Genomic DNA, 576,716 nt, shown 5'->3' with positions numbered 1-576,716 from the left:
TGTCATCATTGAAAGAAGGTGCCACGCTCTTTGTACGTTTACAACCATTTCAGCAACTCTTTGAAGAGTCCGTAGGTATGTTGCAATTGTAAATTTCTGTTCCTAACTTATATACCCTCATGTTTCCATTGCAATCCAAATTTTCCCCACTTTCATATCGAACGGCTTCCATTACATAACCTATATATTTATTGTTAAATTGCTCTCTTCCTGGACATACAGAACATATATGCCACTGGACGCTATTCAGCCAACAATGAATCGACGTATGAATAATTCAGAAGTTGATAGTAAATATTGAAAAATTGTTTTATTTTGTCGACAGCTGTTATGTGAAAAGTAAAATCACAAAAATACTGAACTTAAGAGTAAAAACAATTCGGAAAGTCCATAATCAAATGGCAAAATCAAATAACAAAACGCATCAAAAAGCAATGGACAAGAAGTGTTATATTCCTGACTTGGTACAGGCATTTTCAAATGTAGAAAATGGTGGATTAAACCTGGTTTTATAGCGTTAACCCTCTCCATTTGATGACAGTCTCATCAAATTCCGTTATTATTAAATTGATGCGTTTTTTATATGTGATTTATATTTAAATTTTAGAACAGTGATATAATTTTGAGCGTGTCGTGAGCATTGACAAAGGTTTCATATAATTTTGCATGATTTGAATACCAAAATAACTCAACCCACTACGTAAATATAGCATATAAACAATCATTAGTCAGTCCGTTGCATTAAAAGGTAGAAAAACAACAACGTAGGATAAGTTCTGGACAATTGATCATTCAGCTAGTAATTGGAAGCATAGAAAATTATCTTGTTCAATTGTCATTTAAAATATCAATATTAAGTTAAATTGAGAATGTTAGCAAGGTTCAAATATTTACATCTTCCATATTTAGTCAATGTAGGGAAGTTAGTCACGTGTATAAAAGTTGATCACATTTTGTGAAACTATTCACGAGATTAAACACTTTGCTACAATTGAAATGTATGCCCTTTTGCTTCATTTGAGATAAGATTTTAACTGAAAGTTATTACGAATAAATTTCTAAAAGTATTCAGAAGTAACAATGTTTTGGATAGTATATACAAAGACAATGAGCAAATATAGAAGATATTAAAATGACTGACTAAGAAAATTGAAATGATAGAATAAATAAAGGCAACAGTAGTATACCGTTGTTCAAAGTCATAAATCCATGGACAAAAATAAAATGGGGGTAACAAACTAAAACTGAGGGAAACATGCATGTAAAATATCTACTTGTTTTTAACTACATTCCTGTTGCTCAGTTTTTATTTTTTTATGTTGTGTTTGTGTACTGTTGTTTGTTTTTTATGTTTTCCTTTTTAGCAATATGGTGTTATCAGTTTATTAATATGTTTGACTGTTCTTTCGCGTCTGTTCCAATTAGAAGCCCCCAAAAAGTACAAATCAGTATCTATTTCAAATTTACCAATTTCAAAAGATTCTTTTTTCATTTTTATTATCTATAATTTTTTATTAAATAAAGGAGGCTCATGTGTCTTCTTCCATCTTGGATTTTGAAGTAGCAGATAATGTTGGTCCAGATCTTTGATTAAATGTGCAAATTTTGAGAGAAGTATGTATTTTATGTGTAAGACTTTTGATGTTAATATGGAAAATTGTATGTTTAATCATAAGTACGGCTGCCATTTCTCAAAAATACCTTATTTGTGTTTGATTTTTTTTTTTATTGCAATTGTCAAAGAAGGTGGGATAACTAAGATAAATAAATTTGTATAATAGAAAGTGTTGTGAATTTCCCATTTTTAATCTGTAGCAAGAAAACAAGTTCGGTAACCCCATTTTTTTTTCTTTTACTTATCTGAAAGCATGTTATAAGAGCTATTTTCTCACATTATATCTTAAAAAAAATATCATGTACTTTTCTTTTTATCACACAAAATTTGGTGTTGACATGAATATCAATTATATGGTCATTTTTATAAATGTCCTGTTACAAAACTTTGAATTTTTCAAAAAAATAAGGATTTTCTTATCACATGAATAGATAACATTAGCCGTATTTGGCACAACATTTTGGGAATTTTGGGTCCTCAATGCTCTTCAACTTTGTACTTGTTTGGCTTTATAACTGTTTAGATCTGAGCGTCACTGATGAGTTTTATGTAGACGACACGCGCGGTTGGCGTATTTAATTATAATCCTGGTACCTTTGATAACTGTTTATACAACATCTGACAATATGCTCAACCTGTAGCGTAAAAAATGTCCGGTGATCCATACTTTTTATTATATTAAAAAAAAAAGAATAATAAAACTTAAGAAAAAAATTCTCTCAATTTTAATTAAGACGCACCAACAACTTTAACTGATTTTTTGTGATACAAATAACTATATTTTGGGCTGGACTTTTTTATACCGAAGGGCTGATGTGTGATATATTACTGAATTGTTGTTTGAAATATCCAAACTAATTTTAATTAAAGTATGTAACTGAAGTTCAAATATTTACATCCTTGACACTCAATGCATGGAATGGTGTTAGTCACGTGTATATAATATGATAACATTTATACTGAAAGTATTCAAAAGGACTAAACACAATGCAAACAATTCATCGACAACAAAAAGTTGACCGAATGCTTCTTTTGAGATATGAGAGTTTAACAGAAAGTTTTAGGAAATAATGTTTGAAAATGTTTCAGAGTTAAACAATATTTTACACTGTTAATAACGACCTTGTGAAGTATGATCTATATGACCAGCGATTATTTTTATACAAGTATTATTACTCTCAAGTTTGTATTTCCTTTCGCCCGCCATCAATATGTTTTAAAATTTCCGCACATCTTGTTTCAGACCATTACAATTTGTATTTAGTTTATTTAAGTTATCATATAAAGAAAAGATAATTACAGTATATTATAACTAAATGTGTTAACTGCAGACCATTTTATTGCCAGTTTTAAAAGCGCATTAGAGTGTTCAAAAATAAACATTGTCCAATGGTATGAAATTAATCGATTGAAATACTGATTATTATGAGAAAATAAACACAAAAGTAGAAGAATAGTCTGTCTTGTTAATCTTATTTGTTTGTTTACCATTGGAGACATAAACTAAGAAAATTCAAATTATAGAATGTATGTATGAACGTACGAGACCTAAGCAGAGCTGCTTAAAAAAAAAGGACAAAACAGTTTCAAAAGTTAAGTTCTATGAGTGGACTGATTATACGGAGCAAATAATTATTCTTAAAATAAATATTGGATGTAAAGTACAAAAAAACGTGGAAATAATCATGGGTAAAATTGGGTTTTTCCAGAATATAAAAGAACAAGGTCAACTAACAATCAAATGAAAACTATGTTTCATCGTCAATAACAAATGCATTTTATGTATTTGAAAAAAAGAATATGTGTACATACAATATATTATGCTGAATCTAAAAATAAGAAAATGAGAATATTAATAGTTACTTATACATGTTATATGCTAGTGACCTAATACGATATGTTTGGGGTCAGTAAATTTTAAAGGGGATGAGACCCATATGTATCGTATTAGGTCAGTAGCACAATGTGTTAGAATTTATCTGTCCGACTATCAAAACATGTTCTATTTATTATAGTTGCCTATAAAAATGATCAGGTCAATTATTATTTATAACTGTTTTTAATGTCGTTTGGTTTTGTGAGTCTTTGTGTACTCCTTGGTTTTGATTTTTATTGTCTTCACAAAGAAAGCGTATTATGTTGTTTATAAATTAACCCTGGCATTGTTCAAAGGGATGAATTACGTTAATTAGTTAACACTAACGTGTGATTAAATGAAAAAACAAAGAAGTTTATAAAAAGTGTAACATGGTCAATCTTCGTTGTATAAATTAAGGATTCACAAATTTTATAATGTATGCATTTTGTTTATTTTTTTTTTGGTTACATCTTCTAACTTCAGACTCTCTTGAACTGAATTTTAATGTGCATATTGTTATGCGTTTTACTTTTCTACATTGACTAGAGGTATAGGGATAGGGTTGAGAACTCATCGATATGTTTAACCCCGCCGTATTTGGCGCCTGTCCCATGTCAGGAGCCTCTGGCCTTTGTTAGTCTTGTAATATTTTAATTTTAGTTGCTTTTATACAATTTGGAAATTAGTATGGCGTTCATTATCACTGAGCTAGTATATATTTTTTTAGGGGCCAGCTGAAGGACGCCTCCGGGTGCGGGAATTTCTTGCTACATTGAAGACCTGTTGGTGACCTTCTGCTGTTGTTTTTCTATGGTCGGGTTGTTGTCTCTTTGACACATTCCCCATTTCAATTCTCAATTTTATGTATGAATAGCCGCCGCGAAAAAAAAAGGACACGACAGTATCCAACTCAAAATTGAATTTGTTAGTTTTCAAATGTTTTCCGAACAACGTGGGAAAAAGATTGAAATTACAACTCATTGAACATTGTGAAAATAAATAAATCTCAAGTTTGTATTTCCGTTCGTCCTCAGTCAATATGTTTAAATAATTTCCGTATATATTGCTTTAGGCCATGTCAAGTTTATTTAATGTGTTGTGTTAAACAAAAATAATTAAAATCTATTGACTGGCGACAATGTCAATGCCAGACTTCAAAGAAAGAGTTTAAATGGTTCATTAATAAACCCCAACATTATCCAAATGAATGAATTAAAAAGATTAGAATACAGATACTTGTAAGTAAATGAAAATAGTAGTATATGAAGAGTGTGCCATGGTAAATATTCGTTGTATATACTCCATTTTGAAAAGAAATTATAGAATTAAAAATTTAAGAATGAATACACAATGTACATATATTAGGAAACGATAACAACACAAAATAAGGAAAAAGTCTTATATATCTCAAAATTACATACTAAACTTTCAAATATTCGGCATTGAGTGTTTCTGACCAAGATAGGGGTTTTGGACACATGAAGTTTATTAGTCTTGTTTTTCTTTGACTCGGTACATTAGGCATTTTTCAAACCAAAACTATTTTGGGCTGTTTTGTTTATCTTTTATCGAATGATGGTGGTTGGGACAATAAACGTACACTTGTTTTTTTTTGGTACTTTTATTACTTTATCAGTATAAACAATATATGTCTAGTAACCGAAAATAAGTTAATGTTTTCTCTTTTTATTACAAAATATTATGTTAACCGTATTAATAAATTATGGTGTGTGGCCTTACAACAATTAATTCGTCGAATGAACTTGATCTGATGTGAATGTGTCAGTTTGTTATTTGCGTTTCTTTCGGTTGATACAAACATCATATACAGAGGTTATGGCAGTAAGTACTCGTTGTTTCACCTCAATATAGTTCTAATTCAATTATTTCAATCTGCAAATTGCGATTTGTTTATTTTTTATAAGCTGTCGTTTTACGCAACATATCATAATCAAATGTGTTAACTGTAAAAAACTATGTATGCCAAACTTCAAGTTGAAAAAAGTTATATAAAAAAAATACTGAACCCCAACATTCCAGATGGATTAAGAAGTTACATGTACTTATGGACAAACAAAAATTACTACGTTTCGTAGTTAAAAAAAAACACGGAGTCCGAAAATCTGACAAATAACCCCAAAACCTGACCTAAGTATATCCTTAAATCGATTGGAATACCGATATATTTAGGCAACGCGTACAAAAATTTAAAGTATCTTTTTCCTAGAATTCAGTAGATTTTACAAAAAAAACAACCAATTTAGTACAAAAAGTTGTTAAATCTTAAAGCGTTTTATAATTTGTATTAAAATAAGTTGATAACTGTTTTCTTATTCCAAACAACAAAAGTTTAAGTATTTTACTTCTAATTATACCTTAATTCTAAAAAAGGGAGATATCATGATGCCTTTAAATTATCTTATTACAAATGATATAAAATAGCATCATATATTTATCAAAAGAAAAATAGTTTTTGCAATTTTAAACAATATGAACACAATTTTAGTATGTTTACTCTGATGTTATTTTAATTTTATAAAAAACAATCAATCCTAATCTTAAGTCTCAACACAGACAAAGCTCTAAACATCTGTTTTTTTATCATATCTTTACTGTAATCATATAGTGACATGGGATTGCTAAATAGAGGAGTACTTATTTTGAATGATAACATGTTATCGCTTTTAAAAGAGGGACGATCGAAGATACAAAAGGGACAGTCAAACTCATAAATTAAAAATATACTGACAATACCATGGCTTAAGTGACACATAAACATTCTGAGAATATTATTATTCTGCAGTAATTTAATTTATTTAGCTAAAAGTTCAATAAAAAAATGTGAAGTAATACATATGATGCGTGTAAAGTAATTTATATCTTTTTTATAATTGCAACCAAGTTTATTAAAAATTAACGAGTAAAGGTGTCTTTTCAGAGGTCCGCGTTTATCGAATATAAACAATGTGGAGTTCGGTTTACATGATAATTTCAAATATATACGTATCCGTCCGATCAGTGCATACAATTAATTTACTGATTAATAACTGACTGTTATCACGATAACTCTCACATAGCTTACTGTGGATTCATTTATTTTCGTGGGTATCAATTTTCGTGAATTGCTGAAAACTTGCATATTCGTTGTTATTTGATTTCGTGATTTTACCAATCTATGTAAACAACGCCTATTGGAAATATGTTATTCGTTGAAAATTTGAATTCGTGGTTCACCTGTACCCACGAAACCCACGAAAATTTGTATCAAACAAATAATAATGAATCTACAGTATTTGGCTTATCTGGCGGATTCAATGGGTCACCGATCACTCATTGATCAGTCAAACCTCCGCCACGATCAGTCACCTATTTCGTGCCCTCTTGATTACATTCTGTAAGTCATTTGATACATTACTGAATTGTTGTTTGAAATATCCATATTAATTTTAATTAAAGTATGTAACCGAGGGTCTAATATTTAAATCCTTGACACTCAGTACATTTAATGATGTTAGTCACGTGTACATAAGATGATAACATTTACTGAAAGTATTCAAAAGGACTAAATAAAATGCAAACTACTTATCGACAAACCAGACGTTCACCTTATGCTTCTTTGGAGTTTAACAGAAAGTTTTGGGAAATAATTAATCATAATGTTTCAGAGGTATTTTGAGTTTAACAATATTTTAAACTGTTAAAAACGACCTTCTGAAGTACTATCTATTTGACCCAGCGACTATTTTTATACCAGTATAAGTTCTCTCAAGTTTGTATTTCCTTTTTTCCTTTTCAAGTATGCTTTAAAAATTCCGCACATCTTGTTTCAGACCATTACAATTTGTGTTTAGTTTATTTAAGTTGTCATATGAAATAGAATTACAGTATATTATAACTTAATGTGTTAACTGCAGACTATTGCATCAGATTGTTCAAAAATAAACATTGTCCGATGAGATGAAATGAATCGATTAAGACCTTAGAAGAGCTGCTTCCAAAAAGAACAAAACAGTATTAAACATTTCAGGGGTAAATTCAGTAAACAATCTCCCAATGACAGTAATGCTAATCTATGTCTTGAATGAAATGTATACCTAATTTACCATTAGAAACCTCCACAAGAGACCAACATGATACAGATATTAACAACTATAGGTCACCGTACGGCCTTCAACAATGACCAAAGCATATACCACATAGTCAGCTATAAAAGGCCCCGATATGACAATGTAAAACAATTCAAACGAGAAACAAACGGCCCTATTTATATAAAAAAAATGAACGAAAAACAAATATGTAACACATAAACAAACGACAACCACTGAATAGGCTGTAAGAAAATTTCGACTAGCAGCCACTAATGAACACTAATAAGCTTCTCAAAGAGGGACGAAAGATACCAGAGGGACAGTCAAACTCTTAAATTGAAAATAAACTGACAACGCCATGGCTAAAAATGAATAAGACAAACAGACAAACAATAGTACACATGACAGAGCATAGAAAACTAAAGAAAAAACAACACAAACCCCATCAAAAACTAGGGGTGATCTCAGGTGCTCTGGAAGGGTAAGCAGTATTGAATTATCTTTTCATCCTTGGCTTTAAAATATTTGGGTTAAACATGAAAAAGGAATATAAAAAAGAAAAGCAACAGATACATAAAATGTTATTTCTTAATTTGATTACGTAGAGAGATGCTCAAAGCGTTAGCAAATTGTGAAACATAAGGGAATGGTTTTCCCCCTTATTGATCGATTGTTGGTTGCTTAGCGTCCAGTGGCGATCATTTCATTCATCGTCAAGACGAGAACAAATAAACAACAAATACAATATGTAGGTCCTGTAGTAGAGACGTCTTACATGAAGGTCTGGTGAATTTGGACTGCCACCGAAAAAATAAGGTATATTGGATAGTAACAGAAATTGAACTTTGCAACAGGCCACCTACGGACCATTCAAATAGTTGGTGCAAGGGTTTTTAAAATGCAGAGAGTGTGACACTCTCTTTATATAAGTCATCAGAATTAACGTCCCCATTCTGACTGGACGTTGCTGTGAACTTGAAACACCTCGCATAGCCAAATGGACGCTCCACTTTGGCGAAGCTTCTACTACCAGTCGGAGGAAGATCAATGGTGACCATATTTCTCTTCCCAAGTCACCCTTGGGATCGTTTTCTCTACTAAAGACGTTGAAGTGTAACAACGAAAACAGAGTACAAAAGTCAACTTTTCTATTTTTTTTCATGACACAATTTGATGCTAACTTCATTAATGAACTAAATATCTAGTTTGACCTTCAACTGGCGTATATAATACATATGGCATGAAGTGTTTGTTTGTTATTTACATTCATTTGGTAATAAAGCATCATCTACAAAGAGACGGCAAATACTCGTTGTTTCTTTTCAATATAGTAAATATATGACTGATTAAGTTATTTTAAGAACGACATTAACACTAGATATCAATTGTGAATATTAAAAAAAAGTCTTCTTTTAATCATCGCTATTAACCAATTTTTTTTTACACATTTGAATCATATAACAAAAGAAACATCTGAATAAGGAAGAGAACGGTTAAATGAGCAACAGAAACAATGGTACCTGATAAATTCCGTCCATGTGGATTGAAAAGACATGTTTATATAGTTTGTTCAAGTTGATTAAAATGATGAAAAAAGACATGTGTATATGTTGTGTACAAATTTAATAAAAATGATTATAGTAAAGAATTATCTATGCGATAGCTTTCATGTTAATTACAGTTATAGTTTATCACAGTTATACAATTTGAAGCGTGGCTTAAGCATAAACATAAGTTTCAGACAATTTTACATTATTTGGATTCCCAAAAGACTAACCCACTACGTCATTACATACTTCCTTGTAAACTATGACTATACCAAATAAACAATCAGTTAGTAGTACGTTAACACATGACGAAAAACAACGAATATCTACTTGATGTAGGTTTATATTATCAACTGATAATCATTAAAAAAAAATGAGCAAAAAACGTCTTGCCATTTCTGTAACATTGCCCACTGGGCGTTGGCCACATTTAATGTTATAGCATTGGAAGCTATCATACTGAATTCATATTTGAATATGAACATTAGCATGATTAATTTATGGTTCCAAAGTTCAAATGTTTATATCCTAGACATTCAGTGATTGTAATGAGGTTACGCACGTTATATAAGATGATATAATTTTCTGAAACTATCAATTTATTATCAGAACAAATCAACAGGCAAATCCTAAAAAGTGGAATGGCCTAAAAACAATCATTGAACTTACAGTTGACCACCTGGAATATAAGTATATAAACATTATAATTTCCTTGAAGGTGATTTACCCGTTTGATATGTAGATAGTCATCTGTTTGTTTAAATCACGATCAGATATGATCTGAATACGTACTTGACATTTCGTTTACAAATGTACCAGGATATTTTTCTCTCTTTGTTTAAGCTTCATAAATCGACTGTTTTATATAATGCAAGAGATGGCGATTGATAAAGAAACAGTTGTGTATCCAGGACCAAAGTTATGATAAGGTAAGGTTATATCTATTCAGAACAACTTCTCAGACTAGTTTAAGTTTGCATATTTATGGTTTACATTGTCATTTTTACAATACAGCACTTCTCTACATTACAGGTTCTAGTCATTAGTTCATATATATAATAATAACTTTGGCTGAAATTCTAAAAGTCTGGTTCAACATCTCTCTGAATTTCATCTCTAAAGTTAACTACCTTAATTTACAAGTCTAAGTGCAAACTGGCGTTAACAGAATATTGTGAACACTTTAGTAATATTCGTCGTTGTTTTAGTATTCATATCGGAGTCCCTTTTATCTTTTTTCTGTAGGTTTTGCTAATTTCTTAAGACTTTACGGTGACCTATAATAGTGACCTTGAAGCTCTCAAATGTTTGCTCTTATATTTATGGTTATACGATCGGTAACAAGATACCTGACGCAAAAACAGATCCATCTGATGATTCAATACAGTTTTACACTTTTGATTTACAAATTATTTGCCAAGACGTTTTGTATTCTGTTTCAGGTTCCTTGTCGACTGCTTTCTACAAATCAGGTTGTAGTGAGGTATAAAGCAACATCTCTGTATCCAGAATCTCAATGGCAGAAAGGTAACGTCTATATCTTTGCAGAAAAACTTCCCAGACTAGTTTAAGTTTGAATTGTCAATATTATAAAAAAAAAGGTTTTTATACCTTTAATTGTGTAGTCATAATTCCTTTGTAATTGTGTCTATCAATTCCACAGTCTGAACTAACATCCGTTTTAATTTGATCTCTTAAATTCACATCTTTAACTTTAAATTCTAAGTACATACTGACGGAAAAGAATATTGAGGAGACGTTTGTAACCTATTGTATTTATCTTTAATGCAGAAAATGTCAAACAGTAGAATTCGTGTTGTGAATTGTTTCAAATTTTGTTCGTACCAAGGACCCGTTTAGCTTACTGAACCCTATGTGTGGCGTTTATTGTTAGCAATCATATTACAATCTTCTTATTTTTCATATTGACGTAATTGAATTGTTAAGTTTCTATGTGAAAAAATAACTACCACAAAACTTAAACGTTTATATGTGCAAATAACTTTATCAGGTTCCAAAAGAGAAAAAAAACTTTGAACTGTAGTTCCATTTGATTACCAGGAAATAAATGTATAAAACAATGGCGTGAGGTTTCGATTGTGTTGTGTTTCAATTTCCTTAAAATGTATTGATACAATTGATTAACACTTTCGATATGTAGTTTTCGTTAAACATAAATATGAGATATGATCTGGAAATTTATAAATCTTCTACCAGGAAGTTTTTCTCCTCGTCGACTGCTTTCTTCAAATAAATTTTAAGTTAGGTATTAGGCAACGAATGTGAATGCAGAACCCAAAAAGAAGAAAGTTAGGGGTATATATTGCCAGACAAGTTTTAGTTTTCACACAAAGAGTTTAACCTCTCAATTTTACCAAACAACGCTTCTCAGCATTAAAATATGTAATCATCATTACATTTATAAATTTGCCTTGCAATTCCACATTCTGGGTCAACTTTCGTCATATTGTCATCACTCAAGTTCATATTCACCGAATTGTTTGTTTTGCAAACACTACAAACCATTAAAGTCTGAAATGGCCTATATCTGTACTCGACTGTACTGATTTTTATTCGACCAGTCTGAATTGGTCTGACTTTTAGTTGACATTACTCGACCTCAGTCTGAACTATACTCAACTGTACTGAATGGTACTTGAACCTTATCTTTGCCGTTGAAAATAGTCTGAACTATTACTCGACCAGTCTGAAACAGTCTTAACCCATTTTCGACCTGTACTCGACCTATTTTTCCAGTCTAAACCATACGTAACCAGAGGTCTGAACAATACTCGACCAGTCTGAACCATACTAAGATCAAATAACCTCTACTTTTTTAACTGTTAAAATAAATTTCTTTTTAATTGACATATATAACAACAGCCAACAACATTTATAAATTGTTTAACCTTATATTAGAAATATATCTATTATTATATTTAGGATAAAAAAAAAATTATTGTATATAATTTATATCAAAAAGGGGTAAAATTAAAGACATACATAAAATTGTTTTTTCTGATTAGTGGTGAAATATAAAGTATTAGCTCTGCTTGGGGCAAACTCATAAATAAGATCACACATGGTCATTAAATTCTAAATAACATTGATTCAAAATTGCCTTTCAAATATACATGTACTAGATAAGTAATACACGAATTTTAGTAAATAGGTTTTTTTTTTACCTGTAAAACACACATGTACTGAGGTAATTAGACCACATCAAAGTGCTCTATGCATGCCATGTCTTTAATTTGACAAAAATTACTTAAATTAATTGAAATAAATTTTTACACATTTCCTTTCTTAAAAAGGTTATCAAGGATTGCTATGGAAACTCTATCATGATTATATAAGATTCTTGGTTTAACAGGTCGAGAACTCTAGATTTCCTCACGTCAGAATATATTTGCATAGTAATTTCTCAAACACAAGTCCAATATGGCCTTGAAAAACTGACCAATCGGGTTAATGAACTGCAATGCATTATGGGCTACTACGAGTATACTACTACTTGAAAACACGTGGAATTAGTGGAAAAACTGTCAACTAATATAGTGTATTGGACTCTCAAAATAAATGTTTTTGCTATGCGAATATGTTTATTTTAAAATATATAACACAATCTTCAATTTGCATGCTCAGATTAAAAAAGTATTGTTTACGGGCTTCAAATTTCGACTTTCTTTTTCGCCTTGTAAAAGTAGTTGAACAGGTTTTTTTCATTGTTATGCATTGTACCTTTGCAATAATTTCACGGCGTGAAACAGTGATATTTCATATGAAGTGAACACTGTTCAGTATGAAAATTTTTTGAGCTTTTTTAAACCTGTATGAGTCATTCCAAAATATTTCTGCCTCGAAAAACACGAAAACTGGCACTGAAACACTTCCATCTATACAGGGTGTGTAAACTTTTTATCAGGACCTGAACTAAAAGTAAGAACATCACAATATTCAGTATGCTAAAAATAAATGTTATAAAAGCGGGGAAGATAAATAGCTAAATATATTTTGTATAGTTTCATCAATCGATAAAGTCCGTCTGTCGCTAATTTTATCCCAAAATATATCTCAGAGGTATTGAATAATTGACGTATCTGCAATATCTCCAATTATTTAAATCCTCTGGATCATAATGGGTCCAAATTACCTATTAGTTTTTTTCTAAAACGTGCTTTGTTGATAGAAATAAAAAGATGAGGTATGAGTGCCAAATGAGACATATTTCCATCCAAGACACAATCTAGTAGAGTAAGCGATCATAAAAAAGAAATTTATCCAATAAATAAAAGAAATGCAATAGGCTTAGATCCACAATGCAATTTTCACAAAAATATCTAAGTTCCCACGTTGTCGCACATAAACATGGATAACATCATTAATAATAATAATCTTTATTGTCAAAACTACAGTTGCACGCTTCACTACTTTCAGAACAAGGGTAACAGTTTGAAGGTCCCGAATACTGAAATATGTCAAAAACTTAACTTATAGATTTTGTTAACACTGTCAGACAAGAATTTAATAAAGGTCTTGTGCAGTTTTGATGAAATATGAAAGATGACATAGGCTTTGTGCATGTTCTGTACCCGTCAAATTCTGATTAGGTAAATATTACTTAGTGTTCTACAGACGTCGGTAAATATTTCATAATTGAAAACCGCACCTTCTGAAAGACGTTTGTATACAAAAATAAAGAAATGGGATATAATTGCCAACGGGACAATTATCTATTAAGCTCAAATGAAGTGGATGAACCTAATGCTATGCAACCGTAATACCTTCAACAATGACAAAAACTCATACCGTATAATTGGTTAAAAATGGCCTCGCTTGATGATTATACATTGTTGTTTCTTAAAAACAAATGAATGAACACATTCTTTTCGCCGATTTAAATTACTTTTTAATCATAAAAGAAGGTACAATATCATAAAAAAAATATGTGAAAACCCCATAAGATATTTGACAAACTCTAAGTCTTCGCCTTTTAGTACGAACTGTCATTTCGTTGCTATCTGGTGAAGGAATACCTGAAATCTCCGTGTCAAACACCAAACATATAAATGGCTATATATCGGGTAGTTCAAACACTTGTTTCTTCGCATAGAAACAACTCTTCGTTAATCTGAGCATGGAACGAGTACTTTATATCACGAACTATAAATGTGGATACATAAAATGAAAAACTTAGCTAAAATGTTAATCCCGCATTGCACGAAAACATGTGTTGTATTTCAGGAAATAACACGTGTTCTTTGTTGATTATAAACACGTAGTTGTCCATCATGCATTGTTACTCATTGGTCAAAAACCCAGGTAAACGTGAATTGCGTCACACGTAAATAAACAGTTACACGTGCGAGGACATAAGTATGCTAATTCATGCATTTCCATATATGGTAGAGTTCCCGACCTGTTTAATAAAACAAAACAATTAAGGTCTCATTTTTAAAATTTATTAAGTTGTTTTATATTCTATTTTATATATATATAATGTCTAAAAATAGCAACAATCAAAATTCAATCTATTTAAACGTGGATCAGTTTGTGAAAATAGACTGATACAGTTACTGAATTAAAATTATATAAATGTCTAAGAATATAACTTAAACACGCTAAATAATACATTAAAAGTTCTATTAGATTTTTAATAGAAATACGCAATATTTCGTTAAACAAATTAGCTTCATCAGGCGTGTGCATCTCTCAAGGTAAAATCGGATGCATGACAAAAAAATATTTTTGTATCTTAATCTATTCAAGATTTGAGGAAAAGTGTAACATATTGATTGATGTTGCAAAAATATGTTTGTAGCTACAACATATATTTAACCTGTAAACTTTGTACTTGCATGGTTTTAAGGGAATAAACTATCTATCTATATATCTATATATATATAAAAGTCTATAAAAAGGACCAACCAGCAAATTTACTATGTACCGGATCGTCTAGAATAGGCGATACTATGCAGATAAGGAAAAAATTATATCAGTCTAAAGATTTGCACAACGGTACTGATATAAGGTGTTATTAAACGAAAATGTTGTTATAAAATCGTGTTGACAAATATTTCGGCTCAACAAATGGCCTTCTTCTTGTGTCACAAGTTTTAACAATACTGATACATAATGTATAAGGTGTGAAAATAGATCAGGTGATAATACAGGTAAGTTTTGGTTGATTGATTTTAATCCTGAATATCATAATTTAAACAAAACACTATAAATCAATATACGTGACTGTGTATATTAACAATACAAATAAGTGAAAACAAAACTGTTAGTATTTCTTATTGATGCCGTTTGGGTGATGTACATTAAGTTCCTTTATCCAAAAGCTTTCCCGAACCTGTCGCTGTGCATCACTCCAGTGAATGTTCTGTTCAATCACTAGAATTTTCATGCGGTTAAAGTCATCAAGTTTGTGATCTGACTGTCTGAAGTGCTGAGAGACTGGAAGAAGTGGCTTCTTAGATATATCACTCCTATGGCCATTGAGGCGTTTGTGGAAAGGCTGCTTTGATTCACCAACATATTGGAGGCCACAAACCGAACATTCTAGTATGTAAATAACATTCATACTTTTGCAGGTAACATTGCAAAATATCTTATAGTTATTTTCGGTTGCCTTACTGTGAAATGTTGACGAATGCTGCATCTGTAAACAGCATTTGCAGCGTTTTTCTCCACACGAACGACATTCTCCAGAAGTACTTCTATTATCAGACACTTCAGCCCGCACTAGTAGGTTCCGTAGACTACTAGGTTGCCTAAAAGCTATCATTGGAGGCTCAGGGAAAATCTTGGACAGTTTGGAATTCTTTTCAACTGATTTCCAATGCTCACGAATGACACCAAAGCTGTTTTTGAGAGATGGGTGATAAGTTAGAACACATGGAGTCCTTTTGCTTTTCTTTTTAACTTTGTATTCCAATAGTTCACTCCTCGGAATTGACTCCGCTTTCTGAAAGCTTTTTTTGATATTTCTGTGTTTGTAGCCCCTTTTCGTCAAGCGAGTTTCAAGTTTACGCAGTTGTCTTTTAGTTGTTTCTGTGTTGGAGCATATTCGCTTGACTCTAAGTGCCTGACTGTATGGAATGCTCTTGGTAAGATGAGCAGGATGGCAACTTTTAGGGGACAAATATTGATGAGTGTCAGTAGGCTTAGAATATAAATCTGTAGATATGATGCCCTCTGTGAGCGAACTTGAAGTATCGAGGAAGGCGATTTTGGATTTAGACTTCTCATGAGTAAATTTGATACTTGGATGTATGTTGTTGGCATGAGTGATAACAGTGTCTAAATCCTCGTCGCTTTTATTCCATTTCATATCCACATCATCTATAAATCTAAACCAGGAAAGAGGTTTTTCGATGGAAGTTTCAAGGAGTTGTTTCTCTAATTTGCCCATAAATATGTTGGCATATGACGGAGCCATTTTGGTGCCCATGGCAGTTCCATTTACTTGCAAATAATGATCTCCATCAAAAGTGAAGTTGTTTTTCTTAAGTACCAGCGTGAGCATTTTGACCAGGCATTCAGTAGGTGGATATTTCACTGGTCTGGAATTCCAAACTTCTTTGCATGCATCGATGCCATCTGCATGTGGAATATTAGTGTAGAGGGAGGTAACATCCATGGAAACAAGAGTCGTGTCGGAGGGGAGTGGGTTTAAGGCCTGCATTTTTCTAAGATAATCGGTTGTATCTTTGATGTGAGATGGTAAGTCTTCAACATGTTGACGAAGATGGAAGTCAACAAATTCCGATATTTTTTCCGTCGGATGACCGTTCGCTGAAACTATAGGTCTTCCTGGGTTATTGGCCTTATGAATTTTAGGTAATAGATAAAATCTGCCCGGTTTTGGGTTTTCTGGTTTCAAATATTCAAGAGTTTTGTCATCGATGAAACCATCGGCATGCATTTCTACCAAACTATTAGTAATATCTCTGCTAAAAGATGTAGTAGGATCAGAGTCTAGTTTTTGGTAGAACCTTGCATCGCTAAGTTGTCGTTCAGCCTCTTGAATATAGGCAGTTTTATCCATGACAACCACTGCACTGCCCTTGTCTGCAGGTTTAATAACGATATTGTTGTTAGATCGTAAGTTTTTCAGTGCAGTCCGTTCTTCATTGGTAAGATTGTCAAAAGGTTTATTGTTATTTTTAGTGTTTTTAATAATGTCCGACTTAAAGTTATCAATAAAAGATTCCAAGGTAGCATTTTTGCTCGGTCTAGGGATCCAAGAGCTCTTTTTAATAAATTTGTAGTTGTTCTCTTCTTCTGAAATTTCTGAGTCCCCATCCGCGCTTATTATGTTATCCTCCTTCGACGCGAAATATTCCTTAATACGTAGACTTCTGGCAAAATTGTCAAGGTCTTCCGACAATTTGGTGTCATTGACAGGAGCAGGTAGAGGACAGAAGTTAAGTCCTCTAGAGAGAAGAGATTTTTCCGAGTCCGTTAATTGGTGTTGAGAAAGATTGACCACGATGTTGGAGGGTGAATCAGTCTTTTGAGGTCTACGTTTAAAGCGTCTAATTCGTTTAGTCTTTCTCTCTGATGGTAAGGAAGGGTGTGTGTATTCTATGCCATCCCTGCGGAATTTTCGTTTTTGTCTTTCACTTAAGTTGTTGGATTGTATAGTAGTTATATCCTTGAGACGAGTGTTGATAGCATCACAATTGTCAGATGTTAGATCTCTTTTGCAGCTATTCAAAATGGTGTTAAACTCGCCAGTGAGAGTTTTGAGATGTCCTTCGCAGTGTTGTTTGAGGAGGACCACTAACCGCTTTGAACAATGGAAGAGGGTTTGGTCCCATCTGCGAAGTAGTGTTTTGGATAAAGAGCCAGGTGCTTGTGGCTTGATCTTGATTTGTAGTCCGTTAGGAATACGTTCATTAAACTCGTAGTTAATCAAATTAGATAAATGGTGTTCAGTTCTAATTTGTTTTTGTTTAATAGCTCTAAGTTCTATATATATATATATATACAACTCGTCTAAACATCAACATAACAATGTTAGATCTGTAAATTTGCTTTCGCAAATTTTTGGTTCTTCCGTCGCCGGGATTCGAACCCATGCTACTGTGATATCGTGACACCAAATCGCCTGCACTGCAGCCGTCCCGCTAGACCACACGACCACCTGGGCTCTCAAAAAAGAGCTTTCAATGGCCGTGTGTTACCTTTCCTCGCCAGTTTTAATCTAGCGGCGTACTACAGTACATGATATATAAGGCATGAAGATGTTATTGTTACAGATCAGCTAAATTATCTATAGTAAAGGATCCTACAAATTAATGTAATATACAGTCACAGAAAATAATTATATTTATAAGTACGTCTAAGTCAGCGATATCACAGTAGCATGGGTTCGAATCCCGGCGAGGGAAGAACCAAAAATTTGCGAAAGCAAATTTACAGATCTAACATTGTTGGGTTGATGTTTAGACGAGTTGTATATATATTATGTACACAGCCATGTATCACCATCATTGATGGCGATCCGATGGATACATCTGTTGTAGAGTTGTCACTGACTCAGACGTACTTATATATATATATATATAATATATATATATATATATATATATATATATATATATATATATATATATAAATTAATAAGAAAAACACATTTACTCCATTATTAACTAAACTCAACTGACACCATAAATCTAAACTAGGCTTAATGTAATGCTGAAAATAGTCCAGTTAACATAAAAATACTTCCGAAATATTTATAAAATTTTGAACAATATTTGAAATATTAGTCACAATTCATTTTTTAGATATTTTATCAGCTTCTTTTATTTATCTTTTAAAGTTGATATATATTATGATGTAAGTGTTGATTATTATTGTGTTGAAGTTATATATTATGATTGATTATTGTGAAATTTTTATTTCAATACTCTATTGAATACATTTTCAATTTCAAGTTGTTGTCCAAATTTCATGTTCATTAAAAATATTTCTTAAATTGATAACATTCAGTTGATAGATACAAAGAATATGTCTAGGTTGGTTTAGACTTGGTCGAGTATGGGTCAGACTAGGTCGAGTACGGTTCAGACTAGGTCGAGCATGGTTCAGACTTGTATAAAATGGTTAAGTACTAGTCAAGTACAAATTCAGACTGTTAAGTAAGGTTCAGACTATAGTCGAGTATTATCAAGTAAATTTCAGACCAATTCAGACTGGTCAAGTAAAAATCAGTACAGTCGAGTACAGATATAGGCCATTTCAGACTTTTTCTGGTTTGTAGTGAAATGATGGTCAACCTTGAAACGGAAGCAATAGATAAAAATGTATTATAAGTTGATAGACAGTAAGAATAAAAAAATACACATTCGAACGTTACCCAGTTGATTCAATATGTACAGTGTACGTATACATGTGTAGAGTTGTCAATTCGATTTTGAATTCAGTCTGATAGATTATGGTATTAATTTCACAGCAAAACATTTCTAAAATCATCAGTCAGGTATTAATCAGAATGGACTCCGCGTAAGAAAACATCGGAAAGTCACTTTATTGCGATTTAACAAAAAATCTGAATCATGGGAAACTTAACGACAGGGCTAAAACGATAGTATAATGTTAACACTTTTTAAATATTTCATCAAATGTTAGGTTTCAAAAACAATTCTGTCGCACGACTATCTATCCATAGGCACAATCAATAGCTATCCGTATATGGGTTTTCAACTGTAAGATTAGTTGGACCATCACACTCTTTACAAGTTGGCTTGTCACTGTACTTTATGTTATGTAAAATTATATTATTTACAGTTAACTCGTGTGAACAATGCTCACGTATAGGTGAGTAAAACTGATATACAGATGAGATGAGAAAAATATGAATGTGAAATAAGTTGTAGACATGTTAACAGTAAGCGAAGTTTGGCGGGAACACGACCAAAGTTGTTCACATAATACATTAATACTACCCGTAACTTCAACTTAACCATAAGAAAGTAGTGAACGTATCTAGTTATTTCTGCATATTTTATAATGGTCAGTACGGTTGCAAATTTAGGTCTGCATTACACAATATGCAATAATACTGACTGATTTTAAAGCGATATTGTATTTTTGATAGCTTGTGGTGAATCATTTCTTCTCGTCGATACGTTGGCACTAATAATAATCAATCAAGCCAATCTACATGTTCTATGAACACGTCTAGTTTGGAATTCCTAAAGAACGAGATAACCCCTGAGTTGGACGACCTCAGAACTCAAAGTGTGACTAAATAGTAGACATATGATATACATCCCGTAATATTTTTAAATTATTATTGTAGTGTATAACTTGAACAAAGCAACTCTAACTATGTCTGCAGAATCTAAAGAAAGACTTGCAAGACTAGGCAATATTGTCAAGAAACTATTCCCGAAAGTAATGCAAAAAATATTAAAAGAATGTATAAGTCCAAGAGGATTACAAGTGAAATATCAACTAAATAACATACCTACCGATTTTACAGATAGTGAAATATCCTTGATGGAAAAACTTCCAAATTTAAATAACTTCACAACGGAATTGTGCTTTAAATTATTGCGATTTGAAAATTTATTGCATGAACCGTCGTGTAAGTGGGGTAATGTTCCACACGATACGGAAATTGAAATCGGCGACGATATTCAAAGAATACTTAATGCAACTAATGACGTTATCAGTAGAAAGTCGGATGAAATATCACAGATATATTACGAAGAGTTCCAAAAAAGAACACAAGAGGTACTAAAGAGAGTGGACAATTATCTCTGTCAAGATATTTCTATACAATTGTACCAAACAATTCAGAACTCTGATATTGATATTACTGATATGCTTCAACAACTGGCACTTATGCAGCAAGTCAATGGTATGGTTAATAGTAGTATAAAACTATGACGTTTTACCGTAAACATATTTGATATCCCATAAGATTAACCATAAAACGTGTGAAATTCATGAAAGTAAGAACATAAATAACACAATTAACAATTATAACACATACGTTATATATTTGACAATAATCGCGCTTTTATGTGTTTTAAAAGATAGTGGTCGTGATACAATTCTTGAAACCCGTGAAATACTGACTAATATTGGTATGTCTAATTTTAGTTTCTTTCACTTAATTTTTATCGGAATGTGTAGTTCTCAAACGTAAGGGTATTATTCGTCATGTGTGAAATGACGCAACGGCCGATATGATGTACATTAATTTGTTTTTAATTAATCTTACATGAATGAAATATCAGGATTGAAGTGCGTCATTTGGGCTTTGTTGATTGGCATCTCAAAAGGATAAGTCTCCGCTGCATCTTTAAATGACACTCGTATTGATATTAGTACCGTAATGTCTATTTTGCATCCTGCCATAGAGGCACACACATATCCAGGACAAGTAATTTTAAGTTGACAGTTAAAACAATTTTCTGTAATATATCATTGGTGGCGACTCTTAAAATGATTAAGTAAAGTAGTTATATAACATGTAAAACTGCGTTTACTGTATTTGTAGTAATCCAGACAGTTGATGAGGATAGTGAAAACATAGAACGTTATTCAAGAGTTTCACGAGTTATCATTGACACTTTCCTAAATATCTTCCGAGATATAATCCGCTCAAATATTTCTGCTAACAAATTGTACCAAATGTGTTTGCCGCATCTAAAAAGTTTCTTCTCTGATCAGCAAACTGTATTAAAAGATGCGAACTCGTCCAATTCATATGATTCAATGGACATTACATTGATCTATAAGTTGTTAAGACAGTTATCGCTGATAAGTCCTCCTACAAATGGATGGGGAAATAAACCAGAAAAAGCAGATATGAAACTGGCAGATGATGTAGAACGCATTCGTCGTTACAGAAACCATTTGGCTCACCGAAGTAACACAAACATCGGAACAAATGAATTTGATGATTACTTCGACAAGTTCCGTGATATTGGTTATAGAATGGATCGGAACTTTTTCAACAAGACAAATTATGAACGACTTATAAAACTGCATAAAACATGTAGTATGGATAAGCAAATGCAGACCAAATACATGAACGCCTTAAAACAGCTGGAAAATATAAAATGTAAGGTATATACCATCAGCGTTTTTACAACATATTTATGTTATTACAGTAGCCAACATTTATAGATTATTATTGGTTAACTCAACGAGATTGATTTTCTCGCTTAAGCCGGTACGGTGAGCAAAGCAATCGAGTTGACATGACCAATGATAATCTGTTTATCGCTATTTTACTTATGAAGATGTTGTGAATTTCCTTGACAACGGCACGTGTTCCCTTAGATAATAATATTCATATCACTCGACTCCGCTGAGAAAGGCAATTATCAGTTAGCAAGATCAAATAAAATAGCGATAATTGTATAAATTTCCTGAAAGTATATGCAGAATCATGAGATTCGGTATATTTGCCGATGGAGCTGTTTTTTGTGATTTTTAATGAGTCGTGTCATTTTGAGATTCTTTGTTATTTTGCATTTTGTTTATAGATTACTCTTATTCTGCTCATATATTTCTGAGCTGACGTATATCAATTACTTTTACCAAAAGAGAGGCGAAGAATGAATATTTGGAAGTCGAAAAACAAACTATACCATGGCAAAAAACATAAAAAAACACGACGAAATGACAACAATACACCAAAACAAATTAGAAACCTAGAAAAGGAGCAAAACAAATACAAACGAAGTAGTTACAGTTTCCTGTTTCACATGGAGAGGCCGTCATGCGGCTCATTTTACAAATATAGTCATAAGTCTAAGTCAGTTGGTTACATTCGAGTAAAACGGGACGGGCTACCAACTCGTTATGGCGTCCAGAAAATTTGCCTTCATCATTTTATAGTTTATAATAATTTTCAGTTGTATAAATATGGCATGATAACGAGATAGAAGGTTTTAGCTGTATTTATATTTTTAATCAAATACAGAAGATGCATGGTCACTATTAACGTTAGTGTAAAAATAGAATTTTGCATGGCAAAAATTTAATGTAAATTTGACCCGATATATTTATTCATGCCGAAGACCTTCATGATCCATAGTGTTTTGATGTATAGCGTACTTGAAATATTTTTACAGGAACACACTTTGTCGTTTTTTTACGGGTGATGAACGTTTTCAGAGTTGCACCTCCTTGTTAATTGTTATATTTCTTCTGGCGGATTTAGTTTACAAAACATGTATGTTTCTGTTCTGCTAGTTTTCGTCCATTCCATATGTGTTATATAATTGTAGATTATTCACGTTTTTCTTAAACGAGATGCATTTTCTCATTCTCATCTCATCGAAGGGCGAGATGAGATAAGAATGAGAAAATGCTACGAGTTTAAAAAAAAAATCGAATATAAATTGATACAAATTCCGTCAAAAAATATATCTTACACGATGATAATGCATTTCCTTAGTAAGTACTATTTTTTGGCGCAGGCTTATTTGATATAAATATGTAATCACACAGCTTGTTCATTCCTTTGGATCATCTGATCATCCGCTGTGTTTAATTATGGCGAACACCATTTTCACCGTTTTAAAGTCAATGTTAGGTTGTAAATTGGTTGTTTGATTAATATTTTGAGTTCTTGTTTTTCAGTAGTTTGCTTTTTACTAAATGTTAAGTAATTGAAATTTGGAACGTCAAGTGAAAATTTTCCAAATTGTGCATACAAATTTTCCTGATATTCAAAGTTTTCTATGACTCGAACTCCGAGTCCTATAATTCTGATGTGTCGATGACTGAGCATAGCACACGAAGAAATATACATGTATTCAGAAGAAATGTAGACAGACCGACGATCATTTGTAGTAGATTTATGTAGAATGGACCTTTTTTATTTGTTAGAAACATGATTTGATAACTTTTATTAACTATAAATTAATTAATTATTAAATTCACGGTACAATATTTACTGAACGTCTTACGAGAAATCATCTGTTATACTGCAAGTATAGCAGTGTTTATTTCCTAAATAGTAACATAGCTATATGTCGTAGTATGTCAATTTCATCATGGGACACTTTCTCCAGAATCAGGGGTTCATTAAGGGATTGGGATAAGTTTGACATTTGTGTTACGATTTGAAAAGCTATCAATGTATTGATTTAAGTTGCAGTATAAAAACAATTTTAGTTCAATGTCATAAAATTATATACTTTTTTGTACTCGGCGCAAAACTGGGGAAGGGCTCGGTAGAACCTCGCCCTTTCCTAATTTCCCAGCCTCATACAAAAAAGTTCATATTTTCCTGACATTGACCTAATACTGTACATTTCTGTTGACCGATAAGGTTTTTTATAGTTTCGGCTAAACTTTTCTGATTGGCCGACACTCTAACGCGTGGATGTGAATTAATTCGCTGTTGCTAAGGACCTTAGAAACAAGCGATAACTTTCATTCACTCTACTCGATTGATATGAAAATTATCACAAGAAAAAGATCAAAGGAAAAATACAGATAATAGCGTTAATAGAATATATACGTCTCCGCAATTTAAGTTATATACGTATACGTATTATACAGAGTGGACAAAAATTATAAAGTAACATCATTTGGGATATTTAAATTACTGGTTGTCGTCTAGTTTCATTCTTAAAATGCGCATCATATAAATCTATGTATTAATTGTATAAGTACTTTTAATTTACAGTGCAATTTGAAAACAAACCTATAAAGTTTTTCTGGGGAGAAAGTTGTAATCAAAGTTTAATGAATCTGAGATCTATATTGAAGGAAGAATCATCAGAAGGTAATTAGTATGAATATATGATATTTTTGTGTTACTACCTCAGAAAACAAAATGAAATTAAAAAATATATTTACTATAAAATAGCTTTTGAATAAATCACGAATCCAAAGGCTGATTAATTGGTTGACGTTTTCTGAACGTCCAGTGGCAAATGAAAGACACTGGATAGATAAAGACACTTTACTATGCAACAGGTCACATACAAATGTCTCAAAGATTCGTTCCCATCCTTTCTCACACCACATTAATCTTGGGCTTAGCTTACCCATTCTTACCGGTCCTTGCTAGGTACCTGTACATCACGAACAGGCTAACAGATACGACACCCTGGCAAGGTTAATAAAGACGGAAAAACATACAGAATCTTTCATGAAGTTCAGTGAAAAGTCACATCATATTCAATATAATTTGGAGATTAGTTGATGTAAAAAGTACCAATGGTATACGGATTTCACCTTTGACCTCAGAAATGAAAAAAAAACCCATGTTAAATGCTTTCATAAAGACACTGGGGTAAAGCTGATTACCGTAACTGCATTCACGGTCATCCCAAGATGTCGGATGAAAAATTAGGTCAGTATCTGTATTGTCTGTTACAGTGTTTCTATATCATTTTCTTTACAAAGTATACATTGATATGATGTAAATTTATAAAAGATTCACACGGAAATCACAAATTACTTCCGAGAAATGTGCATGAAACAGGAAATTCGATTTAAAAAAATTGCTAAGATGACCGTAAATCACAATCGAGATGACCGTAACAGAATCAGCAATTCATAACAAGGGTGACTGTAATTGGTTAAAAGATGACCGTAATTTCTAAAGGATGACCGTAATTTCTAAATGATGACCGTAACTTTTAAAGGATAATCGTCAATACTAAGAAATATCCGTATTTGTAAAACTACTTTTTTGTATCAAATGATTGATGGTGTTGATATAAAACGCATTTATATGAGAGTATTATCATATTGGTAGGAGAAAATAAGACGTGCTTTAAATACAAAGTTCACCATATATATCTTTTTTGACGATAGAGGGTATAATTTTTAAAATGAACATACAACAAGACATGTACATGAAAAGGTGAGGAAAACATGCAACAAAAGCGCGATTAAATGTACAAGTATAATAAAAAAAAAAAGTGTGCTGCACAGCCTCCAACTAAAAGACAAAAGATTTTTTTTTATTTCTGGAATTCCTTGAAATGACATATAATAAATGCACTTTTTTTAAAATGCCAATGGATGTACATCCATTGTTATTATATCGTCTTTGATTTGTCTTCTATTTTGTCTTGCAAGTAAAATCACAAAACCTGTTTTTAAAATACTACGACCAAACTAGTGAATTAAGGCGAGCTCCAGCAAAATATATCCTTAAAATAGTCTTGCGCGTATATGCGTATCACAAGGGGAGGGGCGGATTACGCCATTTTCAAAAAAAGGGGGGTCCCAACCCAGGGTAAAGGGGGTTCAAACTATGTGTCCCCATTCAAATGCACTGATTGGTAATAAAAAGGGGGTTCAAACCACCGGACCTCCCCCCCTTTGGATCCACCACTGAGGGAAACCTTGTCAATTTGTATATACAGCAATGTTATTCATATATAAAGACAAACTAAGATTTTAATCTGCTTCCTCTGTAACCATACACACAGGCTCGATTACCGGATATTCATATGTTTGATTAGTGTTTTTTATGCTCCATTCATGGGCATTATGTTTTCTGGTCTGTGCGTCCGTTCGTTTGTTCGTCCGTTCGTCTGCACGTTCGTCCGTCTGTCTCACCTCAGGTTAAAATTTTTGGTCGAGGAGGTTTTTGATGACGTTGAAGTCCAATCAACTAGAAACTTATTACACATTTTTATATGATATGATCTTTCTAATCATATTGCCAAATTACAGATTTTTCCCCATTTTAACGGTCCACTGAACATAGAAAATTATAGTGTAGATGAGGCATGTACTAGAGACACCTCAGAGGGACGCATTCTTGTTTCTTCAACTTTTGGTCGTATGTCTGTCAATTTGTATTAACATTTTAAAGTCGTTATCAATAAATATTTTATTGTTTACGAGAAATTTGCTATAATTGTCATGAACTCAAAATACGGCAAATAGTTAAAAATAAATTGATGAAACATGTTTATATCCGCTAATTAAGCCCCTATTGAGACAAACACAACAAAAAGCTATGAATACAAATACGGATATTCTTAGAACTGAGGGTCATTCTTTACAAATTACGGTCATCTTTTACAAGTTACGGTCATCTGTTTACCAATCACGGTCATCCTTGTTTTACGTTAGGGTCATCTTGAAAATATTTTGATAATGATTTACGGACATCTTAGCGATTTTTACAAATTGAATTCTGCGTTTCCTGAACATTTTTCGGTAGTAATTTATGATTTCTGTGTGAATCTTTAATACATTTATATCGTATCAATGTATACTTTGTAACGAAAATGATATACATGATATAGAAACACTGTAACAGACAATACAGATACTGACCTAATTTTTCATCTGACATCTTGGGAAGACCGTGAATGCAGTTACGGTCATCAGTTTTACCCCAGTGAAAGAGGGGATTTGAAGATTTAAATAACTGCCAAGCAAGTACATATTTTCATTTCTGCAAAAGATCATTTTTTTCAATAGCTATAAATAGCATCATGTAAATAGCTTTATAACATTAGACTTGTAAAACTTCACATAACAAAAAAAAAACTCCGAGGAAAATTCTTAACGGAAAGTAATATATGATACACTTTATAATATTTAGAAGAAAAACGTAAAGTCCGTGTACAGATCATTTTCCAGAATGAGGAGGAAGTCGAGAAAACCATTGATATTCTGAACTCCCTCAGAGACGAAATAAACAAAGACTTGAGTGGAATTGAATTCATTGTTGCCACCAAAGGGAGTATAGTTTTACATGTAGAGATATTGACAATATTGCTGGAAACAGATCAACTATTACAATCTACCCTTACATTATTTCTGAGAAGGATTTTAGAACGTATTACGACCTTTAATACTGAAAGTATTGATTTGGTATTGATACCTGTACAAGGTGTGTAACTAATGTTCCATGAAAAATATCTTAACCTCGATTTTAAATACTTATATGCTTGTTTTAAGTAAAATGACAAATATTATACAGATTTACAGGACGATTAGAAATTGACAATAGCACACAGTACGTAGGTTCTGCAAACTAAATTGACCCGAATAAAAGTCGGAACTAAAAGAAACTAGAGGCTCTCAAGAGCATGTGTCGCTCACCTGTTAATGTGTTTACTAATGTCGGCCATCTTCGTTGGTAGGCGGGGTCATTAGACACTTTTTTTTAAAAATAGATACCCTAGTATTATGATTGTAGCCTAGTTTGGTTAAATTTGGCCAAGTGGTTTTAGAAAAGATTTTTATACAAGTTACAAAAATGACGAAAAGTTGTTCAATATTGACTATAAAGGGCAATAACTCCTTAAGGGGTCCTCTAACAATTTTGATCAATGCGGACTTATTTGTAGATCTTACTTTACTGAACATTATTGCTGTTAACAGTTTATCTCTATCTATAATAGTATTCAAGATAATAACCAAAAACTGCAAAATTTCTTTAAAATCACCATTTTTAGGGCAGCAACCCAACAACAGGTTGTCCGATTCAACCCAAAATTTGTGAGGGGATATATCTTATTCTGATGGACATTTAAATCTTGAAAGATTTGCCCTAAATGTCTTAGTTTCAAAGATATAAAGCAAAAACTGCATTTTACCACTATGTTCTAATTTTAGCCATGTCGGCCATTTTGTTTGGTAGGCTGGGTCATAGGACACATTTTTTAAAGTATAAACCACAATGATAATTGTGGCCAAGTTTGGTTAAATTTGGCAAAGTAGTTTTGGAGAAGAAGATTTTTAGAAAAGTTACAAAAAATGACGAAAATTTTTAAAAATTGACTATAAAGGGCAATAACTCCTTAAGGGGTCAACTGACAATTTTGGTCATGTTGACTTATTTGTAGGTCTTACTTTGCTGAACATTATTGCTGTTTACAGTTTATCTCTATCTATAATAGTATTCAAGATAATAACCAAAAACTGCAAAATGTCCTTAAAATAACCATTTCAGAGGCAGCAACCCAACAACAGGTTGTCCTATTCGTCTGAAAATTTCAGGGCAGATAGATCTTCACCTGATCAACCATTTTACCCCATGTCAGATTTGCTCTAAATGCTTTGGTTTTTGAGTTATAAGCCAAAAACTGCATTTTACCCCTATGTTCTATTTTTAGCCATGGCGGCCATCTTGGTTGGTTTGACGGGTCACGCCACATTTTTTTTAAACTAGATACCCCAAGAATGATTGTGGCCAAGTTTGGTAGAATTTGGCCTAGTAGTTTCAGAGGAGAAGATTTTTGTAAAAGTTTACGGACGACGGACGACGGACGACGGACGACGGACGCCAAGTGATGAGAAATGCTCACTTGACCTTTCAGGTCAGGTGAGCTAAAAAAGGTTGATATGTATTTCTATTTTACTTCAGGTCAATGATAAAAATCATATTCTTTAAATAAAAAAGAAAAATATGTTATAAATACACATGCTACATGGATCTTGAAATACCCAAATGTTGCTAAGGACCAACTGCTTCATAGCTGAATTAGATATTGACAATTCACTTGACAACTAAAACACCCCAAACAAAAACATTACACATACTAAAGAAGAAATCATTAAGAAATTATCTTAGGACTGTCTGTACCCTTTTAGGAATTAATAAACTGTACTTTGTTATGACCACTTTAATTGCTCATTAGGGGGAACAAATGAAGCTAGCATTATCCTTTAACTTCACGTTCTGCTATGAGAATATGATGACGTCCTCTTACAAAATATTTTAAAAGTGTGTGACTTTGATGCACGAATCTGTTGTCTTGTGGATAATGTTTGCTTTTTAAGTTTTTATCTTTTCATATGCTCATTATAGATTTAAATGGGCATTCAGATTTTACAGCCGACAGGTTTCGTCTATAGTATATATGATTTGATGTCAGGTTAAAACTAGAGACTTGAAGGAAACACGACAAAATAAAATTATAAAAACAACAAGTGTTATCTTTTAATCATTCCATATTTGAATAGTAATCAGTATATTAAAGAGTTCAACAATATAAACGTTACTACCAGAGGTAATATGTTTTTTCTTACCTCTTCCTTTCAGAGTTCACACAATGGAAAGCACCAACAACCATGGGAGCACCAGTTTACTTAGAATTTGATTTCGAGGCCGAGTTATTTAAAACCAACGACAAAATGGAGGAGCAATTTAGACATATATCGGACGCCATCATCATACATTCAAACGGAGGAGGAAAAAACAATAACATTACTGCAACAGTCCTACCTATTTGTCTTGGTAAATAATTTAAGGCATTTCATAATTTGTAAAAATGTAAAAGAAATACATCTAAAACAGATAAATAACAGTGTTTACTGTTTTTAAATTTGTGTTGTCGTAATAATCCTGTATTTTTTCGGCGAGGCAATGCAGCTGTCCTTTAATCAAGCAGCTAACTTCGACCTATTAAGACTGAAGGGGGACATTGTACTGCATAACAAATATATAAAAAAGAATGATGATACCTTTTAATCATTTGGGTCAGGTGAGGTTTTCCCATCACTTTGCGTCCGTCGTCTGTCGTCCGTCGTCGTTAACTTTTACAAAAATCTTCTCCTCTGAAACTACTGGGCCAAATTAAACCAAACTTGGCCACAATCATCATTGGGGTATCTAGTTTATAAAATGTGTCCGGCGACCTGTCCAACCAACCAAGATGACCGCCATGGCTAAAAATAGAACATAGGGGTAAAATGCAGTTTCTGGCTTATAACTCAAAAACCAAAGCATTAAGAGCAAATCTGACATGGGGGTAAAATTATTTATCAGGTCAAGGTCTATCTGCCCTGAAATTTTCAGATGAATCGGACAACCCGTTGTTGGGTTGCTGCCCCTGAATTGGTAATTTTAAGGACATTCTGCTGTTTTTGGTTATTATCTTGAATATTATTATAGATAGAGATAAACTGTAAACAGCAATAATGTTAAGCAAAGTAAGATTTACAAATAAGTCAACATGACCGAAATGGTCAGTTGACCCCTTTAGGAGTTATTGCCCTTTATAGTCAATTTTTAACCATTTTTCGCAAATCTTAGTAATCCTTTACAAAAATATTCTCCTCTGAAACTACTGGGCCAAATTAATCCAAACTTAGCCACAGTCATCTTTCGGGTATCTAGCTTAAAAAATGTGTGGTGTGACCCCTGCCATCCAACCAAAATGGCCGCCACGGCTAAAAATAGAACATAGGGGTAAAATGCAGTTTTTGGCTTATAACTCAAAAACAAAAGCATAAAGAGCAAGTCTGACAGGGGGTAAAATTGTTAATCAGGTCAAGATCTATCAGCCCTGAAATTTTCAGATGAATCGGACAACCTGTTGTTGGGTTGCTGCACCTGCATTGGTAATTTAAAGGAAATTTTGCTGTTTTTTGTTATTATCTTGAATATTATTATAGATAGAGATAAACTGTCAACAGCAATAATGTTCAGCAAAGTAAGATTTACAAATAAGTCAACATGACCGAAATGGTCAATTAACCCCCTAAGGAGTTATTGTCCTTTATAGTCAATTTTTAACATTTTCCACTGAAACTACTTGGCCAAGTTCATTATAAATAGAGATAACTGTAAGCAGCAAGAATGTTCAGTAAAGTAAGATGTACAAACACAGCACCAAAACACAATTTTGTCATGAATCCATCTGCTTCCTTTGTTTAATATTCACATAGACCAAGGTGAGCGACAAAGGCTCTTTAGAGCCTGTAGTTGATCGAATAAAATAAAGTACTACCAAAAGCTAAATGTCAAAATTTACATCTGTAGGCATACTTATACACAATCAAGATGAACTAAATTAGCTGGCGTTATACACTTATGTGTGCTGTCAACTTATTATCGATGGCGTTGCATTAAAGGGAATTAAGTTGACACTTCGGAACGATAAAATTATACCCTTGAATTTTTCATCTTTATTCCAATTTAAAAATTCCACGGTCAATGTAAAAAAAGAATAACTGATCAAAGGTTTCAAATATCGGAAATCGTTCGTTACCGAACAACACTTATACATTCGTTTTTTATTCATGATGCGTTGTGTTGAAACTCATTGAACATTTCTTTATTCTATAATTATTCTATATTTTCCGAATATATATATATATTTTAGTGTAATTTTAAAATAGTTTTTTGTTTTTGTGGGGCTATTTTTACACGTGTATAGAAATGTACGTAGGTGGAGATGTTAAACAAAAACCGGAACCGAGAAAAAACAATAAAATCATGTACATCATATAGCACTTTCATGCATACATTTGTTTGAAATTAAACTACCTACTTTTAATTTCCGTGTTTTATCTGAGTGTTTTATTTTTAAATGTGTATTTATTTTCAAAGTAATTTATGAATTGTACTTGTATTGTTTCGGTTTCTTTTGAGTATACAAGAACAGACACCACATTGTCGAAAGCCTGGCGTGAACAGGCTTAAAATGTGGTACATCGATACTGACAACGACTGTAAACAGCTTTTATATAAGTATTCGATAGTCTTAGACACCCTTGGTGTTAATGCACGGTTACATTCATTAAAGTCAGCTTTATCAATTCATATTATGTCAAAACTTGGCGAAATAATTATATTCATCCCCATGACTCTGAATGCGTGAAATCAATTCAATCGAGGGCCGTTGACACTTAAGATCAAGTTAATAGTAAGGTACAAATAACAAAATACCAGGTGTCCATATCAACGCTGTCATGAATGGCGTTCTGTTTGGTTTTGCTACTACGTAGACAGTCTATCCGAATCATTTTGCAGAGATTTCCCCTCAAACTGATGCTGGAGCCATGAGATTTATATTTTTTTCGATGTGTTGAAGACCTCTTTGTTACTTTTAAAATGAAGAACAGCAAATAAGAGCGCTGTTCTTTACCTTTGTGTTGTTGGCTGTACATGTACATATTTTTTCGCATAGATGGATACCCCCTTATCCTGTTTTTCTAATTTTGTAATGGAACATTTTCAAGGAATAAAAGAGTCCATCAAACTCTGATATTAATTCGACGATTAATTAGATGACGTTTAGATCATTGATTGATGGTTGGTTGCTAACTGTACAGTTGCCAATATTTCATGCATGTTGAAGATTAGAGCAAATGAACAATTATTACAAGAAGTAGGTCCTATAATTGATGACATCTCGAATGCAGGCGGAAGAACTTTGAAGGCACTGGTTATATTTTTAAATTAAGTATATTGAACAGATGCAAAACATTTCCCCTCGAAACCGACCCCCTACGGACCCCTGTAAGAGTTATACCGAGGGTTCATAACGTGCAAAGAACGCCACACGAGGCATCGGATTTAATGCACCAATTGTGACAGGACGTGGATGCGTACTTGTACATCCTGAATAACCAACAGATGTCCTACTTTGTCAACGGGTTTGCTGTCGTTCAGAAGAAAAACCTGACCATATTTCTATTCTTGACTAATCATTAGGGTTGATGACGTCTAGACAAAAAAATACACACGAAAGATAATTAACAAAATCGAGCCCATGTATTGCTAAATGATTACTTTAGACTTTGTGTAATTTTAGTGTTATAAATCAAATATGAAAATTATAGTCGAATCAGTGAACATGAATTTGACAGCTTAAACCCCTTCAAAGAATGCATCTATATAAATGTCTCAAATATCGTAAAGACGAACAGCTCACCAGGTTCTATATTGTTCTTTTAACGACAGCAGCTTGCTTGTTCCCCAAAAAATATTCATCAAATAATGCATAATAGATTATTATAGTATAGTATAATTCTAACAACAAGTTCTACACTGTTAACCTAGTCCAATAACTTGGTCTTACTTTTGATTTTTGTAACCATGTATACCACTACTAGTATTCCCGATGTGAAATTATATTTCTTTTGGAAAACAATGGAACGGCAAAACGATTTGATATTGCTTCGTATGTGTCGTTTACATTTTATAACGTCAAACACGCGAAGCAATGCATGTGATTTTTAAATTTGATTGATACTTTTTGTGCTTTTTTGTTACTTGTCTGTTTTGAGATTGTGACACAGTGATGACTGCTGTACCCATATTTTGACTATTTTACCAATTATGTTTGTTTTGTTCACGCATCGTAATAATATAATTTGATGCGATTGTCATACAAGTGAAATGTTTAGCGCTATAAAACCAGGTTAAATCCACCAGTTTCTACATTAGAAAATGTTAACAACTTTTGTATGCGATTCTCTTCAATTATGAATTTAACATTTTTATTGACTTCTTTCTAATTTCCAAATTGTATTTTTTTTTTACATTGTATCTATGGGTCACCAATTAACATTACATTTTTGGTAAGAGATCAATGACATGTTATGAAAGAGCACTAATTAAGAACAGATTTACTAGAAGACTATTGTGTACGGCCGTGTAATAGTCCAACTACTGTTTTCGTAAAGCGAGGTCGTAAGAGTTAAAATTCAACCTCCCTATTTTGTTCCGATGTGGATGCGTTTTCATACATCATGCGAAACAACCTTGCGACAAAACCTAGCCCCTAAGAACGATATTTAAGCATTTTTTATATCCTGGATAAGCGAGCGCCCTCGCTAAACGTACTCCCTACAAGATCACTGCAATAGCGGTAGACTTCATGGTAAGTCTCTATTACCACAATATTGAAGTGTCTTAATTTAAAAAAAAATCAAATCAGAAAGAATATATCAATCCAATAAAAATTTGACACCACAAACCACAAAAGATTTTAAGATCAGTTCATAAGACATAGATTGATTGATTGATTGCTAATATGGAGTTTACGTCTTGAGTGCGGCCGTTCGGGATGACGGTAGGAGAAAAGAGGGACGAAAAAAACCAGAGGAATAAAAGGACAAAGCCATGGCTAAAAACTAAAAAGACAAGCAGAAAAATAATAGTAAAAAACTAAAGACTAAGCAACACGAACCCCATTAAAAACTAGGGGTGATCTTAGGTGCGGATTAGCAGAGCTAGACTTCCACGTAAAAAAGAGGGTATATTGGATAGGGAAAGTTGTCATGTAACATACCACCTACGGACCAGAAACAATTTGTTACATTGGTTATTCAAGTGCAGAGTGTGTGGCATTCTCTCTTCACGAGGCTTTGAATTTAACGTCCCCATTCTAAACAAACGTGACTGCGTACTTGTACATCCCATACAGTCAAAAGGGCGTCACTTTATTAAGGGCTATCCTGCCGGTTTGATGATCACCTATGGTGACAAAATATCTATTTCCCAGTCACCCAAGGAGTATTTACCAACTGTGGCAAATGTTTCAGTCATTTGAAAGACGAGAACAAAAAAAGAATACCTTTGTAACGCAAGTCATATAACCAATTAGTTGTTCAAATGATATCTAAACGATTTTTTTTAATCTATTACAGAAAAAGAAGAAGCATACTCCCAATCTCTGATATCCGAGGGTAAGTTGTACAGGCGGTAAAAAAGACATGTTTATTTTCTTTGGTTACATCTTCTGACATCAGACTCGGACTTCTCTTGAACTGAATTTTAATGTGCGTATTGTTATGCGTTTACTTTTCTACATTGGTTAGAGGTATAGGGGGAGGGTTGAGATCTCACAAACATGTTTAACTCCGCCGCATTTTTGCGCCTGTCCCAAGTCAGGAGCCTCTGGCCTTTGTTAGTCTTGTATTATTTTAATTTTAGTTTCTTGTGTACAATTTGGAAATTAGTATGGCGTTCATTATCACTGGACTAGTATATATTTGTTTAGGGGCCAGCTGAAGGACGCATCCGGGTGCGGGAATTTCTCGCTACATTGAAGACCTGTTGGTGACCTTCTGCTCTTGTTTTTTATTTGGTCGGGTTGTTGTCTCTTTGACACATTCCCCATTTCCATTCTCAATTTTACATGTACATTTTGTAACATGCTAACTGCTGTCCCCTCAAAGTTAACCACTCAATTACATGATTTATTTTTTTTATTAGTTATTGGTTTTGAACTAGCTGCAGTTAACTCTAAGTATTCTCAGATATGTATATTGTGTTTAGTGTTTGTGTTAGAGTCGTTATGTGATTTATATCGGTATGAGAAGTAATGCCCATTTTAAACTGATGTTGGTAATTTGTTCTTTAATATAATACAGTTACACATCTGTCCCAGGTTTAAAAGAGGGTTTGACGCCAGCAAACATGTTTAATACCGCCACATTTGTTGTGTGCCTGTTGCGGGGATCGTTTGTTGCTGTTCATCATATTTGTTTTACATTTTTACTATTTCAGACATAAATCTGGCCGTTTGTTTTTTGGTTTTACATTTGTTATCTTAAGATCTTTAAAAGCTGACTATACATTATACATCTTAACAACGTGTTATATTGTTTTTTTCAATTGTCTTTGTTCTATTATTAATATTACTTTTACCGTTGTATTGTTTTCTGTGATACCCATTTAACGTGGCTCGGTACTTATACATCCCGTCAATGTGTTTGTATTATCTTTCATTTTTGCTGGTGTGTTTTGTATATGAGACTTTTTGTGTTTCGTTGTTCTTATAACGTGACTCTGTAATTTAAAAGATCCTGTCAGTATGTTAGTGTTCTATAATATGTCATGTTATATTTCTATTAGAAATTAGAAAATACGTGGAACCACAAACGTCAAAATTATTAAATCACGTAGTGAAATGAGCCATTTGTGGATTCTTATATAAATTATATATAACTTTTGGACTATTTTAAATCTTGGTCTATTTCTGAAATTAATTCTTACATCCTTTTGATTTTTAACCCTGTATGCTAATATTGACCATATGAAATTGAAAAAATGTTTGTATAAAAATTGCACAACAAAAATATGTGATGTATAAATTTTCTGACGTCAGACACGCGAAATTGTTTCTTTTTTTCATTGTTGAAGGTCTTATTGTAACATATTGTTGTTAACTTCTATGACATGAGGTCTTAAGTGGAGATTCATCTCTATGACAAGCATACCACATCTATATATTATTACCTTTACACGATAAACCGTATTCATGCATTCCAGTCCTTTGTCAAATGGCAACATCAAAAGCTCTAACACATCAAACGAATGGAAAACCAGTCATATTCCTTATTTGACAAAGACATTTCCTTATGTAGAAAATGATGGATTATAAACCTGGATTTATAGGTAGATAAACCTCTCACTTGTATGACAGTCACATATAATTCCATTATATTGACAACAACGTGTGTCCAAAACAAACTTGTCATCCAATTATAATCTGATTTTAGTGCGTTCTTATACATTCAGCAAATCCACCGGGGACCACTTGCAACAAAGCCCCGTCAGACCTAGATATTAATATCTGTACCAATGTCTTTAGCCTGGATTCAAGATGATCCTTTGTAAAGTTTGCTCTCTGTCAGATATAAGCGTAACCGAAAGACATGTTGTGGTTAGGTGCACATAAGTGTTTTTGAATTCCCCTAGTTTTCACAAAAAATACTTTTAGTCATGAAGAATAGCTAAGACAACAATACAAATCCTTTCTATATGGTAATCTCAAGGGTGATGCATTGTTGAATTGTTGTTAGCTTGAAACGTCCAGTGGCAAATGTCTCGTTCATTTTCAAGTTAAGAATACTATTAAAAGGTTAAGTAAGTCACTATTAAACAGAAGCCCCTCTAAATCATGGCACTTGATTATTGTTCTATACAGTACTCTACTCATATATTACAGCAATGATAAAATTAAATAAAGATCGCAAATCCACTCTTCTATCCAATATCAATATATCTCTGGTGTGTTAATTCATTGTGACCATTTTTCCCAGCGTCAATACATTTTTTGTCAACGTTGGCGTCTGTTTGGCTTTGCGTGATGTAACGGAAATTAAGCCAAGTCTGGTCAGAATGGTGACGTTAAATCCGATGCCTCGTGAACATGGTGTAGAAAGATTACCACGCTCTCAGTAAGTTAAATAGCCTTGTAACAACTCTTTGAGGGGGCTCGTAAGGGGTTGGCTGTTACAAGGCAATTTGCCTGTCCCTAACAAATAAAACCCTCATTTTCCAGTATCAGTCTCAATGTTTCCCCGACCTTTATACCAGTTTCATTGTCATTTTCGTCCTGAACATGCATGAAATATTTGTCACAGGACGTTATGCAATCAACAATTAATAAATCTTTGTAATATCTCTTGTGTGTTTCTACTTTTATTCATTGTGCGTAAGTTTTCACTTTGTCTAGTGGTTTTTATCAGTTGGTTATGTGAAAAGAAAAAGACAATAAACTCATATGTATCCTTGAAAACCAACAATATACTGCATGACGTTCATGGCAAAAAGAACAAGGAAGTTTAAACAACAGTTTTTTTCTATAACATGACATAGACAGAAAGCGCCAAACAATTTATGTCTCCAACTGAATAGGATTGTCCAGTACTTGTTTAGCACATTTGTCTTGTTTTCAGTCTCTCTCATTTTTCAATCCTTGAATTAGGGGAAGATTCGCTGTGGAAATAAATAACATTTCCTAAAACCGGATGAAAGGAATATTCTTAACACAAAATACAGGATAATGTGCAAAGGTGAAAAAAAAAACAGCCGCCAAACAAAGCAAAGCATGATTATTGTGAAGTTACCGATAAAAATGATGTCAATCTGCTAAAAATATTCCCCTATTTATCCCCAATTTAAATTCCATACTCTACTTAACAAAGAGATTAATGTTACAACATTCAATCCATTTTTTTCAGACATTTGTTCAATGTTATTTTGTTTTTATCCATTTCAGAAAACACAAGAAAGGCAGAAGAATCACTCACCCAAGCTCAAACGCCCGTCAAATACAACCTTCCGGTTTCTGTCAATTTGCGTAAGCAGTTGAATATAAAACAGTCAACGAATGAAAATCCGATGATTACTAGCTGTATCAAAACAGGCAATACATTAGTGTTTACTGACTCTAACAATAACCGACTTATTATTTGTAATTCAGACGGTACTGATATCCATCACATTCCTCTGCCCTATAGTCCACATTATATAACAGAGATAGATAGTAATACCGTAGCAGTATCATGTAGAGATAACGATACCATACTGATAATAAATATATCTACATGTTCTATCACCAGTACAATCAACATCAGCATAATCAGTCGTTACTGCTACGGAATATCATATAATGATAATAACCTGTACGTTTTTATTGATATGGGTATAATACATGTGATGGACCTGACAGGTAAAGTAATACGTACTATACCTTTACCTACAGACTTTATCTACGACATTACAGTAGACAGAGACAGGTTGGTCTGTATAGACGTTACATCATCAATATACTGCTGCTCGTTAGATGGAAAAGTAATGTGGAAATTTAAAATGGATAAATTTCAAGGTTTATGTCGTGTAACAACAGATAATGATAAGAATGTCTATGTGACTAATGAGAAGACACACACTGTAATAGTTATATCAGATGATGGAAAACATCATAAAGAACTTCTTTCTGAATCAGATGGATTGGATGATCCGTGGGGAATTTATTTTGACAAAAAAGAAAATGTTCTTCTTGTTTGTAATGAAACAGACGGAAATGCATTTCTTTTTGACGTGATAAAGAACAAAAATAAACATGAATAATTCTATCAGACAATGAGTTTATTTGAACTCGGATCTATTTGTGTATTTTTTCAATCAAAAAAAAATATATCAATTTTTGTTGTCTATACTATTAATCTAAATTCATTTTTTTTTCTTTACTATTAGTTTAACTTAATTGCTTGTCATGATCTGTACAGTTGTATCCCGTATTCAGATTGAAGACACTATTTATAACAATTTTGTTATGTACTTCTTGTGTGATCAACTTTAGATGGAAATTCAGAAAATGTCACAAAGACGTAATGTTATTTTATTAAATTCCACTTGTTGTTTGACTGAAACATCTAAATGTGGCAACATATATTTTATTATATTTTTCAAAACTACATCAAAATTGTTTAAGAGGTCAATTTATTTGTAGTCATATGTATGTCCTCAGTCATTCTTTGTCTGAAAATAAATAAAATCCTTATTATGGATGCATATGTGTAGATGGTAAATAAAATTGGAACACATTATTGTGTTGTTGGATTGCTGTCTCATTGACTGATACTCCCTTTTTTCTATCCGTATTCCAATCCATGTGTTCCTTACATCCCAGTAGACTAGAGGTATAGGGGAAGGGTTGAGATCTCATAAACATGTTTAACCTCTCCATTTTGTATATTCGTATTACAATCCATGTGCTTCTTACATCCCAGTAGACTAGAGGTATAGGAGGAGGGTTGAGATCTCATAAACATGTTTAACCCCGCACCTTTTTCTATTTGTATTCCAATCCATGTGTTCTTTCATCCCAGTAGACTAGAGGTATAGGGGAGGTTTGAGATCTCATAAACACATTTAACCCCGCCCCTTTTTTCTCTTCGTAATTTAATCTGTGCTTCTTTCATCTCAGTAGACTAGAGGTATAGGGGAGGGTTGAGATCTCATAAACATGTTTAACCCCACCCCTTTTTTCTACTCGTTTAGCAGAGGACGTTATTGTTCTTGGTCCACTTCCACTTGCTATTGCAGAACATCTTATTAGAAGTCGCAAATGGAAGTCGCAACATTTGAGAAACGACAAACATAAGGTTTGTCATATATCAAATGTATTCTTTCAGTGTATGTTCACTTGTGTAAATATGTCTTGTGACTGGGTTTAGCCATTTCAATTGATATGCTATTGTGTTTGTACCTGTCCTAAGTCAGGAATCTGATGTTCAAAAGTTGTCGATTGTTGACGTGGTTCATACACAGTTCTCGTTTTCATATAGATTAGACGGTTGGATTTCCCGTTTGAATGGTGTTATACTAGTAATTCATGGGGCCTATTAAACCTTGCTGTTCAATGAGAGTAAATGTTCCGTGTTGTCTCATTTGTACCATATCTTCATGTATATATTGTCATATACGCCAAGTATACAATACCCAGATGTGGAATATACGTCAATGAGACTATACCTTTACGACGCAGATAAAAAAGATGTGAAATATATGTCAATGATACTATACATGTACCCTTTAAATGCAGATGAAATATACGACAATTAAACCATATTCTTACGACGCAGATAAACAAAAATGTGGAATATACGTCAATGAGACTACACTTGCGACGCAGATAATAAAAAAATGAGGAATATCATCAATAAGACTATACCATTACGACGCAGCTAAAAAAAAAGAAGATGTGAAATATACGTCAATGAGTTTATACCCTTACGACGCAGATAATAATAAATGCGGAATATACGTCAAGGAGACAATACCTTAACGAAGAAAATAATAAAAAGATGTGGAATATACGTTAATAGGACTAATCTTACGACGCCGATAAAAAAAAATGTGGAATATATGTCATTAAGACCTTACCCTTACGACGCACATAATCAAAAGATGTGGAAAATACGGCAGTGAAACTATACCCTTACGACACAGATAATACAAACATGTGGAATAGACGGCAATGAAACCTTACGACGCAGATAATAAAAAGATATGGAATATACGCCAATAAGGCTACCTTTACCACGCAGATAATAAAAAGATGTGTTATATATACGTCAAGAAGACTATACCCTTACGACGCAGAGGATAAAAATATGAAGAATATACGTCAATGAGACTATACATTTTGTACCCTTACAAGGCAGATGATAAAAAAAAGAAGTGGAATACACTTCGTGGAGACTTTACCCTTACGATGGAGATAACAAAAAGATGTGGAATATACATCAATGCGACTATAACATTATTTACGACACAGATAATGAAAATATTTGCAATATACGTCAATGAAACTATACCCTTACGACGAAGATAATACACAGATGTGGAATATACGTCAATACGTCAATGAATTAACCTTTACGACGCAGGTAATACAAATATGTGGATAATACATCAATGCAACTATACTCTTACGACACACATAATAAAAAGATTAGAAATATACGTCAATAAGACTGTACACTTACGACACAGATAATAAACAGATGTGTGCTATACGGCAATAAGACTATACCCTAATGACACAGTTAATAAGAAGATGTTGAATTTACGTCAATGAGGCTATACTTTTACCACGCAAATAATAAAAAAGGTTTGGAATTTAGGTCGATGAGACTTTACTCTTACGAGGCAGATAATAATTAACATCGATTCTCTGTATGCATCAACCAACAGCTGGCCACATAAAAAAAAATTATAATAGAAAAACTACCTCTAACATCAAAGTTAGTTGCATTATTCATAAAAATCAGTTTAAAATCTTAATCATCCCAGTCCTTCTTGTCGGTTGCCAAGGAACATAAATTTCCTTAGCAACCAAGGAAAAATTTACCTCAAAATGACCAAATTTCAATTATGAACAGCTCATTTATTATGGCAGATAGCTTTAAAAAGTTTATCATTAAATGAACAACAGAATATGCTTTATAAAAATATATTTATTAGGGTAAATCTTATACGGTGAAATACAGTATAGAATATCAGAGCTAAAAGCTATTTCAGGTACTGTGCATCTTAAGCAAAAAGAGTAAAATTCGACCAAATTTGGTCCCTAAAATATTTTTTTCGCAGAAATATAGCCAAAACATGACTCACTACACTTAAAGATTAGGTATTCAGCTAATTATAAATGAAAAAATATCTCTGGGTAAGCATATTTTAAATCGATGGCGGATAATTCAAATTGGGTCATATTAGGGGTGTACACTGTTCATGTAGACCAATTTTTCATATGTTTGCTATCATACCAGACAATTTCCACCATATAAACCAACTAACATGTTATATTGATGTTGGTGTTTGTTGAATCTGTTTATTCAAATGACTGACCTATGGTTGACAATAAAAAACCTTAATGCAAACATAAAAAAAAGAGGGAGTGGGGGTAGTGACATTTAAAAACAAAACAAATTTTGCAAAACAATTTAGAAATAGAGAGGCACTAAAATCAAACAATTTTGGGATGGATGCTTCAAATGATTTTCTTTAAATACAGAGATAAACAAAATTAGTTCATTATATTTATGGAAAATTTGGGTTTTATGTTTAAAAATTGGGGATTTAGAGAATCAATTTATTTTACAGCGTATTCTTCAAGTAATTAAGTAAAAACTCGTTTGAATCAAAACTGAACATATAACTTGGTAATTTTTTTTCTTCAATTCAATTAAAGTAAAGGTTAGAGGACAAAATACTACATCTTTGTTGAAAAACCGTAATTTTGGAATGAAGTGTACTTTAGGCAGATGCTAATTTTAATAAGTATCAGTAGCAGTGCTACTGTTGTTCTTTCGAACAGTATTCATACTTTAATTATTTTTAAAAGAAAAAAGGTTTTGGTATAATTTTTCTTTTGAGTGTTTTTTTTTTTATCTTGTTATATATGTTAGCGGCAATAAGTGAAATTAGGCATTAAGCTTAAATCCTAGGCAATAAGCTAACGCCTAGGCATTAAGTTATTGCCTGAAATTTTCAGGTATTAAAGGTGAAATGCAAAGGTAGAAATTTTTTTTTAGGAAAAGATGTAAATCGCAAGAATTTATGTTTAAAATGTTGAAATTTATATTCATACAATAATTCCAAACCTTGTTGGTACTAAAAATAACAGGTAAATATTGGTGTCGAAAAATACGGGAAATACCAACCTTGTTTATCTCCCTTTATTTCCTTCTCGCTGTGACGTCATATGAGTCCTTTGTTACATTGGTATCGAATACATGTGTTAAAACGTAAAATTGTAAACAACGTTAACCGGTTATGGTGTTTTGTGTTGCATACAACTGTAATACTGGATCAGGTCAGGGATTATGTTTGTTTACATTTCCGAAAGACCAACAAAGACGAAAGATTTGGACACGAAAGGTGAAGAAGCAAATTAAATTTCGTTCAACGGAGCATTCCAGATTATGACCCCAAACACTTTGATTTTGATCAATTTGTTATTGATGCAAGGATTGCAACGTTCATGACATTCGCACCAAATCAGAATAAGACTGAAAGCAAATGTTATGACTTTGTTAAATTATGACAAGACAGCAGGAACAGACTTCTGCCCTTCCTGCAGGGAGCCAGCCCAAGTATGCATCTAGAACATAGCCATAAGAAAATGACGGAGATTAGAGGTATCTACATTACAAAATCATATATTTCATTATTCGTAAGGTATATTTGGTTCTTAAATTAAAGCAGGGTAGGCATCATTTGTAATTATAATTTGGTTAGGATTATTTTTATTGAAGCTCGATCTAAATAGACCGGTTTAAACGATATTTTAACTTCGAGGCTATAAAATGTTTAGAAGTCATAGTAGACCTGCATAAAATGAATGAACACAAGTGTGTTACTTGCAGTTACATGTACGACAGACCAAATACAGACATTTGAAATGTTTTCTAAGACTGATAACAAAATAATGGAAGGTTTGAAAGTCAATCACTGATCTTTTTCTATAAAAGGGGGCGGGGAGCTTATATAATTATATATACCAGGAAAACATAAAACCTTCAAAAAATAATTTGCTGATAGGTTGCTGTCTGATTTATGCATATATAGTATTAAAAAATAATTTGTTTATAGGTTACTGTCTCCTTTGTGTATATATATAGTATTGTATAAAATATGTAAGGGTTCGGTGGAACACTGTTTCTTTCGCCTACTTTTGCTGTTAATTGCAGGCTCAACAAAAATGAGGGGAAAAAAAAATAAAAAAATCCACTTGATTTTATCTTTTTATTGTGAGCAGCTTCTGTCCAAGTTTGGTAAAACCCCAGGATAGTTAATGAATCTAATAAATATTTAAAAACTTGAACTGTAGACTGTATGTAATGTTAACTGGCAAAAACACTAAGTCTATTTTATAAGTAAAATACGGAGAAAATGGATTATTTTTAAACAACATTTACTTCTATATTATATGTATTCTCTTATGATCATGAGCTGCTGTATCTTGATGCTTCTGTCCAAGTTTGGTAGAAATCCAGGCCAATTTAAGAAAGTTATTGATATTTTACATGTTTTAAAAACTTTTACCACAGAGTGAATATTTGTGGACGACGACAATGCCGCCGACCGAATGCAGCATCGCTATGTCTCAATTTTTCAACAAAAGTCGAAGGCTCGATAAAAATGATATAAAATGTACTTCACTTACAGTGTACATGTACATGTCAGTATAAAACCTTCAATGAGATAAACCTTAACAGAAACAAAACAACAAGGCTGATAGTTTAGTCTTTGATGCATTATTTTTTTTATTAGTTGCAAGTGGCTTTGAACTAGCTGTCAGATAACTGTGAGTACTCTCAGATCTGTTCATTGTGTCTTTTTGTGTCGGGATGTATAAGTACCTGGCCACGTCCACTTCTATTTTTGTCCATCTGATGGGTTAAGCCTTTTTCAACTGATTTTTATAGTTCGTTCTTTTGTTGTACTGTTATGCCACTGTCCCAGGTTAGGGAGGGTTGGGATCTCGCTAACATGTTTAACCCAGCCACATTATTTATGTATGTACCTGTCTCAAGTCAGGAGCCTATAATTCAGTGGTTGTCTTTTGTTTATGTCATCACATCTTCTTTTTTATATTGTATACAAATATCAAGTCAATTTACAGATTTTAAGAATGAGCCTAATCCAACTCTGTAAGGCAATCATTAAATAATGCCCCCCCCCCCTTTCATAAAAAAAGAATAAAAAGAATCAAGAAAGAAAAAGAAAAGGTAATTGGATTCAGAGATATGAAAGACTTTTTTTATTAGTTGTCAGTAACTGCCAGTACATTTAGATCAGTAAGTAGTCTTTTTGTGGTTGTGATATACATGTACAAGTACCCGGCTACGTCCTCTGTGTGTCAGGAGCCTGAAATTCAGTGGATGTTGTTTGTTAATTTGTTACATATATTTGTTTTTCGTTGATGTTTTGTACATAATTTAGCCATCAGTTTTCTCTTTTGAATTGTTTTACATTTGTCAATGGGACCTTCTATAGCTTACTATGTGGTATGGGCTTTGCTCATTGTTGAAGGCTGTACAATGACCTATAGTTGTTAATTTCTATGATATTTTGTCTTTTCTGGAGAGTTGTCTTATTGAAAATCATACCAGATCTTCTATTTTTATATTCATTCCTGCTTTATTTATAGCTTCTCTTGTTTTTGTTCACATGTCTATGACAGTAGTAGATGGGCATTATGTTTTCTAGTCAGTCACATTAATTTGAAACTGATTGATTAACACATATAGAAATAAGAAGATGAGATATGATTTTCTATGAGACATCTCTCCACCAGAGACTAAATGATGCAGAAAGTACATATTATGGTGTTATCATTTAAAAAAATCCATTAGGAGTCTGGCATCCAATGAAAGTTGTCCATAATTATTAACCATGCTGAAAGATTCAAGCTATGTTGTTCCTATGCAAATCAAATTGTTTTTTTCAATTGAACAAGACTAATTCTCTTTTTATTTATTTTTAAAGATTATGTGCATGAACTTATGGAAGTATCCTTCATACAAAAGTGGCTTAGATATACATTTGTAGCAGCAGTTGATAAAAGAATGGCTGAGCCACCTCTACTAGCAGATCAGGCAAACAGACAAGAAAGGGAGACCACTTATAAATAAATAAAACAATGAATAAATGTGATAAAATTTTATTATCAATATAGTTAATATAATTTGACTCTTTGTGTGGTCATTAGGGCTATTTAAAGTTTGTTAATTTTTCAGCTTGGAACTGTTCCCTTATTTTGCAAACAACACCTGATGGCAACACAACTCGTGTGTTTCTCCTAGTACATGGTAAATCTTCTTTGTGACAAATATCTGTTATCTCTGAAAACAAAAAACTATTCAGTGAGACATGTGAGAACTTATTTTAATAAACACCTGCGCCATGAGCGCATGATACGCCCGACGTCTTGTGTGGAAGTTTTATGCAATAATCATAAATAGTTTCTGAGAAAGTTTTAAGCAATAGCCATTTATTGTTTTTGAGACACGGCGGGACATGTGAAACTCCCAACCCTGTTTTTTTACAAAACACTAAATATCACTAAAATAAATATTTGAATCAAAACCAAAAAGTATACAGATATTAAGATTAATATAACTAAGAAGTGTTTAAAGTTTTAAGCCATAATCAAGAATCGTTTTTGAGATACGGTGCGACATGTGAAAAAAAAACACACCCCTGTTTTAGTTACAAAGTGCCGTAACTCAAAAAGTTTTAATCTTATTTTCACCAAAAAGTATACAGATCATTTGACCATCATAAGAAACAACTATTATAAGTTTCATGAAATTTGGATAAGTCGTTCTCAAGTTACGGTGCGACATGTTTACGCCGGACAGACAGACGGACAGACACCGGACATTTGTATACCAAATTTTACAAAGTGTCTTAGTTATTTTTGTTTGGTTGCTGTCCAATAGATGTATATCCCACATCTCCTTTATTCATACATATTTAGTAGTAAAAATCATATGGTTGTTTATTTAATCTTTTGAAACTTGATAAGGATTTAAAAATCAAGTACAAAATCTTACTTTAATTATCAACTGTAATCTTATTATAGCTCCAGTAGGGAAGTAGTGGAATGGGTGTCAATGAGACAATACATAAGAGGCCAAATGGCACAGAAATTATATACAAAATTTACATTTACTGGTGCTTCCGAAATAGCTGCTGGTATAAAAATCTATGAAAACTGAACATGAATTGCTTTGTATGCATCAGTCTCTGTGCCAGTCACAAATAAATGCAAGTGATATTCATTGTTTGTAATTGAATTTGTATGTTAAACACCTAATCACAGAAAATTAATTAACTTATTGTCTTTAAATATTAACAATACAACAGTTTGTCATTAGGAGACCAAGAAATGTGAACTTTCCAGAAAAATAGATTCCATATAGGGTAATTGACAGGTTTGTGTTGGCAAAATAAAAGAATATAGTCATTTAAGTAGTACAAGTTAGTGTATAATGAGGGGTTACTTGCTACTGGCATAATTAAGCAATGTGATAGTATACTTACTCATGAATCATATGATTTGGATTAAATGGATTAGTTCTTGAAGGTGTTCACCCATGTACAATGTATTCATAATACAACATGCACAAGAAGGTATGGTTTGAGTTGGACAAAATCAATCAATCAAAAGGGATATAAGTATATCAACTCTGCAAGAGCTTAACCCAATTAACTTTGGCTTTATCATGTTTATCATGTACAATGTACATGTGTTTTGTGTATTACAAATGTAATACTATTACAAAGTGCAATTGATTACAAACAAAGCCATGACTTTCCGTAACAAGTTTTCTAAATACTTTGATATTTATGAGATGGAGTTTATAGAGAGAATCGCTCTGTTCAAGCAAATTAATAAGCATAAATGCAACAGTACTGTAATAAGTTTGCCATATATGTTGATCAATCATCTGCATCTATTGAATTTAAAAAAAGAGAGAAATATATTTTCTTAATTTATTCCATTCAAACTTAAACAGTTAAAATTAATTTAAACGAATCAACATGATCAAACATGCATCCACCCTCCCCATGTTTTGATATATATATACAAGTACATCACACCAGAGACATGCATTTGTCCTATATCTTGCATATATTTCCAAAAAACTTTTTCCGAGTAAGAAAACAATGCACATGCTATTATCTTTTATATTTGACATTGGGTTGCTGTTTCACTGACTGAAAACCCTAGTTAATTTCATTTCCAAATTTTCATTTGTCTTTCATCTCAGTATTAATGCATGAACATGTTGTATACAAATAATTCAGATAAATACATTGTTTATGTGTTCTCATCCTGAATATACATGATAAATTTCTCAGTGGACGACAAACAACTGACATATTATCCAATTAATTATTCTATTCATACCAAACTATGCGACATATTTTAAGTCTATTCGTATGTTTATTTCCTTATTATAAGACTTTTAAAAAATGATGCTAATCAAGTACTAATAATACATGCTCTTGTACCATACCGATTGATGCGAATGTGTTCTAGTACCTTTGTGTCCTACATCCAGATATAATTTCGTTGCAAAGTAACAACATTATGGAACGATTGTGATTGATTTTGAGAATTTGTTGTATTCGATTCATGTTTTTCGAATTTTTTTAAAAACATGGAAAATGCATTTGTCCTATATCTTGTGTATATTTCCCAAAAACTTGTTCATGAGTAAAAAAAACCAATGTACATGCTTTTATCTTTTATGTATAGTTCATACTCTTATGAGAAGATGTTATCCATGAAAATGCTAGGCGTCTTCATCTAAAAAATCATTAATTAGTTTATACAATTTAGATTTGGTTTGGCATATGTATTGAGTCATTCGAAATGGATTTTATGGGTTTTTTGTGTTATCAACCAAATACAAATTCCACTTTATCAATTATGATTTATATTACAGAATTACTACCATACTTTCTTAAAGATTCAATACAAAATATTGTTTGACGAAATGCATTTTTTTTGTTAATGTGTGTATTAAATGATTGTACAAACTTACAGCTTCATATGCACTTTTCGGGAAATGTTACATCGCCCAGGACGACACGTGCTGATCTTGGTCCACTTCCAATTACTGTTTAAGAGCATTCTTTAAGAACCCGCAAATATAGTTTTATGTACATATTATTAACTTGAACTGATTGAAGTGTCGTTTGTTTCTAGTGTACATGTAACTCAATGTGTATTGTTTGGATTTTAACCTGCCGCGAGGGTTTTGCTTTTTAAAATAATGATTATTATTTAACATTTTATCATATGTATATCCTTAATCTTAGTCATCGATATAAAAACTATTTATTTCTCAACCCCTACCCAAAAAGAATCAACAACAACAACCAAAACAAACCTTAACAGCTATTTATTCTGGTAGACATAGATTTTCGTATTACATAGTTATTGTTTGTTTTAGTCCTGTATGTACCGCTGGACGTTTTTGCAGCAACCTTGAATATTTAACGTCTTTCCAAATATGAAGGCCAAAGAAAGGAAGAAAGTCGAAGTTATAAACTTCAATGAAACCATACGCAAACGAATAGTTATATGTGAAATATACATTAATGATGCAGTACCTCAAAGATACAAACATGTGACATTTTTGAATGAGACAGTAACCAAACGACAAAAAGAAAAAAATATATACGCCAAGTACTGAAACAGATAAAAAGATTTTAAATCTACGTCAATGAAACTTTACACTTACGACGCAGATAATAAAACGATTTGTAGTGTACGTCATTGAAACTATACCCTTACGAGGAAGATAATAAAAAAAATGTGAAATATACATCAATAAAACTTTATCATTAAGACGCCGATAATGAAATTATGTGGAATATAACGACAATGAGACTATATCCTTACGACGCAGATACTAAAAAGATGTGGAATGTTTGTCAATGAGACTATACACTTACGACGCAGATAATAAAAAGATGTGAAATAAACGTCACTGAGATTTTACCCTTACGACGCAGATAATCAAAAGATGTATAATATACGTCAATGAGACAATACCATTACGACGCAGATAATAAAAAAATGTAGAATGTACGTCAATTAGAAGATATTCTTACGACGCAGATAATAAAAATATGTGGAATATACGTAACTGAGACTTTACCCTGCGAGGCAGATAATAAACAGATGTGAAATATAAAAAAAAACGTTTTCCTTACGACACCGATAATGACATTATGTGAAATATACGTCAATCAGACTTTACTCTTACGACGCAGATATTAAAAGATGTTGAATGTACGTCAATGGGACTTTACCCTTACGACGGAGATAATACAAATATGTGTAATGTACGTCAGTTAGACTTCTAACCTTACGACGCAGATAGTAAAAAGTTGTGGAATATACGGCAATTAGACTATCCCTTCAACGAAGATCATAAACAAATAGGTAATATACGTCAATAAGAGTTTATCCTTACGACACAGATAATAGAAGGATGTGAAATATACGTCACTGAGACTATACCCTTACGATGCAGATAATAAAAAGATGTGGAATATACATGATATACGTCAATGAGACTTTACCCTTACCGCGCAGATACAAAAAATGTGGAATATACGTCATTGAGACTATACCCTTACAACGCAGATAATACAAAGATATGCGTCAATGAGTCTTCACGCTAACGATGCATTTAATAAAAAGATGTGAAAATTACGTCAATGAGACTATACCATTACGAAGGAGATGTAGAAATGGCGGCCATGAACAGACGTAGGTAGGTTGGTCCCACATTATTGTGCCAGTTTTTGCATTTAAAGAGATATTTTTGTCGTTTAAACTGTAGGAAATGTGTTTCGTATAGATGAACTATAGTTACTCGTATGTTTTGAAGACGGAGGTAGGGAAATAAAAGACATTTGAACAGTACACACCTGGCAATAGACATTGTTTACAAATCAGGTAGGGTGTACTCGACTTATCGAAGATGTCACAACCCCAAATTACAAGTTTTGTGTCCAAAGCGTCTGTGGGGAAATTGAAAAACTCAAATGATAATCCAACAGATAAAGTGGATACAACTGAATCAGTATTCGATTTGAACAATACAAATATAATGACAAATCTAACCCAAATAAACGTCCACGTACATGCATATCAGAAAGCTCAGATCACTCTGTATGTATAGAGAGGGAATTAGAAGACATAAAAAAAACCATGGATAAGATAGTTAAAAAAGATGACATTGAGGAAATTGTCACCAATATTATGGGGAAATTACTTAATAAATGGAAAACGGAAATAAAAAAAGAGATTCTTGAAGAGGTAACCAAAGAAAGGGTTAAGATGAAGGAGATTTATGATAAAAAATTTCAGATGGTTGGCAGGAAAATGGACTCCATAGAGTTTGATAATGCAAATTTACTGGAAAAAAATGCAGCTCTGCATACAGAACTCAGAAAGATGAAAGAAGAGATAAAACACATAGAAACAGGGGTATCAGAAGGGATTCGTATGGCAAATTGGAATGAGCAATATTCCCGTAAGAAAAACATAAAGATCCATAACTTAGAAGAAAGACGAGGTGAACAATTAATACCAGAATTGTTAACTACATTAAAAGACAAAGTAGGAATAGAACTAAACAAAACAGACATTGTAGCTATGCACCGCATTCCTGGAAAACAGGGTTTCCCAAGACCAGTAATCGTAAAATTCGTTCGTATGGAAAATAAAATAGCTATTCTGAAGAACCGAAAAGATCTACAAAAGAGCATAGAAATTAAAATAGGAGATGACATAACACAAAAGAACCAAGGTCTGTTCAATAGAATGCATCTACACGAAAGTATCACCAGTGCCTGGTACTTTAATGGTCATGCGTATGGGACAGATACAGATGGTGAAAGGCACAGATTTGACATTTTTGACAATATATACCAAAGACTCAAAAAAAAAAAAAAAAGTTTTTGTCTCTCAGTTTATTTGGGAATGTACATGTTTTTTGGCATTTTTGTTTTGATTTCTTGATTTATTATTACTGTTCTTGATACTTTATATGTTTTACGTGTTTTCACAACCTCATAATCCAAATTTTTTTTCTGAAACAAATATTTATGTAGATGAAGAATTGCGGAAAATTGACGGGGCCATATCCGGAACATGTATTTTTAATCACACCATGACACTTCCGTGTTTACATTTTTGATCTGTAACAAAATTTTCAAACTGTTGCCCTTCAAAATAGATATCCAAAAAGCTTATATTTTTGGCCTGTATCCATGGAAATAAACTGGATAACATTTACTCTTAGGTTGGAAACTAGATAACGCATTTTAGGTAATATAGCAAAGACAAATTTCATTTGACAAATCGCCAAACATGTACAAATGTACATATCCTTTTTTGGAACATACAAATCTTGAAATAATTTGTCAAATATATATTCAATATGATTATAGACCTAAGCAAGGTTTTGAAACTTGGCTGCAGAAAAAAACAAACCTGATATATAGATATGTAGTTTGTACAAACATAAATCCTGGAAATATAATCTATGAAAACATGTAAATTATGTTAAAACAAACCACATATATAAAAAAATCCTATTACAATGTATAATTGATGTCTCTGTTGGAAGAGACCGAAAATTAGGACAGAAATAGTTTTGGTTAAATAGTAATCACTATCACAATAGTATGGTATAAACATAACACATATCAGAGTTTTAACTCTTAAATACATTTTGTACATGTACATGCAGACATGATTTTTGTTTGTCCTTAACAGGGTTGACATATTTACGGATCTATCTCATGATGTTGAATATGTAGAATATTGTTATTATATGTAGTTTCCATCACGAGTTAAGTAAACTTGATCGTGATTATGTTTTGTACGGGTTTTTTCTTTTTCTTTTTTTCTCTCAGATGGTAAAGGTAGATATATTTTGGCTTTTCATGCTTCTCAGTCCCAACTTTTAATAGTACAAATTAAATGACTGCTTCATGTAGAACTATACTATTAGATTGTTAAAAAAATCTTATTGTGTAATAGACAAGCAGTCAACTGTCTCATTTATCATGTTTATATCATATATATATATATCCAGAAACTACACTTTTTCTTTGATATTTAATTCAAATATTATATGTAAGCATTATTATACATATAATTTGTCATTTATGAATATACTGATTAATTAACTAATGACAAGTGAAAACTACTTTTTATTGGTACATCCTAGCAACACTTTTTGGCTATAAAAACACTGGCACATTAAATGTGTTTGAATTTTTTTTTTTTTTTTTAATAATATATAAATATCTGAACCACAAAAGGGGTAAAATTGTAACTAAATTTATCTTTTTTTTATTTATTTCTTTAATTTTGTCTTTGGTACTTTAATTTGGATCTTATTTTAAAAGAGCAGATAACTCATATTGGCAGAATGCATTTAGATTACAAGGCTTCATCAAGGGGGTACCCACACACAACCAAAATTATTAAGGACAGCACAAGATATGAATCTTGGTGTACAGTATGCAAAACATGCAAGTTATATAAATCACTTGGGACAGACAGCAACAAATATAAGAGTGTAATATATGTGGATATTACTTTATTGACAAAATTTGTGTATGTATATCAATGGCATCCATAGTTGTAGGTTCGGTAAACTGTAGGGGATTAGCAAATAAGGTAAAAAGATTAGATATTTTTTCAATTTGTAAGAAACGTTATGATATTGCAGTGTTGGTTGATACTCACTGTTGTTTAGAAAATGAAAATAAATGGCTTCAAGAATGGGGATATACAGGTAAATTTAGTAGCTATTCAAACAGGAGCAGAGGAGTAGCAGTCTTGTTTAAGAATTCCTTTGAATTTAAAATAAATAATGAAATTATAGATAATAATGGAAATTTCATTATTTTAGATATTACTGTTCAAGATTATAGACTAACACTTGTAGCATTGTATGGTCCAAATGAGGACTGTCCTGAATTTTTCCATTCATTGGAAAGCAAAATTTGTCTTTTTGAAAATTCTTCAGTTATAGTTGTTGGAGACTGGAATGTAGTACAAAATTATAGTCTTGATACTCTGAACTATCAGACTGAAAATAATCCCAGAGCTCAAGTTAAGATTCATGAAATGATGAATAATTTAGACTTATTAGATATTTGGAGGATACAAAACCCTTCAGTTAAAAGATATTCTTGGAGGGGCCCTAACAAAAAACAAGGACGTCTTGATTATTTTTGTATTTCTTCTGACTTAGAGCCGTTTGTTGTGACATCAGATATTGGGATTAGTTAAAGATCTGACCACTCACCAGTGAGGATTGATCTCAAATTTATTAATCAGATCAGGGGAAAAGGGACTTGGAAATTTAACAATAGTTTATTGAAGGATATTGATTTTATTAAAAAAGTCAAGCATGATATTACAGAGGTTATATCTGAATATGAATGTGATCCAAATGAAGATCTTGAAAACCTTGATAAAGCATACAAAATTGATAATCAATTACTTTGGGAAACTATTAAAATGAAAATAAGAGGCACAGCCATTTCTTGCTCTTCATTCAAGAAAAAAGAAAAAGACAAGATGGAGAATATGCTTTTCGGAAAATTAGAAAAATTAAACGACCTATTTGCTTTAAATAATTCAGATGAAATTAGACTTGATATTGAAAAGGTTGAAACAGAACTTAAAATTTTAAGAGAAGACAAAATTAATGGAATTATAATAAGAGCAAAGGCAAAATGGCAAGTTGAAGGGGAGAAGAATACACGTTTCTTTTGTAATCTTGAAAAAAAAACATTATACAGAAAAAATTATATCAAAATTACTTTTGAAGGAAATCAAGTTATTCAAGATCCAAATGCTATTCTTAGGAAACAAAAATTATTTAAGAAACTTTGTACAGAAGTTCTAACCCAGGGGATGAGGAGAATGCCACATTCATGAATGAAAATAACCCCTTCTTAAATAAACCTAGCAGAGAAGAGATTAATTCCTGTGAGGGTCAAATTACCTTAAAGGAATGCAGTATTGCCCTTAAAAATATGAAAAATTTAAAGTCACCAGGCATAGATGGTTTTACTGTAGAATTCTATAAATTTTTCTGGAATGACATAAAATTTCCACTTGTCAATTGCCTGAATGAGAGCCTTGAAAAAGGAAAATTCTCAGTAAGTCAGCGACAAGGGTTAATAGTATGTTTACCAAAGGAGGGAAAAGAAAAACACTTCATCAAAAATTTGCGTCCAATTACTTTATTATGTGTTGACTATAAATTAGCATCTGCTTGCATAGCAAAGAGATTAAAAACTATACTGCAAAATATTATAAGTCAGACACAAAAAGGATTTTTAAAAGGAAGATACATTGGTGAATGTGTAAGAATTATTGCAGATCTGATAGATAAACTAGAAGAAGAAGATATTCCAGGATTATTATTACTGGTTGACTTTGAAAAAGCCTTCGACACGGTCGAATGGTCCTTTATTGAAAAAACTTTAGATTTTTATGGGTTTGGTCCCACACTTTGTAGATGGATAAAATGTTTTTATACAGACATTACCAGTACAGTTACAAATAATGGACATTTATCAGAATTTTTTAATTTGGCTAGGGGGGTTAGGCAAGGGGATCCTTTATCCCCTTATCTCTTCATCCGTGTGTTGGAACTACTTAGTGCAGCTTTAAAATATGACCCAATTGTTTCTGGTGTCACAGTAAACGACTCTGAGTTTTTACTAAGTCAATATGCAGATGACTCCTCTCTGATTCTGGATGAAAATGAGGAATCTCTTAAACAAGCATTGCACATTTTTGATAGTTTTGCTGCCTGTGCTGGTTTGAGGGTAAATGTAGATAAAACTGAAGCCATATGGGTTGGCTCAAGATTAGGCAGTAACGAAAAACTGTTACCAAATAAGAAATTATCTTGGAATACATCAGGAAAGTTTAAACTGTTGGGAATTCGTTTCAATCTCTTGATTGATGATAAAACTTTAGAAAACTATACAGAAAAAATTAAAAGCATGAAAAGCCTTCTCAATTTATGGTCATACAGAAACTTGACATATATTGGCAAAACCATTGTTATAAAAACTTTGGCTCTCCCACTGTTGGTACAGGTTCTGACAGTCCTTCCAAATCCACCAGTTCAGGTTATACAAGAAATACAAGGAATTTTCATTAAATTTTTATGGGATGGAAAACCAGACAAAATAAAAAGGAAAGTTATTATTAATAATTATGATGAGGGAGGTTTAAAGTTCCCACATATAGAAAGTTTTTGTATGTCCCTTAAAATGTCATGGCTTTATAAATTGCTAGATCCTTTGAATATTTCTCCCTGGAAAATTCTATTATTGAGTTATATAGAAAAAAATATGGAGGGGATAAAATATTGTACCTGACAAAAGAGGGTCTGGAAAAAATTGCAAAAAAGTTAAATCCTTTTTGGAGGGACATTTTTCTAAATCTGGCTAAATTGAAGCCAGAAAAGGTGAAAGATGAAAACAATCCCATTAATATCCTGAGTCAACCCATTTGGCTGAATATCAATATTAAAAGATGTGGAAAGCCATTTATTTTTGAAAATTATTGTAATGATGGTATATTTTTTATAAATGATTTAATCTCAGATGGGAAAAACATATTGACATTTGAACAGCTTAAAACTCAGTATGCAGTTAAAACCAATTTTGTTGAATATTATGGTCTTGTTAGTGCAATCCCAGATATCTGGAAGAAAACAATTTCAGATCATGGTAGATTAGATATTATTGAAAATGATATTGTAGAAAAACTCAAAAATGATAAAAAACCATGTAAATATTTTTATAAATTATTTCTAGAAAAAATTAAAGAAAATCCTTTAAGATCACAAAATAAATGGTCTGATGCATTATGTGTTGATGATTGGGGCAAAATCTATTCGATGGCATTTCAAGCAACAAAAAACACTTAACTTCAAAATTTTCAATTCAAGTTATTACATAAATTGTATACACAAACTCTTTTCTTTATAAATGTGGTTTAATAGAAACAGAACTGTGCACTTTTTGCACTGAAACCAAAGAAAGCTTATTGCATATTTTTTGGGAATGTATATATATTTTATATTTATAGCTGTAAAAACTCAGGAGAAAAACCTTCTGTGAAAGGTAGTATTGCATATTTAAAATACTGTATAAGAATAGAACAACATACAGTAAATTTCTTATCTCCTACACAAAAAGAATATATAGATAAAAAAAATGGTTGCCATTACAATCTGTCCTAGGTGATTTAAATATTTTATAACTGGTACGAAAATTATAGTTGTCTTGCTATTTAGAGTTGTCATATAATAATAATATCTTTAAGACCATACTTGAAACTGTACATGTGTGTAATCCTGCTTGATTGTTTTCTGTCTTTATGTCAAAAATAAACAAATTACCAAAAAAAAAAAAAAAAAAAAAAAGAAGATTATAAAAAAATGTGTTGAATATACCTCAATGAGACTATATCATTACAACACAGGTAATAAAGAGATGATTTCAGCTTTCCAATGTGTACTTTCGATTTCTAAGTAGCAACATTCCAGCAGCAACTGCATATGGTGTATATATCTCCCAATTGATACAATATTCCCGTGCTTGTATTTCCTATCATGATTGTATTAATAGAGGATTATTGCTGACAAGGAAGCTATTAAATCAAGAGTTCCAAATGGTGAAGTTGAAATCATCTCTTCGTTAATTTTACGGACGCCATCACGAGTTGGTTGGCCGTTATAGAATAACCGTTTCAAAAATGATATCGGAAATGTTCCTTACGTCGTAACTACAATCCCCTTCCCTTTCATAAATGAGACCTACCAAATTAGACTATTAACCTCATTTGTTCTCTCATAAGGAACACGACGGGTGCCACATAAGGAGCAAGATCTGCTTACCATTCCGGAGCACCTGAGATCAACCCTAGTCTTTGGTGGGGTTCGTGTTGTTTATTCTTTAGTTTTCTATGTTGTGTCATATGTACTATTGTGTGTCTGTTTGTCCTTTTCATTTTTAGCCATGGCGTTGTCAGTTTATTTTCGATTTATGAGTTTGACTGTCCCTCTAGTATCTTTCGTCCTTCTTTAAAAAAAAGATGTGGAATATACGTCATTAACACTACATTTACGACGCAGATTATAAAAAAAGATATGGAATACACATCAATAAGACTATAAACCCTTACGACGCAGATAATAAAAAGATGTAGAATATACGTCACTGAGAATATAGCCATACGACGCATATAATAAAAAGATGTTAGGTATACGTCAATGAGACTATAATCTTACGACGCAGATACTAAAACGATATGGAATATACGTCATAAAGATAATACTATTACGGCGTAGATAATAAAAAAAAATATGGAATACTTCGATAAGACTTTATCCTTAGTACGCAGATTATAAAAACAGATGTGGAATATTCGTCAATAAGACTATATCTTTACGGCGCAGATGATAAACAGATGTGGAATATACGTCATTACGACTATACCCTTACGACGCAGAGAATGAAAACAAATATGGAATATACGTTATTAAGACTTATCCATAGTACGCAGATTATAAAAAAGATGTGGAATATACGTCAATAAGACTTTATCCTTATTATGCAGATTATATAAAAGATGTGTAATATACGTCAATAAGAATTTACCTTTACGACGCATATAGTAAAAAGATGTGGAATATACGTCAGTAAGACGTTACCCTTACGACGCAGATACAAAAAGTGGAATATATGTCAATGAGACTTTACATTTTCAACGCAGAGAATAAGAAACATATGGAATATACGTCAATAAGACTATACCTTTACGACACAGATGATAAAAAGATGTGGAATATACGCAATGACACTATACCCTTACATCGCAGATAATAAAAATATGTGGAATATCCGTCATTGAGACTATACGCTTACGACGCATATAATAAAAAAGATGTTAAATATACGTCAATGAGACTTTATTCTTACGACGCAGATAATAAAAAGATTATGAATATACGTCAATGAGACTATACTCTTACGACGCAGTTAATAAAATAGGTGAAATTGTACGTCAATAAGACTGTATCCTTAGTACGCAGTTCATAGAAAAAATGTGGAATATACGTCAATAACACTATACCCTCACGACGCATATGATAGTAAGATGTGGAATGTATGTCAATGAAACAATAGTCTTATGATGCAGATAAAAAAAAGATGTGCAATATACGTCAAGGAGACTATACACTTACGACGCAGATAATAAATAGGTATGGAATATACGTCAAGGAGACTATACACTTACGACTCATATAATAAATAGGTATGGAATATACGTCAAGGAGACTATACACTTACGACACAGACAATAAAAAGACAAAAAAAATACATTGACGACACAAGAACTAAATGTTATTTATTTCAATGAAACAACTCCGACAAATTAAAACAAATAATGGGAAAATAGTTAACGAGACATATCCTAGAATAGATAAAATGGGGCATGTGTCAAACAACAACCCAACCACAGAGCAGACAATAGCCGAAGGCAACCAATGGGTCATCAATGCATCGAGAAACTGCCGCAACCAGAGGCATCCATCATGGTTCTTTAATGAAAGAAATAATATAACAGATGTTTCATGTAACTTTTTGACACAAAAAAAATCAAACAAATTGGCATTTACGTCAATAAATGATTATTTATTGCTTAACGACCAGTGGTACAATATTCCAATATCAGACGAAAACCATTTAACAAACAACAAAATAGAAAGGTTTTGAAATAAAGACAAATACAAATGTAAGACTAACAGCTGATAAGAACATAATTAATAAATGCAATTATAAAAAATGCACGTTGAATAGACGTAAACGGATAGTACAATGTGTATAAAAGTGACACCTAACATCCACGTATTCCAACATCAATCCGAATTCCGAGAGCAAACAATCTTATTCGGAAGACTCTGTATACATACTATAGGTATGTTATTGTAATTATATTACAAAATATTGATCACATGATGCTAGTATTACTAGACTTGCAATTGCTTTCCATTGCTTTCAGATACTAGTCTCTGTGATCACAGATATGGCTAGACATTATAAGAAATATGCTAAAAGAAATAAACATAAACGAAGGCTGAAAAACAAAGTTGCAATGCATAAGCTAGAATTTATGCTATCACAAGCTAGAAAACACGTTGTTAATCTTTTGCATAGAAAATTAACTGATGACGAGTATTTGGTTTTATCCAGAGGTTTGAGATTCATTCCTTCAGGCAAAAGGGCAAAGCAGGACTTATTACATGATTTGGATGAATTAGCCAGAAAAATGAGATGTCCTTACTTATATCATGGTAACTTGGATGAAATTCATCCCTTCAGAGTTAAATCTGGACATACGCCACCTTTAACTTGCAACACCCTTGAAAATTACCTGTTTAATACAAAGCACGAACTATCTTCAATGCAAATTCGAAAATTACGAAACAATCTAGTAAGTCTTTTACAGAGGTCCGGTATTTCTTCTCTGTTAAATGATGAATCATTAATCATTAAGAAAGCCGATACAAGAAACAATGTTGTTATTTTAGATAAGATCAATTACCTTCTTGAAGGCGATCGCCAATTAAATACACAACATTACACCACATTGGAAAACTTTGATCTAAATGCCCACCGACGGATGATTTAATCTATCTCCTCAGATCATATTTAGAGAACAACATTTTTGATTTTAATGGACAGCTATATAAGCAAACAAAAGGAGCCGCAATAGGAGCCGTGCGTAGCCCGGAAATCTGTGATATACTCATGTATAAAATTATGAAAGAAATTCTTTCTAAGTTTGAAAATAGAAAAAATATATCACGCCGATTCAAAGGATATAAAGGATTTGCTAGAGTTAGCAAATAAACATCATCCGTTGCTGAAATTCACACTAGAAATCTCATCTAATGAAATAATATTTCTTGATATTAATATTTTCAAAGGAACTATATTTTCTAATGAAAATATTTTGGATGTGAAAACACACTTTAAACCGACAAATGCCTTCCTTTATCTAGATCGTAAAAGCTGTCACAGTAGACATGTGTTTGCAGGGTTTATCAATGGTGAAGTAATCAGATACATTAGAACAACAAATAATGATGTTGATTTACAATATATTTTGTTACAGTTCAGATCGAAGTTAATAAGGAGAGGATACAAGGAGATTGAAATCGAAAAGTACATAACTGAGGCGTTATCATGTAATAGATCTGATTAAATAAGAAAATCCATGCATTCATAAATTAAAACCATGCATTAGTAAACATTGGCACCTACTAAAACTGAAGCAGTTTGCAACGAAATATTTTCAAGCAAACCAAAGATAGCTTATAAAAAGCATAAAAATATTGCAGATATATTGACAACGACAAAATTAAAATAAACTGATATAGGTAAATCCCTGATGATGACGGGCCTACAATGCTTAAACCCTTTCATAAATGTTATACATTTATCATTGGCATATAATACAAAAACCGCCGAAACATTATATTAATGTCGGATTGATGTAAAGCAATTGCAAGTCTAGTAATACTAGCATCATGTGATCAATATTTTGTAATATAATTGCAATAAAATACTTATAGCATGTATACGGAGTCTTCCGAATAAGAGTGTTTGCTATCGGAATTCGGATTGCTGTTGGAATAAGTGGATGTTAGTTGTCACTTTTATACAAAGTTGCAGTATCCACTGCAATAAATTAAAAAAAAGATGTTTCTGAACCCGTATGCCATATGACATGATGCTCCAACAACTCGAAATTTCGCCGATCAGCAAGTAATTGTATATTAACAACAGTGTAAACAAAAAAGTGACATAATTATTTCTTGACATCAACGAGACGGTAACATCACAACAGAATGGTGAATGAGACGACAGGCAAATGTGGCATATACGCTATAGAGAGAGAGGGTACATCTACGACGCAAATAAATAAGAAAAAGTTGTATGTAAGTAATAAGACAGTACATAAATGGCACAAATAATTTATGAAAAATGTGTCATATACCTAAATGAGATAGTAAACCAAAGATACCAATAAGAGAAAGCTGTGACATTTTCACCAACGACAAAGTACACTAACGACGAACATATTTCAACAATTGGCATTGACTACAATCAGACTGAACTCTCACTGACAATAAAATGGTATACTTCAATGTCACTCAAACGACATACATGATAGAACAAACATGTAATGGGGTATTGACGACAGTCAAGACTGAACTCTCACTTCCAGTAAAATGGTTTGCGTATACTTCAATATCACTCAAACAACACACATGATAAAACAAACATGTACTAGGTTATTGAAACATATACTTAAGTAGAATGTATCGTATAAACCACGGACACAGTACTCATACATGTTCAACACAAATTAAACAAATATGTAATAGGTTATTGAAACATATAATTAAGTAGGATTATTGTATACACCAATGAAACAGTATTCATACATGTTCAACACAAATTAAATAAATATGTAACAGGTTATTGAAACATATACTTAAGTAGGATGTATCGTATACACCAATGACACTGTACTCATACATGTTCAACACAAATTAAACAAAAATCTTATTCGTCAATGTGACAGTACCTTAACGACGATAAACAGAGTAGAAGGTAGGTCAATCAGACCGTACTCAAACTACACATATTTATGTGTCGCATGTTTTATAATGAGACAGAACACTAACGAGACGAGAAAGTAAATGAAAATGTGTACGATACGTCAACTAGACGATATCCTAACGACGCAAATGATAAAAAAAAATGTGTCCGATTCGTCAACTAGACGATATCCTACCAACGCAAATGATAAAGAAAAATGTGTCCGATACGTCAACTAGACGATATCCTAACAACGCAAATGATAAAGAAAAATGTGTCCGATACGTCAACAAGACGATATCCTAACAACACAAATGATAAATGTGGATAATTTTGTCAATCAGACAATGTCTTAATAGCACATATAAAACAGATGACATATCTATCAAAGATACAGTACACTTACTAACTACAAACATAATAAAATATGACACATACGTTGTTATGAAAAATTTCCCGAAACTGTAGCGTAAAAACAGACCGATGATTTTTTTTCTTCATATTTTGGAAAACACATGATAAAAACTATATTTGTGACTTACTATAGTACCCGCCATTCTTCTTAAGGACTATAACTTTTACAAAAAGTCGTCTGACAATTTTGCCATCCAAACAATTTGTAAAGTGCAAAAATATTAAATCAACACGCTAAATGTTTGCATGCGTCCGACGCCCTTTTCGTATGGAATTACCGTCATCAGGAACGCCTGGAGCCAAACATATGAAATCCGAGAATGTATAAGTACCGAAACAATTGAAGAGCTATATGACAAATATACCTTAAACATATAGCCAAATTCATCTAAGGTCAACATTCTGGGAAGTTTTGCCCTTTCAGAATTCTTCTATTTATATATTTTTTTTTTAAAGAAATAAACTTAATTTCATTTTACCTCTATGTTCTTATTATAGCCATGTCGGCCTTTTTTGGTTGGCGGGCGATGTCATCGAACGGCATTTTCAACTCAATACTCCAATACTGATTTAATGTAGCTAAAGTTTCAAAGGAGAAATTATTGTTAAAGTTACCGACGACGAAGACGGACGCCAAGTTACTTTTTTTTTTATACCAGTTGATCTGAAAAGGCAACGTATATAATTGAGGGAAAACAAGCATTGTACTGACAAAAGTTGGAAGCTGAATAGAAAATGGTTTGTTGGTTTGAATTGAAGACAAATAGAACATTAAACGAACTTGGTCATTAAACAGACAATATTCCCAATGTTCTAAATGTAAACATTCTCGGATATGTTTTGGACTGTAGAGAAAACATGCAATATGTTTTCTGAAACTAGTGGAACATGACATGATTTCACTGTAATCGTATAAGCGTAGTCAATATCGGAATTAGGATAACATTCATATACGCTTAGAAATATAAGATGTCAACACCGAAGTTTTCACTCGATTAGGTAAAAATAAAATTCATTCAGATATCGTGACATATTCTTCTGTAATTCCATTTTGAATAAATCATTCATTTAAAAAACTTGGTCCCACAATAAATGAAAAAATGGTGCTTTGGTGAAGCAATATCCAGGCAATGGTTCGAACAAAAAATTATAAAGAGATATTTCTATCAACCTATTTTATTCAAACGACAGAAACAAATTGAACTAACAATACCAACGAGATGCATGTTAAGTTACGCTCAATAATTCGGGTAGGCAGTGTTTTTAATGTGTTGAGTTGGACCTATGATGTACAAATACAGATGATAAAAACGCACCTATACACAAATCAAGGAGACACAACGACTCACAGATAATAAAAACACGTGCCTTTTTGGGGTAGGGCATATTGGTCAAATATTGTCGGGAAAAACTCGATGATATGGCGAGTCTTGGAAGGAGTTTCTAAAATAAGTTTACAAATAGGTTTGTAAAAAAGTGTTGGTATTCATTTGTGGGAATAAATGGAGATGTGATATATACAATATACCAGCACCTGTACAAACAACGATGAAATACGGTTTCCTATCAAACACTCAAATGGCCTAGATGTCGGCTTGCATGCATTGCTATAATTGAGATTTCCAAATTACTATTCAACCATGACCGTTTTTTTTTTTCTAAAATAAAACAGATTTTGTCACCAAATGATTTTTGAACAGTTACATGTAGCTTCATGACATACTATTATTTCAAATATTAAGTTAAATTAGGTTGTAGATGAATAGATCAAATGTATATTATGTTATACAAATACTATATTTGTTCAATGATATGATAGTTAAACTGCATCACGGGATCACTATGTGTTAGTACTGCTGATACATCTAAAGGGTGAGTAATGCTGGCTGATTTTTAACAATACACTGAATTAAGGTAGCATCAATCCATCAAATTTGATCGGAATATTCTATAATTTGTTATCGTTTGGTTTTAGAACGACAGATGTTTCATGACGTTTTCGTATAAACATGTTTCATACTTTTTCGCAATATAGGGATATTTTTTTTCACTTTTGTCATTTATGAGTAATCGTTCTTAATAAATTTAAAAATGGCATTTTGTGAGTTTATGTAATTGCATAACCTAGAGAACGTTTGATTAAATCTTTAAAACTCAAATGTTAGCTACTTGTTTCTCTAGGCGTATTTTTTTATTAAGAAAATAATAAATGAAAACTTATACCTAGTTTGTTAATCCTTATTTATATGCTTTTAATGTTCACACGAATTTATACATGCATAGCTTTTAAAAGATAAGATTTGAGCATTCCCTAATGAAATTCACACCATTGTCATATCTTATCAGCTAAAGCCTTAAGGTGAAGTACACTTAAGAATGTGTTGTTCATCTTTGTTGATAGTTAATAGATATATTGACATACATATTAGGACACTTTACCACGTAAGGACGACACTTGGTAAGTTTGTACATGATATTATAATAAAACTGCATCACGATATCACTATTTGTTAGTACTGAAGATACAGCTGAAGGGTAAGTCACACTACTAGTATATCCTATTGGCTTACTATCAGCAATACATTTTGTTAAGGTTGCAGGAATTCATCAAATTTAATCGGAATATTCTATAATTTGTTATCAATTTTTGGATATTTTCTTTTTTGTCATTCATGAGTTATCGTTCTTCATAATTTTCAAAATGGCATTTAGTTGGTTTATGTTATAGCATAACTTGAGAGTGTTTGATTAAATCTTTAAAAATTCAAATGTTAACTAGTTGTTTCTCAAAGCGTATTTTTTTTACTCATCAGATAGGATAAATGAAAACTTAGACGTAGTTTGTTTTTCCTTATTAATATTTTTTCAATTTTCATACTATTTACACATTCCTGACTTTTAAAAAATATGATTTGAGCATTAACGGTACCAATTTTTCTGCACCAGATGCGCATTTCGACAATACATGTCTCTTCAGTGATGCTCGTGGCTAAAATATGTAAAATCGAAAGCTTTTTTTAAAGATGAAGAGCTATATTCCAAAAGTTCCAAAAAGTATAGCCAAATCTGTGAAAGGTACACACCCCTGTCATATCATATCAGATAAAGCCTTGAGGTTAAGAATGTGTTGTTCATCTGTGTTGATAGTTTTATTGAGACATATTGACATACAGATTAAGACACTTTACTACGTAAAGAAGACAATTCGTTAGTTTGTAAATACCTAGTAATGTTGTCGATAATTTTATTGCACAAATATTTCTTGTACATGTATATAGTTTCCGGGTTAGCTATTTTGGCAACACTTTAACGTCATATACATGATATAAGGGCAATATATCCTATACTCTGCGGATTTTATTATTAGCTTGTTATCAATATTTGTAGACTTTAAATACAACTTTGCGTAATATGTTTGTCGATAATTTATTCTGAAATGAATTTGAGAGCTTTGCTACTGTCTGTATTGGTTACATCTCACTAGTGACTATGACCCTTTGGAATGTTGTTGTCAACATAAAGTTTAATTTCTTGACGATTATGCATTATTGGAGTCATGTTTTTGTTTAGTACGACTGGTGTCACGGTTTTGGTTAGTACAACTGGTGTCATGGTTTTGAGTAGTACGACTGGTGTCATTAGTTTTAAGGACTCAGCTTAAAACATGGAAATTTTCGCTCTGATCATTTTGGAGTTATCGTCCGTGATAAATGGGAAAATGACAAGTTGTTTCTTTGTATAACTGAGAACGATTGATTACATCACTCAGCTTAGATGTCTCAATCGGTAAAGTTACAGACAATCTTTGAAAATTAGGTTATTAAAACATTCATTTTGGTTACTATATAGCTGGGAACAATGGCCAAAGGGACGCAGCTTTTTTTTACTCTAAGAAGTATTCTTTTCTATTTGAATTTATATCGAGCAGCAATACAACTTTGTATGAAATAGAATGATGCCTACAGGTGGACCATGCAAACAAAATATACCATTTTGAAGGCGTTGAGAAATCTTTTTGCGTGAAATATTATAACATTCTAACAGTGATGTCAAATTTTATCATTTGAAGTGTAAACTGTATAATATAATATACAATGTAATACTAAACACTAAACAAATCCAATTTTAGAAGATTAGATGACAAATGTAAATCCTCAATCAGTACAAATTCTATATTTGTATAATGATATACGATAATAAAACTACATCTCGGGATCAATATGCGCTATATTCGTTCAGCTGACACGTGCATATATTACCAGGAATTGTGGGATTGGTGATAAAAGACTGACACTTTGGTCAATTGTAAACTTATGTCTGATTATCAATGTAAAATATGGACACACTCTGAGTCATTTTCAAGGTTGCGACAAATTAGTCTAAATCACACTGCCTTGCATAAAAAAATACAAACACAATCTTTTGATAACAAATAAAATGTAATATAACGTTGAAGACCCATTGGTGGCCTGATGAGTCTGATGTAGACAACACGCGCGTCGGGTGTATTAAATTATAAGCCTGTAAGCTTTGTTAACTATTAAGGTATGATTAATCCATCAAATTAAATCGGGATTTCCGACGATAATTCACTACGACTGGCGTTAAGGTCCGTTTCTACTGAACTATTCTTCATTCAAAATTTCTATGATGAAAAATCAGGAATCTAGCTTGAAAGTGGACATGTTTACTCTTACCATTCAGAAGTTATCGTCCTTGAAAAATGAGAAAATGAAATTTTATGCTGTTTATTGGTATAAACGAGAACAAGTTAAATTACAGACAAGTCCCTGCTTTTTGGTGGTTTTTTTTTAATTCCAAGGAAATATCGGATATTAATTTGGTGATGTACGGCTGTCACCTGACAGTGTCTGTCCAATACCTTTACGAAATCTTTTAAAATTAAGCTATATTGTTTGCTGTTTTTTTTATAACCATGATAACGGTCATGTTTGATTTAAGTGTTTATCGTTATTGTGTTTATTTCCTTATAGAAGAACACATGCTACTAAGATATATTTCGGGATTACCATTTCTTAACCCAACAAACATTTATTTTGTTTTGTTAACTTGATCTTGTTTGGGGTACAAATTTGCAAATGTCATTTTCTTGCAGATAAACACGGTTTGTTGTCAATTTGGCAGCCTTTAGTCTATTATTTTGACAGCATCTTTTTTAAAGACATTTCATAAAAATTGAACTTTCGCAGATTAAATTTAAGGAGGGTATCCGACGTTTTTAAGACAAAATAAGCCATTAAAAAACATTAGAGAAAAAACACTGATCAAATATCATTATCAACATATAAATCAGGTAGAAATTAAAACCCAAACGACACTTATACTCAAAAAGGAGTGACACCGGTTGTGTTAGCATGTACAGCTTCATTGTCACACAATTAAGTTAAGTTCTTTTAAAGGGGAACTAGCTACGAGATATATCAAAATTATAAAATAGGATTTTTTCGTTCAATCATTAATGAAAAAGGAAAAATCACAAAATACTGAACTCCGAAGAAAATTCAATCGGAATGTCCCTTATCACATGGCAAATTCAAATGACTACACACATCAAACGAATGGACAACAACTGTCATATTCCTGACTTGGAACAGGCATTTCGAAATGTAAAGAATGGTGGATTGAACCTGGTTTTATAGCGCAAAACCTTTCACTTTTACAACAGTCTCATCAAATTCCGTTATATTTACAACGATGCGTGAAAGAAAATATCGGGATCTTATAATTCGCTTTAAGCAGCAAGTATGGTTAAACAACAAGTATGGTTAAATTTTGACAAAATTAAGCTTAGAAACATTGAAGATTAATTTTTTATTTGCAACTGAATATTTCGACCTCATTAAATCCGTATGCATCTGAACATCAATGTAACTCGTTAGCTATAGAAGGATAATGCAATAATCGTGCGTGATCAGTTTATTAAAACGATAAAAAGAATGTCAACATTGAAAGTGTAAATCATTTGATTGACTGATTCGATCGACCAACAAATCATTCTTTTAACGTTTAAAGGTAAAAACGATGAAAAACATCAATTTAAATCTATAATATGAAATAAAATAGACCCAGAAAAATTCGATTGCACAATTTCGCTAAATCTATTTATATCTATATTTATGTTTATGTTTATATACCGTATATGGTCATTGGATGTTTAATAAAGTCATCTCGATATTTAATTAGTGTGAGTTTGACTGTCTCACTGGTATATTTCGTCCTTCTGCTAAGTAGATGGCGCCTTGACTAAAGTACACACGAAACGAAGCTATATATTTTTGAGCCAATGCTATGAAAATGTATTATTGTAGACTTCTAGTACTTAAGATAAATAATTTACATTATTATAAATCAATTATGAAAATTTGACTCAAATCGGCGAACATAAATTTGACAGCTAGTGCCCCTTTAAACATTTGTTAAAGAGTGGTTGTCGGATTCAACGTTTCATAGCAAAATCTATTAAAAAATAAATTGACTTATTATTAAAACTTCTAATCTGTGTGTACATGGTCCGTGAATACTTTCCAATCTGTGCAAAAATATCAAACCTGCAAGCATAATTGTGCTTTCATGTTAAACAGTAGATTTGTGCCTATCAGATACAAGTTCAACATTTTATGACTCTTATTGTTTTGATCTTAGAAAATATGGTTTATATCATTCCTGCCAAAAATAAAACTTATGAATGCAAAAATTTCCAGTATTAAAGAATATCTACCAGTGATTTGTTCATAAACATTTCAAGAAAAGAAAGTGCCACGTGTACTCTATAAGATAAAGCTACACAAAGTATAAATCACTCGCCTTTCAAAAAGGTCCTAGCTGGCGCACTATTTCAAAAATATTGGACGTTTGGAACCCATATTTAAATTTTCCCGAATAACAACTGTATTCATTTACTTAATTATCTGGTAATACAATAGATAATATGTATTTATCAGTATCAGAGTGCATGATGTTGTTGCCGCAAAAAATGAACATTCAGACAAACCGTCCGTCGGATTGAAAAATTGTTCGAAATAACCTTTTACGCCGCCTTAGAAAGAAAAGTCAGATGTGTCCTCTCCTTCTTACTAGCAAAATCTTTTGAAATAAAAAGAGAAATGAAAGATGACAATGGCTAACCTACAGACTATTTCACTTTGTTAGCCTAGATGTGTGGGTTTTTTCGTCGGGTCAATTTAGAAGTTTGACATAGCGCACTCTTTCGCCACTGGTGACAGACGGAAAGACATAAGCACGGACGGACTTCTTTATACCATTATGTGTCCCAATAAGACGAGGGAAACACATTGTTCCATCTAAATTGTAAATTTATTACTTCTGAATTTAAAAAATTAAGGACATTAAGATTAAAGGTATGATATCTGAATTCAACTTTTTGATTCGAATTTATCATAAAATACGATCAACGTTATTATTACCGCACGTGTTTTGAATAGACGAAACAATAAATATAAATTACAAATAAGTTGTTAATTCAAAAATGAATTTAGAATCTAACAAATAATTTTCCGTTGAAAATTATAGAGTATTTCTCAAAACAGGATGAATTATTATGTATCTAAATTGCTTATTTGCTAAACTTTCAGGAATTGTTGATCCTCAATGCTCTTCAACTTCGTAATTTATTTGCCCTTTTTAACACTTTTCATTCAAGAGTCTTTTGTAGAAGAAAGGCGCGTCTGGCGTAAGTGTAAAATTTCAGGTCCTGGTATATATGAGGGGTTCATTTGCCATTAATACAAAGACCAGGCTGTATTTATAGATTACCGGCATTGGAAATCGAGTATTAATTTTTTATATTATTTGCCTTAAACTTCAGTGAGATGAAGGTCAGGCAAAATCTCTATCATTTCTTCTGAAGACAATTTAAAATAAAACAAATGACAAAAGACGATGAACCTTTATAATTTTTTTTAGTAAAAGATTTTGTCAATTAAGCAGTATAAAACAATTCCATATCAGACCTTATTTTACAAGAATCATCCAGAAATAAGTTAATCTCAACATGCATACGTTGCTAGTACATCGAAACTTCTATAATCTATCTTTTTATCGGCTAAACCTTCTGAAACTAAATTTTGAAAAATCACATAAGTTAAAATTCGAAGTATAAGTGATTAAAATTCAACAGTGTAAAGTAACACGGACGTACGATTCTAGCGCCAATTGAAAAACACTTTCCATCTTTAACTTGTGCCGATACTATATTTGCTTTACGAGTAAATACATATAAATGCAGTAAACCTCAATGTATATTGGTAATATATTGATATCAAGAGTGTTCCCTTATGTTTAAGATATTTTTTGTCATATTGTACGAGAACTTCGTTTTGACACGAGAAAGAAAAGATGGACTTCGTCGTTGGTAAGTACAACACGTATCGAAAGGATGAAATGAAGTTGTTAACGACCAAGACGGGCTATACAACCATTGCAGGGTCGGTTGTTTTACATTTGTTATTTCGGTGCCTTTTATAGCGGACTAGGCGGTATGAACATTGCTCATTGTTGAAGGCCCTATTAACCTATAGTTAAATTCTGTGTCATTAGGGCTCTTGTGGAGATATTTTTCATACGCGGGTAGGTTAATGCGGTTTCAAATCGATTTTTGGTGATTGCATCGAAATCACATCTTTTACGTCATTTTCGAAACTATCCGAATTTTGATTGGCTTAATCGGACGTTGGGAGAATTTGCTATGGAGTGGTGATTTTTTGGCTACACCGAGGTCAAAGATTTATCAACTTGTTGTTTTTCGACAACAGCATTGCGACATTAACAATATCTTCATCCATGACCATTTTTCCCTTGAACACTTACAGTTTTGAGTAAGAAAATCGCCAAAAACTAAGATTCATCAACGTCAATGTTTAGCTTGTCACGTCACACTCATTATCATCAGCTGTTGAGCACCTTGTCACAGAAGTCGGCACATGAAAATCACAATGGAAAGGTGGATGTTGCATACATTTTGAGGTAAATACGTTGTAAATTGTAACTCTTTATCACCGGTACCCATTTCTTCTGATTGAATTTGTTGACGTGAATCAAAACATTCATAATTCGTCATTTATTTCGATAAACAACGACGAAAACCGTTGATCTTATGAGTCAATCAATAAATCAATAAAGTTACTTAAGTTTGATAGCTAAATGAAAACAATGCTCGGAGAAAGATTGTTATAATATTAGTTATATTAATTTTATAGACTTGATTTATTCCAAGCTAAATGTTACATAATAATTAACCCCCCCCCCTTTAATTCTCCCTTGGTTTAGTGTATGCAATACATTAAAACTATTCATTTATGTATACATAGCTCCATAACTTGGGTAGTAAGGGGTGCACCTTCTATATTATTATATCCACCCAGTCTACCTCTCCTTAGGCTTAGTCATTTTTTTATACTTTTATACACAACCCACACAAATGAACAGTGTTGGTGGGTTTTTTTTTCATGTTAAACAGATAATGACATTGTTTCAATTCAGAATAAATTTTGTCATTGTGATTTGAGCATGAATTTAAAACTTGGATTTGTTTCACAAATAGTATTATATCCATTGTCATTTCTAAGTTGATGAGAAAATACCAAAGACAGAATTTATAAATGCATGTACAAACAAATAAAATGTACTATTAAATCATATTTCAGTTAACAGGCTACTGAGATTTTACAAAATGAGAGAATTTGCTCATCTCAGTTAATTTATTATCCAATTCAATTTTTAGTTATAGACATGAAAATTCTAAATTGATCACCACTTTCATTCAATTGACATAAAGACTATTGATAACTATTAAAATGTTATAATCCAAATAAGTGATTATCAAATTTACTTTAAAAGTTGTCAATCTACATTGATGTAAATATTTCAATATCATACAGATTAAATACTTTATTGCCTATTTTCTACATGTCAAAAAAAAACTTTTGGTGTGTTTATTGCTTTTAAAGTTTTGATTATGCAATTTTATATTTTGTCTTTGCAGAATTTTTATTCACTGTTTTTTTTTTACTGCTTCCAAGTGACTTGGCATGTAGGAAGTCTGCATTATCATGTAAGCATTCAAATATTATATAATTGTTACTGACACTCATTTTATAGTCACATGAAGGGAAATGAAAGCTGTTTAAAGATTAATTGCTTATGAGTTTAAATTAATCAATTTGTTAAGAAAGTAAAAAAACATGGCAATTAGTTTATTACAAACATGTAAGTTTACAATTTTTTTACCAACCACTGCTTATTGGCTATTAAGCTTACTCAAATTTGATTATATTACAGTTGTCTTTTTGTATCAGAGTAAGAATAAGATAATTTTTATGTTAAAAATATTAATAACAGGGCACATTAAGAGCATATAAATCAAGAACAATGATTGAAGTAATAGATATTATGCATATGTATAGCAATGGGGCTTATAAATTAATTATATTGTATATAATAATATTATTTTTTTTGCAGGATTTTAAGATGTCAGAATGAGAAACAATGGCTACTTTCAATACAATAGCACATTTGATCCAATGAATAAGACACAATAACTGCAATGTTCATTCTAAGGAAGATCAACAAATGAAACCCAAACAAGGATATTATGTTCATATCAGATTCCTGTACATGAGATCAAAAGAGAAAATTAATTTTCCTGAAAAGACAACTCTTTACTTATACATATGTGTGACACAATGAATGGAATCAAGATTGTTTTAACTGTGCTTAAAGGAATACAAATTAGAAATTGATTGTATTAAAAAGTGAGAAAAAAATTTACTGTATGAAAAAGCAGGTTCAACAAAAGGAAATATGTTGAAATGAATGAATAACTAACTGCAATGATTCTGGAACATGTGCTAGTTCATGATCAAACAAAGGAAAAATTTATAAGAAAGTGGAATACATATATGATATGTGATATGGTGTCCTTGTTAATATGATCACTGAAAAGAGGATGTTTCACAGAAATTTCACTTCATAAATGTGTTACTGTGTACAAATTGTGATTTCATTCATCTGATAAAGTATATTTAGCTGTGCTCCATGGAATATTAAATCAAAATTATTAATATTGTTTATTAATATAAATGTGAAACAAAAGCAAAAGTGTCAGGAATGATGAAATGTTTTCACATACAAATAAGCAAATAGATTCATCAATAGGATCACCCATTCCCTAATTTCAATGATTGTGAAACAAACATGTTTTATAACAAACACAAAAAAATGTAATTTGGTTATGATCATTTGATGGTCAGTTGTGACAAATTAAAAATCATACCACATGAAGTAAAATAAGTCAGTTTTGCTGCATTTAATACACAATTTCAAATCAATCAATCAGTGCATGTGTATTTTAAATTACTTGGGTTAAATGAAACAACTGTGAGATTGCCCAGTAGTGTTTTCTGTCAGACACTGATCATATATTCCCTTACAAAAACATTCACTCCACCTTTTCAGAAAGTACCAAGTAATGCGTATTGAAGAGCAATTATCAATATTAATTTAATTATCTAATTACATGAAGCTTAAGATGATAAATATTATAACTTTTCTTATTCAGTTCAACATGGTTAAAACTAATGTCTGCTAGTTTTATGCTGTTTATCCTTAAAAATAAACACCTTATTGATGGTTAGGATTGCAATTATAAAAGATAATTTTATTATATATTGATAAAGATATTCAAAACATTTGTCTCAGTTCATGATTTTTCTAATTTATATTTATAAAGATTTATGCCACAGATACATAAATGGGGATCTGAACCTGGGGGGGGGGGGGGGGGTGGATCAATTTAATGTTTAGAGAATTTTTCTCTATTATTTTTATTCAAATATCATCTTTTCTTTACCCTGCACACCCTATATATACCTATATACCTGTTTCCTGTACCTTTAAAAGAATGTAGCTCATTTCATAATGCATGTAGAGCAAGACTTTGGTTACCTTGCTTGCTTTGTTTGTATATTGTACAATAATAATTTAGAAAACATCCAATTGAATTTAACTATAATATTAACAGGTTTAAGTTTGCCTATATTTATTGTTTGAAGATGACAATCTTAAGTGCTTTAAGCTTGGGTAAATGTTTATACAAACAAAACAAGCAAGCCAACCACAGTTTTACTCTACAAGCTTTAGGAAATTAGCTGTAAAAGAAAATATTCTGCAGTTTTAGACTATTTCATTCTCATAAACTAAATAAAAAGTTACAGAGAATGGTACATATATACATAAATAGAATAAATACATTTTCTGGAGTTTTAAGTGTGCTTGAATGTGACACAGAATGTTCATTGAATGTGTACATGATGTAAGGGTATGTGTGAAAATAATGTTGCAGGATTTGAAATATAATTAAATTTTCATTTGCTCTTGGACTATCATATTTGGTATAAATTGATTTAATAGTCCCATACTTACTGACTATCATAAGTTTTTTTTTTTATGAAATCAGCATCTGTTTTTTTTTTAAATATGTTTCCTGACCAGACCTATGAGCAGGTCTGCTTCTGACCAGACCTGTGGACAGGTCTGCTTCTGACCAGACCTGTGGACAAGTCTGCTATTGACCAGACCTGCATGGGGACATGTCTGCTTATGAAATGTTATCGTTTTTGCGACTTTTCATATCAGACTTGAGCTTTATTAAAATATGTATAAACAACATTCGCATTGTTCTTCCCAAGAAGGCCTCTGATAGCAAATTACTTTACTCGCTATACTCTACTAGACATTATTAATAACAACACAATTCTTTCTTTTTTTATTTTTATATATTCTTCTAAACATTATAGTCAATTACATAGAGCTATCATATTTTTTTAATTGGAAGGTGGATAGAAATTAGGGTTATCCAACGCATCGGAAAAACATTCGTATATCATGGGATATCAACATCTTTGTCGACGTTACTTCGTTCCCCGTGTTTTACCTGTCCCTTCATAATTTTTACTTTACGCATTTATACATGCATGGATATTTCATTGTTATTCTACTTATTTGGATTGGATTTCCTATTCTTTTTCCGCAGAATATTCTAACTAAAATTGTACAGTTGTACAGTGTCCGGATATGTACGATGTGGTAAAACTACCAACAATCCAGATTTGTCGGGAGATTTGTGCACATGAATGAAATAGTTGTCACTTGACGTTTAACTACAAACAAAATCAATCAACCGACATAATAGATAAACAGTATTACCAGAAGAGAACCTCAAATACTTTTTTTAATTAAAAATCACAAATGAATTCAGACATGTCAGTGTGGGTACATGTACTTGGATGATGCGGCCTAATAGTTTCGTTTTACACACCCTAGTGACTGTTCAATATTATGAATACAGAGATGAAACGCTGACATTCTCAATGTATGCGGGAAAAAAATTGCATTAATTGTTTTCCTTATTGCTTACATTTGCCCTCCTACTAACATGTTCACAGGAGTCATGGAGTGCCAGGAGAAGACATAATTAGGCGCCATCCAAACAGCGGTCATTTATTTTATACATTGAATCCAGACATAAAAAATATGGCTGATTTACTATGCAGATATATATATATTTTTAAATCAACGTTCTGTATCCTTGGGGGACTTTGTATATAAAGGACACAATCAAATACGTACAAAATAGATTAGTTGTTATATTTTACTCTCAATAATAAAATTCCGTCTGCCACCCGCAGTAACAAGAAAAAGCGAGAGCTAATATCAGTCCGGATACGGAATAACCCTTTCCGATTCCGGAGTGATACAGATACCAGACTGTGAACTAGCAACCATTATTTATATCGAAATATGTATATATAACATCCCCGCCCAGAAAGAAAGAAATTTTTGAAATTTCTAAATGGTTGCTAGTTTCACAGACAGAATACAATATTGTTATAATCAACATGCATATATTCATATAATTTAGCAATATCAAAACAACTAATTAAACAACTCAAACCTAAAACTTTCTCAAACATTCGCCACTGCACCCAAACATTCATGTGTAACTATCATATAGAGTCAATTAGAAAATATTGCAAATAATGCACCAAATATAAAGTATAGTGTAATAGAGATACAGTATTTAAATATTCCATCGATTAAATAATAAATATTACGATTTCTCAGTGGAGACCATAAACTCCTCGTTCGCTTGTCTAAACACATACGACAGCATTAAAAATGAAAGGTTTTCGTTCTAAGCAAATCATACCTGTACCAAGTCAGGAAATTGACAGTTTTTGTCCATTCGTTTTTGATGCGTTTTGTTATTTGATTTTGCCATGTGATTATGGACTTTCCAAATTGATCTTCCTCTAAGTTCAGTATTTTTGTGATTTTACTTTTTACATCTCCTACACCACTTTCTGACTCGTTCTTACTCATAGTGATAAATATACACAATTGCATGTACTTATAAAAAGTGCATAAATGAAATGGGTAGCAGACGCACAATCATATAAACACATAATCATAAAACTTTATCATTAGGTACACAACGTATAAAAGCAAATGTTCATTAAATGTTATTCAAGTCAAAAACTGTAAATGTACAATCCTAATCACAAGAACACACTTTGGCGAAACAGTTTTCACCAAATCCGTTTTATGAAACACCATTAACTTCATTTCAAACTTTGCAGAATACCACACACGGGCCATTCTAGTATGATAATATTCGCAATTTATTGAACTTTAATTCAAATTCGAATACGTATTTAAAAAACACTGGTTATTAGCGATACAGTTATCACCAAACCCTTTAAATCCAATTTGAAGAAACAGAACCATTCAAAAGAATTACCACGCACCTTGACTATATATATATATACACTTATAATTGAACGCTAACGACACTGTTGCAATTTAAAATTCGGAATATTTAAGGTAATTGGCGATACAGTTATCACCAAGATAATACATAATGTAGATACAATAAATTATTTCACTAGCGGCGGCGGCCGTGAAATTAACAAATCTTGCGCTTTTGTTGATAATTGAGATAACGTCCTCCATTGCGAATTTTGTGACGGTTCACCGACTAATTGCACTAAATATAGGAATGATTGATTTCCGGTTTTTTTCTTTGCCAAAATTCGTTTCACCTTTTCGGATTTGGCATCTGTTGAACTTTCAATGTCATTAGCACTTACGAAATTGTCGTCTCTGAAACGCAATGGTTTGTTAACTATTCTTGTAGACCTCCTAACAGGAGGCTAAACACTGTCGGTACTATCGGACGGTTGGTTTTCAATATCGTCATTCTTGTCAGAACTGAGAGTTTCATTTTCATGGGACTCGTTACTCTCAATATGTGCAGGCGCTAAACAATGCACAGGGTCGGGTGCTCGGATATGCGCTATTTTCAGCCTGTTTATATGAACGGGGTCGGACAGCTTTCTTTTCCTTGTTGGGTCGCGGAGTTTGATAAGATGTGAACTCGGAATGTTTATAACAACATACGGACCATCAAAAATTGGTTGAAATTTTCGTCCTACACCAGTAGGTTCACGTTGTAAATAAACATAGTCACCAATTGATAATTTTAAGTTATTAGTTTTCAAATTCTCCTTTTCCTCCATTTGTAAGCCGGATGCGATAGCATTGTTGGATACTATTTCATGTATTGTATTTAATTTACAAGTGAGTTCCTGAAAATACGTACGCATATCTACGGGTATGTCTTTGAAAGATGCGCTATTATATTGAATGAGCGGAAAATTTGGGCGTTTCCCATAGAGTATTTCAAATGGAGAAAAATCAATGCTGTTGTTTACAGACGAGTTCATTGAAAATGTAACGGAATGTAGTTCGTTTTTCCATGATTTTCCTTTTAGAACATGAGTTGTTTAACGTTCTGCTAACGTTCGATGTTGGCGTTCACAAGCCCCTAAGCAATGATGGGCAAATGCTGGCGTGAACTCCTGTGTAACTTCAAGCAATTTACATAATTCGGCTGTACATTTATTTGTAAATTCACTACCACGATCCGATATTAAAGTTTGGCAAACTCCATAAGTAGTAAACATCCTGTATATTGCTTCACATACGGTTATGGCATTCTTATTTCGCAACGGGTACGGAAATAATAATTTGGTGAACATATCAACCGCTGTAAACACATATGTATTTCCATTAACGGAAAGTGGATAGGGGCCACATAGGTCCATCTGCCACACCTGAAATGGTTCAGCCGGCGTTAGGAAAGACACTATTTCCTGTTTTGTTTTCTTATTTGAAACCTTGCGAATTTGGCAAAGGTGACATGATTGCACATAGTCTGGAATAATTTTTCCCATTCTGGGAAAGAAAAAGTGTTCTTTTGCCCTGTCCAAAGTATTGTTAATCCCGCAATATCCGCCAAGAGGTGAATCATGAACAACTTTAAGCACAGTATTAATTAACGCCTCGTGTATAACAATTTGATAATGATCCATCATTTTGTTTCTTTTAGCCTTAGCAACACGAGAATGAAATAGGACTTTGTCAATCAAGGCGTAATCAGATGATTTTAAAAGAACTCGCCTAGCCTCCTTTTGAGATTCGGGTAAAGTGTCATTTTCGAGATAGTCTATAATTTTTGTCAATGTGATATCCTGACGTTGCAGTTGTTTTATTTTTTCGGTCGAAATTGATTAATATTCAAAAACAGCAGTTGTTAAAGTTTTGTCAACGATTTCGGTATCTGACTTGTTCATTGTTCGACGCTGTTTCGAAATTTTTCTCACCGATTTTTTTCTAACATTATTGTCACTTTCATCTGTATCGGCATCATACGGGTCATTAATCAATGTGTCGGCGTCATACGCATTGTCAGTTAAATGAACTGCTTGTACATCGGCACCTTTTGAAGCAATCAGTTCGGAAACATTTTGACCGTTTGGTAATTTCACTTTACCGCAAACGTCTTCGACGAACGGTAAAAACAGATCATCTTCAACCGGGCTCTCTACAACTTCCGCTTTGCTATTTTCGCATCTAGATAAGGCATCGGGAACTTGCATGTCGTCTGCCTTTTTGTATACGATTTCAAACGAGAATTGCTAAAATATTGACATCCAACGTTCGTAAATTGCCCCTTTAAATTGTTTTTGGTACAAAGGTTTCAATGCTTCGTGGTCACATTCGGCTATAAAGGAATTCCCACGCAAATAATCCGCACAATCAAGTATGCTCACGACCATTCCTAGAAGTTCTAATTTTGTTGGTCCGTAAGATTGTTGCAACGGACTCAACGATTTAGAGCCAAACCTAATAATACGTGGTTTTTGTGTCTCGTCATCTGGGTCAAGCTGATATAACATATATCCAATACCTCGTGCTGATGTATCTACACTTAAGCGAAAAGTCAGATTGAACTTCGGAAAACTAAGTATGTCGGAATTCACCAATTTATGTTTCAAATCGTTAAATGCTGTTTCCTGTTCACTCCGCCATGTGAATATCTGCTCTTTTTTCAAAAGTCGAGTTAATGGAAATACAAGTGCACTATAGTTCGGTATGAATTTTCTGAACCAGTTAAATAAAACCAACAATCGTCTTAATTCCTTGATATTCTTTGGTCGTGGGTAATCTGAAATCGCCTTTACACCGTCTGGTGGCGGTTGGATTCCGTCTTTCGAGATAAGATGTCCAAGAAAAACACAAGATGATGCTGCAAATGAACACTTTTTTGGTCCTAATTTTAATCCTGCAGCACGGAATCGTTGAAATACTTCCTTTAAATCGGATAAATGTTTTTCGAATGTGTCGGAAAAAATCAAGACGTCGTCCAAATAGCATAGACAAGATTTAAATTTCAATCCGTGCAAGACCTTATCCATAAGCATTTGAAATGTATTTGGAGCCGTTTTTAAACCCATTGGTAATCGACTGAATTTATAAGTACCAAAACATGTGTTAAAAGCTGTATATTGGCTAGAGTCGTTTGAAAGTCCCATTTGGAAAAAACCTGAAGAAAGATCAATTGACGATATAAAATTCGGTATGACTTCGCTGAACGATTCGGACAATTCTTGTAAGTTTGGTATTGCATATTTGAATTCCCTAGTTTGTGAATTTAAGAAACGAAAATCGCAACAAAATCGGAAGTCTTGGGCTTAAGGTTTTGCAGAATTCTTGGATCGCTTAGTGACTAGTACAATAGGACTTGTAATTAATAAATCGTCTGTTTCACTCACAGGAGCAATAATACCTTGTTTTAATAAATTGTCAAGATGTTCTCTCAAAATTTCCCTCTTAAAAGGGGGGAGGCGATATGGCTTTTGGTGTTTGCCAACGGCGTCCTGTTTTAGTAAAATCTTATGTTCCACAACACGAGTAAAGCCTAAATTTGGGTTATCTTCCGTGACGAAAAGATCTAAATTTTCATGCAACAAACACGCTAGTTTATCTGATTCAGTTTCTTGCAAATTTTCAGGTAAGGTAAACAGGGACTTCACTTTTGAATAGTCGGGTTTCGAACAAGTAAATTTTGAATGAGGTGAGTCAACAGTTTCGGAAACGTCTACATGCTGTACTTCCGGTATAGTATCTGAAAATGATGCACATTCATATTCGTTATTTAGTACACTAAATTCTGCTATTGTACGGCCTTTCGGAATAACGACATTCTCACTTGTTGGATTTAAAAGTTTAACCGGAACTTTCCTATTGTACGGTACGGTAACAACAGCTTTAGCTACAAGTCAACCTTTACTACACGAAAACTTGCTTTTGGAGCACATACCTTGTAGTCCCAATGGAATGTAATTCGGAACCCTAGCCCAAACAATAGTTTCTGTATTTGGTTCACGGCTAAGTCGCTTTTGAGTTTAAACATTTGCGGTATTCAATTGACAAGACATTTTGCTAAAATCTAACACAACATTGTTTTTCATCAAATAATCCGTCCCTAGAATAAATGGATGTGAAGTTACTGGGAGAATATATACATCAATATCAATTTCCCCTCGTGTCTCTATGTACATTTTAATTTTGACCGTTCCCGTTACTTTAATTGTGTCATTATTGGCTAGCCTAATTTCGGAACAATCCAACTGTTCAAATGATAAGTTTTGCTTGTCGGAAACAGAATCAAATAAAGATTTTGACATGATATTTATTGAACTGCCAGAGTCAACTAATGCAGCCACTTTCAACTGATCGAAAAAAACATTTATGTACAAAAATTGATGCTTCTTTTGTGAACTGAAGTCTATGAAGGCACTTTCATAATCTATCCCGGACGACCGTGTCTGTCTCCCGGGTTCTGTCGGTTTCCCGAATCAAACTGTGCGCAGAAATTCGCTGTATGCCCCTCCTGCTGGCATACCTGACATTTTGCAGTCGACGAACTTTGACCCATACCGTTCCAATAACATTCACGCTGTCGGTGACCTCTACCTTGTCATTTGAAACACGGTCCGGAAAAATTATTGCGGTCATTGTTGACTTGACGGTCATTCGCTGGATAATTATAATTGCGGTAAGGTGTATTTTGTCGGTTATTTGTAGCTTGTGGTTTATTCTGCACATTCATGCTTGATAACAGAGACGTTAATGTCTGTATCTGATCCTTCATTTCGGATATTTCAGATGAAGCCGCTGTAGTAGCCTCCGGAAAACTTTTGTCGGATTTCATTTCCTTTTGCGTTTTTACAAGCTCGCGTAACTCCTGAATTTGTTGTTGCAAATCGCGCACTTCAGTATTTTGACCAGCGGCGGTTCTTCTATTATCATGAAATTTGTTTTTGAACAATCCCGCGGCATTAACAGACTCGTCATGTTTCCTATAACCATAGGCTTCTGCCATTTTTGCGGAAGCGAGGGCATTTTGCATGTCTTGAGGCATCCCTGCGCGGACAAAAAATGACATTTGCTCTGGTAAGCCACTGATGAATTTTGAGAGCATTTCGTGTTCCGGCTTGGCGAGTAATTTACCCTTTTCATAAATTAAACAATAAAAATCCTCCACGCTTTGACCAGACGACAGAGACAAGTTCTGGAAAATTTCACTATGCATAAGTTAGCCCCATGCCCACAGAAATTTACATATTTCTCCTTAAAAAGAATTCGGACACTTTTCCAGTCGTATTTGCTTTCATCGCTTAATGAGTTGTACCATGTTAAAGCCGGACCTTTGAGGTGTAAATGAAAAGCAACTAGCATGCGCTTGTCAGTCAGGTTAAATTCAGATAAACCATGCAATGTGGAGAAAGATTCAAGTTCAGTCAAAAACGTATGTCCATTATCTTGAGGATATCCGTGAAACTTAGAGCACGTAGCCAAATTTTCCATTTTATTAGTAAATGTGTGTGGAAGCGACACGCTGACGCTAGGTTCTGGTTGAAATGATATTTGTGTAGGGGGAAGTTCTTCTTGAATAGAATAAGGTTCAGAAAACGGAAGTTTAACTGTTGGTCTAACTGCTGTTGAATGAGTTATTGGCGCATGTAATGAATCATGTGGTGGAGTTTGTAAAGAAAACAGTTCAGTTAAAGCATGAGCCTTCAAAAATGAGTCGTTTAAAAAAAATTGTGACACCGATTCATTTTGTTTCGAGTCTGGTCTATTTTCAATTGATTCTTCCATAAATAAAGACGATTTGGGTTTGTATCTTATATCATACTAGTAAATCGAGTTATAATATTATAATTTGGCAAGACAGTTCTCACCGAAAAAATATTTGGATGAACATGGCAAGACTGTTCTCACCAAGCATGTAAAATCTACACCCATACATTCACTTTATTTATAGATCAAGGACCAACATTCTCTTTATTTACAGTTTTATTATTAACACATAGTATATATACACAAAAAAAAATAATTATGCACAGTCGGTCACCATTCGTCGACAAGTCCTCAACAGCCAAAGTCTAGCAAGAGCTGGAATAGGATGAATACCATCATTATAAAATGTTGTAAATCGGAAAGAGTATCTAGCATGATTATTCCTAGCTTTTCTCGTATTTTCAATATCAAGTGAAAATTTTGTCGATTCTTTCCTATATATGAGATTTGTTTCTCTTACAAAGGTATTAACGACTCCTATTTGCTCATTCAACTTTTTGTCATCCTCTTTATATTTAGGATCTTCACAACCTTTGTATTTGTTGTTTTCAAAAATTGAATACGGGGGTAGCTCTAATAATACAAGTTCTACGGTAGGAAAACCTCTAACAAAAGCATAAATTTCTCTGAATTTTGTGATCAGCTCATTTGCAGACGAATTATCTGTTGATTTTAATTGTATTAGACCACCGTCTTTTACAGTCAAATTACATGTACCCAGCCATAAATACAGTACAATACGAGGATGACGATGCAACTCAATTTCAAGGTACTCTTGCAAAAATCTAAATTGTTTTTCTACAGTAGCACCTCCTTCAAACCACCAGACAATATCCCTTTCAACGCCTCGGATAACCTCGTGACGGAGATATCTGGCCTTGCTGTCAGATAAAACAATAGGGGTTTTACGTAGTCTGATAATAGTGTCCAAGGCGTTTGTATTATACTCAATCTGACTCCGTAATCTGCTTAGAGTCATACCAACAGACAAATATATTGAAAAGTTTTTTTGGTTTTTTTTTTGGTTTTTTTTTCAGTACCACGTGTCACGGAACAAAAAATGTACAGATCACAGCACTGTAATTTACACTAGTTTAAGGGACCTCCACCATTCTGTATCCTTGGGGGACTTTGTATATAAAGGACACAATCAAATACGTACAAAATAGATTAGTTGTTATATTTTACTCTCAATAATAAAATTCCGTCTGCCACCCGCAGTAACAAGAAAAAGCGAGAGCTAATATCAGTCCGGATACGGAATAACCCTTTCCGATTCCGGAGTGATACAGATACCAGACTGTGAACTAGCAACCATTATTTATAACGAAATATGTATATATAACAAAAGTGCACATATGCAGGTCAGTTTTTGGTCGATGCAGTCAAATAATTTTGTTGTATAAGTCAGCATGAGGTATCAAATCTACTGAAATTTTGTTACGTATCAATATTTTTAATAAAAGGAGGACATGTTGACATCCAAAATTAATGCGAACAAAATGTTGTTATTATATTGCAATATTACTGTCCATTGTATTATACATTGAATCCTGGCATAACAAATATGGCTTATTTACTATGCGGGTATACATGGTATATAGATTTACAAATTAAAGTGCACATATGGTCAGTTTGGGTCAAAGCGGTCAAATCATTTTGTTGTACAAGTCAGCATTAGGTATCAAAACTACTGAAATTTTGTTACTTATCAATATTTTGAATAAAAGGAGGACATGCATGACATGCTGGCACCCTAAATTTATGCGAACAAAAATTTGTTGTTCATGTTGTTATTGTATTGCAATATAGCTGTCCGTTGTATTATACATTGAATCGTGACATAAACAAATATGGCTGATTTACTAGGCTGGTCAAATAATTTTGTTGTACAAGTCAGCATGGTCAGCATGAGTTATCAAAACTACTGAAATTTTGTTACGTATCAATATTTTGAATTAAAGGAGGACATGCTGGCACCCCAAATTTATTCGAACACAAATTTGTTGTTATTGTATTGCAATATAGCTGTCCATTGTATTATACATTGAATCCTGACATAAAAAATATGGCTGATTTACTATGCGGGTATATAGATTTACAAATTAAAGTGCACATATGGTCAGTTTAAGTAGATGCAGTCAAATAATTTTGCCGGACAAGTCAGCATGAGGTATCAAAACTACTGTAATTTTGTTACGTATTAATATTTTGAATAAAAGGATGACATGCTGTCACCCTTAATTTATGCGAACAAAAATTTGTTGTTATTGTATAACAATATTGCTGTCCATTGTATTATACATTGAATCCTGACATAAAAAATATGGCTGAATAACTATGCTGGTATATACATGTAGATTTAGAAATTAAAGTGCACAAATTGTTAGTTTTAGTTGATGCAGTCAAATAATTTTGTCGTACAAGTCAGCATGAGGTATCAAAACTACTGAAATTTTGTTACGCATCAAAATTTTCAATAAAAGGAGGACATGAAGGCACCCTAAATTTATGCGAACAAAAATTTGAAAAAAATTGCTGATTTAGTATGCTGGTATATAGATTTATGAATAAAAGTGCTCACATGGTCAGTTTTGGTCAACACAGTCAAATAATTTTGTTGCACAAGTCAGCAAGAGGTATCAAAACTACTGAAATTTTGTTACGTACCAATATTTTGAATAAAAGGAGGACATATGCTGGCACCCTAAATTTATGCTAACAAAAAATTGTTGTTATTGTATAGCAACATTGCTGTCCATTGTAATATACATTGAATCCTGACATAACAAATATGGCTGATTTACTATGCTGGTATATAGATTTACAAATTAAAGTGCACATATGGTCAGTTTAAGTTGATGCAGTCAAATAAATTTGTTGTACAAGTCAGTATGAGGTATCAAAACTACTGAAATTTTGTTACGTATCAACATTTTGAATAAAAGGAGGACATGCTGGCACCCTAAAGGAGTAGGTTCAGTAAGACCCCTTTTTGGTCCCAAAATATAGCAGTTTTACAAAATTGTTCAAATGTAAACCTTTAGTTATTTATTGGACAGAAGAATGCTTCTGCTACATAAATATGGGCTGTTTTTGACAATACAATGCACAGATATCCGGTACTAGCACCATTAAGTCATGCTAAATTACTGAAACCCTCATAATTCGGCATATTAGGTAGATTTTTCATATTTGAGCTTGAATAGGATCGTTTTTAATGACTAAATCTGTTAAAATCTTTCACATAAACTAATTAATTCAAATAAAATAGACACTTAAGTGTTTAAAAAGTGGTCAAAATCTTTCGTCAGATGAACCTGAATTTTGAGGCCAAAATCGGTCCTTACCGGACCTACTCCTTTATGCGAACAAAAATTTGAAAAAATATGGCTGATTTACTATGCGTGTATATAGATTTATAAAAAAAAGTGCACACATGGTCAGTTTTGGTTAACACGGTCAAATAATTGTGTTGCACAAGTCAACAAGAGGTATCAAAACTACTGAAATTTTGTTACGTACCAATATTTTGAATAAAAGGAGGACATATGCTGGCACCCTAAATTTATGCAAACAAAAAATTGTTGTTATTGTATAGCAACATTGCTGTCCATTGTAATATACATTGAATCCTGACATAACAAATATGGCTGATTTACTATGCTGGTATATAGATTTACAAATTAAAGTGCACATATGGTCAGTTTTAGTTGATGCAGTCAAATAATTTTGTTGTACAAGTCAGTATGAGGTATCAAAACTACTGAAATTTTGTTACGTATCAAAATTTTGAATAAAGGAGAACATGCTGGTACCCTAAATTTATGCGAACAAAAATTTGAAAAAATATGGCTGATTTACTATGCGGGAATATAGATTTATAAAACAAATGCACATATGGTCAGTTTCGGTCAACACGGTCAAATAATTTTGTTGCACAAGTCAGCAAGAGGTATCAAAACTACTGAAATTTTGTTACGTATCAATATTTTGAATAAAAGGAGGACATATGCTGGCATCCTAAATTCATGCAAACAAAAAATTGTTGTTATTGTATAGCAATATTGCTGTCCATTGTAATATACATTGAATCCTGACATAACAAATATGGCTGATTTACTATGCTGGTTTATAGATTTACAAATTAAAGTGCACATATGGTCAGTTTTAGTTAATGCAGTCAAATAATTTTGTTGTACAAGTCAGTATGAGGTATCAAAACTACTGAAATTTTGTTACGTATCAAAATTTTGAATAAAAGGAGGACATGCTGGTACCCTAAATTTATGCGAACAAAAATTTGAAAAAATATGGCTGATTTACTATGCGGGTATATAGATTTATAAAAAAAAGTGCACACATGGTCAGTTTTGGTCAACACGGTCAGATAATTTTGTTGCACAAGTCAGCAAGAGGTATCAAAACTACTGAAATTTTGTTACGTATCAAAATTTTGAATAAAAGGAGGACATGAAGGCACCCTAAATTTATGCAAACAAACATTTGTAGTCATGTGTTAAAATGATGCTTTCCTCTAAAATATGTCCTTTCATAGATATACATATAAATAAAGTGCAAATATGGTTGAATTTGATAGGCATTGGAATATATATTCAGTGCCCGTTATCATTGTAACCAAGATCGTTTTTTAATTTATAGATTGGCAGATCACAGATAAATTTGTGTTTCAAGCAACGTTTTATGCGAACTTTATTTTCAAATATTTGTATTAAATCCTGTTTATATAACGGAAGTATTAGTTTTACTTTATTTTCGATGTTTATACTACGAAACAAAGATATTAAAAAGTATTTTAAAAAAATCGATGTAGAGCGGTCCTGGTTGCAAGTTAACTTAGTGTTGAGCAGACCAGTCAAAAGTTAACTTGGGAACAGGTCTGGTTTCGATAGGATTTGTCAAAGCAAAAGTTAACTTTGTGGCAGGAATTGTCTCGAAGTTAACTTATGTTAACTTTATGGCAGGACTGGTTTCGAAGTTAACTTATGTTAACTTTACGGCAGGACTGGTTCGAAGTTAACTTATATCAATAGCGGACCTGTTTCGAAGTTAACTTTTTGGCAGACATACAAACAGTCCTAGGACCAGGTCCGCTTTGCAAGTTAACTAGATTTTGGTCCTAGGACTGGTCAGAGCAGTCCTTAATTTGGTCACAGGTTAACTTTGACCAGTCCAAATGACTGGTTATCAAGTTAACTTGCTGTACAGGTTAGGACTCCACCCATCTGTATGTGTTAATTAAATTTATTGAGAGAAAAAATAAGCAGGAAATTGAATAAATATTTCAAGCTGTCATTATATATGGTGTTATTGCAACTGTGACCAACGACCAAATGATGTACATGTTGTACACTCTGACAGTTTACACTGTTACAAGAGGCAAAACCCAAACATGAGAGGCACCTTCATCTGACAAAATAGAAAACACTATTCAAAGAATTACCTGATTGATTGAATGGTGTTTAACAACACTTCCCGCACTGTTTTGCAAATACACAGAGGTCGTGTTTTTTTTGGTAGATTAAGCTACAGTGCCCGGAGAAAAATTCAAGACCTGTTGGTGACCTTCTGCTGTTGTTTTTTTCTATGATCGGGTTGTTGTCTCTTTGACACATTCCACATTTCCATTCTCAATTTTAATATATATCTTTTTTGCCAGAAAATTACATTTAAATAAAGATCAGCAACAATTTCCCCGATGACTGAAATTTTATTTCTGTTTACTGAATTACACTTAGGTAAATAAGCACACTTAAAACTCCAGAAAATGTATTTATTCTATTTATGTATATATGTACCATTCTCTGTATAGTTTTATCACAATTCATTTTTTCAAATGTAAATACGTTATGTTGATTTTTTGATTTTGTTATTTTTGATTTTTGTTGCTAAAGTGTAAATTATAAATATTATAGTCGACGCCCGGCGAATAATCTTCAATAATTGAAGGATCACTAGAAACCTAAAGAAGATTACTTCCCTTTGAAAGTCACTTGTGCGTTTGTAGACAATGTCGGACCCGAAAACTTGTGAAACACGTTATCTTTGACTCAAAAGTGCTAGCGTGTAGAAATGATGAATTTTCGAGTCAAGTTAACGTACAGAAAGCTGAATATTAATATTTTACGAAAACTGTTACTCGGGTCATGTTGTTTATACCGTTTAAGTATTATACGTTGTAATATCTGAAGGTCATAGCATTTTTGGAGCAATTCAGTCGAAAATCTCAGTTTATTTAACTAATCTTTTTATTCAAAGGAGGCGAGTAGCACTTTTCTATTACTTTGGTATATAAGCTATCCACAGATAACAATACTTAGAAAAACAGGACTGTCTACACGCTAGAACTTTTGAGTTTACTGTATTCACGTTTATAAATAGATTTTGAGTGTCACGTGATAACCACGTGATAATTTGAGAATATTATTTTTGAAAACGAAAATTTATATTGTCAACAAACTAGAAAAACTAAAAAATATAACAAATTACACTATAAATGAGTCAAAAAGTCTTTTTTATTAAAAGTTGAAATTTAAGTATCATGAGTATCATTTTTTACTTGTTTTGAAAATACAGCATTAACCCACCCGCGTAAGCAATCTTACCACATCATCTATTTACGTATCAGATGTGTAGCATATAAAACACTCGTCAAAAACAGATAATAATTATTTCATTGTAATATGTTTTTATGAACTGTATTGTGGTTCTTTAAAATTCTGTAAATAGAATTTTACTCTATGATTTTTATTGATGTAAGCAGAATGCACAGATATCTTTATAATTGACCTATCCTGCTCGAAATTCTACTCAAAACGCCCTTTTGTCTGCAGAAAAAAAAACCAGTTTTTTACATTATATAGTTGTCAATTCATAACATATGTATAGCTCGCTAACGGAAGAAGTTTATATAATAAATAAAAAAATCTTTGGTGTCCATTCGTGTTTAATTCCACTAGATATCGACGCTTAATTCAACTTGTCTTGGATAACATAATTTTAACCGTACATCATGTTTGAATCCGTGAAAAACTTGACATAGGACTTCATAATTTGACGTTTTTTCATGACTAGACATTTTAAACAACGTCACAGAGCTTTAATATCCTTAAAATTACCAAATTTCGTTAGTTGTTGCGCTTAAACAATAGTCTGTTTGGTCTTTAAAATCATTTAACATTTTAGTTAAATTTCGTTACATAGTATTATGTCAAACATCAAACAAAATTCAGTTATTGATGATTAGATTATATTTGAAACTGCCTCACGAGACTTGTACGTGTTATCATCGATGATACACCTAAAGGGTAAGACAGAATGCTTATATAGCATATTTACCTAAAATAATCAATTCACTATGTTAATCCAGAAAATGTAGGTTGATTTTCCGATGACAATTGGTTATTGATTTCCCGATGACAATTGGTTACTGATTTTCCGATGACAATTGGGTACTGATTTTTCGATGACAATTGGTTACTGATTTTCCGATGACAAATGGTTACTGATTTCCCGATGACAATTGGTTACTGATTTTCCGATGACAATTGGTTACTGATTTTCCGATGACAATTGGTTACTGATTTTCCGATGACAATTGGTTACTTATTTTCCGATGACAATTGGTTACTGATTTTCCGATGACAATTGGTTGCTGATTTTTCGATGACAATTGGTTACTTATTTCCCGATGACAATTGGTTACTGATTTTCCGATGACAATTGGTTACTGATTTTCCGATGACAATTGGTTACTGATTTTCCGATGACAATTGGTTACTGATTTTCCGGTGACAATTGGTTACTGATTTTCCGGTGACAATTGGTTACTGATTTTTCCGGTGATTCTGTTCAACAAATTTTCAAATTTATAATTGCAAAAAAATGGATCAAGTTTAATGTTGGACATTCCCCCAACAAACACTTAAACCGTTTTCGAAGTATTCCGTCGGTTTTGCAGTGCGGGATTTACACATCTTCGGCCACGTGAAGTCATTTCGGGACATTAAATCCGATGTCTCGTGTTAAGAGAAACACTCTTTGGAGGTTCTTAAATGGCCTTTCGCAACATCAATTTCTTTCCCGATTCAATATACACTCATTTGCCTAAGTCAGTTCTAATTTTCCAGATATCCATTCCGGACGGAATTACAGGACCTGCATATTGTATGTAATGTTATGTATACTTGGTCTAAACACGAATGACGTATTTGCCAAAAGACGTTAACCGACCAACAATCAAGCATCTATGATATTTGACTAGTTGACATTAGTCGTTCATGAGATTCCTTTCTTTATAAATTAGAAAATGGCACTGTCATGGTAAAGGTTCTGAACGCTTGATTACATTCTTGTTATATTTGAATGTACTGTTTATCACGTCAAAAGAACAGCGAATGTGTTGATCAATTATCAAAGATCGTGCATCTGTTAAGTGTGACCTTAATTCAAAATAGATAAGGCGACATAGTTTACAAATATTGCCTAAACTCGAAAATCGATCGAAAGAGGTAACTAAAGGAAAAAACGGCTCCTGTTATACATGGAACACCCGTCATGCCAATCCCCAATTAGTCAAAATGTCAAAATCAATAACATTACAAACAACAAGACACCGTTTTGAACCGGTATTCTAAAGAAAAATACTGGTTTATACTTGTAGATATGTACGGGGTTTGTATTGGTAGGCAGCTGCCAAACCGTGTCTATATTGTTAAGTTTTACATTTTAAAGCAAAAAAAAAATGGTATTTTCATGCAAAAATATCAAATTTGCTGTATATCTGACAGCATCGTGTTATATGAAATTAGTTCATACACCTAGAACGTTTAAGGATTTAATTCAAAAAAGGTTACCGATGTTTTTTCGGGAAATTACGCCATTCGAAAATTATATAGCAAGTACGAAAAACTTAAGAGGTAGAAGTCATCAAATAGTTATCATAGAAACAGGCTTATAATTTAATATACAAAACTCGCGTTCAGTCTCCAAAAGACTCATCAGTGATGCTCAGATCAAAATAGTACCCCCTTACTTTGATTATTTTGTGTTTGCCTTTTATCATTGATAAAACTTATACGTTCAGTTTATGTTCATTTGTGTTACTACTTTTTTTGATTGAGTTAAGCCATTTCAATTGATATTTTATAGTATGTCTTTCTTTATTGTGATGTTACACTATTGTTTCAGATAAGGATGAATGTTTGGTACTATCTAAACGGTTAAACCTGCCGCAATTGTTTGTGCCTGTCCTTCCTCAGAATTCTGATGTTCAGTAGTTATCGTATGTTGATGTGGTTCATAAGCGTTTGTCGTTTTTTTTATATGAATAAGACCGTTGGTTTTCTTGTTTAAATGGCTAAACACTAGTATTTTTTATGAGCCCTTTAAAGCTTGCTGTTCGGTTAGAGCCAATGCTACGTGTTGAAATCCGTACTTTGACCTTTGATGGTTTACTTTTATAAATTATGACTTGAATAGAGTGTTGTCTCGTTGGCAGTTATACCACATCTTTGTATAACTATATAAAGCCTTACAAGTACTAACTTGAAAAGTATTTTTCAAGTCTTATCATTTCCTAGTGGAAATTGACATCAAGTAAAAATTAAAAACCAAAAAGTTCGAGACCGGGTGCATCAGCATGTGACACATAACCGTATTTATGCATCACCTGTTCATGCTGTTATAGAAATTCGCACCCAGTAAAAATGTCAATATCGTTAATTCAACTCATCAGACGGCAATTTTGATTTCTCCAGATCTTTAGCAACGAGTTGTAAATGAATTTAAGCAAACACACATAATTGTGGTTTAGTTTACCGTGATGTAGACTGAAAAAATAATGAAGTGTTGTTTTCAGTTGTTCGTGCAAACTAGTTGAATTTCATTTTTTGCTTTTATAAATTCGGTTACCATATTGATAACAATATCTATTAAAAATTAAAACAAAAGTACGTATTTTCAAGGGTAGGCTGAAGCCCGCCTCAGTTTTCGGTATTTACATACTTAGTTGAAGACCCATTCGTTAACTTGGTTTGTTTTTGTTATTTGTTTTTTGTTCAGGGGTAGGCTGAAACCCGCCTCCGTATTTGGTATTATCTTGCCTCGTTGAAGACCCATCGGTTATATTGATTTGTTTTTGTTTTTTGATTAATACTTCTCGATTCTGTTATCTATTCATTTAGAAATACTATTGTGCAGCAATACAAAGTGGAATAATGAGGAGGATGCTAACAGGTGGTCCATATAACATGTATTATGAATAATAAGATACAATTTGGTAGTAAACAAATATAGATATGTCAATAGAAATAGCTATCATGCCTTTCGTTATTTTATTTTTTGCTATATTGGCTACTTCCATATCAAACTTTATTGAAGCTGATTTATTTCAATACATTTTGTTTATTTTTCGTACTTTTCACAAATGTTTTATGAATTGTATAATTGCTCAGTTGTCAACACCTTTTATTTCTTCACATTGCGCAAACATAGAAGGGAATGCAAGCCAAAGGTATGGAACTTCTTCAGACTTTTAAAATGACCTCTCGGGCGATTTCGGTGTTATATCATCGGGTTATTCGGTCAAACTGTTGTTTTATGTATAAAAAAAAAATCATGTACAGTACAGCCTGTGACATTCTCTTAATTATGTTCCCCCTCTTGCATGGTCAACATCCAATGGTGGCCATTTATGTGGATATTCAATCTTGAGATGTTGGCCATTTATTGGAGTCATAAAACATAGGTTGATGTTTTATCTAATAATGTTACCTGTTGTAATCAATCAGGCTTGAAGTTTTCAACTTGTATGTTTCTTTAAAATCTACCTGTACAGGTAACTTAGGTTTCTTTCAAAATTGACATCTCATCTTATTTTGAAAATGTAGAATAAGACATTGTTTTAGTCTTTGTTAATTAATATTATTTTAGATTTTTCTGTCTTTCAAATTTATTAAATTTTTTTTTTATTCATTTTTGTATGATTTTGTTTCTTATTCTTGTAATGTCTTCTTAGTAAGAATCTTGAGAAGCAAAATGACAAAAATGTCAAAGATAAAGTTATTGACTAGCATTTAAAAGACAACAGATTTTAATTTTTTTTTTTAAATGAAAAAAAAATTAATGTACATGATGTTCATTGTATTTAATTGTTTATTTGCATTATTTAATGAATTATCATTAATAATAACTTATAATCAAGCAAATGATATTTTTAAAGAAACCATGAAGGAAGTAATTTTTAGCAAGCCTTTTTCTTAAATATAATAAAATGATCAGACAATATCAATCCTCTTATAATAAATCTTTATAACATCTATTATTATTCAGGAAAACTACAAATATCATTACACGGTTTTAATAGAAAAAAACTGTGTTTGTCTATCTTTTTTTTTAAATCTGAAATCAGGAGTTAACATAATGGACATGTTGAAGAGACTTATTTTCCAAAAAAATATTTAAAGAAAAAAACTGTCTTGCTTTGCCTTTTTGAAACAAATGTGAACTTATTAAATATGATATCTTCAGTCTGTCAGTTAAAAGCCAAAATTTGACGAAATACACTTTTATAGATGGTTACACTTTTATGGTCTATTAATTAAATCATTTTGTTCTGTGTTCATTTATATTGTTGGAAGTGCTGGACTGGTATGATACATATTCTTTGTATACATTTGCAAATATTTCTCTAAATCCAGGCCTTTTAGATAAAATTAAAAATTTCAGGGACTTGAATGAATTAAGACTTTAAAACCCTTGATAAAAAATCAATTTAAAGAAAAATATAAGAACATTTTTGAAAATAGATTTAAGAATAAAATCTTTTGTAAAAACTGTATAATCAAATATGTCACATAGAGAGTTAGTGGTCATAATTTAGAAATAGAAAATAGTGGACAATATAAAATTCCTAGAAAAGATAGAATATACAAACTGTGCCACTTGCTGGACAATGTAAACTGTGCCACTTGCTGGACAATGAAGACCACTCCTTCCTTAATCGTAAGATTAACAAAACAACTTGAGATAATCTATTTGAAAATTGTTTACTTTCTCATAATATTGTCTCTTACCCAAGAATAAAAAGTGAAAGAAATGCTAAACCTTTATTACATGAATATGTTGAAAATATTGGCTCCCTTATAAAATAGTCATAAGAAAAAAGTAAAAACTGAGGGCAGAAACCTGAAAAAAAATCCATGTGTTTTAATTTCTTATAGAATTGTTAATTCTTTGCATTATAATTGTTTTTTTTTTTTTTTTTGTCACAAACTAAATACCATATGTTTACATGACAATACAAATATTATCAAATTTTGTTGAATTAATGAATATTTTGAATAAATTTATTCAATAGAGAAATAAGGAATTGCCTAAATTTTATTTAGAATACGTTCTAAAGACAATCTTTAACATTTGTAAAACGGTATTGAATGCAGATAAGTCTATCTACTATGATTTAAGTATAACTCATTTTGATTAAAGAAAATTAATTTTAGAAACAACTTTTCAATAGAAAAAGGCTGGCATTGGGAAAGTTTGCATTATATAAGACGATGATATTCGTTTATTCTTCACTTACCATAAAGTACATGTAAAAAATAACTTAAATGGATTAGAAATCTATAATGTCAAAACAAATAGTCGTGAGTCAAATTAAAAAAAAATCAGCTATTTATTCAACTAGTTATATTATTTCATTTTATTTTTGAATTTTCTTGTCATAATCACAGTAATTAAATTTCACAAACACATACATGTATATTTTACCTGAGACACATGACATGTAAGTTATATAATTTTAACACTTCAATGCAGTCAAAATTTCCCTCTATCCTTGACTAGTTTTTGATTAATACCTTGTCTATTAATTAAGTGACAGGGGGTATAATGATGGACATATAGGGGCACCATGGTGGACATATTTTTTTATGGCCACCATGAATAAGATAATGTCACAGGTAGTACTGTACTATTTGTTTAAAAGCAAAGATAAACCTTTTTTTTTTAACATCAATGTAACAAGCGTCTTGAACAATTACTCAGACAGTATATTGAGAACAATATGTATGTTCATATACGTTTATTTTAAATAACGGAGATAACAGATAAACTGATTTTGTACGAATTTTTCATTGTGGTTTATCAGTAAAATTACTGACGTGAACTATCTAGTGATGGTTACCGCTTAACATACTACACACACGTGAAGTCCGTATTATCTATTGTCTGTATCTTCCTTGTGATAAAATAACAGTTCATGTAAACAATATGTTATGTCTGTCTCGAACACCGTAAACAGTTTATGTAAACAATATGTTATGTCTGTCTCTAACACCGTAAACAGTTCATGTAAACAATGTGTTAAGTCTGTCTCGCACACCGTAAACCTGTAGTGTACTATTAACCTTGAATATGACTTTTTTTTTAATGTTTCTGTTTCTTTACTCAGTCATTTTCTTATACATTGTATACCTGTAAATGTCCTGTTACAATACTGGTTGCAAAAGTATCAATTATTCGATGCTCTTCAACTTTGTATTTTCCTTGGCTTTACAGGTTTTTATCTGAGCGTCACTGATGATTCTAATGCAGATGAAACGCCCGTCTATGTATTAAATTATAAGCCTGGTTCCTTTGGTTATTGTTAAAATAGGAAAAACTAAAACTTAAACATAGGACATCTTAAAGACAAAATGACTCACAATTCAAAAAAATGTAATAGTGATATTTATGCCATTTTTTGTAATCAAAATATGCGGGGTAAAACATTTTCATTATTATTACTGAATTTCGGTAAAACAAAGTGTTTATTATTTTCCCGTCACAGCAATCATGTCCCGTAATTTGTAGATTTAGTTTTGAATGTATGTGAGTTTTGCTGCAAGCTTCTTTGAATCAGTATGATTTTCGTTATTTTTTATTTAAGTTGTCTGTAAAGGATTGACATTCATTTAAACCGTCAAATTGCAGCTTTGGTTATTGTATGTATTGTTTATATTTTGCCTTTAAGGTTATTATCTATTCTGAATAGTAAGTTTTTATTTGTGTTAAGTTCAGAAAAAATAAAAAAAATATTATTTGGGCGCAGTTAATTTCTTAAATGCACTTACAATTCAATAATGTTTGAAAACTACGGAATTTATCTAATTCTATACAAATACACGTTTATCTGAAAGACATACTCAAAAACAATACGTGTTTTTCAAGTTTGATGTTTAATAATACACTCTGCTACCATATCTTACCAGATAAATCTTTAATTTTAAGTACAATTTATGTAATAGATAATGCATATTTTAAGGTTTTTCTTGTCGTAGAACACACCAAGGGGTGTCAGGATTGATCATATGAAAGACCGACCGTAGGGAGGTCTTTCTTTGAGCAATCCTGACACCCCGAGGTGTGTTCTACGACAAGAAAAACCTTAAAATATGCATTATCTGACTTATATACCGTCAAAAAAGTATTATTTTTATAAAGATTTGCAAAATTTTGTATCCTATTTTACCGACGTGTGGGATATTCCTTTCTAATACGTCCAGGTTTTAATACGCCCTACGGCTCATTTAGAATGTGAAATAAAACTCACTAATTAATCTAGATATAAACCTTTTAAAAAATATTATCCATACACAATAAAAAATATTACTGTAACTGCATGAAGTAAGATACAAATGAATTGTTACCATCCGATAACGGTGTATGACAAATACAAGACACATTGTAAGTAATTTATTGTACCACTTAGCTTATGGAAAAGGGGGAGGGGTATTTTTTTTTCTATTTGTAATGTCATTTCTATCGCGGAAAAGTGGTTATTTTTTTAACAATTTTAATTGAATCGAATGAAAAATTCAGAAAGATTGTCTTTGGAATAGCAATACATTTTATTAACAGATGATCAGGATATAATTATATACCCTCCGCACCCGACCCTTTTCTGAGTTACGTTAATATTATTCAATAGAATATAAGATTATCTTATTAGTTGATCATTTGATAGAGTAAAAGGTATACATACATTTAAAAAAGTTAAGAACTGACACAAAGATGAATATAAATACATGTAGGTCACAGTATGATTTCCTATTCATCGTTTATCGTCCTGAACATGCATGAAATATTTGCCAATGGACGTTAAGCAAGCAACAAAAAATCAACCAACCTATTCAGTGTGACTCAATAAGATTTTCAAAATCTAACACACGAATATGTTAAATCTCACGTTATTTGTTTCTAAAATTAAAATGCAGGAATGAAGGTTTCTTTTACATCTATCATTGATTGAACTTTAAAAGATAAATTTCCAAATCGGCAACAAAAAACTATCAGACGAATAAAATTTGAAGAAAATTAAAGATTGCATTTTTATCAAGGAAAATAATGACCTCACACAGGTCATTATTTTATGCCTATGAGCATATTTCATTGAAACATGGTATCGTCCGGGTTGATTCTGAAAAAGAATTACCTGTCTTTCTGAAAGAAAATAACTCCATATAGGTATATAAGTTGTGTTGTTAACCAGTATTGATAGGTATACAGTACTTGCAACCTTAGGCGTTACTGTTTGACGTAAACTTGAATGATCGATGAATGGTTTGACTGATCGATGAGTGATCGGTGTTCGGTGACCCATAGAATCCGTCAGATAAGTCAAAGAAGCTATGTGGGAGTAACTGTGACAACTGTAAGCGATCGATCAGTACATTAATTTTATGCACGGATCGGACGGATATGTATATATTTAAAATTCTTATGCAAACCGACCTCACAGGTGTTTACATTCGATGCACGCGGACCTCTACGAAGACACATTTTTTTCTTTAATTAGTAATAAACTTAGTTACAATAACAAATATATAAATAAAAATAACTTTTCACTAATCATATGTATTACTTCATATTCTTTTTTTTAAATTTTAGCTAAATAAAAAACATAAGTGCAAGATAACATGGGTAACCATATCCTCAGAATATTATTGATCCGCTTATAAGAGGTAAAAAGTTGTCATTAAAATAAGTACTCTATTTAGCAATTTTATGTCACTAGATGCTGAAAGTAAAATTATTATAAAATTAAAGATGCATGCTTTATGTGTGTTGATTAAAAATCATGCTTATAATATTGTTTTTGGTTAATCTAATTTCTTCTTTTGAAAAAAAGTAATACAACTTTATTTATATTTTAAAGGCCTCAAGATAAGTCTAAAGTCATTTCTTAATTAATAATTAATAGTTAATGTTAATGCAAATTATAAATTGCTGTATGATTTTTGTACTTTTTGAACAACAGGATTGATCTTTTTTTCACAAAATATGATGCCTTTCGGGGAAAAGATACCAAGTTGTGTACGCTTTGCCTAAAATACATATATTTCTTCGCATATTTGGAATAATGCAACACCAATTGTAATCAGTCATTAAAAATGCCTTTTGATCAGTTATTTTGTATCAAATGTAAATATTTGAATAATAAATATGCATAAACTTTTGTTATTGTTGAACAAAAATGCAATCATTTTTTTCATTTTAATGGTAATCATTGACAGCCTTTGGATTTTTGTAGTTTTTATAGAATTGGTTATTTTTCATAGAAATAAAAGATTATCTGAGAAAATATACTAAAATAATGTGCGAGGTTTGGCATGCCACAAAACCAGGTTCAACCCACCATTTTTTCCTTTAAAAATGCCCTGTACCAAGTCAGGAATATGGTCATTGTTATATTATAGTTCGTTTCTGTGTGTATTACATTATAACGTTGTGTCGTTTGTTTTCTCTTATTTTTGAGTGTAAATTCACATTGCGATAAGACGTGTCACGGTACTTGTCTATCCCAAATACATGTATTTGGTTTTGATGTTATATATATTATTCTCGTGGGATTTTGTCTATGTGTGTTACATTTTAGTGTTGTGTCGTTGTTCTCCTCTTATATTTAGTGCGTTTCCCTCGGTTTTAGTTTGTTATCCCGATTTTGTTTTTTGTCCATGGATTTATGAGTTTTGAACAGCGGTATACTACTGTTGCCTTTGTTTCGCATTGTATAAAATTTTCTAAATTTTAATAATGCTATTTTATTTGTAATTTATTATTTCACTTTTTTTTAGAATTAAGATGCAGTTATTGTCTTATTTTAATAGAAATCAGAAACCGCCATAAGATTTCAGTACTGTTTGTACAGCAGGATCGGTTGTTTTTTCAAAAATATGCTAGATGTTAGGGAAAATATACTAAATTTTTGTACGCGTTGCCTAAAATTCAAATGTTTCTGCTCATATTTTGAGAAATTCAACGTCAATTGCAATCATCCATTAAAATCGCCTTTTCATAAGTTATTTTGTATCAAATGTGAATATTTGAATAATAAATATGCATAAACTTTTGTTATTGTTGAACAAAAGTGCAATAATTTCTTCATTTTAATGGAATTCATTGACAGCCATTGGATGTTTCTACGTTTTATAGTTAATGATTGGTTGCTTCTCATAGAATTAAAAGATTATCTTAGAAAATATACTAAAATGTTGTTTGCATTGTATAAAATTGACAAAATTATTCTTCTGTTGGTAAATAATTGTGCTATTTTATTATTTTAAATGCCTCAAGATAAGTCTTTTTTTAGAACTAGAATAATTTCATAAGTTATTTTGTATCAAAGGTGAATATTTGAAGGATACATGCAAACGACAAATCCTCAAAAGCAACATTCAAACCTGCGAGAATCACAAGAACTTTGTGTTCGTCGACAGACAAGCGCCATTTTCAAAACAAACAAACATATCCACTATGTTAATAGATAACCGCTTTAAATGATCACTAATTGTAGATAAACAGTACAGAAAATCCATCTGATATCTCAAAAGACCACACAGCATGTCGCTAGAGTATTGAGACGTATCATATCGGTCATTCTCTAGTGATTGTGACCGTAAAATTTCACAGGTGTCTTCCTCATAATTCTGTAGGAGCTGTTTTTATATCCCATTCGGCAAAATCTACAAAGTTAAGAGTCTACAATGTTTACATATGAAATTTTAAATACACGGTAGATGGAGTTCTACATTTGTGAACATACTTCCACAAGTCTTCAATCTATATATATATGTAAATCAAGTGTTACATGTAACTGTTGAAAACAATTATTGGTCATATATGAATTACGATTATAATCACAGATCTTTGCCTTGTATACATCAATAATTGTTATTGTAGGATCACATTATCATCTGTGTAAAATCTAAGATGTGATAATAAAAAAGAATAATTTAAAATTGTTAGTGTTTTGTTGATATTAATTACGAAAGAACAAAATATGTTTTCTTAATGCATTTAAAAATACAAGACGTATACATAAAGATCAATACAAATTTTCAAATCGACTAAATGAAAAGATCACAGTTCAACACTTTTTGTTATAAGAATTGCAGTTGAAAAAATAAACAATAAGTATCAAAAAGTTATCTGTCAAACTAAATGTTAAATGCCATATGTGAACATATTGTATGCTAAAGTGCGTATTTTTTCCAGTATTTATTTAATTAAATATTTACTTGTTCTACATTTCACATTGTGGAGCCTTTATAACTATAAGATAACGAACCTTCCTGTCAAACGATGATTTCAAAAAAGCACTTACACAAGTCAGAAAACACAAATACTAAACAAGAGGTAATGTGAAAATTATCAAAATATACAAATTTACTATTTAACAAAATGTATATTAATATGAGCTATTCTGCAACTCTCCAGACAGGTTAGTGTAGAACGAATGGTAGACAACGTATTGGGAAAAGAAAACCTATCTAAACGATCCGGTTATGCGCCGTTCTTTATAATTATTACCTGTCGATAAGTGTTGGTATCCAGTATGAAGAAACAATATTATAATTTTACTTTTTATACAAAACAGAAAAACAAGAAAGGGGAAAGAACATTTTTAGTGATGATGATAACATAATTTAGTGAATTTCGGATCATCTGTTTATTTTTGTTTTATTTATATTTAAAAACAGTGAGCAATAGAAACGTTATATCTCAAGTATTGAATATCAAATATGTTCCCTATTCAATCCGGTGAATTCATTCACACTCTTTGTCACCTTGTATGTATTGACACAAATGTAAGCGCGTTTTATTGTTTCCATTGATCAACTGCAAAATCAAGGTTTGGAAAGTTGAAATTTCAAACATAATTCAGAAGCTTTATATGTAGTGTGTCCTCTGTGTGCAATACGACGGGTGCCACATGTGGAGCAGGATCTGCTGACCCTTCCGGAGCACCTGAGATCACCCCCAGTTTTTGGTGGGGTTCGTGTTGCTTAGTTTTTAGTTTCTATGTTGTGTCTTCTGTATTTTTATTTGTCATTTTGTCTTTTTAATTTTAGTCACGGCTTTGTCAGTTAATTTTCTATCTACGAGTTTGACTCTCCCTCTGGTATATTTTTCTCCCTCTTTTATTAATCTTAGATTTGTTTAATGTTTTTTTTTTTCTTTTTAGATGGCAAATATTATAAATAAGTAACACACATTATTAACATGTTGATTCTAATGACTCTCCTTCAGGTATGTATTATTTAAATCTGACACATATGTTTAATTTTTTGTATCTCCGTCTTCATGGTCTTGTTTCGGGTTAATGAGTATGGTAAAGGAAGTTTACTACACAGTTGTGCCATTAATATTGAGCGTTTTAGAAATAGTAATTGTAATGTAGTAGAAAAAGAAATGATATGGGGGAAGACACCATATCCGTAAATACACAACAAAAACAACAAAAAGGGAATCGAACATCGCCTTAATTGTTGTTCTTGTCAAGTCACAATGAGGTCTTTTAATGGAGCAAAAGCAAAAAAGCAAAAACACTATTTTATCAATGCCCTTTTAAGACGTTTCTGGCAATGGTAATCATATGAGGATAATAAACAAGTCCAAATATTTCATAGATTACTTACAATATAAGTCTTTTATCTTCTCATAGTATTACATCTTTATTATACTTTTCACACTTTATACAACTGTTTCCCATTCCAAACTAAAGACCATTTGAATGGATTGGTTCTACTGTTTTCATACAAAAGAGTAGCAAACGAAGTTGGAATTATTCTTACATTTCAATGATTGATATGCTTTTTTGTTGTAGATTATATCCTCAAATGTAGCATACAACTTCACCTGTCCATCATCAGCACACTGGAAAATTCGGGCAAAATCCCTGTGTGAGCCACCAAGAAATTATACTTGCTTATTTAACGTAACTTATAGAGTAAATGTATACAGAGAAAGATGTAGCAGACCTAGAATTTTAGCTGAAGGTGTGCCTTTTTAAATATTTAAATATTTGCCTGTTAATAACAGAATGTAAATTTATTAGTGTTGAGCTCTACTAAAATAAAAAGTTCAAATATCATTTTAAATAATAACTGCATTTCCTAAATGTTTATAAAAAATTTTGATTACATATTGAAAATAAAGTATCCTTAATTAAAAGTAGTCGGTCTTATTTATAATTGTATTGCACTGTTGATAAAATAACTTTTCTGTGTACCTGAAATAGGATGTGACAAATGCAGCAACATAGAACTTATGATTTATAATTAAGTATTAGACACGTTCTCTATTTAATATTTGCAGGTTATAAATACGTCTTTCAGCCGAACTTAAACAGAGCAACATGCAGTGCATCTAGATATCAGCCTTTTATTTTTGGCACAAATGGGTACAGTGACTGCATCTATCAAAAGTCACTTTGCAGCAGTCTAGGTCAGGAGACGTATGAAATTGGCGATACCAGAGTCGACCGACTATGTACTTGTAATACTGATAGAGGATATTCGTTTGTCAGCAGCTCAAAACAACAATGTTATTGCAACCCTTTAACTGAAGATTGTTCCTGCTATCTCAAAATGAATCAATTCAACAAAACGGATGGACTGAAAGGTAATAATCTTTTTGTCAGAAATAAGTTACTATATCGAAACTGCGTTCAGCTTGTTTGTAATAATATGAATCGTTTAATGGGCTTACGTTAAGGTTATTTTTAGAATACAGTTTACTTTTGATATAATGGGTTGTACCGATGGACGTTTATTCCCCTGTGATATACTCAACCTTAAAGTAATAAATTTTGTGAACCATCAATAATCATTGATACATTATTTGTATGTATATCTAGTTTTCAGTTCATGTTTATTTTTTTTATGGCTTAGATTATTTCTATGGAATTTATGCAAAACCCCTACTGGCTTGAGATGGTTTAAAGCTCGTCGCAATGTACAGACCAGGGTTTCCGCTGATTGTCAAAAATAATAAGTGTGACGATTAAAACTGGCAATTTACGAAAGGATTTGGCCAAAGAAATATTTATAGCAATTTATTTTCATCCATCTTGTTTATCTACTATTTTTTTCGGGTTTCTTGAACTTTACCTGATCAGACAATACACGGAATTCACCTTGAACTCGTAAAGATTTTGACAGGAAATCAATGATCAGCGGATTGTATTTTATAGCTGTAGGCAACACAGGACTAATTAATAAAGGTCTTGATTGTATTTTTTTGACAAAATGATATGACTAAATGACCTCCGTCACATGTCACATCAAGTATTTAATACTCACTTTGCTATGCACGTATTTGAAGCAAACTTTTGATGTCCTTTTGTTTAGCCAGAAAAGAAAACTTTTGTTAAAAGCAAGAAAATTGCCGATTAAAAACTTTATCCTTTGACTTTGATATAGATAATTGATTGCATATGATTCTTTAAATTAGTTTGAGTGACGAACGTGCGTCAAGCATACTTTTACATCAGTTTTTCATTTTAGTACCTGATTACGATGGTCCAGAAAAAAAGGCGTTCTGAAGAAATTTATTCAGGGAACAACACCTCAAATGAGAGTACCTCTTCAATGTTATGACACCTACACCTTACATGAGGGAACAATTCAATTTGATAAAAAACTTGTTTTGTTGTAATAACACATGCAGGTAAAAAAGAGGGGGTGGGGGTCGAAAAAAAAAGGAAAACTTAAAACGAAAAAATATTTTATGTTACTTTATGAAAAAAATCATAAAGTGGCGAAAACTATCTTGTTTTTGCGAAAGAGGTGGCGAAAAAAATATTTGACCCAGTTAAAGCGAGCTGTTTATTGTGTGCAGGTTGCCTTCCCATGGTCTTTCTGATATTTCTGTCGTCTGGTGTAAGTCTCATTAACATTTACACACGTATATGTTTAAAACCAACACACTTTATAAGTGTAAAGAATATATTTGAACAGTTCTGCATATATGCTGGTAATCGAGATTCCGGCCATTTGTAGACGATTTGTAGGGAGTTTTTTTTATATAAGATAACCAAACGTTTCAATTATATTTTTCAGATATCAAATGTTATGATGACGTGAAATTGACAAGAAATCCTTACTTTAGAGATGTGTAAGTTTTTGTTTATTTCTCACATCATATCCATCATGTTCATTTGTTTTGTCCTATTTTTGTTCTGTAAATTAATTTGAATATACCTACACATATTATGTCTCTTTAAATTCATTTGTAAAACAACATTATCATACATCTAAGATTTGCGGATTCTCGACTGAATATGTATTCCAAAGTCTAGGTGTTATATAACAATACCAAATAGATGAAGGTGAATCACTATGCCTACGACGAACAGATCATGAAGTAAAACAAAAAACTTCTGTATAATGCGTTTAAATAATGACAGATTCTGCTGGCAGTAACTTTGCTTTAGATAGTTGAACACTCGGTTATTATTGAAATCGTAATTAGTTTTTATGTTAACTTTTCGCATTTAATTTGTATACAATTATGTATGGTTTTTTTCAGGTTCAATAATTCACGGTCAATAAGGATCATAGAGTTTGACAACTTCAAATACAACCTTAACTATCCTACAAGTACGTTTTAATCTGATACATGAATGATTACTACACAATAATGAAGTATTTTGAAGACAATATATTTGTTATCGTTTTGTGTTGCATTTTGTAGGAAAATCAACATAACAATTGAACAAAGATCTTAAAGCCTTATTAGGGCAATTGCTGCAAAATGCATGATAAATAATGTTAAAAAGCCCTTGGGTGATATCTAAAATGGTCATAATACATACGAATCAGTCGTTCAAAATTTTCAAAATGCATCAATGTTAAATTTTGCCAAATATTTTTAGTGAATTTTCTGAATTATGACATATAATACAAACAACAATCAATAACCAAAAAAATTATAAGTGGGCTAATTGTTTTCTGATTCTGTCTAAATGATTTTGTAGTAACCAATTGTTTGCAATAATGCGGATAGTTTATACCTAACTGATACATTGGAAACATTTGTAAATCACTCAGCATTACATAAGCTAAGATTCAAGGAAAAATAACCATCAAAATACTTTTGATAAATAAGTTATAGCTTATTCAAGTTTGTTTTTAATATTAAGAAACATGTCAGAATAGAAATATAACACTTCTAATTTCCATTTCTCAGCATCAAAACCTGTTTTTTGATTTAATATGGAGGCAAGATTCTGAAAATCAATGACTGTCGCATTCTCTTTTATCATGTTTATGAAATCAGTTTACCAACCACTACTTGGTGGCAGGTAAAGCAGTTGATATGTAATAGCTCTTTTAAAGAGCTGTTGAAGCAATTGTACAGAAGATAATATTTAAATGTTGACCGTTATTTAAAACTGACAAAATATACAGATTCTTGCTGTCCTTACTTGTACGTACAAAATTTTACTTTCAGCAGACATGTTGTGTGATTAATTGTTAACTGGTTGCTTTTCAAGTTAACTGAAAAAGTTTAAAGGAGAGAAACAAGTTAACTTGATCATGTTGATGTCTCTCTGTCATTTTTGAAACATCTCAGACTTATTACCTAACCTTTGGTTTATAAGTTCTGTGGACAAAACTGCTCCATACCTGAGCAGGTCCTCGTTTCATGATCTTCTTATATCAAATCTGATATCATGCACGGAACTGTTTGATCTACTTGAAATACAGCAACATACACGTTTTAAAGTTTCTATTTCGGTAATGTTCATTCTTGTATCAATAAAATAATGGTTATCAATTTTCGAGAAGACTATAGGTCACCGTACGGTCTTTATTGATCAAAGTCCATACATCATAGTCAGCTTTAAAAGGCCCCGAAATGACAAATGTAAAACAATTCAAACGAGAAAACTGACTGAGTCATAACAACAGAATAGGCGTGTTCGAATAACATTTTTTTGGAAAAAAGTACTTGACGACAAACTTTTCTGCTGGATCTTAATTATTGTGTATGCTATCAAGGGTTAAAATTCTTAAACTTAATTTAATCAAACGCCTAGAATTACATTAAATGACGTTCAATAGCTATTATATATATCTGTCTTTTACAACTGGTATATAGATTAGACCGTTGGTTTTCCTGTTTGAATGGTTTTATATTTGTCTTTAGGGAGCCGTCTACAACCTGCTTTTCGGTTTGAGTGGTTGATCCGTGTCGAAGACCGTACTTTGATCTATACTTGTTCACTTTTACAAATTACGACTTGAATGGAGAGTTAATTCATTGGCACTATGTGGATAAATTTATCGGTTTTCAAAAGCTTAATTGACAGCGCGTCATCAGTACAGTGTCTTCCATTTTTACGGTTATAAACCTTAGTTGACGCAATGAGGAAATGATATTGACAAAGTTAAATCCTAACTGATCTGTTACAATAAAATATAACTATTACTCATTTAAAAATCAAAAATACATATGTTGTTACATGTAAATATTGCTCAATTTCATCTAAAGACATAATTCGTATAATTGTAGATCGCCATAAAGCAGCAATATCGATAGTGACATTGTTATTGACATACTGTAAGTATTGTTGATCGCCACAAAGCAGAAATATCGATAGTGAAATTGATATTATTATACTGTTAGTATTATAAATCACAACAAAGCAGCCATATCGAAAGTGATAGTGTTATTAACATACTGTAAGTATTGGAGATCTCATAAAAACAGCCATATCGATAGCGATATTGTAATTATCATACTGTAAGAATTGAAGATCGCCACAAAACAGCCATATCGATAGTGATATTGTTATTAGCATACTGTAAGTATTGGAGATTGCCACACTGCCGCCATATCGATAGTTACATTGTTATCAACATACTGTAAGTATTGTAGATCACCACAAAGCACCCATGTCGATAGTGATATTGCTTTTAACATACAGTAAGTATTGTAGATCGCCACAAAGCAGCAATATCGATAGTGCTATTGTTATTAACATACTGTAAGTATTGTAGATCGCCAGAAAGCAGCCCTATCGATAGTTACAATGTTATCAACAAATGAAAAACAACACGTTTTATAATTTATTGCGTCCGAAGCGCTTTTCTGGATTTACCTTCATCAGGAACGCTCAAAGCCAAACATTTGAAATCCGAAGATGTATAAGTACCGAAAATCGTTGAAGAGCTTTATGTAAAAAAAAACCTAAAAAAAAAATAGCCAAATTCATCTAAAGCCAACTTTTCCTGAGGGAGTTGAAACCTTAGTTTCATAATAATTTTAAAATTTATAAACAGACAATCTTAGTAAAGTTTGTTAAATCATGTCAGTACCGAAGCACTGACTACTGAGCTGATGATACCCTCGGGGACTGATAGTCCCCCAGCAGAGGTATCGACCCAGTGATGTAAAAAATGGAAAACAACACGTTTTATAATTTATTGCGTCCGAAGCGCTTTTCTGGATTTACCTTCATCAGGAACGCTCAAAGCCAAACATTTGAAATCCGAAGATGTATTAGTACCGAAAATCGTTAAAGAGCTTTATGTCAAAAAAACCTAACATACTGTAAGTATTGTAGATCACCACAAAGCAGCCATATCGAAAGTGATGTTGGTATTAGAATACTGTAAGTATTGTAGATCGCAACAAAGCAGCCATATCGATAGTGATATTGTTATTTGCATACTGTAAGTATTGTAGATCACCACAACGCAGTTTTATCGATAGTGACATTGTTAGTTACATACTGTAATTATTGTAGATCGCCACAAAGCATCCGTATCAATAGTGATATTGTAATTATCATAATGTAAGTATTATACAATATATTAAAGAGTTCGGAATAATATATTTCTCTATACCTGCATTTACGTTTTTAACAGGACTGGAAGAATGCTGCGAAAAAATTTGTTGTATTGTAAAATTCTAAACAGTTTCATTTCTGAAACTGTATAATCTATAAATATACAAAACTTATCTAATATTTCTAGATTAAAAAAAAGCTATGAACTAAAACCAATACCATTTTTCAATGCATGCTGTAAATTTTATTTGTCAAATACTTGCAATTCTGATGATTTTAATTTAGACCCGCCATCTCCTTTCATCCGGTCCCTTTCACATGGGTACAGCTTACCGATGAAGCAAATTTTAAGATTTTTTTTGGGCATTTAGTCTTGTTCCGTGGCCATTTGCTGACGTAGAGATGTGGTTAAAGGCTCAAATTATTCCTTAAAATACCAACAATGTGATTTAATGTGCATTAAACTTCTGTCAATATCAGCCATCAGTCAAGTCGTCTCTTACTAACATTTTTTTTTTCTGTAAAAGCCATTTATCTTTTTCGAACTTTAAAGAATATTTTCAAAAAGGACATGAAAAAGTGCATAGAAAACTGCTCATTTTCGGGGAATTTTCATTTTTTTAAAAAGTTTGTATTGAGTTTTTGAAGAATAATATTGAAATAAAACACCTTACTTGTACAGTAGTAACATATGTAGTTTTAGTGCATCAGCGCAATCACAAACTTAAAATACGTTAAAAATCCGTATCAGTTCTACAGATGTTATTGCAAAAAAGACAAAAATAACTAAAATATCCTGATTTTTTTGTTTTGCAAAGTTGAAATAGATGTTACAAAACACAACTTCGTAAGTGTTAGGGTATGCTCAAATTAAAAATACTTTTGTTAAAATGAAGGAACAGGTATTTTTCAATAGAAATAACAGTCTAAGGAGTGTTTTCCTCTTACATTTGCGTAAAATTAAACGTTTGGAAACAGAAATGTATCATCTAAACACATAGTTTCTAAAAATAACCAAGCTGGGTGAGAATCTTCATTATGTTTTTTTTCATGTCTTAAGTAGTTTGCACCTAAGTCAGGAATCTGATGTACAGTAAATGTCGTTTGTTTATGTAATTGAAGGTCGTACATTGACCTATAATAGTTTACTTTTATAAATTGTTATTTGGATGGAGAGTTGTCTCATTGGCACTCACACCACATCTTCCTATATCTATTAAGTAGTAGTCTTCAGTAGTAGACATAAGAACTTCAATTTCAAAAAATTGTAAACGATGACAGTAGTGCAAGGGTATGAATCTCACTGCCGGAGATGGAAACAGTATTTCATATATTAAATGTTACTTAACTTATTTGTACTTTCAATTTCAAAAAGAAAACCAACGAAATATTTATGCTTGTTTTTTGAAGAATGTATTTGCTGAAGTCAAAATAAAATAAAGAAAACTATATCCATGATTACTGTAATTATATTATGATTTATGCTAACATTTTAAAGGGATTAATATTTTATTGTTATTCATAGTATGTAATATGTGAATTGTTTTGCACAGTAGCAAATAATATGAGGCAGGCATAACCTGTGAATGGGGACAAAGTCTGTATGTTTCATTTTTTTCAATTCAATCATGTTGATAAAAGAAACGTTCCCGATTTTGGTTCTGTTGTTAGGGATTTAGCTGTGACGTTCTTTTAAGTTATGACGTCATATTCATTGTAAACAAAAGAAACGCTTTCATCAGGTAACGTTTTTTTCATATCAAACATTTATTAAAAATGAATTTGTATTGAGTTCCAATCTGATATTTTACTAGACTGATAAATAGATATTTCATTCAAAGTCTCATGCAAACAAGACAGGAAACGGAAGTAAATTTCTGCGCGAATGCGGGGAAAACCGGAACAGGAAGTAGATCTGAAAAAAAGTTAACGATTTTGAGTTCATTAGTAGAAGAAAAATTCGGGAAATTTTCCCGATTTTTTAAATTTATTTTTTTTATAGATTTTTCTACCATAATTGGGGACTTCGTCCCCATATTACACACTTTAAAAAAGGATGACATAATGCTGATGTTGTCAATCAATAATGGGTATGATGAAAAAGAAGAGAACATATTGATTAGCACATTGTATTGGTTTAGAGAAAAAAGGGGAATAGTCATTTGGAGGTGTAATTAGTATTTTTCGTTTTCTGGTTATCAAATTAGTTGAAATCTGTTCTTTTGACCACATCGAATTTGTGTTGAAAACCTATGATATGTCAAATATTCAATCACAATCCATGTTAAGAGCTGTTTTAAGATTAAATGTAGTGTTCATACTTTCTCGGCTGTTCTGATTTCGACCTCTGCAGTAAATCTGGTTTGCCGTCATTCACTTTTTTTCAGATTTTTTCCATTCATTTCTTGCTGTATATAGCTAATTTGAAATTGAAAGTAAGTAGCCAATGAAATTTAAGTCGAGCATATTTATTTTCATATGGTATAGAAATTGCAACAACGTAACATTTATTACAATTGATAGAAAACTAAGAAAAGTACCAGATCTAAATAGAAGGGGAGGGCTAAAACGGGCTAAAAGGTTGTCTTTAAGCCTAAATCTATGGCATAAACCAGATAATTTTTCAATGTTAGGCTAATCGTTTATGGTATTGTTTTTTCTCCCTAAATTCACATCAGTTTGAAATAATTCTATAATTGTAAGAAGTTATCTTAGTTAATAAAAGACTATAAAAAAATATGTAGCATAAATGTACCATTTCTTTTAATCATTATTTATTGTATCTTTTTTAAGTTTAAATACAAACAAGAAAAGAAAAAGTTTAGGAACAAAATTATTTCATATAAATGCAGGGAAAGTTGTCAATAACATTGCAATAAACGAAATATGCATACTATTATAATTAATATTATATGTTTTCTTAAGATAACAAATTTTTGTTCATATTTATTGGTCAGAAATACAATGAAGTCAGGAGGAAAGACACAGAGAAATATAAGTTTATAGCTTATCATTTTGTAGTCAACATATGGTTATAACAAGTGACCCACTAAAAAAGTGTGTCCACATAATTTATATCTAACTGATTATTGATAAAAGCTGAGATAAATTTGTAGAAAAGTATTAGTAAATCCGGCTTATGTCTTATAGCGACACGGTTCTTTCTGAAATACAATACCATTTACATACCTTTATTCTAAACATGACATTTGATCTATTTTAGTTGCTGTTTGTATAGTTGTTTATAGAATTAAGCGGCCAGGAATCCAGTTTTGTAGAAGTAAGTACGTTTAGTAGACCTCTTAGGATGACTGGAGATAAAACAATGTAATCATGCTTATTCTTTCTTCCGACCGGCTGTTAAACCCTTGCCAAAGTTTGACATCCATTTGATTGTGCATGGTGAAGATATACGAAGATGTTTAGTCCGATGCTTTGTGTAGAAATTATGTCCAGCCTTTACCACATTATGAACCCTTGCAACAACTATGTTATGCGTCAGTAGGTCGACCACTACGTTATGGAATATTTGTTTTTACAGATGACAGCGGATATCTTCCAATTGTTGTAAATATAAATCAATTCCCTTTGCCTTGAATATTAACTACCAAATTAGATAATTAACTGGGTTTTAAAGAATTTATATTTCAAAACATAGTCGGTATTCCAATGGGTACTAATTGTGCACCCCTGCTGGCTGATTTGTTTTTGTACTCGTGTGAAGCAGAATTCATTCAGAACCTTCTAAAAGACAAAAAGAAAAAGCACCTTGCTAAATTCTTTAAATCTACTTTCCGATATATTGATGATGTTCTATCATTGAATAACCCATATTTCAGCCAATACCTACATCTCATATATCCCAGTGAACTTGAAATTAAGGAAACTACTGATACTAGAAAGACTGCTTCATACCTTGATCTTTTCCTCAATGTTGACGTATTTGGACGACTTCACACGAAAATCTATGATAAACGGGACGATTTCAACTTCCCAATTATAAATTTCTCATTTCTCAGCAGTAACATACCCTCTGCCCCTTCGTATTGTGTTTATATATCACAATTGATACGTTATTCTCGTGCTTGTTCACACTATATGGACTTCATAAACAGGAGTGTGCTCCTTACGCAGAAACTGCTCCAACAAAGTTATGAGGAGGACAGATTAAAATTGACACTCCGTAAATGCTATGGACACCATCTCGAATTGGTGGATCCATATTATGTGTCTTTGACCAAACTAGCTAAGGACATTTTTACCACATGGTCGATTGTGGTTTGTCACTAACCTGGGACAGTGGTATAACACTACAACATAAGACAGAACCATAAAAATCAGTTGAAAAAGGCTTAACTCATCAGATGGACAAAAATTCATGTGGACGTGGCCGGGTACTTATACATCCCGAAACAAAAAGACATAATGAACAGATCTGAGACCTCTCTATCCCAAATTCATGTATTTAGTTTAAATGTTTAATACTATATTTGTAATTCTCATCGGATTTTGTCAAATGTGTTGACGTCTTTTCTATTATATTTATATGTTATGGTAAAGAAAATTAATCACCGCATTCATTTATTAGATTTGATTTTGTGCAACGTAATCAGTACTATATTTTACGTTTAAAGTTAGATTCAAAACAAACCGGACATAACTTTATAATATAATTAATTGCTACCTTAGTTTGCTATAAATAAGTATTAAAATGTGCAATGTCATTAAATGCAATATCAGTATTTAGTTCAAGTTTAATCTTAAATCAATCTTAATTCTATCTTATTCATTCAAATGTGACGTCATTTTTCATTTTTTGATGATCTGTTTTACAAATTCAAATGACGTCTTTTTTTTGTCATTTTTTACAATTTCAAATGTGACGTCACTTGGCGTTGAGGTTTAAACTTATTCGGATGTGTCTACATTTTGTGTTGCAAATGTCTGGTTATGTAATGTATTTCAGTTGTTTCCTGTAATTAGTTAATACTTCAGTTTCATCATGTACATCTTTTGTATAGTAATTTTATAAATTTACTGTTTGCAAAAATATAAATTAATCTAAATAATAGGGATGTTTTGGTAACTAACAGAAAACCCTGACCGTTTTTGGCACAACCTTTTTTATCTTTGGTCTTCGATGCTGTTCGACTTTGTGCTTGTTTCGGCTTGCAAACTTTTGTATCTGGGCGTCACTAGTAGATCTTGTGTGGACAAAATGCACTTCTGGCGTATTAAAATTTTGAACTTGTTGACTTTTGTTGGCTGTTGTTCGTGTTTCCTTTAAAAATGTCCTGTACCAAGTCAGGAATATGGCCATTGTTATATTATAGTTCGTTTCTGTGTGTGGTACATTTAAACGTTGCGTCGTTTGTTTTCTCTTATTTTGGGGTGTAAATTCACGTTACGGCAGGATGTGTCACGGTACTTGTCTATCCCAAATTCATGTGTTTGGTTTTGTTGTTATATTTGTTATTCTCGTGGGATTTTGTCTGATGCTTGGTCCATTTCTGTGTGTGTTACATTGTAGATATTTAATGCGTTTCCCTCAGTTTAAGTTTGTTACCCCGATTTTGTTTTTTGTCCATGGATTTTTGAGTTTGAACAGCGGTATACTACTGTTGCCTTTATTTTGTACTATTGTGAGAAGCACAACAGGTGCCACATGTGGGAACGGATCTACTCACCATTCCGGAACACCTGATAACACCCGAGTTGATGGTGATGTTCATGTTGCTCATTTATAGTGTAATATCTTGTGTTTTGTGTACTGTTGTTTGTCTGTGTAGCTATGTCGTTGTCAGTGTATTCTATTGGTTCAGTTTGAATGTCCTTTTGGTACTGTTCACCTCTCTTTTACGTAATTTATTCACTAAACAGAAAAGTCTAAATTTTGCGAATAATGAATTGTATAGTAAATGAGATCATGTCATATTGTCTGAAATATGTTACAAAAACTGTTGGTGTCTAGTTTCAAATCACATGTCTTGATTGTGTTATTTTGTATCATTTTTAGAAATGCAGACACAACATACAGAAAGTCTGAAAGTAACAAACAGAAATGAACATTTAACTGCAATCAAAGATGGAACAGAGATAAGACGTTATGTTAGAATTCAGGTTATTGGTAAAGAAGGAGTTGGCAAGTCAAGTCTTGTACGTAGATTAGTTGGAGATTCTAATATGAACGTAAATAGCACGGATGGAATCGATATTGTTAAAAAATGCCAAATGAGAACAACTGATGGTGAATGGGTAATTGGTAAAGGTTAGTTACAATTCTTACTCCAGATTAAAAATCAAAAGACAAAATGACAAGGATTTGCATCTACACTTCATTTTTTTAAATATCATTCTGTATATTATAAGCAGTGAGTGGATCTATTTTGACAAGTTATTTTGTTTAAAGGGATAAAAAGAAAAGGAACCCAATCATTAACAATTTTTAGAATGGTTAATGAAATAAATTATCCATATTGTGAAAATGAATCACTATTCATTTAATTTGTTTTGAATATAATTTTGCAAATTTGATACACTGGCATCGCGCGTACATGACTAACTTAAAGTACCTATACCTACCTTATCTTTGGCCTGTATTTTTTGTTTGGCCATATGTAGTTTCTGGTTGTTATTAGAAAACAAGGACTGGTTAAAAAAATATGTAAAAAGCAGAGAAATCTTCATCACATTTTCATATGATAATACGAATATCAAATATCCATGCAAAACATAAAGCCTAAAAAAAAACAAAAAAAAAAAACTCATCCAAATTCCGAGTATTTAATAGTTATCATATTTTCTGTGTATGCCCAAATTAGGTATTAACTCTATTTGAACAGCTTGACAAAAAATGCAATCAATTTATTTCAATGTTTTTGCAACAAAATGCTTAAAACATGAATCATATGATATTTGGTTTTAAAGATCGCTGAGATATATGTGCCGTATAATCCAAGCGATAGAAAAGTGCCTGACAGTGTTTTTTTTTATTCTGATAGAGAGATTAGTTTTATTTCTGTTTGGAATGTAAACCATTACCGAATAATAGGCTTGCAGAAATAAGTAAAGCTCTGGTAGACTGTGTTTTGTTTTTCCGTAGTTACAATGTAATAAACAAATTGAAGAAATATAGCAAAATTAGCTAATATAAGATAACTTAAATCAAAGCATAATATTTGGAATTGTTTAACGATATTTAAGTATCCGATAATAACAAAGTAAGATTTATTTTTCATTTTTAGTGTATAATAAACAAAATAATAAAATAGAATATTAAAATCAATAAAAACGTTTGAAATTGGATGGAAAAATAATCCTGCAATGATACTTCCTATTACACGTTTTATAGTGAGACTCAGCAGTGACGCTTAGATTAAAATAGTTATAAAGCCAAACAAGTACTACGCTAAAGAGAATTGAGGATTTAAACGGTACCTCATAACTCCTGTATCTTAAATGATGTTTGAGACAAAACTATGAAACAAAACATATTTTTTTTCATTGAAAAACTTACTTAAAGTTTAACTTGAAGAGCTTTTTAAAAAATTAATGCGTGTATATCATTTTCGAACGATGCCTCATCTCATTTATTGAACACTAATAAATGATGTATAAGTGATGTCCGATTCCCGGACGAATGGAGCATTGTTATCTGTTTTTAATTGGTAATTCCTCATTATTTAGCAATACAAACGGTCAAGACAAATTCTAAAATATACATTGAAGCGCAGAAACAAGGGAATGATCAATATCGTTTTATGTAACCTCTTTTTTAACTAGTGGTTTTACAAAGCTGACACCCCCCACTTCTCCCCCCCCCCCCAATTTTACTCATTTTTACTTTTATTAACGTATAATGACTTTTGTATTGTGCATATAAAATGTCTAAGATTCATGCATATAATCGGAATTTCTTAACATACTCATAAAAAGCTTATGCATTTGCTCAAGACACATACTTATTAAAAAGATGTGTACAGAGCTACTTAAACGTTAATAAAACATGAACCATATAATAATAAGTCTTCAGGGTCTCATGCATGCACGTTACGTGGTTGCATGAACACCGAACTTACAGGTGCACACATATTTAAAATTTGAGATATATAAATCATTTTTAAATGTGCTATTAAAAATAATCAATATTAAATTTATTTTAGCAAACTACGTTTTTATTTTTCTAAAGTATGCCTTCTAAATTTACAGCAGACTATTGATCACCGTATCTTGTTTCTGGTCAGGTGTCACCGTTACAGCAAGCTTAGCTCAGTAAATATTGGACAAAGTTTGTACCGATGGTTTTATGTATACGTTGGAATACATGTACCAACAACATTAGACCAAAAGTCAGGGGTGTTACTTAAACAAGTTATTTTTTTAAGTTACTTATATAAGTATTTTTTGTTTCTAAAAAAAATAAAATTACTTAATAGAGTTATTTCAATTTTTAATAGAAACATAGACTAAATGTAGTTTTCATGAATTTTTACATCACTTTATATCATAAAACAAAGTTTTTTTCGGTTTGAGAGGAGTATAGAAATAAAGGGTTAATTTAAAAATAATGACAAAAATATGACTTGAATAAGTTATTTTATACATGTTTTTAGTAATTACACTTATTTTAGGAACATATGTGATTGGTGTTGATAACAAATTATAAATAACTTCAAGTCTTAATTAATTCTCAAGTATCTATCTATTTGTATCAGTCTACCTTCAAGATTTTGGAGGAAAATGATAATTTGATAGTCTCAAGAGACCAATCTTTGACCAAGAAGCGTCGGTATGAAAGATAAGTGCGTCAGAAAGTTAATTAGTGTTTCAGAAGAATTAGATTTTATATTTCATGGGAAAATAACCAGATTACTGTGAAAATTTGTTAAAGTTAGTAAAATCTGTATTATTGAACACCTATAAAAATATTATTCAGAAAAGTTACTTTTATAAGTTATATTTAAAATAGCCTCGTTTTCAACATTACTTGCATAGGTAATTTTAATTGTTACTTGTTAAAGTAATGTCCCCTGACTTTTGACCAACGTTGGATAAATCAAAACCGTGTTAAAAATAAACCGAGCATATAGTTAAACTTGAAATTATACAAATAAAGTAGCTGATCTTTTGTCCTAACTTTTACATACATATTGAAAATATAATAAAATAACATATCAAGTCAAGATCATGTAAAACCAAACAAAATGAAACAAAAACCCTGTAGACGAACCATGAGTAAATCGACTATTCTTATATAATTGTGAATTTTTAGAGAGATAAGAAAGCTGTCTATAGACCTCTGAATTAGATTGTAAAAAGGCAGCAAAACGTGAAAATTGTCAAATTTATTATTTCTATCAACTTAACAAGAGATATCACTGACTTTGTTAAGTTAAAATGCATATATATTTTGTTTAGAAAGACAGGATGCTAATCTCATAATTATCTGACAGCTACAATTACATAAACATGTACACAGAAGGCCATCACGGTAGGATTTACAGTTACCAACACAGCTGAATTTTTGCATTCGCATTTCAAAAAATAATGACACGAAAAACAGCGGACACCATAGAAGTTCATTTTTGTTTCGAATTGTCATTTGTTTTTTTTTTCTTTAACCCAACTCCTGTGTTCATTACTTGGTATATGAACCTGTAGAATGCATAAATCCGGATGAGTTCAATATGTCCACCTTGATATGGTTCTCTGTTGTTGTGCTCCAGAAGATTAAAATCGTTTGCAAGGAAGCAGCGGCCTTATGATGCTATTCCGCCTACCACAGGTAACGAGAATGATTTTGATAATAATCATGCGTCAGCAAACGGTGATGTTTCCGTACATGATGCAAACAAATACTTCTATGATTTCCACGTCTGTAACTTCATACAAAATCGGACATAAACGTCCAATACATCTGAGAATACTTCCAATGTTTGCAAAGCTGACCTCTTCACTTTCCGATGAAATGCCGACACATTATCACACACACAAAATGCATGGAAGAAAGTAAAAGCTGCTTTACGAGGACCAAGCGCATTTGATATGACATGTACAGGAGGCAGTTGATAGTGTCTTTATTCCTTCAAAAACCTATCCACAATTTGTCCACGCCTAATCTTGCGAGTTCTGCAATTCCTAATTACTACTACATTTATGTCAGTACTACTTTTTACAACCATTTTCAGCAGCATGCTTATCATGGACAATCATTCGTGTATCTGCTTTTTCGTGGTTACAAGGGGATAGCTGGGAAGTATCCGTATTGAAATTGTAAAGAATATTTTCACCTTGAGTAGCATAAGCATTTTTATTAGTTTTTAAAGAAGCAAATATGTCTGCAAGAAACTTGAACAAGTCCATTTTGTTGTCATCTTCACAGAGAAAAATACTCTAAACCCTTGGCGTTCTACCAGAACCAACAACTTTCCGTCTAGCACCAGTACTTTGCCTTTTGTTTTCGTCCCAACCTTTAAGTAATCAATTTAGTAAACATCAATTCGATGTCTACTCTTGGATACTTATCAAAGGAAGATTGTATGTAAGGCAGTATGATATCATTTGCATAATCATCAAATATGTCTGCCCCAAGTGGTGGCAACAAATTAACTATTGTTGCCTCACCAATGATAAATGCGTCAGAATTTGGATCAAATGATGGCAAATCGCAGGATGTTTCAAGTATACCCATTTGCTCTGATTTGATACCACAATCCTGACACAAAGACAGTTTGGTTTTGATGGCTAAAGAAGAAATGAAAAGTATAGAAAAGAGATCGTAATCAGTGTTCAGGTTCTCTAGCTTTGTTTTTTGACAAAGAAGTTTATAGTTTTATTTTACGGCTTTTATATGGAAACGTTCTTTTTCATCTGGTTAAAAAAAGCAGATTCTCCTTCGCTTCCCATTTGCTTCAAAAGATCGTACTGTTTGAACCAAATATCTTTTACCTACTTCTGAATCAACAATTTCCTCAAAAGATTAAAGTATGCACAAATCTGACGGCTCTTCCAGAAAAGGATTTCCAAACTCGTTTAGCACTTTAGAAAGCCTTAAAAGTTTTTCGAAGAAATCCTTTTGTGTTTTCGTAGAGTTTCATGACGTCAATCATCTGTTGTAGAATGACTAAAACCACTTAATCTTTCAAATTCATCTACCAGTCTACCGATTAAACATATGGTACTTACATCGCCTTTCACGACTTATTATTCTGTGTTTATGCCTGATCAATTGTATTATAAGAAATCAAATTGCTGGTCTTATTGTACAGTAAAAATGACCTTTTGCAAATTAATTGCCATCTGTGGCACATGAAGTTCTTAATTCATAATTGAACGCCAGAAATTAAACTGTGGTCGATATGACTCTCTTTCCTTAAACCCGTTGATCACGTACTTGAAGTCACAGAGTCATGAACTATATTTTCTGTGTTTACGCTTTCATAACGGCTGGCATTATCGATTCAAGCAAAACACATGCAGTTATCTGATCCGCGTGTCTGTTCCTATTTACATTTGAACATACATGAAACGCATCTGTCATTCTAGGTGTTGCAATATCGGCTTCAGTGAGGGCACATGTTCATCCACTATCACGCAATATATCACTCAGAATTTTAAAACAAGCCATTTTAATGCACAATCCCCAAACATAACGATACACTTAAAAGTTGTCAAATCTGGCCATTCTATTTGAAATTGCTTCGCCAATACCAAAGGGTTTATCTGCAGCTATAATTGATGTCAGAAAGTTAATCACCCTTTTCACCTTATCCATCGAATGCTTTATCATTGCCACTGAAAGGCCTTGTTTTCAAACAGTGGCATCAAAGAAATAACACTTTATACTCGAACAAAGGAGCCTAGATTCTTAGAGGAATAAATGACGACAAAGATATTTTAAAGAAATTTAAATCCTCATGTGATAGTTGAACTACGATTTTTATCATTGTGCCATTGTAGTGCGTGTAATTCGTTTTTTATTTATAAATAGTTTGCGCATGCGTGAAATACGCATGTGTATCATAACCTTAAAAAATATTATCAAACAAATTCATAACATCATTAAAAATGCAAAGCTCTAAGCATGTGATAAATAGTTTAAATGTTTGTTTGTGAATTTTGTAACATGTTCACGCATGCACAATCCCAGAGTATGTCAAATATTTATTTCTAGTATATACGTCACAAGTGAAGAAGGTATACACCAAACCTGATAAATTTGTTTAATCAAAGAAGGTCAAAGAAAACGTTTTCAGAAAAAGAAGTATTTCAATCTGAAAAAAACCTAGCCACTTTAGAAAAGATGGTGGCCATCTTGAAAAAATTATATTTTCTTATGGCCAGCATTCTTAAAAAGTATATAATAATCATGATAATGATACTACTGTACGTGCTAATTTCATGCTTGTATCATCATTTGCACAATGCCCTTGATTTTGCTTGCTAAAATCTTCCACTATTTGTATTACTAAGAAAAATATCATCTATTCACAACATAAATACGTTTAATCTGAGACCCCTGTGTGTTATAACTAAGGCTTATGTTTATCTATAAAGATACCAGAGGGACAGTCAAACTCAAAGATTGAAAATAAACTGAGAACGCCATTGCTAAAAATAAAATAGACAAACAGACAAATAATTATACAGAAGACACAACATAGAAAACTAAAGACGTAGCAACACGAACATGTGGTACCCGTCGCGTTGCTTATGTTAATACTAATCCGGTAAATTGTATAATTCGGTAGGTCACTTTCGTGAAATGGGTAATGTTGTTACGACATAATAAACATATCCAATATCATCTGTGAAACAGTTATTCCATCACGGCCAACCAAGTCGTGACGGTTTGTGGGTCCAATAATATTTTTGAACAATTAACAAAATCGATTGCCTTGTGGTGAACCCTACGCAACTGATTAGATACATTTCTAACGGTTTTAAGTACACAGATAAACACTGAATTTTATAGTTCGTTCTTATGTTGTACTGTTATACCACTGTCCCAGGTTAGGGGGAGGGTTAGGATCCCGCTAACATGTTTAACCCCGCCACATTATTTATGTATGTGCCTGTCCCAAGTCAGGAGCCTGTTATTCAGTGGTTGTCGTTTGTTTATGTGTTACATATTTGTTTTTCGTTTATGTTTTTACATAAATAAGGCCGTTAGTTTTCTCGTTTGAATTGTTTTACATTGTCTTAACGGGGCCTATTATAGCTGACTGTGTGGTGTGGGCTTTGCTCATTGTTGAAGGCCATACGGTGACATATAGTTGTTAATGTCTGTGTCATTTTGGTCTTTTGTGGATAGTTGTCTCATTGGCAATCATACCACATCTTCTTTCTTATATCTTTCATGAATTAATTTACTCACAACCCGTAAACTTATTTGTTTTGTTTATCAAGACTAATTTGTGAGCGTGATTGGTATCGGATCTACATTTAATGTAATAAATGTTTATTTGAAACTTTGTTATTGTTTAATTTATACTTAAATATCGATTTGTATTACAAGTAAATTAACGTTCGATATTTTGTTGACAAATTATGAGACAAGCTGTAATATTATTAGTTACATAGTATGCTAGTGGCCTAATACGGTATATATGGGGTCAGCAAATTCTATATTGGGTGGAAGATACCGTATTACATCACTGCACACTATGTAACGAATTTATCTTACCGACTATCTTAACAATGTGAAATTTAGACTAGTGACCTATCAAAATGAGCAAGTCTTCGATACTGTTAGCATTAAAAAAACTAGCTTCTTACATTGGTCCTACAAAAAGAGATGCCAACAATAACAACTTGTTAGTTTCAAATGCGTTTTATGAATTTATTTCCATCTTAATCATCAATTTCTTCGGCTGTTGAAACCTTTAATTTTTTTTTCTCAGTACCGTTTTGTTTTTATAAAGGGAAGTAACACCTCTACTAACAGTGTATGAAATAAGCCTCGCCTCCATTTTAGCTTATATCGAATATAAAATGACGTAACACCACTACTAACCTTGTATGAAATAAGCCCCGCCTCCCTACTAACCTAAAATCAAATATACACGGTCTCCACAAGGATGCTTTTAACCAATCATATTCCTAGAAATGTATAGGAAGTAAGTTAAAGAACACTACTAACTCTACAGGAACAGATGATAAAGATTGTCTATGTAGTCAGACTTTATGATCACATTGATGAGTTAGTTGGCATATTACTGATTTATCATGACCACGCAACCAATAATTGCTATTATGATAAGTTTTTTTTTATAGAAACGGTGGTCCATTATTCATTGTTCTATTAACACAACAAAAAACTAGGGATACACACAAACAAGGATCAAGTTATATTTTTTAGTCACAAAGTTTGAGTTCTGCAACAATACGTTTGTCTTTCGTTAAGATGGCAAGCAATCATATTATAAATAGGTGTTTATGTAAGGAAATACTAAAAAACCACATCAAAACAAAAAAATCAAATCTTTCACAAGACGTTAAAAATTTGTCCGACTACTCGAGTACTCGCAAGTGTCATGCCCGAGTACTCCAGTATTAAATATCAGATCCTTAGTAAAAAAGACTGAATAAAGGAATACCAAATGAAGATATTTATTGAAGTTGTCATCCGAATTAAGATTTCTGTAATTAATAAACGTGTTCCTGGGATAACAAATCATCCGTTACGCATGATGCAAAATGCTGGAAAACAAATGATTTAAATCATTGCAGCATGCAAACATGAATTGACCTTCAGATAACAACCCAAATCGACTTTAGTCATTTGATTCAGTATGTAACATTGCTAACAAAATACTGGGCACAATTTTTATATTGTACCAAACGTTGGGCAATGTTGTTTTGTAACATTTTGAGATAGGTATGCCTCGTGAATGATTCAAATATAAGAAGGTATTATTGTGACAGCCCTAATAATCGCAATTGAGGGATCAAAAAATGAAAAATTTGCGATAGTTTAATATGAGCAGATTTTGTGACAAATCATAACACAAAATATTTCGACCACAGGTTCAAGGCAGTTTTTATAAATTTGACCAACATTTTTAAATAGTTTGTTATTTCAGTAACTTTGTGTCAAGTTATCAATTCGCGCTTGTTTTAATATTTGAAGTGCAGCGTAAACAATCCATATATATTATTGTTCATTACACTATCTATTAAAAACACAAGAAATCTTTTAATTAGTCCATAATTATGTTACATATTATATATTGTCAAAACAACGTATTACAGTTGAAACAGAGAGGAATAAAATAATGAGAAGGATACAAGAGGCTGTTCGTAATGAACCAAAGCAGAGTGAACCAGTTTCTGATCAAGTAATTCCATGTGGAAGAGAGAACAACGAAGCAGAAGCAATTACTTCAAATGAATCGTTGTCTAAATTTGAGAGAAAACAAGAAAATGAACCCTCTACTAAAGATAAACTAAGTATAGCGTCACCAGGTTCAAATACAGTGGCAAATTCATTGACAGGTGAAAACAAAGTCAACATAGGAGACAATGTTAACATCGTTGCAGAAAAGTCTACAATTGACAATACTAACGAAAATGATGGTGTTCTGTCGAAAGATATTAAAAAAGCCGAAGATTTGGTAAAAACTGACGATATGATGAAAAAGATTACCGATCAAATGGACAAAATTCTTTTAGAAATCCAAAAAGATAAAGACAAAATGACATCTGAGAGTTTAGTAGAATGTGGTCTCTGGGATTTCGCAGGTCAGAAAGACTATTATGCCACACATCAAACGTTTTTAAATCCACACGCTATCTATCTTCTTGTTACAAATATACTGGATGACTTAACAACTATAGAAAATGAAACAGACTTTGATTCAATTGAAGGTAAGATGTAACAATCTTCTGTTAATAACAGGACAAAACATGATCCTAATTCTAAAAATTAGCTTAGCATCTAGGTTGAGTTAAAGGGATGTCAACCTGTTAAAATACGCATACAAACACAACAAATATATTATTGATAACATATTTTGTTTGAAGCATATTGAGTTACAAAAAAACCCTGAAATAATCAAAAACAATATTAAAATATTTTAAAATGAATAAAGCATAACATTTCTGAATTAGTTATTATTTCCTATTCAACGCTGGAATGATAACAATAATAACTGTGATACAGTTATCAAATTTAATATATACTGAACCGCTACAGAAACGTCGTAGTTTTCGAAAACTCAAATTTTCAAATACATTGAATTCTTTTTAAATTTATTTTGGTTTAAATAAATTTCCTTTAAATGATGCTAATATTATGTTTAAATCTCTACTGACTGCAATAATTTACTCGGTCGTCAAGATATTGGTGTCGCTGGGTCTGTTGGACATGCTTCGCTGTCAAATTTCGTCTATCACATAGATGAAATACGCCACATAAAAGTTAAGCAATTTGTTAATTTCTTTTCAGAATACATTGACTTTTGGTTTGACAGTATTCATTGTTTAAATACGAGTTCCTCAGATATAAGGCCAAATATACCAAAGGGGTATTCAAAACATAGATTATATCCTCCAGTCATTGTAGTATGCACTCATATTGACAAGTACAAAACAATTGAAGAGGTATAGTATGACGATTATATCAATACATGCATTGTTGAGCTTTCTCAAATATTTGTATATGTCTGAATATAAACATACGGTTCCAGAAAAAGGTATGCTTTTGTGTTAATTTGATAATGGAAGTTGACCGATTAAATATGTAATTGGATGATATAAGTATTGGTTACTTATAACCTGCTACAAGTAGCATTACAGAAATGAAAATGCAAACGACATTTGACTTAATAAATGGCACCATTACAGCTATTTGCTAAATGTAAGCCAAACATAAGCAAAACTTTAAAGATATTTGAGACAAATTGTCAACTACAGAACAGTCTGAACAGACTAAACATAATTGTTTTTTAATTTCAAGCGATTGTATGGATAGTTCTCTTAATAGTTTTGCATCTGAATTTACCAAAGTGTCAATGGTAACCAGAATTTAAATGCAGGGGTCATGGCCACATAAACATTAACCCTATTTAAAACAGATAACTGAATACACGTATTTAATAAGCTTGACACAAAATTTTAACTTTATTCAATATAATTCAATACGTTTTAACTTATTTGTGTACCAGTCAAATAGATTCCCTTGGGGTCATTTAAATAAACGAAATATATAATAATGATGCGTCAAACTAATTAAAATGCCACCCTTTTAAACAAATTAAACAGGTATTACATCTTTTTATTCTTTAAAATGTCCACCTCTTTGTAAAATAAATAATTACAGCAGAAAGACAACTCCGTTTACCACGTCAACCGGCTCCAAATGTTATCGATTTAAGTTATATATCAAACCTCCATCGAATATCCACAATTTAGATGAATCAACGAACAAAATTTATTAAATTATAGATATTGCTGCCAGATTTTAAAATGCAGCAAACATGTGAACCGATTGAAAAATTAAATATTATGATAAATAATATTAGTTAAATGTGATAAGATTCAGTAAGTCAAGATCAAAGGTATGTTGATAACGGATATGAAAACTCATCTAAGTTATTGTGGTCATTAATTTAAAAATTAAAAGGAAATAAATGGATAAAAACTCATTTGTCATCCTAGGTCTATATGTCTTTAATTTTAACAATTACATTTTACCTATTTTAAATACAGAAGGGAAAATCATTGTCGTATGGAGTTTTCGAACCGCCTTGGTTTACATTGGTGACATAAATTTTTCATAATCTTTTTCGGTGAAGAAGATGCGTACACAAGAAAACTATTGTTTGGGGTGATGATTCTTAAAATAAAAAGTGTTCGGTTAAGCAAAAAATCTAAGCTACATCTTGCGAAACGAAAAAGCATCGTAAAAAAAACGGAAGAAAAAAAATTAAAAAATTTTCCACGAAAAAACACATTTATTTTGATGTGAAAATAGAAAAATTCTGTTTAAAATGTCATTAACAGTGCCAAAAGATAGTTAATTATACGCATATTCCAAAAAATATCTGATTTCTATACAATATTTTTTAATAAGGGAGATAATGTGTTACTTCCAGGTTGAAAAAAGGTTATTTAACTGTTTAATTGACACTAATTCCAAAAATGTATGGTTCTATATAGTTTCACATTCCAAAAGCACAAAACATAGCTTCTTCCGGTTTACACATTGTCACTTCCGGATCCTCTTTCAAGGTCATATGGCTTGCAACTAAATGCAAAAGTCCCATGGCTTTATCATGTATATATATATGAGGCAAAAGCAAAGATCTTCCATTACTGTATTGGATACCTAAACTACATGAGTGTCCTTACAAACCAAGGTTTATTGCTGGGTCTTCCAAGCACTCCACAAAACCTCTCTAAATTATTAACATTTGTTTTATCAGCAATCAAAAACGGGCTTCACAGTAATTGTGAAACTGCCTATTCTAGAGGTGGCGTGAATCAGATGTGGATACTTACTAATTCCAAAAATCTTTTAGAGAACATACAATCTTACTCTCTTTCATCTTGAAATAGTATTTAAACATTTGATATTTCTACACTTTACACAAGTATTTCACATTCCAAACTAAAAGCCAAACTGAAAGAATTGGTATCCTTGTATTATGGAGGGATACATCCTACTTTTTAAAGGGTCACTCTAATTCCCCAAAAAATCCTCTGAAACTGACATTATCAAGATGCTTGATTTTTTGATTGACAAGATATTTGTTACGTTCGGAGCATGTTTTCAACAGACTGTCGGCACTCCAATGGGAACAAATTGTGTCCCTCTTCTTGCCGACTTGTATCTTTATTATTATGAGGTAAATTCATACAAACACTTCTTAGGCAGAAAGATAAGAAGTTAGCAATATACTTTAACTCTAAATTTCCGCTATATAGATGATGTTCTTTCATTAAATAATTCAAAATTTGGTAAAACGCATCTATTCCATCAAACTAGAGATAAAGGATACTACAGATACAGTTAAGTCGGCCTCATATCTTGACTTACATCTAGAAATTGACAATGAGGGTCGGTTGAAAACAAAACTTCACAACAAAAGATTTCAGCTTTTCAATTGTGAACTTTCCATTTCTAAGTAGCAACATTCAAACAGCAACTGCATACATTGGATACGTTTTCCAATTGATACGATATTCCCGTGCTTGCATTTCCTATCACGATTTTTTTAATAGAGGATTGCTGCTCATAAGGAAGCTATTAAACCAAAAGTTTCAAATGGTGAAGTTTAAATTATCCCTTCGAAGATTTTACGAACGACATGACGAGTTAATTTACCGTTATGGAATAACCGTTTCAAAAATGACATCGGATATCTTCCTTACGTCGTAACTACAATCCCCTTCCCTTTCATGAATGTGACCTACCAAATTAGACTATTTACCGGATTTTTTATCACATAAGCAATACGACGATGTGGAGCAGGATCTGCTTACCCTTCCGGATCACCTGAGACCCCTAGTTTTGGTGGGGTTCGTGTTGCTTATTCTTTATTTTTCTATGTTGTGTCATATGTACTATTGTTTGTCTGTTTGTCTTTTTCATTTTAAGCCATGACGTTGTCAGTTTGTTTTCGATTTATGAGTTTGACTCTGGCACTTTTCGTCCCTCTTTAATGTAGTCTCCAGACCGCTTCGGTCAAAATGATTTTTAAGATCCTCAAGTTATAACGATATTTAAGGATATTCTATGAACTTCGAAATCACTGTTTGCACCAATGACAAACTTAAAAAGCGATTTAAAGGTAAATACATTTGTAAACTTATTTATATTTTTCATAATTATTGCACATTTTATGGAGTGCTTTTTATCAACTTCAACATTTTAACAATCAAAACTTTGATTTGATTATAGCATGAATCAACTGTTTACATATATCTATACTTTTAAACGAAAAGACATCATTCTGTGTGTCGCTTCTCTTCCTTCCACAATAAATCAATCATCATACCTCTGTGTCCTATAGGTAACATGCATAGTCGCATTTGTCATCCATTCTTACGATTATTTAGATTGAGTTAATTTTGGAGAAAAACGACAAAAAAAAGGAGTCCGGATATGATTCCGTCATCAGTCTGACTTTTAGTCATAGATAAAACTTCCGGTTTGAAACATGCACAAATACAACCAATCGAATGATATATAACAAAAATGAAAAATGAATAAGCCAATCGGAGCATTTTCCATATCATGGTGATTAGATCGCAAGGCCCACAACTATTATACCTCCATATAGAGGACAATTATTTTTCGCGTGTATCTACATGTAAACTACGATTATACTACTTTAATATATAGTCTAAGAAACTCTCTGTATTCTGTCTACTGTTTTCTTTGAAATGTTTACTATTTAAGGGGTCATACCAGTTGCATATATATTAAAATAAGTAAAACATGTGACACAAGTACAACCAATCGTATCAAAGATAACAAAAATGAAAAATAAATAAGCCATTCAGAGCGTTCTCCATATCATGGTGTTAAGATCGAAGGAATCACAACTATTATACCTCCTTAGAGAGGACAATTATTTTTCGCGTTTATCTACATGTAAACTACGATTATACTACTTTAATATATATATATGTATCTCTGTATTCTGTCAGGGACTTTCTATGTTAGTATAGAAAGTCCCTGATTCTGTCTACTGTTTTCTTTGAAATGTTTACTATTCAAGGGGTCATACCAGTTGCATATATATTAAAATAAGTAAAACATGTGACACAAGTACAACCAATCGTATCAAAGATAACAAAAATGAAAAATAAATAAGCCATTCAGAGCGTTCTCCATATCATGGTGTTAAGATCGAAGGAATCACAACTATTATACCTCCTTAGAGAGGACAATTATTTTCGCGTTTATCTACATGTAAACTACGATTATACTACTTTAATATATATATGTATCTCTGTATTCTGTCAGGGACTTTCTATGTTTGTATAAAAGTCCCTGATTCTGTCTACTGTTTTCTTTGAAATGTTTACTAAAAACATACTTCATCTAAAACTAACTCGACCAAAAACTTTAACCTGAAGCGGGACAGACGGACGGACGGATGCACAAACTAGAAAACATAATGCCCATAAATGGGACATAAAAATGTATTGTTGAAAGGGAAAATAGTGATTTGGCAAAAATGAAAGTACGGTAGAGATTAGAGGAAGGCAGAACCTTTGGGGGGGGGGGGGGATCGGGTGTTTAAGCTTTATAAATAATTTGATATGAGCGTCACTGATGAGTCTTATGTAGACGAAACGCGCGTCTGGCGTTCTAAATTATAATCCTGGTACTTTTGATAACTATTTACACCACTGGGTCGATGCCACTGCTGGTGGACGTTTCGTCCCCGAGGGTATCACCAGCCCAGTAGTCAACACTTCGGTGTTGACATGAATATCAATAATGTGGTCATTTTTATAAATTTCCTGTTTACAAAACTTTGAATTATTCGTAAAACTAAGGATTTTCTTATCCCAGGCATAGATTACCTTAGCCGTATTTGGCACAACTTTTTGGAATTTTGGATCCTCAATGCTCTTCAACTTTGTACTTGTTTGGCTTTATATATAATTTGATATGAGCGTCACTGATGAGTCTTATGCATGTAGACGAAACGCGCGTCTGGCGTACTGAATTATAATCCAGGTACTTTTGATAACTAATTAAGCTCCTGATTTTGGGATTGATACTTACGTGATCCGGGAGTATATTTTTCGATTTCGGGATATGAATTTCTTTAAATTCTGCATCTCGGGATTTCGGGATCAGGACCCCTTCTACCACCCCTCAAATGAGCCTTAGTCGGTCTTGGTCCTTTATACAAGATTCATATCCTACCATTGGCATGTTAATAAGGCTCTTAAAAGAAAAAGCACTGATGGATTGTCCTAGAAGCATATTTTATTAGACTAATAATGGTCTACATATAAGCAGTTACATATGTACATTTATTTCATGTTTGAAACGGTGCAAATTGTAAATTTGATTTGACTTTACCCAAAAGAAGCATTGTAGCAAAGGAGAATAATAATTGTGGTCTGAGGCCAGAAACACGAAATAATTGAATTTAACAGAAAGGAAACAAATATCGTACTTTGGAAAATAGTGTGTCTTTCTATGTTGTGATGTTATACTACTGTTGCCTTCATTTACATTATTATTTCAGATAAGGGTGAATATTAAACGTTTTAACCCGTTGCATTTGTTTGCACCTGTCCTGAGTCAGGAATCTGATGTTTAGTTGTTGTCTTTTGCTGATGTAGTTCATAAGTTTTTTTCGTTTCTCGTTTGATAGACAGTTATTTTTCCAGTTTAAATGGTTTAACACTTGTCATTTTGGGGGCCCTTCATAGCTTGCTGTTTGGTGTGAGCAAAGGCTCCGTGTTGCAGACCGTAATTTGACCAACTTACTTCCGTTGTAGCAACTATCAACTACTGTCAAAATGGTTTGGATGTATTTAATAAACTGACAATGATAACTTTTTAAATTCAAGATTTTTATCTAAACTTATACATTTGTAATTGTATTCATAAAGGTGCATTTGAAATTGGCTTAAAATATTTCAGTTACCGTGTACAAATGTTGTGTACATTCACAAGTTTAAAAAAACTTATATATCTGAAAATAAACGTCGATATTTACAGAGCTTGCTTAAACAAATTAGATGACAAAGAGAAAACGACAATCATGTTGCACGTGTATAGTAATGACTTTGCAATTTAAATGTTGTTCTTTCAGCAACTAACATAACAAAATCCAGTGTTATATGTAAACCATAACAAAACATGTTTGTTTATGATACCTAAACGTATAAATACTATAAAATATCAAACGGTCAACAAAACCTCTTTTCAAGTCAGGAATATGGCCATTATTATATTACAATTCATTTCTGTGTATGTTACATTTTAACGTTGTGTTTCCGTTGTGTCGTTTGTTTCTCTTATATTTGAGTGTGAATTCACATTACTATAAGACGTGTCACGGTAGTTTTCTATCCCAAATTCATGCATTTGGTGTTGATGTTATATTTGTTATTCTCATCGGATTTTGTCTAATGTTTAGTCCGTTTCTCTGTGTGTTACATTTTAATGTTGTGTCGTTGTTCATTTATATTTTTTATGCGTTTCCCTCAGTTTTAGTTTGTTACCCCTATTTTGTTTTTTGTCCATGGACTTACGAGTTTTGAACAGCGGTATACTACTGTTGCCTTTATCTATATTAGTGTTACTGGTCGTATTGCTGTGTTTAAAATTAAGAACGGAAATTGGGAATGTGCTAAAGAAACAACAACCAGACTAAAGATCAGAAAGCAGCACACGGCCACCGATAGGTCTTGAAATCCCGCGTCAGGACAATATTTTTTATGTTTATTCCATAGAGCTAGAGGTATAAGGAAGATCGATATCTCACAAAACATATTGAACCCTGTTGCAATGTTGCGCCTGTCCCAAGTCAAGAACATGTAACATATGCTAGTCATGTGTGTGTTTTGATCTTTAATTGTTGGTACATTTGAATGTTTCGGAGTTAAGTGTGACAACCATTACATTATTGTTTAACTGAAGTCTTTTTAATGTTCAGTCTGTTTGTAATTTGTTACGAAAAGCATATGTTTCACCTTAAATCACCAATCATTTTGAGAACTTGAGAAATAAGTGTATGAGTAAACGGAAAATAATAAGGGATAGCATATGTAACAAAGCATATTTTAAACTTTTAACTATGAGCAACCGATATATTTTTTTTATTTCCATTTTCACATTATTCTAAAAAAAACAAAAACATTGTACCCGAGAATTTCTATTAAAGAATACTTGTAAGTATGGTTTTAATAATGTACCACAATTTAATTCCACTAATAGTTCTATTATTCTCATTCAAAGAAATGCATCAAATTTGTTTGTCAAATCTTTCGTGTGTGTGAATAAACTCATCATAGATACCAGGATTAAAATTTCTTATTTACGCCAGACGCGCGTTTCGTCTACAAAAGACTCATCAGTGACGCTCGAATAAAAAAATGTTTAAAAGGCCAAATAAAGTACGAAGTTGAAGAGCATTGAGGACCAACAAAGTACAGTACATGAACTAGTTATTTTACCTCTCTTCTTTAATTCACCACTCAAAAAATAAGAAATTAATGAGAAAGGGAACGACAAGAAATAAAATAAAACCCTCACTTACCGAGTGTAAATTTGCATTGCTAAACGATGTGTCTCCGAATTTTGTATACAAACATTAATTTGTTTATTTTTTGTGTTTTCGTTGGGAAATGTGTTATGGCTTATTGATTGTAGTCTAATTGATTATAAAATAGCCTTTCAATACCGTCATTCTCGTGATAATTTTTTATACTAAAATCATGAAGATACTTCTCTCAAGTTCAGGTCTACTTATTCATTTCATAAGTGTATCACTGTTTTTGATGTCTGTCGTTGATCGACAATGTTTGTTGTTTTTTGGTTTGTATTTTTGGGCGAGTTATATATTACTGGTTTGGGCGTTTCTCTGTTACCAGTGTTACCAGTGTTCTTGCGTGTGTTTGTGCTGTATTTCTGTCACGTAGTGTTGTCATTTTAGCTATTTTTTTATAACATTGTCATATTAGCAGGAGGGTTTGTCAGCATTTTCGTAACATGTCCTTTACCAAGTCAGGAATATGGCAGTTTTACATTTTTGTTTCTATGTATGTTGGCGTTTTCATCATTCAGTTAATGTGTTTCCCTCTGTCTGAGTTTGTCATCCGGATGTGTTTTATCGTAATCGATTTACGAATTTTGATCTACTAATGCCTTTAATTATGTTGAAAAGGTATATGTTACGTACCAATATTTTTTGTTTTTTTGTTTTTAACAACTTTTTATTTAAAAAGAGGAATAATCAACACAAACCATTGTTACGGCCGAAATCACCTTTAAATTGTATCCAACAAAAGACATAAATCAATTATAAAAATTAACAAGATTTATTATACAAAAGTTTACAAGAAGTATTAAAACCGGTATTTCAGATTCTAAATTTTACGGCAATATTGTACTTAAAGCGCGGAAATCACTATGTGATCCGTGTAAACTCATCGAACCTCTAAACATATTTATTAGTAATGGTTTTCTTCACAATATTGTAGGTAGATCTTTAAATATAGTTTACATCGGCAGAAACATCGATTTTGTCATCAGCAAATTAAAACATAACTAAATTTGTATTCTTTTCAAGCTGGATATATAGTGAATATTGAATTGAACTCCTCCTTCCTTTATGTTTGGCATTGCACAAGTCATGTCTTCTATGCCTGTCCATGATTCCAAAATACTAAATCCCTGGGATGTATTTACGTTGATTTTAGTCTCTGGTGCATGCTATTTTATGATTAATTGTTTTTGGATTTGAACTAGCTTTCAGTCACTGTGAGTACACTCAAATCGCAGTCTTGTTAATTTAACCTGTTGATACAATTTGCAATGTTTTTTTGTCATTTAATGTTTACTTATATAACTATATACTACTTATATACTTGGTATAACTATAAATTTTCACTTTTCGTACTCTGAATAACAACATTTTTTATTTTGTAAAAAAAATACCCATTCTCTATTTGAACTGTGTACCTTACCAAACAATTATTTTCATTAACCTGTGAAAATTAATGTATATTTTTTTTTAAAGTTTTTTTTTATCAAACTGTTTAACATCTCACAGCGGTATAATACTATTGTCTTCGTGTATTAACCTATTTGATTTATTTGGTATTAACTTTGCATCATAGATCAAATTTACTCGTTCAGTGTATGTCCACTAGTTAGATATGTCTTTTGATTGAGTTACATGTAAGCCATTTCAATTGAAATTGTATAGTGTGTTGTTTTCTATGTTGTGATGTTACACTATTGTTTCAGATAAGGGTGAATATTGGTACCTTTTAAACGTTTAAACCCGTTGCATTTGTTTGTACCTGTCCTGAGTCAGGAATCTGATGGTTGTCTTTTGCTGATGTGGTTCATAAGTGTTTTTCGTTTCTCGTTTTTTATGTAGATTAGACAGTTATTTTTCCCGTTTAAATGGTTTAACACTTGTCATTTTGGGGGCCCTTCATAGCTTGCTGTTTGGTGTGAGCAAAGGCTCCGTGTTGCAGACCGTACTTTGACCAACTTACTTCCGTTGTAGCAACTACCAACTACTGTCAAAATGGTTTGGATGTATTTAATAAACTGACAATGATAACTTTTTAAATTCAAGATTTTTATCTAAACTTATATTTGTATTCATAAAGGTGCATTTGAAATTGGCTTAAAATATTTCAGTTACCGTGTACAAATGTTGTGTACATTCACAAGTTTAAAAAAACTTATATGTCTGAAAATAAACGTCGATATTTACAGAGCTTGCTTAAACAAATTAGATGACAAAGAGAAAACGACAATCATGTTGCACGTGTATAGTAATGACTTTGCAATTTAAATGTTGTTCTTTCAGCAACTAACATAACAAAATCCAAAGTTATATGTAAACCATAACAAAACATGTTTGTTTATGATACCTAAACGTATAAATACTATAAAATATCAAACGGTCAACAAAACCTCTTTTCAAGTCAGGAATATGGCCATTATTATATTACAATTCATTTCTGTGTATGTTACATTTTAACGTTGTGTTTCCGTTGTGTCGTTTGTTTCTCTTATATTTGAGTGTGAATTCACATTACTATAAGACGTGTCACGGTAGTATCCAACAAAAGACACAAATCAATTATAAAAATTAACAAGATTTATTATACAAAAGTTAACAAGAAGTATTACACAACTATTACTGTCAACTTAACTGTCAAAATATGAGTCCAATCTTTTATCTTTATCTGTATCCGGAAATCTTCTTGAAATCCAATCTGAATATTATGTTCACTACTAAGGTCACAATCCAGTATGATGTTGTTTGTAGAATTAAAGTGTCAATCCAAATGCATTGAATATTAATGTCTATCGATGTCTAAGTCTAAGTGTGAGTTTAACTTTAGTGTCTGTATATATATATAGTTGTCACGGAAAATTATAGAACACTCTATAATGGAACGTCCTAGAAAGTTACAACGGAAGTTTCTAGTAAAATGTAGAAGTTTATATAATGCATCTTTTATTAGGATCATTCTGGAATCATTATGTAAGTCAAATTGAAAGTTCCAATCATTCTGTGATTGTTCCAGTGATTTTTAAACTGCACAGTTCTAAGATTATTCTGTAAACAATTATCTGGCCACACAACACAAATCAGGCCAACATAAATAAATACAATAATTACAATATCATAACACTATAAACGACAAGAAATACAGAAAAACATTTTTAAATTACAACGTGTATGCCATCACGTATATCAATATGATATGTAGTATGAAAACGAGTATGTTCATTTACGTCTGCTTGAACAGTAAATTGTATTATATTTGTTCACTAGTTTAAGTATTTGGAGTTTTAAAAAAAGAAATATAAAGCAAAACGCTTAAACAAAACCATTAACGATATAACAAAAATTACAATATGATTTGCATAAACTTATATATTTTCGCGTCTTCAAGTCGATTAGTGTGTATTGCATGTTATTATCTGGTGTCATGTGTGTTTGTTAGATTTACATTGTAACTTGTACACGAAAAAAGATATAAAGATTTAAAATTCCATGTTGCATAAGAATCTTGTTTTGAGACGTCTAGATCACTTAAATATCACAGTAGTATTTTGTGCATAGTTATAAAATGTATAAAGGTGTATCTGTTTGACAAAAGTATTTCAATTTCAGTTGTTTTTTTTTTTAGTTTGAAAAGAGGAAAACAGAATACATCGAAAGATTTGAAGAAATTTTTGGAGGTCAAGATAAAGCTAATCACAATAGAGGCATACATTTTATTTCTAACACAGAATTTCTTGAACGCGACTGTAAAAAATTGAAAGACAAAATTTATGAAGTTGCAAATGAGACGATGTTTTTCGAGGAAGAGCTCCCCACGCAGTGGATTCAACTAGAAAATGCGTTAAGCGTGTTAAAACACGAATCGAAACAGAATATTTTGTCATTCCAGAATTTTGTGGAATTATCCCATATAACTTTCATCGAAGAAGAAGAACTTCTTCCTTTCCTTACTTACCAACATAAAATTGGGAACATTATTTTTTTCGAGGACATTAAGGAGTACATCATTTTACAGCCAGAGTGGTTGGTTAAATGTTTCAGGTGCTTGGTATGTGATGACCATGAATTCAAACGAAATCATGCAATAGTAAACTCGACTGACTGGCAACATCTGAAAAATACAGGACAGTTAGCAGATGACATAATTGATAGGCTTTTTGAAAAAGAACCTGACTTAGAGTTTGGAAAATATAAAACTCATATACTTCATGTAATGGAAAAATTTGATATTTTAGTAAAACCCAAGTTTATAGATACCAATGACGATTCTAGTCGTATACCAAATTCATATTATATACCATGTATGATTAAACAGCAATCGACTTCTCTCGATATTATTAAGAACATGTTTGAAGGTGAAAAGGGTAAATTTAGTTTTTCACCATGGTTGATACTTGAATTTGAATTTCTCCCCCTGGCTTATTTCAATCACATTTTATTCTACTATATAACAAGATATAAAGTCTGTGAGAAAGCGGGGCAAAAAACGTTATATAGAGGAAAGACATTGGTCAATTTAGATAAAACTGGTCTTAGAAAGTTATGTATCTGTTTCTCAAAGAATGCTATAGCCTTCCAGGTATGGAAGTTAACTGATGTGGATGATAACATATATAGTACCATTTTAGTAGAGTTATGTAGAAAGATAAAAGACTTAAAGAAAAAATTAAGACAGAGCATATCTTACCATATAAAAGCAAAATGTAGCAATGGTGACTATTCTAACAAAGAAGGCAGAATGACTTATAAAGAACTAGGTGACATGTGTGAAAATGGACGCTACTTGTGTCCTGAACATAATGAAATGCATAGTAAAGACGACGTAGAGAAAACCTGGTTACAACATGCTGACATAGTAAGTAGGATTTTGTTTTGGTATTGTATGTTTGTAAAATGATGTTACTTTTATATGGCTTTTGTAAATGGAGAATGAATTTAAATGTAAATGAAGACCTCTATCAGTATCATCAAATAATATGATATGGAATATAAATAAATATAATAGGTTTTGATCATATCCTCTCTTTGGCATTATTTGAAAACATGTAAACTAATATAGCTTATCCATGTTATCTGTTACATGTTTAATGGCACATCAAACTTGTTAAATATAAGTGTTTTAAATTAATTCTAAACAAAATTTTACTTCTATGTTGATAGTGTAACCATCCAATCTCGCTGTTGTTTTTTTCTTCTTCTGCGTTTCATTTGTTTTCATTAATTTGCTTTTCACTTTATCATCATATAATGGTTTTCAAAGTAATTTGACTACTCTTAAAACACACTTTGATTAATCGTATTATTAATTGTTGATATTCACCATACATGCCAAAGCTCCCGTTTGTTATCTTTTTTCCCCATTCGTCGAAGTAACAGCACAAAAAAACTAAAGATAACTACGAACATGTTTTATCCCTCAGTTTTAGTTTGTTACCCCGATTTTGTTTTTTGTCCATGGATTTATGAGTTTGAACAGCGGTATACTACTGTTGCCTTTATTTATGTAATTTTCTTTTGTTAGTTAGCTTTATAAGTGATAATTACTATTACATTGGTGTGATATTCAATCTTGCAAAAACAAAGGCACCAGCTAACGAATAGACGATAGCACCACATGGTAATAACTTATGAATATGTATTATAACGATCGTATATATTATCAGATATATATACTCCATTTATGCGATGAGAAAAGCTCACTTGGCACCTTTGTGCCATATGAGTTAAATACATATTATAGTTCAACAAAAGAAAACCGAAATGTCATAAAGACACTTTATGGACAATGTATTTGAGCAAAAATGAATGACTAGAATACAGATAGGACCATAGCACAATGACAGGTTGTATAAATACCTAGCAAAGCCAAAAGTATATACCAAAAATTTACTGAACAGTACAGGTTTAAACAATAAACAACGTCAAATAAAGAGAACACTGTAACACGTTATCAAGATGATGAACAATACCAATACATAGCATCTATGCTTCAAGGCCATGATGTTTTATTTGTGAAGTTGATACAAAATTTTTTATCAACGAAATCTTAGTATCTTCTGATGAACCTTTTTAGGAAAAGAAGATCCATTCTTTGACATGACGATGATTCATCAACATTCTGCCCAGATACTGTTGACGTTTTATAAAGTCTGAGTAGCAGCTGCAGCTATTAAATATCTAATGAGTTGGGAAATATATATCAAATATACAGGTGAAGTTGGACAATTGCTGCTAAGGTGCTAAGACTTTATTAAAACGCCACTAGTGTCTGAAATAGAAAGTTGATGAACCATGGTTATGTCTCGGAAAACTACATAATGCAACTACTGCGACTGTTCCGGGCACGTATCATGCAGATGACAAAGTGGCGAGGTGTTAATTCGTTTTTAAATATAAATACCTGTAAGTGGTTTTGCTTCTGTAGGACACGGTCTTTAGGTCTTCGATAATACACAACTCCCTTTTGTCTATGCAAGCAACTCAAGTATATCAGTATGAATCCTGTGTGATATAGTTTGTTTGAACAATTTATCTCGAAATCGCTTGTCAATGATAATATTTGTATATTTGAAATTAAAGAGGACAATGTAGTTGAATCATGTACGTTATCGTTTAATTGTTCATGTTTTCGTGTGTTGCATTCAATAGAATTACTCATTTCTTTTCCAGGTAATTGCCAAATTAAATAAAGAGCAGGCTGAAAATAATCCACGGAATATTGTTGGTAATTGAATAAATTATATAATAGTTCATTGAAATTAAGAATCATTCACAATAAGAAAAGTACCTCCACTTTGTTACACATTTTCTATTTTTTTTTCTCTCCATATATATACAGAATTGTACATAATCAAAGGCACCCCCGTATGTCACTGATTCTTTATAACCTGCTTAAAATGTTTATCGTTATTTAAGCCTAGGACATATTCATTTATATCCAATAACATCAACCTTCAGTTATTTAGTAAAGCTATATTTTGTTTTGATATAAACATTACGATAAAATAAAAAGTTCTTTTAAAAAAAATACAAAGTAAATGCCCTACTTGTTTTTACCATACTTTAAGGAGGAGACATGCCCTACGATATGTTGATATCAAAATAACTACGCTAGTGACGGAGTAAGAAAACCAGTGTATAGCCTGAAGAAATTGATAGACTGAAACGAATCAATAGGTTTTTGGATATTCTTAAACACTCAAAATATAGAATATCCATGACGACGATTTAATGCCGTTCAGACCAGTAGAATTGGCATTATCTTTATTAAAAATAATGCATTTAATGTCATATAAATGTATTCCCTTATATGCACATCATATAAGAATTATAAAGCGATGTCCATTGTGCATTTTTCATACAGTAACAATGTGTCTCACCTAAAACAAAAGCCCGAGATACTGCAAAATTAATTAAGATATTTAATAGGAGCAAAAACTATAGTACAAAATTGCAAACAATGAAACACAATTGGGTGATGTCATGAGCTGCAAAACGGTAAGCAGATCCTCAAAAGGTTTTTAAAACCAGAGAGAACATGACCCTCACTTACCAAGATATCAGATTTACCATTTCGACTGAACGGGGCTGCGTGATTAAACATCACACGCAGCCTTTTGTAAGGGTGCATCTCCATGAACACGTTGGTGTAAGGGTAAATCTATAGAAAGTGTGTTTATACCCTACACGATCTGACATAGATGCATATTGATACATCCCAAAGCGCCACCTGAAGCGTCCCTCACCCCTCAGACGGAGACATTTGTATCGCTTTCTCAATCCTAGTAAAGAAGCTCCTTCCTTGGAAAACCTGCTCCATGTCAGGTGTTTTCGTTACCGGAAGACACGTAGTATGATATTCATAATTAAAATAATTTACTTTCCCCTTTATCAAACATAGTTTTAGAATATTCACAGAAACATAAAAGTTGGGACACCACAAACCTCAGAGAAAGCCTTTTGAAATGTTATTTAGAAGTATCAGTTGTTTTATTTCAAAAGTGATGTACAACAAAACAGAATACTCTCGTTAGCATGTATGTTAATCATTATTCAGTACCGAATTCAAGGTCTTAACACGTTCCAAGTTATACCCTTTATAACGTCATATGAAAGCGGGGGCTTCATCTGTGTTCCATGGTGGTATCACTAGTAGCACGATTTCAGTCTGAAACGGTCATTTTGGTCTGATCGTATCTTAATTGACTGGATTTACCGCTAGAGGAAAACGTCAAGATTTGTCAGATCGTTCAGTCTCCATTCGGATCGATAGTCTCATTAGGTAAATTAGTCCCGTTAAGGCATGTCAAGATATTTAAGACTGTATCTTCTAGCGAGCTGTTTAGATTCGTTAAGACCGTGTCAGACCAAAACAGACCATGGATACAAACTGACGTCAAGATGTTGTCAGACCGTGTCCAGTCGTGTTCAGATTTTAATAATTTGGACACAAAACGAGTGAAACTTTCCCATTATTTATCAGGGGTTGCTCCCCTTTCAAGAATAAAATAAAACTGTGAAAGCCTGAAGACGATTTTTTTAACTGAAAGTCTACCACGTCCCCTTAATCATGTTATTTAAATAAAACAAATATTCAATTTTAATTCTAACTTCTTCCTATTTAATTATTTAACACTGTTTTATAATTATATAAATAAAAAAAAGTAGCTCAAAGTCATACTGCTGCACAAATCGCCGCGAATTGACTAAAAAAAATCAACAGATTGCCGAAATAATATTTGATTATTGAATATAAGCACCTGAACCTTTGTATTTAATGGTTTACAAGTGATTGCAATACGTTTTATATGCAATTACAGACTGCCGTACGTGGTGAAGAATTTGTCATTCATTTTTACACCCTTATTTAATAATAACGGATGTCGGCCGTGAACACTTGAATTAAATTTAAGATGTAACTATTTTTAAATATTGTAAATGAATGCATTATCATTTATCTTTTATGTTACCTATATAAATTGCATTTGAGTAAATTTGAGGCAGGGAAAAAAATATATAGATATAACTCTGTCTTTTATCGTTTTCTGTTTATTGTCATGACATTGTCCGTTAACTTTATTTTTGCCAGACTCATGCGTTTGACTTTCCATCTTTATTTTTTAATGCGTCCATAATTCGAGAGCCTTTTGTAAAAAAAAACTACATACCAGAAGCCTTCGTTAAAAAATAAAGTTTGAATATTATAGCAGAAAAAGGCTTATAAATTCATTCAAATTTATATTTGAAATAGGATAAATAATCAAGAAAATGTTTATAAATACGTCAGACACTGTACTTAAAGTACATTTAAAGACCAGGTTACATATATATTACATGCATACAGCATAATAAAGCTGGTTTAATTTGAATGACTATCCATTAGGGACATTTTTCGACGATAATTAATCAAATCTGACAAGTTTAATTAAAAACGGAAAATAATTCTTCGCCCGTAAACGATTTAACGTTACCGTACCCTCTTTATTTTTGTTGCATTCATGTCGCATGTGTGTCGGCAGTGTCAGCGCTTCTAATAGCTAACTTATTTTACATAAAATCGTTGACATGGTAGAAGGAAACTATAGTACAATATAAGCTGAGCTGGAAATTGCAATTGGTGAGTAGAAATGAATATTTTAATACATGTCTATCAGAATAATCATTGATCATGGATCATCACCCAAGAATTTGAAGGAAAAATGTTCACATTTGTTAAATTTGTGCATACAGGTATGAATCGACGTTCCAATACTCCACACTCTTGGGTAGTAGCCTGTTCAAAGGCAAAGAAAGAATTTGGGCTTGTTAAAAAATTGTTCCTGTGATTGGACCCCCCCCCCCCTTTTTCATGTTTTTTGGAAGATCAATGCATGATTTAAAAAGTTACATATAAACTAGTATGGTTTAAACCTCCTTTTAAAAATGGCGGGATCCACCCCTGTTTATTGCCTAACATGCATTGACATGTGGGGTATTCACAATGGTATGGTTGTGCGGGATGGCCTATACAACAGTTACAAGACCTAAACCCCTGATCGAGTAATCCTATATATTGTATGTTAATGTATTGATAACTGTCACGTCCTAAATTTGCATGAAATATTTGTCACTTTTTTTTATTAACCAATAACCAACCAATCTTCACATGTTACGATGTAGTCCGAGACAAGCTTGTCTGGCAAAACAGCCGTTTGGATGTCAGAGTAATCTCAGACTAGTTACGACGATGATATACCTATTTATATAGCCACTGGTGGGTGATGTACAATAATTATAATTTGTCACATATGTGTTATGAATACCTTCAACATGTTCAAGGCTTGGGTTTATATATATGCAATAACCTCAAAATTGCCCGGGGCAAAAAAAAGAGTATATTGATATTGTGCCCTGACATGCCTGATTCCAAATGATGAGACGACATTGCGTCCTTAACAACAATTTTTAACACTTTTCATCTTTTGTGATAAGAAATTTAAGATTTTACCGGGTATGATTCATTATTTTGTTATAAATGATTTGTTATGCTCTAAATTTTGTAGAACTTAAATATATGTTATAACAAGAAAAAGAAATTATGTTGAAATTTTTATTTTTATCTTTTGTATATTAATTATTATTCACTGTCATGACTGTCATGACTAAATAAAAATTAGATCCCACGCATGCGCGGCATAGTTACTGTAAATAAGTGCCGGACACGTTATCATCAGTATGTTGATGGATTATAAAGAAGAAGAAGAATCTTATAAATACTATTTGCTTTGTCACCATGTCACGTTGGTAGTAATATTCAACAAATTCTATTTTAAAATAAAAAAGTATTATAAATTGATCACAACAAGTATAGTGCTATACAATGCTATAGCCTCTATTAGACAGTAACCGTTCAATGAAGTATACACCTAAGAAAACATTGATGTAGAAAGAGAGAACATTTTGTTTTAGAAATAGAACCTCAAAAAAGGGTTTTATTCTTCTTCTCATAAGGGACTTATCAATTAAATTGTATAAGTCATAAAATCATTTCTTTACATCATTAAACTTTGTTGTCAAGCAAATTATGATTGCTAGTTTTTCTTGTAGATAAATTATACAAGTTTATATATAATAAATACTTTATTCTTAATGTATGTTTTTTTTGTAGATAAGATATCACATTGGTTTGAGCATGATTCCCAGCCAGATTATGAAGCGGCATATATCATGTATATCAATGTATATATAGGAAATATATAGTGTCACTAAGTTACTCTCATATGGTACCTCATTTGTACCTGTAGCTATAAATTGTGAAATGGTGGATTCATTCATAATTTTGTGTTACTTATTGGTTTGGAAATAACTTTGATAGAGCTAACAGCATTATGTCATGATGTACAGTTGATGGGATGATCTGATTGGACAAAAAGAGAATTGTGAATTGAACAAATAGCAAACTTACAATTCATAGAAAAAATGTAGGAAATACAATGTACTACATTACTTGGTGACAGAGCGTACCTTTGATATATATATATATATATTTGAAATAAGTAATATTAACAATTTGAAATAAAGAGAATTTAAAGTTTTCTAGGAATATTAGTAGTGCATCATATCTTAATTCCATGATTATCTTGGATAGTTATATCATTAAGAATAGAAAATTGGAATAATGGAAATTTCTAGTTTCAGTGAATATCAATCATTGTCAATACTAAACGTGCAGCATCATGATCATACATCATCTGATTCACCTTGGATAATTATTCATTTGAAATAAGAATTTGGATATAATAAGAGTTTCTATGCTGCCATTGCTATTGTTGGCTACATGTACCACCAGGGAGTGTTAAACCTCCTTTACTTTCCATGAGGGTCTGTCACGGTCCATCACTATTGGTTAGTGTCATATATATGAATGATGATGGAAGTTTTTACCAACCTAGACAAGCTTTAGTTTACAGCCCTGGCATGGTTGTTGGTTAGAGTCGAATGACAGCTTGCTGTATAGTTATAATAGTCTGAATGTATCTACATGTATTTTAATAATCTTCTAAATTACTGTTCATTCTGAAACTGGCATTTTATAATAGTAGTCAAACATATTAAACAATACATGTACTTCAAAGTATCATTTTATTTTGTCTCGCCTTACACAAAAGTCATGAAAGTTGGTTGTATACAAGAAATTTGTATTACAGTCTTGGGGTGATGATGTAAGCTATTTTATAGAGCTTTACATTTTAAAAGCTAAAAGAGCTGGATGTTTCTTGTCTTGTATTCAGATGCTAGTAGGTAATTAATATGTTATGATGTTTCAGTTTGCCATTATATGTACATTGCACCTGACCCCATTTTCATGGTTCAATGACTGCATGTAAAATATACTGTTACTTAATCAATGAAATGCTCTTTTATACTGTATATTTTATATATGTAATTGGATACATTTTATTGTATATGAGTATCTTGAAAGATCTACTTGTCTATCAGGTTGGGTTGACCTGACCTTGACCTTCATGGATAATTTAAGTGATTAAGGTTATTTCAGTTTGATACAATGTTAACATGGTTAGGTTTGTTTCTCAGTTTATACTTCCTAATCATGCTAATAAAATTGACACTGGAAATGGGGAATGTGCCAAAAAAGACAACAACCCAACTTCAGAGCAGACAATAGCCGAAGGTAATCAATGTTTCTCATAAGCTATAAGCTACATTGTACATGTATAGGATCACTACTTTTGGCATAATTATGGAATAAATGTAAGTTGTACATGTTTGACATTTTTGAATGGCTTATTTAATCTGACAATGACACCATTTTCATGGTTTTTATGTTTAGTCTTTTTCTCTGTTTCTATGGTTACTATAAACGTTTAACCATAAATTTGGGGTATGGAAGAACTGTGAAATTCAAAAATTCATGAAATTCATGAAATTATCTGTCCTATATCTGTCTGGCATGGTTATTTTGACTGGACTTCATTTTAATGGATTATTGATAATGTAAAGTTTATGTGATACTTATAGACTAGTAAAATCTTCTTATTTCAGAATTTCAATAAAAAGATCATGAATAAGTCCACATTTAAAAGAATGTCTGTTTCCCATCCCAGGGGGCTTATTTTTTACCTGGGTGTGGGGAGGGGAAACAAACAATTTTTATTTTGGCCTAAGGAGATATGGTGAGACGACTATCAACCATTTAAACCATGTAGACCAAGTGATTTACTTGTTAGTCACTATATAATAGGTCACTGCACACCCTTCAACAATGACCAAAAACTAAAACTTTATAATGAGCACCCTATAAAAGGTTCAGCCTGTAATGAGGCATCTGACACAGTTAATGTAAAATATTCAGACGAAAAACCCAACAGTGATGACAATTTGATTTATTATACCATACCCTCCCCCCCTCCCTTGAAGTTAAATGTCTAATCCCTTGGTGTACTAATATGAATAGTATTTTACTGGAAATGTTTCGGAAAATAGATATTGATGCTAACGTAAATATTTTATCCAATAAAAAGACAGGAAATAAGTCGGTGAACCAAAAAGTTCAAATCTAATTGAAAATTAAAGTGCCCATGAACTCACTGATCATGCACGAGTGATTCTATTCATAAAAAGTGTCCGTGTAACAATTAAGAAGAGTCTGTGTAATACCCCTTAATGTACTGTTTTTCTATAGCTCTGCAAGGGGGGGGGGGTCAAAGTCGTTCAAAGGTCACTGTACGGCCTTTAACAATGAGCAAAATCCATACAGCATTCTAGTACGGCATACGTTTTACCTCAGCGAACTCACTGTCTTGGTGATGTATCAATCATTTGCTTCAGGTCGATCCATTTCGCATCTCGTCATGAATATGCGTGATATATTTGCCACTGGACATTAAGGGAGCAATCAATTTATCAGTTTCATTTAGTGATGCATGCTAATTATATATAGTTCTCAAATGATAATTGTCTAAAACTGTTTCCATTTTTGTGTATTTTATTTTTTCGCGTAAATTTTAGAATTTCTTTCCGAATCTTTCTCTTTGCATTTATTTGTTTGTAAACATTTAATAAAGTAGTCCATGTCAGGGGTTAGATTGTATACAGCCAATCTAGGACCAGGGCAGTAGAACAGAAAACAGTCTCCATTGTATACATACATATGCATTTATGTTGAAGCGTAAAACAACGACATGTAGTTGAGCTCGTTTTGGTGAAACAATTACTGTCAAATCTTTATATATATATATCTGGTAAAGTTGTCATAAAAGCAAAAACGGACGAAAAAGTTGGCAACAATTTATAATAAGACTAAACTTATTTTGGCCGTTTCGTTTCTTCTAAAGTGTTAAATTCAAGTTGACAACCATGCGACTGGCTTACTTGGAGATTCAGGTGACCTTTTTCGTTTTTTAGAAATTTCAATCAAAGTTCGTATATCCCTTCAACGATTTATTCAATTTTTTTTCACGTATAGATAGCGTGAAACTCTCACTACACCATGCATAGACTTTTTTTTTTTCGACCAAATGCGGCTGCTTATTTATACAACCGAACAACCAAACGTCCGCACCCAATTTTAGCAAAGATATACTGTCGAACGGGAGATGTGAATATTTCTATACCCAATCAATCATTTGGTTTTGAAAACAATTTTAAAGGTATACATTAATACGACATCAACCCAACGACACATATCAATCAAAACATTAAGAGTCAACTCAACACACAGATTTTTGTTATAGAAAGAAACCTATACAGAATAAAAAGCCTAAACCGCAACAAGACTAAATAATACGGGAGCAGTGATTTTTTTTAGACAAAAATGCAAGTGTTCCATAGAAATATTTCACGTACCATTTTTTTTTATTTCGATCGTTGAAAATTATAGCAGGTGTGATATAAATCAGTAGATTCAGGCCAAAACTATAATATGGAAATATAATATGAAAATTAAGCCTGCTTTGTACTAGACCGACACACTGAGATGGATTTTTAACGTGTAAGTTCACAAGCTAACAGTTCGAAAGAAAGAAAAAAACTCTTTGTTAGACCCGTTTGGGATTCGGACTAAAGTCCTCTCGCTGTTGAGGTGAACTTATTCTCACGAGACCAACCAGGAGAGAGGTCGCATAGTCATACCATGGAAGTATTATATTGACGTCAATATAATACTTCCATGGTCATACCAAAAACTCGAGCATAATAAACAATACAGTTTAACAGAATTATCACCGTTACTAATGCGATTTTAAAGTCATGATCTAATCTAAATTAGATACCGTTATGTGATGTTGGTATCTACACGTATGAATAGAGATGGCCGACATCAGAGTAGATTGAGAGGACCATCGCTCTCTGCAAATTGAAAACTCTTCCTCAATGATGTTAGTGGTCCCACTGTAGCGAGCTGTTGCAAGGCTAAATTTCTATCCTTATTAAATCTTCTCTCATTATTCAGTGGTTACCGTATTTCAAGTTTACTTTTAATCTTATTGTCGAACGACTATTTGAAGTGCTTCCTATTATATTTAAAGGGAAAATTCACGATTTTTTACTTATGGTTTAAATATGTTCATTATGACATAATATATATATTCACAAAGTTTTATCGCTATTTGTGCAGTAATAAAGGAGAAATTCAATAATTAATGAAAAAATATCAACTACTTCCTGTAGGTCGTGACGTTTTCTCCTGATTTTTGCATGCCGGGATTTAAAATACAATCATTAAAAGTCTTGGTTTTTAATCATATTTTAACGTAATCGTAAGCGCGCCGATGACTTATGCTTTATCTAATAACCATCCGATAATAAGAAGATAAAACGCACAGACGTTCAATTGTACTCATTCGTGAGATAAATTATCTATGTTAAACGTATATATTCGAATTATTTTTGTAGACAACACAAAAAGTTATAAATTTATTTTTAATAAATGCATTTTCGGACTGATAAGGTGAACAAATTAAAGTACAATAATCTGTAAAGACAATATGTTGGTGTACTATTATTGACCTTTTACTATCTCTGCTATGACTAGGGTTATACGATGTGTGTATTCACGGTTCTGTGGCAATACTCGTAGATGGCTTGTTGAAAGGTAAATTGTTATTTGCACTTCGGTATTTAACCACGCCTCTAGGGCACACCTTGCCAGGTGTGACTGTCTATTCGGATCAGTGGGAGCATTTAATATACACACATTAAAAATACATATTCAAGTTGGTGACAAATAAAAATTGGTCGCCGTGGAATTATTTAATTATATTTGGTGCTATTATTTATTTGAATTCAAATAAGTTAATTTACTAAGAAATACACAATTTTCGGTTAAAGACGGGAAACTTAATGCATATGTCAGAATGAAATGATATACAAGTCTTGTCCTTGATTTATGTCTCATAAAAAAGGGGGACTTAGAAATTAGAAATAGCTTTACTAAATCATTTTTATTTGTCTTTATTAGGCGAAAAAATGTACGAGAACACTTACATTTAGACTTTTGAAAGCCATGTATTAATCAATATATGAAACTATCTGAAGATAACTTTACCGAAGCGGAATATAATATGTACGAATAAAGAAAAAATACTTTTGTATTGGAATGGAATCGAAAAACTACGAATAGATATTCTTTTCAAGTGTGAAAAACGTCAACCAAATTTATTCATAATCGGGAACGTCCTTATTAAAATCTGAGACTACTATAATAATCGTCGTCTCCCAACGTATATATATACTTAAATAACTATTTGACCAACGATGTTTAAAATTAAAAGACAACGAATTTAATGTTATCTTTCCCTATTTTTGAATGTTATTATAAGTCTGTTCAACTTGCAAGAATACCCCTAAAGCGGACAAATATCCGACAAGCAGTTTATTCTTTAAATTGCTGTCATTGAATATCAAGAAAGAAAATAAATCCCGAAATTGATACTCAATAGTTTTCCTAGAAAATATTCACATCCCTTGGGGATTATTAGTGTACGTCCAGTTGCATATATTTTACATGAATGTTGGAACAATTGTGATGAAGACGAATTTCGTCCTTTATTCGAGAACAATCTAATTGATATATAAATCTGTGAGTTTACTATGTTCTTAACTTCGATGAACCAAAGCAAGTTATAAATTGACCTGTATTTAAATCAAATTGTTTCTTTTTTTCTTCTTCTTCTTTTGGTATACAATAGTCTATCGAATTCGTTGATTACATACTGTTGGCATACGTGGACTAGTCTATTTACAAAACTTTTACCACAATTTACACAAAATGTATGTTTCTTTCTTATGTTCAATGTATACATGTATACATATTTTAAATTGCGCTACTGACTATAGTTCCGTAACTTTCTACCCAGGCGTATGTATACACGAATCGTCGACAAGTACGCACATTTTATTTAAATCAATAATTCTGGTATGTTCCAATCTGTCCTAAACTATTGACAACGAGTATATATTACATTTTCCCAAATTAACCCTTGGAAAAATATGTAAATAGATTTGTATTTCTTCAATTTTTTTTTTGTATTATTTTTTTTTTATAAATAATATTCTTTACACCAGAAATGTTATTTATAAACAAGCGTATGAATTCAGTAATGACTAGTATATTATATCACTTTCGGACACGCAAGACAAATATGTATATTATACATGCACCTGATAATTCAAAATGGAAAGTTATAAGTAACGGTCGTGTACACTGATCAATACCTACAGAAGTGAAACGATGCATGAACTTGCAAGCCCGCCGGACAGGAAATCGATTGAATACCTGGACGTGTCACCTTACACCCCTTCCAATACCTGTGGGAGTAATACCTTTAGCCATGCTGGTGATCAGATGAGGGAAGATCCGAATTTATTTAAATAAAGTTTATTACTTGAAAGAATTATGAACGAATTAGATTTTCGAAAACAATTTCCACGGAACACTTATTTATGATTTGAACTTTGACTTTTTAACTAATTACAATATTATCAGTTTAAAAATAACAGACTATATGGTTATTTAAAAATATAAGACCATTTTCCGTATCAAGTTAGTCAGTCAGATAAAACAACCGTACGATTGACAAGATATCGACACGCAATTACGACTACATCGTTTACTGTAGTTTTGTTCCTTTGTGGTTTATAGACATATCGGGATTTTTCATCGGAGAAGGTGACAAGATGGCGGAGAGCAAAGAACTGATACACAAAATTTAAAATTGATGGTGATCTCTTATTTAGCGGAATAAAACTTTAATATCTATAAATTTGATCATTTTTATACAGAATGGACATAATATCAATTTTTGATTTTTTGGCGAAGTTTCCCTTTAAAACTTGTGTTCTCGTTATGAACACGAATGAAATATTTGCCACTGGAGGTGACTGAGGCAAACAACAATGAATCACCATCACTAAAATATAAGTATTTGTTCTCACAAAATACTTTGTAATTAATTAGAAGAATGATGACAATTTCTCATCTATTCACGTTTTGATCGAGCCGCTTCAACCTCAAATCTTGCTGCATTGTTTTACATTTAGGCTACTAGTATTAAATACTATTGTATTCATTGAAGTTTACATGCGTAGTTGTTTTTATTCAAAAGAATAAATTAATATTTATAAATAAATTGGACTGAACAAACAACACTAATTATTTCGCATTCGCATGTAACGCAGTTTAGAAAAATAAAAGATTGGATTTTTTTTTAGATTAGCACACATGCAACGCATCCCCACTTAGGAGTCCTCCAAAAAGGTAAAATTTACCTGTAAGGGAACATGTATGTCTGGTGTATGTATATCACTCGTTCCATCTACAATATACGGAAATGACACGACCGGGTATTGTAAAGCTTTGAGGGACTTTTAATGTCAAATTCATATCCCTGGGCGAAGAAATTACCAAGTTTGGAAAACACCGTGTGTACACTGACTTATAAAGGTGTTTATGTCTTTCATGCTGTCTAGTCTGAGAATAAAAGTTTGAGCAGTTTTTGAAGGTAAAAAATAAAGGTTTAATATTATTGCAAAAGTCTGTGAATAATTGAAAATAGGACGTTCCGGAAAACACAAGTCGCTATATTAAATGCTTGTAAATCTCTGTTACATGTGGTGCGCTTCTATTTAAATACCTTTCTGTTAATTAAGAAAGTGTAAAAATAGTTATTGAAATCCGGCTGAAAAAAGGGAAAACGAATAGTGACTATCTAACTTATTTTTCAAATATCGAATACACAAATAAATCTCTAACCATCCACGCTTACAATTTGTTTTTACTGACAGGTGTCTGCTGGCATTCGATTGGATATCAGTTTTATGTAGGCGTAACAATTCATCCCATTTATCCAATCAGCTGTCTTGTGTGCGATCTCATACGGTTCACATGGTCTAGTTTTTTATAATGATAATGATAGCGATAAAAATTATTCGTGCAGAATATACATACACTATAAAACAAAAATATCCTGTCCAAAAATGACTTACGAGACACCATATTAACCAAATAACTATTTAAAAAATTAGACAGCATACATGTAAAATATTATCATTCATAACAATTACTATTTAAAAGGGAAATATTATACTATTAGTATCATACGCGCATGGTCCCAGCATTTTAACAAATTTATCAAAACAAGACGTTGTTGCAATGGTGTGACTAGGACTTTACGGTGCGTCTAAAAATAACCTAGGCCGCCTCGGTGCACTATAAGCTCTCGAAACTGCACTAAGACCATGATGGAACACTATAGCGAACTTTCTATACTAATGAAATGTCCATGTGTGGAAAAAAGATCTTACTATACACTGTACGGACATTTAGACTTATTCACTAGCTGTGATATACAGTAGAAGATTTAGCAATGATAGCAAGGATACAAAAATTACGATATTAATAACTCTAAAAATTAAAAGGAAAGTGTACGCTATGTCGCCCGGAATCCGACACTGACCTAGCAAATTACGACATAATTAAACCATTAGCAACTTTGTAAAAAAATATATAGAAAAAATGTCTTTTCTTTTCCTTAAACTGGGAATATTATGATAATCAGATAAAGGTAATGTCTGTCAAAAAACGTATTTTACGAAATAATTGAAATCGGATTTAGATTAGATTTGTGATCGTTGGAATTTAAATAATCTATCTCTTTATAATTACCTTTTTTAATCAAACGGAACACATACTATAGATGTGGGATATGTTTCAATTTGACAGCAACCAAACGACAAAAAATCATAAATGAATCAAGAGCGCATGTTTAGTCTTCAACAAGAAACAGGTGTCTACACAAAAGGTCTGACAGCGTGAAAGACCAAAACCACACTATTATAAGTCATGGTATTCGAAAGCAAGTTTCTATATTCAAACAGTGAACAGACTGATTTATGCGGTATTTACAAATAAATGGTTTTATAAATATAATTTACAGCATGATCTAATACATCTATGCAACATACATTTAGGCGAGTCTTCAAAAAAATAGTTCATTTCACTATTAAGGCAGCAACCATTTGATTTTCTTGGGGGGGGGGATTTTTATTCCAAACATTTTTTTGGCGACAAATTTTTTTTCTTTCAATATTAGCATTACATATAGTGTCAGCTGAGGGTAAAACAAACATTTTTTTTCTCAGAGTCAAAAACAAATTATTTTTTTTCCAAAACTCGAAACAAACTTTTTTTTCCAAAAAAAAAACATAGCCCCCCCCCCTTTCCACCCCCAGAAAATCAAATGGTTGCTGCCTAAAGCTACCGTTTAATCTATCTTTGAATTCAATTAAAAACAAGTTCACATTTTTTTTTAACCCTAATGTAACCGTACTATGTTAAAGCGTTTGAAGTGCATGAGTATTATTAACGTCTGGGATGAGTGTGAGATTTCTCTGTTGATGGGAATAAACAAAATTTAGCTGAATTTGTATTATTCAAATTAATGAAAAGGCAAGCTAGTGTGTGTTTAAAATGATATTGTTGGAATGGATTTATAACATTAAAAATGTGTGTAACCGATTTTAGGTTGACTTGGACTGCGAATTTGAACATATTATATTCTTTAAGATGACATATTTTGTAAGTACGTTAACCTTTTATTCTAATTATAGTATCTTTGAAATGCATTTTATAGCTGACTATGCGATATGTGCTTTGCTCATTGTTGACGGCCGTACGGTGACATATAGTTGTTAATGTCTGTGTAATTTTGGTCTCTTGTGGACAGTTGTCTCAATCGCAATCATACCACATCTTCTCTTGTATATTTATATAGCTGTTACTTACAACTGTCATGTGTACATGTTCCAGGCTCGTGCCGCTGAAAGAGGTCCCTTTTCAAGTTTGAAAATAGGTGAATAGGTCGGGAAAACTATCAGAAATATATATGATAAAAAAAACAGTAAAGTTCCCACTACTTTTTTAGTAAACTTTCTTGCTATTCCCGAATGTGTTTTTGTGATTTATGCAATTTTATTCATGGACTAGCTAGCATAAAGAATTACATGTACTTTAAATGTATAAAATAAATTTTTTCTACAATGATATATAATTAGGAATGGAAATTAAAAGCCTAATTCAAATACATAAAAAGGATTTTTTTATTTGTATCTTTAAATATCCTCGAAAATAACTGCGTTTGAAAGCTTCTTTTAATATAATTTACACGTATATCGAAATGTGTTCATACCAATTGTCCCGCTTAATACCGAACCCGCGTAACCTTAAAAATTAAGACATTACACAATCAAAACATTACAATTTTGTTTATTACAGATATATTTTATCATATCCACGGTTGAATGCACAATATCCCCACCAAGAGAACCGTCTACGGTTAGAGGTGGGACGACAGCCTAGATGTCGTGTGCAAAAATAATAATCACTTGGTACGGTTTCAGCTTGCGTATTGTAATTTTAAATAGTATAGATCGATTCGTGTTTTAAAATCAAACAAACGCTACTGCTTGCACTGATGATCAAAAATTACTTTTATATATATATATATAGAAACAATGTATTTGTTACATGTTATTGGTATTAAATTATATATTTTGAAGATCATATTCCGTAATGTTATGCCCTGAATTCTATTCGATGTCTATAAAGCAAATAAAATCTATTTGTACTCGTAACAAGAAGGAGAAAAGATTGGGCTGCCTCTCTTCAATTTTGTCCAGTTACCAAAGTAAAATCAAAATTAAATTCTCCGACAATGCACATGTTGATATATTGTATATGTCATTCCAACACTTACACTTGTTCTTTTATTTGTGTGGCAAATTTAATGACCATTTTAATTCAAAGCTTGGATTTGCATCCTTCATTCTCCAGTACGTTTGAATTTCTACATACATCCAGTCAGTAATTAAAGTTGTGTGTTAAACGTCAATACGAAAGCAAACAATCCATAGTAAAAAAAGATAATTAGAGGGCACATATGTATCTTTCGTCTGACAGCACGTATACACCACAGTTATCGTAAATTATATAAACATATAAAAAAAAATCGTTTTTTTTTTTTTTTTAAGACAAAAAAGAGAAAAGAACTGATAAGTGCGGGTAATCCATGCGCCTTGCCTCCTTCATGTTTCGATATCTTAAAAATTAATTATTCTTTTATCTATTATAACACGTGAAAACTACACCGGTGAGTTCCATACATGTCATAAACTTACAGCTGGTCCTGAACATGCATGAAGTATTTGCCACTGGACTTTAAACAACAATCAATCACACTACAACTTATAGTATATATAGTTGTGAAATACAAAATGTATATTATAATGATACATTTAGATGAATAAATAGAATACAAATACACACTACTTTATATAACTGACACAATTTAAAGGAATACTCTCTAAACTATATAGAGAAGCGAAACGTTTCTTTTGAATACTAAACAAACTTCCTAACAGTACATGTTTTTTTAATGGTTTTACATGCGGCGCTCAAATATTTTGCATGGTCTTTTGGTATATGATATTGTAAGAACCTTTAACGTTTAATAGATTCACATTCGTTACTTTGCTCAATATAAAAAAAAACATAAGCATTAATTTATATTAAAAACTGAAGGTCAGACATCACTAATACGTGTTCATTCATTCTTTATTAAAGTTTAGACCTTTTTATCAAGAATGATGATGAGAGTAATTGTAAAATATAATAGGCATGTACTTTCTTACGTTATGGATCATTGATTTTGTTACCTGTTGACCCGGTTGATTACTAGCACGTGCCATTGAACTCGACCGTTTTAACTAAAACAGATTTTATTTCAAATCAACGCCATATATATACAAAGTACTATATACATATTATATGGATAAGAAAATAAATATTATAAGGATATATTGTTTGAATGAAAATTTTTATACGGTGATATTTTAACACCGTCCCGACAGAGACTGAATGCAGTATATGATCAGGTTTCGGGATCCGGGAAGTCTTTTTTCGAATTTCCGAATGTCGGGAATATTTTTTTCCAACTTTAATAGAGTAACTCGCACGAAAAAAAAATAAACATACCAAAAAAGCAACAGCTTCAACGGTAAACTAGGACATATATCAACAGAAAACGAATTAAAGAAACTGTCATGCATAAAACAAAAATATGCATGACTGTGTTAATTTGCCTCCGCTGCATTTCTGTGGATTGTCTCATTGGCAATCATACCACATCTCCTTAACTTTTTTAGGTTACGTTTAGGATTTTCCGTTACTAATCTTCAAATACAAAAAAACATTTTTACCGGTGTTCACAACATTTCAAGGTTAAATTTATGGCATACATTCTGGTGTGTATACAATTAACGTACGTCCTTGCATTTAACTATCAATATATATTTATATAAACTAACATTTATTAAAAAATAAACAACATATGTATATAGAAGAATAATTTATTAGTTTTTAACAAAACAAGAAAAGAAATAAAGAATTAACACAAGATTTAATCTTTTTTTTTAATTGATCAAAATATACTTCAAATTCTAATAATAAAATACATATATACATGTATTAATCTAAAATGCATTATCGAGTAGAAGGGGCGCAACTCGTGGTATCAAACCGGTATACTGAACGGATCAAAACAGGGTCTGAAAATTTTGAACGTTCTTTTGTATCCATGGTCTGTTTTGGTCTGACACGGTCTTAACGGGTCTAAACAACCCGCTAGATGATTCAGTCTTTTCCGTCTTGACACGCCTTAACGAACTGATTTACCTGATGAGGCTATCGATCTGAACGGCGACTTAACTATCTGAAATATCTTGACGATTTTTTCTAGCGGTAAATCCAGTCAATCAAGATGTGATCAGACCAAAATGACCGTTTCAGACTGAAATCGTGCTACTAGTGTATTCTCCATTTATTTACATCTTAATTTGATTATTAGAGAAAACAGCATATATATAGATATCTAATCGAAAAAGGAACATTAATGGCCTGTTTACATGTACATGTACAGTGGTTGTCGTTTTTTTTTATGTAGTTCCTAAGTGTTTCCCGTTTGTCGTTTTTTTTTCATATAAATATTAGACTGTAGGTTGTCCTGTCAGAATGGTTTAAATTATTCATTGTTTTGGCCCGTTAAAACTCGCTCTTCGGCGTGAGTCAAGGCTCTGTGTTGAAGGTCGTTCTTTGACCGATAATGGTTTACTTTTCCAAAGTTTGACTTGAATGGAGAGTTGTGTCATTGGCACTTATACCCCATCTTTTTATATCATTATGTTTACAATCTGGTAAATTGCACGTTCCAGCAGTAAGTATGAGTATACCTTCGTAAAGAAAGAGCCCCCCCCCCCCCCCAAGGGTGTCTAGGGAATATATTTTTTGTCACATCAGATGTCTTCCGATTGGCAGTAAAACCCTTGACGAAGCAGAGCGTTCGTTTAAATGTGTGGGATGTACAATAACACAGCCACGTCCGGTCAGAATGGGGACATTACATCTAAGACTCATGTTAAAAGTGCAATGCTCTCTGCTCTGCGAAGGGTTCGTATATGACATGTTACCAGGTATCTCTGTCCCTATCCAATTAACCCTCGTTTGTCAGTGGCAGTCTATATTTCACTGACCTTAATCCTGCACGGCCTCCCTTAAATAACCTACCTACCAATGTAGTATGTATTGTTAATTTGTTTTCTCGTTCTGAACATTCACGAATTATTTGTCACTGGACGTTAAACAATCAACAAACACTCGTAAAGAAAAGTTCACCCTTTTCTGTCCATTTTTCTGTCCGTGGTTAAGGTTTAGGACAAAGGAATCATATTGACATTTTTTTTGGCTCATGATTTAAAATTGGAAGGCCAAATAAATCCAAACATATATTATTCCACTGCATTGGTGTGTCCAGTACAAGAGTACATGTATGCTCTACACATATATGTTTTTCTATCTCCGTCATTTATAAACTTTTTCAATTTTCCTTTTACTATATACATATGATGTCATTGAATTATGCTAAGCTTCATGTGTCAATAGTGAAAATAACACTTAATTAAATTGTTTACATCTGAGAGAAAATTTGAGGTCTTGAACAAATCAATATTACGTTCAGTATAAAGTGTGCAAAACAAGAAATTTTACAACATTCAATTCCTTTTAGCGATAAACTTAATTATAGATTAAGCAATCGCTTGTTTTTATAATCAATTCAATACTTCATTATTATTTTTTTTTAGAAAATGATACAAGCAAAGAAGAAACATTCACCCATGATCAAGCATCTGTCAAAACCAACCTTCCTGTTTCTGTCACTTTACGTAAACAGATAAATATAAAGATGTCAAAGAATGAAAGTCAGATCATTAATAGTTGTATAAAAATAGGCAATACATTAGTGTTTACAGACTATATTAATGATCGACTTATTATTTGTAATTCAGACGGTACTGATATACATCACATGCCTCTGTCCTATAAACCATATTATATAACAGAGATAGATAGTAACACTGTAGCAGTCTCCTGTGGTGTTAACAGTACCATACTGATAATAAATATATCTACACATTCTATCACCAGTACAATCAAAACCAGTCGTTACTGCTACGGAATATCATATAATGATAATAACCTGTACGTTGTTATTAATCTGAGTATAATACATGTGATGGACCTGACAGGTAAAGTAATACATACTATACCTTTACCTTCTGGCAATATCCACAACATTACAGTAGACAGAGACAGGTTGGTCTGTAAAAACTATACATCAATATACTGCTGCTCGTTAGATGGAAAAGTGATTTGGCAGTTTAAAATGGATGAATTTCAAGATTTACCAGGTGTTACAACAGATAATGAAGGGAATGTCTATGTGACTGATTGGATGACCAACACTGTATTAGTTGTATATGATGATGGTAAACATCATAGAGAACTTCTAACTAAATCTGATGGATTGAATAAGCCGTGTGGAATTTATTTTGACAAAAAAGAAAATACTCTTCTTGTTTGTAATGAAATAAACGGAAAAGCTTTTCTTTTTGACGTGAAAAAGAACAAAAATAAACATGAATAATTCTATCAGACAATGAGTTTATTTGGACTTGGATCTATTCGTGCATTTTGTCAATCAAAATGATTTCTATTAATTTTTGTTTTCTATACTATCAATCTTAATTACATTTTGTATATTTTTTTTCTTTACTATTAGTTTAACTTATTTGCTTGTCATGATCTGTACAGTTGTATTATAATTCTGACAATACATCAATATACTGCTGCTCGTTAGATTGAAAGTCAATGTGGAATGTTTATAAAAATGATGAAATTCAATATTTACAAGGTGTGACAACAGATGATGAGGGGAATGTGTATGTGACTAATTCGAGTACAAACACTGTAATAGTTGTATCTGATGATGAACATTATAAAGAACTTCTTACTGAATCAAATGGATTGAATGAGCCGTTTGGAATTTATTTTGACAAAACTGAAAATATTCTGCTTGTTTGTAATGAAAGAGACGGAAATGCATTTCTTTTTGACGTGTTAAAGAAATTAACATAAATAAACATAAATAATTCTTTCAGACAATGAGTTGATTCAAACTCGGATCTATTTGTGCATTTAGTCATTCGAAATATTTTGTATTAAATTTTGTTTTCTTTACTATCAATCTAACTTAAATGAATTTCATTTTATGTACAGAAAAACATAATTAATTATATACATGATATACACATTTGTTATGTACATGTTTTGGGGAAAATTAACACTTTTATTTCATGTGTGACAAAAGGGTAACTTGATATGGAAATTTAAAGAAATATTACAATTGCTTTATTGATTAACACCAATTGATAGTTGAAGACTAAAAAAAATTATTTTAAAAAATATATTTCATGATATCTTTTAAACCATATATCACTAGTTTAATAGGAAATTTTAATATAAGTCATATGTATGTCCTCAATAATTTTTATTCGAAACATATACTGATGTAATGGTTGTAAACAAATTCGAAATAAATTACACATCGTATTATGTCGTTTGGTTGCTGTATATTGGGCGATAAACGCTTTAATTTCATCTATGACAACAAATCAATTTTATAATAAATTTAGAGAAATGTAACAAAGACATAATGTTCTTTGATTTACATCCACTTTCTGTTTCAGAGAAAACCATGACTCAAGATAGACTTCATCATATCCTTGAAAACTTTTTTTAAATTTAAGTCATATGTGTCTCCTTATTTATTTGTCGGATGTGTAGTTTGCAAATTAAAATCAGAGCAAATTCTCAATTTTTTGGTGTCGTCGGGTTGCTTGTCTTATGGACTGATACTTCTTTTTCTTTCATTTGTGTGGTATGAGGGTGTGGATGGGGTTCTTCATTTTTTTTATTCGTTATACTGTTTGTTCATTATTTTCTATACTTTATCATGGTTTATATTGTAGCACCTCATTATTCCCTATTTGTTAGTAAAAAATGGCGTGGCTCTGTACTTAAACATCCTGTCATTGTGTTATTGTTCTATTATACATTTTGTATTTTTGTCTTTTATTATTGCTAATAACGTTGCGCACGATATTGGTGTCACTTTGGAAATATGGGTTAGAAGGCGGGTTATTCAAATTCAAGCTCTTATCCTATACAATAAATATCCATGTTATGCGTATCATTTGAAAGGAAATAAACCACAGAAATCAATAACATAGATGATTTTGTGCTTTGTCTATTTTTTAATGAAAAACTTTGCTCATTTCGATGCCTATAACGTCATTTCAAGGGTGTCCCGCTGTTACAATTTTGTTTTATGTGAGTCTTTAAAATCCCAGTGCGGATTCATTAGTAAGTAGAATGGTTAAAATTTTTACAATTGTTTCGTATACATTTAACTTTAAATGAAGTAACAGACGTTTTAAGCTGTAAGAGAAGGTAGATCGTCAAAAGAGTTTAAATAAAAAAGAGAAAAAAATGTCCCAATTAGCTGCCCAACCCGTAAAGGAGTAGATCCAGTAAGACCCCTTTTTGGCCCCAAAATATAGCAGTTTTACAAAATTGTTAAAATGTAAACTTTTAGTTATTTATTGGACAGTAGAATGCTTCTGCTACATAAATATGGGCTGTTTTTGACAATACAATGCACATATATCGGGTACTAGCACCATTAAGTCATGCTAAATTACTGAAATCATCACAATTCTAGCATTTTAGTTAAGTTTTAGACAGTTTTCGTGTGAAACGAAAGTGGTTGCATTCGTGTTCATCCTTGATATTGAAATGTAAGTTGTATTTTATGATAATACATAACATATACAAAGGTTGAGGATGAACACGGATGCGGCCACTTTCATTTTTGACAAAAATCATCTGAAAAGTGACATTTTTCGGCATATTTGGTAATTTTTTTATATTTGAGCTTGAATCTGGTTGTTTTTAATGACTATATCAGTTAAAATCTTTCACATAAATTGTTTGATTCAAATGAAATAGACACTTAAGTGTTTAAAAAGTGGTCAAAATCTTTTGTAAGATGAACTTGAAATTTGAGGCCAAAATCGATCCTTACCGGACCTACTCCTTTTTTTTTCTTTCTTCACTTTCATAAGATATAACGGACGAAAATGGATTTTAATAATATTAGAAAAATTATACATGTCCCGAAGAAGCTATCTGAAGTCATCATTATGTAACTGCGGTCTAATTTTAAAAACATCGTCATTTTCCCCGTGTCCAAAAAGATGTCCCGATGGACAAAATAACAGCACGTATTTCTTTTTAAACATGATGCACATTTTATAAAGTTTTTTTAGTTAGAGATTTTTGAAATAATGTTATATTTAACATTTTCCATAAAATCGGGATTGATGTTAAGATTGTGGATTATACGTTAAAATAAATAATATGAATTAAAATGTAATTATAAGTCACTGTTTAATTTTCTTTTTAAATAAAACCAAATTCTGGGACTTTTATATTAAAGTTAGTATAATAGGCCTAGGATTAAAGTAATGATAAAATAAGATTATGAAAAGAAAAATAGCTTGTGATATACTACCTTCATCTTTCACATAATCAAAGACAAATCAAGAAGCATTTGAATATTAACGTTAATTGAGGGAGCGAAATTACCAAATTACAACAAACAGAATAAACGTGTAATTGGGGAAAAGAGACAGAAACAAGAAACGAAATATCTATTATTTCACTAGCAAAGATAGGAGACGTCTCCTGGCAGAAAGAACATTCATTTGCTTAATTTTAAGAAATAGAAGAAACTGATTGTTGAAGGCCGTAAAGTGACCTATAGTTGTTAATTGTTGTGTCAGTGTGATCTCTTATGGAGAGTTGTCTCATTGGCAATCATACCACATCTTCTTTTTATATATTTAAATCATTTTACAAGACATCAAATTGTCATTTTGTGCTATTGTTGCAGGCAATTCTTCGCAAAAATTAAAAAATGTTCATGTATCTAAAATTTTGTTTTAATTCAATGGATTTTTGCGTTTGCACCGGCTTGAAAAAATAAAACCATATAAAGAAGCAACTTCGAACATCTCTTTACTTTAAGCGGCATTTTCACATGAGTAGAATATAAGGGTCAACGTTTGAAACTTTCTGTTGAACAACGTCAAAATCGTCGTTTTATTAGGAACGTCGTGTAACGCTGAGTGGCACCAATACCGTGCGTAACGTCAATATGCTTTGTCTATATATGCCTTATTGTGTTCCTCTGTTACATATTACGTGGCTTTGTACTTTGTACTAGTATTGTGTTACTGTCCATGGGGTTTAAAAAATATAATCACAAAAAGAGGTTTGTGTTTTTTTTTTTCTTTTCTTGTTCTTTTAGTTTGCACTCATGTTTATTTGTCTCAAGATAATTAGTAAGACTTACGTAGAACTTATAAGGACGTCTGCGTTATTTTCACAACATTATGTGCGCGTTAATTCTTTTGTTGTTCGCTTGACACCCCAAAACACCTATGAAGCAAGTGCGTGTTTGCGTTTCCGGATAATTGGTTCTTTCATCACTCAGAAAACACCACAGCAAAATGTCAAAGTAGTCACATATGTCATATCGTTTCCCTTAGATTTTCTGAAACATTATGTTTAATATCTAAGAAGTATTTGCCACTGAAAATTAAGGAGAAACAATATCAATCCGTTATGTTTGATTCAAAGCAAAACTGGTACTGCTATCAGAAATGCTATCAGATTTATATGAGGTACCAGGATTATAATTTAGTACGCCAGACGCGCGTTTCGTCTACATAAGACTCATCAGTGACGCTCAGATCAAAATAGTTACGAAGCCAAACAAGTACAAAGTTAAGAGCATTGAGGACCAAAAATTCCAAAATGTTGTGCAAAATACGGGTAAGGTAATATATTCCTGGGATAAGAAAATTCAAAGTTTTGTAACAGGATATTTATAATACTTTTTTCAGCCAGCTTGTGCACTAGGAAAATTAAGTGCTGCTTTAATAAATGAGATATGAGGTACATGTCAATGAGACAGCAATCCAACTACAAAAATAACAATGTCAATGAAACAGAAATCTAGCTACAAAAATAACAGAAAGACATCTAGAGGTAGACGTGTTTATTCGTCACCAATACGGAGACAGGTGTCATAAAAATTATGTCATGTAAGTGCTATCAGATTTATATATATATTTTTTTTTCAGCTAGTAGTGTACACGGAAAATTAAGTGTCAACGTATATTTGTTCCGCCTAACAGAAGTTCCACTGGAAACTTTGTTATAAACAATGTCATAATATCTATTCCCGTTGGAACAAATTTTCTATACCATTTATTCCGTTATGAACATATACAGTAATATTTATTCCAGTGGAAATAATATTCCAGAATAGTTTTTCCATTTGAAACTTATATTGTGTAGGAACTTCCATTTTGTGACAATAGAAGGATAATTAGATGTTGGACATACATGTACGTCACTGGAACAGCAGCCCAAGGACAGGAATAACAAAACAAATTCGTGATACATATAGTCTTCGCGGATAAATAGACTGGTGACCAAACATATGTCTCACTCTTAATTGTCTCGATTCCATGAAAGACAAAAATAAATACCACAGAAGCAATCAAAGATCTACTGTTAACACTTTAAGTTAATTCTCTGAATAATGGAGGAGGCACATTACGTCGATATAATATACATGTGTACGACAACGTTCCTGACATGGGATACTCACAAAATGTAACGGGATTAGACGAAAGATTTGTTTCGCCACCCCCTCTTAACTTACTAGAAATATGAGACTAGTTGCAAACGTATATAATACGTACACAAACTAACTAACCAGAGTTTTGCCAAAACCTTCTCTGAGGAAATTTTACAAATTGTGTACTATATATGGCTTTCAAATCTTTTACATCGTATTCTAACCTCTGAAAGATTTGGCTTGTTTTGTCTCGTATTGCGTATAGAGATTTTTGTTCTTTTACCTTTTACATTGTTTTGTGTATTGACATTCTCTTTTTAGAAAAAAGGGGGAGGGGAAGGTGCCGTGAAATATATTTTTCTAATAATAAACATCAGCTATAGAATGTGATAATGTTTCAATGTTAAATAGGTAAACAGAGTAGATGACTGTACATTTTATATCACAGTGGTAAATAGGTAAACAGAGTAGATGACTGTACATTTTTACGAAAGCCGAGAAGGATCATTCAAAATTCATAATTCAAAACTCAAAATTCTCACATCAAAAATTCCGATTTCGATTCCCGCCGTTTCTTTGTCACGTAGTCTCTGTGACTCAAATTACCTCTGTGAAGAATGACTGCTGGTTTAGATGTTATATAGTTTATTATAATATTAAGACATGTATACTTATTTATTAATTGAAGTAATGAATAATAATTAGAAAAAGGCTAAACAAAATTAGCCAACAATTACCAAAATAAAATTGGATGAATAGGACTCTTTGAAAAACGGTTTCCACTCAACACTACTTTGATAAGTTTTAATAAAAGAAACAGGAGCATTTTTTTGCAAAATATAAATAACCAATACTTTTTTGATATAGAAATATTTTACTGTTTATTTGTGTACACAGAAAATTAATGACGCAAGGCTTATTTGGCAAATGGCTAGTTTTATTATCGACTCCTAGGAATTGAACGATGGACACTTAGGGCGTGAATTTTTCTTGCTACCTGATTGGAAGATATTACGAGACGTGAATAATCAAAATTTATTGATTGGTTAGAACAATCCAAACCTAGTAAATGTCCTTCAATCCCGTAGAGTATCGGATTTGTCGTCTCTTTTTTTAGCAATTAGATTTTACACAGGTAATATTTATCTATACGAGCACAGAAATCTGGACCATTCTTAGTTCGAAACTGGACAAGATGCTACTGGAAGATTTATAAGATTCATTGGTCGAAACAACAAGACGTTCAAAGGTGGTTTAGGTGATTCACGGCTGGATAACAAAGATATCAAACACAATGCAAGAGGTAAGTGTATACGTATTTAAATTACTTAAAAAAAACATTTTTTTAAAACGTCAATTAGCATATCACGTTTTGTGTATTTTTGAAACAAAAAGAATGACAAAGCCGTGACAATTTGTTTCAGGCTAAATCGTATAAACTTGTAGAAATCTGAAGACTCCCATATTAAAAGCACGTGGTTGTCTTTTATTTTCACTTTGTCTGTCCGTCCCTCAAAATTAAGTTATTGTGGGCGCTTCATCTCAAGAACCCCTCGAGCAAGACAGGACGGGGTTGATGACTGGCCTATATCATTTTCTGAATCTTCAGCTGTTTCCCATAAAATATTTAAAATTTTGCCGGTTGGACCCTTTATAACTAATCAGTTGAGTTTTCTAGTTTTTACATTAATTTTAAACTTATTAATCAATACCACTTGTTATTTCTTTCTGTTTCTATACATGCAACATAAGTTTAGCGGAGGAAAATACATTTTAAAGTTCATAATTCTTCTTTTGCAGGACCAAGATGCATAGTTGACTTCCATGAAACATACTTGAAGGCAATTGGATCTGGCGTATTTTATCGCAAACCACTTATTTCTGATGTCCAAGATAAACATCGCTACGGAAAGTCCGCGTTAGGAGTGAACAAGTTGAATGGTTTAATGCGTGAAATGTGTGAAAAGGGGGGCTTGGTTGGCAATTTTACCAACTACTCGGGAAAAAGAACATGTGCCACTGCGCTATATCAAGCAGGAATAGATGAGCAACAGATTATCGAAAGGACTGGACACCGCTCTACGAAAGGCGTTCGAACATACAAGACCGCTAACAGTAACATTCAAAAGCGAGTATCGGATGTCTTGAACCCTCCGTCCGATCGTGATATGAATGAGTTTCCAGGAATCCGTTCTAACCAAAACTGCTGTGGCCGAACCGTTTGAAAGGAGTTTGAACAAGAAACAATGCTTGGGTGATATCACAAATACATGCCGTTTGAATGATTCTGGTGCCGTTACATTCTCAAATTGTAACTTTTAATTTTCAATGAATTAATATGTTGCCGAGTTAATTATTAACGGACTTAACTTTGAATTTGTTTCATTTAATGTAAAGCATAACGTTGGGATTTTATGTATTTTCACGTGAACGTATAAATTACAGTACTAGTAATTAAAATTTCATTTTTTCATTTCAGTTTTTGCTATTTTCCGAGATATTCCCTGCGAGGTTCTACACAAGAGTTTAATTTTAGTGCGAATCTTAGAAAAAAAAACACATTATTTATGTATGTGCCTGTCCCAAGTCAAAAGCCTGTAATTCATTGGTTGTCGTTTGTTTATGTGTTACATATTTGTTTTTCGTTCATTTTTTGTCGAGCCTGCAACTTTTGTTGCAGAAAGCTCGACATAGGGATAGTGATCCGGCGGCGGCGGTGGCGGTGTTAGCTCACTTCTTAAAAGCTATATATTTTAGAAGGTGGAAGACCTGGATGCTTCATTTTTTGTATATAGATGCCTCATGTTACGAAGTTTCCGTCAGTCACATGTCCATTGTCCTTGACCTCATTTTTATGGTTCAGTGACCACTTGAAAAAAAAGTTCAGATTTTTTGCAATGTTAAATTTTCTCTTACTGTAAGTAATAGGATAACTATATTTAGTATGTGCGTACCTTGCAAGGTCCTCATGCCCGTCAGACAGTTTTCACTTGACCTCAACCTCATTTCATGGATCAGTCAACAAGGTTAAGTTTTAGTGGTCAAGTCCATATCTCAGATACTATAAGCAATAGGTCTAGTATATTCGGTGTATGGAAAGACTGTACGGTGTACATGTCCAACTGGCAGGTGTCATCTGACCTTGACCTCATTTTCATGGTTCAGTGGTTATAGTTAAGTTTTTGTGTTTTGGTCTGTTTTTCTCATACTTTATGCAATAAGTTTACTATATTTGTTGTATGGAATGATTGTAAGGTGTACATGTCTAGCGGGCAGATGTCATCTGACCTTGACCTCATTTTCATCGTTCAGTGGTCAAAGTTAAGTTTTTGAGTTTTGGTCTTTTTATCTAATACTATATGTCATAGGTCTACTATATTTTGTGTATAGCAATATTTTATGATCAATATGTCAGTCGTGCAGGTTTTATTTGACCTTGACCTGGTTTTCAAGGTTCATTGCTCAGTGTTAAGTTTTTGTGTTTTGGTCTATTTTCTTAAACAATAAGCATAGGTCAACTATATTTATTGTATGGAAGCATTGTTAGCTGTACATGTCTGCCTGGCATATGGTTCAACTGACCTTGACCTCATTTTCATGATTCATGTAAAGTCTATGTGACAGTCGTAATAAAGCTTTAGATTTAGGAGTATCAACATAATATCAATGATTAGTAAAGAAGGCGAGACATTTCTGTGTGTGCACTCTTGTTTACATAAATAAGGCCGTTAGTTTTCTCGTTTGAATTGTTTTACATTGTCTTATCGGGCCTATTATAGCTGATTATGCGGTATGGGCTTTGCTCATTGTTGAAGGCCGTACGGTGACCTATAGTTGTTAATGTCTGTCATTTTGGTCTTTTGTGGATAGTTGTCTCATTGGCAATCATACAACATCTTCTTTTTTATACACACTATTCTCGTCTTTCAAGTAAAAGAAGTTTACAATTCCCAGGGAAATCCTGTAACAAAAACAACATTGGGAACAGAAAAAAACGAGGGACAAATAAAAAAAACAATTTAAAAAATACAAAGACAAAGAAGTTATAAATAATTTGTTTATGTAAAAAAGAGGTGGAGCCTTAATGTGCACTTTCAGTGAAGTTAATGCACTGCTTTTTGGCTCCTCCCATCAATGGTTTTCTAATGGGAGATTGTTGAATAATCCTACGACAGTGCAATAACGTTCAAATCGGGAAGTTAATGCACTCCTTTCCAAAACATCAGATTTTAAAGCACACAAAAGATCAAAGAAATTAGTAAAAATCGTATTACAACATAATTTGTGTACTGTTTCGTAGGGGACTTTTGTCCTAAACACACATATTTTTGCAATTCTAAATGTTTCCTATAGACATTCCAGTTTGTTTAGTTTATATACTAGAAAAATCTCATTTTTTTCTGAATTGGTGAACCATTTTTTATCGATAAAGATTAGACCGTTCTTCACATATGAAGGTACAACTCATGTTACGTAGTGGACATTTTGATGCGTTTCGTAGTTGACAAAACCGTTTCGTAGTGGACAAAAAGTTTCGTAGTTGACATCAACCCTATTCTATGTTAATAAGAACATAATAAAAATTACATGAAACTAACCTTTGTTATTTGCTTTGCACGAATATAATTGAAAAAAGACTGCATGGTAGTGGTAGTGTCCACTACGAAACGTTTTTCTCCCAAACTTGTTTCGTAGGGGACGTATTCACATATTTTTTTTTTTTTTCACAACCCCTATATTGCAATAGTAACAAGACTGACTGTATTCATCAAAGCGTTATTGAGCTGTACACTGATATGTTTTTCATAATTTTAAAACCAGTTACTGAAAGAGATTTGACCCGTTTCGTATTGGACATTTACAAAAATACGGTATCGCTCTGGTCCATTTAATGTGCTCAATTTTTCTCACCAACAGTTAAATTGCCGTTATAAAAGCATCACTTCTTTTGTAAGACCCTAATGTTTATATCTCTTGCAAAAAAAAAAAAAAATACATTGATTTCATAAAACTGTTTATAAGCAAGTTTTAATGACTTCGTTTCGTAGTGGACATTGTGTTAGGGACACACCTTCTAAAGTAAAAAATCCTATGTTCAAAGCTGTTTATAAAAATATGTTGGCTCTAAACATACTTTTGAATTATTAAAGAACCTATATTAAGTAAAATTAATATTTTTTTCTACATTTTTTTACGATATTTTAGAGTATGAATGTTGAACAGGCGGTCTAGGGACATGCCATTTTGGTTGTTTTGGACCATTCAGGAATCAATATCTTATCAATCCCTCTAAAAAATAAACTGTTTCTTTGCTTAAAAATGTTATATCTAATTCAATGTACTGACTGCACAAAAAAATAACTTGCAAAGATCAAACACATTTTTTTAAAGTGGCTGGGACAAGAAAGTACGTTTTTATTGAAAAACGCCCATATATTACAGTTAGTAGTTATTGTGCCACAAAATTAATATAAAAATAAACAATTACACAGATTTCTCAAGTTATAAACCAAGGCAGTTGCTAATTCACAACTTTTAAAATTTTAGTATCAAAACAAGCTAGCCTGAAAGCCTAAAACTTTCAGGCTAGCTTGTCTTTGATACTAAAATTTTTGGCGAGACTAAGGTGTGCTGTTTCCGGTGTCGAATTCACTTATGCAAGAGTTTGTGAGTATGTCATTCAATTGACAATCACTAGTGGTGGGTCAGTAAAATTTGGTATGCAGTTGTATTAGAATTATAATATCTTATTTCCACGGAAAATATTTGGCTCCACCTCCTCATGTACGGTTTTGACTTTTAAACTTTTGCATAGTTTACAAGTAATGTTTAAATTCGTGTTTTGGTTTGTCGACAGGGAACTATACTCGTGATAAGCCAATAATATTTAGTATGTAGTTTTATAAGCATTGACATCCAATTTCCACCATGGTTAAATGTACATGTATTTGACCCTGCACCTTTAGTCATTATTTACTTACTTTATGAAAGAGACCAAATAGACGCAGAAATTAACTACTGTAGGTCACATTATGGCCTTCAACAATGAGTAAAGTCCATACCACATAGTCCGCGATAAAAGGCCCCGAAAAGGCAAAACAATACAAACTAGAAAACTCCCGGCCTAATTTATGAGGGTAGTAATGGGGGTACCTTCATGATGAATAACGGTAAAATTTCTTGCCAATGACGTTAACGGTAATTTTTGATGCATGACGATAAAACGTACACTTTTAAACGATAAAAAATTTTACTGATTTTGTCGAATCACGTTAACCCCCCCCCCCCCCTCCCTCCCTCCAATATAACGGTAACGATAATTATTTCAGACATCTGACGAATCACGGTAAAATTTTAACCAATTTGACGCTAACGGTGGCTGAAATTGGCCGTTTGACGCCTGACGGTAAAGGACATTACTATCCTTATATATGTACAAAGAATGAACGAAAAACAAGTATGTAACACATAAACAAACGACAACCACTGAATAACAGGCTCATGACTAAGGACAGGCACATACATTGGTAATATTTTGCATAGTTTACATGTTGCCATTTTTATATCAGGATTTTCATTATTACAAAAAAAGGAGACATATCTTTCTCTATACATTTTATTCTAAAAGTTATATAATATCATATATTATGGTATGGTTACCGATGAGGCAACCATCTACCGGAGATATGTAATGCTATTGTGGAATTTAAATATGGCTTCTATAAATATTCTTTCGAAATATTTGATTGTTTAGCCATGTAACTCAGTCATGGTTCATTGACTTTGAATGTTTGCATAACTTGTGTAAAATGTTAAGGTATTGCTATTTTGATTTCAACATTTGCATAATCAAAATAACAAAAAGGCGAGACATATCTCTGTAATAACAGTTTATGTGAATAATCAGGCCGTTGTTTTTTTTTATTATTAAATCATTTATATTGTGTCATGGCGGAGCTTTTTAAAACTGGTATGGGGTTTTCTCAATATTGAAGTTCGTACGGTTGCCTATGACTGCTTTTATACATCTACTGCATTTGAACTTTGGTGGATAGTTCTCTCATAATGATTGGCAATCATACCACATCTCATTATTCATTCTTAAAATAAAAAGGAAAATGTTAATACATACATCTATTAATAAAACATATTGTATAAAACTGTACAAAATATACATAACGACAAAACAATAACAAACATTCAAAAAGGGGAAGGGGTGTCGGAGGCGTCCTGATCCCGAAATCGCAGACTTAAAAACATTAAATTCCGAGGTCCCGAACTTAAAGAAATTTAAATCCCGACATCGCTAAATTCGAAAAAAGAATTCCCGGATCCCAAAAGGATCAATCCCGAGATAAAAACACCCGATCCTGACGTCCCCAAAAAGTTCATGTTCCCCCTCATTCAAGCAACAACTGAATCAAGTCTGTGGTAACTTTGTCGACGACGATAGGTCAGCAATGAATTGCGAATAACGGGATCTAAAAGGCAAAATAAAATACATGAGAAGAAAGCCTGTGAAGAATCTCCGAAGCACTGAATATAGAAAAAGATTTTGTCAAACGTTGCATAATTTTCGAGTTGGTCTTTGGTATGATGTTTATACATTGCAACACCAAATCTTATTGTTCCCCATATCCTCAGAACATAGATTACTAGCCACAGTGTCAAATAATTCTCATCTGATGGTCTGAGGTTGTCGGATAAATCCATAAAACTCAACCGAGTTTGTTTTCGTTCTTTTCTCTAAGAAAACAGAAAATATAAAAAAATATGCATTGATTAAGCTTAATATATACAAAACAAGTAGACGACAGAATAAATTATTGCGTATTTTTTAATGAATTTTAATGCACATAGGACGACGTTATATACCTGAGTAACAGTATCTTTGACAGAAGAAACTTCTGGTATTGAAATAAAACGATTCAAAAATTAGAGTTGTCTCCCTTGTTTGGAGAAAAATGCAGAATGTGTTGTACAAAAATTCCAAAATCAAATCACGTATTTGTGTTATATAATTGGTATAAAAATGGAGATGTGGTTTGATTACCAAAGAACATTTTAAAAATATTCCAAAGATTGCGCTTTTCTCACTTGCTATACTTTGAAAGATTATATCTTCATAGGATAGCTTTTCCAGTCGAAACTGCCCTTCTGTGAAAATATATAAAATAATCAAAACGATTGAAATATGTGTTCGTTGGTGCTCAGCAATGATGATCCAGATTATGCTGAGATTTATTTTTTCCAAAATTCAGGTTTGATCGAGTCTAAACGATTCCATGATCATAAATTGATGAACCAAAATTGACCAGCACGCAACACAAAGATAATATATAACTTCCGTCCCTATTGTGTTACTCTTGATCCATTATATTAAGAAATATGGCGTACAACTGTATCAGGTTGGGAACTTGCAATCTATTGTGTATACTAATACATTACCAATATAAAAGTAAGGAGATGTGGTATGTTTGCCAATGAGACAAATATCCATAAACACCACAAAGATGTAAACCATTTAATATGAAAAGACGTGAGGTTAAATGAATTAACTTTTGTGAGCACTATCAAAAATTGTAAAGGTACAGGTATTTTACCTATTTATAACAAGATATATTATTTTTTTGCAAGATATTAACTTTATTAGCAACGAATATAGCATAGTTGTAATAACAGTACTTAAGCGTTGCCCTTTCAAAAAAGTTACGAATACTTATAATACAACAAACAAAAATCAAGCAAATATGGCAAAAAACAATAAACGACAACCACTGGAATGCATTTCCCTCTTGGCTTGGTGCAGGCACCTTTTACAGTTCGTTAACGGTGCACTGTTTGCATCCCGCCATATTATGTATGTATGTGTCTGTCCCATCATGTCATTCCGAGCCTTTTATATCTGACTACGCGGTTTGGGCTTTGCTCATTGTTGATGGCCGTGCCTGTAATGTCTCTATCGGACGATTATACATGATTTAACCAAAGGCATGGACAAATATATAACACCATTGAATGTACAATCTTTAATGCACACGTCCGGTCTTGCACATGTTAATACAGAAGAATTACAGATAAGCCACACAGCATCATACAATGTAAAGATAGATAACTCTTGTCTATTTATACTGTCGATATTACAATATACAGTACCGTGACCTATATTTGTTAATTTCTGTGTTATCTGGTATCTTGTGAAAGGTTGTCTCATTTGCCATCATACCTCATCTTCTTTTTATACATAAAGGATGGTGGCAGGGTTTAACACGAGTGTAAGTGCCCCTCCATCCAATAGCAATCAGTATATACATGTTAATTTTCTTATCAGGGGAAAAACGGACGAAAAAGTTATATATTATAATATATTATTCAAAAGTTTATATATACAAACAAATCATGTTTCTTTTATTGAAAAAAAAAGAGATTAATATTTCACCTTCTGTATCATATATCCCTTTAACAAGATATACGAAGCTCCAGTTAGAAGGTACATGAGTAGTTCCCAGCCTTTCCCCGTCACCATCATCCAGAAAAACTGTTCTGAAGGAGTAATGCATGCTGAGATCCAGCACCACAGACCACTGCCGACCCTGTAATCTTCACCTATAACGCCATGGACCATTGCTAGTATTACTATAACAACTGTAAACAGAAAATCAAAAAAGGTCTACTCGAGTATGATGTTGATTTTTTCAGTGATGTCAAACTTCCAATGACAAACATTAGAGGCGTATTCAAGATGATGACATCATGCTTTTATTTTTTTTAGTCTGAAGTGAACTTTTTAACATCCTGACTCACAAGGTAATGGTCCATGTTTGTGTCCTAGACACATTTTGTTACAAGTCTTTCAATCTGTGTTCTTCTCTGGGTTCTTAACGGAGAAATATCAGTCTGAATATTTGTTTTTCGTTCATTTTTATTTATAATTTCTCGTTTGAATTGTTTTACATTGTCATTTCGGGGCCTTTTATAGCTGACTATGCGGTATGGACTTTACTCATTGTTGAAGGCCGTACGCCTACGGTGACCTATAGTTGTTAATTTCTGTGTCATTTTGGTCTCGTGTGGAGAGTTGTCTCATTGGCAATCATACCTCATCTTCTTTTTTATATTAACGTTTTTTTTAACTCGTACAATCTCTTGCATTGAAGAAAATATGCTTTTATTGTAAGCTTCCATGGTATGCTACCATAAAACCACTTAGACAATAGATCTATTAAAAAGGAATATATGCGAATGTTACTTTTCGGGATTAAATTAATGAAATTGTAATTAGAAAATGATTCAATAATTGGGCGGAAGATAGTTAGGCTGAGAACGTAAAAACATAGACAAAAAAGGAAATCAGCAGTCAGAAAAATAAACGAAAATCAATAAAGACTTGTTCGCTAAGAATCTATTTACATATCAGCATATTAATAAAATTGAGAATGGAAATGGGGAATGTGTCATAGAGACAACAACCTGACCAAAGAGCAGATAACAGCCAAAGGCCACCTTTTCTCATGGTTTGTTTTATTCAAATAGAAATGGTTAACTTACATTGTGGGTTGTATTACTTTTTTTTTTAAAATCTATTCTAATTTGACTATCTATCAGGTTGCTTCCCTGTTAACATATACATGTAACAACCAAAAGCATCCTTGTGGAAAACCGACAAAAAATGATGAAATCTTTTGTTTTTTGTTTGCAAGACAGGTAACATGTTTTGCAAGTAAATTATAACATTGAACACAAAAAATTTTGTAGAAAAAAGAGCAATATATAATAATTATGGACAACAACTTGGCATTAAAATATAACTTGCGGTAAAATATTTAGTTTTTGATCAATGCCGAAAGCCATATTGTGACTTCGTGTTGAAGAACAGCAATGAAAGCGTTGTTCATTTGCGTTATAGGTTTCTCTCTTGTACAGTCATGTAGATATTTTGCGTCATACGCAATATCTTTTCTTTTCTCCTAAATCTTTTTACCGCCAATGAGTTATTCAGAAAACACAATATCTTTACTTAAAGGGAAACTTCGCAAAAAAATCAAAAATTGATATTAATATGTTCATTCTGTATAAAAATGCTCAAATTCATAGATATTAAAGTTTTATTCCGCTAGATAAGCGATCACCATCGATTTTAAATTTAGAGTATCAATTCTCTGCGTTCGGCCATTTTGTCTTCTTTCTCGATTAATAACAACGATATGTCTATAAACCACAAAGGAACAAAACGACAGTAACCGATGTAGTCGTAATTGCGTGTCGATATCTTGTCACTCGTACGGTTGTTTTATCCGACTAACTAACTTGATACGGAAAATATTCTGATCTTTTTTTAATTACCATGGTCTGTTGTTTTTAAACTGTTAATATTGGAATTAGGTAAAAAGTCAAAGTTGAAATCATTAATAAGTGTTCCGTGAAAATTGTTTCCGAAAATCTAATTTGTTCATAATTCTTTAAAGTAATAAACTTTTTTTTCAAATAAATTCTGATCTTCCCTCATCTGATCACCAGCATGGCTAAAGGTATTACTTCCAAAGGTATTGTGAGGGGTGTGAGGTGACACTTCCAGGTATTCAAGCGATTTCCTGTCGGGCTTGTAAGTTCAAGCATCGTTTCACTTCTGCAGGTATTGATTAGTGTACACGGCCGATAACTTATAACTTTCCATTTTGAACTATCAGATGTATAATATACAAGTCTGTCTTACTTGTCATTACTAAACTCATACGCTTGTTTATAAATAACATTTCTGGTGTAAAGAATATTATTCATAAAAATATAAATAATACCCCAAAAAATAAGATTTGATGAAATTAAAATCTATTTAAATATTTTTTCCAAGGGTGAATTTGGAAAAATGTAATATATACTCGTTGTCAATAGTGAAGGACAGAGTGGAACATAACATAAATATTGATTTAAAAAATGAACGCACTTGTCGACGATTCGTTTATACGACTGGATAGAAAGTTACGGAACTATTATAGCGCAATTTAAAATATATACATGTATACATTGAACATAAGAAACAAATATATATTTTGAATAAATTGGGGTAAAAGTTTTGTAAATAGACTAGTCCACGTATGCCAACAGTATGTAATCATCGAATGTCGAATATTGTATACCAAAAGAAGAAAAAGAAGAGAACCAATTTGATTTAAATACAGGTCGATGTATAACTTGCTTTGGATTATCGAAGTTGTGGACATAGTAAAATCACAGATTTATATTTCAATAAGATTGTTCTCGAACAAAGGAAGGAATTACTCATCACAATTGTTATATATGCCACTGGACGGACACTAATTATAAAAATAAATTGCTTGTCCGCTAAATAGGGGTATTCTTGTCAGATAAAAGACTTTTAGTTATATTAAAAAAATAGGGAAATATGACATTAAATTGGTTCTGTCTTTTTTTTTAAACATCGTTAAAAAGATGTGTGTCTAAGGTGGAATGTAGGACAGAAAGTCACAGACAAAAAGTCACGGACAAAAAGTCACAGGACAAAAAGTCACAATTCATTTTTCTGATTATTTTCTTTGAATAAAAAATGCTTATTTTTACAAAGTCATTTTTGCATTTTTCTTGAAGTATTGTATATTAACCAACTTTGTAAGCAAAATTTATCAAAAAAATATCAAAGATGATTAAATAATTGTTAAGAAAACAAAATGTCGAAGTAGATTGGCACTTAAATGGCTTCATGGTGCCAACAATTATGACCTTTGCATGATTAAAATTGATTAAATCTTTTTTTTTTCAAGTAAAATGATAAATTTCATTGACTTTAATATGAAATTATGTACTAAAAAGTAATATTTCAAGATATTTCTCTTGTATATTCAAACAATTGTCAAAAAATTATTTGTGACTTTTTGTCCTGTGACTTTTTGTCCTGTGACTTTCTGTCCGTTTACCTCTATGGTGAACGCCACAAGAACCCTGTAATACTAGTACGAGAGTATAGCATGTAAACATTCCTTCTCAATAATATGGTTGTATTGGAAATCTTTTCATACAGACTCATGGTCCGATATGCATGTAATATTTGCCACATGACGCCCATAATTCTTTCTACCATCATCATCTTATTCTTTAATATTGCTGTTAACATCGATGGTTCACACCCAAACAAAATGGGAGTGATGTACCTTCACAGCTTCTACGTGTTATAACTTGTGAATCTTAATATATAGACGAAATTTCGGTATTGAAATGAATCTACATCTCACAAACAGGATGTTTAAATAACGATTTTGAGTAAACCCCTAACGAACCAATATAAACGTATGGCAAGATATAACCATGATTGAAGGAATTTAGTTTTTGTCAGACGCAAGAACTCATCACTATCATAAACGTATACGTATATATGCATGCAGTTTCAAATATCAAGAACAAGCAGTCAATGTCGATAGTCCGTTTTCTAACCGTTCAGAGTTAGACGTGTCACTTGTTCATTCTTGGAAGCCTTCATATTCCCCGTCCAACGATTGGAACTCTTTCTGGTTGTGTTGACTATATATGCTTGTATGGTTATTCTGTCGTTCAAGTTATCTGTTCAACTGGTTGCATTTCCTCTCCTTTCCCAACAAACAAACTAACGAAACGCTACTAGTCTGCTTTCTCTGGAGCTCATCCTCAATGGCGCTTATACGTCAGGAAACTTACATGTATACTAATAATGATTTCAAGAACAACGATGTAGGGACGAACTATTCTAATTTCGTCAATATCAGTTATGCATGACTAAAATATAAGTTTTATTACAACAACTGTATTTGGTCTCGAATGTATGTTAACTAATTAATGTGTTTTTATAGACTAGCTCAAATCCTCATCCAAATAATATAATCTATATGTATAAATAATCGTTTCCTACCACACAGAGATTTAATGCCAAGCGGTAGACATATTTTAGGTACTACATGATTAAGTAATTAAATGAACAATATTATTGATAACAATAATAAATCATTAATGTGCAAAGATTAAAAAACAACAGTAGTTTTTCTTTATTTGTACGTATTATATTCAGCTTCGGTAGAGTTATCTTCAAATAGTTTCAGATATTAATTATTACATGGGTTTCAAAAGTCTAAATGTAAGTATTCTCGTACATTTGTTTGCCTAATAAAGACAATCAAAATGCTTTGGTAAAGCTATTTCTAATTTCTAAGTTCCCCTTTTTATGAGACATAAATCAAGGACAAGAGGTGTATATCATTTCATTCTGACACATGAATTAAGTTTCCCGTCTTTAACCGAAAATTGTTTATTTCTTAGTAAATTAATTTATTTGAATTTAAATAAATAATAGCACCAAATATAATTAAATAATTCCACGGCGATCTATTTTCATTTGTCACCAACTTGAATATGTATTTTAAATGTGTGTATTAAATGCTCCCTTGTTTTATAATCCACTGATCCGAATAGACAGTCACATCTGGCAAGGTGTGTCCTAGAGGCGTGGTTAACATGATACCGAAGTGCCAATAACAATTTACCTTTCAACAAGCCATCTACGAGTTTTGCCACAGAACCGTGAATACACACATCGTAAAAAACCTAGTCATAGCAGAGACAGTAAAAGGTCAATAAGAGTACACCAACATATTGTCTTTACAGATTATTGTACTTTAATTTGTTCACCTTATCAGTCCGAAAATGCATTAATTAAAGATAAATTTATAACATTTTGTGTTGTCTAAAAATTAATTTGAATATATACGTTTAACATAGAAAATTTATCTCATGAATATGTACAATTGCACGTCTGTGCGTTTTATCTTCTTATTATCGGCTGGTTTTTAGATAAAGCAGAAGTCATCGACGCGCTTACGATTACGTTAAAATATGATTAAAAACCAAGACTTTTAATGATTGTATTTTAAATCCCGGCATGCAAAAACCAGGAGAAAACGTCACGACCTACAGGAAGTTGTTAATATTTTTCATTGGTTATTGAATTTCTCCTTTATTACTGCAATTATAGCGATAAAATTTGTGAATATATATATTATGTCATAATGAACATATTTAAACCATTATAAGTAAAAAATCTCGAATTTTCCCTTTAATAATCGGAAAGTATATAGTTCATTTTTATTTCCTACGTAACATAAATCGGCGACCTTGGGTTTTCTTCCTGCTTCTATAATAAAACTCGCACAAATGTGTTTTCCGAAGTGTTAAATGATCAAAATACAATAATCTGATTTTGGTCATTAAAAACGATTAAATTATAAAAAAAATGAAGATTTAAAAAAGAAGATGTGGTATAATTGCCACTTTGACAACTCTCCACAAAAGACCAAATGACACAGAAATTAACCCATATACGGCCTTCAACGATGAGCAAAGCATAATAGTATACTTACGAGGCACTCCCCATGCTACACCATGAACACATAGCCTCAATGTGAAATAATGTTCCCTCGTTTTGAAAACAACATTCGTTAGCAAATGGAATGCAATGATTGTAGTCCAGAAGAATGAACATAAGTTTGCCCAAGTTTGGACACTGCCATGAATCAGACAAAGGTAATCACATTCTGTACTAGGGCAGGCAAGTTCTATTATTTCTGATTTTCCGTATTTTACGGCGTACCGAACGTTACCAACAGTGGAACTTATCGCCATGATGAAATCAGATATAGTTAAACATACTAGTAACTTTCTTGTCTCGTTCCTAGCCTCATCGACCAAACTAAATGTAATAAAGATAAACAACGCTCCAACTATCGATAACGGTGCTGATATGAGAGTTAGTACGAGCGGAAGCGTGTCGTAAGGATCCTGGTAAATATTCTTATATATAACAGTAGAATTCTCATTTCCCATTTTGACAAATGGTTAGAATCTTTAAATACGTACTAGTAGTGGTGTACAAAGTAAGCACTTGTAATAATGATAATTATGATCAAATCCAAACTTACACAATTTGGTGGTGCGATAACAGAGGCGGAATTTACAGAACATGTAACATGTAACCGGTTAGACAATATCCAGCTTCATTCAATTGACGAAGAAGAGAGTGTACTATTCATCTTATAATATTGATATATTCCAATAAAAACAATGTCGACTGAGTACCTGTCCTTGATTTAATTAGTCCTGGGTCAGGTGCCCGTAGGTTAAAAGAAAGAGAACTAGGAGTCCACTGTGTAAAGCAGAATCGTCATCGAAACACTAGTCATCTTTAAAATGTCGTTTTTCAGTACAAAAGTTGCTTGTTTGAAGTAGAGAGCACAATTGTTTCTAAATTGCGTAGCTCTCTAAAGTCGTTTAAAAATAAAAGTTGTAATTTCCAAAAAATCAAAATGATGACAATGAGGAAGATGCATCTATTAAATGACGGAAATTAACGAAAATGAACGGAAATCCATCCAGTCATGTATTGTTTTGCTATAACATTAGTATAGCACTTAATCATCAAAAAGAACTATAAAGTTTTTTAGTTTTTTTTTTAATTGTAAAACCTCCTCTCATTACGAAAATAAAATATATGGGAAAAGAAAGAGGAAGAAACCCTGATATTTTCAACATAATAAATACCAATAATTACATTAGACGTATGTTTCATTATAATACGTTATTCTGATTGGCTAACTGCACATCTCGCGTTATTCCTTAATCAACTTCATTACACAATAAAATTTATCATTCATGATGACACGAGGTCCCACAATAAAGTGCACAGATAATTTATAAAAAAAACTTGATAAATCGTGTTTTCATGATTCTAGCTAAAAAATGAAATTATAAGTATTGATTCGAATGCTTCTTTTTGTAACTTCATAGGGTTGGAAAAGCGTTGACCGTGTGCACATATTTAGAATGAAGCACTTCCGCACTTCATAAAAAATGTACTTAGGTCAACGCTTTAACACCCAAATGAAGCTACAAAAAGAAGCATTAAATTCTTAAATATTGTCAGCAAAGGTTCCGGGCTATTTGATAAGAAACTAGAGGCCTCGATCACCTTGGTCTATGTGAATATTAAACAATGGACACTCTCCAACAGTGAAGGCGAGAATAGAATTCAAGACAAAAATCTTTGATTTGTTGATTTTGCATTCTGATTATTTAGTCTGTTAATTTATGTCTCTTTCTTCTTTTAATTTAGTTTGGCTCAAAACACAAAAGAGGGTCAACAAAATTTTCATTTAAGTGACAGTCTACTATCTATCTTAAAAATTTGACTTGTTAGTAGATCTTGCTTGTGATTTAAAGTGTTTATTTATCTAAAATCATAAGTTTTTTTTTTTTCAAATATACCAAAAACGCAATCAAAATGGTAAAAAAAAATGTCATTGAAGGGCAATAACTCCTATAAGGTTTTCTCCAGATTGTCTTAATTGTAGATCTTGCCTTGTTAATAATTTTTGGTTATATAAGTTTCATCTATATTTTATCATTTAAAGATATAAGACAAACACGCAAAGGACAATAACACTAATAAGAAGTCGCCGGACGATTTTGACCTTGAGATTTATTTGTTGAACTTGTCTTGGTTATTTTTGCATGTGAAGTTTCTTTCTATCCATCGTAGTTTTCAAGAGAATAGGCAAAAATGAAAAATGGTAAAATTTGTCGTTCAAGGACAATCTATACTACTAAATGAATAGAGTTGAAATTGGCTTTCGCGTTTTTTCTTTCATATAAAATCCACGAATATTGTTTTAACCCATTAAGGGATCAGCGTAGTGTATTATGTGTTCATTTCAAGATCTTTTGCGGGTATTTGGGGGTTAAAAATTGGGAAAAGGCCAGTTCGGATCGTCTGTCCTTCAAAACGTTCGGCTCTGAAACTTACGTGCCTCATCATTTCCGTCATTGCACGTCTGCCAGGCTAAATTTTATTTCATTTCGTAGCAGATACGGTAGATATTGACCTTACACTGAAACCCTTTGTGATACACATTTCCTTGACGCTCTCAGCAATTTACATCCCAGCTCCTTTGTTCTAACAGGGGTGATCTGAGCCGGATCACTCCTACCAGATCACCCCAATTTAAGTTTCTTTGTTATGCATGCTTTCCTTTGTTCTGAAACATTTTGGCGGGAATGTCAAATCCAGTATCAAACTTATAATTAATTATACATAGAAGACTATCTATCAAAATTCACGTAGAAAAAATCCAGTGTATATGCTGGATTCGAACTCAAGACCTTAAGCATATCAAGCCACGACACATACCACTTAACCAGGACGACTGGATACGAACTGTAAGAAAATTAATATACTTAAAGGAAGCAAGATATTTTTATAACTGGGGCGAGTTTGCAGACCTTTATTCAGTGGGGTTTAAACCCTTTTCGTTAAATAAATGAGTTGTCAGACTGATTGTTCAATTTGATTTTACACTTTTTTTAAAGTTGGACGAGTCGGTCACAAGAGTGGGGCGATTTTTTTCATAAAGTGGCGATATAGTGTGGGCCGATTGGCCAGTGGGGCGAGTTGACATTGTTTGATATCTACTCATCGTGTTAGGGGGTCATAAAGGGTATACATCATATAGTAATATATAAAGTATATAATAATGGTTGTGTGGAGTTCTAAACGAGATTTTATGAATTGTAAATGGTTATTCGTCTAATCTAAAACAGCTGGGATGTAAAATAGTTATCCCATTCGGACTTGGTATGTCAGTGTAAGATCACCCTCTGGCCTCCGGCCATCGGGATGATCTTACACTGACACACCGCGTCCTTATGGGATAACTATTAATTAACAACATATTCAAACACGTCAAGACCTTTTCCTTCCGGGGACTTGCATCAATTTAACATGAAAAAGTGGGGGATTACTTCAGTTTTACCGAAGAGCGGCTGGCATGTGACCCACCCCCATTAATATATTATATGCATACTAGTAACATGTTCAGTCCACTCTTATATTTGGGTGGTTCTGAGCACGGTAACACCTGAAATCAGATGAGGATTGACATTACACTGAAACACACTGTAATACATATTACCTAGACGCTCTCGGCAATTTAACAACAGATTTTTATATGTTAAGAGCTTTTCCTTTCGTGAAACCGCAGCGATTCAACATGAAAAGGGTGGGGACTACTTCGTATTTGGTTCAAAAATGGGTACAGAACTGAGGCTGGAAAGTTAACCCCCTCCCCCTTCATATCAATGCATAAAATTATGAACCAAAGTATATTTCGCGGGTGTTTTCTAGTAACAGCTATATGAAGTTGTCTGACAGTTTTGACGTACATAGACAATTCGTAGAACTCCAGATTCAGAACATTTTTGCTGGGGTAAGATTTTCTTTATTTATAACGGTTTTCAAAATAAGAATTAGCCATGTCAGGTCATTGCTGTGTGCAAGTTTGGTTAAGTTTTGCCTGGTAGTTTCAGGAGAAGATTTTTGTAAAAGGGGACGACGACGGGCGACTACAACAGACGCTAAGTGATGAGGAAAACTCACGTGCGGGCCAATAAAAACTTTCAATCAATCATATCTATGGTAATATTACATTTTTTATCAAATCTACATCCATAACAGAAGCTTTTGAGGTGAATACTGACCGGCGGGAGCTAACCCAAAACACCATTTTTTAATCTGAAAAAATAAATAAATTTTGGCATGAAACCAAATGTCGCATTGCTTCGTTCGCCATTAGACTATGTCTGTGCTTTGTGTCTGTTTATATAAATTATTTAATTATAATTGGGTTTGATATCATTGCTTCGTAAATTTTACAGACTCCATCACGAGTTGGGTGACCGTTATGAAACATCCGTTTTACAGATGATAACGGATATTTCGTTATGTCGTAACCACAGCCTCGTTCCCTTTTCACGAATGTGACCAACCAAATTAGACTTATTACCAGGTTATTACTAACATGAGCAACGAAACGGGTACTGCATGTGAAGTAGGATCTGTTTACCATTCTGAATCACCTGATATCACCCCAGTTTTTGATAAGGTTCGTGTTGGTTAGTCGTTATTTTTTTGTGTTATGTTGTGTGTACTATTGTTGGTCTGTTTGTCCTTTTCTTTTTAGCTGTGGCGTTGTCAGTTATTTTCGATTTATGAGTTTGAATGTCCCTCTGGTATCGTTCGCCCCACTTCTATCATGAGAAGTGCCATTTAAACAGATCAAGATACGGATTTTAACTTGTAAACTATTCAAATGTTTCAGTCATAATGACATATCCGAGGGAGCGGAGCTAGAAGACGGAAAATATTCACAAAAGATTGCCATTGTTTTCATTTTTATTCAAACGTTTTTTTTTTATTAATGAGCTGACCATTTAAGTAAGTAGACATTGGTACAGGCAGATAACTCTTGAAATCAGTAACACGTTTGTAAAAGTCAAGTTTCATCAAAGTATTTTTAGCATTTATCTGAAACAGATTGCAAATAATCTATGTCGACTAGAAGTTTAGAATATTTTTATGAAAATGGTTGACACAAACGTAATGGTGATTTTAAGAGTTATTTCCCTTATCCCAGGTCTATCTCCGTAAGGTCACATTGATAAAGGAAGGTCCCATTTAAAAAAAAATTATATATAGAATAAAAAATGAGTGTAATGGTTCGGTAGTAGACTGTCCATAGTTACAGTCACTCTATATTATATCAGCTGTAACCATGATTATAACTGTTGATGACATCGCAAAAATGGATTGTAGGAAGTTGACTGACCCTGATCAGATAATCGCAGAGCTAGGAGTTGATGTAATGGTGTTTGAAAAGATGTTTTCATCTTCCTTTCTTTTATTACAGCGAAATAACTTGCCAAAAAATGTCTGCAGTGTTTTCCTCAATTTTGCGCTCATCATAAAATAGAAAATGAAATTTACAGAAAATCCGAACTGCCAACTTAATATCATTAACGAGTCACATAACTGGTCAAGAGTGTGACTGAATGACATCATTCCTGATCTGTTGATTGTCCATAAGTAAGTGAACATTTCCGAAAGTATAAATACCACAGATATAAATACCAATATGAAAGCAGACCGGCGAATCTTTGCTTTGGCCTTTGGGTTCTGAATTTTCATACTGTTTCTTTTAGCGTTCGGAGTTTTCAGAGTATTTCCCTTAGCGTTTTGAGTCGTCGTGCTGTTTTCTTCAACGTTCGGAATCTTTTTACTGTTTTTTTTCTAACGTTCGGAATCTGAATGTTTTTCCAAGAGTTCTTAGCTTCCAACAAATGTATATCGTGCTTAATATTATCACAAGCGTTATAATCATAAGACACATACCAATAAATGTTACGGAACCTTTTATATGACTATTTGGCGTATATTTAACCATACAGCAAACACCGTTCTTCCCTTCGAAAAAATATTCATTTTCTTTAATTGTACGCCATGTATTAAATCCAAGAACGGCAAGTACGAATGGACATATTGCTAACAGTATTGCCTTATTTCCTATATACTTCATAGTCCAGAGTTGAAGAGCAATTACCTTTTGAATGTTGAGCATAAACGTAAAACAACATGACATCATATGGAACACAGAAGAGGCCATTGATAGCGGCATCAATATAGTACATTTCGAGTATAGTTCCGGCCATATCCATCCGCCCAAAATTGAATCTTCAGCAATTATTAGTTCGTTAAAGTTAAATGCGTATCCAATCAGAAATGTTATTGGTGCTAGTATTGCTGTCAAAAAGTCTGAAGCGGCGAGTGATGACAACAGAATAGTTGATGGCGTTCTATTTTTAGGACGTAAAAATATTGCGATGATAAATATGTTGACTACTTGACATTCAAATGTCAAACAGAGCTGCATGATGGTTATCCATGCAGCTGGAATAAACGTTTCTCTCTGCTCACACACGTAGTCGTTTCCATAGTTACAGTCACACTTTAAATCATAACTTTGATTACTACTATTGCCCAGCATTGTAAAACGTTGTTTTTAAGAGTGAATTGGGAAGTCCCTAAAACACAATGTCAGATAACGCTCAGTCTAGACAGACCCGGAAAACCCCATCTTTATACCACTGGAACAAACGGAGTATATATCTGCTCAAATCTGATTGGTTGAAATAATATGTTTACTTTAGATGTACCCTTTACAAACCAAGCAGTTATCTAATTGAAATAACAGTAAATGGTGGACAACTGAAATATAAAACAAAAGTTCAGTACAATCTAGAAAGAACAAAATTATAAATACAATACAATTGTACAAAAGATACCAGGGGAACAGTCATAAACTCATAAATCGAAAATAAACTGACAACGCCATGGCTAAAAGTTAAAAAGACAAACAGACAAATAATAGTACACAAGAAACAACACAGACAACTAAAGACTGAGCAACACGAACCCCACCAAAAAACTAAGGATGATCTGAGGTGCTCCGTAAGGGTAAGTAGATTCTGCTCCACATGTGGCGCCCGTCGTGTTGCTCATGTTATTACAAACTTGGTAAATAGGGTGATGTACTGAGGTTGTGGAAGCTAAGAAAAGGATAGGCTGCATAAATACGCAAGAACATCCTAAACATCATAAATAGGTCAGTATTCTGATATTAAACTTATTGACGGAAAAGTGATGCATTCTGGGAATTAAAATAGCCTATTAAAGACTTGTTTTTTGGTTCGTCGTTGACCAATTACAAGGCAATTAGCATTATCAGTAAATTGTAACCATGAATATGAGGGCAAAGTGTCAGATGAACTATGCCAGGTATTCATGAATACCTTACAATCAATATATCATGCATTAAATAAGTTGACCCATTGCTTATAGTATCTAAGAAACAAAACTTCACCACGAAAACTTAACATTGACCAATGAACAACTAAAATTAGGTCAAAATCAGACGATACCTGCCAGACCGACATATACAGCTTAAAATCCTTCAAAACATATAGTTTACCTTTTGCTTAAATCTTATGAAAAATAGACAAAACAATCAGTTAAACTAAACACTGAGTAATGGACCGTGAAAATGAGGTCACGGTCAAATTAAACCTGTGAGACTGACATGTACATCATAAAATATTTCCATACATCAAATATAGTTGACCTATTGCATATAGTATTAAAAAAATATACAAAACTCAGAAACTTAACTTTGACCACTGAACCATGAAAATGAGGTCAAGGTCAGATGACACCTGCCAGTTGGACGCGTACACCATATGATCATTGCATACACCAAATATAGTATACCTATTGCATACAGTATCAGAAAAAAAATCAAAACACAAAAACTTAACTGTAACCACAGAACCATGAAAAATGAGGTCAAGGTCAGATGACACATGCCAGTTGGACATGTACACCTTACATGCCTTACATACACCAAATATACTATACCTTTCTTATAGTATCTGAGATATGGACTTGACCACCAAAACTAAACTTTGTTTTCTGATCCATGAAATGAGGTCAAGGTCAAGTGAAAACTGTCGGTCGGGCATGAAGACCTTGTAAGGTATGCACATACCAAATATAGTTATCCTGTTACTCATAATAATAGAAAAATTAACATTACAAAAAATCTTAACTTTTCTCAAGTAGTCACTGAACCATGAAATGAGGCCAAGGACAATAGACATGTGACAGACGAAAATTTTTAGCATAAGACACCTATCTAGAAAGTATGAAGCATCCAGGTCTTCCACCTTCTTATATAAAGCTTTTAGTTAAGAAGTAAGTTAAGGCCGCCGCCTCCGCTGGATAACTATTCCTATGTCGAGCTTTCTGCGAAAAAAGTCGCAGGCTCGACAAAAATGTTCTCTGAAAAAAATCAAGTAAATAAATTATTTTTGCACTGTAAGTGAAACATTTTATGTCACTATTCGATAAATACATGTGTGTATCACAAGGTCATTTTTGTGTCTGCTTTTCTAAACACTGTGATAAATGTTCGCGAACACAATAACAAATCAAAATTTCATATTTACACCATATCACACCCAGATAGATTAGTTAACATATTAATGATTATGTTATTTTCAAATTTATATTATTTAGACGAATTATATTATTTAGACGAATGCAATAATTTCTAACCTTACAGATCCTTCTGTACATGCATTTCGTGGTTCAAAAGGGGACACATGTGTATATCCGTACAAGTGAATTTTCACCTAGTGTGTTAGTTCTTTAATAGTTATCCCACAAGGACGCGGTGTGTCAGTGTAAGATCATCCCGATGGCCGGTGGCCAGAGGGTGATCTTACACTGACACACCAAGTCCGAATGGGATAACTATTTTACATCCCAGCTGTTTTAGATTTGACGAAAAAACATTTACAATTCATAAAATCTATTTTAGAACGCCACACAACCATTATAATATACTTTATATATTACTATATGATGTATACCCTTTATGACCCCCGAACACGATGAGTAGATATCAAACAATGTCAACTCGCCCCACCTGCCAGTCGGCCTATACTATATCGCCACTTTATAAAAAATCTGCACTCTTGTTTACCGAAACTCGCCCCACCTAAAAGTGTAAAATCAAATTGAACAATCAGTCTGACAACTCACTTATTAATGAAAAAGGTTTAAACCCCACTGTATAAAGTTCTGCCAACTCGCCCCGCTTATAAAAATATCTTGCTTCTTTTAAAGTATGTTAAATTCCTGTTAGTTCGTATCAAGTCGTCCTGGTGTAGTGGTAAGTGTCGTGGCTTGGTATGCTAAAGGTCTTGAGTTCGAATCCCAGCATATACATTGAAATTTTTCTACTTGAATTTTGATAGATAGTCTTTTCCGTATAATTAATTATAAGTTTTATAGTGGATTTGACATTCCCGCCAAAATGTTACAGAACAAAGGAAAGCATGCATAACAAAGAAACTCAAACTGGGGTGATCTGGTAGGAGCGATCCGGCTCAGATCACCCCTGTTAGAACAAAGGAGCTGGGATGTAATGTCAATTAAAGTGTTAATTAACGACGAGTCGGCTTCATTCATTCATAACATCTCATTGTCAATTTTCACTCACTTCACAGAGAAAATATAATTGTCTTCTTAGCTGTGACATCTTTTGTATTGATTTTTAACTGATTAAAACTTTCGCTTTTTATGAGACTTTATAAAAAAAAAGCTAAATAAATTACATATACAATGTACATGTACTCGGTAGATTGATTTAATTATCATAATTAAAAAAGTTAATTAATAATTTAATTAAAATTTGAATGAAGTTATATATATATATTATTCTCAAGTACAAACATGACAAAGGTTACAGAGAATAAAATTGAGAAAGGAAATGGTGAATATGTCAAAGCGACAACCACCCGACCATAGAGCAAACAACAGCCGAAGGCAACCAATGGGTCTTCAATGTAGCGAGAATTCCCGCACCCGTAGGTGTCCTTCAGCTGGCCCCTAAAATATGCATAATAGTACAGTGATAATGGACGTCATACTAAACTCCGAATTATCAACAAGAAACTAAAATTCAAAATCATACAAGACTAACAAAGGCCAGAGGCTCCTGACTTGGGACAGGCGCAAAATTGCGGCGGGGTTAAACATGTTTATGAGATCTCAACCCTCCCCCTATACCTCTAGCCAATGTAGAAAAGTAAAACAATAACAATACGCACATTAAAATTCAGTTCAAGAGAAGTCCGAGTCTGATGTCAAAACATGTAACAAAAGAAAATAAATAAAATGACAATAATACATAAATAACAACAGACTACTAGCAGTTAACTGACATGCCAGCTCCAGACCTCAATTAAACTGATTGAAAGATTATGTCTTCATCATATGAATATCAGGTACAATCCCTCCCGTTAGGGGTTTAGTATCATACTATCATAAAATATATGAGAAGAACATAACCCGTGTCATGCCAACAACTGTTTTTTTAGAAATAAATGTGTTTAGTTCCGATGCAAAGACCCTATCAGTGAATCAATGTTAAAGCCAAAATATGCAATCTTTAATGACCTGACAACAGTATCGTAACTATATCCCCTTTTAATAAGTCTATTTAAAGGTTTTGTTAGTTTCTGAGGAGAATACTGACATTTTTGTGCTTTATAAAGAATATTTCCATAAAATTTTGGATGTGAAATACCTGAACGTATAAGATGTCTGCATGTTGAGTTATATTTACGAATTATTTCCTTATACCGGTGATAAAATTTAGTAAATGTTTTGACCAGTTTGTGATATCGAAAACCCTGGTGTAATAATTTTTCAGTAATGCATAAATTTCTCTCGCTAAAATCTAATACATTGTTACATACACGAGCGAATCGTACAAGTTGAGATATATAAACACCATAAGATGGTGACAAGGGAACGTCACCATCTAAAAATGGATAATTAACAATAGGAAATGAAAAATCATCTCTTTTATCATAAATTTTTGTATTAAGCTTCCCGTTTATGATATAGATATCAAGATCGAGGAAAGGGCAGTGGTCATTGTTATCATTAGCTTTATTTAAAGTAAGTTCTACAGGATAAATTTCTTTAGTATACATACTGAAGTCGTCATTATTTAGAGCCAATATATCATCCAAATATCTAAAAGTATTGTTAAATTTTTGTATCAAATGTTGTTTTGATGGGTCTTTGCTAATTTTAGTCATAAATTGTAACTCATAACAATACAAAAACAGGTCCGCAATAAGTGGTGCACAGTTAGTCCCCATTGGAATTCCAATAACTTGACGATATACGGAATCTCCAAAGCGAACAAAAATGTTATCAAGTAAAAATTCAAGTGCATAAATAGTATCAAAGCATGTCCAATTGACATAGTTCTTTTGTTTATTGCTACTAAAAAATGATCTAAAAGAGTTTGAACATATGTACTCGCATTCCGACTTTTTAAATGCCCAGTTAATTAGGGATGTGAATTTTTTCTTAATAAGAATATGAGGCAAAGTGGTATATAGGGTAGAAAAATCAAAACTTTGAACAGATTCAAAATCACCAATATATGCATGCAATTTATCAAGTACTTCCAACGAGTTTTTGACACTCCAAAAGTAATTAATTCCACTATTTTCAAAGGCCTTATTTGAACAATTTATTATCAGGTTTTTTATTGTACCAAGTGTACTAGTAAGTAAAACAGACAATTTAGTAGTTGAACAATGGCTGGAAGATGAAATAAATCTATATTTGTAAGGTTTTTTGTGCAGCTTCGGAAGCCAGTACATAGTTGGGACTTTCATTGTGTTTGGTTCTGCTTGTAAAGAAGTAGCTAAAAGTTTATGTTTGTTACAGATGTCGTTTTCTGAAAATGAAGTCAGTTGGAATGTTGGTGAATTCGTGATTTCCTTTTGCAGAACCTCTATATAAAATTTACGTAGTTAAAAAATACTAATATAAAAATAAAAAAGCATTAAAAATGCATAAAATCAAAAATTTCGGATGAGATAACACATAAAAGAATATATATATTATATTATACAGTCAAATGTAAAGGTTAAAATTGAATGAGGAAATACTTTCTATACGTCACGGCAAAACACTCAAATAAGAGAAAGCATGTGTCACTTATCTCACGAGACCAGAGAAAGCATATGTCACTCATCTCACGAGGCAAGAGAAAGCATATGTCACTCAACTCGCGAGACCAGAGAAAGCATATGTCACTCATCTCACGAGACCAGAGATTCTAAAGATAACTTGTCGTTGCGCATGCGTGATAATATTTAATTTTCTTAAAACTTGACAATTTGTTCATGCAAATTACAAAAAAAAAAGTAATTAAAAAAAAAAATGTATGCAAAAAGTTGTCGTCTGGGCTAAATTAGTTGACCAGAGAACACATGGTTTTGACGAACCTTATAAAATAAGGAATGCAATTTTTGGGCTGATTATCATATAAAAACCTCAATATCGATTAATTATTTCAAATCGAATAATTTTCCGGTAAGTTTCAGGTGCGGGTCCAGCCCTTTTGAATATATGATGGTTCAACCCCAACGAAAAATTACACCAATGAAAAGATGGAAGTTGGGGGGAGTCTAACCCGCGGTACATCCCGGATCCGCAAATGCATTATGTTAACTGTTTATTATGCATACCTGACGCCACATGTATCCTTCCAGACATAGAAACATTATACGCGTCGCACAAAACGAAACTAACTCCCATCCTTTACCGGAAGTTAATATCATCCATAATATCCGATCGCTCCTTAACAATGACAATTTAACCCAACACCAGGTACCAGTTACTTGACCGAAGTCTTCACTTTAAACTTCATATATTTGGCTGCCGCTATTGCTACGGAAATTTAAACAATTTACAAGTCTTCAGCATGTCAGATTTTTGCAGCTGCTACATGTATATAAACTACAATTTGAAAAGCAAATACTGCTTAATAAAGAATAGTCATTAAAAAGTAATTTTGAAATTTTTTACTAATCTCCGAGGAAAGATCAAAACGGATGGTTCTTAATCAAATGGCAAAATCAAAAGCTCAAACACACCAAAGGAATGGATAATATCTGTTATATTGCTGACTTGGTACATGTATTTCCTTATGTACAAAAAGGTGGATTTAACATAGTTTTATAGCTAGCTAAACCTCTCACTTGTTTGACAGTCTCATCAAATTCCATTACATTGACAACGATGCGTGAACAAAACAAACAGACATAATAATTAAAATGTAAAAAATAGGGATATTACAGTCAACATTGGATTAATCCAAATCACTACACATGCAAACAAACATGTAAAAAAGAAGCACAAAAAGTCATAAATCAACAACTTCATTCATTGCAAATGCATCTGTTGAAGACCGTACTTTGAGTTATAATTGCTTACTTTTACAAATTGTGACTTTGATGGGTTGTCTCATTGGCACTCATACTACCTCGTCTTATATCTACCGACAAAATGAATAACATTGTGTGGATGTATCATTTTCTACTCTGTCCGGTCTGTGTTCCTGTTCGATGTTATTTCTGCTTTGTATCTATCCGAGTAAAGCACCTTTCATCTGCCTTTTGTTCTTTAATTTTATGTAGAGAGTTTTGCGCCAGAAATGTAATATACCTGACTTTGGTTTGGTGGACCGGGTCCTCCATCAATTAATATACCTGACTTAGGTTTGGGGGACTAAAGACAAGTATATATATTGATCTATATTGAAAATAAAACGAAGTCGGAAGAGCTTTCAATTTGTGATCCTTTTACTTTGGCTTCAAACGGCAAAAGAGGCTGATACATGTAATCATCACAACAATCATGGTTAAGACAATACAACGTTTCCGGAAAGTACGGGTTCAACATACAGATATATAATAACAGAAAACATGTTAATCTCGTCACAATCTGTATGTGCCTATCCCATACCAGGAGCCTGTTATTCAACTTAATTGCATTGTTTTACATTTATCATTTCGGAGCCTTTCATAGCTGATTATGTTGAAAGCCTTAGACTATGTTGAAAATCTTTGCTCATTGTTGAAAGCCATATGGTGACCTATAATTGTTATTAATAACTTCTATCGAGTATATGTGGTATTTATTCTTAGTTCGTCGATACCCAATTTCAACGGTTTGCAATCCAAGTCTTTACCTAAAACTCTATATATATATCAGCTGTCAATACTATTGCAAGCAAAATAAATAAATAGGAGAAATTTAATAATGAATTAAAGGAAAGAAAGACATTTATTCCTTAACCGACTATAGCCAAATTAATGACTTCGTACTTGATTTAGTTCTTTATTATTGTTTTTTCGAGTGTCATTGGTGATTCTTTTACATGCCAGTTTAATACATCGAATGTTGACCAGGTCTTTGGCTATTTTTGGAGTTTGTGTGACATTTTTACTTCCCCACGTAGCCATAACGTTGTATAACGATAAGTCCTTCAGACATTTTCGCATTCCTACCATCATCTAAGAACGAAGTTGAGCTTAGATGACCCAAAATGTTCGTCTCTAATATCGATGGTTTTGGTTAATATACCTTTCAGGTCAAACCGAACTAACTTTACTCTTTTTGTAGCTGTACCTCACCACTATTTTAGGAGAACGAATGATCGGCTCTGGGTAAGAACAATGTGTCGTGGGTATGGAGACGCCCTTTTTTTGCAGTCTGGTACCTTGAGAACTAACACACTAAAATGGCCATTCAAAGTGTAGATATAGTACAAAGCAGTGTTTAAATTCATGTAACATCATCTTGTTCGGGTCCTGTGTACACGTTTAATTTGCCACTGGACATTAAACAGCAATAAATCCATTCAATGTAACCAAACATCAAACCCAGGGGGTCGCTGTTGAACGATTTGCAACAAGAGACATATTTGTACTGAAATAGCCTTGTGTGTAGTGTACCACTTAACGCCAGGCACTTGAGTATTTAGAAAAATGTATTTCCTTAAATTGTCCTATGATGAAATTAGGTTATATTTTCACTCAGATTTATCTTTTGACCTTCAAGTGAGTGGATACACTTACATTAATGATTTCAAATATATAACGTCAACAATATGTAAGCTATAAATAAACTCCTTAATATTATTGGACTTTACATAGTAGAAATTTTCAAACTTTATTTTAGTCTGTGTGGAATATGAAATTTCATGTTACATAATATTTACGACAATATATGACATAAAATTATAATCACGTGACAATTTTTTCTAAAGCAGACGATAGATAAACTAAAGAATAATGGAGAATGTGACAATTAATACTACGACTCTGCCAATAGCCAATGAAACAGACAATATAAATCTCTTGTCAGTATTTGCTGCGGATATTACTTTGACCATCATTGCTTGCACATTGTCATTTTTAGGATCCGCTTTTATTTTTAGTGCTTATTGCGTCGTTGACAGTTTAAGACCTGAAAATGAAACGAGACGGCTGCTTTTATATTTAACTGTTTCGGATTTGGTAGTTGCCATTGGAAACTTCATTGGAACTATACGTTTTATTATTATTTACGACAATAAACCGTTTTATGCTAATTCGGGCGAAGAATTGGCGAGCGATAGCGTTTGTGTTGTTCAAAGTTTCATTTCAGCAACAGGATCTATGTGGTCATTTTTCTGGAACACAGCAATTGCCATACATCTATGTGTTGCCTTGGTTTATTGTAGACATGGCACATGGTCGCGGAAGATGAAAATATTCTGTCATTCCGTCTGTTGGCTTCTTCCTCGTAAGTATATAGATATCAACCACCTTGGTGGTCACGTGGTAGCGTGATTTCGTCGAGTTTGAAATGTCGTTGGCACGATCCGCTTCTGATTCTTTTTTATGCAAGTTGTATATAGGAGTACGATCAAAGACTGGCCGATACATCATCATCATTAACAACATTATTACTGGTGTAAAACTCTCCCCATAACAGTACATAAGACTGGCCGATACATCATCATCATTAACAACAGTATTACTGGTGTAAAACTCTCCCCATAACAGTACATAAGACTGGCCGATACATCATCATCATTAACAACATTTTTACTGGTGCAAAACTCTCCCCATAACAGTACATAAGACTGGCCGATACATCATCATCATTAACAACATTGTTACTGGTGTGAAACTCTCCTCATAACAGTACATAAGACTAGCCGATACATCATCATCATTAACAACATTATTACTGGTGTAAAACTCTCCCCATAACAGTACATAAGACTGGCCGATACATCATCATCATTAACAACATTTTTACTGGTGCAAAACTCTCCCAATAACAGTACATAAGACTGGCCGATACATCATCATCATTAACAACATTGTTACTGGTGTAAAACTCTCCTCATAACAGTACATAAGACTGGCCGATACATCATCATCATTAACAACATTATTACTGGTGCAAAACTCTCCCCATAACAGTACATAAGACTGGCCGATACATCATCATCATTAACAACATTATTACTGTTGTAAAACTCTCCCCATAACAGTACATAAGACTGGCCGATACATCATCATCATTAACAACATTATTACTGGTGTAAAACTCTCCTCATAACAGTACATAAGACTGGCCGATACATCATCATCATTAACAACATTTTTACTGGTGCAAAACTCTCCCCATAACAGTACATAAGACTGGCCGATACATCATCATCATTAACAACATTATTACTGGTGTAAAACTCTCCCCGTAACAGTACATAAGACTGGCCGATACATCATCATCATTAACAACATTATTACTGGTGTAAAACTCTCCCCATAACAGTACATAAGACTGGCCGATACATCATCATCATTAACAACATTATGACTGGTGTAAAACTCTCCCCATAACAGTACATAAGACTGGCCGATACATCATCATCATTAACAACATTATTACTGGTGTAAAACTCTCCTCATAACAGTACATAAGACTGGCCGATACATCATCATCATTAACAACATTTTTACTGGTGCAAAACTCTCCCCATAACAGTACATAAGACTGGCCGATACATCATCATCATTAACAACATTATTACTGGTGTAAAACTCTCCCCGTAACAGTACATAAGACTGGCCGATACATCATCATCATTAACAACATTATGACTGGTGTAAAACTCTCCCCATAACAGTACATAAGACTGGCCGATACATCATCATCATTAACAACATTATTACTGGTGTAAAACTCTCCCCATAACAGTACATAAGACTGGCCGATACATCATCATCATTAACAACATTATTACTGGTGTAAAACTCTCCTCATAACAGTACATAAGACTGGCCGATACATCATCATCATTAACAACATTTTTACTGGTGCAAAACTCTCCCCATAACAGTACATAAGACTGGCCGATACATCATCATCATTAACAACATTATTACTGGTGTAAAACTCTCCCCGTAACAGTACATAAGACTGGCCGATACATCATCATCATTAACAACATTATTACTGGTGTAAAACTCTCCCCATAACAGTACATAAGACTGGCCGATACATCATCATCATTAACAACATTATGACTGGTGTAAAACTCTCCCCATAACAGTACATAAGACTGGCCGATACATCATCATCATTAACAACATTATTACTGGTGTAAAACTCTCCTCATAACAGTACATAAGACTGGCCGATACATCATCATCATTAACAACATTTTTACTGGTGCAAAACTCTCCCCATAACAGTACATAAGACTGGCCGATACATCATCATCATTAACAACATTATTACTGGTGTAAAACTCTCCCCGTAACAGTACATAAGACTGGCCGATACATCATCATCATTAACAACATTATGACTGGTGTAAAACTCTCCCCATAACAGTACATAAGACTGGCCGATACATCATCATCATTAACAACATTATGACTGGTGTAAAACTCTCCTCATAACAGTACATAAGACTGGCCGATACATCATCATCATTAACAACATTATTACTGGTGCAAAACTCTCCCCATAACAGTACATAAGACTGGCCGATACATCATCATCATTAACAACATTATGACTGGTGTAAAACTCTCCCCATAACAGCACATAAGACTGGCCGATACATCATCATCATTAACAACATTATTACTGGTGTAAAACTCTCCTCATAACAGTACATAAGACTGGCCGATACATCATCATCATTAACAACATTATTACTGGTGCAAAACTCTTCCCATAACAGTACATAAGACTGGCCGATACATCATCATCATTAACAACATTATTACTGGTGTAAAACTCTCCCCATAACAGTACATAAGACTGGCCGATACATCATCATCATTAACAACATTATGACTGGTGTAAAACTCTCCCCATAACAGTACATAAGACTGGCCGATACATCATCATCATTAACAACATTATTACTGGTGCAAAACTCTCCCCATAACAGTACATAAGACTGGCCGATACATCATCATCATTAACAACATTATTACTGGTGTAAAACTCTCCCCATAACAGTACATAAGACTGGCCGATACATCATCATCATTAACAACATTATGACTGGTGTAAAACTCTCCCCATAACAGTACATAAGACTGGCCGATACATCATCATCATTAACAACATTATTACTGGTGTAAAACTCTCCTCATAACAGTACATAAGACTGGCCGATACATCATCATCATTAACAACATTTTTACTGGTGCAAAACTCTCCCCATAACAGTACATAAGACTGGCCGATACATCATCATCATTAACAACATTATTACTGGTGTAAAACTCTCCCCGTAACAGTACATAAGACTGGCCGATACATCATCATCATTAACAACATTATTACTGGTGCAAAACTCTCCCCATAACAGTACATAAGACTGGCCGATACATCATCATCATTAACAACATTATTACTGGTGCAAAACTCTCCCCATAACAGTACATACGACTGGCCGATACATCATCATCATTAACAACATTATGACTGGTGTAAAACTCTCCTCATAACAGTACATAAGACTGGCCGATACATCATCATCATTAACAACATTATTACTGGTGCAAAACTCTCCCCATAACAGTACATAAGACTGGCCGATACATCATCATCATTAACAACATTATTACTGGTGTAAAACTCTCCTCATAACAGTACATAAGACTGGCCGATACATCATCATCATTAACAACATTTTTACTGGTGCAAAACTCTCCCCGTAACAGTACATAAGACTGGTCGATACATCATCATCATTAACAACATTATTACTGGTGTAAAACTCTCCCCGTTACAGTACATAAGACTGGCCGATACATCATCATCATTAACAACATTATTACTGGTGCAAAACTCTCCCCATAACAGTACATAAGACTGGCCGATACATCATCATCATTAACAACATTATTACTGGTGTAAAACTCTCCCCGTAACAGTACATAAGACTGGCCGATACATCATCATCATTAACAACATTATTACTGGTGCAAAACTCTCCCCATAACAGTACATAAGACTGGCCGATACATCATCATCATTAACAACATTATTACTGGTGCAAAACTCTCCCCATAACAGTACATAAGACTGGCCGATACATCATCATCATAAACAACATTATGACTGGTGTAAAACTCTCCTCATAACAGTACATAAGACTGGCCGATACATCATCATCATTAACAACATTATTACTGGTGCAAAACTCTCCCCATAACAGTACATAAGACTGGCCGATACATCATCATCATTAACAACATTATGACTGGTGTAAAACTCTCCTCATAACAGTACATAAGACTGGCCGATACATCATCATCATTAACAACATTATTACTGGTGCAAAACTCTCCCCATAACAGTACATAAGACTGGCCGATACATCATCATCATTAACAACATTATGACTGGTGTAAAACTCTCCTCATAACAGTACATAAGACTGGCCGATACATCATCATCATTAACAACATTATTACTGGTGCAAAACTCTCCCCATAACAGTACATAAGACTGGCCGATACATCATCATCATTAACAACATTATGACTGGTGTAAAACTCTCCCCATAACAGTACATAAGACTGGCCGATACATCATCATCATTAACAACATTATTACTGGTGTAAAACTCTCCTCATAACAGTACATAAGACTGGCCGATACATCATCATCATTAACAACATTTTTACTGGTGCAAAACTCTCCCCATAACAGTACATAAGACTGGCCGATACATCATCATCATTAACAACATTATTACTGGTGTAAAACTCTCCCCATAACAGTACATAAGACTGGCCGATACATCATCATCATTAACAACATTATGACTGGTGTAAAACTCTCCTCATAACAGTACATAAGACTGGCCGATACATCATCATCATTAACAACATTATTACTGGTGCAAAACTCTCCCCATAACAGTACATAAGACTGGCCGATACATCATCATCATTAACAACATTATTACTGGTGTAAAACTCTCCTCATAACAGTACATAAGACTGGCCGATACATCATCATCATTAACAACATTTTTACTGGTGCAAAACTCTCCCCATAACAGTACATAAGACTGGCCGATACATCATCATCATTAACAACATTATTACTGGTGTAAAACTCTCCCCGTAACAGTACATAAGACTGGCCGATACATCATCATCATTAACAACATTATTACTGGTGCAAAACTCTCCCCATAACAGTACATAAGACTGGCCGATACATCATCATCATTAACAACATTTTTACTGGTGCAAAACTCTCCCCATAACAGTACATAAGAAATATAAAAATCAGATGGAAAAGCTTTTTTGATTGAGTTAAGTCTGCCAATTGATATTTTATCGTATGTTTTTCTTTGTTGTGATGTTATGCTATTGTTTCAGAAAAAGGGAGAAGGTTTGGATCCATTAAAACGTTTAATCCCGCTGCAAATGTTTGCACCTGTCCTAAGTCAGGAATCTGATGTACAGTAGTTGTCGTTTGTTTATGTAATATATACGTGTTTCTCGTTTCTCGTTTTGTTTATATAGATTAGACCGTTGGTTTTCCCGTTTGGATGGTTTTGCACTAGTAATTTTGGGGCCCTTTATAGCTTGTTGTTCGGTGTGAGCTAAGGCTCCGTGTTTAAGGCCGTACTTTCACCTATAATGGTTTACTTTTTAAATTGTTATTTGTATGGAGAGTTGTCTCATTGGCACTCACACCACTTTTTCCTTTATCTATTCAACTAAGATAGATACAAAGCAGAAATATATCTAACATGTCTAACAAAAACACAGACCGGGCAAAGCAAAATATTCATACATCCACACACTTATTTATTTTGTCGGTAGATATATAGACAATACTAGTGCATTGACTTGACATATCAACGATATAAGGATGAGGCTTAGAAACGGGGAAATGCGAGGCTGTGCCGAGCATTTTCCCCGTTTCGGGCCGAATCCTTATATCGTTGATATGTCAAGTCAATGCACTATTATTGTCTTTATACTGCAATCTAAAAAAAAACATTTTCAATTGTTGTTTATTGTGTTAATGTTATTTATTTGATTTATATTTGATTGGGAAAAATCCCCCTTACAAAAGGCCTAATATCACACAGACGGAGAAATATAAAACACGATGAAATGTACATCATTACCGCAATCAATGATGAACGAATTCGTTGCAGACTAAAATATCAACAATAAACATAAAACATAATGATTTATAGGTTGCAAACAAAAAAATATTAATAAGTGAAATATGTTTTCCCCAAAATTGCAAAAGAAACAAGTTTGAGTCGTTAAACGCATCGTTGTTTACATTGGGAACAAGAACAGGTTGAAGAGGTCGTATGAATAATTAAATATAATTTCGACAATTTTTATTTAAATATTCATGAGGAAAAGTGATATCAGGTCAGTGACTGTATATGGTATAGAAATATACAGTCAACGCATTTTGACTGCTCAAATAGAACGAGTGCAGTATAAAAGGTGGTATAAGTGCCAATGAGACAATTATCCAACCAAGTCACAATTTGTAAAGGTAAGCAGTTTTAGGTCATTGTACGGTCTTCAACGGATTTATTTATAACAAGTCTTCATTAAGCAGTAGTTACTTTTTAAATAATAGTTTATATACATGTAGCAGCTACAACAAATCTGAATATTTAGGTAAAGACTCATGTTTCATAATCAACATGATCATTACATTAGCTTAATTAAGACGATATTAGATACCTTAATTTGTTTTCATTAATTCAATTCATATGGCTATTCCTTTTTTTAAACATTGTTCGCTTTTTTGAATTGTAGTTTCCGTAGCAATAGCGGCTGCCAAATGTGAAGTTTTAGGTGAAGATTTCGCTCAAGTAACTGGTACCTGGTGTTGGATTAAATCGTCATTGTCAAGGAGCGACCGGATTTTATGGATGATAATTTCCGGTAAAGGATGGGAGTTAGTTTCGTATTTTGTGACATGTATAATGTTTCTTTATCTGAAAGGATACATGTGGCGTCAGGTATGCATAATAAACAGTTCACAAAATTCATTGGCGAATCCGGGTCTGTTCCGGGGTTGGAAATCCCCTTTTCCACTCTTTTAATAAGATAACGTTTCGTTGTGTTCTTGCGGTTAAAACCCTATATTCAAATTGGCCGCATCCGCACCTGAAATTTACCGTCAACTTATTCGGTTTTAAGTTATTGATAGTTAATCGATTCATTTGGAGGAATAAGTGAAGCTATTGATAATCGTTTTAGATATATCAACGATTTCTTTAATGATGAATCCCCATTTCGCATAATCAAGTTTCGTATATTGAATCGAGTAAGGAAACATGCATATACCAGAGAATTGGGCAACATTTTCCAACATGCACTAACGAACACAAATTGAAACAATGGAACAAAGTCTAATAAAAAATGTCCGATTGTTAAACCAAATCTCCTACTTGTTGGCAACAAATATTGTTTTTATGGCTAATCAAACCAAGGTGTTCCGATAATAAAATTTCTAACTGAATAGAGCAATATTTTTTCGTTTGATATGGTCAGGATATTATCTCTTTCAAAAAAGTTATTTCGGTATTTATATATATTTTTTCAATATACAGATATTTAGCTTTATATTTCAGAGAAGAAGATTCAATCAACATCGATTTAACGACGTATCTCTTCGACTGAGGGCTGAAGACGAAAACTATCTCTACTTATGGCTGATTGGATATCTTCTCAGGATATGGGGGACGCTGCGCTTCTTTTTATTTGTGACTGGAAATTCCTCGAATGTCAAACCTTACGCGGACATAAATTTTGCACTAGTGCATTTAGAAAGTTTTGGTGACAGTTCGAAGGCATTTTTTACATTTATTTTATTTTGCATTGCTGACAAAACAACCAGACAAATTCTAATGAACAAAATATGCTACAGAGGGCGTGGTTATGAGAAAATTCTACAAAGTTTAAATGCGGAACCAAATAATACTTTTAATTAACACTGCCAAATGTAGTTTTACTTTGAACCAGTAGTAGTGGGAGACAGGTACAAACATTAATAAAATTTAGCATCATATTTGTTTAGAGACAATAGAGTATGCCATCTTTGTGACTCGACTGACATTGGTGATTAATACCACTACATTAATATTATGACTTGCGAAGCACTTAAAACAGATAAACGTTTTTTTTTACATCCCAGCTGTTCTAGATTAGTAAAAAAAAACATTTACACTTCACAAAATCGAGTTTATTACGCCACACAATCCTTATAAATATATAATTTCGGCGTTCTTATGTTGTACTGTTATACCACTGTCCCAGGTTAGGGGGAGGGTTGGGATCCCGCTAACATGTTTAACCCCGCCACATTATTTATGTATGTGCCTGTCCCAAGTCAGCAGCCTGTGTATTCAGTGGTTGTCGTTTGTTTATGTGTTACATATTTGTTTTTCGTTCATTTTTTTTTTATATAAATAAGGCCGTTAGTTTTCTCGTTTGAATTGTTTTACATTGTCTTATCGGGGCTTTTTATAGCTGACTATGTGGTATGGGCTTTGCTCATTGTTGAAGGCCGTACGGTGACCTATAGTTAATGTCTGTGTCATTTTGGTCTTTTGTGGATAGTTGTCTCATTGGCAATCATACCACATCTTCTTTTTTATATGTATATATAATTATATATCATATACCTTTAATGAGCCCCGGACAAATGTTTAAGTAAGTTAAATTAACAGTGAATTCGTATCCAGTCGTCCTGGTGTAGGAGTTTGAATCGTTGTTTGATATGTTAAAGGTCTTGAGTTCGAATCCCATCATAGACACTGGATTTTTTTCTACATAAATTTTGAAAATTAGTCTTTAAAATTCGTATAAAAATTTCTAAGTTTTATTGTTGATTAGGCATTACCGCCAATTAAAATGTTACACAACGAAGGAAATCATGCAAAACAAAGAAACTTAAGCTAGGGTGATCTGGTAGGGATGATCACCCCTGGTAGAACAAAGGAGCTGGAATATAATCAGGGGTGCTTTGATTAAAGGATCACTTTAACTTATCACAATCTTACTACATGAAATAAATTGTTCTTGGTATTTCAGTGCTATTTCAAAAACATTCTTAGTGCGAATCGAGAAAACTGTTTCTAATGTGATGAGTATTGTTTTTTATTACTAACTTGGATCATTCGGCAATCCTCGGTAAAATCTGCAACGAGAGATGAGGGTACGGAATCGGCCGAGTTGAGACGAATGTAACTCCGGTGTGGGTATTTTTTTGTGCTGGATTATGTTGTTTTATGTAATGTATCTGTTTTAATTCAGTAGTTAGTGAACACTTCGGTTTTATCATGTATATGTATAGATTATAACATGGCCTTTTCCATATTGGCCCTGGTATCATCCTGAGACTCCCATATCGGCCTTGAGGCCTTAGCCGAGGGCCAATATGGGTCGAGGGATGATACCAGGGCCAATATTGAAAAGACATGTTATAATCTATTTATCACATATCTAAGTTCTGCAGAATAGAGACACAAAGTTCAATTATTACAATTTAATGAAACATAACAGGTAAAATTTTTAATTTTGTATCACAAAAGTGTCGTTAAGGACGCAATGACGTGACGTCATTTGGAATCAGGGCACAATATCAATATCGTCTTTTTTGCCCCGGGCAATTTTGAGGTTATTGCATATGCAAAACCCAACGTATTCGTAACAAATATGTGATAAACTATTATATAGTCATTTTAAAATATACTGTTTGCATAAGTATAGAATCGAATTCACAACAGTGTGGCTGTGGACATTGATTGGCGCACTTTAATATCCCATCGACTGGGACAGATTAGGTGAACGTTCGTCTATAACGCCCATTGCTCACGCCTAATAAAATAATTCGAAATACTAATTAGGAATTTGTGTTTTGATTTATATTGAATAATTAAACGTCCTTTACTTGTGTTTTTGTTATGTTTTGACAATCACTTTTCATAATATGATATCGCATGTTCTTTCAGAAAAAAGAATGACTTACTGGCTTTAAAAGTTGCAATGCATGTGTTGATCGATCATCTTTTAAGGACGTCAAAGCGATTTAACAATTTTCGCGATTGTCGAATTATGTCATCTTTTAACGTTAATCTGGTCTAAAAGTTTATTTTAGAACGAATGCATAATCCACTTTCAAAACGGTTGTGCAAATACAAAATGTATATAGACAAAATATACTTCTGCCCTGTCTTTTTCGTTCTTGAAAGTTATTGGATAGTAAGAAAGCTATTTGGATTAAGCCATGTGAAATTTGCATGCATTTACGTTATTGCATTGGTAAAATGTATCATTTGGTGTATATAGGAAACTTAAACTGTTCTGCTATAATGCTTCTATACTTGTGAAAACACTTGGCAACAGAAACGCATTCATCTTATTTATACAAATCGACCAAATTTACATAGAAATGCATTTTGTGATCGCAAATAAAATATGTCCCGGACCATATGAGTATTTGGACCATACGCTTATGGTCATGGCGCGTATACTCATATGGTCCGACGATACGCGTATGGTTGGACCATATGAGTATAAGCGTATGGTCATGACCATACGCGTATGGTCCAAATACTCATATGGTCCGGAACACATACATGATACTCTGTGCGTTGTAGGTCGTCTATTCATTTTTTTTTCTTTTGTTGATTTATTTGACGTCTTTCTATGAGTGATTATTTGTTAATGACTTTAAACTTACTTGCAAATAATTTAAAACCAAGACTTGAATTATAAAAATGTCCAAACAAACCATGATTTTTTTTAAACATACATCCATTGAAGAGGGGGTGGGCAAGGGTTTTAACTGTTATGCTGTTATGGGGTAATTCAATTCTTTGTTATCTGTTATTCTGAAAATATATTAGCTGTTATAATCTTATTCCTTGTTAGCTGTTATAGGACTATTATTTTTATTGTTATCTGTTATTGTGAGATTGTATTTGCTGTTAACTGTTATTGAAAATTGGAATGTTAGCATTTTGACAGCCAATCGTAAGTAGAAATTGAAGAAAATTGAACATTGTGACTTGGATGAAGAGTTGTCTCTTTGGCTCTCATATCACATCTTATATCTATTGGGGTCTTTCCACTGGTGATATGGCGGTCATGTATTTGCAGAAGGATTCCAGTAACATACATCACATGAACATATTAAAAACAGTCGGGTCTAGGACCATTTCAGTCTACATTATTATTATTCTTGTAATGAATTCCATTGTCTGTGAACATGTTTTTAGATGTATAATTTTGTACAAATTATAGTTTGTATTTTGACTTTGTATCCATTTTTCTTACAAACTACATTTGTATATATTGTTTTTTGACTTTTACACATTTTTTGCACAAATTATAATTTGTAAAAATAACAATTTGTACAAAATTTGACTAAAATTCACTTATAACTTTTACAATAACTTATCGTATGGATTTTGTTATAACAAAGCATTGGTACACCGTATAAAATTATAATTCAATGAACACATAATAAACATGATGTTGTACTGTTACACCACTGTCCAAGGTTAGGGGAGGGTCTCCTTTTATACTTATTTACAAAATACAAAAATTGTTATTTATCATTTGTTTGAGTATGTGAGTGAAATATTGCCTTTGGTAATTACACAACATCTTTTTAGCATTCACATTTAGAAGTGCTACTCCCCCTCCTTGTATTTACATGAAAGAGAACCCTGACTATAGTTTTGTTAAAAGCTTCACTTAGTGAAAGTTGAAGCTCAGAAACTGCTTCTGCAAATAAAGACATGTCTTTAACAGTTTCAATTTAATTTCTCCACAAAATATCCATTTAAGAATCCAACAGCCTATCCAATGCGGTACCCACATTCTCCATATTCAATCATTTCACATAATATGCATGATTGTTGTTTCATTTGGTTTCATCCAAATTGTCAATCGGGCCAATTTCTATTATGCTATCAGAATAGTCACTTTCTATTATATTATCATAATTAACTGTATGCATGTATCAATTACATTTCCTCTGGTAATTTTTGTTTTTTATAACTAAGGTTTATCATGTGGTCATTAAATAAAAATTCTATAGTGTGCAGCAATTCTATGACAAAATCCATACGAGATTAATCGCTTTTGAGAAAAAAAATGTTCAAAGTAATATAAGGTGACATTGGCTTCATTTTCTTGAAAAATAAAAAAAAAGAAAACCACAAAAAAGTATCTATCAAATGCCCTTGATTTTTAAATATTCCTTAAACAAAAACAGAAACTAGTGATTTTGTTCAGTTTTAAGTGAATTTAAGTAGAATTGTACAAATGGTAATTTAGTATATGGATTTTTTGTAAAAATTACAATTTGCATTTTTACAAATTACAATTGTACAAAGTAAACATACAAATTATAATTTATACATTTTTTTGGGGTACAAATCATAATTTGTATAAAATAAAAACTTGTACACAATATTTATAAAAGGTGTTCCTGTTAAGGTCGTATATGGTCGTATGGACCTAGGCCTATCCTCATCCTAGCCATATGTTTTACTTTTTTGCGATATTAAGAATTGTTCAAATTTGAATTTAACATATAAATGGGGATAATGTTCCTTTTACCCCCATGCGTACATGTATATTTAATTCAAATCAATTATTAAAATAACTAAAAGGAAAACATATGACCAAGGATACCTGATGAAGATAATAACTAAAAGGAATATATATGCCTCTGTTAAGGTGGTATGGGAGTCTAAAATAAAAATGATAGAATTTGTTCATACTTTGCCAAAATGTTGTATCTATTGATACATGTTGAAAAATATAATAAAAATGATAGGTCACCGCGCATTTTCTCAAGCTACAGGACGGGACAAAATGACACATTTTGTATGGATTATACAGGAAAAAACACAATTTTGTGATTAGAAATTAAACAACATGATAGAATTGTTAAATACTTCAGGAAAAGATAGCTTTCAGACACTGCTTTGAGAATATCAAAAGAAAAGATAGGGTCACCGTACGTTTTTTCCGGCTAAAATACAAAATAGGAAAATTCCATACAGGATCCTTCAGAAAATGCACTTTTTTAGAGTTACCTCCCCTTAAAATGCCAATTTAAAATAAAAATAAAAACAACCAAAAATAATTAACATTTGCAAAAATATCAATATTTAGAAGTTATATACTTATAAATTGGTACTTTTAAATGAAAATGTACATTAAACATCTGCATTCCTGCATCAAATTTTGCTAACTTGATGGAAAATCTGGACCTTTGATTCTCTGTTTTTTACAATCCAAGATGGAGGAAGACACCCATACCACCTTAAGGCCTAGATAGGCCCATACAACCAGTTATATAATAAAATCTACTGTATTGGTCCTGGACCGGACTGATTTTAAGATTTTATTTACTGTTATTGTCCCTTTTCAATTCCTTGTTATCTGTTTTAAGCTATATCAATTTACTGTTTTGCTGTTATTGGAACCCTCTTGCCCCCCTCATCGAAAAAGGCTGGGGGGGGGGGGGGGGGTTAGGATGAAATTTGAAAAAAGGCAGGACAGGATTTTGAGTAAAAAAAAGGCAGGATGAGTAACTTGGCAAAAAAAAAAAGGCAGGATGACAGTTGTTGTAAAAAAGTCAGGATAAGCTAAGAAAAAAAAGGCAGGACCGAATACACTGAAAAATAAAAAGGCAGGACAGAGATTACAAATAAAAAAAAGGCAGGACACAATTTTTCATCCTAGCCACCCCCCCCCCCCCCCCCCCCCCCCCCATAAAAATCAAATGGTAGCTCCCTTAAATGATCACAACGTAAACGTTTGTGTTCTCTTAATCAATAAGATAGTTTGTGAAATAACGCGGGTCCCCATTAACTTAAAAGTGTTGGTGGGTTTTTTTTTACAATGAATACATTTTTGTTTAATTTTTATCATTTATTGATATCAGCTCTGACCATTATTATTCTTAAAAGTGAAACTGTTGTAAGTGATGGTATGAAAATTATCTAAAACTAGTTTCATTTTATGTATTAAAATGTGTAACAAGTGATTATTTAAATCCCCACTTGAAGGCCTCCGAAAGATTGAGTGAGCATAAAATCATCGCCAACGGCAAACAAGTTATAGATAAATTTTTCAGTATAATTACTAACAAACGTGTTTCCGTCGACCACACTGATTCTAAATTATACTAAATAATAATGATGTTCTTTATATCGCAGGCAGAAAACCCTAGCCGTATTGGGCAGCACAGCTTTTTTGAACGTTTGGTCCTCAGTGCTGTTAAACTTTGTACTTGTTTCGGCTTTCAAACTTTTTTCATCTGAGCGTCACTGTTTAGTCTTGTGTAGACGAAACACACGTCTGGCGTATTAAATTTTAAACCTGTTGCCTTTTGTTAGCTATTATTTGTGTGTTTCTCTGTCCTTTATGTTCTCCTATTTATTTCTATTGTAGTCCTATCATGTTATGTTGCCATTTCAATGTTATATTTAGCATTACCATTAAAGCAGGAGGTTTGGCATACCAGAAAACCAGGTTCAACCCCCCATTTGTTTCTTCTAAAAATGTCCTGTACCAAGTAAGGAAAATGGCCATTGTTACATTATAGTTCGTTTCTGTGTATGTTACATTTCAATGTTGTGTTTCTGTTGTTTCGTTGTTCTCCTCTTATATTTGATGCGTTTCCCTAAGTTTTAGTTTGAGCCCGGATTTGTTTTTTTCTCAATCGATTTATGAGTTTCGAACAGGGGTATACTACTGTTTGCTTTATTTATCGATTGAATTGTTTTACATTTTGTCAAATGGAGCTTTTCGTAACTGACTATACTGTATGGGTTTCAGGTGATTGGTGAAATACGCTAAATCTGTGAATGTTGGAGAGTTGTCACATTAACACTAGAAATATACCACCTTAAAATTGAGAACGGAAATGGGGAAGGGTGTAAATAAAAATCCAACCAAAGAACAGAAAGCAGCAAAAGGCCACAAATGGGTCTTCAACACAGTGAGAAAATTCAGAAGCCGAAGGAGTGCTTCAACTGGCCCTCTTCCAAGGAAATCATGATCGGAAATACTAGCCCGGGGATATTGTATCAATTGGGAGATATATATTCCGTATGCAAGCGCTGCTAGAGTGTTGCTATATAGAAATGGAAAGTTCACAATTGCGGAGCTGAAATCATTTTTTTTGTCGTAAAGTTTTATTTTCAACGGACCCTTAACTGTTTCTGTAGTATCCTTTATCTCTAGTTCGATGGGATAGATGCGTTCAACATAGTCACCAAATTTTTAATTATTTAGTGAGAGAACATCATTTATTTAGCGGAGAGTAAAGTTAAAAGATATTGCTTACTTCTCATTTGTCTTCCTTAGAAGTTCCTGTATGAGGTTAGCCTCATATTGATATTCAGCCTCTATTCGGTATTTGGAAAATCAAGAATCAGATTGTCATCTTCTTGACCAAGTTTAAATGAATAATCTGAAAACATCAATATTTACTTACTTTTTTATTTTCGGTAAATTCCCTCCTTCTGAACATCCAATATTCCTCTAAAGACAATATGCAATTGACAAAACTAACATTTACAACTTTGAAAGAGCCAATTAAATTAAAAATGTAAACTTCATCATGCACTCATTTCAATTTATCACAGTCAACATTATCAAAGCTTTTGTTGCTCAAATGTATGATATTCAGATCATGATAAAAAATAAATGAGTGATATTTTCTACTTTCGTTTCACGTACAATATTGCAATTAATAAACTTCATAGTTCATTGTAGTTATAAGTTTACAATTATAAAAATACCATAATTTGCTATTATGAAATCAAGATCGATTCATATATTAAATTGAAGCTGACCAAAAGCTGAAGTTTGAAAACAACAATTAAATCAAAACAGGTAAAATTCAAGTACATTGGCGTTTATGTGTGAAAAACAAACCGACATTATAGGTTAAATATCGAAAATAGGGGTATAGCAGTACACATTGTGTTATATGTTGCTCTTTGTAAATACAGCTGTTTCTCAAACCACGGCTCTTTTGGGGAGATTTATTATATTCATAGATATGTTAATTTGTTAACGTACTGGTCCTATATATGATATCTGTGTTTCATCTCATAAAGACATCACTTGGGAATGTATAGAAAAACATAGAGGTAAGGGTAGTATAGAATACTATATAAGTTTAAGTTCTTCATAGTTTAGGTCATATAAATGTTGAAAATATGCCGCAGCCCTATTATGACCTTTGAATAAAATAGTAGTGCATATAAACTTTCCGTTTTGGGATATTATTTTGCACGAAACATCATAGGAAAAGTGTGACAATTTAGCTGCAAAGGGAGATCCTATAGGAAATTGCATTGTCTATATTTACAAAATTGCAACCTATAATCTTCATCTATATAAACAAATAATTATATCAACATAGAAAAACAAAATGGCATTTGACAAAGCACATATAGAAATAAGGGAGACAAGAATACACAAAATGAACACAACACAACAACAAATGGCGGGATACATAAGTACAGTGCCACGACAAAAGGATATTATTAAAATGGAATAAGCAGTTAATGTTAATCATTTAAAAAAAAATTAACCACATAACACGTTATCAAAATAAAAATAAACGAAGACAGTACCTATAATCTATTGATAAAACATTGAGTTAAAATTCTAGTCAATTATAAAAACCCAAACCATAGCTAACACTTTTACTTAATCATAAAAAAAAATGTATTGTCATTCTCTGACATATACTAAACACTTTGATTCATGTAATCAGAGTTAAATCATACTAAGTGCATGTCAGTTTTCGTGAACTTCAATATGACCAAGCACCTTAACTTAATCCTAGTAAAATCATTTAAAACCGATTGGGAATCTAATTATGATGATGAACTATAAGTGTACCAGTTTCGTATAATTTAACACATTATATCTATAAGGGTTCATTTACACTGTTATCATAATTTGGCTCCGCATTGATACTTAGTAAAATTTCTTCATAACCACGTCTTCTACAGCATATTTTGTTCCGTAACAGTTGTCGAGTTCTTTTATCAGCAATGCAAAATAAAAGAAACGTAAAAAATGGCTTCGAACTGTCGCCAAAACTTTCTAGATGCAATAGCGCAAAATCTATGCCAGCGTAAGGTTTATCGTTTGAAGAATTTCCTGACACACATAAAAAGAAGCGCACTGTCCCCCATATCCTGAGAAGATATCCGATCAACCACAAGTAAAGGTAGTTTTCATCTTCAGCTCTCAGTCGAAGAGATACGTCGTTAAATCGGCGTTGATTGATTCTTTTTTTCTAAAACATAAAGTTAAAAGTAGTTTTATTTAAAAAAAAATATATACTTTTTTTTAAAAGAAAGATAAAGTATTCACTCAATTGTTGTTTTTTTTTTGGGAGGAGGACGATAAAGGTCTCTAAACGGATTTGATTCCAGCTAGAATCAGAACATAATGGTGTTTTAAGCGGCAACAGCGATTATGCCAAGTCATATTTTGATTAAATTATATTGAAATATAACATACATGTTTGTACAATGTTGTAGGTAACAATGAAATCATGGTCATCTTATAGTCATTGCACAGTCGCGCAAGTGAGCTTCACTACCGCTCCGTGTTGAAAAAATTCGACAAACCTATTGAACTAAGGAATACAATGGGCTGATTTATCACACAAAAGCATTTGAATGGCAGGTTCATACATGTAATCAGCACATTTCGTGACAATTTGATAATTTCGGTAAATATTTAGTGCCCACATGTAGGTGTTGCATCCGACATTTTTAATTGTTTAACATTTTGTTCGTTTGTTTATGTTTAAAAAGTTTGAAAAATTCGCATGTATAAGATTCAATAAATTCAGTGATGTAAATTGGACACTGAATTTGAAAGAAATAATTTAACAGTCGTCACACAGTTCTGAAATGGACACCAGATGCCAAGATGAATATGAAATTTTGTGTCACCACAAGGATGGCTCTAAACTTGGTTAATAGCTAAAGTAAGTATGATGTCAACAGAAGGGCACTTGATGTTACCATAGCCACACACACGATGGCCTTTGGAAGAGTAAAATAGACATAGGAGAACAAACGTCGGCATCACAAAAGGCAAAATGAACACATGAATTCAACGCTAATATTTAACCTCCGTTAAGCCTTTCGGCAATCTTTTGACATGCCAACGATTTGCTAATGCTTACGAAGTTTGTGCTGGAGCCTGGAAAACTGAGAAACCTAACCGACGGTCACATAATGGCTTTTTTTTTGCGATCAGATCAGATTTTGAGCATAGCCTTTATCCTTTGTCTATCTGGTATCAATTTCGAGACAGTGTAATGACACAATTATTAACAGGTACACTTACCCCCCCCCCCCCCCCAATAAAAGTTTGATAATAAATTATTTAAAATAGGTTTACAGCGAATTTCGAGCGGGGATACAGTCATTTTGAAAGGGAGGTTGCAACCACCATGAAATGTTCACATTATTAGAAGAAAAAAAACAGGAACAACCCCTGGAGCTGTCAATAAGTTAATTGTATTTTATGCATACCTGACGCCACATGTATCCTTTCAGATATAAAAACATTATACATGTCACAAAATACGAAACTAACTCCCACCCTATACCAGAAATAATCATCCACGTTATCTGATCGCTTTTTGACATGAACCTGACAAAATAATAATTAAAGTAACATAAAAAAGGTATGTACTCAAAGGGACAATATCCATTGTCAGAAAAATGAAATAAAATTGGCATGTACATGACACCGTTTCCATGGCAACGACCTCTGAATATACCATATTTGTGTATATTCTCAGAAGAAGAATATAAGGATAAAAATCAACAAAAAAGAGTAAATGCATTTGTTGGAAATTGATTTATTGGTAGTATTCACATGTCAATGGCATCAGCATTCAGTAAATAACAAAAAAATATGAGATTACACAAACTTGTTCAAATAAGATATTCCAGAATTTCCAAATTTAATAAATTTTCACTGATTTTTTAACAACCATGGCCTATATATATGACATAAAATATAATTTGCAATAATTAATCTTCTTTTTTTTTGTTATCATCTTATAGCCTTTACAGTAAGCTAAATTATTACAGAAAAAAAAGTATGGGTACATGATTTCGAAAAAAAGTTACAATAACAGGAAAAATAAAACTTTACCTTCTCAAATTATGATAAGCTTGTCCACCTTATAATGGTGCAGTAGACAGTACATAATAAAAGTATAAAATGATTTTACCTTTAAAATGTGGTTACTTTGCCCTAAAGATAAATTTTGTAAACCTAAAATTTCAACTCAAGCCAAAAGATGGCAGGAAAATTTTGACTGGTTATATAGTAGAAATTTGGAGGGAAAATTTTCCCGTACTTTTCACTATTTTATCTTTTAAAAATTTTTAAGAAAGTTTATGTCCAAGTTATTGGGAACAAAATATTCTATTTTTATCTTTGTCCAAAGAAATAATTTTAAATCTGAATATTCAAACATTTCCTTATGTGTGTATAATTCTGCTTTACTTGATGTATGAATTTTGTTTTTGCTATTTTCTGAAGACAGAAAAAAATTATATGTTAGGCAAGAAAGATCCAGCAGGACCTTTCTTGGTATTTGCCTAAGATGTAGATACCCCCCCCCCCCTTTAACTATATAAATAGGAATGAGACAGAGTATATCCCCCTTTTACAAATATAACATTGGTTATTTTCCCTTTACACTTTTGGTCTGCAATCATATTCTTTTATGTACAACCTAAGTAGTGTACAGTAGATTTGTAAAGTTTAGTGATACATTCAATTACCCTATGTCAAGCTAAAAATGAACATAAAAAGTACCCTTATTACCCATATGATTGGCTAATTTTCTGCCTTTAAGGGGTCATTATTTTAGGACACAGCCCTTACTCAATTACAATTTCTTTTTCATCTAAATGTTGATAAATCGTGAACAAATCTATCATAAGTTTGGTTATCTTCCCTGTACACTTTTGATCTGCAATCGTATTCTTTTATGTACAGCATAAGTAGGGTACAGTAGATTTGTAAAGTTTAAAAAAAAGTACCCTTTACCTATATGATAGGATATATTTTTCTGCCTTTAAGTGGTCATTATTTTACGACACAGCCCTTACTCAAATTACAATTTCTTTTTTTCATCTACATTTTGATATATAGTAAAAAAAAAATCAACTACAAATAAAATCAAGCTTAGTAGTCTATTTTGTCAATAAAACTATATCTACATGTGTATTATAATTCATTCCTCCAAGTCATTCCGATAGGTTGATGTTGCCTGAATAATTTTTTTTGACTTTGTAACACGAGCTTTTGATGGATGTCCACATAATTCTGTAAATAGATTCTCTATTCCTTGTTGTCTGTCTCTTTTATGTGCCAGTTTAAGATGGCTTAGACCTAATCCACTGCTAGCAATTTTCGTAGCCATACAGTTTGTTATAGTTTTGCTATTTGTTAGAGGTCTCAGTGTTGTAAGCAAACCTTTTGTACAGTTTCTGTGTTGATACAACTGCATTACAGATTCATTAGTGCCAGAGAATTTGGATTTCAATACAAGACTAGGTGATATTTTCTCAAATAAGCGACGTAGAGCCACAACATCTTCCATTGAATCATGAGCACTATACAGTTCACCAAATAAAGCGTTATAAATTTTTGGCTGTGAATATGATGGTTGATTTGGTATACACTCTTTGAAAAGAGGAAGTGTGTCAATAAATCCTTTCACTGATGACATAAAGTTATTAAGTAGACCATTTTTTTCAAGTGCATTAATTAATATTGGAACATCAAAAATTTTGGAGTTATGCCCAACAAGTACAGTGTTATGAATTTCTTTCAGAAAGAGAATAAAAGCTTTTAAGGCATTAGAAATTCCAATACTCTGAACTTCTCTATCCTCTTGGTACATTTTTCCATTTTGAAACTTCAAACCAGTCACTTCTGAGGCTTGTGGTAATATAGGTCTAGCTGGTTTTATGTATCTGTTGAATGTTGTGTTTTGACTGTTGACAGCAGACAACTGTATTATGTGAGAATCTCTGCCTGAAATAAAAACAATATAATCTAGAGGTTCAAAGTTACCTGTTAGACAAATTACATTTAGTATTAGTTACCACCTTGTTCAAAATATTGTCATAAGTTCAGAAGCATCAAATGTCAGTAACAGCAACCCAAGTTAGATTGGAAGCTGACCATCTATCCCTGATGCATCTTTATGCAAGGTTGCTTGATCCTACCAAATATAGTCTAAATGCTGATATATGAACTTGAACATTGAATAAAGCAAAAATGTGATGAAGTGAAAAATGTATGTCACAGTTATCTATGTTGATCAGTTGCCCAGCTCTGTTCTTTCCGGCTCCTTCCACATTTTTTACAAGAACTTCTGTTTTGAAAAGTTGGGATGACATTAACTGTATTAGAAGGATCCTTTAAATTTCTATAATTCAAACAATTGTTATCAAATTTAGCTGATGCAAAAAAAATTAAAGAACCTTAGTGAGCACGCTCACATACACCACGTCCCCACATTGTCATTGGAGAAATTAAATAAGTGTAAGGAAAAAAAAATGTATGAGAAAAAATATTGAATAATAATTTCCTGTCAATATGCACATCTACATGCATAGTATATGTCCTTATTATCTACAAAATTTAATGAAATTCTGTTGTGTGATTTCAGAGGAGTTGAGATGACAAACTGTTGCAGAAGTACATTGAAGCAAATAAGTTCAAAGGGGCATAACTCCTAGAAAAAATGAATCATAATTTCCTGTCAATATGCACATCTACATGCATAGTATATGTCCTTATTATCTACAAAATTTAATGAAATTCTGTTGTGTGATTTCAGAGGAGTTGTGATGACAAACTGTTGCAGTAGTACATTAAAGTAAATAAGTTCAAAGGTGCGTAACTCCTAGAAAAAAAATTGAATCACAGTTTCCCGTCGATATGCACAACTACATAGTATTTCCTTATTATCTGAAAAGGTTTCGTGAAATTCTGTTGTGTGGTTTGAGAGCGAGTTGCGATGACAAACAGTTGCAGTAGTACATTAAAGTAAATAAGTTCAAAGGGACGTAACTCCTAGAAAAAAAATTGAATCGCAATTTTCCGTCGATATGCACAATTACATAGTATGTCCTTATCATCTGAAAAGGTTTTGTGAAATTCTGTTGTGTGGTTTGAGAGGAGTTGCAATGACAAGAAACAGGACTGACGGACGGACGGGTTAAAGACATTATACCCTCCGCAACTCGTTGCGTGGGGTATAATTACAAAAACAATGCTTTTATAGATCTCAAATATATATTACATTGGTTTTACCCTAGTCATTTTTGGGTCCTTTATAGCTTGTTGTCCAGTACGAGCAAATGCTCCATGTTGCAGACTTAGATGGAGTGGTGTCACATTGGCATTCAAACCACATCTACTCATATCTATATAATAACATTACATGTATGTTTCATTGTAACCCATTATTTTGATTGGTTAACAATAATCTTGCATCATTTTAAAAGTAACCTTAATTTCAATTCTTGATGACACTGGCTTTCACAATAAAGTGCAAAGGTGAAAAAAAGAAAAAACTGGAAAAAAATCTTCTTTCCATGATCCTTACAAAATAGTATATGTTATTCTTAATGAATGCTTTTTTTTTAATTATATTTTATAGGGTTGTAAAGGCGTTTACTGTGAACACATTTTTAGAATGAAGCAAATCTTTGGTTGTCGTTTGTTTATGTGTTACATATTTGTTTTTCGTTCATTTTTTTACATAAATGAGGCCGTTAGTTTTCTCGTTTGAATTGTTTACATTGTCTTATCGGGGCCTTTTATAGCTGACTGTGCGGTATGGGCTTTCTCATTGTTGAAGGCCGTATGGTGACCTATAGTTGTTAATGTTTGTGTCATTTTGGTCTTTTGTGGATAGTTGTCTCATTGGCAATCATACCACATCTTCTTTTTTAAACTTCAGACAATTCTTTTACACCCCAGTAAATTTACAAAAAGAGGTATTCAATTCTTAGATACTTAAAGCCTTTCTTCATAATGAGTAATCCTTACCAAGTCCTGTTGTTTCAACATCAAAGTATGTCATGCAACTGTCATTCAAGGTCTTTGGTTCCAAAGGAAGATACTCTGGAGTAATAACTGGTGCAGGAATAGACTGAATATCATCCGATATTGCTGCATCAAGAGAACATCCTGTTTGATAGGAGACACCTTCTCTGACTTCTGCAGATGCAAGCTTTTGGTGCCTAAATGAAATAAGATTTATTTCAATTATCAAGAAAAATAGTTACCCAATCTTTTTTTTTTTACCATTTGGGTCTTTATGCTTTAAATATTCAATATTATTTGTCTTGAAAACTACCATTTAAGTTATGAAAATATGAAATCTAATTTCAATAAAAGTTTTTTACTGATTTAATAGAAACCAAACAGCAAATATATATGGTGTTTCAGTATTAATCTATGAGTTACATGATGCTTTTGGAGGTTAATTGCTAGAAGTTGTACTTTTCAAGGGTTATTCCACTTTGAAAAATAAGGTTATTCAATAGATGTGGTTTTGTAAGGTTATCCCACAATGAAAAATATGTTTTTTCAATGGACATTATAATTTTTCTTATACACAGGTAAATAAATGGGTTATATTTTGAAATAAAATATGCATTAATTACATCTTAGCTTTCTTTTCCAGTCGTTTTCTTTTAAATGCTCTTGTAGTTGCCAATGCCCTCTGCTTTGATCGCTGATAATCTCTTAATCTGGCAAGGCGCTGAGTATGGTAACCTGGTGAAAGCCCCAACTTCTTATTAACCTGAAAAATGAAAAATAACAAATAAGACTTCATATTTATATTAACTATTTTTTCTTACAAAAAACAAAATAATAAGTGCTAAGTAAACAGATCTACACTACAAGAGCAATTATTCTTTTGAATGCTGACCTACAAAAACAAGACAGAGGTGTTATGTCAACATTATGTGAAGTTTTCAGATAAGTTCTAATCTTTACAATTTATGCTGCTTCTACATACAAAGATATTTGCCTTGGATGTTTATTTGAATTTGATGAGCCACAGTCAAAGTCACATAACTCTTAAAAAGTTGTTGTAATAAAAAAAGGTTGGGAAATATGCAAATCTGCTATGTCTTCAGACAAATGGGTGGCCACAAGGACACCACAAACACTATATACTGCCCCCTTTTCAAGTAGGGGCTCTAATAAGTATACTGTGGATTCATTTATTTTCGTGGATATCAATTTATGTGGTTTGCTGAAAACTTTCAAATTTGTGGATATTTGATTTCATAGTTTTTCCAATCTCTGTATACATAGCCTATTACAAATATATTATTCATGAACAATTTAAATGGTTCACATGTTCCCTTGAAACCCACGAAAATTAGTATCCCACAAATAATAATGAATCCAATGTAGTAAAACTTACATTAACTAGGTATCTGTGACCTGTGTTCTTCTGGGCAACACTTGCTGCAACTCTGTAATTCAAATTTCCAGAAGAACTGTAAAGAACATGCTTTGGTGCTTTAGCAGAAACCATTCTGTTGAAACTCTCATTAGCTTGAGTACTACCGACAGTTGACAATTTAAGGCTGTTCTTAGCATATCCTTCAAAAACACTTTCCAGAGACTTTTGTAGACCTGAACCTGACAGAGGTTTTCCTTGAGGAAATGATTTGAAAACAGACTTTGGATTGGTGAGAAATTTACACCATCGACTTGAGCAGCATTGGTGATCGCCAAAAGGATGTTTTGAAAGTGCATTGAGATCTTTTGCTATTTGTTCTGGATTACCTTCACCTTGGGCTATTATATAGTTAAAACAACTTTGTAAATATTTGATTATTTTAACTGTTAAAACAGGATGATTTTTCTTGAGAGAGTAAAGACTGTTTCCAAGAATCTTCTTTAAGTGATTTCTATCAGATATCTTTTCAATGCTATTACTGATATTTGCCCGTACTCGTCCTATTGTTGTTGAATCCTCATCTCCAACTAATGCAGCTACTGTACAGCCTTTACTCTGTACATCTTTAACCATTTCTATCACCATATCAGCCTCCATCCCCTTTGAACGACCTTCCCAGTTACGGTAGCATGCATGCTCTCTTGGACTTTCATTTCTGGATTCTGCTCTACTACAAACTCTGCACTCTTTTGATCTTACGGAGTAGTTTATAATTTTTCCCGTCTCTGGACCAATCATGGAACAATGACCTAGTAATTAAAAACAAGTTCTTAAATCAAACTGTTTATGATATGTATTTATTATGGCAAGCCGTTTTACTATTTATTCTAACTTCAAGATATCTTATGTAATCTGGTTTTTATAAGATATCTGAGATATTTTCTTTACTACATATCAAAACATAAGATATTTAAAAAATATTTTTAATCTTATAAATAATCTTTACATACTTAAGTCAAGGTCAGATGGCACCTGACATTTGGACATGTTCACCTTAACTTTTTTCTCAATTGGACACTGAACCATGAACATATGGTCAAGGACAATAGACATGTGACAGAAGGAACTTTCTTAACATAAGGCATCTTAATACAAAGTATGAACATACAGGTCTTCAATCTTTTAAAATATAAAGCTTTTAAGAAGAAAGTTAACACCACCGAAAATGCCAGATCACTATCCCTATGTTTAGCTTTCTGCAACAAAAGTCTCAGGCTTGACAAAAATAAGGAAATGAGTAATCAGCAATAGCCAATACGACAACTATTCATCATTTCCAAATGGCATATTTGTACATGTAGTTAATGTTTGTTTAATTGATATTTGACCTCATAACAGTCCATTGACTCAACCTGACTAGAAAGATATAAATATTTGACATGAAAGACCATCATGTTTTTCTTGTTTCTTGGTGTTATCTGTAATATGATGTTATGTCAATGTATATTTTCATTCTTATAACTGATGGTGTCTAGTTATACCTGATTTGCTATCATATGCTCTACCACTTCCTCTTTTCTGCCATCCTGCATCTACAGCAACCACAAGTGTACCCTTCTTTCTGTAATTTATAAAAGTACTAGTAAATAAACTGAACATAATATAAAATGTAACTGGAGATGTCAAAGATTGTATAAATCAAAAGAATCATCAATCGTAGTCAGAAATCTATTGTCTTTGTGTCCAAACCCATATTAATCATAAGCATTATTGGATAAAATCATTTAGTCAAATGTTAGAAATCTAAATAACTTTAAGTCACATTCCAAATTCTTATAATGAAAACTGAAGGTCTCAGTTACTGAAAAATAAAAATAATGTGTTTCTTATTTTTTTTTTACAGTGCATGAAAAATATAAATTCAATCAATGCTTATTATATTGTACTGTTATACTACTGCCCAAGGTTAGGGGGGATTAGGATCCAACTAACATGATCCCCCCCACACACACACATTATATGTATGTATGTGCCTGTCCCAAGTCAGGAGCCGGTAATTCAGTGGTTGTCATTTGTTTATGTGTTACATTTTTTTTTGTAGATTTTTTTAATGTAAAATAAGGCTTTTAGTTTCCTTGTTTGATTGTTTTACATGGTCATTTCGGGCCTTTTTTAGCTGACTATGCGGTATGGGCTTTGCTCATTGTCGAAGGCTGCACAGTGACCTGTAGTTGTTAATCTCTGTGTTTAATTTGGTCTCTTGTGGAGAGTTGTCTCATTTGCAACCACATCTTCTTTTTTATCATTATAATTTAAATTATAAGTATCCCATTGTTGAATTTGAGTTTAGTTTAATGTTTTAATTTTTATTATTTTTAGGTACATACTGTTCTACAGCTGCCAATTCTTTCTCCAGTGCTTCATTTGTTGATTCCTTGGCTACCTCTTCAACAACATTCCCTACTTCTTTCAGTCTTGCACTAACCAGTTTATAACTAAATGCTGGAATATTCAGCTCTGATAGGAAACTATTAGCTTGTCTTTCTCCTAGTCCAGAGTGAACAAGGGCTGTAATAAAATAATCAAAGATACAATGATCTAAATAATGATGTGCACAGTACAATTTTGATGAATATTTGCAGACTTTTTGATCTCGCAATGCTGATGATTTTTTTAAATCATATTTTATAGTTTTAAAATTATACCAGTTAATTAAAACATAAGAACATGTTTTTTTTTATTTACAAGGGGCATAACTCTTTAAAAAAAGTTGATGTCCCACCATTTTATAATTTAATAATAAATATAATGGCTCAGATATAGTAATGTATGACATTAACTTTAAACAACTAAGTGAACCCTGAAAATGTACAATGATGTAGGTGATAGTGAAAAAAATTTGCCTGGATGCTGATTGACTATATTTACATGACTGGATAATATTGTGCATACATGTCCATGTACCTGTTGCAAGTTTACTGTTGACATCCCATACTCTGTCATGACGCTTTCCAGTAGGAACACTGTTTACATGCATACAAATGGTATTAAAACACTGTACCTGAAGAAAAAAAATAGTTGATTTCATAAAGAGACAAATGGTCAAATGTCAGTATTTGTATGAAAAAAATCTCATCAAAATTAGATGTCATTACTCTCTCTCCATCTTTTCAATGTTACTTTTTAATGACAAAAAGGCAGACATAGAAAAAATGGTGAGTAAGTCATGTCATACATATAGTAACATCCTCGGTTTGTTATTAAAACGCTTGAAGCATGTCATATTAAAATCCTTCTTTTTTTTTTATTATAATGCTTCTTTAGGTATGAACATGCATATCAAATTGTCTTTTCCCATTTCACATTGGAAATTAATTTACATTATACTATTCAAGATTACAGACCCCCGGTTTTTAGTAGTACATGTACATGTATTTTGTATATTTAATGCTCTCCAATAAAAATATAGTTCTAGCAAATTGTTTAATTGAGTGTTGCTGAGGTCTTCAATGCTTTGAACACAACCAGGGAGTTAGCACTCATCAATTACATATTGAAATTTAGTATTGACTCTTAGCTTTTAGAATAGGCTTTCTCTGGTTTGATTTTCTGAATACTGAACTTTGACCTAAAGATTTGATTCTTGTTAAAACACATATGTATACCAATGATGACAATTAATCATTAAAATTCTGGGCTGTTCTTGAATCTTAGATTCAAATTATTTTTGATGGATAGAAAGACAAGCTGAATTCATTCGAAGTGTTCAGACATCTTAGATTTTTTGTTTAAATCTGAATTACTTACTTTCAGTAGACATCCAAGACCATATGTCTGTATGTCAATAGTATGTCCAAGCTGTAGGGGCAAACCACATTTAAGACATGCTCTTAGACCAGTAGCAAGGACATCAAGCTCAACAATTCTTCTCCCTTCTCTCCAGTCTTCAGATGATCTAGTCTGTTTTCCTTCAAAAGATACCTCTTCCTCCCTTGTTGCATTTGAGATGTTTGGAACTGCAATTATAAAAAACAATAATGAATGCAGGTACAATGTATATGTATACATTTTATATTCATTCATATACATGTATATCTAATGTTTATATACTCTGAGTGATGATACTCCACTAGGATGCATTGCTGTCATTTTTGGAATAATTGTGCATTTATTAACCATCACAGTCACATCATTATTGGTGTCATTAATCGTAAACATAAATGAATAATAAAAGATACAATGACAGAGAGACCCATATAAGTTCAGGAGTTATTATAATAGACTAAAACGTATGAAGGTTTACTTTTGGGGCATGTCAACATTTTACATGCAACTGTTGTCTTAAATTAAAGTCATATGAAATTTAAAAAAAAAAAAAACATATAATGTTTCATACAAAAGTACTGTGTACATGTACATATTTGAAAGGCTAATTCTGTAAATTTATAAAAACATATGTCCTCCCTCATTCAATTTGTTTTTGTCAGGTTTTCTTTGTGCACTGTAGGAATAAACATAGAATAAAGAAAATTATTTTAAGTCTGGTTACATGATATATTACAAATATAAGCTTCGTTTCATTGTCAAACCCCCAAAAGGAGACTAGTATATATATACATTGTACATACATATTATAAAGACTTGTTATTGGAAGTAACTTAGTTTCAACTATCAGTAATTTTTGTTTTTGTTTTATTAGAATCGGATGATGCACTTTCAATTGTCTAAAATTTTAGGTGTGATACACGTAAATGTATTTACAGATTTTAATAGAATATATTTATTGTTATGATTATTATTAGCTATTTTTATCAATCATGCTACCCACCCCTAGAAAAATAATTTTAGGCAACAACTATTTAACTTCAAGGGGGTATATTTATTTCCTAAACACATATTTTGGTCAGGCAGATGACAAATACAAATATTTTGAATCCATATTTTCCCCCAACAACCTACATGTAATACATGTAACATGTGTAAGTATTAAATTTTGATAAAATGATTTGATTGGTAGCATTTAAAAACAACATCACCCCCCTGAAGTGAAATTGTTATTCCCATAAGTGATAGATCTAATTACAATATATCCCGTCTTAAAATGCTGGGGACACGCATAAACGTTGAATAAATGTTCTTATGTAAATTTTAACATTTGTACCAGATTTTGTTTTGGATAGGGAAAGGAGGCTTGGATTAGCTACAGTACACACAGAGAGGATGTAAACTCATACTCCCAACACCGATTCTGGTGTAACACAGTGTCACACTGTGAAACACAGATTTCCCTCCCAAAAACACCAAGTAATTACTCCCATCTGGGAGGGTTTTATGACCTGTTGATTGCAGGTAAAAGTAATAAAAATCAACAAAGTATGACTGCATGGTCTGACAGTGACATATAATTACATGTCAACTTCTTCCCATTTCAATCATTTCCTATTTAGTTTCTATTTCTGAAAGCTATAAAAAAGGTTAATGAAATTATTTTAAAAAATTATATACAAAAAGTATTTTTAGATTGGAAAATTATTTACATTCTTTCATAATCTCATAATTAAGAATGGCAACTTGATAATTACAATAAGTTGTATTTATAGTCAGTTTAAACATATAGATATTAATATATATACATGGTTTAAAAAATAATAGTAATGATACAAAAAAAATGAATAAAGTAAAATAATGTAGATAAATTTCATACATATTATATTTAAATAATCTTCATTTATTATTTAAATTTATATAAAAAAAAATGAATAAATTCAATTAAAATATATGTCTTTATTTTCTATTAAGTATACTCCACTTACAGGTGATGTTTTGTTTGTTTTAATAATGTTTCTTAGGTAAATGTATGAAAAACCAACACGGTCAGAACGAATGCTGAATATATTTTTAATAAATAAAGTTGTGCAGGATTCTTTAATAAAATCAGATTATAATATATATATCTGATTAAATTTAACAAATCTCCCACTTTTCATCATTTTTGTGACTGTTATTTAATGACAGGAAACACAAGAAATGTTTATTGTAGTCATCAACTACTGGCACACTTCAAAGGTAAACATAGCAATAAAAATCATGGTGTTGGGAGAAACCACACCAAGGTAATAAACAATTAAGGAGTTTTAGGGAGGAATTACTCCAAGTTTCTCCCAATTTCCTCCCAAGATTTGGAGAGTGTTGCTGGAGTTTCCTGGTGTGACACCAAGTTTTTACACAGTGTAGGGAGTATGAGATTACATCCTCTCTGTGTGTACTGTAGATCTAGAATAAAGAAGGAGTTCAAATTTGTACAAGTTGTTGGTTCTGCATACTCAGTCAATTCTATGATTTTATTTCCCTGTGTCCTATACATGTACATCGACTCCAGATCTGTTCGTCCAAAAATATGTTTACGTCCATTCATGTTTGTCCCTTTCACTTTCGCACCCTACATGTTCGCACCCTTTCTATTGGTTTTGTGATTAATAATTTTGTAATTGAGTTTTGGTATAAAGTATATTGGTATAAATATTTTTTTTTCATTTGTTCAAAATAATGTGTTATTATAACAGGGTTTTTTTTTGTATTGCGATCTTTTATGTTTTTCATTTAAATTCTTCAATATTTTATTGATACCTGGCTACAGTATTTACATAAACATGATAAAAGGAGATAAAAACAATCATGATTTTCAGGTCTGTTTGCACCCTATACATGTTCACACCCTACAATGCTTTTTCTCATACCTATCTGCAGTATTTATATCAAAGCAAGAGACCAAATTAAGCTTAAACCAATTAACATGAACATAAAATTTATAACATTTAATAATTAATCATCAATTTGATAAAAAAATAAACAACATTTGATATGATATGACACAATTTTATTCTGAAAATATATATAATTTTTTTAGGGAATATATAAACATATGAAAAAATATATTTAATAATTCAACTGGAATTTCAACAAAAATTGGGTGCAAATATGTTAGGTGCGAATAGACGTAGGGCGCAAAGGTGTGTGGTACGTATAGATTATGGGGTTTTCTACACAATCATGACAATGTGACATTGATATTGTAAAATAACAGCCGTGAGCCACAATGTGAACCTTTTTACGAGTTGGCTGATATTTTATGATATAGATCTATAAGAGGACTCGATTATCTTTTTATTGTTCTGTTACTGGTCTTTTCCCTCTTCCTAAGACAGTTTTACACTTGACAAAAGCAAGCTTGATAACATCTCCTCTTGTATTGTGACGTCGCTGATAACTTCTCCTTACATTGTGACGTGGCTGATAATGCATGGTCTTGTTTTGAAGCCTTGATTGGAGAATTACTGAGCGACTGAGCAGGGTAATATAGGCATAGGGAAGGACGATAAACATGTTTATTGAGCAAAATAGTCCAAATAATTATGACGTCTGGCAATGCTATTTTAATTTTTTTGGGACAACCTCATAGGAAGGCGTCCCAGAATAAAAATAGCCTTGCCAGAGTCATAATTATTTTGACTAGGTGTGAAACAGACTTGATCCCTTCACATCCTAGGGCTAACTTCAACTTTTACAGTTAATAAAGATTACGAGAGAGTACATTGTATTTGATTTTTTATATGAATTGGACCTTTGAAAGTGGAATTAATATATGACTAGTCTAGGACCTTTATTCTTGAAATCAAATGTTTACCTTACTCAGTTACTGGTGTTAAAACTCATAAGTCCAAGATTGCTCTGACGCCCAACGGCTGTTTTCCGCAACTTGCACAAGCTGGCTGTGGCTGTGCCAACGAGCCTAACGAGGGTCCCTCAGTCCAAGCTTTTATGGCGAAACAGTCGTTGGATGTAAGAACAATCTCGGACTTATACTATATAAAGATTATCTTTATGGTCAACATAAATTTACGTATATAATCTATTTATTGTAATATTATATATTGTAGACTAGTTGTGTTGATGTTGTCGTGTATTTTTCGGGAATCAAATGGATAACTTACTCGAAAAATAGTTGTGATCATTAGAGTAAGTCGATGTTTTGGTCCATCGGGCATGTTGACTATCCGACACCTTCAGATATCTTTTAGATTTGAAGCCATGCTTATGTATTCTTGTCATCACTGCTACCAAAACGTTACGTTACAGCAGACGACTGTTGTTGTTTACAAATGGCGCCGGAAATTAAACGATGTCGTAATCGTGCGATCGCAAAACTGTTTCCATAAAACAACAATAAAACAACTTTCATCTATAACAAAAGTTTCAATATATTCAATCTTTTAATAAATTTTGTATTTATTGTTTAATTGTACAATAATGAATTTCGTATTTTACCGACAGTTCGAGTTGCGCAGAAAATTCAAATTCGTCAGGTTCATATCTCCTTAATCCAACACCAAGTACAAGTTACTTTAGTGAAGCCTTCACCTAAAACTTCATATCTGGCTGCCGCTATTGCTATGGAAACTACAAGTAAAAAAAAGACTAATGCTTGATAGAGGATATAAAAAAATTCGGAAAAATTAATATTAGTTTACTTGTATTTGGTATTCACATTTTTGCATACATGTACATTAATTTCATTGAAAAAACCGAGGAATAGTCATAACTGTCTCGTTTGAATTTTATAGCTGACTATGCGATATAGGTCTTTCTCATTGTTGAATGCCAAACGCTGACCTATATTTAATCTCTAATGTCAGACGGGGTCTGGTGTAGGGTTGCCGCATTTGCAATCATTCCACATTGTCCTATTATACAGGTTTCACAAAATTGTATTTACCTCGGAACATCGTATTTATGATATGGAAACTAGCATTTAAAAAGCAAAATAACTTTTTTGGGGAATGGTAAAAAATAAATTCAAGAAAAGGACAGATAGAAAGGAGTTCCAAAAATGTTTATATCCAAATTAATGATTTCAGGACGAGAAAGTATTATTTTTTATCTTGCAATTTACACCACAACGTATTCCCCATTTCAAACTAAAAGGCAAATTGTAAGAGTTGGTATTACTTTGTTTCATTAATAAGAATTGCGAACGTAGATACAAGTATCTTGTCTTGGGGAGGGATAAATCATACTTTGTAAAGAATCATTCTGATTCAAACAAAAAATTCTCTGATACTGACATTTTCAAGATGCTTGATTTCTTGATTGACAACATATTTGTTACGTTTGGAGGACGTGTTTTTCAACAGACTGTCGGGATTCCAATGGGAACCAATTGTGCCCATATTCTTGCCTGACTTCATACGGGAACTTCTTAGGAAGAACGATAAGAAGTTAGCAATATCCTTTAACTGTTCCGCTATATAGATGATATTCTCTCACTAAATAATACAACATTTGGTGACTATGTTGAACGAATCTTTCCAATCGAACTAAAGATAAAGGATACTATAGATACAGTTAAGTCTGCTTCATATCTTGACTTACATATAGAAATTGACAATGAGGGTCGATTAAAAACAAAACTTTACGTCAAAAAAGATGATTTCAGCTTCCCAATTGTAAACTTTCAATTTCTATGTAGCAACATTCTAACAGCGTCTGCATTCGGAGTATATATCTCCCAATTGATACGATATTCCCGGTCTTGCATTTCCAATCATGATTTCCTTGATAGAGGATTGCTGGTCATTCAAGAGATCTAAATGGTAAGGTTGAAATCATCCTTTCGTAAATTTTACGAACGCCATCACGAGTTGGTTGACCGTTATGAAATAACCTTTTCACGAGCGTGACCTACTAGACTATCTACCGGATTTGTAATAACATAAGCAACACGACGGGTACCGCATGTAGATCAGGATCTGCTCACCCTTCCGAAGCACATGAGATCACCGCCAGTTTTGGTGAGGTTCGTGTTGCTTAGTCCTTAGTTTTCTATGTTGTGTCGTCTGTACTATTATTTGTCTGTTTGTCATCTTTTTTTTTTAATTTTAAACCATAACGTTGTCAGTTTATTTTCAATCTATGAGTTTGACTGTCCCTCTGGTATCTTTCTTCCTTCTTTTACACAAAATGTAACAGTTTGAAAAAAAAGATCTATAAGTAACTTGTCAGATTTATATTTAATTGTTTTCTCACCCTAATAATGCATGAAAACTTGCCATTAGAAGATAAGCTAAAAACATCTATCAATCAATCATTTCTTTATTTTAATGAAACATGAATGTTGCAAACTGATTTGTTTGTTATCTTGGTGTAATAAGACCCCAACCAAGTTCCTCAAACTATAGAATTTTTCTAAAAATAAACAATGTAATATTTGACAATCCAAAGCAACGTCGATGTTAATAAATGTGTCGCGGAATTTCTTCAGAATATCAAAGTTAGTAAGCATGGTAAAGAAACGCTTCATAAAAAAGTAAGAAGTAGAAATTACAATATAGGTATATCCAAAGTAGCGCTTCGAACGCAGGGCATACGTGTGTCTTTAGTAAGTACACAACTAACACTTTTTATTACGTCGTCAAGAGTAGAAAATGTGAGTATGTTTGTCCTTCTGATGAGTTAAGCCTTTTTCAACTGATTTTTATAGTATGTTCTTATGTTGTACTGTTAAACCACTGTCCCAGGTTAGGGGAGGGTTTGGATCCCGCTAACATGTTTAACCCCGCCACATTATTTATGTATGTGCTTGTCCCAAGTCAGGAGCCTGTAATTCAGTGGTTGTCGTTTGTTTATGTGTTACATATTTGATATTTGATTTTCGTTCATTTTTTTTTACATAAATTAGGCCGATAATTTTCTCGTTTGAATTGTTTTACATTGTCTTAACGGGGCCTTTTATAGCTGACTTTGCGGTATGGGCGTTGCTAATTATTGAAGGCCGTACGGAGACCTATAGTTGTTAATGTCTGTGTCATTTTGGTCTTTTGTGGATAGTTGTCTCATTGGGAATCATAACACATCTTCTTTTTTATGTGTTACATTACAAAAATAACCTTTAAAAGTTCACATGCCTGTCCTTTGACAGTGATACCACATCGATCTTATTAAAATCATAAAACAATGAAAAGTGTTGTTGATTATGTAATATTATTGCTTAACACTTATTTAATGGCTAATGCATAACAGAAAGAATAATGCGTTGTGCTAGAACAACACGCTGAGAACGATCTTAAAATGCTAGCTAACATTGGAACATCCTACACGTCGACATGTGAACCTATCGGGACACATTATTCTGACTCCGAGCCAATAAGTCTTTCATTATACTCCTTTGTGCAACTTGCGTAGCAAAAAGCAGCAAGTACCAATTTGCAAGTTTCGTTGGATCGTACCAATGACCTCCCGCATTCAAGTCAAGCACGCAGCCCCGAGACTAAAAAGGCGGTAAATATATACTTACGAGGAAGAAGCCAACACACGGAATAACAGAATATTTTCACCTTCCGCGACCATGTGCCATATCTACAATAAACCAAGGCAAAACATAGATGTATGGCAATTGCTGTGTTCCAGAAAAATGACCACATAGATCCTGTTGTTCGTATGAAACTCTGAACAACACAAGCATTATCACTCAACAGTTCTTCGTCAGAAAACGCAAACAACTGAGCAGAATTGCTATAAATAGGTTTACTGCCGTAAATAGCAATAAAACGTATAGTTCCAATGAAGTTTCCGATGGCAACGAATAAATCTGAAACAGTTTAATATATTAGTAGCCGTCTCGTTTCATTTTCAGGCCGTAAACTGTCAACAACGCAGTAAGACGTAAAAATAAATATGGATCCTAAAAATGACAATGTGCAAGCAATGATGGTCAAAGAAATATCCACCGCAAATGCCGATAAGAGATTTATATGTTCTATAGGATTTGACGTCGGAATCCATGTTGCATTAACTGTCGTATTCTCCATTATTCATTTTTTATCTGCTCAAAAAAGATTTTTGTCGCGTGATTATATGTCACACATTTTAGAAAACATTTAAACTCATAGAATCTTCCATTTCACACAAACTTTCATAAAGTTAGAAAAAGTTATATTATTCCAATGATATTAAGGATTTTATTGATAGTAGACATATTGTCGACGCTTACGTACATGTATTGAAATTCTTTTCATCACATGTTGTACACCCACGTGATAGCTAAACAATCAATATGTGTGTTAATGTGACCTTGTAACTTCATTCTGTTTATTATAGGACAATTTAAGGAAATCCATGTTTCTAAATACTCAAGTGTGTGGTGTTTAGTGGTACACTATACACATATCTATGTTAGTGCAAAAAAAATTATATTATTGTTACGGATCGTTCCACCACGACCCCATGAGTTGTGGTTAAAAATAAAAATTTCATTCTTCTCAGTTTTCAGTTTGTAAGATTTTAGTTAATTCATATTGTGTATCATGTGTGTACTCTCTCGAGAGATTCATATTGTGACATAAAGTAAAGGTACTCGTCTCTTTTTAACGTGTGTAGGAAGTGTGTTGCTCAGTATATTTACGAATCTCGTCTTTGGTTAAAAAGGGGGGAAAATACTGCAAGGATCCAAGAAAATCCAATAAATCGAAGAGCTTGTATCAAGACAGCATCATGACATAACACAACAACAAAGAAAAACAGAAAGATAAAAATCGGTTTTCAAAACACTTCATAGAAATCTATCACTGAGTGACAAGCATCGTATCGAAAACAATATAATCCAACAAGACAGGTGTGTTCGTAAATTATTCGTTTTGAATAGAAATAAACTCAGGTAATACTTTCACCGAATTTCGAATTCAAGCATTTCGTTTTCAAATGTCATTCCTATGAAATGAGGAATTTAAATCAAACCAAACTAAAGCTCAAATATTGTCTTTTTAAATTATGGTTGATACAATGGTATTTGAAATTAGGTTTGAATTCCGTGATGTAAAGTTGGCCTTAGAAGGATTTGGCTATTTGTTTATATCATTTTGTAATATGTATATCATCAACTGTTTTGATTTTGTTCACCATTAGCTTTCAATTATTTTACTAAGAAAAGCACAAACAAAAATACGAAACGAAGTTGTAGTGCAGTGCATCGACGAAAAATTAAAAAAAGTTCAAACTTTGTGATAGGTCTATATAGCCAAAACAATACGTCGCACAGTTTTCACATGGTTATCATAAGATATAAAAAGTAAAGTATTAAAGTGATTAAAAATATTTCTTTATAATTGTTTTATAATTGTTTTATTAAGATTGTGTGGTTCAGTCAGGTTGAACATATTCATTTATACTTTTTAAGACAAATGAAACATTATTGTTTAAACACATATTTCGTGTTTTATTGAATATAAAATGAAGAAGTGATTATTGATAATTGTATCTTAACGTTAACATAGTCTTTACTTTAACCAGAGATCACCAGATGGTTGATTAATCTGACCATTCTATTTGTCGAACACAATCATAAGTAGAACAAACAGGTGTGACAAAAACTGAGGCATTTATTTCTCAACGCTGCAATAAAATCGGCGCCAACACATTGAGTTTTCCTTCATAAAATTGTTAACCTTTTCACAGATAACAAACTAATGGCAATATTTAATTATCTATTTTCGCATTATATAAAAATAAGTTCCCCGTCAACTCACAGAATTTATTACTTACCTCAATAATTGCGTATTTATTCATAGCGATCGCTATCCTCAAAACTATAATGGTTTACTTTTTTTTTTAAATTGTTATTTGGATGGAGAGTTGTCTCATTGGCACTCACACCACATCTTCCTATATCTTAGCACTAATGTTGCTTTGAGTAAAGGCACCAGTGATATTCCGCACTTTGAAATACACAAATCGATTGAGAAAAAAAACAAAACAAATCCGGATCCAGGTTACAAACTTAAACTGAGGGAAACGCATCAAATATAAGACGCATAACAGAAAGCTATAAAAAAGTGTTGATGTTGAAACCATAACTGTTACAGCGGTTTATTAGTTTTTCTTTGAAATGCCAAACTATCGGTTTGATTCTGCTATTTTAACTTTTAATGCAGGTTATTCCACTCTTAGGGCATCTGACACAGTTTTGATCCCATATCGAAATTTTGCTGACAGTTTACAGATAGGCTATTTTTTACCTGATTAAATCAAATATGTAATAAAAAGTATACCTTAATGTGCTACTGTTTGAGTAAAACGAGTTCAAACTTTATATTTTTGCTAAAAATTCGGATTTGTGAACGTATTTTTCCTTTCTACAGAAATACATAACTTTTTTTTAACGTTTTGAAAAATAAACACACTGTTTTTGTAAAATTATTTGTAAACTATGTTTTATATAAATGTCCTTCAAATTTGTGCATTTTGTTTTTTTTTCAAATCACTCATATTTATCAAATGCTCTTGAATGTAGAAAAAACTTCATTTTTTTCTGTATATATATATCAAATTTAATAGAATTGCACTATTGACGTTTTCATGAAAATTGGCACACATAAAAAAGGGTCCATGAACTCGTTTTCAAGTTAAATACTTATGATTAAAATCAGTCGAAAACTGAATCTTTTCCCAATAAGTCATAGTTTGAATTCTCGAAAATAACAATTTATGTAAGCAACGTAATTACCTCCCCTATAACTATATCGTATGCCCGTAACATTACATTTGTGTTCAGTAAAGGCAAATTAAAGGAGTTGAAAGAATACGTCAATGAGACAGCCACTATTCAAAAACACATGACGAGTTCAATTTCAAGTGCTTTACACGATTCAGCCATTTTCGATTATCAAAAGGAATTATTCATTACGGTTTCTATCGGGAAATCTGCAGGTCACTTAATTGAAAGAAAAAGATTGATGTCTTGAATTATTACGACTGTCATACAAGTAAGAGGTTAAGCTAGCTACAATACTTAGATCCATCCACCATTTTTCGTCATAAAAATATGCCTATACCAAGATCAATATGTGACACTTTAATAAACTATTATTTATCTTTATCTTATCTTATCTACCAAGTCAGAAATATGACAGTTATTATTAATTCGTTTGATGTATTTGAGCATTTGATTTAGCCATTTCATTGCAGTCTTTCCGCTTTAAATTTTTTTCTCGGTTTTCCGTATTTTTCTCAAAACGTTGCATGTTTTCTAGTTTGAAATTGAAACAATAAAATGACAATAATTTCTTTGATTTAATGGTTGGAAATTAATTAAAAAGGACAGATCAATAGTCCCGAAAAATCGGACAAACGGTAGTAAAGTCCACCTAGACATGACATATAAATATTGCCTTTACTTTGTATTGTAATAAGTCTTGAAATACTATATAAATATAGATTATTGATTCAAAACAGAAGACGATAAAAGTGTAAAGCAATATTGAAATGTATCATTGATTTTTTATTTGATTAGAATATTTTTTATTGGTTGATGAAAATCAACGAATAATATAAAATAAGGAATAGATGCAAGCCACAATCGTATTGATAATGAGCAGACTGTAGAAGTCTTTAGACGTTTTATTGTCCAACAGCACTTCAAAATAAATATTTGTGGACACACTGTAGCAAAAGGTAAGAATTTACAAAATTAAATATGTGTTAAAATGATCAATGACAGATTATTATTATTATTAATATTTTCGTCATAATAAATACCAGGATAATATTTTATAGTACTCCAGACGCCCGTTTCGTCTACATAAGACTCATCAATAACGCTCATATCAAAATATTTATACAGCCAAACAAGTGCAAAGTCGAAGGGCATTGAGGATCCATAATTGCAAAATACGGTTAAGGTAATCTGTGTCTGGGATAAGAAAATCCTTAGTTTTTCGAAAAATTCAAACATTTGTAAACAGGAAATTTATAAAAATGACCACATTATTATTATTCATGTCAACACCGAAGTATTTGTTGGCTACTGGGCTGAAGATATCCTCGGAGAAGAAACGTCCACTAGCAGTAGCATCGACCCAGTGGTGTAAATTGTTATCAATGGTACCAGGATTATAGATTAAACCAGGCAAATTAAAAAAAAAATACAGCAATGTTGCTTACAAATGATCGGACGAGAAGCATGCATTTCGACAGTTAACATTCACTCTATTTCTATTTCTTTTACTATGACAGTTGTTTTCCATTCATTTGATATATTTGCGCCTTTTTTTGTTTTTTCATTTGATAAGGGACTTTCTGTTTTGAATTTTCTTGAAGTTCCGTATTTTAGTTGTGTTACTTTTAAATCAGAAATGTCAGATTATTGTAAATTTGGACAAGCTGTAGAAAAAGGTAAGAATATACAAAATGAAATATGTGTTAAAATGATCGATGACAGATCATAATATAATAATTAAAAACCAATTGTTCAGAGAACAATTGAAGGTCTTTCCACTAGTAAAGATCTATTTTGATATGGAAATATGAAAAATCAGTTTAAAATGTTAGTTCCTATGGCTTTATGATGTATTAATATCAATTTAAAGCAAAGGTCAAAATCTAGAACGTCCTATTAACCTATGACCTTGACCTCAATTTCAAGGTCACAAACCAAGGATCTTAAATCAAAAGACCCTAGGTCTTTAATATGTTTGGTTAAAGAGTAATATCACTTTACGGGTAAACCTAAATATAAGATGGGCAAAAACTCCCATTTATTATTTGCGCACCCTTTCAACCAAAATATACAAGTAAGGACATGTCGCAAATAACAATTTATGAAAAATTATTTGTCGATATGTAATACGGTATTTGAAAATCAGTGAAAATAAGCAAAAATCAAAATTTAGAACATGACCTTGACCTTTGACCTTGACCTCATTTTCATTTTTTTGGACCAAGGACCTCAAATCTGAAGACCCTAGGTCTCTATCACTTATGGTTTACCAGTTAGAAATGCATATTACTTATATCATTTACATAAGGGGAAATAACTCTCATATGGAGTCTCTGGAAAGCTTCGGTCCAAATGAATTGCCTAATCCTGAAGATGTAACGAGCAATTTGGTAAAAGAAATTTGTCGTAATCTTTTACGGTTGCGAAGGAGTAATGGCCACAAGAAAAACAGTGTTTGGGGAGATAACTCTTACAACGCAAAGTATTTGGTTACGCAGTTGTCAGTTTTAAAAGCGCATACAATTTACGATACCATATTCCAAATATCTAAGCGACATCTTTTGAAACATCAATAATACGCAAGAAAAAAAATTAGGCGGAAGAAAAAAAAAAAAAAAATAATAATAATTAAAAACCAATTGTTCAGAGAACAATTGAAGGTCTTTCCACTGAAAACAATGTATTTTAATATGAAAGTTGTAAAATTAAGTTTAAAATGTCATTTCAATCGTCAACTGATAGGTTATTGTACGCTGATTCCAGAAATATATGGTTTCTATACAATATTTTTTAAATAAGGGAGATAATTTGTTACTTCCGGTTTGAAAAATGTTACTTCCGATAATATTTGAATATTTAATTGACACTGATTCCAAAAAGATCTGGTTCTATATACTTTTTTATTAATAAAGTACAAAAAATAGCTACTTCCGGTTTACACAAGGTCACTTCCGGTTATTTTTTTTTCAAGGTTAAATGGTTTGATATCTTTCGCCAAAAGTCTCATGGCTATATCATGTATACATATGAGCTGAAAGCAAAGGTCAAAAACTAGAACGTCAAATTAATCTATGTCCTTGGGATCAATTTCAAGGTTATAAACCAAGGACTTCAAATCAAAAGACCATAGGTCTTAATTATATTTGGTTAATCAGTTATATCACAATACGCGTATTTTTAAATACAAGAGGGGAGAAAACTCACTTTTACGTTCAACGTACCCTTGCAATCAAAATTTACGTGTTACGACATGTCGCAACTAACAATTTAGAAAAAATAATTTGTCGATATCTTATAGGGTTTCTGGAAATTAGTGGAAATAAGCCAAATTCAAAAATTAGAATATGACCTTGACATTTGACCTTGACCTAATTTTTATTTTTTTTGACCAAGGATCTCAAATCAAAAGATCCTTGGTCTCTAGCACTTATGGTTTACAAGATAGAAATGCATATCACTTATATCAAATGCATAAGGGGAAATAACTCTCATATGGAGCGTTCATATCACTTCGGTCAAAATAGGACAAATCATGCGAAGGATATAACGAGCAATTTTGTAAAATAAATTTGTCATAATATTTTACGGTTGCGAAGGAGTTGCGATAACAAGGAAAACAGTGTTTGGGGAGATAACTCCTACAAAGAAAAGTATTCGTTTACGCAGGGTAAATTTCAAAAGCGCATAAACTGTTTGATATCATATACCAAATATCTAAGCGACATATTGCGAAACAAATGTTTATCGCAAGAACAAAATTAGGCGGAAGAAAAAAAAAAAAATAATCAGAAGAAAAACAATAGGTCTTTCCACAGAAAAGTGGAAAGACCTAATAATCAGAACAAATTCAATAGGTCTTTCCACGGAAAGGTGGAAAGACCTAATTAATGTTTTCGTCATAAATTAAACCTTGAAAATTTAAAAAAAAAACATCAATGTCGTTTACAAATGATCGGATGAGAAGCATGCATTTCAGTAGTTAACCTTCACTCTGATGTTTAACTATTGCAATGTTTTTATTATTGCGAGAAGTAAGAGAGGGTTGTAATCGCATTAATTTAGACTCGCATTTCGGATGTTTTAATATGAATGAAGCGGGGATTTTTCTCAGTACCGCAAAAATAATAATTGCATTTTAGTCTTAAATGACAGAACTGCAATATTATTTTTTTAATATATATAATAATATTTGTAATCGCATTAATTTTGACTCGCATTTCGGATGTTTTAATATGAATGAAGCAGGGATTTTTCTCAGTACCGCAAAAATAATAAATGCATTTTAGTCTTAAATGACAGACTGCAATATTATTTTTTTAATATATATAACAATATTTTGTGTCATTCAAACAAATTAAACAATGGCGACTTATAGCTGTTAATTTCTGTGTCATTTGGTCCTTGTGGACAGTTGTTTCATTGACAATCATACCACATCTTTTTTTATATAAACAAGTTTCTGGTCAATTTTCATATGCATCATCTTTATTCAGAGGAGGGGGTTAGGCGTCTGTTGTAGAAGAGAGTAGAGCAAAATACAGGTCCCAGTCCCACTCTTGGAGATAGAAGTAGAGAAAGATACAGGTTCCAGTCCCACTCTTGGAGATAGAAGTAGAGAAAAAAACAGGTTCCAGTCCCACTCTTGGAGATAGAAGGGAGAAGAGAAAAATACAGGTTCCAGTCCCACTCTTGGAGATAGAAGTAGAGAAAAATACAGGTTCCAGTCCCACTCTTGGAGATAGAAGTAGAGAAAAATACAGGTCCCAGTCCCACTCTTGGAGATAGAAGGGAGAAGAGAAAAATACAGGTTCCAGTCCCACTCTTGGAGATAGAAGTAGAGCAAAATACAGGTTCCAGTCCCACTCTTGGAGATAGAAGTAGAGAAAAATACAGGTTCCAGTCCCACTCTTGGAGATAGAAGGGAGTAGAGCAAAATACAGGTTCCAGTCCCACTCTTGGAGATAGAAGTAGAGAAAGATATAGGTTCCAGTCCCACTCTTGGAGATAGAATGGAGTAGAGAAAAATACAGGTTCCAGTCCGACTCTTGGAGATAGAAGTAGAGAAAAATACAGGTTCCAGTCCCACTCTTGGAGATAGAAGGAAGTAGAGAAAAATACAGGTTCCAGTCCCACTCTTGGAGATAGAAGGGATAAGAGAAAAATACAGGTTCCAGTCCCACTCTTGGAGATAGAAGTAGAGAAAAATACAGGTTCCAGTCCCACTCTTGGAGATAGAAGTAGAGAAAAATACAGGTTCCAGTCCCACTCTTGGAGATAGAAGTAGAGAAAAATACAGGTTCCAGTCCCACTCTTGGAGGTAGAAGGGAGTAGAGAAAAATACAGGTTCCAATCCGACTCTTGGAGATAGAAGGGAGTAGAGAAAAATACAGGTTCCAGTCCCACTCTTGGAGATAGAAGGAAGTAGAGAAAAATATAGGTTCCAGTCCGACTCTTGGAGATAGAAGGAAGTAGAGAAAAATACAGGTTCCAGTACCACTCTTGGAGATAGAAGGGAGTAGAAAAAAATACAGGTTCCAGTCCCACTCTTGGAGATAGAAGGAAGTAGAGAAAAATACAGGTTCCAGTACCACTCTTGGAGATAGAAGGGAGTAGAAAAAAATACAGGTTCCAGTCCCACTCTTGGAGATAGAAGGAAGTAGAGAAAAATACAGGTTCCAGTACCACTCTTGGAGATAGAAGGGAGTAGTGAAAAATACAGGTTCCAGTCCCATTCTTGGAGATAGAAGGGAGTAGAGAAAAATACAGGTTACAGTCCCACTCTTGGAGATAGAACGGAGTAGTGAAAAATACAGGTTCCAGTACCACTCTTGGAGATAGAAGGGAGTAGTGAAAAATACAGGTTCCAGTCCCACTCTTGGAGATAGAAGGGAGAAGAGAAAAATACAGGTTCCAGTCCCATTCTTGGAGATAGAAGTAGAGAAAAATACAGGTTCCAGTCCCACTCTTGGAGATAGAAGGGAGAAGAGAAAAATACAGGTTCCACTCCCACTCTTGGAGATAGAAGGGAGTAGAGAAAAATACAGGTTCCAATCCCTCTCTTGGAGATAGAAGGGAGTAGAGAAAAATACAGGTTCCAGTCCCACTCTTGGAGATAGAAGTAGAGAAAAATACAGGTTCCAGTCCCTCTCTTGGAGATAGAAGGGAGTAGAGAAAAATACAGGTTCCAATCCCACTCTTGGAGATAGTAGTAGAGAAAAATACAGGTTCCAGTCCCTCTCTTGGAGATAGAAGTAGAGAAAAATACAGGTTCCAGTCCCATTCTTGGAGATAGAAGGGAGTAGAGAAAAATACAGGTTCCAATCCCACTCTTGGAGATAGAAGGGAATAGAGAAAAATACAGGTTCCAGTCCCACTCTTGGAGATAGAAGGGAGTAGAGAAAAATACAGGTTCCAGTCCCACTCTTGGAGATAGAAGGGAATAGAGAAAAATACAGGTTCCAGTCCCACTCTTGGAAATAGAAGGGAATAGAGAAAAATACAGGTTCCAGTCCTACTCTTGGAGATAGAAGGGAGTAGAGAAAAATACAGGTTCCAGTCCCACTCTTGGAGATAGAAGGGAGTAGAGAAAAATACAGGTTCCAGTCCCACTCTTGGAGATAGAAGGGAATAGAGAAAAAAATACAGGTTCCAGTCCCACTCTTGGAAATAGAAGGGAATAGAGAAAAATACAGGTTCCAGTCCCACTCTTGGAGATAGAAGGGAGTAGAGAAAAATACAGGTTCCAATCCCACTCTTGGAGATAGAAGGGTATAGAGAAAAATACAGGTTCCAGTCCCACTCTTGGAGATAGAAGGGTATAGAGAAAAATACAGGTTCCAGTCCAACTCTTGGAGATAGAAGGGAGTAGAGAAAAATACAGGTTCCAATCCCACTCTTGGAGATAGAAGGGAGTAGAGAAAAATACAGGTTCCAATCCCTCTCTTGGAGAAAGAAGGGAGTAGAGAAAAATACAGGTTCCAATCCCACTCTTGGAGATAGAAGGAAGTAGAGAAAAATACAGGTTCCAGTCCCACTCTTGGAGATAGAAGTTGAGAAAAATACAGGTTCCAGTCCCACTCTTGGAGATAGTAGTAGAGAAAAATACAGGTTCCAGTCCCACTCTTGGAGATAAAAGGGAGTAGAGAAAAATACAGGTTCCAGTCCCACTCTTGGAGATAGAAGGGAGTAGAGAAAAATACAGGTTCCAATCCCACTCTTGGAGATAGAAGGGAATAGAGAAAAAAATACAGGTTCCAGTCCCTCTCTTGGAGATAGAAGTAGAGAAAAATACAGGTTCCAGTCCCACTCTTGGAGATAGAAGGGAGTAGAGAAAAATACAGGTTCCAATCCCACTCTTGGAGATAGAAGGGAATAGAGAAAAATACAGGTTCCAGTCCCACTCTTGGAGAAAGAAGGGAGTAGAGAAAAATACAGGTTCCAGTCCCACTCTTGGAGATAGAAGGGAGTAGAGAAAAATACAGGTTCCAATCCCACTCTTGGAGATAGAAGGGAATAGAGAAAAAAATACAGGTTCCAGTCCCACTCTTGGAAATAGAAGGGAATAGAGAAAAATACAGGTTCCAGTCCCACTCTTGGAGATAGAAGGGAGTAGAGAAAAATACAGGTTCCAATCCCACTCTTGGAGATAGAAGGGAATAGAGAAAAATACAGGTTCCAGTCCCACTCTTGGAGATAGAAGGGAATAGAGAAAAATACAGGTTCCAGTCCCTCTCTTGGAGATAGAAGGGAGTAGAGAAAAATACAGGTTCCAATCCCACTCTTGGAGATAGAAGGGAGTAGAGAAAAATACAGGTTCCAATCCCTCTCTTGGAGAAAGAAGGGAGTAGAGAAAAATACAGGTTCCAATCCCACTCTTGGAGATAGAAGGGAGTAGAGAAAAATACAGGTTCCAATCCCACTCTTGGAGATAAAAGGGAGTAGAGAAAAATACAGGTTCCAATCCCACTCTTGGAGAAAGAAGCGAGTAGAGAAAAATACAGGTTCCAATCCCTCTCTTGGAGAAAGAAGGGAGTAGAGAAAAATACAGGTTCCAATCCCACTCTTGGAGAAAGAAGGGAGTAGAGAAAAATACAGGTTCCAGTCCGACTCTTGGAGATAGAAGGGAGTAGAGAAAAATACAGGTTCCAGTCCCACTCTTGGAGGTAGAAAGGAGTACAGTAAATACAGGTTTCAGTCCCACACTTGGAGGTAGAAGGGACTACAGTAAAATACAGGTTCAAGTCCTACTCTTGGAGGTCGAAGGGAGTACAGTAAATACAGGTTTTAGTCCCACACTTGGAGATAGAAGGGAGTACAGTAAAATACAAGTTACAGTCCCACTCTTGGAGATAGAAGGAAGTACAGTAAAATACATATTTCAGTCCCACTCTTTGAAATAGAAGGGAGTACAGCAAAATAAAGGTTACAGTCTCACTCTTGGAAGTAGAAGGGATTACAGTAAAATACAGGCTGCAGTCCCACTCTTGGAGGAAGTGAGGATTCAGATCTTCTTTTCTAGAAACTTGATAAGAACTAATTCTTGTCATCTTATATCTGAAATGTATCTTTTACTTAAGCTGTGTTTGGCTATAATTTTAGGAATTTTGGTCCTTAATGCTCTTCAACTTCGTACTTTATTTGGCGTTTTTAACCTTTTTAGATTCGAGAGTCACTAATAAGTCTTTTGTAGACGAAACGGGCGTCTGGCGTATATACAGAATTTAATCCTGATATCTAAAATGATAAGGATATTTATTTGATTTTGTATTTGTCTTGATAAGAATATTTATTGGTTTTAGTTCTAACACATTTTTCAATATTTCATTGATATGATAAACACATGAAGATTAAACGCAAATATAGCCTAGGCTGGTACACGAACATATATTGTGTTGCTTTTTCCTATCAATTTTCATTTCTATCAATTTTCATTTTATGTTTGAACGTGTTCTGCGTTGGATACAAATATTTATCGTATAGTAAAGACGCAGGCGTTATAGTAAGATAATTGTGTTTAACAGTCATCTGACAAAGAAAACCAACAAAAAAGAAAAACAAGAAAATGCATATCTACAAAAGAAAATAATAAGAGAGGGGAAAATGAACATTATATATGTCGAAAAAGTACATAATATAAAAAAAAAGATGTGGTATGATTGCCAATGAGACAACTTTGTCAACATATATAATTTCATACACAGAATTATCCCTTTCACAATTAGCAAAGCTCCTCCAAACATTTTTCAGTCACCGACCAAAAGGTTTTTGACAAGTTCATGGCGAAATCCAATCAATGTTTATTCCGAATATTTCGACATTTTGACACGCTCCCTCTTTTATTTAGTCATCGTAAGGTACAAGTATCTGCATATTTTCAGAAAAAATATTATGGAACGCCAATATGATACAATGTAACCCTGCACTAAATACAAAAATGGCGCTATGGTGTAAAGGAGAACATTTAAGCACGGAATGCCAATATGGTAAATCATCGCCAGAGACAAAATGACGCTATGAAGAGCAGGAGGAATTTAAGCACATTATGAAAACATTCCACCAGATACCAAATGACGCTATAGTGTAAAAGAGAACATTCAAGCACATATTACAAATGTGAAAACTATCCCCCGAAATGCAAACCGACGCAATCTTATCATGAAAAACATTAAGGCACTAAATGCCAATATAGCAACTCTTCACTGGCCAAATGACGCTATGGTAAAGACGGGGATAGAAAGAGTTTCAATTTACAACATATATAATTTCATACACAGAATTTCCCCTTTCACAATTAGTAAAGCTCCTCCGAACAATTTTCAGTCACCGATCAAAAGGTTTTTGACAAGTTCTTGGCGAAATCCAATCAATGTTTATTCCGAGTATTTCGACATTTTGACACGCTCCCTCTTTTATTTAGTCCTCGTAAGATACAAGTATCTTCATATTTTCAGATGTTTTTTTACTATGAGTACATACAATTAGTAGAGCAATGAGGCGAACTCTTTCAAACTATTTCGTAGAGCGATAAGGAGATCTCTCTCAAATTAGTTGGTAAAGTGGTAATGAGGAATCTTTTAAATCAGTTAGTTAAGCGGTAAGGAGGACTCAGACAAAGAGTTTGACATATTCAAAAGTTCAACATAAGAACGAACTATAAAAATCTGTTGACAAAGGATTAACTCATCAGATGGATACAATACATATAACCAAAACATAGAGTGGACATTACCAGGTTCTTGTTCATCTTAACAATAAAAAGACAGATCTGAGAGTATTCACAGCTACTGACAGCTAGTTCACCCAACAATAAAAAGACAGATCTGAGAGTATTCACAGCTACTGACAGCTAGTTCACCCAACAATAAAAAGACAGATCTGAGAGAATTCACAGCTACTGACAGCTAGTTCACCCAACAATAAAAAGACAGATCTGAGAGTATTCACAGCTACTGACAGCTAGTTCACCCAACAATAAAAAGACAGATCTGAGAGAATTCACAGCTACTGACAGCTAGTTCACCCAACAGTAAAAAGACAGATCTGAGAGTATTCACAGCTACTGACAGCTAGTTCACCCAACAATAAAAAGACAGATCTGAGAGAATTCACAGCTACTGACAGCTAGTTCACCCAACAATAAAAAGACAGATCTGAGAGTATATCGCAGCTACTGACGGCTAGTTCACCCAACAGTAAAAAGACAGATCTGAGAGTATTCACAGCTACTGACAGCTAGTTCACCCAACAATAAAAAGACAGATCTGAGAGTGTACGCATCTACTGACGGCTAGTTCACCCAACAATAAAAAGACAGATCTGAGAGTATATCGCAGCTACTGACGGCTAGTTCACCCAACAATAAAAAGACAGATCTGAGAGTATTCGCAGCTACTGACAGCTAGTTAAAAGCCAATAACAACACACAAAAAAAACATGCATGCTTCTTAGACTAATTATCAGTCAGTAGCCATCCAAAATCCAATGGATTTAGAGTACATACGTCATCAACAGTCAGAGAAAATGCCCTTGTGCAATGCCAAGATACAGGAATCAACAGATTGTTGATTCATGAAAGTGTATATATATATATATTGTAATAATAGTATTGCGTTTGCTATCAATTTACGGATAACAAAAGGAGGAACTTACTTAGATAAGAAGAAAACAATATAAAGATTGAACACATTTATCGAGTTTGTTATATTTCTTTTTTTTTTTTCCTTTTAGTGGTGTGAGATTGATAAAGTGATGCAAGTTGTAAAAGTTAATGAGAGTGTTTCAGTTGGGCCCAGTTGCGTAAATTCAAGACAAATTCAATACAAAACCATTTCCGCCTGCTTACAAAACGTAGACAGCAAGAAGCCATCTAAGGAACTGTATTTGTGGTTTAGTAAATTAAGCTACGGTAATTAATATTAAAAAAAAGATGCAGTATGATTGCCAATGAGACAACTGTCCACAAGAGACCAAAATGACACAGATAAAGCAATTACTATATACAGTTATAAAGTGTATTACGATACACTACCTTTTTATTTTTATATAATACTTCAGACGATCGTCAGCTCGGAGACAAACTGGCTAAAATATTTGGTCTCCAAATTAAAGGATGTTCGCTTGTCATGTTTTGGAATTTTTGTCAGATTTTCGAAATCCCCTAGTTTTATCCATTTCAAAGTCTTAAAGAAATTGCCCATTGACTCCCATTTTTCTTTTCATAAATCTTTTATATGTACAATTATTCGCCATTTGTAAAAGTCATATAAAACCTTATTTATTTTTTAATAGTTTTTGTACTTTAACTTGTTAAGGATAAAGCTATGAAAAATCAAAAGAGAAAATTTAAAATCCCACCAAAATTCCAATGGCTATTATCTCGAAAACATGCACATTGACCTCTCTATTGTTTTTGCTTTTTTTGATTCCTAACTTTATCCCCTATCAATATATACTAGTGTTATGGAAAGCTATTTATTTTGAAACTGAGTAGCGAACTTCCTTAATACTGTGGATTCATTATTATTCGTTGGGTACCCATTTTCGTGGGTGTCGTGGGTACAAGTGAACCACGAATTCAAATGTTCAACGAATACCATGTTTTCAATAGGCTGTGCATACAGAGATTAGCAAAACCACGAAATAAAATATCCACGAATATGCAAGTTTTAGGCAATCCACGAAAATTGATACCCACAAAAATAAATGAATCCACAGTAGTATATATAGATTATAAAAATGTCATTTTTGATTGATAAACAAACATTCCCAATTTCCATTCTCAATTTTATTATTTCTTTTTCCAGGTGGTTATATTCAACGGATTGTTTGATTCGAATAAAAATACCACTAAGGAAAGGCGCAATTGTATCTGATTTATTAACTTACGATTTAGTGTTATAGTTATACGATATTTACATTTCGTACAACTATGGACGAGTTTTTCGGAAATCACGAAAACAATGATACATGTGAACAAAGTGAATTGTTTATCCCATCTGCCTGGATAATCTTCACACAATTTGGTTTGGCAGCTGAATCTGCTATAGTCAACACAATTGTCATTCTTATATTTTTACGCCCTAAAAATAGAACTCCATCGACTATTTTGTTGTCAGCACTCGCCGCTTCCGACTGTTTGACGGCAATTCCAGCGCAGATGCCATATTTTGTAGCATACATATTTCACTATGACAACTTGGAAGTTGACGAATACGGATATTTTGGCGGATGGGTTTGGCCGGAACTTTATTCTAGTTGCATTGTTTATTTACCGCTTGCCAACATATCGGTGGGATTCCATACGATATCCGTTTTCTAACTGTTATGCTGAACATTCAAAAGGTTGTTGCATTACAGTTTCCTCTTTGGACTATGCTGAACGTAGGAAACAAATCAACAGTATATGTCATATTTTTGATATTTATTATTGTCGTTAGCATCATTGCATGGGTTACCGTAACTGACAACGGATTGCTGTTTAAAAGAGAGGATGATGCCTGTTGTTATGGCGAGCTGTTAGACCACAATTATACCAAGGTTTTTAATACATCGTTAAATAATGCCATTGTCTTTGCTGTGCTTGGAGTATTCTTATGCACTGCATATATTTGTTGGAAACTTTGGACCGATGAGAAAAGTATCACAAAGAATCAAAACCCGATTGCAAAAAGGAAGACACGCCGGTCTGCCTTAATCATTGTGCTATTATCTGTGATTTTCATTCTTTCGGAATTATTTTTCATTTTAAGGACAATTAATCAATCACGATTGGTTCCAATTGTCCCAATGATCGAAATGATTAATGACTCGTTCATGTTGTTAAGTTGGCAAGTTGGATTTTCTTTAAATTTTGTAATTTATTTGATAATGAGCGAAAACTTGCGGAATATATTGAAATCATTCTTCATGGCATTATTTCGATGTAAAAAGGAGACGCCATTACGAAATACATCTAAATGGACTTCTATTAGCGACAATGCTTCTACGCACATTTAATGCCGTTGTTAAACGAAACTTTTGTGTGATTCTTTTTTTTTCTCCATGTTCTCAACTGAATTTCAACAAGACTTATCAAGGACATTAATCCAGTTATTTATTTGTCATTATTGTCCTTTTACTGTTCGGTTTGTTTTCAAACAAATAGAAATGACATGCATGGAAAAAAAAAGTGCTGAAGAAGAATTATGGATAATTTTTAGAGATAATTCCTCCCTGCAAACCGCACTAGTGTTTAATTTGTGTGATATTCATTGGCAATTTGCAATTTAGCAAACACAGAACAATAACAAAACAGATAATCAATAATTGTAACATACTAAACAATTAGGTAAGCTAAAAGACTGACATAGCAATCGATTAATAATTTTTGGTATGTACCTCAACTCTGAGCACTTTTGGCTGTGTTGATTTTAGTGGACGTGGTGGTGTTTGTGTTGTTTAGTCTTTAGTTTTCTTTATTTGTCATGTGTACTATTATTTGTGTGTTTGTCTTTTTTTCATTTTTAGCCATGGCGTTGTCAGATTATTTTTGATCTATGAGTTTGTCTGTCCCTCTGGTATCTTTCGCCTCTCTTTAATTTATCGTTGTTTAACGCTTCAGCCGGTCAGTATATTTTTTGGAGGAAACGGTAAAAATTTATAGGTTAAAGTACGGCCTTCAGCACGTATTTGTATCTGACACAACAGCAAGCTATAAAAAGTAAAATCACAAAAATACTGAACTCCGAGGAAAATTCAATCGGAAAGTCCCTAATAACATGGCAAAATAAATGACAAAACACATCTAAAACGAATGGACAACAACTGTCGTATTCCTGACTTGGTACATGCATTTTCAAATGTAGAAAATGGTGGCTTGAACCTGGTTTTACAAAAAAACGTGAAACGAGAAACAATAATAAACCACATAAACAAACGTCATCCACTGAACTATTGGTTTATATGACATCCATTGAACTATTGGTTCATATGACACCCACTGAACTTTTGGTTCATATGACATCCACTGGACTATTGGTTCATATGACATCCACTGAACTATTGGTTCATATGACATCCACTGAACTGTTGGTTCATATGACAGCCACTGAACTATTGGTTCATATGACATCCACTGAACTATTGGTTAATATGAATAAAATTAGATTTGGAATACTTAATATTGTGTAATTGACTTCGTGATGCAGATCCCTTTTGTTTCTTTTATCCTTTTTGTGGCATTTGGACTAGGATTTCCGGTGTAAGGACACTTCTGTTGAACTACCTAGACCACGACCATTATAAGATAGGGAAGATATATTAAAATGTCACGAGAAGGCTGAATATGCAAAAGCTTAAAAAAAAAAATGAAGATGAAATTTATTTTCTTAAATATTGTGATATAAGAAAAGTTATTAGTATTTTTTGATAGATAATAACACATAAATATATTATAGATTGAAATGGTATGGATGAGCTGTTTGCAAAAGTATGAAATATGCGAAATACTAAGAATTTTCTTATCCTAGACATATATAACCTTAGCCGTATTTGGTTCAACCTTTTGGAATTTTAGGTCTTCAATGCTCCTCAACTTTGTGCAAAGTTAGATGCATGAAGCAGGAAATTAATTTCTGAAAAGAAATGAAGGTTCGCTTTCTATATCTGTCAAATTCAAGGCAATTTTTTGTCTATCCTTTTTGCCATGGAACCGGATATGACGAACCATATTTTTGATGATTATAAACCTCGATACAATACATTTATATATATATATATATCTAAAAGAAGATGTGGTATGATTTCCAACGAGACAACTCTCCACAAGAGACCAAAATGACACAGAAATTAAACAACTATAGGTCATCGTACGACCTTCAACAGATTATGCTGACATTTCTATTTTCTAATGAGATTAAAGAGTTTATATAAAAACCAACAATTTGTTTTTCTTATTAACCATAATATTGTTTGGTTTGTTTATGTTTTTATCAATAAACTATATCATAGATACAACTTGAAGGATTACATTTTGTATTTACGCCAGACGCGCGTTTCGTCTACTAAAGTCTAAAGACTCATCAGTGTCTCTAGAATCCCAAAAAATTAAAAAGGCCAAATAAAGTACGAAGTTGAAGAGCAGTGACGACCAACATTCCTAAACGTTTTGCCAAATACAGCTAATGTAATCTATTTCTGAGGTACAAAAGCCTTAGTATTTCAAAACTTCGAAAGTTTTGTAATCAGTTAATTTATGAATTATTAATAATTATGTTCCGGACCATATGATTATTTGGACCATACGCGTATTGTCATGACAATATGCGTTTACTCATATGGTTCGACCGTACGCTTATGGTCAGATAATATGATTAGTTTCTCGTTCGGTTATTAACGGGCCAGACCATATGAGTATTTGAACCATTTAGATATTTCTTTAAATATGCACTTAAAATGTTTCAATAATACAATAAACTTTGTCTAAAAACATCAATGATGGTTACACCAAATGTATTAATTTTATAATTCAAAGGATACCTAAAAAAATGGCATAAGTTACAAGTTGAAACTCTGCTTTTCACATATTGTCTTAAATCTGGGCGTATCTGTTTCATGTCCTTCTCTCATGTCAATCATTATACTCTCAATCATGTCGACTTTTTCGTCAGTTAGTAAACAGAAGACTTCTTGTTTGACGGTTCATTCAGATATTTTTAGAAGTTATCTTCCCAAGTCGACATATTGACATTCACTCATAATACCAAATCGGTAATGACCATGCTTTACCTTAGTTTTAAAGTTGTAAAATTTCTGCACAGCAGGTATTGAAAAAAATCTGGATCGTTTATATTTTGGTATTTTTCGTAATTGTTAAGTTGTGATCTGCATGGATTAAAATCCAATAATACAAAAAAAAAATAAAAAATAAACATCCACTCAATCATAAAATGAGTCTTTATAATGTTTTTATCTTGACAGCAAACACAAATTTTGCAAAACAATTTTGTACTATCATTCCCTTTTCATCAAATATTTTTTACAATTGAGTTTGCAAAGCATGATTTGTTATCTAACCCGCAGACTTGGTTAGAACAATCTACTTATTTTGTGAAGTTAGCCTTATTTGTGACTGAGTGAAACCCGTACGTTCATTTATTCGACGGAATTAAGTCAGTTTAAATTATGTACAAAATACCTACTATTCTGCTGGTACGCCTTATTTTACTTTTGGGCAGCAGCGGCTTTTGAAAACTGTAAACGAACCTATTACGGTGCTGAATCTTGTCACGTGTCCTATACAAAGAACAGTTTTATGAGTGTTTTTAGTGTTTCTTTTGTGTCGTTGCTCTCTTATATTTTGGTGTATTTCCCTCAGTTTTAGGACTTTTAGTTGTAACCTGGATTCGTTTTTTTCTCAATCGATTTATGAATTTCGAACAGCGATATACTACTGTTTCCTTTATTTATATACAGCACCCGAACATTTACATCTTTATTGATGTCATAAAGAAAATACTGCCAATAACTTCTGTAAAAATCAGACCAGGATCAGCCAAAAGAAAACATGAAAGGTGAATAGGGACTTTCTAAAATTATCACTGAACTAGTATACATATTTTTTTAGGGGCCAGCTGAAGGACTCCTCTGGGTGCGGAAGTTTCTCGCTGTATTGAAGACCCATTGGTTGCCTTCGGCTGTTATCTGCTCTATGGTTGGGTTGTTGTCTCTTTGACACACATTCTCAATTTCCATTCTCAATTCTATTATTAATGTGATGTAGAAAAGATACCACTTATTGAGGTCACAGTTCATCAGAAGTGTTGCATACATATCCTACTCAGCTAGGACGGACTTGTTTATATGCAGATGTACGTTTGACGTCGAACTGTAATTTTTTTTTCAAATGGGACAAAATGAGAAGCGAAAAATGATAAGTCGAAGAAAACCTTAAATATGAAGTTGAAGAGAGACAACTAATTTGTTTAAATTGATTATTGCAAAGAATGCACAAATAACTGCTGTTAAAATACAACGATTAAAAAGTTTAAGTTTGCTTACACTGCTACATTGATTTTCATTTTAGTGATTTCAAATATAGAAGGTCAACGACTTCGTTTACCTGTCTAAATTATAAAGTTATTGCTTGTCTTTGCGCTTATTTTGATTTTTTGCTGGCCTTTTCATTTGAGACTTTCTGATTTTAATATATACTTTTACATTAAACTCTAATCCTGGTATCTATGATGAGTTTATTTCCTACTCAACATCCTACTTCCAGCTCAATTTGTTGAGAAAGAGGCAGTATAAGACGGAAGCTGTAATTCTATAATACATTATGTACAATTTATATTATGGCTCATGATTGTGTTTACCTGTTAGTTGTCGCAAATGAATAAAAACTACGTACCAAACTGTTTGGCCCACTCCCCACCAAGACGACTGGTGAATAGAGATATGGTAATCAATGACACAAAAGGGTAGCGGAAAATTGTATGTCGACGAAAACTTAAATATGCAGTTAAAGAGAAACAACTACTTTGTGTAAATTCAGGGTTTCCGCTGGCGGTCGTGCGAAAAAAAAAATGATAATTGTGGCGATTAAAATTTGTCATTTGCGAAAGAATTTGGCGAAAGAAATATATACAACGATTTATTTTCATCCATCTAGTTTACTTGCTTTTTTTTTATTAAGAAATCAATGCAAAAGGTTAGAAACAACCCCTCGAATGAGAGTCACCCTTCAATGTAATGACTACACTTTAAATTAGGGATCAATTTTAAGGGATAAAAGGTTTTGTTTTGTTGTAAAAATTACTTCTTAGTACAAAAGGGCACTTTTTTTTCTTTTGAAGAAACTTTTCCAAAAATGTGTACATCTTTCTGGTATTATAAGGTCAAACAAGACATGTCCAAGAATCTTGTGATATTCTGGGACTTACATCTTTTTTATTATTAAAAGTAAGCGGCCCCATCTTTTAGAAAAGTTGTTTAAAATATTCCCCCTTTTAAGTTAAAAAAAAGTTCTTTTTAAAAGTAAATGGTCAGTGTTTATTTATTACAATAAAATTGAGAAAGGAAATGGTGAATATGTCAAAGCGACAACCACCCGACCATAGAGCCAACAACAGCCGAAGGCAACCAATGGGTCTTCAATGTAGCAAGAATTCCCGCACCCGTAGGTGTCCTTCAGCTGGCCCCTAAAATATGCATAATAGTACAGTGATAATGGACGTCATACTAAACTCCGAATTATACACAAGAAACTAAAATTTAAAATCATACAAGACTAACAAAGGCCAGAGGCTCCTGACTTGGGACAGGCGCAAAATTGCGGCGGGGTTAAACATGTTTATGAGATCTCAACCCTCCCCCTATACCTCTAGCCAATGTAGAAAAGTAAACGAATAACAATACGCACATTAAAATTCAGTTCAAGAGAAGTCCGAGTCTGATGTCAAAAGATGTAACAAAAGAAAATAAATAAAATGACAATAATACATAAATAATAATGTAGACTTTAAGATAAGTTTGAGAGAATTATCATAGACAAGAACGAGGCAAACTCATCATATTTAGGGGGAAAGGGGAAAAGGGGGGGGGGGGGTAGAACAATTTTTTAAACGAAAAATATATGTATGTTACTTGGCGAAAAAAGAACAAAGTAGCGAAAAATATATTGTTTTTTGGCGAAATAGGTGGCGAAAAAAATAATTGACCCAGGGGAAACCCTGATAAATTGATTATATTTTTTAAATGCAAAGAATGCACGAATAACTGCTGTTAAATATAAACAACGATTTCACTTTAAATTTTTTTTTGGCCAAAATAACATGTTTGCTTACACAGCTGTATGGATTTTCAATCAAGTGATTTGCAAATATAGGAGGTCACTGGATACGTTTATTGTCTAAATTAGTATGTTTGCGCTTATTTCGATTTGGGGGACTTTTCAATTGAGACTTTCTGAATTTGATATATACTTTAACATAAAACTTCCTACTCAAAATTCCACTTCCACCTCAACATGCTGAGTACGAGGCAGTATAAGACAGGAGGTATAATTTTATAAACAATTATGTACAACTTGAATGTACATTATGGCTCATGATTTTACCTGTAAATTGTCGCGAATTAAAGAAAGTTTGGCACAAACTATCTTTATTCAAATTGTGTAGCCCCCTTCCCTTCGAAGATGGCTGGGGAATAGGGATGTTGCCATCAATGAAACAAAAGGGAAGAGGAAAATTAAAATTTAAAAAAAAAAATATTAAGTTTTTTTTTCTTTGTTTTTTTTTTCTTTGTCTTTTTTTTTGTATATGTTGGTTTGTCTAGAGATTTTAACACAGTGATGACTGCTGTTCACGCATCGTTGTAAAAATAACGGAATTTTAAGCGACTGTCAGTTTAGTGCTACAAAACCAGGTTCAATCTACCAATTTTTAAACAAGGTAATGCCTGTACCAAGTCAAGATTATGACAGTTGTTATCAATTCGTTTGATGTGTTTAAGCTTTTGATTTTGAGATTTGATTATGACTGATATTTAGAAATTGACTATAAAATTCGATTGTAAACAAAACAAACAAAACGACAAAAGAGATGGTTTCAGCTTCCCAGGATCTGCTTCCCCTTCCAGAGCACCTGATTGGGTCCTAGCTGTTTTTGTACCCTTTTTTTGTTCACGCATCATTTTTAATATAATGGAAATTGCTACGACTGTCGTATATAAGGCAATCACCAACTTCGTTTCACTGTCTTAATTATTTAGATAATGCTTGAAATAGCGTTGCGCATCTTTCGATGTTTTGGGACGTTTCATTCGGTTTGTGCGATGGTTCAGCCAGGGAAGTTGTTCTTCGGTTCTTTCGCTCATTCGGTTTTTGCGGTGCTTCAGCTAGGGAAGATGTTCTTTGGTTCATTCGGTTTGTGTGGTGGTTCAGCTAGGGAAAATGTTCTTTAAATCATTCGGTGTGTGCACCGTTTCAGCTACGGAAAATGTTCTTTAGCTCATTCGGTTTGTGCGCTGGTTTAGCTAGGGAAGTTGTGCTTTGTCTCATTCGGTTTGTGCGCCGTTTCAGCTAGGGAAGTTGTTCTTCGGCTCATTCGGTATGTGCACCGTTTTAGCCAGGGAAGTTGTTCTTCGGCTCATTCAGTTTGTTCAGTGGTTCAGCTAGGGAAGGTTTTCTCGGCTCATTCGTTTTGTGCGGTTGTTCAGCTAGGGAAGATGTTTTACGGCTCATTCGATTTGTGCGGTGGTTCAGCTAGTGAATTTGTTCTTTCGCTCATTCGATTTGTTCGATGGTTCAGCTAGGGAAGATATTTTTCGGCTCATTCGATTTTAGCGATGGTTCAGCTAGGGAAGATGTTTTTCGGCTCATTCTAAACAAAGAGATAATATTCATCGTTCGCCAAGTCGAAGAAGATCTCATACATAGATTTTTTTATGGCGAGATAGATCCTTACTAACTATCACTTTTTATGTAACAACATTTTTATAGACGTTCATTTAACAATCTGTAAGTGTCTTTTCATCTGCTGATATACAGTTGTGAATATCTATTTCAAAGCAGGTTTTGTGAACACTTAAATAGGAATTATAAAAATTGACCTCCATACCAGGTCACCCCAGCTTGAGTTTCTTTGTTTTGCATGCTTTCTTTTGTTTTGCTACATTTTGTCGGAAATTTCTAATCCTCAATAAAACTTAGAATTATTAATTGTGAAGAGACACACTTTCAAAATTTATGTAGAAAAATTCAGTGTCTCTACTAGGATTCGATTTCAAGACCTTTAGCACATCGACCCACGACATATACCCCTACGCCAGGATGACTGCAAACCAAAGTTAGTAATTAACTTATTTAAAGGAAGCAAGATATTTTTATAAGTGGGGGCTAGTTGGTAGGTCTTTATTCAGTGGTATTTTAAACCTTTTCATAAATATGTCGAGTTGTCAGACTGATTGTTCAATGCGATTTTACCCTTTTCATAGGTGGGTCGAGCTGGTAAACAAGAGTGGAGCAATTTTTAGAAAGTTGCGATTTAGTGTGGGCCGATTGGCCAGGAAATGAAAGGAGATGTAACTAAACGTCAATGATACAGCCATTTATAGACTTTATATATAATTAACGACATTATAAGCCAGTAGTTGACATAAGCAATCCAACGATATAAGCTAGCATACGACATACATCATCCAACAATGTTAGCCAGTGGAGGATATTCACCATCCAACGATATAAGCCAGCAGATGACATAAACCATCCAACGACGTAAGCCAGCAGACGACATAAGCCATCCAACGATGCAAGCCAGCAGATGACATAAGCCATCCAACAACGTAAGCCAATAGATTACATAAGTCATCAAACGATGTAAGCTATCAGATAACACAAGCTATTGAACGATGTAAGCCAGCAGACGACATACATCATCCAACGATGTAAGCCAGCAGATGACATAAGACATTCAACGATATAAGCCAGTAGATGGCATAAGCCATCCAACAACGTAAGCCAGTAGACGATATAAGCCATTCAACAATGTAAGCCAGCAGACGACATAAGCCATCAAACGATATTAGCCAGCAGAGGTCATAAGCCATCCAACAACGTAAGCCATTAGATTACATAAGCGATCCAACGATGTAAGCCACAAAATAACATGAGCTATTCAACGATGTAAGCCAGCAGACGACATACATCATCCAACAATGTAAACCAGAAGATGACATAAGCCATTCAAAGATATAAGTCAAAAGATGACATATGCCATCCAACAACGTAAGCCAAGAGATGACATAACCCATCCAACAACGTAAGCCAGTAGACGACATAAGCCATCCAACGATGTAAGCCAGCAGACGACATACACCATCCAACGATGTAAGCCAGCAGACGACATAAGCCATCCAACGATATAAGCCAGTAGATGACATAAGCCATCCAAAGATGTAAGCCAGCAGACGACATACGTTATCCAACGATGTAAGCCAGTAGACGATATAAGCCATTCAACGATGTAAGCCAACAGACGACATAAGCCATCAAACGATATTAGCCAGCAGAGGTCATAAGCCATCCAACAACGTAAGCCAGTAGATTACATAATCAATCCAACGATATAAGCCATCAGATAACATGAGCTATTCAACGATGTAAGCCAGCAGACGACATACATCATCCACAATGTAAACCAGAAGATGACATAAGCCATCCAAAGATATAAGCCAGAAGATGATATATGCCATCCAACAACGTAAGCCAGACGATGACATAAGCCATCTAACAACGTAAGCCAGTAGACGACATAAGCCATTAAACGATGTTAGCCAGTAGACGACATAAGCCATCAAACGATGTTAGCCAGCAGACGACATACACCATCCAACGATGTAAGCCAGCAGACGACATAAGCCATCCAACGATATAAGCCAGTAGATGACATAAGCCATCCAAAGATGTAAGTCAGCAGACGACATACACCATCCAACGATGTAAGCCAGCAGACGACATAAGCCATCCAACGATATAAGCTAGCAGACGACATACATTATCCAACAATGTAAGCCAGTAGACGATATTCACCATCCAACGATATTAGCCAGCAGATGACAAAAACCATCCAACGACGTAAGCCAGCAGACGACATAAGCCATCCAACGATGGAAGCCAGCAGATGAGATAAGCCATCCAACAACGTAAGCCAGTAGATTACATAAGCCATCAAACGATGTAAGCTATCAGATAACACAAGCTATCTAACGATGTAAGCCAGCAGACGACATACATCATCCAACGATGTAAGCCAGCAGATGACATAAGACATCCAACGATATAAGCCAGTAGATGGCATAAGCCATCCAACAACGTAAGCCAGTAGACGATATAAGCCATTCAACGATGTAAGCCAGCAGACGACATAAGCCATCCAACGATGCAAGCCAGCAGATGAGATAAGCCATCCAACAACGTAAGCCAGTAGATAACACAAGCTATTTAACGATGTAAGCCAGCAGACGACATACCTCATCCAACGGTGTAAGCCAGCAGATGACATTAGACATCCAACGATATAAGCCAGTAGATTACATAAGCCATTCAACAACGTAGGCCAGTAGACGACATAAGCCATCTAACGATGTAAGACAGCAGACGACCGTAGCCATCCAACGATATAAGCCAGCAGACGACATAAGCCATCAAACGATATAAGCCAGCAGATGACATAAGCCATCCAACAACGTAAGCCAGTAGATTACATAAGCCATCCAACGATGTAAGCCATCAGATAACATAAGCTATTTAACGATGTAAGCCAGCAGACGACATAAATCGTCCAACGATGTAAGCCAGTAGATGACATAAGCCATCCAACGATATTAGCCAGCAGAGGTCATAAGCCATCCAACAACGTAATCCATTAGACGACATAAGCCACCCAACAACGTAAGCCAGAAGATGACATAAGACATCCAATGATGTAAGTCTTTTTTTTATACAAAACAAATGCCGAAAAACTTACAGAACCGTTTTATGGACAAATTTTGTTAATGATATACAAACCAAATATGTAATCTGATAATTAGCTTTTGATATATAGTTTTTACATACAACCGCAAATAAAATTTTCAAAGATTTTCACAAGTCAAGCTGAATGAAATAACTTGAATTTCAAAACACACTACTGATTGAAATTCAGGGTTTTTGATCACGGTTTTCGCCTTTTTTGGTATTTAAGAGGAATTTCCATGCATAAATTATTTTAAATAAAATTCCAGACTCTTCTGGGATTTCCAGTTTTCAAGGAATAGTGAATTCACTAATTAGAATATCGAGCAAAAAAAGGGAATAGAAAATTGAATTTTACCAATGATATATCAAAAACGTTTTCTATACATGCTATAACGAGATCAACCAGTCATTAAATTACTTTGGAGTCTTGTGATCGATATTGTAAACAAACGCTATTCACCAATTTCAATTCAAAACTATGTATTAAATGACAAATATTTCTTTGATTTGATGATTGAAAACACATTTAAAAAGGACTGATCAATTTCCATTAGTTCAAGTTATCAACTATAATAGATACTGCCTTAATAGTTTACTTTTTGTTGAATTTAGTTAATGAAGTACTATATAAATACAGTTTGTACATTATGTATTCAAAACAGCAGATGATTTAAAGTTTAAAACACTTGAGGAATACAGTAATATTATTTCTCTATTTTTTGTGCTATTTTCAGAATTTTTTTTTATCGGTGTGAGAAAATTTTTGCCGCAAAACGTTTTTGAGATATTCTTCCGCATGGGTTAACACAATTTTTCGGTACGTATGCATAGATATCATCAATGAATTTTTACTTGTATATATATTTCAAACAACAAAACATTTTCTTATTATTAATTTATGTTTTTAACAAAATAAATTTTACCAGTATGCATTGAAGAATTGAATTTATAACTAGCGATAATGAATGTTATTTTGCACTCGATAATGTCCGCGTAATTATCTGTTTATAGATCGGTTACCAATCAAATACAAAAGTTGCGTAAGTGGAAATCTCGTCGGCAACAATCATGTAATTCTGTGATGAACGTGAATGTTGATGATGATGATGATGTTCCGTGTCAGTATCAATTACGCTCGAAGAGGGTATAAAAAATCTGTATGACTTTTTGATGAAATTTTGAACATGTATGAAAATTTGAAAATTTTCTATTTTGTGTACTGTTGTGTGTTTGTCTTTTTCCTTTTTAGCCATGGCGTTGTCAGTTTGTTGTCGGCTTATGAGTGTGATTGTCCCTTTTGGTATCCTTCGACACTCTTTTATTTAATTATCACCACTTGTTACAAATAAAATATACAGCATAGTATAACACAAGTTTAAAACAATAGCCATTCCATAAAGAGTAATTGTAACGGAGGGGGTCGGTTACGACACCTCCCGGGACGTGTAGCGGCCAGTATTCCGCCCCTATTCGACCATCAGGATACCTGCTATCAGATTATGGCTGAACAACAGACAATCTATAATACCAAAGGTACGAGGTCCAATTTGTCAGCCGCCATCGGGTAAAAACGACACTGAAATCAAAGAATTTAACTTTATATATAACTGATATAGGATAATGGTGTAGATTAAAAATTACACCACAGTGACTCCAGACCCTTTTGTTTTCCACATAATTAATATTGCCAATAATAAACAAGTTCCGAGTCGAATCCGATACCGATATCTATAGTATATTCACCTGTTACCTATTATCTTATCTGTACGTTCCGCATCTGACAGGCGCACCACCAATGTATTTAGGATTTTGCTATATACACGGGACATAATCACAGGGTTGACACTACTAAATTCAATCATTGTCAAATTGTTCCCTATTGTAGTATTTTAATCAGTAAGACTTTCTCAGATAACAATACGAATATTAAAAATAGGTACAGTTTTCAATTTGTTAGCTGGCATGACTAAAAACAGCGAATCAAAGAATTCAACTTTATTTATAACTAATATAGGACAATAATGTTGATTAAAAATACTCTATTCCAGGACCTTTAGTTTTCCAAATAATTAATATTGACAAGTTCCAGGTCGACGGGTTCACACAGAAAGAGTTTGAAAGCAGAGAAAACTGTGTATCATATAATCGGCATGACTTTATCAGATTACAATACCAATACTAAAATAAGGCTTACGCATAGTTATATACTTTAACATTCGGTCACAGACCCGTGATATCACGGGTGTGTTTTAGTCTTAAAATATAATTCTTCTTTGGATAACAAAGAAATAGCCTTCGGGCTCGTGGATCTTAATACCAATACTAAAATAAGGCTTATGCATAGTTATATACTTTAACATTCGGTCACAGATATCACGGGTGTGTTTTAGTCTTAAAATATAATTCTTCTTTGAATAACAAAGAAATAGCCTTCGGGCTCGTGGATCTTAATACCAATACTAAAATAAGGCTTACGCATAGTTATATACTTTAACATTCGGTCACAGACCCGTGATATCACGGGTGTGTTTTAGTCTTAAAATATAATTCTTCTTTGAATAACAAAGAAATAGCCTTCGGGCTCGTGGATCTTAACACCCCTTTTTGTTCGTAGATCTTTTAATTTCAATATTAACCTTTAATTGAACTTTTACTATTACATATTAATTTGTTTTCCATTTAGTAGCCGTTGAAATTGTAATTGATTGTAATAACTTTTGAGGTCAAATAGTTTATGCGTATTGTTATGTGTTTGCTTTTCTACATTGGCTAGAGGTATAGGGGGAGAGTTGAGATCTCATAAACATGTTTAACCCCGCCGCAATTTTGCGCCTGTCCCAAGTCAGGAGCCTATGGCCTTTGTTAGTCTTGTATGATTTTTAATTTTAGTTTCTTGTGTATAATTCGGAGTTTAGTATGACGTCCATTATCACTATACTAGTATACATATTTTCAGGGGCCAGCTGAAGGACACCTACGGGTGCGGGAATTCTCGCTACATTGAAGACCCATTGGTGGACTTCGGCTGTTGTCTGCTCTATGGTCGGGTTGTTGTCGCTTAGACACATTCCCCATTTCCTTTCTCAACTTTATGTTTAATATATGAATCACACACTTGTGCTTAATGCATTGTCTATTGAATGGAATATCGTGAAAACATAAAACATACATGGTTGCTTAGAACACATACTTAATAACTAAGAAGGTTTTTTTCTGATTAGAAAACAGAAAACCGAGATGCGTTACAAGCGAGAATCGCCGTACACATTTACAGGATACATTTTCTTGACGCCAGTTCCAGAATATCTGAATGACATTGTTGGACCGATTATTTCGTACACTGCTATCTTATTTAACATTGTGGTCATTAATATTCTTTTTAAGAAAACTTTGAGAACACCATCTTCAGTTTTAATGCAGGGACTGGCGTTGTCGGATGCTCCTACAGCACTATTTTCTTATGGATTAGAGTTTTTTTGTTAAAAAGCTACATCCATGATCAGACATGTACAAATGGAATCAACAGTTATTTATTTTCCATTATGCAAGTTACATCACTACAAACAAATGATGATAGACCTTTTTCATTTATCATCTGTTTTATTGACAATAGCTTTAGGAATTCAAAAGTTCGTAGCTATCAAGTGGCCAATTTGGAGCTACATTAATGTAAAAAGGAGGGAAATGTTAGCAGTAGTTGGTGTGATGTTTGCTATTTCTGTCGGATTGCATATTCCTAAATTTCTTGTAGCAGATTTCAGACGGGGAGAGTTCGACGAAAGCGAATGTAAAATAGCAGCTAAATCAGAATCACTTTTGAATTACAGTTTTATATATTACTCTTCCATGACCGCAATATTTTACTTTTAGCATCAGTTATATGCTCTTCACGTCTACATTTATCATATCGTCTCTTATACGTGAAAGAAATATTCAAAGCACCAGTAGTGAAAATTTACAGAGCATTAGAAGATCATCTATAGGTTAATTGCTGTTGTAACAGTGACGTTTCTCGTTATCGAGTTTCCTAGAATATGCATGTTTGGGATAATGCAGTTTTTTTCTGAGAAGGATTCTCATAGCAGTCAAATCTTTGTTGATCCAAGCACACAATTTATGATTTCAGTCTATGTAGTTTTGTTAAAATCGAGGATCATGATATAGACGTATTGTTCAAGCTAAAGCTGTTTATTGAAATAACAAGACTGTTGATAGTAATTGCCTGCTTATCAAACTTTATAATATATGACTAGACTCAAGCTGGCAGCCACTTTTATCGGCCAATCAAGATATCAGCCACTTTTTTTTCCATAATATATGTTATAATGAGTAAACAAATACGTTGTTTCTCAAAAGTAAGCTTGGATTCTGTAAAAATATACACATCGTCTCTGAGCCAGCAGTGTCTTCGTGTTTTACGGTAAATAGTATGTAAGATCATACAATAAACAATTTTTTTTCACGTGATTTGTATCTTTTCTTTTCACGTTTATTAAATGGCTAATTGCACAGGGTTAATCTACTTTGTCCTGTGATATTTCGAAGACAACGATAATAGGTTGTTGCACATCATACAACCAGCAAAACCGTCTACGAAAACAGAGATCGACTACTCGCCTTCCTTTCCTCCTGTTTTTTTTTTATTTGGCAAAGGACAAATAGAAAAATCCTATGTGACTTGCTCAGGGCCAGTGATATTGTTGGCTTTTTTCAAAACTACCTCTACCCTTTTTTATTGGGAAAATATGCGTCATTTTTATCAAATTGGGAAATCTATAATTCCATGAATTTGACTGGAACTTCAATTTGCAGACCCCCTTTCAAGAAGTAAACGCTTATTTGAAATAAGACCCCTTGTTGTCAGTGAATAAACATAAATAGACCATCAAATCTGCACATATAGTCATTTTAGGCATGAAAATATTTAAATGAGTGTTTTTCAGTTTGTATTTATGCACAATTACTACTAAGACTGCACTGGTTGGGAAAAAAGTTGTCTTTTTGAGAATTATTTTAAGCCATTTTTTTCAAATTGGGATTTTTATCCAGGGGAAAAAGCCTGTATTATCCAGTAATTTAAGCCAAACAATATCACTGAGGGCGGACAGGGTTTGTTGTCGGATGATCCCGAGCCAGAGGGACAGACGAATTAAAACTGTAGAAATGATCTTTGACTAAAAGATTTTGGGTTTTTTCGCATTACTACCGTCTACGTTTTGTAAGCAGGTTGAATTGTTTTTTTTTTTATTAAATTTGTCTTGATTTCATGACAACTTAGCCCATGGCCAACTAGCACCACTCCATATTCGATAGACAAGGCGGCACGATCCTCTCCGCTCCCATTTCCCCTTAGCAGATTAAGCCAATATGTGTTTCAACAATATTGCGCCACTTTTCGGTTAATTAAAGTCCCGTATGTACAAGTATACACAGATACTTCTACTAGTTTATCAAATGAAACAACATTTTATTTACAAATGTACAATAATTCAAATTTACATCAAACAAAGTCGGATAAAACAATAGTCAAAAGACACTAAATTGAAGTTCAAAAATAAAGTAATTTCAATTGTAAAATGAAAATAAAGTGTTTCTAGAGCTAGTCTTACAAGTGATTAAAATCCTAAACTTGTCATTTAACAGGATAACTTTAACAAAGAAGGTACTCAAGAACTGAATAAAAGTTGAATAAATGAATATTCTTAAAACATTATCAAAACATCGAGTTAAATACTAAAACAGCTAAATTAGCAATTCTTACTTGTATTTAAGTATGTTTAAACCAAATCAAAACTAAATTAAAAGATTACAAAGGACTGTTTGATCGGACTAATCACATTTTACTTATCTGATGAAAATTGAGACATTAGTCCACTAAATAATTCCAAAATATCCCTCGGCTACTTTAAAAATTTTAACATCCTACTTTTGTATTTAAATCTTGTAGTTATCCAAGTTTAGGTTTAGTATGTACGGAAAAATAGTGTATTGGTGAAATGAACAACTAAAATTCAAACAATTTGATTTGATGAGGAAGAGTTAATGAGTTTAACATTGTAATGTGAATCTTCTTTAAAGTTTATTTGAACAAATCAACCAGAATGCCGCTAAGATAATTGTTGTGAGGATAAAAACATTGAATAATTCAAAACGGATCCGATTTCAGGTATGATTGAATACTTGCATTGCACTTATTCTGGCCGTACGTTAATGTTAATTCGTATACATGTAAAATAGTGATGTGATTTCCGAGTATTATAACTTAATACTGATATTCGTCATACAATGCAATGCTCCTAATTGTACTAACTCGCCGAATATCTTCTACTATAGCTCTGGTTTCTCTTAGTACTTGCGTTCTCAATCCCGCCAAATACGCCAACTCTCGTTACCTGGTAACTGTCCGAGATCTTATCCTGAGTTGGGTAGTTATCAATGGATCATCCCGGGAACCGGACTACGCGGTATATCTAACTACCGTACTGTCTACATAGTAATGTCACGTCCATTATACTATATTACACAACACTCCTCCCCACTTTGAAAGGAGTGAGTTTACTTCCTATTTGAATTTTCACTATATTCCTCTAGTCCACCCCGTCTGGTTGCATCTCGGGGATAAAAAAAAAATTACTCTCCAACTTTCTTGAATAATGCATATTCCAATGTTGATCGACATATTAACAACACACCTATATATATATATATATATATTTTCAAAATTCACATTTTCTCCGTTATCGCTTTGCGGATTCACTTTATAACTAACATATCATTCCTTGATATATATATATATTGTAAACAATTCCACTTATGATCTACTTTCCAATTAAAATTTACAGCTGATTTTCTATGTCCACATAAATCTGATCTATATACATCTTGTCTCATTTTTAAATTATCTTGCGGTCCCAGAGTCCTGGCACCGTGGACATCTAAACTTTAGCATAGTGTCAGCCAGTGCTGGTGTCAAATCTATACAAGCTCCATGGTACCATTCATCGCAAAAATCACACTGTATCATAAACAGTCCATCGTCTGGTTTTCTGCACAAACAGTACAAGTCTGGGTTAGTCGCCTTAGTCACATCTTCACCGTCCTATAACCGGTGCTGGCACTGTTTTAACCAGGGTGGTACTTCTCTGTCCTTACATGGCTTTAAACGGTCATGATTTATTGTCAGTACAGATTTTTGTAGTTTTATCTTGTAAACATACGAAGATAATTTTTCACATACAAGTCCTGGACCTTTCCAAGGTGGGTCCAATTTCTTCGCTCTACCTTTAATTTTTGCTGTGTCTAAAACATAAACTAAATCGCCTATTTTGTATTCTCTTTCCAGAATACGTACATCATAATCACGTTTCATGGTATTCTGAGTAGTTGTTAGCGTATTGCGCGCTATTTCGTGTGCAGATGTTATGGAGTCTCATCACATACTCATCTTGTGACTCACCTGTTTTAGCACCAGGTACACTGTACAATAAATCAACAGGCTGGTCAACCTCTCTCCCAAGCATCAGCATGTTTGGCGTAAAACCAGTACTCCTGTTTACTGACGATCGAACAGCTCCTGCCAACTGTGCCAAATATTCATCCCAATTGTCTTGTTGTTTAGACACGAAGCAACGGACTGCGTCCATTAAGGTTCTGTTGCAACATTCTGCTTGTCCGTTTGATGATGGTCTGTACGGAGTAGTTCTCGCTTTGTGCATTTGCAAGATTTCACAGATGGATTTGAAAAGCTTGCTTTCAAAATTGCGTCCTTGGTCTGTAAAAACCTGAAATGGGTATCCAAAACGAGAGAAAAACTCGTTCACTGCAGCTCTTGCCGTATGTTCTGCAGTTTGTGCTGGCAACGGAATACATTCCATCCATTTGGAAAACTGGTCAACCATAACTAGTACATGGGCATTCCCAAATTTCGTCTCTGGCAGTGGTCCTAGAAAATCTAAGTGGACTCGCTCCATTGGTGCACCTGCATGAAACTGGGTAAGCGGACATTTCGCCTTTCTGTTCGGCTTCTTGTGTAAATTGCATGTACTACATGTTTTGACAAAGTCTCTGATTTTTTGTGTCATACCATACCATTGATATTTTGCCTTAATTCTCAATGTGGTCCTATTCATACCTTGATGACCTGCTGCCGGAATATCATGACATAATGATATCACTTGTTCAACAAGATCTCTTGGTACAACAAGTCTGGGTGTTCTGTCTTTCTTGTCCAAATTTCTCAAAATACCATTATCATCTAAATAGAACATATCTTTGTTTATCCAATATTTCTTAGCTATTGGACTGCATCTGATGAATATTGTAGCTTCTGATGGTTCTGTTTTGTCCCTGAGCCATACCAGTATTAACTCCAAGTCTGGGTCTTTAGACTGATAGTCCTGTAATTGTTCTGGTGAATAAGTACTAGCTTCTATACCTGTCTCAGTAATGGCATTTACATTTGGGAAGTCCAAATATGTCGCGTAAACTGACATACCAAGTGGTGTAGTGACTATTTCAACTGAACTGTGACAAACATTTTGGTTCTGGTTTACTATATCTTGATTTGTACTCTCAAATACTTGTTGCTGGACCTGAAATGTACTTAAATTCTCCTTCACGTGACTAGTCACGTTCTGGTCCTCATCTTGTGGTATTGAACTGTCTGGGCTAGTATTGTCCTCTGTAATTACATGTATATGTTGGGTATTGTCCTGTTTCAGTAAATTGTCATCAGAAATCAAAGAACTCGGTAGTACTGTGTGTGGTCCTATAGGTTCAAAACTTTTACAGTCCTGATTGGAAGCTAAAGGAATAACATTATCTACGTCTTCTTGAAAACCAAGCCAACTTTGGTGAGCACGAGTACAGTAATCGCATGCTCCACAGGGTAGATTGTGTTTTAGCATGTTTCCAGCTGCTAATCTATTCTGTGGACAGGCTAAATCTGGCAGACGTGATAATGCGTCCGCATTTTGGTGTCTTTTACCTGGCCTGTGTTTTACCGTCATGTGATACTGGCTTAGCTCCTCTAGCCATCGAGCTAGTTGTCCTTGTGGCTCTTTAAAATGCAACAACCATGTTAAACTGCCATGGTCTGTACGGACTATAAACTCCCGTCCTAAAAGGTAATGTCTGTAATGTCTGGTGAATTTCACTACAGCAAGCAATTCTTTTCTTGTCGTGCAATACCGCTTTTGCTCATGGGTCAAGGAAAAACTTCCGTATGCAACTGGACGCTCTACGCCATCTTGGATTTGTATCAACTCTGCTCCAATTGCGAAATTGGAAGCATCTGTGTCCAAAAAAAACAGGTCTTTATTGTTGGGTAATGCCAATAAAGGAGTAGTTGTCAATGCCTCTACAAGTTGGTCAAAAGCCTCTTGCTCCGAGTCTCTCCATTTGTACGGTTTCTTACCGGTCAATTGATACAAAGGGTAAGACAGATCCGCAAAATTCTTTATGAAAGTTCTATGGTAATTGGCAAAGCCTAGAAATTGTTCAACCTCTCTGGTTGTCGTAGGTACTTTCCATTTCTTGACAACTTCAACATACTCACTGCCAATAGCCATACCATCTCTATTGATTGTTCTGCCTAAAAAAGTCTATTTCCTTTTGAAAGAAATAACATTTTCTGGGTTTCAATTTCAGCCCATACTCTCTGAAACGTTCAAAAACTGATCTTAAATTCTGTAAATGGTCTTCAAATGTCTTTCCCATTACTAGGATATCGTCTAGTAAGGCAAGTACAACATTCCATGTTAAGCCTCGGAGAACGAGATTCATTACTCTTGAATATGTCCCTGGGGCATTGCACAGGCCAAAACTCATTCGGACAAAGTGGAATAATCCGTATTTAGTGATGAAGGCTGTCTTTTCTTTGTCTGAGTCCTTCACTTTTACCTGATAATACGCACTATTTGCGTCCAATTTTGAAAACCATTCATTTTCTGCCAAAGTGTCCAAACATTCATCTATCAGAGGAAGCGGGTAGACATCTTTTTTCGTCACAGAATTCAATTTCCTGTAATCTATACACCAGCGCACGTTGCCATCGCGCTTGCGCACAAGTACTGGCGCAGATGCCCATTCTGATATAGATGGTTCTATTATACCTGCATCTAACATTTTCTTTAAATGGCTTTCTTCTTCGTGTGCAAAGCACATGGGTGTTCGTCTTATTCGTTGTTTGATAGGGCGCGCATCACCTGTATCAATCTCATGTTCAATGTGGCTAAATGTTCCCAAGTCAAAATCGTCTAGTGCGAAAACATCAACAAATTCTTGAAGTAAATTCGCAACTTTGGACTGTTGGTCTTTAGTGAGTTCACTGGATTTATCCAATATGTGCTGTAACTGTACCGGTAGTATATTGTTATCTCTGACTATTCCAGTTGTTGCTACTGACGGGGCTGGCCCCGTTTCAACAACATCAGCTTCAATTGCTTCGCCTAAAAGAGTTCCCTTTTGTAAAACTATCTTGTTATTTGTTACATTCAGTAAACTGACACATGGTAAAACACTAGCGATGTAATAACCACGTGGAATTAACAAATCTATCTCTTTATTAGGTTCAATTATAAAGTCTGTTAACTCTGCCGACAAATCTGACTCTAATTGTACAACTGAATTTGGAGGTATGACTGTTCTATGTGGAACGGTAATTTTAGCAACTCTTGCTATGGCGTTCACAGGCGGTACCAGTCCAACATCTCCATGAATCATAGGTAATGCTTCTCCATTGATGAAAATTACCAATTTTCTGCAATCTAGTATTACTTTTGCTCTAACTAGAAAATCAAGTCCTAATAGCATGTCATAATCAATAGGCGCAACATAAATATCTGTCCTATATGTTCTTTCACCAATTTTCAATTCGACTGGTCCCACTACAAATGCATCCATGTGCATACCACGCCCTGCTGCCTGCATTGTTGTTTTTCTTTTGATGGGTGGTTTCTTAATGAAAGATTCGAAAACTTTGTCGGAAATTATTGTTACTTCCGCTGCGGTATCTACTACCGAAATTACTGACTGTCCCTGTACTTTTAAAGTGAAGCGAGGCATAGATGCTGAACCTAACTGGCAAATAGTTCCTCCTAAATGTACAGGATCTTGCATCTGAAGGTCAATTACTTCCTGTAAATGGTTCTCAGGCTGCTTTTTGTGCAATGGTGAATTAGACAAAGTATCTGTAGATGTTGAATTGTCACATGTTTTTAACGGGGTAATCCCCGAAACAGGTGTCTTGTTAATATCGTTTGAAATAGTGTTCAATGTTAGGCGGTTAGGTTTGGACTGAGTCAGGGTTCCGCCCTTTAACCCGACTCTTTCTGGTTTAAAGGATCTGTATAACTACTTCCTGTCGGCGACTGTAATTCAGGACAGTCCCGTTGTATGTGTCCAAACTGATGACAGAAATAGTAAGCCATATTTGCTAGTTTCTCAGGTGGTATGGGTCCCCAACGCCTTCTAAATGGTGATTGACGCTGATTATCTCGCCTATTATCTTGCCGATTATCTCTGTTACTCCATTGTTGGCGATTACCTTGCTTGTTGGTTTGCTGGCTAAATGGTTGGGCTGCTGGCTGGACTTCATTCTGTGCAGGAAACTGTTTTGCCTGCTGTTTTTGAAACTGCTGTTTAAGGTCGCCTATTTCCTGTTTATGCAATGCTTCCATAGCAGTCATCTTTTCTAGCAATGTTTCCATTTGTTTAGACAATTCTGACTTTGTGTCCGTCTTACCAATAGCGTGAACAGCTAGGTCGCTATCATAATCATAACAAGGTTCATCCTGATTTGGTGTTGGGTCACGTCTGCCTGTTGGTTTACCAAATATAGCATTGTGGTTATGTTGGAACCATTTTATCTGATCGATTGCTGCTTCAACAGATATTGGTCTGGCTGTGGCTCCATGTTGACCAGCTTCTTTATCTGAACATCCCTGGCATATTTTCCAGATAGCACATATAATTATCGGGAAGATCTCTAAATGCTTTACAGGCTAACGGGAGAACTCGATCTGCCCAATCTTCCAATTTCTCATTTGCATTTTGACATGCACTCATGAACTGCACTTGCAACGTCTCAGGCAAGTCTTGAAAGTTAAACCTTTTCTCAAGTTTGTGAATTACATCAAAATAATCCACGCCCTGGTCCCTGTCGATTAAATTTGCATAGTAATCACCTGCTTTGCCATGTAAACACCAACACAATTGGTCTTTTCGTTCCGTGGTAGTCCACGATAAACGATCAGCATACCTCTGAAACTTTGTGTAAAAAGTTTTCCAACTTGATGAACCATCATACTTTAGTCCTTTTGGTATTTCTAAGTTCTTTGATTTTGGTTTAGATGGTGGCATTAATTGTGGTGACTCATGATAACTTAAAAATGGTCTAGGTGTATACATATTTCTGTTCATTGTAGAGAAGTATGCTGGGTTTGGTGTTCTCAAGGAATATACTGGTTCCCTAAAAATTTCTGGTGAAGGTATTCTGCGTTGAATTTCAGGTAAAGGTATTCTGCGTCTGATTTCTGGTGAAGGTATACGTATTCTGTGTTGAATTTCAGGTGACGGTATCCTACGAGGAATTATAGTTGATGGTGTATGTGATTCTAACCGTTGATGACGTCTTGGGACTGGAACAGGCCTTTCTGTTCTAGGTTTGTGTTCAATGGGTCCTTGCTGCCTTCCCGCCTGTGATGTCTGCTGATGTGGATTATGGTCTCGTGAATAATCACGTTTTTCAATGTTTTCATTGGGACCTTGCCGCCATCCCAACTGTGGGTTCTGATGCTGGGTAGCTTGGTGACGTGAATAATCACGACTGTCAATATTTTCCTCAACATTTAATCTGATACTTGGTTTCGTGTACCCTAATTTATCTGTTCTATGGATGTTTTCTGGCTTAGATTGTCTATCACTAGCAAAATCTTGAACTTCATCTTGATCGTCACACTCAGTTTGAAATAACGACTTCTTTTCATCTGGTCTGGAGGTTTTTGATGAGTACCGATGGTCTCCATGCTGCATTGTATAATCTAAAATTTTGCTCATTGCTGAACTGGGACGTGATAAATCACGCTTGACTTCCTCATGCTCAGGTTTAAGCAAATATTCATCAGAAGGTGTGTCTGAATCTGAAACGTCACGAGTTTCTGCATTTTGTTTAGCATTTCCGAAATGAAATGCAGTTGTTTTCACCTCACCCATGTCAACATAATCTTGTAACTCATAACTGAATTGTGGCTGCGAAGTGTACTCAGGTTGCTGAATAAGCGGTGAAAAATCTATCAAATCTATCAATGCTTCAGTAATTTTTAGTCTTGGTATTTCCATAAGATGCTCAGGCTGAATATTACCAAGTGTCTCTCTCATAGACATAATCTTGTCAGCTATTACATTTCCCACATTAGGCAACAACCTTAATTCTTCATAAGAACAGCTGTTGATTTTAATGCATTGCTGCTGAAAAGCTAATGTTGCCATAATGTTATATTAACACAAATACAGTTTAATTAAATCACTGGTTGTTGAACCAGAAAAGAAAAAAAAATCAATGTGTATGTGCTATGTGGCTATCCACACAAAAAAACGGCTATTTTTTCGGACAATTGCTAAATTTATCTGTTGCCGGGTAATTTCGCCATTTTCCGGGCAAAGTTGACAATTTTATCAAACGTGTAACAATTATGCAAAAACAATTTGTAAACACTGTAATTAACGCAAGTTTTTATGCTTATTGTATATCCGTGTTCAAACACTTTATAAATATACTACATGTAGCAATACGAACTCCGCAATTACACGTGACTACTCACTTCTGTGTCTCGCCCCAAATTCTTCTTTTCCGCAGGAAACCCTGCTCGCCAAGCGCCAGTGATGTGATTTCCGAGTATTATAACTTAATACTGATATTCGTCATACAATGCAATGCTCCTAATTGTACTAACTCGCCGAATAACTTCTACTATAGCTCTGGTTTCTCTTAGTACTTGCGTTCTCAATCCCGCCAAATACGCCAACTCTCGTTACCTGGTAACTGTCCGAGATCTTATCCTGAGTTGGGTAATTATCAATGGATCATCCCGGGAACCGGACTACGCGGTATATCTAACTACCGTACTGTCTACATAGTAATGTCACGTCCATTATACTATATTACACAACAATAGCTACACACTAGTAATTTTGTAGGGCCTTTTATTATTTTATAGCTTGTTGTTCGGTGTGAGCCAAAGCTCATTGTTGAAGGCCGTTTTTTTACCTTTAATGGTTAATTCGTGTACATGTAAAATAGCTACACACTAGTAATTTTGTAGGGGCCCTTTATTATTTTATAGCTTGTAGTTCGGTGTGCGTCAAAGCTCATTGTTGAAGGCCGTTTTTTTACCTTTAATGGTTTACATTTTTTAAATTGTTACGTGGATGGAGAGTTGTCTCATTGGCACTTGTATATATGCCTACAAGCTGTATTGCTTTTAGAAATACAGCTTTTGTATATAGTTTTCTTAAAGACGAGGAGCTGATTGGTCAATTTAGAGTTAAGTATACTTAGGATGACGGAATACTATTCTTATCATATTTATAGGTTCTTGTTCTGATATGAAAGTTATATTTGCCACTGAAAGTTGGAACACAAATTCGTCAATGTATCTAGTAACTCTTTCAATGTCACCAGGGACTTTTTTTTTGTCTGTAGTTAGGGTTCTTACAAAATTCTGAGTAATGCCTATAAAGATGATCAGTTGAAATAAATGCTGACTACGCGGTATGGGCTTTGCTTATTATTGAAGGTCATACGGTGACCTATAATTGTTGATTTCTAAGTCATTTAGTTCCTTGTGGAGAGATGTCTAATTGGCAATCATACTTAATCTTAAGCTGTACATTTCACTTGAATGCTGGTTTGATATACAATGGTAAATACATATTTTTGGAGTCTTGACATTTGTTTTTACAGTCCAAAGGATTGATTTAAAGAATATACAATCACGTTACAAAATCATAAAAAAAATAAAGATATTATTGTAGCGTGTGATTTTTAAGTGTGTACCACATTTTTTTAATGTTATTTCGAATAGACATAAACAATATTAAAACAAAACAGCAACAACCAGTTAGAAGACGCTTTTCTCATTATTGAAGGCCGCACAATGAATGTATTGCTTTCTAAAATATATTCTTATTTGAAGTCTTCTAGATATTTGGTTAAGTGGCAATTTATCCAATTTTCCTTATGTTTATATTAATGGTGTCGGAAGTCGGAAGTCGGAAGTCGGACGGACGAATGTCAATCATATAGAGTAAATTAAATGGCCGATGAATAGGTAACAACCTAAAATCAATGATTTATTTCATTCGTGAATTTATATGACTCCATCTAGTAGGTGTTTTAATTACATTGATTTAAAAGTACAGTAGTCCATTTATACATTAATGTAACGGTCTTACAATTTTACGGATACTTAAGTTGTATTTCATAAATAATCATTGGTAATTTTATAAGAATTCTGAACTGACTATTACCCCGGTAATGTATCCCTTTCAAGTTGTTCGATGATAGAAAAACTGATCGAACGCTACTAAACATCGAACTGCATTTAATGTTTGCCGATTTGGAATACAGTTGTATATACTTCAAGCATGTCAGGTTTGTAAATCATGTTTTTATAAAAAAAATCAACTTTAATTCTATCTCAAAATTGATAGTTGGACTTATTGGTTTTCATTTGCTGGTTGTTGCTTAACGTCCAGTCGCTAGTATTTCATACATGTATAAGACCAGGTCAAATTTTAAAATGCATCAATTTAGCTTACACTCATTATAAAGAAGTTCACTAACATAATAAAAAATAGAATGAAAATTACAACTATTGTTTCAATTTAGAAATGCACCGCCATGTGAAAGCGTGTTAATTAAGCTCGATTGCGGGAAGTTGTGGATTCGAACCACGACACGGTCAAACGAACTTTAAAAACTTAAAATTTACTGCATCTCCGCCAACACGCAGCAATAAGGAGTAAGAGATCTCCGCCAACACACAGCAATAAGGAGTAAGAGATCTCCGCCAACACGCAGCAATAAGGAGTAAGAGATCTCCGCCAACACGCAGCAATAAGGAGTAAGAGATCTCCGCCAACACACAGCAATAAGGAGTAAGAGATCTCCGCCAACACGCAGCAATAAGGAGTAAGAGATCTCCGCCAACACGCAGCAATAAGGAGTAAGAGATCTCCGCCAACACGCAGCAATAAGGAGTAAGAGATCTCCGCCAACACGCAGCAATAAGGAGTAAGAGATCTCCGCCAACACGCAGCAATAACGAGTAAGAGCAAAGACTGATCATTTGTTTCAAGATTAAACTGTTGTTAAAAAAAATACCGATAAAGTAACAGCTTTGGTTTTTTTTCGATTTTCTTGCGTAAAGAATTATTATTAATCTTTAGTTATTTTAATTAGTTTAAACAATATTTATTCAGATAAATCAACATTAAACGTTATTATACAAATGAAATTATATTAAGGATTTAGAAACAAGCATTAATTTTGCTTTTACAAATCGGTCTCCTTTATACAAAAATAATACACTTATTGGTCAATATATAGTAAATATAAATACAAGTATGCTCTGTAATAAATATATGAATATGAAAAAGATGGAAGAAGAAGGAAAAACCAGGGGCTCCGCAGGGCACAGCTTTGTACGACCGCAGAGGTCGAACCCTGAACAGTTGGAGCAAGTATGGACACAACATTCAAGTTTGATACAGCTCTAAATTTGGATTGTGATCAAATTCTTGACATGATATGAGTTTCTGACACAAAACAAATGTCAAGATCTTACAAATCTATTATGCAATATTGTGCAATTAATGATTACTTCTTCAAACTTTTCAAAAATTTGGAATTTGAGGAATTTTGGAGAAAAAAAATGAAAACTACTACCACCCCTTTTTTTGTTGCAATAAGTCCAAAACCTGACAATTCTTTATACATTATTTACAAGTTGTGTAAGGAGGTAAATCCGAACATACCAAACATTGTATGTTAACTGTTTTTGAATTACCTTCCTCACACTGCTTTTAAATTGTCTTAATTGTCCATTGACCAGAAAAACATAGTTTCCCCCTTTTTTTTGCCCCTAATCTCCTTTTTTTTTGTCCCTAATTCCAAAACGTTTAGAGCCATAACCCCAAAAAGTCATTACTAACCAACCCCATATGGTATGGAAATTTGTGGTATAATTTCAGAGATTCATACACTTAAACACAAGTTATTGTTTGAGAACTACAAAAATGCTTATTTTTGGCCCCCTTTTTGGCCCCTTATTCCTAAACAATTGGGATCATAATCCTCAAAATCAATCTCAACCTTCCTTTAGTGGCATTTAACCTTCTTGTAAAAATTTAAAGAGATACATTCACTAAATCAAAAGTTATTGTCCGGAAACTAAATGTGTCATCGGACGACGCAGACCGACGACGACATGATACATGTACCATTATACGACGCAAACGTATGAAAATTAATGAGAATTTAAAAAAAAAAAAATAAACATGAATCACTGAAATGTATACAGTGTGAAATGCTAGGGTTCCTATTGAATGGTGAATAATTTAACATCAATAGTTAAAAACGTTTACTTTTTTATCTAATATTTCTGCACCAAACTAAATAAAAGACTATTTTGCTCATCTGAGAATACCGTTGATCCAAAAAGCAAAGTTTTTGTGTTAACTTGGATAGGAAGAACTGAAACAGAATCTGATAGTTCATGATGTCTTAAATTAGTGTATATAGGACAAGATAACGTGAAGTCATAATTTTTGTTTACATCACCACAACGACAATTTGGAGAGTCTCCTAAATTACGAACGAATAGGACACTGGTGAGAATTCAATGAACTTGAATCCATTCTTATCGAGCATGAAGAATTTGACCAAAACGATGTCCTATATGATAATACGCTGGGGTCTTGTTATTTTGGGTACTTATTTGTTTTTGAATATGATAGAGATTCACATTTTCGTATGTTTAAGTTCAGAGTGTTCCATAGTTTTGTTGTTGCTGGGATGAAGTGTTGACTTGTGTAATATTATTTCTTTGTTTTGTATTATGATCATGCCTACTTCCTACTGAATCGGGCAATAAGTCTTGAGTTTTATTATTCAAAATTTTGTGATAATAAATAAGTATATAATTGCGTCGTCTTTCAGATAATTTTTCCCATCGAGGTTTAACATATAAATTGTTTATACTGGTAAGTGTAGTACCCCCCCCCCCCCCCTCTACAAATAGTTATTTTTATTTGGAATACATAGGATAAGCAAAATTTGTATAGCAAATAGTAAAAATAATAATAAATAGTCTAAGATTCCCATTTAGACTTGTTTTTTTTTTGTACATTTGTGTCTACATGTTTCATCTCTGAACGTTTAAGTGAGTTCGCTTCTCAGTTTCAAAGTAATTAACTTTTTAAAATACTAGTTTATATAGACAAGGATTAATAAAGGAATCCAAGGAACAAAAAATATATATAGGTCACCGTGCTTGTTTTCGAGATATAAGCCATTGAAATTTTGGCGGGAAAATATTCTATCTTGACTTTTCATAGCTTTATCATTGACGAGTTGAAGTTCTCAAAACCTGTTAAAAAGTAATTAAAAGTTTATAAGACTTTTACAGATGGCTTATCATTATACATGTAAAAGATTTACCAAAAGAAAAATGGGGGTCACTGGGCAAATTTTCCAAGGCATTCAAATGGATAAAACCAGAAAATTCCGAAAATCTGACAAAAAATCTAAAACATGACAAGCCAGCTTCCTTTGAACACACGCCTAGTTGATGCCACTACGTGAAGATTAATATTGATAACACCAGTGCCTGCGAGACACTTTTACAAGAGAGGAATAAGTTGATACAGATGAAATCATTGCCAATTTTCATACGATATAACCCGATTCCTACCCGTATGAGTTATGTTACATCTGGCTGAAATTGGTCAAACTGAGAGCGGCCGTATGTAAAGTTAAATAAACCGTAGTATTTCACCTGTTTTGTGAAAAAAAGTGTAAGTGTAAGTAAAAATATAAAAACATTGCGTGAACAAAAATTGAAAAACAATATGTTATATGCATGAAGCAAAAGAAAAACGATGCACATGTACATGGATTGAACAAATAGATTGGAGGAATAAGTTTACACATGTCATCTCAAATTAAGTTGTGATTGCCTAATTGATTGTTTAATCACTGAATTGACAATTACAATATATAGTTATAAGCATACAGTCACGTGACAATTACAATATATAGTTATAAGCATACAGTCACGTGACAATTACAATATATAGTTATAAGCATACAGTCACGTTTTAAGTAGTGACAATTACAATATATAGTTATAAGCATACAGTCACGTTTTAAGTAGTGACAATTACAATATATAGTTATAAGCATACAGTCACGTTTTAAGTAGTGACAATTACAATATATAGTTATAAGCATACAGTCACGTTTTAAGTAGTGACAATTACAATATATAGTTATAAGCATACAGTCACGTTTTAAGTAGTGACAATTACAATATATAGTTATAAGTATACAGTCACGTTTTAAGCAGTGACAATTACAATATATAGTTATAAGCATACAGTCACGTTTTAAGTAGTGACAATTACAATATATAGTTATAAGCATACAGTCACGTTTTAAGCAGTGACAATTACAATATATAGTTATAAGCATACAGTCACGTTTTAAGCAGTGACAATTACAATATATAGTTATAAGCATACAGTCACGTTTTAAGCAGTGACAATTACAATATATAGTTATAAGCATACAGTCACGTTTTAAGTAGTGACAATTACAATATATAGTTATAAGCATACAGTCACGTTTTAAGCAGTGACAATTACAATATATAGTTATAAGCATACAGTCACGTTTTAAGCAGTGACAATTACAATATATAGTTATAAGCATACAGTCACGTTTTAAGCAGTGACAATTACAATATATAGTTATAAGCATACAGTCACGTTTTAAGCAGTGCAATTCGCTGTACGTGTTGTTGAAAGTTTGTTTGTATACGAGAAAGTGATATCTTCTTTAAAAAACTGTTTTAGGAGCATGACAATGGTGAAATTAGCCAAGGAAATTTCTTTGCCATGGATTTTAACATCATATAAAAAAGAAGATGTATAGACTACCGTCATAGTTTTACCATTCTCTACGGAAGCTTTTTAGGGCCATGGTAGTCTACTTTTTACAATTTGATATAACAAATTATAAATTTGATATAACAAATTATTAATTTGATATAAGAAATAATTAATTTGATATAACAAATAAGTAAATTTGATATAACAAATTATCAATTTGATATAACAGATTTTCGATTTTGATATAACAAATTATTTATTTGATTTAACATATTATTAATTTAATATAACAGATTATTAATTTGATATAACAAATTATTAATTTGATATAACAAATTATTAATTTGATATAACAAATTATTAATTTGATTTTACAAATTGTAAATTTCTCAACAAATAGTGTGATTTTATCATAAATTAAATGATGATTAATTAAAAGTTGCATAACCCGAACTGGCGCATTTCGTGTATTAATTCATTGTTCATCTGACGTCCAGTGACAAATATATAATGCATTTTCAAAAGTCAATTTACAGGTTTAATGTTTCTATAACCAACCCTCCTCCCCTCTCCCTTTAATTTGTTTCTCAATTTTGCGTATGGGACCTGGTGCCTTAGAACAAACAAATATAAGAGAGAAAGGGGGGGGTCTATTTGATAACATTTATATTGCATATTTTCAAGTCAAAGCGAAACGAAGAGTTCTATTGAGATGTTGTTTTAAGGAACATAGGAACATGTAAGGATACAAAAATGCTTTTCCTTCTTAAAAAAAAACCCTGGCATGTTGTTTAATAATTTCAATAGGAAAATAGGAAAATGTTTAATCCTGCTGCAAATGTTTGCACCTGTCCTATGTCAGGAATCCGAGGAACAGTAGTTTTCGTTTGTTTATGTAATTTATACGTGTTACTCGTTTCTCATTTTTTTTTTGGTTTTCCAGTTTGAATGGTTTTACACTAGTACTTTTTGAAGGCCGTACATTGACCTATAACGGTTTACTTTTATAAATTGTTCTTTGGATAGAGAGTTGTCTCATTGGCACTTATACCACATCTTCCAATATCTATGAAATGATTTGTTAAACATCCTTCAATTAATTCATCACTGCATTTGTCTTACATAAATTTGTTTCAACATACATATATATTTTTTATTTGGAATTTTATTATTAAAAATAAAGAAACAATTACATCGGTGATATTTTGAATGATTGTGAATTTCAATTTCTGTTAAAAAAAAAGTCCACACGAGTATAATCTAAGTGGGTCTCATTGGGGTCTAAAAGTGACGCGGGATTGCCGATTTTTTTGTAAGCGTGACACGTGAAAATCAAATTATTGTGCCGTAAAACGGGAAATGAAGTCTAGCGGGACACGGGAAATTGCAAAAAACTGAGAATTGTTTACGTACATAATGTAAGCGGGAAACGGGAATCTGACAAAACAGTAAACGGGATCCGGGATCAGAACCACCCAATGAGACCCACATCTAAGCACCTTTTAATAACTGTATATGTTACAGTAAATAGGTGAAATTAGGAATTACATGTAATTACTAAAATTTAGGAATTACAGGTAATCCCCGATGCACTTAGTTAATACAAGTAATTCCTGAAATGGCCCAGTTATTACCAGTAATTACTAATTTTAAAATGAATTTTTACACCTATTTACTGACTACTAAAATAATGTTGTATGATGGTCAGATGATCAAAAGTTATGGTATTACTAACTAGAAGATCAGTTAGTACTCTTAAATTATTGAATGGTTCATCTGTATTCAAAATATCTTGAATAAATAGGGACTTTCAAATATTTGGTTAAATCAGAGTAACTTTAGTTTTAATCCAAAATGGTTAAAGTTAAGCATTATACAGATAATTTTTGACCAATTTCAACACACATGGAATTCAGAAATGGAAAATTCTCCCAAAGCATTATTTTTAACTTTTAAAAAAAAAACTTTGAGTTTGAAGAATATTTAGACTTATTACCTTATAAAGATCAGATAACGTTGTGAAGGTTAAGAACTGGAATGAACTGTTATATGCATTAGCTTCGAGATATAAAAATAAATAAATATATATTTGTTTGTTTGTTAAATCATTAATAAAAATGATACCGTGAAATTATAATTCACTGTTAGTAGCCAATCTAGTTCTATTTTGTTAAATTAGCTGAGAAACAAGGTTGATGAATTGTGCACTTGCGAGTGAATATTTGGACCTCATTGAATACGTATTCATGTGACATTCAATTCAACCCCTAGCTGAAGAATGGTTAACGATGTATTAAGCTATTAAAATTGTAAGGGTTTTGCAGAACAAATAGTCTTGCCTACTTTTGCTGTTAATCGCAGGCTCAACAAAAATCAGGAAAAAATATTAAAATTTTCCTCTAGATACTATCTTTTGACTGGTACTATAAAAAGCTTCTGTCAAAAGTGGGTAAAAATCCAGGATGGTTTATAAAATCTAATGTTTTAAAAACTTTAACTGCATAAATGTTAACTGGGAAAAACTAGTTTAACACCGCCACATTATGTATGTATGTGCCTGTCCCAAGTCAGGAGCCTGTAGTTCAGTGGTTGTCGTTTGTTTATATGTTACATATTTGTTTTTTGTTCATTTTTTTACATAAATAAGGCCGTTAGTTTTCTCGTTTGAATTGTTTTACATTGTCTTATCGGGGCCTTTTTATAGCTGACCATGCGGAATGGGCTTTGCTCATTGTTGAAGGTAGTCCATTTATCATGTTTATAAGTAATATAGGGGGAAAAGAAGATTTTTTTTACAATCTTTACTTTCGGATATTACCTTATGATCATAAACATTTAGCTTCTGTCCAAGTTTGATAGAAATCCAAGATATTTGGAGAAAGTTATTTTAAAGTTTTAAACCACAGTACATGATTGAGATTTTAGTTTAACAAAATTATGAAAATCAATTTTGGATTGATATCATTGTCTTGCATGCATATATTTACGAAGTTTCAAGACCTATAATACAACCATTTTCCAGTTTCAATTCAAAAACACTAAAGAGTATGCACTTTTGATGTGCCTTATTTTCCTACATCCTCAAGTAAGCTCCCTTAAAATCCCTACCCCTTTACTTTCTTATTTGGTATCTTGAGTTATGTTTTTAATTTTAAAACAAAAACATCAAGTTAGTAAATAGCTGTAAAAATGACAAAAAAAATCAGTAATTACCAGTAATCACTGAAACAACTAGTAAATACATGTAATTACTAAATTGGCTAGTAATTACAGGTATTTACTGAAATGTTTAGTAATTACGTGTAATTCCTAATTTCACCTATTTACTGTAACATATATATAGAAGAAGAAATTCAAATCATGCGCAATGTTTTAGCGTTTCACTTATATATGGTTTATGTCAAATAGAGAAGGTAATTTGACACATCAAATTTCCTTTTTAGTTATATCAAGTTCATAAATTGTTATATCAAGTTCATAAATTGTTATATCAAGTTCATAAATTGTTATATCAAATAATTATAATATGTTATATATCAAATAATTATAATCTGTTATATCAAATTGATAATCTGTTATATCAAATTGATAATCTGTTATATCAAATTAATAATTTGTTATATCAAATTAATAATTTGTTATATCAAATTAATAATTTGTTATATCAAATTCATAATTAGTTATTTCAAATTCATAATTTGTTATTTCAAATTCATAATTTGTTATTTCAAATTCATAATTTGTTATATCAAATTGTAAAATGTAGACTAGCATGGCCCTAAGATGAAAGACTTCCGTAATTTTTTTTTTAGTAATTAATTTTACTATGAGAGTGTGTGTTGTGAACTTCAATACGTTTAAATTCGTCACGTGACAAATCATCGACCAAGTTAAGTTTTCCCGTGTAATTAACAGGAATACGGATAAATTACAAATTAGAAGTAGTATGTACAAAAATTGTGTAACATCTTATTATAGTAAAATAAACAAATATATAAACAAAACAAACAAACAAAAATCAAAAGGTCAATTGCAGACTATTTGACATCACTATATTTAGTCAGTGTACAGTTGTTTTTGCGAAATTCCGAAACAAGACTGTCAAAAAGTCTCAAGTCTGAATACATGTAGAAATTTGTATTTGAAGATACTATCTCTGCTAATTCCTTCGCTCGTCCTTCCACATATGTTATGAGTTGTGGTGGTGTGTACTCACGTCTGTTTTGTTTGTTGTTGTAGTCTAGCCTATCAAGGAAGTCCATAGAACCAGGACAGTAGTATATCGACACAAAACGTAGGAACGCTGGCATTGTGTTAACAACATGGACTTGCATTTGATTGTCCTTTACATAAATTTTCCCATTAACTGTCCACGTGTGTCTTAGATGACGCTCAAAGCTAAGCTGTCTGGCTTTGTATGCAATGGCGTTCATCAGCATGGCCAGGTCCTCATTAATTCTGACGTACTTGTATTTCATTTTCCCTTTTAGGAATTTTCAGCACCTGAGGATCCTCTTTTTAACATGATGATCCTTAATTTTGACAATTTAAGATGCTTTTCAAAACGCAATTACAGGGCGACGAACGGTCGGATAGCTTGACACTATTCAATGATAGGACAGTAACTTTTAAGGTAAACATAAAGTATACACGTGTTGTACAATTATGGATGAGATTTGCATTTGTAACGATGGAAACAATGAAACATGTGAACAAAGTTATTTATTTGTCCCATCTGCCTGGATAATCTTCACACAATTTGGTTTGGCAGCTGAATGTGCTATAGTCAACACAATAGTTATTGTTATATTTTTACATCCTAAAAATAGAACGCCATCGACTATTTTGTTGTCAGCACTCGCCGCTACTGACTGTCTGACGGCAATTCTATCGCAGATACCATATTTTGTAGCATACATATTTCATTATGACGAACTCTTCGTTGACGAAGACGGATATTTCGGCGGATGGTTTTGGCCGGAAGTTTATTCCAGTTGCATTGTTTTTACACCACTTTCCAACATAGCGTTTGGATTCCATACGATATCCATTTGTCTAACGGTTATGCTGAACATTCAAAAGGTTGTTGCATTACAGTTTCCTTTTTGGACTATGCTCAACGTAGGAAATAAGACAACAGTATCCGTCATATGTTTAATATTTGTTGTTGTCGTTAGCATCTTTGCATGGGTTACTGTTAGTGACAGCAGAACGCTGTTTAAAGGAGAAGATGACGTATGCTGTTATAAAGATCCGTTGAACGCAAATGATATTGAAGGCTTTACTACAGCAACAAAGGTTTTTATGATAGTTGCTGTGCTTGTTGTTATCTTATGCACTGCATACATTTGTGTGAAACTTTGGACCGTTGGGAGAAATACTCAAAGGACCCGAAACCCGATTTCACAAAGAAAAACTCGCCGGTCTGCCTTGATTGTTGTCATTGTATCTGTAGTTTTCATTCTTTCTGAAGTATTAAATATTTTAAGGACAATCAATCAATCAAGACTGGTACCATTCGTTCTAATGATTGAAATGATTAATGATTCGTTCATTTTGTTAAGTTGGCAGATTGGATTTTCTTTCAATTTTGTAATTTATTTGATGATGAGCGGAAACTTGCGAAATACATTGAAAACATTCTTCATTTCTTTATTCCAATGTAAAAATAAGACGCAACTACAAAATACAACTTCATGTGCTTCTATCAGTAACAATACGTCTACGCGCATTTAATTCCAGTTTCAATCCGAAACGATTTGTGGGATTCATTTTATATAAATAATTCTCAGGTAAATTTAAATAATTTATCAAGGTTATATACTTAATTCATTTTTGTTCATTTTTCATTACTTAGGAGATAACTGTATTGTATTTTAAGCTAAACGTCCGGTAGGTAAACACAATTTGCGACAGTAAAATCAAGTTTTACGAAGGCCAAGCTTAAAGTACAATACAGTTATCTCCATTCTAATGCCACATTTAAAATAAATATCATTTAATAAATATTTTGGCTTAAAAATGCCATAAATGAAAAAGTCAGCGAAACTGTTACATCGTCTTTATCATCTAAACAATGTGACCTCATATGTGTACTCTGGATGTCAAACTTTTCGTACGCTTCCGAATGGTTTCAATATAGACAAAAAGAAGATTTTGAGGCTAAAAATGTGACTATCTAATTTCTTGTTTATTTTTTGAGAAATTACATACCACAAAATAAATCGGAATTCAAAATGAACCATGGCAATGAGGTCAAGGTCAGATGAACAATGCCAGGCAGAAATGTTCAGCTTACAACCCTTCCATACACATACATGTATATAGTTGACCTATTGTTTATTGTATTAGAAAAACAGACAAAAACATAAAAACCTAACACTGAGCAATGCACCGTGAAAATGAGGTCAAGGTCAAATAAAACCTTCGAGACTGACATGCACATCATAAAATATTTCATTAAACCAAATAAAGTTGACCTATTGCATTTAGTATTAGAAAAAAAGACCAAAACTCAAAAACTTAATGATGACCACTGAACCATAAAGAATGAGGTCAAAGTCAGATGACACCTGCCAGCTAGACATATACACCTGACAACTATTCCAAACACCAAATATAGTAGACCTATTGCATACGACATAAGACAAACAGACCAGATGACACCTGCCAGTTGGTCATGTACACCTTACAGTTCTTCCATACACCGAATATACTATACCTATTGCTTATAGTATCTGAGATATCATGGACTTGACCACCAAAACTTAACCTTGTTCATTGATCTCTGACGGGCATGAGGACCTTGCAAGGTACGAACATACCAAATATTATATTCATCCTATTACTCATAATGAGAGAGAAATTAACATTACAAAAAATCTGAACTTTTTTTCAAGTAGTCACGGAACCATGAAAATGAGGCCAAGGACAATGGACATGTGACAGACGGAATATCCGTTTCATGAGGCATCTATATACAAAGTCTTCCACCTTCTTAAAAGCAAAACAAATATAAAGCTTTTAAGGAGTTAGCTAACCACGCTGCCGTAGCCGCCGTAGCCGCCGCTGCAAGATCGCTATCCCTATGTCGAGCTTTCTACTACCTTCAAAAATACAAAGCTTTTAAGAAGTATGCAATGCCGCCATCACTATTCATATGTCGAGCTTTCTGCGACAAAAAGTTTGACAATACATTTCAGGATTTGCACTTTACATACACTGATGTAGACAAAATGACATATATCCTTAACCAAAGATCACACATTTAATCGTGGATCCTTCTTAAAAAATTCTATAGAACTGAGGACAAATATATTATATGTTATTTTAGCTGGCTAAACCTCTCACTTGGAATAACCTTTTCACAGATGATTTCGGATATTTTCCTTATGTACAAATGTAGTAACACAATACTCTTCCCTTTTCACAAATGTGACCTACCGAATATAAGACTATTTACCGGATTTGTAATAACATTAGCAACACGACGGGTGCCTCGGGTGTGGAGCAGAATATGCTTACCCTTCCGGAGCACCTGAGATCACCCCCAGTTTTTGGTGTGGTTCGTGTTGCTTAGTCTATGTGTTCTATGTTGTATCTTCTGTACTATTATTTGTCTGTTTACTTTTAACCATGGCGCTGTCAGTTTATTTTCAATCTATGAGTTAGACTGTCCCTCTGGTAACTGTCGTCCCTCTTTTATGCATATAATGTTCTTTGTTTTTAGATGTTATATTGTGTGACATAGAATTAAATTGTATCGACTACAGTATTTCAATGTAACACAAAATATGTATTTGACCGAGAATCTTTTAAGTTATTTTGTCAGACAAATAACAGTGCATTAAAGAAAACGAATTCGTCGTGCTGGTTATATCTCGCCTACGACAAAAAATATTGACTCAGATTAGATACATGTGTTGCGACAGTTATACAAGTGATAGGTTTGGGTAGCTATAAAACCGGGTTCAATCCGCCATTTTCTACATAAGAAAATGCCTGTACCAAGTCAAGAATCAAACTCCGAAACAGTGGTGACATCTGGCTACGCTTCTTTACGGAGAAAGGGAAGTATGACCCGAACGGTAACGCTGTATGGAGGTTGGTAAGGAATATGACAGTTGTTATCCATTCGTTTGATGTGTTTGAGCTTTTGATTTTGCCATTTGATTAGGGACTTTCTGTTTTGAATTTTCCTCGGAGTTCAGTATTTTTGTGATTTTACTTTTTTCTTGGAGACCGTTGTTTTCATCGTTATCAATAATGGTTAAGTTTTTTTTTTACTTAAGTCAATAAGATAGGAACTATTTGTGACAGATCAATTATGATTTCTATAGAGGCATAATTTTCAGTTTAACGAGATACTGTCTCCTAAGTCATGGTCCAAACACATGTTCAATGTTAAGAGTCCTGCTTAAGTTAGTTTGATAGGAACACCTTGTGTTAATTTAATGATGATTTCTATAGAGTTGAATTACAATCAGTACATATTAAGGTGGTACCTAACACTACAGGGAGATAACTCTGTAAAATCAGTTAAACGTTTTAATTTCGTTGCGTTGTGAAGGCAATATTAAGCTTCTCAATGATCAAAATTAGTGGTTGTCAAACTGCTATATAACCAGTGTATTTTTTTATGATAAAACGGTTGGTTCAAATTTTTTAAAATTTTATTTTTTTTTGTCAAAGGGTCAAAGTAAATACTTTGTCAAAATTAAATTAATAGTAAAGGTGTTGGGTACCACCTTCATTTGACGATTATTTCGATGCCTTACTCCTAGGTCTTTACATTTCAATTTTAATGTTAACTTTTTTTAATTTTTTTTTATGTAAACATAACGAGATGAGGTATGAGTGCCAATCAGACATGACTCAACAAAAAGTTAGTTTAAATGAAGAGGATTTCAGCCATTTATACAGGCAACTGTACGGCCGTCAACAATACATTCAAGAGTGCACACACTGACATTTCTTGCATGCCTTCTTCGTTTTCCTGCGTTTTTTCTCTTTAAATTTTCCAAATTTAATCCTACCAACCCAATCCCTCTTCCCCACAAAAATCAATTGTTAGCTCCCCTACTTTTACATCGGACTCGGGCTGCTTTTAAACTGATTTTTTACTGTGCGAATCGCTGTGTTTGTTATTTTCAACTTTGGCTAGACGCCGCTAGAGGTACTGGGGTAAGGTTGAGAGTTCACAAAACATGTTTAACTCCTCCGCATTTTTGCACCTGTCTCAAGTCATTTTGTCTTGTATGAATTTTAATGTTAGTTCATTTGTATGTTTTGGATTTTCAATTTCACCGAGCTAGTACACATTTTGTTAATGGGCTAGCTAAAGCCCGCCTCTGAGTGCTGTGTTGAAGATCCAGGTGGCTTTCGGCTGGTTTGTTTTTTTGCACTTTTGTGTATGTTGTTTCTTTGACAAATTCACCATTTCCATTATCATTTATAAATCGGAATATGTAAAAGAGACGACAACCAGAACATTTTGCAACAACCGCCGGACAAAATGGATGGCTACTAAAATCCAATCTACTAGAAAAAAAAAGAATTATTACAGAAGAGTGTCCACCATGCACCTACACTACTATCATCATATTATAATAATAGTAAACTAGAATGATGTACAAATTGATGAACATTTTATATAACAGTTACTGTTATAAAAATATTAATATGATATAGAACAGCAAACAAGAGTATACTGATAACAAATAATTATATCATTTAATACAATACAAATAAGGCCGTTAGTGTTCTCGTTTGAATTGTTTTACATTGTCGTATCGGGGCCTTTTATAGCTGACTATGCGGTATGGGCTTTGCTCATTGTTGAAGGCCGTACGGTGACCTATAGTTGTCAATGTCTGTGTCATTTTGGTCTTTTGTGGATAGTTGTCTCATTGGCAATCATACCACATCTTCTTTTTTTTTATATAGTTATTTTGACTCATTTGAAAGATATATAAAGTTAGAACATATACAGCCGATCTCCCTGAAATATATTATCTCCCTATCATTTTTTATATACTGGACAACTAGTAATAAAATGTTTTTCATCTTCAACCAGATTTAGAGTACATTTCTTACAAAGCCTTTAGTATATTTCTATTTATAAAGTTGTATACCTGTCTCTCACTCTATCTTGAGATCATGTGCACTGATTCTGATATTTTTTTTTACATGTATGGCACTTTTCAATTGAGAATTGTTTAAAGATGGATACATTTCTTTCGAAAAACAAGTTTTAAGTTTGAAATAAGTATAACAAGCGATAAGGAATGTTATTTTGCGTTTGGATATCAGTCAAATACGAAAATCACGTGGTTAGAAATGCATGTGGCAACAATTAATACAATAAAATGCCCTCATGGTCATCCGATGTAAGAATGGCGTAGAAGGCCTTTGGGAACTGAACTATGTCACTGTTCGACCCTCAAAACTCATATATACTTCATAACATTCAACTGAAGGTCCTGAAAGGGCAAATGTTAAACAATTCAATAAAGAAATTAACGGGCTGATTTATGACACTTTAAAAATCCATTGAAAGACACAATACGATATAAAGTACTAAAAACCAATAACAAAAACACATGAGATGCAAAGTACATATCTGAGAGAACTAACAATAACTAAATGCAAGTAAAAGTCAATAACATACAGACTAGTATATCAATCAGTACACATTCAATTAACTTCCTATGGAAACCATTTGGCCTTTTTTGTGATTCAAATATAGTAAAATCAGTGACACTGCTTCCATGATATTTCATGCAATATATACAAAGGGATGGATAACAATAAATTATCACTCATGAGTCCCCTCGTGGGGTGTCAGTAATCACATAATCACAAATGTTTTGCCTATATAATCACATAATCATTGATTACTCTTTTAAACAACATAATCAAATACTCAAAAATACAGTCCTATAGTAACAAATAATCACGAAATAACTAGTCTGGTTATCAAATTATAACTATACAACGGCCAAATAATCACATAACCAAAAACCCATGAGGAGGCTCGCTTGTGTCAGGAAATAGCAGAAGATGATAGACGTATATTTTTTTAGACCGTCCTACTCTTGAAAAAGTAGCTGCGTTATTATACCTAATTTTAAAAGTTTTTATTCTTTTGCGTTGCTTTGATATTGCATATTTTTTTATTTTTTTTGCGCCGAACGGGACTCCTGTGGTTTTGTTCTCAAAATTCAATTTTGTACTGACAAAATTGACTTTCGTCAGACAAAATTCAATTTTGTCTCACAAAAGTAAATTTTGTCTCAAAAAAGGTCGATTTTGTATGCAAATTAATTTATTTTAGATATGAACTAATTTGCATACAAACTTGACTTTTGTGAGACAAAATTGACTTTTGTGAGACAAAATTGACTTTTGTGAGACAAAATTGACTTTTGTGAGACATAATTGACTTTTGTGAGACAAAATTGCCAAATTGAATTTTGTCTCACAAAAGTCAATTTTGTCATCACAAAATTGAATTTTGTCGTCACAGTTTGTGGGACAAAACTGACTTTTGTGAGACAAAATTGACAAAATTTACTTTTGTGAGACAAAATTGACAAATTAAATTTTGTCTCACAAAATTATATTTTGTTTCACAAAAGTCAATTTTGTCTCACAAAAGTCAATTTTGTCTCACAAAAGTCAATTTTGTCTCACAAAAGTCAATCTTGTCTCACACGATTCATCTTTGTGTTGTAATTTCCATATCAGGTAACAAAAGTCAATTTTGTATGCAAATCAGTTTATATGTGCATACCTTTTTGACAAAATTGACTTTTGTCTACAAAAATGAATTTTGTCATCACAAAAATGACTTTTGTCATTACAAAATTGAAGTTCTCATAAAACAAGTCTGTATCAAATAGTTTTGTAAGACGTAACTGATTTTGTTATGACAGAATTGAATTTTGTACAAAACTACAAGAGTCCCATTCGGCGCCCCGTACTGAATATATTCACATATTATTATAAACGGTTCCAATTGTACTGCTGCACCATTATACCTGCCAACTGTCACTATTTGCGGTGGATTTTCCCCATGGAGACACCAAAATGGAAATTTTGAAAGAACAATTTAGTCCACAATTTTAAACAAAACAATTAATTTTACAATGACTATAGGCTTGTAAAAGTATGAAGATGCCAAAAACAACATTAAAATGTGCTTGAAGGCCCCCTTGAAGGTTTTGTAGGACTTTAAGATCAATATTGCACGTAAAACCCCCATGGGCATTTTTAAAAGTTGTCAGGTATGCACCGTGATTAAACTAAGATGCACTTTGATTATTTTCTATGAATATGTAAGAGAATGATAATCCCTTTCTTCATGATTATAAGGCAGGAACCATTTGATTTTCTGGGGGGGGGGGGGGTCTATGGATTTTTTTGGAAAAAAAGTTTGTTTCTAGTTTTTGGAGAAAAAAATAATTTGTTTGTGACCCTGCCCTGAAAAAAAAAATTGTTTGTTTCATCAGCCACTGTATGTAATGCTAAAATTGAAAGAAAAAAAATGTTTTCGACTTGTCGCAAAAAAAATAGATTGTCTTTCGCCGAAGGCGAAAAAAAAAGTTTGTCCAGAAAAAAAATCCAATTGATTCTACATTTTCATTGGTCGAGAGCACTATACTCTACAGGTTAATTACCTCCTGCACGTACCGGTCCGTGTTATGTCAACATTTCTAATAAATGTCAATAGTATTATCTACCCGACCATAAGAAAAGGTAATGTATAGGCACACAAAAATGTCTACCTGTTCAAAATTGTGTATCTATTTGACTTATATTTCAAGTGTTACAATTACTTTATCACAAACTTTAAACAATTCTACAAACTCTAAAGTGAATTGTGCTGCCGAAATATCACACAAGGAATTCTGGGAGAAAGAAGATTTTCCAAATCCTCAAATTAATATTGATCTATGCGGACGACATTGTAAGACGTCATGGATCTGTGACCCTAATGCAGTTTTATCTTCTCAACAAGGTAAGATGTACTCACAACTTTTACTAAAAATAATTTGGTAAACAGAGAAAGTAAAATTAACCGTCTGAAATATATGTATGGCGTTTGTTTCTTCTGAATGAACAGTCAACGGGTTCGCTCGAATACGTATTAACTTTTGGATATATAAAAATAATATTATAACGTTGGAGACCATCTATTTGACAACAATAGAGAATACTTTAACCTAAAACATCAGACACATAGGTGTACAAAAACAAAATTAAGAAAATATTAAGTAAACAAACGACCTTTACACACCTAGAGCAGAAAGAAAACCATCCGTCTTAGGTCGTCTCTGCTAGGGGAAGTTTAAAACTTAGCAACCTAGTATGTCTTTCCGATTATCTAAATTTACATTAAACTTAACTATCGTTTTAATCGAAATCTTGCATTATCTTTGAAAGGTAGAAAAATATTGATTGATGTGCAAACGTGCAAAAGTAAACTCTGAAAGCAATTGTTAAACAAAATATTTAACACAATGTGCAAGGTGCAACATCACTACCTAGCATGTTTATTATTACATAAACGCTTATTTACTTGTTTGTCTATAATTGATAAATCTTTAAATGTGTCTTAACACCTTTGATCTCGCCCGTCCATGAAGATTTAAATTAAAAAGAGAATGCATTATTCCGTTCTTTATCATGTACATTTCATCGAACGCTTCGTACGATATATGTGTACATATAAAGAAAAAAGAAGATGTGGTATGATTGCCAATGAGACAACTCTCCACAAGAGACCAAAAAGACATGTATGTTAATTCCAATTCTTTATATTAGACGCTTACAAAAATGTACATCTTTGACTACTATGTAAATAGTATTTTAATTTCATCAAAGTTATCTACACGCGAGTCGACCATGGGTGGGTATAATTTTATGTTCGGCAGACGCAATAGAAATGATATATCCTCGAGTTGCAAGTTGCGAGTTAAGAAAGTCGAGTTGCGAGTTAACAAAGTCGAGTTGCGAGTTACAAAAGTCGAGTTGCGAGTTAAAAAAAGTCGAGTTGCGAGTTAGGAAAGTCGAGTTTCGAGTTAGGAAAGTCGAGTTGCGAGTTACAAAAGTCGAGTTGCGAGTTAGGAAAGTCGAGTTGCGAGTTAGGAAAGTCGAGTTGCGAGTTACAAAAGTCGAGTTGCGAGTTAAGAAAGTCGAGTTGTGAGTTAAAAAAGTCGAGTTGCGAGTTAGGAAAGTCGAGTTGCGAGTTACAAAAGTCGAGTTGCGAGTTACAAAAGTCGAGTTGCGAGTTAGGAAAGTCGAGTTGCGAGTTACAAAAGTCGAGTTGCGAGTTAAGGTAATCGAGTTGCGAGTTACGAAAGTCGAGTTGCGAGTTAAGAAAGTCGAGTTGCGAGTTACAAAAATATTGTTCACACCGAATTTTCAGGTTTGATTCACATTTGATAAACAAAACATGCATGAACCCGAACTTAGTTATTCCCGTGATTGTGGGATTTGAAACAGTTATATGTGATACTTATTTATAAGAGTCTAATATAACTTAAGTTCTGGAAGCATTTGAAAAAAAATAATGTATCCTTAATGGACGAGATCGATCTTATTTAATCCAATGCGTTTACACTACAACATAAAAAGAACCGATCTGACCATAAGTTACCTTTCGTAAACAAATAATCCTAAAAATAGAATAGTAAAGGAAATTCTGCATCTCGCGCGAACTATAACACATTGCAAAATCATTGAGAAAATAGTTTGCTCATTGGAATTTCGTATGGACTTATTAATCATTATTTTGGATCATACATCACAAGTCATTAAACAAAGATATGTGTGAGACTATCGCTAAATAACGAACGACCAATGCGTTTGAAGATGAGGATTTGCAGCAAACAAATAGAACTTATTGATTTAGAAGATTATAAAAAAATAGCCGAATCTATGTTTACTTTTCGTATTCCATCCATCATTTTTAAACACGCCGAACATGCGCAGATTTGTTTTCATATCTGAATATAACATTCCACTGAAAAAAAGCGATGGATCTATTTAAAGCATTAACACTTGAAAAAAGATCGATTCAAATAAGATTGATCTTTTTAAAACTACATCGATATCTGGAAGTATACTTTTTAAGACCGATTGAAGATCGATCTTTTCAGTTTTCATTATTCCATCCATCGTTTTGAAAAACTTGTGTTTTTGCTGCCAAACATAGGTAGTAATTCCCATGCAATCGTGAGAGATATGTACAATAAAAGTGAATTATGTGCTAAAATAGACAATGTGTTTACTTCTAATTTTTATTCCCAAATTGGAGTAAACTAAGGGGATATTTTGAATCTAAACCTTTTCAAGATTTTTATAAATGAATTTTACCGGATGCATTTAATGTAGTCCTATAATATAAGACTCTGCAGGTTCATATCATTTACATTCAACGTTTTTTATCGGATATTTTTTTTTACTATCAATGTTGAACCGCAGATTCAACATTGATAGTAAAAAAAAAAATATCCGATAAAAAACGTTGAATGTAAATGATATGAACCTGCAGAGTCTTATATTATAGGACTAGCATTTAATGAAACCCCAGATGCTGTTGATATAAATGACCACAGAATTGACTGCCTCATGTATGCAGAGGATCTTGTGTCTTTCAAAAACGGCTTGATAGTTTATCCTGAGTGTACTGTAAAATGATATTTAGAGGTCAATCTATCTAAAACCAAAGTTAATATGTTTAACAAATCTGGAAAACTTTTTAAAGAATATTTGTATTGCAAAAAAGATATAATAGAATGTGTTTACAATTATAAGTATCTAGGTTTAAAATGTATATAGACTTTTTAAGCATGGAAAGGGAGTCTGGCGTAGCCAGGGTTGAAATTATGTGGATGCCTTCGCCGAGCGGAGCGATGCGAAATTTTTGTTGGACTATTTTATGCAAAACATTATATTTTTTTCAGACAATGTTCCTGTAAGCACATGCTCTCCCCTAGAATCCGACATTGGTTAGATGTTTGTTTAATTTCAAAATACCCACCGATTCATATTTCAAACAAAATTTTAATGTTTTTTCTCGAAATTCTCGAAATTGAATGTAATTCATTTGATGTAAAAGTTTCCAATTAATCTTATATTTGACATCTCACAAACGGCCCCATCACAGCGGCACTTCTGTATAAAGGAACTGAAGTGATCCCCTTTTCTACAATTTCTAAAAAAACGGCCCCATTACAGAGGCACTTCGGAATATAGGAACTGAAGTGACCCCATTAACGCGTCACAGGGGACAAGATATAAAACTTTGTATACAGCAAGAGACCATTTTAAAGGATTTGTAAGAAATGTAGTTGAAGATGAACAACATTTCATTACAAGTTGTCCATCATGTACAAAGATGATCTGTAGGGAGAAGTTTTTCAAGGAGATATTTTTCAGTATTTTTACTAATTTTTCATATCTCTCAAATGAAACAAAATTTGTTTTGTTATGTATATTTGAGAATGTGTCTGTACATAAATATTTAGGGAACTACATTTGTATATTGTAACAATATAAAAAAAGAAGATGTGGTATGATTGCCAATGAGACAACTATCCACAAAAGACCAAAATGACACAAACATTAACAATTATAGATCACCGTACGGCCTTCAACAATGAGCAAAGCCCATACCGCATATAGTCAGCTATAAAAGGCCCCGATAAGACAATGTAAAACAATTCAAACGAGAAAACTAACGGCCTTATTTATGTAAAAAAATGAACGAAAAACAAATATGTAACACATAAACAAACGACAACCACTGAATTACAGGAAGTCTAGATGTTAAACGAAATGTAAATGAATAAACGTTACTTAACAATGATAATTGTAATGATTTTAGAGTGCAGGTCACGTTTTGAATTATATGTATGTGACTTATTTAGAATAATATTTCGTTTCAACGTATAAAATATGGCAGTGGCTGTTTTGTCGACTGCCTTCGGGGGCTATTTTACCAGCTCCAGCAGAATAGCGATTTATATAGAGTTTTGCTATTTTGCCGGTTTTAATTAAGTTAAGAATAACTTATAATTGACAATATCAAACATGTGAACACTATATGCTCAAGTTTAAACCTAAGTGACTCAGTTTAATAAGTTACCCAATACTTTAAAAAAAAAAAAAAAAAAACTTATGAAATCACGATGTAGCAATAATCATTTTATACTTTCCAATTAAATCTTACCTGTAAAATGGCGCAAATGTAGTTTTTTCAATAGTATCATTGACAGCTACATTTATAAAATAAAGAATAAAAACGGGGAATGAGTCAAAGAGACAACAACCAAATCAAAATATACAATTCAACCAAAGGTCATTGGGTCTACAACACAGCGAAAAATCACACATATATACATGTCTCTGACTAGAGGGAGCCATGAGCAGGCCCATAAACACACTATTAGATAGATCAAGAATAAAGACGCCATTCTATGCTGCTAAATATAAAGATAAACCAAAATTAAAACATATACAAGAGCAACAAAGGCTAAAGGTTCCTGACATAGGTCAGACACAAAAATGCGGCGGGTTGAAACTGGTTTTATTCACGTCAATCATTTCCCCTTCTTCTCTAGCCAATGTATAAGACATATATAATTTTAACATCCTCAATTTTGAGTGTCACTGACAAACAATAAATTTCACGAAAGGGGTGTTTTACATATATGTACTATAGTTTAGTTTACGTTTAATACGACGGTGCTATGTATGCAATTTAAAAATAATTAAACTGCAAGCCATCTGCTGTATTTCAAAAGGCTATCTGCTTCTTCAGAAAATACTATACGTAGTTATTATCAAGTCCATTTTATTTTTACAAGAGACTCAGATAAAGTCCAAACAATAAAAATAATCAACAACACGATAACAATAACGAATTCTATAAGCAATCATCATTCCAAAATGTTATACAGTTACACCAAAACATCTAGTTTCCACATTTTTACGCTATTCGACTTTTGTAACTACTAACTCGACTTTCTTGACTCGCAACTCGACTTTCATAACTCGCAACTCGACTTTTGTAACTCGCAACTCGACTTTTGTAACTCGCAACTCGACTTTCGTAACTCGCAACTCGACTTTCGTAACTCGCAACTCGACTTTTGTAACTTGCAACTCGACTTTCTTAACTCGCAACTCGACTTTTGTAACTCGCACCTCGATTTTCTTAACTCGCAACTCGTTACTCGACAACAAGTGAATCTCATCTCTAAAAAGAGTTTAACAACCTAGCAATATGTTTAGCTTATTTTGTACTTCAACTTAATCAATGGTTCTTCTGACTTATAGTATCGATCCTTAATTCTAGATATTTTTTTACATACATGTTAAATTATAATACCGACGCCCTACTCAGTGAGAGTCTCATATATCCCTGTTCTGACTTATAATTTAGCCAATCAAAATACTGGATTTGTTGTTTCGAGCTTTGTTCTCTGAATACTGGGTACAGTTGTATGACTAGGAGCCCAAGTGCCTATATTCTTATACCAAGAAAGCCAGACCGATTTTTTTTTATAAAGGTGTAGGTAAGTAAAATTAAAAAAAATATCTACAATTAAGAATTGATAAGTACTATAAGAACATTTAACTGGGGTCTGAAAACACCAGTTGTAATATTTATTCATTTGTATCAACATGAACATTTTAAACGCATTAAATGAAAAATATCAAATTTTTAAAACCAATACCATGCCATACATTTCAGCGGATGAGCTTGATTCAATCGTTAATACAGTTGCTGAATCAGGAAAATGCAGCTGCCAAAACTGTACCAGTACAGACGGATACAATATATCAATCGCACTTGTTTCCTCGTTAAAGCCTTCTATAAAGTGAGTAATTGCAATGATGCAGTCTGGGATATTAGTTGATAACATACGATATTCTCCTTTAACCTTAAGTTATGTATTAAAGTATTAAATACGGATTTCCGCAATTACAATTTGAATAAAATTCAGATCTATCGCAACTCGCTTATTCAAATGAGCATAAAGAAATCCGAGAACTGTATCTATATAGATATAGAAAGATGTGGTGTGAGTGCCAATGAGACAACTCTCCATCCATAAAAATTATAACAATTTATAAAAGTAAACCATTATAGGTCAATGTACGGCCTTCAACACGGAGCCTTGGCTCACATCGAACAACAAGCAGAAAAAAATGTGTCTAAAATTGCCAAAACATTTTTTAATCAGATTGGCATGGAGACTTTAAAGTAAAACCTTTGACACTTTAATTTCTCTTTTTTGAAAAAAAAGAAACGAAAATGCGTACTTACCTCCCCCTGTTTTGGACAAACCAAAATATTTGTAAGTGTGGCCTTGCGGCCTTGGGTTTCCTCAAGATTTTAGTTTCGAAAATGCACAAACTCATCATATTTTGACAATATGTTTAAAATGTGTTGATTCAGAGATCTTGAATTCTTAAAAAAAGAAATTGTTTTTTTTAGTGAAAAGGCTTTTGAAAAAGATCCATTTGATAACAAAATTATGGCCATTTTGAAATTAATGAGAAAGCTGAAATGCAAAACCATATTTGGCCTAAAACGAACTTTTTCCTTTTGGTGTGTTCAAAAAAGTTTTTCTTCATTTATCTACATCAAGAAGGCTCAAACCAAAAAAAAACAAAACATCATAAAATGAAAGCTGTAAAAAGTATACAAATGCTTGAAAACAGGAAGAGCTATATATACACAAAAGTACTGATCACTAAGCACTCGACACAACTCTTTCGGTTATTGTCTTCAGTGGCGGATCCAGAACTTGACCTAAAGGGGGGGGGGGCGCTGACTGACCTAAAAGGGGGGGGGGGAGCTCCAGTCCATGCTTCAGTGATTTCCTATATAATCAACCAAATTTTTCCCACGAAAGGGGAGGGCCGGGTCCCCCCCCTTGGATCCGCCTATGGTCTTTATCTGTCACCTAACTTGAAGGTTGATTGTGATTATCGATATTAAAACAGGATTATCTCCCTTTTGTCAGTTAAACGACTGATATACATTAATAGTACCAATGTTCAATGCCATCAAATGTATATAAATATCCTGCATTTATCAGTATTGACCATAAAATCAGGCGATACTAGTATATCTGTTTACATTTATATCTGACCTTGATCAATATCTAATGGTGATATGAACATGCATCTTAGACATGTATGGTATGTTCGATACTTTAAAGAAAGTAAATTTTTTAACTTTCCGGATATCTTTTTTAAGTCGTACCTCTCAACAATAAATGAATGAAATGACACAACCAGAAATCAAGAAATATTTCAATAATGTTTATATAGCTTATTTACAAAAATTATTTCTGAATCAATGATTGAAAGCATGTTGAATATAAATTTATCATATGTTTAGTAGTAAATACAGTAGTTTTGCATATGTGATAAATAGCCTGCTGTTTAATCCATATCGCGCAACTTTGATGCGCACCCTTTATCGCATACCCTTTATCACACCCCTACTTCTTTTTTTTTTTTTTTTTCACATAAAGTCAGTTTTGGTTTTTTTTTTTGCTTTAGAAAAATTTTCCTCAAAATAGGTAAATTTTTTGAATGACGTCATTGTTTGGTATGTGACGTCACGAACGTCGAGTTTTCATATTGTATGTGACGTCACGAACGTCAAGTTTTCATATTTTTTGGCACACTAAATGCAACTATGAAAAAAACAAAACACACAAATTAATTATACAATAATAAACAAAATATTTTTAAAACAACAGCACGTAAATTGTAAGGTAACCCAGGTGCTTCGGATAAGTAATTGAGCAGTTCTTTTAAGGCCTTTAAAACAAGACAAAAGTAGAACTGAAGGTAACCCAGTGCTATGGATCAGAAAACAGTTCATATAATATAATACTCTTCTGTTGAAATATATGATAAAGTGTATAATACATGGCAAAATCCGTATCACATGCCGTATCACCCTCGACCAATATCATCCCTCGGGCCTAAAGGCCCTCGGGCTGATATTGATGTCTCGGGATGATACGACATATGATACGGATTTTGCCATGTATTATTCTCTATGTATATATAAGGTCAAAGTAATCTTTATTTGCAAGAGGCGTAGCTGAGATCAAGACTCGAAACTCGAAACAACTGATATTGCAGAATCATTATGAAATCACACATGTTTGTGTGTGCAGTTAAGGGCTTGTCTCGTTGACATATATCCCACATCTCTTTTTATTTATATAACTGTTTTATATTTATTTACAGGAGTCTAAAAGATTCTGCGGTGGAATTCATTCACTTCATACGAGATGGCTGGAATTTTCAGAAATGTGACAATGATATTGTAATATTACTATCAAAAGATGACAGAAAGGTAATATAAGATAACATATAATTCGTTTGATGAATAAATCATCGAGTAGTAAGCGTCCAGTGACAAATATTTTATACATTTTAGAGAGGAAATAACTGTAAGATCGCGATATCATTTACAAATTTGCCGCATCAACTTAATAAATTTCTTTTACTCAGCAACATAATACAATAAACATATGCGCGAGTACCTCACCTGATCCCAGACTCGTTTAATGCTGTTGAAATAATCGATCATAATGGGTGCCAGTTATCACTATTAAAAATATAAAAAAAAGGATCTCTGGAATCTTTTCATTATACGAAATCAGTATCTGCACAGCAAAACCACAAAGAAGCAAAAAAACAATGCTTTTATTGTTGTACCAACTTAATCTCAAAATCAGCTCGGATCAAACAAAAAAAGACTATCTCACCTAAACGGAGCACATAGAAAAACTTTCTCACCTAACTGCAAGTTTAAGACGGCACCTAGCACCTGCTTGAGCTGAATTCTTTTCAAACATACGATCACTCAACAACTAACTGTGAATTGAAAAACAAAGCCATTGAGTAAAACGTGTTTCGTTCAAATAAATCTGACAAATAAATCAAACATGCTATTTATGATTCAATGAATTTTAGTTTCAAGCGAAAAAAAAAGAAGAAAGAAGAGGAACAATAAACGTATTGAATACATTATATTTTCTTCAAAATCGAGATTATAAACATTAAATAAAGGATTTACCTCCCCTTTCATATATGATGCAATTTTCTAAAATACACAATGAAGTTACAGTATCATTTTCTCCAACTTATCTTTTGTAGGTATACACAGAAGCAGGAGCTACTGCCAATAAGTTTCTTACAGACGATTGTATCGATCAAGTCCACGATATCATTGAATCTGATCTGTCCGATGGAAAGTATTATGACGTATTAAAAGAAATGGCAACACAATATAAGTAAATACGTTGATATTAAAATTGAGAATGGAAATGAGAATATGTCAAAGAGACAACAACCCGACAATATAATTGAAAACAGCAGAAGGTCACCAATAGGTCTTCAATGCAGCAAGAAATTTCTGCACCCGGAGGCATTCTTCAGCTGGCCCCTAAATAAATATGGGTGTATGACATTTGCGCCGATTTTGAAAATTTTCATTCTTTCATTTGCGCCGATTTTATATTTTCTTCTTATTAAATTTACATGTAAGTTACAGGTAGGTTAATACTTACATGTAAATTCCAGGGAATACAAAGAAAGACATAACAAAAGCTAGAATACACTATTTTAGACCTACCTTTTACAAGTAACTGAAGATATATTTAATATAGGAAGTACAGACCCAAATTGTCTGCTATGCAAACTTGAGGAAGAAAACATTCAACATTTTCAAACTAGATGTCCATCCCTGGCTGTAATCAATAGAGTTGGGATTGATAAATTTTCAAAAAAGAGAAACATTAAGCCAATTAATTGTTTACTGCAGAAAACTACTAGGAACTTGTGTGATACATTACACCAACAGAAGTTAAATCAGAGCAATGCTCTATCATTATTAAATTCATCATTCATCACATGGAATTGAACCTTTTTGCAATACTTTTCAGAGTTCAAAACAGTTATATAGATGTTAGGATTTATAATTCATAACATTTGTACAACTGTCTAACGGGAGAGGTCTTTAATGACATATGAAACTTATTTGCACTCATTCCACCTCTTCTTCTATATATTCACCTGTAATTTACCTGTAAAAAAATCGGCGCAAATAAAACATAAAATCGGCGCAAATGCAAAACGCCGATAAATATATATACTACTTCAGTGATATTGAACGCCATACTAAACTCCAAATTATAAACAAGAAACTAAAGTTAAAAATAATACAAGACTAACAAAGGCCAGAGGCTCCTGACTTGGGACAGGCACAAAAATGCGGCGGGGTTAAACATGTTTATGAGCTCTCAACCCTCCCCTTATACCTAGCTAATGTAGAAAGTAAACGCATAACTTCGCGTTGCATCTTTTAATTGAACAAGATGAGTTGTGTCCCTTTTGAATGACTGTTTCGTGCATAATTTATGTTTCAAATTTTGACCTCCTCTTTTCCAAAAACGTGAGACAAGTGACGATATACTTACGAAGTTGAAACCCCGATAATCGAAATTAACGAAAAGACATATCGACATATGGAGGTTTCGATGGAAGGTTATTTGTGTGTAGTATCCGAATAAGGGGGAAACTATAATTGAAGCCTACGAATCCCCAGCTTGATATGTGTTGTACTAATATATTATAATAGATTACTACTATAATTGTACTTTTGATAAAAAGGGGATACATTAACCATATTCTTATCTTGTCATCATAAACATAGCAGTCTGACTTTCATTCGTGAAATATACGAATATACTAGTACTATACATGTATATATATATATATATATATATATATACGTACGTGCTTATTTTGGTGTTTAACATAAAAGTTTCCTCTGGCCTTGGCTTCCGACAATACAATCTGATTAGGTACAGTTAACTTATTAATACATTCAAAACTTAATAAAAAAAAAGCGTACTGAATTGTATTATTTGATATAAATATGTATTTCTTGTTTTTTAGAATAATATTATCAGAAGGAAACTGTGAATACATTTCTGAAAAGAGAACTATGACAATAGTAGCTTTTACAGTTGGTGCTGTGTTTGGCACGATCGTCCTGACATTTTCTGTATGCGCATTAATTCTTAACCGGAAACAAGGGCGGTATGAAAAACAATCGGATGATGAAGAAACTGACAAAAAAGTAGTTTGTACTAGTCGACCTTTGTACCATAGCAACCATTCATTCGACGGAGTCACTGGCGAGGGCAGTTGTAATATTGACAAAGACAATAATGAAGGAATAAAAAACAATTGCTGATATTTAATTTAATAAAAATTTATGATGAGAAAGAAAAGAATTGTTTGATTTCTGTACCAGATTGATCAGTACATAAATATGACTGTTTATTCTTTATACTAAGATTTTGTTAACTCTAGATATAAAATAGGGAGACTTTTATATGCATTCCAATGAGACAAATCTTTATTAAAAACCTAGGTCAAACACTTCAGGTAACTTAAGCAATTAAGCTGCTCTCTATGCGATCTTCTTCAACAGTGAGCATAATTCATATCGTACATCTTGCTATCAAGCGAGCAATGTTCCCATGCCAGTGGTGTAACAATACACGTTCAACCAATATTATAACGTTACAAAGAAGACGTACAGGTGTGCTTGTAAAACAAAGAACTATCCACATGAGAACAAATGAATGAGATGTAAATAAACTTTAGATAGGTCATCATACGGCCTTTCACAATTAGTAAAATCAATGCTACGCGTATAGTTAGTTATAAATTATGTCAAATTTATTGTAAAACAATTCAAACTTGACAACCAACGGCATGAATTTTGTAAACAAATACCCAATAAACAAATGATTTATAATGAACATAAAACGAAGACAACTACTGAACTACAGGTCACTGACCTCGACATACACATACCGAATGTGACAGTGTTGGAACATATTTTGGAACACCAAACTCTTCCCTAATATGATACAGGGTTGCACAAGCGCACCCACCATTCATTACTGAAACACACAATTTGCCATAAATAAGTGTTTGATGCAGGCCAGCAGCAAACATTAATATCCAAATCTGTGTTTGCCACATGCTGCAGCAAATATGTATATGCAAATAAGTGCTTGCTATTATTACAATGAACCAAATTTAGTCAATTAGTACACAAGGTCATGAATTTGAAATAAAATGACTAACAAATTTTACAGTCACTGTGAAGGAAATTTTTCATTTCGGATTTGAGTTGGACAATTTCAACATTTTCTTCGCTGCATATACTCTTGAGAACATGCTTTACAAAAAAGTTTCAATTAAAAGTAAAATCACAAAAATACTGAATTCGAGGAAAATTCGAAATGAAAAGTCACTAATAACATGGCAAAATATAAAGATAAAACACATTAAATGGATAGACAACAACTGTCATATTTCTTGCTTTGTACAGACGTTTTTTTCAATGTAGACAATAGTGGATTGCACCTGGTTTTAAAGCTAGTTAAACCTGACGTGTATGACAGTCGCATCACATTCGATTATATTGACAACGATGTGTAAACAAAACAAATAGACACAATACTGATTAGTAAAAATGTCACATATAGGGATAAATAGTCTAATTTTGTTTAGGTCACATTCGTAAAAAGAGAATGGGACTGTTGTGACGACATAAGGAACATACCGATAACGTGCTCGTATATTAACAAATAAGCAAACTACAAAATGTATAAAGAAATGGTCATGTCATCACATCTGTATATATCCGCTAGACCAAATATATCGACACGAGTTTTGCTCGAGGAAATGTATTGGTTGAGGGTTGATATAGTGTGTGATATTGAAACATTCAAATCATGTTTAGTCATCAGCGCTCTTTGATAAAAATGAGAATGAAAATGGGGAACGTGTCAAACAGACAACAACCCGACCATAGAACAGACAACAACAGGAGGTCACCAACAGGCCTTCAATGCAGCGAGAAATTCCCGCACCCGGAGGCGTCCTTCAGATGGCTCCTAACCAAATATATATACTAGTTAAGTGATAATTAACGCCATACTTAACTCCAAATTGACCACAAGAAACTAAAATTAAAAATAATACAAGACTTACAAAGGCCTGAGGCTACTCCTGACTTGGGATAGGCGCAAACATGCGGCGGGGTTAAGCATGTTTATGAGATCTCAACCCTCCCCCTATACGTCTAGCCAATGTAGAAAAGTAAACGCATAACAATACCCACATAAAAAAATCAGTTCAAGAGAAATCTGAGTCGGATATCAGAAGATGTAACCAGAGAAAATAAACAAAATGACAATTATACATAAATAACAACAGACTACTAGCAGTTAACTGACATGCCAGCTCGCAACTTCAATTAAACTGATTGAAAGATTGTGTTTTTATCATATGAATATCAGGCACAATCCTTGCCGTTAAGGGTTTAGGGTTATTGTGTCTGTTTAGTTAACGCATCATTGTAAATATAACTGAATTTGATGAGACTGTCATCAAAGTGAGAGGGTTAGCGCTATAAAACCAGGTTTAATCCACCGTTTTCTACATTTGAAAATGCCTGTACCAAGTCAGGAATATGACAGTTCTTGTCCATTCGTTTTTGATGAGTTTTGTTATTTGATTCTGCCATGTGATTATGGATTTTTCGAATTGATTTTCCTCTAAGTTCAGTATTTTTGTGATTTTGCTTTTTAGTATCATACCCTCATAACATATAAGAGAAGAACATAACCCGTGTCATGCAACAACTGGCTTTGTAAATGAATGTGTTTAGTTTCGATGCAAAGACCCTATAAGTAAATTAATATTAACGCCAAAATATGCAATCTTTAATGCCCTGACAACAGTATCGTAACTATATTCCTTCTTAATAAGTCTATTTAAATGTTTTGTTTTTTGGAATTTTGGGTCCTCAATGCTCTTCAACTTTGTATTTGTTTGGCTTTTTAACTAATTTGATCTGAGCGTCACTGATGAGTCTTATGTAGACGAAACGGGCGTCTGGCGTATAAAAATATAATCCTGGTACTTTTGATAACTATTGACTAGTTTGTGATATCGAAAACCCTGGTGTAATAATGTTTCAGTAATACATCAATTTCTTTCGTTAAAATCTAAAATATTGTTACATACACGAGCGAATCGTATACGTTGAGATATATAAACACCGTAAGATGGTGACAAGGGAACGTCATCATCTAAAAATTGATAATTAACGATGGGAAACGAAAAATCATCTCTTTTCTCATAAATTTTAGTATTAACTCTGTACTTTATTAGGCCTTTGAATTTGTATGATTTGAGCGCCACTGGTAAGTCATATGTAGAGTCCACGCGAGTCCAGTGTCGACAATACTTGTCTGCAAGTATCATTTTGGTAGTTTGTACCAAAATGAAACAGGAATGCTTATTCTTGAATGACATTTAGATTTTAAGGATATCTTTAGAATAACTGAGATATCACTATAATAATCACTTTACTAGATATTTTAGTCATTAAGCCGAATCACTCACACAAAAAAATTGACCGTCATACATTTATGTTTAACTCTTTTAAATCATTTAGTCACTTAATTGTTAATACAGTTGTAAGTTTCCCTTTTCTTTCAATTGTACTTTCGACATTTGATTAATATTTAAGAAACGTCATACAAGGCACAATTCCCGCTCAATTTATCACAAAGTAATAATGTATTTATATGTTTGTCTTAACAAATTGCATGTGGTTGACTTAAACCTTTACCTTCTGACAGTAATGTATTGCAGTCTTTGCCACTATTGCCTATAACTGATAGATTATTTGACCAGTGACCTACGACAAATACGTTCTGATTAAGGTCTATTGCTATGCCAGTCGGGTGTATGATTACTCTATCCCTAAATTGCCACAAATCTTGTCCATTCATATTACTACAATGCACTAAATTTGTATTTCTATTAGTATAGAAAAGTTTGTCTTCGAAAACTGCAATGTAAGTTGCGTGCTCTATAACCAGGACGATCTGCTTCCAACCTGATAAATCCAGAACAAAAATCTTATCTTTTCCTACAACGTAAAGTTTCTCATTTTGGTGTGTTATACCAAAAACAGTCTTCTTGCCTTATGTTGTGAAGTTTCCGTCTGTCACATGTCCATTGTCCTTGACCTCATTTTCATGGTTCAGTGACTACTTGAAAAAAAGTTAACATTTTTTTTAATAGTAGTTTTACGAACTATTCCATTTTACTTCATACTCTCAACAACAAATATATACAATTAATTTCAAATTGCTGATAAACAGAATAATGGCATTTTATTTTTTGATACTGACTTCATCAGCCCGAATATCAGCTTGCCCTAACGGGCTCGCTTGATATTCTTTCTGATAAAGTCAGTATCAAAAACAAAAATGCCATTATTCTGTATATATTTTGTGTATGGAAGGTTTTTAAGGTGCACATGTCCAACTGGCTGGTGTCATCTAACATTGACCTCATTTTCATGGTTCAGTGGTTATAGTTAAGTTTTTGTGTTTTGCGCTGTTTTTCTTATACTGTATGCAATAGATCTACTATATTTGGTGTATTCAATGAGTGTAAGGTGTACATGTCCTACTGGCAAGTGTCCATTGACCTTGGCCTCATTTTCATGGTTCAGTGTTCAAAGTTAAGTTTTTGAGGTTTGGTCTTTTTGTCGAGCCTTCGACTTTAGTCGAAAAAGCGAGACATAGCGATCCTACATTCCGTCTGTGTCGTCGTCATCGTCGTCGGAGGCGGCGTCCACAAATATTCACTCTGTGGTTAAAGTTTTTGAAATTTTAATAACTTTCTTAAACTATCCTGGATTTCTACCAAACTTGAACAAAAGACCCTTACAATCAAAGATAGTATCAAGAAGAATATTTTTATTGATTTATTTCCTCATTTTTGTTGAGCCTGCGATTAACAGAAAAAATAGGCGAGACTGGGTTCCGAAGAAGCTTGTTTATGATCATAAGATAGTATCCAGAAGTTCATTTTGTAAAAATAAAATTCCATTTTTTCCGTATTTTACTTATAAATGGACTTAGTTTTTCTACCAGGAAATATTACATTTACTCTGGTTAAAGTTTTTAAAATTTTAATAATTTTCTTATACTATTTTGGATTTGTATCAAACTTGGACAGAAGCTTCTTTATGATCAAATGCTGGTATCTAGAAGGACATTTTGTTTTTTCCAGTTAACATTACATTCAGTCTGCAGTTAAAGTTTTTAAACATTTATTAGATTCATAAACTATCCTGGATTTTTACCAATCTTGGACAGAAGCTTCTTACAATCAAAAGATAGTATCAAGAGGAATATTTTTATTGATTTATTTCCTCATTTTTGTTGAGCCTGCGATTAACAGAAAAAATAGGCGAGACTGGGTTCCGCGGAACCCTTACGATTTTTTTTTCTAATACTTTATGCAATAGGTCAACTATATTTGGTGCATGGAGAGATTTTATAATGAAGATGTCAATCTCACAGGTTTTATTTGACCTTGACCTCATTTTCACAGTTCATTGCTCAGTGTTAAGTTTTTGTGTTTTGGTCTGTTTTTCTTTAACTATAACTATAGGTTAACTATATATAGTGTATTGAAAGATTGTAAGGTATACATGTATTTCTTGTTTGGTTTTTATGACCTTGACCTCATTTTCTTGGATCATGTTAAGTTTCTGTGATAGTTGTAGTAAAGCTATGTATTTAGGACTATCAACATAATATCAATGGCTATTATAGAAGGCGAGACATTTCAGCGTGTACACTCTGGTTTACTTTTTCTCAGATATTCAGAATCCTCAGGTTTTATCCATGTTGTGCCATTAAAAAGTTTGCTCGCTGACCACTGCTTTTGTTTTCATAATTTTAATACATTTTGTTTAAAAAAAAATCAAAATCTTATAAAATCCTTGTTATTTTTTCATAGTTTAAAAAAGAAAAAGGTAACAATATTCATGATGTGTTTTTGATAATGCTTGCTCCATGTACCATGTACATGATGTATGTATAAACGGAAGAAACCCTAAATTTACTTGCTGATTTATTTTCTAGATGTTAGATAACAGCATGGTTATACCCAAGTCCTGTGAGTCTGGCTGAGTATAAATCTGTTGATGATAGGACCAGATACACTGCATGAAATGATACGTTTACAAAGTTTATTCATAAATTAAATTTCTAGTTTTGAATTTAAGGTCTGATTTATGAAGAATTATTTTAGTAGTTTATGAAAGTTTAATAATTTTTTTAAATTTCTTATTTTCTTTAGTTTAATTCCGATTTATGGGTTATTAAACTTGTTATTTATTTGAAAAATAATAGCAGTTTAAATTTGTTATTTAAAAGGTTTAAATCTAGTTTATCACCGTTAAATTTTTCGTTTAAACATACGTTTATTTTTTATCAAAACTACTAATATCAGACGATTTAACTGAAATTTAATTTAGATTAAATAACAAGTTTATACTGATCAATTTTTGTTCGGTAAATTTGAAATTTAATGCCAGTTTTGGTATACGTTTATTTTTTATCGAAACTACTAATATCAAACGATTTAACTGAAATTTAATTTAGATTAAATAACAAGTTTATACGGATCAATTTTTGTTCGGTAAATTTGAAATTTAATGCCAGTTTTGGTAACGTGTTTTACATTGTTTTATCGGGGCCATTTATAGCTGACTATGCGGTATGGGCTTTGCTCATTGTTGAAGGCCGAACGGTGACCTATAGTTGTTAATGTCTGTATCATTTTGGTCTTTTATGGATAGTTGTCTCATTGGCAATCATACCACATCTTCTTTTTTATATTATGTTTCTTGTTTAATTTCAATGATGAAGTAATTCTTCTTCTTAAGGGTCAACAAGGCTTCACTACTGTCATATGAATACATTTTGTACCAAATAAAATGGAGCGAAAACGTTATTAAGAAAACAAGACGACTTTACGATCGGGCTTATTATAATTGTTCAAAAGGAAGAAGAAGAAAAAAGAAACTTTCGTTGAAAAAATATTTACAACTTACGTAAATCAATATTTAAATCTTGAAAATCCCCCAAACCTTTAGAGATTTTCAAGTAAGTAAAGGTCTTCGTCAGATTTCCATGGACGTTCTGGTTATCTTTTATCCCAGTAACAGAAAATACAAAACACAACAAATAACAAGAGCTTGGATAATGGCTAAATTTCATTGATTGATTTTTATCGTCTTTTATAAGGAATAATTCAGTTATGAATAGTTTAAACAACATGTATTTATCGAAGTACATATGTACATATCAACAACACAAATAGAATATATTTTTAGAAACAAGCAGTTTTGATTATCCCCCTTATTATAAACTAAATATATTTTGACATTTTGACATTTTTCTTTCATTTGATATTTATAATAATCATATATATACGAAATTTACTTCTATACAGTGCACTTTGTCAGATATTTTTTAAATATCGTATTACTTTTTTGATAATATTTATGATGGGATGTAACTCTTTTTGTCAACAATCATATCTGTTTCAGAGGAAAATATTTATTTTAAAAATAAGTTATCTCCCATTACATTGGAAAAGCGTAAAGATTTAAGATTATACATTTTAAAATTTGTCTTTCTTTTTAATATATTCAACACAGTTTTACAGATGGGTGGATAATTCTTTAAAAAAAAATAACCAAATGTGCCGCATACTAGTATAAAAGGGCACACTAAAAAAAGTAAAAGCTGTTTTAGCGCAAATTTCACAATATTCACGAAGTAAACGGGATTTTTTTCCCCAGTCGTCGTATTTTGCTAACGACTCTTTCGCAAATAATGATACCCGTTTGTACAACATAAATCGCTTTTCCGTAAGTGAAAGTTATGCGGACGCATTTCATTTGCGCGCATTTTGTGATTATTAAGTCTCCCAAACAAAGTTTGGAGACTTATTGTTTTTGCTCAGTTCTTATTATTTTTATTATTCTTCTTCTTCCTCTTCTTCTTCTCCTTCTTCCTCTTCTTCCGCCACTTTAAAAATGAACTTGTCCGCAGCGTTTCTCCAAATCGCTTGTCAGATTAACTTAGGGTTTCATAGAATGTTAGACTTATATGTCTAGATGAGCAATTTATTGTTCGTTTGTGCATTGGGGTCTATTTAGGGGTATTTTGGAGGGGGGCAGAAAGAAGGGAGGGGCATAGGATTCAAAAGAATATAACTTGAAAACTATAAGTGATAGACACATGCAGTCTTCAGAAATGCTCAAAGGACAATAAAACAAATTGCATAAAACATAGGGCAAGTCCCATGGGGGTCATCCCCACCCCCTTCAATTTGAGAATATGCTATTATCTTGTAAACGACCCAGATACCCACCCCTAAACCATATATATTCTTGAATGGGACAATAAAACAAATCAAATGAAACTAATAGGAAGTCCCGGGGGTCACCCCCACCCCATTCAATTTGAGAATGTGCTATTATCTTGTAAACGGTCCAGATCCCCACCCCTAAACCATATATATTCTTGTAGAGGACAATAAAACAAATCAAATGTAAGAAAAGGGAAGTCCATGGGGTCACCCCCACCCCTTTCAATTTGAGAATATGCTATTATTTTGTAAACCATTCAGATCCCCACCCCTAAACCATATATATTCATGAATGGGACAATAAAACAAATGAAATAAAACTAATGGGAATGTCATGGGGGGTCACCCCCACCCCATTCAATTTGAGAACGTGCTATTAACTAGTAAACGGCCCAGATCCCCATCCCTTAACCATCTATATTATTGTAGGGGACAATAAAACAAATGCAATGAAATAAAAGAGAAGTCCCTAGGGAGTCACCCCACCCCCTCTTGTTTGAGGTTTGAGAACTTGTAAACGGTCCAGATCTCCACCCCTAAACCATATACATTCTTGAATTTGAGGATAAAACAAATCAAATGAAATTAAAGGGAAGTACCTGGGGTCGTCCCCACCCTGTTCAATTTGAGAATGTGCTATTATCTTGTAAACAGTCCAGATCCCCATCCCTTAACCATCTATATTATTGTAGGGGTCAATAAAACAAATGAAATGAAATAAAAGGGAAGTCCCTAGAGAGTCACCCCACCCCCATCTTGATAGAAAACTTGTAAACGGTCAAGATCCCCACCCCTAAACCATATATATTCTTGAATGGAAGAATAAAGCACATCAAATGAAATATAGGGAGAGTCCATGGGGTCAACCCCACCCCACATCTTTTAAATGATTGAGATCCCCACCCCTAAACCATATATATTCTTGTATGGGACGATAAAACAAATCTCATGAAATGTAGGTAAAGTCCCTGGTGTTCACCACCACCCCCTCCTGTTTGAATACTTGTAAATGGATGGTACCATAGGAATGGCGAGTTATGGAAGCTTTGTTTGGGAGACTTCGTAACAGCATCCTGTTACAATTACTTCTTGGTTTTTTTTACGTTTGCGTAATTACATTGGCGCGCATTAGTTTTTCAGAAACACTATGACAAGTAAATTAAGATAGTTCATTTTTAAAATGACTGTACATATTTAGTTATATTGAACTGAACATGTTCAAAAGTTGAATTTTATATTTTTCACAATTCTGTATTTTATTTGTTTCTGAAAGAAATCGAAATGATTTAAAAGCAGACCGCAATGAGGACCCCAAATTGGATGTATTTCAAATAGATATAGGAAGATGTTTTTCTACAACGGAGATCTATGAACATGCACTGATACGCCTAGACTGGGAAAAGGATATCAAGGTTGGGGTAACCCACCCTTTTTATTCTGTTTTATTAAGTAAACAGCTTTTTTTTCTTTTTGTTTCTATCGTAAACACAATCTAACGTTTGGGGCAGGTTACACGTGCTTACCTTTTTCTCTTATGTCCTCTGAGTCATTAATAAAAAAGTGCAAAATGACGACCTGATTTAAAAAAAAAGAAGAAGGGGAACAATAAATGCAGGACCTTCTTTTGGAATCATACAGTGGATATAACTTCTGATCTCTCGTTAGAATTGTCAGAATAATCTGTCATAGAGCTGTTGTAAACTCTCCTAGAACAGTTCTACCTAGAACAGTTCTACCCCAAAAACTGTTCTTAGTAGAACTGTCAGAACCAGTTTTAGATAGAACTGTATTAAACTGTTATAGGTAGAACTGTTATATCTGTAAATTTACTCTAGCATTTTTTTTTGTTCTGCCCTATATATATATATATATATATATATATATATATATAACAAGAACAGAACAATTGCGAAAGCAAATTTACACATCTTACATTATTGGGTTGATGTTTAGACGAGTTGTATATACAGAATGTACACAGTCATGTATCACCACCACTGCTGGTGATCCGATAGATACATCTGTTGTAAAATTGTCACTGGTTCAGACGTACTTGTAAATATAATTATTTCTGTGACTGTATCTTACATTAATTTGTAGGATCCTTCACTATATATATAGATAATTTAGCTGATCTGTTAAAATAACATCTTCATGCCTTTTATAGCATGTACTGTAGTACGATTCTAGATTAAAACTGGCGAGGAAAGGTAACACCCGGCCAGCGAAAGCTTCATTTTTATGAAGCCCATGTGTTCGTGTGATCTAGCGCGCCGGTTACAGTGCAGGCGATTTGGTGCCACGATATCTCAGTAGCATGGGTTCGCCGGGATTCGAACCCATGCTACTGACATATCGTGGCACCAAATCGCCTGCACTGTAGCCGTCCCGCTAGACCACAAGACCACCTGGGCTTCACAATAATAAAGCTTTCAGCGCCCGTGTGTTACCTTTCCTCGTCAGTTTTAATCGAATCCCGGCGAGGGAAGAACAAAAAATTTGCGAAAGCAAAGTTACAGATCTAACATTGTTAGGTTGATGTTTAGACGAGTTGTATATATTTATATATTTATATATACCACTCGACCACCTTGGCTTCACAATATGTATATATTATTATTAATAAGACTTATTTACATTTAAGATAAAGAGTTTTAAATACTGTTCTATGTATAGAACTGACTAAATCAAATCTAGCCAATTTAGAATCGATTCTATGTGAAAGTTTGATATCAGAAGTTGATATAGAAAAAGAAATATATTAAAATATTTATAATTAAACTTTAATTTATTCTATGTCAACTGCAAAGGGATTATGTTGTATTGCAATTTTAATTGTTTTGCACAATAGCAAATATTACACACTTTTAAAAAGAGAATGACAAAGGTTCAGATATTGTCAAGCATTAATGGGCAGGCTGGAAAAGAAGAAATTGATAAATACATTGTACTGTTATGGGGGAGAAAGGGGGATAGTCATTTGGGGTGTAATTAATATTTTTCGTTTATCTTTTGATAAAATTGATTTTGACAAGGGCGTGTGCGACGTTGAAATGACACCAAAAGCTACACCATGTTATTTATCAAATGACATATTTACCTCAGTTTTTGTAGAAATGGAATTTGGCAATATGCCTTTATTGACTTGCATAGGAAGACATATGTAAGATATCTTTAGAAATGCCAAAAAAAAAAAAGGTGCAAGTAGTTATTACAACAAAAAGGAATGCTTATCAAAACAATCATACTAATTAACCAGATAGGTAAATACAGGTAGCTGAAACAAGTTCATGTTTTTCAAGTTTTTGAAAATCATGTGTTGCTGTTACTGCATTTGTACTTAAATAAATATGGATTTGTTATCTTAAAATGAAACAAAGTCATGTGCATATTGTCATAAAATCCAGTTTGCTCAAATTCTCTTTGGACTTCAAAGTTTATTTTTCAACATTTATATCTCGATTTATATAGTTGTGTGTGCTGTAATATTCTCCCATATTACTTGATGGAATTTCTTGAAATTTTGTATCGCATGTTAGTTAATTTACTATGTTTTATTTTCTTCAGTTTTTTCAGATATTTTTCTTGTTTTAATATTTCTCCCTTTTTGTCGAGCCTGCAACTTTTGTCGCAAAAGCGATACATAGCCATCCTACATTCCGTCGTAGTTGGTTGCGGCCTCCACAAATATTCATTCGGTGGTAAAAGGTTTAAAAATGATAATAACCTTCTCAAACTGTCATTGATTTCTGCCAAACTTGGATAGAACCTTGTTTATGATCAAAAGCTAGTATCTAGTTCCGTATAGAACCTTTTAGAATTTTCTATAGTAGGGTTTCACAGAATAACATTGTGAAGGTGATTCGTTATGGTCACAAATCATCAGAATTCTTGTTACCCTATTTTATGGATTTTCTTTAAACCTTGTAACGTTTCCAGCTTGGAAATTATCAAATTTACTTATAGATTAATTAATTCTGATGATTTTTAAAGTTAAACAAATTGTTCAATTGAAATCTTCGTATAGTTTATATAGTCTTACAACTAAGCCCGAGAAATCACATCAAAATGATGTTGGGTTTATCATCTGCACCACTTAGAAAAACACCATAATTTCAAATTAAACTGTCACTCCAATTAAAATTTGTTAGATGACAGGAAGCACATGTTATTTTATCCTGATCCACAAGTGGTAATTGTTGCATACTAGTAAATGGATTAAAAGTAAAAATACACGACACTGCCTCCCCCTTTTTTGAGAGGTTTTATATAAAAATGACCCCCTTTTTATAACATACTATATAAAAATGCAATTACGTTTGATAACTATATATTGATTTGGGGTATGTATGATCTTCATTTCATATAAGAATATGCTATTCAGAATCTTATAAATATAATATACTAATTTAAACTAATATATGAATTAATATGTTCACCTTCAGAATAAGTTCCAAATGTCCCCCCCCCCTTTTTTTTCATGGGAAAAATTTGGTTCATTATTTAGGGAATCACTGATGACTAGAGTGGCCCCCTATCAGGTCAGTCGGAGCCCCCCACCCCCCACCCCCACCCCCCCCATTTTACAAAAAGTTCTGGATCTGCTCCTGACTATAGGTGCTGAACGTTATGTTACATGTATATTAAAATTGATACATTTTTTAGGCCATAATGGCACACCCCTACCATAAAAATATTGAGGTATCATTTAGTATCAATGGGATCTATAAATATATCCCCTAGATGAGAAAAGACCTAATTGTTCTTCTTATATTCTTTTTTTTTCTTCTTAACATCTTTTGACAATCTATCAATACATGCAATAAGAGGGTGTGGCTGAGCTCTCATAGTAATTTAGTAACAACAAATTAATGTATATGTAATGAAATTAATTAAGCTGTTTAAATTTACTGAAATTTACCATATTAAAGATTCAAAGCTTAAATATAACATATAAAACTATGAAAAATAATACATTATTCAAAACTTGTGCTTCTTCTTTTTAATATCTGATGAGGTAATGTGTAGATGTAAAACTAAATCAGAATATTTACTTTTTACTTTGTAATTTCTTTACTTGAGGGTTTATCAAAAATTTACACACTCAGTTTTTGTTTTAAACATCTGTTTTATGTAATATCATCTGTCCCCTAATCAGTAGTGGATGACATATTTATAACTCTACTTAACCATTTTATAATTGAGAGAAGATATGAAATTTTCACTCTGACGGGCTTAGTTGGAAGACTGTATATTAACTTATAAAATATTCAAAATGAAATGAAATTGAATAAACCGTTCAAACACTTGCAAAAAAATGTTACAGTAGATTGTCTTTCAAATATAGGTTTCTTGTCAGCAAGTCTTCATTTTGCACCTATTCCAGATTTTCTTGTTTAGGGTCAAGGGTGTCTATCAAAATTAAAATCAGGAGAAAGTGAATGCAACTTTGGACCTAAAACCTTTGCTAAAGACATCAAGGGAGAACTTTTTTCCCAAGAAAACAAAATATTCAAGAAGATGAATTACCGTAAGCCAAAAAGAAATTGTCACGCAGTTTAAGTAAAATAAATGGTAGCTAAAATGTCAAAACTACTTTACTCCAAAGTATGTTTTAGTTCAATCAATATCTAAAATTTAAAATAAATAAAAAATGAATCCATAGATCAAGGACAATATTTTTGTTTAGCCCTCCCCCTTTTTCCAAGATCTGTTAGTTTTTGTTTTCTATTAATTACAGCTACGTATTACACTTGGAATTGAAAGTTTGTTTGATCATTTAAACAAACTAGACAGGCAGGGCAATGCATACCTCGTGCCTACTTAAGAGTTAATTTTTACGCACGGAAATATATATATATATCAGATCCTTTGTCGATGCTGGAATAATTGTTTATGGTACATCTTTGTTTTTTCCTGAATTCACTTCAACAATAGTTTTAAAAAATAGGAAGTCATTAAGTTAATGAGAAATTTATCTAGATTTTTTTTTCCATACATTTTATTAAATTAAATTAGATTAAGAAATACAAGGAATAGAAAATAAATAGTATGAAATTCAAAACAGTGTAGCTGTGGCCATTGATTGACCCATCAAAATCATCCATTGACTGGGACAACTTACGTGAACGTTTGTCTGTAACAACCACTGTTCATGACGTACCTACGATAGACATTTAAACTGTGGGGTCAACAAAGGTTTCTTAACGCCTTTAATTATAAAATAATTCGAAAAATTAATCAGGAATAACCTTTGTGTTTTGATTTATATAATTGATATAAATCAAAATATCGTGTTATTTCTGATTAATTTTTCGAATTACTTTATTTAGGTGTTGAGAACCTTTGGTGACCCCATAGTTTAAGTGTCTTTAAAAAGTACATAGTGAGCATTGGTCGTTACATACAAACGTTCACCTAAATTGTCCCAGTCAATGAATGATTTTAATGTGTCAATCAATGGCCACAGCTACACTGTTTTGAATTTCATACTATTCGTTTTTTCATTATCAATCTTGTATTTTTTTCTTATTATAAACGTTATCTGGACTATTATACTATTAGTATAAGACCCTGTTTACACTGGCAATGAAACCGAATCGATCTTTATTTGAATCGATCTTAAAAAGACAAGGGCCGCGTTCGATAAGATCGATCTTATTTGTCAGTGTAAACGGGGTCTAATAGTCCCAGATTTTTTTTCAAAATCATCATATTTTTGACCAGAGAGAGCAGAAAATACAATGAAACCTGTGGAAGGACAGGGACATACCAATTATACAAAACAATTTCTGATAAAAACAGTTTAACATTGAGGTTTACTTAGTCAACATACATCTGGTTACAATTAGTGAACCATAGAGAAAGTGTGACCACAAAGTTTATATATGTAACAGATTACTGATAACATGCTGAGATAAAACTGTAAATTATGTGTAAAATCAGGGCTTATGACTTAGAGTGAAATATAAAGTTCAATGAAAATCTTTATTCTCCCTGCAACATTGTTTTCTCTCACCAATTTCAAACAAACCTACTAGTAAATAGTTTTCAAATAAGATGTTATCTTAAATATTCTTTTTAAAATATAGACAGTGTTAGTAGAAAACAAAGATTTTTAAAATGGTCTTTTATTCCTGACTTTTATTTTCTGATTTGCCATGCATGCAGTGGCGGATTTAGAAATGTTCATAAGGGGGAGGATCACTGACTGCCGAAGAGGGGTACGCTGCAATCATGCCGCGGCAATTCCCTGTTTGACCAACCATTTTTGTTTTACCAAAATTGGGGGGGGGGGGGGCTGCCAACTTAAAAAAAAAACCTCTAAATCCGCCTCTGGGCCATGCATGTGTCTATTTTCTTAAGCACGAAGTATGAAACAACGTGATTCTGTCACATGTAAAATTAAAGTCTGTGTTCAGGGTAAAATCAAATTTTCAGGGACCTGATTTTTTGCTTTCTGTCTTATCATGTTTTATCATAACATACCGAAGGCTGTTGGTGATCTTCGTTTGAATTGTCTAACAATTTATTACATTTTAATGGCTTTTGCTCATTGTTGAAGGCCGTCTATCAACTTGTTTGTTTAATTTACCGTCGTTTGGTCTTTGGTAGATATTTGTGGTATTTGAAAATAAACAATATATTTCTTATTTCTATATTTTAGCCATCCTTCAATTATGAAATATTATGGGTGCTCGATGAAATACGAAAAGTATCAAAAACACGACATAAACATTATAAAGATTGCAAAAAAGTTAGTATTCAATTTGGGCCTACCCATATATCATATATATGAACCGCGCTGAAGTACGTCCATTATTCATAGTTCACTATTCACTATTCAATATTAAAAAATGAATGATGAATAATGAAATGGTTTATGTTTCATTATTCAAATCGAAGCGGTGAATAGTGAAATAAATATAAAAAAAATTTGACTGTGACACTATAGCTATATTTTGATTCACAATGACCATAAGAGGGTTTACGGAGGACCTAAATGCAACAACATGCGTAAAAATGAGGAAATATAAAAAAGAAGATGTGGTATGATTGCCAATGAGAAAAATATCCACAAAAGACCAAAATGACACAGACATTAACAACTCTAGGTCACCGTACGGCCTTCAACAATGAGCAAAGCCCATACCGCATAGTCAGCTATTTAAGGCCCCGATAAGACATTGTAAAACAATTCAAACGAGAAAACTAACGGCCTTATTTATGTAAAATACTGAACGAAAAACAAATATGTAACACATAAACAAACGACAACCACTAAATTACAGGCTCCTGACTTGGGACAGACACATACATGTACATAAATAATGTGACGGGGTTAAACATGTTAGCCCATTTTGAATAATGAAATGGATATTTTGAATTATGGAATGGACTGCTATGACCCTTCAGCCCCTAATTACAGATATATATTATACCTCAATCTAAAGCTTATTAAAAGAGGAACAAAAGGTATATAGTCAATATGTTCTGCAACGGATATTACAGGAGTAACCAAGGACTTAAATATCGAATTACGCGTGAACATTGAAAAATAGCCAATTTTAAATAATGAAATGAATATTTTGAATAATGGAATGGACTGGCAGGACCCTTCAGCCCCTAATAACAGATATATATTATACCTCGATCGAAAGAGTGTTTCTCGTTTATCTTTTTTTTTATATATATAGATCAGACCTGGACCGTTGGTTTTTCCCGTTTGAATGGTTTTACACCAGTAATTTTTTATCGACCTTTATATCCTGTTGTTGGGTGTGAGCATAGGCCCCGTGTTGAAGACCGTACCTTGACCTATAATGGTTTACTTTTATAAATTGTGACTTGGATGCAGAGTTGTCTCATTGGCACTCATACCACATCTTCCTATCTATGTGGATATCTTTCATAGAGTCTTGTAGCGATCATTTGTACTCGTGCATGTGCATGGTTAAGTATAGGAATCAAAAGGCGATCGAGTTTGTAGAGTCGAATATAGGTCAGGTTTGGATAAATTAATGGTGGCAGTAGTCAGCCAGTGATCAAGAAGTATTGTTCGAATAAATCTAGAAAACAGATAAAACGCAGATTAATGGCATTGAGCTCCAAGCGTCGTATATATTTATTTATCAAGTAAAAGTCAAGCTTATCAAGTACTGACCATTAAAATATGTAGGAAAGAAAGTCACTAGACAAAAAGTCACGGACAAAAAGTCACTTGGCAAAATAGTCACAATTTAGTTCTGAGATTAGTTTTCTTTTTCGTTTTCTTTGAAAAAGAAAACACTTAATTAAAAATCATAATAGGGAATGTGTGCATGGGCCATATGCAGATAATCCCCCCGCTTGCATAAGACGTTATAAAGGCTCATAAATCAAGAACATTAAAAGTGTGTTCCTGATGTGAGTTTTGTGGCAGTAAGCATTTTTAAACTTCATAACATTTGGTGGAGGCAAATTTGAGTTAGAGACAGGAAACGAAATATTCAGCAATTTTGCATATTTGTAAAAGGCATAACTCTGGAACGGTGAAAATTATTGAGACCAAAATTCAAACTTGATATGTGTTATGTGGTGATAAGCATTGTGTGTGAGATTCTTACATTTGGTTAAGGCAAACTAAAGTTAAAGAACGGATACATTTTTTTGAACGTACGGACGTATTTATAAAAAAGAAGATGTGGTATGATTGCCAATGAGACAACTGTCAACAAGAGACCAAAATGACACAGACATTAACAACTTTAGGTCATCATGCGACCTTCAACAATGAGCAAAGCCCATACCGCCTAGTCAGCTATAAAAGGCCCCGATAAGATTAGTACATTTTTACGTATACGTACGAACAGACAAGGTTAAAAATTAATGCCTCCTCGGCAACGGCGTGACTGATTGTAAGTGTGACTGTTAGTTTGTCCTATCAAATTTTCACTTTCTGTCTTGTGACTTTTGTCCTGGGACTTTCTGTCCGTTTACCTCAAATATTTGTATGATGACCTTTCTTGATCTCTCTCTATATATACTAACATTTCCCGACGAATATCTAGTGCATGGATTCTACTTCTTGATCCCTATTCGAATTTTATTGACTTTCAAAGGTTATCGCATAGAAATTGGAATCAGTGTCAAGCAAGATAGACACCCGAAAATTTTCGTTGAACGAGTCAAATCAATCTTCTGGTGGCTTCATCGATCAGTGTTGATTGAGTCTGATCGACAATGTGAACCTACTTCGTTAACTCGATACTTAAACATTTATCTTCTCTTTTCTTACTCGATGTTTGACTTTAATATTGATAAGAACTCGATTATGGGAATTCTTTAATATGAAACATGCCTGGACTATAATATATACATATTTAGATTTTTTTTGGCAGTCAAGTTGGTAATTATTAAATAAAATTTAAGCCCAAATTAGCGGCCCAAAAAACCCAAATAAGTAGTTTAATTAGCTGATAATCTTTTTGCAAACCATAATACCCAAACGGGTTAAAATGCAAACATAATTTACACAATTATGCATATATACATGTAACCAAGACGATGTGGTATGCTACGGATCGATAACGAAGCCGTACAGTAACATATATGTATATAGATACATGTTCTGCGTGCTGTCATTTGAAAGACAATTTCTCTTTATTTTCAAGGAATCCCCATTGCGAGTAAGATTTTATTGAAATATTATTGCATGATGTTTATAAATATCAAAATAAATAGGCATTTCAAAAAAGTTATTCCCAAAAGGCCGTTTAATCTTGAATTTAATTTGTTCATTTATTTGGAGGTAGATGTCAGCCATTAAGACTCCATATACCTGCAGTGGCGATCCAGAACTTTTCATTAGGGGTTTGGGGCAATGACTGACCTAAAAGGGGGGGGGGGGGGGCGCTCTTGTCATGCTTCAGTGATTTTCTATATAATCAACCCTTTTCTTCAGGAAATGGGGGGGGCGACCCCCCCCTAACCCCACCCACCCGGATCTGCTTATAACCTGTCCCTTTTCTAATGTATATTTTTGTTTAAACATGATATATATGTCCATGTATATTTCCAGATATTTATATACCAAAATGGAGACCTACACCTATATAATGATCTGATTTGCGCTACATTGCCATTCCCTCTTAAAACATTTTTAAAACAAAGCTTATCGACACTTGCAAATTCCTACAGTCTATTTTTGATGTCAAATGGGTGCAAATTTACAAATAATGCCGGAAACATCTGACACATTTACAAAATTTTAATGTGGTTTTAACCGCAACACGATAAATACTACTAGCATCAGACACTTAATTAGAAATAACCCTGACCGTTTTAAATTTCCCACCCTTTTCATATATTAATGAAGCTTGAAAGACCTATTCAAGCTATCTCTATAGCCTTCCCCTGGGAATTAATGCATTAAGTTCCATGATAAGAAAAATATATAGTATGAGAATAGGGAATTTAACTAACGGATCCAGAAATGTTATACGTGGGGGGCACACTGACTGCCTAAGATTAGGGGGGGGGGTGGTCCGCTCTGGTCATGCTTCAGTGATTCCCTATATAATCAACCAAACTTCCCCCAGAAACCCGGGGGGGGGGGGGGCTCCCTGGTCCCCTCTAAATCCGCCTCTGAATTTGACACATCCTCTTTTATAATTTTGACGACTCCTCTCCAAAAAACAACAGTTAAGGATGCTTTTCGAGCATCTGTACAATATTGTAGCAGGCTATTCTTCCGACTAAACTTTTGTTTTGTCTTCCAAAGGTAATCATTCAGTTTTGGAATGTTGACCTTGCTATTGAAATTTTATAATTTAAAAACACAAGTTGTGCACATTGACAACGCTCCAGTCTGAACACTCTTAAATTATCCAGTAAAACTGACAAGGAAACTTATCAGTAACTGCATAACTTCAAATTAACATGTCATTTATATCAACCCCATGCAACTAGGTACACAGCTGCGTTCAATGAAACATGATCACAGATAAAAATAGATGTAAATTCTGATTCAGATCCTTTCTTTTCGATACAACATATAAAAAAAAAGAAAAAAAAGGGGGGGGGGGGGTGTTCAGAAGAAGAATTATCTTTAATTTTAAATAAAACTGATGTATTGAAATTATTTAAAAGGTGAATGACTTTGTGTAATATAAGCTTATAATATATTTTAGACGGTTCAATAGAAAAGTATATTGATGCATTTTAAAAAGAGATCATTACTCTATATACCTTTAACATAAGGGGAAAAAATACATCACCAAAGATTAACCAAAATATTTTAACTGACAATACTACTGTGATAAAAAGTTACTAAACATCTTTACAAAATTAAAGACATGAATTTAGGAACACGAACTGAAAAATATATATTTATATAACTTCAGTGAAAATTGAAAAACAGTTAGTGAAATATGAATTGTACAACTCAACATGTATTGATTAGTAAATGCAAAATTATGTCCGTAACGCGTTCATCTCTATGTATACAACTAAACTGACATTTTCAGTTGGAATGATTTCGGAGAAGTAAAGGGTTTTTGTTTCTTTGATTAATAACTATCTAGGTTTTACAAAGTATTCAAAAAGTCTTGTTTTGGCCTCTATTATTATAACAATTTTAAGCAATATATCCTTAACCCCTAAATCGACCCAACCTTTCTTTTGTGGAATGAAACCTCAGTGGCGGATCCATGCATAATTTTTCATAAGGAGGGGCCCGTCGACTGACCTTCTTCTTCTTCTTCTTCTTCTTTAAGGTCAACAAGGCTTCAATACTGAAGAATACATGTTGTTGCGCATGCGTGATTGACAAAAATTTATACAAAATTTATAAAAATATTTTATAACAATTGGAGTGTTTGTATTTACAGATTGTGATTAAAAATATATGTACATGTTTTGTTTGAATTTGTTTATTTGAAGCTAGAGAGAACAGCTGGTGTTAGCTGATCTCTAAAGCTGTCTACAGTGGTGGTTTCAATTACAGTTTGTGGTAGTAAATTCCATTGTATAATTGTTCGCGGGAAGTATGACCATTTGTATGTGTCCTTGGAAGTTTGGATATGTCTGTATGTCTGAGTATGATTTTGTCTTGTTCTGCTGTCTGTTTGTTCAAGAATATGCGATGGAATGGCAACAAGACAATGTATTACTTTATAAAATAAAATAAGTCTGGTTTTTAAGCGTCTCTCAGCTAGTGGTGGCCATTTCAGCTGATTTAGCATGTTTGTGACACTGCTCGTGTAATCGTAGTTGTTGTGTACATAACGAGCAGCACGTCTCTGTACCTTTTCTAATTGTATCTGTTGTTCTTTCATATGGGGGTCCCAGACACTACAACTATATTCCAGTTTGGGTCTTACTAGTGCCTGGTATGCTCTTGATTTTGTTTCTGTGTTTGTAATTTTTAAATTTCTTTTTAGAAAACCAAGTGATCTGTTCCCATTTGATACTATATTGTCTATGTGTTTGTTCCACTTTAGATTTGATTGTAATGTAATGCCTAAATATTTTGCTGATGTAACTGATTCGAGAATGTGATTGTGGAGGATGTAATTATGCCGGTAGTTATTTTTCTTTTGAGAGATGGAAAGGTTTGTACATTTATCAGGGTGAAATGCCATAAGCCAATCTGACTCCCATCGAGCTGCTGAGTCAAGGTCAAGTTGTAGCTTATGACAATCATCTTGTGTTTTTATTTCCCTGTAAATTATGCTGTCATCAGCAAAGAGTCTAAGTTTACTGTGTTCTAGATATTCTGGTAAGTCATTTATATAGATAAGAAACAGTATTGGGCCCAATACTGTTCCTTGAGGTACACCAGATGTTACGGGTACTGAGGTGGAGGAAATGCCATTAATGACTACCGTTTGTGTTCTGTCCTGTAAAAATGCCTGAATCTAATTAAGTGTGTTATTTTCAATACCATAGAATTTGAGTTTGTAAAGGAGGTGACGATGTGAGACTTTGTCGAACGCTTTAGCGAAGTCCATTATGATTAAGTCAATTTGTGTGTTGCTATTATTTGATCGTGCTAGTTCTTGAATGAAGTCTATTAATTGTGTTTCACACGACCTTGATTTTCTGAAGCCGTGTTGTAGATCGTATAATATGTGATGTTTTTCTAGGTGAGACATGATGTTACTTGTAATTATATGTTCCATTAGCTTGCAACATATGCAGGTTAAAGATATTGGCCTGTAGTTTACGGGTTTGTATTTTTCCCCTTTTTTGAAAGCTGGGGCTACATTAGCATGTTTCCAGTCCTTAGGTGTTTCTCCAGTATCAAGTGACTTTTTAAATATCAATGTAAGAATTGGTGAGATTTGTTCCTTTAGTTCTTTAAGGACTCTGCCGTTGATATTGTCCGGGCCGCAAGCTTTATGTGGATTTATGTTTGACAGTAATTTAGTAATACCTGCTTCAGTGATTGTTATTTTTGGCATTTTTGGGTGGGGGCTTGTACCTTTGTCTGGGATGTTATCATCTGTTTCATCTGTAAATACGGATTGGAACTGTTGGTTTAAAATGTTCGCTTTTTCCTCAGTGTCGGTGACTAATTTGCCGTCTTTTTTCAAAGGTGCAACACCAGTGTTATCAGATCGTGTGCTTTTGATATAGCTGAACAGATTTTTTGGTTTAGCTTTTGCTGTTTCATATTGACCAGGTTCGTCTATTGGTATGTCACAGATCATTTTTTCAATATATTTCCAATATTCTGTTCGTAATTCTTTTTGTACTATTTGTTTTAACTTTTTATATTTTTCTGGATCTTTCTTCCTTTTTTGATAAGCTTTGTTTTTCTTATTTATAAGCCTACGCAGTTTGTCGGTTACCCAAGGTAATCTATGTTTGTAGGTTATCATTTTGTGTGGTACATTTGTTTCTATAGATTTTATGAGGTCTATCTTAAAGTATTCCCACAATTCATTTACATTACTGTGTTTGTATTTTTCTTGTATTGTTGTTAATAATACAGTGAGATCAGCTTTTATGTTCTCCCAATTTGCTTTATTAAATTTCATGATTTTTCTAGGTAGTTCCCGTACCCTTTTTAGCCATGTGTCAATTTCAAGGTATACTATATCATGATCTGCCTTACCAATTGGTGGTAAAGTTGTCATTTTATTAACACTAGATGGATTATTAGTGAAGAACAGATCTAGGGTTCTGTCTTTGCGTGTTTCTATATCTACCATTTGTTGTAAATTATGGTCAAAAGCTATGTCTAGAAGTTGTTGGTGTAATTTTTGTTCTGGTTTTCCAGCAATAATAGATGGAACTGACCAATCAATATGGCCTAAGTTAAAGTCTCCTCCTAGCCATATGTTAGAATTTGAGATGTTTTTGATTTTTGTTAAAGAACTATTCAAGTTTTCAAGAGATGTTCCATCATCTGATGGGGGTCGGTAATAACTTCCGACAATGATCTTTTTGGTGCCTGAGATGTTAATTTCGGCCCATACATTTTCACAATCTGTTTGTAATTCATCTATTTTGGAGCTTATAAACTCTTTGGTGATGGCAATCAATACTCCGCCATAACTTTTCCCTTTGTTATTATGTGTTCTATCTTTTCTGTACACATTGTAAAGGTTTGGTGGAAAAAGTTCATGTGACCTATAAAAGGGGGCGCTCCAGTCATGATTCAGTGATTCCCTATACAATCAACCATTTTGTTCCCACAAAAATGGGGAGGGGGCCTCTGGGTCTTATGAATCTTGTGCTTTAAATTATAGATATTATTACTAGTATACTGATATTCCGAAAATCATTAAAAATACCCATTTGTATTCTTCACCAACGCTAGCAGAGGGGCATTATGTTTTCTGCTTTGTGCGTCCGTTCGTCTGTTCGTCGTCCGTCTGTCCCGCTTTAGGTTAAAGTTTTTGGTCAAGGTAGTTTTTTTATGAAGTTGAAGTCCAATCAACTCGAAACTAAGTACACATTTTCCCTATACTATGATATTTCTAATTTTAACGCCAAATTAGAGTTTTGGCCCCAATTTCATTATCTACTGAAAATAGATAATGATAGTGCGAGTTGGACATCCGTGTATTGTGTTTACATTCTTGTTTGCACTTTACTCCTGAACGGTTTGAGCTATAACCAACAAAATAAAACCCAACCCTCCCTCCGTTGTGCAAATATTTGTAGTATAATTTTATAGATATCAATACACTTTTACACAAGTTATTGTCCGGAAACCAGAAAAAACGTTGTTTTGCTTATTATGGCCAGTTTTTGGTCCCTAATTCTTTTAAACCATGATATGGGACCATAACATTCAAATTCTAATTTAACGCTATCATTGATTACTCATCATTTGCACAGGTCTGATCTGCATTTCTTTTGCGCTGATTTTTTTTTATTTCTTTTTTGCCGAATTTGTGTTTCATTTGCGTTGTTTGTGTACATGTTACTTACAGGGTCGTTTTGATCATTATAAATCTCTTCCGTTAGCCAGTACATAAGTTATAAATTGTCAATCATAACATGTATATAACTGTTGTAACATACTCAAGAGGAGGTGAAAGTAGGCTTCCGAGCAGGATTATAAAAAAGAATTTAGATGTGGTATGGTTGCCAATGAAACAACTCCCCACAAAAGACAAAAATGACACAGAAATTAACAACTATGGGTCACCATTTGGCCTTCGACAATGAGCAAAGTCGATACCTCATAATCAGCTTAAAAAAGGTCCCTATCTGACGATGTAAAAAAATTCAAACGAGAAAACGAACGGCTTAATTTTTGTACAATAAATGAACGAAAAACAAATATGAAACACATATACAAACGACAACCATTGAATAACAAGCTCCTGACTTGGGACAGGCACATTACATAATGTTTCGGGGTTAAACATGTTAGCGGGATCCCAACCATCGCCCTAACGTGGGACAATGCCAATGGTATAACTGTTTAAAAACATACCAGTAAAATTAAGATAAAAGCACTCTGTTTACATCCATGAAAAACTGCACCGTTATTCTTACAGTTTTCAACGCGTGCAGCCGACCAGCAATGAGATGGCTAACTTGAAGTTCAGCATATACAAGTACAACATCTTAGAATGCATGGATGACGGCTTCGAGCGTCAGACATAATGTCAAACGTGAAGCAATCCTCGATTTCATGGGGGAAGGAATGGTCACCGCAAAACTGCGATAGCCATTTACCAATTTCACTTGAGTTTTCTCTCTACTAGCCCAACAGACTGGACCCCCCCCACCCCCCCCCCCCCCACACACACACCGGTTATTTCTGCGCCAGATGAAAACGACAGCAGCCTATTTGCAAGGAACAACAATTATTATGACAATTTATAACATGTGTATATAAATAGCGAACAGTATAGGTTTGTAATAATAATGATGATAATAGTAATAATAATCGGTGCAAAAGAGAGATCAAATATTTTAAAAAATGTTAAAAATTCAATACTGGTCCGAGCCATTTGTGACGATTCATCTCTGATATATATAAGTTTGATTCACAATTGACAAGAATTTTACATGAGAGGTGGCTGGACAGAAACACGGACACGTTCGGACGCCCATGAAAAAGTTTTATGTCTACCGCAACGCATGTCGCGTAGGGTGGTACATTTAAGAAATATAAAGAAGAACAGTGCTGACTGCCAGGTTGTCAAAATATATATTAGAGCGATATTTTTGACACGATTATAAATAAGAACTTTTTTTTTACATGTACATGTATGTACTAATTTCCAAAGTTAACAAAAATGAATTCCGATCGTCATCCCGTTCACAAAAAATTATAAGTTATATCATACCGCCTATATATGATTATCACACAGTCATGTCCCATGGCGAACAAGGCGGGTGCAAATAGCAGAAAGAAGTGTGTTTTTTTTTATTAATTAACTAGTGTGTGTTTACGCCATGTATCTAAAATTTGGGCGAATGAAAAAAAATAATGTATTGGCGAAAATGAAAAGATGTTCATCGAATGTTTTAGAAAGACTACATAAAAAAGGTGATGTGGTATAATTACCAATGAGACAACTATCCACAAAAGACCAAAATGACACAAATATTAACAACTATAGGTCACCGTACGGCCTTCAACAATGAGCAAAGCCCATACCGCATAGTCGGCTATAAAAGGCCCCGATAAGACAATGTAAAACAATTCAAACGAGAAAACTATGCCGGGTAATTCAGATTTAAATGAATATAGTATAAAATTTTAGGAACTACATATGCATGCAGAAGATCCCTCCCCATCCCCCTTGTGACACCACTGCATAAAACAACATAGGTTTGCATACATTTCATTTAGCAAAAAGCAATACAGAAGTAAAACGTAAATTATGTGTGTCTATAAGACACGTTTAAATACCCCAGCCATAGTTGATTTAGTCCAATTATTAGTTATAATGTATATGAATGTATATTTGAAAAAAATATCCTATATATATATAAAAGAAGATGTGGTATGAATGCCAACGAGACAACTCTCCACTAGAGACCAAAATGACACAGAAATTAATAATTATAGGTTACCCTACGGGCTTCAACAATAAGATAGGCCAATACCGCATAGCCAGCTATACAAGGCCACGAAATGACAATGTAAAACCATTCAAAAGAGAAAACTAACGGCCCTATTTACATAAAACATTGAACGAAAAAAAATACTAGTATGTAACACATAAACAAACGACAACCACTGAATTACAGGCTCCTGACTTGGGACAGGCACATTCTTATATTATGTGGCGGGGTTAAACCTGTTAGCGGGATCCCAACCACATGCACTTAACATGGGACAATAGTATAACAGAACAACATAAGAACGAACTATTAAAATCGTTTGAAAATGGCTTAACTCATCAGATGACAAAACTACAAGTGGACGTGGCCGGGTACTTGTTCATCCCCCAACAAAAAGACACTATAGGAACATATCTCAAAGTACTCGCAGTTAACTGACAGCTAGTTCAAAGCCACCAACAACTAATAAAACAAATCATGTATCTAAGACTAAATATGGACTTGCACATCACTATTATGCGTATAAACATCCCAGTTGCGGAACTAGAAATTTTCAAAAGTGGGTCTCAGTACTGCCGAAAAGGGGGCCTGTGCCAGTCATGTTTCAGTGCTTCTCTTTATAATCAATAACAAAAAATTGACCCGATGAGCTGACATGATGTTGAATTTATTTTGGAAATATTACACTTAATTTAACCTTACAATTTTTCATTATGTTTGTTTATGTAAGTCTATGTATTTGCAATAATCAAAATTGTTTTTTGTTTGTTTTGCAAATAAAGAATCATTATGTTGAATATTTTAATGAAGAAAACCTTAAATAATCCATTATTTTCATTTTTGTTCTTAACTGAAAAAAATGGTAATACTAAATCCATTATAGCACAACCAAGTAAAAAAGTGTCCTTTAGTTTATACTTAAATCATAAATGAGATGATAGAACATTTCTAATCCGACAAAATGAAGATTAATAAAAAAAATCGTTTATTTGAAAAAAAAGGGGGGGTGGGGCTTTGATAACTGTTACCCTAGCTTGCCCTACAACATAATACCCCCCCCCCCCAAGAATATAGATTTCGTATTCATATACATGTAATTATATCCTACATTGCTCATGTTATCAATTTATTATTTGTGTATTACTTATAATATTGTGTATTTCACTAATGTTTATATAATCACTGTATGATGTTTTTGTATCTTGCCTGACAAGGGCCCATGATTAGTTTAATAAAATAATGTCTAATGTAAGTCTGAAAATCAAACCCAATAGAGTTAGAATTAGATTTTTAGGCTGACAAATATTTTCTGTCAATTTACATTTGCACAAGTCTGTCTACATGTTCACCAGTTTTTCAATTATCCACTAGTCTGTTTTTACTTTCACAAGTCTTTCTTATAGCCCCCTAGTCTGTCCATATGATTTTCAACAGTCTGACTATGTCCACAAGTCACTACGTTTTAACCGCGGTCTCTATGTGTCCGTCAGTCTGTCTCCGTGTTTACAAGTCGATATACATGTTTACCCGCCAGATTACGTTTCTAACAGTTTGCCTTCATGTCCTACACGTCCACCAGTCTTCTTATATATATATATATATATACCAGTCTGGCTACAAGTATACAAGAATATTATTTGCATCATTGACTAAGTCTGTCTGGATATGTCGTCTGGCGGATTTGCTTGTCTCTCACATTCTGAAGATGATGATATTCCTCGTAGTGAAATCGTTAATACAATGTACCAGTACTAAAGTATATCAGTGTCCATCTCCATGCAAGACTCGGGTCTGATGAAGGTTCTAAAACAATTAAAGATTCGTCTATACAGTCCTTCTGAAAGTCTTCTCGGTCAGATGCAAAAGAATGCCCGGTTAGCGCCTCTGGATTTGCCCGGGGCATGTGGAGGATCAGTAGATATCGACACACCAAATTCAGTTATTCGACGAAGAATTTCAACACCTATCTCATTTAACACCAACATTACACAATAATGTCAACATGGAGTCAGTAACTGAGGTAACATTAAGTTAATTTAGAAGTCAATATCTTGTATATTTCTGTATACAGTTTATAATGCATATATCACTGTCATGAATCAAGGATGTGTATAGTAATAAGGGTCTTACTATCATCGGAACTTTGTTTTTTTTTTGGTAACACGCCATTATTCCGACAGCCCATTAGTCCGACAGCCTATTGGTCCGACAACCAATTAGTCTGACAACCCAATAGTCCGACAACCCATTGCTCCGACAGCCCAATACTCCGACAACCTATAATTCCGACACTTATCAAGTCAAATATCAGGATATCAGGGTAAAATAAAATGTGTCTGTCTGTATTATTACGTTTATATTTGTAATAACATATTTTAAGAAATAACTCCGTATATATAATACATATATATAATAAGGTAGTTCGTATACTTTCAATGTTAATTCTCAATTCGAAATCTGTATATATAGAATAAAACAGAAAATAATATTTTATTTTTCAAATTAAAGGATCTATGTAAATCAACAACAAGCATTGATGGCGCGAGCTAGTGATGATACCCTGTCCAAAGATTTCGGTAGATAGAAAGTTTTTGAGTTGTGAATCTGAAAAAGCATTACACAGTATAACTGACTTATATAAACCTTGAAGTTAAATATCAGAAATCATGGTATTGTAGTACCTGAGAAAAATGTGACAAAAGTTTTCAACTTGGCTGTCATGTAATGAGTAATGAGTTTGAAAAAGCATCACACGATATAACTGACTTCAATAAACCTTTCAGCAATCCTTGTAATGTAGTTCATGAAAAAGATGCAACGAAAATAGTTATGGACGGGCGGCGAACTGACGGATGGACGGTTGGACGGACGGACAGACAGAGATAAAACAGTATACCCCCACTTTTTCGAAGCGGCGGTCTAATGATTGTGTCAACATTAAGACATTACAATACTAATATGATATAATTATATTTATAGCACTATAAGCCTCAGTCACAATCGGAGCTAAGACAAAATATAAAAAAAAAAATACGTATTAATATCAATTAACAGTCAGTATCCAGACATGTACTACATTATTCAAAAGAACTAACGATATGATCCTCATTTTTTTTCTCCATAATAGTAAAGTTTTCTTGTGTTCACTTCGAAATTAATCATAATTGTCTAACGTTTTAAAGTTCTGATATGTGCTAGAAATATGGCGAAAGAATTCCTCCCTCAAATTATAATGAAGTGAGCATTCGATTGAAAAATGACGCTCATCCTAAACTTTATCAGCTGTACAATACGATTTTTTGAGTATTTAGCATTTTCAATTCTTCATGTAATAGAAGAGCACCGATTCTGAATTAACATATAAATTACCTTTCTTAAAATCAATGATATCTAAATATGTTTCTTCTTGAAACCAATTTTTAAATGAAAAATAAGTTTCCCACAAAACACATATTACTAAGTTTTTACAATTAAACAATTTGACAAAGACACAAGGACAAGAATGTCACACATTGTCTTATTCTACTAGTTTGTTATTGTCTTTTATACTGCACTCGTTCTACTTGAGCAGTCAAAATGCGTTGACTGTATATTTTTATGACATATACAGTCACTGACCCGATATCACTTTTCCTTATGCATATTTAGATAGAAATTGCCGAAATATTCATGTCCGTCATATTTGTTTTTCGTAATAAGTTTTGTTGTAAATCATCATGCAGTCCTGCATCTCCACCAATCATTAAAAAAGAGGCATATCTTTCTAGAATTTAAAATAATCTTAGGATACAAAATCAGTCTCCCAACAAAATATTGAGTGTCATCTCTCGGATTATGTCTGAACGATCGCTATTAGAAGTGCTACATGTACTGTCTCCGTATTTCGTGGATTCTCATTCCCGAACATGATACCGTATTCATGATTGATCATGATTGGAATTGCTCATCTTTTCTTAGCACATATTTCGTCCTATTTGTCTTCTTATTTTTTAGGTTCTGGGTACGTATTTGTCTCTTTGTTTTTCTTATTTTGAGAGGACTGAGCAGTTGCTATAATCATGTGTATCAACTCCAATATACTGAGACAAAATTAATGTCCGCATGCAAAAAATAACTGGAATCAAAACGGACAACCACAAATATCAGAGAGCGGAGTTGGGTTTTTTTTTAGAGAAAATTTATCCATACACTAAGAAAAACGCATATTGTCGGAATAATGGGCTGTCGGAGTAATGGGTTGTCGTAATAATGGGCTGTCAATAGTACATGTTGTCGGAGTATTGGGCTGTCCGAATAATGGTTGTCAGACTAATGGGATGTCACCATTTTTTTTACCCTCCCCCTTTTTTCCAATATCCGTTATTTTTTTCGTTTTCTATTTTAAAAATCACTCTCTTTAGTAATATATCCGTGACTGCTGTGGATAGTAAACTTGGAATTGATAGTAAATAGCAAAACCAAGTAATTTGTAGTGTATTTATGTTCTAATGACACGTACAGACAGACGCGAAAAAAATAAATAATACGAAAGTGAGAAAACGAAAATATAACAGATTTTGGAAAAAAAAGGGTAGGGTAAAAAAAATGTCCTGTACCCAAGTACCTATGCTTACTATTAAAGCAATAATTTGAGAAATATATATTAAAGGTTATACTAATATGTGAATATTATGAGTCCAGGTAACTCGATCAACTTGATTTGTACGTATGAAAAATTATATTTATTATCTGGTCATGTCCCGCGTTTTTTTTGTATTGTTGTTATAATAACAGTGTAAGTTAAGACCAAAAAGTAGACCAGGAAAATACTTTATTATCTTTAATAGTTAATTTCTGGAGATCATGTGTCTGTCATTTATTCTGTTATTCACATCTTTTAAACAATTATATTATATACGCATCATATCAATCTATCAATTAGGATACATTATTTTATTTGGCTTAATAACATATTATTGGTATTTAGTGCGACCGTGCACCTTTCGGTAGTCTCGAGTGTTTTCTATTATAGCAATGTTTAAGTCGTCATGTTGCGGGATTTTCAAATCCCAAAAGAAGAACACACTTCAAATTCAACATGATTTTCGATTTGGTAACCGCATTACTTTAATATAGATCATTATATATTACATAACCTTACACAATCAATTTACTTTTTATGATTAATCTGATAGATGCATGCCCAATATATTTTATTCCCAAAACCTTATTTAAAAAGGAGGGGACATGGTCAAAGCGTCGTGCAAACCAAATTATTGTTTATTGTCACGGAATAATTACAAACTGTGCTACAGTTTTTAAGATCATTGGATAATTGACTTGTTCTATAGGTACATGTACCTTACTTACCCAGGTGACATATCAGTTGTACCCTTGATATTGGTATAAATTCAAATCACAGGCACTTGTTTCTATCCATTTGAAGACCCACTATTAACGTATATATTTACCAGAAATAATGGTTTTAAGCGGAGAGGTGAAAAAATTACTTGGGTACCTTCTCGAAAATATACGTTGATAGTGGGTCTTCCAATGGATAGAAACAAGTGCCTGTGATTCAAATGCTTAATGATATATTAAAAGAAGATGTGGTATGATTGCCAATGAGACAGCTGTCCACAAGAGACCAAAATGACACAGACATTAACAACTATAGGTCTCTGTACAGCCTTCAACAATGAGCATAGCCCATACCACAAAGGCCCCGATATGACAATGTAAAACAATTCAAACGAGAAAACTAAGATACATGTATATGTACATTGTACATGTTGTATATGAAGATTAATTAGATTAAAGTAAACAATGTGGTATGTTTCCAAAATAAATGCTATCCGCTAAAGACCAACTGATGTTGATCCAATTACTATAGCCAAACAAATGATACATACATGTAGGTTACCATACTTCCTTCATTTATATTATGATTATTGAGTATTTTTTTGGAAACATTTCAAACCTTTACATACTGTTTATATATATGTTACAGCAAATAGGTGAAATTAGGAATTACATGTAATTACTAAAATTTAGGAATTACAGGTAATTCCTGATGCACTTAGTTAATAAAAGTAATTCCTTAAACGGCCCAGTTATTACCAGTAATTACTAAATTTAAAATGAATATTTACACCTATTTACTGACTGCTAAAACAACCATAACTTTTGATCACCTGACCATAATACAACATTGTTTCAGCTGTGTAATACTAACTAGAAGATCAGTTAGTACTCTTAAAATTTTGAATGGTTGATATGCATAAAAAATATCTTAAATAAATATGGACTTTTAAATATTTGGTTAAATCAGAGTAACTTTAGTTTTAATCCAAAATAGTTTAAGTTGAGCATCATAATACAGATAATTTTTGACCAACTTCAAGTGTTTAGTAATTACATGTAATTCCTAATTTCACCTATTTACTGTAACATATACATGTTACTACAGTTCAGCGACTCAAGTTTAAAAGGCATTTATATAAAAGAATTTAAACTTAATATCATTTTGTATGAACATCATGTTGAATATTTACATTTTCTCAAAAAGTTTTTATTTTACTTAGCTAATAAAGAAGATGATGGATTCCCAAACAGAAATCTTGATGACAGTGAAAAAATTGAAGAATTGCACCAATTGTTACAGAGAATCGATTTCAAGCAGAAACAGATGCTCAAAGATAAGGGAATACAACAGCCATCCATGTTCCTTCACATATAAAGGTATATATTGTATATATATATTTTGTCTACATTTTCTGAATTTATGATTTTAAAAATCTTTCAAAAGATATAAATGTACATTGTAAGTCATGTAATTCAAATAGAGATGTGCCATTGTCTTTGATAAAAGATAGAGTTACATGTATGCCTTTTTAGTATTATCAGCTTATATACTTACTTAGCCTTGTTAAAATCTATAAATATACCTTATGTATATTACATGTATGTTGAAATGTCTGTCAGAATATATACATATATGCATGTGATCATAATGTTTCAAATAGCCAAACATTGTATATATATACAACTTGTCTAAACATCAACCTAACAATGTTAGATCTGTACATGTAAATTTGCTTTCACAAATTTTTGGTTCTTCCCTCGCTGGTATTCGAACCCATGCTACTGTGATATCGTGACACCAAATCGCCTGCACTGCAGCCGTCCCGCTAGACATATATATATATATTGAGTATTGGAAATCCTGTACACCCTTTCCTTAGACCAAGTTTAACAAATATAATATGAATGTTTAAATTCAACTAATTATCTCCTGGCAATACACATTTATTTTAGGAACTTTTTATGTTTTATTTTGCAGTAAGCAGCTGTTTGTGATGCTTATAGGCATAAACAATCTAGTCTGGACATGTAAAACAGCAGCTGGTTCTATTTTGAAGTAAGCTATTTAGTGATTACATTAATTTGACATGACCAGACCAAGTCTTGGGATACATTAATAGTACTCATTGTCATGATTGTACTAGCTTTTTATTGTTTTATATATTTTATGGAAAATACTGATAGTTGAGGCCTGCAAAAATTAATTTATAAGGAGATGAAGTGTTGTTGCCAATGAGAGTAGAGATATCTAACAAATAGCATGAATAGAGTCATGGAGGATTGAATTCATACTCATTTTTATTAGAGTGTTACAAAATAATTGCAGGAAAAAAAACAACAACAACAAAAATCAAAATAATTGTGTATTTAGTAGAATTAGCCAAATCAAACAATAACTGACTTAAATCTTGTTTGAAATTTTCACATTTCTATCAAATTGATTAAATATTATTTTATAGATCAAATAATAAATAGATAAAAGGGCAGTAATCCAGTCTCAGATTTTTGTTTTCGTTATATTGTATACAGCTGATTGTATTTTAATACTATTTACAAATACTTCTTATATGTCAAAAGAAAAAAAAATTGCTGTACCTGATATTGTGATTTATATTGAAATTGATAAAGACAACAAACTCAATAATGAGCTATTCCAATATCAATCTCCCTAGGGAAAAAATGGGGTGCTACCTAATTTTAGACCTCCATAGTGCCCATAGACACATCAAACACTTGCCAAAATATAAGCCTGAACCCCTGAGGGGATCACACATTAAATTATAAAAGTTGTATATATTCTACACCGTGAATAAGACCAAACAATGATAGAAGGAGTTAGTTTTAAAATATAATTGAAAAACTAAACTGATACAAATCAATAATTTTTTTGATGTTGATAAATAAATCACAATGTGTAATAGTTGTAATAAATTGTTATGCCAGCCTACAATAGTAGAAGGGGTTTATGTTTAATGATCCATGCTTTTGTTTGTTTATTCTTTCATCTGTTCTGCTTTAGGTTCAAGTTTTGGTAAAAGTTTTTGGTCAGGATAGTTGTTAATGATGTTAACGACCAATCAACTTAAAAATAAATATACATGTGCCTTATGATATGATCTTTCTAAGGATAAATTAATGGTTTGACCCCAATTTCATGGTCCATTGAAAATAGAAAATTTATCACAACTTCTAGCTATTCTTTTTATAGAGTTATTCCACGAGATATTTTTGGGTCACTCATTAGAATATCTTTTAAATATATGATTTTGATTACAACTGCATTAAGATAGAATAATTGCATGCAGAAAATTATTGCTTTTGTCACATATATATCACTTGTCAATTTAATAAAATTAAACATTTTTTTTTATTACTTTATTACAGAAGCTACAAAATAGAGCTAAGGCCCTTTAAGCCAAGAAACTGCCAGTGTCAGAAAAGGACAAACTTAGAAAGGCCATGCAAATTGTTGGGACAGTGATTCTGTAGATAAACTCGCCTGATCACAACTGGGATTTGACTGTCACAAGATTTTAAATCTTACATGGATAAACTAAAGTCATTTACTAGACTGTAAATACCAGAGACAGCTGAATGCACAGGGCAAAGAGCTGAGGTCCAAGTAAATCAGAGAGGCCTTGTCACAAGAAATGTACAGAACTTGCATGGATTTTTACTTAAGGGCATATGACACAAAATTGAGAGATATCAATAAAAATTTCTTTAAATTTTAATAAGGACCAATTCAAAGGTACACTTTTGGAATTTGCAAGAACAAAAATACCTTCATGTTTACTTTTGAATTATAGTTGACAGTTTTCAGTTTAAGGGGGGAACCCTTAAAATGAAGTGGTTTGGTTTATTGAATTTGATTATTTTTTAAAGTAAAAAAATGAATTACTGCTCTTTTATTTCAACATTTGCATTTTTTATTAAAATTATTTACAAGTGCAGCATATCGGTGACATCAGATTATGTTAATGTGTTTGGTTAAGCTACATATTTCTTTTTACTTAAACTTTCTGTTGCCTTTTCTAATTAATTAAATGCTGAATAATAATTTGAGTGTTGCTCATTTCAGTGTCTTGTATTTGCTGTCAAGATTTTTCCTGTAAGATTTCACATTATTTATAATCGCTTGGTCAAAGGGAGATAACTTTTTGAATCTTCACATTAGATAATCTGCGAAGAGGATTATGTAAAATGTAAATAGTTGAAAATTAATTTTATGGTTCAAAAAAATCAAAATAAGTTATTGCCATTCATTATAAATAAATTTCTATCAAAAATAAGGCTCAAAGAATTTTTTTATTTTATTTATATAAATAATAACAAAGTACACACATCATGCACATGTTGACTTCATAAAATTTGTAAACAAAAAAAATTGAAAATAAAACTAAAAAATTTTAACTAATCAGGAGACAGTCAATACACCAAATATATTTATAAGCATATAAACTTATTATTTTCTTCAATTGTCCAAGTACATATTCAATATTGATAATTTTATGCTTGACATTACATAATTTTGTTGATAAAAGTTTATTTGTGTGCTATTTTATTCAATTGTACATATTTGAAGTATTTCATTACACCTTATTATTTTTATTCTTGCATACAGCATTTGGAATGAAATTTTAAGCAATGTTCGAGCAGCAGGATGTTTTTTTTTGTCGAGCCTGCAACTTTTGTTGCAGAAAGCTCGACATAGGGATAGTGATCGGGCGGCAGCGTTAGCTAACTTTTTAAAAGCTTAATATTTTAGAAGGTGAAAGACCTGGATGCTTCATACTTTGTATATAGATGCCTCATGTTACGAAGTTTCCGTCAGTCACATGTCAAATGTCCTTGACCTCATTTTCATGGTTCAGTGACCACTTGAAAAAAAAGATCAGAGTTTTTGTAATGTTGAATTCTCTCTTATTATAAGTAATAGAATAATTATATTTGGTATGTGCGTACCTTGCAAGGTCCTCATGCCCGTCAGACGGTTTTCACTTTACCTGACCTCATTTCATGGATCAGTGAACAAGGTTAAGTTTTGGTGGTCAAGTCCATATCTCAGATACTATAAGCAATAGGGCTAGTATATTTGGTGTATGGAAGGACTGTAAGGTGTACATGTCCAACTGGCAGGTGTCATCTGACCTTGACCTCATTTTCATGGTTCAGTGGTTATAGTTAAGTTTTTGTGTTTTGGTCTATTTTTCTCATACTATATGCAATAGATCTACTATATTTGTTGTATGGAATGATTGTAAGGTGTAAATGTCTAGCGAGCAGATGTGATCTGACCTTCACCTCATTTTCATGGTTGAGTGGTCAAAGTTAAGTTTTTAAGTTTTTGTCTTTTAATCTAATACTATATGCCATAGGTCAACTATATTTGGTGTATGGAAATATTTTATGATCTATATGTCAGTCGCGCAGGTTTTATTTGACCTCGACCTCATTTTCACGGTTCATTGCTCAGTGTTAAGTTCTTGTGTTTTGGTCTATTTTTTTAAAACTATAAGTAATAGGTCAACTATATTTGTTGTATGGAAGCATTGTTAGCTGTACATGTCTGCCTGGCATGGTTCATCTGACCTTGACCTCATTTTTATGGTTCATTGCTCTTTGTTTAGTTATCTTGGTTAATGTTAAGTTTATGTGACAGTTTTTAATAAAGCTTTATACTTAGGACTATCAACATAATATCAATGATAAGTAAAGAAGGCGAGACATTTCAGTGTGTGCATTCTTGTGAATTTACGAATTATGTTAATCATGTAAATAATGTTATGTTTTTTGTTTTTTTGCTTTTTGAAGTTTTTAAAATTGACAAATAATGCTAGCAGGGGAGATTATTCATTAATATTTTTATGATGCCAAACTTGAAATTTAGAGGTGCCTATGTTTGCTATTTGTTATAACCCAATTGTTATGATTCTTAAATAATCTATACAAGTAAGCATGTTAATTTGTCAATAACCATTATTTTATTAATTAGTTTGAATTTGATGAGGTTCTTTGATGTAGAACTTGACTTTTTTTTAAACAAAAGTGTTTTTTTATTTGTTTTAAATGTTTTTAAAATTGTATAACAAACTTTTTGACATTTTATTTTAATTTATCACCAAAACAACTCTAATTTGTCTGACAGTATCTGAATAAAATTAATTTGTTAGATACTTTGTTTCTTTTATTGAAGTATATACAAAGGGAGATAACTCAAAATTGTTTTTTTTTATTATTCTGACCCGATTAGAAGTGATGAAAATAACTATGCCCTAGACAGGATGACAATAAGAAAATGCTAGAAATTGTTGTGTATGGTTATGCTTTGTCCAAAAATTTTTGTTATCTCCTGTATTGTATATTGCTGCCATTGTCAAAATCCAAATCACACATAGATAGCCTTGTCCTATAGTTTATATCTGGTGTTTGTGTTTTTTGTATGTCTTAGATTCTAACTCTTCAAGTTCTTATATAAATTCAGATGCATTGCCATTCTTTACATATAGGTAAAGGCATATTTACAAAATGGTATTGAGCTTTGCAAATGAGTGACATGTATTCGTTGGATTATTGTTTAAGTTTCATCTGAAAAATACAGTCTTCAATGTTACTGACAAATTATACATTTGCACATTGCCATTTGAAACCACAAATATTATTCTACTGTAAATACACAGAGCAGCAATCCATGCCTTTCAAGTCTAATACTTTGTAAACATGGATCAGAAAAGTTAGAGGATCAATTTTATATGTACAGTAGCTACAAAGTTATCACCATTAAAAATTCCTGTTTTTCCTAATTTTTGTTTTTTTATTTAATTAGATATTTTCAAACCAGATATTTGGGTTAAAGTAAAAACAAATCCCCAACATCCCTTTTCCAAAAAGCAGAGGGAAAAATTCTGCCTTTTCTTTATTATTCATTTGCACTATTGTTTTGTAAGTAGTTATACAGGATTATATTAAATTTGATGGAAGTTCTAATTTAAATAAGTCATAAACAAGAAATTTATTTGAATTTACATGTAATTAAATTACATAATTAATTAAATTTAATTTATATTTAAAATTCTTTAAATTTGAAATTTATTGAAATTTAATTTATATTAAAAGATCTTTAAATCTCAAATTTATTCAAATTTAAATTATATCAAAACTTCTTTAAATTTGAAATTTATTCAAATTTAATTTACATAAACATTTCTTTAAATTAGAAATTTATTCAAATTTAGTCTATACTTAAATTCTTTAAATTTGAAATTTATTTAGATTTAAAAATACCTTTAAACTAGGTTGAAATTTGGGAATTTATTTGCAATATTAAATTTAGTTTAAATCTATATTAAATTAGAAATTTTCCAGCAAAGTAAATGCATAATATTTTTTGTAATTTGAAATTTAATATGCATAACATATGCATTTAATTTTATATTAAATGCATCATTTCATGCAGTGATAAAGCCATTGTTTTTCATAGTTTAAAAAAGAAAAAGGTAACAATATTCATGATGTTAAATGTATAAAAAATCAAATTCTCACCAAATTTTCAATGGCTCTTATCTCAAAAAAAGGACACAGACATTTGATTCCCCCCCTTTTTAAGTTGTATAATGTCAATTTACGAGAAAGGCATGATTCATAAAAATGTACAGTAGACCCAGGGAAGGCACTTTGAAATCTCAACTTTGTGGGGGTGTCAAATACAGTGAAAATATAGATTTGCATATACAGATAGTTAACACATTTTGATAATGCTTGCTCCATGTACCATGTACATGATGTATGTATAAACGGAAGAAACCCTAAATTTACTTTCTGATTTATTTTCTAGATATTAGATAACAGCATGGTTATACCCAAGTCCTGCGAGTCTGGCTGAGTATAAATCTGTTGATGATAGGACCAGATAAAGCCATTGTAGAAACTGAAATACCTACCATCAACTTTCTTGAGTCATTAGGTATGATAAATCTATTTGTATATGCCTGTCATAGGCTAAATAACTATATATTTATCAAATGTTCATGAATAGAGGAAAAAACGTCATTTTTTGCTGCATGTTTATCAAAATAAAAAAAAATGCGCTATTTACAGTTTTATAAAATTTGGGTCACATAATCTCCTTGCAAAATGAAACAAATTGCTGTTTTAAAAAATAGGGGTCCATGCATCGTTTTCAAATTAAATCAGTTTGAATGATAAAAATCAGTCGAAAAATGCATCTTTTCTCGATATGTCATAGTTTGACGTCGCGAAAATAACATTTTACGTTAGCAACGTCATTACCTTCCCTGTAACTGTATCGTATGGCCTTAAGGTACATTGTAATACATTAAAAGGTAACAAGAATTAAGTTGTAAAATTTAATTAACATCAAATTGGGTTTCGCGTTTTCAGGCGTTTATAACCATCAACATTCTATGCCTATTTTCATATTTATAAAGTACCATAATTCTTAAACAGAAAAATAAATATATTACAAATATTTAAATTGATCACAATTTTGTAATGCAATAACCATGGTTAAAGCATATCAATAAACATAATAAAAGCATTGGTTTAACAATTCATTAGTAAATTGCATAAAAACAACATAAAGTGCAAATTTCCAATCTATAAAAAACTATAAGTCAATAATAAAAATTGTCAAAATTTCAATGTATATATTTAACTTTACCATGTTTACTATTGTATTATTACTAGAATTAATACCACCATTGTTTTCCTATATTTATGATATCAGTCTTAGTTTGTTCATTTTTTTGTTTAAAGTTTGCATAATTTATTTGTTTCAACATATTCGAATAAAGTTTTATCCTGTCCAGTAAATCAGCCAATTTTCACTGAAGAAATCATTGTATTTAAAAAAGAATGACCATCACTGCACAAAGCTGGAAGAGTGGAAGTAAACAAATTTTCAACACCTTTTTTCCTGTTTACAAGCTTTTAAAATTAATTTAACCATGTATCCTCAAATTTCAAAAACATTTTATAATTTTATAAAAAGACGACTAAATAAAAATAAAACAGTGCTATGAAACTCCCAAGATATATGTTAAAAAAAATTTCTTCAATGAAATGCAGTTTTATCTTGACATTATATGCATATAACTGTCAAATTCAAGAAAACATATTTTTCTATCCTTTTTTTTTTTTTAACTTTATATCAACCAGGATGTCATAGACATGATAGATATAAGAAGATGTGGTACATGTATCAGTTACAATGACACAACTTTCCATCCAAGTCACAATTCATAAAAATAAACCATTATAGGTAAAGTCTTCAACACGGAGCATTGGTTCACACTAAACAGCAAGCTATAAAGGGGCCCAAAAATAACTAGTAAAAAAACAATCAAACAGGAGAACTAATTGTCTAATCTACATAAAAAACGAGAAACACTTATGAACCACATCAACAAACGACAATTACTAAACATCAGATTAATTGAAAGAAAAATCAAAATCATGCGGGTAATGATAAAAATTAAAATATAGTGTAGACCAATAAATACACATGTTATCAAATATTTGTTTTATAATTTCATCTCCATTAAAACACCATAACATGATACAATAGATGTGTTTAAAATTATAAACACCATTTATGTTTCTATGTATGCCTTCATTATAAGTTCTCTAAGTTTCAATCCCTCAAAACTATAACTTTTACCCTATAAATCATGTTAAAAAATAAAAGTTTTATTGTAAATATCATTTACCCTTAAAAAGAGTAATATATCACAATTCTTTAATTGTTTCCCCCATTTTACTAAATTTAGTCTTAATCCTAATGTATATTCAGTTGTTATACTTGGTAGCTCTGACACTATCAGTCACTACACCTGTCCACAATCATAACTAACAATGACTGATCATATTAATATAAACTTTGTTGAAAAATCATTGAAAAAATAATTTTCTGTTCAATAAAATAAGGAAAATTTATAAATACTTGTGTAAAGATTAAAGATTAAACCTCATGTTTCAAGGCGAAGTTTATAAGCAAAAAAAAAATACTAGCAAAGTAAAGAACGCTAAATACCATGACTATTCCTTTCGCTTTGTTTAAAAAAAAACATAATTCAAATTTACTTTCTAATTCAATTTTTCTTTTGCCTTTATGAATTTTTCAATAATTTTAGAAAAAAAACATTATTTTGTTTTATATTAACCAGTGTACTGTCGTCAAAGGGGGGGGGGGGGGGGGGTGGGTTTTTAAATTTACAAACTATGCATTTGAATGGGAACATTTAGTTGGACCCTTCCCCTTTTATCCTAGGTTGGCAACCCCAGTCTTTATGCTTAACCACAAGTCCTACGGCATTGGTTGTAAAATTGCTCTCGGGCTTGTAAAATTCTCTCTACAAGCCAACAGAATCCAACTAAAATTTTCAAAAAATTGAGCGTCTGGCTTGTGGACTCAAAAGTTAAGCGTGAAGGCTGGAACCCCCTTTTAAAAATGTCTTATTCTGTCCATGAGTGGTCTGATAGTAATAGTAGTAAAAAGGAATAGTCTTATAACTAAAGTTAAAACATGCTGGTCATGGACATTCGCAAATGATTTAAATTAAAAATACAGTATGTGATCACTTTTGCACTCAAATTTAATTCAATTGTTTAGTCGGTATTTAATGTTTGAAACTTACAAAAATAACTCAAGGGACATACTGTATACCAATTCACAGCATTATAATGTTCTATAGCACCAAGTAAAACTCAATAAAAGGTTAGTGGTTAATTGCCAGGGAAAGTTAGAGAAAACGGATGTTGACACCTTGTGTATTTCCAGAGACAAGGACGGATACATAAGGCCAAAATCCGAATAAGAATAACGTTATAATAATATATTTATATCCAAATTTAATGTTTACAAACATGCTAAACAAAACATAAAAAATGTTTTTTGCAAACAGTAAATAAAAAATAATGTTGGAAATGTTGGTGAATATAAAAACATACAAAAATAAATGTTGGCGAACTTGGCTAAGTTGGCAAACTTCAGTAAGTTGGCCTTCATTACATATACAGATCTGTAAAACAATGTTGGCGAACTTGGTAAACAATAATTATTATGTTAAGGTTGGCGAACAATAATAATTCAAAAAAATTGGCGAAGTTGGCGCACACTTGGCGAACAGTAAATGTTAGTGAACAGTACAGGTTTCGTAAAGGTTGGCAATGACACTGACGAACAGTAATGTTTTCCTGAATACTGGCAACCTAAGCGAACAGTATTAATTCGTAAATGTTTGCGAAAAGTTCTGACTACATAAATATTGGCAATGTTGGCGAACAATAATTATTTCCGAAAGTTGGCAACATTGGCGAACACAGTCATTAGTAATGATTTCGTAAATGTTGACGACGTTGGCTACATTGACGAACAGTAATGAGTTTGTAAATGTTGGCGACGTTGGCGAACAGTATTGATTTCATAAATGTTGGCGACGTTGGCGACTTTGGCGAACAGTAATGAGTGCGTAAATGTTGGCGACGTTGGCGACGTTGGCGAACAGTAATGAGTTTGTAAATGTTGGCGACGTTGGCGATGTTGGCGATCAGTATTGATGTTGGCGACGTTGGCGACGCTGGTGAACAGTATTGATTTCATAAATGTTGGCGAGGCGAACAGAAATAAGTTTGTAAATGTTGGCGACGTTGGCGAACAGTATTGATTTCATAAATGTTGGCGACGTTGGCGAGGTTGGAGAACATTAATGAGTGCGTAAATGTTGGCGACGTTGGCGACGTTGGCGAACAGTAATGAGTTTGTAAATGTTGGCGACGTTGGCGACGTTGGCGATCAGTATTGATTTCATAAATGTTGGCGATGTTGGCAACGCTGGTGAACAGTATTGATTTCATAAATGTTGGCGACGTTGGCGACGTTGGCGAACAGTAATAAGTTTGTAAATGTTGGCGACGTTGGCGAACAGTATTGATTTCATAAATGTTGGCGACGTTGGCGAGGTTGGAGAACATTAATGAGTTCGTAAATGTTGGCGACGTTGGCGACGCTGGCGAACAGTACAGATTTCGGAAATGTTGGCGAAGTTGGCGACGTTAGCGAACATTTACACAATCCTGTACCAGAATGCTATTCCCTATTCGTTACCTATTCCTTACTTATTCCCTATTCCCTATTCGTTACCTATTCCTTACTTATTCCCTATTCCCTATTCGTTACATATTCGTTACTTATTCCCTTTTCCCTTTTCGTTACTTATTACCTATTCCCTATTCGTTACCTATTCATTACTTATTCCCTATTCCCTATTCGTTACCTATTCGTTACTTGTTCCTTATTCGTTTCCTATTCGTTACTTATTCCTTATTCCTTATTCGTTACTTATTCGATTTTTAATATCCTTCCCCCTTTTTAATTGTTTATTTTCTTATCTCTGGTTATAGTTCTAAATTTGTTGAGGTAAAATGACCTTTTTATGACCTATTTATATGTGTTTGTGCTCAACCGATCCTGTTGCTTTATGTTCGATACTCATTTGTTTCTTATTCGATTTGTATACGTTCTACCTTTTAAATGTTTTATATTCGTATGTTTGAAGATCTGGTTCTCGGTTCGAAGAGGTGAAATCACCTTTTAGTGCTTGTATAAAAAGGAAGATGTGGTATGATCACCAATGCAACAACTCCCCACAATAGACCAAAATGACACAGAAATTAACAACTATAGGTCACGATACGGCCTTCAACAAAAAGCAAAGACCATACCGCATGGTCAGCTATAAAACATGTCAGCGGGGTGTACATCGTTTCGGAGCTTGACTAATACCTTGTTTATAACCCGCGTATTATACGTTGCACCTTTTAGAAAATGATTTTCAATTGTGTTCTTGTCACTGGTGGTAAATTTGGGTTCTAAGGGGTGATTTAACCCTATAAGCGCGTATGTACCTGTTTTAGCGCTCGACTGTTACCCTGTTACTTATTCGTTTCTTATTCGCGTCTCATACGTTTGTTATACGTTGCACCTTTTAGAAAATGATTTTCAATGGTTTTCTTGTCTCTGGTGGTACCTATGTGTTCTAAGAGGGAAAAAACATATTAGCGCCTATGTACCCGTTTCAGCGCTTCACTGTTATCCTGTTACTTATTCGTTCCTTATTCCCTTATAAAACGTGTGTTATACGTTCCAATTTTAAAAAGAAATATTGTTGTGTCTCTGGTTGTTACTGCCGGTTCTTAGAGGTGAAATAACCCTTATAGAACATATGTACCTGTTCCAGCGCTCGACTGATACACTGCTACTTATTCGTTCCTTATTCGCTTTTAATACGCGTGGTATACGTTGCACCTTGAAATAAATCGATTATCGATTGCTTTCATGTCTCTGGCGGTAATTATGTGTTCTAAGAGGTGAAAAAAAAACTATTAGCGCAAATGTACCCGTTTTAGCGCTACACTGATACCCTGTTACTTATTCGTTCCTTATTCGCTTATAAAACGTGTGTTATGTGTTGCACTTTAAAAAAGAAATATCTGTGTGTCTCTGGTGGTAACTGTCGGTTCTTAGAGGTGAAATAACCCTAATCGAACATATGTTCCCGTTTCAGCTCTCGACTGATACCCTGTTACTTATTCGCTCCTTATTCGCTTTTAATATGCGTGGTATACGTTGCACCTTGAAATAAATCGATTATCGATTGCTTTCATGTCTCTGGCGGTAATCATATGTGGTCTCTGAGGTGAAAAAAACCCCTATTAGCGCATATGTACTCGTTTCAGCGCTACACTGATACCCTGTTACTTATTCGTTCCTTATTCGCTTTTAATACGCATGGTTTACGTTGCACCTTGAAACAAATCGATTATTGATTGTTTTCATATCTCTGGCGGTAATTATGTGTTCTCTGGGGTGAAAACCCCCTATTAGCGCATATGTATCCGTTTCAGCGCTACACTGATACCCTGTTACTTATTCGTTCCTTATTCGCTTATAAAACGTGTGTTATGCGTTGCACCTTGTAATAAATCGGTTATCGATTGCTTCCATGTCTCTGGCGGTAATTATGTGTTCTCTGAGGTGAAAAAACCCTATTAGCGCATATGTACCCGTTTCAGCGCTACACTGATACCCTGTTACTTATTCGTTCCTTATTTGCTTATAAAACGTGTGTCATACGTTGCACTTTAAAAAAGAAATATGTGTGTGTCTCTGGTGGTAACTGTCGGTTTTTAAAGGTGAAATAACCCTAATAGAACATATGTACCAGTTTCAGCGCTCGACTGATACCCTGTTACTTATTCGTTCCTTATTCGCTTTTAATACGCGTGGTATACGTTGCACCTTGAAATAAATCGGTTATCGATTGCTTTCATGCCTTTGGCGGTAATTATATGTTCTCTGAGGTGAAATAACCATATTAACGCATAAGTTCCTGTTCCAGAGCTCAACACAATTGAAAATCCTTTTCTAAAAGGTGCAACGTATAACAAACATATTATAAGTGAATAAGTAACGAATAAGTAACAGGGTAATTACCGAGTGCTGGAACGGATACATATACGCTAATAGGGTCATTTCATCTCTAAGAACATATTGTTACCACTAGAGACATGAACACAATTGAAACACGATTTATTTCAAGGTGCAACGTAAATCCTGCATATTAACTGAGCACTGGAACTGGTAAGTATGCGCTAATATAATTATTTCATCACTAAGAACACATTGTTTCCACCAGAGACATGAATACAATTGAAAATCCTTTTGTAAAAGGTGCCACGTATAACAAACGTATTATAGTATAAGCGAATAAGTAACAGGGTATTTACCGAGAGCTGGAACGGGAACATACGCGCTCACAGGTTTTTTTCATCTCTAAGAACACATTGTTACCACTGGAGACATGAACACAATTAAAAAACGAATTATTTCAAGGTGCAACGTATACCCCGTGGTTTAAAAGCGAATAAGGAACGAATAAGTAACAGGTGTATTATCTGAGCGCTGGAACGGGTACATACGCACTAATAGGGTGATTTCAACTCTAAGAACACATTATTACCACCAGAGACATGAACACAATTGAAAAACCTTTTTTAAAAAGTGCAACGTATAACAAACGTATTAAAAGCGAATAAGTAACAGGGTATTAACCGAGTGCTGGAACGGACTCATACGCGCTAATAGAGTAATTTCATCTCTAAGAACACATTGTTACCACCAGAGACATGAACACAATTCAAAATCATTTTATTTCAAGGTGCAACCTTAACCCTGCGTATTTAAAGCGAATATGTAACAGGGTATTAACCGAGCGCTGGAACGGGAACATATGCACTAATAGGGTTATTTAATCTCTACGAACACATTGTTAACACCAGAGACATGAATACAATTGAAAATCCTTTCTAAAAGGTGCAACGTATAACAAACGTATTATAAGCGAATAAGTAACAAATAAGTAACAGGGTATTAACTGAGCGCTGGAACTGGTACATATGCGCTAATATGGTTATTTCATCACTAAGAACACATTGTTTCCACCAGATACATGAATACAATTGAAAAGTCTTTTGTAAAAGGTGCAACGTATAAATAACGTATTATAGTATAAGCGAATAAGTAACATGTTATTTACCGAGCGCTGGAACGGGTACATACGCGCTAACGGTTTTTTTTCATCTCTAAGAACACATTGTTACCACTGGAGACATGAACACAATTAAAAAACGATTTATTTCAAGGTGCAACGTATACCCCGTGGTTTAAAGGCCAATTAGGAACGAATAAGTAGCAGTTGTATTATCTGAGTGACGGAACGGGTACATACGCGCTAATAGGGTGATTTCAACTCTAAGAACACATTATTACCACCAGAGACATGAACACAAATGAAAAACCTTTTTTAAAAAGTGCAACGTATAACAAACGTATTAAAAGCGAATAAGTAACAGGGTATTAACCGAGTGCTGGAACGGATTCATACGCGCTAATAGAGTTATTTCATCTCTAAGAACACATTGTTACCACCAGAGACATGAACACAATTAAAAATCATTTTATTTCAAGGTGCAACGTAAACCCTGCGTGTTAAAAGCGAATAAGGAACGAATAAGTAACAGGGTATTAACCGAGCACTGAAACGGGTACATATAAGGTAATATGTTTATTTCATCTCTAAGAACACATTGTTACCACCAGAGACATGAATACAATTGAAAATCTGTTTCTAAAAGTTGCAACGTGTAACAAACGTATTAAAAGCGAATAAGTAATGAATAATTAACAGGGTATTAACCGAGTGCTGGAACGGGAACATACGCGCTAACAGAGTTATTTCATCTCTAGGAACACATATTTACCACCAGAGACATGAACACAATTCAAAATCGTTTTATTTCAAGGTGCAACGTAAACCCTGCGTATCAAAAGCGAATAAGGAACAAATAAGTAACAGGGTATTAACCGATCGCTGAAACGGGTACATATGTTCTATTAGGGTTATTTCACCTCTAAGAAATGGCAGTAACACGAAAATATTTCTTTTCTAAAATTGGAATGTATAACAAACGTTTTATAAGCGAATAAGTAACAGGATAACATTGTAGCGCTGAAACGGGTACATAGGCCCTAATTGGGTTTTTCCCTCTTAGAATACATAGGTACCACCAGAGACAAGAAAACAATTGAAAATCATTTTTCTAAAAGGTGCAACGTATAACAAACGTATGAGACGCGAATAAGTAACAGGATAACAGTCGAGCGCTGACACGAGTATATACGCGCTTATAGGGTTAAACCACCCCTTAGAAACCAAATTTACCACCAGTGACAAGAAACAAATTGAAAATCATTTTTGTTTATCTGTTCAACGTATAACACACGAATTATACGCGAATAAGGAACGAATAAGTAACAGTCGATCGCTGAAACTGCTACATGCGCGCTAATAGGGTTATATCACCTCTTAGAAACGAAATCTACCACTAGAAACAAGAAAACAAATTGAAATTCATTTTATAAAGGTGCAACGTATACCACGCGTATTAAAAGCGTTTGAGACGCGAATAAGGAACGAATACGTAACAGGGTATAAACCGAGCGCTGGAACGGGTACATACGCGCTAATAGGGTCTCTAAGAACACATAGTTACCGCCAGAGACAAGAACACAATAGACAACTTTCGAGTTCGATGCATTTCCGTTAAAAACTCTGGTTTTAGTGAACGTCATTTGTGCGTTAAGGGGCGTCGTCACTTCCAATCCAATGTTGAGCGAGTGGTTGGAAAACTATAATTCTATATTGTACAAATTATACGACAAACTGAATTCTCAAAATTGACAATCAGCATTGATGTCATTAGGGAATTGTCATTAAGTACCTACAGAACAACCATTATTTCTAGTTTATCCTGCGCAATGACGATCACCAAGACGATTGATGAACGTAAATAGTGCAGGGATACAGGCGACCCCCTCTATCTGGTAAATGACGTCATAAAGGCGCGTGTAATTGACGAGTTTTTTCCGGTGACGGATGAACTCGAAAGTGGTCTATTGAAAATCATTTTCTAAAAGGTGTAACGTATAATACGCGTGTTATGAATAAGGTATTAGTCAAGCTCCGAAACGATGTACAATGTACACCCCGCTAACGTGTTTTATAGCTGACCATGCGATATACTTGTATTTTAGTCCATCTGATGAGTTCAGCCTTTTTCAACTGCTTTTTATAGTTCGTTCTTATGTTGTACTGTTATACCACTGTCCCAGGTTAGGGGGGATCCCGCTATCATGTTTAACCTCGCCACATTATTAATGTATGTGCCTCTGCCAAGTCAGGAGCCTGTAATTCAGTGGTTGTCGTTTGTTTATGTGTTACATATTTGTTTTTCGTTATAGTTAAGGCCGTTAGTTTTCTCGTTTGAATTGTTTTACATTTTCTTATCGGGGCCTATTATAGCTGACTATGCGGTATGGGCTTTGCTCATTGTTGAAGGCCGTACGGTGACCTATAGTTGTTAATGTCTGTGTCATTTTGGTATTTTGTGGATAGTTGTCTCATTGGCAATCATACCACATCTTCTTTTTTATATTTGCTTATTGTTGAAGGCCGTAACGTGACCTATAGTTGTTAATTTCTGTGTCATTTTGGTCTATTGTGGAGAGTTGTCTCATTGGCGATCATACCACATCTTCATTTTTATACAAGCGCTAAAAGGTGATTTCACCTCTTCGAACCAAGAACCAGATCTTCAAACATACGAATATAAAACATTTAAAAGGTAGAACGTATAGACAGGTTTTTCCAATTATCTGCCTTAGTTTGTGATGCGACTCCTAGGCGTCGTGGTAGTAGCGATCGCCATTACAACCGTGAAAAAAATGTAAACGAGATATACATCTATCTCTCAGAACGCATGCATTTAACGTAAACACAATAATGTGAAGCGTACTTGATCTCGGTAAATTACAAAATAAATAATAAAGTAATTAGATAAGTAATGGAGAATAAAATTATTAACAGTATAAGTGTGTTTTAGGCCAGGTGTCCGGTGTCCTAAAATATAACTCACGGTATTTGATACGTTTTAACCCGGACAAAATATATATGAATGTTAATACCCAGGTTACAAATCGATTAAAATATATTGATTATTATAACATATTCATAAATAAAAATAAAATGTCTTGCCGGGTCAAATGTGATAAATCTGAAAAAAACCAGGTGCATGTTTTATTGAACTCAAATAAATGTCTGTGGTCGGACCTAAACTTCTTCCGACGGTCCTATAATTCGACATCATGCTTTTTTTCCGGCGTGCGGTTACTTAGATAATATGAAAAAATACACCTATAGACAAGTACCGTGTGATGATAAGCTCTTTCACAGAGACGACTTTTTTTGGTTCGACTCGCGTATACTGCTCAAAATTGAGTGACGTTTGCGTATGGCGTCGGGACATATGTAAAATTTGCGATTTAATTTGGCCGAAGAAGTTTTGAAATTTCACGACCCATGTTATCAATTCAATTTTTTTCAATTCAAATATTTATTGTAATATAAACTCTGAACAATAAGTTTGTGACAAATAATATAAACATACACAAAATACATTTAACAAATAAAATCATGAAAACAAAAAAAGCAAAAAAGCAAAACAATCTATCTATATGATATATAAATATATTTTATAAATAAATCAAGAGTCCCCTGTCCTCAGTTCTAATGCCTGTTTAAAATAGGACCCTAAGCTTTCTACTTCTTTTGAGGTTGATGGACAAAGAAGATATTTAATTTTTTTCATTTTCTTGCCAGGACATAAAATCTGGCATATGTTTAATTACATTTCCTATAAAGTTATCTCTTAGTTTAGAAATTATTTTGCAGTATAAAATAAAATGGGCTTCATCCTCCATTGTATTATATGGTATGCATAGTCTTTTTTCTCTAGGTATTTTAAATGTCTTAATTCCTTTTTCTATCATTAAATTATGATCGCTAATTCTCATTTTTGTTATGTTACTTCTCTTTTCAAAAGATTTACAGTTTAAAATAATAGTTTGGTATTAGAGTTTCAGCATTATGATTTATATCACAGCATTACTACAATACTATATCTTAAAGATTCAAAATTTGATTTTAACTAAATGCATGTAGTTGTTCATGTTTGTAATACATTATTGCCGCTTAAAGAAACAGCTATACATGTAATTTGTTGAAAATTTTGCATACGTCAAGGACGTGTTGTTAATGACTCATTTTAGTGCACATTTAAGAACCCGCAAATATTGTTTTATGTACATATTATTAATTTGAACTTTTTGAAATGTTGTATGTTTTTTGTTCATGTAACACAATGTGTAATGTTTGGATTTTAACCCACAGCGAGTGTTTTGCGTTTGAAATAAAGATTATTATAGAAAGTTTAATCATATGTGTGTATGTCTTTAATCTTAAACTGTCCTCAATATAAAAAAACTTTAAAATTTAAGTTTGTCATTATTATTCTTCAGTTCATTGTCCCTTATATCATTTTAACAACAACCAAACACAACCTCATGTCTGTTTTGGTAGATATAAATGTACGAAGAACCTCAATTTTCTCCTGTCTGGTCCTATATTTGCCACTAAACGTTGTAGAAATCACCTTTAATATTTCACATCCTTCCGAAAACTAAGGCCACAAAAAGAAAGCCAAAGTGGTATATACGTCAATGACATCATACGCAAACGAAGAATGATATGTGAAATACACGTCAGTGCTATAGTACATCATGACCACAAAGATATGAAAAAGATGTAATATATGTGAAGGAGACAGTAACAAAACGACAAAAAAAAAAAAGGAAAAAATGTTTGTCATCGATCAAATGTATTCGTTCAGTGTCTGTTCACTTGAGTTAATATGTCTTTTGATTGAGTTAAGACATGCGCATCTGGTGCAAGAAAATTGGTACCGTTAATTCTAATACTACCACTGGGTCGATGCCTCTGCTGGTTGACTATTAGTCCCCGAGGGTATCACCAGCCCAGTAGCCAGTACAAAATACGGATTTTTTGTGTTATTAAAATTTGCCGTTACATGATAGAAATTATTATAAATTAAGGAATGTATCTCCCTCATGCAAAGCTCTGATTCCTTTCACGGATTTGGCTATACTTTTTGGACCTTTTGGATTATAGCTCTTCATCTTTTATATAAGCTTTGGATTTTATATAATATTTTGACCACGAGCGTCACTGAAGAGACATGTATTGTCGAAATGCGCATCTGGTGCAAGAAAATTGGTACCGTTAACTGTAATGGAACATTAGTCAGTTATGTCCATTGATATGTTTTTAAATTGAAATAAAACAATTCAAAGAATGTTATTGTTTGATCTGTTTGACATTATACTTCTTCACTGAACGATTTTCAAATCGCTCCCGAATAGTTTCTGAAGAAAAAGATGTCATATATATTATATATATATGTTGTTAATGTATTTTTTTACATTAGTTTATTGTCTTCCTACTTATTTTCCCTTGGTTCCGTTCGCTTTCTCTAATTAATTTTAAATCATTCGCATTGTTCTTTTGACCTCTTCCTCGTGTGATTTCATTGTTCAAATGAATTATTGCTTCATTAATTTATATATATTAACTTTCTTTCATATTTTGGTTTTGTTAAATCAAAAGACGCTATCTTATAAACTTTGCTTCTGAAACAACAGAAACAAAACAATTAATATAACATTTTGTTAAAAAACCGATAAATATATCGCACTTCTTTAAATGTTCTATATTTTTTTTTATAATCTGTTTATAAGGTAAAGGAACTATTAAATGGAGTTAATCTTGAAATAAAAACAGTAAAGCCTTGACTTCAAGAAATGTTCATAATATAAATATACTTGTAATGGATTGACAAGATGTAACACCTCGTAAGTGAATACAAAGTTGAGTATTTGCTGTAATTTTTAAAACTAGATTTGTCAAATATCTGAAATACATTCCTGTTTTTTTTAGTAGCAATGCAGGAATAAATGCTAGCAAATGTTTTAATAATTCCTGTTTTTTTTCCCCATTAGGATGAGATTAATTTGGTATAGTTCAATAATGCCGCCACGGACTTAAAACGCTTAAGTTGCCTTTATCAACCATAATACGTATAACAGAAAACTTAATCGATCGATTGCTGTTTGATAAACGCTGCATAGATCATCATGAATTAAAACCAAGTTATTCATATTTTTTTTTATAAAGGTTTGATTTATACTTAACAATTAAGTAATGCGTTTGATTTATCTAAATGATATTATACCTCCTCACTGAACGATTTTAAAATCGCTTCGACCTTATATATGATAGTACATTAGATATGTCGTCTTTGTTTGATACTTTTTAAAATCAGTCATTTATCAATTTCATTGTTTAAATTCATTGTTTCTTTGTTCATTTTCCTTTTTGTCCTTTCATGTTTAAGACACGTTTATATTAACTTGTTCTTCTTTTATGAACACTGTTTACAAGATAAAGTTAAATTAGAACAAGTAAAATGAGATTAATCAGTTTAAACTTAAATTGAATGGGTTGGGCAATCACTGCTTGACCAAATGTTGAATCGGTGTAAAGACAAATACGACAAACAACAACTAATGGGATATAAACACCAGTATTTTGTCTGCATTTCTTATTCTTTGGTGATAACGATTTTTACTCTTTCAATTTGTCATCACATTTTGTTTATATTTCTCGAATTGAAATGATTTATTACAGATTCTAAATGGAAACACGTATGAAAATGTTCATCGTCTACTTTGATGTAGAGAGATGACATGTTAACCTAGAAAACACACCTGAAGTGCATGGTACTGGTTATCAACCGATTGGCTTGCTTGATAACTGCTTATCTTGCATTAACTGGCTAAAAAAATATGGAATCCGTTCGATATAAAATAAATTGCATGGAAACGGTTAATCGGTCGTACAGTATGTTAGAACAAAAACACATAGAACAAATTTTATGGATTCAAACACCTATAATATACTTGTCCGGATTAAATTTCTTTTGTTTCTTTCTTTTTTTCATGATTTGGTCTGTCGATGTTTGATGTAAGATTTCTTTCTTGACCCTAGGTAATATTATCACTACATTTATATCGTTAACACAAACGAAAGAAAATCCTGACACGTTCTTAACCAAGACTGCATACATAGGAATCATTTATTTATCTTAAAACTGGTTCTGTGTCATAGTTCCCGTTGTAAAAATAAGCTATATTTCTTGTTTCTTATATTTATTACTATAGTTTTTTTAAATAACGCACAACCTTTCAGTTGGAAAATCCGTAAGTTATGACCCCTGGATTTCTTTTTTATTTAAATTCACCCTTTACACGTAACATAATATACTTTACTAGTAAAGTTTGAGTTATATCTGAAAGATATTATATGTTTTCACTGAACGATTTTGAAATAGCTCCGACTGTATTTTTATAGAATACCATATATATATATATATATATATATATAGTCTTTGTTTTATTCTTTTTTAAATCAGTCAAGTCTAACTCAATGTGATTTAAATGTTTTAATAAATTGTTGCTTCATTAATTTTGCGTTGGTTCCTTTCACGCTTTCTATTGGTTTTCTTTAATCAACTTTTTATTAACTTTGTTTCTAAAACAAAAGAAATAAAACATTTAATACAACAATATGTTAAACAAACCGGTAAACATATCACATTTAATATTTCTGTATATAAAACCAACCTTTTACTTCTATTTGTCTTTAATACTTTTTCGAAACACTGTTTACAAGATAAAGTAAATTTAGAACAAGTTGAATGAGATTTTATCAGTTTAAAATAAAAACAGCAAAGACTTGATTATTCACGGTATACATGTTTTGAAGAGATGAAGTCCTTATATGTGCATAAACAAAAGTGAAAGAATATCAGATTTCAGTGAGGTGAGTACTTATTGTAATTTAAGAAAAAAACTTCTCATCGATTTTGAGATAAAAAATCTATGATATAGATTGTTTCAGATTCGTGAACATGGATTGAATTCGTTATCACAGATTTGTTGATGCAATTCATCGTAACGAATCTAAAAACGAAGTTTATCCGTGATCACAAATTACAAAAAAAAAACTGTGTAACGTATTGAACATATTTGTTATTATGAATTTGATCAGTGATAATAACGAATTATACATTCTTTCATTATGTTGATTTAAACCCAAAATGTTTTTGATAATTTAAAATTCTTAATTTCGAATTTAGATAATATCTATAACAGGTTTTACATAGACGTCCGTGTAAAAATGAATATAATCGCCTTGATTTGTACATGCAGTGACCTTCTTGACTACGAAAACACATTTAAACTTTTTGATTGATATAATGCTTTTATTCAAATGATACTTACCTTTTTGAAGAGTGAAATTTGTGAGACACGTGGATGATACTGGTAATCAATTGAAAGAGTTGGTTGAATAATGCTCGTCTCGCGTCAGGTGGCAAACATATATTAAACATTTGTTGGATGTTAAATATAATGGTTAATCTGTTGTACAGTGTGTGTTTTTTTAAAGTCAAACAAGAAATGATGGGAATTTAACTTTAGAAACCTAATTCTCCTTAGCACCTTAGTGTGTGTTTTAGTATTTCTTTTCGTTATTCATTTTCTTTTGTCTCTTCATTTTGTAATAATTTTACTGTGGTTTTGTGATGTATGATTTCTTTATTGACCCTGCGGTATTTCTTATTTCTATTTTTATTGATGAACATACACAAGGGACAGCTTAACGTTGAAACATAATATAAGTGACTTGTTCGTCGTTAAAACCAATTCCATACACATTCGATTCAGCTACGTGTAAATGTTTAATTCTTTAGTTTTCTGTGTTGTGTCATGTGTACTATTGTTTGTCTGTTTGTCTTTTTCATTTTTAGCCATGGCGTTGTCAGTTTTTTTATATTTCTGAGTTTGACTGTCCCTTTGGTATCTTTTGTCCTTCTTTTTTATTCACCTGATTGTCTTTTCGTAAATGTTAGTTACACTACTTTGAAATACTGATTTTTTTTTCAAATTACCTACAACCTTTCAGTTTGAAAATCAGTAAGTTATGTCCCTTAACAATTGTTTTTAAATTCAATATTTCCTGTATACGTAACAATGTAATGTTCTTATTTGACTTGTACGATTTAATACTTCTTCATTGAACATTTTTGAATCGTTATGTTCATACTACTTAAGAATAGCACAGATATGTGATCTTCGTTTTATTTATTTTTTAAATTAGTCAATAATTGTATTAAACTTCCTACTCGTTTGATTTCATTGTTTAAACACATTGTTATTTTCCTTTGGTTCGTTTCACGTTTTTTAATTGGTTTTGTTGAATAAGGAACGACACATTAACTTATTATCTCTCTTTTTTTTAATAAATAAATAAAAGAATTAGAATACTGATATGTTAAACAAATCTGTTGATATTTCACACTTAAGTATTTCTGTTGATGCAATAAACCTTTTACCTAATCGTTTTTTTATTTTATTTTCAATACACTGTGTACAAGTTTAAGTAAAATGGTAGCAAATGAAATTAGTTCAATCAGTTTGTTGAAAACGAAAACAGCAAAATATTAAATGAGAAAAAGATGTATTCACAACATACATCTATTGGAAGAAAAAGACGAATTTCATATACATACATATGTTAATAATACTTAAAGAAAACACGATTTCAGTAAAATGCATTGAGTATTTATTGTAACTTCTAAAACTTATTTCCAAAATATCTTAACAATATTCACTTTAAATTATTTGCTTTTAGAAATGCAGAAATAAATGGAAACACGTGTGTTTTAAGAATTATCGTGTGTTGACCTCGAACATAATTCTTACGGTCCTTTCGCTTGAATAATGGACCGAGGAAGTGTGGGTACTGCTCAATGATACCGCCACGAAATAAAAATATTAAGCATGTCTTACGATTATCATACATTTTGTTTGTCTTTAAATAACATAAAACCTTTCAGCTTGCATACAAGAAATTTGAGTTCCTCAATATATTTCAAATGAAATGTTTCCTTTTATAATAAAAATTACTTTTTGTTTTTATGTGGAAGATATTATACTTTTTTCGCTGAACGATTTTTAAATCGGTCCGACCTTATTTCGGAATAGTAAATTAGATATTTGATCTTTGTTTTATCCTTTTTAAAATCTGTCATTTATTGTCTTTAAACTTTTTACTCGTGAAATTTTATTGTTTAAACGAATTGTTAATTTTCCTTTGGTTTGTTTTAGGTTCTATTATTGGTTTTGTTGAATCAAAAGACACATTAACTTATAAAGTCTCCCTCTTAAACAAAAGAAATAAAAGATTTAAGATAATGATATGTTATTGTCTTCTCACTCGTGTGATTTCATTTGTTTAAATGAATTGATCTTTCATTGTTCAAATGATTTGTCCCTTCATTCATTTTTCTTTGTTTCCATTCACGTTTTCTATTGGTTTTGTTAAATCAAAAGAAGCATTATTATCAAATTTCCTTCTTACGCACTTCATATTTCTGAATATAAAATCAACCTTATACTTCTATTAGTCTTAAATGTTATTCTATTTTCGATACACTGTTTACAAAAAAATAAAATCACAAAAATACTGAACTCCGAGGAAAATTCAACACGGAAAGTCCCTAATCAAATGGCAAAATCTAAAGCTCAAACATTTCAAACGAATGGATAACAACTGTCATATTCCTAACTTGATACAGGTATTTTCCTAATGAAGAAAATGGTAGATTGAACCTGGTTTTAAATCTATCTAAACCTCTCACTTACAAGATAAAGTGAAATGAGAACAACTTAAATGCGATTTATCAGTTTAAAATAAAAACAGCAAAGCCTTGACTGGAAAAAAATGAATACGGAATCTATTTAGTGTAATGGGAAGATGACTTTTCCATATCTACACAATCAATAGTGAAATAAAATCAGCTTTCAGTGAGGTTAGTACTTACTATGCTTACTGTAACTATTTGAAATAAATTTCAAAATAATATCACAGATTTTGTATGCAATCCCATTCAGGATTCTACTCCGTCAAAATTATCTCCCCATGACACCAGTCCATTTTCACAATCGTAGAAATGGAAGCCATTGTAGGGATGACGCGCTGACAATTTTGCTCTTGAAAACCGATAAATTTATCCACATTGCACCATTACGATCCTTATATGTCAATTGTATTTTTAAAGACAAATGTATCTACTAGCTAATGAGCATCAGTTAATGATCTTGTCTGCATGGATTCAACTTAAAACTATTGTCTGATCGGTTGTTAGGTGGAATTTTCGAAAATTCTTAAACATTTAAAAAAATTATAATTAAATATTTTGTGGAAGGGCAGACTAAAAATGTTCTGTGGTTGAAGATTATAAACCCTAGTTATCACACATTAACAATTATATTTTTTCGAAGATGTGCATTATCATCATCCAACTTATAAGACTCGTCAAGTACTTTTAGTAAAAAAAATAGCTATTCGAACACACCTACTCTGTTTTTGTAATTCAGGTATTTCACTTGACCAATATATTTCATCTTTTCGTACTGTGATTTTTTTATGTCATAAAGTCAAGCTATAGCTTTATATATAAAAATGATAGAATCTGAAGCGAGATGATATATCAAATACTCTTGCTTTGTACGTTTTAAAGACAAAATATACACCTCAAACACGCCCTTACATAAAAAGGTGCACTCGATTTTCTCTTTTCGATACAATTGTTACCCATTTTTGGAACTTTTTCTTGAGTTACATAAATGAAGGGCAGACACTGAACTGATAGATTGATATGTTCTCCGTCGGTGGTAAAAAAAATCGGAGGTTATGCATTTTCTACATCCAACTTGATAGATATCTATGTCGTGGACTTGCTATCTAATTGTTCTGAAAAAAATCTAATCTTTTGGCAAATATTAGAGAAAAAATCTAATCTTTTACATATTCAATACATTTTAGGTAAACACCTAAAACACTTAGAGTTACAAATACAAGACCATACATTTTTGATAGTGAAAAAAATGCATTTTCAATATCATATATCTTTTTAAGTATACTAAATTTGCGGTTTTGTGATATGTGCATGTAGTTTGAACAAAGTCGTCAATAGTGTTAGAAAGAAGGTATCAAAAACTGATTTAGAACCTTATACTACACATACGGAGGTACATGTATGATACCATGACGGGTGAACGTATGATATAACTGTGAAATAGCCATTGTAATTGCCACGTTATTTTATGGATCGTTGATTTTATTACCTTTAGATTATTAGCACGTGCCATCGAACTACATCTTTATAGACCGAATATTAACGCATACATGCGTTACTTTTACAGTTTATTGGAAGAAAACAAAGAAGAATTATTTATAATAGTGCAATCTGAACAAACAAATAAATACATATTTTATATTAAATAATTTTTGTATTCAAATGAAAGAAAGGATAAGCGCATTTACAACCAGATGTATTGAGACATATACTCGATGCTGAACTTAAAATTAGGTTATATTGTTTTAATCTATGAGGATCTGGAGGGGGTCCTTCATTTCTGTATTATTTAATGTTTAAGCTTTATACTTTTTGTCTACCATTATCAATTCTTTATATTTAAGCACCTTATGATTCGCTGTTTTTATATTTTTTTGTTCCATTTTCTCTATTATTCATATTTATAGCCGATCATTCCCTATTCTGTAAAACCCCATCGAAATCCTTTTCTTTCCGATGGTATGTTATTTATAGTTTTAACACTCTCACTTCATGGCATAAGAGCAGTTTCAGAAGCTAAGTTCAAACGGAGACATGGTTCCCTGATGGGGCCTTAAGAGGATAACGAAATTAACTATATAAATGATCTTACATTTGTATTTAGCGTTGATCGTTCCTGATGAAGTAAAATCCAGAAACGTGATTTGGACGTATAAAATTTATAAGATGTTGTTGTCACTCTTTTGTTAGTGTTACGTTTGAAATTTGCAATTACTTTTTTCAAAGAATAAGTAGACAAATACATAAATTAACACCAGAAAATAAAAAAAAATAAATACAATCAGAAACTGTTACAGTCATTGGAGAATAATTTATTTCTCCAACAAAACAGACTAACAAAACTGTATGTATATATTCTAAAAAACTGCAACAAAAATATCAAAGTCAACGAATAATTTTAATAATTAAAAATAATGTACGTTTTTTATTCTAGCATTTATAATACAATGTATCATCCACATGAACTCCTAATATCATTCTGACACACTAAACGGATCTCAACCCGATCTGAAAGTTTTGAACTAAATTTGTCCAAAACAGTCTTAACAGACTTGATTTAATCTAGAGTCTTCCATCTTGATTAACTTGACATGACTGAACGGACTAAATACAACATATCTGAACAGTGTTTTAAAATCTGAAAAGTCTTAATGTTTTTCTCTAGCGGTAAATTAAGTCGATCAAGACTTGATCAGACCAAAATGACCATTTCAGACTTTAATCTGGCTACTAGTGAGAGCATCAAAGAAACAAATAGTGTATTTTTATTGATAAAATAATGGTATCAGAACACTCCTGGTGTGATCCAAATGGAATTTTGTATTTATGTTGCATTGGTAGGGGTTCTAAGGGAACAACTATGATTTTATGTCATTTCTCAGAACAATTTTTCATGAAAATTGTTAGAAAAAAATGAAAAAAAGAAAATTTAATAGGTACCCTCTTTTGCTTAAATTAGATACAGTTGGGTGCAGACCAAGCATTACATAAAGTAAACGCAAGTTAACGCCGCGTGCACATATTTCGTTAGTTAACTTCAAATCTCCCGTTTACTAGTAAACGCACGTTTACTATAATTACGTTAACGTGGCTGAAATGGAAATTTCTAATGTCTACCTTAGTAAACGGGCGTTTACTATGTGTCCGTTTAGTCAGTAGTAAACGGGCGTTTACTTCAGAATTCTTCAAATTTATTTTTACGTGCACTTAAAAGTAAACGGGCGTTTAGTACAGATTTTACAAGTATATTTTTACGTGCACATGAAAGTAAACGCACGTTTACTTTTCGCGTTAACTGATTGGGTAAATTTAGAAATAAACTTCAAGTTCATTTGCACATTTATTTTATAAAAACGACCTTTAGTCTTAATATTTTACGTATATGTGTTTCAAACCAGAACAATTCAAAAACTCTTTTAATTCGAAATATTAAATTACACAAAATCACTTTCATTAAGTCCATTAACTTTACTGATAGGCAGATTTTCTATAGTTTTCTTCCAAAAGTTACATGTGCAAATATCGATACGAAAAGAAAGGTTATCCGAGACATCGGGAGAATATTTCAATATGATGGGATATAAACATCATGGTTTTTATTGTTTCGTTCCCCATTCATAATTGTCTCTTCGAATTCCTACTGTAACTCGGGGTATTTAAAACCATTATTTTTAATCGAAATTCACCTTGTTTGCCTTGGATTAACATGATAAGATTCTGTTTTGACAAATGATAAAAAAAAAAGACGTAAAGTGTACAGTGTATTGAAAGGGATATCGATAAAGGGTAATATAAGTATGTACATTTGTACCGGTCATCTCGTCAATTTAAATGTTCAAATATTGCTATCTTTACATGGATATAATAAACTAATTTACTATGCAGCTATATATAGTGCTAATATGGTCTGTTTTGGTTAAAATTCGAGTCAATCTGAGGTTAGAAAACTACTAAAATTTGTTTCAATATTCAATATTTTGAATAAAAAAGTACATGCTGGCACTCTAAATTGATGCGAACAAAATTTTTTAGTCATAATATTCAAATATTGCTACCTATTTTCTTATACAATCAATCCTTACATAAAAATATAACTCATTTACTATGCGGCTATATAGATTTACATAATTAAATGCTTATATGGTCAGTTTTTGTTGTTGCGGACAAATAATTTTATTATATGAGTCAGTCTGAGGTATGAAAACTACTGAATTTTGTTTATGATTCAATATTTTGAATAAAAAAAGGACATGCTGGCCCTCTAAATTGATGCGAACAAAATTGTTTAGTCATAATATTCAAATATTGCTACCTATTTTCTTATACAATCAATCCATACATGAAAATATAACTCATTTACTATGCGGCTATATAGATTTAAATACTAGAATGCTTATATGGTCAGTTTTGGTTGTTGCGAAATAATTTTATTATATGAGTCAGTCTGAGGTATGATAACTAATGAATTTTGTTTACGATTCAATATTTTGAATAAAAAAGTACATGCTGGCACTCTAAATTGATGCGAACAAAATTTTTTAGTCATAATATTCAAATATTGCTACCTATTTTCTTATACAATCAATCCTTACATGAAAATATAACTCATTTACTATGCAGCTATATAGATTTACATAATAGAATGCTTATATGGTCAGTTTGGTTGTTGCGGACAAAAAATTTTATTATATGAGTCAGTCTGAGGTATGAAAACTACTGAAGTTTGTTTATGATTCAATATTTTGAATAAAAAAAGGACATGCTGGCCCTTTAAATTGATGCGAACAAAATTTTTTCATTCATAATATTCAAATATTGCTACCTATTTTATTATACAATCAATCATTACATGAAAATATAACTCATTTACTATGCGGCTATATAGATTTACATAATTAAATGCTTAATATATAGTCAGTTTTGGTTGTTGCGGACAAATAATTTTATTATATGAGTCAGTCTGAGGTATGAAAACTACTGAATTTTGTTTATGATTCAATATTTTGAATAAAAAAAGGACATGCTGGCCCTCTAAATTGATGCGAACAAAATTTTTTATTCATAATATTCAAATATTGCTACCTATTTTATTATACAATCAATCATTACATGAAAACATAACTCATTTACTATGCGGCTATATAGATTTAAATACTAGAATGCTTATATGGTCAGTTTTGGTTGTTGCAGACAAATAATTTTATTATATGAGTCAGTCTGAGGTATGAAAACTACTGAATTTGGTTTACGATTCAATATTTTGAATAAAAAAGGGACATGCTGGCAACCTAAATTGATGCGAACAAAATTTTTTAGTCATAATATTCAAATATTGCTACCTATTTTCTTATACAATCAATCCTTACATAAAAATATAACTCATTTACTATGCGGCTATATAGATTTACATAATTAAATGCTTATATGGTCAGTTTTTGTTGTTGCGGACAAATAATTTTATTATATGAGTCAGTCTGAGGTATGAAAACTACTGAATTTTGTTTATGATTCAATATTTTGAATAAAAAAAGGACATGCTGGCCCTCTAAATTGATGCGAACAAAATTGTTTAGTCATAATATTCAAATATTGCTACCTATTTTATTATACAATCAATCCATACATGAAAATATAACTCATTTACTATGCGGCTATATAGATTTAAATACTAGAATGCTTATATGGTCAGTTTTGGTTGTTGCGAAATAATTTTATTATATGAGTCAGTCTGAGGTATGATAACTAATGAATTTTGTTTACGATTCAATATTTTGAATAAAAAAGTACATGCTGGCACTCTAAATTGATGCGAACAAAATTTTTTAGTCATAATATTCAAATATTGCTACCTATTTTCTTATACAATCAATCCTTACATGAAAATATAACTCATTTACTATGCAGCTATATAGATTTACATAATAGAATGCTTATATGGTCAGTTTGGTTGTTGCGGACAAAAAATTTTATTATATGAGTCAGTCTGAGGTATGAAAACTACTGAAGTTTGTTTATGATTCAATATTTTGAATAAAAAAAGGACATGCTGGCCCTTTAAATTGATGCGAACAAAATTTTTTCATTCATAATATTCAAATATTGCTACCTATTTTATTATACAATCAATCATTACATGAAAATATAACTCATTTACTATGCGGCTATATAGATTTACATAATTAAATGCTTAATATATAGTCAGTTTTGGTTGTTGCGGACAAATAATTTTATTATATGAGTCAGTCTGAGGTATGAAAACTACTGAATTTTGTTTATGATTCAATATTTTGAATAAAAAAAGGACATGCTGGCCCTCTAAATTGATGCGAACAAAATTTTTTATTCATAATATTCAAATATTGCTACCTATTTTATTATACAATCAATCATTACATGAAAACATAACTCATTTACTATGCGGCTATATAGATTTAAATACTAGAATGCTTATATGGTCAGTTTTGGTTGTTGCAGACAAATAATTTTATTATATGAGTCAGTCTGAGGTATGAAAACTACTGAATTTGGTTTACGATTCAATATTTTGAATAAAAAAGGGACATGCTGGCAACCTAAATTGATGCGAACAAAATTTTTTAGTCATAATATTCAAATATTGCTACCTATTTTATTATACAATCAATCATTACATGAAAATATAACTCATTTACTATGCGGCTATATAGATTTAAATACTAGAATGCTTATATGGTCAGTTTTGGTTGTTGCAGACAAATAATTTTATTATATGAGTCAGTCTGAGGTATGAAAACTACTGAATTTGGTTTACGATTCAATATTTTGAAGAAAAAAGGGACATGCTGGCAACCTAAATTGATGCGAACAAAATTTTTTAGTCATAATATTCAAATATTGCTACCTATTTTATTATACAATCAATCCTTATATGAAAATATAACTCATGTACTATGCAGCTATATAGATTTACATACAAGAATGCTTATATGGTCAGTTTTGGTTGTTGGGAACAAATAATTTTATTATATGAGTCAGTCTGAGGTATGAAAACTACTGAATTTTTTTATGATTCAATATTTTGAATAAAAAAGTACATGCTGGCACTCTTAATTGATGCGAACAAAATTTTTTAGTCATAATATTTAAATATTGCTACCTATTTTCTTATACAATCAATCCTTACATAAAAATATAACTCATTTACTATGCGGCTATATAGATTTACATAATTAAATGCTTATATGGTCAGTTTGTGTTGTTGCCAACAAATAATTTTATTATATGAGTCAGTCAGAGGTATGAAAACTACTGAATTTTGTTTATGATTCAATATTTTGAATAAAAAAAGGACATGCTGGCCCTCTAAATTGATGCGAACAAAACTTTTTAGTCATAATATTCAAATATTGCTACCTATTTTCTTATACAATCAATCCTTACATGAAAATATAACTCATTTACTATGCAGCTATATAGATTTACATAATAGAATGCTTATATGGTCAGTTTGGTTGTTGCGGACAAAAATTTTTATTATATGAGTCAGTCTGAGGTATGAAAACTACTGAAGTTTGTTTATGATTCAATATTTTGAATAAAAAAAGGACATGCTGGCCCTTTAAATTGATGCGAACAAAATTTTTCATTCATAATATTCAAATATTGCTACCTATTTTATTATACAATCAATCATTACATGAAAATAATTGCCTTCGGCTGTTGTTTGCTCTATGGTCGGGTGGTTGTCGCTTTGACATATTCACCATTTCCTTTCTCAATTTTATCATTTACTATGCGGCTATATAGATTTACATAATTAAATGCTTATATGGTCAGTTTTGGTTGTTGCGAACAAATAATTTTATTATATGAGTCAGTCTGAGGTATGAAAACTACTGAATTTTGTTTAAGATTCAATATTTTGAATAAAAAAGTACATGCTGGCACTCTAAATTGATGCGAACAAAACTTTTTAGTCATAATATTCAAATATTGCTACCTATTTTCTTATACAATCAATCCTTACATGAAAATATAACTCATTTACTATGCAGCTATATAGATTTACATAATAGAATGCTTATATGGTCAGTTTGGTTGTTGCGGACAAAAAATTTTATTATATGAGTCAGTCTGAGGTATGAAAACTACTGAAGTTTGTTTATGATTCAATATTTTGAATAAAAAAAGGACATGCTGGCCCTTTAAATTGATGCGAACAAAATTTTTTCATTCATAATATTCAAATATTGCTACCTATTTTATTATACAATCAATCATTACATGAAAATATAACTCATTTACTATGCGGCTATATAGATTTACATAATTAAATGCTTATATGGTCAGTTTTGGTTGTTGCGAACAAATAATTTTATTATATGAGTCAGTCTGAGGTATGAAAACTACTGAATTTTGTTTACGATTCAATATTTTGAATAAAAAAGTACATGCTGGCACTCTAAATTGATGCGAACAAAACTTTTTAGTCATAATATTCAAATATTGCTACCTATTTTCTTATACAATCAATCCTTACATGAAAATATAACTCATTTACTATGCAGCTATATAGATTTACATAATAGAATGCTTATATGGTCAGTTTGGTTGTTGCGGACAAAAAATTTTATTATATGAGTCAGTCTGAGGTATGAAAACTACTGAAGTTTGTTTATGATTCAATATTTTGAATAAAAAAAGGACATGCTGGCCCTTTAAATTGATGCGAACAAAATTTTTTCATTCATAATATTCAAATATTGCTACCTATTTTATTATACAATCAATCATTACATGAAAATATAACTCATTTACTATGCGGCTATATAGATTTACATAATTAAATGCTTATATGGTCAGTTTTGGTTGTTGCGAACAAATAATTTTATTATATGAGTCAGTCTGAGGTATGAAAACTACTGAATTTTGTTTACGATTCAATATTTTGAATAAAAAAGTACATGCTGGCACTCTAAATTGATGCGAACAAAACTTTTTAGTCATAATATTCAAATATTGCTACCTATTTTCTTATACAATCAATCCTTACATGAAAATATAACTCATTTACTATGCAGCTATATAGATTTACATAATAGAATGCTTATATGGTCAGTTTGGTTGTTGCGGACAAAAAATTTTATTATATGAGTCAGTCTGAGGTATGAAAACTACTGAAGTTTGTTTATGATTCAATATTTTGAATAAAAAAAGGACATGCTGGCCCTTTAAATTGATGCGAACAAAATTTTTTCATTCATAATATTCAAATATTGCTACCTATTTTATTATACAATCAATCATTACATGAAAATATAACTCATTTACTATGCGGCTATATAGATTTACATAATTAAATGCTTATATGGTCAGTTTTGGTTGTTGCGAACAAATAATTTTATTATATGAGTCAGTCTGAGGTATGAAAACTACTGAATTTTGTTTACGATTCAATATTTTGAATAAAAAAGTACATGCTGGCACTCTAAATTGATGCGAACAAAACTTTTTAGTCATAATATTCAAATATTGCTACCTATTTTCTTATACAATCAATCCTTACATGAAAATATAACTCATTTACTATGCAGCTATATAGATTTACATAATAGAATGCTTATATGGTCAGTTTGGTTGTTGCGGACAAAAAATTTTATTATATGAGTCAGTCTGAGGTATGAAAACTACTGAAGTTTGTTTATGATTCAATATTTTGAATAAAAAAAGGACATGCTGGCCCTTTAAATTGATGCGAACAAAATTTTTTCATTCATAATATTCAAATATTGCTACCTATTTTATTATACAATCAATCATTACATGAAAATATAACTCATTTACTATGCGGCTATATAGATTTACATAATTAAATGCTTATATGGTCAGTTTTGGTTGTTGCGAACAAATAATTTTATTATATGAGTCAGTCTGAGGTATGAAAACTACTGAATTTTGTTTACGATTCAATATTTTGAATAAAAAAGTACATGCTGGCACTCTAAATTGATGCGAACAAAATTTTTTAGTCATAATATTCAAATATTGCTACCTATTTTCTTATACAATCAATTCTTACATGAAAATATATCTCATTTACTGTGCGGCTATATAGATTTACATAATGAAATGCTTATATGGTCAGTTTTGAGTGTTGCGGACAAATAATTTTATTATACGAGTCAGTCTAAGGTAAGAAAACTATTGAATTTTGTTTGTGATTCAATATTTTGAATGAAAAAGGACATGCTGTCACTCTAAATTGATGCCAAAAAACAAACTATGTCATAATATTTAAATATTGCTTCCTTTTTTATTATACAATCAATCTTTATATCAAAATATAGCTCATTTACTATGCCGGCTGTATAGATTTACATAATAATTTGCTTATATGGTCAGTTTTGGTGTTGCAAACAAATAATTATATATTACGAGTTAGTCTGATGTATGAAAACTACTGAATTTTGTTTACTATTCAATATTTTGAATAAAAAGAGGTCATGTCCGTCAGGCTGGTACAATAATTGCTGTCAATTGTTACGTATTATATGGTCAATTATGGCATGAAAATATAACTGAATTACTTCTATATAGAATAAGATAACTTGTTAAGAGGTAAATATTGTCAGTTTTGGTGAATGATATCAAATAATTTTGTTTTACGAGTCAGTCTGTCTAAGATGAACAAGACATTTACTATAATTATTGTTCAATTAAATACAAATGTGTGACATTTTTAAATAACTTTTATCGTCAATATGTCAAGCAGAAATGACCGCGGTTGGTCAATTAATTTTGATGTTCCTTATCATTTCATATTTTAGGTCAGTGTATCCAGGTTACGATGACAATCTGCGTTAACGGCCGTTTACTACAAACAGTAAACGCGCGTTTATACTTTTTAGGAAAATAGAAGACGCGCATTTTTCCACGTTAACGCGGAGGTAAACGGGAAAGTAAACGCCCGTTTACTCTTTACAAAATTAGAAGACGCGCCGTTTTTGCGTTAACGCGGAGGTAAACGCGAAAGTAAACGCCCGTTTACTTTTAATGTCTACTGCAATTTCGGAGTTAACGCACAGTTAACGCGGCGTTTACATGAAGTGCACGCGAGTAAACGCCGCGTTAACTTTTTCGGCCCGTCTACATGTAATGCTTGGTCTGCACCCAACTGTATATGATTTTAAAATGAGTATTTTCTACAACACCATGTTCCAGTATTTTAATAATTTGTTTCTAAATGAATGTATAGGTCTCCATTGTAAACTATCTATCTACCAAAGATGAAATGTGAAATGAGATTTGGAACCAAGCCGTTAAGCCAAAATATCTTTTTAGTGGAGGCATATATAAAAAAAATCTGAGACATATGTTGTTGCTTGTGTATGGTTGATCAACGGACCGAAACAAATGTTTACTACCATTTGTTCTGAAATATGCCATTTATATTCAAGTTGGAAGACCACTTTTGTGCAATTTATGAGCTGTATTTTGAGATAAATCATACAAAAACATAAATTTAAACTAGAGATTAGGAAAAAAATATTTTAGCTTTTTGATAAATTTAAGATTTTGAAAATCCCTTGACTATTTTTGAGAAATTGATCTTTTAAGACTGTTGGATGGAGTCATAAAAAATTCTGATTGTAGTACGTAAGTAGACGAAACGCGCGTCTGGCGTGCTCAATTATAATCCTGGTACATTTGATAACTATTTACACCACTGGGTCGATGCCACTGCTGGTGGACGTTTCGTCCCCGATGTATCACCAGCCCAGTAATCAGCACACCGGTGTTGACATGAATATCAATATTGTGGTCATTTTTATAGATTTCCTGTTTACCCAATTTTGAATTTGTTGAAAAACTAAGGATTTTCTTATCCCAGGCATCGATTACCTTAGCCGTATTTGGCACAACTTTTTGGAATTTTGGATCCTCAATGCTGTTGTACTTGTTTGGCTTTATAATTATTTTGATATGAGCGTCACTGATGAATCGTATGTAGACGAAACGCGCGTCTGGCGTACTAAATTATAATCCTGGTATCTTTGATAACTATTTAGCACCAACAGATAAAATTACAAATCCGAAAATTTCAGACAAATGGTACCTTCTTCTTCATCTCATGATATGTACACCCTATATAGGGTAACCATACTTTCGTATGTCGAACAGTTCCACCTCCGAAAATGTTAATAGTAAGAGAACAACCATTTGATATTCGGTGTTTGGGGTTGAGGGTAGGATGATTCAAAAAATAAATAACTTAGCCTTGATAAAAAGAAATGAACGGCATGTTCTGTGGTAGTTGGAAAATAAATAACATGACCTACAATTTATTGAAAATAAAGAACTCGACAAGTCTTTTAACCCATTTTATAAATGTATGTTTTAAGGTATAAGATGGCACCATATTCTACCAAAATTCGTCTTTTTTCATATTTGTTTTCGCGAAAAACTTTCCATACATTTAAATAATATATTTTTTAAACTATATAAAAATTCATGTTTTTGAAACGTCCGAAAAAAGGATTTCATTTCACTTGAGGTTTATTGTCTCATGAACATTGATCTCACTTGAACAGGGCCTTTTCTACATTGATGTAAATGAGGCAAATGCCCACGTTGGCAATGAAAATGAATAAAAAAAACATGTCTTCATATCAATAAATTGTTTTTACAGCAACTTTCTTACAAAAAAAAACAGATTATGTTCATCCTTTCACGTCGCCCATGTTTTCTCGGGATCTATTGTTTCTCATTTTTTTTAGTTTTCAGTGTTGAATGTCTACTGTTTGTCGTTATATATGACTGCCCTATCTGTTACCGGGTTTATCTTTTGTTTATCTAATCATTATACAAGACCAAAACATAAATCAGCCGGTATTCATATTGAAACAGCAATGATGTCTAAGAACTGTTTTCTTGAGTCTCTCATGAGTGTACCCTAATTGTATGAGGTCATTGAGAAAACTCCCCATTCAAGTCAAAATGAGTAAAATGTAAACGATTGTAGGTCAAGGTACCGACCGACATATAGCATCCAAAATTGTGTTTGCGTTGTATATAAACTCATCATAGATACCAGGACTAAATTTAGTATATACGCCAGACGCGCGTTTCGTCTACAAAAGACTCATCAGTGACGCTCGAATCCAAAAAAGTTAAAAAGGCCAAATTAAGTACGAAGTTGAAGAGCATTGAGGACCAAAATTCCTAAAACTTTTGCCAAATACAGCTAAGGTAATCTATGCCTGAGGTAGAAAAACCTTAGTATTTCAAAAAATTCAAAAATTTGTAAACAGTAAATTTATAAATATAACCATATCAATGACAATTCATGTCAGCACAAAAAGTGCTGACTGCTGGGCTTGTGATAGCCTCGGGGAAATAAATCTCCACCAGCAGTGGCATCGACCCAGTGGTTGTAAATAAACTCATCATAGATACCAGGACTAAATTTAGTATATACGCCCGACGCGCTTTTCATCTACAAAAGACTCATCAGTGACGCTCGAATCCAAAAAAAGTTAAAAAGGCCAAATTAAGTACGAAGTTGAAGAGCATTGAGGATCAAAATTCCTAAAACTTTTGCCAAATACAGCTAAGGTAATCTATGCCTGAGGTAGAAAAACCTTAGTATTTCAAAAAATTCAAAAATTTGTAAACAGTAAATTTATAAATATAACCATATCAATGACAATTCATGTCAGCACAAAAAGTGCTGACTGCTGGGCTTGTGATAGCCTCGGGGAAATAAATCTCCATCAGCAGTGGCAGCGACCCAGTGGTTGTAAATAAACTCATCACAGTTACCAGGACTAAATTTAGTATATACGCCAGACGCAAGTTTCGTCTACAAAAGACTCATCAGTGACGCTCGAATCCAAAAAAGTTAAAAAGGCCAAATTAAGTACGAAGTTGAAGAGCATTGAGATCCAAAATTCCTAAAAGTTTTGCCAAATACAGCTAAGATAATCTATGCCTGATGTAGAAAAGCCTTAGTATTTCAAAAAATTTGTAAACAGTAAATTTATAAAAATAACAATATCAATGACAATTCATGTCAGCACAAAAATTGCTGACTGCTGGGCTTGTGTTACCCTCGGGGAAATAAATCTCCACCAGCAGTGGCATCGACCCAGTGGCTGTAAATAAATTCATCATTGATACCGGGACTAAATTTAGTATATACGCCAGAATGAATGTTGTATAATACAATCTAACTCTCTTTCATCTTGTAACAGTATTAAAACATTTGACTTTTCTACTCTTTATACAAGTATTCCACATTCCAAACTAAAAGACAAATTGAAAGAGTTGGTATTACTTTGCTTCATAAAAAAGAATGGCCAACGTAGATATAAGTATCTTGTCTTAGGGAGGGATAAATCATACTTTGTAAAGAATCACTCTGATTCAAACAAAAAATTCTCTGAAACCGATATTATCAAGATGCTGGATTTCTTGATTGACAACATATTTGTAACGTTCGGAGGACGTGTTTTTCAACAGATTGTTTACTTGCCGACTTGTTTCTTTATTATTATGAGGCTGACTTCATGCAGGAACGTCTAAGGAAGAAAGATAAGAAGTTAGCAATATCCTTTAACTCTACTTTCCGCTATATAGATGACGTTCTTTCACTAAACAATTCAATATTTGGTGACTATGTGGAACGCATCTATCCCATCGAATTGGAGATAAAGGATACTACAGATATAGTTAAGTCGGCTTCATATCTTGACTTATATCTAGAAATTGACAATGAGGGTCGGTTGAAAACAAAACTCTACGACAAAAGAGATGATTTCAGCTTTCCAATTGTGAACTTTCCATTTCTAAGTAGCAACATTCCAGCAGCACCTGCATACGGGGTATATATCTCCCAATTGATACGATATTCCCGTGCTTGCATTTCCTATCATGATTTTCTTGATAGAGGGTTACTGCTAACAAGGAAGCTATTAAACCAAGAGTTCCAAATGGTGAAGTTGAAATCATCCCTTCGTAAATTTTACGGACGCCATCACGAGTTGGTTGACCGTTATGGAATAACCGTTTCACAAATGATATCGGATATGTTCCTAACGTCGTAACTACAATCCCCTTCCCTTTCATGAATGTGACCTACCGAATTAGACTATATACCGGATTTGTAATCACATAAGCAACACGACGGGTGCCACATGTGGAGCAGGATCTGCTTACCCTTCCGGAGCACCTGAGATCACCCCTAGTTTTTGGTGGGGTTCGTGTTGTTTATTTTTTAGTTTTCTATGTTGTGTCATATGTACTATTGTTTTTCTGTTTGTCTTTTTCATTTTTAGCCATGGCGTTGTCAGTTTGTTTTAGATTTACGAGTTTGACTGTCCCTTTGGTATCTTTCGTCCCTCTTTTGTATAAGATTGCGACCAAAACCAAAGTTTCTCTAACGTCAGATTGACGTTTAATTGTCAGCCGACTTTAATTCGGGTCGTCAACGTTACGACCTATTTTCAAACAAACATCCACTTATGTAAAACATCGGTAGCCTTCTCGGGGTAGTTTTAAACACATTTTCAAAAAAGAAATGCATTTAGGTTATACAAGAGAGTCTGGATTTGGGGGGGTGGGGGGGTCCTGTTATTCTGTAAACATTTAATTTTCACCCCTTTTTTCTGTAATCTTACAAAAATTAACCCCTTTCTTTCTCTAATCTTCAAAAAATTGTACCACACATTTCTTTAATCTTCATGTTTGTGCCTGTTATTCTCCAATCTTCATTTTTTAAGGCCATTATTCTTTAATCATTTAACCCCATCCAAACCCTCATACAAACCAGAACATGATCTGCTTTCAACATGAGAGTTCATCACTCTTTTGTTGGGATTTTAGATGAATAGTATTATTCCTTATGCATTCATTCAAAAGTTTTTTGTTACTATCAACTTTTAGTTCAAAGTCCATTTGCATGGCCTAGAAGTTTTCTATTGAAAATATAAGGTATCATGTTAAAATTTTTGATTTAAAATACAACGAGTTATTTTAAATCAATCGCAATGTAAGATACATAATACAATTATAAATATAGAGGTTTGTCTGAATGAATCACAAAATATCTGTTTAAAGATCTGTTGTCGAATCCGTTGTTTTAAAATTGAAGTTATATTAAATAACAATTCACTAAATGAAAAATATGTGATGATAAATGCAATACTTTGTTTCCAGTTGTTAAGATATATTTTTACAATTTTAATTTAGATTTATGTTAAAAACCAAACTTCAAACTTAAGTGTAAATAAAATTTGCATGGTCTGTCAGTTTTCTATCGTTATGACTTTGATAAGAAGACGGAACACGATATGTTTTCTTAGTGCATAAAAAGCATATACCTACTCAACCGATAGAACTTATTCATTAATATCAATACAAGTCTTCAAATCGAAGAGATCAATGCGTAATTTGTTATATGTATAATAGTTGAATTATACTATGGTAAATGGTAGTATCTTGAATGTGTATTTTAAACCTTGTTGTTCGTCATACCTGGCCAACATTTAATATGTATATAGCGTCTATTGACAATCCTTCTAGGTCATTTTTAAATATATTTCCATTCGACAGTTAAATTTCCATGTCTGATACATGGGTTGTGTTAGCTTGTAGAAAATGTATTTAATGTGGCATATCTCTTTGTGAATCACAATCCCTAAAAGAGGAGATAATAGTCCAGCTGATTTGTGCATTGTTTTAGAGTAATTGTTGGTTTGATGATATAAGCATGAAACTTTGCAAAGTTGAAGATCTATATATGGTAGTCAATTTAAGCTATTGACGCACTCTAAAAATCGAGATGGCTGTCAATCAGTCAAAATATTACAACCGTATAAAAATTACAGCAAATAATATTCATGTGCAATCTTTTAAAAGCATATAAAACGTTATCAAATGTTTCTAGTACGTCCTGGCGGTTTGTTAAACTTTGAAACTTTTTTATAAATGGCAGATTATTTCAAAATGGCCACCAGAAAAGGGAAAATAAATTAAAACTAAGACAAGGCTCTATGATATTCATTTCTTTTTTGAAGTGCTATTTGCAGTTCACACAATTCTTTGGATTATGTTTCCATGATACATCGATGCTAGCTGCTTCAAGACAATAAAGTCAAAGATCATATAAATTGAAATGTTCAAACGTTAGGATTTGTTTGACTGTGTACCATCTGAGTCACGAATAATACTTTCTATGTTCCACTTCTTCTTGTCAAATACCTATTTATTTTTTCCTCCACTGTGGATCAAGATGATCAATAAATACGACTCAATACAGATCTTCTACTTGCAATAAATATCACCACAAAGTAGACGAAAAGCCCGTCTGGCGTATTAAATTATAATCCTGGTACGTTTGATAACTATTGACCCTAGTTTTAATAGTCCGGCGGCTTTGTGAAATACTGTGCACATCCTGCTACAAGCATGACATTTTGGCATAGACCTTCGTCAACTATTACTCTTTCATTTCAGATAGGGAGGCATTTGAAAAAAAATAAGTGTCTCACTTCCGGTTAAATCCAAAATGGCGGACATCATACTTAAATCAGCCCAATATCGAAGGATAGTGTGTAAACAGGTGTTTTTATCATACTACTTTCATAATATTTGGTACAAACCTTTGTTTTTACTACTTTTGGATAAATTAAATAGATAAGATGTCTTTTATAACCCTACTTCTGGTAAAATCCAACATGGCGGACATTGTACTACAATAAGCTTATTTTTATGGGAGGGTAATAAATGAGTTTAACGTATTGCTACTATCATAACATTGTGCAGGAACCTTTCTTTAGTGCTTCTCACATTGATACAATTTATAAGACATATGTCTTTAAAACCATTACTTCCGGTAATACCCAAAATGGCGGACATATAATTATCAATATCTTATTGTTATATTCAACTTTTTTTCAAAATGTTGGTTTGTTTTCTGTTCATTAAATTTCTGGCTTTAAGTTATTCTCAAAACCACTAATTATATTTTGTTGTAAATGTTTAAAATCAAAGTTAACACTTTCGGTAACACATTATGGCGTAAATTTCAAAGATGAGTCCTCAATCCATATCTTCGATGTAGATTTTTTGATAGATTGATTAAAACATAATAAAATCACTAACGTACTAAAACATTTTTAAAATTACTACATTTTCGGCCAAAAATAACGATCACCACCACATGCACTCATCGCAGTGCACGGGATACCGGATTTTCCACATTAACAACGACCGCGGCATTCTTTCTTACATCCACAATGTACAAGCTTCCGATAAAATGATAAGGCCTCAAAAAGAGTTTAAAGAGTTATCCTCTTTGCCTCCCTCCCCTGGACTGGGTAGCAAAAGAGCCAATTCCAAGCTCGTCTCCCTAAACACTTACCTAAGTATATTGCATGTTTTACATGCTGGAAATGTTGTTCATTTTTTTTACATAAATAAGGCCGTTAGTTTTCTCGGTTGAATTGTTTTACATTGTCTTATCGGGGCCTTTTATAGCTGACTATGCGATATGGGCTTTGCTCATTGTTGAAGACCGTACGGTGACCTATAGTTGTTAATGTCTGTGTCATTTTGGTCTTTTGTGGATAGTTGTCTCATTGGCAATCATACCACATCTTCTTTTTTATATAGACCAAGTTGAGGGAATAGCCTCAAAAAGCCTTAATAGTTGTTTTCTTGCTTCGTTAACCATGTTTTACCCATCTGTTTAGTTTGTGCGATCTTACAGTAAAACCCGGGTGATTTAGGTTGATAAGTTATCTTTCTTTATGTTAAAGTCACATCTTCAAATGCCATCAATGTCTGCCACTCAGTCTTTTTCTTTTCTTTTCAAGCAAAGAGATAACCATATCACAACCGGTTAAGGCATGGATAACAATAAGTGTGTATGATCACTCATTGCCTTGTGCATTTGAAAAGTCATTGATAGATATTAATCCAAAGTCTTTTGAACTCCCAAACACAATCTATGGTTCGTCTACCCCTATGTCACGGAATAGCGAAACAGTAATGACAGCATCATTATTAACGACTGTTCGAATCATGACTCGTTTAAGTTCGTGTTTCACTGCATCAGACACATGCACTATGATTGTAGTGTCTGCCTCTAAATGGGAACTTGTTGCTTAACTGGAAGTTTATCACGTGGTGGATAAGAAATAATATCCAGAACATTTGTTGCTATAGCTAACATACGCATTCAAGACTTCATCCTCTCGTTTTACAGTTTCAAGGTATTTTATTAACTAAAAGGTAAGGACATAATACCCAATCAGCATACTCGTTAGGCCGCAATTCACAATCGGAGAGCTGGTTTTCCACATTTTCAAAGACTGTAGTATTGTTTCTCACACCCACAATGTAAAAGCTCCTGATAAGGTGAAGAGGCCTCACAAGTAGTTGTCCAAAAGGGTTTCCATGGATCATATGTGTTCCTTCGTCATTCATACGCGTCTGGACTAGTTAGCATATGAACCTTTTCCAAGCTTGTTACTCATTCGCACCCGCCATGGTATATTGCACGCTTTACATGCTGAAAAAGACTATACCGAGACGTGGGAATAGCCCCAATTAGTCTTTCCTCTTCCAAAAACACATCTTTTATGCTTTGATAACCCCATCTGATAAGTTTTTTTTTCGATCTTACAACAAAGCCACGTATCGTTTTAAATGACTTTAAATTTATCAAATTCAAATCTGATGATATTGGCTGATCAATCATCATTATAAAGTCACATCTTCAAACGCCGTTAATGTCACCAACGCAGTTCCTTTTCAAGTAAACGTGTTATCTTTTAATGCCTAGTGCATTTGAAAGGTCATGGATAGATATATATCTTAAGCTTTTACAACTTTCAAATGCAAACCAAAGTTTGTCTGCCTCTATGTCACGGAATAGCGATTCAGCAATGCCATTAGTATCGACTGTTCGAGTCATGAATCAGTTAAGTCTGTGTTTCACTGCTTCAGACACATCTATCTTGATTCTGGTTTCAGTCTCTTTGTGTAAACATGGTGCTTAACTTGAAACATCATTAAGTGTTGGATAACACTGAACATCCTGAGCATTTGTTGCTACAACTACCTTTTCCTCAAAATTGTATTTAGCAGCTGCTGTGAATGAAAACTAAAAAGTTCTTTTTTATTGTCGTCATCTCTCAGAAAACTTTGCCAACTTTGAGGATTTACCCTCCCCCCCCCCCCGGATTTATCTGTGTATCCCCTTTCCCCTAAATGTAGCTCTTGCTTCTTGTAGCAGCTTTTAAAATACCAGTATTGTCTATGTTCGCATCCTAGACTACATCTACTGTTGGTACAGTTTCAAGGTGTTTCTTAACGAGTATGATGATTGGGAATTATGTCCTAACTTTAATAAAATACCTTGAAACTGTAACAAGAGTGGATGAAGTCTTTGATGAGTATGGTAGTTGTAGCAACAAATGCTCTGGATGTTCTATCTTATCCACCACGTGATGTATTTCAAGTGTAGCACCATGTTCACATTAAGAGACAGACACTACAATCATAGTGCATGTGCCTGATGCAGTGAAACACGAACTTAAACGAGTCATAATTAACAGTCGTTACTGATGATGCTGTCAATACAATTTGCTATTGCGTGATATAGGGGCAGACGAATAATGGATTGTGTTTGGGTAGCCAAAAATCTTTGGAATATCTATCAATGGCCTTTTAAATGCACTAGGCAATGCGTGATCACACACACTTATTGTGGCCAATACTTTTACCGGTTGTGATACGGTTCTCTCTTTGCTTGAAAAGGAAAAAGACTGCGTGAGAGACATTGATGGCACTTGCAGATGTGACTTTAACAGACAGAATGATGATTGATCAGCCTAAATCACCAGGGTTTTACTGTAAGATCGCACAAACTTGTCAGATGAAGCTTACATGATTAACGAAGCAAGAACATAACTATTTGCACAAAAGGGAAGGCTTATTATAATTGAGGCTATTCCCTAAACTTGGTCTAGTCTTTTCGAGCATGTAAAACGTGCAATGTACTAATGCAGGTGCTTAATAAAGGACGAGCTTGGGATTGGCTCTTATGCTACCCAGTCCAGGCACTAATGAATGGAGAAGACACAAAGAGGATCCCTTTGAAAAACACTATTTCAGAGGCCTCATCATTTTAACAGAAGCTTGTACATTGTGGATGTAAGAAAGGATGCGGCGATCATTGTAAATGTGAAAAATCGGGTCTCCCGTGCAATGCCTTGTGTGCATGTGGTGGTGACTGTGAATAAACATGTATTCTTGGCCAAGTAGTAGTAATTTTAAAAATATTTTAGTACTATAGTGATTTTATTTTGTTTTAATCAATCTCTCCAAAACTGTACATCGAAGAAATGGATTGAGGACTCATCTTTGAAATTATTGTCATATTTTTACCGGAAGTGTCAACTTTATATTTAAACATTTACACTATGATAGAATTAGTGGTTTTGGGGATAACTTAAAGTCAGAAGTCAAATGACCAGCACAAAAAAAAATATCTTTTTCTTTACATTTTAAAAAAAAGTTGAATATTTGAATAATAAATTGATATTTCTATGTCCGCCATTTTGGATGTTACCGGAAGTAAGGGTTTTTAAGACATATGTCTTATACATTGTATCCATCAGAAGCACCAAAGAAAGGTTCCTGCACAATTTAATGATAGTAGCAATACATTAAAACATATTTCAATTAGCCTCCCTGAAAAATAAGCTCATTTAAGTACAATGTCCGCCATGTTGGATTTTAACCGAAAGGAGGGTTTTTGAAGACATCTAATCTATATAATATATCAAAAGTAGTGCATAACAAAGGTTTCTCCAAAATATTATGCTAGTGAAATGATAATAACACCTTTTCACATACTAGCCTTCGATATTAGACTGATTCAAGTATGATGTTTGCCATTTTGGATTTTACCGGAAGTGAGACATTTATTTCAAATGCCTCCCTATCTGAAATAAAAGAGTAATACTTGAGGAAGGTCTATGCGAAATTGCATGCTTGTAGCAGGATGTGCACAATTCGTCTGAAGTATGCGTGTAACCGCCGGACTATAATAAGAAGGCACTTGTGTTGTTGATATTGTAAATGTTTGGTTCTTTTATTGATAATGTCTGTGTTGTCAACCAATGAAAGTGTTTATTCGTCGTATAGACACAGGGAACCTCGTTTCATTTAAAACTTAAAATTTTGTAAAATTTTAGATACTTTTAAATGACAAGGCGTTGTCAGTTTGTTTTAGATTTATGAGTTTGACTGTTCCTTTGGTATCTTTCGTCCCTTTTTTACATATACCAACATGTTTTAAATTTAGTGACACTGGATATGATGAATTAAGCTATCCAGAAAATAACGCTTAAATGTCGGAGGCTAATCCTTCTTAAGTACGTGAGATCAACCCCTGCTTTATGGGGGTTCGTGGTGCCTAATGTTTAGATTTTGGTTCAGATATTTATTGAACGATAATAGTCTTGTCGCGTTTTTTATCCATACTATTGTCTTGTTTTATTTCTCTAATGCTTTTTGAGTGTCATGGAATCGTCTTCATTCTCTTTATCAACTTAACAGCACCAGATTTAAACAGCTCTTTTATAAAGGATTATCAAGGATAGTCTATTTATTCTTTGCATAACTCCTCACAACATTTGAAAAGCACTGAACATAACAGCATGACCTGGCACATTTTTATCCGTTCATAAGCAAGACAATATATCTAGAAGCTCTATTTGTGCGATACTATTATTAATCCGATTGACCAACTATCTCGTTTTACAAGTGTGTAACTCAACTCATGGCTTGATTTACATTTACCATTTTATTATTTACGTCTACAACACTTGAACTGTAAAGTTACATCGCAGTATATTTCACACAGGTACTAGGATGATTATGATGAGAAAATGCTAAAAACCTCTTAATAAGCAAAACAATTCACCTATATTCACCAAAAGGAACATTCTCTTAACTATCTCACATCTCAATGTCTAGTACAATTAATGTTATACTGATCAGTTGTGGTTAACTGGAATAAGTTTCTCCTTATTACTCCATTATGTGATAGTAACATAGTGTTCACCAGGGTCTCGTTCCTCAGTAAAATAATGATAATTATGTTCTACATACTCTAACACGTGAAAATGTCTTTTTCATGATACATGCATGAGAGCCTCTAAAAAGAATCCGCTTTTCACAAAAAAACTGTTTTCTTAACCGAACGCTTGTCATTTAATACGTAAGGTCCTTAACCAATCCAAACATCTCAATAGAAATCCTAATACACAATTCTCCTTTTCTTGTAGCAGCATATATCTTCAGAGTTGTTTACATAAAATGAGTTCTTTAGCAATCCAAACATCCTTATATTATCTAAATGACACAATGTTCTAGTTTTGCCATTCCTATATGAACACCTGAAGCAATATGACTGTTTGGTGTGCTGACATATGATTGTCCAGTTCCATTGTTTCGATTTGGGAACAGACAAACAAAAAGTTGACCACAAGTGATAATTGATATATGTTTGGGACAACTATAAATTCATTGATGGATTGTATTCATGGACTGTCTAATCGAAGATATAGATCTGTTATCTTCCTTTAACATAATTCAATGCGGACTGTTATATAAAGGCGGGTGGTCATTTGTCTTGACTTTAATGCATGGAATGATGTTCAGACAATACTTAATGTTTTTACAATCATCTGCTTCGACCTATACATTTCTATATAATTTATTATATTTTTTGTCTTATGTATATATCTTTTAAGGAAATACTTTTGAAATGTAAGTAATGTTAGATGCTTTGAACAATACTACATATGGAAATTTTGGAAAGACTTTTGCTTACATTATGCCTTTCTGAACTATATGTTTGCCCAGTTTATTCACGTATCGTTCTTATATAAGTAGATTGTTGTGTTTCCCTGTATAATTGCAGCACCATAATAGTCATTAAACAGAAGAAGTAAGCAGCTGCCATGCTAATTTAAGGCCAAGCAGCAGATTACTGACATTTTGTTTATATTGTTACTATTTCCTCTTCCACCTTATTATACAGAAAACTGTTTGAGTCGAGTAAGCCTTAATATTGGAATAACGCCAGTATCTTCAGATGATACCGTGATGTAAACGTGTTGTTACATTTCATAAGGTATATGTGTTAAATTTGATATATTACGGGGGCCATTTCGCCATTTTGAATTTTCAACATTTTCATATGTAGTACTGTTCAAAGCATCCAACATTACTTACATTTCAAATTTGAGCTAGTGTAAGTGATATTTGTTGACTTTGATATTTAATGGCCGCCAATTTGGAAAAAAAAGCCGTCATTTTGATATTGATAAGTGGGTCGAAGGACTATTTTTTTAAACATCCCGCGCTACTGTCATTGTTTTGGACGTATCGATAAAAAGGCGAGTAAACACAAAATGTGAAGCGGAAACTAAGGTTGGTGCATTATCAAAATACACAGTACTGGGAATTCCTCTCCTACTTACGAATTTTCTAAACACTTTTTTGAATGACTCGATTGTCATATCTGTAACTAGTTCTAGGTGTACGGCGCGAATACACGCACATGTAAAAAGGCATATATACGATTTTGTAACAAGTCAACTATCATTAACGAAAAGTGGTCCAGCGAAATCAACACCAGTTGTCGTAAACGGAATCATGTCGGTGACTCTATCCTTCGGTAGCGGAGGCGAAATTTGCTGTGAAAATGCTCTTCCTGTCACGTTTCTGCACTTTACACATTTCTGTAAGATTTGGTTATTGCATTGTCTAATAGAAGGTATACAGTATGATTGGAGGATTTGCGTAATTGTCTGTCCAGCTCCTGAATGCAACATCTGCAGGTGCGCGTTCAATATAAGTCCGTCACGGCACCAAGGTTTTGGATGTATCGATAATAAAGGCGAGTAAACACAAAAGCGGCTTCAATATTTCGTATGCTTTACTAGAGTCTAAGATATACAAAGAGACGTCGGCAAGTGACGACGTTGCGGGCCTATTGTTACGTTTAAACGGCGGTAAAACGTTAAGCAAATGAAATAGTATAAAATACTAAACTGAAATTATAACTAATTCACAACAATCATGTCAAATTTGACCTTGAAACTGACCTTATATAGGTGATTTATGCTAATTTTTTTATATTTGATGGCTATCTTGGAAAAATCCGCAATTTTGGAATTACATGGGGGCTGAATATGTTATATTTTTAAAACACCCTGCAATACTGTCATGCCACATGTGGCTTTGAAACTGACTTTATTTAGGCAATATATGCTGATTTGATATTTTATGGTGGCCATCTTGGAAAAAACCGCCATTTTGAAATTTAAAGGTGGGTCCATTGGAAATATTTTTGAAACACCCAAATTTAAAACACCCTGCAATACTGTCACCCACATGTGGCTTTGAAACTGACTTTATTTAGGTAATATATGCTGATTTTATATTTTATGGTGGCCATTTTGAAATTGCAAGGTGGGTCCATTGGAAATATTTTTTGAAACACCCAAGTTTACAACCATGCCAAATTTGGTGCTTTTATTATCAAACCCACAATTGATTCATCAATCTGTCGGACTATAACGAGTAAACCGATTATAATACGATATCAAAAATTATCAATCAAATAAGTAAAGGATATTCGCTACCCTTTTTCAAAATAACAAGCTTTTAAAAAAAAAACTGTTATAAATTTATAGTATATAATTTATAGTATCAATTATAATTAATTATCAAAGGTATCAGGATTATAATTTATAACAAACTAAAAATGCGGAAAAAATGAAAGGTCTGTGTGCTAGTTTTCGAGATATAAGCCATTTAAAATTTGGCGGGAAATTATTCTCTCTAGATTATACATACACTTAACATTTGCACCATTTTTCTTTAAAAAACTATCAGAAAATTACAAGGATTTTGAAAGATTTTCAAAGATGATATTTTAAACTACATGTAATCCCATTATTGAAAGAAAAGTAGGAGTTAGTGGGCAAACTATTTAATGGCACTACATGGATAAAACCAGAGGATTCCGAAAATCTGACAAAATAAAAAAAAAATAAAAAAAAACAAACCTCCTGAAAGAATGTAGTGATGTGTGAACTCAAAGTGCAAATGTTCTTTGGTAAAATGAGTGTGTGACGGTAATCGAGTATTGAAATAAACAATGCATTAAGACGGGACGGTAATCTGGCATTGAAATACACAATGCATTAAGACGTTACAGTAATCTGGCATTGCAATACACAAAGCATAAACACAAACGATGCAGACGGCTAAGCACGCACATGTTTTGATTATTTGTTTCTAACATACGCTTGTAAAGTTAACATAAACGTTAACAAACTATGCACTCGCAAAATAGTTATCAAAAGTACCACGATTATAATTTATTACACCAGACGCGTGTTTCGTCTACAGAAGACCAATCAGTGACGCTCATATCAAACAGTTGAAAAGCCAAAACAGTACAAAGTTGAAGAGCATTGAGGACCCGAAATTCCCAAAAGTTACGCCAAATACAGCTAAGGTAATATACTCCTGGGATCAGAAAATCCTTAGTTTTTCGAAAAATTCAAAGTTTTGTACACAGGAAATTTATAAAAATGACCATATATTTGATATTTATGTCAACATCGAAGTGCTGACTACTGGGCTGGTGATAACCTCGGGGACGAAACGTCCACCAGCAGTGGCATCGACCCAGTGGTGTAAAATAGTTATAAAAGTACCAGGATTATAATTAGATACGCCAGACGCGCGTTTCGTCAACATAAGACTCATTAGTGACATTCATATCAAACAGTTGAAAAGCCAAAACAGTACAAAGTTGAAGAGCATTGAAAACCCAAAATTCCAAAAAGTTATGCCAAATACGGCCAAGTTAATCTACTCCGGGGATCAGAAAATCCTTAGTTTTGTACACAGGAAATTTAAAAAAATGACCATATAATTGATATTCATGTCAACACCGAAGTTCTGACTACTGGGCTGGTGATACTCTCGGGGACGAAACGTCAACCAGCAGTGGCATCGACCTAGTGGTGCAAAATGTTATCTAAAGTACCAGGATTATAATTTAATACGCCAGAAGCGCGTTTCGTTTACATAAGACTGATCAGTGACGCTCATATCAAAATGCGTTTACAGTTTGACGTTCATCGTTTATTAGTACAAAAGCAACATTTCAACATGATTGAATGATGGATTTGTTTGTAAAAAATATGTTTACCAACAACATGTGCATGCATTATTGAGTTTCCTTGGTAACCATACAGCATTGTCTTATTTTATATGTAAATACGACTGTCTGTAATATGATTCAAAGTTTTATAAATTCATGTCTAAACGACGCCTGATTTTTGTTTTCGAAAATTTGTTCACTGCTGTTATAGTTGATAATACAAATAACCGCTTGACTTCCCTTTTTACATTATTTTCCACCCAGTTGTATTTCTAAAGAGCTTATGTCGGTAATCTAGGGTATACATAACGTGTTTTTTTTTTTTTTGTATTTGTTTTGTATTAATTACGCTTACGTTGTACTTTCTTTGTTTAACAAATAAATGTTCGGTAAGCATTGAGTAAAGCAACAGTGAACAGAGCTATTATATTTCATTTCGTATATTATCAATAACCGATGATATGATATACACATCGATCATACTTAAAAGAAATTGAGAGAAAAAATAATCGTGTAATGAAGATTATTCAAAGGGAATGCATAATAGTCAATAAAATAATTAAATCTACCATATCTTTTATATATTTTGTCCTCCAAATTTTATTATTAGTTTAAACCAAATGAGTCTTAGCCACACCATTGAGCAACTGGTCAGATAGTTGACAAAGGTACCAGGATTATAATTTAGTACACCAGACGCGCGTTTCGTCTAAATAAGACTCATCAGTGACGCTGATATCAAAAAAATTATAAAGCCAAACAATTACAAAGTTGAAGAGCATTGAGGATTCAAAATTCCAAAAAGTTGTGCCAAATACGGCTAAGGAAATCTATGCCTGGAATAAGAAAATCTAGAGTTAGTTGTTGTTAAGTAATGATTCGGTTTCCATGTAACATTTTACAAGACTGCATTTTGTTCACTTTAATATTTAATTTCGCATTCCTTCCGCTCCATGTATAATGATATCTTCTCCATTACATACATGGATTGATATATGTAAATCTCGATTTGAAAATACAAGACACATTTCAAATGATCTATTACATTTTATGTTCGTTCTAGTTAACGGTTAAAACAATCCTCTTTTCTTTTATATACTTTATAACCCACTTTAACAAATAGAGACAATTTAAGTTTACAATTGGTATTTGTATGTGTATTTATTGAGTTAGTGGCATGACTAATATTCTCTCTATCAATCATGTGATTTTAATTTCCACAGGGGCAGTGTTTTGTCGTTAATTCAATATGGCCACAATATGGAATTATGTAATTTTATATTTGACTTGTTTTGGATATTATATTCACTGATCAAATCTAGGCGAACCCATCAAAAAGGGAGATTTCTTTAAGTGTTGGTTTATTTTCTAAATAATTTCAAAAAGTTTAAAATTTTGAAAATGTGTCTCTGAGTGAACAGACGGCTTGTTTCTTTCTTCGAAACGGCCATATCAAGTTTTTTTTCTTCTTTTTTTTTGTGACGTTTGTGTCTTCTCTCTAAAACCATAACACTGTTTTTGATTTGTTAAAGTATAACATGTACATTGTATAACCTTTCATGATACGGGTTATGTTCTTGTAAATTTTATGTTGGTATGATAATTTACCCATGACAAGAGGGGTTGTGCTTTATTTTCATATGATAGGACATAACATTTGGGTAAGGGATTAGATTTAGGGTAAGTGTTAGGGTTCTTGGTTGTTTTTTGTTGATTATTGTTATTTTGTTTAGTTTTTTCTAAAGGCAGTTAGTTTTCTCGTTTGAATTGTTTTACATTGTCATTTCGGGGCCTTAACAATCGGACTTGGACTTCTTATAAACAGTGTTTTACTGTGTGCATAGTTGTGTGTTGGTTTATTCTACATTGGCTAGAGGTATAGGGGAGGGATGAGATCTTAAAAAACATGTTTGATCCCGCCGCATGCTTGCGTCCATCCCAAGTCAGGACCAAATGGCCTTTGTTAGTTTTGTATGTAATGTTGGTTCATTAAATGTTTCCGAATTTAATGTGACGTCTATAATTGCTGAAATAGTATACATATTTATTAAGGAGCCAGATGAAGCCCACCTCTGGGTGATGAATTTGATCGCTATGTTGAATACCATTTGGTAACGTATGGCTGATTTTCCGCTCCTTGGTTGGAGTTTTTGTTTTTCGGATACGTTTCCCTTTCAATTTTCAATTTTATTTCAAATGTGTTTCGCCTCTGGTCTTAAACGATCTTTTTTAGCTTCATTCTTAGTTTACTAACAAATAGTCTTACTATTGGAACAGTCACTGAACACCTTTTGGGATATTCAAATTTGAAAAAACAGATAAGAAACGGCTCCAAAATTAAGGCAGCGCCCTTTGAATGTTCCCAAGGACTTCACTTGAAACAAGGACTACCCATCTTCGGATTTCAAATGTTTGGCTTTGAGCGTTCCTGATGAAGGATAATACAGAAAAGCGCTTCGGACGCAATAAATTATTAAACGTGTTGTCTTCCATTTTTTTTACAGAAATAAAGTTTGAAGAAAACATAACTCTAAAGCCAGTTATATTCATTAGCAGACTTAACTAAGGCAAGTATGATACAAAATAAAAATATGACTAAGTTGATAATTCCAAAAGCATGACCAAAACACATTTCTTGCAATTCAGAACATTTAACACATTATCCTAGATATAGGATATGTAGCATGCGTATAAAGACCAAATATGATGTGAACTATTCTCTTAATATTTTTTTTAAATGTCTGACATTCTATTTAGTGGAGTGACCAAGCCAACAAATTTTCAACTTTAATGGACCACACTACCTGCAGGCTAAATCATGATTTTTTGGTAAGAGAAATTTTTATTCTTTAATGTTTGACTGGTCGTAGAAATAAAATATGGTGCATTGTTTTAAAATAAGATCACAGGTTAGTGATTGAGTTTTTCACTTTTGTCAATTTATTTCACAAGAGGTTATAAAGTCTCCAAATAATATCTGAATTGTTACTAAACAAGAAATGTATAATGAAAAAAAAAACCTGTGACACTCCATTTTCAACTGAATTTGAAAATAAAAAACCCACCAAATGCCCATTTTAAGGGGAATCCAGACTAGCAACAATAAGAAAATAGACGATGGAACAACAACCGACTCTCAATTCATTTTTTAACAACGCATTACTTCTAAAGATATATATTTTTTAATTTAACGGCTTTTATAAAAAGTATCGAAGTAAATTCGATTTTTGCTTTGATGTATGTTTATTGCCAGTGACAAATATTTACCAATGCGATTAAATCAAATGAGTTAAACGAAGGACTGAAGGATCAACGTATATTTTTTTTAGGTTTTATGTTATTTTGCCTTACAGAAGCACACATGGTCATCGTTTTCATAGTCGTCTTCTTTCAATTTTGCTCGGCGAGTTAAATAATTGCTACAACCATCAGACCCTCCACTTGAACAAATATTGGTACACGCTAAATTCCGTTGGTTGCATACAATTTTTTATTGCAAGCTGTTTTTTCCTTGCACGTACAAACAATGTCTTGAAGGAAATCTGATGACATAGGTCCCTCAAAGAAAACCTAGAGCAAACCGGTTTCACAGGCCCAGTAGTCAGCACTTCGCTGTTGAAAATAGGACTGTAGAAGACACGGGGTTCAGACTCATTAACGCAGCCTTCCACAGAAGATTTAACCATCTGGTTGCCACGTTCACGAGATTTAAGAAGAAAATCCTGAACATCTTTTGCGGCTTGCATTCCTGTAGAAATATTTATCAATGACTAAGGATGATCGGTAACATTAAATGGATCGGTCATATTTGAATGCACATACCCTATCAAATCAGAGACATTCTTCTTCTCTCGTGATATTGCTATTGGCTTGTCTTCTTCGTGACTGTTCAGTATCTGCATCTGTGGGTAATCCCGATCTTGATCTCATTTCAGAACTAAAATGCGAAAGGATATGTCTTGTAAGCATCCATCGGGGTTTTTCCTTGTCAGTCATATAATGCCGCTACAACCTTTTGAATCTTAAATAATAGTTTTTTTTTTCTGTAGCCATATCACTACAGATACCGTTTGATGCTCCAGGTTTTTGTCTGATTAAAAAGTGACTTGACAAAAAGACAGATTTGAACGTTTCAGGCAGATTCACCTAGCATAGTTCGTCCGATTGGTAATGAAAACGCATGGCAACATTGCAGCTACCATTTACAAATGTAAAAGCCACAATCCATTACGTTCAGCCCTAATGTTCTGTAACAATATCTCAACTGTACATATTCCAAATTGCAAAGGTTGGTAATAGTTAACAAGAGTGTATTCTGAATTCTTCTAACAATGGCAACATATGTTCTTTAAAAACAGAAAAAGAACTGTTCAACATATTCAATACCTTCATTGCATTTAGGTCTTCAGCAAATGAACTGTGACAGTCAAAGAGCGCCTTCCATACGTTTGGTTCAATATTATTTAAAACCGTTTTCGACTTTGCACCAATCGAAGAATGCTTTTAAATCAAACAAAGGAGCCATGAGAGCCCCATAGACTAAAGTTAATGCTCGAACACAACGATTAAACTGTTTTCCAACAATCATCTGATCTACCGTACTAGTTTTAGGAGCATAAGTTCCAGAGTCAACAAGAAGGTCATAAAGCCCAGCTGATGCCTATATCTTGCCAACTGTTGCTATAAAATAGGAAAGGCCATGACTTCCTCCATGTCTTATAATGTGCAATTAAAAAACGTTTGGCAAATACCATTTCAATTGTTTAGCAATATCATACAATTAATTGTAAAACATTTGCACAGCATATTGTTGACCGGCACGTTTTGACATATCTAAATATTGTTTCATAGTCGTAAATAATGTTGCCATGTCGCTAGGCTTGCCATATGTAACCGAAGTCTAGGCTACAAACGAAAATTCAGATTTAACCTCTGATAGACTTTTGTAAGAACCGGCCCAAAATGGAACAATTTGTTCAGTAATTTCTGCGGAAAACGGAACCAAATTTAGGTTCCGTCTCGACAGAACTCACAGAAATACCAAAGACATGTCAGATATATCTAAATTTTCCATGAAACAAGACACTATCTTCCCATCAACACCAGAGTAACGAGTAGGTCCATATCGTTCTGTTGGCTTGTCGAAAGGAAACATTGCCATACGATTGGTATTCGAATCATCCAACGTCAAAGTTCGTTCTATTCCCCGTTAAACATTGATGGAACTTTTGTGTGGCGTTTGGTTATTCCTTTAGATACTGAAATACAGCTCTAGCCATGGAGTGAATGTTATTTTTACCATCGATGGTCTCAGCATTTATGTCAATATTTTCTCCTCCCTCCTGTATATTACAACCAACTTCTTTAAATAGAGCAATGCCATTTCGTATATGGGGCATGTCATGGATTCTGTCTACTTTAAAATTTGCTAAACTAGTCAGATATCTACGTACTTCAGCGCAGGATGTACAAAACCATGAGAATTTGGACTTCCTATCAAATTTTGAGAGCCAAACGCATAGTGTTATTGTAATGCCAAACCAAGTAGAAATGGGATAAACAGGTTCTTTTTTTAAAGCAAGTATGCATTCTGCTATTGCCAGGACCTTTTGCAGTTTATGGGCAGGAAGTTCAAAAGTATTTCTACAATCTGTCCATGAGCATCGGAATAACGAGGAGGTCCATATCATAATCACTGAACTATACATGCAAAGTGAAAATTCCTCATTAGATAATTTATTAGAAAGAGTTGGAATGACTTCAACACTTTACAAAAGGAAGTTTTATATCATTTTAATTCGGAAGATCATGAAATTATCGATGTATTTAAATTTACAAATGTTGTAACCACTTCGTTAAAATAATATAAAGTTTGCTTTAGTTAGACTGAGTGAAAATGGACAAAATTAAGGAAATTTTTAATAAATTATAGTTTTACAATATGATTAAACACTTTAAATTCTGTATAAAATGCAAAATCATAGGTCAAAAGACTAAAAACAGTAACATTTTTTTTTCCAATGTTAAAATTAGAAAAAAAATCCAAATGTCTTTTTTCTTTCCGCTTTACAAAAAAAATGCACCACAGAAAATGTCTACAACCGGGCAAAAATGTAAGCTTAAGGTATTGGCATTGCAAAAAAATCGTTTTTATCCTGCAGTTATGCCGGTCAATTAAAGTCGTAAAATAAGCACCTGTTTCTTAATTTGTCACTCCACTAATTGTTCGAATACAATGACAGTTGTAAAACGCATTTTGTGTACAAAAATTACTTCATTTTGTTATCAAAGTTGTGGTTAATTATAACAATTTATTTCGTTTTTATGCCAATGTTATCTTGAACAAAGTTTCAATAATATTATACAAATATTTTATCATACTCTATCTGAAAAAGGAGGCTGGTTTTCCCAGGTTTAAAAAATCAAGGTGTTGCAATACTTTTTTCCATGTGTATATATTCCATCGTGTCAACATTGATTATCCAGCATCAAGAAACGATATTGCGACATTGGCTATTTGTTAATAGGTCATTAGAAAATCATGTGGTTTTTCAATATCACATAAGTACAATGAAGTATCAACACGAGACATCAATATAATCCCAAAAGCATTAAAAAGCCTTTTCATAGACACTTAATTGTATACTTTAAGTGAAAAAAACTTGTTTTATGCGATATGACATAATACGGATTGCTATACCCCATCTTTTTTTTTAATTCAAATTGTATTCAAACTCGTCAAACGCATACTTCTCAATAATCGTGTTTCGTTCCAGAACAATTACACGTAGACATATTTGTCGAAAATATATTTGTGTTTGAACATGTTGAACGTGTCAACTAATATGTTGCAACATTTTATTTAATTTATAAAGGTCAATCATTCGGTCTTAACTAAATTTTGACTTCATAGTGGATGGCTCCGCATGGGAGTCATACATACAATTATTTGATACTGCACATAACTAAGTTATTCGTCTGTGTCTTGGTGCCTTTGAAACCTCGCCAGTTGAGAGTGTATATGTAGAAGCCTTCGAACCTTAGTCTATCATAGACGTTTGAAGCTTTTGTATAATATGCTGTCAGACAGCATTGATTACAACTGTGTTTTCATTCCTATTTATTTATTTTTGAAAAACATGACAACAATCTTTCTCAATTTGATTTCGTCCAGAACCACATATAAATACCTTTGTTTTGAAATATGTTGCCCCTTTTATGGAAACTTCCACAGCCAAATTTGATATTTTTATTGTATCCGTAAATCCAATTATGTTGAAACAAATTATCATTGGAATCTGCAACATAATGCTGAAATAAAATTCACTTGGATATCGTGGTATAAGCTTAATGTCAACTGTTGCCAAAATGTTTAGCTCTATTCTTAACCGCAGACTTACCTCTTATTTTGAGCGGAATAGCACTCTCTGTAATGAACAGACTGGATTCAGAAAAATGAGATCCTGTTTAGACCACATTTATACATTGTGCACCATTTTAAGAAACAGAAAGCTAATGAAACTGGATACACACATATGTTTTATAGACTTTAGCAAGGCTTTCGATTCTGTTAACCATACTTACCTCTGGCATAAACTTGTTAAAGCGGGCGTTTATGGAAATATGCTGAGATCGATCCAAAGCATGTATACAAACCTTCAAAGCTGTGTTAGACTTAACGGTACTCTTTCAGATTGGTTTTCGGTCGAAACTAGTGTTCGACAAGGAGATAATTTGGCTCCCACATTATTCTCACTCTTCATCAACGACTTAACTACAGATATTAATGCTTTGAATTGTGGAAACCGTCTAGATACTAACTTTGAAATCAGTACATAACTATACGCTGACGATATTGTGCTTATGTCGGATACAGAAAATGGACAGCAAAAACAATTAACAGCACTAGATAACTGGTCTGTGAAATGGAGCTTGCAAGTGAACTGTGATAAAACGAAAGTTATGCACATTAGACTAAAATCATCTCCGTGGTCAGATAGAATATTTAAGATGAGGAACACAACTATCGAATACACACCAAGATATCGATACCTAGGACTTACAATATCTTAAACTCTTGAATACAACGAGTGCGTGAACGAACTCATCACAGCTAGTAGTAGAGCACTTGGTGCCTTATCATCAAAATATTTTCTGGTGGATGGTTTTGATTACGAAACATACACAAAATTATTTACAAGTACAGTTGTTCCAATCATGGACTATGCATCAGGTGTCTGGGGTTACAAGCCTTGCGATAATATTGAAAGACTCCAATACAGAGCAATCAGGACATTTATGGGAGTTGGGAAATGTAGTCCGATTCCGGCTATTTGTGGTGATATGGGTTGGACCCCTGCATATATCCGTCGGCAGTGTAACATGATAAGACTTTGGCATAGAATAACAAGTATGCACGTAGGTCGAATTCCAAATCGTATTTTCCAATGGGATTCAACTTTATCAGAAAAATATAAGAAAACATGGTACAACGAGCTAAAATCAGTGATGGAAAAGGTTGAACTTTTGGAACTATTTAACTACACAAATGGACTAAGTGTAAAATTCATTGCCATCTACTCAGAACTTTTGCTCCGTCAAAAACATCATGATAAATGGAAACTGGATATTGTGAACATGCCAAAATTACGATCTTTTAGATGTCTTGAAACAAACTTTAAAACACAGCAGTACAGTACCACTAATATAACACGACAACAGAGATCGACTTTAGCCAGAATGCGTTGTGGGACTTTTCCGTTGGAATTAGAACTTGGGCGTTATCGTGGTATCCCGTCAAATAGACGTTTTTGTAAAGTTTGTAATGACAATGTATCCGTTGAGGACGAAAAACATGTTTTTTTTATTAAATGTCCTTTGTATTCGAGTGAAAGAAACAATGCCTTCGCTGACTTTCAGCAATGTAACACCATAGACCTTCCCGTTCTTTCTGATGACGAAATATTCATTAAATTACTACAGACTGTAAACTAGTGTCAAACTATATATTCAATATTTCAAAAATCAGAACTCAGTTACTTTCTCATTGTGATATTTAAATAATCTTGTTATAAAATGTTCTTGAAGTATTAATTTCATATTTTCTATATTAGCGCAAATTATAGAAATTAATTGACAGTGCTTCGTAAGCCTTTGAAGGCTGGCTGATTGACTTTGTATATATGTATGTAAAATAAATGTTATATCAGGTTGCACTATAAATAAACTTATATATATATATATATATAACCTGTAACCTTTTTACTTGCATGGTTTTATGAGAATAATAAAATTAACGGTACCAATTTTTTCTTGCACCAGATGCGCATTTCGACAATACATGTCTCTTCATGGATGCTCGTGGCTAAAATATTTGAAATCCAAAGCTTATATAAAATATGAAGAGCTATAATCCCAAAGGTCCAAAAAGTATAGACAAATCCGTGAAAGGAATCAGAGCTTTGCACGAGGGAGATACATTACTCAATTAATAATAATTTATAATATTTTGTAACAGCAAATTTTAATAACACAAAAAAATCCGTATTTTCATGCCAGTACCGAAGTACTGGCTACTAGGCTGGTGATACCCTCGGAGACTAATAGTCCACCATCACTAAATAAATAAACTATCACTCTATCTATTTATTTATCTAAAAAAAAAAACATTCACTGCATTATTAACTAAACTTCCGAAATACTCATAAAATTTGGAATAATATTTAAAATATTAGTAACAATTTGTTTTTTAGACTATTTGATCAGATTGTTTTATTTATATTTTAAAGTTGATATATATTATTATGTAAGTGTTGATTATTATTGTGTTGAAGTTATATATTATGATTAATTATTGTGAAATTTTTATTTCAATACTCTATTGAATACATTTTTAATTTCAAGTTGTTGTCCAAATTTCATTTTTTTTTAAAATATTTCCTAAATTGATCACACTCAGTTGATAGATACAAAGAATATGTCTAAGACTTGGTCGAGTATGATTCAGACTAGGTCGAGTACGGTTCAGACTAGGTCTAGTACGGTTTAGACAAGGTCGAGTACGGTTCAGACTAGGTCGAGCATGGTTCAGACTTGTATAAAATGGTTAAGTACTAGTCAAGTACAAATTCAGACTGTTAAGTATGGTTCAGACTACAGTCGAGTATTATCAAGTAAATTTCAGACCAATTCAGACTGGTCGAATAAAAATCAGTACAGTCGAGTACAGATATAGGCCATTTCAGACTTTTTCTGGTTTGTAGTGAAATGATGGTCAACACTGAAACGGAAGCAATAGATAAACATGTATTATAAGTTGATAGACAGTAAGAATAAAATAAATGCATTCGAACGTTACCCAGTTGATTCAATATGTACAGTGTACGTATACATTTGTAGAGTTATCAATACGATTTTGAATTCAGTCTGATAGATTATGGTTTTAATTTCACAGCAAAACATTTCTAAAATCATCAGTCAGGTATTAATCAGAATGGATTCCGCGTAAGAAAACATCGGAAAGTCATTTTATTGCGATTTAACAAAAAATCTGCATTATGGCAAATTTAACGACAGGGCTAAAACGATAGTATAATGTTCACACTTTTTTAAATATCTCATCAAAAATTAGGTTTCAAAAACAATTCTGTCGCACGACTATCTATCCATAGGCACACTGAATCGCTATCCGTATATGGGTTTTCACTTGGACCATCACACTCTTTACAAGTTGACTTGTCACTGTACTTTATGTTATGTAAAATTATATGATTTACAGTAAACTCGTGTGAACAATGCTCACATATAAGTGATTAAAACCGATATACAGATGAGATGAGTTAAAAAATTAGAATGTAAAATAAGTTGTAGACATGTGAACAGTAAGCGAAGTTTGGCGGGAACACGACCAAAGATGGTCATGTTTGAAGTTGTTCACATTATACATTAATACTACCCGTAACCTCAACTTGACCATAAGAAAGTAGTGAACGTATCTTGTTATTTCTGCATATTTTATAATGGTCAGTACGGTTGCAAATTTAGGTCTGCATTACACTATATGCAATAATACTGATTGATTTTAAAGCGAAATTGTATTTGTGATAACTTGTAGTGAATCATTTCTTCTCGTCGATACGTTGGCACTAACAATAATCAATCAAGCCATTCTATGAACACGTCTAGTTTGGAATTCCTAAAGAACGAGATAACCCCCGAGTTGGACGACTTCAGAACTCAAAAGTGTGACTGGGTAGAAGACATATGGTCGTTACGTCCGATTGATTGTGCGGGACATATAAGTACGCAGCTATATCCGATCAAAATGAGGACGATAAATCCGAAGCCATGCTCTCCGCTGGATACAAAAAGTGCATTATGTCTTATTTTATATAATAGAGATAAAACAAGTTTAACAGAAAGTTTTGGGAAATAATGGTTCTAAATGTTTCAAAAGTAAAAACATTATGGATAGTATCTTAAAAAAGCCAGTAAGCAAATATAGCGAAATTACAAATGTTTATGTAGTTAACAGATCTTTTACTACTATTTATAATGACCTTGTGAAGTACGGTCTATATGATTCACATACTATTTCTAAATAAGTGTTGAAGGCCGTACTTTAACCTATAATGGTTTACTTTTTTAAAATGTTATTTGGATGGAGAGTTGTCTCATTGGCACTCACACCACATCTGCCTTTATCTATATAAGGACTCTCAAGTTTGTATTTCCTTTCCCTCTCAATCAACATGTTTAAAAATGACCGTATATCTTGTTAAGGTTGCCGTTAATGTAGTTCCTATGCGAAATTACATTATCAGTAATTTACTGCTCTAATCTTAACAGTGTGTCCCAATTCGTATGTTATCACCTTTATTGTATCTTTGGTTATGCTTTATGCAAATGTACAAACTATCTCATTTTTATTTCATTGTAATCCATATCGGAATTTTTCGGATATGCACAGTTTTATGTATATTAGTAAAATACCACACATATACCATTCTCCATACTACATGTACTACTTTAGTTCTTACAATTACAAATACAGAATATCCTTTTTCAGGATATACAATTATGATGATACGAAGCAGGCAAATAATACTAAGTGAGCTTTAGGGAATTATTCAATACTTTTACCAATTGAATAACGAAGTTATTTAAATTGGTATTATGTTAATTTCTTTTTTGTGTATTAAATATCACATGTATGCATTGCCGAATATACATCGCGTAATTTTTTTAAATTATTATTGTAGTGTATAACTTGAACAAAGCAACTCTAACTATGTCTGCAGAATCTAAAGAAAGACTTGCAAGACTAGGCAATATTGTCAAGAAACTATTCCCGAAAGTAATGCAAAAAATATTAAAAGAATGTATTAGTCCTAGAGGATTACAAGTGAAATATCAACTAAATAACATACCTACCGATTTCACAGATAGTGAAATATCCTTGATGGAAAAACTTCCAAATTTAAATAACTTCACAACCGAATTGTGCTTTAAATTATTGCGATTTGAAAATTTATTGCATGAACCGTCGTGTAAGTGGGGTAATGTTCCACACGATACGGAAATTGAAATCGGCGACGATATTCAAAGAATACTTAATGCAACTAATGACGTTATCAGTAGAAAGTCGGATGAAATATCACAGCTATATTACGAAGAGTTCCAAAAAAGAACACAAGAGGTTCTAAAGAGAGTGGACACTTATCTCTGTCAAGATATTTCTATACAATTGTACCAAACAATTCAGAACTCTGATATTGATATTACTGATATGCTTCAACAACTGGCACTTATGCAGCAAGTCAATGGTATGGTTAATAGTAGTATAAAACTATGACGTTTAACCGTAAACATATTTGATATCTCATCAGATTTACCATAAAATGTGTGAAATTCATGAAAGTAAGAACATAAATAACACAATTAACAATTATAACACATACGTTATATGTTTGACAATAATCGCGCTTTTATGTGTTTTGAAATATAGTGGTCGTGATACAATTCTTGAAACCCGTAAAATACTGACTAATATTGGTATGTTTAATTTTAGTTTCTTTCACTTACTTTTTATCGGAATGTGTAGTTCTCATACGTAAGGGTATTATTCGTCATGTATGAAATGACGAAACGGCCGATATGATGTCAATAATTTGTTTTTAATTAATCTTACATGAATGAAATATCAGGATTTAAGTGCGTCATTTGGGCTTTGCTGATTGGCATCTCAAAAGAATAAGTCTCCGCTGCATCTTTAAATGACACTCGTATTGATATTAGTACCGTAATGTCTATTTTGCATCCTGCCATAGAGGCACACACAAATCCAGGACAAGTAATCTTAAGTTGACCGTAAAAACAAATTTTCTGTTATATATCATTGGTGGCGACTCTTAAAATTATTAAGTAAAGTAGTTATATAACATATAAAACTGCGTTTACTGTATTTGTAGTAATCCAGACAGTTGATGAGGATAGTGAAAACACAGAACGTTATTCAAGAGTTTCACGAGTGATCATTGACACTTTCCTAAATATCTTCAGAGATATAATCCGCTCAAATATTTCTGCTAACAAATTGTACCAAATATGTTTGCCGCATCTAAAAAGTTTCTCCTATGATCAGCAAACTGTATTAATAGGTGCGAAGTCGTCCAATTCATATGATTCAATGGACATTACATTGATCTATAAGTTGTTACGAGAGTTTTTGCTGATAAGTCCTCCTACAAATGGATGGGGAAATAAACCAGAAGAAGCAGATATGAAACTGGCAGATGATGTAGAACGCATTCGTCGTTACAGAAACCATTTTGCTCACCGATGTAACACAAACATCGGAACAGATGAATTTGATAATTATTTCGACAAGTTCCGTGATATTGGTTGTAGAATGGATCGGAACTTTTTCAACAAGACAAATTATGAACGACTTATAATAATGCATAAGACATGTAGTATGGATAAGCAAATGCAGACCAAATACATGAACGCCTTAAAACAGCTGGAAAATATAAAATGTAAGGTATATACCATCAGCGTTTTTAAAACATATTTATGTTATTACAGTAGCCAAAATTTATAGATTATCGTTGGTTAACTCAACGAGATTGATTGTCTCGCTTAAGCCGGTACGGTGAGCAAAGCAATCGAGTTGACATGACCAATGATAATCTGTTTATCGCTATTTTACTTATGAAGATATTGTGAATTTTCTTGACAACGGCAATCGTAAAATAGCGATAATTGTATAAATTTCCTGAAAGTATATGCAGAATCATGAGATTCTGTATATTTGCCGACGGAGCTGTTTTTTGTGATTTTTAATGAGTCTTTGAGATTCTTTGTTATTTTGCATTTTGTTTATAGATTACTCTTATTCTGCTCATATATTTCTGAGCTGACGTATATCAATTACTTTCACCAAAAGAGAGGCGAAGAATGAATATTTGGAAGTCGAAATACAAACTATACCATGGCAAAAAACATTAAAAAAACACGACGAAATGACAACAAAAATACACCAAAACAACTTAGAAACCTAGAAAAGGGGCAAACAAAATACAAACGAAGCAGTAACAGTTTCCTGTTTCACATGGAGAGGCCGTCATTTTACAAATATAGTCATAAGTCTAAGTCAGTTGGTTACATTAGAGTAAATCGGGACGGGCTACCAACTCGTTATGGCGTCCAGAAAATTTGCCTTCATCATTTATAGTTTATAATAATTTTCAGCAGATTGAGAGTTGTATAAATATGGCATGATAACGAGATAGAAGTTCTTAGGTGTATTTATATTTTTAATCAAATACAGGAGATGCATGGTAACTATTAACGTTAGTGAAAAAATAAAATTTTGCATGGCAATATTATAAATTTGACCCGATATATTTATTCATGCCGAAAACCCTCATGATCCATAGTGTTTTGATGTATAGCGTACATTGTACTTGAAATATTTTTACAGGAACACACTTTTGTGCCCGATTTAATTTGTATGCGTATTTATATCTACAGCAGCATTTGTTTTCACATTCATTCTTTTTTGTTGTTTTTTTACGGGTGATGAACGTTTTCAGAGTTGCACTTCCTTGTTAATTTTTATATTTTTATGGCGGATTTAGTTTACAAAACATGTATGTTTCTGTTCTTCTTGTTTTCGTCCGTTCCATATGTGTTATATATTTATAGATTATTCACGTTTTTATACGCCCGTCAAAATTTTGACGGGACGTATTATGGTATACAAATGTCCGGTGTCCGTCCGTCTGTCTGTCCGTCCGTCTGTCTGTCCGGCATAAACATGTCGCACAGTAACTTTAGAACGACTTATCCAAATTTCATGAAACTTAACATAGTTGTTTCTTATGATGGTCAAATGATCTGTATACTTTTTGGTGAAAATATGATTAAAACTTTTTGAGTTACGGTACTTTGTAACTAAAACAGGGGTGTGTTTTTTTCACATGTCGCACCGTATCTCAAAAACGATTCTTGATTATGGCTTAAAACTTTAAACACGTCATAGTTATATTAATCTTAATATCTGTATACTTTTTGGTGATGATTCAAAAATTGATTTTTGAGTTATTGAGTATTTTGTAAAAAAAGGGGAGGGTTTTTTTTACATGTCGCACCATATCTCAAAAACGGTTGATGATTATTGCTTAAAACTTTTCACATGTCTTTGTTATATTAATCTAAAGATCTGTATACTTTTTGGTGATGATTCAAAATTTCATTTTTGAGTTATTGAGTATTTTGTAAAAAAGGGGGAGGTTTTTTTTACATGTTGTGCCGTATCCCAAAAACAATTTATGATTATTGCTTAAGCCTTTACGTACTTCTTTGTTATATCAATCTAAAGATCTGTATACTTTTTGGTTTTGATTCAAAATTTTATTTTAGTGATATTTAGTTTTTGGGGTTTCACATGTCCCGCCATATCTCAAAAAATATATATGGTTATTGCTTCAAACTTTCTCAGAAACTATTTATGATTAATGCATAAAACTTCCACACAAGACGTCGGGCGTATCATGCGCTCATGGCGCAGCTGTTTATTCTTAAACGAGATGCATTTTCTCATTCTCATCTCATCGAAGGGCGAGATGAGAAGAGAATGAGAAAATGCATCGAGTTTAAAAAAAAAACATAAATAATTTATGTATCGCTATTGTGTGTATTTTCGAATATAAATTGATACAAATTCCATCAAAAAATATATCTTACACGATGATAATGCATTTCCTTTTTAGGTACTATTTTTCGGCGCAGGCTTATTTGATATAAATATGTAATCACACAGCTTGTTCATTCAGTTGAAAAAAAAAGTTGTTTCATCTGATCATCCGCTGTGTTCAATTATGGCGAACACCATTTTCACCGTTTTAAAGTCAATGTTAGATTGTAAATTGGATGTTTGATTAATATTTTAAGTCGTGACTTCTTGTTTTTCAGTTTCAGTAGTTTGCTTTTTACTAAATGTTTACTAATTGAAATTTGGAACGTCAGGTGAAAATTTTCCAAATTGTGCATACAAATTTTCCTGATATTCAAAGTTTTCTATGATTTGAAGCGTTGTATCTAGGTCGAACTCCGAGTCCTATAATTCTGATGTGTCGATGACTGAGCATAGCACACGAAGAACTATACATGTATTCAGAAGAAATGCAGACAGACCGATGATCATTTGTAGTAGATTTATGTAGAATTGACATTTTTTATTTGTTAGAAACATGATTTGATCACTTTTATTAAATATAAATTGATTAATTATTAAATTCACGGTAAAATATTTACTGAACGTCTTACGAGAAATCATCTTTTATACAGCAAGTATAGCAGTGTTTATTTCCTAAATAGTAACATAGCTATATGTCGTATTATGTCAATTTCATCATGGAACACTTTCTTCCAAATCAGGGGTTCATTAAGGGATTGAGATAAGTTTGGCATTTGTATTACGATTTGAAAAGCTATCAATGTATTAATTTAAGTTGCAGTATAAAAACAATTTTAGTTCAATGTCATAAAATTATATACTTTTTTGTATTCGGCGCAAAACTGGGGAAGGGCTCGGTAGAACCTCGCCCTTTTCCAGTTTCTCAGCCTCATACAAAAAAGTTCATATTTCCCTGACATTGACCTAATATTGTACATTTCTGTTGACCGATAAGGTTTTTTATAGTTTCGGCTAAACTTTTCTGATTGGCCGACACTATAACGCGTGGATGTGAATTGTACGCTGTTGCTAAGGACCTTAGAAACAAGCGATAACTTTCATTCACTCTACTCGAGTGATATGAAAATTATCACAAAAAAAGATCAAAGGAAAAATACAGATAATAGCGTTAATAGAATATATACGTCTCCGCAATTTAAGCTATATATACGTATACGTATTATACAGAGTGGACAAAAATTATAAAGTAACATCATTTGGGATATTTAAATTACTGGTTGTCGTCTAGTTTCATTCTTAAAATGCGCATCGTATAAATGTATGTATTTATTGTATAAGTACTTTCAATTTACAGTGCAATTTGAAAACAAACCTATAAAGTTTTTCTGGGGAGAAAGTTTTAATCACAGTTTAATGAATCTGAGATCTATATTGAAGGAAGAATCATCAGAAGGTAATTAGTATGAATATATGATATTTTTGTGTTACTACCTCAGAAAACAAAATGAAATTAAAGAATATATATACTATAAAATAGCTTTTAAATAAATCACGAATCCAAAGAATGATTGATTGGTTGACGTTTTCTGAACGTTCAGTGGCAAATACAAGACAATGGTTAGATAAAGACACTTTACTATGCAACAGGTCACATACAAATTTCTCAAAGATTCGTTCCCATCCTTTCTCACACCACATTAATCTTGGGCTTAGCTTACCCATTCCTACCGGTCCTTGCTAGGTACCTGTACATCACGAACAGGCTAACAGATACGACACCTTGGCAAGGTTAATAAAGACGGAAAAACATACAGAATTTTTCATGAAGTTCAGTGAAAAGTCACATCATAATTTGGAGATTAGTTGATGTAAAAAGTACCAATGGTATACGGATTTCACCTTTGACCTCAGAAATTAAAAAAACCCATGTTAGATGCTTTCATAAAGAGCGGATTTGAAGATTTAAATAACTGCCAAGCAAGTACATATTTTCATTTATGCAAAAGATCATTTTTTCAATAGCTATAAATATCATCATGTAAATAGCTTTATAACATTAGACTTGTAAGACATCACATAACAAAAAAAACTCCGAGGAAAATTCTTAACGGAAAGTAATATAATGATACACTTTATAATATTTAGAAGAAAAACGTAAAGTCCGTGTACAGATCATTTTCCAGTACGAGGAGGAAGTCGAAACAACAATTGATATTCTGAACTCCCTCAGAGACGAGATCAACAAAGACTTGAGTGGAATTGAGTTCATTGTTGCCACTAAAGGGAGTGTAGTTCTACATGTAGAGATATTGGCGGTATTTCTGGAAACAGATCAACTATTACAATCTACCCTTATTTTATTCCTGAGAAGGATTTTAGAACGTATTACGACCTTCAATACTAAGACTATTGATTTGGTATTGATACCTGTTCAAGGTGTGTAACTAATGTTCTATAAAAACGATATCTTAATTTCGATTTTAAATAACTAAATGTTTGTTTTAAGTAAAATGACAAATAATTTTCAAATTTTTAGGACGATTAGAAATTGACAATACCACACAGTACGTAGGTTCTGCAAACTAAATTGACCCGAATAAAAGTCGGAACTGAAAGAAAAAAAGTTGATATGCGCTACTATTTTATTAAAGGTTTATTTTCAATATGTATATGCCTCGAACGACTAAAAGTTAAAGCTTCTACTTAATTCTGTACAACCTTTCCCGTCACTTTGGGTCTCCCTCATACTTCAATTTCTCCGCTATACATGTGAATTTAAACTGGTAACGTTCCCAAGTTATGTCTCTATGGGATGGAACAGATATCTTATCTAGGAACGTTAACCAAACAAACTATTTATGAATAAAAAATAAAATCACAAAAATACTGAACTAAGAGGAAAATAAATTCGGAAAGTCCATATAAATCACATGGCAAAATCAAATAACAAAACGCATCAAAAACGAATGGACAAGAACTGTCATATTCCTGACTTGGTACAGGCATTTTCAAATGTAGAAAATGGTGGATTAAATATTATATATATCTAAAAAAAAAAGGCGTGTTTTGGAAAACTGAAGGAAACCTTCAGGTCAATGATAAAAATAATATTCTTTAGATAAAAAAGAAGAATATGTTATAAATACACATGCTACATGGATCTTGAAATACCCAAATGTTGCTAAGGACATTTCAAACCTCAATGACAGAGATGTTGTTGTCCCCACATACAAATTCCAAAACATCTTTTTTGTGTGTATGTAAATCACATTACACAAACTGCTTCATAGCTGAATTAGATATTGACAATTCACTTGACAATTAAAACACCCCAAACAAAAACATTACACATACTAAAGAAGAAATCATTACGACATTATCTTAGGACTGTACCCTTTAAGAATTAATAAACTGTACTTTGTTATGACCACTTTAATTGCTCATTAGGGGGAACAAATGATGCTAGCATTATCCTTTAACTTCACCTTCTGCTATGAGAATATGACGACGTCCTCTTACAAAATATTTTAAAAGTGTGTGACTATGATGCACGAATCTGTTGTCTTGTGGATACTTTTTGCTTTTTAAGTTTTTATCTTTTCATATGCTCATTATAGATTTAAATGGGCATTCAGATTTTAAACAGTTCACAGCCGATAGGTTTCGTCTATAGTCTATATGATTTGATGTCAGGTTAAAACTAGAGACTTGAAGGAAACACGACAAAATCAAATTATAAAAACAACAAATGTTATCTTTAAATCATTCCATATTTGAATAGTAATCAGTATATTAAAGATTTCAACAATATAAACGTTACTACCAGAGGTTATATATTTTTCTTACCTCTTCCTTTCAGAGTTCACACAATGGAATGCACCAACAACCATGGGAGAACCAGTTTACTTAGAATTTGATTTCGAGGCCGAGTTATTTAAAACCAACGACCAAATGGAGGAGCAATTTAGACATATATCGGACGCCATCATCATACATTCAAACGGAGGAGGAAAAAACAATAACATTACTGCAACAGTTCTACCTATTTGTCTTGGTAATTAATTTAAGGCATTTCATAATTTGTAAAAATGTAAAAAAAAAATACATCTAAAACAGATAAATAACAGTGTTTTCTGTTTTTAAATTTGTGTTGTCGTAATAATCCTGTATTTTTTCGGCGAGCCAATGCAGCTGTCTTTTAATCAAAACAGCTAACTTCGACCTATTAAGACTGAAGGGGTACATTATACTGGATTAAAAATATATAAAAAAGAATGATGATACCTTTTTGATCGAATAAAATAAATAACTACCAAAAGCTAAATGTTAAAATCTACATATGTAGGCAAACTAATTAAATTCATTATAGATACCAGGACTAAATTTAGTATATACACAATCAAGATGAACTAAATTAGCTGGCGTTAAACACTTATGTGTGCTGTCAACTTATTTTCGATGGCGTTGCATTAAAGGGAATTGAGTTGACACTTCGGAACGATAAAATTATACCCTTGAATTTTTCATCTTTATTTCAATTTAAAAGTCCACGGTCAATGTAAAAAAAGAATAGCTGATCAAAGGTTTCAAATATCGGAAATTGTTCGTTACCGAACAACACTTATACATTCGCTTTTGATTCATGATGCGTTGTGTGGAAAGTCATTGAACATTTCTTTATTCTATAATGATTCTATATTTATCGAATATATATATATATATATTATAATGTAACTGTAAAATAGTTTTTTGTTTTCGTGGTGTTATTTTTACACGTGTATAGAAATGTACGTAGGTGGATATTTTTTAACTCTAAGAGTTATTGCGATGGTTCATAACGTGCAAAGAACGCCACAAGAGGCATCGGATTTAATTCACCAATTGTGACAGAACGTGGATGCGTACTTGTACATCCTGAATAACCAACGGATGTCCTACTTTGTCAACGGTTTTGCTGTCGTTCAGAAGAAAAACCTGACCATGTTTCTATTCTCGACTAATCATTAGGGTTGATGACGTCTAGACAAAAAAATACACACGAAAGATAATTAACAAAATCGAACCCATGTATTGCTAAATGATTACTTTAGACTTTGTGTAATTTTAGTGTTATAAATCAAATATGAAAATTACAGGTTAAACCCCTTCAAAGAATGCATCTATATAAATGTCTCAAATATCGTAAAGACGAACAGCTCACCAGGTTCTATATTTTTCTTTTAACGAGAGCAGCTTGCTTGTTCCCCCAAAAATATTCATCAAATAATGCATAATAGATTATTATAGTATAATATAATTCTAACAACAAGTTCTACACTGTTAACCTACTCCAATAACTTGGTCTTACTTTTGATTTTTGTAACCATGTATACCACTATTCCCAATGTGAAATTATATTTTTTTTGGAAAACAATGGAACAGCAAAACGATTTGATATTTCTTCGTATGTGTCGTTTACATTTTATAACGTCAAACACGCGAAGCAATGCATGTGATTTTAAAATTTGATTGATACATTTTGTGCTTTTTTGTTACTTGTCTATTTTGAGATTGTGACACAGTGATGACTGCTGTACCCATATTTTGACTATTTTACCAATTATGTTTGTTTTGTTCACGCATCGTAATAATATAATTTGATGCGATTGTCATACAAGTGAAAGGTTTAGCGCTATAAAACCAGGTTCAATCCACCAGTTTCTACATTAGAAAATGTTAACAACTTTTGTATGCGATTCTCTTCAATTATGAATTTAACATTTTTATTGACTTTTTTCTAATTTCCGAATTGTATTTGAAAGTGCACTAATTAAGAACAGATTTACTAGAAGACTATTATGTACGGCCATGTAATAGTCCAACTACTGTTTTCGTAAAGCGAGGTCGTAAGAGTTAAAATGCAGGAAGCGTATTCAACCTCCCTAGTTTGTTCCGATGTGGATGCGTTTTCATACATCATGCGAAACAACCTTGCGACAAAACCTAGCCCCTAAGAAAGATATTTAAGCATTTTTTATATCCTGGATAAGCGAGCGCCCTCGCTAAACGTACTCCCTACAAGATCACTGCAATAGCGGAAGACTTCATGGTAAAGTCTCTATTACCATAATATTGAAGTGTCTTAATTTAAAAAAAAAATCAAATCAGAAAGAAAGAAAGAATATATCATTCCAATAAAAATTTGACACTACAAACCACAAAATATTTAAGAGCGGTTCATAAGACATAGATTGATTGATTGATTGCTAATATGGAAAGTATGTCTTGAGTGCGGCCGTTCGGGATGACGGTAGGCCGTTCGGTATGACGGGAGGAGAAAAGAGGGACGAAACAAATCAGAGGAATAAAAGGACAAAGCCATGGCTAAAAACTAAAAAGACAAGCAGAAAAATAATAGTAAAAACCTAAAGACTGAGCAACACGAACCCCATTAAAAACTGGGGGTGATCTTAGGTACGGGTTAGCAGAGCTAGACTTCCACGTAAAAAAGAGGGTATATTGGATAGGGAAAGTTGTGATGTAACATACCACCTACGGACCAAAAACAAGTTGTTCCATTGATTATTCAAGTGCAGAGTGTGTGTCATTCTCTCTTCACGAGGCTTTGAATTTAACTTCCCCATTCTGAACAAACGTGACTGCGTACTTGTACATCCCATACAGTAAAAAGGGCGTCACTTTGGAAAGGGCTTTCCGGCCGGTTGGATGATCACCTATGGTGACAAAATATCTATTTCCCAGTCACCCAAGGAGTATTTACCAACTGTGGCAAATGTTTCAGTCATTTGAAAGACGAGAACACAAAAAGAATACCTTTGTAACGCAAATAATCTAACCAATTAGTTGTTCAAATGAAATAAACGATTTTTTTACTCTAATACAGAAAAAGAAGAAGCATACTCCCAATCTCTGATATCCGAAGGTAAGTTGTACATGCGATTAAAAAGACATGTAACATGCTAACTGCTGTCCCCTCAAAGATAACTGCACTCAATTACATGATTATTTGTTTTATTAGTTTTTGGTTTTGAACTAGCTTCAGTTAACTCTACGTATTCTCAGATATGTATATCGTGTTTAGTGTTTGTGTTAGGGTCGTTATGTGATTTATATCGGTATGAGGAGTAATGCTCATTTTAAACTGATGTTGGTAGTTTGTTCTTTAATATATTACAGTTACACATCTGTCCCAGGTTTAAAAGAGGGTTTGACGCCAGCAAACATGTTTAATACCGCCACATTTGTTATGTGTCTGTTGCGGGGATCGTATGTTGCTGTTCATCATATTTGTTTTACAATTTTTTATTATAGACATAAATCTGGCCGTTTATTTTTTTGGTTCTACATTTGTCATCTTACGATCTTTAAAAGCTGACTATACATTATACATCTTAACAACGTGTTATATTGTTTTTTTCATTTGTCTTTATTATATTATTAATATTACTTTTACTGTTGTATTGTTTTCTGTGATACCCATTTAACGTGGCTCGGTAATTATACATCCAGTCAATGTGTTTGTATTATCTTTCATTTTTGGTGGTTTGTTTTGTATGTGCGACTTTTTGTATTTCTTTTGTTCTTATAACGTGACTCTGTAATTTAAGATCCTGTCAGTATGTTAGTGTTCTATAATATGTCATGTTATATTTCTATTAGAAATTAGAAAATACGTGGAACCACAAACGTCAAAATTATTTAAATCACGTAGTGAAATGAGCCATTTGTGGATTTTTATATTAATTATATAGAACTTTTGGACTATTTCAAATCTTGGTCTATTTCTAAAAATTAATTCTTACATTCTTTTGATTTTTAACCCTGTATGCTAATATTGACCATATGAAATTTTAAAAAAGTGTTTGTATAAATATTGAACGACAAAAATATGTGATGTATACATTTTCTGACGTCAGACACGCGAAATTGTTTCTTTTGTTCATTGTTGAAGGTCTTACGGTAACATATTGTTGTTAACTTCTATGACATGAGGTCTTTAGTGGAGATTCATCTCTATGAGAAGCATACCACATCTATATATTATTACCTTTACACGATAAATCGTATTCATGCATTCAAGTCCTTTGTCAAATGGCAACATCAACAGCTCTAACACATCAAACGAATGGAAAACCAATCATATTCCTTATGTAGAAAATGATGGATTATAAACCTGGATTTATAGGTAGATAAACCTCTCACTTTTATGACAGTCACATATAATACCATTATATTGACAGCAACGTGTGTCCAAAACAAACTTGTCATCCAATTATACTCTGATTTTAGTGCGTTCTTATACATTCAGCAAATCCACCGGGGACCACTTGCAACAAAGCCCCGTCATACCTAGATATTATTATATTTACCAATGGCTTTAGTCTGGATTCAAGATGATCCTTTGTAAAGTTTGCTCTCTGTCAGATCTAAGCATAACCGAAAGACATGTTGTGGTAAGGTGCACATAAGTGTTTTTGAATTCCCCTAGTTTTCACAAAAAATACTTTTAGTCATGAAGAATAGCTAAGACAACAACACAAATCCTTTCTATATGATAATCTCAAGGGTGATACATTGTTGAATTGTTGTTAGCTTGAAACGTCCAGTGGCAAATGTTTCGTTCATTTTCAGTAAGTCACTATTAAACAGAAGCCCCTCTAAATCATGGCACGTTGATTATTGTTCTATACAGTACTCAACTCATATATTACAGCAAATGAATGATAAAATTAAATAAAGATCGCAAATCCACTCTTCTATCCAATATCAATATATCTCTGGTGTGTTTTAATTCATTGTGACCATTTTTCCCAGCGTCAATACATTTTTTGTCAACGTTGGCGTCTGTTTGGCTTTACGTGATGTAACGGAAATTAAGCCAAGTCTGGTCAGAATGGTGACGTTAAATCCGATGCCTCGTGAACATGGTGTAGAAAGATTACCACGCTCTCAGTAAGTTAAATGGCCTTGTAACAACTCTTTGAGGGGCTCGTAAGGGGGTGGCTGTTACAAGGCAATTTGCCTGTCCCTAACAAATAAAACCCTCATTTTCCAGTAGTAGTCTCAATGTTTCTCCGACCTATATACCAGATTCATTGTCATTTTCGTCCTGAACATGCATGAAATATTTGTCACAGGACGTTATGCAATCAACAAATAATACATCTTTGTAATATCTCTTGTGTGTTTCTACTTTTATTCATTGTGCCAAAGTTTTCCCTTTGTCTAGTGGTTTTTATCAGTTGGTTCTGTAAAAAAAAACCCAATAAACCCCTATGTATCCTTGCGGCAAAAAGAACAAACTTAAGGAAGTTTAAACAACATTTTTTTCTAGAACGTGACATAGATAGATAGCGCCAAACAAATTATGTCTCCAACTGAATAGGTCTGTCCAGTACTTGTTTAGCACATTTGCCTTGTTTTAAGTCTCTCTCATTTTTCAATCCTTGAATTTGGGGAAGATTCGCTGTGGAAATAAATAACATTTCCTAAAACCGGATGAATGGACTATTCTTTAACACAAAATACAGGCTAATGTGCAAAGGTGAAAAAAAAACAGCCGCCAAACAAAACAAAGCATGATTATTGTGAAGTTACCGATAAAAATGAAGTCAATCTGCTAAAAATATCCCCCTATTTTTCCCCAATTAACATTCCATACTCTACTTAACAAAGAGATTAATGTTACAACATTCAATCCATTTTTTTCAGATATTGTTGAATGTTATTTTGTTTTTATCCATTTCAGAAAACACAAGAAAGGCAGAAGAATCATTCACCCAAGCTCAAACACCCGTCAAATACAACCTTCCTATTTTTGTTACTTTGCGTAAACAGTTACATATTAAAAAGTCAAAGAATGAAATACTGAGCATTACTAGCTGCATTAAAACAGGCAATACATTAGTGTTTACTGACTGTGATAATAAACGACTAATTATTTGTAATTCAGACGGTTCTGATATCGATCACATTCCTCTGTCCTGTAAACCACGTTTTATAACAGAGATAGATAGTAACACTGTAGCAGTATCCTGTTGGAAAAGTACCATACTGATAATAAATATATCTACACGTTCTATCACCAGTAAAATCAACACCAATGGTGACTGCTACGGAATATCATATAATGATAATAACCTGTACGTTGTTATTGATTGGAGGATAATACATGTGATGAACCTGACAGGTAAAGTAATACGTACTATACCGGTACCTTCATACAATATCTTCGACATTACAGTAGACAGAGACAGGTTGGTGTGTTTAAACACTACATCATCAATATACTGCTGCTCGTTAGAAGGAAAGTTAATGTGGAAGTTTAAAATGGATGAATTTCAAGATTTAATTCGTGTAACAACAGATAACGAAGGGAATGTCTATGTGACTAATGATAGAACACACACTGTAATAGTTGTATCTGATGATGGTAAACATCATAGAGAACTTCTTACTGAATCTGATGAATTGGATTGGCCGTATGGAATTTATTATGACAAAAAAGAAAATATTCTTCTTGTTTGTAATAATTTTAACGGAAATGCTTTTACTTTTGACGTCAAATATCAACATAAATAAACATGAAAAATTCCTTCAGACAATGAGTGTATTCGAAGTCGGATCTGTTTGTACAAAATATTTTGTACCAAATTGTGTTTTCTTTACTATCAATCTAACTTAAATGGATTTCATTTTATGTACAGAAAGACTTTGTTATATACATGTTTTTTGGTAAATAAACACTTTTATTTCATGTATGACAAGAGGGTATCTTGATATGGAAAGTTTGTGAAATGTTACAAAGATGTGTTGTTTTATTGGTTAACACCACTTGATGTTTGATAGTTGATACAAACCAATATTAAAAATATCTTTTACATGTTTTATGATATCTTTTTAAACCATATATTTACTTTTTTTAAGATAATACTTTAATATAAGTCATATGTATATCCTCATTATTTTTTGTTATTCGAAACACATATTCTATGTAATGGTTGTAAACAAATTCGAAATAAATTACACATCGTAGTGTGTCGTTGGGTTGCTGTATTTTGGGTGATAAACGCATTAATTTGATCTGTGACAACAAATCAGATTTATTAAAATTTAGAGAAATGTTACAAAGCTCTTATGTTGTTTGATTTACTTCCAGTTACTGTTTCAGAGAAAACCACTACTCAAGAAATACTTCATCATATCTTTGAAAACTTTAAAAAAAAAAATTGAATTTTAGTCATATGTGTCTCCTTATTAAGTTGTAGGATGTGTAGTTCGTAAATTAAAATCAGAGCAAATTCTCAATGTTTAGCTCACCTGGCCAAAATTGTTCATTATGGTAAGATCTATCTGCCCTGAAATTATCAGACCAATCAGGCAACCCGTTGTTGGGTTGCTACCCCTGAATTGGTAATTTTTAGAAAATTTTGCAGCTTTTGGTTATTATCTTCAATATTATTATAGACAAAGATAAACTGTAAACAGCAATAATGTACAGCAAAGTAAGACCTACAAATAAGTCAACATGGCCAACATGGTCAATTGCCCTCTTAAGGAGTTTTTTGCCCGTTATAGTCAATTTTAATCAATTTTCATAAACTTTGTAAATTAAAAAAAAATAATATTTCCCTATGTTACTTTTTGGCAAAGTTCATTAAAGATAGAGATAATTGTAATCAGCAATAAATGTTCAGTAAAGTAAGATCTACAAACACATCACCATCACTAAAACACAGTTTTGTCATGAATCCATCTGTGTTCTTTGCTTCATATGCACATAGACCAATGTGAGCTTCACAGGCTCTTTAGGGCCTCTAGTTTTGTGTCGTCGGGTTGCTTGTCTTTTGAACTGATACTTTTTTTCCTTCATTTGTTTGGTATGAGGGTCTGGATGGGATCTTCATTTTTCTATTCGTTATACTGTTTGTCCATTATTTTCTATTCGTTATACTGTTTGTCCATTATTTTCTATTCGTTATACTGTTTGTCCATTATTTTCTATTCGTTATACTGTTTGTCCATTATTCTCTATTCGTTATACTGTTTGTCCATCAGTGCATGTTTAAGAACTCGCAACTATTCTACAATGTACATGTTATTAACTTGAAATTTTAAGTGGCGTATGTTTCTTGAATGTTTGGATTTTAACACGTCAGGGTTTTGATTTTTGACATTAAGATGATAATTATTTAAAGTTGTATGACTTTAGTCTTAGTCTGACCTCGATATAACAACTTTAAAATTGTAATATATCATTATTATGCGGCAGTTCCCCACTCCCCCCTACCGCCCCCCCCCCCCCCCAAAAAAAAAAAACCTATCTCTTGTTTGTTTTTGGAGACAAGAAAGTACGTCCTTAAGAAAATTACGATCAAAGAAAGAAAGCCGACGTGGTCAATAACACCATACGCAAACGAAAAAAATCAAATGATCAAATCCTGTGAAATATCCGTCAATAATGCGGTACCTCAACATGCTCAAGGAAACAAATCATAAGAAAAGATGTGACATATGTGAATGAGACAGTAACCAATAAACTCATCATAGATACCAGGACTAAATTTTTTATATACGCCAGACGCACGTTTCGTCTACAAAAGACTCATCAGTGACGCTCGAATCCAAAAAGTTAAAAAGGCCAAATAAAGTACGAAGTTGAAGCGACCCAAAGGAACAATACAGGTTTGTCATTTACACCTAGTATTCAGAACTTAAACAGATAAAATAAATGTGGAATATACATCAATGAGACTATACCCTTACGACGCGGATATTAAAAAGATTCGGAATATGCGTCAAAGAGATATAACCTTACGACGCAGATAAAACAAAGAGTTGGAGTATACATCAATGAAACTATGCCCTTACGACGCAGATAAAACAAAGAGTTGGAGTATACAGCAATGAGACTATATCCTTACGACGCAGATTATAAAAAGATGTGGAATATACGTCAATTAGACTATACCTTATACGACGCAGATAATAAAAAGATATGGATACGTCAATTAGACTATATCTCTAGATCTTATGACGCAGATAATAAAAAAAAAATATGGAATATACGTCTGTGAGACTTTACCCTTACGACACAGATAATAAAAAGGGGTTAAATATACGTCAATGAAACTATACCCTTACGACGCAGAATAAAAGAAACATGTGGAATTTATGTCAATTAGACTATACCCTTACGTTGCAGATAATAAAAAGAGGTGGAATAAACATCAATCTGACTATATCCTTGCGACGCAGATTATACAAAGATGTGGAATATACGTCAATGAGACTATACCCTACGTCGCAGCTAATAAAAAGATGTGGAATATACATCAATGAAACTATACCCTTACGACGTAGATAATAAAAAGATGTTGAATATACGTCAATGAGACTATACCCATACGTCGCATATAGTACAAAGATGTGGAATATACGTCAATGAGACTTTATCCTAACGTCGCAAATATTGAAAAGACGTAGGATATACGTCAATGAGATTATACTCTTATGACGAAAATGATAAAAAAAAAGATATGGAATATACGTCATTGAAATTATACCCTTACGACGCAGATAATAAAAAGATGTGGAATATAGGTTAATGAGACTATGCTCGTACGACGTAGTTAATAAAAAGATATGGAATATAAATGTACGTCAATGTGACTATACACTTACGACTGAGATAATAAAAAGATGTTGCATATACGTCAAAGAGATTATACCCTTACGACGCAGATAATAAAAAAGACAAATGAAATACAACATTGATGACACAAGTACTAAAGGTTATTTTAAACAACTCCAATTTTTGTTTTTTTAAATGTGAAAAAGGTTTACGAGACATATCCTATAATAGGATGTATAATATAAATCACGTGACACAGTACTCTAACGAAAGAAATAATAAAACAGATGTTTCATGTAACTCCTTGACACTCACAAAATAAAACAATGTGGCAATTACGACAACAATTGATTGTTTGTTGCTTAAGGACCAGTGGCACAATATTTCATTTTCAGAACTTAAACAAATTAACAGTATAGACAATAGGTAATGTAGGTCCTAAAATAGAAGCAGTCGTAGTATTCTTACTGTCTCTAAAAAAGAGTAAAAGCGGATTAGGACATAATTTTGACTAGCAACAGGCCACCTACATGGACCAACCTTTAAAGGATTGAAATGTTGCAACGGTTCTTAACGTGCAGAGCGCGCGCATGGTGCTAACTAGGCAAATTCGTCAATGAGACAGCAACCAAGCGAGTCAATTACACAAAGAGGGGTTAAATATACCAGGGGGACAGTCAAACTCATATATTGAAAATAAACTGACAATGCCATGGATAAAAAATAAAAAGATAGACAAATAATAGTACAGAGGACAACCTAGAAAACTAAAGACTAAGCAACACGAACCCCACCAGAAACTGGAGGGTGATCTCAAGTGTTTCGGAAGGTTAAGCATATCCTGTTCCACATGTGGAACCCGTCGTGTTGCTTATGTTTTTACACATCCGGTAGATAGTCTTAATTTGGTAGGTCACATTCGTGAAAATTTTGGAAATGTATTGTAGTAACGACATACAGAACATATTTGATACCATCTGTTAAACGGTTATTCCATAACGGTCAACCAACTCGTGATAGCGTCCGTAAAATTTACGAAGGGATGACTTCAACTTCACCATTTGGAATTCTTGGTTTAATATCTCCCTTGTGAGCAACAATCCTCTATCAAGAAAATCATGATAGGAAATGCAAGTTTGCGAATATCGTATCAATATCCGTATGCAGGCGCTGCTAAAATGTTACTACATAATAATGGAATATTTACAATTGGGAAGCTGAAACCATCTCTTTTTTCGTAACACTTTGTTTTCAACCAGCCCTCATTTTCAATTTCTAGATGCAAGTCCAGATATGAGACAGCCTTATCTGTATATGTAGTACTCCGGTATCCTTTATCTCAAGTTCGATTGGATAGATTCGTCCAACATAGTCACCGATTTTTGTATTATTTAGTGAAAGAACATCATCAGCGGAACGTAAAGTTAAAGAATATTGCTAACTTCTTTTCTTTCTTCCTAAGAAGATCCTGTATAAAGTCAGCCTCATAATAAAGCAACACGTCGGCAAGAAGAGGGGCACAATTGGTTTCCATGATGTATATACTTTAATGACTAACGGCGATGAATATACGTCAATGACTCACGGTGATGCATATACGTCAATGACTAACGGTGATTAATAAACGCCAATGACTAATGGCGATGGATATACCCCAATGACTAACGGCGATGCATATACGCCGAGGACTTACGGGGATGAATTTACGTCAATGACTAACGGCGATGCATATACGTCAATAACTTACATGACTAACGGTGATGCATATACGTCAATGACTAACTTCGATGCATATACGACATTGACTTACAGTGTTGCATATACGACATTGACTAACGGTGATGCATATACCTCAATGACTAACGGTGATGAATATACGTCAATGAATTACGGTGATGCATATACGTCAATGACTTACGGTGATCCATAAACGTAAATGACTAACGGTGATGCATATACTTGAATGACTAACGGCGATACATATACATCAATGACTAACGGCGATGCATATACGTCAATGAATAGCAGCGATTCACATACTACATTGACTTACGGTGATGCATAAACGCCATTGACTAACGGCGATGCATATACGTCGATGACTAACGGCAAGAAGAGGGGCACAATTGGTTTCCATGATGTATATACTTTAATGACTAACGGCGATGAATATACGTCAATGACTCACGGTGATGCATATACGTCAATGACTAACGGTGATTAATAAACGCCAATGACTAATGGCGATGGATATACCCCAATGACTAACGGCGATGCATATACGCCGAGGACTTACGGGGATGAATTTACGTCAATGACTAACGGCGATGCATATACGTCAATAACTTACATGACTAACGGTGATGCATATACGTCAATGACTAACTTCGATGCATATACGACATTGACTTACAGTGTTGCATATACGACATTGACTAACGGTGATGCATATACCTCAATGACTAACGGTGATGAATATACGTCAATGAATTACGGTGATGCATATACGTCAATGACTTACGGTGATCCATAAACGTAAATGACTAACGGTGATGCATATACTTGAATGACTAACGGCGATACATATACATCAATGACTAACGGCGATGCATATACGTCAATGAATAGCAGCGATTTACATACTACATTGACTTACGGTGATGCATAAACGCCATTGACTAACGGCGATGCATATACGTCGATGACTAACGGGGGTGCATATACGTCAATGACTAACGGTGATGTATATACGTCAATGACTAACGGCGATGAATAAACGTCAATGACTAACGGCGATGAATATACCTCAATCACAAACGGCGATGCATATACGTCAATGACTTACGGGGATTAATTTACGTCAATGACTAACGGCGATGCATATACGTCAATGACTAACGGTGATGCATATACGTCAATGACTAACTTCGATGCACTTACGACATTGACTTACAGTGTTGCATATACGACATTGACTAACGGTGATGCATATACCTCAATTACTAACGGTGATGAATATACGTCAATGACTAACGGTGATGCATATACGTCAATGACTTACGGTGATCCATAAACGTCAATGACTAACGGTGATGCATATACTTGAATGACTAACGGCGATACATATACATCAATGACTAACGGCGATGCATATACGTCAATGAATAGCAGCGATTCACATACTACATTGACTTACGGTGATGCATAAACGCCATTGACTAACGGCGATGCATATACGTCGATGATTAACGGTGGTGCATATACGTCAATGATTAACGATGATGTATATACGTCAATGACTAACGGCGATGAATAAACGTCAATGACTAACGGCGATGAATATACCTCAATTACTAACGGCGATGTATATACGTCAATGACTTACGGGGATGAATTTACGTCAATGACTAACGGCGATGCATATACGTCAATGACTTACATGACTAACGGTGATGCATATACGTCAATGACTAACGGCGATGCATATACGAAATTGACTTACAGTGATGCATATACGACATTAACTAACGGTGATGCAGATACGTCAATGACTAACGGTGATGAAGATACGTCAATGACTAACGGCGATGCATATACGTCAATATATAACGGTGATGCATATACGTCAATGACTTACGGTGATCCATATACGTCAATGACTAACGGTGATGCATATACGTCAATGACTAACGGCGATGCATATACGAAATTGACTTACAGTGATGCATATACGACATTGACTAACGTTGATGCATATACATCAATGACTAACGGCGATGAATATACGTCAATGACCAACGGCGATGAATATACCTCAATTACTAATGGCGATGCATATACGTCAATGACTTACGGGAATGAATTTACGTCAATGACTAACGGCGATGTATATACGTCAATGACTTACATGACTAACGGTGATGCATATACGTCAATGACTAACGGCGATGCATATACGAAAGTGACTTACAGTGATGCATATACGACATTGACTAACGGTGATGCAGACACGTCAATGACTAACGGTGATGAATATACGTCAATGACTAACGGCGATGCATATACGTCAATGAATAACGGTGATGCATATACGTCAATGACTTACGGTGAGATCCATATACGTCAATGACTAACGGTGATGCATATACGTCAATGACTAACGGCGATGATATACATCAATGACTAACGGCAATGCATATATGTCAATGACTAACGGCGATTCACATCCGTCAATGTCTAACGGTGATGTATATACGTCAAAGACTAACGGCGATTCATGTTCTACATTGACTAACGGTGATGCATAAACGACATTGATTAACGGCGATGCATATACGTCAATGACTAACGGTGGTGCATATACGTCAATGACTAACGGTGATGCATATACGTCAATGACTAGTGGTGATGCATATAAGTCAATGACTAACGGTGATGCATATACGTCCGTAACTAACGGCGATGAAAATACGTCAATTGACTAACGGCGATGCATATACGTCAATGACAAATGGTGATGCACATACGTAATTGAGCCCGATCTGTAAAGACAAATAAAACAATGTAGCATGTCTGTCGATGATACAGTACTCAAAGAACACAATTAAAACAAAACATGGCATATTTGTCAATGAAAAACAACCCATAGTGATACAACACAAACAAAACAATGTAACATAAACACCAATCAGACAATACTTAAACAACATAAAAAACGTGACAAATCCGGCCAACACAGTACTAGAACGACACAAATAAAATATCAATGACACGGTACCCTAAAGACACAAATCAACTGAAATGTGGCATAACAATCAAATCGACAGTACACTTACTAAATGAATGTAATGTGGCACATCCATCAATGCTTTGTCGGAAAGTTTAAATACAATCTGCTTTGAAACTCGGTTGAAGTTTCGTTCTTATTCTAGAAAAATGAATAGGTTAATTATGTATTCTTTCATTTATTTTAAAATCATTTTCAAAATCAATTTTACACAATTTGTTGGAAAAGGGGTAAATTCCTATAAAATTAGAGATATACAATTAATCAAATTCTAAAAATCGACTTAAGGATGTTCGCTTGTCATGTTCTGGATTTTTTTCTTCAGATTTTCGAAATCCTCTGGTTTTATCCATTGGATGCATTAAAAAAAATTGCACATGGTCCCCCATCTTTCTTTTTATAAATCTTGTACATGTATAATGTTAAGCCATTTGTAAAAGTCTTATAAAATTTTATTTATTTTTTAATAGTTTTTGAGAACTTTAATGGGTCAATGACAGGGCTAAGAAAAAACAAGAGAGAACATTTTCCCGCCTAAATTCCAATGACTTATATCTCGAAAACAAACACATCGACCCCTATATTTGTTTTGCTTTTTTGATACCTCAATTAATCTCCTATCAATATATACTAGTGTTATGGATAGCTAATTATTTTGAATCTGAGCAGCGAACTTCCTTAATTATAATTGTAAAATTGTATTTTTAAAATAACTACAGTCGTGGTTTTTTACCTAGTTCAATGGCCGATTCCGTCTGTACTCGTGGTCGACACCACTCTGAAAGAACCGCTCCGATTGGTTATTTCTTGGGGGATTTCCAGAATTTAAAGAATACTGTCCAATGGAAAAGGGTTTAACATTTTATTGTGTGAAATTTATTTATTCTGAGTGCAAAGGTTACGCCGTATTTAGACATTCTTGTTACACGTGTGTACGCGCTGTTTTCAATAAAAAAAAAATAAAACAATGGCTGAAATTTTTGATAGTAGTGAGAGTGAAAGTGAGTTTGATGGCTTTGAATTACGTGATATAAATGCTGCAGAAGAAAGATATTTGCAGCATATTGATGTATTGAATGATATTGATTCTGATATCGAATTTTCAGACGTCGATTATGATGAAAATGAAGGTTTTAAAAGCGATGATGACAATGTTGCACTTGCCGAAATTGCAAAATGGGGTGATGAACTTCGGCCGTTTCAAATAAATGATTTTACAGGTCAACGGCCCGGTCCGACCACGCACATGGACAAGGAAAAGACGGAGATAGATTTTGTTCATTTAATTTTCCCGGATATGCTTTATTCGGAAAAAGCAACGCAAACAAATGCTTACGCAAGTGGGAGGCAAAATGAAAATTGGACTCCAACTACTAGTGATAAAATCAAAGCATACTTAGGGGGTCAGATTGTTATGGGAATCGTTCCTGTTTCCAATATGGATATGTATTGGTACAAAGATAAACTTTTTCATTCTTCTAGTCTTGATGAAAAATTTTCAAGAAACAGATGTAAGGAATTACAAAGATATTTACATGTGGCAAACACCACACAAAATCCACCCCGACTTCAACCCGGACATGATAAACTGGCCCATGTAAGACCGATACTAGAAATAGTTAGTGATAAATCCTTTCAAGAATACAAACCACATATGGAAGTATCCACTGACGAAGCAATGATTGGTTTGAATGGCAGGTTTGGGTTCAAACAGTATGTTCCCTTGAAGACTACAAAAAAGGGGATCAAAGTTTAGGTTCGAGCAGATCCAAGTCATGGGTACATAAATGACTTTCAAGCCTATACTGGAAAGACAGTCAATAACATGAATAATCCAGAACAAAACCTTGGCAAAAGAGTTGTTCTTGATCTTATGACCCCTGTGTTTGGGTCATCATCTTTATTGTGATAGTTTATCCACTTCACCAGATTTATTAACAAGTTTATGGGAGCACGGAACTTATGCGTGTGGCACGGTTAGAGCAAACCGTAAAAGATTACCTGCTGGTTTAGACCGTATCAAACTCAAAGAACAAGGCCAGTTTGTTGTCAAGCAAAAAAATTATATGCGAGTCACAGTTTGGAGGGACAAAAAAACATTAACTTATTATGAACAAACTGTTTTGGTGAACTCGACAAAGTCAATCGTTAGCAAAAAGGTGGTACCATCAAAGAAGTACCTTGTCCTCTGTCAGTCAAACATTATAACATGTTCATGAATGGGGTAGACCATGCAGATCAGTTTACCTCTTCAACTTCCTTGTGGACATCAGTATTGTAAACGAATACCTTCTTATGAGGGAGTCTGTCAATCACCAAATAGTGACAAAAAAGAACAGGCTACGTCAAATGACTCAGCTAGAGTTTAGAATGAAACTAGCTCACCAAATGCTGGGACAATTTCATGGGAAAAGGAAACGGTCAGTCGATCAAGACCAGTACTCCAACCAAGTAATCATTGGATCGAAAATATGCCAAAGAAGAAGACATGCAAATTGTGCTCACAAAATAAAATTAGAAAGGAACCAAAAACTGGGTGTGCTCAGTGTACTGTAAATTTGTGCATAGAATGTTTTAGACCATATCACAGGAAATTATTCCCACAGTTGTTTGTGTAAATAGAGGATATATTCATGGAGATTCATATATTTTTTGTAATAATTTTAGAATATGTTTACTTACCTGCATAAATATGTGATTTTTTATGTATATATTTTGATAAAATTTATATGTATGGGAAGACAATTTTTTCTTCTTTATTCACTGAAATTTTGATGGAGTAATGTTGGATAATTACTGAGCAATCAAGGTAAATATCATGCTTGTGCACGTCTCATAGTAGAACAGTTAATTAGATAAAAATGCTCTGGGGCACAGCCTGATAACTAATACTGGCTTATCACTGTTTGGGGCACAGCATGATAACTGATACTGGCTTATCAATGTTGCAGTGTAAATATACTGTTGGGGGTGAATGAGTTAATATGATAATTTGCAAGTGATAATTTTAACATGCAAATTAGGTTAGTTTCATATGACAATATTTTCTGCTCACAAAATGCTCACCTTATTTGTATTTTAAAAACCTCATGTGTAATCACATTAGATTTAATGTAAGCATCGTATGTGCAAATTGTTAGAACCATTTGGTAAGGACAGTAACTGAAAGATAATTCAAAGCCAAATTATACACAAAAAATAATCTAGTTTCCCCCAGAGTAAAATATAAGTGCAACCACTATCTAAGAAAGCATATTCTACTCAAGAACACTAACAGAATAAAGGAGGAATACGTCTGAGGACATGAATTCCCTTGCTCAAGTTTCAAACAAAAGAAAATAGGACGGATAAAAGAAAATATGGTAAGATTGATGGTTAGAGGTTACACTCTCCCCGTCTCCCATGGCAGGCATATACAAATAGACTAATCATACCTAATGATTCAAGGAAGGGATGGTCAAGGGTAACACTATATGGCCCGTCTTTTATGGCAGGCATATACAAATAGATTTATCATACCTAATGACTCAAGAAGTTGATGGTAGGTATTTCAGTTTCTTCAACGATTGCTTTATCTGGTCCAACTATTAACAGATTAATACTCAGATGGACAGACCAGACAGACGGATGGAGGCACAGACCTACAAACACAATGCCTATAAATGGGGCATAAAAACAAAGATTTATAAGATATTGAAAAAAAAATTTCAACTAAAGAATATATAATAATGTATTAGAATAAGGAAAAGAAAAGTTGTTGTAAGCGGGAAAAATTTGTAATGCCACCACATGAAAATAAACAAGATGATTTTTAATATCTAACAAGATGTCAAAAAACAGAATAATGGTTTATAGAGCATTGATAAGTTCCTTGTGTTGCAGGTTATAAGAAATTATAATTACCGATTTAACTTATAGATACTCACTTCTCAAGATGAACCTGTGAATATTCTGTCTTTATCTTCTTTTGTGATTGGTCGATCATGAGGGTTGACGAGGATTCCTTTCCTTTCATTGGTAGTTGGTACTAATGGGACCAGTGATGCATCTATTTCAATTTTGAAAATAAGAATAAAATAACAAACTATAGACTTTAACGATGTGTGTCTTGAATCAATCACCCATGAAATATTTAATAAGACTTAATGTATTTTATATAGGACAAGTTCAATAAAATCATACATGGTACCCCAGGTGAATGCCATTTTATCATCTGTTGGGAGTGTCATAATTTTTTGTTTACTGTAAAATTTATCTGATAGTCTAATAATCATCAATTGAGCTTTTACCCTGTAACCTCTCACACGCAACTGTTACTTTATATACTTTACAATAATTATTATGACAGTAGTCGTAAATACATAAATCAATAATTACTACTCTCAGGAAATGATTAAAGATTATCATTTTAATATTTACAGTTCAATAGTCCTATTTGTCAACTACACTTTTGAATAATTTAATTTTGGATGTAACACGTCTCCTGATTAGCTGACTTTGTTTTGTTTATCAGCTTTGACTTCATAAACGTGTTTTCATGATTTACTAAGAATTAAATTATAAGAAATGACTGAACATTTGTTCTGTGTATGAAGAAATAACATCAAAAATGTGATTAACACATACTGAACAAGAATGTGTCCCCAGTACACGAATGCCCCACTCGCACTATCATTTTCTATGTTCAGTGGACCATGAAATTGGGATAAACCCTCTAATTTGGCATTAAAATTAAAAAGATCACATCATAGGGAACATGTATACTAAGTTTGAAGTCGATTGGACTTCAACTTTATCAAAAACTACCTTGACCAAAAACTGTAACCTGAAGCGGGACAGACGGACGGACGGACGGACAGACGAGCGGACGCACAGACCAGAAAACATAATGCCCCTCTACTATCGTAGGTGGGGCATAAAAACGAGTAATTATTGCAATTATAGGACAACACTTTATCTTCCAAAAAGTACATTTTTATTTATTTTTGTTTTCTCATGATTATAGCCAAAAGCACAAACAATTGTAAATAAAGGGCAATAACTCCTTATTTATTTGTTTGGTCAGAGAAAGTAAATTTGTTGAAAATAAAATGGTGGACTACTAACTCTAAGGTCATGCAATCATCTTGACAAATATTCATATTAAAAATAAAGAGGTATTGGTTTTCTTTATGACTAAATTGAAAATATATCAAATATGTTTCAATATGTACAACCTATATGTACTGGATTCAGATCACCAGGAAAGTGAACTTCGTATACTCGATAACCACGAGATTTCGTGTGACGTCTGAGTCAATCAATGCCTTTTCTATTAGCTGTCATGCTCTGCTGCACAATCAGATATTTTCCAAGTCTCAAAACTTCAGCAGCGTCAAAACACTAGTAAATTTTTTTTTAAATTATACAATATAAAAATGAAAATATGTCTAGTGTTTACTTTACAGGTGTATCTGGAGAGCATGATTCTTATTACAAAAAGGTAAAGTCAGATGGGACTGTAATATGGTACCTCTGTGTTTCAAGTTGGTGCTCTAACTGACAAAGCTAATAAGAAGAACTTAATTAGCTCTGTAGCTTACGGCTGGATTAGTATCAACTACATGTACCTGTACTAAGAGAAACAATCCTGTCACACATCATGAACATGTGTTTTATACCTCTTTTCGGTATTTCTAGTTACCGGAAATATAGAACATAATTTAGACTATATACTTTGCCTTTGCTTGTAGGCAGGTAACAGTTAGTATTGTCCCAGCCATCCATGTGGTTTGGTCAATAGCAGTGAAACATAATTTCCTATACATGTAGGCAGGTAACAGTTTGTGTTGTCTGCCATCCATGTGGTTTTGTCAATGGCAGTAGAATAAAATTGATCGATATAAAGAGTGACTTCAACCTCATAGTCTCCCAGACAACAAAAGGTTTAGGCCCAGGACACATTTATATAAATATCAATCGCTATATTGGTCTTCAACTATTGTCAATCTTTACCAAGTCAGTTGCCAGTAATTCAGTGTATTTTTGCTCTCTGTTATATTTGTTTTTCTTTTTAAATGTTTAAGTATCAATCAGGCAGTTAGTTTACTTGTTTAAATTGTTTCACAATTCCTCTTGCAAGGCCTTTAATTGCTAAAAAATTAGTATGTATTTGGCTAATTGTTAAAGGCTGTACAGTGACAAATAGTTACCATAAAAATAAAACATATAAAAAAATCAATGCATACAAATTGGCGTAATTGGTATTCACAAAAGTTTTTGTCTGATATCCTTCATTTTTTTTTTATTTATAAATACTTACCAGTTCTGCTTCATTGATTACATATTTATAATTTTGTACATGTTGTATCCAGTCTTTACGTTCCTGACAATTTGTGTCAAAAGGAAAGTCTAAATTATACATGTTTTCATACATGGTCGGCTTGGGAGCCATCGTCCATAACATGTCTCTATCCTTCTCAAAATAATCATTCAGTATTGTCCTGCAGGATTATTTTTTTTTTATTATTACAGTATTGAGCAAAAAATTGTAAAATACCAATTTTATACATAAAGATTATGGCAAAAAAGAAAATTTAATTAAACAAGTTACATTTAAATTTCTTCTTTTTTTTTCTCCAGAACAACCTTTAAAAACAAAACCTCTAATGTGTATACTTTGTTTGTATTTATCTTCATCCTTTATCATGCCCTTGTAGGACTGCTGTTATTTTTCATATAAACCCTTTTTATAATGAGGTACAAACGTAAGAATCTTATGGATCGTCTGGGTAATGGAATTCCTTTTTTTCAATGAAAATATTCATAATAAAATAACACAGTATCTTTAAATTATGACCTCTGATTTTAGGCATAATTTTTGGGTTTTTGTTTTGGTTGTTCATATGGTTAACACAAGGCTTATCACTCTAATATCTACCTGTATGCCATAGACTCAAAATATCGAGCTCTACTGCTCATAGTGGACTCAATAATTTCATTCCCGATTACCAGCAGGATGTCACGTGGACAGGAAGCTCCATGTTGATGCTCAATTGAAAAGAACGGTGTCCTCACGGGTTGTGTAAAATCAATTTTATCAGGTCTTCTGACTGTGACATTACACTGGAATCTAAGTACCCTCTCTAAGTTGTCAATCTGAAGAGCTGCTTTGTGTATGTATTCATCGCTCTGTTTTCCTGTTCTTGGAAAATATATCAAATGATATTTAATAATTAAGATCAAATTTCGATCCTATATTTTAATTTAATCCTACTGCAATAATCACTGTTAATTACTTTTATATTGCAGAACATTTATATATACTTTTAGACAAATATGTGTGATGGAATTGCTTCTCTCCATAAGTAGATACTTTGTTATAGTCAGTGGTAAGAGGAGAGGCCTGGGCCCCTCCCCCTTCTGGGGGAACAATTTGATTGCTTATCAAGGGAATCACGTTCTTGAGATGACAATTAATCTCTCCGGTAGACTATGTTTACTGTGTGTATTGCTGTGTGTTTGTTTATATCACAATGGCTAGGCCTGAGATCTCACAATAATTGTTTAGTCCAACTGCATTCATGTACCAGTTCCAATTCAGAAACTTTATGGTTTTGTCTCTTTTGTTCGGTTTTGTCTCTTTTGTTTGGTGTTGTCTCTTATGTTTGGTGTTGTCTCTTTTGTTGACTATTGTCCCTTTTGTTTGGTGTTGTCTCTTATGTTTGGTGTTGTCTCTTTTATTGGGTGTTGTCTCTTATGTTTGGTGTTGTCCCTTTTGTTGGGTGTTGTCTCTTATGGTTGGTGTTGTCTCTTTTGTTTGGTGTTGTATCTTTTGTTGGGTGTTGTCTCTTTTGTTGGATGTCGTCTCTTTTGTTGGGTGTTGTTTCTTTTGTTTGGTGTTGTATCTTTTGTTTGGTGTTGTCTCTTTTGTTGGGAGTTGTCTCTTTTGTTGGATTATTGTCTCTTTTGTAGGATGTTGTCTCTTATGTTGGGTGTTTTCTCTTTTGGTGGGTGTTGTCTCTTACGGTTGGTGTTGTCTCTTTTGTTTGGTGTTGTCTCTTTTGTTGGGAGTTGTCTCTTTTGTTGGGTTGTTGTCTCTTTAGTTGGATGTTGTATCTTATGTTGGGTGTTGTCTTTTTTGGTGGGTGTTGTCTCTTATGTTTGGTGTTGTCTCTTTTGTACGGTTTTGTCTCTTTTGTTCGGTTTTGTCTCTTTTGTTTGGTGTTGTCTCTTATGTTTGGTGTTGTCTCTTTTGTTGACTATTGTCCCTTTTGTTTGGTGTTGTCTCTTATGTTTGGTGTTGTCTCTTTTATTGGGTGTTGTCTCTTATGTTTGGTGTTGTCCCTTTTGTTGGGTGTTGTCTCTTATGGTTGGTGTTGTCTCTTTTGTTTGGTGTTGTATCTTTTGTTGGGTGTTGTCTCTTTTGTTGGATGTCGTCTCTTTTGTTGGGTGTTGTTTCTTTTGTTTGGTGTTGTATCTTTTGTTTGGTGTTGTCTCTTTTGTTGGGAGTTGTCTCTTTTGTTGGATTATTGTCTCTTTTGTAGGATGTTGTCTCTTATGTTGGGTGTTTTCTCTTTTGGTGGGTGTTGTCTCTTACGGTTGGTGTTGTCTCTTTTGTTTGGTGTTGTCTCTTTTGTTGGGAGTTGTCTCTTTTGTTGGGTTGTTGTCTCTTTAGTTGGATGTTGTATCTTATGTTGGGTGTTGTCTTTTTTGGTGGATGTTGTCTCTTATGTTTGGTGTTGTCTCTTTTGTACGGTTTTGTCTCTTTTGTTCGGTTTTGTCTCTTTTGTTGGGTTGTTGTCTCTTATGTTTGGTGTTGTCCCTTTTGTTGACTATTGTCCCTTTTGTTTGGTGTTGTCTCTTATGTTTGGTGTTGTCTCTTTTATTGGGTGTTGTTTCTTATGTTTGGTGTTGTCCCTTTTGTTGGCTGTTGTCTCTTTTGTTTGGTGTTGTCTCTTTTGTTGGTTGTTGTATCTTTTGTTGGGTTGTTGTCTCTTTTGTTGGATGTTGTCTCTTTTGTTTGGTGTTGTATCTTTTGTTGGGTGTTGTCTCTTTTGTTGGGTGTTGTTTCTTTTGTTTGGTGTTGTCTCTTTTGTTTGGTGTTGTCTCTTTTGTTGGGAGTTGTCTCTTTTGTTGGATTATTGTCTCTTTTGTTTGGTGTTGTCTCTTATGGTTGGTGTTATCTCTTTTGTTTGGTGTTGTCTCATATGTTTGGTTTTGTCTCTTATGTATGCTTGAGATCTCACAATAATTGTTTAGTCCAACTGCATTCATGTACCAATTCCAATTCAGAAACTTTATGGTTTTGTCTCTTTTGTTCGGTTTTGTCTCTTTTGTTTGGTGTTGTCTCTTATGTTTGGTGTTGTCCCTTTTATTGACTATTGTCCCTTTTGTATGCTTGAGATCTCACAATAATTGTTTAGTCCAACTGCATTCATGTACCAGTTCCAATTCAGAAACTTTAGCCTTTGTTAGTCGTGTATGGTTTTTCTTTTATTTCGGTTCATTTATTTGTTTATTGCTGCTCTTTTGTTGGTGTTGTCTCTTTTGTTGGGTGTTGTCTCTTATGTTTAGTGTTGTCTCTTTTGTTGGGTGTTGTCTCTTTTGTTGGATTATTGTCTCTTATGTTGGGTGTTGTCTTTTTTGGTGAGTGTTGTCTCTTATGTTGGGTGTTGTCTCTTATTTTGGGTGTTGTCTCTTTTGTTCGGTGTTGTCTCTTATGTTTGGTGTTGTCTCTTTTGTTCGGTTTTGTCTCTTTTGTTTGGTGTTGTCTCTTTTGTTGGGAGTTGTCTCTTTTGTTGGGTCGTTGTCTCCTTTGTTTGGTGTTGTCTCATATGTTTGGTTTTGTCTCATATGTTTGGTGTTGTCTCTTTTGTTGGGAGTTGTCTCTTTTGTTGGATTATTGTCTCTTTTGTAGGATGTTGTCTCTTATGTTGGGTGTTGTCTCTTTTGTTGGATGTCGTCTCTTTTGTTGGGTGTTGTTTCTTTTGTTTGGTGTTGTATCTTTTGTTTGGTGTTGTCTCTTTTGTTGGGAGTTGTCTCTTTTGTTGGATTATTGTCTCTTTTGTAGGATGTTGTCTCTTATGTTGGGTGTTGTCTCTTACGGTTGGTGTTGTCTCTTTTGTTTGGTGTTGTCTCTTTTGTTGGGAGTTGTCTCTTTTGTTGGGTTGTTGTCTCTTTAGTTGGATGTTGTATCTTATGTTGGGTGTTGTCTTTTTTGGTGGGTGTTGTCTCTTTTTTACGGTTTTGTCTCTTTTGTTCGGTTTTGTCTCTTTTGTTTGGTGTTGTCTCTTATGTTTGGTGTTGTCCCTTTTGTTGACTATTGTCCCTTTTGTTTGGTGTTGTCTCTTATGTTTGGTGTTGTCTCTTTTATTGGGTGTTGTTTCTTATGTTTGGTGTTGTCCCTTTTGTTGGCTGTTGTCTCTTTTGTTTGGTGTTGTCTCTTTTGTTGGTTGTTGTATCTTTTGTTGGGTTGTTGTCTCTTTTGTTGGATGTTGTCTCTTATGTTGGGTGTTTTCTCTTTTGTTGGGTGTTGTCTCTTATGGTTGGTGTTGTCTCTTTTGTTTGGTGTTGTATCTTTTGTTGGGTGTTGTATCTTTTGTTGGGTGTTGTCTCTTTTGTTGGGTGTCGTCTTTTTTGTTGGGTGTTGTTTCTTTTGTTTGGTGTTGTCTCTTTTGTTGGGAGTTGTCTCTTTTGTTGGATTATTGTCTCTTTTGTTTGGTGTTGTCTCTTATGGTTGGTGTTATCTCTTTTGTTTGGTGGTGTCTCATATGTTTGGTTTTGTCTCTTATGTATGCTTGAGATCTCACAATAATTGTTTAGTCCAACTGCATTCATGTACCAATTCCAATTCAGAAACTTTATGGTTTTGTCTCTTTTGTTCGGTTTTGTCTCTTTTGTTTGGTGTTGTCTCTTATGTTTGGTGTTGTCCCTTTTGTTGACTATTGTCCCTTTTGTATGCTTGAGATCTCACAATAATTGTTTAGTCCAACTGCATTCATGTACCAGTTCCAATTCAGAAACTTTAGCCTTTGTTAGTCGTGTATGGTTTTTCTTTTATTTCGGTTCATTTATTTGTTTATTGCTGCTCTTTTGTTGGTGTTGTCTCTTTTGTTGGGTGTTGTCTCTTATGTTTAGTGTTGTCTCTTTTGTTGGGTGTTGTCTCTTTTGTTGGATTATTGTCTCTTATGTTGGGTGTTGTCTTTTTTGGTGAGTGTTGTCTCTTATGTTGGGTGTTGTCTCTTTTGTTCGGTGTTGTCTCTTATTTTGGGTGTTGTCTCTTTTGTTCGGTGTTGTCTCTTATGTTTGGTGTTGTCTCTTTTGTTCGGTTTTGTCTCTTTTGTTTGGTGTTGTCTCTTTTGTTGGGAGTTGTCTCTTTTGTTGGGTTGTTGTCTCTTTTGTTTGGTGTTGTCTCATATGTTTGGTTTTGTCTCATATGTTTGGTGTTGTCTCTTTTGTTGGGTGTTGTCTCTTTTGTATGGTGTTGTCTCTTTTGTTGGGTGTTGTCTCTTGTTTGGTGATGTCTCTTTTGTTGGGTTGTTTACTCTTTTGTTGGGTGTTGTCTCATTTCTTGTGTGTTGTCTTTTTTGTTGGGTGTTGTCTTTTTTGTTGGGTGTTGTCTTTTTTGTTGGGTGTTGTCTCTTTTGTTGGCTCTTTTGTTGGGTGTTGTATCTTTTGTTGGGTGTTGTCTCTTTTGTTGGATGTTGTCTCTTTTGTTTGGTGTCATCTCTTTTGTTTGGTGTTGTCTCATATGTTTTGTTTTGTCTCTTATGTATGCTTGAGATCTCACAATAATTGTTTAGTCCAACTGCATTCATGTACCAATTCCAATTCAGAAACTTTATGGTTTTGTCTCTTTTGTTCGGTTTTGTCTCTTTTGTTTGGTGTTGTCTCTTATGTTTGGTGCTGTCCCTTTTGTTGACTATTGTCCCTTTTGTATGCTTGAGATCTCACAATAATTGTTTAGTCCAACTGCATTCATGTACCAGTTCCGGTTCAGAAACTTTAGCCTTTGTTAGTCGTGTATGGTTTTTCTTTTATTTCGGTTCATTTATTTGTTTATTGCTGCTCTATTGTTGGTGTTGTCTCTTTTGTTGGGTGTTGTCTCTTATGTTTAGTGTTGTCTCTTTTGTTGGGTGTTGTCTCTTTTGTTGGATTATTGTCTCTTATGTTGGGTGTTGTCTTTTTTGGTGAGTGTTGTCTCTTATGTTGGGTGTTGTCTCTTATTTTGGGTGTTGTCTCTTTTGTTCGGTGTTGTCTCTTATGTTTGGTGTTGTCTCTTTTGTTCGGTTTTGTCTCTTTTGTTTGGTGTTGTCTCTTTTGTTGGGAGTTGTCTCTTTTGTTGGGTTGTTGTCTCCTTTGTTTGGTGTTGTCTCATATGTTTGGTTTTGTCTCATATGTTTGGTGTTGTCTCTTTTGTTGGGAGTTGTCTCTTTTGTTGGATTATTGTCTCTTTTGTAGGATGTTGTCTCTTATGTTGGGTGTTGTCTCTTTTGTTGGATGTCGTCTCTTTTGTTGGGTGTTGTTTCTTTTGTTTGGTGTTGTATCTTTTGTTTGGTGTTGTCTCTTTTGTTGGGAGTTGTCTCTTTTGTTGGATTATTGTCTCTTTTGTAGGATGTTGTCTCTTATGTTGGGTGTTGTCTCTTACGGTTGGTGTTGTCTCTTTTGTTTGGTGTTGTCTCTTTTGTTGGGAGTTGTCTCTTTTGTTGGGTTGTTGTCTCTTTAGTTGGATGTTGTATCTTATGTTGGGTGTTGTCTTTTTTGGTGGGTGTTGTCTCTTATGTTTGGTGTTGTCTCTTTTTTACGGTTTTGTCTCTTTTGTTCGGTTTTGTCTCTTTTGTTTGGTGTTGTCTCTTATGTTTGGTGTTGTCCCTTTTGTTGACTATTGTCCCTTTTGTTTGGTGTTGTCTCTTATGTTTGGTGTTGTCTCTTTTATTGGGTGTTGTTTCTTATGTTTGGTGTTGTCCCTTTTGTATGCTGTTGTCTCTTTTGTTTGGTGTTGTCTCTTTTGTTGGTTGTTGTATCTTTTGTTGGGTTGTTGTCTCTTTTGTTGGATGTTGTCTCTTATGTTGGGTGTTTTCTCTTTTGTTGGGTGTTGTCTCTTATGGTTGGTGTTGTCTCTTTTGTTTGGTGTTGTATCTTTTGTTGGGTGTTGTCTCTTTTGTTGGGTGTCGTCTTTTTTGTTGGGTGTTGTTTCTTTTGTTTGGTGTTGTCTCTTTTGTTGGGAGTTGTCTCTTTTGTTGGATTATTGTCTCTTTTGTTTGGTGTTGTCTCTTATGGTTGGTGTTATCTCTTTTGTTTGGTGGTGTCTCATATGTTTGGTTTTGTCTCTTATGTATGCTTGAGATCTCACAATAATTGTTTAGTCCAACTGCATTCATGTACCAATTCCAATTCAGAAACTTTATGGTTTTGTCTCTTTTGTTCGGTTTTGTCTCTTTTGTTTGGTGTTGTCTCTTATGTTTGGTGTTGTCCCTTTTGTTGACTATTGTCCCTTTTGTATGCTTGAGATCTCACAATAATTGTTTAGTCCAACTGCATTCATGTACCAGTTCCAATTCAGACACTTTAGCCTTTGTTAGTCGTGTATGGTTTTTCTTTTATTTCGGTTCATTTATTTGTTTATTGCTGCTCTTTTGTTGGTGTTGTCTCTTTTGTTGGGTGTTGTCTCTTATGTTTAGTGTTGTCTCTTTTGTTGGGTGTTGTCTCTTTTGTTGGATTATTGTCTCTTATGTTGGGTGTTGTCTTTTTTGGTGAGTGTTGTCTCTTATGTTGGGTGTTGTCTCTTTTGTTCGGTGTTGTCTCTTATTTTGGGTGTTGTCTCTTTTGTTCGGTGTTGTCTCTTATGTTTGGTGTTGTCTCTTTTGTTCGGTTTTGTCTCTTTTGTTTGGTGTTGTCTCTTTTGTTGGGAGTTGTCTCTTTTGTTGGGTTGTTGTCTCTTTTGTTTGGTGTTGTCTCATATGTTTGGTTTTGTCTCATATGTTTGGTGTTGTCTCTTTTGTTGGGTGTTGTCTCTTTTGTATGGTGTTGTCTCTTTTGTTGGGTGTTGTCTCTTGTTTGGTGATGTCTCTTTTGTTGGGTTGTTTACTCTTTTGTTGGGTGTTGTCTCATTTCTTGTGTGTTGTCTTTTTTGTTGGGTGTTGTCTTTTTTGTTGGGTGTTGTCTCTTTTGTTGGCTCTTTTGTTGGGTGTTGTATCTTTTGTTGGGTGTTGTCTCTTTTGTTGGATGTTGTCTCTTTTGTTTGGTGTCATCTCTTTTGTTTGGTGTTGTCTCATATGTTTGGTGTTGTCTCTTTTGTTTGGTGTTGTCTCTTTTGTTTGGTGTTGTCTCTTATGTTTGGTGTTGTCCCTTTTGTTGACTATTGTCCCTTTTGTATGCTTGAGATCTCACAATAATTGTTTAGTCCAACTGCATTCATGTACCAGTTCCAATTCAGAAACTTTAGCCTTTGTTAGTCGTGTATGGTTTTTCTTTTATTTCGGTTCATTTATTTGTTTATTGCTGCTCTTTTGTTGGGTGTTGTCTCTTATGTTTAGTGTTGTCTCTTTTGTTGGGTGTTGTCTCTTTTGTTGGATTATTGTCTCTTATGTTGGGTGTTGTCTTTTTTGGTGAGTGTTGTCTCTTAGGTTGGGTGTTGTCTCTTTTGTTCGGTGTTGTCTCTTATTTTGGGTGTTGTCTCTTTTGTTCGGTGTTGTCTCTTATGTTTGGTGTTGTCTCTTTTGTTTGGTGTCATCTCTTTTGTTGGGTGTTGTCTCTTATGTTTGGTGTTGTCTCTTTTGTTTGGTGTTGTCTCTTTGACACAATCCATGTCACCATTCTCAATTTTATTAAAATGTTAATGCTGAAACATGTATAGCTCAAAATTAAAAACAATATTTTTTGTTTAAATAACAGATATTAATTCCAAAGAATATTTAAAATACTGCTTTTTTAGTATTTCAAAATTTACATAAAATATGCATATCAAAGTCAAGAGTATGCATCTTAATTATACATAAACATTTAAAACTTTGTATAGTATAGTATATTGATATAAATGATTATCGCTATTTTGTGCATTATTCCTATGATCTTTATAATTTATTTGTGATAACTTTTCATATCATGCTTCTCACTTGAGATGGAAAATTATCTCTAGAAACTAAGAAGGCACGTGGCGTTGCTTAAGAAATTGAAATGAACTTTATCGTCGTCATAGGTAAAAAAGCGATAAACAGATTATCAGTGGTCATCTCAACTCTTTGCTTTTCTCGCTTTCGCCGTACCGGCTGAAGCGAGAAAATCAATCTAGTTGACATGATCATCGATAATCTATAATTATCACTAAAATGTTCATACCTGCTAGTAGATAGATATCCTGGTTCTTTTTGAGGTGTACACCAAAAGTCTGGTACTCCCAATATGATTTCTTCTAAAGGGTCCCATTCATTGTGAGAGTTCACAATTTTCATTTTCGAATAAGCTAGCTATAGGTTATAATCATAGAATGTCAGCTGAAAAATAATCATTGGTGTTACTGGACTCTGTAAAAACTCTGTACAGTCCTTCCAAAATGAGGAAGATACATTTTGTAATCATTCATTATACATGTATTTTTAAATATAAACACAAATTGAAGAAATTGTAAGGGGTATTTTATTGTTCTGCTACAGTGACTTCATTTGCATGCTGCATGTCTTGTTTTTTTTTTGTTAATGTATATGTTTTTTTATATTCAGTGAAAAGCTCATAAAACATGTTAAAGCTAGTGTTTAATATGTTTGTCAAATATAATTATATGCCGAATAAGAAAACAAATGTTTTACTTAATTACTTAATTAATCACTCCCCATCTATGCCATCTGTACATGTTTATAAATCTAACAATATTGAATAATAATTGTAATTGAGGAAGGGAGATGGGGGGGATAGGAGGGGTCCTGATTCCGAAATCCAACATTTTGGTAAATTTAAATCCTGACATCACGAAATTCAAAAATAATAATCCCAAATACGGAAAGGGTTAATTCCGAATCCCGAGCTTAGAAACACCCGATCCCAGAGTCCCGATAAAGGTCCTATACCCCCCCCCCCCCATTGAGCTGTTTCCCTTATATAAATGTGAAACATTGTGTTGAGTGTCGCCCTGAATTCGGCTGATGTCTGCTCTATGATTGGATTGTTGTCTCTTTGACACATTCCCCATTTCCATTCTTAATTTTATGAAATAATCACCACTGACAGCTTAAGAATCAATTGTCATGCTCCATTCTCAATTTTATGAAATAATCACCACTGACAGCATAAGAATACGATTGTCATGCATGAATATTTAAAGTCATATGAAACCTCATATTAAAACAAAATATATGCATATGTTTTTTAAAACTAAATGGATAGTTTTCATATACAACTTATGTACATATATTTTTTTCTGAGGAAAATTCTTTAATTTGTCCACATTTAGAAGAAGTTTACTTATTTTTAATTGCTTGCTGCCAGGAAGCAATTCGCCGACATATTTCTCGTATGCAAAGTGACCTAAGCGTGACCCTCCTCGTAAAAATCCGGCGATAGCAATACGCATGAATCTGTCATTGAACTAAACAATTACCTGATTGGATATGTGAAACACGTGATAAATACCCATGGTTTTTGTTGATTATTTACTACAAGTAATAGCTTTTCTAAAAAGCTTGCCGTATTTTAGCTGATTATATTGAGATCAGTGGTTTGTGAGTATGTTATTTTTATTGGAATATTGCACTCCAAGCTAAATGAATGCATAGCGCTTTTTTCTACTAATTTGTGATTTTAGTTGTATTATTGGTGGACCAGGGTTATATTAATGGAAGGAGACTTAGTAAATGGGGAATGATCGATATTTATAATAAAATACATACTGTGTCTATAATCAACTTGATAAAAGAGCATATAACCTACATGTACTTTTGAGGATTACTACTTGACAAAATGGAATACTACAGAAGGCATTTCAAATTTGAGAATGATACATCTTATACTTACATGTATAGAAGTGATTGATATCTTTAATATCTGACTTTTGTCTTTGAAGATGCAATTAGTTTTGACGGTACATTGTAACAAGTTAAGTGTTGTTATTACTAATTTCCAGATGTAGTAATACTTGAAAAAGATGGTTTTATGGTAATGGGATTTGAAATGAAATATTAATTGCAAATAACTTTCTTCAACATGTTGTAACCTGTCTTATATTTTTTAATATATCACGTTGTGGTTTGTGATCTTGACAATTTTTTTTAAAGTTCCAGTGGCGGATTCAAGGGGGGCGGAGGGGTTTGGCCAATCAATGCATTTGAATAAGGACATATAGTTGGACCCCCCCCCCACCCTTTGTCCTGGGTTGGAACTTCCCCTTTTTAAAATGGCTGGATCTGCCCCTGATTTCTGTAGATGAGAGCTTCATATTAGTATTAGCCTTTTATAGTGCTTTATATTTGGTTGCACATGTAATCAAGCTTTTGTTACTTTGAATATTTATATTTTCATTTCTGATGGCAACCATTTCATGTTATACATGTTATACATATAGTCAGGATTATTAGTTAGTTTTACTTGTTAATGTTTATTGTCATGATCAGTGGCGGATCCAGAAATTTCATAAGTGGCGGCCGGTTGACTGCCTAAGAGGAGCCTGCTCCCGTCACGCTTCAGTGATTCCTTGAAAAGGGGGGCCCCCTAAATCTACCTCTGGTGATTGATATGGACTAAATAGAATTGCTGTTTGGTGTGAACCAGGCTTTGCGTCGAAGACCATACTACAACCTATAATGGTTTACTTTTATAAATTGAGACTTGGATAGACAGTTGTCTTTGGTACTTTAATATGAGATCCATTTATATCTATCTACAAGATTGAGAACATTTTTTTGTAATAAATTTAAAACATATATTTAATTCTGTAATACCTGATAATATTTATCAGTTATTTGTGCTTTTTTCATTTGATGTTTACTCTTTGATAATGTCAGTATAATTTGATTGGTTGTGATAAAAAAAAAATTGGGTCAGTTTTCAATTGTGGATCTTCTTTCCCCTTTTATTCATAAAATTGCACATGAAATTTTTCACAAAAATGCACCAGTAATTTGGTGAATGAAACACTTGTCATATTGTTTTAAAGTCAGAGGCTGAGTTAGAGGGTTTTTCAGGGGGGGGGGGGGCTGGGCTGCCCCTTTTATTAGAGAAATTTGGTTGTTTATATAGGGAATCAATGGAGCATGACTGGAGCGGGCCCCTTCTTAGGCAGTCAGTGGGCCCCTGCTTATGAAAATTTCTGGATCTACCACTGAAAGTTTCAGTAAAGTTAGATTAGCTTTTTTGACATATTATGTTGAAATTTGAACAAAAAATGAATGAAAACCCTAATAATTTTTTTAAAAAATGCACTATTATTAAAAGCTTTCCTTGCTTATTCACAAGGACGTGACATACCCTCTGTGCTATTCCGATCTGAGTTTTTGTTTATACATAGTCTGGTGCTGTTCCAATGCAAGTAGTCTTCTTTTTTTTCTGTTTCTTGAGAAGTATTTGGTTTACCTGTTCAGTCACTATAAAGTGTTACAATTCATATTTAAACGCAACCCATAAATAGTGACCAAAAAGGTACCGCTATCACATGAGCATGATGAGAGAAGCTAGGAAAAAGTAAAATGTATATATTTTAAATATTTTTGTGGGAGCATGAAATGTAGTACACATATCGCCCATATAGATAGATATTCATAGACCATAGAACAAATAAGCAAACAAATACAAAGGAAATGTAAATGAAAGATGAATAATGACAAAAGAAGAGCCATGGTCAGGGGCCCAAACTTGACAGCATTTGGTGTTGAACAGGTTAAATGTCTGCATTTACAATAAATATAGCCTTTGTTAGAGGTGAGCCAGGTCATCTTTCCCTTAATCAGCCATATTAAAGGTAACCGCATATTTCTGGGCTGAGTTGAAAAATAAATGAATATGACTTTGAAAAATGCTAAAATTTTTAGATAAAAGAAATACACCAAATCAATTGGGGAGACATCTATTAAAATGTTTGAATATGAAGTTGACAAGAAGTAAGCTTTTCAGATAATATACATGTACAGACTATTACAGTCAGCCTAAAGACTCTTTGCCTACTGAAATGTTTGCTTACACAGTGCTTTCCTAAAATGATTTAAAATCAGTGCGATAGTTTTCATGAAGAATGCTGAGCGTACAGGTATTATGACAAAATAATAATAATAAATGTTATGTTACATGTATCTACCCAAATAAGTACAATATAAAAATTCTTGACTTCTAAAACAATGATTAATCTCCTGATTTATATCTTATCACTCTATGTCGATGCTGTGTGAAAAATAAAGAAATTTGACTTATCAGTATGCTTCCATCCACTGATGAAAATTCCATCTGAGTTGATTTATTATTAATTATTGTGCTTAAAATATACCTTATTGCTATATACAATATGTACATGTCCGCCATTACTAAATGTACATCACGAATGTTCCTAGTCAAGTAATTATGACGTCTGGCAAGGCTATTTTAATTTTTTTCTGGGACGCCTTCTTAGGACTGACGTCTGGCAAGGCTATTTTATTCTTTTTCTGGGACACCTTCCTGCGACGTCATAACACGGAAGCCATTTTTTACATCATGACTTTGAGAGTATATTTTGGGGGGAACTTTGCGACCTAATTTATCAGGGGTGTGGAAATCTTTGTTGTGAGCACTTGTCCCCCGGGCAAGTGAAACCTAAAATTTTACTTGTCCGGAAAAAAATTTACTTGCCCCGATGATCCCAATAACTATTGAAGTATTTCTTGTTAACTAATATATGATTCGTACTTAGCACTGTTGTGCATCACAAACAAATGAAATCTATTTGTTTATATGTGTAAAAATTAGGAAAGTAGGAAATGGGTTGACATCAATGGGACAGAAACCTAACAGCAAACCAACCAATGAAATGACATGTAAAGGACAAATTTGCAGCAGTTTTTGAATAAAAATTGTAGCCAGTAGGTACATACTAAATTTGAGGACAGTGATTGAAGAAATGTAAACTAAATAATAGATAAACTATTGATTTTGTGGTGTTTCTCTCATCTGACGCATTGTTTTTTCTTGATTATCTATTATTGTCTTGATTGTCAATTAAAGTGTTCCTTTTATTTTCCACTTTGACAACAAATAATGTTGACCTTTCATTTATAAATAAGACTTCATCTATAAATAAGACAAAAACTTAATTTATTTTCCGAATTTCCATAGATAGCCACGATGTCTGAAATTCTCGCTCCCGTTTTTTTTTTTTTAAATACTCTGTGTCCTCCATTTGCATTAAAGGTTTTCTACTCGACTCATGACTCTTTTTGTCTTGCTTGCCCACCTTTTTATTAAGTATTTATCAATCTGAATCTCGAAACAAAATTTAAAGAAATGACACTTCCGGTAAATGATGGACAAAACCTAATCGACGATCCCGGGTCAATGGACAAAGCCAATGCAATGTTACGAGACTCGGGTTCGCATACTTATTTTTTTATTCATTTTGGTAATCGATCTATTTCCGGTATCATATAATATTTATCGACATGAACATTGATGTTTTTACTTGCTGAACATTTTTTTTACATAAATTAAACATCTTTATACGTTTTGAAATTAATTTTATGTTTTTGTTGGATTTGAACTTTGTCTTGTATATTTTTTTACTTGGCCACGGGCAACCAAGACAAAAATTATTACTTGTCCGGTTGTTCAAATGTACGAGTCGGGCGGGTCGGGCATAGCATTTCCACACCCCTGTTTATCGTAGGAAGGCGTCCCAGAAAAAAAAATAGTCTTGCCAGCCGTCATAAATTAATTATTAGGACTAAAATGTTCCACGTAAAATTTTAATGGTATAATAATAAATATCTGATCAGTGGCGGATCTAGAAATTTTTATAAGTGGGGACCCACTGACTGCCTAAGAGGGGGCCCACTTTAGTCATGCTCCAGTGATTCCCTATATAAGCAACTAAATTTTTCCCCAAAAAGGGGGGGGGGTCCCGGGCCCCTGCCCCCCTTAATCCACCTCTGCTGATGCCACAATGGAAAAGTAATTGTTGTATGACGTAAATGGTTGAAGAGGGACAGATTCTCAGGTCAGCTAAACAATTAAGGGAGGAGTCTTCTCCCGTCATGCTTCAGTGATTCCCTACATAATTAACCAAATAGTAATTATATCATCACGAAAAAATGTACTAATTGTAAGATCTGATGATGTGAATAAATTGAAATCAGACATATCAAATGCAGTAATCAGTCCTGTTGATATATCAATGGGCAATGACTGCTTATACTATATAATAGTCCCAGGTCCAACAACCAAATTTTGAACCGCCCTCTAAATCCGCCTCTGACAACTCATAAGAATCATCATGTACGAGTATACATCAAACTGTCTACCCACATGCGAACATCTTTTGGGAGCTCGCTGTGTTGCAAGTATTTTGGGTTTGAAGGAAATAAGATGCGATCGTGTAATTTGCTGCCTTCAATAATAATATCATCTATAGTCGGGATCCCTCTATAGTCGAGGACGTCCAGCTAGAGGGGTTAGATCTGAGACTACTATGTGTTATAGTAGTCTCAGGTTAGATATACAACTGTATCGAGCTTTGTTGATATAAAGTCGTTCACCTAAAGACATTTTTTTCTTATTTTTTCTGTACACTTAGCTTTGATTTTTTATTACCATGCATTGTCAAGCTTGGTAACTTATAATTGTTTCTCAGTGAAAATAATGCACAATACAAAGTAATTACTGTATGGGATGTCAACAGTAAACTTGCAAAAGCTGACACAATAGGCCACTGTAACCCTAGACTGGTTCGCCTGTCTAGATCAATGTGCATATTACATATTTCATATATCAATATTTATAGAACAAGGTGATTATATATAGCGGGATCCCAGTCTACTTTAACCCTTGTCGATAACTATACCGTGATGCTTGGTGTAGGCTTCTTTGCACATAAGGAACCATATTGCTCACCTTGTGAGTTTTGTATTCTTTTAATCAGTCAGCTGTTTTTCTGGTTTTGTTTATTTACACCAGAAATCAATGAAGCGATGAAAGTGCGGGAAACGAAATAACATCTCCGGTAAATTCGGTGATTTTAATATTTTCTAATCAATATGTACAAGCAATGAAAAATAAATGGTTATTATTTCTATACTTAGAGCATACGTTTTGTGTATTTATTCTTTGAAATCTATGCTTACGAAGAAATCTAACATTTAGTATCTCAATCATTTAATCGTTTTAATACACACTGTTTAAAGTGTAGACTGTGTGTATTACTGTTTTTTTTTTAAAGTAGATCAATGATACATAAATATACAGCCTCGTACCAAAATTGCAACATAATTTCATGATAACATGATTTTATTATCACAGAATTGTATTGATTTAATTGATTGCACTAAATTGACAGTGCTTAGTTAATAAACATTATAGCTCTTTACGATAGCAAATGAACACTTCATTACAATTTATACCGATGACCTACTATAATGATTTTTGTCCGACCGCACATACGGACGCGTTGACACATAATGCATACCACTCATTTATAGCCAATCAGACGTTAATATGACCTTCATTTTCCCCATAATCATTCCGAAAACAGCCACGAAGCAGCCATTAAATAGTATTTATAACCAATGAAATACCATTAACAGATTTACCCGAACCTGACGTCTAGCCTCTGACTAATCAGACCGTATCACCATGGTGATACGGTAATAAGGTGACAATCGGTAAAAATCGGCTTCAAAACACGGCATTTAATGAGTAGCCATATTTGTTAAATCATAACAGACAGAGAGAAAAAGAATTGACGATTATACGATATATTTGCGTAAAAAATGATAAAATCGTGCACAGAGGACTAAGTTTATGATATATATATGCATTGGTTCAAGAAGTGGATAAACATTATTTTTCACCTCACTAATTCAAGTAACATTATTTCCATGAAGGTTGGAAGTTAGAGTTGTCTTTCTTTAATAATCACCTATTTAAGTAGTACAAATTAATCACTAGAAGAAGTGATTTTATTTTATTGTAGCTTTAAATATAGAATACTAATGATCCAGGGACTAATTATGTTTCTAAACTTATCAGAACCAACATCTGTGTTGTCTAGGATGACCAAGTCATTTCAGGTGATGACCTTGTACTGAATCTAGGATAAGACATAAAAATCACTTGTTTAAGTATCAGACCTCATTTTCTTCCCAGAAATCACTTTTTTAAGTATCATTGTGTTAATAACCCCCACTAATTTCAACACCCCGAACAGTGAAATTTTATCGCGAACAGTAGAATTTTATTACATAATCTGAAAGACGAAACCTTGAACTTCACAGGAAAAATACTCCCACTGCTGTAAAAAATCTAAGAAAGTATCAGTTCGTTATGTAAAGCCATTATTATAGCATTTTTTTAAAACTAAAATAGAATTTTCAGCTAAATGATAGCATCAAAGGCATAAACCTTGCTACATAAAAGAAGCAAAAAGTTCATATTTTTTAATTTTACTAATTATAATATATTATTTAAACCTATGTGTTTTGAAAAAAATACAATATCCCAATTTGTGACAAAACCTCGAATTTGCTACCCAAATAAGTGATTTAAAAATCACTTATTTCAGTAAGTCCCCTGACTGTTAATCTGTATCTAAATAAAATCAAAAAGTTAGTTTTCAAATAGACTTATTCCTCTTTGATCCCAAAAATTTGAACTTTCTCCTTGTGATTTGTATTGATTAAAATATACTATGAAAATTGTGTTTTTAATTCGTTATAACGAATTTTGATTTGCTTATACATCATGTACATGTTAGAGAACTTTATTGAGTTAAAAAGAATGTTCTACTATTCGTGAAATCGTACTATAATAATTTTTGGGGTTACCCTTTTCTTTGATGGCAGGTATTTGCAACATTTAATTATTTTCACACAGAATACAGTTGTTCTTACTGTGTAATATATATATGGGGTAGTTCTTTATCCCTCTGCTGATTATTAGGGAAACACACCTTTACGTATATATTTTAAAACGTGTCAAAAATATGCTTGAAAATACTTGCGATCAATCTCTGTAGAAGTACCACATGTTTTGTGTTTTCATTCGACCGGAAGTAAGACAAGAATTTAGTATTTATTTATTTTATTATTTTTTTTTTTGGGGGGGGGGTCTGCGCGTACCCGTATGTACGCATAGCCAAATGTTGACTTTCGTAGCTAGCTACGCTTACTCCGCAACCGATTTTATAATAAACTGTCGGTTATTTCCCGACTTCGTAAATTCAGTGAAGATAATGGCAAATATTTTTTTTTAATTTGTATTTAATGTCAGGACTATATAGTTAGAAAAAAAAAAGAAAGTAAATGTAAGTGCACATTAAAAGAATCAAATTATACTGAGTTTGAAGAAATATATGTTAAAAACTCGACGGTGTTAAAGTGATTTTTTTTTATTAAAATCGAAACAGAAACAAAAATTTAAAAATATTTTTAAAAAAAGACTAAAAATATTTTTTTAGAGTGTATATATTTTCAATCATAACTCTAGATTTACTGCTTGCTACTTCAATTTCAGGTCTTCATATTTAGGTTAAAATGAAAATTAAATGTTATGTATGATATCATAAATTAAAAAGAAAAATCAGAAAAATAACTCCGAGGAAAAATCAAAAAGGAAATTAAATGGCAAAACTGATCAAATGACAAAACACATTAAACGAATGGACAACAACTGTCATATTTCTGACTTGGTAAGGACATTTTCAAATGTAGAAAATGGTGGATTGAACCTGGTTTTATAGCTCTAAACCTGAAGGCGAATTATTTTCTTATAAAATTTGAAATAGAAACAAAAAATTAACATGAATGGCAGTGGCTATTTGACCGACACCGAAAAATAGCAAATTTGCGATTTAGTCGGCACCGGCAAAATAGAAATTTTTTTTATTTTGACGGCTCGAGCTTGATATAAAACTGTTGATTAATGTGATTAGAAGTCAGAGAATAAAAAGGCAAAATAATGATTTAAAGTTATTTTATCACAGTATCAAACAATAAAAATGCAGCCTACCATAAAAAAAAATTAAGATGTTTAAGATGTTCATAAACAAATAATTTATAACTTTATGATATAAAAATAAACACCATTAAAACACATTTGCATATATATATATATATATATACAAATAATTTTGTTTTATAATGTGACCTGATATAATATCTTTTACATACGTTAATACAATTTGAAAGTCAATCAGCCAGCCTTCATGGGCGTGTGAAGCACTGTCAATTGATATCTATAATTTGCGCTAAAATTAAAAATATGAAATTTATACTTCAACATTTAAAAACAAGACTATTCAAATAATATTATACAATATTATATGTCTTTGAAATTATTAAATACATTTTGTTCTCAAATATTTATAAACAAGAATGTGTCCCTAGTACACGGATGCCCCACCCGCACTATCATTTTCTATGTTCAAGGACAGACGGACGAACGGACGCACCGACCAGAAAACATAATGCCCATAAATTTTCATATCTGTGTAAAATCTATGGTTTAAATATCCTGCATGTGATACAAATAGTGCTTTGTTAAACTTAATCATAAAACAAGCAATTCTAATAGTTGTTTGCTACGAATTTCAAATGGACACATAGTAAAAATTATAATTCATATAATGACTTTGTTTAAATTGTTATTTTGACTATACAATTCACTTACAACTTGCACAAAAAATTGTGGTACGGATTAATTGTATGTTATAAAAAATATTGATACACACACTACAATGCAATATATGATAACTTGTACACAACATATAAATGAACTTGTACACAACATATAAAAGAATTTGTACACAACATATAAAAGAACTTGTACACAACACAGAAATGAACTGTTACACAACTTATACATAAGACCTATAGTTTCTAAACTTTGACTAAACTCTGGTGAAAACTCGACTCATTGACAAACAAACATCATACTTTTTGTATATGAATCAACAAAGATGGAGAGGACACACCTTACCTTCCTCCTGCATGGGGTTTTTGATGATTATACCGTTTTTATTGTGATCATTTGATTTACAGTTCAATTATTTCATGATTATTTGATAATCTAGGACTGAACGTAGTTTTGATTAATTTTGTTATATATAAATAATTAATGATTATGTGATTACATTGGCAATCCTGCTGCAATTGTTTGAACCTGTCCTTCGTCAGGAATCTGATGTTCAGTGGTTGTTGTCTGTTTATGTGGTTCATAACTATATATATGTGTTTCTCGTTTTTCTTTTTTATATATAGATTAGACTGTTGGTTTTCCCGTTTTAATGCATGGTTTTACACTATTAATTGTTGGGGCCCTTTAAAGCCTACTGTTTGGTGTGAGCCAAAGCTCTGTGTTGAAGGCCGTACCTTGACCTATAATGGTTTACTTTTATAAATTGTTACATGGATGGAGAGTTGTCTCACTGACACATATTGCACCCATTCTCATAAATATATATATTTAAAAGTACTCAAAAAACTGTTCAAAAGTTTGTATCACAATCTTAAAGGTTAACAATGAACTAATGTTTTCAACATACTATTGGTCCATAAACCACCAATCAGATTCAAGAATAAATTCAAATGAACAAATCAAAAACGATTATATAGCAGCATTTGATGGAGCAGGTTGATGCTCCTCTTGAATATCTGTAATAAAAAGATAGTAAAAGCTATAGTATCTGAACATTCATGACAAAAAAGTATCAACAAATACTGAACTGTTTCGAAGGATGATGATTTTTAATCCTTTTCAAAGATATTTTTAGGCTTATACCAAGGATTAGTATAGGTAGTAGATATATACCGGTATACCCTGCTGATTGTTATTTGTTCAGCAATACTGTTGCTCCAATCTTTAGACTTTTATAATGTTTTCCTTATCTGTGTAGTATAGTCTGTTTTAGACAAACGGGTACATATAAATATAAAAAAGAAGATGTTGTATAATTGCCAATGAGACAACTTTCTACAAGAGAGCAAACACCACATAAATTAACAACATTCGACAATAGGTCACCTTTAGTAAAATTTAAGACTTCTTTATATACATGTACATATATCAATTATTAATGGTAATTCTGATATTCTTGTAAGTAAAGTAATGCATGTACATTTGTTTCTATCTACTTGTCCCCAAATGTAGTGCTTCACATCAGGGAACCAGTATTTGTATTAGTATTTCTTCAAAGCGAGGGAAACAATTTGTATTCAATAGTAATTATAAAATCATCTTCACGAGGCTTTCTGATGTGAATTTTTTTAAATGCTGCACTAAAGGAAAGACATAAACTAATGGTTTACAACACCATATTTCCACAGTGTGTGCAAAACTGGTCCAAAACCTGAAATATTTGAAAATTTGATTGAAGTGGGTGAAAAAGTGGAGGGAAAACCACATTGTGGGGACTCTGTGCTGCAATACATAAGATATTGTTATGAAATCTGTTTCTCAGCACTTCAGCGTTGACATGAATATCAAGTATGTGGTCAACTTTGAATTTTTCGAAAAACTAAGGATTTTCTTATCCCGGGCATAGATTACCTTAGCTGTATTTGGCACAACTTTTTGGAATTTTGGATCCTCAATGCTCTTCAACTTTGTACTTGTTTTGCTTTATCAAACTCTTTTGATATGAGCGTCACTGATAAGTCTTATGTAGACGAAACGCGTATCTGGCATACTAAATAAAATCCTGGTACTTTTGATAACTATCTCTTATAAATTGTATCCTCCTTTTTTTAAAGATTTGCAGCAAGTTGTGTTCTTTATATCTGACATCATCAGGCATGGTTGCCTATTTTCATGATGTCAAATCGGCAATTTCAGAAGAAATCAAGAACATTTGTCATCATAATTAATTTTGGACCAATCATTTGCAGAGAATGGATTTTTCACTAGTGAGAAGAATTTTGAAGAAATGTGAAAATAGCACAAAAGTTTGAGAAACAAAATATAATAATATTTTAAGAATCAGATAGAAGTTCAACATGTTAAATATAACAACAAGGTATTATTGAAAATTAATTTCCACAAGAGTGAAAATATTGTCCAAACATAAGCTCATTATTGCTTCAAACATTGACAAAGTTGTACAGTGAGCTAAAACGTCTTTACACTAAATCCATTGGATGTTGGATGTGTACAGATTGATAGTTTAGTCTTATATGCATTATTTTTTTATTAGTTGTAAGTTAGCTGTCAGATAACTGCGAGTACTCTCAGATCTGTATAAGTCAGCAATGAAGGTTTGGATGTGACAAAATATAGAAATAATCAAAAGAAAACATCTGGTAAAATTACATTATCATCGTAAAATTATTTGACATGGTGGTATGCATGAAGGAAAGTGCAAAACAGTTAAAATGTAGGATTGTAGGACATAGTGCAAGTTCAGGATTTAAATGTATACCATGTAAGTTGTGGTTAATCCTGAATATCTGTGAAGAAAGTAAATTAATTAACTGTTTAGAGTAAAATCTGAATCATCAATCTATATACTGCATTTGTCTGAAGGATACAAATGTAATAAATATTTCCAGAACAGTTGTAATAAGATTCAATTGAAATGGGGAATGCGTCAAAGAGACAACAACCTGACAATAGAACAGACGACAGCAGAAGGTCACCAATAGGTCTTCAATGCAGCGAGAATTACCCACACCCGGAGGCGTCCTTCAGCTGGCCCCTCAACAAATATATACTAGTTCAGTGATCATGAACGCCATACTAAATTCCAAATTATTACGCTTTTGTAAAAGGCAGTTGAATCATGGGTAAGAACCCTACCCAGATGAAACAGGAGATAACTGAAAACCAAATATAGGTATCATGGAAAGGGAACCTACCTAGATGAATTTTTTGGACCCTTTGAACCTTAATGTAGACCACTTTGAAAATGGGACCAAACATTAAGAATTTACATACACAGTTAGATTCGGCATATCAAAGAACCCCAATTACTCAATTTTTGATGAATTCAAACAAAGTTTAATGTTTGACCCTTTGGGCCCCTTATTCCTAAACTATTGGGACCAAAACTCCCAAAATCAATCCCAACCTTACTTTTATGGTCATAAACCTTGTGTTTAAATTTCATAGATTTCTATTTACTTATACTTAAGTTATGGTGCGAAAACCAAGAAAAATGCTTATTTGGGACCTTTTTGGGCCCCTTATTCCAAAACTGTTGGGAACAAAACTCCCAAAATCAATCCCAACCATCCTTTTATTGTGTTTAAATTTCATAGATTTCTATTCACTTATACTAAAGTTATAGAAAACCAAAAGTCTTCGGACGCCGACAACGTTGTCGATGACGACAACTACGGACGACGGCGACGCCAACGCGATACCAATATATATAAAATCAATTTTTGCGGTCGTGTAAAAATCCAGTGGCACAAATGATCAGAACATCCAAACAAAATGTTTGATGTACAATATTAAGAAACTGTTTTAAGAGTTGTTTTGATTTTTTTGTTTTTGTTTTTGTTTTAACGATACTTTTAACATGTTTAAGGACCACATTTAGGCTATTTTGTGGCGTCCAGTTTTTATTAATGGAGGAAGCCAAAGTGCCGGGAGAAAACCACAATACATAATGCAAAATAGTATTTATTTCAATGAAATATAATAAGATTAAAAAGTCGAATCTTTGATAATTATCACTGGATTGTAACTAACATAAGCAACACGACGGGTGACACATGAGGAGCAGGATATGTTTATCCCTCTGGATCACCTGAGATCACTCCAGTTTTTGATTGGGTTCATGTTGCTAATTCTTTAGTTTTCTATGTTGTGTTTCCAGTACTGTTGTTTGTCTTTTTCTTTTTTAACCATGGGTGCTGTGATTTTATTTTTGACTAATGACTTTATATGGATGGCCCTTTGGTGTCTTGTGATCTCTTTTATTAGTGTATCAAAAAGATATTTTTGAAAGAGACCAAATGAGAACTTTTTGGTGGGTGTATTAACAGTTGTAACTTTTTATGTGATGCTTTATCATTTAGAAAATTGTGATGGGATAAATTTTGTAATAAAAATAGAATTTTGATACTATTATTGTTTAAAGGATTTCACTTATTTTCTAAATTTCTTATTCTTCATACCTTCCCAGACAACAGCCTCCTGTTTTTAACTCTTTCCTCGTAGATCATCTGTACAGCCACAATAATCTGGGCCATTATAATCAATAAATCACCTGTCAAATACATATTTTAGTTCTATAAATAAATTATCTGTAAAAAAGATTGATTGATTGTTGTTTAATGTACAATAGCAGTTATAGCATGCAAATTCAGGTTGAGAAACCTATTGTGCTGTAGCATCACATTGTTCTAGGTTAGGCGGAGGGTAGCGCACTCACAAACATGTTAAACCCCAACACAATTTGTATGGCCTAAAGAACCAAAGTCAAGAGTCTTTAGTTTAGAGGTTGTCATTAGTTCATAGATATAGGAACATGTGGTATGAGTGCCAATGAGACAACTCTCCATCCAAATAACCATTTATAAAAGTAAACCATTATAGGTCAAGGTACAGCCTTGAAATGTAAAGTTTAATATATCATGTATTTGATTTGAGGAATTAAGATTGAATTTTTTTCCCATTTTATGAAGCCAATAGGTGTGTCACTTTCTATACCTTTGATATAGTTATATATATCTTTAGCTTTTAAGTTTTTAATGCAAATTGATTTGGCCTTGTTTTTTGCTTCTAAGTAAAGATTTCTGTCTATTTGAACTTTAGTTGAAGTTGATTGATTTGATTTTAACATAATTTTCCATTTTATATTATTGCAGATGTTAGTTAAGAAAGTTCTGCTATCCAGTTTGATTTTTCTTTCAATTAATTTAAGATTACACTTTGGGGGATATTACCTAGTTTATCTATGACATCTGACATTGATAAAAAAATGTCACTTTCTATCCAGTTTGAAAAAACAAGACTTTTACCATTTAATTTAATTGATTGATTACCCCAAATATATTGCTGTCTTATACTTTTGAAATTTAACCCCTTGCTTATCTTGGAACTATTATGTACTTTATACCAACTTTTTAATATTTCTAAATAAAATTCAGGCATAATTTTTTTTTTGGTTTGGTATGTCATATACATTTTCATTTTCTATGATGAGTTTATTTTCAGGGTTCATGTTGAATAGAGCGAAGTTAGCTCCAAATTTGTTAAAGTAATATAATGGAATAACCTTCCAATTTGAAAATTCTTCTGTTGTTAACCTTTTAACCCAAGACAATTGGATTGATGTTATATAACTATCTATATCAATTATTTTTAACCCTCCTTCCTGATAATCATTACACAGTGTAGATCTCTTGATTTTCTCATTTTTGTTTTGCCATATATAGTTAAATGTTAGTTTGTTAAATTGTGTTAGAAAGTCTCTCGAAAAATTGATTACTGATGCTAAAAAGGTAATGTTTGGTATATTTTTTGTTTTTATTACTGTTATTCAACCAATCATTTTAAGCTTCCTTTTCTTCCAATTTGAAATTGCTTTTTCTGACTTCCTCAAAATAGTTTCTGTGTTAAATTTATGGCATTCTACTTTATTAGTTCCAAAATATACACCTAAACTTTTAATTGGGCTTTTATTCCAACTATTTTTTTCATATTTATCTTTAGAATGTTTTAATTTTACTAGCCATACTCCTTCAGTTTTTGATTTATTAAGTTTAATACCAGAAAGAGTTCCAAATTCTTCAATCAAATTTAATGCTTGTTTTGACGTTAGAAAAAGTGTAGTATCGTCTGCAAGTTGTGAGATTTTAAGACTATGTGTTTTAGAATCAAGTTTGATTTAAAATCCTTTAATACCTGTATCTTGTCTTATTCTACAAGCCAGAATCGCTACAGCTATAACAAAAATTATCGAACTCAAGGGACACCCTTGTCTAATACCACAAAAAAAACTATAGGTTTCAGAAATCCACCAATTATGAAGCATACAACCTTTGACACCATTATATAAAGTTTTAAGCCATTTAATAAACGAATGCGGGAGACCAAATTTTAAAAGAGCTTCATACATAAATGACCATTTTAATGAATCAAAAGCTTTTGAAAAATCTATAAATAATAAAGCACCATCTATATTAAAAGTTTCAGAGTAATCTATGATATCTTGAATTTGTAGGAAATTGAAACCGATGTACCTATTTCTTACATATCCATTCTGATAACTATGTATTATTTTCGATAAAGTATAAGCTATTAATTTGTTGTCTACATTAAGTACATTTATAAGTATATAATTGTCTAGGAAAAGTGGGTCATTTTTTGCACAATAAAGATACTATTCCTATTTTGTGTAATGTTGTTAATTCTTCTTTCTCATACAATTATTGAAAACGTCTACAGCTAATTATTTTATATTATCCCAGAACACTATATCTATACCCGGTGATTTGTTTAGCTTCATATCAAAAATGGCTTCTGTGCATTCTTCTATTGAGATGCTGCCGCCTTATGAGAAATTTTCTCGTCATCACTTAATTTATGATAATTTTTTGTTTCTTCAACATATTGCTTAATATTATTAACATCTAGAGTTGTACTTTTATATAGATTTTCATAGTAACATTTTTCTAAATTTAACATTTCTGATGGCTCTGTTATAAGTTTGTCTTGCTTATCTTTCAATGCCGAAATATTTTTTTTGTTTGTCTGGATTTTTCTAAACGGTAACCTAAAAAGAATTTTGTGTTTTCCCCTTCTTCTAACCATTTGACTCGGGATCTTACTTGTGCACCTTTAACTTCATCTTTATAAAGATTTTCTAATTTTTTTAATTTATTCTATTTCATCTTTAGTTTCTTTTGAAGGATTAATTTTATTATTTAATCTTTTGAAATCTTTTATTTTATTTTTATTTTCATATGACTTGTATTTACATTACATTACAGTTATGTTCCTTACTTCAGATTTGAAGATATCCCAAATATCTCTAGAATCTCTGGTAAGTGCCTTTTCTTTATATTTTAGAATAAGATTGTTAATATGGTTTTTATAATTATCATCTATTACAATACTTTTATTTATTTTGAAGAAACCTCTTCCTCTGGAACAGGTTCTAAATGAATTTAGACCAAAACACATCATAGTGGTTTTATAATCCGTGATGTGACCTTAAAATAATGGAGTGTTGATTTCAGTTGTTCGTGCAAATTAGTTGAATTGCATATTTTGATTTTATTCAGTTAAACCAAGTTTGAGCGATGTCTCTGCTGGTGGACATTTTTTCAGCGAGGACACCATCCGCCCAGTAGCAAAATTGTGGAAGATCTTACACGTAAATGGTTACAACGTTTACCATAGCTCCTTAAGATATTTTGTTTAATTACAAACATCATACCTTTGTCATATTAATTCAAAAATCAGTTATGATTTTCTTTACAATGTTTACAATTTACACGTACATTGTTGCAAAGTAAATACATAAAAGTTAAGCTCTTTGTGAGTGTTTGTCGAAATCAATTTTAATAACAATACCAAAAATTGACCTATGTTTAGAGGTTAGCTAATGCCCGCCTCCGTATTCGGTATTTTCGTTGAAGACCTTTTTTTTCTTTTTGGTCGGGTTGTTGTTCTTATAATTCATTCCCCGATTCCATTATCTATTCTATCAGAATTTATATTGGAATAGGATGGTCCATTTGTTGAAAAAAAGTAATAATTGTTAATATTGATAAGCAATACCACTTAGTGGTAAACAAATATTGATATGTAAATATAAGAGCTATCAAACATTTCGGCATTGTGGCTATATTGGCTTCTTCCATATCAAAAAGTTATATACAAATTGTACCATTTTTTTTTTCAATACATTTTAGTATTTGTTCGTATTTTTTATATATTTTATAATTGTTCAGTTTTCAACTTTTATATCATCATATTGCTCAAACATAGTAAAAGAATGAAAACCAAAAGAACAAGACTACTACCGACTATTAAAATATTTCATCGGGGGACTCGTTATTATATATACTAATCGGGTGAATTTGGGTTTATCGTTCATGTCGATGTTTTATATAAAAATAATCTTGTATTATTTGTTTAAAAGCAAAGACATTTGTTTCTCTAAACATCAATGTAACAAGCGTCTTGAACAATCACTCAGACAATGTATTGAAAACAATATGCATGTGCATATACGTGTGTATTTCAAATAACGAAGTTAAACAGATATACTGATTTTGTAAAAAATCTTTCATTGTGGTTTATCAGTATAGTTATTGACGTAAACTATCTAGTGATTGTTACTGCTTCACATACTACAAACACGTGTATAATATTACGTCTGAAGTCCGTATAGCCTGTATCTTCTTTCTGATTAAATAACAGTGTATGTAAACACTATTTCATGTCTGTCTCAAACACCGTAAACCTCTAGTGTACTCTTAATCTTGAACATGATAATTTCTTTCCCAACAAATGTTTCTATGTTTAAACTGAGTAGTGGTTATCATTTTCTTATATACCTCTTAATTTCCAGTAATAATATAAAGATAGAAACACATATGTATTTCAACAGGAGACATCTTATAGACAAAATGACTCACAATTAAGGAAGTCTGCTGCTCAGTTTCAGAATAAATAGCTTTCCATACAACTAGTAAATATTGATAGGGGATTGAATGAGGAATAAAAAAGCATAACAAATACAGGGGTCAATGTGCATGTTTTCGAGATATTAGCCATTAGCATTTTGACGGGAACAATAAATAAGATTTGATAAGACTTTTACAAACGGCTTATTATAATACATGTAAAAGATTAATAAAAGGAAAAGTAGGGGTCCATGGGCAAATATTTTAAGGCATTCAAATGGATAAAACCAGAGGATTTCAAAAAGCTGACAAAATTCCAAAACATGACAAGCAAACATCCTTAAAACAAATGTGATAGTGATATTTATGCTTTACTTTTTATAATTAAAATATGCGAGGTAAAGAATTTATATTATTCTTAAATACATTTTTACTGCATTTCGGTAAGACAAAGTGTTCAGTTTTTTCCCGTCACAGCAAGCATATCTCGTAATTTGTAACGATGTTTGTCTAAAATTGAAGTGGCCGTATTTGTGTTCAGTCTTAAAGATATGCGCTACTTAGTTTCAAAACAACAAGCTCTTTATAACACTAGTATATATTGATATGGGATTGATACAGAAACACAGAAACCAAAAATGCCAAAAAAAAAGATAGGTCAATGTGCTCGTTTTCAAGATATTAGCTATTGAAATGTTGGCGGTAGAATGTTTTGTCTTGATTTTTCATAGCTTTTTCATTGACAAGTTTAATTTATCCAAAAAATATTATAAAATAACAAAGACTTTAACATATGACTTATAATTATACATGTAAAAGATCTTTTTTTTTATCTGCTGTTTTTTCTATGGTCGGGTTGTTGTCTCTTTGACACATTCCCCATTTCCATTCTCAATTTTATGCAAAGTAAAACTGGGGTCAATGGGCAAATTGTTTAAGGCATTCAAATGGATAAAACAAGATGATTCCTAAACATTACAAGCGAACATTCTTATTATTTAAATATATCTTGTAATTGATTCTAATACATACAATGTAACATATATAAAGGTTGAGACTGAGCAAGAATGCAGCCACTTCCGTTTTAGACAAAAAACATCTGAAAGTAATGTTTTATGACATATTTGATAGATTTTTGATATTTAAGCTTAGATTTAAGCGTCGTTCACGACCAAATCAGTTCGAATATTTTACTTTAACTAATTGAATCGACTTAAGTAGAAACGAACATGTAAAACCTATTTCATCAGATGTACTTAAAATTTTATGCCAAAAGTAGCATTTACTGGACCTTCTCCATGATACAATTTCTATATGTGTTTAATAATATTATTATAATTTGAAACTGAATCACGGGATCAAAATGCGTTACATCAGTTCATATTGACAGAAATTGTAAGATTGGGGATTAAATATTTAAAATTTGCCTAATTGTAAACTTTTGTCTGGTTATCAATGTAAGATATGGACACACTCTGAAACATTCAATATGTCGGAAATTTTCAAGGTGGCGTCAATAATTCTAAATTGCACAACCATGTATAAAGCTAAGCAAACGGAATATCATAAAAGTTAAAAAAAAATGTAAATTAACGTTCTAATAAGTCCAGATGTCATATTAAACTTTGAAATACTTTTTCAAAATTTCGAATATTTTCGAAATGGCCGATTAAAAGGTTAAAAAGAAGAAACTGAGAAACGGATTTTCTGATTTTTATATTTTTGGTCGAATTGAACATGTAAATAGTAGCCCTTCTAACTGTCCATTAAACATTTCCCCATGAACCCCTAAAAGAAAAAAAAAGTACTACTGTACTAGTACATACAATACATCGATATATACCTTACATTTTCTTTCTATCATACTATAGACAAAATAGTATTAAAATCTAGTCCAATGTTATACATCTTGCATATAGTTTATTTAAGAATTGAATGCTCTTTTTTGTAAATTTATTGGGGTGTAAAAGCGTTGACCGAAGTACATTTTGCATATTTAAGCAACGCGAACAAAATTTTACTATATTTTATCCATATATTTTTATAAATTTTCTGTTTACAAAACTTTGAATTTTTCGAAAAACTAAGGATTTTCTTACCCCGGGAGTAGATTACCTTAGCCGTATTTGGCACAACTTTTTGGAATTTTGGGTCCTCAATGCTCTTTATTTGGCTTTTTAACTATTTTGATCTGAGCGTCACTGATGAGTCTTATGTAGACGAAAGGCGCGTCTGTCGTATAAAATTATAATCCTGGTACTTTTGATAACTATTTACACCACTTGGTCGATGCCACTGCTGGTGGACGTTTCGTCCCCGAGGGTATCACCAGCCCAGTAGTCAGCACTTCGGTGTTGACATTAACATCAATTATATGGTCATTTTTATAAATTTTCTGTTTACAAAACTTTGAATTTTTCGAAAAACTAAGGATTTTCTTACCCCAGGAGTAGATTACCTTAGCCGTATTTTGCACAACTTTTTGGAATTTTGGGTCCTCAATGCTCTTCAACTTTGTATTTATTTGGCTTTTTAACTATTTTGATCTGAGCGTCACTGATGAGTCTTATGTAGACGAAACGCGCGTCTGGCGTATACAATTATAATCCTGGTAATTTTGATAACTATTTACACCACTGGGTCGATGCCACTGCTGGTGGACGTTTCGTCCCCGAGGGTATCACCAGCCCAGTAGTCAGCACTTCGTTGTTGACATGAATATCAATTATATGTTCATTTTTATAAAGTTTCTGTTTACAAAACTTTGATTTTTTCGAAAAACTAAGGATTTTCTTACCCCAGGAGTAGATTACCTTTGCCGTACTTGGCACAACTTTTTGGAATTGTGGGTCCTCAATGCTCTTCAACTTTGTATTTATTTGGCTTTTTAACTATTTTGATCTGAGCGTCACTGATGAGTTTTATGTAGACGAAACGCGCGTCTGGCGTATTAAATTATAATCCTGGTACTTTTGATAACTATTATTCAGCATAATAAAACATGATGTACACACAGTACTAAAATCAAACGTCAGTTCCTGATTTCAATTAAAATAAAAAAATAATTGAACTCTTAACCAAGAACAACAATTTAGTATCTTTTCCCTAAAATTCACATTTTTTTATGAAAAACAACCAATCCTGATATACAAAAAGTACTGAAATCACATGGTGGTTCATAAAAAAAAATAATTGGATTCGTATTCAACACAAACAAAAGTTTAAGTATGTTTATCCTTATTATATTAAAACTCTATCAAAAAAGCTTATCGTGAGGCCTTTAGAATAACTAATTACAAAAATAACATTGCATTATTCTCATCTTATACAAAATAACTTATCGAAAGACATGTATAATGTCTGACTGCAAATAAGGTTGCATTGTTTCTGATGCAAAAGAAGAAATATTTGCATTTTAAAGCAATGCGAACAAAATTTTAACTATCTTTTCCCTAGAAATTTAGCATATTAAAAACAACTAATCATGATGTACAAACCGTACTAACATCAAACGTCAGAAACAATTGAACTCTTAGCAAACGTATGTTTACTGTTATACTATTTGTATTTCCATCATCTTAAATGCATAATTGCTAGATAGGGTACTTATTTCAAATGATAATAGTTTATCGCTTTTTAGTGATACAGAAGCATTCTGAGTATGACATTAATCTGCACTTATGTAATTTATTTGGCAGAAAAATAAAAGAATATGAAGTAATAAATATAATGCGTGGAAAGTAATTTATATGTTATGTTTAACTGTTATTGCGATCAAATTGATCACAAATTAACGAGTAAATATGTCTTCGTAGAGGATCGCGTTTATATACCATGCATACTGTGGAGTTCGTTTTACATAAGAATTGTAATTATATACGTATCCGTCCAATCCATACTTATAATGTTTTTTCTTTTACCAATTGTGACTTGGATGGCGATTTGGCACTCAAACCACATCTTCTTATATCTATATAATTAATTTACTGATCGATCGCTGACCGTTATCATAGCAACTCTTACATAGCATTTTTGACGTATCTGACGCATTATATGGGTCATCGATCAGTCAAACATCCGGCACCGATCAGTCACCGTTCAGTCATGTCCACGCCACAACAATATCGCTTAAAACTGTGTCGGTTTTTGTACATCCTCTGCTTTCAAATATTTGGCTTTAAGCGTTCCTGATGGAAGTAAATCCAGAAAAGCGCTTCAGACAGATGAACTTATTTAACGTGTTGTTTTCACTTTTTTTGGTTGTTAATATATTATGAATCCAACGTTTAGTTTATAATTGTTACAATAGCTTGTTTATGGTTACCATTTATATCCTCTACATGTCTCGTAAGATCTGTTTCACTTGGTACCTCTTTTACTACATGTAATTATAATCATGGTTCTGGTTTATCAATGTTTATGATTACTTTTATACTGATCACAATAATAATCAATGTTTGGTAAAATTTAGTCCACTTGGTAGTCTGCTGGATGATAAGATCATTTATTTAATGATTTGCTAGTTTCACAAGCATGTTATAATATAACATCTCAAGTAGAGACCGATCTTACGGATTTTTGATGTAGGCAAGACAACTCAGGCCTGGTTTGTGTGCCAATGAACCAACTCTCAATCCAAGTCAAAATGTGTAAAAAGTAAACAATTATACTATGTAGGTCAAAGTACGGCTTCAACACAGAGTCTTGGCTCACACCAAAACGCAAGCTATAAAGGGCTCCAAAATGACTAGTGTAAAACAATTCAATAAAAAAACAACGGTCTTATCTATGTAAAAAAGACAGAAACACTTATGAACAACATACAAAAAAAACGACAACCACTAAACAACATGTTCCTGACTTAGGACAGGTCTAGTTGATCGAGTTAAGCTATTTCAATTGATATTTTATAGTGTGTATATTTATGTTGTAATGTTACACTACTGTCTCAAGTTAGGGTGAGGTTTAATGCTCGTTAAAACGTAAAAACCGCTGCATTTTTATGACCTTCTCCTAAATAAGGAGATAGTTGTTTAGTGGTTGTCTTTTGTTGGTGTGGTTCATAGGTGTTTCTCGTTTCTGGTCTTTTATATATGTAGGACTCGGAGGTGTAAAGGTGTCGCTGAGGTGCGATGGTCACGTTGAAGTGCGATGGTTTACGCCGAAGTGCGATGGTCTGTTTGCTGAAGTGTGATGGTCTATTTGACGCATGATTGTTAGTTTAAAATATACGGATGTGCAATTATTATGAGAAGTACATATAGATTTCTTTTTAATAGTTAGTAAATGAATTTACATTCATTATTGTATATGTCTGTCCTTAATTACAGTCATACTAGATAAGAGATCGTCCTCTGATTTTCTACATGTGCACATATTTCTGCATTAACATTTCATCTTTACTTTGTTTCTCTCATGCGTTTCTCGTTTACCGTAATATAGTAATACAGATAGTATGTCTATATAATTTACAGAATGAGGAACCTTTTGTAGATTTAAAAGAAATCGCCACCAAAGGTTAATAAAATTAACGGTATCAATTTTCTTGAACAAGATGCGCATTTCGACAATACATGTCTCTTCAGTGATGCTCGTTGTCAAAATATTTGAAATCCAAAGCTTATATAAAAGATGAAGAGCTATAATCCAAAAGGTCCAAAAAGTATAGCCAAATCCGTGAAGGGAATCAGAGCTTTGCATGAGGGAGATACATCCTTGATTTATAATAATTTCTATCATTTTGTAACAGCAAATTTTAATAACACAAACAAAAACCGTATTTTCATCCCAGTACCAAAGTACTGGCTACTGGGCTGGTAATACCCTCGGGGACTAACAGTCCACCAGCAGTGGCATCGATCCAGTGATAGTAATAAAATTAACGGTATCAATTTTCTTGCACCAGATGCGCGTTTCGACAATACATGTCTCTTCAGTGATGCTCGTGGCCAAAATATTTGAAATCCAAAGCTTATATAAAAGATGAAGAGCTATAATCCAAAAGGTCCAAAAAGTATAGCCAAATCCGTGAAAGGAATCAGAGCTTTGCATGATGGAGATACATTCCTTAATTTATAATAATTTCTATCATTTTGTAACAGCAAATTTTAATAAAACAAAAAAAATCCGTATTTTCATGCCAGTACCTTTACCCTACCCACCAATCCTCCCCATTCTCGTAGTATTTAAGTTTATAAACCGATTTGACGCATGATTGATAGTTTAAATCTACAGACGTGCAGTAATCATGAGAAGTAGAATTTTTAATAGTTAGTATAGAACAGTTATCAAAGGTACCAGGATAATAATTTAATACGCCAGACGCGCGTTTTGTCTACATAAGACTCATCAGTGACGCTCATATCGAAATATTTATAAAGCCAAACAAGTACAAAGTTGAAGAGTATTGAGGATCCAAAACATTTATAATTCGTGGTTTATAGCTGTTCAGTTGCATACTAAATGGGAGGTCGTCCTCTATATGTTGTTTCTCTTTTGAGTTCATCGCTTACGTTATAGTATAATGAAAAGAGTCTGTCTGTGGACCAGTATGTATTTAGAGAATGTCACTCCCAATTGTACTTAAAACAGAACCTTTCGTAGATTTCAAAAAAAAAAATTCCTGCAGAAGATAAATTCTCCCCTATTCACCAATACTTCTCGTATCTGTAGTTTTAAAGATTATAAGCCCCTTTTCAACTTAAAAAGCAGGAAAACTGCACATACAAATCTGCATGAACAGTATTGCAAATATAGTTTGTGTAGACCATCGCACTTCAGCGTAGCTATCAACAAGATAACGTCATAATGCCACCATCGCACTTTAGCGGGATCAGAAACGCACTTCAGCGTCAAACCTTTGTAACTCAGCGTGACCATCGTGGTTCGGAGTACCATCGCGGTTCAGAGTCCTACACATATATATATAGATAGATATAAAAAGTCCGTACTTTGACCTATAATTTTTTGTCTCATTGGAACCAATACCATATCTTCTTATTTATCTTAACCAGCACTTTTTTCCATAATAGATATACTGGTTTCTACATTTTCCCTCAGAATTGTCAGTTTAGGGGTTCTTTTATAATGTGTCAGCATCTTTTGGATTTGAAACCCCTTACTAATTAAGACTATCAGCAGTTCATCTAAACAAAATCTTGTTATTTTGTTGACCAGTCAACTAAATTTTCCTTCAATGACAAACATGGCACTTCGTTATCAGAGGAAACATGGCCAATGTATTGCTTAAGCTCGAGCCGACATCATTCACAAGTCGAAAGTCTGATTCTTAATATTATGTATTCGGGTTTTGTTTTCTGTAATTAGATAAGCCTTCAGTTTTATTATGTTTATCTTTTATATTCATTTGATAAAATTTACTGTTTGCAATAGCATAAATTGTTCTAAATAATAAAGATGTTCTTATCATAAGCAGGAAATCCTAGCCGTGTTTGGCACAACCTTTTTCAACTTTTGATCCTAAGTGCTGTACAATTTTGTACTTTTTTTACTTTCGAACTTCTATATCTGGGCGTCACTGGTAAGTCTTGTGTGAATGAGGCGCGTATTTCGCGTATTGAATTAAAACCTGATGCCTTTTATTATCTATTATTCATGTGTTTCTTTGCCTAATACATTCTCCTATTTATTTGTATTGTAGTCCGGTAATATTATGTCGTCATTTTAATGTTATATTTAACATTGCCATTAAAGTGCGAGGTTTGGCATACCACAAAAACAGGTTCAACCAACCATTTTGTTCTTTAAAAATGTCCTGTACCAAGTCAGGAAAATGGCCATTGTTATATCATAGTTCGTTTCTGTGTGTGTAACATTTTTACGTTGTGTTTCCGTTGTGTCGTTTGTTTTTTCTTATATTTTAGTGTGAATTCACATTACTATAAGACGTGTCACGGTACTTTTCTATGCCAAATTCATGTATTTGGTTTTGATGTTATATTTGTTATTCTCGTCGGATTTTGTCTAATGCTTAGTCTGTGTATGTGTGTGTTACATTTTAATGTTGTGTCTTTGTTCTCTTATATTTAATGCGTTTCCCTCAGTTTTGGTTTGTTACCCCGATTTTGTTTTTTGTCCATAGATTTACGAGTTTTGAACAGCGGTATACTACTATTGCCTTTATTTATTCGCCACTTGAATCATTTAATGTTGTATTACCTTCAGTACCATGCTCATTTGCTTCCATCTTATTATATGCATTTTTTTCTTTCATTTCTAAATCCATTTTCTTCCTAAAACTCAATTACAGATACATTATCTTCATCTAAACTACTGGTACCAAACAGCCAATGCTCTAGCATCAGCTCGGACCTTGCGCCAACGTTTCAAGTGTGACAAGCTTTACAAACCTTGAAAATGATAAAACATGCGGATGCAACAATCAAAAAGTGTTGGCCAATATTTTATTTTTTTAAATGTGCCTAAAAAGAACTTTCACTTCTCGCATGTTATATAATATATCTGCTTTCAGTGTAAAAACCGTATGCTGTCTCGCAAACATTAAGCTTTTTAATTACAAAAAGTAAGTATACTAAGAAAACCTGAACACATTTAAACATGCAGATGTACGTATACATGCAACATAAACATGTCTAATCAGTGTAAAGGAATTTATGGCCGAAACCGGGAAAGTCTCATGTCTGTTAACCTGAAATACTTCTGGGGGAGACAAATTATTCAAACTATATATTTACCGCATAATATAAGCACATGTTTTTGATCCATTTTATAATATTCGCAGTGAAAATAAACTTCTTGTCTAGGCAATACTTTTTAACAATATGTCTAGACATTAATTTAGTAAAAGTTATGTTTAATAAAAAAAGCGTCATTTTAAGAAGAACAAAAAAACGTATAATTTATGTATACGCATAATTTTTAACATCTATTCTTATTATAAGTTGTTCTGCTATGTAATACATGACAGAATAAAAAAAGCATTTATTGCTATTTTGTGCATATAATTGAGATTCAAATAGCATATACACTCCAGCTGGATATCACACATGTTCCTGTAAAACTATGATGTCACAAGACCACATTCACATGACATGGAAGAGAAAATGTCTGTCGCCGAAAAATAAAAGTGATTATTGTATGATTGCTTTACGCCGCATCAGTTTAAAAGGGCTATATCGCGTACAGGGTTATTCTAAATATTATAGCACACCTTTTTTTGTTTTTGTTGTTGTTGTTGTTGTTGTAAACAGACAAAAAGTATTTCACTTTACTAAAACTATAACTTAAAGACAAAAGACTTATGCACAAATGAAAACTCATCAATAAGATAATATGATACAAACTTAAAATAATTTTAAACTAATACATCAAATTCAAATTTTGGAATGTATTCCAATTTCTTTTAAAAATGAAACAATTATTTCAACAGAACAAATCACACATATTATTTACATTAATATGTTGTTTTACATTCATATGTTGGTTTTTTTTGTTCGGATATCGGAAAAGTCAAAAAAAGACAATTCAAATATGTTTAATTCTATACTTGCGATCGCACGGTATACACACTGATTGAATTTCATTTTTTAACACACTCATGTCTTAATCATGCATGATGAACATCATGAAACCAAAATTGTGTGTGTCCCAAATGCTCAAGTGTCACAGTTTCTGAATTAGTGAAAAGGTCTATTGTAAAATAGGAATGCATAACATGTTTTGGACATGTAATTAGCGGGTGCGAGACGACTGGGACCCTCTACAAAAAAAAAAGACAACCCGCACTGTATATGAAGACAACTCAGACCCCGTCAATAAGTCAACTGGGACTATTTATAAAGTCAACTAGAACCGTCTATCAATCGGACCTGTAAATTAAAAAAATCTGGAAAAGTATAAAAGGAGATTTTTTATTTATACAAATAATTTAACAATTTTTTTCTACGATTTAAAGTGTGTCTGATGAGAATTCATGCCTTCCATAACGCGAAAACTTAAGGAAGAATTGTTTTGACTATAATTGATAGAAAAGACAACTAAGACCGTCTGAGATGAGATTATTCAAGATTACGGACTCAGTACAAATTGTATTAATATACATCCGTCTATTGTTGAAGATTTAATGACACTCCATTGATTTGTTTTCATTTCTGCTGTTTAAAAGCTGTATGAGTAAGTTAATATTGAGTTGACCTATTGACATACTTTGTCTGAGTTATCATTATAAACGGTCCAATTTGACTTTATAGTCGGTCCAAGTTGATTTTATAGACTGTCCGAGTTGACTGAATTTTGGATCCGATTTGTCTCCGGGGTCCGAATTCGTTAACAGCTTTGCGACTGTACTAACCTTGACTGAGTTATACTGTAATACATGTTAGACATTACACAAACCCTTCATTTAAAGAGGATCATTCGCCAAAAAGACAAGCAGGAGAAATTTAAATAAGGGTCACAAGACATATTTATTTTAGATAACAATAGGATGCATATATATTTTTATATTAATGTGAAAGGATGATATATAATTAAAAACTTTGTTTTCATGTACGTGTGATTCAGTATTTTAGATTAATTTAGACGTCCAACCGACATATGGCATCCGCTGTTGTATTTGTGTTGTATAAGGTCGCGACCAAAAAGCAAGATTGTATATACGTCGTTCTATAACGTCAGACAGACGTTTACCAAACGACGTTGAAATTAGGTCGCCGACGTTGCGACCTATTTTCAATCAGGTCTGTACAACGTCGGGTGCCTGCTGGTGGTAGTTTTAAACGCATTGATAAAAGAAATTCTTTTATTTTACTCAAACTAGAACATGATATGTTTTCAACATATCAGGTCATTACTCTTTTGTTTGGATTATAGATACTAGTAATGAACATAATTGTTCCTGATGCATTCATTCAAAAGTTTCCTTTACCAAAAAAAATAAAAACATTTTTTTAACTTTAAAGTCTGCACGATTTTTAAATACATTTTTGCAATTCTAATTTAGGTCAATGTTAAATACCAGACATCAAACTTTAGTAGGCAAAATTATTTGCATGGTCTGTCAGTTTTCTATTGAAAAATATCAGGTATCCTGTTTACATTTTTTATTTAAAAAACAACGAGTTATTTTAAATCAGTCGCAACTTGAGGTACATCATACAATTATAAATTTTGGGGTTCGTCCCAAAAAATCACTAAATATCATTTTAAAGTTCATATGTGGAATTTGTTGTGTTTGAATGGAAGTAAATATCAAATAGCATTTCATTACAGTGATGAATATGGGATGATACTACACAATGGACACTCTGTACTTTCAAGTCAGTAACTTATAATTGGATAAAAAACGGGAATGCGAGACAACAGATTAACCCGATAATCTCGTTTTCCAGTGGACGAGTCTATTAGGTTTTTAACACGTGTGTTGAAACTTATTTTCGTACGACGTTTTTATATTTTTTTCTTTATCAGTTTTCGTGCTTGAAGATCATTATTCACCAAGTTTTCTGGAATTGATAAAGAGCTACGCGAATTTATTTTTCTTGTTTCTGAAATGACGATTTAATTTCGTCTTTGTCCGTGCACCCCCCTTTTTTTACTGGCAAATTGCTGAACGGGTCGTTGTCGACCTGGGTACTCCATCAACGTACCCTGGGTACTTTTAATTTCAATGATGGTACCCTGGGTACCGTGTTTTGGATGAATGGTACCAATAGGGTACGTTTCCGTCGATAATCGTACCCAGCTTCGTACCGATTTGAGTCTTGAAATTTATCGCGAGATTTCTTAGGAGTTCCGAATAGTCGGATGTTGGTGGTTAGCCCGTGGGTTGATTTTTAATTATATTCTACACTTGTAAACAACAAATGGACGATGGATTTGATTCGGGGTTACAATGATTCAGAAACAGAATCAGATGAGAACGAACATGATCAATTTCTCCGAACCTTCCATGTTGCTGTTGGTGGCAATGAGTTAGAAAACAGTTTGACAAGTCATCAGTTGTTGAAGGAAATTGACTTGGTCAGGTGCAAACGTGATATAAAGAAGAAGTACATCACACCTAAAGAGGATGACAATGTTGAACGTTTTTCATTTAAGATCAATCGAAACAACCATGAAATCGTTGCAACACGGAATAGATATTCCGACATGTTTATTTTAACTGAAGAAGGGAAAGAAAAACAAAGGTTAATCAAAGCTGGTTTGGATAAAGATTCTGTTGCTGTGTATTGGACCATTTATTGCCCTGGTAAAGGAACTTGCAAACGTGTTTGCGGTGGAATTGGGACATGTGATGAAGGTATGATATGACCAAGGATAGATAAGAAACAAGCCTCAAAGCAACCAAGGCTTGTTTTTTTAAAATATTTTTAACCTGACATTGAAGAAAAAAAAATAATTTGGTGAGGATAGGGTAAAATATAAAAAAAATACTCTAATGTAAAAATTGAAAAAATTGCTTTGGGAGTTCAAAAAATAAATAAATTCTCACCCTCTGTGTGCCGAAAATATATTCTTAACTGAAAAGCAAACCCTTCAAGTTAAATGATCGGTCCCTAAAAGATCAATTATAAAGGACATAAAAAGTTTATAACATGTGGATGATTTCAAAACCAACAGGCTCATAAGAGCCTGAATCGCTCACCTGGAAAAAATAACAACAACATTTTTCTAATTACAGCCTGTTATAAATGATTGTTTACAAATGTTTTGTAGGTTGCATTTCTCAGAGAAAACGTCATGATCGCCACAACTGTCAGGTCAGTGTAACAGCAAAAATTATGTTGTCAGATGAAACCAAGTGGAATGTTTGTATAAGAGGATCCCATACTGATAGTGACTCAGAATGGAGTGAACCAACTGGAAACAGGAAAATATTAGAACGTGTTAAAGACAATATTATGGTAAGCAGATCATATGGACTTAAGCCATTTGAGGTTTTCAGACGTCAAATAAAAGATTTAAAGGAGCCTGACATGGAGACAGAATTTAAAGACACAAGAACAAATCCCACTGATAAACGTGTGGTTGACTTCATAAAAAATACGGAGAAAAGACACTCTTTCAGTTCAGGACAGTGGACTGCTGTCCATCATTTAGCAGTTAATGAATTGAGAAACTCTGGCCAATTGCTTTTTTACCAGAAAGGGAATGCAGAAGAGGCTGCTATGGATGATATAGATAGAGGTTATATATTGGCAGTGTCCAACCAATCAGCACTTTTGTCAGCCAGAAAAAACCAAGCTGTCCTTGGAATTGATGGAAAACATGGTTTACAGGAGGATGGCGCAGCTCTAATGACTGCTATCACTCAGCATAAAGATGGATTTGGATGTCCAACGTCATTCACTATTATGAGCAGAGAAAATTCAGATAATATATTTAATGCTTTACGAGCTATCAAGGAAAATGTGCCGTGTCCTGATGATGAGTGTGACCATCCTTTTAGATACTTTGAGCTGCCAAATAATCAGGGTTATCGTCGAGTTACCCAGTGTTCCAGGGTCCAAGAGTATAAACCTTTAGTCATGATAGACAAGTTTGAAGCTTCTGCTAATGCATGCCAGCGCCTAGAACTAACATATGTCCTTTGTTGGTTCCATTTAGTTAAAGCGGTGATGGAAAAGCTAACTCATGAATCAGTTTCGCTTCATGACTCTTACTTAATCATTCTTGGATTCAAGATTGTTGCAAGGGCTGTGTCTGAGGAAAGGGCTTGTGAAAGATGGCAGATGTTTTTACAGGTATTATGTTTATATAATGTAGGTATACAATGTACATGCTGTATACATAATATTTTTTTTAAGTCCAAAATCACACATGATGTATAAAAAATACATACAGCAGCAGCCATTTAATTTGCTGGGTAGGGGCTATGGATTTTTTTCTTGACAATCTTGTTTCGTCTTTTTGAAGACTCAAAACGTTCTGTTAGTTCAAAATTCATAAAAAATTAAACATGACTAAGGTATAAATTTAATAAGACAATTATATATTATCAATTTCCAATTTAAAAAAAAAGTTGGGGCTTGTCACAAGAAGCTGTATAGTCACATGTTATATTTTTCAGTCTTTTTCAGTCTGTCCATTCAAAACAAAAGCATGTTGGAGCTGTATCTTCTTTGACTAATAAGATAGATTTTTTTATATATTTCATGTATTTTGCATGTGGGAGATCACAGCAACATGATCAAGGCAATATGCCATGTACCATGGATGTTGACCTTTGACCTTATACTTTTGTTACAACCATTCTGTACATGTAAATACTATTAATTCATATATTTCAACTAATTTGATTCGTTCAGGGATGGTCACATGTTAAACTATATTATCTAAGGTAGACTGAAAACGGTGGATTGAAAAGTGATATTGCACGTTTAAATATTTATAGAAAAGTGATATTGCACGTTTTTTTTTAGAATATCTAACGTCAACTAATGAATTTCATGATATTGTTTTAAAAAAGTGTATATTTATGATCGATTAACTTTCAAAAAATCTTCAAAATATATAAAATGTACTAAAAAAAACATAATAATTTGAAATCAGAACAAATATGGTAAACTTGTTAAGAGACAATATGTTATACCTGTAAAATAAAAATAAAAAAAATCGAAAACAGGAATTTAGTGCACTGATGATTTTGATACAAATATGGTCGGTAATTAATAATATAACAATTATAGCCTTTGTATTCAGTCAATACAGGATATATCGACCCAAAGAAGTATATCGACTTCAGACTTCGTCCTCAGTCAATATATCCTTGTATCGACCTCATACAACGGCTATAATTGTATAATGTGTCTCGTCTATCCATCATGTTGTACATGTGAACAAGGAGTTTAATAGTACTATAATACTCCTGATGTACAATATGTGCCATGCATAAAATTGAAGAAAAAAAATTTCATTGAAAGGTTATTGACCTCCTCTTCAAAGATGACAAGCAGATACGACTGAAAAAGTACTTTATAGAGGAATGGTGGTGTCCAAAGTGGAGATATGCATGGTTGGATATTACAAGACGCCCACTTGCATGCAACGGAAGCAGAACAATGACTACTAATAACTGTGATGAAAATCTGAATTTGAAAGTAGCCAATTGTGTTGGTGGAAAAAGAAAAAAAGTTTCAACTCTTGTGTTTGAACTGACAGGTACATTTATATTGTTGTACACATTGTTTCTCATTTTCAGCTCACCTCACATTTTTATGAGACCATGCAATTTATTGTCATCATTTTGTGTCTGATGTTGTAAATTTGCCCTAATATCTTCTTTGAAACTACGACATGTTCAAAGACAATCAATATTTTACCAAAATAGGGCTTTAACATTGTTGAAAGCAAATTGTTGATTTTTTGTCATTTTAAACTGCTTCAGACTTCCATCCCTTGAAGATATAGTAACCAATACCGCTTTACTTTTTCTTCCATCCCTCTGTAAGCTGTATATATCTTGAAAACTATAAAAGGCAAATAATATAAATAAGAAGCATTTTTTTCCAAATGGTTTTAAATAAGGTTTGTCAAGTGAGCCTCTTGTTGGTTAGTTTTGTAAACTTGATTTTGGGCAAATTTTACCCCAAACTGTATCTACTCCTTCCTATCATTTTCACATTTTAGGTTTTGAGAAAGCGAAATCAGGAAATGAGGCAGCAGTAGGTCAGAAGAAAAAAGCTTCTTTGCTAGACACGCATGCAGCAAAAACAATTTGTCACAAGTAAGTTTTTTTGTACATTTATGTACACTACAATGAAATGTGGTTGTTAGAACATTAACCATCAGGACAAAAAGTTTACTGATCTATAAGGCTTTGAATATATTTTAATAGAAATTGTATTTAGATCAGTTTGCATAGGCAGCATAGCTATTTTTAGACGTCAAGTTGCCTCAACCTATTGGGGTTATAATGCAACTTCAATATATATATTTGTACGTCCAACTTTGGCAAAACTTAGCAACTACTTGTACTAGAGTCATTTAAACTTGTAAACATGTACATTTATGGTTATCTGTCAGCATCCAGATCAAATTAGGTCACCATGACCTATATTTCATAGTTTATCGACGCATGTTTTTTTACATTCTTTATCGATAAATATATGTGAGCCTAGCTACGAGACAAAATGTGAATGTATACTAGTAATTGTTGATTACATGTGTTTTTTATTCTTTCCATCAGCTTAACTAAATAAATATCTTTATTATGAGCAATTGTTTACTTGTTATTTATCATTGTCTTAAGTTTTCCTTATAATTTTAGTGTAAATCCATTTCAGTCTTGGAACAAGAAAGGCCACACCATCAGACATTACTTTGCGTGACAATCAGGCGAGATTTATGTTTCTTACCTACAAAGTAAAAGATACCGAAAAAAATGGGATTTATATTGTTACAGATGAGCACCAAAAGGTTCAAAGGTTTGTTTGCAAATATTATGATATTATTTTATTATTTTAATTTAGATTTGAAATACTGTCAGTTATTGTGACAAGAGAAGGTTACCTTTAATAAATTTATTTCCAATATATAAATTACTTTTGAAAAGATGCTAAGCCAATTCAATAAACTGTGCTTGTCATGTGTCAAAGGAAATTTACTATCAACATAGGTAAAAGTATGATTCAATACCAGAGTATTCTGGCCTTGGCACAGCTTTAAATGAACTATATAATCATGTATTCACATCCCATGCATAGAGTTAAGGATATAAACAGTCACTTTAAATCTCTATTTTAGATTTAAGGATCGCAAAGGAAATTGGATCACGATTTCGGACACCAGTGTTCTGAAGAACTTGCTTTCATCGCTGCATCCTACTGGTCTGATTCCTGCAAATGATGAAGTTTTGATTGATATGAATACAACAACATGTACATGTACAGATTTTGTTTGGCGTAGTGCTTTAAGAGATATGTGTATACACATGAAAGCAGTTTTACTTTTCATTGATGATCAGAAAAGGAACAGTAATGTCAGGGAATCTGCCAAAGGGGAACTTGCTGAATTTCTTAGACGTAAACAGCTTGCAAGGCCAACACAAGGCAGAGATGAATTGCTTTGTGATGCTGATGACAGTGTAAGAACAACAATATTGAAATCCTTTTCCTATATGTAAACTTATCTAGGTGTTAAAATGTTCTTGTTAAAGTTTCAATATGTTTCACTTCAGGACTAAATTGAATCTAGATCACAATTTATATAGAATTTACTGTATCTTGTATTATCATTCAAGTATTTTAAGTAAATACACCATCTCTGATGCTGTAATATTTTTTATCTTATGTATCTGTGACAGTTCACAAAGAACATTTATGCATTTTTGAAGTTTTATAAAGTTTAAAGTTCATGGATGTAAGAGGATGAACTTCGTAACTTTTTTTACCTCATTCTGAGATTTCAGGCACACAATGAAAATTATCTTCATACACACTTTTTTCATTTTCACAGATTGTGTTTGAACGTTTATCAGATTTGTATGAAGAACATAAAGGTAAATTATGGGAATTTCTGTCTGTGGTACAAAGGTCAGATAGAAATGACAAATTTAGACCTAAAGACCTCCCAAAGACATGTCTGACAATCGGGAAACCAAAGGAAAGAGGAGCAAAACCAAGAGCTGCCAATCCTTTCAAGAGAAAAAGAGTCCTTCAAAAGGTTTGTTTTAAAGAAATATGTTCAATTCAATTCAATTCTGCACAAAATTATTGAAATAACCAAATCAGTCTTCCAATACAAAATCTAAGCTATAGAATATCAAGAATGTCTGTAATAATTCAAGGTAATGATATCGATATCCAAGCATAACCTTTCAATGATACAGTATCTCGGTACAAGATTTATTTTTACTGCAGACGCTGCTCTTCAGATTGAACAACTGTTAAATCAAAACTATAGAATGTTAAAAAATACCAATAGATGCTTAGTTTTTGTACCCGAACAAATGCACACACACTCGTGCTCTGATTTAGAGACATATTTGTCCTTTTTTTTCATCTGTAAAATAGCTTGCGAGTACAACTATCTACTCCATTGACTTGCATTAAACTTGATATGCAGTTGTGTATCTTTACAAGACCATTATAATTCCCTAGATTTTGTGGATTTTTATTAAGGTTTCAAAGAGCAAGGATGATCCAGTTGAACCAAAGAAAAGAAAGACACATAATGGAAGCCTGAAAAGAAAACGTAACACAGCACGGCGTGCATCTTCACGGATAGGTATATGATAAGGCTGATTATTTTATATATTTACTTCAACATTATGACAAAAATGCTTGACATGATTAGATTCAATATATTTTTCATCACTTTAGTCTTTACAATATTTGAAACATTGGCATTATCGAAAAAGCCCACTACTTTCTTTCTGCAAATTCAAATGAATTTGATAAATCAGTCACAGAATTTATGATTCAAACTTTTGAATTCCAGTCTGATTTGAATGGTTTATTCACACATATTTTACAGTTGCCAGAGCCAAACAGACTTTATTGATTGGAGCTCTTGTTAAGCCTCGTCTCACTGATCCAAAGTTAGATTCTCCCCGTGAGTATATACCATCTTTTTAATATACAACTGAACTTTTTTGCAGTGGTACAGTATTTTGTTATTATTGCAATGTGTCATCCTTGTTACTAAGCGATGCCTTTAAATAATTGGTATGTATAATAAGTTACCAGGGTTCCCATATTGTGGGATCCAGTTTCAAACCAGGCCAATATATAATTCAGCCATTTTTATATTTAGCCCCTATTTTTCAAATGAGAATGTTTATTCAAAATTCAATCTTAAATGCGGAATTTTTTTTTTTCAGTTTGATATTATTTGAAAAAATATATATGAAAGCATTGCAATTTATTATCAAAGGGAGGTAACTCCAAAAAGTTCTTCTGAGTCACTTTTAGAAGGTGACATGGATTTTACCTTAATTTATGACTGTATTTTATTACAAGATATATTTTCATAGTTTCAGATTATGCAAGATTAAGGCAAAAGAGGATAGAAATGGAAACCAAACAGAAAGAATCACAAGCACAGTTTGTAAAAGAGCTGGTAGCAAAATCCCCATCTCTGTCAAGAGGTCAAATAATGGCACAACTTTCACGAAGAAAGTCAGGTACATTTGTAATACTTATTTTGACTATTTTGTCTCCCCTTTCAAGAAAGCAGGAGAGTATTATAGGTTTCATAACGAGTGAGAATTAGATATCGCTTGATATCAACTCGAGTTATTTAATTTCAATATAATAATAAACGAGCCTGTGGCGAGTTTGTTATTACTATTTAAATTAAATAAAGAGAGTTGATATCAAACGATATCTAATTCTCCCGAGTTGTGAAACCTATTTCTCTTATGGTAAACATGCTTTTTGTGCTTAATAAAAAAAATCCGCGAAACGTCGACCCAGTCGCTTGAACATAACTGCATTGTGACGTCATATGTCCTGTTCGTCGTCAATCTTCAACATAAGACTTTTTTAAACATTTTGTACGCTTCAGAATGTAATAATATTTGAATAAGAATATATAATAAGGTGAAAAGTGTGCGTATTTTCTATATTATTGAAGAAATCGCTTATCTCCGTTGCAATGGAGGAAATGTACATCATTGTGACCTTTAACTGACCTAAAGAATAGCCAATGAAAATGCCGCAATATCGTTTCAGGAGGCTTCGTTGGCCAATCAAATTAACGCATTTTTCGTATCACTTTTTCGTATCACACTCCGGACAGTGTGATACGAGAATTATCTATTCATGCGAGAAATAGATAACAGGCCCCAACCATAAGAGAATAGTATTTAGCTTTCTGAAATTGGTAATTTTTCAATACCTTCATTATCATATAATTTCATGACTATATTGTATGTCTTTAAAGGATAAAAGTCTGTCACACACTTAAATATAAAGAAGTACTAAACAGAAATATATTCAAGTTAGTTTTGTCACGTCACATACTCTCTGGCTTGATCTAAATAGAATAGAACAATGCTAATATTAGCAATTTTGATTTCTTTTTCAGGTGGCTTTAAATCACGCTCAGGCAGACACATCAAGAGGAAAAGTTTTGGTCCTGATTTTGAATCATTTTGATTAAATCAATCATTTTAAGTCTATATCTTTAGTATCAATAACTTTTAAGTTAAAGGGTGTTCCTTTAATGGAGAAGACAGGCGACCAAGATTCTAATGCTAGACAAAACTGAAAGTCCTGGTATTTGTACAAGACCTTGAAAACAATCATCTACAAAACAAATTATATAAAAAAAATTAAAAAAAATGTGTGTTACATGTGAAAATCAGACTCCACAAAAAACTGGGTGCACTGGTAGGGTAAACATCTTTGCTTTTCATGAAACACCTGCTGAGTTTCTCATATCGACTCGTATGATGAGCTAGTTCTAAATATCAGGATTTTGTTGATAAAGGAGTTCTTCTCTCTCAAAAACTAAGACAAGGGTCTGAATCAATAAAATAAAAATCTGCCATCAAGAAATTTTACGGATGTCATCACTGATCATCACTATCTGGTTGATCATTATAATAACACTTTCTCAATCTTATATTAACCATCCATCTAAACCGAATATGACAAAGAAACAACTCAACAGGTGCTGTAAACAGTGCAGGAAATACTTGCCCTTCCGGAGCACATGATTTCACTTCCGGTTTTGGTGGAGTTCATGCTGTTTCTACTATATTTATTTTTTTTTGTTTAATACTGTTCTTGTCACTGTCCTCTGATTTTACTAGTTTTTGTTTATCCCTTGGCTATGTTGAATTTGTTTTATGCTATCGACCATACAGCTTTCAGACCAATATTAAATACCAAAGTCTTAACCTTGCTCCATTAGCTTCACTATTAGAAACTTTGCATAGTTAAGAAGTCTGTTTAAGCTTAAGGTCAAATATCATTTTTTTACATTTTAATTACTGACAACAGATGCTTTATTATAGCAATACAAGGAAAGTATTTTACATGTGAATTGGAGAACTATAAAGCTGTAAAGCTGGAGCTGATATAAGATAAGCAATAAGAACTCAGAGCCTCTTGTTTCATTTAATATTAGAAGAGGTAATACAGACATTTGACTAGAGTTTGTTTGGGTGACTTGGGCTCTGAAAAAAACATATATCACATAGTAGGATTTATTCTTATCTGCAAAGTGTTATTAGGATGGAATTGTTTGTTATTTTTAGGTATCCCTAAAAGGTTGTCTTCCTCTGCAGAATCTTCATCTGATGAGTCTGAATAGTTACTTAGTCTCATCACTGTCCCATCTTTTTTTTCCTTTTTCTTCCTGTATTGTATAAAAGATTGTAGTTGTTTCTGACTAACATCTTCCTTCAGATTTAACTTCATCTTTTTAGATGAAGTTATCCCATCTTTCATTAAAGTTAGAGCTCTTTTACGAATCTGTAAGAAAAATAGATTTTTTTTCTAAGTTTAAAATGATTCAATCAATAATTCTGAGTTTTTCAGAAATGTTGTTAAAAGAAGTGTATACAACAGAAGCCAAATCAATGTACAAAAGACAAACCCAGGAACAAATTAGACACACACGGACAAAAAGCATCATTTAACATTGAAAACTAAAAACAAATGAGAAAGACTGACCCTGAAAAACTGGGTCGACCTCAAGTGCTCTTGAACGGTAAGCTGGTCCTGCTTCTTGCAAGACACCTGCCATGACCAACTGTGAATATGGCCTTTTCTGAAATTGGAAACTGTTTTGTGTGTTGTTTTGAATTTGTTTATATTCTTTATGTCAAAAAACAGAAATAGACCCAATAGTAAATATGTACAAACGATTTACTTTTTTTGTACTATCTTACAAACTTTGAAATGGCAATATTAAGATTGTTTAACTTAAATTACCTCATTTTGCTTTAATGGGTTTTTGTTTGGTGCAACCCACACAGTTGTTGGAGGGACGTGGTGTCCCTCAAAAGTGACTTCCCATTGTTCCATGTCATCAGAGTATAGATGCAACTGTACTCTAAAGGAGCATCTGTGGCCTGACTTTGCCCTCTTTTCGTCCTTTTTTGAGCAGCCTAAAAATATTCAAAAAAATATTAAGAATTGTTTCATATTTGAAAGCATTCAATGTCTACAAGAATAATGTAAACTTATCCAATATATAAAATAAATGTTGGAAAATTAGATGCTGTAAGTGAAGGACTATTTGACTTTGAGGACGGGTTGGAAGATTTCTATGTAAAATAAACAAAGCAAATGGAGGGGCATGGAATTTTTTTGAAATAAATAGTTAGCTTTCACATTATTGAAAGAAAAATGTTTGTTTTCAAAAATGTAAAATATGTTTTGCCATCTTGGTTTACTTGCTTAACTGTATAATTGAAAAAAATAAATTGTTTTTTCATTAGTCGTGAAAAAAAGTTTGTCGGTAATGTTAAATCCATGCACCCCGCCTCCCCCTGAAAATCAAATGGTTGCTCCCTTAGGATCATAGTTTCTTGGATTATGGGCTTCAAGGTAATCAAATAATCATATGTTGTTTTTTTTGGGCATTGTAATCATTAAGTTTTCATGCATTATCAAGTTAGATTATCGGGTGTATATTCTGCTAGAAAATTGGTATTCAAATAAACAAAAAGGACCATTTAACTTACAGCGGGTGGGGGGGGGGGGGTGCATTTTTTTTTTCTGGTCAGAATATTTTTTTATTCGTGGGACGCAGCTCTACATATTATTTTTTTCAACTTTAACATTATTTTTCAATGCTCTGTCAGATTTTTTTTCTTTCCTTTAAGCTTGCAGGCCAGATTACTTATTTTCTCAAAATTCACTGTCAGGGCAAAATATTAATTTACAATAAAAAAATGCCCCCCCCCCCCCTCTGCAAGTTAAATGGCCGATTCCTTACTACTAAATATGTACTTATACTGTAAGTTGTAACTAACTGTAACTGGTATATGCCTCCTTTCTCAAGAGCACTCCACTACGCCTAAGGGATCACATATGTCTAGTTAAATCACCAGATAAGATTTATTATATCTTGCCAATAGGTAACAAATTAAAGAATTAAGAACGCATCAGTGTTCTCCTTTTTTGAAAGAGGTAAGGTGGGTGTTTTGAAAATCCAACTTCCAACCGGACGTTACGCATAGAACAGAACGCAGAAGATCAGCCACCCCCCCCCCCCCCCATTTCCCCATATTTTATCAAACGTTTCTGTAGCATTATAGCTAAGCATTACATACTTCCTACCTTCAACACATTCACCAAAACCTCCACAATTCCGGAGACAGTTGCCTGTCCCATTGCAGAGGAGGGTATCCCGAGCAACCCAAATTCTCTGTTTTGGTTTATCAATGTCTTCACTCTTGAATATAATTGTGTCTGTCAAAAATCCATTTTCTCCCTTTTCAGCTTTCACATATTTTGTTTTAACTTCTCTTCCTTTCCGGATAATATTGGCCAAGTTGAAAGTTTCAATAGAATCCAAATACTCCTTAAGATTTTCTTGTTTAATTTTCCGCGCCATTTTGCTTCATCAACAACATCAGCAACATCCAGAGATGTTCCGATAGCAATCACGTGGTTTTAAGACGAGAGTAGGGTACGTTTAATACTCCGCGGTACCATGACGCATTTTATTTCAAACGAGGGTACGTGTATGACAAAACACGGTACCCAGGGTACCATCATTGAAAGTAAAAGTACCCAGACATAAAGCATTCATTGCATCATCTTTGTCTTGTTTAACTCTGGATGAAATAGTTTCAGGTAAGCATATTTAGTTAACTGAACATGGTCATTCTATATTTTATATATCTTAAGTTGTACTTTTTTTGAAGAGGAAGGCAGGCGGACGGCTTCAAACATTTCCGTGCAAGAACTTATAAACCGTTCAACAATTGATTTTCAAATTTCGATTTGTTATTACTAATGACAAAAAGGAGGTGAAGTTCAGTATAGACTTTTTTTACTTTTACCGTTCAGGAGTTACCGTATGTCCCTTGATCTATTGGAAACTGACGGCTGACAACTGTGTCCGTGCAATGGCTTATAAACCTTTCAAGTAATGCTTTTCAAATTGTGATATGCTGATAATGATGACAACAATTGAGATCAAGTTCGACATATAAGATTTTTACCGTTCAGGAGGTATGGTCCTTGATTTATTGGAAACTGACACTTTATTTCGTTTCCGTTCAATAACTTATGGTACAATTTTTATCACAAATAAATATCTATGAATAAATGACGACAATAATTTTTCGATTTTCAAATTTCGTAAAAATGACCGTATACACAACATTAAAACCCAGTATATTTAACATGTTTTTTTCAGTAACTGTTACTACTAAAATCAAGTACTGTATCTGTTATCACATGTATGTCTGTATCCCTGTTCGTAAACTTTGGTCATTTCCTATCCATAGTTTGTTTTTTGATTTTGAGTATTGAAGTTTTAAACAAAATTGTAACAAGAAAATTCATTTATTTTACACAAAATAGAACATGATCTGTTTTCAACATGTGAGGTCATTACTCTTTTGTTGGGATTATAGATACTGAACAGTATCGTTCAGTGTGCATTCATTCAAAAGTTTACCTAAATAAAAAGTACTGAACACGATATTTAAATCATTTTTGAAAGTTTAAATTCAGTACCTAAACTGAAATTGTTAAACTACAATTTTACAATTCTTATTTAGGTCAATGTTAAATATAAGACTTCAAGTTTTAGTTCAAATATCATTTGCATGGTCTGTCAGTTTTCAATTGAAAAAATATCAGGTATCCTGTTTAAATGTTTATTTAAAATACAGCAAGTTATTTAAAATATGTCAATGTAAGGTACAAATATTCATAAAACAATTATAAATACTGTGCTGTCCAAATGAATCACAAAATATCCCTTTTAAGTTCCAATGCAGTATCCGTTGAGTTAGAAGTGATATCAAATAACATTTCACAAATATGTGATGAAATTGCCCAATGCACACTCTGCACTTTCAAGCCAATAACTCAAAATAGACAACATACATCATTTATTTCATCATCTTTGTTTTATTAACATTTGTAAATGGATCAAGTAGTTTGATGTAAGCAAAATTAGTTTAGTAAATATTGTCATCCTACGTTTTATATATCTTAAATCATTTTAATATCTTTGAAAATGTAACCACAAACAAAATGCAATTACACGATTTCACTAACCATGTTAACTCAATCTTCACAAAATGATATGATTGTAAATGTCCTCATGTTAGTCTTAAATATGTAGACTTATAAAGACAATTAAACTCTCTTTGCTATGTGTTAACATAATTTCAAATATTGTTTTAAAACTACACTATTAAATAACAAAGCAGGCTAACCGTTGTCACTCATTAGATGTGAGTCCTTTATTTTTTAAGAATGATAAGGAAGGAAATAACGGATGATTAAAAATAAATCAAATTATCACAATTATATTTCTGATTTTAAGAAAAATTGATGTAAAATTTGTTAATAACGTGTAATACCACCAATGAATTGGCACTTTTAAAACAATAGTGCAGCAGTTATCTTTCTTTCAAATAAAGCAATCAGTAATTAAGGCAACAGTAGTATACCGCTGTTCAAAACTCATAAAGTTTCATCCTGTCAAGTACTATAGACAAAATTTCACATAACATTCCATTGCATATAAGAAAATAACAATCACTGGAAGTTAACCAATCAAATGTTCACCTCGTTTATACCTGTGTACAAGCTTTAGTAACCATGTAACCTCAGGTTTTCAAAATATTCTATAGAAACATAAAATAAAAAAAATAATGGTGCTTTGAAACACCCATGATATATGATTATGACCCGGAATTTGTTTTACTGCAATGACGTAGGATTAATTTCCTACAACTGTGAAATTCAAAAGAATATTTTTTTCGACTATATTTTTCGTATGCAACCGGATGTGACGTACTATTAGTTGGTGGTATTATAAACAGAAATATTAGTAAAAGAATGTTAATTGTTTGTGTACTTGTTTTATAAAATAAAATCAACGTGACAAACGTAAATGCCAATGAAACAGCATCACTACCAGATACAATTGCAATCATATATAAGTGTCTATGAATTAAAGACGACAGTAGTTTTCCGTGGTTCAAATTAATGAAAGTAAAATTAGTAAAAAGAGACACATCATGGTAGCAAACAAAACCTGAAGGAATCACAAGAACTTCAAATTGAACGAAACTATGTGCTTCGATAGACAAGCACTATTTTCAAAGCAAACATACCCGCCATGCGAATCAGCAAGCACTTAAATTGTCGCAATCGACAAAATCACAACCTGTAAATTTACGGTACAGACAATTATTCCGATATCTAAAGAACTAAGACCGCGCAGCATGTCGCTAAAGTATTTAGATACCGACGTATCATATCGGTCATTCAATTCGTGATTGTAAACGTAAAATGTCAGTCGTTCTTCCTAAAAAATATGTTGGAGCAGTTTTTGTACAAAATTGGGTAAAATCTAAAAAATAAAACTGTACAATGTTTACATATAAAATCGTTATTGTTTAACGCATCAATGTAAAAATATCGGAAATTGATGAGACTGTCATTAAAGTGAGAGGGTTAGCGCTATAGAACCAGGTTTTATCCACCATTTTCTACATTTGAAAATGCCTGTACCAAGTCAGGAATATGACAGTTTTTGTCCATTCGTTTTTTTATGCGTTTTGTTATTTGATGTTGCCATGTGATTATGGACTTTCCCAATTGATCTTCCTCTAAGTTCAGTATTTTTGTGATTTTACTTTTTATTGTACAGTAGATGAAAATCTGAATTTGTGAACATGTTTTCACAATAAATAATTATGTTTGTTAAGATTGATAAAGAAAGAACAAAATATGTTGTCTTAATGCATTTAAACCAACAAGACGTATATATACAGATCAATACATTTTTTTTCAAATCGACTCAATGCAAAGATCACAGTTCAACACTTTTTGTTATTAGGATAGCAGTTTATTAATACTTTTAAATAGTAGTGTTTTTACTGTGTAGTTTTAAACCGGTTATATTCGTCATACTTCGTAAACATATGGAATGTATATAGCGTCTTTTGACAACCCTTCTTTGTCATATTTTTAAATACACCAAGCATTTAGATTGTCCCAAATGAGTTCTTGTTGACAGTTGGACGGAAAAAAGAAACAATAAATATTATATATGTATCTTATGGACTTCATCTTTGAGGTGGGAATTTTAGGTTTCATAGTCAAATGTCATATGTGAACATGTTGTTTGTTATAGTTTGTAAACTTTGTCCAGTATTTCTCTAATGAAATATAAGCTTTTTCTTTATTTCACATCGTAAAGCCTTTATAAAAATAAGATCACAAACCTCTCTTTTTTTCAAATGATAATTTGTAAGAAGCACTTACAAGTCAGAAAACTCAAATACCAAACACAAGTCATTGTGAAATTTGTCAAAATACCCGGATCATTTTTTTGTTACACAAATTTACTATTTTAACTAAATTTATAATAAGACAAACTATTCTGCAATTCTCCCGACAGCTCACTGTAGCACGCATCAAAATCGAATCGACAACAACTGCGATATTCTTGACTTGGTACAGGCATTTGAAAATGTAGAATCTCAAACATAATAACTTGAAGATAAGGTGTTTTGTATATGCGACTTTTTGTGTTTCTTTGGTTCTTATAACGTGACTCTGTACTTTAAAAGATCCTGTCAGTATGTGATTGTTCTATACTATGTCATTATGTTATATTTCTATTATAAATTAGAAAATACGTTGAACCACAAACGTCAACATTATTTTATCACGTAGTGGAATGAACCATTTGTGGATTCTTATAAATTCTATAGAACTTTTGGCTATTTTAAATCTCAGTCTCTTTCTGAAATTAATTCTTAGATACTTTTGATTTTTTAACCCTGTATGCTAACATTGCCAATGTGAAATTTTAAAATTGTTTGTATAAACTTCCACTTGTATTTTTGTCCATCTGACGAGTTAAGCCTTTTTCAACTGATTTTTAAAGTTCGTTCTTATGTTGTACTGGTATACCTCTGTCCCAGGGTAGGGGATGGTTGGGATCTCGCTAACATGTTTGACCCCGCCACAATATTTATGTATGTGCCTGTCCCAAGTCAAGAGCCTGTAATTCAGTGGTTGTCGTTTTTTTTTATGTGTTACATATTTCTGTTTCGTTCATTTTGTTACATAAAGAAGGCCGTTAGTTTTCTCGTTTGAATTGTTTTACGTTGTCTTATCGGGGCCTTTTATAGCTCACTATGCGGTATGGGCTTTGTACATTGTTGAAGGCCGTACAGTGACCTTTAGTTGTTAATGTCTGTGTCATTTTGGTCTTTTGTGGAAAGTTGTCTCATTGGCAATCATACCACATCTCCTTTTTTATATTGAACGACACACATATGTGACGTATACATATTCTGACGTCAGACGCGCAAAGCAATTGTTTCTTTTAAAATTTTAACACGATGATGACTGCTGTACCAACATTTTGACTATTTTATTTATTATGTCTGTCACGTATCACTGTAAATATGATGAAACTGTCATACAAAATGAGAGGTTTAGCGCTATAAAACCAGGTTTTATCACAAGTTTCTGTCTGTACCAAGTCAGGAATATGACAGTTGTTGTCCATTCGTTTTTAATGTGCTTTGTCATTTGAATTTTGCCATGATTAGGGACTTTCCGATTTGATTTTCCGCTGAGTTCAGTATTTTTGTGATTTTACTTTTAACTAGGAAATAAAAATATAACAAACATCTTGACATTTACCAACGATGCATCAACTATATTCAATATTATAAAACCAAAGGTTGGATTATTACGCATTGTAATGCAGTTTACGGTCAATTTATGTACCTTAAATTTGTTTAATGTTTTTCTTTTTAGATGGAATAGATTATAAATGAAGAACAAAAGTCATGGACATGTTTATCCTATTGACTCTCCTTCAGGTATATATTATTTAAATCTGACACATCCGTTTTCTTTTCTCCGTCTTTTTTTTGGGGGTTAAAGAGTACGGTTAAGGAAGTTTACCACACAGTTGTTACATTAATATTACATTTTGTACAAATAGTTATTTTAATGTAGTAGAAAAGAAAGGATATGGAATTATCCTACGATTCATTGATGACATCAATACAGTAAATGCACATTAAAAAGGCAAAAAAAAAAGCAATGGAGCATCGCCGTTATTGTTGTTCTTCATCTCAAATTCATATTGAAGTCTTTCAATGAAGCAAAAGCAAACACACTCTCAGTTCACTGCCAGTTTAAGACGCCCCTAGCAACGATTAAAGGGGATTTTTTTGGCACACTGACGATCATCAGATGCATATTTCGACGAAACCCGTCCGTTTCGTAATAAATAAAGGCCTATTCTAGAGGTGGCCTGAATCAGATAAGGATACTCAAAAAAATCAAAACCTATAATCTAACACTCTTTCATCTTGCAATAGTGATAAAACATATTTCACTTTTCCACACTTATACAAGTGTTCTCCATTCCAAACTAAACGACAAATTGAAAGGGTTGGTCCTGCTTTTTTCACAAAAAAAGGAGTAGCCAAAGAAGTTTGAATTATCCTTAAACTGTACTTTCTGCTACAATTTATATAGATGATGTTTTATCACTAAATAATTCAAAATTTGGTGACTATGTTGAAAGCATCCATTCGATCGAACTTGAGATAAAGGATACACCAGATAACAGTTAGGTATACCTCATACCTTGACTTACATAGTTATAAAAACTGACAATCAGAGTCGGTTGAAAACAAAACTTTTCGACGAAATAGATGATTTCAGTTTCCCAATTGTGAACTTTCAATTTCTATGTAGCAACATTTCTGCAGCGCCTGCATGCGGAGTATATATTTTCCAGTTGATACAATATTCCAGGGCTTGTATTTCCTATCATGATTTCAATGATAAAGTGTTGCTGTTAACAATGAAACTATTAATCCAAGAGTTCCAAGTGGTGAAATTGAAATCATCCCTTTTTCCATTTTACGGACGCATTACGAGTTGGTTGACCGTAATGAAATTACCGTTTTACATGATCTGTTTACCCTTCTGGAGTTTTTGTTGGGTTCGTGTTGCTTAGTCTTTTGTATTATATGTTGTGTTTTGTGTACTATTGATTGTCTGTTGGTCTTTTCTAGCCATGGCGTTGTCAGTTTTTTTACTTGAGTTTGAATGTCCTTCTGGTATCTTTCGCCTCTCTTTTAAAGTATGGCCGAACGTCGGGCAAGGAATCAGAGCTTGGATGGGAGAGAAATATCTTAATTTAAAATACTTTCCAAAATGTTGTAACAGCAAAGTAATATAACATTTATTTGTACAATTTCGTATTTGATTTGGCCTAGCAACATTATTGGCGAGTGCTATCTAGACTCAATGTACGTCTTAATACACATTTTTAAGGCTGCTGTTTTTGATGAGGTTAACGTGCTCACAAACCATTTAAAATGTGCGTTTGTGTCGAAAAAATACAATTTTAATTGAAGTATTGTTTGAATTATTGATGGATATTTATCTTTTTTGTAGATGTTATCTTTAAATGAAGCATACAACTTTACTTGTCCGTCGCAGGCACACTGGAATCTTCGGGCAAAATCCATGTGTAAGCCTGAACGAAATTATACTTGCTTATTTAACGTAACTTTTGGAGTAAATGTATACAATGATACGTGTAACAGACCTAGACTTTTAGGTCCTGGTAAGCCTTTTTTAGATGTATATATAGTTGTACTATTAATATTAGCATTGTTTTGAGCACAACATATGACCAATATGTCATATATGTTAAACAATAACTGTATTTTCATAAAATAAACATGTTTGATAAACAATTAAAAAGAAAGTTTATACAATGAGTAATAGTCGTTTTTATTAATTATTTTATTTCACTGTAAATAAATAACTTTGTTGTGCACGTATTTAATAACATGTACCTGAATTAAGAGGTGACATGTAGCGAAATATAATTTATAATGTAAAGTATTAATAGATATAGAAAGATGTAGTGTGAGTGCCAATGAGACAACTCTCCATCCAAATAACAATTTAAAAAAAAGTAAACCATTATAGGTCAATATACGGCATTCAACACGGAGCCTTGGCTCACACCGAACAACAAGCTATAAAGGGCCCCTAAATTACTAGTGTTAAACCATACAAACGGGAAAACCAACGGTCTAATCTATATAAAATAAAAAAAACGAGAAACGAGTAACACGTATTAATTACATAAACAAACAACAGCTACTGTACATCAGATTCCTGACTTCGGACAGGTGCAAATATTTGCAGCGGGATTAAACGTTTTGATGGATCCAAACCTTCTCCCTTTTTCTGAAACAATAGCATAACATAATAACATAGAAAAACACACGATAAAATATCAATTGGCAGGCACTTATTTTACTTAATATTTGCAGGACATAAATACGTCTTTCAGCCGAACTTAAACAGAGCAACATGCAGTGCAACTAGATATCAGCCTTTTATTTTTGACACAATTGGGCACAGTGACTGCACCTTTCAAAAAACTCTTTGTAACAGCTTAGGTCAGGAAACTTATGACGACGGCAACAATACAGTCGATAGAAAATGTATTTGCAATACCGATAGAAGATATTTGTTTATCAAGAACCCAAAAAATAAGTGTTACTGCAATCCTTTAATTGAAGATTGCTCCTGTTATCTCGTAAAAAATCCATACAACAAAACGAACGATTTGACAGGTAAAGTAAAGTATTGTTTTAGTCAGATTTAAGTTCTATCAATATTGTATTTAGCTTAATTTAAGGGTTAACGTTCAGGAAACTTTTAAAAAACGTGTTTATCTATAAAAAAAAAATTCAAACAGTCATCACTTTTCAGAAGATATCTATAATAATGGATACATTATTTTTATGCATATTCAATGTTCATTATATGTTTAATAATTCATAATACTCAATTTTAGAGAAACATTCGTCAGGTATACAACATTTATGTTAAGTAACTTTGTCGTTTTTCATGTATTGGTTAGTTTTCCCGTCGGTATATGCCAAATATTTGAATGTAATTAAAAAAAAATTACAAGGCTACATAGATAAAGGAAGATGTGGTATGAGTGCCAATGAAACAACTCTCCATCCAAATCACAATCTATAAAAGTAAACCATTATAAGTGAATGTATAGTTTCCAACACGGAGCCTAGGGTTATTTCTATGGAATTTATGCAAACCCCCAACTAGCTTGGGACGCTTTAAAACTTGACATATTGTATAGATTCCTGTCTATTATTATAGACATCATGTTGCCTTCCAATGGTTTTTCTGATATTTCTTGTCATCTGGTTTTAGCTTAAAAACATTTACACAATTATGTACTAAAATACGTACATGTTGCTCGCAAGTATAAAGTGAATAGCATCTTAAGTTCTGAAAAATCTGTGTATGAGTAAAACCAACACACTTTTATAGTGTAATGAAAACATTTGAAAATGTTTGCATACCTGCTGGTTATCGAGATTCCAACCATTAACACTGACGTAGAAGATTTGTAGTGATTTCTTTTTTAGAAGAAATTAAAACGTTTCAACTATTCAATTTTTTTTTCAGACATCAAATGTTATTATGACACGAAAATGACAAGACTTCCTTACTTAAGAGAAATGTAAGTTTTTGTTTATTTCTCAAATTGTATTCATTTATTTTGTCAATTTTTTGTTCTGCAAATTAATATATATATAAAATACATATTATGTCTCTGTAACATACATCAATGTTTCTGGGATTTACGACTGGTTATATATTCCAACGTTTATGTGCTACTAGTTTATAACAATTCCAAATAGATGTATATGTATTAACTTAGCCTACGACGAACAGATCCTGAAGTTTAACAAAATTCTTCTGTCTAATCTATCTAAAAAACGACGGATTTTGCTAGCAGCTTCTTTGCTTTAGATAGTTGTACACTCCGTTATTATTAAAAATCATATTTGTTTTTATTGTCGAGCCTGCAACTGTTGTCACAGAAAGCTCGATATAGGGATAGTGTTCTGGTGGCGGCGGCGTTAGCAAACTTTTTGAAAGTTTTATATTTTGGAAGGTGACCTTGAAGCTTCATACTTCGTATATAGATGCATCATGTTACAAAGTTACCGTCAGTCTCATGTCTAATGTCCTTGACCTCATTTTCATGGTTCAGTGACTACTTGAAAAAAGTTAAGATTTGTTGTAATGTTAAATTCTCTCTTATTATAGGTAGTAGAATAACTATATGTGGTATATGCGTACCTAACAAGGTCTTCATACCCATCAAATAGTTTTCACTTGACCTTGATCTCATTTTATGGATCAGTGAACAAGGTTAAGTTTTAGTGGTACAGTTTATATCTCAAATACTATAAGCAATAGGTCTAAACTATGCGGTGTATGGAAGAACAGTAAGGTGTACATTTACAACTGTCAGGTGACATCTGACCATGACCTCATTTTCATGGTTCGATGGTTATAGTTTAGTTTTTGTGCTCATGTCTGTTTTTTTTATACTGTATGCAATAAGTCTACTATTTTGGTGTATGAAATTATTGTAAGGTCTACATGTTTAGTGGCAGGTGTCATCTGACCTTGACCTGATTTTCATGGTTCAGTGGTCAAAGTTCAGTTTTTGAGTTTTGGTCTTTTTTTTCTAATACTCTACGCAATAGGTCAACTGTGTTTGGTGTTTGGAAATATTTCATGATCTATATGTCAATCGTGCAGGTTTTATTTGACCTTGACTTCTTTTTCACGGTTAAATTACATTGATCAGTGGTAAGTTTTTGTGTTTTGGTCTGTTTTTCTTAGACTATAAGCAATGGGTTAACTATATTTGATGTATAGAAAAATTGTTAGCGGTACATGTCTGCTTGGTATGGTACATCTTACCCTGCTATCATGTTCCTGGTTCATTGGTCAATGTTTACTTTTCTTGGTTAATGTTAATTGTATGTGACAGTTGTAATAAAACGTTATATTTAGGACTATCAACATAACATCAATAATTAGTAAATAAGGGAGACATTTTTGCGTGTGCACTCTTGTGTTATTTTTTCTCATTGAATCTGTACAAAATTATGTATCAATATGCAAGTGTATAGATTTTTTTTTCAGGTTTAATAGTTCACGGACAATAAAGATCATCGAGTTTGACAGCTTCAAATACAACCTAAACTATCCTACAAGTACGTTTTAACTTTATTATTTAAATGTCGACCGTTATTGAAAAATAAATTATACAGATACGTGTTGTACTTTCTTTTACGTATACAGCAGACATGTTATGTGATTATTTGTTGATTGGTTGTTTTTTTAAGTTTACTGAATAAGTTTATAGGAAAAAAGCAAGTTAACATGATCATGTTGATGTCTCAAAACTGCTCAATACCTGGACAGGTCGTCGTTTCATGAACTTCTTATATCAAAGCTGACCTTTGATAACTTTCATGGAACTGTTTTATATATAATATATATTACCAATACAGCAAAATACACATTTTAAAGTTTCGTTTTCATTAATGATCATTCTTGTATGAACCAAAGAATGGTTATTAATTTTTGAGAAGACCATGAGTCACCGTACGGTCTTAATTAAGCAAAGTCCATACGGCATAGTCAGCTGTAAAAGGTTCCGAAATGACAAATGTAAAACAATTCAAATGAGCAAACTGGCTGAGTCATAACGATATAGTAGGCGTGTTCGAATAAGATTCGGTTTTCAAAAGCTAAATTGACAGCGCGTCATCAATACAATGTCTTCCATTTTTACGGTTATAACCATTAGTTGACGTAATGGGGAGATTATATTGACAAAGTAGAATTCTAACTGGTCGGTTACAATGAAATAAAACTATTCATTATTTAAAAATTAACATGAATATGTTGTAACATCCAAATATAGCTCAGTTACACTTAAAAACCTTCGTATAATTGTAGATCGCAACAAAGCAGCCATATCGATAGTGACAATGTTATTAGCATACTGTAAGTATTCTTAAATATATTTCACGGCGGGTTTCACATGTGGAACAGGATCTGCTTACCCTCCCGGAGAACCTGAAATCACCCCTAGTATTTGGTGGGGTTCGTGTTGTTTATTCTTTAGTTTTCTATGTTGTGTCATGTGTACTATTGTTTGTCTGTTTGTCTTTTTCATTTTTAGCCATGGCGTTGTCACGTTTTTTTTTTCGATTTTTGAGTTTGACTGTTTCTTTGGTATCTCGCGACTCTTTTTTGTTTTTCTTCTTCGAATTCTAAAAAATATTTAGAAAAAGACATGAAGAAGTGCATAGCAAACTGCTCATTTTAGGGGAATTATGATTTTGTTTTAATTAGTGTGTAGTGAGTTTTTGAAGAATAGTATTAAAATAAAACTTCTTTCGGTACGGTAGTTAAATGTGTAGTTTTAGTGTATCAGCACAATCACAAACTTGAAATACGTTAAAAATCCGTAGTCATTTTTTACAGATTTTATCGCAAAAAAGACAACACTCACTACAATATCCTGATTGTTTTGGCTAAGTTGTAATATGTGTTACAATGTACAAAACATGATTTCGTAAGTGTTGGGGTATGCTAAAATTGAAAACATTTGTGTTTGAATGAAGGAACATTTATATTTCAATACAAATGACAGTCTAATGAGTGTATTTCTTCTATATTTGCGTAAAAATCATCGTTTGGCAACAAAAATGTGTCATCTGTACACATTTTGTTTTAAAACAAGCTGGGTGAGAATCTTCATATGTGTTTTTTTTTGCACGTCTTAAGAAGAAGACTTATTAAGTTCTTCAATTTTAACAATTTTCAAACGATGACAGTGGTGCAGGGGTATTTTGAACTAACCCAAGGTGGAAAGATCGTGTGTTCGAATCTCACTGCCGGAGAGGAAATAATAATTTCCTATATTAATTGAAACTCACTGCCGGAGGGGGAAATATTATTTCCTATACTAACTGTTACTTAACTTAACATAATTGTACTTTTAATTTCAAAAACCAAAACCAACGAAATATTGATGATGGTTTTGAGAAGAATGTATTTTGCTAACGTTAAAATAAAAAAAAATAAAACTATTACAAACAAGGTATTAAATAAAACTGGAAATCAACATCAATTCTAGAAAACCTCCATTTCTTCTTACCTCTTAATTTCATGGTGTTAGTTCAATTATTTTTTAATTTGATGTAATTACCTTTTTTTTCTGTTTAGTTGTTTTTTTTCATATTCAACCTATTAATTATGTTTTACATACATATTGTGCATTATAACTTACCTTAGGAAATAAATTGCAAAACTTGATAGTATGGCTAAACCTTTTCATGATTTGTAAACATGAAAACTTAGAAACTAAGCTTACTCCATGCATGCATGGACGAAGGTAACTAACGTTAACTTAGTCCATGCATGCATGGACTAACACAACAGACTTAGTCCATGCATGCATGCACTAAGGCAACTAACCCTAACTTAGTCCATGCTTGCATGGACTAACACAACAGACTTAGTCCATGCATGCATGGACGAAGGCAACCAAGGCTAACTTAGTCCATGCTTGCATGGACGAAGGCAACTAAAATTAACTTTTTTAAAGTTTAAAAAATTTATAAATGCAAAATATTTCAAAAAAATCAAATTTTTCAAAAATTAAAAAAAAATAATTGAATATTTAAAAAAAAAATTTTTTTTAAATTTAATTCTTATAAAATAAACGAAAAAAACATGAAAAATTTACAAAATCATTTTTTTCCAAAATGCTGAAAAAAGTTTAAATTCCATTTTTTTTTATCAAAATTAAACAAAAAGAAGAAAAAAATGGTTAATTATCACTGTGTATTATCACCACCGGATAAAGGTACCCTTGCATATAGGTATAAATGCCACATGAGAATATTCACGTCTGCCAAAAGATTAGAATGTGTTCACATTTTATTTAAATGATAAAAACTCTTCCCTGAACAGATCAGTTGGAGCTGAAAATTTGTTTAACATAACCTGGACAGTAGCTGCAATTATTTCCTGAAAGTTCCTAATCATTTAGTAGTGGTAAGTGTTATTTTAGTTTATTGTTATTATATCTGTAATAAACATGTTTTATCAGTTTAATTGAGGTCTGGAGCTGGCATGTCTGTTAACTGCTAGTAGTCTGTTGTTATTTATGTATTATTGTCATTTTATTAATTTCTTTTGTTACATCTTTTGACATCGCACTCGGACTTCTCTTGAACTGAATTTTAATGTGCGTATTGTTATTCTTTTACTTTTCTACATTGGCTAGAGGTATAGGGAGAGGGTTGAGATCTCATAAACATGTTTAACCCCGCCGCAATTTTGCGCCTGTCCCAAGTCAGGAGCCTCTGGCCTTTGTTAGTCTTGTATGATTTTAAATTTTAGTTTCTTGTGTATAATTCAGAGTTTAGTATGACATCCATTATCACTGTACTATTATGCATATTTTAGGGGCCAGCTGAAGGACACCTACGGGTGCGGGAATTCTCGCTACATTGAAGACCCATTGGTTGCCTTCGGCTGTTGTTTTCTCTATGGTTGGGTGGTTGTCGCTTTGACATATTCACCATTTCCTTTCTCAATTTTATTTGTTGCACTATGATTTTTGCCTTTGTCTCAATAGCAGCTAACTTTTTGTATATATTGTACATGTACATGCAAGTCGTCAAAACATCAACCCAAAAATGTAAGATCTGTAAGTTTGCTTTCGCAATATTTTTGTTCTTCCCATGCCGGAATTCTAACCCATGTTACTGAGATATTGTGACACCAAATCTGTACAATTTTTAAACACCAGAGAAGAGCAGATGATTTAAACACTTTTGTGTAATCCAGCATTATATAAGATGTTTTTGTGTCTAATGTTATAGTGCAGTTTGAGCACTCAAAAACATGTTCATTATGTCAACTGGTTGTGTTTGGTTGCTGTCTGCCATATTAAATGGATTTCCTTTTTTTTTTTTTTTTTGCTTAAATTTGTCTATTAGCTTTCTGTTTTGAAATTAAAAGAAAACAGTTCACAAATTAGGTGTGCTGGGCTTATTTTAATTAACCTTCATCAGAAACATACAAACAAAAATTTGACAGCAAATGATGTAGATACCATTATCTTGGGACTTAATAAGCCCATGTATAACAATCTTTAAATTAAGGCTTTTGCTTATTGTTGAAGACTTCAGGTGACCTGTACTTGTTTACATCAGTGCCATATTATAATGGGCTAGTAGTTGTCTCAATTGCAATCATTCCATGTATGCTTGCTTTTGTATCATTTAAAGACTTCAATTCTTAAATCATTTAAGTTAACACATTTTAATTTCAAAACATTCAACAGATATTTCCAAATAACAAATTTTGTAAACAACAGATATAATTGGTAACTGGTAATTATTTTACAGTCAATATGTTTTTATATTTATCAAGAGGCATCATAATCATGTTCATTAAATTCTTTCCTTGTCAGACTGTTACTGATCTCAAAACCAGTGAAAATTGCAAGTAGCTTTTAGTTTCTAGTAGTACTATTTTGATAAGATGTGTAATTTTTCGTCATTTCTTTTGATGTTCTGTCATAATCAGTCAGACTATTTCACCAAGATGTTTTCAAATTCTCCTAGTACTTCAAAGTGCTCTTTTTTCAATAATAATCTGAAATACACAAAATCAACAGGTTAGTAACTTCATAATGTACAAACTTTAACATGTCAGATTAATATGATTAAGAAAATGATGTGCAGCGCAGCCTTGTTATTTGACTGACCAGTTGGTGCATGTTTGGACACAATATTCAAGCTTGATAGACTGTCTGTATTTGGATTTTGATCAAAATTATGAGAAAAAAAATCCCCCCTCCCCCAATTTTTTTCAACCCCCTTTCAGTAATTACCCCAAAACTTAATCCCATCCTTTTCCTTTGTGGTATGGTACTTTGCAGTACAATTTTAAAGAAATCCATACACTTAAACACAAAATATTGTCTGGAAATTAGAAAAATGCTTGTTTTTGACCCCCTATTTCCTGAACGTTTGAGGCAATTACCCCTTTACACAATTCCAGTCTACCCTTTGTGATATGGAACCTTGAAGAACAATTTCAGAGAGATTAGTACACTGGCACACAAGTTAATGTCTGGAAACTACAAAAATGCTTCTTTTTTGCCCCTAATTTCTAAACTGTTGGTACCATCACCCCAAAAATCAACCCAACCTTCCTTTTTGGTATTAAACCTTGTGTAAAATTTCATGGATATCCATTCGCTTAAACTATATAATTATCCGGAAACCATATGTGTCGACATACATCGCTAACAACAACATCATACCATAATATGACTCAATTTTATTCTTCGAACTTATAAAGATCAGGACGCTGTTTTTTACTTTTTAATTGTTTAACATTTTACAATGGGGGGCTTTTATTTATAGCTTATTACAATATATATGGTAATTATTTTTGCTAAAGGCTGAAAGCAAACCACTGAACTGTCATTGTTCATAAAGATAGTTTTCATGGGCAATCTTAGCACATTTCTTCATTTTTACATGATGATCATTTTGAAAATCAGTCATTGTTATTTGTGGAAACCCTTCTTGGAATTTAGTGAAACTTGAATATATAAGCATTACCATTTTTATGATAAAAAAATTCAAAATATTTTCATTTCCTGTATCTACATGATCTAATTAATAAAGGATTTTAGTATTTTTGCAGTTAACATTAATCTGTAGCTTCTTTCTAGGGTTTAATATAAAAAAAAGAGTGCACACGCTGAAATGTCTCGCCTTCTTTTGTAGTCCTTAAAATAAAGCTTTATTACAATTGAAACATAACCTTAACATTAACCTAAAAAACTAAAAATTGACCACTAAACCATGAAAATGAGGTCAAGGGCAGATGACACATACCAGCTAGAAATGTACACCTAACAATCATTCTGTTATTATTTCCATTAACACCAAATATATTAGACCTATTGCAAATAGTATATGAAAAACAGAAAAAAAAACACAAAAACTCAACTATAATCACTGAACCATGGAAATGAGGTCAAGGTCAGATGACACCTGCCAGTTGGACATGTAAACCTTATAGTCCTCCATACACCAAATATACTAGACATATTGCTTTTAGTATCTGAGATATGGACTTGACGGTCACCAAAACTTAACATGTTCACTGATCCATGAAAGGAGGTCGAGGTCAAGTGAAAACTGTATGACAGCCATGAGGACCTTGCAAGGTACTCACATACCAAATATAGTTATCCTATTACTTATAATAAGAGAGAATTTCACTTTACAAACCAGATGCTCCGCAGGGCACAGCTTTATAGGACCACAGAGGTCGAACCCTGAACAGTTGGGGCAAGTATGGACACAACATTTAAGCTTGATACAGCTCTGAATTTGGATTGTGATTAAATAGTTGACACAAGATAGGTTTCTGACACAGAATGAATGTGGTCTAAGAACTTACACTTAATAAACTGTTATCACAGAGATATGTATCCCCTTTTTGTAATTTTGATTATGCAATGTTGAAATTAAATAGCAATATTTTAACATGTAAGTTATGCAAATATTCATGTAATTTTGATAATGCAATGTTGAAATTAAATAGCAATATTTTAACATGTAAGTTATGCAAATATTCAAAGTCTATGAACAATGACTGAAGGTACATGGCTAAACAATCTCCATGGAATGAGATGTGCCAATGATAAATATAATACAACTGCATACCAATTACCATTGACTCATAATAAGTAGTTCCCTTTAAACGAACCTAAACACAAACATTAACTTTTAAACTATGTAAAAGTTTCAAAGTCAATGAACCATGATCAGGGGTGGGGCTATATAATCTCCATGAAAACAACACTTTCAAATGACAATAAATTTGCATACCAAATATCATTGACTTAACATTAGCAGTTCATCTTAAACTGATATTATCACAAACTAATACATGTAAACTAAGCAAAAGTTTCAAAGTCAATAGACCATGACTGAGGGGGCAGGGCCAAATATTCTCCATGGAAATGAGATGTGCTAATGTTTATAAAACTGAACACCAATTAACATTGGCCTACCACTAATGGTTCCCCTTGAACTGACCTTATCACAAACTAATACATATTAACTTAGCAAAATTATCAAAGTCTATAGACCATGACTAAGGAGGCGGAGTCAAAAAATCTCCATGAAAATGAGATATGCCAATGCTTATACAACTGCATACCAAATATCATTGACCTACCACTAGTGGTTCACCATAAATTGACCTAATCACAAACTAATACATTGTTGATGCTGCCGCCGCGGGGAACACCATACCTATGTCTCATTTTTTTACTCCGTCAAGGCGAGAAAAAAACTTATAAATTTTAAATTGGACATTTACCTATTATGGTCAAATATCCAAAATATAAATACATGGTTAGATTCAGCATATCATCATGATCATAGAACCCCAAGAATTCAATTTTTGATGAAATCAAATAATGTGCAATTTTAGTCCCTTTAGACCTCAAGCATGTCAATGTGGATCAATTTGATAACCAGGCCCAAATATTAAAATTCTAAATACACGGTTAGATTCAGCATATTAAAGAACCCCATTTTTGTTGAAATCAAACAAAGTTTAATTTGAACCCCGATTTGGACCAAGTCCATAATCAAAAATCTAAGTACATGTTTAGATTCAGCATCAAAGAAGTCCAAAAATTCAACTTTTGTTAAAATCAAACAAAGTTTAATTTTGGACCCTTTGTACCTTAATGTAGACAAATTTGAAAACAGGACCAAAAATTAAAAATCTAAGGGTGCTATAAACAGTTTCGTATAAAAAACTAGGGGTAATTCCCCCGACTAAAAATAGACTTGGAGGGAAGTCCCTTTTTATCAACATAATTGGTAAAAAAGTATCATGTTTTTTATATTTAATTGTAAAATTAAGTTAATTAGCTTCAATTAAAACAGGTTGAATGATTAAAATAATTTTTTAAAATTAGATTAAATACACATGTTTTAAGGGGAGACAAACTGTAAACATCCTGTTTTTTTGGCAGTGAAAAGTGCAAAAACTTATTTGCACCCACTGTATCTCTTTTCGAAGCAGGCGAACGTAGCCTGAAGCATAAATTTTTAGAAAGACCAGGTAAAAACCTATGAAATTCATACTGTTTTGAATATGAAAAATGTGCATGTATCATGTCTGCATGGGTGTGCACATGGCCTGATTTCATGTTTTTTATGCATAGATTAGGCAATGTTTTTCCCATTGTCTCTGGATAAAACTTTTTGGTACTATTAAAAGTACAATTTATTTTTATTTCATTATAAACTAGAGAAAATTCTGATTCTAATGATATAGTTTTATACAAGTATCTTCATTAACATTAACACCACTAAGGGTCAATTATAGATGGTCCCTCAAAATATGACGTCATAGAAAAAAACTGTTGATTGCACCCTAAATACATCGTTAGATTTGACATATATACAAGAACCCAAATAATTCATTTTTTGATGAAATCAAACAAAGTTTAATTTTGGACCCTTTGGACCCTCATTCCTTAACTGTTTGGGACCAAAACTCCCAAAATCAATAACAACCTTCCTTTTGTGGTCATAAACTTTGTGTTAAAATTTCATAGATTTCTATTCATTTATACTATTAAAGTTATTGTGCAAAAACCAAGAAAAATGCTTATTTGGGCCCTTTTTGGCCCCTAACTCCTAATCTGTTGGGACCAAAACTCCCAAAATCAATTTGAAACTTCCTTTTCTAGTCTTTAACCTTGTGTTTAAATTTAATAGGTTTCTATTAACTTATACTAGTTATAGTGTGAAAACCAAATGTCTTCGGATGACAACGACGACGCCAACCTCATACCAATATACGACCAAAATTTTGAACTTTTGCAGTCGTATAAAAATCTTAACTTTTTTTTCAAGTAGACACTCAACCATGAAAATTAGGTCAAGGACATTAGACATGTGACTGAGAGAAACTTGGTAACCTGAGGCATTTTGGTATATATTCAAAGTATGAAGCATCCAGGTCTTCATCCTTCTAAAATATAAAGCTTTTAAGAATTCAGCTAACTCCGCTGCTGGCCCCCAGAACATTATATATATGTCGAGCTTTCTGCAACAAAAGTTGCAGACTCGACAATAAGATGATGTGGTATAATAGTCTATTTTCACATTATCAACTTTTGACTCGGATTCTATGTTTTTTCAACAGGTTTTAATACCTTCTCTGTGGTAAGATATCTTGGTACTCTGTCACTACAAACACCCGAAAGAAGTAAATTCAAAAATATAAATGGTGCAATTTTGGCGGAAGGTTTACTGTTTTCTGATGATTTAGTCATGTATAGAAAACATAATCATGATAATGGCATATGCATTAAACAGTTAACTTCCCTCAAATTTGTTCCGATTAAAGTGGGTACATGTAAATAGGAAATTTGTCTATTGCAAATGACACAATATCCACCTTGAATGACATGGACATCAAATAACTGATACCATGGATACTGTGTCATACTTTCACAGATTTCTATGAAACTTTGCAGATGCTTTTATGATTGCATTTTTAGTTGTGCTAATGTTGATGGTATGTTTTAATATACATGTACTGCCCACTTTAAACAAATTTTATTGTTTCACATACAGTTATTACCATCTTACCCAATACATTTGATGCATACTCGAGGTACATGTATTAATACAAATATAAACATTACTTTAAATTTATGTTTACCTTCATTTGATATCCTTAATCTTCAGTCAAACTTTCCGACTCCTCAACCATTTTTTTGTCAACAGAGAAAATTTACCTCCTTTATCTACAATAAAATTCTAATTAAAACTAGACCTTACAAAAAACTCTGTGGCTAATTTATTAAATAATTAGGAGTTGACTGACAATTTCAACCATTCATGATACTTATTTGATGATCTTTTCTTGTTGATCATTTTTGCGACTTAAACTAAAATTTCTCTCCATCTATATGTTATTTGTTTAGATGACATCAAGTGATGGCTATAATCATTCATTTATAGGTCTAGGTTAGCTTTTAAGGGCATACGATACAGTTACAGAGGAGGTAATGACGTTGCTAATGCAAAATGTTATTTTCGCGACATCAAACTTTAACATACCAGAGAAAAATGCATTTTTCGACTGATTTTTATCATTCAAACTGAATTTATTTGAAAACGAGTTCATGGAACCCCATTTTTCAAAACAGCAATTTGTTTGACTTTCAATTTGCAGGGAGATTATGTGACCCAAATTTGATAAAACTTTAAATAAAGGATTTTTTTTAATTTTGATAAACATAAAGCCAAAAATGACATATTTTTCCTCAATTCATGAACATTTGATAAATACGAGTTATTTCGGAATAAAAAATGCATATTTTTTTAGGATACTTATAAAATACAGAAATTACCGATTATTTAAAATCATAAGAAACCTCAAATTAAAAAAAAATATGCATATGTTTTTTATAACTAAATGGTTAGTTTTCATTAAACAACTTATGTACATATACTTTTTTCTGATGAAAATTCTTTAATTTGTCCACATTTAGAAGAAGAGTACTTATTTTTAATTGCTTGCTGCCAGCAAGCAATTTGCCGACATATTTTCAGTATGCATAGTGACCCGAGCGTAACCCTCCTCGTAAAAATCTGGTGACCACAATACGCATGGATCTGTCATTGAAATAAACAAATATCTGATTATACATGTTAAACACGTGCTCAATACCCATGCTTTTTGTGATTTGTTTACTATAAGGTGACAATTGGTTAAACTCGGCTTCAAATCACGGCATTTAATGAGCAGCCATATTTGTTCAATCATAACAAACAGAGAGAGAAAAAAAATGGCGATTAATATATGATATATTTGCGAAAATAATGATAAAATCCTGCACATAGGACTAAGTTTATGAATGTATACATCCATTGGTTCAAGAATTGGACAAACATTATTTTTCACCACTCACTCGTTTCATATGACTTTAACAAACTAGTGTTGCTCACCTTGGTCTATGTGAATATTAAACAAAGGACACAGATGGATTCATGACAAAATTGTGTTTTGGTGAGAGTGATGTGTTTGTAGATCTTACTTTACTAAACATTCTTGCTGCTTACAATTATCTGTATCTGTAATGAACTACGTCCAGTTAGTTTCAGTGGAAAATTATAGTGAAAATTTACAAATTTTAAGAAAAATGGTTACAAATTGACTATAAAGGGCAATAACTCCTTAGGAGGTCAATTGACCATTTTGGTCATATTGACTTAATTGTAAATCTTACTCAGCTGAACAATATTGCTGTTTACAGTTTATCTCTATAATAATATTCAAGATAATAACCAAAAACAGCAAAATTTCCTTAAAATTACCAATTCAAGGGCAGCAACCTAACAACTGGTTGTCCGATTCATCTTAAAAAATTCTGGGCAGATAGATCTTGACCTGAATAATAATTAAACCCCATGTCAGATTTGCTCTAAATGCTTTGGTTTTTGAGTTATAAGCCAAAAACTGCATTTTACCCCTATGTTCTATTTTTTGCCGTAGCAGCCATCTTAATTGGTTTGCCCGGTCACAAAACACAATTTTTAAACTAGATAGCCTAATAATGATTCTGGCTGTGTTTGGTAAAATTTGGCCCAGTAGTTTCAGAGGAGAAGATTTTTGTAAAAGTTAACTAAGATTTACGAAAAATGGTTAAAAATTGACTATAAAGGGCAATAACTCCTAAAGGGGTCAACTGACCATTTTGGTCCTGTTGACTTATTTGTAAATCTTATTTTGCTGAACATTTTTGCTGTTTACAGTTTATCTCTATCCATAATAATATTCAAGATAATATCCAAAAACAGCAAAATTTCCAATTCAGGGGCAGCAACCCAACAACAGGTTGTCCCATTCATCTTTAAATTTCAGGGCAGATAGATCTTGACCTGATAAATAATTTTACAACTTGTCAGATTTGCTCTAAATGCTTTGGTTTTTGAGTTATAAGCCAAAAACTGCATTTTACCCCTATGTTCTATTTTTAGCCATGGCGGCCATCTTGGTTGGTTGGCCGGGTCAAAAAACACAAATTTTAAACTAGATACTTAAATGATGATTGTAGTCTAGTTTGGTTTAATTTGGCCCAGTAGTTTCAGAGAAGAAGATTTTTGTAAAAGATCATGGAGATTTACGAAAAATGGTTAAAAATTGACTATAAAGGGCAATAACTCCTAAAGGGGTCAACTGACCATCTTGGTTGTGTTGACTTATTTGTAAATCTTACTTTGTTGAACATTATTGTTGTTTACAGTTTATCTCCATCTATAATAATATTCAAGATAATAACCAAAAACAGTAAAATTTCCTTAAAATTACCAATTTAGGGGCAGCAACCCAACAATGGGTTGTCTGATTCATCTGAAAATTTCAGGGCAGATAGATCTTGACCTGATTAACAATTTTACCCCATGTCAGATTTGCTCTAAATGCTTTGGTTTTTGAGTTATAAGCCAAAAACTGCATTTTACCCCTATGTTCTATTTTTAGCCATGGCGGCCATCTTGGTTGGTTGGCCGGGTCAAAAAACACAAATTTTAAACTAGATACTTAAATGATGATTGTGGTTTAGTTTGGTTTAATTTGGCCCAGTAGTTTCAGAGAAGAAGATTTTTGTAAAAGATCATGGAGATTTACGAAAAATGGTTAAAAATTGACTATAAAGGGCAATAACTCCTAAAGGGGTCAACTGACCATCTTGGTTGTGTTGACTTATTTGTAAATCTTACTTTGTTGAACATTATTGTTGTTTACAGTTTATCTCCATCTATAATAATATTCAAGATAATAACCAAAAACAGTAAAATTTCCTTAAAATTACCAATTTAGGGGCAGCAACCCAACAATGGGTTGTCTGATTCATCTGAAAATTTCAGGGCAGATAGATCTTGACCTAAATTAACAATTTTACCCCATGTCAGATTTGCTCTAAATGCTTTGGTTTTTGAGTTATAAGCCAAAAACTGCATTTTACCCCTATGTTCTATTTTTAGCCATGGCGGCCATCTTGGTTAGTTGGCCGGGTAAAAAAACACAAATTTTAAACTAGATACATCAATGATGATTGTGGCCAAGTTTGGTTTAATTTGGCCCAGTAGTTTCAGAGGAGAAGATTTTTGTAAAAGTTTACGACGACTGACGACGGACGACAAGTGATGAGAAAAGCTCACTTGGCCTTTTAGGCCAGGTGAGCTAAAAACAATTTGTGTTTATCTTTTATAACAAAAAAATTATGGCAGATTCCATATAAGAAAGTGAAACAACTCCCATAAGCATGTTAGACATAAATCATAAGCAATGAACTTCTGTTTTTGAATACATGCTTTACTAATAAAGATAAAGACAATTTGACCAAAAAAAAAATTATGAGCATCATCCTTTTTGAATAAACGAAGCCTTAAATGTTATGTTTCTGACATAAGATTTGACAGACTTTATTTTTTTCTGACATAAGATTTGACAGACTTTATTGTTTCTGACATAAGATTTGACAGACTTTATTATTTCTGACATAAGATTTGACAGACTTTATTTTTTCATACATAAGATTTGACAGACTTTATTTTTTTCATACATAAGATTTGACAGACTTTATTTTTTCATACATAAGATTTGACAGACTTTATTTTTTCATACATAAGATTTGACAGACTTTATTTTTTCATACATAAGATTTGACAGACAAATTGAGTTTCTGACATAAGATTTTTCATACATAAGATATTTTGACAGACAATATATATTTGTTTTTTTTTTTACTGACATTGGAAATCAAATCCTAGTTGAAAGTCATTTTTAAAACTCCTGGAAAATACTGCAGCCTAACATCTAACAAGATTTCACCTCAGGTCAAATAATTTTAACTGTTAGCACATTCAAATGTTTCAGACATAAGAAAACAAGTTTGACAGATCTTATGTAGGAAACATATAAGTTTAAACTATTGCTTGAATAAAGTTAAATAAAAGAATCAACATGTGTTTTTTCTTATGCACAGCATGATTTACAGTTTTAACTGGCATAAATTGGAACCAACAATGATTTTGAAAGATTTTACAGCGATGTTCCTGACATAAGATTTATTGACAGACACTGAGCTATAAAGCAAGATATTTGAAAGTGAAAAAAATATATATCACAAATGTTTTTGACTAAAAAAAGTAACAGATTTGGGAACAGGGATGTTTGAATAACCTGACTACACTATTAAATACCAGTATACAAGTGTCAACATAAAGCATTGTGTAAAAAAATGGGAGTTAATTCTGTCAAATTTTTTGCATTTTTTCAACTTGTTTTAATCATTTCTTCTTTAAACAGAAACAATCATATCCAAAAATTATTTTTATAATTTCATCTAACATAATTATTCATCAAAACATTCACAGATTATGTTTCAAATAACAGTAATTATTATTTTTATCTATTTATTCATTTTGACAGACATTTCCATTTCTTACATGGAATCTGCCTTATGTCTTTTCTTCGAAAAAAGAAAATACAGCCACATATCTGAATTTTGAGCAAATATACAAAATTTCGACCTCATTTTTCTCAAAAAGTAGCACATGAAGGTATATTTTTTATTACATATTTGATTTAATCAGGTAAAAAATAGCCTATGCAAATTTTTACGAACTTGTAAATACAGGATCAAAACTGTACGGTATGCCCTTAAGAGAAATTCAGCCCATTGTGTAAGGACAAGGATAAAATATTGATTATTAGAACATGCTTTCAGTAACTGCTATAAATCTCAGATTTGTATTTCATGTGTTTTTGTTTTAGGATTTTTTATTGTGCTTTGACTTTCTATTGATCTTAGAATTAAGCCCTTTTCAAATGGTTTATATAGTTTGCTAGTTGGAATGTTGCACCACTGTCATAGGTTAGAAGGAGGGTTTCGTGCCAGCAACCATTTTTAATGTTTTACAAACTCCATGTGTCTGTCTCAATTCAGGAGCTTGTAATTCAGTAGTTTGTTGCTGTATATCATAACAGTTTATCGTTCAATGTTTTGTTAATAAATCAGGCCCTAAGTTGTTCATTGGTAATTTCAAGTCCTTGATGTTGTATAGCTCATTGTTGAAGGATGTACAGTTACCTATGGTTGTTAATTTTTGTCTCACTGGTCTCTCATGGAGAGTTGTTTCATTTACAATCATACCACATCTTCTTATTTTTACAAAACATTTAAATAAGTATACTTCACCTTAGAAGCTGCAAACAAACTGGTACAGTCCAAGTTCCTTTTCTCTTTGTTTCTTCAACATCATTTGTATGAATGTATCTGCAACATCTACAAGGAAAAATTGTTTCTGTAAAAATGATAAACGTACTTCAATCTTATACTTAATAAAAAAAAATGGGGTCACCGTTCACAACCTGCCTTCGAAAGAAGCATACATTTTTGTAAAGGTACCTTTTTTCTGTTGAACTAATAGCAGAAATAGAGGTACATGTAATACCGAAATAAGAGAACTTAATTACAGAAATCGCTCAAATTTTACAATAGTTTAGTTTAAGAACAGCTTAATTGAAAATAATAATAATAAAAAAGGTCACGGATGAGTTCCAAAAATGGCATTTTTATACCAAAGGGAGATAATTTTGAGCAATTTTAATGATATCTACATTTTACAATTCATCTGAGGCCATCAAAAATTGATTTTTTAAAATTATTTTTGTACCATATGATAAAGTAACAACTCTTGCACGTTAAAGACACCCTTGTAGATTTCGAAAAAGAGTAGGCTAATGCCGCTACAAGGCAGCACTCGCACCCGCAAAGTGGAAAGGGATTGATATAAGTTGTAAAACTTGTTTCTTAATCCACTATAAATAAATATGTTTAAACTAAAGTAACAACTACTTAAGGTAACAAATAAAAGAAGTAGGTAAGGTTCCGATTTTGGCCTCAAATTTCAAATTCATCTAACGAAAGATTTTGGACACTTTTTAAACTCTTAACTGTCTATTTCAATTGATTCAATTAGTTAATGTGAAAGATTTTGACTGACTTAAGTCATTAAAAACGCTCAGATTCAAGCTTTCGTATGAAAAATCTATTGAATTTGCCAAAAAATGTCACTTTTCTGATGGTTTTTGTCAAAAAATGAAAGTGGCCGCATCTGTGTTCATCAACCTTTACATGTATATATATATTATGTATTATCATTAAATACATTTAAAGAACCTTAGTGAGCACACTCACATACCCCACGTCCCCACATTGTCATTGGAGAAATTAAATTAGTGTAAGAAAAAAAAAATTGTATAAGAAAAATTAATTTCCTGCCAATATGCACATCTAAATAGTATGTCCTTATTATCTACAAAATTTCATGAAATTCTGTTGTGTGGTTTCAGAGGAGTTGGGATGACAAACTGTTGCAGAAGTACATTGAAGCAAATAAGTTCAAAGGGGCGTAACTCCTAGAAAAAAAATTGAATCACAATTTCCCGTCGATATGCAGAACTACATCGTATGTCCTTAATATCTGAAAAGGTTTCGTGAAATTCTGTTGTGTGGTTTGAGAGGAGTTGCCATAACAAACTGTTGCAGTAAAACATTGAAGTAAATAAGTTCAAAGGGGCGTAACTCCTAGGAAAAAAATTGAATCCCAATTTCCCGTTGATATGCACAACTACATAGTATGTCCTTATTTCTGAAAAGGTTTCATGAAATTTTGTTGTGTGGTTTGAGAGTAGATGAGATGACAAACTGTTGCAGTAGTACATTAAAGTAAATAAGTTCAAAGGGGCGTAACTCCTAGAAAATAAATTGAATCGCAATTTCCCGTCGAATATGCACAACTACATAGTATGTCTTTATTATCTGAAAAGGTTTCATGAAATTCTGTTGTGTGGTTTGAGAGGAGTTGCGATGACAAACTGTTGCAGTAGTACATTAAAGTAAATAAGTTCAAAGGGGCGTAACTCCTAGAAAATAAATTGAATCCCAATTTCCCGTCGATATGCACAACTACATAGTATGCCCTTATTATCTGAAAAGGTTTCGTGAAATTCTGTTGTGTGGTTTGAGAGGAGTTGCGATGACAAACTGTTGCAGTAGTACATTAAAGTAAATAAGTTCAAAGGGGCGTAACTCCTAGAAAAAAAATTGAATCGCAATTTCCCGTCAATATGCACAACTACATAGTATGTCCTTATTATCTGAAAAGGTTTCATGAAATTCTGATGCATGGTTTGAAAGGAGTTGTGATGACAAAAAACAGGACTGACGGACAGACGAACAGGTCAAAAACATTATACCCTCCGCAACTCGTTGCATGGGGTATAATTAACATTTCAATATTATAAATGAACACGAATAATTACAATATCATAATGTAAGGGGAAAATTTACACTTTCATTTAAGACAGAAACCGTCTAAAATTTACCAAAAAATCTAAAATTTTGAAGATTTCAGTAATTTAGCATAACTTAATGATGCTACATGTAGTACCTGATATATGCATTGTATTGTCAAAAACATCCTATATTTATTTAGCAGAAGCATGCTACTTTCCAATAAATAGCTTAAGGATTACATTTTCACAATTTTGTAAAACTGCTATATTTTGTGGCCAAAAAGGGGTCTTACTGAATCTACTCCTATGTAATGAAAAAATAAATGTTTATTTTTCTCTTAAATTTTTATACATGTACCCTCGAGCCTCCTTATTGTAACTTATAGTAGTTTCTGGTTTTATCATTGTTGCAGGCCATACAGTGACCTAAAGTTGTTAATTTCTAATGTAATTGTGTCTATTGTCTAGAGACAAGATTTGTCTCATTGGCAATCATACAGTATACCATATTTTCTTTTTAATTTGTTGACTTAATATTCTGAATATTTCAACACCTATTCACATATTTTTAAACTAGAAATCAATGGTGGATCTAGAAATTTTCATAAGAGGGGGCCCATAGACTGCCCAAGAGGGGGTCCCCACTTCAGTCTTTTCCCCTTACATTATGATATTGTAAAGTCAATTGTAAAATACTGGTATAGATTTGAAAATCTTACAACTGAATTCATATGTTGAAATCATAATCTTTCAGTCAGTTTAATTGAAGTCTGGAGCTGGCATGTCAGTTAACTGCTAGTAGTCTGTTGTTATTTATGTATTATTGTCATTTTGTTTATTTTCTTTGGTTACATCTTCTGACATCAGACTCGGACTTCTCTTGAACTGAATTTTAATGTGCGTATTGTTATGCGTTTATTTTTCTACATTGGTTAGAGGTATAGGGGGAGGGTTGAGATCTCACAAACATGTTTAACCCCGCCGCATTTTTGCGCCTGTCCCAAGTCAGGAGCCTCTGGCTTTTGTTAGTCTTGTATTATTTTTATATTAGTTTCTTGTGTACAATTTGGAAATTAGTATGGCGTTCATTATCACTGACCTAGTATATATTTGTTTAGGGGCCAGCTGAAGGACGCCTCCGGGTGCGGGAATTTCTCGCTACATTGAAGACCTGTTGGTGACCTTCTGCTGTTGTTTTTTATTTGGTCGGGTTGTTGTCTCTTTGCATTGGGAACATGTGTACATGTATTAAATATACTGTTCCCAGCTGACACCTTATATGTATAGGAAGTGCCCCCTCCAGAGATTCCTGTTTATTCAATTCAATTCAATATTTTATTGGAAAGAGCTCAATAGAGGCGTGATCCAAATATCCAAATACAGATAATAAATAATATTAAAACAACACACAAATGAAATAACGATTCATGGAACAAGTCAAGCCAATTCTATGTATACAAATACATCATAAACTGATATTGATACCATAGACTTATATTTCAGTATTATTCTAGATTTTCATATATTTACTTAAAACACACAATATAAGATATTTATATATATATATGTATATGGACAAACTACTGTCAAGGATTATTATCTGATGAAACGGTATGGTGGTCTCTCAAATCAAGAGCTTCTTCATTATACATACAAATAGATTTTAATTCCTTTTCAGACATAGGATTTAACATTTTGGTAAAATTTTCATCCAAATTATTTAAATTTATATCATTAATTTTATATTTAGATCTAATTTTGTTATATTGCAGACATTCAGTCAAGAAATGAATCTCATTTTCAATTTTTCCTGTGCAAAATTTACAAAATCTCTCATTAGATGGTATTTTTGGTCTTGCATACCTCCCAGTTTCTATCGCTAATGTGTGTGCATTATTCTTAATTTAGTGAGTTTTTTTCAATTTATATATATACCCTTTCCTCCATTGAATTTTTTTTTTTTGCATACTTGATTCGCATAGGATTTTTTTGATAAAATGCTGAACATATGCTTTAAAGTATTAACATGATTAAGGCATTGCGAAAAACAACTATTTCATCAAATAAATTTGAGTCGGATATATATACATTCCTATGATATTCCTTTTCATAATGGATACCAATTTTATTAAGTCAACTGCAGACACTTTGTATTCAAAGTGTTTCAACTGAGGTACTACAAAGGCGTCAAAAGACGTCATTATTGAGTAAGGGGGGTGGCGTCAAAAGGCGTCATTATGGAGGAAAGGGTTAAAGGTACAAAATGTATTTAGGAATATTAAAATTTAAATATTCTTGTTGTTTAAATTTTACTAAAAAATAAAAGTTTACCACAGTGTCCATCTTTTATTTTAGAAAGTTCAAATATAATTTTATTTTTGTAGAAATCTTCTAGTTTCTGTTTGAAATTACTATTACAATGCTATTTTTTGCAATATATTTCATTAATTCAGATAGTTTATAAGACCATGAATTTTCTCTATTTGTGAGAGTTTTGTCCACTTCAAAAGCAGCCTTGAAAATTTCATGCGGACCACCAGACCGTTCACCAATATCACTGAGACGCTCATAATATTTATACATAAGTTGATAACATTTAATGCGAATGGGTAAAGTGCCTAATTCACACCGCATTGCTAGATTGGAAGACTTTCCATGAACCACAAGTATGTTTTTAAATATGGAGTTTTGTGTTTTGTCTAATTTACTTTTGTCTATAAATGCTTCAAAATTTGGTTTGAATTCTGATAACCATACTTCTGATCCATAAGTTAAAATAGGAATTATCATTGAATTAAAAAGCTGGAGCCAAGTCTTAACAGACAAATTTTCACTATATGGTAGTTTTGACTTCAATGCAAAATATGCTGTTTTAGCTTTATCTAAGAGGCTTGACACTGCTTGTATAAATTTTCCAGAGCTATGAAAATCAACTCCTAAGTATTTATAACAATCAACAATTTCAATTGCATTAGAACTGTAATAAAAGTAAACGTTTTTTTAATTTACTTTTAGTTTTAGAGAAAATTATAATTTTTGTTTTCTTAAGGTTCAAGTCCAGTTTCCATTCAGTACTATGTTTTTGTAAAGAATCAAGAGAGTTCTGGAGACCATCTGCATATTCCGATATCAATAATAAATCATCAGCATACAATAAATGGTTCACTTTTTGACCATTTAAATTTACTGCACTAGTTAAGTTTGTATCTAAGTATTTTTCTATGTCATCAACAAATAAATTACTGTAAATTCAGAAATCATTGCGTGCATTTATTATTGCGATTTTGTCATTTTAGACTTAAATGCGATTTTAATTATAATGATTTTGAGAAAAATCCTGTTTAATTCATATCAATGATTTTAAAATGCGAGTTAAAATTATTGCGTTTACAAGTCTGTCGCATTTTTCGCAATAATCAAAACCTCGCAATAATTTCTGAATTTACAGTAAATAAAGTTGGACTTAAACTGTCACCTTGTTTGACACCCTGATTATCAAGAAAAGGCTTGGTAAACATATTTTGATATTTACATGAATATAAGGTATTAGAGTACATGTCATGCAGTATATTATAAAATTTGCCTTGTATTTCTTTATTTTGTAATTTTAAGAACATAGCTGATCTCCAGACACTGTCAAAAGCCTTTTTAAAATCTACAAAACACACATATAGTTTCTTTTTACATTTAAACAAATATTTGTTTATTATTGTTTTTAAAATAAAGACATGATCTACAGTTCTGTAATTTTTTTCTAAAACCACCTTGATTTGAAAATAATAAATTACGTGTTTCAAGAAAATCACCAAGTCGTTTTTGTAAAATGGATGTAAAGACTTTACCAAGACAGCTTGTTATGCTTATACCTCTATAGTTCCCACAATCAGATGGGTCACCAGATTTATAAATTGATGTCAATAGAGAAATGTTCCAAATTTTGGGGAATTTTTCTGAGTTAAGTATCTTATTAAAAAGTTTGGTCAAAAGTAAAACCAGAGTGTTTGACCACACCTTTAGAAATTCATTAATTATCAAATCAGGACCTCCAGATTTTCCCTTTTTTAACTTCTTAATACAGTCTTTGATTTCTTTACGTGTAATAGGGACATTAAGGGATGTATTAGAAAAGTTGTGATTTTTGTTCTCTATATTTTGATTTGTATCAGTTGTATCATTATTACTTGAAGCAAGCAAATTTCTATAGTGAATCTCCAATTCTTTGGCAGAAATAGCAGGCTCACAATTATTATTCTTTTTTTTGTAATTATTAATGCTTCCCCAAAATTTTTTGGTGTTCTTTGGGTTCATCTCATTTATTTGTTTTATTAAGGAATGAAAAAAATACTTTTTTAATTTATTTTTCAATTTATTGTACTCTCTTTTACAGTTGCAATAAGTCAATCATAATTACCGGTAGGGGCTTTACCTAATTTATTTCCAAGGGAACGCACTTTTCTAAGGAGAAAGCAATCATTTGACATCCATACTTTTTTTAGGTTTTTCTTTTTTTTGTGTGTCTTTGCAATATGGATTTTTAAAAATTGCTTTAGGGAGCTACCATTTGATTTTTAGGGGGGGGGGGGGGGGGGGGCTAGGATGAAATTTGAAAAAAAAGGCAGGACAGGATTTTGAGTAATAAAAAAAGGCAGGATGAGTAACTTGGCAAAAAAAAATGGCAGGATGACAATTATTGTAAAAAAGTCAGGATAAGCTAAGAAATAAAAAAGGCAGGACCAAATAGACTGAAAAATAAAAATACAGGACAGAGATTACAACTAAAAAAAAAAAGGCAGGACAAAATTTTTCATCCTAGCCTCCCCATAAAAATCAAATAATGTAGCTACCATTTGATTTTTATGGGGTGGGGGGGGGGGGGGCTAGGATGTAAATTTTGTCCTGCCTTTTTTTTAGTTGTAATCTCTGTCCTGCCTTTTTATTTTTCACTGTGTTCGGTCCTGCCAGAGACATATAATACATTGTATTATATGTCTCTGGTCCTGCCTTTTTTTTTTTTAGTTTATCCTGACTTTTTTACCAAAAGTGTCTTATTTTTTTTTTGCAAGTTCAAAACTCCTGCCCTGCCTATTTTTTCAAATTTTATCCTCGTCCCCCCCCCCCCCCCCCCCATAAAAATCAAATGGATAGCTTCGTTAAAAGAAACTGGGTTTTTTTGCAGCTCAAAAGTTTATTACTATTAGTCACAAATCAATGAAAAACAATTATCTGGCCATAATCGCGAACATTTCAACAAACTTCCCCATATTAATTCAAATAATTTACATTCTTAACATGACGGCTAAATATATATATCAGACCAAACGTTCCACGGAATCTTCCGTTGAGACCCCCCCCCCCTTTTTTTTTCCAAACGGGTATTTTTTAAAATGCGTGTTTCCTTAATGGCAGTTTTGAAAGAGACATAATAGTAAGTGACTTTTCACCGAGAAAATTTAAGTATTATGCATTTTACGTATCAAATCTTATCAACACATCTTCATCTTCATCCTCAAGTTTCGTTTGCTCTGTCTTTACGGTCTCCTTTCGTACAGAAAAGTTAGGGCATATTACTACACGAATATTTATTATTAAAGTCGCAACATCCCTAGAAAGATCAATAAAATACAAATGTGTATTGATATCATGGTTTGTTCTACAAAGAACGATGAAATGTCTAGTCATTCTAAATCAAATTAAAACTCGACAGCGGACTATTTTTATGTGCATTTAGAACTTTGTTGACAGATTGCGATTCGTGCTCGCGTCGTCTGTCAAAGATAAATTGTTCATACTAGAAGCAAGGAGATTGAAAATTATTCACAGGAAAAACAGTTTGTTTTGAGGCAAGCAAAATCAACATTCAATTAAATAAAAAAGAGAGTTAAGGAATTTACGTGGTAAGATTTTAATAGAACAAGCGAAAAAAGGATCTGAAAAAGCATTTATGAGGGGGAGGACAGGGGGTAGTCCAAATAATTATGACGTCTTGAAAGAATTATTTGGACTAGACAGGGGGGTACTCCTTTTCCTTCTCTCACCCATTTTCTCCTTTCTCCTACCCCTCTTCTCCTTATTTTATTTTTTTTTAATTTACCGGAAAAAAAAAGATATTTTATTTCTTCATATTTTATTTTTTTCTCCAACTTCTCCTTTTTCCCAACCTTCCTCTCCTTTCACCTACCCCCTTTCTCCCACCCCTTTCTCCTACCTCCTTTCTCCCTGTCTCCCTTATCCCTGTCCTCCCCCTCATTTATATCTGATACTGATCATAACTCATGAATAAAAATGGTATCTGGTCTCAGTTGGGCTGCTGTGTCAGGATTTGACTGTCAAAGTGATACAAAACTCTAGAATTCTTCTGTATATATACAAATACACCGTGACAGTAGCTAATATTCGGTTACAAATGCAAAACTTTGGTTGGCTTGCCTTCTTTGTTTGTATAATTGTTTATACAAGCTTTGCTAATATGATTGACATGATGGTCATCTTTATATAATATATATAGGCATAGTTTAACCTGTATATTTAATATTTGAATTTAATTGGATATTATCCTAATGAGTGTACAATTTAAATACAAAGCAAGCAAGCTAACTTAAGTCTTGCTCTACATGCTTTAGGAAATTAGCTGTAACAGATTGATACACAACTCTTTCGTTTTGTCTATAACAATGTTAAAACATATTACATTCATATTCACTTTTAAAAATTAAAGGCATAGACATTTAAACCTAGGACTTCTAATGACATGGACATGACTTTGTGGGAAAATTAAAAGTCTGGGGACATAAATTTTATCAAAAATTTAACTATGTGACTCTTAAACATTACTAAAACATAAGATTTAAATTTGCAAATGCAAGTAATTGAATCTTTTATAGGATTTTATAGGACATGATTACCTAGGAAAATTTGTCTGGGGACATATATAACTACATTGTAATATCGGACTAAATATATACTAGTAAATTCTGTAACCATGGACTTTTTATACTATATAGTAATATTTGTCCGCCCTGACATATTTTACCAGGACAAATTTATCACTCACACTTGTACTTGTTCGCCCTGGATCAATTTGCTCTGATTTTTTAGCTCACCTGGCCCGAAGGGCCAAGTGAGCTTTTCCCATCACTTTGCGTCCGTCGTCGTTAACTTTTACAAAAATCTTCTCCTCTGAAACTACTGGGCCAAATTAAACCAAACTTGGCCACAATCATCATTGGGGTATCTAGTTTAAAAAATGTGTGGCGTGACCCGGCCAACCAACCAAGATGGCTGCCATGGCTAAAAATAGAACATAGGGGTAAAATGCAGTTTTTGGCTTATAACTCAAAAATAAAAGCATTTATAGCAAATCTGACATGTAGTAAAATTGATTCTCAGGTCAAGATCTATCTGCCCTGAAATTTTCAGATGAATCGTACGACCTGTTTTTGGGTTGCTGCCCCTGAATTGGTAATTTTAAGGAAATTTTGCTGTTTTTGGTTATTATCTTGAATATTATTATAGATAGAGATAAACTGTAAACAGCAATAATGTTCAGCAAAGTAAGATTTACAAATAAGTCAACATGACTGAAATGGTCAGTTGACCCCTTTAGGAGTTATTGCCCTTTATAGTCAATTTTGAACCATTTTTCGTAAATCTTGGTTATCTTTTACAAAAATCTTCTCCTGGGCCAAGTTCATTATAGATAGAGATAATTGTAAGCAGCAAGAATGTTCAGTAAAGAAAGATTTACAAACACATCACCATCACCAAAACACAATTTTGTCATGAATCCATCTGCGTCCTTTGTTTAATATTCACATAGACCAAGGTGAGCGACACAGGCTCTTTAGAGCCTCTAGTTTTTGTACTCCAGTTGCATAATGTTAATTATTTGAACATTACATGTTAAAGTTTGTTGAAAAATTTGCTGAATTTTTGTATTGCCACAACCAATTTGTTATTTCCCCTATTTGCTTAGTCACTGTCATGATAGTAGAACACTGGAGTACAATGTATTAATTTATATTCATTGCTTTTTTTTAACAAAATATAAATTTGTTTTTTAATACAAGTCTCAGAATATATACAAAATGTAATTTTAAACGAACTTGTAAATCCTTGTATTAAATTCCTGTTTTCGTGATTTACAGTTCATACATCCATGACATCATTGTTTTTATTAATTCCAAGCTGACTACTAGCTTATAAATAAAAAAAAAGTTTTTTTTTTATTTGATCCATCAAAAGACAATTATCACAAAAATCAGTGACAATAATTTACATTTGTTTAAATAATCCAATTTTTCAAGACGTTTCGGCCGAAACGTCTTGAAAAATTGGTTTATTTAAACAATTATATAAAGTATGTTCCCTATTGGAATTTTGAAAACAAGGAATAATTTACATGTTATTGAACAATTAACTTTCCTAAAAACTTTTAAGTATTTATGTTTTTTTTTATAAATTTTAAGCTATACAATTCTTACTTGCATCGTTGAAATGTGCTTCTATGTGGTTTTGTTAGCAATTTCTGTACAGGTCTGCTAAAGGCTCAAATTGACATTTCACCCAATTTCACCATTTTCCCTCCAAAATTTGGGTTTTAAGGCAAAAATTTTATTTTTCCTTATTGGTGACCCTTGTATTTGCCAGGGACGCATACATGTATATATAAGTCCTTGTATTTGCTTAATATTTGAAGCTGTATTTCAGCTTTGTACATTACAGATTTGGACCAGGTCACACCTGAGGTGTCACAGACAGTTTTTATTTGATATCCCATAAAAATATGTCAGCACCTCTATTTTCCCTATCATTTCATTGAAAATGGTCCCTTTAACATGCTTGTACCTATTTAAAGTAAAATTTTGAGCTTAAATGGTCTGGAACCCCTATTTTTTTTCGACAAATTTGAGGTACTCTTTGTAAAGATTAAAATAATACGGCATTCTGATAAAGACTTTGAATAAGTCTGAGCCATCTTAACTGTGTAAAATCAAAAGTAGCAGCACGAAATAAAGTTAAAATGAATATGAGTCCCCTGTATTATATTTTAAACACCGCTTTTTTGATGATCAAGTAATTCCTAAATGAATACTGGAAAATAGCTGTAGAATGCTCTCCGAACATAAAATTTGCATCAAATAATAAAAAAGCTTCATTTTAATCAACATAGAAATATGTTTCGAATTTGATGATTTATTGGGTATATATGATATTGCCTTCACTCAGTTATAAACTAGAAAAAAGTAATGTTTAGCTCACCTGGCCCAAAGGGCCTACTGAGCTTTTCCCATCACTTTGCTTCCGGCGTTGTTACCTTTACAAAAATCTTCTAGAACTCTGAAACTACTGGGCCAAATTAAACCAAACTTGGCCACAATCATCATTGTGGTATCTTGTTAAAAAAATATGTCAGATGACCCGGCCAACCAGCCAAGATGGCCGCCATGGCTAAAAATAGAACATAGGGGTAAAATACAGTTTTTGGCTTATAACTCAAAAACCAAAGCATTTAGAGCATATATCTGACAAGGGTATAATTGGTATAATTGTTTAACAGGTGAAGATATATCTGACCTGAAATTTTCAGATGAATCAGACAACCCATTGTTGGGTTGCTGCCCCTGATTTAGTAATTTTAAGGAAATTTTGCTGTTTTTGGTTTTTATCTTTAATATTATTATAGATAGAGATACATTGTAAACTGTAAACAGCAATAATGTTTAGCAAAGAAAGATTTACAAATAAGTCAACATGACCGAAATGGTCAACAAGGTCAATTAATCCCCTATGGAGTTATTGTCCTTTATAGTCATTTTTTAACAATTTTCATAAAATTTGTAAATTTTTACCAACATTTTCCACTAAAACTACTGGGTCAAGTTCATTATATATAGAGATAGTTTTAAGCAGCAAGAATGTTCAGTAAAGTAAGATGTACAAACACATCACCATCACCAAAACACAATTTTGTCATGAATCCATCTGCTTCCTTTGTTTAATATTCACATACATGTAGACCAAGGTGAGCGACACAGGTTCTTTAGAGCCTCTAGTTTAAAGTCTAGAATACCTTTTTATACAACCATAAAATTTTTGCAATCATATAATTATATTGGTATCACATTGCTTTGTGGTCAGCTGAGCATCGTTCGAAGACGGATGGTTTCCAGATAATAACTTTAGTATAAGTTAATCATGTTAATAGAAATGAATAGAATTTTAACACAATGTTTAAAACAACAAAAGGAAGCTTGGGATTGATATTGGGGGTTATGGTCCCTAAGGTTTAGGATAAGGGGACCAAAACAAGCATTTATCTAGTTTCAGGACAATAAGTTGTGTATAAGTAAATTCAATTCCTCTGAAATTGTACCACAATGTTAAATATTATAAGAAGAAGGTTGGAATTTATTTTTAGGGTTATGGGGCAAACAGTCAAGAATGATGGGCCAAACACAAGCATTTTTGTAGTTTTAAGTTAATGACTTGGCTAAGGATATAAATAAAACCATTTATGAATAAGGGGCAAAAAAGATGAAAAACAATTATTTTTCTGGTTAAAGCATAGTCAAGACAATTTGAAAGCTGTGTAAGGGAGGTAATCCAAAAGTTATATTTGAATTATTTCACACAACTTTTAAGGTTGTACCTAACACTACAGGGAGATAACTCTGTAAAGTCAGCTAAACGTTTTAATTACGTTGTGTTGTTAAAGGGATATTAAGCTTTTCAATGATCAAAATGAGTGTTTGTCAAACTGCTATATAACCAGTGTAATTTTTCTGATAAAACGGTTGGTTCAAAAAAATTTAAATTTTTATATTTTTGTCAAAGAGTCAAAGTAAATACTTTGTCAAAATTTTAAGAAAATTAAACGAGCCAAATTAATTTTAGTTTAAGTGTTGGGTACCACCTTAAAGATGTGATTTTGAAATTTACCAACATTTTGTTTATATAGATTAGACCGTTGGTTTTCCCGTTTGAATGGTTTTACACTAGTAATTTTGGGGCCCTTTATAGCTTGTTGTTCGGTGTGAGCCAAGGCTCCTTGTTGAAGGCCGTACTTTAACCTATAATGGTTTAATTTTTAAATTGTTATTTGGATGGAGAGTTGTCTCATTGGCACTCACACCACATCTTCCTATATCTATATATAACTTCAGTATTAATAAAATCCATTGGAAATTTGCCAATAACTTAAGTTTAATTAAAAAAAATGCCAATAGTTTTAGCATAAGTAAATATAAATCTTTGAAGTTTGAAACCACAAAAAGGAAGGTTTGGATTGATTTGGGGGTTAATTTATGGTCCCTTTGGTGTAGGAAAAAGGGGTATAAAAGGGTTTTCTATTGTCCAGACAATAATTTGTAGAACAGTTTATAGAATTGCCTGAAGTTTCCACACCACAAAACTCCAAAGGATAGTAAGGGTTGGAATATTGGAGTTATGACTCAATCTGTTTATGAATTAGGAGCAACAAAAGGGGAAAAACAAGGGTTTCCTGGTTAATGGACAATTACTTTAGATTTGTTTCTTTTTGTTGGTGCCTTTTTTTGCTAGTTCTTTTATGAATTTTTATGCTCTACCTACAATAGTAGAGAAGCATTATGTTTTCTAGTCTGTGCGTCCTTTCGTCTGTTTGTTTGTCTGTCCATCCATTCTTCCCACTTCAGGTTAATGTTTTTGGTCAAGATAGTTTTTGATGAAGCTGAAGTCCAATCAACTTGAAACTTAGTACAAATGTTCCTTATGATATGATCTTTCTTATTTTAAAACCAAATTAAAGACTTTTGACCCCATTTTTATGGTTCACTGAACATAGAAATTAAAAGTGTTCCCTCAGTTTCAGGTTAAATTTTTTTTAGTCAAGGTAGTTTTTGATGAAGTTAAAGTCCAATCAATTTGAAACTTAGTACACATTTATCATTAAAAAAGCTGATTGTGTCGTTTCATATTGATTAAAATTTATTTACCTAATTTATAATTTCAGCTTTTCCATGCATTGTAAGATTTCCAGAATATAGAACATGTAGTTCCTGATAAAAAAAAAACACCAAAAGATTGCTACGATAAAACTGTTGAGTAACTATTTGTAATACAGAATGCATCAAGATGGTGGTATGCTACATATATAATATTGATACTATGACAGATGAGAAAAGAAACTGAAGACATAATGAAATGCTGAAGTCAGCAAAGGTATGATTATAACTGTTACTGATGTTTGAAGAAGTGTGTCATTATAGCATCGACAAATATTTCAATCAAACATGGTTCAGTACTTCAGACTAGTTTTAATTTAAAAGAATTAAATGGCTACTAACATCCATTGCTAATTACAGCTTATTAACCTCCTGTTAAAAAAAAGAGGGGTGAAAAATACCATTGCAACATTCAAACTCATAAATCGAAAATAAACTGACAACGCCATGGCTAAAAATGAAAAAGACAAACAGACAATTAATAGTACACTAGAAACAACATTAAAAACTAAAAACTGAGCCACACAAACCCCACCAAAAACTGGGGGTGATCTCAGGGTCTCCAGAAGGGTAAGCAGATCCTGCTCCACATGTGGCACCCTTCGTGTTGCACATGTTATTACAAACTTGGTATATATAGTCTATTTCGGTAGGTCACATTCATGAAAAGGAAAGGGGATTGCAGGTACGAAGTAAGAAACATCCGATATCATCTGTGAAATGGTTTATCCATAATGGTCAACCAACTGTGATGATTGGGTAACCTGTATTATATTCAGGGGTGAATTCAGACATTTCTAAAGGGGGGGGTTCAAACTAAATGTCTCCATTCAAGTGCATTGATCGTCTCAAAAAAAGGGGGGTTCCAACCACCGGAACCCTCCCCTTGGATCCACCACTGATATTTGAGAAATTGCCACAATACATTTTGTTGATATCAAATTAAAGTTGAGAAGCTACGGTAATCTATATATGTTTATCTACTTTTCATTGTCTCCTCTCACCTTGATTAGTAAATAAATAAAAATCATGTTGGAAGAAAAATTTGGTCATGTGTATATGTTTTAGGAACTAATTGTGGTATATTCTTCAGATTGAAACATGCAACAGAAAGTTCAATCATGACCATAAAGCAGGCAAGACATTTCAGTATGTACAATCTTGTAAAAATATGTCAAACTATGTCAAAGCATATTTTTTGTTTTGTTTTTTCAGATAAAGATATAAGGAGTAGATATTTTCCTGAAGATCTCATTTATGTCTCGAATGTGAAGGGAACAGAAGTTATCATGATGATTCTTTAAAGAAAAGATACAGAAACACAAGCTCCTGTAGACACTTATGAAAAAGAAGATGTTTTTGCAATGAATATGTGTGAATGTGATAAATTATGGCAAATCAACATGGTCAATTAACAACAATATGTTCTACAAATTTCCTAGATTTATAAGTTTCATAACATTTAGTTGAGGCAAACTAAAGTTAGATAACGGAAAACGAAAAAAATTGCAAATAAATATTGTTATTAAATACTCAGTTTTAGTTATTTTTATTTTGATATTAAAAAATATACTGTATTAGATAAAAACTAGTTATACATTTAAAAAATTAGTAACCCTCATGTCTCCCTGCATTAGAAGTTGCATAATTTAGCATTTACAGATGAAATATAATTGTGAGTAAAGTTCAACATGTGAAATAGTCTGACTGGATATGACAGAACATCAAAAGAAATGACGAAAAATTACACATCTTATCAAAATAGTACTACTAGAAACTAAAAGCTACTTGCAATTTTCACTGGTTTTGGGTTCAGTAACAGGGTGACAACTTGAAGGAAAGAATTTAATGAACATGATTATGATGCCTCTTGATAAATATAAAAACATATTGACTGTAAAATAATTACCAGTTACCAATTATATCTGTTGTTTACAAAATTTGTTATTTGGAAATATCTGTTGAATGTTTTGAAATTAAAATGTGTTAACTGAAATGATTAAAGAATTGAAGTCTTTAAATGATACAAAAGCAAGGATACATTGAATGATTGCAATTGAGACAACTACTAGCCCTGCATAGTAGGGCACTGATGTAAACAAGTACAGGTCACCTGAAGTCTTCAACAATGAGCAAAAGCCTGAATTTAAAGATCGTTATACATGGGCTTATTAAGTCCCAAGATAATGGTATCTACATCCTTTGCTTTCAAATTTTTGTTAGTATGTTTCTGATAGAGGTTAATTAAAATAAGCCCAGCACACTTAATTTGTGAACTGTTTTTATTTAATTTCAAAAGGGAAAGCTAATAGACAAATTTAAGCAAATAACAAAAAAAGGAAATCCATTTAATATGGCAGACAGCAACCAAACACAACCAGTGGACATAATGAACATGTTTTTGAATGCTCAAACTGCAATAATAACATTAGACACAAAAACATCTTATATAATGCTGGATTACACAAAAGTGTTTAAATCATCTGCTCTTCTCTGGTGTTTAAAAATTGTACAGATTTGGTGTCACAATATCTCAGTAGCATGGATTAGAATCCCGGCATGGGAAGAACAAAAAATTTGTGAAAGCAAATTTACAGATCTTACATTGTTGGGTTGATGATTTGACGACTAAATGCATGTACATGTACAATATATACAAAAAGTTAGCTTTTATTGAGACAAAGGCAAAAATAATAGTGCAACAAAACATGTTTATTACAGATATAATAACAACAAACTAAAATAACACTTACCACTACTAAATGATTAGGAACTTTCAGGAACTAATTGCAGCTACTGTCCAGGTTATGTTAAACAAATCACCTCCAACTGACCGTCTCCAACTGATCTGTTCAGTGAAGAGTTTTTATCATTGAAATGAAATGTGAACACATTCCAATCTTTTGGCAGACGTGAATATTCTCATGTGGCATTTATACCTATATCCCAGGGTACCTATATCTGGTGGTGATAATTAACCATTTTTTTCTTCTTTTTGTTTAATTTTGAAAAAAAAAATTTTAACTTTTTTCAGCATTTTGGAGAAAAAAATAATTTTGTAAATTTTTCATGTTTTTTTCATTTATTTTTATAAGAATTAAATTTTAAAAGAAAAATTTTTTAAAATATTTTTTTTTTTTTTTTAATTTTGAAAAATTTGATTTTTTTGAAATATTTTGCATTTATAAATTTTTTAAACTTTAAAAAAGTTAATTTTAGTTGCCTTCATCCATGCAAGCATGGACTAAGTTAGCCTTGGTTGCCTTCGTCCATGCATGCATGGACTAAGTCTGTTGTGTTAGTCCATGCAAGCATGGACTAAGTTAGGGTTAGTTGCCTTAGTGCATGCATGCATGGACTAAGTCTGTTGTGTTAGTCCATGCATGCATGGAATAAGTTAACGTTAGTTACCTTCGTCCATGCATGCATGGAGTAAGCTTAGTTTCTAAGTTTTCATGTTTACAAATCATGAAAAGGTTAAGCCATACTATCAAGTTTTGCAATTTATTTCCTAAGGTAAGTTATAATGCACAATATGTATGTAAAACATAATTAATAGGTTGAATATGAAAAAAACCAACTAAACAGAAAAAAAAGGTAATTACATCAAATTAAAAAATAATTGAACTAACACCATGAAATTAAGAGGTAAGAATAAATGGAGGTTTTCTAGAATTGATGTTGATTTCCAGTTTTATTTAATACCTTGTTTACAGTAACTGTAATTATAATATAATTTATGTTAATATTTTAAAGGGATTAAGTTATTAATATAATTTATAGTATGTAATTTGTTAATTGTTTTGCACATTAGCAATTATTACACACTTAAAAGGGTGACATAATTATAATGTTGTCAAACAATAATGGGTATGAAGGAAGAGAAGACAACACCTTGCTTAACACATTGTATTGTTTTGAAGAAAAAAGGGAGATTATCATTTGGAGGGGATATTATTATTTTTTGTTTTCTGGTAATCAAATTGTTTTTTGAAAAAAATTAGTTCTTTTGACCACACCGATTTTGTGTCACAAACCTATGATATGTCAAATATTCAATCACAATTCAAATTAAGAACTGTTTTAAGCTTAAATGTTAAGTCTATACTTTCTGGGCTGTTATGTGTTCGACCTCTACAAGAAATCTGGTTTGCCGTCAGAGTTGCCGTCATAATGACAGCCTCTTTTTTTACCGGAATTTTGGATATCATTGTAAGTGTTGGAAAATGACACCATCATGCATAGATCCTAGTACTGAAGGACAAGAAGTGTTAAAGGCCCTTTCCTTCTTTTTTTTTTAAATCTCTGGATTTTTTTTTCTATTCATTTCTTGCTGTGATTAGTTAATTTGAAATTGAAAGTAAGCAGCCATTAACACTTAAGTAGAATATATTTATTTTCATATGGTTTAGAAAAAAAAAAAAACGTAAGATTAAAAACAATTGATAGAAAACTACGAAAAATACCAAATTTAAATAGAAAGGAGGGCTAAAAAGGGTTAAAAAGGTTAATGGCATAGACCATATAATTTGTCACGGTTAGGCTAATCGTTTATGGTAATTTTTTGTTTTCCCTAAATTCACATCAGTTTGAAATAATTCAATACATTGAAAGAAATTATCTTACGTAATAAAACACTAATAAAAAATGTATGAAGTATAAATGTATCATTACTTTTAATCATTATTTATTGTATCTGTTTTAAGTTTAAATACAAGAAAGACAACACAATAAAGTTGAGGAACACAATTATTTCATATAAATGCAGGGAAAGTTGTCAATAATATTGCAATAAACTAAATATGCATACTATTATTATTAGTATTATATTTTTTCTTAAAATAACAATTTTTCTTCTTCATATTTATTGTTCAAAAATACATTGAAGCCAGGAGGAAAGACACAGAGATATATAAGTTTATAGCTTATCATTTTGTGGTCAACATCTGGTTATAAATAGTGACCCACTAAAAACGTGTGTCCACATAATTTATATCTAACTGATTATTGATAACATGCTGAGATGAATTTATAGAAAAGTATTAGTAAATCCGACTTATGTCTTAAAGCGATACGGTTATTTCTGAAATACAATACCATTTACATTCTTTTATTCTAAACATGACATTTGATCTATTTTAGTTGCTGTGTTTATAGTTGTTTATATAATTAAGCGGCCAGGAATCCAATTTTGTAGAGGTAAGTACGTTAAGATTATATAGACCTCTTAGGATGACTGGGAATAAAACAATGTAATCATGCTTAGTCTTTCTTCCGACCGGCTGTTAAACCCTTGCCAAAGTTTGACATCCATTTGATTATGCATGGTAAAGATATACGTAGATGTTCTGTCCGATGCTTTGTGTAGAGATTCTGTCCAGGCTTTACCACATTAGGAACCCTTGCAACAACTATGTTATGGGTCAGTAGGTCGACCACTACGACATGGAATATTTGTTTTACGGATGACGACGGATATCTTCTAATTGTTGTAATTACAATTCAATCTCCTTTTCCTTGAATATTACCTACCAAATAAGATAATTAACTGGGAGTGTACTAATGTGAGCAACACAACAGGTGCCACATGTTGGGAATGAACTGCTCACCTTTCCGGAACACCTGATAACACTCGAGTTGATGGTGATTTGATTTTTGATTTTAAACATATTTTATTCATTAAGATATGAAAAGGATTGAGCAACAGGCACAGCCTATGAAAGCTCTCTCCATATTACATGTACAAGGTATAATTCAATTACAACAACTGTATTTAAAATAATGAAATATAGTGGAACATGCATGCTACTTGTGAGCACACACGAGCAAATATATGTTAACAGTGTTACTTACTAAATGCAAAATATTTTTAGATATATAGGCAATTAATCATCAGTTATTTAAAGTACCTTGAAACTTGCAAATATCCTTTATAAGTCATTAGAAATTTACATGTGGCTTGAAAGAGACACTAATCTTGCTTAGTGGAATTAATGTGGGAGTGTAGAAAAAAATAAAAAATAAAGCTAGATGAAACAAAAATTAAAGTAAGTTTCAAACAAAACGTTTAGTGTCACTGATATATTTCTGAACAGATTTAAAAATAGCTATATTCATATCATATGAAAATAATCTGTTTCCAAAAAGTAGTAATTCAATATCTATGTCAACATTATCAACAATGGAGTAAATGGAATCAAAAAGGATTTGTCTTACATCATTATATTTAGGGCAAATAAAAAAGAAATGTTGGTTATCCTCAACAGGATGGTTACAATTTATGCAAAAAGTGTTCTCGGATAAGAACTGATTAAACAAATGAGATTTAAGGTTGCTATCATTATTTCTGAGTTGACAATGACTTATATTTAGCTTCCTTATCCCATAGTTGAAAGGTTTAAATATATCATCAGTCCTATAAAACTTATATAGTCCACTTCTAAATATACCCAAACTTGGTGATTTTTGTAAACTCAAAGGAAGACTATTCCAAAGTCTTTTAGTGGAAGGAATGAAACTATTAAAAGTAAATGGTGATGTTCATGTTGCTCAGTTATAGTTTTATATATTGTGTTTTGTGTATTGTTGTTTGTCTTTTTAGCTGTGTCCTTGTCAGGATATTTTGTTACTTCAGTTTAAATGTCCTTTTGGTACCGTTCGTCTCTCCTTTACGTTATTCATTCACAAAACTGAACAGACGAAATTGTGTTCATAATTAATTAATTTCATGGTAAATGAGATCATGTCATATTGTCTGAAATACGTTACAAAAGCTGTAAAGTTTTAAATCACATATCTCGATTGTGTTATTTTGTATCATTGTTAGAAATCCAGAAACAACATACAAAAAGTCTAAAAGTAACAAACAGGAATAAACATTTAATCAAAGACGGAACAGAGATAAGACGTTATGTTAGAATTCAAGTTATTGGTAAAGATGGGGTTGGCAAGTCGAGCCTTGTACGTAGATTAGTTGGAGATTCTAATATGAAAGTACATAGCACGGATGGAATCGATATTGTTAAAAAGTGCCAAATAAGAACAACTGATGGTAAATGGGTCATTGGTAGAGGTGAGTTACAATTGTTACTCCCTATTACAAATGGAAATGCAACTTGTTCAGTATCTACCCTTCTATTTGTGTATAGCATTTCGTAAGTTGTAAGAAGTTGGTGTTTTTTTTACTCTTGTTGTCTTGCTAAATGACAATGTAGCCATTTTCTAGATTAGTTAGTGAAATAAAGTTCCTTTTATCTGATTATGTTAATATAATTTGTTTTATTTGTGTGTTTTTGAAAAAAAGTTGATTTTTATACTCAATCCATCAAGACCATCACATGTAAAAAAACTGGGGTCCTACATCAAAAGGTCATTAGAACTGAGGACAGGGGTCACTGGACTATTTACTGTGAACATGGTGAATGAGTGATGGTGTATTATTTATGTGAATTATAGTTATATCGTTTAACCACTTGGTCGATGCCACTGCTGGTGGGGATTTATTTCCCCGAGGTTATCACCAGCCCAGTAGTCAGCATTTATGTCTTGACTTGAGTTATCATTGATATGTTCATAATTATAAGTTAACTGTTAACAACACTTTGAAATTTGAAATACTAAGGTTTCTCTACCTCAGGAATAGATAACCTTAGCTGTATTTGGCAAAACTTTTAAAATTTTTTGGTTCTCAATGCTTTTCAACTTTGTACTTTATTTGGCCCTATAAACATTTTTTGATTCGAGCGTCACTGATGAGTCTTCTGGAGACGAAACGGGCGTCTGGCGTAAATATGAAAGTTTAATCCTGGTATCTATGATGAGTTTATTTACTTATTTTGTATGTCACAAACTTAATGTTTAATCTTTATATAGCAATAAATATTTGAATTTGTTATTTGATTTTTCATGGAAATCTCATTGTAGATTTTCTATAATGCTTAAATAGTACTTTTAAAAAAATGCTTTAAATGAATAGATATCAAAGGTACCAGGATTATGAAGATTAACTTTCACATCTTATAAAAAAGTTATGTAAAAAAAGAAGATGTGGTATGATTGCAAATGAGACAACTCTCAACAAGAGACCAAAATGACACACAAATCAACAACTATAGGACACCGTACGGCCTTCAACAATGAGCAAAGCCCATACTGCATAATCAGCTATAAAAGGCCCCGAAATGACAATGTAAAACAATTCAAAGGAGAAAACTAACGACCTTATTTATGTACAAAAAAGAATATGTTTGTTGTAGAGCCAGGCACCTTAATAAATGTCCCTCTTTAGTAATGTTGAAAGCACAAATATCATACAAAATAAGTCATTGGACAACATCTAAATGTTTTAAATTAAAATAGCTTTTTTATATTTCCTTTTGCTTCTATTTTTTTCATCCATGCCCTTGATAAATATTGTAATACATTATAAATCATGAATAAGCGATGGGAGTTGGCCATACATTATTGTTTAGCAGTACATAGTAATCAGGCAAAACTTTACAATACAGTGAAGGAAGAACGAAAATCAAAACCTGAGGAATGATCGTGTACACAGCCTTCCGCTAACAGAACGTCAAATAAAAACATCCATGCTTGTCACTAGATATTTATCAGGACTCTACGACAAGCATGATTCAAAGTTTAAAACAAAACCCATAAAATTTAAAAAAAAGATTTTATTTACAGTTACTGAAGATTTTTATAAGACGTTCCTATTTACTGAATGTCTCTGACTCATTTTTTTTTTAATTTCTTAGAATAAAGCACAACATCGGAAGCATTGTTAAAGCTTATACATAAACGTATGGTGTACATGTATGCTCTAGACGCAAGCTATGTCACGAAGTGTGTATTTTTCCAATAACTAAAGGATGAATAAAACTATAACCATCTGGTAATAGGTCTTAATATACTCGTTATGCATGGCCAAAAAACTTACAGGAGCTCACGTATATAAAACATACGATATCTCCTCTGTTCTATACAAGTCCGTTTGAGATCTATACTCAATATTTTTTGTAATAAGCTATTTACAAATGTATAGCAAAACAACAAGTTTATTACTAATTGAGGTTGCAATTCTATGAATACAGACAATGCATTTCCATAGGAACTCCCTTTGCGGCTAAAACTGTGCCACTTTTACTATGAAGTTTCGTGAAAAATAATATCCCAGAACAGAAAATTTACATGCACTACTATTTTATTCAGAGTTCAAAATATAGGGCTGTGCTTTCTATGTTCAACATTTATATGCCCTTAAACTTATACTAAAATTCTATACTACCCTTACCTCCATGTTTGGACTTCCTAAGAATAAAATTTTAGGCGCTACCATGTTTTTCTATACTGGTTACATTCCCAAGTGATGTCTATATGAGATGAAACACAGAGATCATATATTGGAACCAGTACGTTAACAAATTAACATATCTATGAATATTATAAATCTCCCCAAAAGAGGCGTGCTTTGAGAAACAGCTGTATTGACAAAGTGCAACATTGAGGTGGTTTTTTTTTAGCAAACAATGTTTTTTCCAAAATTTAGTTTTTTGAACTCATATAAAAATATCAATTTTAATGATAATAGCTTCCGGTTAGGTATAGATCTCAAGGTTGGTATACATGAATAGCCAGTTTTGTTGTAATCTTTACAAGGGCAATTGTGTCTTTAGCTAGGTTTTGTTTTCTTCAAAATATCCTTTTCAATTTAAACAAAAGTAATAATATATGTATCATGTATAACAATAGTGGTTTTTTTTCTATCGGCGTCTTTATCCTAATTTATTAGTTCCTCATTACGAAATGTTTTTTTCGGGAAAAAATATGTGATTGTTGAATACACAGAAATTAGACTGCATAAAATGCTTACTTCAAAGAAATTATGTGAATATTTCGCATTTTTAGTTGAAATTTACGTTGGTGTAAATATCGTCAAATATTTTTATTGTGAAAACAATTCTACGTAACTATATAGATTTATTTCAACTTGTTTCTTTCAATTTTGCACATAGTTCCTACACGCCCAATATTCTTAGTGCGTCTAAGCTTTGTAATTACGCATTCTGCTAAAAAACCAACAACATTTATATCTTTAATCATGTTTTATTGTCAAATATCTTATTACAGTTGAAACAGAGAGGAAGAAAATAATAAACAGGATACTGGGTACCCTACATAAAGAACAAAAACAAAGTGAATTAGTTTCTGATCAGGTTATTCCATCTGAAAATGAGACCAACGTTAAAGAAATAATTTCGTCTAAAGAACCGCTGTCTGCAATTGAAAGAATACTAGAGAACCAGCTTGCAACTGTTTCAATCGACAAATCATCGACAAATGAAAACAAAGTTAACATAACGGAGACTGCTACCTCGGTTGCAGAACAATCTAATATTGACAAACCTATGAAAGATAGTGTTATCCTGTCTACTAATGATTTTCAAAAATCCGCAGATTCAATAAAAATTGACGATATGAGGAAAAAGATTTTCGAACAAATGGATGAAATTCTTGTAAAAGTTCAGAAAGATCAAGACAAAATGACATCTGAGAGATTGGTAGAATGTGGCATCTGGGATTTTGCTGGCCAGAAAGACTATTATGCCACACATCAAACGTTTTTGAATCCACATGCTATTTATCTTCTTGTTACAAATATATCTGACGACATAGCAGCTACAGAAGATAATACAAACTTTGATTCAATTGAAGGTAAGATGTTTAGACCTCCGTCAATAACAAAATAAAACATGTATAGTTATTATCATTTGATAAGTGTAGCCAGTACTGGTTAACACAATACATTGCTTACTCGCAATCATCTAATTTGTAGCTGAATGGAAAAAGTCTACACAATTTCTACAAATTTGATATATGGCATTTCTATATTTTCAGGTAGAACAATTTTATGTTGGAATATTCGAATCCATGGCAACAGCAGTTATTAACATATTTAAATTAACTGTAACTAAATGTTAGTCAATACGATTGTATTTCATCTTGTTCGTAGACTATTATCTTTGCAAGTAGCGTTCAATAAATCTAGACTTTTATAAGTAAAATTATCATTGTATCTACCTGTTCAAATACACATACAAACATAGCAAATGTATTGTAAATAATATATATCTTTTTCTGTTTGAAAAAAAATGGACCAATCGAAAACAATATTCATTAACACATTTAACTTATTAAACCAGGACAATACTGAATTGATTTTTCCTTTGAATTTACATTTGGAATTAAAAATAATAACTATAATACCAATCATCTTATTTTATAGAAATTATAGAATAAACAGCTGTAATATTTAGACGTAAATCCTTTTAATCCTAGGTTCATATTCTTGAGTCATTTTTTTATTACATGTGTTATTCCTAGAACAGTTTAAATTATTTCATACATGTTCAAGAACCAACTAACAAATAAATGCAGTAGCTTATTCATGTAATGCAGGCCATCCGGGATGAATATTTTTTGAAATGTGGACTGCGACGTGAACATGAGGGTATATTGGATTGTTACACGAAATTTTTTCTTTGCAACAGTGGTACTGTCTTGATACGAGGCACCGGATTTAACGTTCCCATCAGTTGTAGCTAAGCCAAACTAACGCCCCAATTTGGCAATGGTTTTACTGTGGGTCAGGAGGACGTTTTTTCTTTTTGTGTGTGTGTCACACTAACGTTACCCAACTAGAATATAATAACATACGATTGTTAAATGCCAAGTAGTCATGATAATTAAAAAACTCCGTAAAAAATATGATCACTGTGTAATAAATATAAATTTTCATAATACACACCTAACACATTATGCCTGTGATAAGTGATCCTCGACATGTATAATTGTCTTTATAAAGATATTGTACTACTAGTATTTTTGATGATAATAAGGTAAATATTAGAGGTATATTTCCTCACTTCTAATATGTCATAATTTTATACAAATAAATATTTATAAGTAATAAACATTGTGAAAAAAGTAAAACTACAATATACATCAAATAGTTATCAAAGGTACCAGAATTATAATTTGATTAAATAAATATGATTTACTAGGAAAATCCGGCTGTTCTAAGTCAAGGTTATGAAGAACCGTCCTCTCGAGAACCGATTCTTACAGTTATACCCTAGATTTAATTTGGACTTATCTATCTATATAGAAATTATATTGAAATTTTACAGCAGTTCGATCACAAATTATGCTAACCGTTTTGAAAAGAGGTTATATTTTAACTTAAATTATTGTATGCTGGTTCATATTCTGGACGCCAGTCTTTGGTCCTTTATTGTATAATTCACTAACAAAAAACAATTATGAAGCTTAGAAATGGAAAAATATTAAATACTAAACTTGTTCAAAGGGTATCTACACGTCTCAATCTTTAAAATCGGTTATCTAAAAATACTACCATCGCTAACATTTTTAACAACAAAAATCGTGGTTACTCTTCTATCGATAAAAATGACTTACATGTCCTCGTCTTTCCACCAACAATACGGTAAGGTCCACGTTTAATGGTCGCACATTTTCTTTGAATTTTGAAACTGATATAACTTGAAAAACAAACAGTATTATTTATTAACTCACATGAAACAAACCGGGATGTGGTATTCAGTACGTAGGAAAAACTGGACGATATTTATCTAAACGCACTCAAGAACATCTGTATCGTTTTAAAAGACCCAATAAATTCAAAAGTATCATTTACCAACACATTAAGAAGCACAACCATCCTTTTAAATATTTAGCAGTTCAACCTTTAGAAGTAGTAAATAAGCAGCCTGGTGAATCTCATTCAAAGTTTGTACGATCACGAAAAATAATTGAATTAAATTGGATTAAAAAATTACAAACAGTCTACCCTCTCGGTTAATGATAATATCATGGGAATTGGTAATATATCTAGAACCGATTCCGTTAACATTTTGGATATAGTTTCTAAAACTGTTCGTAAAAACCGTTCTCACGGTCGTAGAATAAATCGCAATCAAAGAAAATTTCGGACCAATCATACCAATATTTTGGACCTAATTTCTATTTCAAAAAACAACGGCAGACATTATCTGTTAACAAAACTCTGTTCATTACCGGTTAATAAGTTAAATAAAATTTTGGAGGATTGCAACACAATTTCATAGAGCAGTCCTAAGTATTAAATTGTTCAAATTATTATGTCATATTGTTATTCTAAACTATTTCCCAAAATTGATCGCCCTGAAGATCATAAAAAACATTTTATTAAAAAAATGTTTGTCAATAAAGGTTTTGATTTTGTAAATATTTAACGACCACTCTGTTAAAGAACAAATTTCTGGATATTTTGACAATACTGAGTTACCTCTTATTTGTTATATTTACAAGAAATCTACCCAAACTTTGTGTTTAATTATAGTCAATTGTGTAAAGATGTTAATATCAGTGAAAATACACCTACTTCATGTAATTATAGTATCTCAATATATTTATGGACCCATTTCCCATGTTATAACAGGAGATTTTAACATCGTTCAAGACCGAGAGTTAAAATCATTCCTCAGTAAAGGACCTAAAAATCGCTCCCTCCCCCCGTCAATTATTAATTGGAATGAGTGTCGTAATATCATCCACGACTCACTCCATACCTGTATGAAATGGATAAAACGGGAAAGCTGACAAAAAATCTTTGGACTCTTTTCTTAATTCAGTAATGAAGATAGTTGATATACGTATTCAACATGTTAAAGAACATTTTACTATTAACAATAACCACAATAAACCAATTTCTCGTATCAAACATAAACTAAAAGAACAAGCAAAGAAATTTGTGTTTGTCCCGGCCGATAAAGCTGCTAATAATATTATTATTATTTGACGTAACTTTTACATTGATGTTCTGAAAAAAGAAATCACCAATTCACCAACATTCCAACTGACTCCATTTTCAGAAAACGACATCTGTAACAAACATAAACTTTTAGCTACCGCTTTACAAGCAGAGCCAAATACAATGAAAGTCCCAACTATGTATTGGCTTCAGAAGCTACACAAAACACCTTACAAATATAGATTTATTTCGTCTTCAAGCCATTGTTCCACTACTGAATTGTCTATTCTTCTTACCAGCACACTTGGTACAATTAAAAACCTGATAATAAATTGTTTAAATAAGGCCTTCGAAAATAGTGGAATTAATTACTTTTGGAATGTCAAGAACTCGTTGGAAGTACTTTATAAATTGCATGCTTATATTGATGATTTTGAATCTGTTCAAAGTTTTGATTTTTCTACTCTGTATACCACATTGCCTCACATTCTCATTAAGAAAAAATTCACACACCTAATTAAATGGGCATTTAAAAAGTCAGAATGTGAATGTATATGTTCAAACTCATTGAGGTCATTTTTTAGTAGCAATAAACAAAAAAAATATGTCAATTGGACATGCTTTGATACTATATATGCCCTTGAATTTTTACTAGATAACATTTTTGTTCGTTTTGGGGATTCCGTATATAGTCAGATTATCGGAATTACAATGGGGACTAACTGTGCACCACTTATTGCGGACCTGTTTTTGTATTGCAATGAGTTACAATTTATGACAAAAATAAGCAAAGACCCATCGAAACAACATCTGATAAACAAATTTAATAATACTTTTAGATATTTGGATGACATTTTGGCTCTTAATAATGACGACTTCAGTATGTATATTAAAGAAATTTATCCTGTTGAACTTACTTTAAATAATGCTAATACTAACAATGACCACTGCCCTTTCCTCGATTTTGATATCTATATCACTAACGGAAAGCTAAATACTAAAATTTATGATAAAAGAGATAATTTTTCATTTCCTATCGTTAATTATCCATTTTAGATGGTGACGTTCCCTTGTCACCATCTTACGGTGTTTATATATCTCAACTTGTACGATTCACTCGTGTATGTAACAATGTTTTAGATTTTAACGAGAGAAATTTATGTATTACTGAATAATTATTACACCAGGGTTTTCGAAATCACAAACTAGTCAAAACATTTACTAAATTTTATCTTTGGTATAATGACATCATTCGTAAATATAGCTCAACATGCAGACTTCTTATACGTTCAGGTATTTCACATCCACTTTTTTATGGAAATATTCTTAATAAAGCACAAGGGTGTCAGTATTCACCTCAAAAACTAACAAAACCTTTGAATAGACTTATTAAGATTGGATATAGTTACGATACTGTTTTCAGGTCATTAGAGATTGCATATTTTCGCGTTAATATTGATTCACTTATAGGGTCTTTGCATCGGAACTAAACACATTTATTCAAAAACCAGTTCTTGACATGACACGGGTTATGTTCTTCTCATATATGTTATGATGGTATGATACTAAACCCCTAACTGGAAGGATTGTGCCTGATGTTCATATGATGAAATCATAATCTTTCAGTCAGTTTAATTGAAGTCTGGAGCTGGCATGTCAGTTAACTGCTAGTAGTCTGTTGTTATTTATGTATTATTGTCATTTTGTTTATTTTCTTTGGTTATATCTTCTGACAATAGACTCGGACTTCTCTTGAACTGAATTTTAATGTGCGTATTGTTATGCGTTTACTTTTCTACATTGGCTAGAGATATAGGGGGAGGGTTGAGATCTCACAAACATGTTTAACCCCACGGCATTTTTGCGCCTGTCCCAAGTCATGAGCCTCTGGCCTTTGTTAGTCTTGTTTTATTTTAATTTTAGTTTCTTGTGTACAATTTGGAAATTAGTATGGCGTTCATTATCACTGAACTAGTATATATTTGTTTAGGGGCCAGCAGAAGGGCGCCTCCCGGTGCGGGAATTTCTCGCTACATTGAAGACCTGTTGGTGACCTTCTGCTGTTGTTTTTTTTTCTATGGTCGGGTTGTTGTCTCTTTGGCACATTCCCCATTTCTATTCTCAATTTTACATTAATTCATGTTAATAGGAGATAGACGGTGAAAACAAAGTTCAGTTTTTTTCTTCTTTACATTTTAGAATACATCGATTTTTGGTTTGACAGTATTCACTGTCTACGTACCAGTTCGCCGGGACATGGTTTAAATCCACCTGTCATTGTAGTGTGCACTCATATTGACGAGTACAAGACAGAAAAGGAGGTACAGTATAATGATACAATGTTTTGACATTTCTGAATATAAACACACATATTTTCTTTTTTTTTCGAAACATAGATTATTATAAAATGTAAGAAAGAATGTTCACTTAACCTTTGGGGGAGTAAACGTGCTCTATATGATTCATAAGGATATGTGAGACAAAGCGTATTATATTTCGGCAATTTACTATCACTAACATAAGGATATGTGAGACCGTATTATATTTCAGCATTTTACTATCACTAACATAAGGATATGTGAGACCGTATTATATTTCGGCAATTTACTATCACTAACATGCAAATTCAACATAACATTTGCATTTTATAATTTAGGACCAAATCGTACGTTGTCCAGTCCACCTTACAGATTATTACATGGTATAGTGTCTTTTTACGTATAGTGTCAATTCATCCTGTATGTGAGTTCCGAACGATACTATCAAGAGTATATGAATTCTTTAACGTCATTTTGAGCGTAACACAATCCTTAACAATAGACTATTTAGCCAATTATCAAACTTACCCATTACGGTAGATTCACTACTGTTCAGATATAATTAATATAATTAATTCAGTACTGTTTAGTAGCTTTTCTCAAACTCCAGTTTAAGAAGGTAGATTACATTACCTAACAGTCTGAACATGGAAAGTCTTAAAATTTTTAAATAACTTCTTGTTCGGTTAATAAGAGTTTTTTACATAAACCTTTCCGTTCAGATTAAAAGTAGTTGTATCTTTTCGACATATAAATTGAGGAATTTTACGTACAGAACGCTGACATCCATCCCCACTAGGGCATGTTGACATACAGAAGGATTGGCTTTTCCGCTGAGGCCTTTCAGATTCTGGTTTAGTTCTGGGAGTAAGCTTAGAACAGCCCAAACAATCCATGACGTTGATTTCAGCTGACGTATCATTATATTTATATTTGACCACGGGTGTGTACTAAAAGCGTTTGAATAACGTCATATTAGAATCATCAACATATGACATGTATAAGTATTATCAGAATATCTCTGGATTGACTCTTTTTTTAACGAAAACAACCTGATATTAGTTTGTGAACTTATTATTGGTCATATAAATATTCAGTTGGATTCCGTTACAGTTACAGATGGGTGCAGTACTAACATGTACAGCAAGTTTACTTGATAACCGGTCATTTGGACTGGTCAAAGTTAACCTGTGACCGGATTTAGGACTGCTCTGACCAGTCCTAGGACCAAAATCTAGTTTACTTGAAAAGCGGACTTGGTCCTAGGACTGTTTTCATGTCTGCCAAAAAGTTAACTTCGAAACAGGTCCGCTATTGATATAAGTTAACTTCAAACCAGTCCTGCCGTAAAGTTTACATAAGTTAACTTCGAAACCAGTCCTGCCACAAAGTTAACATAAGTTAACTTTTGCTTTGACAAATCCGATCGAAATCAGACCTGTTCCCTAGTTAACTTTTGACTGGTCTGCTCAACACTAAGTAAAATTCTAACCAGGACAGCTCTACATCGATTTAAAAAAAATATTTTTTAATATCTTTGTATCGTAGTATAAACATTGAAAATAAAGTAAAATTAATACTTCCGTTATATAAACAGGATTTAATACAAATTTTTGAAAATAGAGTACGCATACAACGTTGCTTGTAACACAAATAAATCTGTGATCTGCTAATTTATAAATTAAAACACGATCTTGGTTTAGTGATAACGGACACTGAATATATATTCCAATACCTATCAAATTCAACCATATTTGCAATTTATTTATATGTATATCTATGAAAGGACGCATTTTAAATGTTAGTTATACGTCCTTGTTAGTTATATGTTCTTGATCTATGTAGCAACAATCAGCAATATTTTAATTTAAGGATAGAATTTACTATACAAAATGAAAGCATCATTTTAACATATGACTACAAATTTTTGTTCGCATAAATTAAGGGTGCCAGTATGTCCTCCTTTTATTCAAAATATTGATACGCAACAAAATTTCAGTAGTGTTGATACCTCATGCTGACTTATACAACAACATTATTTGACCACATTGACCATATGTGCACTTTAATTTGTAAATCTTTATACCCTTATAGTAAATCAGCCATATTTTTATGCAGGATTCAATGTATAATACAATGGACAGCAATATTGCAATACAATAACAACAAGTTTTTGTTTGCATGAATTTAGGGTGCCAGCATGTCCTCATTTTATACAAAATTTTGATACTTAACAAAATTTCAGTAGTTTTGATACCTCTTACTGACTTGTGCAACAAAATTATTTGACCATGTCCACCAAAACTGACCACATGTGTACTTTAATTTGTAAATCTATATACCTGCTTGGTAAATCAACCATATTTTTTTACGTCAGGACTCAATGTATAATACAATGGATAGCAATATTGCAATACAATAACAACAACTTTTTGTTTGCATGAATTTAGGGTGCCAGCATGTTGTCCTTTTATTCAAAATATTGATACGTAACAAAATTTCAGTAGTTTTGATACCTCATCATGCTCATGCTGACTTGTACAACAAAATTATTTGACTGCATCAACTAAAACTGACCATATGTGCACTTTAATGTTTAAATCTATATACCCGCATAGTAAATCAGCCATATTTTTTATGTCAGTATTTTCAATGTATAATACAATGGACAGCAATATTGCAATACAATAACAACAAATGTTTGTTCACATAAATTAAGGGTGCCAGCATATCCTCCTTTTATACAAAATATTTTAGTAGTTTTGATACATCATGCTGACTTGTACAACACAATTATTTGAACTCATCAACCAAAACTGACCATATGTGTACTTTAATTTGTTAATCTATATACCTGCATAGTGAATCAGCAATATTTTTTTTTTTAGAATTCAATGTTTAATACAATGGACAGCAATATTGCAATACAATAACAACACATTTTTGTTTGCATGAATTTAGGGTACCAGCATGTTGTCCTTTGAATTTTGCAATTAGGCTTGATTTGCATGAGCATTTACATTCCCACGTCTTGCTATCGATGAACGTGTTTTGCGAGTTGTTATCAGGCGTTATGTGTGTTTGTAAGATTTTGATTGCACATGTTAAAGCTTTTGAAGAGTTTGAAGTAATCATTTGTGAAAGTCTAGAAATTAATTTCTGTGAAATTGAATTGTTCTGATGGATGATAAGATGTTTAGAACACTCACAGTAATATGTGTTACATTGTTTTAACGTGTATAACAAAAGTATTTCAATTTATGTTTTTTTTTATTTCAGGTTGAAGATAGGAAAAAAGAATATATCAAAAGATTTAAAAAATGTTTTGGAGATCAAGATAAAGCTAATCACAATAGGGGCATCTTCTTTATTTCTAACACAGAATTTCTTAAAAGCGACTTTAACAAATTGAAAAACAAAATTTCTGAGGTTGCAAAAAAGATGATGTATTTTACCGAGGAACTGCCTATGCAGTGGATTCAACTTGAAAATGCGTTAAGCGTGTTGAAAAACGAGTCGAAACAGAATATATTATCATGGCAGACTTGTGTGGAATTAGCCGAAATGCTTTCTATCAAAGAAAATGAACTTCTTCCTTTCCTAACTTACCAGCATAAAATTGGGAACATTATTTTTTTTGCTGACATAAAAGAGTATATCGTTTTACAGCCAGATTGGTTAGTCAAGTGTTTCAGGTGCCTAGTATGCGATAACCATCCACAAAAAAGAAATATTGAAATAGTACAGTTAACTGATTGGCACAATCTGGAAAAGACCGGACAATTATCAGATAATATTATCGATAGGCTTTTTGAAAAAGAACCTGACTTAGAGTTTGGAAAATATAAAACTCACATACTTCATGTAATGGAAAAATTTGATATTATAGTAAAACCCCAGTTAACAGCTACCAACAACGATTCAAGTCTGATACAAAATTCATACTATATGCCATGCATGATTACAACGGAATCGAATTCTCTCGATATTATTCAGAAAAGTTTCGGAAGTGAAAAGAATAGTTTTAGTTCTTCACCATGGTTGATACTTGAATTTAAATTTCTCCCCCTTGCTTATTTCAATCATATTCTATTCTATTATATTACAAGATATACAGTTTGTGAAGAGAAAGATGGGCAAACAACTTTATATAGAGGAAAGGCATTGGTGAATTTAGATAAAACCGGAATCAGAAAGTTATGTATCTGTTTCTCAAAGAATGTTATAGCCTTACAAATATGGCGATTAGCTGTTGTCGAGTACAGCCGATATGACACTATTTTAGAAGAGCTATGTAGAAAAATTGAAACGTTAAAGACAAAATTAAGCCAGAACATATCTTACGATATAAAAGCAAAATGCCGAAATGGGGATTACTCTAACAAACAAGGCAGAATTACTTATAAAGAACTAGGTGATATCTGTGTAGAAGGACGCTACTATTGTGATGAACATAGAGAAATGCATAGTAAGGACTACGTAGAGAATACCTGGTTACAGCATGCTGATATAGTAAGTAGGATTTTGTTTGAGTGTACACATGTGTGTGCTATTTTATTGGTTTGCCTGTATTTTCCTGACCTGAGGTTGCCTTTACAAGGCTTGCATAAATAGCTATTATAAGGCTTGCATTAATAGAGAATGAATTTAAATATTAATAAAGACCTCTATCAGTATCATCAACTTATATGACATGGAATATGAATAAATATAATAGGTTTTTAGTGAGAGATATTAGCAAGCAAAATCGAAGGAATTGTGCAAATGATGATACAAGCAAGAAAATTACCACAAAGCATCATTATTATATACTTTTTAAGAATTAACTGCTGGCCATTAAAAAAAATGATTTTTTCAAGATGGCCACGGCCATTTTCTAAAATGGCTGTTTTCTTTAGTTTGAAAATACTGATTTTTCTGGAAAACTTTTCTTTGAACTTCTTTTTAGTAAAAAACAATTACCAGGGTTGGTGGATACATTCTTTACATCACATATTTATTAAAAATGAATATTTGACATATCCAGTATTTGCGCATGCGCTAAAATGGGACAAAATTCTTTCAAAAACATTTGAACTATTTACCATATATTTATTGTTTTTGGATTTCTAATAATATTATGAATTGGTTAAATAACATTTTTCAAGGTTTTGATACACATGTGTTTAACACTTTTTCGCATGTGCAAACTATTTATAGACATCAAGAGCGATTTGTATGCACTACCAGGCAATTCTCAGGTATTCGATGGTTAAGGCGAAAATGTGATTAATCCCGGAAAAACATCAATTTTAACTGCAGATCAGCCACTTTTGAAATTCAGTGGGAATGGCCTGATTTGTACGGAAAAGATAAGTGTATCGTCATGTTTGGTGAATTGCACATTGAAATTACTTGTTATAAAACTCTGGGTGATATATTTCGTGATAGGGGATGGGCATGTTGTCTTACTGAAGCTAATATTGCAACACCAAGAACGGCAGATTCTTTTTATGTATGTTTAAATGTACCTAGAACTAGACAGGCCCATCAGACAACCACATGTAGTTTGCTTGAATTGTTAATTTCAGATTATGAAAGCTAAACTCAGAATGTATAATTATATCATGACTCTGTGGCGTTCAGTGATTTAAAAGACTGGTGTAAGGAAATAGAGTAATCGCGACCACAGTTTAATTCCTGCCGTTTAATTATAAATTAAGGACTTCTATTGATTTTGGTATTTTGCTCATTTCATGAGTGAGATTTCGTACTTTTCAAACAGTCCATATAAAGCATGATAGCATATTGTTTTAGGTCTGGATCGTGTGAATTATGCTCGATCGTTACCGACCCGTCTCCGAGATATGACGTCCCTTCCCGAACATCACTCACAGCAGGTGGCTATGGAATTTGAAAATGATAATTTCAATGTACGTAAGACCAGCAAATTTCTTTCTTATTACACAATTGATCAGGCACAAAAACAGAATAATGCAATTGTGAAGGGCGATGTTGGTGCCATATGATTAACCAAAGATCACATTTAGACAAATGGATGGTAGCTGGATCAGGAGTTAGTAAACTAGAATATGAATTTGAACGATCTAGTGGTTTGAGTCATTCTACAACAGACGAATGGCATAATGAAGACTCTACGAAAACACAAAAAGATTTCTTGAAACAGCTTTAAAGGATTTGTAAAAGGTGAACGAGTCTGGAAATTCATTTCTAGAAGAATCGTCAGATTTGTAAAAAATAATACTCCATTTAGGAAATTGTTGATTCGGAAACAGGTAAGATATGTAAATAAACTCCAAGATTTTAGTCCAAACAATACGAAGATCTTTTGAAGTAAATACAAAACGTCTTTGTCAAAAACAAAGCTAGAGAATCTTTAAAGTGATTGCGATATCTTTTCTAGACATTTCATTTCTTGTCACAGAAGACAGTTTTACTTGGAATATTTCTTTATCCATCAAAACTAAACTGCTCCTCAGTCTTTATCTAAGGATGTCACTTGAAATAGTGGTATTAAATCGCTGCAAATGGGTATACTTGAAACATTCTGCGATTTGCTGATGCAAATTCGGACGCATTTATCGTTGGTGGGGTAGCAATGGTTAATTCCAGGTCACAAAGTTGGGCAAAAATATTTGATGATTATACTTATGATGTCATACTGCCTTATATAAAATCTTGCATCGATAAATATTCAAAAGTAGACATTGTATTTGATGTTTACTAAAGGTTCTTGTGGCAGATGGAAAGGTGTTGGTTCTGGTAGAACACCAAGGGTTTGTAGTAGTTTTCTCTGTGAAGATTTCAACAAAACGAAATTGTTAAAGTTTCTTGATGACAAAATTGCTTCTTGAGAGACTTATCCAAATGTGTATGTTACTCATTGTGAAAATATTCTTTGCAATTTCAATAAAGATACTTCCTATCTATCCCCTTGTAATCATGAAGAAGCAGATACACGAATGTTTGTCTATCTTCGGCATGATTATGAAAAGTGTTGTAAAATGTAATGTTAGGTAGTACTGACACAGATGTAATAGTATCAATAATTGCAGCAATCGGAAAATTAGGTAGAACAAATTGTGGTTATGGCTTATGATGGCTTTCTGTACGTGACATATTATGCGTTTCGTCCATGCATTCAGTGAATGTGACACTTTGTCGAATTGTCGTGAAAAAGGGAAGAAGTCAGCTTGGCTAACATTAGACGTTTTTCCAGATGTAAAGGACGGTTTTTTTGGGCTTAAGTATGAAGCGAGGCACGATGTGAATTGTTTGCCAGGAGGCAGCGGCATTGTGATGCAATTCCGCCTACAAGAGGTTCTTTTCCAGAGCACATCAAAAGAGAAGTATATCAAGGAGAAGTTGTTTGGGCTCAGCCTGATTCATGTATTCGACAGGTACATGTACCAAGTCATAAACATTGGGATTGGATGAAAAAAAGAATGAATGACATTTGGAAACCAGAATGGACTTCTTTGACTGCCGTTGCATCCTCGTATCAGGAAATTTTGAAATGCAGAGGCGAAAATCTAGATGTGTTGGTAACTGTAGATGCTACCGTTATGGCCTTCCTTGCACGGGTTGTTGTATAGGCAACTATCAGATAATTATAAGATAAGCACCTGTCTTTCTAACCAAACTAGGCATTTATACTTAACAAATAGTGTTATCTCTTGTTAAGTTGATGGAAATTATAAAAATATTTTTAACGTATTTGTCGCCATTTTTTAACCGGAAGTCACTATTTTTTTCATTTATGTGTTGTTTTGTCGTACTTAGGAACTGCTTTTAACGTTTTATCATAACTTACATTGGATTATACCTAAATCACATCTTTTCAAGGATTTACATCCCTTCTGAAGTTGCTTAAAAGTATAAAAATTGAAATTTTTGCCTTTTTTGCCGGCATTTTGAAACCGGAAGTCACCTTTAGTTTCATTAATGCGTTGTCTAGTCGTAATTAAGGAACTGTCATTTACTTTTTATCAAATCTAACATTGGATTTTACATATAACACACCTTTCAAAGAATTAACGAAATATTGTCAATTTGTAATGACGCCATTTCCGAAATGTGTGGTGGCCATTTTGAAAAAATGATTTTTTTTTCTGGCCAGCAGCAGATTTTTTTTTATTATCATTTAGTCAACCTTTATACAAAATTTCATGCTTGTATCACGATTTGCACAATTATGTCCATAATATCTCCCACTATTTGAACATATCCTCTCTTTCTCGTTTTCATTATTGGTAAACATGTAAACTAATAAGCTTATCTGTTTCATGTTTAATGACACATCAATCTTGTTAGATATCAGTGATTTAAAGTAATTTTCGTTTCTAAACAACATTATACTTATATGTTTAAAAAGTAACCAACCAATCTCAATGTTGTTGTTTTTTCTTCTGCGAATAAACTTCGTTTAATTTGTTTCCATTAATCTACTTTTCACTTTATCGTCAAAACCTAACTCTTTATCATCAGATAATGGTTTTCAAAGTAATTTGACTACTCTGTAAACACATACTTTGATTAATCGTACTATTAAATTTCGATATTCACCATATGTGCCGTTAGTTATCTGTGTTGTCCCCCTTCTCTTGAGTAACAGCGATTGACATAAGTCGAAACCATTTTTTTTTTAACCAAATCCTTACAACATTTACCTAACGATAACCACGAAAATGTTTTATGTAATTGCTGTATTGATAATGAAACGTGATTCAAAACTCATTCTATAAACAAAGTGTTAACTACTATCAAATAGTTGTGCTATTGAATTTTGCAAATAACAAAGCACCAACTAATGGATAGAAGGTAGCACCGATCCCATGGTAGTAACTTATGAATATATGTGACAATAAATTGCAATAACTTGTAATTATATGTAATATTCTCACAGCTGTAACTTTTGAATATGTATTATAACGATGTTAGTATTCACTATTTACCTGTTGGCTAAAGGTAGCCTTTTCAATAGTCGTCTGGCGCGAAAAGGACGATAACTCAAATTTAGAATTTAATATTTATGGAGACGGTCAATTTCCGGAATTGCATGCGTTATCATCACGATTTTTGCTTTGGCCGTCGACGATAGAACCATTGCTGCATTCTTTGACAATAAGGTATTTTTAACAAGGCAGTATTATCAATGTATTATCGTGGTATCAATATATGTTAGTAATGTAAGATACCTGAATTAATTGTAATTTTGGCAAGGACAATTCATCACTTCCCCCGAAATCATGATTTTGTAAAATATCACTTATCGGCATCTCGAAGCGGCAAACCAGATCAATTTCCTGGTGATCTTTACTCCAGCATTCTGATTGTTATTAATTGCTACATATTATCGTTTTTTTTTAAATCAATGTTTGTTTACATTATCAACAAATGTGAGTAACAATCTAGGTCGAGTTGTCGATCGTAGTGTATAGTTTGTTCCAAACCATTGTTGGTTTCTGGTACAGGTTGGCAGTTGTTTATCAACAATAAAGTTGTTGCAACTAAAACACATGTTATCTTCAGTGTGTGTGTGTTTTTTTTTCTTTCTTTCTAATTAGTAACAGTTTATAAAAGCAAAATGTTTTAAAATACATTTGGAAGACAGGATTGTCATGTAATTATTATTTCCCTTGTTTAAAAATAGAAATTGCGTGTTTCTATATTTAACGATTAACATGCCACTTTTTAGTACATATTTGTTAAATTGAATAGATATTACTTCTTTGAATTCATTGTTAAAGATAATTAAAAATGTTGTAAAGTTCAATATTTGCATCGTTTCTTATCATTTATAACCTTTGTTGAAAGACTTAATAGTTTTATATAAGTAGTTTGAAAAAATATTGTTGATTAAAAGCACTCAGTGGCGCTATACAGGCTGCATAAGCTAAAGCTGCGCATGGTTATTGACATCATTGAATGATTGAGATGTCTGAGGACTGATGTTCTATCCGACCAGTGGAAACTGTGCTCTGTCATTTAATGATATATTTCTCTACTTTTGGTCTACGTAATAAAAAATGTACTATTGAATAAATTGTATATTGTTTTCACTTTTTAAAATTTAGAAAGTGCTATTACATTTGGCATCCATTGTCTTATTGATCAGTTGTCAAATGAGACCAATCTGTGGTCTGCATCCCCTGCATAATTGATCCTTTTACATACATGCCTGGCCCCACTACCTTATTTCTTTAATGGCTTTAAATTATTTGGTAGACAGAGGGAATTGATTCCCAGTTCCCTCCCCAAACTCCTACTTCACTCCATATTCTGTTCCTCTGCACTCCTGTTTTTTCATCAACATGAATTATCTGTTTAACAACACTTTTCTCGCGATTAAAACCACCCTGCCTCAAGCTTTCATCAAACACATTTTCATTTCTAGTCCTCTCCTTTCTTATCAGTGTCGCAATGGCTTGCACCCATTAACAACCCATCATTCAGCGACAAATTATATTATACTACCTAATTTGTTTCCTTTATGCAAACATTACGAGTCAGTTTTGTTTGCTTTAATGATGGCCATTTTTTCACACTTCTCGTTTTTAACTCCCATGCGTATTTTTTACTATCAACTATGGCCTCAACGCACACATAACAAACTATCTTTTCACAAAACTACAAAGATTACATAGGAAATACATATAATGGGGTTTTATTAAAGGTTACTTTGTGAGCCCAACGTGAGGAATCAATAATAAAACATGGGTAAGCAAAATAAATATCTAGATGTTTTGAAAATAGACTATAGTTGTTGAACTATCCCCTCGTGTAACAAGATTTATCTCTCCTGGGATTTAAACACATTGAGATCGAAATTAGATTGTCTCCCTTTGATAACAGCCAGTACCAAAGCACGATTATTTGTATGCTGATTTTTTATTGATTAACAATAGTCAAATCAAGAAAAAGGATAATGCTTTCAATTTCAAGGTCTCACAAAGGCTTTTTCATCTATTATTCTAATTTTACATTAAAAACAAAAATTTTGATGAAAAGGCTACTAAAGGCACAATCATTTGTTTGTTGCTGCTAACATTTATAAACGCGAAAGAAAGAAATGCCAATTCGCTTTTATCACTCATTGTTTGTTTCAATTTCGTCAAAATAAGCTTATAAAACATCTTTGAATTAATACTTTTGAAAAATATTAATATTAATTGAATGGTCATAATGTTGTTGATTCATCCTTTTTAACAAAAAATTATCACGGATTTTTTTCCATAATTAAAACCTGTTCGATATGTAAAATTTCCTGGATCACCAAGCATGCTTTTTATTATTATTTCGAAGTTATCTGTTAGAATTTATCACAATGCTTTTTGTCGAGCCTTCGACTTTAGTCGAAAAAGCGAGACTAATCGATCCTACTTTCCGTCGTCGTCGGTTTCGTCGTCGGCAGCGTCCACAAATATTCACTCTGTGGTTAAAGTTTTTGAAATTTTAATAACTTTCTTAAACTATACTGGATTTCTACCAAACTTGGACAGAAGCTTGTTTATGATCATAAGATAGTATCCAGACGTAAGTTTTGTAAAAAGATAAATCGATTTTTTCCCGTATTTTACTTATAAATGGACTTAGATTTTCTTCCAGTTAACATTACATACAGTCTGTAGTTAAAGTTTTTAAATAATTTTTTAGATTCATAAACTATCCTGGATTTTTACCAAACTTAGACAAAAGCTTCTTACAATCAAAAGATAGTATCAAAAGGAATATTTTATTGATTTTTTTCCTCATTTTTGTTGAGCCTGTGTTTTACAGCAAAAGTAGGCGAGACACTGGGTTCCGCGGAACCCTTACACATTTTTTTACTGAATCATGCGTTTAAATGTAAATGAACGTATATATTTTGTACCTTGTAAATACTTCATTCATGTCATCAACCACTGAGTTGTGTTATCGGTATATACATGTACGTAAAGCACTAGCTATAACATGTAAGGGCTACTCATAACATTCTTCGCGGAGTGGTCATGATTTGAAGAAGAAATAAAACACTACACGGACATCCTCTCCGAATCAATACATATATGTGTAACTTTCTCGTATATATCATACTTTCGTCTTCTTTTCGATCTTATGATTATCGTCGTTTTTATTGTGCAATGTAAAACAATGTGTTCTTAATATAAATATATAATATTTGTTTTTAAATACTGATCTTCTAGTCGGTTTAACTTCTATCGATCTTCTTTGGTTTCTGCTCAAAACACAAAAGAGAGTTAAAAATCCTCATTTAAAGGCATTTACTCCTATAAAGAGTGACAGTCTACTAAGTATATCGGCAAACTTATACTTGTTTATACATGTATAAGGCAAGACGAATACATAGATGGTGAAAATGTCATTAATGGGTAATAACTCCAATAAGGAGTCACCAGACAATTTTTTCCATGATTGTCTTAATTGTACACCGTGTCTTGCTGATCATTTTTTTCTTATTTAAGTTTCTATCTATCTATTGTAATTTTTTAAGATATAAGGCAAAAACGCAAAAAAATCGTCATCAAGGGGCAACAACTCTAATATGGATTCGACTGACGATTTCAACCATGGCGACTTATTTGTAAAACTCGTCTTCCTGGTCATTATTGCAATCTAAAACGTTTTTTTATCTATTATAATTTTCGATATAGTAGACAACAATGAAAAAAGGGTAAATTTTGTTATTTCAGGACAATATCTTCTTTAAGAAACCTGAACGTGTTGACGTAGGACAACTATTAGAGCACAGCATTCTAAACATCTTGGCTCTGTCAGATTTTCTCTATTTATAACGCTTTTCAAAATAATAGACAAAACTTGCATTGTACCCCTATGATAAATTTCAAGCCATGTCGGCCATCTTGGTTGGCAGGCGGAGTCACCGGACACATTTTTAAAACTAAAAACCCCAAATGATTATATCAAAATTAAAATTGTATCGTGTGTCAAAGATTCTTGTACGGAGATGACCCATAAATCAAATTCGAGGTATTAGTCTTAAAATGAGGCGGAGGAAGCCGTGTCAATCCTTTCTTCAATTTCTGGAGAATATTTTAAGGGAACCAAATCTGCAAAGTATGAATTGTTAATAAAAGGAATATCATCAATATATCTAAAACCACTACGCGAGTAAACAGTTTCACAATATTTTTAATGACCCTCTTTTCCCCGAATAAGACTTATCTCCAGATTTGTACTTATATGATCAACAAGACGGGTGCCACATGTGAAGCAGGATCGGCTTACCCTTCCGGAGCATCCACGATCTGGGATGTTTGATGGGGCTTGTATTTCTTAATCTTTGGGTTTTTATGTTGTGTTTCCTACTGATACTGTTGTTTGTTTTTCGGTCCTTTTCTTTGTTTTTATTGCGTTGTAATTTTTGTTTGTATCTTTCGTCCAATTTTCTTATATGTACCTAATCCATTTTAGTCGATATATATCACGGATCTGCCACCAAGTTATCCTGCCAATATTTAAAACTTAAATGCAACATATCAATTAAAACAAAATTGACATTTTACTTTGATGTCAGTTTAGGCTTTAACATAGTTAACATTTTAATGATCGTTGTAATTTCAGAATTAGTGTTTTCAGCTGCGCCATGTTTACATGTCTGTCCTACATGACGAATACCAACTTGTGATATGTGTTTTGTATAAGAATAAAATACTTAATCGTTTCGTAACATTTTAAATTGCCGGCAAATAAGTAAGCATGTTTAACAGGTTGGGCGCTGTCATTCCATCGTATGTGTGAATACGCAAATTGAGGTGTCGAGTATACTCTAATGAGAAAAAAGCAAAATAACCAAACAAAATAAACCATATCTATAGGACAAACTGCAACAATAACACAACGCCAAATGTAAACATATAAATCGTCACGAGTCTACAACAGTTACAAATACATCTTACAGAAACAATCAAGTCATTAAGTCCAGTTATTCAATAACAAAACCAATAAAATATGACATAGTGCAACTACTGCAACTGTAACGGGCTCGGAGCATGCACATGCACATGTGGCGAGGTTTTATTTCGTTTTTCAAATAGAAATACCGCTTAGTGGTTTTTCTGGTTAACATGTTTAGTTTTGTTTCTGTAGGACAGGGTTAGTAGAAATTGGAAGACGTGGTATGAATGCCAATTATACAAATCTCCATCTAAGTCACAGTGTTTAAAAGTAAATAATTATAGGTCAAAGTACGGCCTTCAACACGGTCTTTAGGTCTACGAAAGACACAACTCCTTTTTGTCTATGCAAGCAACTCTAGTATATCAGTATAAATCCTGTATGATATAGTTTGTTTGATCAATTTATCTTGAGTTTGCTTGTCAATGATAGTGCGTGTATAGTTGAAACTAAAGAGGACAATGTAATTGCATCACGCAACGTTATCATTTAATTGTTCATGTTTTCTTTTGCTGCATTCAATAAAGTTACTCATTTCTTTTCCAGGTAAAGACGAAACTAAATAAAGAGCAGGCTGAAAATAATCCACGGAGTAGTATTGGTAATTGACCTAGAATAGTTTCATTGAAATTAAGATTCATTCGCAATAAGGAATTTAAAATACCTCCGTTTAGTTACACATTTTCCTTTTTGTTCATATATCAAAGAGTTGTACGTAATCGAATGTACCCCAGTAGATCATTGATTCATTATATCCTGTTAAAATGTTTCTCTTTTGTTTAAGCCTAGGAAATATTCATTTATGTTCAATAAAATCAACCTTGAGTTATTAGTAAAGCTAGATTTTTCTGTTCTATATAAAAATTACGATAAAAGAAACAAAATATCTTTTTTTAAAGAAATTACATGATTTTATGAATTTAAATGCCCTACGTGTTTTTACAATACTTTAAGGAGGAGACATGCCCTACGAAGTGTTGATATCAAAATAACTACGCTAGTGAAAGAAGTAGAAAACCAGTTTATAGAAATAGGTTTCTGGATATTCTTTAACACTCAAAAGATAAAATATCCCTGAAGACGATTAAATCCCGTCCAGACCAGTTGAATTGGCATGTTCTTTATTAAAAAATATTGTATTTAATGTCGTATAAATGTATTCCCTAATATGCACATCATATAAGAATTATAACGCAATGTCCATTGTGCATTTTCCATACAATTACAATCTGTCTCACCTTAACCAGAAGCCCAGGATAATTAATTACGGTATTCATAACGAGAACAAACTATAGTACAAGATCGCAAACACTGAAACACATTCGACTTGTGTGAAAATAAAAATAGGTAGAGTAAACTTCAGCCAAAACCAACAAAGAGAAAAAATAAATCACAAATGAAAGCACTATGGTAAAAAAATAAATAATGAAGAACATAATTTAAAGAAAAAGATATCTCAATAATAAAAGAAAAGAAAAATGTATCTGAGGACACGACTGTCCCTTCACACAACCCATACTGGAACTCTGTCTGCATATTGTGTACACAATGTAGGAGTTTAATAAAATTTGGATGAGGTATTGAAATTAAGAGTTTTAATTCCTAAAAAAAAAACACCTAAACAATTATTGTGTATAAACCTGAAAGATGACAAATAATTGAATTTGACCGTTGGAAATTCACAAAATGTTTTAGAAACAGACCTTAGAACAAAGGACATTTTCTTTTCTCCTCTACACTATAAAATGCCCCTATCAGCAGACGCTAAATTCAACGTACTACATTTGTGCTAATGTACTTATCTGTTAGCATTAGCTTGTACTAAGATTGATGTTCAGATCATATGTTCTAAAATGTTGCTGTTTGTATTTCATATCAATCAATAGCGTAGCTTTCTTAATGGATGGTACATGTTAGAAAGTCTTGTTCTGTCGACGCACCATTTACGCAAACCTTATCGGGAACAGAGTGTTTCCAATGCAGATAAACGAATAGCATTTTTTGTTTTTGAACTTGCAAGCACATAACTGTTAAATATTCTTTCGTAAATATTGCTATACGATTGACACCAATGAAAAATATCATTATAAAAAAATACATGAAGATCATCTTTTTTTCTATCATGAATAAACATGATAAACATGTTGAGTAAAAATCATTGAGGCAGCAATTCTACGCAAAAAATAAACTAAAACATACATGTATTGAGGCGTGTGGCCATGATCGTATCGCATATGAACACATCAAATACGGAGGAAAATTACTCTTGAAACATCTACATCATTTGTTCAACATGATAATACAATGCGGATATATACCTGGTGAGTGGCGAAAAAGCATTATTTTCCTCCTTTTTAAGGGTGGAAAAAAACCTCGCACTGATACTAACTCATATCGTGGGATATCTCTAGTGCCAAGTATCGCTAAAATATTTGAAAAACTGCTTGAGAACGAACTTACAAAATTGAGACCCGATTTTCCGAATCACCAGCAAGTTGCTTATCAAAAACAACTGAGTAGCATGAATGCATCATACAATTTACAAGAAGTTAAATTTCATCACATTGAAAAAGGCGGACCCGTCAAAATCGTTCTATTAGACAGTACTAAGGCGTTTGACACTGTCCCACACGACGGCTTGCGCATCAAATTGTACGAATATGGCATTCCCGCAAAATTATGGTGTCTTCTTGATAATATGTATTCTGATCTCACGAGTGCGGTATTCTCTGGTGGAAAGTTGTCAAATTGGTTCAAGTTGCATCGTGGTGTTAGGCAAGGAAGTGTACTTTCAGCAAAACTGTACTTAATTTTTATCAACGACCTCATTGACAAATTAGAGTCCAGCCAACAAGGTGCTTTTATACATGACCTCAACGCCAGCACGCCTGTTCAAGCTGACGATATTTCAATAATCGCAACTGATCGCCAATCTTCACAAGTTATGGTAAAAATTTGCGAAGAGTACAGCATCCGTTGGAGCTTTTCGTTCTCAGCAGGAAAAAGTCAGCTCTTACATTTTGGTAAACCTACAACTGGAACCGATGTGCTTCTATATAATGAACCAATATCGACAGTTAAGATGGCGAAACATTGTGGAATTAATCTGTATACGTGCCTTAAGACGATGGATCGTACAATAGACGTTTGCAGAACCCTGCGTGCAACCGTCATATCTTTAATCCGTCTAGGTGTTCATCCAGCTATTTTAAACCCTATTGTTTGTTCAAAATTCGTAAAACAAGTGTGTTATCCGAAGGCGTTGTACGGATGTGAACTATGGGGCAAACTTACTTCTACTGAATGGTTAATGTTGGAAAGAACTCAGCACTACATTTGCAAAAACATTCAAGGTTTACCACGGCGCACACGAAGTGATATGTGCCTTCCGATGATCGGTTGGTTTAGCATTGAAAGTTATGTGGACGAAAAGAAACTTTATTTCCTAGGACGGATATGTAATCTTCCGTGCGAAAGTATATCTTTCCGTATATTAATTCGTAGAGTTAACGACTTTAAATACAACGACGGAAGCTATTCAAATTTGGGATTTACTGTTGATATAATAAACATCTTGAGGAAGTATGAGTTATCATCATATTTTAACGATTTCTGTGAAACCGGACTTTTTCCAACACCTCTAATATGGAAGCGCATTGTCAAAACTGCAGTGGCCGCTTTCGAAATTGTTAATTGGACAAGACGTATTAACATTGATGATGATTTTGTTGCTTTTAAAATGATCAAAAAAGATTATACACCTCACCCTGCATGGACTATAGCATTGAAGCGTCCTAACCTAAGAAAACAAGCACACTTCTTGATTTCTGTCTGCTGTATAGTAAAAGACAATGACAATAGGCAATACATTCTATGTGACAGATGTGGTAAAATGTTTTTAGATCCAATAGTTCATACTATTTCTTCGTGTGACTATCTTGACGAAACACGTGAGAACTTTTGGTGTGAAATTATAAACATCGATCCAATTACTTTTAGTATCTTCCTATCAAACATGTCGGATGAAGAACTATTTTATTATTTACTTTCTTGTAATTCGGACAATTTTCTACTAGAAACCGACCAACTAGAGACATTCCAAGCTATATGCGTTCGATATATCCATAAATTTGGGACTTTACTACAATATTAATATAACTGTAATATCCGCTACTGACAATTTACTCACTTCAACTGATCATGACATTTTCTGATTTACTTTAATTGTTTATTTTGTTCAATTGTTTAATTATTGTGTTTATCATATTCATTATTTTCACTCTCCTCCTGGAGGCAATAAAGAATATATATATATGTAAAATTTCCTGGATCACCAAGCATGCTTTTTATTATTATTTCGAAGTTATCTGTTAGAATTTATCACAATGCTTTTTGTCGAGCCTTCGACTTTAGTCGAAAAAGCGAGACTAATCGATCCTACTTTCCGTCGTCGTCGGTTTCGTCGTCGGCAGCGTCCACAAATATTCACTCTGTGGTTAAAGTTTTTGAAATTTTAATAACTTTCTTAAACTATACTGGATTTCTACCAAACTTGGACAGAAGCTTGTTTATGATCATAAGATAGTATCCAGACGTAAGTTTTGTAAAAAGATAAATCGATTTTTTCCCGTATTTTACTTATAAATGGACTTAGATTTTCTTCCAGTTAACATTACATACAGTCTGTAGTTAAAGTTTTTAAATAATTTTTTAGATTCATAAACTATCCTGGATTTTTACCAAACTTAGACAAAAGCTTCTTACAATCAAAAGATAGTATCAAAAGGAATATTTTATTGATTTTTTTCCTCATTTTTGTTGAGCCTGTGTTTTACAGCAAAAGTAGGCGAGACACTGGGTTCCGCGGAACCCTTACACATTTTTTTACTGAATCATGCGTTTAAATGTAAATGAACGTATATATTTTGTACCTTGTAAATACTTCATTCATGTCATCAACCACTGAGTTGTGTTATCGGTATATACATGTACGTAAAGCACTAGCTATAACATGTAAGGGCTACTCATAACATTCTTCGCGGAGTGGTCATGATTTGAAGAAGAAATAAAACACTACACGGACATCCTCTCCGAATCAATACATATATGTGTAACTTTCTCGTATATATCATACTTTCGTCTTCTTTTCGATCTTATGATTATCGTCGTTTTTATTGTGCAATGTAAAACAATGTGTTCTTAATATAAATATATAATATTTGTTTTTAAATACTGATCTTCTAGTCGGTTTAACTTCTATCGATCTTCTTTGGTTTCTGCTCAAAACACAAAAGAGAGTTAAAAATCCTCATTTAAAGGCATTTACTCCTATAAAGAGTGACAGTCTACTAAGTATATCGGCAAACTTATACTTGTTTATACATGTATAAGGCAAGACGAATACATAGATGGTGAAAATGTCATTAATGGGTAATAACTCCAATAAGGAGTCACCAGACAATTTTTTCCATGATTGTCTTAATTGTACACCGTGTCTTGCTGATCATTTTTTTCTTATTTAAGTTTCTATCTATCTATTGTAATTTTTTAAGATATAAGGCAAAAACGCAAAAAAATCGTCATCAAGGGGCAACAACTCTAATATGGATTCGACTGACGATTTCAACCATGGCGACTTATTTGTAAAACTCGTCTTCCTGGTCATTATTGCAATCTAAAACGTTTTTTTATCTATTATAATTTTCGATATAGTAGACAACAATGAAAAAAGGGTAAATTTTGTTATTTCAGGACAATATCTTCTTTAAGAAACCTGAACGTTTTGACGTAGGACAACTATTAGAGCACAGCATTCTAAACATCTTGGCTCTGTCAGATTTTCTCTATTTATAACGCTTTTCAAAATAATAGACAAAACTTGCATTGTACCCCTATGATAAATTTCAAGCCATGTCGGCCATCTTGGTTGGCAGGCGGAGTCACCGGACACATTTTTAAAACTAAAAACCCCAAATGATTATATCAAAATTAAAATTGTATCGTGTGTCAAAGATTCTTGTACGGAGATGACCCATAAATCAAATTCGAGGTATTAGTCTTAAAATGAGGCGGAGGAAGCCGTGTCAATCCTTTCTTCAATTTCTGGAGAATATTTTAAGGGAACCAAATCTGCAAAGTATGAATTGTTAATAAAAGGAATATCATCAATATATCTAAAACCACTACGCGAGTAAACAGTTTCACAATATTTTTAATGACCCTCTTTTCCCCGAATAAGACTTATCTCCAGATTTGTACTTATATGATCAACAAGACGGGTGCCACATGTGAAGCAGGATCGGCTTACCCTTCCGGAGCATCCACGATCTGGGATGTTTGATGGGGCTTGTATTTCTTAATCTTTGGGTTTTTATGTTGTGTTTCCTACTGATACTGTTGTTTGTTTTTCGGTCCTTTTCTTTGTTTTTATTGCGTTGTAATTTTTGTTTGTATCTTTCGTCCAATTTTCTTATATGTACCTAATCCATTTTAGTCGATATATATCACGGATCTGCCACCAAGTTATCCTGCCAATATTTAAAACTTAAATGCAACATATCAATTAAAACAAAATTGACATTTTACTTTGATGTCAGTTTAGGCTTTAACATAGTTAACATTTTAATGATCGTTGTAATTTCAGAATTAGTGTTTTCAGCTGCGCCATGTTTACATGTCTGTCCTACATGACGAATACCAACTTGTGATATGTGTTTTGTATAAGAATAAAATACTTAATCGTTTCGTAACATTTTAAATTGCCGGCAAATAAGTAAGCATGTTTAACAGGTTGGGCGCTGTCATTCCATCGTATGTGTGAATACGCAAATTGAGGTGTCGAGTATACTCTAATGAGAAAAAAGCAAAATAACCAAACAAAATAAACCATATCTATAGGACAAACTGCAACAATAACACAACGCCAAATGTAAACATATAAATCGTCACGAGTCTACAACAGTTACAAATACATCTTACAGAAACAATCAAGTCATTAAGTCCAGTTATTCAATAACAAAACCAATAAAATATGACATAGTGCAACTACTGCAACTGTAACGGGCTCGGAGCATGCACATGCACATGTGGCGAGGTTTTATTTCGTTTTTCAAATAGAAATACCGCTTAGTGGTTTTTCTGGTTAACATGTTTAGTTTTGTTTCTGTAGGACAGGGTTAGTAGAAATTGGAAGACGTGGTATGAATGCCAATTATACAAATCTCCATCTAAGTCACAGTGTTTAAAAGTAAATAATTATAGGTCAAAGTACGGCCTTCAACACGGTCTTTAGGTCTACGAAAGACACAACTCCTTTTTGTCTATGCAAGCAACTCTAGTATATCAGTATAAATCCTGTATGATATAGTTTGTTTGATCAATTTATCTTGAGTTTGCTTGTCAATGATAGTGCGTGTATAGTTGAAACTAAAGAGGACAATGTAATTGCATCACGCAACGTTATCATTTAATTGTTCATGTTTTCTTTTGCTGCATTCAATAAAGTTACTCATTTCTTTTCCAGGTAAAGACGAAACTAAATAAAGAGCAGGCTGAAAATAATCCACGGAGTAGTATTGGTAATTGACCTAGAATAGTTTCATTGAAATTAAGATTCATTCGCAATAAGGAATTTAAAATACCTCCGTTTAGTTACACATTTTCCTTTTTGTTCATATATCAAAGAGTTGTACGTAATCGAATGTACCCCAGTAGATCATTGATTCATTATATCCTGTTAAAATGTTTCTCTTTTGTTTAAGCCTAGGAAATATTCATTTATGTTCAATAAAATCAACCTTGAGTTATTAGTAAAGCTAGATTTTTCTGTTCTATATAAAAATTACGATAAAAGAAACAAAATATCTTTTTTTAAAGAAATTACATGATTTTATGAATTTAAATGCCCTACGTGTTTTTACAATACTTTAAGGAGGAGACATGCCCTACGAAGTGTTGATATCAAAATAACTACGCTAGTGAAAGAAGTAGAAAACCAGTTTATAGAAATAGGTTTCTGGATATTCTTTAACACTCAAAAGATAAAATATCCCTGAAGACGATTAAATCCCGTCCAGACCAGTTGAATTGGCATGTTCTTTATTAAAAAATATTGTATTTAATGTCGTATAAATGTATTCCCTAATATGCACATCATATAAGAATTATAACGCAATGTCCATTGTGCATTTTCCATACAATTACAATCTGTCTCACCTTAACCAGAAGCCCAGGATAATTAATTACGGTATTCATAACGAGAACAAACTATAGTACAAGATCGCAAACACTGAAACACATTCGACTTGTGTGAAAATAAAAATAGGTAGAGTAAACTTCAGCCAAAACCAACAAAGAGAAAAAATAAATCACAAATGAAAGCACTATGGTAAAAAAATAAATAATGAAGAACATAATTTAAAGAAAAAGATATCTCAATAATAAAAGAAAAGAAAAATGTATCTGAGGACACGACTGTCCCTTCACACAACCCATACTGGAACTCTGTCTGCATATTGTGTACACAATGTAGGAGTTTAATAAAATTTGGATGAGGTATTGAAATTAAGAGTTTTAATTCCTAAAAAAAAAACACCTAAACAATTATTGTGTATAAACCTGAAAGATGACAAATAATTGAATTTGACCGTTGGAAATTCACAAAATGTTTTAGAAACAGACCTTAGAACAAAGGACATTTTCTTTTCTCCTCTACACTATAAAATGCCCCTATCAGCAGACGCTAAATTCAACGTACTACATTTGTGCTAATGTACTTATCTGTTAGCATTAGCTTGTACTAAGATTGATGTTCAGATCATATGTTCTAAAATGTTGCTGTTTGTATTTCATATCAATCAATAGCGTAGCTTTCTTAATGGATGGTACATGTTAGAAAGTCTTGTTCTGTCGACGCACCATTTACGCAAACCTTATCGGGAACAGAGTGTTTCCAATGCAGATAAACGAATAGCATTTTTTGTTTTTGAACTTGCAAGCACATAACTGTTAAATATTCTTTCGTAAATATTGCTATACGATTGACACCAATGAAAAATATCATTATAAAAAAATACATGAAGATCATCTTTTTTTCTATCATGAATAAACATGATAAACATGTTGAGTAAAAATCATTGAGGCAGCAATTCTACGCAAAAAATAAACTAAAACATACATGTATTGAGGTCATTATACAGTTTTAATTAATATCATCCCGGTCGACCACTATTACATGATTTACAATTAGTATGTATATATTTGTTCTCCTCCTTGACATGCATTAAATATTTGCCACTGGACGTAAAGAAACCAGCAATCAATCTTAATTTGAAAATTTGTGTTCCCAATATAACATATGTTTGCAAAATTTTCCAAAACTAACAGAAATACATATGGCCTCAACAGTTCAGATACTCTTTTCTGTAGAGAACGCATTTAAGCCAAACTTTAGAAGAAAAAAAATATACGATTCAATATGTTGCTTTTATTTGTATTTAAGTAATTTAATTATTGTTTGACTATATATACCAGCGACAAATATCATTTGAATGGTGTAAACATAATGGGACATACAAACAGCAGAAATTGAATTTGGAATTGTATGCTATTATAGCATTATTAATTGTTATTGAATAAATGGTAACAAGGAAATATTATCCACAATGTACAATAAAAAGTACGGGAAAAAAAAGTGCTTAACTAAACGTTTTGGAGAAAGAGATGAAGAAAATTGTGCAGAACAGAAATTTTAATTTCTGAATAATATGGTTTGTTCTCATGTGTAATCGAAATAGCTTCAAACGATATTCTATACTTGATTCTTTAAAGCATCCGGACTCAAAATAAAATCGTGCGTCCTAATTCAAAGTTCGACGTAAGGTAGAGGTCAGATGTCAGAAGTGTAGCCTTGCAACATGCCAAATACGGATCCATCAAAGGGTTGTTGAAAAAGAGAAGCGAAAGATACCAAATGGACATTCCGTGTCATTTGGTCTCTTGTGAAGAGTTGTCTAATTGGCAATCATACTATATCTTCTTTTTAATATTCAACTCATTAGTCAACAATAACCTGACAACGTCATAGTAAGACATTTAAGACAAACTATAGCATACAATATACATACTATATAACTAAAGACTGAGCAACACGAAGCCCAACAAAACCTGGGGTTATGTCGTTTGCTTCGAAATTAAGCAGATCCTGAAAGCGGTTTTCAAACCAAAGAGCCCTCAAGGGTGACTAGGGAATATAATTTTTGTCACATCTGATGTCTTCCGATCGACAGTAAAACCCTTGGTTAAGCGGAGCGTTCGTTTAAAGGTGTGGGATGTACAAGTACGCTGCCACGTCCGGTGGGAATGGGGACATTCAATCTAATACTCGTGTTAATAGAGTACCATGCTCTCTCCTCGTTAAGAACCCTTGCAACAACTCTGCGAGGGGTTCGTATATGGCATTTTACAAGGTATTTCTGTCCCTATTCAATTAACCCTCATTTTTTTTGTGGCAGTCTTAATTCTCCGACCTTCATCCCGTACGGCCTCCATTACATAACCTACCTTCCGATGTAGTATTTATCATTATTTGTTCTCTTTCTGAACATGCATGAAATATTTGTCACTGGACGTTAAGCAACCAACAATCACTCATAATGAAATAGACCACCCTTTTCTGTCGGCAGTTAGGGGTTAGGACAAAGGAATCATATAGACAGATTTTTTTTTATCTTGCACATGATTTAAAATTGGAAGGCCTAACAAATTCAGACATATATTATTCCACTGCATTGGTATGTCCAGTACAAGACTACATACATGCTCTACACATAATATATGTTTTTCTATTTCTGTCATTTATAAACTTTTTCAATTTTCCTTTTACTATATGATGACGTTGAATCATGCTAAGCTTGATGTGTCAATAGTTAAAATAACACTCAATTAATTCGTTAACATCTGAGAGAAAATGTGAGGTCGTGAAAAATTAAATATTACATATATAGTGTGCAAAGCATAAGAAATTTTACAACATTCAATTCATTTTAGCGATAAACTGCATTATAGATTAAGCAATCGATTGTTGTTATAATCAATTCGATACTTCATTATTTATTTCAGAAAATGAACCAATTAAAGAAGAAACATTCACCCATGATCAAGCATCTGACAAAAACAACCTTCCTGTTTCTGTCAATTTGCGTAAACAGTTAAATATAAAACAGTCAACGAATGAAAATCTGTTCATTACTAGCTGTATCAAAACAGGCAATACATTAGTGTTTACCGACTGGAGTAATAGACGACTTATTATTTGTAAATCAGACGGTACTGATATCCATCACATACCTCTGTCCTATAAACCACATGATATAACAGAGATAGATAGTAACACTGTAGCAGTATCCTGTACAGACAGTAACATACTGATAATAAATATATCTACACGTTCTATCACCAGTACAATCAACACAAGTGGTTACTGCTACGGAATATCATATAATGATAATAACCTGTACGTTATAATTGATGAGAGAATAATACATGTGATGGACCTGACAGGTAAAGTAATACGTACTATACCGGCACCTTCATACGATATCCACGACATTACAGTAGACAGAGACAGGTTGGTCTGTATACACTATACATCAATATACTGCTGCTCGTTAGATGGAAAGTTAATGTGGAAGTTTAAAATGGATACATTTCAAGATTTACGTGGTGTAACAACAGATAATGAGGGGAATGTCTATGTGACTGATCAGAGGACAAACACTGTAATAGTTGTATCAGATGATGGTAAACATTACAGAGAACTTCTTACTAAATCAGATGGATTAAACAATCCGTATGGAATTTATTTTGACAAAAAAGAAAATATTCTGCTTGTTTGTAATGAAAGTAACGAAAAAGCTTTTCTTTTTGACGTGAAAAAGAACAAAAATAAGCATGAATAATTCTTTCAGACAATGAGTTTATTCGGACTCGGATCTGTTTATGCATTTAGTCATTCAAAATATCTTCTATTTATTTGTGTTTTCTTTACTATAAATCTAACTTAGTTGATTGTCACGATCTGTATTCCGTATTCAGATTTAATATTTACAATGTTGTTATGTACATTATGTGTGTGATCAACGCGTTCACTTCAAGTGTGTCAACAAAATCAGCTTCAAAAGCTTTCCTATATATATGTATATAGAAATTCAGAATGTCTTTTGATTCACATCCACTTACTGTATGATAGTTTGATAAAAATAAATTTATTTTCATAATACCGGTTTTAACCATATTTAAATTGCTGAAGAGCAAATTTTTAATTTAAGTCATAAGTATGTCCCCAATATTTTTTTTTTAATTTAAAATAAATATTCTATAAGGATGTTTAGGTTGTAAATGAGATCAGAACACATTACAAATGGTATTGTATTGTTGGGTTGCTGTCGCATTGATTGATACTCCCTTTTTACTTCAGTTACCAATTTATTTATTTCATCCCAGTAGATATGCTTGTAGATTTCATATAAAAACAATTCAGATATACACATTTGTTCTCATACTAATAAAAGCATGACGTATATGCCACTGACCGATACAAAACCAACAGAATAGACCAACTATTTGTTTACTGCGTCCCTAACTATGTCACATGTTTTAAGTTTTTTCGTGTGTGTATTTCTTAGTCGAATGAAATATTTTAAAAAGTTTGATGTTAATCAAATACAAATAGTACATGGTCTAACACCATAGAGACTATTATGACTGTGTTCTAATAATTTTGTGGCCTACATGGAGATTAATGCTTTGAAACAAAACAACGGAAAGATTATAAATGAATTTGAATCTTCTTCTTTGTTTTATTTTATTGATATTCGTCGAATACTTATTTTCGCCATCTTTAAAAAAAAAAACATTGAAAATGCATTTGTCCTATATCTTTATATCAAAATATTTAAAATTCAAAACACCTTTTTTGAATAATATAAAAACAATGCAAATGGTTTTATTTTTTATGTATTATCTTTTTTTTATGAGAAAATAATATCAATGCAAATGTTAGGCGTTTTTATCTAAAATACGATTTAATTTTGTACTGAATTATATGGATTGAAAAGGCTATTTTTGAAATTTATTTTAACACACCTATTTTTTTTTTTTTTTTTTACGTTAGATAAAACAGACATACATGAATATTACAGCTGATGTAGGTAAAGGTAATGCCGTTGGTTACCTTGCTTGGAAACTGAATTATGAAGCCATTATTATGTTAGGTGAACTACCCTCCTTTAAAAGTAGACTAGACCGACAAATAACTAATCTTTCTGTCTGTAAGACTAGATTTTTTTGAAAGAGGGAACATACCTTACCTTATAATGACTTCACGGTTAAGCTAGCAAGCAAGCTTACCAAATATATTACCTTTACCTACACACTCAATGCAATCGGTTGTAATTGGTTTATTCGGTTCAGATTTGTTTTTTACATAGAAGCCTTCGAAATAAATTTCATGGGTTTGTGATATCAACCGACTACAAATTCAACTTATCTATTATGATTTATATTACAGAATTACTACAATACTTTCGTAAAGGTTCAGTATGTAATATATATTTTTTAATTAAATGCATTTTTATGCCCCACCTACGATAGTAGAGGGGCATTATGTTTTCTGGTCTGTGCGTCCGTTCATCCGTTCGTTCGTCCGTTCGTTCGTCCGTCTGTTCGTTCGTCCGTCTGTCCCGCTTCAGGTTAAAGTTTTTGGTCAAGGTAGTTTTTGATGAAGCTGAAGTCCAATCAACTTGAAACTTAGTACATATGTTCCTTATGATATCATCTTTCTAATTTTAAAGACAAATTAAACTTTTGACCCCAATTTCACGGTCCACTGAACATAGAAAATGAAAGTGCGAGTTTCAGGTTAAAGTTTTTGGTCAAGGTAGTTTTTGATGAAGTTGAAGTCCAATCAACTTGGAACTTAGTACAAATGTTCCCTATGATATGATCTTTCTAATTTTAATGCCTAATTATATTTTTTACCCATTTTTACGGTCCATTGAACATGGAAAATGATAGTGCGAGTGGGGCATCCGTGTACTTTGGACACATTCTTGTTTTGTTCATGTTTGCATTAAATGATTGTCGCTTCAAAAAACAGCTTTATATGCAATTTGTGGGAAATTTGACATCGCCAAGGACGTGTTGTTCTTCGTCTCCCTCCAATCGGCTGTTTCAGACCATCTTCAAAGAACCTGCAAAACATATAGTTGGTGACCTTCTGTTGTTGTCTCTTTGGCGCATTCCCAATTTCCATTCTCAATTTTATTGTATGTACATAATATTGATCTGATTTTTTTAAGTATCGTATATTTCTTGTACATGTAAAACAATGTATAATGTTTTGATTTTCACCCGCAGCAAGGGTTTTGCTTTTTGCAACAAAAAAATATTATATCAATCTTAGTCTGTCCTCGATATAAAACCTTTAAAATTGTATGTGTCATTATTAATCTCCAGTTCATGCATCCCCCATAACATCAACAACAACCAAACTCTATCTCCGTTTTTTTCTGGTCGACATAAAGGCACGTAGTACGTCATTTTTTTTCTGTCTTTACCTATATGTACCACTAAACGTTGTGGAACCAACCATTTATATTTCACGTTCTTATGAACATGAATTACGAAGGGGTACAATGATTCAGTAACTCAAAGAAACACAACATTAAAGAATAGATGTGACATATGTGAATAAGACAGTAACCAAACGACAGAAAGAAACAATACAGATTTTTCATATACGCCATTGAATACAGTATTCAGACAGAAAAAAATGTATAGTGTTGTCAACGGTTAACCGTTTGAACGACTGGATACGTAAAACGCTAACGGGTTAACCGGACATACTTTTCAATTTTGATAGATTTGATATCAATTTGTATTGTAATCATTAAGTAGTTATGTTTTCTTTGAAAATTGTCGTCGTGGTAATTAATTTGAAAGATCAATTATCTAGAATATTGATTGCTATTGTTAATCTAAAAATCTAAAACTAATTAGAACTTGTCTCTTAGCTCGGGGCAAGATCTTAAGGAAACATAATTAGTATACATTTTTTTATAAGTAACTTTAAATCAGTTATATGATAAAATTTTAATATTTACTTCATAATTTCATTTTTGATCTAATATTTTGTAGACCTACATCTAAATCTGAAATCTCCGTCCTGCAATGATTTGTCATACTTGCTAACTCAAAAGTTGTGAAATACAAACCAAGGTGAATGTAATCAATGTATACTTGATAGTATGAGTAACAGGCTCAATCATTTCAAATTTTATTTTTCAATCTGAAGTAAGTACAAATGCCATAGCTGGAACGGTGTATTTGAAGTTTTAAAAACAAGTCAAACTGCGCTAGGAATCTTCACAGCCTTATAATACCAAATGACAAACTTCAATTTATCGTATTATAAAAACGTAAATGTATGACTTGGATAGAAGGTTGTCACATTGACACTCATACCACATCTTTATAAATCTCTATGTAGGGTACTACAGATAAGCCTTCAAACATCAACTTAAACTACCGGTTAACCGGTTAGGCAAAATTGTACGATAAGACAACACTAATAAAATGATGTGAAATGCACGTCAATGAGACTATACCCTTACGACGCAGATAATAATAATATGTGAAATACGTCAATAAGACTATATCCTTACGACGCCATTAATAAAAAGATGTGGAATATATGTCAAATAGACCATACCCTTACGACGCAGATACGTCAATGAAACTTTACTCTTACATATAATAAAAAGATGCGGAATACACGTCAATGAGATTTTACCCTTACAACAGAGGTAATATAAAGATGTATTATATACTTAAATATGACTATTCTCTTACGTTATGACGCAGATAAGAAAAAAAAAGATGTAGAATAAACGTCAATGAGACTATACCCTCACGACACAGATAATAAAAAGATGTGGAATATACGTCAAATAGACTTAACCCTTACGATGCAGATAATAAAAAAATGTGGAATATACGTCAATGAGACTATACCCTACGACGCAGATAATAACACAATGTGGAATAAACGTCAATGAAACAATACCTTTACGACGCAGACAATAAAAAAATGGAATATACGTCAGTTAGACTATACCTTTACGACGCTTATAATAAAAAGATGTGGGATATACGTCAATTTGACAATACCCTTACAACGCAGATAATAAAAATACGTGGAATATACGTCGATAAGAATTAACCCTTACGACACCGATAATAAAAAGATGTTGAATATGTGTCAATGAGACTATACCCTTTCGACGCAGATACTACAAAGATGTGGAATGTGTCAATGAGACTATACCCTAATGACGCAGTCAATAGAAAGTTTTAAATTATAAGTCAATTAGAGTATACCCTTACGACGCAGATATACAACGATGTGGAATATACGTCAATTAGGCTATACCCTTACGACATAGATAATAAAAAGATGTGGAATATACGTCGTTAAGACTAAGCCTTTACGACGCAGATATATAAAGATGTGGAATACACGTCAATAAGACTATACCCTCACGACGCGATAACGGAAAGATGTGGAATATACGTCAAAGAGACCATACCCTTACGACGCAGATAATACAAAGACGTGGAATATATGTCAATGAGACTATACCCTTACGACGCAGATACTACAAAGATGTGGAATACACGCCAATGAGACTATACCCTAACGACACAGTCAATAAAAAGTTTAAAATTATAAGTCAATGAGATTATACCCTTACGAAGCAGATAATACATGAATGTGGAATATACGTCAATGAGACCATACTCCTACAACGCATATAATCAAAAGATGCGGAATACATGTCAATGAGATTATACACTTACGACAGAGATAATATAAAGATGTATAATATACGTCAATAGGACTATTATAAGAGAAAAAAAAGAGATTTAGAATAAACGTCAAATAGACTAAACCCTTTCGACGCAGATAATAAAAAGATGTGGAATATACGTCAATGGGACAATACCTTTACGCCGCATATACTAAAAAAATGTTGAATATACGTCAGTTAGACTATACCTTTACGACACTTATAATTAAAAGATGTGGAATATACGTCAAGTAGACAATACCCTTACGAAGCAGATAATAAACATATGTGGAGTATACGTCGATAAGACTAAATCATTACGACGCAGATATTTAAAAATGTAGAATACACGTCAATGAGACTATACCCTTACGACGCAGACAATTACAAAATGTGGAATATACGTCAATGAGACTTTACCCTTACGACACAGATAATAACAAAATGTGGAATATACGTCAATTAGACTAAACCTTTATGATGCAGATAATAAAAAAGGCAAATAACATTGACGACACAGATACTAAATGTTATTTTAAGTGAAGAAAACAACTCCAAAACGTGGCAATTACGACCACGGTTGATTGTTTGTTGCTTAAAGATCAGTGGCACACTATTTCACTTTAAGACAACAACAAAAAATAACAAAGAAGACAATTAAGGAAAGGTCTTTAAATAGAGACAAACAGCTGATCAGAATAGAATAAAAAAAAGCAACAATAAAAACAAAATATGTTGCATAGACGTAAACGGATAGTATTCAGCAAAACAAATTATAAAAAAAATGTTTCCTGAACCCGTATGATATATGACACGATACTGCAACAACTCAAAATAAAAATAAATTGCCATTTTCGCCAATCAGAAAGTATCTGTATATAAACAACTGTGTAAAAAAGTGACACAAACATTTCTTGACATCAACGAGACGGTAACATCACAACAGAAATTGTGAATGAGACGAGAGACAAATATGGTATACATGCTATAGACAATGATAGAGAGAGAAGGTATAGAGAGAAAGGGTACCTTTTCGACAAAAATAAATAAGAAAAAGTTGTTTAAATCAAAGATACCAATTACAGAAAGCTGTTGCACTTCACCAACAACAAAGTACACTAACGACGAAAATATTTCCACAATTTCGATATTGACGACAATCAGACTGAACTCTCACTGACAGTAAAATGGTGTGCGTATACTTTAATGTTAAACAAACATGTAATAGGTTATTGAAACATATACTTAAGTAGGATGTATCGTATACACCAATGACACCGTACTCATAAATGTTCAACACAAATCAAACAAACATTGTAATCGTGACAGTACCTTAACGACGCTAAACACAGTAGAAGAAGGATCAATCACACAGTACTCAAACTACACATATTTGAAAAATTATGTATCGCATGTTTTATAATGAGAAAGAACACTAACGAAACAAGAAAATAAATATAAATGTGTCAGATACGTCAACTAGACGGTATCCTAACAACGCAAATGCTAAATAAAATGGTGTCAGATACGTCAACAAGACAGTGTCTTAATAACACATCTAAAACCGTCAAAGATACAGTACACTAACTACACACATAATAAAATATGACACATACATTTTTATGAAAAATTTCCCCAAACTGTAGCGTAAAAAAAGTCCGGTGACTTTTTTTTTATATTTTGGAGAAAAAAAAACATTATAAAAACTATATATGTGACTTAATATAGAAACAAATAATATGGATTTTAATAAAGACCCTTCATTCATCTTAAGGAAAATAACTTTTACAAAAAATCGTCTGATAATTTTGCCATCACAAACAATTGATAAAGTGCAAAAAAAATAAATCAACACGTGTAATGATTTCATGCTTCCGAAGAGCTTAGTGTATGGAATAACCGTCATCAGAAACGCCAAGAGCCAAACATTTGAAATCCGAGAATTTATAAGTTGAAGAGCTATATGACAAATATACATAAAACATAAAGCCAAATTCATCTAAGGTCAACATTCTTGACAGTTTTGGTCTTTCAGAATTTCTCTATTTATATTTTTTTTTAAAGAAATAGACATAATTTAATTTTACCTCTATGTACTTATTATAGCCATGTCGGCCTCTTTTGGTTGGCGGACGATGTCATCGATCAGAATTTTCAACGCAATACTCTAATATTTATTAAATGTAGCTAAAATTTCAAAGGAGTAATTATTGTAAAAGTCGCCGACGACGAAGACGTACGCCAAATTACTTTTTTTTTATTCCAGTTGATTTGAAAAGACAACGAATATTAAGCAAAAACAAGCATCGTACTGAAGAAAGTTGAAAGCAAAATAGAAAATGGTTTGTTAGTTGGAATTGAAGACAAATAGAATATAAGACGAACTTGGTCATTTGACTGACAATATTCCCAATGTTCTAAATGTAAACATTCTCGGATATGTTTTGGACTGTAGAGAAAACATGCGATATGTTTTCTAAAACTAGCGGAACATGAAATGATTTCACTGTAATCGTATAAGCGCAGTCAATATCGGAATTAGGATAACGTTCACATACGCATAGAAATATAGGATGTCAACACAAAAGTTTTCATTCGATTAAGTAAAAATAAAAAAAAATCAGATATCGTTACATCTTTTTCCATTCTGAAATAAATCATTCATTTAGAAAACTTGGTCCTACAATAAATGAAAGATTGGTGCTGCAGTGAAGCAATATCCAGACAATGCTGCGAAATTATAAAAAGATATTTTTATAAACCTATATTATTCAAACGACAGAAACAAATTGAACTAATTTTAACAATACCAACGAGATTTTAAAATCATTTTGATTTTAGTTTCATGTTTATTTACGCGCAAGAAGTCAGGATGGCGTTGTTTTTGATGTTTTGAGTTGGACATGACGTACAGCTACAGATGATGAAAACCTATTCCCAAATCAAGGAAACAAAACGACACACAGATAATTTAAAAAAAACGTGCATTTTAGTAGGTAGGACATATTGGTCAAATTATTGTCGAAAAAGCTCTATGATATGGCGAGTCTTAGAAGGAGTTTGTAGAATAAGTTTACAAATAGGTTTGTAAAAAGTGTTGGTATTCATCCAATTTTGTATGGAAATATTCTTTATAAAGCACAAAGGTGTCAGTATTCACCTCAAAAACTAACAAAACCTTTGAATAGACTTATTAAGAAGGGATATAGTTACGATACTGTTGCCAGGTCATTAAAGATTGCATATTTTGGCGTTAATATTGATTCACTTATAGGGTCTTTGCATCGGAACTAAACACATTTATTCAAAAACCAGTTGTTGGCATGACACGGGTTATATGTTCTTCTCATATATGTTATGATGGTATGATACTAAACCCCTAACGGGAAGGATTGTGCCTGGTGTTCATATGATGAAATCATAATCTTTTAGTCAGTTTAATTGAAGTCTGGAGCTGGCATGTCAGTTAACTGCTAGTAGTCTGTTGTTATTTATGTATTATTGTCATTTTGTTTATTTTCTTTGGTTACATCTTCTGACATCAGACTCGGACTTCTCTTGAACTGAATTTTAATGTGCGTATTGTTATGCGTTTTCTTTTCTACATTGGCTAGAGGTAAAGGGGGAGGGTTGAGATCACACAAACATGTTTAACTCCGCCGCATTTTTGCGCCTGTACCAAGTCAGGAGCCTCTGGCCTTTGTTAGTCTTGTATTATTTTAATTTTAGTTTCTTGTGTACAATTTGGAGTTTAGTATGGCGTTCATTATCACTGAACTAGTATATATTTGTTTATGGGCCAGTTGAAGGACGCCTCCGGGTGCAGGAATTTCTCGCTAGATTGAAGACCTGTTGGTGACCTTCTGCTGTTGTTTTTTTCTATGGTCGGGTTGTTGTCTCTTTGGCACATTTATTTGTGACAATGAATAGAGATGTTATATATACAATAAACCAGCACCTATACAAAACAACATACACTAAAATGACCTAGATGTTAGCTTGCATACATTGCTATATTTGAGATTTCTAAAAAGTAAAATCACAAAAATACTGAACTTAGAGGAAGATCAATTGGGAAAGTCCATAATCACATGGCAAAATCAAACAAAACGCATCAAAAACGAATGGACAAGAACTGTCATACTCCAGACTTGGTACAGGCATTTTCCAATGTAGAAAATGGTGGATTAAACCTGGTTCTATAGCGCTAACCCTCTCACTTTAATGACAGTCTCATCAATTTCCGATATTTTTACATTGATGCGTTAAATAAACAGACACAATAAATAAAATAGTCAAAATATGGGTACATCAGTCATCATCGTTTACTAATTTTACGAACACATTTATTGATTTGAGTGTCTGACGTCAGAAAATTTTATATGTCACATAAATTTGTCGTTCAATGTGCGTACAAACAATTTTAAAATTTTCATGGGAATGTTAGCATACAGGGTTAAAAAATCAAAAGTATGTAAGAATAAATTTAAGAAATAGACCGAGATTTAAACTAGTCCAAAAGTTATATATAGAATTTATAAGAATCCAAATATAGTTAATTCCACTACGCGATTGAATGATTTTGACGTTTGTGGTTCAACGTATATTGTAATTCAAAATAGAAATATATCATAATGACATATAATAGAACAATATCATATTGACTGGACCTTTTAAAGTACAAAGTCACGTTATAAGAACAAAAGAAATACAAAAAGTCGCAAATACAAAACAAACCACAAAAAAATGAAAGCCAATACAAACACATTGACGAGATGTATAAGTACCGAGCCACGTGAAACGGATATCACATGAAACCATTCAACAGTTCTAAATTACCATTCAACTACATGTATGAACTGTTTTTCCCAAAAAAAAATTTTAGAAACATTACTTCAATCTTTCAATGAACATCAGAATAACGAGGGGTCCATATCATATTCATTAAACTATAATGCAAAGTTAAAAATCCTCGTTAAAGTTAAATGTAAGTATTATTTTGCCTAGTAATTACAGATGTTTACTAACTTGTAACACATACATGTATTTAGGGATGATTATTCATTAACAAACAATTCAGGGCCACAGTTGTAGAAAGGTAAAGTTATATGTATTCAGAACACCTTTTTAGACTAGTTTAGATTTGCATATAAAGGGTTTTAATTGTACAATTTACCAAACAGCGCTTCTCTACATTACAGTTTGTATTCATCATTTCATATATATAAGTATAAGTGTGGCTAAAAATTTTAAAGATTGTCTAAACATCCCTCTGAATTTCATCTCTAAAATTCACTACCTTTACTTAAAAGTCTATGTGCAAACTGGCGTAAACAGAATAGTGGGAAGACGTTTGTATTTCCATCGTTGTTTACGTTTAAAAACGCATTATAATTTCCACACTTTGAATTTCTTTTATATTTTGTCATATCGGAGTCACTTTTATCTTTTTATACTGTACGATATAGGTTTTGCTAATTTCTGAAGACTGTACGGTGACCTATAATAGTGACCTTGAAGCTTGGTGTTTGCTTTTATCTTTATGGTCTTACTATCGGCAACCAGGAATTTGATGCAACAACAATTTCCATATAGAAGTGTGTGGTTATCATTCCATATAGAAGTCTTGTATCAGTTCCCGTCAGATTCAATATCCGTTTTAATTTCATCTTTAAAATTCACATCTTTCAAAAGTAAATAATAATATTTCTGGCTAGGTAGAGGTATTTCTGTGTGTAGAAAATGGTGGATTAAACCTGGTTTTGTATCTCGCTGAACCTCTAATTTGTATGACAGTAGTTTTAAATTTCATTAACTTTAACTTCTAAGTGCTAATTAGCAGGACAGAATATTAAGGAGAAGATTGTCGATGCCTTTGCTGTTGGACTGTTACAATGTAGTCTCCGAGGGTATCACAAGCCCAGTAGCCAGTACTTCGGTACTGGCATGACAATACGATTTTTTTGTGTTATTAAAATTTGCTGTTACAAAATGTTAGAAATTATTACAAATTAAGGAATGTATCTCCCTCATGCAAAGCTCTGATTCCTTTCACGGATTTGGCTATACTTTTTTGGAACTTTTGGATTATAGCTCTTCATCTTTTATATAAGCTTTGGATTTCAAATGTTTTGGCCACGAGCATCACTGAAGAGACATGTATTGTCGAAATGCGCATCTGGTGCAGGAAAATTGGTACCGTTAATGTTATTACTACCACTGGGTCGATGCCTCTGCTGGTGGACTGTTAGTCTCCGAGGGTATCACCAGCCCAGTAGCCAGTACTTCGGTACTGGCATGAAAATACGGATTTTTTTTGTTATTAAAATTTGCTGTTACAAAATGTTAGAAATAATTATAAATTAAGAAATATATCTCCCTTATGCAAAGCTCTGATTCCTTTCACGGATTTGGCTATACTTTTTGGACCTTTTGGATTATAGCTCTTCATCTTTTATCATGTTTATATAAGCTTTGGATTTCAAATATTTTGGCCACGAGCATCACTGAAGAGACATGAATTGTCGAAATGCGCATCTGGTGCAGGAAAATTGGTACCGTTAATGTTATTGTTACTTATTGTATTTTTC

The 576,716-nt window shown here is 32.7% G+C and overlaps 11 protein-coding genes and 5 long non-coding RNA genes across 20 annotated transcripts; 9 read left to right on the top strand and 7 right to left on the bottom strand.

Annotated features, from left to right (window-relative positions):
* The first annotated feature begins 9,858 nt into the window (after positions 1 to 9,858).
* Positions 9,859 to 39,943, top strand: LOC143057369 (uncharacterized). Its single transcript, XM_076230674.1, has 10 exons — positions 9,859 to 10,037; positions 10,551 to 10,635; positions 20,426 to 20,989; positions 21,635 to 22,206; positions 24,785 to 24,883; positions 27,677 to 27,967; positions 30,125 to 30,319; positions 35,464 to 35,502; positions 38,826 to 39,092; positions 39,912 to 39,943. The coding sequence occupies exons 5-10, from the start codon at positions 24,844 to 24,846 to the stop codon at positions 39,941 to 39,943; spliced, it is 864 nt and encodes a 287-aa protein (XP_076086789.1). The 5' UTR covers positions 9,859 to 10,037; positions 10,551 to 10,635; positions 20,426 to 20,989; positions 21,635 to 22,206; positions 24,785 to 24,843.
* Positions 39,944 to 104,556: 64,613 nt separating this feature from the next.
* On the top strand, positions 104,557 to 106,845 carry LOC143057647 (uncharacterized). Its single transcript, XR_012972773.1, has 3 exons — positions 104,557 to 104,724; positions 105,044 to 105,349; positions 106,789 to 106,845. It is a non-coding gene; the product is annotated as an uncharacterized LOC143057647 (long non-coding RNA).
* Positions 106,846 to 126,976: 20,131 nt separating this feature from the next.
* On the top strand, positions 126,977 to 565,766 carry LOC143056900 (uncharacterized). Its single transcript, XM_076230077.1, has 4 exons — positions 126,977 to 127,127; positions 138,390 to 139,619; positions 141,434 to 141,488; positions 564,338 to 565,766. The coding sequence occupies exons 2-4, from the start codon at positions 138,555 to 138,557 to the stop codon at positions 565,174 to 565,176; spliced, it is 1,959 nt and encodes a 652-aa protein (XP_076086192.1). The 5' UTR covers positions 126,977 to 127,127; positions 138,390 to 138,554; the 3' UTR covers positions 565,177 to 565,766.
* LOC143056556 (uncharacterized) lies at positions 143,914 to 146,876 on the top strand. The gene is made up of 2 exons (XR_012972399.1): positions 143,914 to 144,380; positions 145,911 to 146,876. It is a non-coding gene; the product is annotated as an uncharacterized LOC143056556 (long non-coding RNA).
* LOC143056060 (G-protein coupled receptor 157-like) lies at positions 173,542 to 182,412 on the bottom strand. The gene is made up of 3 exons (XM_076229137.1): positions 181,818 to 182,412; positions 175,862 to 176,067; positions 173,542 to 174,168 (listed from the first exon to the last, which is right to left on the bottom strand). Exons 1-3 carry the CDS (start codon positions 182,278 to 182,280, stop codon positions 173,827 to 173,829), a joined length of 1,011 nt encoding a protein of 336 aa, XP_076085252.1. The 5' UTR covers positions 182,281 to 182,412; the 3' UTR covers positions 173,542 to 173,826.
* On the bottom strand, positions 213,240 to 216,024 carry LOC143057580 (uncharacterized). Its single transcript, XM_076230900.1, has 2 exons — positions 215,910 to 216,024; positions 213,240 to 214,654 (listed from the first exon to the last, which is right to left on the bottom strand). Exons 1-2 carry the CDS (start codon positions 215,997 to 215,999, stop codon positions 214,280 to 214,282), a joined length of 465 nt encoding a protein of 154 aa, XP_076087015.1. The 5' UTR covers positions 216,000 to 216,024; the 3' UTR covers positions 213,240 to 214,279.
* LOC143057342 (uncharacterized) lies at positions 216,214 to 222,889 on the bottom strand. The gene is made up of 5 exons (XM_076230644.1): positions 222,853 to 222,889; positions 221,861 to 222,651; positions 221,088 to 221,227; positions 220,468 to 220,661; positions 216,214 to 218,439 (listed from the first exon to the last, which is right to left on the bottom strand). Exons 1-5 carry the CDS (start codon positions 222,887 to 222,889, stop codon positions 217,634 to 217,636), a joined length of 1,968 nt encoding a protein of 655 aa, XP_076086759.1. The 3' UTR covers positions 216,214 to 217,633.
* On the bottom strand, positions 223,343 to 230,214 carry LOC143057579 (uncharacterized). Of its 2 annotated transcripts, none has more exons than XM_076230897.1 (5): positions 229,834 to 230,214; positions 225,650 to 225,858; positions 224,795 to 224,903; positions 224,230 to 224,410; positions 223,343 to 223,463 (listed from the first exon to the last, which is right to left on the bottom strand). In XM_076230897.1, exons 1-5 carry the CDS (start codon positions 229,949 to 229,951, stop codon positions 223,358 to 223,360), a joined length of 723 nt encoding a protein of 240 aa, XP_076087012.1. In that variant the 5' UTR covers positions 229,952 to 230,214; the 3' UTR covers positions 223,343 to 223,357. The 2 variants fall into 2 exon arrangements, with proteins under 2 accessions (XP_076087012.1, XP_076087013.1); XM_076230898.1 differs by having other exon boundaries at positions 224,807 to 224,903; positions 229,834 to 230,205.
* On the top strand, positions 293,273 to 304,999 carry LOC143056255 (uncharacterized). Its single transcript, XM_076229344.1, has 5 exons — positions 293,273 to 293,569; positions 299,315 to 299,441; positions 301,840 to 301,948; positions 302,755 to 302,891; positions 304,558 to 304,999. Exons 1-5 carry the CDS (start codon positions 293,311 to 293,313, stop codon positions 304,856 to 304,858), a joined length of 933 nt encoding a protein of 310 aa, XP_076085459.1. The 5' UTR covers positions 293,273 to 293,310; the 3' UTR covers positions 304,859 to 304,999.
* Positions 402,537 to 419,767, top strand: LOC143057341 (uncharacterized). Its single transcript, XM_076230643.1, has 8 exons — positions 402,537 to 403,182; positions 403,828 to 404,399; positions 407,914 to 408,012; positions 408,705 to 408,995; positions 410,419 to 410,613; positions 413,443 to 413,481; positions 416,308 to 416,815; positions 419,764 to 419,767. Exons 3-8 carry the CDS (start codon positions 407,973 to 407,975, stop codon positions 419,765 to 419,767), a joined length of 1,077 nt encoding a protein of 358 aa, XP_076086758.1. The 5' UTR covers positions 402,537 to 403,182; positions 403,828 to 404,399; positions 407,914 to 407,972.
* Positions 431,348 to 440,432, bottom strand: LOC143057145 (uncharacterized). Its single transcript, XR_012972648.1, has 3 exons — positions 440,297 to 440,432; positions 431,898 to 432,161; positions 431,348 to 431,460 (listed from the first exon to the last, which is right to left on the bottom strand). It is a non-coding gene; the product is annotated as an uncharacterized LOC143057145 (long non-coding RNA).
* On the top strand, positions 471,335 to 479,966 carry LOC143056604 (uncharacterized). Its single transcript, XM_076229717.1, has 11 exons — positions 471,335 to 471,979; positions 472,396 to 473,423; positions 474,603 to 474,840; positions 475,309 to 475,405; positions 475,965 to 476,105; positions 476,425 to 476,764; positions 477,136 to 477,342; positions 477,801 to 477,906; positions 478,156 to 478,233; positions 478,655 to 478,804; positions 479,710 to 479,966. The coding sequence occupies exons 1-11, from the start codon at positions 471,550 to 471,552 to the stop codon at positions 479,778 to 479,780; spliced, it is 2,886 nt and encodes a 961-aa protein (XP_076085832.1). The 5' UTR covers positions 471,335 to 471,549; the 3' UTR covers positions 479,781 to 479,966.
* LOC143056583 (uncharacterized) lies at positions 480,705 to 481,729 on the bottom strand. Its single transcript, XM_076229684.1, has 2 exons — positions 481,566 to 481,729; positions 480,705 to 481,103 (listed from the first exon to the last, which is right to left on the bottom strand). The coding sequence occupies exons 1-2, from the start codon at positions 481,656 to 481,658 to the stop codon at positions 480,822 to 480,824; spliced, it is 375 nt and encodes a 124-aa protein (XP_076085799.1). The 5' UTR covers positions 481,659 to 481,729; the 3' UTR covers positions 480,705 to 480,821.
* Positions 483,379 to 552,892, top strand: LOC143057339 (uncharacterized). Its single transcript, XM_076230641.1, has 13 exons — positions 483,379 to 483,437; positions 488,613 to 488,677; positions 490,275 to 490,446; positions 491,168 to 491,473; positions 492,339 to 492,393; positions 493,878 to 493,948; positions 494,700 to 494,747; positions 528,317 to 528,373; positions 530,001 to 530,246; positions 533,303 to 533,887; positions 539,184 to 539,305; positions 542,582 to 543,814; positions 552,887 to 552,892. Exons 2-13 carry the CDS (start codon positions 488,645 to 488,647, stop codon positions 552,890 to 552,892), a joined length of 2,934 nt encoding a protein of 977 aa, XP_076086756.1. The 5' UTR covers positions 483,379 to 483,437; positions 488,613 to 488,644.
* On the bottom strand, positions 498,068 to 526,052 carry LOC143057922 (uncharacterized). 3 transcript variants are annotated; one of them, XR_012972867.1, is made up of 4 exons: positions 525,928 to 526,052; positions 509,092 to 509,178; positions 503,544 to 503,628; positions 498,068 to 498,419 (listed from the first exon to the last, which is right to left on the bottom strand). It is a non-coding gene; the product is annotated as an uncharacterized LOC143057922 (long non-coding RNA). The 3 variants fall into 3 exon arrangements; XR_012972866.1 differs by lacking the exon at positions 525,928 to 526,052 and adding an exon at positions 516,635 to 516,788; XR_012972865.1 differs by lacking the exon at positions 525,928 to 526,052 and adding an exon at positions 516,664 to 516,777.
* On the top strand, positions 501,855 to 524,710 carry LOC143057923 (uncharacterized). Of its 2 annotated transcripts, none has more exons than XR_012972868.1 (3): positions 501,855 to 501,929; positions 523,183 to 523,391; positions 524,390 to 524,710. It is a non-coding gene; the product is annotated as an uncharacterized LOC143057923 (long non-coding RNA). The 2 variants fall into 2 exon arrangements; XR_012972869.1 differs by lacking the exon at positions 501,855 to 501,929 and adding an exon at positions 516,957 to 517,087.
* Positions 565,767 to 576,716: the final 10,950 nt, after the last annotated feature.

This window comes from Mytilus galloprovincialis, chromosome 13 (genome assembly GCF_965363235.1).
Source record: "Mytilus galloprovincialis chromosome 13, xbMytGall1.hap1.1, whole genome shotgun sequence".
Lineage (NCBI taxonomy): Eukaryota > Metazoa > Mollusca > Bivalvia > Mytilida > Mytilidae > Mytilus > Mytilus galloprovincialis.
This window is presented reverse-complemented; position numbering and strand designations above follow the sequence as displayed.

What these genes read in the sequence shown, in the direction of transcription:
- LOC143057369 (XM_076230674.1), top strand. Translation starts at nt 24,844, where the DNA reads ATGAATCTGAGATCTATATTGAAGGAAGAATCATCAGAAG. An exon ending in GAAGGAAGAATCATCAGAAG is followed by an intron (nt 24,884 to 27,676) that starts GTAATTAGTATG and finishes TATAATATTTAG; the next exon opens with AAGAAAAACGTAAAGTCCGT. An exon ending in TTATATAACAGAGATAGATA is followed by an intron (nt 39,093 to 39,911) that starts GTAATACCGTAG and finishes GATCAACTTTAG; the next exon opens with ATGGAAATTCAGAAAATGTC.
- LOC143056583 (XM_076229684.1), bottom strand. Translation starts at nt 481,658, where the DNA reads ATGGAACAATGGGAAGTCACTTTTGAGGGACACCACGTCCCTCCAACA. An exon ending in ACCCATTAAAGCAAAATGAG is followed by an intron (nt 481,104 to 481,565) that starts GTAATTTAAGTT and finishes TTTTTCTTACAG; the next exon opens with ATTCGTAAAAGAGCTCTAAC.
- LOC143056060 (XM_076229137.1), bottom strand. Translation starts at nt 182,280, where the DNA reads ATGGGAAATGAGAATTCTACTGTTATATATAAGAATATTTACCAGGAT. An exon ending in TGTAGCATGGGGAGTGCCTC is followed by an intron (nt 176,068 to 181,817) that starts GTAAGTATACTA and finishes TTCTGTTTACAG; the next exon opens with TTGTTATAGTAATACTAGCA. An exon ending in AGGGATATATGATACAGAAG is followed by an intron (nt 174,169 to 175,861) that starts GTGAAATATTAA and finishes CTGTTTTCTTAG; the next exon opens with AGAAAAGAACGAAAACAAAC.
- LOC143057580 (XM_076230900.1), bottom strand. Translation starts at nt 215,999, where the DNA reads ATGATTATTTCTGGTATAGGGTGGGAGTTAGTTTCGTATTTTGTGACA. An exon ending in AAGGATACATGTGGCGTCAG is followed by an intron (nt 214,655 to 215,909) that starts GTATGCATAAAA and finishes TTTATGTTTTAG; the next exon opens with AAAAAAAGAATCAATCAACG.
- LOC143056900 (XM_076230077.1), top strand. Translation starts at nt 138,555, where the DNA reads ATGTTTTTCGAGGAAGAGCTCCCCACGCAGTGGATTCAACTAGAAAAT. An exon ending in GGTTACAACATGCTGACATA is followed by an intron (nt 139,620 to 141,433) that starts GTAAGTAGGATT and finishes TTTCTTTTCCAG; the next exon opens with GTAATTGCCAAATTAAATAA. An exon ending in TAATCCACGGAATATTGTTG is followed by an intron (nt 141,489 to 564,337) that starts GTAATTGAATAA and finishes TATTTATTTCAG; the next exon opens with AAAATGAACCAATTAAAGAA.
- LOC143057342 (XM_076230644.1), bottom strand. Translation starts at nt 222,889, where the DNA reads ATGTCCAAATGTCAGGTGCCATCTGACCTTGACTTAA. An exon ending in GCCATCTGACCTTGACTTAA is followed by an intron (nt 222,652 to 222,852) that starts GTATGTAAAGAT and finishes TTTAATTACTAG; the next exon opens with GTCATTGTTCCATGATTGGT. An exon ending in CTGGAAAAGAAAGCTAAGAT is followed by an intron (nt 220,662 to 221,087) that starts GTAATTAATGCA and finishes TATTTCATTTAG; the next exon opens with GCACCAAAAGCTTGCATCTG.
- LOC143057579 (XM_076230897.1), bottom strand. Translation starts at nt 229,951, where the DNA reads ATGACAAGAATACATAAGCATGGCTTCAAATCTAAAAGATATCTGAAG. An exon ending in GTCTTGGATGTCTACTGAAA is followed by an intron (nt 224,904 to 225,649) that starts GTAAGTAATTCA and finishes TTTTTTCTTCAG; the next exon opens with GTACAGTGTTTTAATACCAT. An exon ending in GAATTGGCAGCTGTAGAACA is followed by an intron (nt 223,464 to 224,229) that starts GTATGTACCTAA and finishes TATAAATTACAG; the next exon opens with AAAGAAGGGTACACTTGTGG.
- LOC143056604 (XM_076229717.1), top strand. Translation starts at nt 471,550, where the DNA reads ATGGATTTGATTCGGGGTTACAATGATTCAGAAACAGAATCAGATGAG. An exon ending in TCTTGTGTTTGAACTGACAG is followed by an intron (nt 474,841 to 475,308) that starts GTACATTTATAT and finishes TTCACATTTTAG; the next exon opens with GTTTTGAGAAAGCGAAATCA. An exon ending in GCAAAAACAATTTGTCACAA is followed by an intron (nt 475,406 to 475,964) that starts GTAAGTTTTTTT and finishes AATCCATTTCAG; the next exon opens with TCTTGGAACAAGAAAGGCCA.
- LOC143057341 (XM_076230643.1), top strand. Translation starts at nt 407,973, where the DNA reads ATGAATCTGAGATCTATATTGAAGGAAGAATCATCAGAAG. An exon ending in GGTATTGATACCTGTTCAAG is followed by an intron (nt 408,996 to 410,418) that starts GTGTGTAACTAA and finishes TCTTCCTTTCAG; the next exon opens with AGTTCACACAATGGAATGCA. An exon ending in AGTTCTACCTATTTGTCTTG is followed by an intron (nt 410,614 to 413,442) that starts GTAATTAATTTA and finishes ACTCTAATACAG; the next exon opens with AAAAAGAAGAAGCATACTCC.
- LOC143057339 (XM_076230641.1), top strand. Translation starts at nt 488,645, where the DNA reads ATGGACATGTTTATCCTATTGACTCTCCTTCAG. An exon ending in GACAATGTTATTAGCATACT is followed by an intron (nt 494,748 to 528,316) that starts GTAAGTATTCTT and finishes GATCTATTTTAG; the next exon opens with TTGCTGTGTTTATAGTTGTT. An exon ending in AAACTTTGATTCAATTGAAG is followed by an intron (nt 533,888 to 539,183) that starts GTAAGATGTTTA and finishes TTTACATTTTAG; the next exon opens with AATACATCGATTTTTGGTTT.
- LOC143056255 (XM_076229344.1), top strand. Translation starts at nt 293,311, where the DNA reads ATGTATAGGCACACAAAAATGTCTACCTGTTCAAAATTGTGTATCTAT. An exon ending in AGTTTTATCTTCTCAACAAG is followed by an intron (nt 293,570 to 299,314) that starts GTAAGATGTACT and finishes CATACATTTCAG; the next exon opens with CGGATGAGCTTGATTCAATC. An exon ending in GAAATGGCAACACAATATAA is followed by an intron (nt 302,892 to 304,557) that starts GTAAATACGTTG and finishes CTTGTTTTTTAG; the next exon opens with AATAATATTATCAGAAGGAA.